Here is a 424840-nt window from a genome sequence, read left to right on the forward strand (position 1 = left end):
AGCCCCGGGAAAGACCTTTCGAACGAGACCGGCCGCGCCTCCGGCGGACGAACGCAGCGGACGCTACGGGCGCGCGAACTCCGGACCAGCGTTTTTTTTTTTCGATCCGCCGTATCTCGGCCGCGGAAAGGGTCGGAGGGTCGAGGGCGGGCTCGTTCGAAAGGTCCCCTCGGGTAGAGCGACCGACCCCGAGGGCGACGTCCTCGGACTTAAGGCGCCCGAGCAGCGGCCGTGGGAAAATCCGGAGACGGCCCCCCGTATCTCCGCCGCGGAAAGGGCCAGATACTCGCGGGTGGGCTCGTTCGAAAGGGCCCCTCCGGCGGACCAATCGACCAGAAGGTCGAAGGCCCCGGGCCCGAGGCGCCGGAGCGGCGCGGTAACGAAATTCGGATATTCGACCGGAAGTATCTCCGGTCCACGGGGTCGCACGGACTCGGGGCCGGCATCGCCGGAAAGCCCCGGGAAAGACCTTTCGAACGAGACCGGTCACGCCTCCGGCGGACGAACGCAGCGGACGCTACGGGCGAGCAAACTCCGGACGAGCGTTTTTTTTTTTCGAACCGCCGTATCTCGGCCGCGGAAAGGGTCGGAGGGTCGAGGGCGGGCTCGTTCGAAAGGTCCCCTCGGGTAGAGCGACCGACCCCGAGGGCGACGTCCTGGGACTTAAGGCGCCCGAGCAGCGGCCGTGGGAAAATCCGGAGACGGCACCCCGTATCTCCGCTGCGGAAAGGGCCAGATACTCGCGGGTGGGCTCGTTCGAAAGGGCCCCTCCGGCGGACCGACCGACCCGAAGGTCGAAGGACCCGGGCCCGAGGCGCCGGAGCGGCGCGGTAACGAAATTCGGATTTTCGACCGGAAGTATCTCCGGTCCCCCGGGCCGACCGAGGCGCACCCTCCCGGCCGCGGACCCGGCGGGTTCCCCCTTCGCGGGGGACGGTAGGGCGACCAGGTGCCATCAGGTATATAGCTAAGTCGATCGGGGTTGATCAACTGTCGGAGAAGCGAAAGCTCCAGAACCTAAGTCGATGGGGTTGACCAACTGCTGGAGAAGTGAAAGCTCCAGAGCCTAAGTCGATTGGGGTTGACCAACTGTCGGAGAGGCGAAAGCTCCAGAGCCTAAGTCGATTGAGGTTGACCAACTGCTGGAAACTCGAACGCTCCAAAACTTAAGTCGATTGAGGTTGACCAACTGCTGGAAACGCGAACGCTCCAAAACCTAAGTCGATTGGGGTTGACCAACTGCTGGAAAATCTTTCGGGTTGACCAACGGTTGGAGAAATTTTGGGGTTGACCAACTGTTTGGTTCTCTAGAAGGGCCGGGAGGATGGGGCTTAGTCCGGTGGGGGAGTGCTTAAGAGTGGGATGGCAGGGACCGAACGGTGCGCCGGGTACGAGCTCCAGGGTGTCCGTCGCGGGGTCCGAGGCCGGCCTCGGGTGCACGGTGGTCGGGTAGACGGGGCGATGTTCCCGGGGTCGTATCTCGGCCGGGGGAGGGGGTACGGAGACGGGGGTGGGGTCGTTGGAAAGGGCCCCTCCTGGAGGATGAGGGACCCAAAGGGCTAAGGTCTCGGTCTTAAGGCGCCCGAGCTACGGCCGTTTAAAGGTGCAGCGGTGGAAGTCCGTATCTCCGGCCCCCGGGGTCGCACGGACCCGAGGCCGGCGTCCCCGGAAAGCCCCGAGAGAGACCTTTCGAACGAGACCGGCCGCGCCTCCGGCGGACGAACGCAGCGGACGCTACGGGCGCGCGAACTCCGGACGAGCGTTTTTTTTTTTTCAAACCGCCGTATCTCGGCCGCGGAAAGGGTCGGAGGGTCGAGGGCGGGCTCGTTCGAAAGGTCCCCTCGGGTAGAGCGACCGACCCCGAGGGCGACGTCCTCGGACTTAAGGCGCCCGAGCAGCGGCCGTGGGAAAATCCGGAGACGGCCCCCCGTATCTCCGCCGCGGAAAGGGCCAGATACTCGCGGGTGGGCTCGTTCGAAAGGGCCCCTCCGGTGGACCAATCGACCCGAAGGTCGAAGGCCCCGGGCCCGAGGCGCCGGAGCGGCGCGGTAACGAAATTCGGAAATTCGACCGGAAGTATCTCCGGTCCACGGGGTCGCACGGACTCGGGGCCGGCGTCGCCGGAAAGCCCCGGGAAAGACCTTTCGAACGAGACCGGCCGCGCCTCCGGCGGACGAACGCAGCGGACGCTACGGGCGCGCGAACTCCGGACCAGCGTTTTTTTTTTTTCGAACCGCCGTATCTCGGCCGCGGAAAGGGTCGGAGGGTCGAGGGCGGGCTCGTTCGAAAGGTCCCCTCGGGTAGAGCGACCGACCCCGAGGGCGACGTCCTGGGACTTAAGGCGCCCGAGCAGCGGCCGTGGGAAAATCCGGAGACGGCACCCCGTATCTCCGCTGCGGAAAGGGCCAGATACTCGCGGGTGGGCTCGTTCGAAAGGGCCCCTCCGGCGGACCGACCGACCCGAAGGTCGAAGGACCCGGGCCCGAGGCGCCGGAGCGGCGCGGTAACGAAATTCGGATTTTCGACCGGAAGTATCTCCGGTCCCCCGGGCCGACCGAGGCGCACCCTCCCGGCCGCGGACCCGGCGGGTTCCCCCTTCGCGGGGGACGGTAGGGCGAACAGGTGCCATCAGGTATATAGCTAAGTCGATCGGGGTTGACCAACTGTCGGAGAAGCGAAAGCTCCAGAACCTAAGTCGATGGGGTTGACCAACTGCTGGAGAAGTGAAAGCTCCAGAGCCTAAGTCGATTGGGGTTGACCAACTGTCGGAGAGGCGAAAGCTCCAGAGCCTAAGTCGATTGAGGTTGACCAACTGCTGGAAACTCGAACGCTCCAAAACCTAAGTCGATTGAGGTTGACCAACTGCTGGAAACGCGAACGCTCCAAAACCTAAGTCGATTGGGGTTGACCAACTGCTGGAAAATCTTTCGGGTTGACCAACGGTTGGAGAAATTTTGGGGTTGACCAACTGTTTGGTTCTCCAGAAGGGCCGGGAGGATGGGGCTTAGTCCGGTGGGGGAGTGCTTAAGAGTGGGATGGCAGGGACCGAACGGTGCGCCGGGTACGAGCTCCAGGGTGTCCGTCGCGGGGTCCGAGGCCGGCCTCGGGTGCACGGTGGTCGGGTAGACGGGGCGATGTTCCCGGGGTCGTATCTCGGCCGGGGGAGGGGGTACGGAGACGGGGGTGGGGTCGTTGGAAAGGGCCCCTCCTGGAGGATGAGGGACCCAAAGGGCTAAGGTCTCGGTCTTAAGGCGCCCGAGCTACGGCCGTTTAAAGGTGCAGCGGTGGAAGTCCGTATCTCCGGCCCCCGGGGTCGCACGGACCCGAGGCCGGCGTCCCCGGAAAGCCCCGAGAGAGACCTTTCGAACGAGACCGGCCGCGCCTCCGGCGGACGAACGCAGCGGACGCTACGGGCGCGCGAACTCCGGACGAGCGTTTTTTTTTTTCAAACCGCCGTATCTCGGCCGCGGAAAGGGTCGGAGGGTCGAGGGCGGGCTCGTTCGAAAGGTCCCCTCGGGTAGAGCGACCGACCCCGAGGGCGACGTCCTCGGACTTAAGGCGCCCGAGCAGCGGCCGTGGGAAAATCCGGAGACGGCCCCCCGTATCTCCGCCGCAGAAAGGGCCAGATACTCGCGGGTGGGCTCGTTCGAAAGGGCCCCTCCGGTGGACCAATCGACCCGAAGGTCGAAGGCCCCGGGCCCGAGGCGCCGGAGCGGCGCGGTAACGAAATTCGGATATTCGACCGGAAGTATCTCCGGTCCACGGGGTCGCACGGACTCGGGGCCGGCGTCGCCGGAAAGCCCCGGGAAAGACCTTTCGAACGAGACCGGCCGCGCCTCCGGCGGACGAACGCAGCGGACGCTACGGGCGCGCGAACTCCGGACCAGCGTTTTTTTTTTTCGATCCGCCGTATCTCGGCCGCGGAAAGGGTCGGAGGGTCGAGGGCGGGCTCGTTCGAAAGGTCCCCTCGGGTAGAGCGACCGACCCCGAGGGCGACGTCCTCGGACTTAAGGCGCCCGAGCAGCGGCCGTGGGAAAATCCGGAGACGGCCCCCCGTATCTCCGCCGCGGAAAGGGCCATATACTCGCGGGTGGGCTCGTTCGAAAGGGCCCCTCCGGTGGACCAATCGACCCGAAGGTCGAAGGCCCCGGGCCCGAGGCGCCGGAGCGGCGCGGTAACGAAATTCGGATATTCGACCGGAAGTATCTCCGGTCCACGGGGTCGCACGGACTCGGGGACGGCATCGCCGGAAAGCCCCGGGAAAGACCTTTCGAACGAGACCGGCCGCGCCTCCGGCGGACGAACGCAGCGGACGCTACGTGCGTGCGAACTCCGGACCAGCGTTTTTTTTTTTCGATCCGCCGTATCTCGGCCGCGGAAAGGGTCGGAGGGTCGAGGGCGGGCTCGTTCGAAAGGTCCCCTCGGGTAGAGCGACCGACCCCGAGGGCGACGTCCTCGGACTTAAGGCGCCCGAGCAGCGGCCGTGGGAAAATCCGGAGACGGCCCCCCGTATCTCCGCCGCGGAAAGGGCCAGATACTCGCGGGTGGGCTCGTTCGAAAGGGCCCCTCCGGCGGACCAATCGACCCGAAGGTCGAAGGCCCCGGGCCCGAGGCGCCGGAGCGGCGCGGTAACGAAATTCGGATATTCGACCGGAAGTATCTCCGGTCCACGGGGTCGCACGGACTCGGGGCCGGCGTCGCCAGAAAGCCCCGGGAAAGACCTTTCGAACGAGACCGGTCACGCCTCCGGCGGACGAACGCAGCGGACGCTACGGGCGAGCAAACTCCGGACGAGCGTTTTTTTTTTTCGAACCGCCGTATCTCGGCCGCGGAAAGGGTCGGAGGGTCGAGGGCGGGCTCGTTCGAAAGGTCCCCTCGGGTAGAGCGACCGACCCCGAGGGCGACGTCCTGGGACTTAAGGCGCCCGAGCAGCGGCCGTGGGAAAATCCGGAGACGGCACCCCGTATCTCCGCTGCGGAAAGGGCCAGATACTCGCGGGTGGGCTCGTTCGAAAGGGCCCCTCCGGCGGACCGACCGACCCGAAGGTCGAAGGACCCGGGCCCGAGGCGCCGGAGCGGCGCGGTAACGAAATTCGGATTTTCGACCGGAAGTATCTCCGGTCCCCCGGGCCGACCGAGGCGCACCCTCCCGGCCGCGGACCCGGCGGGTTCCCCCTTCGCGGGGGACGGTAGGGCGACCAGGTGCCATCAGGTATATAGCTAAGTCGATCGGGGTTGATCAACTGTCGGAGAAGCGAAAGCTCCAGAACCTAAGTCGATGGGGTTGACCAACTGCTGGAGAAGTGAAAGCTCCAGAGCCTAAGTCGATTGGGGTTGACCAACTGTCGGAGAGGCGAAAGCTCCAGAGCCTAAGTCGATTGAGGTTGACCAACTGCTGGAAACTCGAACGCTCCAAAACTTAAGTCGATTGAGGTTGACCAACTGCTGGAAACGCGAACGCTCCAAAACCTAAGTCGATTGGGGTTGACCAACTGCTGGAAAATCTTTCGGGTTGACCAACGGTTGGAGAAATTTTGGGGTTGACCAACTGTTTGGTTCTCTAGAAGGGCCGGGAGGATGGGGCTTAGTCCGGTGGGGGAGTGCTTAAGAGTGGGATGGCAGGGACCGAACGGTGCGCCGGGTACGAGCTCCAGGGTGTCCGTCGCGGGGTCCGAGGCCGGCCTCGGGTGCACGGTGGTCGGGTAGACGGGGCGATGTTCCCGGGGTCGTATCTCGGCCGGGGGAGGGGGTACGGAGACGGGGGTGGGGTCGTTGGAAAGGGCCCCTCCTGGAGGATGAGGGACCCAAAGGGCTAAGGTCTCGGTCTTAAGGCGCCCGAGCTACGGCCGTTTAAAGGTGCAGCGGTGGAAGTCCGTATCTCCGGCCCCCGGGGTCGCACGGACCCGAGGCCGGCGTCCCCGGAAAGCCCCGAGAGAGACCTTTCGAACGAGACCGGCCGCGCCTCCGGCGGACGAACGCAGCGGACGCTACGGGCGCGCGAACTCCGGACGAGCGTTTTTTTTTTTTCGAACCGCCGTATCTCGGCCGCGGAAAGGGTCGGAGGGTCGAGGGCGGGCTCGTTCGAAAGGTCCCCTCGGGTAGAGCGACCGACCCCGAGGGCGACGTCCTCGGACTTAAGGCGCCCGAGCAGCGGCCGTGGGAAAATCCGGAGACGGCCCCCCGTATCTCCGCCGCGGAAAGGGCCAGATACTCGCGGGTGGGCTCGTTCGAAAGGGCCCCTCCGGTGGACCAATCGACCCGAAGGTCGAAGGCCCCGGGCCCGAGGCGCCGGAGCGGCGCGGTAACGAATTTCGGATATTCGACCGGAAGTATCTCCGGTCCACGGGGTCGCACGGACTCGGGGCCGGCGTCGCCGGAAAGCCCCGGGAAAGACCTTTCGAACGAGACCGGCCGCGCCTCCGGCGGACGAACGCAGCGGACGCTACGGGCGCGCGAACTCCGGACCAGCGTTTTTTTTTTTTCGATCCGCCGTATCTCGGCCGCGGAAAGGGTCGGAGGGTCGAGGGCGGGCTCGTTCGAAAGGTCCCCTCGGGTAGAGCGACCGACCCCGAGGGCGACGTCCTCGGACTTAAGGCGCCCGAGCAGCGGCCGTGGGAAAATCCGGAGACGGCCCCCCGTATCTCCGCCGCGGAAAGGGCCAGATACTCGCGGGTGGGCTCGTTCGAAAGGGCCCCTCCGGTGGACCAATCGACCCGAAGGTCGAAGGCCCCGGGCCCGAGGCGCCGGAGCGGCGCGGTAACGAAATTCGGATATTCGACCGGAAGTATCTCCGGTCCACGGGGTCGCACGGACTCGGGGCCGGCGTCGCCGGAAAGCCCCGGGAAAGACCTTTCGAACGAGACCGGCCGCGCCTCCGGCGGACGAACGCAGCGGACGCTACGGGCGCGCGAACTCCGGACCAGCGTTTTTTTTTTTCGATCCGCCGTATCTCGGCCGCGGAAAGGGTCGGAGGGTCGAGGGCGGGCTCGTTCGAAAGGTCCCCTCGGGTAGAGCGACCGACCCCGAGGGCGACGTCCTCGGACTTAAGGCGCCCGAGCAGCGGCCGTGGGAAAATCCGGAGACGGCCCCCCGTATCTCCGCCGCGGAAAGGGCCAGATACTCGCGGGTGGGCTCGTTCGAAAGGGCCCCTCCGGCGGACCAATCGACCCGAAGGTCGAAGGCCCCGGGCCCGAGGCGCCGGAGCGGCGCGGTAACGAAATTCGGATATTCGACCGGAAGTATCTCCGGTCCACGGGGTCGCACGGACTCGGGGCCGGCATCGCCGGAAAGCCCCGGGAAAGACCTTTCGAACGAGACCGGTCACGCCTCCGGCGGACGAACGCAGCGGACGCTACGGGCGAGCAAACTCCGGACGAGCGTTTTTTTTTTTCGAACCGCCGTATCTCGGCCGCGGAAAGGGTCGGAGGGTCGAGGGCGGGCTCGTTCGAAAGGTCCCCTCGGGTAGAGCGACCGACCCCGAGGGCGACGTCCTGGGACTTAAGGCGCCCGAGCAGCGGCCGTGGGAAAATCCGGAGACGGCACCCCGTATCTCCGCTGCGGAAAGGGCCAGATACTCGCGGGTGGGCTCGTTCGAAAGGGCCCCTCCGGCGGACCGACCGACCCGAAGGTCGAAGGACCCGGGCCCGAGGCGCCGGAGCGGCGCGGTAACGAAATTCGGATTTTCGACCGGAAGTATCTCCGGTCCCCCGGGCCGACCGAGGCGCACCCTCCCGGCCGCGGACCCGGCAGGTTCCCCCTTCGCGGGGGACGGTAGGGCGACCAGGTGCCATCAGGTTTATAGCTAAGTCGATCGGGGTTGATCAACTGTCGGAGAAGCGAAAGCTCCAGAACCTAAGTCGATGGGGTTGACCAACTGCTGGAGAAGTGAAAGCTCCAGAGCCTAAGTCGATTGGGGTTGACCAACTGTCGGAGAGGCGAAAGCTCCAGAGCCTAAGTCGATTGAGGTTGACCAACTGCTGGAAACTCGAACGCTCCAAAACTTAAGTCGATTGAGGTTGACCAACTGCTGGAAACGCGAACGCTCCAAAACCTAAGTCGATTGGGGTTGACCAACTGCTGGAAAATCTTTCGGGTTGACCAACGGTTGGAGAAATTTTGGGGTTGACCAACTGTTTGGTTCTCTAGAAGGGCCGGGAGGATGGGGCTTAGTCCGGTGGGGGAGTGCTTAAGAGTGGGATGGCAGGGACCGAACGGTGCGCCGGGTACGAGCTCCAGGGTGTCCGTCGCGGGGTCCGAGGCCGGCCTCGGGTGCACGGTGGTCGGGTAGACGGGGCGATGTTCCCGGGGTCGTATCTCGGCCGGGGGAGGGGGTACGGAGACGGGGGTGGGGTCGTTGGAAAGGGCCCCTCCTGGAGGATGAGGGACCCAAAGGGCTAAGGTCTCGGTCTTAAGGCGCCCGAGCTACGGCCGTTTAAAGGTGCAGCGGTGGAAGTCCGTATCTCCGGCCCCCGGGGTCGCACGGACCCGAGGCCGGCGTCCCCGGAAAGCCCCGAGAGAGACCTTTCGAACGAGACCGGCCGCGCCTCCGGCGGACGAACGCAGCGGACGCTACGGGCGCGCGAACTCCGGACGAGCGTTTTTTTTTTTTTTTTTTTTCGAACCGCCGTATCTCGGCCGCGGAAAGGGTCGGAGGGTCGAGGGCGGGCTCGTTCGAAAGGTCCCCTCGGGTAGAGCGACCGACCCCGAGGGCGACGTCCTGGGACTTAAGGCGCCCGAGCAGCGGCCGTGGGAAAATCCGGAGACGGCACCCCGTATCTCCGCTGCGGAAAGGGCCAGATACTCGCGGGTGGGCTCGTTCGAAAGGGCCCCTCCGGCGGACCGACCGACCCGAAGGTCGAAGGACCCGGGCCCGAGGCGCCGGAGCGGCGCGGTAACGAAATTCGGATTTTCGACCGGAAGTATCTCCGGTCCCCCGGGCCGACCGAGGCGCACCCTCCCGGCCGCGGACCCGGCGGGTTCCCCCTTCGCGGGGGACGGTAGGGCGAACAGGTGCCATCAGGTATATAGCTAAGTCGATCGGGGTTGATCAACTGTCGGAGAAGCGAAAGCTCCAGAACCTAAGTCGATGGGGTTGACCAACTGCTGGAGAAGTGAAAGCTCCAGAGCCTAAGTCGATTGGGGTTGACCAACTGTCGGAGAGGCGAAAGCTCCAGAGCCTAAGTCGATTGAGGTTGACCAACTGCTGGAAACTCGAACGCTCCAAAACTTAAGTCGATTGAGGTTGACCAACTGCTGGAAACGCGAACGCTCCAAAACCTAAGTCGATTGGGGTTGACCAACTGCTGGAAAATCTTTCGGGTTGACCAACGGTTGGAGAAATTTTGGGGTTGACCAACTGTTTGGTTCTCCAGAAGGGCCGGGAGGATGGGGCTTAGTCCGGTGGGGGAGTGCTTAAGAGTGGGATGGCAGGGACCGAACGGTGCGCCGGGTACGAGCTCCAGGGTGTCCGTCGCGGGGTCCGAGGCCGGCCTCGGGTGCACGGTGGTCGGGTAGACGGGGCGATGTTCCCGGGGTCGTATCTCGGCCGGGGGAGGGGGTACGGAGACGGGGGTGGGGTCGTTGGAAAGGGCCCCTCCTGGAGGATGAGGGACCCAAAGGGCTAAGGTCTCGGTCTTAAGGCGCCCGAGCTACGGCCGTTTAAAGGTGCAGCGGTGGAAGTCCGTATCTCCGGCCCCCGGGGTCGCACGGACCCGAGGCCGGCGTCCCCGGAAAGCCCCGAGAGAGACCTTTCGAACGAGACCGGCCGCGCCTCCGGCGGACGAACGCAGCGGACGCTACGGGCGCGCGAACTCCGGACGAGCGTTTTTTTTTTTTCAAACCGCCGTATCTCGGCCGCGGAAAGGGTCGGAGGGTCGAGGGCGGGCTCGTTCGAAAGGTCCCCTCGGGTAGAGCGACCGACCCCGAGGGCGACGTCCTCGGACTTAAGGCGCCCGAGCAGCGGCCGTGGGAAAATCCGGAGACGGCCCCCCGTATCTCCGCCGCGGAAAGGGCCAGATACTCGCGGGTGGGCTCGTTCGAAAGGGCCCCTCCGGTGGACCAATCGACCCGAAGGTCGAAGGCCCCGGGCCCGAGGCGCCGGAGCGGCGCGGTAACGAAATTCGGATATTCGACCGGAAGTATCTCCGGTCCACGGGGTCGCACGGACTCGGGGCCGGCGTCGCCGGAAAGCCCCGGGAAAGACCTTTCGAACGAGACCGGCCGCGCCTCCGGCGGACGAACGCAGCGGACGCTACGGGCGCGCGAACTCCGGACCAGCGTTTTTTTTTTTCGATCCGCCGTATCTCGGCCGCGGAAAGGGTCGGAGGGTCGAGGGCGGGCTCGTTCGAAAGGTCCCCTCGGGTAGAGCGACCGACCCCGAGGGCGACGTCCTCGGACTAAAGGCGCCCGAGCAGCGGCCGTGGGAAAATCCGGAGACGGCCCCCCGTATCTCCGCCGCGGAAAGGGCCAGATACTCGCGGGTGGGCTCGTTCGAAAGGGCCCATCCGGCGGACCAATCGACCCGAAGGTCGAAGGCCCCGGGCCCGAGGCGCCGGAGCGGCGCGGTAACGAAATTCGGATATTCGACCGGAAGTATCTCCGGTCCACGGGGTCGCACGGACTCGGGGCCGGCGTCGCCGGAAAGCCCCGGGAAAGACCTTTCGAACGAGACCGGTCACGCCTCCGGCGGACGAACGCAGCGGACGCTACGGGCGAGCAAACTCCGGACGAGCGTTTTTTTTTTTTCGAACCGCCGTATCTCGGCCGCGGAAAGGGTCGGAGGGTCGAGGGCGGGCTCGTTCGAAAGGTCCCCTCGGGTAGAGCGACCGACCCCGAGGGCGACGTCCTGGGACTTAAGGCGCCCGAGCAGCGGCCGTGGGAAAATCCGGAGACGGCACCCCGTATCTCCGCTGCGGAAAGGGCCAGATACTCGCGGGTGGGCTCGTTCGAAAGGGCCCCTCCGGCGGACCGACCGACCCGAAGGTCGAAGGACCCGGGCCCGAGGCGCCGGAGCGGCGCGGTAACGAAATTCGGATTTTCGACCGGAAGTATCTCCGGTCCCCCGGGCCGACCGAGGCGCACCCTCCCGGCCGCGGACCCGGCGGGTTCCCCCTTCGCGGGGGACGGTAGGGCGAACAGGTGCCATCAGGTATATAGCTAAGTCGATCGGGGTTGACCAACTGTCGGAGAAGCGAAAGCTCCAGAACCTAAGTCGATGGGGTTGACCAACTGCTGGAGAAGTGAAAGCTCCAGAGCCTAAGTCGATTGGGGTTGACCAACTGTCGGAGAGGCGAAAGCTCCAGAGCCTAAGTCGATTGAGGTTGACCAACTGCTGGAAACTCGAACGCTCCAAAACTTAAGTCGATTGAGGTTGACCAACTGCTGGAAACGCGAACGCTCCAAAACCTAAGTCGATTGGGGTTGACCAACTGCTGGAAAATCTTTCGGGTTGACCAACGGTTGGAGAAATTTTGGGGTTGACCAACTGTTTGGTTCTCCAGAAGGGCCGGGAGGATGGGGCTTAGTCCGGTGGGGGAGTGCTTAAGAGTGGGATGGCAGGGACCGAACGGTGCGCCGGGTACGAGCTCCAGGGTGTCCGTCGCGGGGTCCGAGGCCGGCCTCGGGTGCACGGTGGTCGGGTAGACGGGGCGATGTTCCCGGGGTCGTATCTCGGCCGGGGGAGGGGGTACGGAGACGGGGGTGGGGTCGTTGGAAAGGGCCCCTCCTGGAGGATGAGGGACCCAAAGGGCTAAGGTCTCGGTCTTAAGGCGCCCGAGCTACGGCCGTTTAAAGGTGCAGCGGTGGAAGTCCGTATCTCCGGCCCCCGGGGTCGCACGGACCCGAGGCCGGCGTCCCCGGAAAGCCCCGAGAGAGACCTTTCGAACGAGACCGGCCGCGCCTCCGGCGGACGAACGCAGCGGACGCTACGGGCGCGCGAACTCCGGACGAGCGTTTTTTTTTTTTCGATCCGCCGTATCTCGGCCGCGGAAAGGGTCGGAGGGTCGAGGGCGGGCTCGTTCGAAAGGTCCCCTCGGGTAGAGCGACCGACCCCGAGGGCGACGTCCTCGGACTTAAGGCGCCCGAGCAGCGGCCGTGGGAAAATCCGGAGACGGCCCCCCGTATCTCCGCCGCGGAAAGGGCCAGATACTCGCGGGTGGGCTCGTTCGAAAGGGCCCCTCCGGTGGACCAATCGACCCGAAGGTCGAAGGCCCCGGGCCCGAGGCGCCGGAGCGGCGCGGTAACGAAATTCGGATATTCGACCGGAAGTATCTCCGGTCCACGGGGTCGCACGGACTCGGGGCCGGCGTCGCCGGAAAGCCCCGGGAAAGACCTTTCGAACGAGACCGGCCGCGCCTCCGGCGGACGAACGCAGCGGACGCTACGGGCGCGCGAACTCCGGACCAGCGTTTTTTTTTTTTCGAACCGCCGTATCTCGGCCGCGGAAAGGGTCGGAGGGTCGAGGGCGGGCTCGTTCGAAAGGTCCCCTCGGGTAGAGCGACCGACCCCGAGGGCGACGTCCTCGGACTTAAGGCGCCCGAGCAGCGGCCGTGGGAAAATCCGGAGACGGCACCCCGTATCTCCGCTGCGGAAAGGGCCAGATACTCGCGGGTGGGCTCGTTCGAAAGGGCCCCTCCGGCGGACCGACCGACCCGAAGGTCGAAGGACCCGGGCCCGAGGCGCCGGAGCGGCGCGGTAACGAAATTCGGATTTTCGACCGGAAGTATCTCCGGTCCCCCGGGCCGACCGAGGCGCACCCTCCCGGCCGCGGACCCGGCAGGTTCCCCCTTCGCGGGGGACGGTAGGGCGACCAGGTGCCATCAGGTATATAGCTAAGTCGATCGGGGTTGATCAACTGTCGGAGAAGCGAAAGCTCCAGAACCTAAGTCGATGGGGTTGACCAACTGCTGGAGAAGTGAAAGCTCCAGAGCCTAAGTCGATTGGGGTTGACCAACTGTCGGAGAGGCGAAAGCTCCAGAGCCTAAGTCGATTGAGGTTGACCAACTGCTGGAAACTCGAACGCTCCAAAACTTAAGTCGATTGAGGTTGACCAACTGCTGGAAACGCGAACGCTCCAAAACCTAAGTCGATTGGGGTTGACCAACTGCTGGAAAATCTTTCGGGTTGACCAACGGTTGGAGAAATTTTGGGGTTGACCAACTGTTTGGTTCTCTAGAAGGGCCGGGAGGATGGGGCTTAGTCCGGTGGGGGAGTGCTTAAGAGTGGGATGGCAGGGACCGAACGGTGCGCCGGGTACGAGCTCCAGGGTGTCCGTCGCGGGGTCCGAGGCCGGCCTCGGGTGCACGGTGGTCGGGTAGACGGGGCGATGTTCCCGGGGTCGTATCTCGGCCGGGGGAGGGGGTACGGAGACGGGGGTGGGGTCGTTGGAAAGGGCCCCTCCTGGAGGATGAGGGACCCAAAGGGCTAAGGTCTCGGTCTTAAGGCGCCCGAGCTACGGCCGTTTAAAGGTGCAGCGGTGGAAGTCCGTATCTCCGGCCCCCGGGGTCGCACGGACCCGAGGCCGGCGTCCCCGGAAAGCCCCGAGAGAGACCTTTCGAACGAGACCGGCCGCGCCTCCGGCGGACGAACGCAGCGGACGCTACGGGCGCGCGAACTCCGGACGAGCGTTTTTTTTTTTTCAAACCGCCGTATCTCGGCCGCGGAAAGGGTCGGAGGGTCGAGGGCGGGCTCGTTCGAAAGGTCCCCTCGGGTAGAGCGACCGACCCCGAGGGCGACGTCCTCGGACTTAAGGCGCCCGAGCAGCGGCCGTGGGAAAATCCGGAGACGGCCCCCCGTATCTCCGCCTTTTCGAACCGCCGTATCTCGGCCGCGGAAAGGGTCGGAGGGTCGAGGGCGGGCTCGTTCGAAAGGTCCCCTCGGGTAGAGCGACCGACCCCGAGGGCGACGTCCTGGGACTTAAGGCGCCCGAGCAGCGGCCGTGGGAAAATCCGGAGACGGCACCCCGTATCTCCGCTGCGGAAAGGGCCAGATACTCGCGGGTGGGCTCGTTCGAAAGGGCCCCTCCGGCGGACCGACCGACCCGAAGGTCGAAGGACCCGGGCCCGAGGCGCCGGAGCGGCGCGGTAACGAAATTCGGATTTTCGACCGGAAGTATCTCCGGTCCCCCGGGCCGACCGAGGCGCACCCTCCCGGCCGCGGACCCGGCGGGTTCCCCCTTCGCGGGGGACGGTAGGGCGACCAGGTGCCATCAGGTATATAGCTAAGTCGATCGGGGTTGATCAACTGTCGGAGAAGCGAAAGCTCCAGAACCTAAGTCGATGGGGTTGACCAACTGCTGGAGAAGTGAAAGCTCCAGAGCCTAAGTCGATTGGGGTTGACCAACTGTCGGAGAGGCGAAAGCTCCAGAGCCTAAGTCGATTGAGGTTGACCAACTGCTGGAAACTCGAACGCTCCAAAACTTAAGTCGATTGAGGTTGACCAACTGCTGGAAACGCGAACGCTCCAAAACCTAAGTCGATTGGGGTTGACCAACTGCTGGAAAATCTTTCGGGTTGACCAACGGTTGGAGAAATTTTGGGGTTGACCAACTGTTTGGTTCTCTAGAAGGGCCGGGAGGATGGGGCTTAGTCCGGTGGGGGAGTGCTTAAGAGTGGGATGGCAGGGACCGAACGGTGCGCCGGGTACGAGCTCCAGGGTGTCCGTCGCGGGGTCCGAGGCCGGCCTCGGGTGCACGGTGGTCGGGTAGACGGGGCGATGTTCCCGGGGTCGTATCTCGGCCGGGGGAGGGGGTACGGAGACGGGGGTGGGGTCGTTGGAAAGGGCCCCTCCTGGAGGATGAGGGACCCAAAGGGCTAAGGTCTCGGTCTTAAGGCGCCCGAGCTACGGCCGTTTAAAGGTGCAGCGGTGGAAGTCCGTATCTCCGGCCCCCGGGGTCGCACGGACCCGAGGCCGGCGTCCCCGGAAAGCCCCGAGAGAGACCTTTCGAACGAGACCGGCCGCGCCTCCGGCGGACGAACGCAGCGGACGCTACGGGCGCGCGAACTCCGGACGAGCGTTTTTTTTTTTTCAAACCGCCGTATCTCGGCCGCGGAAAGGGTCGGAGGGTCGAGGGCGGGCTCGTTCGAAAGGTCCCCTCGGGTAGAGCGACCGACCCCGAGGGCGACGTCCTCGGACTTAAGGCGCCCGAGCAGCGGCCGTGGGAAAATCCGGAGACGGCCCCCCGTATCTCCGCCGCGGAAAGGGCCAGATACTCGCGGGTGGGCTCGTTCGAAAGGGCCCCTCCGGTGGACCAATCGACCCGAAGGTCGAAGGCCCCGGGCCCGAGGCGCCGGAGCGGCGCGGTAACGAATTTCGGATATTCGACCGGAAGTATCTCCGGTCCACGGGGTCGCACGGACTCGGGGCCGGCGTCGCCGGAAAGCCCCGGGAAAGACCTTTCGAACGAGACCGGCCGCGCCTCCGGCGGACGAACGCAGCGGACGCTACGTGCGTGCGAACTCCGGACCAGCGTTTTTTTTTTTCGATCCGCCGTATCTCGGCCGCGGAAAGGGTCGGAGGGTCGAGGGCGGGCTCGTTCGAAAGGTCCCCTCGGGTAGAGCGACCGACCCCGAGGGCGACGTCCTCGGACTTAAGGCGCCCGAGCAGCGGCCGTGGGAAAATCCGGAGACGGCCCCCCGTATCTCCGCCGCGGAAAGGGCCAGATACTCGCGGGTGGGCTCGTTCGAAAGGGCCCCTCCGGCGGACCAATCGACCCGAAGGTCGAAGGCCCCGGGCCCGAGGCGCCGGAGCGGCGCGGTAACGAAATTCGGATATTCGACCGGAAGTATCTCCGGTCCACGGGGTCGCACGGACTCGGGGCCGGCGTCGCCGGAAAGCCCCGGGAAAGACCTTTCGAACGAGACCGGTCACGCCTCCGGCGGACGAACGCAGCGGACGCTACGGGCGAGCAAACTCCGGACGAGCGTTTTTTTTTTCGAACCGCCGTATCTCGGCCGCGGAAAGGGTCGGAGGGTCGAGGGCGGGCTCGTTCGAAAGGTCCCCTCGGGTAGAGCGACCGACCCCGAGGGCGACGTCCTGGGACTTAAGGCGCCCGAGCAGCGGCCGTGGGAAAATCCGGAGACGGCACCCCGTATCTCCGCTGCGGAAAGGGCCAGATACTCGCGGGTGGGCTCGTTCGAAAGGGCCCCTCCGGCGGACCGACCGACCCGAAGGTCGAAGGACCCGGGCCCGAGGCGCCGGAGCGGCGCGGTAACGAAATTCGGATTTTCGACCGGAAGTATCTCCGGTCCCCCGGGCCGACCGAGGCGCACCCTCCCGGCCGCGGACCCGGCGGGTTCCCCCTTCGCGGGGGACGGTAGGGCGACCAGGTGCCATCAGGTATATAGCTAAGTCGATCGGGGTTGATCAACTGTCGGAGAAGCGAAAGCTCCAGAACCTAAGTCGATGGGGTTGACCAACTGCTGGAGAAGTGAAAGCTCCAGAGCCTAAGTCGATTGGGGTTGACCAACTGTCGGAGAGGCGAAAGCTCCAGAGCCTAAGTCGATTGAGGTTGACCAACTGCTGGAAACTCGAACGCTCCAAAACTTAAGTCGATTGAGGTTGACCAACTGCTGGAAACGCGAACGCTCCAAAACCTAAGTCGATTGGGGTTGACCAACTGCTGGAAAATCTTTCGGGTTGACCAACGGTTGGAGAAATTTTGGGGTTGACCAACTGTTTGGTTCTCTAGAAGGGCCGGGAGGATGGGGCTTAGTCCGGTGGGGGAGTGCTTAAGAGTGGGATGGCAGGGACCGAACGGTGCGCCGGGTACGAGCTCCAGGGTGTCCGTCGCGGGGTCCGAGGCCGGCCTCGGGTGCACGGTGGTCGGGTAGACGGGGCGATGTTCCCGGGGTCGTATCTCGGCCGGGGGAGGGGGTACGGAGACGGGGGTGGGGTCGTTGGAAAGGGCCCCTCCTGGAGGATGAGGGACCCAAAGGGCTAAGGTCTCGGTCTTAAGGCGCCCGAGCTACGGCCGTTTAAAGGTGCAGCGGTGGAAGTCCGTATCTCCGGCCCCCGGGGTCGCACGGACCCGAGGCCGGCGTCCCCGGAAAGCCCCGAGAGAGACCTTTCGAACGAGACCGGCCGCGCCTCCGGCGGACGAACGCAGCGGACGCTACGGGCGCGCGAACTCCGGACGAGCGTTATTTTTTTTCAAACCGCCGTATCTCGGCCGCGGAAAGGGTCGGAGGGTCGAGGGCGGGCTCGTTCGAAAGGTCCCCTCGGGTAGAGCGACCGACCCCGAGGGCGACGTCCTCGGACTTAAGGCGCCCGAGCAGCGGCCGTGGGAAAATCCGGAGACGGCCCCCCGTATCTCCGCCGCGGAAAGGGCCAGATACTCGCGGGTGGGCTCGTTCGAAAGGGCCCCTCCGGTGGACCAATCGACCCGAAGGTCGAAGGCCCCGGGCCCGAGGCGCCGGAGCGGCGCGGTAACGAAATTCGGATATTCGACCGGAAGTATCTCCGGTCCACGGGGTCGCACGGACTCGGGGCCGGCGTCGCCGGAAAGCCCCGGGAAAGACCTTTCGAACGAGACCGGCCGCGCCTCCGGCGGACGAACGCAGCGGACGCTACGGGCGCGCGAACTCCGGACCAGCGGGTTTTTTTTTCGATCCGCCGTATCTCGGCCGCGGAAAGGGTCGGAGGGTCGAGGGCGGGCTCGTTCGAAAGGTCCCCTCGGGTAGAGCGACCGACCCCGAGGGCGACGTCCTCGGACTTAAGGCGCCCGAGCAGCGGCCGTGGGAAAATCCGGAGACGGCCCCCCGTATCTCCGCCGCGGAAAGGGCCAGATACTCGCGGGTGGGCTCGTTCGAAAGGGCCCCTCCGGTGGACCAATCGACCCGAAGGTCGAAGGCCCCGGGCCCGAGGCGCCGGAGCGGCGCGGTAACGAATTTCGGATATTCGACCGGAAGTATCTCCGGTCCACGGGGTCGCACGGACTCGGGGACGGCATCGCCGGAAAGCCCCGGGAAAGACCTTTCGAACGAGACCGGCCGCGCCTCCGGCGGACGAACGCAGCGGACGCTACGTGCGTGCGAACTCCGGACCAGCGGTTTTTTTTTTTTCGATCCGCCGTTTCTCGGCCGCGGAAAGGGTCGGAGGGTCGAGGGCGGGCTCGTTCGAAAGGTCCCCTCGGGTAGAGCGACCGACCCCGAGGGCGACGTCCTCGGACTTAAGGCGCCCGAGCAGCGGCCGTGGGAAAATCCGGAGACGGCCCCCCGTATCTCCGCCGCGGAAAGGTCCAGATACTCGCGGGTGGGCTCGTTCGAAAGGGCCCCTCCGGCGGACCAATCGACCCGAAGGTCGAAGGCCCCGGGCCCGAGGCGCCGGAGCGGAGCTCTCAGTGATGTGTGTCGGGTTCCTGCTATGAAAATACTAATACTTTTATCAAATGTTTACAAAAGCAGGAACTCAGTGTGCCTATATCTTTCTCTATTTCTGTTTTAGTACATGATAGAAATGGCAAGGCTAGATCAAATCGTGTGGCAAATCAATCTAATCTGCTGCCTGTGACTTGTCAAACTAAGATCTCTGTTAGGGAAAAAAATTGTACTGTTAAGTTAGCACTTTTAAATATCTGTTCACTTAAAAACAAATCACTTCTAGTCAGCGACTTAATAGCCACAAACAACCTGGATTTTATGTTTCTAAATGAAACATGGCTAGAAGAAAGCTACAGTGCAACAGTCCTTAATGAAACAGCCCCTCCTAACTTTACCTATTTGAGTTTCTGCAGAACTGCTAGGAGGGGTGGAGGTCTTGCTGCTCTTTTTAAAGATGTCTATCAATGTAAGCAATTGTCATTTGGGAATTACCCGTCTTTTGAACATCTAGGTATTGTGTTGAAAGGTACCCCACGCATTCTACTGATCATTATTTACAGGCCCCCAAAATACTCTCCAGCATTTGTTGAGGACTTTACAGAACTGTTATCAACGATTTCCTCAGAGTTTGAATGTTTTGCTATTGCTGGAGATTTTAACATTCACATAGATAAGCCAGAAAGCATTATGACAAAAGATGTCACAGCTGTTTTAAATACTTTTGATCTGACTCAACATGTACATGGACCCACACACAATCGTGGACACACTTTAGATTTAATTATCAGAAAGGGTGTAAACATTTCATCAGTTGTTATTAAGGATGTAGCACTGTCTGATCATTTCTGTATTTTCTTTGATATATTAATCTCTCCTACTATTGAAACTAGATCTGTGTCTGTCAAAAAGAGATCCTTTAATGAGAACACCAGTGTGCTATTTATGAAGGCTATATATTTAACACCAAGCATATCTGCAGACTCTGTTGATTTTCTCCTTGATTCCTTTAATTCTAAAGTTAAGAGTGTAATCGATGATATTGCTCCTGTAAAAGTCAGGAAGAAGAATGGCAGGCAAAAATCACCTTGGAGAAACTCAACAGAGGTGCAGAATATGAAGAGACAGTGCAGAAAAGCTGAGCGCATGTGGCGGAAGACAAAACTTGTAGTCCATTATAATATCTATAAAGACAGCCTTCGTGCTTTCAGTGTGGAACTAGGCAAAGCTAGACAGACTTTCTTTTCAAATATAATAAACAAAAACATAAATAACACACGCACTCTTTTTGCTACTATAGAGAGACTAACAACCCCCCCAAGTCACATTCCAAGTGAAATGCTCTCAGACAGCAAATGTAGTGAGTTTGCTAACTTCTTTTCTGAGAAAATCAATAATATCAGAAAGGTGATCAGCACATCCTTGAGCTGCGCCAGGGTCAGACAAATCAGACCACAACATCAGAAAGTAGTTACGATGTCTGATTTCGAAGCAGTTGATGGTAAAATTTTGGAAGAAACAGTACAGCATCTTAAAACATCAACCTGTGCCCTTGACACACTCCCAACATGTTTTTTCAAAAGTGTCTTTAACTGTTTAGAAGCAGATCTCCTAAAAGTGGTAAATTCATCACTTAACTCTGGGACTTTTCCAAAGTCCCTTAAAACTGCAGTTGTTAAGCCCCTCCTGAAAAAGAGCAACCTAGATAACACTGTATTGAGCAACTACAGACCAATCTCAAATCTTCCTTTCATAGGCAAGATCATTGAAAAAGTTGTTTTCAATCAGCTGAACAAATTCTTAATTTCTAATGGTTACTTTGACATTTTTCAATCTGGTTTCAGACCACACCACAGTACAGAGACAGCGCTCATAAAGATAATAAATGATATTCGCCTCAACACAGACACAGGCAAACTATCAGTGCTGGTGCTACTCGACCTCAGTGCTGCTTTTGACACTGTTGATCACAACATACTTCTTGACAGGCTGGAAAACTGGGTCGGGCTTTCTGGGGTGGTCCTGAAATGGTTCAAGTCATACTTAGAAGGGAGAGGTTATTATGTAAGTATAGGTGGCCATAAATCTGAGTGGACATCCATGACATGCGGAGTCCCGCAAGGCTCAATTCTTGCGCCACTCCTGTTCAACCTGTATATGCTCCCACTAAGCCAAATAATGAGAGAGAACAAAATTGCCTATCACAGTTATGCAGACGACACTCAGATCTACTTAGCTCTATCCCCAAATGACTACAGCCCCATTGACTCCCTGTGCAAATGCATTGATGAAGTTAACAGTTGGATGTGCCAAAACTTTCTTCAGTTAAACAAAGAGAAAACTGAAGTCATTGCGTTTGGAAACAAAGATGAAGTTCTCACGGTGAATGCATACCTTGACGCTAGGGGTCAAACAACTAAAAATCAAGTCAGGAATCTTGGTGTGATTCTGGAGTCTGACCTTAGTTTCAGTAGTCATGTCAAAGCAATAACTAAATCAGCATACTATCATCTCAAAAATATCGCAAGAATTAGATGCTTTGTTTCCAGACAAGACTTAGAGAAACTTGTGCATGCTTTCATCACCAGCAGGGTGGATTATTGTAATGGCCTCCTCACTGGCCTTCCCAAAAAGACCATTAGACAGCTCCAGCTCATTCAGAAGGCTGCTGCCAGGATTCTGAGCAGAACCAGAAAATATGAACATATCACACCGGTCCTCAGGGCGCTACACTGGCTACCAGTTACATTTAGGATTGATTTTAAAGTATTATTAATGGTATATAAATCACTCAGTGGACTAGGACCTAAATACATTGCTGATATGCTCATTGAATATAAACCCGTCAGATCACTCAGATCATTAGGATCACATCAGCTAGAAATACCAAGGGTTCACTCAAAGCAAGGAGAGTCAGCTTTTAGCTATTATGCCAGTCGCAGCTGGAACCAGCTTCCAGAAGAGATCAGATGTGCTCCAACAGTAGCCACATTCAAATCCAGACTCAAAACACATCTGTTTAGCTATGCATTTACTGAATGAGCACTATGCTACGTCCGAACTGATTGCACTATATTATATATGCACTATTTTAATTATTTTCTATTTCTCTTGTTTTTATTCTTATTTTTAACTGTTTTATACTTTTATTCCTGTTTTATTCTTTTTCACACAGTTAAACAGTTTTTATTAAAATCACATTTATTTTCTTTTAATTGATATTTTAAATTCATGTATCTTTGATTTTTGTTTTCTCATTTCTATGTAAAGCACTTTGAATGACCTTTGTGTATGAAATGTGCTATAGAAATAAACTTGCCTTGCCTTGCCTTGCCTAAGTCTATGGCAGGAGAAGCGAACGCCCCAGAACCTAAGTCGATGGGGTTGACCAACTGCTGGAGAAGTGAAAGCTCAAGAGCCTAAGTCGTTGGGGTTGACCAACTGCTGGAGAGGCGAAAGCTCCAGAGCCTAAGTCGATTGAGGTTGACCAACTGCTGGAAACGCGAACGCTCCAAAACCTAAGTCGATTGAGGTTGACCAACTGCTGGAAACGCGAACACTCCAAAACCTAAGTCGATTGAGGTTGACCAACTGCTGGAAACTCGAACGCTCCAAAACCTAAGTCGATTGAGGTTGACCAACTGCTGGAAACGCGAACGCTCCAAAACCTAAGTCGATTGGGGTTGACCAACTGCTGGAAAATCTTTCGGGTTGACCAACGGTTGGAGAAATTTTGGGGTTGACCAACTGTTTGGTTCTCCAGAAGGGCCGGGAGGATGGGGCTTAGTCCGGTGGGGGAGTGCTTAAGAGTGGGATGGCAGGGACCGAACGGTGCGCAGGGTACGAGCTCCAGGGTGTCCGTCGCGGGGTCCGAGGCCGGCCTCGGGTGCACGGTGGTCGGGTAGACGGGGCGATGTTCCCGGGGTCGTATCTCGGCCGGGGGAGGGGGTACGGAGACGGGGGGGGTCGTTGGAAAGGGCCCCTCCTGGAGGATGAGGGACCCAAAGGGCTAAGGTCTCGGTCTTAAGGCGCCCGAGCTACGGCCGTTTAAAGGTGCAGCGGTGGAAGTCCGTATCTCCGGCCCCCGGGGTCGCACGGACCCGAGGCCAGCGTCCCCGGAAAGCCCCGAGAGAGACCTTTCGAACGAGACCGGCCGTGCCTCCGGCGGACGAACGCAGCGGACGCTACGGGCGCGCGAACTCCGGAAGAGCGTTTTTTTTTTCGAACCGCCGTATCTCGGCCGCGGAAAGGGTCGGAGGGTCGAGGGCGGGCTCGTTCGAAAGGTCCCCTCGGGTAGAGCGACCGACCCCGGGGGCGACGTCCTCGGACTTAAGGCGCCCGAGCAGCGGCAGTGGGAAAATCCGGAGATGGCCCCCCGTATCTCCGCCGCGGAAGGGGCCAGATACTCGCGGGTGGGCTCGTTCGAAAGGGCCCCTCCGGCGGACCGACTGACCCGAAGTTCGAAGGCCCCGGGCCCGAGGCGCCCGAGATACGGCCGTTCGAAGTTTTCCGAAATTCGACCGGAAGTATCTACGGTCCCCGGGGTCGCACGGACTCGGGGCCGGCGTCGCCGAAAAGCCCCGGGAAAGACCTTTCGAACGAGACCGGCCGCGCCGCCGGCGGACGAACGCAGCGGACGCTACGGGCGCGCAAACTCCGGACCAGCGTTTTTTTTTCCGATCCGCCGTATCTCGGCCGCGGAAAGGGTCGGAGGGTCGAGGGCGGGCTCGTTCGAAAGGTCCCCTCGGGTAGAGCGACCGACCCCGAGGGCGATGTCCTCGGACTTAAGGCGCCCGAGCAGCGGCCGTGGGAAAATCCGGAGACGGCCCCCCGTATCTCCGCCGCGGAAAGGGCCAGATACTCGCGGGTGGGCTCGTTCGAAAGGGCCTCTCCGGCGGATCAATCGACCCGAAGGTCGAAGGCCCCGGGCCCGAGGCGCCGGAGCGGCGCGGTAACAAAATTCGGATATTCGACCGGAAGTATCTCCGGTCCACGGGGTCGCACGGACTCAGTGCCGGCGTCGCCGGAAAGCCCCGGGAAAGACCTTTCGAACGAGACCGGTCACGCCTCCGGCGGACGAAGGCAGCGGACGCTACGGGCGAGCAAACTCCGGACGAGCGTTTTTTTTTTTTCGAACCGCCGTATCTCGGCCGCGGAAAGGGTCGGAGGGTCGAGGGCGGGCTCGTTCGAAAGGTCCCCTCGGGTAGAGCGACCGAACCCGAGGGCGACGTCCTGGGACTTAAGGCGCCCGAGCAGCGGCCGTGGGAAAATCCGGAGACGGCCCCCCGTATCTCCGCTGCGGAAAGGGCCAGATACTCGCGGGTGGGCTCGTTCGAAAGGGCCCCTCCGGCGGACCGACCGATCCGAAGGTCGAAGGACCCGGGCCCGAGGCGCCGGAGCGGCGCTGTAACGAATTTCGGATTTTCGACCGGAAGTATCTCCGGTCCCCCGGGCCGACCGAGGCGCACCCTCCCGGCCGCGGACCCGGCGGGTTCCCCCTTCGCGGGGGACGGTAGGGCGAACAGGTGCCATCAGGTATATAGCTAAGTCGATCGGGGTTGACCAACTGTCGGAGAGGCGAAAGCTCCAGAACCTAAGTCGATGGGGTTGACCAACTGCCGGAGAAGTGAAAGCTCCAGAGCCTAAGTCGATTGGGGTTGACCAACTGTCTGAGAGGCGAAAGCTCAAGAGCCTAAGTCGTTGGGGTTGACCAACTGCTGGAGAGGCGAAAGCTCCAGAGCCTAAGTCGATTGAGGTTGACCAACTGCTGGAAACGCGAACGCTCCAAAACCTAAGTCGATTGAGGTTGACCAACTGCTGGAAACGCGAACACTCCAAAACCTAAGTCGATTGAGGTTGACCAACTGCTGGAAACTCGAACGCTCCAAAACCTAAGTCGATTGAGGTTGACCAACTGCTGGAAACTCGAACGCTCCAAAACCTAAGTCGATTGGGGTTGACCAACTGCTGGAAAATCTTTCGGGTTGACCAACGGTTGGAGAAATTTTGGGGTTGACCAACTGTTTGGTTCTACAGAAGGGCCGGGAGGATGGGGCTTAGTCCGGTGGGGGAGTGCTTAAGAGTGGGATGGCAGGGACCGAACGGTGCGCCGGGTACGAGCTCCAGGGTGTCCGTCGCGGGGTCCGAGGCCGGCCTCGGGTGCACGGTGGTCGGGTTGACGGGGCGATGTTCCCGGGGTCGTATCTCGGCCGGGGGAGGGGGTACGGAGACGGGGGTGGGGTCGTTGGAAAGGGCCCCTCCTGGAGGATGAGGAACCCAAAGGGCTACGGTCTCGAGCTACGGCCGTTTAAAGATGCAGCGGTGGAAGTCCGTATCTCCGGCCCCCGGGGTCGCACGGACCCGAGGCTGGCGTCCCCGGAAAGCCCCGAGAGAGACCTTTCGAACGAGACCGGCCGCGCCTCCGGCGGACGAACGCAGCGGACGCTACGGGCGCGCGAACTCCGGACCAGCGTTTTTTTTTTTCGATCCGCCGTATCTCGGCCGCGGAAAGGGTCGGAGGGTCGAGGGCGGGCTCGTTCGAAAGGTCCCCTCGGGTAGAGCGACCGACCCCGAGGGCGACGTCCTCGGACTTAAGGCGCCCGAGCAGCGGCCGTGGGAAAATCCGGAGACGGCCCCCCGTATCTCCGCCGCGGAAAGGGCCAGATACTCGCGGGTGGGCTTGTTCGAAAGGGCCCCTCCGGCGGACCAATCGACCCGAAGGTCGAAGGCCCCGGGCCCGAGGCGCCGGAGCGGCGTTGTAACGAAATTCGGATATTCGACCAGAAGTATCTCCGGTCCACGGGGTCGCACGGACTCGGGGCCTGCGTCGCCGGAAAGCCCCGGGAAAGACCTTTCGAACGAGGCCAGATACTCGCGGGTGGGCTCGTTGGAAAGGGCCCCTCCGGTGGACCAATCGACCCAAACGGCTAAGGTCTCGGACCTAAGGCGCCCGAGCTACGGCCGTCTAAAGGTGCGGCGGTGGTACTCCGTATCTCGGCCGGGGAAAGGGTTAGAGAGAAGCGGCTGGCTCGTTTGAAAGGTCCCCTCCCATGGAGCAACCGACCCAAAGGGCTAAGGTCTCGGACTTAAGGCGCCCGAGCTACGGCCGTTTAAAGGATCGGCGGTGGTACTCCGTATCTCGGCCGGGCTTAGGGTGCGAGAGACGCGGGCTGGCTCGTTCGAAAGGTCTCCTCCCGTGGAGCAACCGACCCAAAGGGCTAAGGTCTCGGACTTAAGGCGCCCGAGCTACGGCCGTCTAAAGGTGCGGCGGTGGTACTCCGTATCTCGGCTGAGGAAAGGGTTAGGGAGACGCGGGTTGGCTCGTCTGAAAGGTCCCCTCCCATGGAGCAACCGACCCGAAGGGCTAAGGTCTCGGACTTAAGGCGCCCGAGCTACGGCCGTCTAAAGGTGCGGCGGTGGTACTCCGTATCTCGGCCGGGCTTAGGGTTAGAGAGAAGCGGGCTGGCTCGTTTGAAAGGTCCCCTCCCATGGAGCAACCGACCCAAAGGGCTAAGGTCTCGGACTTAAGGCGCCCGAGCTACGGCCGTTTAAAGGATCGGCGGTGGTACTCCGTATCTCGGCCGGGCTTAGGGTGCGAGAGACGCGGGCTGGCTCGTTCGAAAGGTCCCCTCCCGTGGAGCAACCGACCCAAAGGGCTAAGGTCTCGGACTTAAGGCGCCCGAGCTACGGCCGTCTAAAGGTGCGGCGGTGGTACTCCGTATCTCGGCCGGGCTTTGGGTTAGAGAGACGCGGGTTGGCTCGTTGGAAAGGTCTCCTCCCGTGGAGCAACCGACCCAAAGGGCTAAGGTCTTGGACTTAAGGCGCCCGAGCTACGGCCGTCTAAATGACTTAGAGAGACGCGGGTTGGCTCGCCTGAAAGGTCCCATCAGTTAGAGTAACCGACCCAAAGGAGATGGTCCTCATTGCGGAACACAACATCCAGGGGGCGGGGTTGGATATAGATCCAACTCCTCCCACTTTATATACTTTGTTCCGCCAAATGAACCAGTATATTTGCGTTGTTGCAGCCCGCAATTAGTTGCAACCTGTGGTCGCCAACGTTTGCTCTTATCAATTTAAGTGTATGTTTGATTAATAATATAGTTGAGAAAGATTCATAATTTAGAAAGTATCACAGTTAGGTGTAAGGAGAGGTACGGAAACGTTCCCGACAGTTTGATATCACTGAAGAGATTTATTTGTACATTATCCCACTTATAGCACAGCTATTCCTATACGAGTAAATACAAAAACAAATTTATTTGATATCTTTTATTAGCAAATAAAAAAAGTAAACCATCTACGAGGGAAACCTGTTTCCTAATGGCTGTAAGCAAAGATGCGTTAAAACAAGTTCAAAGTCCATACAAGATAAACATTCAATTTATTAAATTCTAAATAACATGCCATAGCCTATATATTTTAATAATTATGCATATTTATACTGTATCCATTAATAGGTCTTAAACTGCATGTGGTAAGATTACTCATAGTAGGCTTACCCAAATTACCGTCAGCCAAGGAGACAGCAATGATTGTCGTAAACCACGTCTTTCGCTTACATGGCCTCCCTACAGACGTGGTTTCCGACAGGGGTCCCCAGTTCGTGTCCAAATTTTGGCGTGAGTTTTGTAAATTACTAGGGGCGACTGTTAGTCTTTCCTCAGGGTTTCATCCCCAGACCAATGGTCAAACCGAGAGAGCCAACCAAGATTTGGAGAGAGTGTTGCGATGTCTGGTTTCCAAGAATCCTTCATCCTGGAGTCAACAGCTCTCTATGGTGGAGTACGCCCACAATTCTTTACCAGTATCATCTACGGGCCTATCGCCGTTTCAGTGTAGTGTAGGTTACCAACCACCTGTTTTTCCCAGTCTGGAATCCGTATTCTGGACTTTAGGCGGAGGGGACGCGGATTTCAGTACTTGGTGGATTGGGAAGGTTACGGTCCGGAGGAGAGAAGTTGGGTTCCTGCTCGGGACATATTGGATCACTCTCTTATCAAGGAATTCAATCGACAGGTAAAGGAGTCTGGGAACGCCAGGCGGCGTTCCTAGGAGGAGGGGTACTGTCACGGTTTATAAATACATTGTTTCCTTCTGATTCACATGGCTGTGTTGTGTAGAGGTGTGTGTGTGTGTGTGTGGGGGTGTGTTTGGCACTTACCTCCAGCGCACCTGATGATCATCACTCGCTCCAGCTGCAGCTCATTGACTCACCTATTTATACTCACCCAGTTCTCGTGTTCTTTGTCAGATCGTTCTGGATGTTCTGGATGTCAGTGAGGTCTCGTGCTGTGTGTTCCTGTCTACCGTGTTCCTGCTCTCGTGTTCGTGTTCTGGATTTTGGATTTGGATTATCACAGACTGGAATTCTCTGTTTTCACGCTGGCCACCTCAACTGCCTGTGTCACCCGCTCAGCTGTTTGCATTTACCATTTTACTCTGTTTACAATAAACCTCTTAACTTGCATTTGCTTCCTCTCGTGTTTCGTAACACCAAGTTGTACATCTGAACGATCTTGACAAAAAAAACATAATAGCAAACGGCCTCAGCCTGAATATCAGTGTGGTGCTTCAGGTTTTTATTTTGAATAAATGTACAGTAGTTATAACATGTTATAAAAGGAAGCTTTGTGTTTACTGTAGGGGATTTCCCTATATTGATAAGAAACAAAGCATTTTCAAACCAATTGCTTTTGTTTTATTTTCAGACCCATTGTGTTTACTCGGGCATTACATTATTTGTATTAATACAAATAAATAATAAATAATACAAATCAACAATACAGAAAAAGCTTTGTTCATTATCTGTGCTAGGTATAGATGAACTGCATAACCGAGTTAAATGACACAAATTAAAATAACTGTATGCTAAATTTACATAAATTATAAACTGATGCTTTAAGCCCCAAAGTATCCAGCAAGCTGCACAAAATGAAACTACAATCTCTGAATTGTGAATCTCCATTAATAGTCCTTTATTGAGCCAGTATTCATATTCTGACAGCATACACAGAAAATAAGTTTAAAAACACTGCATTACTTTCTTGCATATGACGTGTGTGAATAAATAGATACACATAATATACTTTAAATATTGGACATATATAAATATTGGACATAAGGAGATTGGTTTAAAGATGTTTAAAATCTCTAGCCTGTCTCTTGGTGTGTCAGAGCCAGAAAATGGATCAAAGTAGCCAGATTTAGTGCAAAGGTTTATTTATCTCCACATATATTAACGCAATAAACGAAAAAACAAATATATAAACATGCATTTAAACCCAGCACAAAATGCCACTGTGAGTGTATAATGAGCACATTAAAAGCAAAAGTATTCATATAACGGCATTTAATGTCTCGTATTATAATAAATATAGCTCTCATGACTTCACATAACAGCATAAATTCATGAATAAACATAAAGAAGCAGGATTGATATGCAAACTGTATTATTATTACTTATAAAGGTAATATTACTGAAGTAAACTTTGAGGTTAATACTCTAAGCGCTAACCGCTAAGTTTAAATATAAGCTCAATAACAGTAGAAAAATTACATTTTCTCTCAAAACGGACTCTATAAATGCCAATAATTATATTTAAAGAAACTGTCCATGCATACTTCACTACCTGTGAATATACAAAAAGTTATCTGAAATTATCAAAGCCCATCTGACGGTTATCCATCTCCACCTGTGGGGTGCGTTCCACTCCAGTTTTAGACACACTTCCCTAAGCACTTCCCCTCGGGGGAATTCCTGTCGCCATTTTGAAGTGCGTTCCACTTCGTCAAGTGGACGAGGGAAGTTGTATGGACAGACCCTCGCTCCCTCGATTTTGACAGAGGGAGCGAGTCTGCTTCATATGTACACTTCATGCAGCTTCATATCCCACAATGCAGCACGATTGTGACGTCACTTCAGCAACTCGCGCTTTGCACATGGAGGGGGCGGTCTCCACTTTCCATGTGATCAAGGGCTTAGGGCGATCCATTTGAACCCCATTTTGAAGTGTTCTAGCAGTAGTGGGCACTTGTACAACGTAAGCAATGACGTACATCCGAGTGAACGAGACTGAGGGAAGTTAGCAAGGGAAGTTCATAAAAAAACGAACTGGAACGCAGGGCTGCACGATTGCCTGCTTTGAGTCACACCGAAGTGACGTCATCACCCTTTCTTCAACTGATAGAGACAGAGCGCAGTGCTTCATAACCTGAAAACCACGCCCACCGGGGGGAAAACAATCCAATCGTCTCCATTGACTTTGTATTGAGAGAGGCCGCCTCCTTGTCATTTCTGGCTTATAACAAAAAACAGAATAATGCCTTAAAGCTGCTGTTGGACAATATGTACAGCTAACAAGCCAAAGAACCCAGAAATAAGTTTTTATAAGCTGTCGAGCTCAAAAAACGAGTGTTTACAGACAGAAAAGTGGAAACAGGCAACTTTTCATAGTCCTCATATTAGTAGAACTGCGTCCACTAGGGGGAAACGTAGTCGGCGATCCACTTTTTTCCCTCAAAGGCAGGGTTTTACGGCTCGACAGTTTATAAAAATGTATTTCTGGGTTCTTTGGCTTGTAAGCTGTACATATTGTCACACAGCAGCTTTTAGGCATTATTCAGTTTTTTGTTATAAGCCAGAAATGACAAGGAGGCGGCCTCTCACAATAGACCTTTCTCACAGTAACCAGAAATACGTAATCGGCGTGAAAGCGGAGTTCCTGTCAAGCGTCAACACATTAGAAAAACACAAACCCGGTGGGCGTGTTTTTCAAATTTGCATAACTGCGCTCTGTCTCTATTGGCTAGAGGAGGAGCTGTCAATCTAAAACAAGCGGACCAATTGCGACACTTAAAGTCTGCCCTGATTTGCATGAAACTCTAACTGCAACTTTTGGAAGCGCAGAGTGTGGAAATAAGGAGTAGCATCTGCCTGCACAAGCGGAGGCTGCAGTTTCAGGACCGCAGTCATAGGACCGCAGTAATATGACCCTAGATTTTTAGTGACAACGCCACCTAGCGAACTAGAGGACCAACAAAGATGGATGACAAGCAGTGTGTGAGTATCAAGTGTGAATCAATTTTTATTTGAACATTATAGCCGAAGTGATTGTGATTTGCTAAATAGTCTTGAATGCATATCCATCATACGTTATATGGCAAGGCACGTTTATTTGTGTAGCACATTTCATACACAGAGGCAGGGCCGCATTAAGAGCTCACTGGGCCCCGGGGCTATGAATTACTGCAGCCCCCCCCCCCCCAACACCACTTTAGGTCACCAACTACAGAGAGAACACATTTTTCTAAAACACTGCTGAAGTTGTTTTACATAAATATAATCTAGAATAATTCAGAATAACAGTTGCACGAAAAAAGCTGTTAGATTAACACTAACCTATAAACATGACTTGCTAATAGCGAATATTGGGGTGGGCGATGAGCTAAATGTTTTATCATTATACGAGTCATTTTATCAATAATGATATACTTCACAGTCAAGTTATATTACTTTTAATAAGAATTTTATCATATGGAAATTTAATGCCACTAACATTTCAGAATTCTTTTGACCAATTTCCATATCACAAAAAATAATAGTCACTTAAGAAAATAATCTCAAGCTGACTGATGACAAGAGTTACAATTAATAACAATAGAACAAAGGCAGACAAGAAATCGACCTACTTGAAAAACTTAAAGCACTGAATAATATTATATTGTGTAAAGTAATCAAATATACAGTACCTATCTTTCACTATAAATTCAACATTCATTCTTATTTATTTTACAAAAGTGATTCAGTCAATGGCAGTAAATTACTTTATTTCTGATGTTTGGTTTATTTATTTATTTATATTTATTTAATGTTTATTTGACAGGGACAAATGGATAAAACATTGCTTTATAAAAAATACAAAGTAGATTCCATGCATACAGGTTTATAGCCAAGACTAATTTGCAACCCCTGTCCCTGGTTAGGCTTGTAAGGTTAAAACAGAGATTACAGAGTATTGAAGCACAAATTTATAGCTATTAAAATATATACAATAAATACATCAAATACATCAAATAAGATGTGGGCTTAAATAGATGTAGTAGTCACTACACAGAATCTAAACAAATTTATACATTAAGTTGTAGCCTGTATAATCAGCGTTCACAAAGTTGTTTCAGTTTTAGCCATTGCTTTAAATGTGTATTAAAAACCTTGAGTCCTTTCAGTGTTTTAATTTCTGATGGTAAAGCATTCCACCATTTTATGCCATTTTAAAGTGATGTCTGACCAAATGTTGTTCTACGTTTTGCGACTATACAGCCTATACAGTGCGGCGCGGCTTTTTATATTGCTAAGCAAACCCGAGTAAGCTGTCTTGTCAATCAAATATTGACGCGTGAGCGCTCTTTTACTGTTAACTGTCATATTAGCAGAAACTTTAAAAAATAGGACGCTTGCTCTGACCTTGTTTGAGGGTGAGAGGTGCACTAGACGCAGGAGAAAGTGAGCGAGTGGAGTCCGGTTCTTCAAAGCCCTTGTAAACTTCTCTTACTACAACGTAAGGCCCGCCTCTGCCCTCATTCGATTGGACAATGCGCCCGACGCGAATGACGTCGGGCGCTTCTCCGCTCTCAGCGCTTCTTCAAAAGCGCGTGCTGCGGCTGGCGGCAAAAACCTAATTTGTAGGGGGCGTGGTAAGGCTTTGGCAATCAGATGTCTGGTAGCAGTCAATCTGCTTCACAGCCAATCACGGGCCCCCTACTTGTTCGGGCCCCGGGGCTTTAGCCCCGCCTAGCCCTATGGTTAATGCGGCCCTGTCTACGTTTTGCGACTATACAGCCTATACAGTGCGGCGCGGCTTTTTATATTGCTAAGCAAACCCGAGTAAGCTGTCTTGTCAATCAAATATTGACGCGTGAGCGCTCTTTTACTGTTAACTGTCATATTAGCAGAAACTTTAAAAAATAGGACGCTTGCTCTGACCTTGTTTGAGGGTGAGAGGTGCACTAGACGCAGGAGAAAGTGAGCGAGTGGAGTCCGGTTCTTCAAAGCCCTTGTAAACTTCTCTTACTACAACGTAAGGCCCGCCTCTGCCCTCATTCGATTGGACAATGCGCCCGACGCGAATGACGTCGGGCGCTTCTCCGCTCTCAGCGCTTCTTCAAAAGCGCGTGCTGCGGCTGGCGGCAAAAACCTAATTTGTAGGGGGCGTGGTAAGGCTTTGGCAATCAGATGTCTGGTAGCAGTCAATCTGCTTCACAGCCAATCACGGGCCCCCTACTTGTTCGGGCCCCGGGGCTTTAGCCCCGCCTAGCCCTATGGTTAATGCGGCCCTCCACAGAGGTCATTCAACGTGCTTTACATAGAATAATGCTGTAAATGACTTGTTAGCACATTCGTTTAATTAAACTGTTGCATGAAAGCTTGTGTTGACTTAGTGACAGTACAAGAAAACTGTATTACGCTGGTTTTAAAACCTTGTTAGTTACTCGTTTTTTTAATAGTTAAAATAATATAAATATGTTTTAACTGTCACATGCTCACAGTCAGTTAAAGCCATTTTGACGTTACCACACAATACATGTTATGAGTATGTCTCTTCAAGATGTGGTTTTAATGTTGATTGAGACATGTGACATTTTTATAGTCAAACATAACAGTAGGCCATCATAATAATTGACTGTTAAAATACCACGTGTTAGATTGTGTCATGTACTGTAGACTGTACTGTAGACTGTACTGTACTGTACTGTACTGTACTGTACTGTACTGTGTTGTGTACCACTTTTTAACATCATTTTTGTTTATCAGTGATTATGTTATGTACTATTTCAGTGAAGTGGAGGAATTTAATCGAATCATAGACAAACAATTGAAAAAAGAGGGGAGAGCATCCAGTTGCTGCTGCATACATCACAATGTGTGCTTTAAATATTTAAAGCGCCAGTGTGTACTTTTTTTAGTTAATTCTAAGCAAAAACCCATGTTTTCTTCCAAAAGTATGTGCTCATTCATGTGTAATTACTTCCACCCCACTAATCAAAGTATTCTCGTAAGTGTAGAATCTGCTATTTAAAATACATACCGCCGTAGCGCTCTCTGGCTGAATCCATGTTGTGCCTCCATCTTTGAAATACATTCGCCGACAAGGGACATTCCTGAAATTCAAGCTCCGCCTTTCGCGCTTTCAGACTACACTCAAGCTGGCCGCGAGCTGAAGCCTACGGAGGTTGCATGTGTAGGCGGTATACGTCATCAAGACAGTCTTATTTCAGAATATTAACAATTATAAAGCTGACATTTATTCTTAGTTAATTGTAAATTGATGTAATATGCTTATGACTTGCGAATGTAATGCTCAGTTAATTTAAATAAACCAGGCTTGATGACGTATGCAGCCCGGATATGCGACCTGCGTTAGACTGAATCCTTCGGCCGCACGCCGTGATAAACCTGCGATCTAATGCTTTGAAAGCCTGTTGAAGAACTCTTCTCGAGGACATTAAAACAAGTCGCCAAGGAAGCAAAACAGGGATTTTAAACGACAACGCGACAGGAAAAACATCAAGACCAAAGTCAATATTGGAGTTAGTTTTCCAAGATGGGGCTCATTGGACAATGAAGTTGCTAAGTTACATTCTATCTTCACCACAGGTAATTCAGCATATTCGTTTACATCTATACAGTTTATGTTGTAAACTTGAAGTTTTATAGTTCCTTGGCTAACTATAGCATGGGTATGCGTAACACTTGTTAGTGTAAACATGCATGTGGTTTAATGTCTTGGAACAGCCACACGCCGTCTCTCTCCGTCCATTTATGTAATCTGAGGTACTGAGATAAATGTTTTTCATCTTTTCTGACCTCTAACACAAACACACGCTGTACAGCGCTATTTTTAGCCTTTCATTGATAAAAGCGTCTGATCTGCACGTCTTTCGTTTCATTTTACAAGCGTGTGAAAGTTGAGCGATCTTATTTCACCAATATCAGAGAAAGCTCTTACATATACACGGACATGTAACGTTTACTTAAAACATAAGCATTGGACTCTGACATATTAGTTCGCGTCCATTTAAACCTGTCATTAATCCAGCTCAATATTAAATGACAGAGGGACTTGTCCACAGACCAGCTCCTCAGTAATCTGAAGAGAAGCGGTCGAAAATGGACAAAAAGAGACGGATTTAAACACCAAGTGTAAACGTAATGTGTCTCTCTCGTCCACTTGTGATCTGATCGACGAAAACACATCTTAATACCAAGTTTAACAGCCCATGTGATATTTTTCCTCGCGTGGATGAAAAAGGAGTGTCTAAGCTACGTTTATGGTTGCTTTTTGTATGTGATTTTAAGCGGATATATCATGACAATCAGACTTTTTCTATGTTAAACATAAATCTGTGTGCTTTGATGGATCACACGCAAATGACAATGCAAATTGTTCATTTTTTTCATTGCTTTTGCTTTGTAGCTACTGGAAGCCATGTTAACCTTGGAATGACACGGCCGGGCCACCGTACGAGTTAAAACGCGTTCCGAATGGGGGGGGCTAGAAAGTAATATTCAGTTGGTTGTCATATAGACTTTCACCGCTTGATGGGAGTAGATCCTACACAGTGGAGCTTTAATATTCATATTTATCTCTCTCTATTATTATTTTTTATCTGCTCAGATGTGCTTTATTGACATGAATGTTTCAAGAATCTTTGATCCTGTTATGAACAGTATGCAATACTAATATGAACATTACCTAGATTAGATTGATATAATTTTATACCGTATATAATGTGTGTGCTCTGTGGTGACTAAGATCTTTAAAGTTTGAAATCAAAAATTAAAGAGTTGTTGAACGTTCAACTAAATGTTCCTGGTTTCATTCATTTCTTTATCTTTCTCTCACTTAGAAGTCAGTGAAGACGTTGTCCATGCAGTTCTTATGTTGTTCACGTCATGAACAAATTTGGGTAACACTTTACAATAAGGTTAATTAGTTAACATTAGTTAACTACATTAGTTGCATAGACTAATAATAAACTGCACTTATTCAGCATTTATTAATATTTGTTAATGTTAATTTCAACAATTAGTAATACTTGATAGTTAGTTAATGAATTGTGAACGAACATAAAACACCAATTAAAAGCTTTATTTAGCTTAATAAAGATTAAGGGTGGGTTGCACCAACAAGGATTAAATTAAGCAGAGTTTAGAGCTAATCTAGGGTTTGTTGATCCCAGTTTAATTTTAATTCGAGTTGTGTTGCACCACTTAAATTTAAACACAGATTAACAAATCTTAGATTAAACCTTTAAACTGTATTAAATCCTTCATCTGCGATTCATTTTGTCCGCCATGTTGAATTTTCCGGTGTAATTAAACAGCAACAATGTTGACGTTGTCATTCAAAAAGGAAATAAACAGTTTATGCAAGCAAAGGTAATGTAATTGTTGTATTATAAATCACCTACATACACCGGTAGGCTAATCTAACGGTCTGATTCAAATAAAAACATTTGACAATCTTTTTAAACAATTAACAGACCAGGAAATATTGTGACAGGAAATATCGCAAAGATCAGATATTGTGCTATAATGAACAAGATGTGTCGACGCACCCCATGGCGTCAATATTTGACGACACCCGACCACGCGTCAACACGTTGACGCGGAGGGTATACCTTTCGCGTCATTTTTTGACGAACTGGGGACTTCAATACTATTACGTCCGTTGCATTCTCTTTTCCTATTTTCTCACCATTCTCGCGTCGGTTTAGGGCCAGATTTACATAATGACATCCCTACCCAAACCTAACTCTAACCCCAACGCCAGGTGACAACTGTTTAATTTCGCGTTCCTAACTCTAACCCCAACGCCAGGTGACAACTGTTTAATTTCGCGTACACTGTTTAATTTTGCGTAATCTATCCCTAAACCGACGCGAAAATGGTTTGAAAATAGGAAAAGAGAACGCAACGGACGCAACAGTACCGAAGTCCCCAGCTCGTCAAAAAATGACGCGAAAGGTATACCCTCCGCGCCAACACACCGACGCATGGTCAAGTGCCGTCAAACACTGACGCCATGGGTGTGAGACTGTGTTAGTCAAAAAAAAAAAAAAAAAAAAAAAAAAAAAAAAAGACTGTGTTAGTCGACGCATTTGTCATGAAGCGCCACCGTGTGTCCGTACATTCACTGTCCTTCGTCTGACTGGAGCGCGCGTAACAGAGGAGAAGCACATACGAGCATCGGTAGCTGTCACCGGTGCTGTTAATAATCTTTTTGAGCCGCCAAACTCACTTTGTTGAGATGTTATAATAAACGCATCTTTGAATAGCGCCACCATGCTCGCGGTATGTGTTTCTAATCATTTAGCCAGACATTTAATTGTAAAAAAACATATTTAAACCTCCTCATATGCAAGTTTAAACTTAATCCCTCACTGAGATTTAAAACGGAGTTTAAAGTAATGGAGCAACAGGATTAAAGATAATCTAGATTTACTGTAAAATTTAAACCTGGATCAAAATGACAGTTTAAATTTAAACCTGTTTATTTTTAAACAGGTTTAAAGTTTGGTGCAACGGAATTATTAAATAAGCTTTGATTTAAACCAGATTTAGGCCTAATCCTTGTTGGTGCAACCCACCCTAAGGTTAATAAATACTGTAACAAATGTTTTGCTTATGGTTTGTTCATGTTAGTTAATACATTAACTAATGTTAACTAATGAACCTTATTGTAAAGTGTTACACAATTTTTTTGTGTGTGTTCAAATTCAACTGTTGCAATATATAATTTTATAAATACACACATTTTAAATCTACCCCCAGAGTCATCCTTCTGTATTCCCTTTGTACTTGAATTTGTGATTGACTAAAAAGGCTAAAGTACACGATTCCTTGTTTATCTTACTCGATGAGTTATTAAATAATGCAATGTAGAGCCAATAATTACTTAACATTCCTAAAAAACAGATTTAATTTCAATAAAGAAAGCAGTATTTTGGTGTAATAAACCTTTAAAAACATCTCAAACTTTAAAAGTAGTTTAAATTGGGTGAAAATACTGCATAGGTGGCACTTTTTTCGAGTAGCATCTGCTGCACCACCAGAGGCTACAGTTTCGCTAGATGGCGCTGTTAAAAAAAAACGAGGGTCCTAAAACTGCGGTCCTGAAACTGCAGCCTCCGCTTGTGCAGACAGATAATGTTGGAAATAAGAGCAAGGGGAAAACAGCACAAGCATACAAAACAAATAAATATGAGCAGAAAATATTAGAGAGAAGAAAAAAATGAAAAATATAAACAAAGAAAACGTCATTTTGTATGCAATTTGGATAACTTTGCATTCGTTTTTCAGTTTTGTGCAATATAACTTTCAATCTGTTTAAAGTTCTGATTTGCGCTTATTATTATTTTATTCATGCATATTATTTTTTAACCCGTGACCTCAATACATTAGGTGGGATATTTATTCCATACGTTCCACCTGATTTCCAGTGTATGCCAGTGTATCCTCAGAGTGTATAATCTCCCTCTATTGAAAATTCGGTGGTAGGCAGCGCCATACACATTTCAGCCTTCAATGGACGCGTTTGATTGGTTGAAGGCTTTCCTGCTCAGCGATTGGCTGCACCTGATGCCGGTCAAACTCAAGGCGCTTCTGATTGACTACGTTTACATGCTGTCAATATTCGGGTTATGGTCGAGTTAAGGTCGGGTTTCGGGTTTCTGAAACATTCGGAATAACCCGTTTACATGCGTGAGCAGAGAGAGTTACCCCTGTATACATGGAATTGGCAATATCCTGATGTAAACTGTGATTAAAAGGTAAATGCTGTGATTTTGCGTGGCTCACTAGTGCGCTTTGCGGTTTTACTGCCTTCATTTACTAAAATAAAGGTATTATTTAAATCCAGAACAAGCTGCATGTCTTTCCTTTTTTTGATAAAAAGATTAACAAGCTATATACTAGCCTTCAGCTAAATATATTTTTGAAAAACAATTTTCTAACAAGAAGGTTTTTAAGTGCAAATTTACAGAGCATCGATAAATAGAGAACACAACCACGTCTTAAAGAAATTTAAATTAGACAGTATTTATGCACCTATAAATGTACAAAACGAATGCAATAGCTTACAGAAGGCAATGAATATTTATTTATGGCATTTTCAATAATATATTAGTAGATAAATTAACATATATAAAGTATGAAAACGAATAAATCATTATTTTGGCTAAATTAAGCTGGAAAGATAATTTTTATAATTGTCATCCTTTCAGAACAAGCTTTTATGCTATCTATAATAACTTACATTATATCCTGAGTGTTACTTGGCCGAAAATATGTAGAAATACATGCAAGTAAAAAAGTACAGAACAAAAATGTTTAGCTCACGCGGATAGAACGAAAAGCCGTTAATTAAGCGGACTGAGGACGTGCAGAAACAGTCGAGTCGGCAGATGATCATCAATCTTTAATGTTTCACGCAGGTACTGTTGATGGTAAACTTTCATATCTAAATGTCAGGTAAGAGTCAAGTATTCAGTCAGTTAATAATAAAGCCACCGGCGTTATTGCAACATCCTAATCCACAGAGCGGACGCTGCATACAAAGAAAAAACCTAAGGTTTTTATTTTAAGTGGTTTTAATGCTGGTAAGTGTGGCAATGCTGACTAATGATTTGTACCAACTACGCCACCCGGGGGCTACTCCCGGGACTGCCCTCAATTTAACAGCACACAGGTTCGTCACGACTGGGTCAGGTATCAGACAAGAGTTGAGTCAATCAGAAAAAAACTTTATTTAAAATGTATTCAATTTTATTCACAGTATCAAATAGTAAAAAATGGAAAATAAGACAGACAAACAACACTTCAGGGTGGGAGAAGGCCTGACGTTCTTTGAGCAGAAAGCACACAGCACTCACACGTGCACACACGCACCACAGCACACCTCACTGTGAACACAGCACTGCAACCAAGTAAGGAGCCCACCACCTTAAAGGAACAATCTGCTGATACGGCCAACCCACTCCTGAAGAGAAAGCAAAACAACAAATAAGTAACCTTTAAAAGACACAGTAAAAAAAAGGACATCACCTCTAACAATCTGGGTTCTTGTCATGTAATCAACTGCCCAAAAGTTATCACTGTAGGTGCCGCGTCCGGTCACCCCAGCTACCAAACAGGCAATAGGCAGGAAGCCAGTACACTGGTTACAAAGTCAATGAAATCTACAGAGAGAGAACACCTCACAGGTCATCCAATAATAATAATTAGAAAATACTTAACTTGCTTAAAACAAAAAAAAAAAACAAAAGCTGTAGCTCAAGACTGAAAACAATAAAGAAATAAAGGCCAAAATAATTGAAATATCATTAAAGAAAGTAAAAAAGATAATCAAAAGTAAATAAAGAATAATGATGCTAATAAGAATAAACGACAACAGAAATGATAAAGATAATACAAAAATAAACTAGTAAATCAGAGCCAAAGAATTCAGAGTAGATTAGAATAATGCTAGTGACAGTCAGATAATGAATACTCTGTCACACGCCGATTTTGAATCAGTTACTCACGCTACAATTGGATAAACACCACGCCCCAAGTCCAGACCACGGTCCAGCTGATCCTGCGAAATACTGCAATGCTGCAACAGTAAACTATTAGCACATGAGCAGCGCAATGTTAATCAGCTGGTATAAACCAGCAACGCCGCAAACAGCGCAAACCAAGTTCAAGTTCAAGTTCAAGAAACTTTATTATCCCCGAGGGGAAATTTGTTGTGCAGCAGCATACAATACACATTACACAAAACAACGACCATACAATCAACAGGAATAAATTCAATACATACAACACAAAAGTCCGCAACTCACATTAACTTGTTAAGACCACCTATAGCAGCGGGAACAAAGGAATGTTTGTGTCTGTTGGTACTGCATTTAGGCAGTTTGAATCTACGACCTGACGGCAACAAAATAAAACAGCCGTACAATGGGTGGCATGGATCAGCTAAAATTGAATGTGCATTTTTAACAGTCCTAATCTCATATAAATTGTTTAAACCAGGCAAAGAATTGTGGGAAATTTTGCCGCACACCTTCACTATGTTTTGAAGCCTGTTCTTGTTTTTAAGTGAAAGGGACCCGAACCAACTCACAAGAGCAAATGAAATAATGGATTCAATAAAACAACAGTAAAACATCCTCATAAAAGTATTATCAACATTAAAATTCCTAAGTTTACGGTAAAAAAACATACGTTGATGTGATTTTTTACATACAGAGTCTACCTGTGGCTCAAAGCTGAGTTTGTCATCAATAATAATTCCAAGGTATTTATATTGCTTCACCACTTCTATATCCTGATCATTTATGGAAGAGTGGTTGGGGAGTGGAGGATTCTTTCTAAAATAAATCAACATTTCTTTTGTTTTTTCCTTTTTGATATCGATAAAAGACGACTTACACCACTCTGTAAAATCATTTAAAATAGCGCCATGCTCGGGGTCCTTGTGTGTCAACAATGACACGATCACTGAATCGTCAGCATACTTAATAATATGACGCCTAGTATGTTGGCTTTGACATGCATTTGTATATAATATAAATAAGACCGCGGAGAGGACGCATCCCTGTGGGGAACCAGTGGAGGAAAAGAGAACATCAGATAAAATGCCATTCACTCTTACACGTTGAGATCTATTAGTTAAAAAATTCATCAACCAACAGATAAGACTGGGGTCAATGTTAAAAGTATTTTTTAAAATCCCTGCTAAGACATGTGGTTGAATGCAATTAAAGGCTGAAGAAAAATCTATAAAAAGCAGCCGCACAAAGCTCTTTGCACCCTCAAGATGTGTATAAATCAAATTTAAAAGAGAAACGGATCAAGAAGATCCTGGACAGCCGTCATAAGTTCATCCTTCACAATCCTTTCTAATGTCTTCATAGTGAGGGACGTGAGCGCCACAGGTCTAAAATCATTAAGAATCTTTGGAGCTTTATTTTTCGGCACTGGAACAATAATTGAGTCTTTCCAAACACGAGGGACAATGTGCAGATGTAAGGACATTTTAAAAATAAAACAAAATATGTCTGCCAGCTGTTCTGCACAGTTCTTTAATATACGGCCCCCAATGCCATCGGGGCCAGGACTTTTCCTTTCTTTTATACCACTGAAGAGTGTCACAACCTTATTCCTGTCAACGTGTATGTTGCCATGCCCTGGGGCAACGTTATTAAAAACGGACAGCTCTTCGCTATAATCATTAATGCTGAACCGATTATAAAAACTATTTAAGTCATTTGAAAGATGGTCAGACATGCCATTTAGAGAAATCGGACACTTCTTAGGCTGCATCCCCATCATGGCTTTCACCCCCTCCCATGCAGGTCGGGAATTGCCTGTGCTCAGCATGTTTTCTACTTTATCTTTATAATTAAGTTTAGCAAGCTTGAGGTCCTTTTTAACTTGTTTTTGAAGTATCCTGTATTGATTTATATTACCCTGATTAAAACTAATATTTCGTTGATTAATTAAGTTTTTTACTGATTTAGAAACCCAGGGCTTATTATTTGAAAATATGGTAATGGATTTACGAGGAATGACTAGGTCCTCACAGAAAGTAATGTACGCAGAGACAGTCTCTGTGAGCTCATCAATATCCGTACATTCGTTTTTAAATAAATCCCAGTCCGTGCAGTCATAACACTCCTGTAGACACTGTATTGAGTCCTCTGACCAAACCGGAACCAATTTCCGTTCCTGCTTGTTTCTCTTCAGTACCGGTTTGTAGGACGGAACTAAATAAACAGAGTTGTGGTCAGACATACCGAGGGGCGCCCTGCTATATGATTTAAAAGCACCTTTGACGGATCCATAACAAAGATCCAGACTTTTGGTCCGTCGTGTTACGCAGGTGACATATTGATAGAAATTACACAGGGACTTCCCTGGTTTACAGTTATTAAAATCGCCCATGATAAAGTTCGGTGCTTCAGGTGAAATCCCCTGAAGCCGCTGCACACACTTCACCATAGCCCGTGTTGCTAAATCTGCATTGGCTTTCGGGTGAATGTAAACAAGTGTCACAAATATCTGTGGGAATTCCCTGGGCAGGTAAAATGGGCGTAAAGACACGGACAGGAGTTCTATATCAGGTGTACACAGTTTTTCTCTGATGATCACCGTATTGCACCATTTCTTATTTATATAAAGACATAAACCTCCACCAAGTGATTTTCCCGTCACTGTGAGGTCTCTGTCAAGACGGACAGGTTCCCCAAACCCATCCAACTCAAGATCGGAGAGTGGATCCTGCCCTTTAAGCCACGTCTCTGTCAGAGCGATTAAACAGGAATTTCTATATTCCGAGAGGAACTTTACTTTTGCTTGAAGCTCGTCCACTTTATTACGAAGGGACTGGACGTTAGTGAGGATAATTGAAGGAAGAGGCATCCGACGATGACCTTGTCGCTTCAATCTTTGCCGCACACCTCCACGTCTCCCTCTTTTCCTCACTCTTGCCCTGGGTGCCCAACTCTGGTTCACTGCGGTAGAGTGGCTGCCGACCGGATGATCTCTGGTGGAAGAGCCGCCAGGGGATCCACGATGCCCGTACCAGAGTTACGCAAAAACAGGAAAATTCACGGGAGTATTGATGGGACTCCCGATGTTCACAGAGTACGCCCAAAAGTTTGCATAACAGCGTAAAAAAAATAAAACAACCGGTCAAACTAAGGTGAGTCATTATTGTCACCGTCACGCACAGATCGCTTAAAAGCAAAGTTAGTTATTTGGGACAGGTTTAACTTTAAAACAACACTCTCAACTCAGTACTCTACACACATACTGCTGCTTGTCGCCATTACAGCGCCATTGATCAGCAGCAGCACAGAGTGCCACAGGCAGCATTAGTCCCACAGGCTGGAGCGCTTACACTTCCAGCTCCTACCGTTCGTGGCAAATGGTGCACATTAGAATGTTGCCCTGCCCCTACTCGTCCTATCCGACGTGGAACCACACCTGGTGGGTTAGAAGTTTGCCGGGAGGGGGGAGCCACTACAGGTACCAACTCAACATTGGCTACTTCTGTAGGTGCCGGAGGATCGTTGGCCTGCACTATTCCAGCTGGTTCTGGCCTTGCCGTATTTCCGCTCTGAGCTAACGGTACAACCTCAGAAACCACATATGCCAAGTCCCCATCTTCAGGCTCTCTCTCAGTCTCCAAGTGCACAGGTGAATCAACTGAACTTTCAGAAAGGTCATCTGATACCACCTCCCCTTGGGCTCGAAGTTTCAATGCCGACCGATGAACATGTCGGACTTGAGTCAGATTGTTTACTGGAGCTACTGTATACACAGAACCACCAGATGGAGGGGCTTTAACCACCTGATATACCGTGAAGCTCCAAAGGTCATGAATCTTATGCCTACCTCGAACCCCAAAGTCTCTCAAATAGACAAACTGGCCCTCCCCTAATGGCAGCTCTTTTACCCGTTGATCATGCCCTGCTTTACGCCGGCTTGCTGCAGCCTGCAGCCGCTCTCGGGCGCCATCAACCGCCACCTGCAACTGTGCCTGATGCTCCTCAATCCACTTGTGGACTCTACCTGGCACCAGCTCTTGTACTTGCCCGAGCAAAAAGTCTATGGGCAACCTTGGTTCTTGCCCAAACATCAAAAAGAAGGGCGACTCACCAGTAGCCTGGTGGGGAGTGGTGTTATAGCAGAACACCACCTGTGCCAGGCAAGATGCCCAATCTCTCTTACAGTCAGTGGGCAAGGTCCGCAGCAAATTGTGTAAAGTCCGATTGAACCTCTCACACTGGCCGTTACCAGCCGGATGGTATGGAGTGCTGCGCGACCTTCCTACCTCATACAGGCTACACAACTGTTGAATCAAAGTGGACTCAAAATTGCGGCCCTGGTTGGAATGAATCCGCCCAGGAACCCCAAACTTGAAGAACCACTCCTCCACCAAGACCCTAGCCACAGTGCTCGCTTGCTGATCCCAGGTGGGAATTGCCACTGTAAACTTACTGAACACGTCAGTCATCACAAGCACATTTTCTTGTCCAGCCTGGGATGGCTCCAACACCGTAAAATCAATAGCTACAATTTCGTTTGGACGAGAGGCCAGTAAATGCCCCATGTAGCTTCGAGGGATTGGTGCCACATCTTTAGCTTGTTGACACCGCTCGCACTCCTGAACCCACTGTGCCACGTCTGCGGACATGCCCGGCCAGTAACAGCGTTGCCGTACCAGTTCCAAGGTACGTTCGACACCTTGGTGTCCATGCTGCTGGTGTAAAGAAGTTAACACCTCTGGCTGTAAAGCAATTGGCACAACAACCTGAAGCACTGACTCCCCTCCATCTGGCCGGAAAGCTCTTCGATATAATAGGCCCTCTTGCTCTACCAACCGGTCCCATTGTCGGAGGAGCGTGATTACTGGCTTAGCCAAAGTCCGTCGCTCCTGCGGGGCTGGGCGCTGCCCTTGCCGCCAAAATCGCAAGGCTTCCCCTACCACTGAGTCTGTCTGCTGTAAGGTGCTGATATCAAGCACTGAGCGACTAGGCCAAGCCTGCATTGCATGCACAGTGGTAACTTCCCCTGGCGTTACCCTTACTGCTCGCCTCAGCAGCTCGGGTACCACAGCACCTAACTGCCCACTATCATCAGCCCCCAGCTGCACAGTAGTTAATCGTGACAGCGCATCGGCATTCTGGTTGGTTCTACCCGCTCTGTACTGAATCACAAAATCAAAGGCGGCTAACTCAGCAGCCCACCTTTGCTCGGTAGCACCCAACTTAGCAGTAGCAAGATGTCTTTACGGATTGTTATCAGTACGTACAACACACTTATGCCCCAACAGGTACTCACGAAACTTCTCAGCCATGGCCCACTTAAGGGCCAAGTATTCAAGCCTCATGGAACTATAAGTGGCCGTATTCCGTTCTGCAGGTCGAAGACCACGGCTAGCATACGCGATGGGTCTAACCTTCCCTTCGACTTCCTGTGACAGCACAGCTCCAAGCCCTGCATAACTGGCATCGACCTCCAATATGAAAGGACGCGTAAAATCCGCATATGCCAACACTGGCGCCGTGGTAAGCTTCCGCTTTAAAGTTTGAAAGGAGTCCTCACATTGGGGAGACCATACCGCTGCCAACTCTAGACTGCGCTTACCTACCTTACCTCTTGTTAACTCTGCCACTATTTGATGTAACGGGGCTGCCAATTTCGCAAATCCCTCGACAAAACGCCTATAGTAGCTAGCAAATCCCAGGAAGGTCCTCAGCTCGGCCACTGTCCTAGGACATGGCCACTGAGCTACAGCCTCAACTTTACCTGGGTCTGTTGCCACTCCAGAAGAAGAAATTACATGCCCCAAGTATGTTACCCTCTCCTGAAAGAATGCACATTTTTCCAGCTTAACCTTCAGGCCTTCGGCCCTCAAGCGACCCAACACCATCCTTAACCGCTCTAGATGCTGTTGTATGGACGATGAAAACACAATGATATCGTCTAGATACAGCAAAACAGACTGGTGCCGCTGGTCACCGAAGAGCCGCTCCATCAGGCGCTGGAACGTACTTGGGGCATTACACAACCCAAATGGCATACGATTCCATTCAAACAAACCGAATGGCGTGCAAAAGGCAGTTTTGGGACGGTCGGATTCAGAGACGGGAACTTGGTTATACCCACTGGCTAGATCTAAAGTAGAAAACCAGTGGGCACCAGTCAATGAATCCAACGTCTCCTCAATCCGAGGTAACGGAAACGCATCCTTGCGCGTTTTAGAATTAAGCTGACGGTAGTCTACGCACATGCGTAAACTACCGTCCTTCTTCTTAACTAACACAATCGGGGAGGCGTATGGGCTGCAGCTCTCCCGGATAATCTGTGTATCTAGCAACTGACTAATGTGAGTCTTAACCACTTCGTACTCTGATGGTGGGATACGTCGGTACCTCTGCCGAACTGGAGTGTCATCGGTCAGGGGGATCTCGTGGGAAAGCAGGTTGGTACAACCCAGGTCTCCTTCATGTGTCGAAAACACACTTTGATACTCCCGAAGGAGAGCCCTAACCTGATTTTGTTCCTCAACTGACAGTCCTCCAAACTCAAGTGACGCTATCTGCCCTAACATATCTGATGCATCACAAGAGGCCACCTGAGCGGTCATGGTTGAGACCTCCGTCAACCCATTTGGCAACCCCACGAAATATACTTCCCTCAACGTACCTATAACTGTAGTGGGATACAGTACTACATCAACGGTACCGACATTTACGACCGGGACCGAAACAGTACCCCCGCTCACCTGTACTAATGAGGGTGAAGCCAACAGTCCTGCAGGCAAACCAGTCTCAGTAGGCTCAAACAACACGGTCTTACCTGCAAGCAAGGAGGAACAGGTAGCTGTGACAAATGTCAAGGTGCCGCCTGAAATGCGACACACCTTGTGCCCCCTTACTTTTACATTATTCCCGCGATCAGCGGCACGAACAGCTTGTTGACAATTCTGAAATACCTGAATCATGTTCACATCCTCAGCCAAACTTGGCAACTCAAATAACGTGGATCCATGACGACCGAACAGTTCCCGGTAGCAGCGGCTAAGAACATTCATGCCTAGAATACCAGGCATGTCCGGGCCACTGCCCGGAGGATCACGGACCACCAATACTCCACAATTAGGAATTGTACTACCGCACAGCTCGATATCTAATTCAAGATACCCAATATATGGAATTTCCAATCCATTTGCTGCTCGGATCTGCAGCCAGTGACATGATTGCAGACGACCCTGGCCCCATGGCTCAAACATCAACCGGAAACATGTTTCCGTGATGGTCGTCACCATGGAACCAGTGTCAACCAAACAGGGCACTGAAACCCCCCCAATATTTACAACAAGGCGTGGACATGAGGACACTAGTCGGGAACCCGTCTCATTACCATGAACAATACGAGAGCCACGCGCACTCCCTACCGAGCTGTGGCTCAGCAGCTCGGTAGGAACTAGTTTTCCGGACGGTTAGGGCCAGGCAAGGACCTTGGTTCACCGGCCGAAGGAGCAACAACCGGGCCTGGCGGAGCACGAGGCGGACGACGCTCCCCATCGCACTCCCGTGCAAAATGACCCGGTTGTTGACACCGTCGACAGATTAATTGAGTTGGACGAGGTGCACGACCATGGGAAAAGGTAGTTTGATTCCGGGCGATAGTCTGGGTAAGCAAATCTAACTGCTGTTGCTGCCTATGCAGCATTTCTCGTAGCTCACTTAACTCAGATGTACGATTTCTCTGGGCCCAACCCATCTCTGGACTTCCCCGGACCTCATACTGGATTCCACTCACCAGGGGGACTGACTGACTTCTACCCCTAACACCCCCTGGTAATCCCTCTCTTTCCCAACGGATCGCTTCTCCTCGAACCTCTAGCAACGTTACAGTGGGCTGACGTCGTATCAATTGTTTTAATTCTCTACGAAGTGCATTATCTGACACGCATTCGACAAATTGATCCCTTACATCACCATTTAAAACTTCACATGGCGACTGGTTTTTTACTTTTTCAAAAAGACCCAACAACGCCAAGGAGAATTCCAACAATGTTTCTCCTTCACGCTGTCGCCGAGAGAAAAATGCTTCCTGCAGTGCAATATACGACCCTGCACAACCATACACTTCACGCAAAGCTGCAATAATTTTGTCTGGATCGCTTTTATCAGCACTAGAACGGTATTTAATCTCATTTCGGGCCTCTCCTTCAAGGTGATCATAAAGGAAAAAGGCTTGCTCTTCTGGTGTCATATTACGAACTCTCATACACGCTCGGGCCTCCTCAAGCCACTCATCGAGACTGACACCAGATCTGCCATTAAAATTTGGGCAGCGTCGGTCTCTCGGAATAAATACAAAACGTTTGACTGTACTGGCACCCACATCAGCCTACCGCGGTGTAGATGGGCGTGCTGCACTACCAGATGGTGCTGCACTACTAGATGGTGCGACAGGATCGGGCCGCTCAACCGCCGCACGCTCCTGTCGCAACCTCTCATTATCAAGTTGTAATTGGGCAACTAAGTCCCGCATCTCCTGTAATTCGTTTTCCATGGCGTGTTACAAAAGTACTCACCCAATCACTGCTCTGTCACCAGCGTGCTAAAAAAGAAAGGGAAAAGGAAAAACTCTCCTCAAAGTCTGAATCTGATAACCAGTCGAATACCCTGCCGATCATACGCCAAATGTGGCAATGCTGACTAATGATTTGTACCAACTACGCCACCCGGGGGCTACTCCCGGGACCGCCCTCAATTTAACAGCACACAGGTTCGTCACGACTGGGTCAGGTATCAGACAAGAGTTGAGTCAATCAGAAAAAAACTTTATTTAAAATGTATTCAATTTTATTCACAGTATCAAATAGTCAAAATGGGAAATAAGACAGACAAACAACACTTCAGGGTGGGAGAAGGCCTGACGTTCTTTGAGCAGAAAGCACACAGCACTCACACGTGCACACACGCACCACAGCACACCTCACTGTGAACACAGCACTGCAACCAAGTAAGGAGCCCACCACCTTAAAGGAACAATCTGCTGATACGGCCAACCCACTCCTGAAGAGGAAGCAAAACAACAAATAAGTAACCTTTAAAAGACACAGTAAAAAAAAGGACATCACCTCTAACAATCTGGGTTCTTGTCATGTAATGTTGTGGTTTTCCTTTTCCTCAAATAAAACAATCTTCAGTCTTAGGTTCTGATTTCAAGAGATAGACTTTTATTTTCCGGACAAAATAAGAAGCCGAGCCTGCCTGATGAAACCTCCCAGAACCAGCCTGGCCGGCCTGGGAGGGATCTCAAAACCAGTCTGAAGCTCTGAGCCAGGCTTGATAAATATATATGGTCTTTGTCCCTCCCCTCCATATGCTTTAACAATATGTTTCTGTTCAGGCTTGTAACTTGAAGAATCACATGACAGTCCCCAGACCAGACCAGTGTCTCCTTTCCTTGACCTATTTGACCCTTGGCTATTTGCTAATACTAAAATCCTTTGTGCCCTGAAACATGAATACACACAGCTGGGTTCCAATAGCATTCCCATGGCAAACAAACTCCTGATCCCCACAACATAACACATGACCTGCATAACTTCATAGTAAACAAATTGCGTGTGATTATAATGGTAAACTCATATTCATCATATTAATGTAGATTGGGATTAAAATAAAACTTCTTCATAATCAACTGCCCAAAAGTTATCACTGTAGGTGCCGCGTCCGGTCACCCCAGCTACCAAACAGGCAATAGGCAGGAAGCCAGTACACTGGTTACAAAGTCAATGAAATCTACAGAGAGAGAACACCTCACAGGTCATCCAATAATAATAATTAGAAAATACTTAACTTGCTTAATACAAAAAAAACAAAAGCTGTAGCTCAAGACTGAAACAATAAAGAAATAAAGGCCAAAATAATTTAAATATCATTAAAGATAGTAAAAAAAAATAATCAAAAGTAAATAAAGAATAATGATGCTAATAAGAATAAACGACAACAGAAATGATAAAGATAATACAAAAATAAACTAATAAATAAGAGCCAAAGAATTCAGAGTAGATTAGAATAATGCTAGTGACAGTCAGATAATGAATACTCTGTCACACGCAGATTTTTAATCAGTTACTCTCGCTACAATTGTATAAACACAACGCCCCAAGTCCATACCTCTGTCCAGCTGATCCTGCGAAATACTTCAATGCTGCAACAGTAAACTATTAGCACATGAGCAGCGCAATGTTAATCAGCTGGTATAAACCAGCAACGCCGCAAACAGCGCAAACCAGCAGCAGCACAGAGCGCCACCCGTCAGAAATGTAAATTAGAATGCCCAGCTGACCCAAGCGAAGCAGACAATGCAGAGCGCAGATGACGTAGCGCGAAATCCCTTCAGTAGAGTTAGTACAGCCCAGATGATGACGTAGCGCAAAGCGGCTGCAGTTGAAAGCAGAAGGTAAAGCCAGCAGTGTAAGCGATGCGCGTAGCGCAAGAAAGCCATGCAGCCAGCAGCAAGCCCACTACAGCAACCCACTGTAACGTCCCTTGCATATTGACCCACACCTTAAATAGGAAAATAACGCACTTTACTCAATCATTACAGCCTTTATAACATTAGGAGTAAAGTCACCACATACCTGTATTGGAACTCACGAAGCACAGATGGAGACGTGTAATGTAAACGTCTCCATTCACGCAGCGATTGACGGGTTTCCCGAAAAGCTCCTCAGTCCACCCTTAAGTTAATGAATTTCATAAAGCCCAGTGCAATACACCATAAACATTGCAAATCATTCACTGAAAGCAGCCCTTACCTTACTACCATTCGTACACAAAAACCCGGAAGTACGGCGGCTCGCTCGCTGATGGAACAAACGCACCCGCATAACGTGAACTGAAATGCTTTTATAGGCAGACACATGGTCATCAACAACACACGCATCAGCTGGCCAGATGACGTCAGGGGATAGAAAACCGTACTGCTACATAAGCAATCAGTTATATTATGCCGCTTTGTATTTGTGTGGATCAGTTAAATTAAAGTAATTTTAGTCTTAGAAACTGCATCTATGCAGACGACGCTATGCAGTTATTCTGTCATCTTTCACTTTTTTCACACATTCACTGTATTTAACGAAATATGAATAGCATAGTATTACATTTTGAATTCAAATTCACAAAAAAACCCAAGTTACTCTCATAACTATTGACAATCTATTTGAACTTTATTATACTGATGTGAAAAACAATAGCAATATATTAATTTAACGTGCAAAGCGCGGTTGTTGCAATTGGTTTCCTCCTCGCTCTAAAAGTGTATATAAGAAGTTCCTCTACTCAAAAGACCAAGATTCCTTGCGAATAGAACATGCGCAGAACACAAATCAATGTTCCTTTTGATGGGAATATCCCGATGCGCGTTTACATGACCAAAATTTCGGGCTAGAAAAGAGGTAACCCAGGGTAATATTCGGGATTTTAAAAACAGGAATATTAGCATATTCGGGTTTTTGCCGGTGTTTACATGGACGTGCGCGACCGGGTTATTGCTAATATTCCGGATTTGAACGGGTTATTGGCTGCATGTAAACGCAGTAATTATTGTCTGCAGGTAGGGTGACCAGATGAGATTGGCTGAAATTCGGGACGGGGGGGGGGGGGTTTGCAGACGTAACGGGGGGGGGGGTTCATGCAATAATAGTTTTATTTATTAATTTTATTTAATAATAAAAGATGTTGAATTTCAAACGGAATCAATCATATTAATATAAGTACATATGCATATAAATACATTTATATAATACGTATAGTATTTTATACTTAATACAATAATAGTTCATACAATAATAGTTTTCTTTATTTTATAATAAAAATAAGGAATTTCAAACTGAAGTTACTGAACTAATCCTATTTTTATTAATATAAGTACATATGCGTATAAATTTATATAATACGTATAGAAGTATTTTTTTTTTAAAAAGTGCCATGCCTGCCCTCGACCAATCTGAGTCCTTCACGCGACTGACTGTCACTGCCTGCACTTTCAACTGTCCTCGCGGTTGCTGCAACTTTCCCTCTCTTAATCAACTCTATAAAACAAAAAGGTCCTATTGTCTTTGTGCATATAGATGAATAAGATACATTAATAGAAACAATACAACGTCAGTATATTTCGCGGAGGTTTTAACTGCTGCCAGCACAATGAGAGCCTACAGTATAAAAACAAGATGCTGCAGCCAATGAGCAGCCGGCAGCGGCTGGCTGCAGCCAATGGGCAGCCGGCGGCGGCTGGCTGCAGCCAATGGGCAGCCGGCGGGGGCTGGCTGCAGGATGACTTAACCTACTCGCTCATGTTTTCAGTGGCGCCCCCAAGGGGGGGCCAGGGGGGGTCGCGGCCCCCCCATAAAAGTCACTGCCCCCCCCCCCAGTGGCCCCCCCAAACAGAATGAGATTTAAAAAAAATTTTTTTTTTTTTTTTTTAGATTTTTAGATTGAAATAATAGTAGTAATATGTATTCATTAAAATGTACACTAAAAGCACTGTAAACAAATAAAATACATTTGTATAATGTGATAAATAGAATACAACCTTAACCCCTCCCCTCTCCTTTACCCGCGATTACGCGCAGCCGCACTACCATCCATGTGACGTACACGTGACGTCCTGTTCGCTCCTGTTCAGCCATTGCATGCATTACAGAAGAAACTCACAAACTAGTAAGTAAAACTCAGTTAATTCTACGTTATATAAAGCATATTGTTTCAACTTAGATAATCACTGTCAGGATTTAAATTGGGCTGGGGCCATCCGGGGCTAAACCCCGGCACCAGAGACGTCATGCCCATTCAAACTGACCCTCGGCTTTTCAGCCAACTGGATTTTGCATGCAACCTCAAAATCAAAGAAGCATCCATTAATCTGTTGCTTGTCTTTTAATCTGTTAAATATGCGCAATATTATCAATTCTGTGCTGCATCCTTGTCACTTTCACTTGTCATTTTCGCTGCTTTGATCCTGTTAAATTTCTTTATTCTGGCGTCATCAGCGTCGGAGCGCGCTCACAAGCTTTGCTGTTGCATTTGGCTATCTGAGGAATTAAAACGTCTAAGAAACGCCCACAACATTTCCAAACCCCAGGACGGTAATGTGCAGTTAACCTCCTCTGTGTAGAAAATGTATAGTTTAAAATGTGACCGTCTGGACGTTATATTAGTAGAGATTTCTAGATTTATCTTCTTGGCACAACGCCAAAGTTCGCCAGAGTTCACGGGGGCGCAGAATCACACATGCTCACATACGAGGTAACATTTAATGCAAAAGTCCGTTACTCTAATAATTTTATCTAAACATATTTTTTTAAATCGTTATTGAACATTACAATCAATCACGTGGCTATAGCTTATGCAGTGTCTGCCTCTGTCAATATGCCATACTTAAAGATCATAATACAAAGTATTTTAGCATGAAAGCAGTATTTTTCAATGTGTGACAGCGTCCTGTATCATAACTAAATCTCTGCCGCTTATAACAACTCAAACCATGTGAAAATCTGGTAAAATTAGAGGAGTTATGATTATTCCTCATTAGAAATGAATGCAAGGGAGCGCACTGGACACCCATCCAAGATGGTGGCTGCGCGATACGTCAGCTCCAATAGGCAGCTCAGTCTACGAGGTGTCTACGTATATAATGTCTATGTTCACGCATGTGAAGGGCACCCGTGACAACAATACGGAATGCAGTGTCGGGTTTTTACCGCTTGTTTGCATGGCGCGTCTCAATCGTTTAACTACGCAGCCCGGGTCAACACATCTCACTCAGACCCGCGAAAAGACGTGCGGGTTTAAATTAAGAAATTGTAGAGATGACAGAGAACTTTTAGCCTACATTAACACCAAAAACATTACAGATTAGAAAGGTTTTCAGATGCCCAGTTAAGGAAAACTGGATAGTAGACGAAAAACGTGTACAGTACACAAGTTTGTATATTGCCCTGCCACTTATCTCATTACAATATGCTATCTGGATATAACTTATTGTATATGTATGAATCTTATGCCTAGAGTTAGTTAAGGGGGTTGTATGATTATTTGGTTCATAACTTTTTATTCTGAAATCAACTGCATAAAGTTAAGTCTATTTAGTATTTTTCAATAATGGAGTTATTTTGGGGAAAATGTGAATAATTGCAGGCTGATTTAAGGCGTGCTCAAAATTTTCTGCTTGCGCTCCAAACATTCTCTGTCAGGACTACAGTGCTCCTTATAAAAAAAAAGTTAGCCCTGAATGACTAGACAAATTTTTATACATTTTCATTTCTAGTTTATTTTAAGGAAAGTGTAGATCTCCGATCTCTGGCTCGAGCCAAATCACCGCATATGCAGGATACCGTTCTTCAGTTGGCACTGATTAATGTTAGATCACTGTCTAACAAAACTTTAAATGTTAAATTACTTTTTTTATCCCGGGAGCTTGACTGCATGCTGCTTTCGGAGACAAGTTAAACCTGGTGAGTTCTTCCCATTTTCAGAACTTGTCCCTCCGGAATGTTATTTTTTTTAGCTTGCCTAGAACCACGGGAAAAGGTGGAGGCCTAGCGACAATTTTTAAAACTAAGCTGAACTCTAAAAAAATCCCATGTGAACAATATAAAAGCTTTGAGCTGCAACTTTTCGAACTTAAATTCAACGCATCAGTGGCATGTGCACTTATCTACCGCCCTCATAAAACCAAAGTTCAATAAAAATATGTTTGAAGAAAAAAGCTATTCTAGCTATTCTGGCTTTTTTCTTCAAACATATTTTTATTGAACTTTATGTATGCAAAGTAGAGGAAAAAAATAAAATTAATATATTACACAATTAAATAAGAGGGAGTACACAAGAGCAGTTCACAAACACATGACTACAAATAGGCCTACAGACAAACACCCAGGAGGTAAATTCTTAAAGCCAACTTAGAAGGCCAGATATCCTTTGCTCTGTATAATGCCAAGCTATCATAAAATTTCATTTTTCATATTAGTGAATTTTTCAGTCATTAAAAGTAAATAAATATAAAGTTCTTAAGACTATTATTAGCTGTGCTATTTATTTGGAGGGGGACGCCTTTTTCAGTTTCAGTACATGCCCCTCAAAAGGTCTGTGCACGGCCCTGAACAAAACCCCTGGTCAAAGCTTGACTCCACCCACTGGCAAAATTTAAAAAGAAAAGTGGGCAGACCCCAATGGAGATAGAGGGAACGAACTGAGCTTGTACCAAGGGTGTGGTAAGATCGTAACAAGGGCGTGGTGAGCTTGAACCTGCTTACGTCACGTCGTAACGCTTACGTCACGTAGTACCGAAACATCCAATAGGAAAATTAAACTGCAGTAGCCATCGTTCAACCTGAAGAGGGCAGCATTCAGACGTTTTTACACCATATATTGTGGCATTGTAACACCCCATTCTTACTTATCATTAACTAAAAAAGTTGGTTTAGGGTAAAGTTACTCTTTAAGTTCTTTTTAATTTGATAGGAGGCGATGTCTCGAAAAACAAGGGGTCTGAGAATGCGGTTGCCTGAGAGTAAGAACGCTTTCATAAGCAAGTGAGAAATTCTGCTAATGAAGTCTTCTTCTTTTAAAATTTGCAGCAGACTAGACGCATTACCGGTGCCCTAGTGAAGTCAAAATTGTGTTCTTTCTTATGTAGCTTTAAAGTTACTGGATTAGCCTACAACAAACATATTTTTGCATATTTTTAGTTAAGAGAAGTTAAAGTGTCATTGTCAAAACTTGTTATGTTACAGTTTCAGAATGATAATACAGAGAACATTTAGATTAAAAAATAATTTATAAAACTGCTGTAAATGGAGAAAAAATATCAGCAGGTGACCATGCTTTGGAACCCCTAGATTTGGGCTAAGCCCCCAATGTCTACAATGTCTGGCTCCGCCCCTGCTTCTGTATTATCCCTTTCCTATGTGTTGTTAGGATAAGATACTGCACTAGAAGGAAATGTTATTGTTTAATAGCTCTGTCTTTTAAATAAGGTCCTAACTGAAATTGCTATGATTATCAAACAGATATTAAAGCTAGGATTATCGTTAAATAACCCCCACTGTATTACCATTGCATCTTATAGTGGTGGTGGTGATGCTGTCTAAATAGGACCAAATGAGTATAATATAAGATTATGGTGGCCCCAATACCTGATCCACCTGTTATAATAGAGAGTCATGCATAGATACCTAGTATCATAGTGTCATTCATCACCAAGCTTTCGGTCAAAAGATCATCCTCAGAGCATACCTCTGAGCATACCTTTGAGCATACCTCTGAGGATGGTTTTTAATGTACTTATCTCACAATAATTAGCCTGTATGGAACAAAGCATTCACATAACTCGTCTGGGTAATATACTAATGCCGCAATAGCTAGCCTGTCTGGAACTGAGCAGATATTAAACCACAATACTGTCTGACACTTGCATTACATGCGAATGTCCCCTATGCTAATAGGATTTTGTTTCTCTCTCCATGTCTTGTCCTCAATCCCGGGGACAATGAGACAAACAGACCGAGTTCCGGCTGCTGTGAAGGTTAACACACCACTGATCTACAGTGATATATACACACTCAGCTAAAGGATTATTAGGAACATCTGTTCAATTTCTCATTAATGTAATTATCTAATCAACCAATCACATGGCAGTTGCTTCAATGCATTTAGGGGTGTGGTCCTGGTCAAGACAATCTCCTAAACTCCAAACTGAATGTCAAAATGGGTAAGAAGCGCGGCATGGTTGTTGGTGCCAGACAGGCCAGTCTGAGTATTTCACATCTCCTCAGTTACTGGGTTTTCACACACAACCATTTCTAGGGTTAACATGGTGTGAAAAGGGAAAAACATCCAGTATGCGGCAGTCCTGTGGGCGAAAATACCTTCAAGCTGATAGAAGAGCAACTTTGACTGATATAACCACTCGTTACAACCGAGGTATGCAGCAAAGCATTTGTGAAGCCACAACACGCACAACCTTGAGGCGGATGGGGTACAACTGCAGAAGACCCCACCGGGTACCACTCATCTTCAATACAAATAGGAAAAAGAGGCTTCAATTGGCACAAGCTCACCAAATTGGACAGTTGAAGACTGGAAAAATGCATACGTGTCACGGTTAATCCGTGTTCTGTTTGTGTCTGTTGTTCTGATTGTTGTCACCTGGACATTCATTGATTAATTAATTACCTGCCTCATCACACCGGTTTATCATTTAGTCTGTGGGTATATATAACCCTGTCTTTTGTTTGTTTATTGCCGGATCATTGTCGCCATTTTGTGTCTGTGTTCATTCTTTGTGTCTGTGTTCCTGTTTATACCTGCCTGCCTGTTTGTTTTGGTTCTCGTGCTTTGTTTCTTGTTTGATTATAAGTGTTCTTTAAGTTAACTTGTTGACACACGCTTGTTGAATAATTACGTTGTGTCTATGTAGAAGCCACATCAAAATACACCAATAAAGCTATGGTCAAAGTTTTCCCCGCTCATTTTTAATAAATTTGCACGCAAGGCAGCATGGGATAACCCAGGCTACTCTCTAGTGATTGTTCATTAGTAATTTTTTGTTTATGTTTATAAGTACAGATTTATTTATGGGCAGATTGTTACAAATTATACACTGGTTATTCTGAGTAAAGAAAAGTAATCAAGTGTATTTTTAAAGGTGCAGTGTGTACATTTTAGCGGCATCTAGTGGTAAGGTTGTGAATTGCAACCAACGGCTCAGTCCACTGCTCACGTCTTGCTTTTGAAACACATAGAGAAGCTACGGTAGCCGCCACCGGACAAACATGTCATCGTTTGAGACAACTTCGTAAAAAAGGTTGTCCGTTAAGGGCTTCTGTAGAAACATGGCGGCACAAAATGGCGGCTTCCATGTAAGGGGACCCTCTGTTTATGTAGATAAAAAAGTCTCATTCTAAGGCAATAAACACATAACAGTTCATTATGAAAGGTCTTTATACACCCCTGATAATTTAGTTTTGTATACTATTTTGCATTTCTGTCATGAGATCCTTATAAAAAATTACACACTGCACCTTTAAGTGATGTGATGAAGACACTTAGACTGATCAAGAGCCTATTAACAATAAATATACATAACAGCTGGAAGATCAGAATGGGAAATTACACTACCATAAAAAATACAAACACAACACAGTGCAGTTCATTTCAAACAGAAGTGCAAAACGAATTCAAAATCCTGCAACCACCTGAACCTGTTGCCATGAAAGGTTGAGTCTGTGAAGAAGAATAAGATAGAAAAGGTGAGACTGGACATTTAAGCTTTATGCTTTTGTCCACATAAGCTTCAAAGAAAGCAACATATAAAAGAGTTATGTTATGTACTACGTTTAAATTATAATAAAACATGAGCACTTGCTCTTAAACTTGCTCTTAAAATCTTTCACAAATCACTGACTTTTTTCTTTTATTATTTTTCTTTTATTCGTTAAAAGTGTCACTTGTGCTTCTGCTCCTTACTGAATAAGGTACAATGTTTCTTAATGTTTTCTTTATTTTTTAAAGCCAGAGATAACCGTCAGAAAGAACCCACGATAATGTTTGTAATGATGACAATACAGTAATAAAAATGGGCGGTCAGTTTTATATGTAAAAACTAATAGCTAAGACATCGTGTATAAAACAGATTGTTATTTAAATGTCCCTCAACATATTGCGTAAAAGACATTGAAATCATTGTTTTAGTTTAACGTATTTACAAATCGTGTTCTTACAGAATGTCTGCTGTCAGTTTTTTTTAGAGAGACGAGCGCAGGGCGGCGCGCCGGAGCACAATGACTGACTGACGACTGTACAGTATTTAACACGATCTGAATCAAGTCTGCTGCTCCTGCTATTTACAGCAAAAACCTAGCACCTTTGCGCTCGGGATACTTTTCCACAGTCCCACGAGTGAATATTTGATCTTTTTTTCGGCGAGGAAACATCACTTAAGTGTAAAATTTTGTGGACGCGCACAGATGGCAGGAGCGCAGCCCGGAGTTCACGCGCTCAAGCTCAAACCCGCTTCTGTGCCTGAGAGCCTGAAATCAGGCAACAAATTCATGAAATGGGATGATGTAAGTATCACACACGTGCGCGTCAGTCCTTATCGATGCAGTTTCTCTGTGTAGCGCGCGCAAGAGTCTGTCAAAGTTGTCATTACATTTTAGTCCACTATATTTAAGTCTCCTTCTGTTGAGTTTTTTCTAAATGATACAATAATACGACAGCTTACTATTGTCTCCATCATCTATTTAGATGTCTGTCTGTCTGTTCGTCTGCTTGCATGTTGGCATTGAGTATAAAGTTTCGGCAGTAACAAAAACTTTCTGAATAGCAGGAGCTCGTTTAAGATCTGTAATTGAATCTGTGAAATTGGTTTTCCTCCGCTGTTGCATTCAATCTACTCTAGAGCTCAGTTGTTTCTCACTGACAGCAAACAAAAAAATGAGAGCAGAGGCTTTTATTGGCTGGTAAAGAGCAAAGACATTTAATTTTTCCTGGATGAAAAGCCCTGTCATTTTGCCTGCATCTCCTCCAGAGATCTCAACAATGTTGCATGCTAATTTTTGAGTCCACAAATAAAAACGCTATTGCATATCAACAATTGACTTGTGACTTTGTGTTTTAAAGGGACAGTTTATCCAAATAATGAAAATGTATTCATTTAGTCACCTTCGTGTTGTTCTAAACTTGTACAAGATCTTATTTTTCTGTTGAACACAAAATAAAATATTTTGATAAATGATGTTTATCACACAGTTGATGGCACCCATCAATAGTAGGAAAAGCAAATACTATGGAAGTCAATGGGTCCCATTAACTATTTGCTTACCATCATTTATCAAAATATCTTCTTTTGTGTTCAACAGAATAAAGAAATTCATACAGGTTTAGATCAACATGAGGATGATGAATGAAGTCAGAATGTTTATAGTTGGGTGAGCTATTCCTTTAAGGGCACTTATAGTGTGTTAAAAGTGCAAAGAGGTTCTGTTTCCGTGTAGAAAGCCAAGGGTATGAAAACACTGTCGTAAACAACATGTCAATACTGCTGTATCTTGGCCATTGCTTTTCTTAAAATAATAGCTTGTATAATCCAAATGAGTAAAGAATCCTGCTGAGGCTTCTGTGAATATAAATGTTTGGTCTATTTATAGGGTTAAGTTCAGCAATATCGACAGTTGCTGTGTCAAGTTGTCTGAGTGTTTTAGCACATATGGCATGACACAAGCTCATCTTTCTAAAGGCTTCACGTTTGACAGGTCACACTGGAGCCTTAGATCAGTTGTACACACACAGATTTGTCTCATTCTTAAAAACATGTACCAAATCTTTTGGAATTTTTTTACATCATAAATACATGATGTGACAAATCTAAGAAAGGATATGTTTTGTTTTATGCTATTTAACACATTATGGGTCAGATTTACTAACAGCTTGGGTCAGCGCAAATCATCCTTTAGGCCGTAAATAACGACTGTCGGGACACGCAGTGGATCATTATCGCTGAAAAGCTGTGGTCTAGTTATTTTGCGATCAACCTTTTTGTATATGCATTTCTAGGAGTTTCCCTTTCAGATGCAAAATTTGGGGGAGAAGATTATTTAAATGATTCAAGCAACGACGATTTACTAATGTTTGCACGTGTGTTATGACTGGCATTTGCAGAATTATTTAACCCTGAAAGAGCATGTCTTAAATAATTTTGTGCTTAAAATGGCTTCAATTGTTGCTGATAGGAGAAGGCATTGCAGAGATCAGAGAGCGTGTGTTACAATGCAGAGGATTTTACACATAACGGTTTATTTGGAATGCCAGAGGAAAATATTTTTCAAAAATATTATTTGCCAAACCATGTTATTGTTTAGTTGCTGAAGTAAATAAAAAAGGATTCACTAGTAGAAGTCACACATTACCAGACGTTTCAAAACTTCTTATAAACCTTCATTTTTTTGTCCTCCAGTTCTTTTCTGTGTCCTATGGCTTCGTTACCTGAGATTTCACACACAAATTTACTAAACAGGGCAAATTAGCATGAGTGTGCAATTCCAAAATTGCCCCAAAAGGAGTGGTAATATCTGTGGGTTATTTACTAAAAGGCTCAAATTAACTCTTTACCTGCCAGTGTTTTTTTAAGTTGCCAACCAGCGCCAGCATTTTTCATGATTTTCACAAAAGCTTAATGCCTTCCAGAAAATATTCTTCTTTAAATATATAAACATACAATATATAAAATGAAAAAACATAACCTCTGCTTTCAAACAAAAGCAACAAATTCTCTTCTTATCACCTCTCAAATATGTGTAGGTTTCTTCAAAAATATAACATTTTGAGCAAAAAGCTGAGACAATTCCATTTTTGTGAAGAACTTTTGATAGAGATCAGATTCAGAGTGATCCTTAAAACATACACAGAGTTCATACTCTTTCACATGAGGCGTTGTTTCCAGGTTGTATAAATTGCGGATTAGGGTTAGGCTTAATTGACGAGTTAACTCGTCAATGGCGGGGAAAGACTTAAATAACACAGGCACAACAGCTGATTTCCATAATGACCAACACAATCTAATAAGAGCAGTGCAAATTAGTTCAGGGTCACAAATAAGCAGAGCTGATCCTCAGGTGGGTGACCTACTAATGCCATGCGTTTGAGTTTAGCACCACGGACATCAGATATAACAATTTGGGGTATGATATAACAGCTAATGAAGCCAAAGTACACTAAAAAAAAGGAGGACAAAAAAATGTTAGGCCAAAGTGCCAATTATCCACTGCGTGTCTTTAGTAAATCCCAACATCTTTATTTACCTCCAAAATGATGGTTTGCGCTATTGCAAGCTGTTAGTAAATCTGGCTATATGTGTGTTGTCCCAAAACTAACACTGATTGTGTTGTTTATAACCCATCCATTCTAAGAGTGTTGTCTTGTGTTTCAGGACAATTCCACGGTAACCCCTGTGACACTGCGTGTGGACCCTCAGGGCTTTTTCCTGTACTGGACGGACCAGAACAAGGTAATCGTATTTGTGTGAACGAAAACTTCTTAAATGTTTTGCAAAAATTTGTATCAAGCATCAGTTGGTGTATCAGATCAATGTTGGTGACAATTCGCATTTTATGCTTGTCCATTTTTGCTCCAAACCACTGAGTATTCAAAAGATATGACTGCAGCAAAGTTTGAGAAAAAGCCAAATTGGTTATTTTTATGAAAAGGAAAATATTTCCTTCAGGCTAATGTACCATAACACTTGTGAGATAGTAGTATGTAAATGTCAAAACAGGCATGTTTTAACTCTAAATCCCGACCAGATTCAGTTACAGAGAAACAGTGAGACACAAATGCTGTTGTTAAGGACACAAACAGTCCTCCTACATAATCAGATCTCTCTAGATATAGTTCAATAGTTTAAATTTCATTTTTATTTTCCATAATCCATATTACAGTTTTACAGCTTTACAACAGTACAGTAAATATATTCAGTATAAGACTATAAGTACATACAGTATAGGCATTTAAAAAAGAAAGTTATGATTATATTGCAAAATACATGAGGATTAGCAACAGCTATACATTTGTAAATGGTAAATGGTAAATGGACTGCATTTATATAGCGCTTTTAACAGACCTATGGCCATCCAAAGCGCTTTACAATTAGCCTCACATTCACCCATTCACTCAACCATTCATACACCGACGGCGGTAATGAATGTAATCAGAGTGTTTTCATAAGACATATATTAGCAATTCTAAAAACAATTGTCTATAAGATTTTTAAAATTCTAGTGCTATTAAACAAATATACATGTAACAGATCTCACCTGAGACCTTGTGAACTCATGCATTTTAGAGCACTTGTGTAGCATATGTGTGTTACAACTACATGTAATGTTTTGTTCATTTCTTTGTGCAAAAATGTGAAAAAACAGAAAAGGTTGAAAAACAAAGAACATAACAAGAGCTTGGACAGCAATAAGCCAGAACTGATTCTAATATGACATAAAGATCTATTTTGTTTATAGAAAAGAACAGGAATGTGAAGTGGTTGCTTTCCGGCTATCCATAAGCAGATTTGACTAAAATATTTGCATGAGGCCACAGGTTCTCTGTCAGCAGAAGAGCAGAGCGGGCTGGACTTTGACTAGGGCGTGTGGCAACAACTAAAAGTTTGAATAATGTACCATAATAACGGCTGAAACCAAATCTCTTTTGTGAATTTCTTAGCGGTTTATCACATGCTGTCTCAGTGTGCTGTATATACAATAGCTACACCACACTCAAATGTAATGCTCTTAAAAAAACACAAAGAGATATATGTCATAATTTAAGTCAGTTGGTCTTGAAAATATTTCATATGTTTGAGAGCATATTGAAAAATCTGAACACAGTTCATGATGTTCCTGAAATGTACATTACAGTTACATGTACCGTATTCGTTTAGCAGCCCAAGACAACTTACAAATGAGGGAGAATTTACCATTTTGTCCTTACAAGGTGTAATCTACGATGCTATGTTTACAAGTTTGGCTAGTGTTAAGGCTAAGAAAGGTGGAGAACATGGAAGAACAGCCTGTGAACAGAGTTAGACTGAGGGAAAGTTGCCAGTTAGGGGTGAATGCAGTCTAATTCTGTAATTTTTTGTAAATAAAAAAATAGTGTGTTTTTCTCAGGAGCGGATAGCTGTAAGTGTGCATTGTTATTGCAGTGCATTGTGGGGTTAAATGAGTGCACTCAATAATGTCCACTATCATTTCGGACAAAACTAAAAATGGATGCTCCCTCAAATAGTGCACTATTTAAAGGTTTGGGGGATATTTTGGACATCGCCTTTGTGTTCCCTCACTTTCTGTTGTCATGGTTATTGTTATTATTAGTTCCTTTATTTCCTCTCTATGTAACAAAGAACAAAATTAAAACTACAAGAAGACGTCATCTGTCCGAGGTAAAGACACAAAATCTAATGACAATAGTGTCTGTTGCATTTATCTGCTTTGATGCGTTTATTACACACAGATGAGCACTCAGGAGCAAGGATTCAGATACAGTACAGTGTCACACAGAAAGTCATCTTAAAGCGTAACTAAACCCCTGGTCAGAGCCTGACTCCACTCGTACCAAGTGTGTGGTGAGATCGTAACAAGGGTGTGGTAAGCTTGAACTTGCTTACGTCACGAGTTATTTTTTGGACCCAACATCCAATAGGAAAATTCAACTGCGGTAGCCACCGTTCAACCTGAAGAGGACAGCACTCAGACGTTTTTACACCATATATTGCAGTATTGAAACACTTTATATCCAAATGTCAAAAAACTTACTAAAATCAATGAACTGCACTAATACAGATCATTAACTAAAAAAGTTGGTTTAGGGTTTAGTTACTCTTTAATTCAGTTCAATTTAGATATATACACGTTTGTTAATATTTTAATCGCTATAGTACTTTGTAATTTGATTTGTTCATGTTTGCTTATTCAAACGTCACATGTTTTATCTTACTTAACCCTCAAGAGATCATAGGGACATTTAGTGCCATTTTGATTTTTAAACCATCTAGACTGTGATGATTGAATATTGCCCAAAATTGCCAGAGGTTAATCATTTTTGATGAATTTGAGAATTTTGGTTTCAGTTTTTTAAATTAGATTAAAATAGCTAAGCTACACAAAAACCGACACGTGACCCTAGGGACAAAAAATGTCCCATTGAAAACCATTATACATATTGCCCCCCCCCCCCCCCCATTTATCTTAAGTAAGGAATAATTAACGTCGGGCCATTGAATTATTAGAAAAATAATGCACACCCAAGGTGGTGATGCGGCCATAACGCGAAACGGACAAATAAGGACCTTCTTAAAAATCAGTACCAAGTATTTTACAGTGCCATGTACTAATAACAATAATATAATACTAATAATAAAATAATTAGATGAACGAGGTGCCCCCCAGTGAAACAGGAGGCCCACTCATTCTGTATTCTCTGGTGCAGACCCTGAGCCTAGGCTACTATTTTTTTGGTAGGCATTAGGCAAACTAAGCTACATGTCTGCTGATAGTTAGTTTCTCACATTTCGTTTTAGCAAGAAGAATGAATGATGGAAGTAATGTGTTGTGATGCGAGGCAAAGGCGAGGATCCAAATGCAGTTACACATAAGTTTATTTAATAAAACAACAAACAAGCAGGCAGGCAGGCAGACAGACAACGGGCAAGGCATGGAGTAAACATACACAACCATACACGACGACCAGCCATGGGTAAGTGAACAAACAGTGAATATATGTGAAACAATGACCAATGACAATGCAGAGACAATAAGTAACTAATGACACACGAGAGGGAATGAATGAGTATAATCAGTGTCCATGGTAACAAAGAAGTGGGCGGAACAATCAATAGACAGGAGGGCAAACAAACTCAAGGCAAGGACAGGCAGAGTCATTACATAATGCATCACATTAATTATTTTATTCAAAATATTTAAAGGGATAGAACAGCCAAAAAACGATATTAAACCCATGAGTTACTCACCCCCAAGCTGTCCGAGATGCATATGTCCATAATTTTTCAGGCGAACACATTTTCAGTTATTTTAGAAAAGTTATTAGTTTGTTGTTGTTGTTTTTTTTGGGGGGGGCAACATCTCTTCAAAATTCCTGTGCACGTCCCTGGTCTGTCCAATTGGTAGTCTCCACATCTCCTCTTTCTCCTCTTGCTGTGTTTGTATCTCTTTATTTTTTTAGGACAGAAATGTTTGAACATGGATTTACATGTTACCCAAAATGGATTGTTTCCTGGTAAAATGATGTCTTTTGATATGAGCTATGGTAGATAAGCTACCGGTAGAGAAGAGTTTGTGATTCTCAGCTCCCTTTCTTTGTGGACTCTCTTGTTTTTTTTTTTTTGTTCCATTTCTGCTTTCAGCAGAAGTATGTCAACGATTTAGGTCACACATCTTTTTTCTCATGTGCAATCAATTTCATTTGATAAGAGAGTATCAAATTTAAACAGCAAGCAGTTGCTTTGGGCCTGCCACTGAACCAGGGGCGCATCATACTTAAAATACTGGCTCCCCTGCGTCATTGTTCCTCGAGAGAGAGAGACATAAAGAACGGAGACGGAGAGGAAAATAACTGAAAACAATCACTAAGATAGTAAAGAGACAGAAAAAGAAAGAGATTGTCACAAACATGCTGGCACATCTAAGACATTTCTTCAGTATTATTGTATTCAAACTGTAATGATTGTTTTTGTTCACTTTCACTTTTGTTGTGCAAACGCTTCTTTCCTATTCTAAAACCACATTCAGTAAAACAATGTAAACTTACATGCATGAGATTATAAGTGTTGTCATTCAAACCCAATTCAGTTTCCATTTTTCTATTAATGTTGTTTTTTTATGGTTCAAAAGCGCTTTGTGTCCATGTGAGAAACTTAAATGAAGTTAGGTTAAGACTTTTGAGAAGAGTTGAGTTAGTTGAGAGAACTGTAGGGTAGGCCTAATATTGGTAATATTAATGGTAATATTTCACAATATGTTGCATGATGTTTTCTCAGGGTTTTGTTTTGGGCCACATTCTGATGACAACATGAGAGACGATATTTTGCCATTTTCTTATTGCACACTTCACAATCAATCCATTAAAGAAACTTTGTCCTGCTTTTAACTGTTTCCAGTAATACTATAAAAGGATCTGCTTGTCTTTCTATTGCTTAGAGTCATTAAACCCCCTTTAAAAGTTGGCGCTGGAGCTTGTTTCAGTCACGGCTTTGTGTATGGATGAGGTTCATACCTAAACCCATACGTTCATCTGTGTTCATCTCATGGGCAGTTAGTCACCTCCAGATGAGCATGGTCTTTTTAAACCAATAACCTGAGCCTTAAAAGCCCAAATTTATGTCAAATTGTAATGGCGACAATGGTGATGTGACGTCACAGGCAGCAGACACATAATTCAATACAATTTAATTTATATAGCACTTTTTTGTTCATTGTTCCAAGGCAGCTTTACATAACAAAGAATATAAATAGGAACAAGGCAAACACAGAAAAGCAAAGAAAAAAGCATGGCCGTTTATAAATATAGTTTAGAATGGAGTACATGGAGTGTCAATGAATTTAAAGTTACAAATTGATTTCCTTATTTGAATAATGTAGTAAATAAAACCGCATTCCAACGTAGAGGCCGCGTAGGTGCATTTAAGGTGAAGCTGCATAGCAATTCTGTGAGAAGCAATGGGCTTTGATGATTGGGGGAATCTTATGTGCATGCAATAGACACACATTGGATGCTACTGTTACTGTGATTGTGCCGCTTTACACACAGCAGGATCTTTTTAAAGACACACTTCAAAGCTTTATATTAATAATGACCTTTGACTCGATGCCTACTGTTGCAAACAAAGAGAGACCTTTGCTTTAAACCTGCTTGCGCACTTGCTTATGTCTACATGGAACATGAACGTTTTAATAGCTTGATGCAAACCGCTCCTTGAAGTCATGATTGCTTTATTATTCATGTTGGTGCATGAACCGACACGGTCAAAAAGTCATTTAGTCAGCTCTCTTAGACCAGTACCAGAACCAGTGCAGTATCAGTTCAGGACCAGTAGTTACTGATTGATCCCTCTTTGGCCAGAAATGTTAGATCCTACCGATTCAGGTTCCAGTTCTTGCACCAGTGTAGGTCTCACTACAAAAGAAAAAAAAGAAAAAAGTTAGAAAACATGGTCAAAATATGTACCCCCAGCTGTCACTAAGCCAAGACCCTTTAAAAAGGTCCTATTAAGTACAGTTAGGTACAGGTATGTATACATTTGGTTACAAAATGTACCTTTGAGATACTAATATGTATCTTTGACGTACAAACGTGGGTTGCATGTGTGTGCAAGATTATGTTGTATGCTGGCCAGGAGAGACAGTGTCTGTGTATGCATATGCGACCGTTGGAGACTCATATTTACTTGTGAAGACATTATAGCACCTGAAATACCAAAGTAATGGAAAAAATGAATAACAATGCATGATCAAATAAATGCAAATATGAGATAAAAACAAATGTATGAAATTAAATATATGGAAATAATAAATGAGATACAACACAAATCTGTGTTTGTACTGAATTTTCAGATTACACACACAGAGATTGCTTTAAAACATCACACTGGAGAATTCTAATTGACATGCAAGAATGCTTAACAACAGCGCAAAATATGGATTGTTAAGTTAAGATTATTAATGTTTATGGATTTAATATCATGTTCTTTTGCAAATGTCATTGGTCATTTTAAATTTAGCAAAAATGGTTTGAAAAGTAACGATTCAATTCAATTCAATTCAATTTTATTTATATAGCGCTTTTCACAATACTCAATTGTTTCAAAGCAGCTTTACATTAATAAAAGCAGTAAAAGCACAGAAAAACGACAGATAGCATAACATAATACACAATAGCATAAGCAGTCAAATTTGCTGCGGCTATGACGCGACATTATGAGCGAGCATATTACTAATGTTACGTCGAGAAGAAGAAGCTAAGTTAAGCCCAAGCAGGCTACCTCCCCGGGGTAAAAAACCCCCTAGGAGAAAAAAAACAAAAACCCCGGGTTGTTTAGCCGAGGAAATAAAAATAAAAGTCCTAGGAGGGAAAAACCCTTGGGAGATATACATGTATATACACACATATTAACGGATAAGGAGCTTAAGCAGAGATTAAGCAGAGATTAAGCGGATATTAAGCGGATATTAAGCGGGTCCTGCCGGTGGTCGTTGGTCAGGCATCAGCTGGGCATCACATTGAAGGACGACCAGTAGATCAGAGGTGTGCCGACTTTCACATCTACCGGAACTGGGTCTGTTTGTCCCATTGTCCTCAGGGTCAATGGGACCCAGGGACGAGACAGGGAGAGAAAAACAAAATCATATTAGCGTAGGGGCCGTTCACATGTAATGCAAGTGTCACACAGTGATGTGGTTGAATCAGCTTAGTTTCAGACAGACTAACTATTGCAGCATAATTATATTATCCACAGTTGAGGATTTTGCAAATTGGGGGCCCACTGCGACGGTATATATGGTAACTAAGGGTCACCTTCCGATTTTTAAGAGAAAATGAAACCTGTCGACCCGTTTGACTAAGGCCTGTAACCCCACTGTCGTCGTTAATGCAGGTTCAGTGGCAAACGGGTTTGTATGGCATACTATTCACAAGAACACGAAAGTTCCAAAATCGCAATCCGACTATAGGTTAAGATAAGATTTTTATTTATTTATTTGGTTGATCTGTGTTATGACCGCGAGTGCTTTGTTCCGTACAGATAACTATTTCGAGTTAAGTACTTTTACTAGACAAATTATGCGAATGCTTTGTTGAAGATAAAAGTTTTAAGTCTAGATTTAAAATTATCGACTGTGTCTGATTCTCGGACATCGGTTGGTAAATCATTCCAGAGCTTAGGGGCTAAGTAGGAAAATGACCTTCCACTTTTAGACACTTTTGATAGTCTAGGGATAATCAAGAGACCAGAATTTTGTGACCGTAGTGTGCGTGATGGATTGTATTCTGATAGTAATTCTCTAAGATATGAGGGTGCTAGGCCATTTAAAGCTTTGTAGGTGATTAGTGATATTTTAAATTGTATGCGATATTTAACTGGTAGCCAGTGTAAAGATGCCAGAATTGGGCTTATGTGGTCATACTTTTTAGATCGAGTAAGTACCCTTGCGGAAGCGTTTTGAACTAGCTGAAGCTTGTTTACTTGATTTGAGTGGCATCCCCCGAGTAGCGAGTTACAATAGTCTATTCTAGAGGTCATAAAAGCATGGATAAGCTTCTCTGCGTCAGATGTAGACAGTATATGGCGTATTTTCGAGATATTTCTAAGATGGAAGAATGCTGTGCGGCAGACGTTGGCGATATGACTATCGAAGGATAAGTTGCTGTCGAACATCACACCTAAGTTCCTAACCGTGGAAGATGGCACCACAGTGCAGCCATCTATGTGCAACTTGTAATCTGACATATTATGTTTGTAGCGATTCGGTTCAATAATAAGTATCTCTGTCTTATTGGAGTTCAGCTTAAGAAAGTTATGTGCCATCCAGTCACTAACATCGCTAAGGCAGTCTGTTAGCTTAGAAAACGTGTGTGTTTCGGTGGGATGTGAGGAGATGTAAAGCTGGGTATCATCCGCATAGCAGTGAAAACTTATGTTATGTTTCCTGATAATGTCTCCTAGAGGTAACATGTATAACGAGAACAGGATAGGACCTAAAACCAAACCCTGCGGTACACCGTATTTAACCAGGGAGTGATATGACTCTTCCTCGTTTACATAAACAAAGTGATAGCGATTGGTTAGATACGACCTTAACCAGGCTAGCGCCTGACCACTGATACCAACATAGTTTTCTAGTCTATTGAGTAAGATTGTATGATCTATTGTGTCAAAGGCTGCACTAAGGTCTAATAATATAAGAATTGAGATTTCACCACGATCGGATGTTAATAGGAGGTCATTTGTAACTCTAAGCAACGCTGTCTCTGTGCTATGGTGGGGCCTGAATCCTGATTGGAACTTTTCATATGTACTATTATTTGTCAAGAATGTGCGTAACTGGCTTGCCACTACCTTTTCTAATATTTTCGAAAGAAAAGGGAGATTTGAGATTGGTCTAAAGTTATTAAGCTCTCCCTGATCAAGCTGCGGTTTTTTAATCAGCGGTTTACTAACTGCTAAGGGTGTCACGATTTCGATTTTAAATCGAAATCGATCGAAATTAAGTCACAGCTTCGAACTTCGAATTAAAAAATGGGATCGTCGATGCTGCCACGCCCCCATTTCACGTCCGGTCGGCTTGCCAAGCGAGAAAAAAAACTCTCAGAGATACCTTTAAAAACATCTGTCCAGCGGAATGCGATCATATTTTAAACACGAGAGATGCTACAACTTCTTGAAATGCATATCATAAACAGGATTACCAGTGATCTGACTTTGGACAGAGTGCAGCTCTCTGCACGTGCGCGATAGTGAGGGAGGCGCAAAGATGCAGCGGGATAACTTATATTTTAAAAAAAAGGACAGTTTGCCTCAGCTTGCATGAAACGCATAAAACTGAACAAATACATAAGGATTACTACTTTAGTTTATGTTCAGACTTCGGACAGATGCGAGCACGTGCACGTGAGACAGAGAGAAGCGCAGCTGCTTATTATGCTGGATTTATTTCAGATGCTATGAGTCCAAGACACGCGCATTAAGTCCATGTGCATTAAGTCCATGTTAGAGATGCGCGGATGGAGTATTATTTCATCCGCAACTGCATAACAAAACTCATCATCCGTTTCTGACCAGTTTTCAAAACTGCACCCGCCCGCCATCCGCTGACTGGGCGATGCAAGGCGCTGCTGATGACAGCCGCGAGACTAGAAACCTCTTGAATATCAGCAGTGAACTCCGTCTTCGATCGGCGCACAGGGACAAAAATAAATAAATAAATAGCCTAAATTAAACGCACGAATTACATAGCCTGCACTGGTGTCATCCTGATTTACCACGTTGTAAAACTTATTCCAGGCAACCCTTTCTGACATTCTATTTCCTTTGTTTTTAATTCTCATTTTTTGAGTTTGCCACGTTCCTCCTTCGCCAGCGTTGATGAGAGCTGTGTCAAAATGCATCCTCATTTCTCCGCGCTGTTAATGATAGAACGAATGGATCCTTAACAGCCGAGGATATCCCAAACAATTAAAAGCTTTATTAAATAAAAGTGTGTATTTATTAGAAAAGTTTTTCTTGTCACTGTTTTAGTATTATAAGTTATGTTTTGTGTTAATATTATTCTGTTTATGTTGCGTATATTTCTAGGTTGATTATTTGATATGCTGTTGAATAGATTAATCTACATCAATGTGTCATATGTTCTAAAATAAATTAATATTTTTCTGATTACATATTTATTTTAATAAGTCAGAAATGTCTCCGCTGTTTTCTGCTGACAGGCGCGGTGCGCGCTACTGGGGGCGTGTGCAGCAGGTGACGCAAATTTTGGGTCCTCAGAAGGCTAGACCGTCTCATTTCAGTTCTTTTCTTGAACTTCTGAGGCTGCCACTATGAAAGACAGAGATGTCACATGCTTAGAAGGACAGAGCTAATAACAAGCAGTCGATCCGGCACCCGCCCGAATTTAATTAAAATATTATTTTTCGTCACGTCATCCGCCTGATCCATGTAACTGCCAACCGCGCATAGTCCATGTGCGTGCAAGAAGGAATCCTCTCTCTACAAGCTCTCGCGTTAAGTGAAGCCCACAAACCCCCATGTGAGTTGTGCAATGTGCATGTTAATGTTAAAGTATTATAATAATAATAATAAATAATGGCATATCATTTTTGTCTAAATTATATGCCATATAAAAAAATGTAAAAATCGAGAATCGGATCGAATCGTGACCTTAGAATTGAAAATGTAATCGAATCGAGGATTTGGAGAATCGTGACACCCCTACTAACTGCTAGTTTGAAAGCTGTTGGAACATATCCTATTTCTAGCGATTAGTTAAAGATATTTAGAACCGGGAAGTTTACTATTAGTTTCTGTTTGTTCTTTATTTCTAGTCAGTTTTGCAACCGTGCTGAAGAGGAAACGAGGGTTATTATGATTCTCATTTATAAGCCTGCTAAGATAGGTAGATCTGGCGGTTTTAATAGCCTGTCTGTATTGTTTAACACTCTCTTTCCATGCTGCACGCCATACCTCTAACTTTGTGCTTCTATAATTTCTTTCCATTTTCCTAGTTGCCTTTTTGAGTGCTGCGGTGTGATGATCATACCATGGAGCTGGCGGTTTTTCTTTCATTCTCTTTTTTCGAATGGGAGCAACGGCATCCAATGTGTTAGAACAGACATTGTTTAGGTTTTCTATTACAATATCTAGATCGTCAGAGTTATCTGCTACATGTTTAATTTGGGACAGGTCTGGAAGAGTGCTAATAAATCTATCTTTAGTGGTGGAAATTATTGTTCTGGCTAATCTGTAGCATGTTGTGGATTGACTGATCCTATCTAGAAGTACAGTGTATGACACAAGGTAATGGTCAGAAACTGCATCACTCTGAGGTGATATTTTGATGTCATTAATATTGAGCCCGAGTGACAGAATTAAGTCTAATGTGTGCTTACGAGTATGCGTTGGCCCTGTAACGTTTTGTCTAATATTGAGAGAATTTAGAACATCCATAAATGCACGTCCTAGTGCATCTTTTGGGTTATCCACATGAATATTAAAATCACCAACGATAAGAGCTTTATCTACAGTGACTACAAGCTCAGACAGGAAATCTGCTATTTCTTTAAGGAAATCTGCATGGTGGCCCGGAGGTCTATAGATTGTAGCTAAGGCAAAAGAGAGCTGTTTGTGGTTACGATCGGTTATTTCCATATTTAACAACATTAGTTCGAATGATTTAAATTTTACTTCAGATTTTTGGTTTACTTTAAAAATTTTGTTGTATATTGTAGCTACACCACCCCCTCTCCCCTTTAATCGAGGTTCGTGTTTATAATAATAGTCTTGTGGGGTGGATTCGTTTAAACTAATGTAGTCGTCTGCTTTAAGCCAGGTTTCTGTTAAACAGAGTGCATCTAAGTTTTGGTCTGTAACTATTTCATTGACAATAGGTTCTTTATTGGTAAGCGATCTAATGTTAAGAAGGCCGAATTTTAACATTCGAGGTTCATCTGTTAAAGTATTGTTGTCTAATTTTATATTAATCAGATTTGTACCAGATGTGGCAAGCGGTGCTCTGTATTTATTTGTTCGGGGAACAGATACAGTTGAAATGTGTTGATATTCTGGTAAGATTGACTCGAAGTGCTGGGATATAAGTGATCTTGACATATCACGGCAGCTAACAGATGGACGGTTAAGCAGATCCGTCTGTTGTCTGACTGATAGTCAGACTGTATTCGAAGTAAGACTATTGGTCAGATTTATAGAGAGAATCGCCCTTCCTTCCTGAGATGGATGGAGGCCATCTCTCTTTAGCAGGTCAGGTCTCCCCCGGAAATGCTTCCAATTGTCTATAAACCCTACGTTATGCTGAGGGCACCATTTTGACATCCAGTCGTGAAGAGACAATAATCTACTGTAAGTTTCATCCCCCCGGTAGGCGGGGAGGGGACCAGAGCATATTACATTGTCTGACATTGTTTTAGCAATTTCACATATCTCTTTAATATTATCTTTGGTGATCTCCGACTGGCGGAGTCTGGTGTCATTCGTACCGGCGTGAATAACAATTTTAGAAAACTTACGCTTAGCATTAGCCAGCACTTTAAGTTTTGATCTAATGTCTGAAGACCTGGCTCCCGGTATACAATCGACTATGGTGGCTGGTGCCTCAATGTTTGCGTTCTTAAGTATCGAATCTTGCAGCACGCCCCGATCACCTGCGGACGTCTGTAGCCAGTGTGATGTGAGGCAAGCTGAATCTGCGACGGCCGGGCAGCGGCTCCTCCACGGCTTCCCGATCGCTTTCATTCTGGGCGATGGCGTCTCCGTTCCCTCGAGCACGGTCCGTGAAGCTGCACCGCGTAGGGTGTTCGCTTTTTGCACTTCTCGGTCGCTTGTGGATGTCTGGAGCCTGGGTGAACTGGGCGCTGTACTTCGCGTAGGATCTGCGATAACCGGGTATCAACTGCTCCACAGCTTCCTGCTCAGGTGAGGACAGGTCTGAATAGCATACAGTGGATGAGTCCGCCATTAGATCGGCTGTTTGTTGATGCTAGCGGGCTATATGCTAACACTGGGTGTTTAGCAGTGATAAATCGTTTCACGTGGTAGTACTGCTCAATAGTCGTCACGGTAAAGTATTCTTGAGATAAACGAATATGTTATATTATATAAATAGGAACAAGGTAGTCAGAAAATAGGATTTGGATGATAAACTTGACGGAGCTCTGATGCATGACGCTCACTCTGACTCTCACTCTGATGTAATCCTCTGACGTAAGCCACGTGACAACTTCAGCAACAGAAAAAATATAAATTAAGGAGTTTTGAGTTTACCTAATTCATGTTAATTTGCCTTTTATGTATGTATATATAAATACCTGCTTATTTAAATATTGTTGTTTATTTATTGTGTAAATCTGTGGTTACTGCAAAATAAGTTATGAATGATCTTGCAACGTTTTAATTGATTGCAATGTTGTGGATAAATGTTATACAATACAGGTTCTCTCTCTCTCTCTCTCTCTCTCTCTCTCTCTCTCAATGATCTAACACTAATATGATAATATCATAGATGTGTTTGTGATTACAGGAAACAGACTTATTGGATATTTTTTTAATCAAAGATACAAGAAATGGAAGACATGCCAAGACACCAAAGGTAATGAAAAAATGCCCAGACCGTCTCTTATAAATAGCATAAAAAAGTGTGTCAAGATGACAAAAAGCAAAGCTATTTTTGGAGCTGTTATCACAGCGCAACAGTTAAAACATTTAAACACTTAATCCACCACTCATGGCCCCGCTCCTAACACAATTGCAAGCATTCATTTAGGTTGTAGTGGTGTTGGAAGGTTAAGAGAGACAACAGGGCTGCGTTCAGCCCCGACAAAACGTTGCACAACGTTGCACAATGTTTATTAAACAGAAACGGTGATGTGTTGAACGCCCTGTTGTGATGATGCAAGAGTTGCAACTACGGTAGCTGAGAGGCCATTCTTTGTGTTCTTTTTTAAATGTTTCTGAAGCCTGATGAAATCGTTATAAATGTGTGTTTAATACTGTAAAAGACCCTCAATGTTACAGTCACTGACCTTGCCGTCCAAAATGAAAGACAACATTCCAACTTGAACCCATTGAGCAAGCTGTCTCTTTACTACCGCGTGGTTTTATACATCTTGCCGCTGATTGGGCCGACATTTCTGACACACCCACCAAACAAGAGAAAACGCTTCTAAAACCTGTTGCATTCCGTTGCACACCGTTTCCAGGAAACATGTCGTTCAACCCGGAAACCGTAGCAAAACGTTGTGCACCGGTGTGAGATTGAACGTGCCCCAGCTTTCCAGTGAGTGGGTGTGGTTTCAGCTTCAACAGAGGACACGCCCCCAGCGTTTGAGAGCAGAGAATGCTGCCTATTTTAATAAGTTATTTTATTTAATTGTCGTTTTTTCTAGCAATTACATTTAATTGGGTGATGAATAACACATTCAGAACACATTTAATATCAGATTTTACAGGAACTTTAAGAACAAGACCAACAAAACCAGTCCATTCTACGCATGTGCAAATCATCAGGGGCTGTACAATAGTATTTATTGATTAACACAAATGAAGCCTAACACAGATTAATCAATGTAACTTTATTTACAACTCTTTATTCAGTTTTGCTTCATGTTTCATACTCTTCAGTCATACTCTTTCATAACAATCAGTTACTCCATGTGCAGCTCTTTACTAGCCCTTCTACTGTACAAACTGTATATTCTACCTTCTAGATTGCATTAAAATGCTTATTAGTAAAAAATACTTAGTATTTTTTTGTATTTCCAGTCAGAATATATAAAAATGCTTAAATTAAGATTCCTAACCCTACCTAATAAATATGTTTATTTTTAACAAACATTCATTAGGCACCTTATTTCCACTTTTCAAACCATTTCTTTAGCTTCTTATTGAAAAAGAAATGTTTGTTTGATCTGATATATGATACAAAAAGGAAAAGAGTGATGTTGGCATAAAGGTGATTCGAAGCAGTGACATTGTGTCAAAAACAGTTCACTCACTTCTGCCTGCGCCACTAAAGTTGTTGAATTTTACTGTTTTTTTTAGTGGCCCAACCAGACATTAGTGGGCGGAGCTACTATAAACAGCGTTTGCCAACAAGGGACCACTCTTTGTTTTAAGATTAAATAGACATGTCATATTTTAAACATTGATGCTACATTAGGCTACATTTGAGTTCCACCAAAAGGCAAATAATCTTTCTCTTTTGGGGTTTTTAATGTCACTGAGAGATTACATTTTTTCTTTTATTTTATACGTAATTTTTATTTTATTTTCAACAGTGTTTAAAGCTACACTGTGTAGTTTTTTGAGTTAATTCTTAGCAAAAACCCATGTGTTCTTTGAAAAATATGTGCTCATTCATATGTAAATAGGCTACTTCCACTAACTAATCAAAGTATTCTCGTATTGTAGTGTAGAATAGGGCTGGGCGGTATGACAATATATTCCGTTACCGTGGAATAAAATGTCAGACGTAACAGATTTTTCTATTCCGTCTATTCCGCGGAATGCAAATAAGTGGGCGTGGCTAACTCTGCCCTCCCGCATGTTAGACTGAGTGTGATGGAGAAATATGTAAAATAATTCACTCATAAAAAATTAGCGCGTTTTTTGTGCAATTTATATAATAAGTGCCAGTGAATCCACCACGGGTCTCGCAGCGACTCTCGCTCGCTCTTTCTCTCTCTCTCTCTCTCTCTCTCCTCTCTCTCTCTCTCTCTCTCTCTCTCTCTCTCTCTGTGCTCATGAAGCAGCCGGCCGGTCTCTCGCTTGCAGAGGTCTCTAGGCACGTGCAAGAGCTGCGATTCCAAATAAAGAGTTCTTCTCGCACATAATGCTAATAGTTGTAAAGTTTTCTGAACTTTAAGTAGGCTAAGACAAAACTCGCGTTTATATCAGTTACATGTGCGCTGCTGGAGCGATGTAGTTTGACGCGCTATTTGCTTATACAAACATAGCCTATTTGATCGGAAAGATGAGAAAGAGACGCAAATGTTAAGGTCTAATAGAAAGTAAAGGGTGTCAAGACCTTAAAACAGACTTCATGATCATCACATCATTTATAATATCTAGATCTTCGTCTCTCATATAGGCTAAATAGGTATTCATCCTGTCTGTAGGTTTTGCATATATTTATACCTGTTCATTTTACATATTGCCTATTTTTAATGTAATGTATGGATAAATGCAAAATACAATGAAGGCATACTATAGCTTCAATGGTCTACAAAATTAATCAAAAAACTATATAAACTGAAAAACATTTATACCGTGAAATATACCGTTCCCTGAAATAAAATGACTCATTCCGTGGAATAAATTTTTGGTCATTCCACCCACCCCTAGTGTAGAATCTGCTATTTAGAATACATATGGGCGAGGTGCTCGACTGGCTGGATCCATGTTGTGCCAATACATTCGCCAGCAAGGGGAACATTCCTGACATTCAAGCTCCGCCTTTCATGCTTTCAGACTACACTCACACTGGCCGCTAGCTGAAGTATGTGTAGGCGGTTTACGTCATCAAGACAGTCTTATTTCAGATATTAACAATTATAAAGCTGACAATTATTCTTAGTTAATTGTAAATTGATGTAATATGCTTATGACTTGCAAATGTAATGCTCAGTTAACTTAATAAACCAGGCTTGATGACGTATGCAGCCTGCATATGTGACCTGTGTAGACTGAAAGCCTTCGGATTCAACATCAGCCACACACCGTGATGATCCCGCAATCTAATGCTTTGATTTGAGGCCGATTTGAAAGCCTGTTGAAGACCTATTCTTGAGGACATTAAAACAAGTCGCCAAGAAAACAAAAAAGAGATTTAAAACGACAACGCAACAGGAAAAACAACAAGACCAAAGTCTGTATTGCAGTAACATACTGCAGTATTGCAGTTTTCCAAGATATAAACAGCTCATGAGGCTTGAACTGATGCAGAAGTTGCCTGCTTTCTATCTTCTCCACAGGTAATGAGTCTAATGCCAGTGAGTTTATTTATTAAGAGAGAGAGTGCAATAGATAGGAAATGTTCACAGCCAGTGTCCGTAGGCTTCCTGCTTAAAGTCAAAGCACCCCACAAGTCCACTGGAAAGATAATAAATCCACAAGAGATATCAGAAGTAATCCACACACGATCGCTGATGTAATCCACACAGGTAGCTGACGTAATCCACACACGTTCGCAGACGTAATCCACAAACGTTCGCTGACGTAATCCTCACACGTTCGCCGATGCGAATCACGAGCCACAAAGCAATCCGGCGCGATCGTTGGTGTACTGCCTAAAAACGAAGCAACCAACAACCGGCCGAAGAGTGAAGACAGGAGTCCAAACAGGAACTAAATCCAAACAAAGAACTGAACCAACATGAATAATAAAACCTGAAGCTGAGACAAATAGTCCGGAAACCAGCGACCGATCCTGGGAGCGAGAACACAAGCAGAGCGTGAAACAAGGCTAACAAACAGAAACAAGCTCTCTGGACTGGCAGCGAGGCAGTGATCTACCGGAGACAACGAGCACGTGAAGCAGGACAAACAGAAAGGCTTTAAATAGGAAAAGATGACAAGACACGGCTGGCAGACAATGAGAAAAACAAGAGGGAGGGGCAAGTGCACACATAAGGGACCGTCACCAAAACAAAGGTAACATAACACACGCTACCGATCAAACAGGTGTCATGACAGTACCCCCTCCCCCACGACCGTCACCAGACGGACCCGGAGGAAGCTCACCTCGTCGCCGACGAAGATCCTCGATCATACCAGGATCCAGTATGTCACGAGCCGGCACCCAACACCTCTCCTCCGGACCGTAACCCTCCCAGTCCACTAAATACTGATGACCTCTGCCCCTGCGACGAACATCTAGTAATCTCCTAACCGTGTAGGCAGGAGCACCGTCCACTAGTAGTGGAGTGGGGGGCTTATGGGCAGACAGGAGTATTAATACGGGCAAAAATCACTGGTTTAACCCTGGATACATGAAAAACAGGGTGAACCCGACCAAGAGTAGGTGGCAACTTAAGCTTAACTGCTACCGGACTGATGACCTTAACAATACTGTATGGACAATGAAACGAGGAGCTAGCTTACAAGAAGGCTCACGGAGAGGCAAATCCTTGGTGGAAAGCCATACTTTCTGTCCACAAATATAACGGGGTGGAGGTCGTCGGTAGCGATCAGCCGCAGCCTTGGTTTGCCTGGAAGTCTGTAATAAAAGGGTCTTAGCTCTCCTCCAAGTGCGTTTGCACCTTTGAACGAAAGCCAAAGCAGACGGAACCGCTGCATCGGGTTCTTGTGAAGGGAACAGGGGAGGTTGAAAACCGACGGACAACTCAAATGGAGATAAATTAGTAGAGGAGACGGGAAGAGAATTATGCGAATACTCAACCCACGGAAGCTGTTGGCACCAGGAGTTCGGATATCGAGACGACAGACAGCGGAGAGTTCGACCGAGATCCTGATTAGCCCATTCACATTGCCCATTGGTCTGCGGGTGATAACCAGAAGACAAGCTGGCAGTGGCGCCGATCTGTCTACAAAACTCCTGCCAAAAACGAGAGATGAACTGAGGACCCCTATCTGACACCACATCAGTCGGAAGACCATGTAACCGAAAAACGTGATTAATCAGAATCTGAGCCATCTCCTTGGCAGAAGGGAGTTTAGGTAGGGGAATAAAATGAACCGCTTTAGAGAAACGATCCACCACCGTCAGAACAACAGTGTTACCTTCAGATGCCGGTACGCCAGTGACAAATGCATGGGCTATGTGAGCCCAGGGGCGGGAGGGCACGGGCAAAGGTTTAAGCAGACCAACAGGTGTTTGATGGGAGGCTTTACTGCAAGCACAAACATGACAGGCTAATACAAACTGTCTGACGTCCGTAGCCATAGAGGGCCACCAAAAACGTTGGCGGACGGCAGCCAATGTTCTCCGAACCCCAGGATGGCCGACAAACCTGGATTCATGACCCCACCGGATGAAATCAGAACGTAATGACTCTGGAACCCACAGACGACCCGCCGGGCACCCCTCTGGGACTTCACCCTCTCGGCCGGCCTCTCTCACCCGCTGTTCAATTCCCCAGACAAGAGCACCGACCACTTTTCCCTCCGGAAGAATTGTCTCGGTTTGCTCGGACTCTGAATTACCAAACACACGAGAGAGAGAGCATCAGGTTTGATGTTCTTAGAGCCGGGCCGGTACGAGAGAGTGAAGTTAAAACGGTCGAAGAAAAGAGCCCAGCGAGCCTGTCTAGATGTTAACCTTCTGGCTGAACGGATATATTCCAAATTCTTGTGGTCCGTCCAGACCAGAAAGGGCTCCGAGGTTCCCTCCAACCAGTGACGCCACTCACCCAGCGCAAGTCTGACCGCCAGCAACTCCCAATTACCTATATCGTAATTTCGTTCTGCTGGGTTTAACCGGTGAGAGAAAAAAGCACAAGGATGCACTTTCCCATCAATGGACGACCGCTGAGATAAAACGGCGCCTACCCCGACATCAGATGCATCCACTTCCACTATAAATTGATTAGCCGGGTCAGGAATAGAGAGCACAGGAGCAGAAATGAAACGGGACTTTAATTCATCAAAGGCTTCCTGAGCTTCTCTATTCCAGCGGAAATAAACTTTAGAGGAAGTGAGAGCGGTAAGAGGTTTAGCGATCTGACCAAAGTTTCTGATGAAACGCCTGTAAAAATTGGCGAACCCCAGAAATCGCTGAAGCTCCTTACGAGTGTCGGGGACAGGCCATTCGGCGACCGCTTTAACCTTTGCGGGATCAGGACGAATCTCTCCCTCTGCAATTATGAACCCCCGAAACGAAACCGACTCCTTGTGGAACTCGCACTTCTCCGCCTTAACAAACAGTTGGTTCTCTAAAAGCCGTTGCAAAACTTGGCGAACGTGCTTGGTGTGTATCTGCATGGAGGGAGAAAAGATTAGAATGTCATCGAGATACACAAAGACAAACTTATTAATCATGTCTCCCAGCACTTCATTTACCATAGTTTGGAAAACAGCTGAAGCGTTACAAAGACCGAATGGCAGAACGCAGTATTCCCAGTGTCCAGATGGAGTATTAAATGCTGTCTTCCACTCATCACCCTCCCTAATACGTACCAAATGATAAGCATTGCGCAGATCTAATTTGGTAAACACGCGTGCTCCCTGTAATGATTCAAAAGCTGAAGACATTAAAGGCAAGGGGTATTTATTCTTAACAGTAATGTCGTTTAGCCCTCTATAATCAATGCACAGACGAAGAGAACCGTCTTTCTTTTTAACAAAGAAAAATCCAGCACCTGCTGGAGACGAGGAGCGGCGAATGAGGCCGGCATTTAAAGCTTCATTAATGTATTTATCCATAGCCTCTCTCTCGGGTGTAGAAAGGGAAAATACACGACCCTTAGGCGGAAAAGTACCTGGGAGAAGATCAATGGCACAATCGTACGACCGGTGAGGAGGTAGGGAGGTAGCCGGAGCCCTACTGAAAACCCGGTGCAGACCAGAATACTCCGTCGGGACCCCTGAGAGATCAGCAGCAGGAATCTGAAAGGTAGAACAGACAGAAGCAGAAGGAGCAGGACCAAGACACGAGACATGACATGAAGATTTCCAAGACAAGACAATATTGTTCTGCCAATCAACGTGAGGATTATGTTTTATTAGCCAATCATGACCCAAAATGATGGGAGAAAGGGATGATTTTAATAAATAAAATTCAGTTACCTCACGATGATTGCCAGAAACAAACAAACTCACAGGGGGTGTGCGATGGGAGATCACTGCCATGTGCTGACCCTTTAATGTCCAGGCAGAAAGCGGAGAGACTAAAGGAATGGCAGGAATGCCCCAGGACTCAGCCAAACTGACGTCCAAAAAACTTGCCTCGGCCCCAGAGTCCAGCAGTGCCTGTGAGGAGAAGTCTGAGTTATTAAACTTGATAATAACAGGTAACAAGGTGCGGCTCACGGGAGATTTGTTAAAAGATGAAATGCCCACCGATACTCCCGAAACTACCGGCGGGCAACCCCTTTTACCGGACACGAAATAACCATATGCCCCGCCTTGCCGCAGTAAAGGCATAAACCATTGGACAGGCGACGTTGCCTCTCGCTGCTGGTAAGACAGAGCCTGCCCAGCTGCATGGGTTCCCCCTCCGCCTCGAGTGAAGAAGATGACGTGACTGGAGCCTCAGGTGGAGACAAGATGGCCTGACGAAACGGTTCTCAACGCCAAATCGATTGCAGACTCTAAAGACGTGGGTAGATCCTGTGCGGCAACCTCATCTTGAATGTGGGCGTCGAGACCCTCAAGGAATTGAACGCGAAGTGCAGCATCATTCCAGCCGCAGGTGGCTGCCAAGGTCTTAAAAGAAATGGCGTAGTCCGTAACAGTAGACCCACGCTGCAATAATCTGACCAGTTCAGCGGCTGCCATGTCGCCTTGCAATGACCGATCAAAAAGTCTCACCATCTCCTTCTTGAGGGTCTCGAATGTGGTCGTGCACGGGGCCTGGGCCTCCCAGACAGCCATTCCCCAGTCTCTCGCTCTCCCGGTAAGCAACGTGAGGACAAATGCCACTCTAGACGTCTGTGAAGCGAACCTCCGGGGTTGGAGAGCGAAGACCAGGGAACACTGAGCTAGGAAGGCCCGGCAGGTGTTAGGGTCACCGTCATAGGTGGGTGGTGTAGCAGTATGAGGTTCGCGATCAGTGCTGGGAGAAGTCTCGCTGGGTGATGGAAGCTGATGCTCTCTGACTGACAGATTAACTTGCTCCAGGCGGTCGCTTAGCTCCGCGAGCCGGCCAGAGAGGAACTGAAAGTCATGAGAGGCCGAAGCCAACATGGTGGAATGTTGGTCTAGCACTGCCCCCTGCTGGCTCAGTGCAGAATGCAAAGTGTTCAAACTCTCCTCACTCGCAGACTCCATCTTGACGTGCTCGTCTGTCAGGAGAAAATACAAGGAGCCGGAGTCTAATGCAAGTGAGTTTATTTATAAAGAGAGAGAGAGTGCAATAGATAGAAAATGTTCACAGCCAGTGTCTGTAGGCTTCCTGCTTAAAGTCAAAGCACCCCACAAGTCCACTGGAGAGAAAATAAATCCACAAGAGATATCAGAAGTAATCCTCACACGATCGCAGACTTAATCCACACAGGTTGCTGACGTAATCCACACACGTTCGCTGACGTAATCCACACACGTTCGCCGATGCGAATCACGAGCCACAAAGCAATCCGGCGCGATCGTTGGTGTACTGCCTAAAAACTAAGCAACCAACAACCGGCCGAAGAGTGAAGACAGGAGTCCAATCAGGAACTAAATCCAAACAGAGAACCGAACCAACAGGAACAATGAAACCTGAACCAGAGACAAACAGTCCGGAAACCAGCGACCGATCATGGGAGCGAGAACACAAGGAGAGCGTGAAACACGGCAAACAAACAGAAACAAACTCTCTGGACTGGCAGCGAGGCAGTGATCTACCGGAGACAACGAGCACGTGAAGGAGGACAAACAGAAAGGCTTTAAATAGGAAAAAGATGACAAGACACGGCTGGCAGACAATGAGGAAAACAAGAGGGAGGGGTAAGTGCACACATAAGGGACCGTCACCAAATCAAAGGTAACATAACACACGCTACCGATCAAACAGGTGTTATGACAGTCTATGGTGTAAACTCAAAGTTTTATAGTTCCTTGGTTATTAAGCATGGTTATGCATAACACTACGTCTTGTTAGTGTAAACGCGCATGTGGTTGAATGTGTTTGAACAGCCACACGCCGTCTCTCCACCCATTTATGTAATCTGAGGTACTGAGATCAATGTTTTACATCTTTTCTGACCTCTAGCACGAACACACGGTGTACAGCGCTATTTTTATCCTTTCATTGATAAAACTAAAGCGGGTGATCTGCGCATCCTTCATTAGTTTCATTTTACAAGTGTGTGAAAGTTGCACAATTTTATTTCAGCCATTGCGCTGAAATATCAGAGAAAGCTCTAACATACAGACAAAACATTGTGTAACATGTTTACTTAAAACATAAGCAGTGGACTCTGACATAATATTAGTTTGCGTCCATTTAAACCCGTCATTACTCCCGCTCATGTTTAAATGACAGGAGAGGAACTCATCCACAGACCATCCCCTCAGTAATCTGGAGAGAAGGGGTTGAAAGTGGACAAAAGAGACAGATTTATATACCAAGTGTAAACGTGATGTGTCTCTCTCGTCCACTTGTGATCCGATCGACAAAATTACATCTTAATACCAAGTGTAACAGCCCCTAGGATATTTTTCCTCATGTTAATGAAAAAGATGTGTCTTAGCCAGTGTTGGGTAAGTTACTTTAAAAAAGTAATCCACTACAAATTACTAATTACTACTTTAAAATTGTAATTTGATTACATTACTGATTACTACATGCAAAAAGTAATCTAATTACTAATTACTTTACTTTTAAGTTACTTTGACAACATCAAATGTAAAAAAGCTACAAAGTGAAACTGTCAGAAACAAGGGCGGATAAACCCAAACGCAGGCGATGACGGGGGTGAACAGAAAACACTTTATTATAACACAGACAAAACAAGAGCCCAAGTGGGGGCAGAACAAACACGGAATACTGACAGATGACTTAAACTAGACTTGACTGTGATTCTAACACTAGACAGAATCACACAGTAACAGTACAAAATGAACGAGCACAGGACTATCTATCTATCTATCTATCTATCTATCTATCTATCTATCTATCTATCTATCTATCTATGCACATTCATTCGCGGTCGCAGAGACAGAAACTAGAGTTTTAACACATCATCGCATTCGCGAGGGCTTTTTGGTCAAGTTAAAGAATGTTAATATTCATGTTAGTTCGTTAAATATAACAATCAAAAGTTGTTTTGGTAATTGTTTAAATAAACATATGATTAATTAATGCAGTGCAGGCATTGAGCTCATGATTAAATAACATAGTTGAATAATATTAACAAATAAAACCTTATTGTACATTAGTGATTTAAAAACACACCTGTACAATCGCTTCTGGCAGACCAGATGTCATCGCGCAAAGCCCACTTTTTTGGACATGTATTGTCTGTATTACACTTGAATGATCAACCACCGCTCACACAGCATCCATTTTAATTAACTTAATTTGTAACACTAGTAACGTCATTTTGTTGTTATTGGTAACTGTAATCAAATTAAATACATTTAAAATGTAAAGCGTTACGTTACTGCGTTATCAGGAAAAGTAATTAGAGTACAGTAATGCGTTACACAATACCCAACTCTGGTCTTAGCTACGTTTATGGTTTCTTTTGTATGTGATTTAAAGCGGACATATCATGAAAATCAGACTTTTTCAATGTTTAACATAAATCTGTGTGCTATGATGGATCACAGGCAAAGGACACTGGAAATTGTAGTTGTTTTTTATTGCTTTTGCTTTGTACTGGAAGCCATGTTAACCTTGGAATTAAACAGCCACCGTAGTAGTTAAAACGTGCTCCGAATGGGGGGGGGGGGGTAATATTCAGTTGGTTGTCATATAGAATTTCACTGCTAGATGGGAGTAGATCCTACACAGTATAGCTTTAAAGGAACAGTATGTAGGATTGTGGCCAAAACTGGTATTGCAAGTACAAAACTTGTGGCTAAAACTGGTACTGCAATCACACAACTAGTGGCCAATACACAAAATGACAACATAACCATCAGTTGAGGGCTGCAACTCCACTTTTTAAATGACAATATCCTGGCCAGACCACTGTTGTCAGTGATATAAGTATTTGAAATCAAAATGATTTCTTAATGTCTAGTGACATGGCAGAGCCATTTTATGATTAATTGATATAAATTTCTTACATACTGTTCCTTTAAGTCATAGGCTTGTTTTGCCTTAGCGCTTTAAATATTTTTTTGAGTGGGCAAGTGTAAGAAGAAACCATGATTTCTATCATTATGTAATTTAAGTAGGCAAATGTTTTTAACTCCCGTTTCAGTTTTCAGTACAGTTTAAAGTTACCTTTCTTTGTGTTCTGCCATAAATTAAGGAATGGTTTGATTCCTTGTATTTGCTGGTCTCAGGGGGTGACACTGACTGCATTATTTATTTTATTTTTTAATTTCTCTGAGATTAATTGTTTTTGTGCTGCGCACAACTGCCAGAGATGTTGTAGGATAGGGTTAGAAGAACCAAGTCCGCAGCCTTCAGGGGGCTACTTTTAAACTGTTTAACTGCTGAACATGGAAGGATTGTGTTTATTATTTGTTGGTATGTTGGCTGTTAATGGTCATTGGGATGCTTTTGGGATAGTTTTAATGACCATTGGTCTGGTTTTGTTTCCCGGACCTGGCAACCAACGCAGCCCTGCATATAGAAGTCCAGGTGACAGTACGTGACGAACACGTACGCTATAAAAAAACATGACAAGTGATAAGTGAATTTCTTATAAGTATCGATAATCTAAATTTGACTAGATCAATATGGCTCCTGTAGTTGGACATCTGATTTTTTTTGTGCGAAGCAGGGAAAGAGAAATGAGATATGATAAGCTTAAGGGAGGTAAGAGTTAATAAACAAACTAATTAGCTCAGTTTTAGATATTAGATGAAAAAGTCTCAGGAAAACTTCTGTCAAGTTTATCGAACTGCATTGTTGCTTAACAGCGCATTTGTGTTCTGTACGGTCTTTAATTGTGTTACAACGAATCAATTTTTTAAAGGGGCAGTGTGTAAATTTTAGCGGCATCTTGTGGTGAGATTGCAAATTGCAACCAACGACTTTGTCCACTGCTCACCCGTCGCTTTTGAAACACATAGAGATGGTACGGTAGCCACCACCAGACAAACATGTCATCGTCGGAGACAGCTTATTAAAAAAGTTGTCCGTTAAGGGCTTCTGTAGAAAAATGGCGGCACAAAATGGCGACTTTCATGTAAGGGGACCCTCTGTGTATGTAGATAAAAGGTCTCGTTCTAAGGTAATAAACAGATAGCGGTTCATTATGAAAGGTCTTTATACATCCCTGATAATATAGTTTTGTATATTATTTTGCATTTCTGTCAAGAGATCCTTCTAAAAATTACACACTGCACCTTTAAATTTGAAATTAATATTTAATTCCTGATTTTAGGACACTAACCTTGGCCAGGTCACTCTTGTAAAAGAGATTTTAATCTCAATGAGTTTTAACCTGGTTAAATAAAAAGAACAGAACATAAACTGTTGGTATGGCTGAGAACCTTAGTACTTTAAATCGATATATGTTTACCTTTCCTAGTTCTTGTTGCAATGTAAGAATTGTGCTGCACACAACTGCATGCATCAGGCTTAGAAAAAAGAATGGGGGGCATGTGTCCCAGTACAGCTCTTTCTTTCTTTCTTTCTTTCTTTCTTTCTTTCTTTCTTTCTTTCTTTCAATGGCCCTGTATGCCATAAGCTTAACATTAACAAGTCTGCTGAGTTGCTGCATTATTTTACTACTGTTTTGCACTTAATATACTTTACATTGTTTAGGGAAAAAATAATTTGATTCTCTTGCATGTAACTACTGTACATGAAAAATATTTATTTCATTTTCATCCAATTTTTGTGTGTAACTTTCAAAAACGTTTGATTATTTTATTGGTTTGTTGTCCAACTCAGATTCATAATGAAGCTGAAAAGTCAACATGTTTTCAGCTTTATGCAGCAGTTCTTTCAGGTCTAATTACAGATTCATGCCTCTTTCTTTGACATAACAGAGCGGATACCGTGTTGTTTTCGTCGGTTGCCTGGATAGGAACACAAAGAGCTCTTCTAATCTTCAGATTCAGGAAGACTTGCCTCAGTGAGTTTTGCTCTCTTGGGCTGTGTGGAACACTTGTTGTCAGAACAGAGCCTCATTTGTTTGCCATTGTTAATGTCTGAATAACTCCCACAGATTTGTTGAGAGTGTTGTTTCCTGCTCTACAAACTTTATGCAGATTAAAAGAAATGGGCTGTGTTTTACCACATTAATTCAATCTCATCCACTGTGTCCATTAGTTGTGATGCTTTTTTTCGTTATGACTATGGACATGGATTGGTTGATGGATTTGACAGGTGTTTGGTGGAGAGGACTTAAAAAAAGAAAATTAGATGGAAAGAGAGAGTAACGTGTACTAATATTGTAAAGTGTTTATATTGTGTGTAGTCTCTGACTTCATGTCTGGATTATGCTTATGTCTGGATAAACAAAATCCCTTAAATTAGACATATGAAAGTATCAATAAAAAGTCCTTGTGGTGACTACTGCATGTTAACAGTTCAGTGAAATCTTGGAGAAATGAAAAGGTGATTTGGATGCCTGTTGAGGATGAAAATGTTGATTACTGTGAAACAAAATACAGACACACTTTTTGTTGTGTTTATTAACTCTTTCGCCGCCAGCATTTTTCATGATTTTCACAAAAGTTTAATGCCTTCCAGAAAATGCTCCTTTTTAAATATATAAACATACAATATAAGACCCTCTGCTTTCAAACAAAAAAATCAGTTTCATCCTACCTTCATGTGTTCTGTTTTTATCACCTCTCAAATATGTGTAGGTTTCATCAAAAACACCAAATTTCGAGCAAAAAGCTGAAATAATTCAATTTTTTGTAAAGGACTTTTGATAGAGATCAGATGCAGAGCCATCTTTAAAACATACACGGATATACAGCTGTTTGCCCTAGGGCAATACTTCCGGGTTTTATAAGTTGCGGAATAGCGCCACCTGGTGGATAATAGCAGATTGGTATTGCAGATTGACGAGATAACTGGTCAATGGCGGGGAAAGAGTTAAGCTGGAACAGTTTCCTTTAAAGGGGACATTCCATGAAAATCAGACTTTTTCCATGTTTAAGTGCTATAATCGGGTCCCCAGTGCTTCAACCAACCCAGAAAACATAAAAAATAGCAATCCTGTAACTTTGTTTTGGTCAGGCTCTCTCTGCAAGCATGTGAATATATAGGTCATTCGGATTTCGCTCCCCCCATGACTTATTAAGGGGATCTTATTATAATGATACCAAATGATAATTTATTTTAGAAAATATGACATGTTGACACAATTGTCTCCAAATTTTTAAAGAGACACTACACAATTTTAACACATTATATATTTTTGTAAACATGCAGAATATTTCTCTAAATGATCTAAATGATATACATAAATAAAGTAAGTTTACATATTAAGATAATTTCTAACAAAAATATTCAAAGGTTGAATATAAAGCAAAATAGCCTCCTACAGTATGTGATATATTAGAGTCTTACGTGTAAAATAGCCCATTCATATTATTTTATTGTTTGACTGTTCAATACTGTTCATATTTACATTTAAAAACAGACATAAAAGTAACTTAAAAGTTACTTTTCTTAGTAACTTATTACTTTTGATATACAGTAACTGGTAGAGTAATTCAGTTACTTTTAAAAGAAGTAACTAGTAACTGTAACTAATTACTAATTCTCAGTAACTTGCCCAACACTGGTTACTAATTACTTCTTAAAAACAGAAACTGAGTTAGTAACTGCGTTACATCATTATAAAAGTAACTAATTACCAGGCAAAGTAACTATTGCGTTACTTAAAAAAGTTAAAATATTGGATTGGATGCCCCCAAAATAAAAATTGTTCAATGAATGAATTAGACACTAAAGAGAAACCACTAATTTTGTGGCAGCATGTGATGATGTGCCTACTCTCGAATATCGCTTTAATGAGATTAATTATAGTAACGCACAGCATTTATTGTCAGTAAAGGAAACAGCGTAATAACGGGGGAAACAGTAATTTATTTGATTACTCGTTACTTAAAAAAATAATGCCGTTAGTAACGCTGTTTATTTATAACGCCGTTATTATCATCACTGGATATTAATAATTGAGTTTGTCACACCACAGAAAAAAATTGTTATTCATCACCCAACCAAATTTGATTGCTAAAAAAACAGCAAGTAAATGAAATAAATTATCAAAATCTTGGAAAATAGGCAGCATTCTCTGCTCTCAAACCCTGGGGGCGTCTCCGCTGTCCCACTCGCTGAAAAGCTGTTGTTTCTCAGCAATCCCTTTTTTAACATTTATAATGTTAGAAACAATTTTCGCAATTTATTTTTACAGGAACTTTAAAAAACCTTTGACAGAAAGGTTCTTTGTCGAACCAAAAATGGTTCTTCTATGGCATCGTTGTGAAGAACCTTTTCCACACCTTTATTTCTAAGAGTGAAACACAAACAAAGATTACAACAAAAATTTTTCAGATTTGGTGTTTGCGTTAGTATGTCACTTTAAGTACTGGTTTATACAATTTTTTCTGATGTATTCTTTTATATTTTCTAAACTTTAATCAATTGTTGCCTGCCGTTAGGGTTAGAGTTGGGTTTGGGTAGGGATGTCATTTTATGTAAATCTAACCCTAAATCGAAGCGACAATGGTAAGAAAATAGGAAAAAGCAGTTGAGTAACCAATACGTGAGAATGCCACGGAAAGTAAGTCCGTGGCAAGGCCACGGAAATATGCGGAGATCCGTGAGAATACAACGGAAAAATTAGCAAAAAATTCCGTGACTATCCCCAGAACTTTGTGAGATCATGTTGGTTTGCAAGTCGACACAGAAGTGTTATTAAAACCGACTTGTATCCTACACTGTTGTGGTTATGCCATAGGACATACACACAACTATAATGCCACGGAAATTCGTGAGATCAGGTTGTGCAAACACACATGCAGAATGCTGGTAGGCAGTATCAATGAAGAAGCAGTTTGGCCAGTTAAACTCACAAACGAGAAAGAAGCAGCAGCTTGTTGTGTAGGTTTTGAGAAGACCAGCAGTGATAAAAGTAAATAAACGGTGACATATGTTGCAGTTTGAGTTAAATCACTCCTCAACTTAGCCCATCTTTGTTTTCACCCTCACTGTTAAAAATTTGGCGAGGTGCATGTCAGGGTACACAGAGCTATGCTCAGGCTATGGATAGCCTATGGTGTAGACCTTACGCACAGCTATAAATTGGACTGTAGTAAAGTCTTTTGATTCTTTTTTCTGTTGAGTGGCTTGTTCACTGCAGAGTGTGCTCTCTAATCTGTATTAAAGAATGCAGCATACACATGTTTTGAATGTCAGCCATAGACATAAAACTGTATAGATGCATTACCGATTACAGAGGTATATATTTTGGGGATGCTCCAATTGCTATTAGTCATGAAACGATATTTCTGTTTACTTTTGTCATCATAGGGCTCCTGATTATGGCCGCATTTTGGAGCCCATTTTAACACAGTGCAAGCAGTTTTTACAATCAGTCGCTCACGTGCGATATGCAAATCTAGATTTCTCTCTCTGTAATAATATATGTTGCTTATTTATTTGATTCTCTATTAAAACAATAATATACTTAATTTCTGAAATGAATATAACAAAGGCAACATCTGTGGTATTATCTAAAAATATAGGTTAACAGTTATAGCGATCAAAGAGCTTACATATCAGCTTGAAGAATCATAGGTATTAGAAATTAGAAATACCTAATGCATTAGAAATGTTGCTTTATCTCTGACTTTTTTTTAAATAATCTGTGTCATGAATAATTGTGGAATTCTGTTTCCAGACAGAACACTTATTTGTTATTCGCTAATATTTACGCCATTTCCATTCCTGTTTCATTTTTCCAGGAAGTGAAGCTACGAGAACTTTTGGATGTGGGAAACCTGGACGGAGACTTGGAAAACAAAATGCTGACAGTGGTCAGTGGAACTGACATGGTTAACATCACCTACTTCAACTTTATGGCCTTTAGTGAAGAGGTAGCAAAGGTAAAGAAAGATCCAATATATTTACAATCCAAGCAAAATTTACTGGTAAATGCATGGGGTTAGGGTTAGATATGGTTAGGGTTAAAGGACACTTTTATATACCCTTTTTTGCAAGATGTAATTTAAGTTTCAGGTGTGCCCAGAATGTGTTTGTAAAACGTCAGCTCAGATTACTTCACAGATCATCTAGTACAGTGGTCTCTAACATGGTGCCCACATGGAGTCATTTACACTATTCGGACAGGATTAGTTTTACATAGGGAGGTGGGGTAAAGCCATTTTTATCAGAGCTTCTCATTGATTTTAGTCCTGTCTGAATGCTCCTTGTCAGTAATCATTACGGACAATTTCAGTAAAGATTACGGCAACTTTTACCTTCTGTAAAAAGGGCCAGAGAAATGGCCTCAGGTAATACTAATCCAGTGCGAATAGAGCAGCTGTAAATATACATGTAAATTGGGTCATTTCCTTTTAATTTGTGGGTTTCTTTTAAATATAAAAGCGCTTAAAGAAACATTTACTTGCGTTATGGGCGGAAAAACAAGTCAGTGGCAAATCAGTTTCTGAATAAGATGACACAAACTTTAAAAAAAAAAAGTCAAATTTACTTCTCAGAGGCACGGAACTGTTTCTGTAACCAGTGTTGGCAATGTTACTTTAAAAAAGTAATTAGTTATAGTTACTAATTACTTCTCAAAAATAGTAACTGAGTTAGTAACTGCGTTACATCATTATAAAAGTAACTAATTACCAGGCAAAGTAACTATTGCGTTACTTAAAAAAAGTTCAAATATTTCAAATAACTTGGATGCCCTTAATATAAAATTTGTTAAATGAATGAATTAGACACTAAAGAGAAACCACTAATTTTGTCCCTTACAATCATGTAAGGTTTTGACAACCATGGTTTACTGTAGTAAAACCATGGTTTTGCTGATAGCAATCAATACACCAAAAAACCATGGTTACTTCACTTTTACCACAAAAAACAGGGTTCATTTTTTAAGGGGTGGCAGCATGTGATGATGTGAGGTGCTTTATTAAATCAGAATTACAGACGGGAAGAGGCTCTTTCTTACTCTGCATAAGTTGCACATTACATAAACATTCTTATGTTTCACCTCAACGATGGAAAAGTAGTGCTTATTATACTTTGTTTTTGCGACTGCTACCTTTGAGTTTGTTGTACTTGTCATCGCGCTGTCATTGCGGGTGTGTGGGACTCACGGACTGCAGCGCGAGGACATTGCCTGTGAAAATGTCAAGTGAAAATGGTTTGAAAATAGGAAAAAGTTGATTAACCAATCCGTGAGAATGCCACGGAAAAAGACAGTCCATAGCAGGGCCACGGAAAAATGCGGAGATCCGTGAGAATGCCACGGAAAAATGAGCACAAAATTCCGTGACTATCCCACGGAACTTTGTGAGATCATGTTGTTTATTAATCACCATTACTGTAAAGTGAACTTTAAAAGCTGGAATAAGCATTAAACATTTCAATCGTCAAGAGAGGAATATCATGGATGGAACTTTCATGGAAATAAGGATTGTGCATCACTGAGTCAGGTACAAAGAGGGAGAAGACTAACTTCTATGGGTAAGACAAAAAGTTTAATTTTCGCTACTTGTTTATTGACTTATTAATAACATTTAGCTAAAGAATATTTGCTGGTCGGGTCTGTGTCTTCCCGGACGGGTTCGGGTCCAGATTATTTAAATAATAGACGGGTCTTCGTCGGATCCGGGTCCAGCTTTTAAATAATAGACGGGTCCGGGTCGGTTCCGGGTCCAGCTTTCAAAACAACAGACGGGTCCGGGTCGGTTCAGTGTAGCACATTTGCGGGTCGGGTAGGAATTTTTGGACCCGTGTAGACCTCTATCCTTGATGTGTTTATCACCAACAGACGTGCACAAAAGTGCGGATAAAGAGGAAGGTTCAGGCAGATAGCAGCATACTGTACTGTGTCATACAAAAAGGTGTTAAGATTAGTTCAATTGATGGTTTATATTTGTTGTTATGTTTTTGTATTTGTTTATAGATTGTAATGCCTGCATGTTTTACTTGCCCCCTCTGTCAATGCAAAAAAATAAACATTCATTCATCTTAACATGGTGTTGAACATGTAAAGTGATGCACATCTCTGTTTGTTCATTCTCTTTAGAAATAAATAAATGCATACCCTATCTTAGATGCTCGCCCTGTCAGTTCATGATTGAAAATGAAAGTGTGACCAAAAACAAAAGCTATTTAAATGTCTTATTATGATCAAAATATAAAAATAAAAATTACATGTAATAATTCATTATGTTATTTTTTAGCTCTCTCTGTCATTAACAATGAATAAGTCTAATGAAACCTCTGGTAGGGTTAGGTTAGCCATAAAAATTATGCCACACAATAAATCTATATGGCTTCAAATAGACAATGTGATGGGTATTGGCTAATGCTCCCAGTGATCGGAGCACCTATAATTTACAGCATATATTTCATATATACTCTTCTCTTCAGAGTTTTAAATGAAACACTTTTCAGATTATTCAGGCCACTTAATCCTATTCGTAATCACGTGGTATATGTGTTTTGCTGTCTGTTTGTAGGAGTGGACTGAGGAGCTTTTTAGCTTGGCTTCAAACCTGCTCGCTCAGAACATGTCCAGAGAATCATGTCTGGAGAAAGTGTGAGTTTCTATTTTTTTTTCAATGTTTCTTTGGTATCACAATGAGCGTCTGTTGAGCATTCAGTAACACGATGTTCACAAAAATCACAAAAGGCGGTCATTAGAGATGTCATTTATGGAAATAAGGTTAAAATGTACAGTAGCCAAAATGTAAAAAGCCAACGTGTTTACCTTAAAATGCAAGATATCGAACGCTAAATACGTTTTCGCACACAAACGCATGGTTTCAGTTCAGAACAAATATAATAACTCCGGTAAAGTAGTATGGATTATTTTGTAATGATGGGTGGGCTTCAGAAAACCAAAATAAACGAGGTCATATACACTTAGGATGGCATTAAGGTGAGAAAATTATGGGCTAGCTTCCATTTTTTGGGTGAACCAAATTTTTCTTTTTTGTTACATTTATCCTTAGATCCATGTGTTTGTATTCCTGTGTTGTATTCCAGTTCTTTGCTAATTATCTTGTTCCCTTTCAGTCGGTCACTACGACGTCACAAATTGGGAACTCGATTAGAGGGACCAATCTGCTTAGATAACTACTAAAACGCCAATGAACTTGGCATTGAGATATTTTCATAATGCTGGCGCCGCCCCGCCACGTGCGTATATAAGCAGCAGGTGCAAATATGGAAATTAGCTTTTTCGCTTCGAAAGCCGGCAGTATCTGCTACTGAGAAGCTACTCTACTCTGTTTGGGATCGATTGCTGAAGTTAGTTGGACTAGCAGTACCACAGCGGACGCCTCGCAGTATTCCACGACTCCGCATCTTTTTTGTTTTGAGTTTAATGTGTGCGTTGCCTTTCACTGTGCGCATCATCAACTGAGCATTTGAGTGAATTTCCCTTAATAAGTGATACGGAGAGCTTTGTGCCTTGTTAAAGGCAGCGACTCTCTCAGATATCTGGCTTCCTTTCAAGATGGCTTTTCGTCCATGCAATCTTGGATGTGGAAAGTACATGGGTCGGAAGGACGGTCACGAGCGTTGTCTTTCGTGCTTGGGCATCGAGCACGCGGAGGCAGCGTTTGCTGAGGGTGAGTGTTCTCACTGCGAGAGCATGTCCCTTGTGGATTTGCGGAGATGGTTGTATTTCCTCCGGGAAAAACGCAACCCGCGTCCTGCGAGTGTCGAGCGTCGTCACGGTGCGGCTGTGAGGCTCTCAAAAGATGACCTCTGCATCACTGTGCTGAACCGGGGGATTCGTCCTCCGGCTCTCAGCCTCCTCGTCCACAGCCGATAGAGGTTCCAATGGAGACTGCAGCGTCTTGTTCTGCGATGTCTGTAGGATCTGTTGTGCCTCCCTCCGGGTCCACAGCATCCGCAACATCCGAGGGTGGGCCCCCTCCCTCTGAAGTGGATCCCGACGTCCTTCCTCCCTCTGGTCGGGTTGCGACGCCGCAGTTCGATCCTGAGATGGTGGCCGTGCTATCTCGAGCGGCAGAGACTGTAGGGTTAGAGTGGGTTAACCCCCCTCAGCCCGAACCGTCCCGTCTGGATGATTGGTTCTTCGGAGCTGCCCGGGCTTCACAGCCCTCTCCTCCAGTGCCTTTCTTAACTGAGGTGCACGAGGAGCTGACGAGAACTTGGAAGTCACCGTTTTCTACAAGATTGCAGCCGTTTCAGCCCTCCCCCCTAACCTCCCTCACCGGTGGAGCCGCTAAGGGTTATACGGGGATCCCTCCCATGGAGCGAGGAGTCCCGATGCAGCTGTGACTCCCTCCTGAATGGACCGCCCAACCCTCCCCTCCCGTCCTTGCAGACAGTCATCTGGTTTAACGGGCGCTGCCCACCAGGCACCTCTTAAAAACCCACTGACCAGGTTGTGCTGACCCACTGAACTACCATTTATTGGCACGTGGTGTGCGGATATCGGTAACAGCCTTTTCTCCAAACGAAGCTGGAGATATGAAAGCACGACTCTGATCAGGCATTCTTAGGTGTCTCGTTGAGAAGTATTTGCATTCACGCAAATCAGGTAAACAAGCTACAGCTGGTTCAAAACGCCGCCGAGTGCTTACTCGATCTAAAAAGTATGACCACATTTGTCCAATTCTGGCATCTTTACACTGGCTACCAGTTAAATATCGCATACAATTTAAAATATTACTAATCACCTACAAAAGCCTTAAATGGCCTAGCACCCTTGTATATTACAGAATTACTATCAGAATACAATCTACCACGTAAACTGCGATCACAAAATTCTGGCCACTTAATTATCCCTAGAATATCAAAAGTGTCTAAAGGTGGTAGATCCTTTTTCTACTTAGCCCCTAAGCTCTGGAATGATTTACCAAATAATGTTCGAGTTTCAGACACAGTCGAGCAATTTAAAGCTAAACTTAAGACATTCTTCTTTAACAAAGCATTCACATAAAATGTCCAGTAAATGTACTTATCCCGCAATAGTTAGTTTGTCTAGAACAATGCACTCACATACCTCATATGGGTAATATACTTATGCCGCAATAGTTAGCCTGTCTGGAACAGAGTGGATTTTAAACCACAATACTCTATGACACTTGCATTACATGCAAACGGCCTCTATGCTAATAGAATTCTGTTTTTCTCTCTCTGTCACGTCCTCGACCCCGAGGACAATGATACAAACAGACCCAGTTCCTGCTGCTGTGAAGGTCATCATACCACTGATCTACTGGCTGTCCTTCAATGTGATCCCCAGCCAATGCGTGACCAACGACCACCGGCTGAACCAGTTTAATCCGCTTCCCGCCTCCTATCCCTACCGTATCTATATATATAAATATATATTAATCTCTCCAAAGGGTTTTTGTCCTTCTAGGAGTTTTTCCCACTGGGTTTTTTTCGTCCCCGGGAGAGTCAGCCAACTTTGGCTTAACTTAGCACTTTACTGTATACATTACATTATTAGTACGCTCGCTTGTACGGTTTATCCTTAGCAGCTATATTCTACCTCTTATATTATCTATTGATTTTCCGTGTTTTCCCCTACATCTGCTCATGTAAAGCTGCTTTGAGACAATTAACAATTGTGAAAAGTGCTATATAAATAAAATTGAATTGAATTGAATTGAACGAACAGGTTCCATTTCAGCATGAAAGCCTGTCTCATAGACGGCACGTGTGCTGCAGAGATAGTGTTAGATACCGCTTGCAATAAATCACTTAGAACATCCTTGTCCCATCCAATGACCACACGTGGAGGTTCTAAAAATCGGGACGCCAGTGCCACAATGTGCCCCCTTCTTGAGAAAAAAGGCCCTTCCTCAGGGGAATCTTCCAGGGAGGGGCTGTCGTTAGGGTGAGTGAGTTCTGGGAACAAGTTCCTGGTTGTCCAGTATGGTGCAACTAATAGAACGCTCTCCTCGTCCTTCCTGACTTTGCACAACGTCTGTGCGATAAGGCTCATGGGGGAAAACGCATATTTGCGCAGACCCAGTGGCCAGCTGTGCACCAATGCATCCACGCAGAGCGTTCCCTCTGTCAATGAATAAAACAGGCGACAAAGGGTTGTGCCTAGAGATGCAAACAGATCTATCTGCGCTCTGCCGAAACGTTTCCAAATCAGAAATCTAAAATTGTCTCAGAAGGATCACACTCTTGTCTTTGAATGTGTTCAGACAAGTCAGGATGGACTGTACCCGCGTGGGGCAAAGTTTGCTCTTTTCCCAGTTGACATGAAGACCGAGACGAGCAAGGTGTTTGAGCACATGATCTATGTGAGTGCAAAGCATTTAATGAGACTGTGCTATAATGAGCCGATCATCGAGATACACCAGGATGCGCACACCACTCTCTCTCAGGGGTTTTAAAGCCCTGTCCACTACTTTTGTGAAGACCTGGGAAAGAGAGAAAGCCCAAACGGTAAGACTTTGTACTGATATGCCCGCCCCTTGAACGCAAAGTGGAGAAACTGCATGTGTTGGGAAACTATCGAGACATGAAACTACGTCTCCTTCAGGTCTATGGCTGCGAAACAAATGCTTGGACGAATGCTTTGAAATATGACTTTGTGTGTCAGCATTTGGAATGGCAGCTTGTGAAGTGCTCGATTCAGTGAACGCAGGTCCTTGATCAGTCGCAACCCACAGCTTTTCTTGGGTACAATGACGTAAGGGCTGTAAAACCCAGACTTCATCTCGGCTGGAGGTATCGGCTTGATCGTGTCCTTCGCCAGTTGGACATTTAAAGAGGTGGATTTTCAGCCAAGAATCTCCCCTGGGTGCTGTTAGCCCAACCAACTTTGACACACAGAGAGTCTTTCAGAGCAGGAAAGAGAGAGTTTCTCAGTGGCAAATTACTGCTGGCTTTCAAAGCGAAAAAAGATGATTTGGTAACTGCACCTGCTTCTTGTTAAATACCCGAGCCGCGGGGCACCGCCGGCAGATGCAAATACCTGCATGCCAAGTTCATTGTCATTTTAGTAGTTTCTTGAAGCAGTCTCTAAGCGAGTTCCCAATTTGTCGGTCACGACGTGACATCGTAGTGACCAACTGAAAGGGAACCCCTTGAGAGAGAAAGTCAGACAAAGCTGGTTCTATAGAGGATATACCATATATTAGGTAGGCTATTATAAATTTAATGGGTATTAAAACATAAAAAATGAAATACAAGTAAAGTAAACAGGAAGCGTTCGGTGGTCACTGGTCAAACATCGGCTGGGCATTGTCATTCCTTGGTTTAGGCTGTGTGTATGTTTAATGAATCAGTGCTTTTCTGAGTGTTCTAGTGAATTTTAATCTGCCTTCTCTGTGTCCTACGTATCTACTATATACATAGCAAGAGGAAATTATTATTGAGTATCTTCTGTGCTGAGATTGAATTTCCTAGTGAGTTTAAGCCACCTTAATATTGTCTTCATATGTCTTTATTTACAGTCGACCTGAGATCAGTTACAGTTGTACTTATTAGCTATTAGCTATTTTTAAAAATTAGCTATTTTTGTGATGATGCTTTTCATGTTCCTTTAAGCACTGAAATGCATTCTGGGATATGTCTGAAGCAGTGTGGGAAGTGTAAATACATGTGAAGGATCCACACATAGATACCAACTCACACACATACACACCCACACACACAGAAGCCCACATTTTATCCCCTTTTATGTGGAATTATTTAAACAAATAAAATTTTGATGATTGATTACAGAAGAAGCATGGTGTCATCCTAATCAGGCAATTTTTGTAGTTCTGGAAGATAATGTCTCCCTTTGAAGAGGACTCTTTTTATGCCCAATAAGCAAACAATACACAAAAAAACATAATAAAGTTTAGAATCAAAATAGCACCTGTTCAAGTAAAATAAATCAAAATAAAATGAATTGAGGCATGTTTTACTCATGATTGGTGATTTTAGCAGTAAATAACAAAACCTACAATAACTTAAAAAAGAACACATCAAAATATTTAAAATATTCATGCTGACAAGATCACAGTAGATAAAAGTTCAGTTTACAACAGATATTCTTCTAAAATATCTTATATATTGTTTATGATGTTCATGTTGTTCTTCACAGTTATATCAGATTGATGTTGCAGCTAACTCCCGAAGGTGGCATTCCTGTAAAGAAGTGCGTATTGGCCACAAAGAACCATGCATCTGATTCTTTGTATTAAATGTGCTATCAGTTTTACATGTGCACCTCTGCGTTCTAGTATTTTCCGGACATTCTGTGCAGACAGGAAGCGAGTTGAAAGCGCTCTGGAAATCTGCGGCCTGCCAACGGGAAGAGTAAGAAATTCCTAAGCTTTTGTGCTTTTATCACTTTTGTCTTTAGTTCTTCAGGTATTAATGAAAATGTAAAGGTATTTTATGTTAAATGTTCTAAAGGTAGCCTATTTGTTCACAAACACACACATTCCATTCACTGGTTTATCTCAGAGATTTTAATATTGCTTACTAAGGGAGCAGTTGACATTCTCTATCCCTTAAACTAACCTGCCAACATATTTTACTAAAATAATACATGATTTAATAATAAAAGGATTTGCATCTTTTTTACCCATGATGTGCTGTTCTACTTCCCCTTACATATATAGCCAAACCTGTACATACAACTACACACACTGTTTGTATGTTATGTGTTTACAGTGTGATATCATGGTCTTCACCTTTTTTAAATGCAACTAAACACCCTGATGTATTTTATTAATAAATGTGTATTAATAATCACCAGAAAAAAAATTGTGTTGCATACAGTTGCATGTTAGGGATAATGTACAGCTGGTCGGTAGTTTTTTTTCTCAGAATAAATCCTGACCCACCCTAACCCGGAGATCAGGGTGAAGGATTGTATCACCCTAAAAGCAATTAGCAACCCCGCTGACTGTTCGTTATCCCACTAAGTGCATGGCCACTCGCCACATGACATGAGTTAATATACACAACTTATTGATTTGAAATATTTTATCGATTTTATGTTTATATTTAAGTTAAAACAAAATGAACATGCATATGATTTAATCATTTATAAATATATACTTATATATGCAAATTATGCATATTTATATTGAATTTATATTTGTGATTATTACATTGCACCTGTCGAAATGACTCACAGTACCTGGATGGATTGAGGCTGTGTTATTGGTTTTAGGTGGTTGTTATTTGAGAGTGTCATGTAATTATGTCATTTAACAGCGGCTCTTTCAACCAGAATTTAGCATATGAAGAAAATGAATAGCTCAGAAGAAATTTTCTGTTAAACAAATAGCCCATAATTTACTTAAACCTTAAAGGGATAGTTCGGCCAAAAACGATATTAAACCCATGATTTACTCACCCCAAAGCTGTCCGAGTTGCATATGTCCATCGTTTTTCAGACAAACACATTTTCGGATATTTTAGAAAATATTTTAGATCTTTCTGTTGATTAAATGTAATGTTACGGGGTCCAGCAATAGTCCACGACCTTCAAGTCCAAAAAAAAGTGCGTCCATCCTTCACAAATTAAATCCAAACGGCTCCAGGATGACAAACAAAGGTCTTATGTGCGTAATCCGTGTGGTGTTGTTGTAGAAATATCCATATTTAAAATGTTATTAACGTTATTAACTACCTTCCGGTAGCGCCGCCATTTTAGAGTCATATGCATTCAGGATGAGCGCTTACGCAGCATACAGCGGTTTCTCTGTTGCTGCTCTGTCCCCCGCCCTCCGAATTTGTCATACGTCACTAAGAAAAGTGCGTACACTACGCTAATACTCTCTCCTGAGTCTAAGATGGCGGCGCTACCGGAAGGTAGTTAATTACGTTAATAACATTTTAAATATGGATATTTCTACAACAACACCGCTCGGATTACCCTCAGAAGACCTTTGTTTGTCATCCTGGAGCCGTTTGGATTTGGTTTGTCAGGGATGGACGCACTTTTTTTGGACTTGAGGGTCTTGGACTATTGCTGGACCCCGTAACATTACATTTAATCAACAGAAAGATCTAAAATATTTTCTAAAATATCCGAAAATGTGTTTGTCTGAAAAACGATGGACATGTGCAACTTGGACGGCTTGGGGGTGAGTGGATCATGGGTTTGATGTCGTTTTTGGCCGAACTATCTCTTTAATGACATCCTAGGTGTATATATCACGTAACACAGTTATATTAAATAACATCCTGGCATCAGTGGCGGCTCGTGACTCCTCATCCGAGGGGCACTAATTCAAAATAAATGTTCAGAGTGTCATGTATGTGGTTCCCTTTTCCAAAATATGTGTCCTGCGCGTCGAAAGATCCTGTGTACATCGCATGTTTTGTCAAAATAAGTGCCTGCTGCACACGCGTCAAAACTGTTTATGAAAAAAGATACGCTCATTTTCACAAAAAACACGAAAGACACTCGCTTAACATTAAACCTTGATAATGCATGAAATTATGCGAGGATCTGGCAAACGCGAGCGTCTCTTTTACCATAAACCCTTTAGACGCGTCTGCAGCAGGCACTTATTTTGGCAGGACACGTGATGCACACACAATCTCTCAAAGCGCAGATCACATATTTTGGAAAAAAAAACACACACACATGATGGGCTACATACATGTTGTGATGAACTTCGCATCGAGCACCCACAAAAAGAAGTCACCAGCCGCCACTGGCTGGTATTGAATAGTGGCCGCTTCAAGCTGATCCATCATCTGAGAAAAAAAAAATCCATATGACCATATGGTGGGTTAACATGCATTTTGATTTGTTTATCAGAGAAACGATTCGTATTTTGAGCCAGGATGTGATTTAAAGCAACACTAAAGAGTTTTTGCTCTTTGCTCCCCCTACAGGTTGGAGGGGGAATTGTCCATTACCACTGTCAAAAATAATTTAGCCTACTGCAGCAAAGCTCTCTCTGATTGGATTGTAACTTGCCGTAAAGCAAGTTTTTGTAGTTTTCACTCGAACAACAGGACCGCGACGCCACGGTAGGAAACTTCTTTAGTGCAGTTTTGGTCGATAAAGGGCTGCAAAGCGAATGTGAAAGTGCCGTTCACCCTGTTTCGAATGGATAAACGACTGAAACTTTTTTCGGAAACATTATTTTAAGGGAAAAAACTCTTTGGTGTTTCTTTAATATCATTGTAAATGTGTTCAGCCGAAGAAAGGAATCATAGGTGTTAAAGTAAGTAAATGATGGGCTTATTTTCATTTTTGGATAACTTTTCTTTTAGTATTAAATATTTTCATTGTACTGAACATTCCTGTGAAGAGATCATTAAAAATGAACTAGTAGGTTTAAAATACAACAGACTTGAGGCACTTGAGCTGTGTGCTAGTCGATTGGTTTTTACAATTGCTTGATTGTTTCCTTATCTTTGTAAGTCGCTTTAGATAATGCTTAAATGTATAAACTGAGTATAAATCTTTGAAAGTCGCTTTAGATAATGCCAAAATGTATAAATTGAGTTACTTTACAACTTACTGCACATTACTGACTGTTATATTGTGATTTCAAGTAAAGGCAGTTTCACAGCTAACTCGAATTGCACCCGGTCATGACACAATGACAAATTTTTTTGTATTTGTTAAATTGCAAATAATCCAAAATGTTATCAATTATACAGTATAGGTCAGCATAGTAACAGTTTTTATCTACACTGCTGTTTTTCCTACAGAATGACTCGATTTCTCGAGACACATTTACACCTGACATATATCGACGTCTTCTCAACAGCATATGTCCGCGAAACGATATTGACACAATCTTCTCAGAAATGTAAGTTCTCTTAATACATTAAAAAAATATTTTACCACACCATCTCACTTTGAGTCAAACATGTAAGTAACATGAATTTGAAGATAATACAGTATGTTTGGAAATGAAAAAAACAGGCTGTTTCAATCCTCAAGAGACCATTAACATTGACTTCACATGATATTTGTAAATAAAATAGGCTACTAAAAAAAATATATATATATATATATATATATATATATATATATATATATATATATATATATATATATATATATATATATATATATATATATTATAGTAATATATTTAAGTATAAGTATATATGAAGAGTTTGGTTTCAAAACGCGATAAACGCCATTTTAGAAAAAATATTAGGTACCACCAAAATCAGTATTGTATCAGGTCAGTATTAAAAAGCCAATTTTTTATTCTACGCAAAATTCAATATCCGCCATGTTATTCTGTCATTCTTTTCTCCCTTTTTCCCAAAACGCGATAAACACCAATCATCCTTCTCTGCAGAATGCAAAAAATCCATTCAACAAATCACAGCGCAACATTTCACGGATTGTAAACAACAATGGAGGCACTTTGAATACACACAGAATCCTGGTTTTCCTCATCTACTTTGTACTCCGTGATCAACAAACAAAAAAAACTAAATAATACTTTTGATGGCATTGATAAACATGTGGTGGTTTTCTGTGGCGGGGAAGAAACTTAAGCCATCAACGTAAGGGGCGGCAGTGGCTCATGGTTCATGTAGGTTGTCTACAAACCGGAAGGTTGGTGGTTCAATCCCTGGCTCCACCGGACCAAGTGTCGAGGTGTCCTTGAGCAAGACACCTAACCCCAGCTGCTCCCGATGAGCTGGCTGGCGCCTTGCATGGCTGACACCGCCATCGGTGTGTGAATGGGTGAATGTGAGGCTAATTGTAAAGCGCTTTGGATGGCCATAGGTCTGTTAAAAGCGCTATATAAATGCAGTCCATTTACCATTTACCATCAACATCTTATCATTTACATGAGAGGCACTCGGGAGACGAAAAATGCAGTCTGTTGCTTGTTCTTACACGACAGCATCAAGCTTCTGTCATGCTAACACACTGACCCCAGGGGATCTAATGAAAAACTTTATTTTACTCGAAGCCAACAGAAATTGAGCAGCAACATTTTACAGCTGATCTAGGGTAACCAGACGTCCCGAAAAATTCGGGACAGTCCCGAAATCTAAGCTGCTGTCCCGAATCCCGAATTCTGCTCTAATTGTCCCGAAAATTATACTGAAACAAAATCTAAATCCCGAATCCTGCTCTAATTTCCCTGAAAATTATACTGATGGAAAATCTTGTAGTTATTGTCTGATAAAACATGCGCGAGGAGTTTGAGTCATCCTGCAGCCAGCCCCCGCCGGCTGCTCATTGGCTGCAGCATCTTTGTTTTTTAAATAGGCTGTAGGCGCACATTAAGATATGCACTGATAAGGCACAGGAGTGCTGGCCGCAGTTAAAACCTCCGCTGGCGTCGAGCCTCCGCAACCTCTGTAGGCTATAGCTCAAGTGTGAATTTAAAGTTTTATTGTTTCTATTAATTTATCTAATTCGTCTATATGCACAAAGACAATATGAGCTTTTTGTCCTCTTTTTGTTTTATAGAGTTGATTAAGAGAGTGAAAGTTACAGCAGCCGCGAGGACAGATGAAAGTGCAGGCAGTGACAGTCAGTCGCGTGAAGGAGTCAGATTGGTCGAGGGCGAGGCACTGTGTTAAAAAAGTATTATATAAATGTATATGCATATGTACTTATATTAATAAAAATATGATTGGTTCAGTAACTTCAGTTTGAAATTTAAAAGTCTTTTATAAGTACATTAAATAAAGAAATCTATTGGATGATCGTATGAAGTATAATACTTCTATAGCCTACGTATTATATCAACTTATTTATATATGTACTTATTAATATGATTGGTTCGGTTTGAAATTCATAATTTTTTGTTATTAAAGAAAATAAATAAATAAAACTATTATTGGGTGTACTGCAAACCAAGTTTTGGTGCATATCCGATAGGAATCCAATCACATTTAGAACGTGTGAACTACCAAAAAACACATGAAATCCGCAGATTGTTGTGCCAGCACGACGTCATTGCCATAGAAGTGCAGATGATCCGTAAAATAACAGAACGCTATAAAGGACGCACAGATCAAATGTAAACAGTTGTGATACACAGTATGTATTGAGAACAGGCATGCTTAACTCCCAAATAGTTATCAAAATAAAATGAAAAACCGCACTCTTAAGATATAATTTCATAGATTTATTCTAGTGCTGGGCAAAGATTAATCGCGATTAATCGCCTACAAAATAAAGATGATTTTTGCCATAATATATGAGTATGTGCTGTGTGTAATTATTATCTATAAATAAATACACACACATTCATGTATGTATTTAAGAAACATTTACATGTTTATATATATTTATTTATATTTTTATATATTCTATATTAAATATAAATTTTAAAAATGTATATATAAGTAAAACAACTCTGAAATGAATATATGAATGTGTGTGTGGTTAAATATACATAATAATTAGACACAGTACACGCACATATATTATGCCAAAAATCACTTTTATTTTGTATGCGATTAATCGCGATTAATCTTTGACCAGGACTAATTTATTCATATCATGTCCACACAGAAGGCATTTCGGCCTAAGTCATCATCAGTGTGTACTAGGGGTGTAACGGTACGCAAAAATCACGGTTCGGTGCGAACCCCGGTTTTGAAGCCACGGTTCGGTTCATTTTCGGTACAGTAAGGGAAAAATGCAAACATTAAACTGCAGGTTGTTTATTACTATAAACTTTTTTTACAATTTGTTTACACTTTTTTAAACACTTTTTATTAAATATAACATATAAAATATATATAAAATGAAAAAATAATAAATAAAATACTACTGCAAAGTTCTTTTTTACATTGTTTTATAACAGAAGGTAACTCTTTTCTTAACCTTCTCTTAAACTTTTTCTACTAAAACCTTGAACTAACAAATTCAATTCCTGAATACATTTATGAACAATTAGCCTACATTTTTGCCACCAAAAATGTTCTGGTTTGATTTATTTTGGATTGTTTAACTCACAGTATTGAATTGGCTATGTACCATCTCTGTATAAAAATAATATTACTGCTCTATGTGTAACTGCATAGCAAGCAACATGATGATATACTTATTATACACTCATTTTGAGATTAGTGAGCTGCATACATAGCCATCTTTGATCTTTTGCACGTTTCTCCTATTCTTTGCTTGTGTCATCAATGTAAGCTGTGACTTTACTTACGAACCCCTCCGCAGCTGAGTGACAGCTGAGTAAGCCCGGGTTACGGCTCTTCCGTGTCCCGACCAGCTGATCGCATTGTGACAATGATATGATTGACGTGAGGTGCAGATGAAAAATCTGATCACGCATTCCTTATTCTTGCTGCCACAGAAAGCGCGTCTCATGAATGCGTAGCAACGAAAGACGCGCAACCTCTCACGCACTTTTGAAAGAACAAAGCAGCGCGTTGACACGCGTTTAACATGCGCTTTTAGATACGACACGTAAACGTTTACATCAATAATCAAACGGATATACAACTAAGTAAATAAAAATCTTTCTGCGGGCCGAATTATGTTATATGTTTGACAGAAGACTTGCGCTGAACGAGGAGACTTCCGCCACTTAATATGTTCGTGCGGAAACGCACGTATTATGTTCCGCACAGGCGCACACAAAATGCATTCGGCCTTTCGGTGCACGTGTGCACCGTGCCGAAAGCCCTGAACCGAAACGGTCCGGTTCGAATACACGTACCGTTACACCCCTAGTGTGTACTGATGAAAAAAGTGTGGGTTTATTTCATTTTTATTTATTTATTTTTGTCAAATTGGATATGCACTAAAATCAGATTTGGACTGACAGTGTGAATAAGGTCTGATAGAGAGGCTGCAAATAGCAGGGGAGGTGTCACACGGTAACACACTTTAAGGGATGTCGGTTTCAAAGAAGCCAAATAATTTTCATCATCAGATGAACTGTTGGCCAATTCCTTAGTGTGGTCTGAAGGCTCCAGAATAAATAACATTTAAATTAAACTGGCCATCAGCGCAATCAAATTAAATGCAAGGGAAAATAAAATGAAATGATCCCTATAAGAGAAGTACTTTTTGACTGTAAATAAAATTGTAAGGAGTAAAAAGTACTTTTTTTCTTAAAAAATGTAATTAAGTAAAAGTATTGTTTTTTTATTGTACTCAAGTAAAGTAAAAATACCCAAAAATAATACTTAAGTAAAGTAATCAAGTAAAATTACCTCTGACAAAGTAAGTGTTTTAATTAATGCCAATAATGTTTTTTTAATCAGTGTATATCACCTGTCAACTAAATGAATATAACATGACAAAGATAAATGCACATGTATATATTGATCCAATAGATTTATGGCATTTTGAAAAAAAAAACTTGTAATGGATTTACTGCATTTAGCGGAAAAAATCATCAGTTTCTATAATAAATCTTTTAAAATCAAATTATGGATTTTAACTTTTAAAGTTGTAATAACCTAAAGATTCTATGTGAAAGTTTGTAACAGAAAATAGTAACCCTCGTTCCCTGAAGGAAGGGAACGGAGACGTCACGTCGTGACCGACGAATTGGGAATCGCTTCGCGGGTGACCTATCTGCTTCGAGAAACCTTTAAAACGCCAATGAACTTGGCATGCAGATAATTGCATCTGCCGGCGCCGCCCCGCCGCACAGGTATTTAATGAGCGGCAGGTGCAGTTATCAAATCAGCTATTTTTTGCTGAGAAAGCTGGACAGAAGGAAAGGGTCCGGCCGATATCAGCAGTGGAACAGCAAACTGTGGCGACGGGACGTGACGTCTCCGTTCCCTTCCTTCAGGGAACGAGGGTTACATATGTAACCGAGACGTTCCCTTTCAGTCGGTCACTACGACGTCACGTCGTGACCGACGAATTGGTAATCCCTACCAAAGCGCCACTGAAGCTGACCCTTCCAGTGCCTGCATAAACCCTCCGACTCTCCTCTTTAAGGGAACGGAAATGGGGTTGAAGCAGAGGCCGGTCACTACTTGTTCCTTAACCCACGATAGTGACTAGGCGAACTGGGAAGCGAACTCGTCAGGCGGGACTAAGATCGCTGCGGAAGAAAAACCCTCTAGGGGTCTACCACTAAGGTGATGGATAAAAAGACACGAGGTCTATAAAAATACACTCTCTTAGCAACACTAGAGAGGCGCGGAACGAACTCCGCTAAGGGAAACGTGGTAAATCATAAACTTTCCACGGAAATACTCACAAAGAAACCACTAGGGGGCACAATGTGGGCGCTAGCCTCACCCAGAAAGTCAAGAATACATCTAGTGAGAGGCTGGCAGCCGATGCTCTGCAACATCGGTCACCAAGCGGTGGAAAAGACAAAAAAACATTTTTTGTAACGTTTTTGCCTTAATGGCCTTCCATAATGGTGCGGTTTCTGCGCAGCCAAAAAGAAAGGCTCCAAGGCGACACAGGAGCCGTTCCTTGATGTTCTCACTGATCTGACAAGAGAACTCGAGAGGATACCGGCTCAACACGAACACTGTAGAATCTAGTGAACGTATTAGGTGTCACCCAGCCAGCAGCTCTACAAATATCTGAAAGCGAGGAACCACGAGCCAAAGCCCAAGATGAAGCCACGCTTCTGGTTGAATGGGCTCTCAAACCAAAAGGGCAAGGAATGCCCTGTTTCTCATAAGCCAGGGCGATTGTGTCTACAATCCAATGAGACATCCTCTGTTTAGTGACAGCTTTCCCTTTCTGCTGACCACCGTAACAGACAAAGAGCTGTTCTGAGGTCCGAAAGCTTTGAGTGCGATCCACATACACACGTAGTGCACGTACAGAACATAACAAAGCCATAGCTGGGTCTGCCTCAGAAGGCAGCGCTTGAAAAGTCCACCACCTGATCTCTAAAGGAAGTGGTGGGAACTTTAGGCACGTAGCCCGGCCGGGGTCTCAGTTTAACGCTGGATTCAGCCGGCCCGAACTGAAGGCACGAATCGTTGACCGAAAATGCATGAAAATCCCCTATCCTTTTAATAGAAGCCAATGCGAGGAGCGTCAAAGTTTTCATAGTGAGAAACTTGACGCTCACCGTCAGCAGAGGCTCGAAAGGGCAGTGCTAAACTTTCTGCACCATGGACAAGTCCCAAGGAGGAATAGAGGGAGGCGCGAAGGATTCAGCCTCCGTGCCCCTCTTTAAAACCTTATGACCAGATCGTGCTGACCCACAGATCTACCGTCTATGGGTGCGTGATGCGCGGATATCCGCTATATCTACTTTAATAGTAGATGGTGACAGCCTCTTCTCCAAGCGGTGCTGGAGATATGAAAGCACAATACTGATCAAGCATTCTCGGGGGTCCTCTCGCTGAGAGGTACACCAAACAACAAACAGGTTCCATTTCAGCGTATACGCCTGTCTCATAGACGGTGCTCGCGCTGCAGCGATGGTGTTAGATACCGCCTGGGGTAAACCACCTAAAACCTCCGCGCCCCGTCCAAAGACCACACATGGGGGTTCCACAGATCGGGGCGAGGGTGCCATAATGTGCCAAGGAGTCAGCCAGGGAGGGACTGTCGCGAGGAGAGTGAACTCTGTAAAACCAATTCCTAGTTGTCCGGTACGGTGCAACTAATAGAATGCGCTCCTCGTCCTCCCTGACTTTGCACAGTGTCTGCGCAATAAAGCTTACTGGGGAAAACCCCGCGGCCAGCTGTGTGCCAGTGCATCCACGCCGAGTGTTCCTTCGCATAATGAATAAAACAGGCGACAATGGGTTGTCTTTGAAGAAGCAAACAGATCTAACTGCGCTCTGCCGAAACATTTCCAAATCAGCTGAACCGACCGGGGGTGGAGTCGCCACTCGCCGGAGCGCGCTGCTCGTGAGAGCGCGACTGCCGCTGTGTTCAGCGACCCCGACATGTGAATGGCACGAAGAGACCTCAGATACTTCTGACTCCAGAGGAGGAGAGACGGGCGAGATGCGACAGGTGACGAGAGCGCAGACCGCCTTGGCGATAGATATACGCTACAGCCGCAGTGTTGTCGGTGCGCACTACATCTTAAGCATCAAACCACGTTGACGAAACGGACGAGCGCAAGATATGCAGTGCACAGCTCGAGGCAATTTATGCTAATGTCGCTGGAATGTCGAACAGACCCCCGAAGCGACGAGCCCGCCGTACGTGGAATCTTTGCCAACAATAGCATGCCTGGAGACCTCTCAGTGGCACCCGCACCCTGAGAAACGCTGGGTCTGACCACGGGGTGAAAGTGTGACGGCATCTCGATGTAATTATAATACTGTGAAAGCCGGTGAGCCACGCTCTCCTCGGGACTCGGTCATAAAGCCAACACTGAAGCAGTCTCATATGGACCAGGCCGAGCGGTGTCACGGTCGCGGCTGCTGTCATATGCCCCAGAAGTTTCTACAATTATTTCAGTGGAACCGCAACCCTGCCTTTAAATGTTGAGGCAAGCCAGAATTGACTGAACACGCGCTTCTATGAGACGTGTTGTTAAATCTACCAAATCCCGTTACTTTCCGAGAAAAGAGATTCTCTGCACAGGGCAAAGTTTACTCTTTCCCCAGTTGGCCTGAAGACCGAGACGAGCGAGGTGTTTAAGTACACGATCTATGTGTGTGCACAGCATCTGACGAAACTGAGCTATTATGAGCCAATACGCCAAAACGCAAACACCACTCTCTCTCTCAGGGGCTGCAGTGCGCCATCCGCAACTTTCATGAAGACACAGGGAGAGAGAGAGAGAAAGCCCGAACGGTGAGACTTTGTACTGATATGCCCTCCCCTTGAACACAAAGCGGAGAAACGGCCTGTGTTGGGGGAGTATGGAGACATGAAAGTACGCGTCCTTCAGGTTGAAGGCTGCAAACCAATCCTATGGGCGGATGCATTAAAATATGCTCCTCTGCGTAAACATTTTGAACAGCATTCTGTGAATGTGAATTCTGTGAATTCTCGATTCAGTACGCGCAGATCTAGGATCGGACGCAACCCGCCACTCTTCTTGGGTACAATGAAGGGCTGTAAAGCCCTGAATTTATCTCGGCTGGAGGGACCGGCTGGATCACGTCCTTTCGCCAATAGGACAGCAATCTCCGCACGCAGTACGTGCGCATCGACAGCCTTCACCGTGGTGAAGCGAATGCCTGAATATTTGTAAGGTAGCTGGGCAAATTGAATGCGTAACCGAGACGGATCGTGCATAAAAGCCAACGCGACGGGCTGGGAAGCTCTTCCCAGGCCCCCAGATACCGAGGGAGAGGAAATTAACGGCACGATGTGTGTACCCGTGGCGAGCGGAGACGGGGAACTCAACGGCGCGTGCTCTTTGGCCGCATTGTGAGATGTTGTGTGTAATGAAACACTCACCCGAAACCGCTGATGGATGCTGAGCAAAGGCTCCTTTGTAGATGTCCCGCTCGATACATCCGCTGGCGAAAGAGGAAGAGGAGAACTTAGGGTTTTGAGCCCGTCCGAAACTCCTGTATGCCTCCGGTGATCTGGAGAAAGAAGAGGAATTCGCTCTTTGAGGTTAGTGGGTGCCGATTGAAGTCGGCGGAACACAAAACGAAACCAAGGATTCCCCACCCGGCCCTCCTCCGGGGTGGGGGGGGAGAATGATGCTTTCACCATCTCCTGAAGAGCGATCCTCTCAATCTTCAGATCGCCCGACTCAGAGCCGTTAAGTTTCATTTTCCACCTCTGTAGCGGGCTGAGTGGGCGGGTGTACTGCTTACGACAGGTTCCTCAGAGCTGCCGGGATGAAGGAACAAAAAAAGCCGTAGCAGGAAGCCCTCGGCGAAAAGCAGACCAATATACTGACGTAACGGAGGGGGCAGCTAGGCTCCGACGTGGCATGATGCCTCAGTCTGCTCTAAAGCGGCCGATCATTGTTGGACACTCTCAGCCGCGTCGCCGAAATGGCTGGTCTAAAATGGAACATTAGGACGATTATTAACGACCTACTTAATGCCCGCAAGACACAACCAGAGATGGCATTCCTGGACCACCGGGGGTGGGCATAGCACGTCCGGCGGCCTGTGGGGTGAACCCAGTCGCACGTAGCGCCAGGTCAGAGCCACACAGGAATCTTTAGTTGCCGGACCGTGACCTCACCTGTGCAGATCCTTCAGTGCCTTAGCCTGGCGGACCTGCATCACGCCATGGCGCGCACGGCAGAGGCCGCCTCTCACAAGCCCGTGGGCACCCCGGGAAGAAAGGCACAGAAGGTTGGGGCTGTTCTTGCAGTCCTGAAGTGCCAATCATCTAGGCGGGACGGTGCGGTGGGGGAGGAGCTCTCCGCTCCACGCAGACCGTCTCCGCGCTACCGAGCGTACATGGCCGCCACTCGGGGTCGAGCACAGGAGCCCCTACCCAACCCGAAGGCGGGAGTGGGTCCGAGTCGGCGACCGAATAGATGACCCCCTCTCCGATGCTGTGACAGACATAGAATCCTCGTGAGGACTGAAAGAGGACGAGAGCGCGTAGAACACGCGCCACCCGTCTCTTACGGCACCTCTGGCTGTGGATGGGGGTGCTGAGAGTCACTGGACGAACCAGCTAACCGATTCAGCACTGTTTATACGGAGATAAGATTTCCGGAGTTTTGCCACCGCACCTTTAACGGGGCTCCGCAACGGAAAAACGGGGGTGACGTTCCCGGAGGTACGAAACCCGTCTCCGCCATCCAAGAGGTTCATGCTCTCTTAGGAGTATGAACCCTCCACGATCGCAGCCTCAGCATGCACTCTTGCGCACGAGAGAAAACGATCGTGGCCACCCGGGGACCCATACATTTGCCGCATCCAGAAACACGGACGGAAAGACACCTTTAAAAAGACGCTCCCGTCTCAGTGCAAGTGAAATGCTGTCTTTAAAAAGACGCAGAACACCGCAATACTCTTTTAGAGGAAATACTCTTTTAATGTGCTGATGTTGATGAAGCACACAGGGGAACGGCTACGCACACACTCAACTAAGAGTGAGAAAAAAGTCAAAAAATTAAAAAGAGAGGTGGAACACCCGCGAGCCTCCGCTGAAATGCCTTTGCCCAACCAAATCAAACACGCAGAGTTCTCCAAAGAGCAGAGAGTAGCTTCTCGTGAGCAGTCAGTCTGCCAGCTTTCGAAGCTAAAAAGCTGATTTGATAACTGCACCTGCCGCTCATTAAATACCTGTGCGGCGGGGCGGCGCCGGCAGATGCAATTATCTGCATGCCAAGTTCATTGGCGTTTTAAAGGTTTCTCGAAGCAGATAGGTCACCCGCAAAGCGGTTCCCAATTCGTCGGTCACGACGTGACGTCGTAGTGACCGACTGAAAGGGAACACATTTTACCAAAATTAGTCAAAATGGATTTATTGCATTTTGGAAGAAAACTCTTCATATATATATTGTTCTAGTCAAATGTTTCTTTGAAATAAATCTCTTTTAGTTCAGTCACGTTGTAGTTTCTATATGGCAATATTTAGGTAAGTTTTTATTTATGTCAATGAATGTGCTGTGTGTGGCCTAGAGGACTTCTCGGGTCCCAAATAACTTTTGACCCGAACCCGAGTTGCAACAATATATATTGGGGAGAGCGGGGGAAGTACCAATTTTTCAGAAAAACTTAATTTTAAAAGATAATGTATTAGACAGATATATATGTTGCTGTGGTCAATAACTCACAAGTGTGGTCTATCAATACCAGGTGGAATTTTAATCAAATGTAAAAGGACTTATAAGTATAATTTTACTTTGAACATAAGTATTGAATTGTTACTCTTTTTTGTGTTAAACTTATTTTTAGTAAATATACATGATTATGACCTTGTTAATATGTAACTGCAAACATATTTTGTAATTTATTTTTGTAAAAAATAATGAAATTACATTTTCATTTTAAATTTCAGTTTTATCAAATGTTTCAAAAGCAACCTACAGTACAAACTAGGGTTGGAACGTTACATGTATTCGTTTCGAACCGAAACGGTACGGGGGTCACGGTTCGGTGCGTGAATTTAAATGGAGAATACACGGTATGAAAATAAAAAAAACTTGCGTGCAAAATAATTAATGTAATGCGGAACTACTGTAAGATAAGCGGGTTCTTTATGGACAGCTAATCTGTTGCCCCGCTGTAGCTCTGAAGCTCTGATTGGCGCCGATACAGCCGAGCTCCGCCTATGTATGCGCTCTATCAGAAGCCGTCTACATTCTGGCACTCTGCAGTTTTTTGTAGGGTCCGCCGGTCCAGTCAGTTAGTGAGCAGCGATAGTGAGGATGGCAAGTGGTGTTCCACAAGAGTTAGACGCTCCGCCAGCCTCTTTAAGATCGCAAGTTTGGCAAAACTCCAGTTTTCCAGTCAGTTACAATAGTACAGGTGAGAGAGTGGTGGAAAAGACGAGGACTTTGCGTCGGCGTTGTTCAGCAGTTGTTAGGTATGTGAGTGGAAATACATCTAATCAGGGCTCTCAAGTCTCACGCATTCACCTTGACACACACGCATTTCAGTCAGTTCACACGACTTTGTATTTCTCACGCTGAGAAGTAGGAGATAAATTGTCCTGCTAATATACAATTAATGGATGAGGCGCAGTTCTGTCAAGTTCAGCTGCTTTTTTAAAGTGTGCTGTGCTCAACTTTACGCAGCGCCATCAGCGTCAGAGTACCGCGAGAAATCTTGCGGAGGAGGCTGATTTCAAATCGCTTTCGCGTTACTCTGACGTCATCCACTTGTCGTTTCTTGCAGCCCCTCCTGAAGTCGTACACACCTATTAATTCATCCTACAAGCCTACTTTTTTGTTCTTTAGTACATTGATATGAAATAAGGCCAAAATGTAATTTTAAAATGTATTTAGGTAACACTTGTAATACATTTTAACCCATATTTGTATGAAAGATGAGTACAAGATTACTTAAAGTGGTATACATTTTTGAAATACAAGATAGTATGTTAAATGCATTTCAGTTCGTATTCATGACATCTCAAAATAACACTGATAAGGACACCTATGTTTTTAAGATTAGCTTAAGTACTTAAAAAATGCCTTCTTCATTTTTGTTTTGCTTTTCCCTCCATTGTACCGAAAGTGAATCGAACCGTGGCGCCTGAACCGAGGTACGAACCGAACCGGGACTTCTGTGTACCGTTCCACCCCTAGTACAAACCTAAACTGTTGAGAATAAAAATTTTAACAGTTTGAACACTATGAAAATGAAATTAAATCAGAATAATATAAATTTTTTACATATACAACAGTATTAGCAGCGGGACAGAGGTAACAAGTGTTGCTTTCGAACCTACAGGATCTCCTCACATTTAAACCCAATTTTCTTTTATTTTGAAAAACTCAGAGAGGTCAAACTTCAGGATGTGTTACAGCACTAAATAACCTGTAGATTGATCAGTATTGTAACACATGAAACCAGAAACACAATGCGTTATAAGAACAAAATTCAATTCAATTTTATTTATATAGCGCTTTTCACAATTGTTATTTTGTTTCAAAGCAGCTTTACATTAATATGACCGCTTTAGGAATTTACTTATCATGGTTGAAAACAGCTTTCTGGATCTACACGCTGAAAATGGTGAGTAAATAACGTGATATTTGTCAGCTCTGTCAGGAGTGTTATGCCTAAGATGCTGTCGTAGTTTGGGATGCAAATGTTATCAGGGCTCGGAGAAAATCGCTTTGTTACTTTCGTCCCGTGTTACTTTTGCCCCAGTTCTCCCCTATATTTTAAGAAAGACCTGACTCGAGCCATCCCCGAGAAAAAAGGATCCGAGTCCGATCTGACCCAGTGGCAAATTACATGTATATTTAAGCAATATCGCTCGAGTAGGAGTGTGATATAGTGTGATCGAGTGATCGAGTAGGAGTGTGATATAGCCTGCGGCCTCGTGCCTCTGGCCTAATCACAGCCGTAATGATATAGAGCTATATCACACGACTCCGAGAGCGATATTGCTTTTATACAACAGTTCGACGGCACACGTTTGAAAAACGAAAACTAGAAAACAACAACGGAGTTATTTTAAAAGCCTCTTTGTTTGAGAACTACTTCTTCCGCCACGGATTTGAGGGCGGCCAGAATGACAGGTAAAACTTTCGGCTGCTTTGAAGCTCATAACAACTCAATGGACGGAAAAGCCGTTTCTTTATATTACCGTTTCTTGGTCACAAAGTGTAGTTTTAAGATTAGTTCAGTCGAGAATGTATCTGTATTATATTTAAATCTGCAGTCGATTAGTAAAGATAGCGCCTGTTTGAACGTTTGCTTAGTGAGATTCGGTACAAATGAGAACCAAAGCATGAGCGGACATCAGTGCCCCGCTGACCACCGCCCTCTCTGGGCTACATTTCTGAAAGAGATACCCTGGCTCTCATGTTGGCCTTGTTTGTTTATGATTGTCAAAATGAGATCAAATCAGCAGTATTTGGTGTCATGATCAAACTTGTACTTGTTTTTTTATTCATATTTAGTGTCTTTTGTGTTGTTATTGTTTTGGCGCGAGGTAAAAGTTAATAAAACTATACTTGTGTGACGTTACTATTGCTTTCTCATTTATTCTTAACGCGATACGAGCACTCGATTATTATTATTAAACTTTCTTGTCAGTACTATATAAAACGGTTTTTTATAAGTGTCAGAGAGATGTTTTTGCATGCTGCTTATAAATATATCAGTGGCGATATCTCATAACATGTTTTAATAGCCACGTCATGATAAAGTAAATGATCAATGTCCACATTTAAAAGCTGCGGTGCTTACCTGCAGTTCCACGGTGTTTTCGCGTTCTGATAAAAGATATAGCTCCAGAAAAAAACGAGTGTTTATATTCCTCTTTCCAAGTGTTAATCGTCCACACGATGTGACAAGACATTTCTCCCATTAACTTTAACGTAACATCCAAGAGCGCTGATCTTTGACGGAATAATACTTCTGATTGGGGATTCACAGACTGATTTATGAGCTAGTAAACTAATGAGACACACACGGAGAGTGATTCACACAGCGCGTCTGTGTTTTTCCATTCAGAGATGAGCCTGCTTAGGACCTCCATTCACTAGGTGGCGGAATAATACGAAAGGTGAAGCGGTTACAGTGCCGATATCAGTACAATATCGTATAGCTCTTAGCCAATCAGATTCGAGAACCAGAAAGAACTGTTGTATAAATATATATATATATATATATATATATATATATAGAGAGAGAGAGAGAGAGAGAGAGAGAGAGAGAGAGAGAGAGAGAGAGAGAGAGAGAGAGGTTGTCTATTCAATCAGTTAGTCAGACAGAAAGACTTGCCTATTGGCCTACTAATCCTCCCCATATATACTAATTGGCTATATCACTCTATCTCCCCTCCACTAATAAGCTGGTGTGTGGTGGGCGTTCTGGCGCAATATGGCTGCCGTCGCATCATCCAGGTGGATGCTTCACATTGGTGGTGGTTGAGGAGATTTCCTTATTCATATGTAATCGACTTTGAGGTCTGTAGAAAAGCGCTATATAAATGTAACGAATTATAAAGAAACCTATTCTATCCGGCCCTGACCAGGCAAACAATGTCGCAAGTGCTTTTGTCAAACTGAGGAGGGGTTGGAAAAGGATTCAATGCTCACACGCAAGATAGTTTGGGTCTTCTTGGATCCATTCGGCAAAAACACTTTAAATTACCCGAGACCTGACGCTGCTATTATTATACCTGACCCTTGTCCAAGGCACATGTGAAACTTTTAGAATCGAATCCGCTCGTGTTTCGGTTTTCGAAACTAAATCTGGACCCGTGAAGACCTCTAGTGTGGCCTGCAGCCCTGTTTGATGATGTCATGTATGCATTTATATTCATGATTTTTGAGTATATTAAAGCATGTGTAAGGGCTAGTTGTCACACTGGGAAGTTGTCTGTAGGGTTTTATCTTAGTACATATAAGAGCAGTGGTGGACAGTACTAAAGTCATATTTATGTATTCAAGTACATTTTTAAGTATCTGTACTTTATCAAAGTATTTTTATTTTGGAAAACCATCACTTTTACTTCACTATACATACTAGATCATAGTATCATACTTTTTACTCCACTGCATTTTTACAAAAACATTTCTTTCCTTGTTACTTCAAAATGAAGAACTAAAGGAAATGCCCACTCAAGAATATACTGATTTAATAATTGTTTAAGGCGAGTCTTCATTTAACAATTTATTGTTTATATCTGACTTAGAATATCTGACTTAGAACTAATGTTGAATTGTAGTGTTTCATGACTGTCAGTTATTTGTAAAGTAAAATTCTTGTAAAAGGGCTTTTTAAGAGCACCGTATGAAATGCATAAATGAGGACAAAAGGAGAATTTCCTTTTAAACTGTTTTAAAAAAAACGAAGTAAATTTTGATTAGGGTATTTGTACTTCTAAGAGTGAAATCAGATATCTAGCAGTGCTTGTCAAATCACCTTTATTTACTGTACTTGACAAAGTATACAGTACAATACCGACTACACGGTAACAAACAAATGTTACATTTGTGAGTTTTTGAATCCTAACCTCCAAACTAAAATTTCAGTTTCCTCATTATTACCTTAAAAGTTGCAATGTTTGTTAACCGTAAGTATTATTTTTTGTTTTCATAAATTGCTGACAGCAGCTGGTTTTTAGCCTGTGTAGCATGAATACTGAGGCATGTTGTCTGAAAAGTTCTTGGCCAGTGCTGGTTAGACAAGAATTAGTTTTTCTTTTTTTTTGTTTTGCAACCAAGACTTCAAGATATGTGCTTTTCTGTTCACAGAGATAAAATGTGCTGTGCAATGTCTCTTTTGTTTGGTGCCTGTGGTTTATTTGTCTACTGTGTTTGTGTTAATGTTGTGTTACGCAGCGGTGCCAAAAGCCGGCCATACCTCACTGTTGAGCAGATGAGAGATTTCATCAACAACAAACAGAGAGACCCTCGACTTAATGAGATCCTGTACCCGCCCCTCAAAGCCGAGCAAGTGCAGGGATTGGTGGAGAAATATGAGCCTGACAGCATGCTTTTGCAAAGAGGTTGTCTATTCAATCAGTTAGACTCCACCCACTGTGATGTTCAGTTGTCCATCTAAAAGTTCTTCATCTGGAATCTGAATAGATAAGTAAAGTGATGATGTTTAGACTATGAGCCCTTTCAAAGTCAACTAGAGCAAAGATTTGTTTGTAGAAAAGTTGTTAACATTTTTTTTAAGATTTATAAAGTGTAATGGCGGCTTTTACAAACAATGTGTAAAGGCCAGGGAACCTTTCAGAGTTGTTCCCATGGAGACAGGATTTTGTGCCTCAGTGGGGTACTTGAATGGAATTTTGTCTGCCTTAGTTCAATCTCATACACACACAAACAACTCACACATAGCACTTTTATTCTTGCCCACACAACTACAAACTTACACACACTCATATCCACTACACACATTTACCCACACATATGCTCAACCGAATGGTGGTATCAGGCAATTCACCTATCTGAAGAATCATTCATTTAAAACGTCATTTAATCTGGAGAAACCCAGACAGTCAGGAGCTCTACAATCCAACACAGCCATCGACCCCTCTTGATAAGTAGATAATATATTATGGATTTTTCATGGCTGATTCCGATACCGAAAGTTTTTTACAAGCAAACTGGCCGATACAAAGTTCCGGTTTTTTTTCTTATCAAGCAACAAACAGGAAAGAATGAAAGTATACATAGGGGAGACCGGGCTGGTTGTCTCACGGGTTGGTTGTCACACTGCTTATTACAGACACACTATATGGCGCTGTGGTACAATTTTGATATCAATCTGTTAGCCTTTGATAGCTACCTCATTTGAACTTGAGATTTTGCCGAGCAGACATAAAACATTGAGTTTAGGAGACAATTTTTTATTTTCACGTGTCAGAGTAAATTTTCATGTTGGTGTTGTTTTTGTGTTGAGAGCTTGTAAGATATTAGTCATTCAAAAACAAAACACTCATTAAAAAGCCAAAAGAAGTAGCTTTATTTTGAGTAATCTTTTAGCTATCAAGTTAAAGCCGTGTGGCAGCTAGCTTAGCATGTTTGTCAAGAAGTCAGTTGGTGATGGTTGTCACATAGCTTGCGGGGTTGGTTGTCACCAGTGTTGGGGCTTGTTACTCAAAAAAGTAATATATTACTTATTACATATTACTCTCAAAAATAGTAATGCCTTACTTTACTTTATTGCTCCCTGGAGAAAGTAACTAGTTATATTACTAGTTACCTTTTTTCTGGACAAGAATGTTTATTTGGGCAAGCCACGGCCAAGAAAACATCCAAACACAAAACTCCCAAATCAATAAAAAGTTACAATTTTATTAGATTAAATTTGACAACAATTTACTCATTCAAAATACAGGGATGACAACAGGTTGCAATTCATTTTAGATGGACACCTTTAAATGGACAGCTGATGAAAGAATGACGTTCACAATAAATTATTTCCTGATAAAGACTTCCAAGAGTTAGTGCACATTATTTACCCACCAACTATACACAGCAAATTCATCCAACACCCAAACATATAAATATATCAATTTAACACCGCAAAGTAATAAATACACAATCAATTCAATAAATATCCTTAATATCACTTAAGCTAAAGACACAGCCTTCGTCAATTACGGTAAAATTGATATACAAAATTGATGGGATAAACAACCTGCACGCAACCCCTGTTTACATACATACAAACAAACAATGAAATGAGCGCCGGGGGACCATGGCATAACCTTACATTCATCAAGGTCTCCACGGCAAGAAAACCCACCGTAAATACATCACATTTTAATACAACATAAAAATTACTGCTGGCTTCCTTACCCGCTACCGGACGTGGGGCACAGCGTTCGGAGAAACATTAAAGAGTGTGCACTTCACCGTCAAGTTATTTTCCTTCCGTTGAACATAATAAAATAATGACTGAATCTCCACCAGTCGAAAGTAGCTTTCTGTTGCTTGGAACCTTCCTCTGAAAAAGCGCTTGCCGTTGTTGACGCTTCCATTTTCCCGATCTGTCTTTGAGTGTGCCGCTCTGTGCTGCTGGCTGCCGGGTGTCGACCAATCGTTGATGGTAAATGATACCTCGTGCCAAACTTAGACAAATCACTGTTCCATTCACGCCCTCCTCCCCTTCCCTTTTGTTCTCTGTGTTGTGTGCCTGTTACTTTGTAACGCGTTACACCCAACACTGGTTGTCACATGTGAGTATTGGACATTTAGACCTTTTTAAGACTGTTGGTCTGTTTTTGTTTGCTGTTAGGCAACTTATAATAAAGAGGTTTTAGCACTAAAAATTATTTCATTTTATTTCTCAACACAGTAGACAATTCAAATGATCACGCACTTAAATCCCATAGTTTAAACATAATGGGCATTGATGACAACTATCATAGGGGTGCTATTCATATTAAAACTTATTTGCAGTTTCTAGCTTAAAAAACTAAAAAGTTACACATTATCTTTTCAGATCCCAATTTATCACTGAAATCCTATTGAACCACTATAGGGACAACCAACCCCTTGATAAACCACATTGTGTCAGAGTGTCTTTAATGGTTTATTACTTCCTGTTACAATACATTTTAAAAGTAAAAAGTATACACATTTAATGCCAAGACCCCAAGTTTCATTTCATGTTAGAATTACTGCTGAAAGATTTTTTGAAGATGAGCAATTCATGCATGAGTAAAAATTGTGACAACCAACCCCGGTCTCCCCTAAATAAGATGTTTATTTGGTATTTATCAGGCTAAGCTGAGTTTTGGCTATATTGATAACAATAACTGAATTCTCAATTTTACCTATTGTTCATAACTGAGCAGCACAAATATGAATTATAACAATTGATAAGTCTGATAAAAGACAGACAAACTTATCCAAATTAAATAAATTGTTCTGTATAATAAAAAAAATACAAATGTATCTAAATAAAAAAACTGTGTTGTTTACAGTAAGATTGCAGAACTTGCCATCAGCATGTATTTTAAGTGTGTGAGAGAGATGTTCAGTGTGTGAGTACGACATGGCAATAATAATGAAATACATATCCAGTCCTTATCAATCCTAATTTAGCATGAATTTGGCCTTATTCAAGAAACCTGCATTATTTAGCGCATTCATCGGAACTTGTTCTTGTAACTTTCACTCTTTGAGTGCGTGTGCCGCACGTCCAAGTAAATGACATCAGCGGAGTGCGAGAGCGGTTTGAAATCAGACTCCTCTGTATGAAGTCGTTCTCTTGGTACTTTGATGTTATCTGCATGTCATCTGCATGTCAGTTCTTGCATCGTCAGGTAAAGTTGAAAATACAAAAAAAAAAACTAGAGACAGCTATGAACTAGGCACAGAACCTCTTTCAATAATTGTATATAGCAGGAAGCATCGCTTCTCAGCATGAGAAATACAAGGTGTGGCGTGTGAGCGCGTGAACTGACTGAAATGCATGTGTCTCACTGTGAATGCTTGAGACTTGAGAACCCTGCAAATTTACTCTTTTTAATTTACCGCAATTAACTTCTGATTTATGGCCGGTCAACCGGTGCATCCCTAATTCTAAGAAGACGTCTTTCATGAAGAAGCCTTATTAATATACAACATAAGAAGCAAGAGAATCTCAGATCTTCTGTGGAGGTGCCAGCACACCTCATACTTCTACTCACCAGAGTGAATCCTCCTTTTAATCAAATCTCATGGTTTTGAACAGGTGAAAAGTCACTGAGATGAAACTCACTCATAAGAGGAAAACTGTTGAGATGTCAGAGAGGAAACTGCAGTATAGTAATTAGGTTGTAGGAGTCCACAGAGGGCATGGCACCTTTTATTATTGTAAAGTGGCCAGAGAGACTGCTGGGATCTTACACACGAGACTTTCTTTGAGCATGTCCTGCAATCTTCATTCTTGTTAAAAGATACATTAAGACACATCCAGTCAGCTGATGTAAATGTTTATTAAAGTTTAATGAACATTTCTCATACTTCTGGAGTCTTCTAAACTGTAAAAAATGTATAATCAGTAAGTCATAGCAACATAGGTTTTTGTGTTACTTTAAATTAAGTTAAACAATTTCTACTTGTTTTATTTTAGTTATGTCAACTTATTAAAACTTAAAATAGTTGGTTGAATTGACTTGGAATAACCAATTTGATTAAACTTTCTTTACAGCTGTAATGATTAGAGTATGCAGCTGATCCAATTGCAGGTAAGGTTTTAACATAACAGAATAAAACAAAATAATCCAGACAGGGTACAGGAACAGAACAGAAAACCAGGCTACAGAACACCATAACAGATACAACAATACTGGACAAAGGACAAGAGAAACACTGATTTCTCTGTGTATGTATATACACACAGAGAAATCAAGGTTAATAGGACACACCTGGGAGACAATCAAGAACAAGGACCAATGGAACAGGGCGAAGCTGGCAGGGCAGGAAGCCAAGGCAGAGCCAGAGTAGCCAGAGGCCAGAAAGGTGCCGGCGGAGCCAGAGGCCATTAAGGAGCCGGAGGCCAGTGAGGAGCCAGCAGAACCAGAGGCCAAAGAGGAGCCGGCGGAGCCAGAGGCCAGTGGGGAGCCGGCTGACCCAGAGTCCAGTGAAGAGCCGGCGGAGCCAGAGGCCAGTGAGGAGCCAACAGAGCCAGAGGCCAGTGAGGAGCCGACGCAGTCAGGGCCAGAGAGGAGCTGGCGGAGCCAAAGTCCAATGAGGAACCCCCCCTTAAGATCAACCTCCAGACGCTCCAATGAAAATCATCAAGACCAGTCCAGGCTGGTGGAATGGAGGTGGACCCAGGGGAGGGATGGAGGGCCTGGAGACCATGGCAGAGTATGAAGCCAAGGCAGAGCCAGCAGGGCAGGAAGCCAATGCAGAGCTGGGCAGGGTGCGAGCCATAAGCCAGTGAGGAGCCAGTGGAGCCGGAAGCCAGTGAGGAGCCGGAGGCAGGGCAGGAAGCCAGGGTGGAGCCGGCAGGGGAGGAAGCCAGGGTGGAGCTAGCCGGGCAAGAAGCCAAGGCAGAGCCGGCAGGGCAGGAAGCCAGTGAGGAGCCGGAAGCCAGTGAAGAGCCGGAAGCCAGTGAAGAGCCAGAAGCCAGTGAGGAGCCGGAGGCAGGGCAGGAAGCCAGGGTGGAGCCGGCAGGGGAGGAAGCCAGGGTGGAGCTAGCCGGGCAAGAATCCAAGGCAGAGCCGGCAGGGCAGGAAGCCAGTGAGGAGCCGGAAGCCAGTGAAGAGCCGGAAGCCAGTGAAGAGCCGGAAGCCAGTGAGGAGCCGGAAGCCAGTGAGCAGCCGAAAGCCAGTGAGGAGCCGGTGGAGCTGGAGGCCAGAGAGGAGCCAGCGGAGCCGGAGGGATAGGAAGCTCATGGGACTCTGGTTCAGTCCTCTCAGCCATTATAGAAGGTTCAGGAGACTCAGGTTCGGACCTTTCAGCCCTGACAGGAAGTTCAGGTTCATCTTCTAAGCAAGGCAAAGCAAGTTTATTTGTATAGCACATTTCATACACAGAGGTCATTCAATGTGCTTTACATAGAAATTAGAAAACAGTATATAAGAGAAAAAATATTTAAAAAGAAGAGATACAATAAAATCACATTAAAACAAAGATATATGAGAATTTATCCTGCAAATTTTTGTTCCAACCCTACTCCAGCACACCTGCCTCTAATTTTTAGGTATATCCCTGAAAAACTCGATTAGCAGGTTCAGGTGTGTTTGATTGCACAAAAAAGGAAAAACAACAATTCGGTCCTGACCTTTTTTTATTTGTTATCAGTCAAGTTTAAGATCGAGTTTAAGATTTTTTATTGTTTTTAAAGCACTACACAATTTTTGTGAAATGACATCTCAAATCTCTTACACATCTCTTAAGTCTTATACATCAGTTAGGTCATTAAGATCAACGTACCAGCTGTTGTTGGCTGATCAGACATTCTTTGTAGTAGCTCCTACACCATGGAACGTTCTGGCCTTTACACTCTGAAGCCTCCATCCCTAGAGGTTTTTAAGTCACAGTTGAAGACTCATCTCTTCAGTTTGTCCTATGAAGTAGGGGATTTTTAATTTTGTTTATGGGAACCGTTTACAATTGTTTTAATTGCATGTAAGTTCTGTCTGTATATTAGATATTTTCTACATTGTGGGGCACTTTGGACAACAAAATAAATAAATGAAAGTTTAATTTGTTTTGGTTTTATGTTGCGGCACAGGGCAGATTTCTGTTGAGGGCTTTGCCAGATATCTGAGCGGAGAGGAGAACAGCATTATACCTCCAGAGAAACTGGACCAGAGTGAGGACATGACACTCCCGCTCTCGCATTACTTTATCAACTCCTCACACAACACCTACCTCACAGGTCAGCCAATCAGCAGCCCCACACTACACCTACATCACAGGTCAGCCAATCAGCAGCCCCACACTACACCTACCTCACAGGTCTGCCAATCAGCAGCCCCACACTACACCTACATCACAGGTCAGCCAATCAGCAGCCCCACACTACACCTACCTCACAGGTCTGCCAATCAGCAGCCCCACACTACACCTACCTCACAGGTCTGCCAATCAGCAGCGCCACACTACACCTACCTCACAGGTCTGCCAATCGGCAGCCCCACACTACACCTACCTCACAGGTCTGCCAATCAGCAGCGCCACACTACACCTACCTCACAGGTCTGCCATTCAGCAGCCCCACACTACACCTACCTCACAGGTCTGCCAATCAGCAGCGCCACACTACACCTACCTCACAGGTTAGCCAATCAGCAGCCTCAGGGAAAATTAGCAGGACACTGGTTCGTCTGCTAAAAAGCCAATTCATTTTTCCTGTAGACTTTTGGATTATTGCAAAAATTAAGTTATGTGTATAACAAAAGTTTATGACACTTACACATTTTGTCCAACAAGTATTTACAGGTAAAGACAAACTTTATGAATTGTAAAGTCTAAGTGCGTTCACTAGAAAAAATTGTAGACTTCAAAATTCATAAAAGTTGTGTTCATTTTCTCTATTGGATTGTATATACACTAGTGGACACTTTTGATATTTGAACTTTTAGCGTTTTAGGACTTTAAAAGATTGTTTTAGGGTATGATATTAATGTACTCCATTCTTTTAACAGTCTGAGTTTTAGTGAATTGATTTAATTTCAGCATGAATTTTGTAAGTACACTTCATAATTTCTATCACTTTGTCTCATCATTTAAAGCGCCCGTTCTTTCTGTGTTTTTGAAGCTTTGATTGTGTGTTCATGTTTTATGTCTAAAAAAACGCATTATTTTTCACACAATTTACTTATCTCTATAGCACTGCTTTCACTGTCCTAAAAATGGGCTGATGTCTTCCTTGTTCTATGAAGTCCCTCCTTCAGAAATACGTAACGAGTTGTGATTGTGTAGTTTGTTTAGTGTGTTGTGATTGTGTAGATTGTTTAGTGTGTTGTGATTTGACAGTAGCTTGGCTTAGCAGAGCCCTTTGTGCCAAAGGTGCCGACTGACGTATTCCTGTGGGCGGAGGGTCCGTGTATCATCCGATCATTTAATTATTACATTCAATGTGGCAAACGAAAAAAGAAATAAACTGTCCATAATTCGTTTATATGTTTTTCTGTATGCAACAAAAAAGAAGGAAAACTTCAATGAATTCCCATTTTCAGCTTAAAACGAGAAATCAAATAAACAAAAAACAAAAATGAAAGAATGATTCCAAATCTTCTTTTTCTTGTCTTTATTCATTTTAATACTCATGCGCAATGTACTGTGGCTAACATTCCGTGACCTATCAAATTCTGTGACTAGAGGTCGCTGTTTAGTAATCATTCACGCGAGATCGTGTCTGGCGCCCGTGCATATTATCGTCAGCGCGGCAGGGGAGTTTCGAACAGTATACATGACCGCCCACTCAGCGATGACGTCATGTTACCTTGTGCTCTAGTCTCTAGCGTATGAATGAAGCAGTCAGACTTTGTGAGAAGCGAACGCGCCGATTAAAATGATGCAAAATAAGTTCTTACCTAAAAGACCATAACATCACAAATGTTTTTCTGTTTGTTTAAAATTCCAAATGTTTTTTACTTGGGACTGTTGCTGTTTGTTACATATATACAGTATATAGGCTACTATACGTGTATAAATGTATATTACTTATTTCAAGTGTATTAGTGACTCTGGTGATTGCAATTCACTTCTCCACATGGACTGTTTGTTTACAATGTCGTGTGAGCAGCTACACTGCATGTTCGACTTCATTTGGCGCTAAGCAGACCTCTTGGTGATGTCAAAGTACCGCGAGAGCGATTCAAAGCAGATTTCTGCATGTGATAACAGGAATCGCTCTCGCGGTACTTTGCTGTCACTTGCCTGTGGGTTCTTGTGGCGCCACACCTCAACAGTCTGCTCAACAGTCACTTTTGCGCCGTTATAGTAATTTGATTTTATCGGATCGCGCAGTTTGGCAGGAAATCAAACACACCAAATATATAGCCTAATATGTATATACTTTTCAACCCGCTAAAGTAGCAAGTGTAGCATGCTAATAATAGTCAGTGCTTATCATCAAAATTATGACTAAAAGTTTGAAATGTCACAAAACCTTGCTCACCCTCACGCTACCCTGCTGAAAAAAAACAGCATAGCAGCAAGACCAGCATATGTTGTGTTTTGGTGCTGGTTTGCTAGTAAACACCAGCTAAACCAGCACCAGCATTAGCATCAGCTAAACCAGCACCAAACCAGCATTCACACCAGCATCCCATGCTGGTCATACCACCAAGACCAGCATATGTTGTGTTTTGGTGCTGGTATGCTGGTGACCGCCAGCTAAACCAGCATCAAACCAGCATAGACAAGCAAAATTCCCATGCTGGTCCATGCTCTTTGATGCTGTTTTTTTCAGCAGGGTATTTTTAGTGGGAATACGGAAATCCTTGACAATTCCTAGTGGGTATACGGCGTATACCTGCTTATCACGTAGACTACACCACTGCTGTAGGCTTTGAAAGGGGAATTCTTTTAAAGAAAATATGTCAAAGACATAAAAAACTATATTGATTCGCTTACAACATAAGTGGGGCCAATTAGAGCTCAGCCTCATGTTTTTACCCTTTTTACTGACTTTTGATTTTTTATATTCTTAAATAAATGATAACATGACTAACAGTAAAATAGCACAACTAAAGATTTTATTTTGTATTAATTTGCATTATATATTAAACTTTTTGTAACATGTTAAAAGTAGCTTTCTTCTCTAGCCAACTTTAGGGGGGCAGCGCCCCAGCACCCCCATTGACCAGCCGCCACTGTACTTGACAATCTAAAGACAAAACTAAAATTGGAGAAGAGTTTATTCAAAGGAAACTTATTTAACACTGAGAAATATTATTTATTGTACATAACATCTATTACTGCTGGGTATGATTGATTGCGGTTGTTATTCTGGAAAAGTATGTTATCCCGCAGGTGGTTTAGCATTCGTTGTTATCTTGTGGACCTATTTTTCCAAACGCCTCACACCCGTACATTCTTTCGCTGAGAGCTTGAATAATAGACACTCCAGCCCAGTTAGTGGCGATAATCCGTCTTTGCCAATTGCAAGAATACAAACAAAGTTCCCGGCGCAGAGTAATACCGTACCTTACAGCACATCTAATACAAGTCAATGGAGTTGGACAAAAACTATGTTAAAGCCTGTTGGAAAGCATCTTTTGCAGCGATTTTTGTGTGTGCATATCAGTGAACACCCCTGACCACTCGGTGAATTTCACGTCTTTGTAAATGAAAGTTTAATGCATTTTAGAAAGGATTGTTCCACTGCACCAATACAGCCATTATTGAGGGGGGAGGTGAAACACAAACACCCGAAAATTCTCGGGCCAGCATCATACGTACAAATTTCAGTCAACACCGTTCTATTTCATCATAAACAATCAGAAAACAGGACTTCAAGTGAAAAATACCAAACTTGTCCTTTAAGCTAATTTTGTAATTGTGAAAGGCATTTTGTTTCTTCTACATTCATAACTATTATGTTTTGAATAAATATTTGTAATTGTTGCTTGTTTTGATACTAACCCATGTACACATTTCAGTTTTGTTAGAAATAATGATGCATTATTATTGTTGATTTGTTATTGATTAGTTTGCTCATCATTTTCTGTTAGCCGTGTTATGTTGCGTTGTGTGGAGTTTCACAGGTGCAGATACAAACACAAACCAAATGCAACTTGCAATTCAATTCAATTCCATTTTATTTATATAGCGCTTTTCACAATACTCAATTGTTTCAAAGCAGCTTTCCATTAATAGAAGCAGTAAAAGCACAGAAAAACGACAGATAGCATAACATAATACACAATAGCATAAGCAGTCAAATTTGCTGCGGCTATGACGCGACATTATGAGCGAGCATATTACTAATGTAACGTCGAGAAGAAGAAGCTAAGTTAAGCCCAAGCAGGCTACCTCCCCCTAGGAGAAAAAAAACAAAAACCCCGGGTTGTTTAGCCGAGGAAATAAAAATAAAAGTCCTAGGAGGGAAAAACCCTTGGGAGATATACACGTATATACACACATATGAACGGATAAGGAGCTTAAGCGGAGATTAAGCAGAGATTAAGCGGATATTAAGCGGGTCCTGCCGGTGGTCGTTGGTCAGGCATCAGCTGGGCATCACATTGAAGGACGACCAGTAGATCAGAGGTGTGCCGACTTTCACATCTACCGGAACTGGGTCTGTTTGTCCCATTGTCCTCAGGGTCAATGGGACCCAGGGACGAGACAGGGAGAGAAAAACAAAATCATATTAGCGTAGGGGCCGTTCACATGTAATGCAAGTGTCACAAAGTGATGTTGTTTAATCAGCTTAGTTTCAGACAGACTAACTATTGAGGCATAATTGTTTTATCCACAGTTGAGGATTTTGCAAATTGGGGGCCCACTGCGACGGTATATATGGTAACTAAGGGTCACCTTCCGATTTTTAAGAGAAAATGAAACCTGTCGACCCGTTTGACTAAGGCCTGTAAAACCCCACTGTCGTCGTTAATGCAGGTTCAGTGGCAAACGGGTCTATATTGCATACTATTTACAAGATCACGAAAAAAAAACGCCAACATCGCAACCAGACCATACGTGTCAACCCGTTTGACTAAGGCTGGAGGCCCCACTGTCGTCGTTAATGCAGGTTCAGTGGCAAACGGGTCTGTATGGCATACTATTCACAAGACACAAGAAAGCGCCAAAATCGCAACCCGACCATACGTGCCAACCCGTTTGACTAAGGCCGGAAGCCCCACTGTCGTCGTTAATGCAGGTTCAGTGGCAAACGGGTCTGTATGGCATACTATTCGCAATAGAAAGAAAGCGCCAAAATCACAACCCAACCATACGTGCCAACCCGTTTGACTAAGGCCAAAAGCCCCACTGTCGTCGTTAATGCAGGTTCAGTGGCAAACGGGTCTGTATGGCATACTATTCACAAGACACAAGAAAGCGCCAAAATCGCAACCCGACCATACGTGCCAACCCGTTTGACTAAGGCCAAAAGCCCCACTGTCGTCGTTAATGCAGGTTCAGTGGCAAACGGGTCTGTATGGCATACTATTTGCAATACAAAGAAAGCGCCAAAATCACAACCCAACCATACGAGCCAACCCGTTTGACTTAGGCCAAAAGCCCCACTGTCGTCGTTAATGCAGGTTTAGTGGCAAACGGGTCTGTATGGCATACTATTTGCAATACAAAGAAAGCGCCAAAATCATAACCCAACCATACGAGCCAACCCGTTTGACTAAGGCTGGAGGCCCCACTGTCGTCGTTAATGCAGGTTCAGTGGCAAACGGGTTTGTATGGCATACTATTCACAAGAACACGAAAGTTCCAAAATCGCAATCCGGCTATAGGTTAAGATAAGGTTTTTATTTATTTATTTGGTTGGTCTGTGTTATGACCGCGAGTGCTTTGTTCCGTACAGATAACTATTTCGAGTTAAGTACTTTTACTAGACAAATTATGCGAATGCTTTGTTGAAGAGAAAAGTTTTAAGTCTAGATTTAAAATTATCGACTGTGTCTGATTCTCGGACATCGGTTGGTAAATCATTCCAGAGCTTAGGGGCTAAGTAGGAAAATGACCTTCCACTTTTAGACACTTTTGATAGTCTAGGGATAATCAAGAGACCAGAATTTTGCGACGTAGTGTGCGTGATGGATTGTATTCTGATAGTAATTCTCTAAGATATGAGGGTGCTAGGCCATTTAAAGCTTTGTAGGTGATTAGTGATATTTTAAATTGTATGCAATATTTAACTGGTAGCCAGTGTAAAGATGCCAGAATTGGGCTTATGTGGTCATACTTTTTAGATCGAGTAAGTACCCTTGCGGAAGCGTTTTGAACTAGCTGAAGCTTGTTTACTTGATTTGCATGGCATCCCCCGAGTAGCGAGTTACAATAGTCTATTCTAGAGGTCATAAAAGCATGGATAAGCTTCTCTGCGTCAGATGTAGACAGTATATGGCGTATTTTCGAGATATTTCTAAGATGGAAGAATGCTGTGCGGCAGACGTTGGCGATATGACTATCGAAGGATAAGTTGCTGTCGAACATCACACCTAAGTTCCTAACCGTGGAAGATGGCACCACAGTGCAGCCATCTATGTGCAACTTGTAATCTGACATATTATGTTTGTAGCGATTCGGTTCAATAATAATTATCTCTGTCTTATTGGAGTTCAGCTTAAGAAAGTTATGTGCCATCCAGTCACTAACATCGCTAAGGCAGTCTGTTAGCTTAGAAAACGTGTGTGTTTCGCTGGGATGTGAGGAGATGTAAAGCTGGGTATCATCCGCATAGCAGTGAAAACTTATGTTATGTTTCCTGATAATGTCTCCTAGAGGTAACATGTATAACGAGAACAGGATAGGACCTAAAACCGAACCCTGCGGTACACCGTATTTAACCAGGGAGTGATATGACTCTTCCGCGTTTACATAAACAAAGTGATAGCGATTGGTTAGATACGACCTAAACCAGGCTAGCGCCTGACCACTGAGTTATTAAGCTCTCCCTGATCAAGCTGCGGTTTTTTAATCAGCGGTTTAATAACTGCTAGTTTGAAAGCTGTTGGAACGTATCCTATTTCTAGCGATGAGTTAAAGATATTTATATATATTGCAGTATATAATAAAGTTCTGCGTGTGTGTTTTTTGGCAGCGGGTCAGTTGGCAGGAAACTCATCTGTGGAGATGTACCGTCAGGTCCTGCTGTCTGGCTGTCGGTGTATAGAGCTTGACTGTTGGAAGGGGCGGACGGCCGATGAAGAACCTGTTATCACACACGGATTTACCATGACATCTGAGATCTCCTTCAAGGTAAACTCCACACACACTGCAGGATAGATTTATCTTTCTCGCCCCTGTCTGGAGAATTTAACTGTCTGATATCGACCCCGCTGCAAACTCTTTATTTTTTTATTCACTCATTTACTTGTGAAATGATAAAAAATTATTTCAATCGAATATACATTTGCGCAAACCTTAAAAGCGTGATCGGCATCTCAAGGCTTCAGAAAGCTTGCTAGTAGCTACAAACAAATGCTAAAGGCCGCGTGCAAATGCCAAATGAGTTTGTTTTCTTGCACAAATGATCTCAAAATGCTCCTGTGTGTGTGTGTGTGTGTGTGTGTGTGTGTGTGTGTGTGTGTGTGTGTGTGTGTGTGTGTGTGTGTGTGTGTGTGTGTGTGTGTGTGTGTGTGTGTGTGTGTGTGTGTGTGTGGTGTGTGTGTGTGTGTGTGTGTGTGCGTGCGTGGGGCAGGATTCACAACCCTCCCTCATTCGGCGTGACACTCACGCAATAGGCTTTATGCCCAGCTGCACTACTTCCTGAACTTCAGCCAGCTCCTTGTTTCCTGTCTGCCATTATTGGACAAACTGATTAATCTAGGTGTGTCTGATTATTGTTGTTGTGACTACTGAGGTCAGGCACACCTGGATTAATCAGTTTGTCCAATAACGGCAGACAGGAAACAAGAAGCTGGCTGAAGTTCAGGAAGTAGTGCAGCTGGGCATAAAGCCTATTGACCCCATTCTCACGCTCTCACGCCACACATCCATTTTCTCACGCAGGCTCATGCCTAACATTGAGTTCCCTGTTGAGTGTAAAAAGTCATGAAATAATTGCCTAATATGCCTAACTGTAAATACTGTAAAACGTTTATCTCTATCTGCCGTGCCTCAATCAGCATATGCGTTCGTCAAGGTCAAAATGATGCGATGGTCAATCAAATCAAAGAAGGTGGAGTTATTGTTTACAGAAGTCGGAGCGCGAGCTACAAACTACAGAGCGAGTGCGCGGCTGCGCGATGGTGAAAGAGCACCATACGATGTAAGTAGCTAAACCAGTGCTCACAGTACTGACACTTTTATATTTTAGCTTACCCTCACTTTCTTTTGTGTGCCATCACTTCTCATGTTTCTGGTACTTTGCTGTAAAGACTCAAATGGCGTAAAGTACCGCGAGAGCAAGTCGAAATGTTACAAAATGGTCCGCCTTTACCTTTGCTCTTGCGGTACTCTGATGTCATACTCTTATCAGTCAGTGCCGCACCATATAAAGTCAAACACATAAAGCATCAAGATCTGGATAAAAAGCAGACCTGCCCGGATTCTACGCACGCAGCGCAGATTTTATCAACCTTCACCCGCGTGTGCATGTTTGTAAGCAGTACAAGCCTGCATGTTGATGTTTGCTGTGACCGTTTTTAATAAAAGAGAAAAAATCAATTTGTATTTGAAATCTATAAACAATAATAATATATTTATATAGAAAATATAATTGTATGACATGCCAATTATCCGTCTTGACATGCACATTATCTGTTGCTTTAGTTTAATATATAAAGTGCTCTTTTGGTTTGGTGTATTTTGAGTGTGTTAGCACTAATCAATAACAAATCATCACTTTGCGCTTCTCCTCTTTTTCAGTGGACAATCTGCAGTTATATACATTTTATAGAGACCAGTATTCATTAGATTTTAAGAACTTTTTTGGCATTTTTATCAATTTCCATTTAATTTCTGTTACAGAAACATCTTCTGATGCACAACCTTGGACACATCATCAGTGTTGTTTCCTGGACTCACAGGGTGTTTCGGGTCTTGCAACAGACACCCTCCTCCAGGCGACCCGACCGAGGCTGATCAAACCCCGGTCTGTGTCCAAGTGGCATGCTACCGCCCCCCCCCCGTTCTCCCCTCTTCAACCAGAGCCATCTGGATGCTTTCTCTGCTGCCTCCACATTATTGCTTATGGCTCTTCTTCGGTTGGCGCCTGTTATGCCCAGTGTACCATATGCCTTATTCAGGGTGTGGCTGGCAAATCCCCTACTGCCTACTTCCACTGGCATACACCTGGTCCTCCACCCATTCGTCCGACACTGCTCCACCAGCTCCTGATATTTTTCTCTCTTTCTCTCCTGAGCCTCCTCCATCCTCTCCTCCCAGGGGACTGTTAGCTCTAGCAAGATTAGTTGTCTGGTGGCCTCAGAGACCAAGATGATGTCAGGTCTCAGCGTGGACTGAGTGATGTGTGCTGGTATCCTCAGTTGCCTCTCTAGGTCAACTGTCATTGCCCAGTCTCGGGCCGTTGAGAGCAACCCAGCAGAGCAGCTCTTAGATGTTCCCTTTGGCCTTTGTCCTTCCTTGATGAAGTGGATAGCCTTGGCTGTGGCTTGACGGTATCGGCTGTCTTTGATCCCTTTGCTGATTGCCTCAGCAATGGTTTTAAGGACCTGATCGTGTCTCCATCGATACCGGCCTTCGCCTAGTGCCTTGGAGCAGCTGCTCAAGATGTGTTCTAGTGTCCCTGGCTTGGAACACAGCGTGCATGCAGGTGTCTCTACTCTGCCCCATGTGTACAAGTTAGATGGGCTGGGAAGAACGTCGTAAACCCCTTGGATCAAGAATCTGATTCTCTGTGGATTCCACGTCCAGATGTCCTTCCAAGTGACATTCCGCTCCATCGCCTGCTCCCACTTCATCCAGGCACCTTGCTGCCGCATGGCCACTGCTTTGCTGGTTCTCTCCTCCTCCACTGAAGCACGCACCTCCTCCTGCACCAGCCTATGCCTCTCCCTCCCGCTGGCCAAGTCGTAACGGGTTGCTGTTAGGCTTCCAAGTCCGGCTCTGCCTTGTGCTACTGTCCCAAGGATGGCCTTGTGCTTCAGCCGAGTTTCAGCTTGTTGGACTGCCTCTGCTGCCTTCCACTTTCTTCCTGTCCTGACGACAATCCCTGCCCCGGACACTTTCGCATCTCTGGATCCAGAGTACTGCAGATGTTCCCGTGCCCGTGTCACAATGAACTCCTCCCTCACTGAGCTTAAAGGCAGTCTGAGCTTGTTGGTGTTCCCATACAGAGCGATGTTGCTTAGGCTGCGTGGCAGTCCCAGCCATCTGCGTAGATAGCTGCTCACTCTTCGCTCTAAGCCTTCAACCACCGTCATGGGGACCTCATAGATGAGCAGGGGCCAGAGGAGTCTTTGTAGGATTCCATGCTGGTAGACCCAAGCCTTGAATCTTCCAGGGAGCCCTGATCTGTCCACGGCTCTCAACCAGTCCTCCATGGAAGTGCTGGTTTCCCTGATGGAGTCTCTATCGTTGAGGCTGCAGTTAAAGGCCTTCCCGAGGCTCTTCACTGGTTTCTCAGTGACTGACGGGATTTGATGTTCTCCCAACTTGAAGCGGAACTTATCAGTGACTCTCCCCTTCTTTAGCACCAAGGACCTGGATTTTGCTGGTTTGAAGCTCATGCGTGCCCATACCATGAGCCTCTCCAACCCTCTGAGAATCCATCTTGCTCCTGGCACTGCTGTTGTTGTCACTGTGAGGTCGTCCATGAAGGCTCTAATGGGAGGTTGCCTTACTCCGGACTTGCTGAGGGGACCTCTGCACTCTGTCTCGGCTGCCTTGACCATCATGTTCATTGCCAGCGCGAAGAGAGTCACTGAGATGGTACAACCAGTGATTATCCCTACCTCAAGCTGGTGCCAATCTGATGTTAACTGGCCAGAGGAGACCCTCAAGCTGAACTTGCTGTAATAGTCCAGGATGAGGCCTTTAACCTTCTGAGGGACGTGGTGTTTCTCCAGTGCGACCTCCACCAGCTTGTGGGGTATTGAGCCATATGCATTGGTGAGATCTAGCCACAGCACGGCCAGGTCCCCCTTGCCTTCTCTTGCTTCCCTGATAAGCTGGGTTACCACCCCTGTGTGTTCCAGGCACCCTGGGACTCCCGGAATACCTCCTTTCTGCACAGACGTGTCTATGTATTTATTGCTCAACAGGAAGTTGGAGAGTCTCTTGGCCACAATGCTGAAGAATATTTTACTCTCCACGATGAGCAAGGAGATGACACGAAACTGGTCGATGTTCTCAGACTTCTCCTCTTTTGGAATGTACACTCCCTCAGCATACCTCCATGGCTGGGCAATCTTGCCTCTTCTCCAGATGACCTTCAGGGCCTTCCAGAGTCTGTGTAGAAGCTTTGGGCAGTTCTTGTATACCTTGTAAGGCACTCCGCTTGGGCCTGGTGCTGAGCTTGACCTTGCTCTCCTCACCACTTCCTCCACTTCACTCTGGCAGGGCTCCTTCAGGTTGAACTCTACTGTGGGCTCTGGTGGTGTCAGCAGTGCATCGCATGGCCCTAATGGTCGTTCTCTGTTCGGGTCCGAGTAGGTGGCCTTGAGGTGGTTGTTGATCGCGTCCTTGGAGCAGGTGAGTTGGCCAGTCCTCTTTTGGCCAAGAAGCTGCTTGGTCAATTTGAAAGGGTTGGCCAAAAATGCTGCCCTCTTCTTTGCTCTCTCTTTCCGCCTCCTCCTGTGGTACTCTGCCCTACAAAGGGTCAAAAGTTGTTTCCTCAGGATTCCTATCAGATCTGCTAGGCCAGCTCTCTCTACTTCCCCTGCTGCCTTGTACTGCCTCTTTCGTAGCTTGAGTTCTTCCCTGAGACATTTGATTTTCCTCACTCTGTGGCTTGCAGTGTATGCCGATGGAGTGGGTTTGGGTGTCACAGATCCAAATCGCTCAGCTGCAATGTTCACTATGAGAGTGGTCATCGTTAACAATCGATGGTCCACATCCCCCTTAGCTGTCACTTCCAGGATCTGGTTCACGTCTTCATCGAACTGGTGCCACTCAGCTCTCTTTGAGGATTGGGGCCACTGGATCCTTGGTTGAGCCAAAGGGGCACCGCCAGTTCTTGTTGCTGCCACTTGCCGGCTTTGGGGGCTCATTCTAAAATATGATTAGATTTGTATTGTAAACCATTTTTAACACAGAAATTGCTAGAATTCACACTATTATCAATGGGCAAAAAGTTACTTTAGTAAAGAACTTATATAAAAATGATTCTTTAAAAATCATTTAGTAAATAATAATCATAATAATAATTTAATATACAAACCCAATTTGATGCCCCGCCAAAATATGTAAATTATATGTAAACCAGGTCTGTAAACTACACTACTTAAACAAAATGTTTGAAAAAAGGCATCTGCTAAATGAATGAATGTAATGTGTCTCCTGTTTTCAAGGACGTGATAGAAGCCATCGGGGAGAGCGCCTTCAAGACCTCCCAGTTTCCCATTATTCTGTCTTTTGAGAACCATGTGGACTCGTAAGTGTCATCAAAGATGTTTTTGGGCAAATGATTCATCATTTTAAACAGTCTTTTATTCCTTATCCATACATTGTACACGTAGGTCACACATGCACGTACAGGAGAATGTAGCCCAAAAGATGCATTGCACACATGCACACGTACTGTACGAGTCAAATAGACTACGCTTCAGAAAGCTGTGCGTTTGTGCGCGTATGTTCGCATACACATAAAAAAGACTATACTCCATGCTTATGTGTGAAACTCTCTCTCTGTTTGTGTCTCACAGTCTCAAGCAGCAGGCAAAGATGGCCGAGTATTGCAGATCAATATTTGGTGATGCTCTGCTCACAGAAGCGCTAGAGAAGTATCCTGTGAGTTTGGACGTTACACACACACACACATACACACTGCACCATCATTGACTTGATGACCTTTCCGGTTTTCCTTTCATCTCTGAAAGTCGCTGAACAGCTTTATGACACTTACTGGTTTAATCCGGTCTGGTCACCCATGCAATCTAAATGTTAGCCTTTTCCCCTCCCTATTTTCCTGCTTTACATAGTAATGGTTGAAAGCTACTTTGTGTGCTGTAAAGGAATTCATGTAATGTTGTTCTCTTCCAGTAAAGAAGAAGGGACCTGACATTCGTTCATGTTCAAATAACATGAAGATTTGTGTGGAGCTTTCAGATGCGTGTAGCGTTCAGAGTACATACGTGTTTTCTAACACACCTGTGTTTTTTTCTGTGTTCAGCTGGAGGCCGGCGTTCCTCTACCCAGCCCTGCTGAACTAATAGGCAAAATTCTCATCAAGAACAAAAAGAATTCACATAAAGGTGACGGAAGCTCAAAGAAAAAGCTGTCCGAGGAGACGTCCAACACGTACAGCGATACGTCCAGCGTGTGTGGGCCTTCATCCCCCCGTGCAGGTGTGCAGAACTCATTCCCGTTCGTGTCAATTTACATCCACAGGAGTTTCTTCGATTCGACAGTAAAACTCTCACTGGCTTTAGACTTTAATGTAATCAACTAGATTTGAGAATGTCTTTGAGAAGCATTTTGTTCAGTTTGCTGGTTAATTTGTAACTTTTGTTAACTTGAGACAAAGTTACTTCAGCTAGCACCGTCAGGACAGTCTAGTTATTGATTAACACGTTCAGACTGAGCGTTCAGTCATGCATCCCATCATTAGAAACGTGTGCTGTGTGATGCTGCCCCCTGGTGATCAATCAGCTTCAGCACATTACAGAATGTGTTGAGTTTTGAATGCTTGTCTCAGTCAGTTTGACACTTTTATTTGTGTTCATTTAACTTGATTTGCATTAAAAAAAAAACTTGATTTGCATTCATGCTAAATCAAGGACCAAACATGCTAAAAATAAACAAAAAAGGTAATAATTGGACATCAAATAAAGGAAAAAATTGTTGGATTAAACAAATACAAATAATTTTTTATTGAATCTAGTGCGAAATCGATTGATTTATTTTTTACTTGAATGATTGTATGAACATATGATATTAGGACTACAGATGGAAAGTAGCTTAATGCTAAATCTGGTGCAGTCATCTTTTTAATGTAACTGGACATTATCCTGATAAATAAACACAAACAAACAAACCGTCTTTAATATTAGGGTTAATTTAATTTTGATTATTGAGTTGATTAATTATTGAGTTTATTTGTATTTGTATTTATTCCGATCTCCATTAGCTGTGAAAACACAGCTATTCTTCCTGGAGTCGATACTTCACTAGTTTATAGCTAGAATGCATACATATAAAGCAGCACAAGGTGTGTCTTTAAACTGAGTAGGTTCTGCGGAGCATATCAGATTTTATAAATATGAAAAACAGACTCATTATTACAGCAAGAATAAACGTAAGCAGCACATATTCACGTAGCAAGTGCGGTGATGAAGTGATCGTATCTTAAGCGTAGCCTTTGCAGAGTTGCTCTTGCTGCTTGTTCGAAATCATGCAGCGAGACAGGGACGCGGGAGGTCACATACGGGACAAATCAATTTGGCCCAAAATACAGGACGTCCCGACTAATACGGAATAGTTGACAACCTCTAATTCATTCTATTCAGAAGTCTACTTTGCTCATTTCTTTATAAACTAGATGAACTGTACAATTAAGTTCGTTTACGAACGTGATCTCTCTTTTTCTCTCCTTCAGACTTAAACAGCAACTTGTTAAGAAAGGTGATATTCTTCCAGCACTTTGAGCCAATCATATGTTTTTTCACACAACGTTACATCACTGGTCACTGTAAAATATTCTGATATGTGCAGCACAAATACATGCAGCCGCGTGTCACCGCATCTCAAACGATCCCACATCATGCACGCTGCGTGGACTGATCGGTTTATGACATTACATAACTGCTTGAGAGATTTGGAGCAGTCTGCTATGCAATTGCTTTTACCTTCTAAGACCTGTGCTGGATGTCTACATACGTGGACATCATTTTTTTCTAATGTTTGGACCATAATACTTAATTCTGTGTAACTGAAACCTGTTGTACACAAACATGAAGAAATACACTGCTTCATGTTCTAAGAAAAATATTTGGTTATTATATTTATTGTTTTTCCTAACCCCAAAATAGCTTGAAGAAATCTGAAAAAAAGACAAACCAAATCCCGGGTCTCATGTCATGTGCCAATGAATCTGCAAGGCACACCTAATAAGCAGTGGCGGGCGGTGACTTCTTTTTCGAGGGCGCATGCATTTAGCACGTCACGTGTGTGGCGCTTCATTTCAAAATATGGGTTTGTTCAGGTGTGATGTACAACTTATGTGCATCACACAAAATACATTACTGCTGCAAACCCTTAGAAGGGGTTTATGATAGAGATGCTCACGTTTGCCAAATACATCCTTAATCGCATGTGTAATCAGAGTTTAGTGTTAAGTGAGTGTTTTGCGAGTATTTTGTGAACGTTAGTGTCTCTTTTATCATAAACCCTTTCGACACGTGTGCAGCAGGCACTTATTTTGACAAGATGCATAATGCACATGGTTAACATGATGCAACGAACACATATTCTGAATTCGTGCCCCTCGGAAGAGAAATCACCGGCTGCCACTGCTAATAAGCCATAAATGATGAGCTTTATCGCACATATCTTCCAGTTTTCCTCAAAAGCATCTTTTAATGACGTAAGCGTACTCTGGTACAGATCATAAGGGTTAGTATGGGAGCAGGGGAGCTGGGGGAGCACTTGGGTACGGTTCGGTCCGGTAAAGTGTGATTGGGCCTTAAAGGCGGAGTCCACGATGTTTGAAAAACGCTTTGGAAAAGGAGACAAGCCGACTACCCAAACACGCTTATAGCCAATCAGCAGTAAGGAGCGTGTCTACTAACTGACATCCTTGCCGGGTTGCGTATGTGTGGCCGGGTCTATCAACAGAAGGTCCAGATTCTATTGGGGTAGGGGCATGTTTGTTTAGGTGATTTCAAATATCAACATTGGCTTTCAAACATCATGGACTCCGCCTTTAAGTAAGCCATAGTTAGAAAGTTTAGACAACAACAGGCAAAGATCTTGACTTTTGAAAGGGTTAGGGTTAGGATTGAAGGATTAATCTTTACTTAATTAACTGTATAATATTATATGTATATTATATGTATATAATATGTATCATTGAATAATATTGATTAAATTTTTGTACCTGAAAAGTACAGTCCTGTACCTGGAAAAAAAAAAGTGGGAAAAAATGTGCTTGATATTACAGGGTCAACACTTCAGGATCTACCTGACAGCGTTCCTGCAGATGGGAACCAGACAGGAGAAGGAAAATGCCAGGGAATTGAGTCCATGGATAAAACCTCAGGAGTTTGGTTGGCTGATGAGAAAGGTTTGTTGATTAAAGAAACATCAGTGAATGCATGTACTGGTCTCCTCAGAATGAATCTCATAATCTAAGTGTATGCGCCACGTTCATCAGGTGAACTGGACGCAGAGAGTGACGACAACGATGAAAGTAAAAAGTCTATCGACGAGGTAAATTGTCCACCTTACAAAACAGCAGTTTAAATCTGCCTAACCCTAACCTGAACGATCACAGTCACTATATCATTTCATGCTCTCAGTATGCAGTAGCATCCTATTGTCATCACTGGGAACATTACCATGGACCATCATCACTCTTAACCCTAACCTCACCTTTACCATAAGTTAGGCTGAAGTACTTTCTGTCCATTCAAAGACATTTCACACAATTGAAACTTTAGTGAGTTCACAGTGTCTCTGTTGTCTCTGTAGGGAACGGCTGTAAATGAAGTATTTCCCACAGAGGAGATGTCCAACTTAGTCAACTATGTTCAGCCTGTCAAATTCAACTCCTTTGAGGCAAGCAAAAGTAAGTCAGACTGTTCTGGTGTCTTAGCATAAAGCTGAAAGAACAGATGTCCTGTGTCTTTAATACAGTAGTCTTTTTATGTGTTAAAATTATCAAGGTTGTGCTTGTCATGGAGAGCCGGTGTCGAGTTGGAGTTTTTTTGAGATGTCAAAATGCTCTCAGTTGTTTTCGTGCAGTTTTTGTGTTTAAAGTGCTGGTCAGGTCCAATTTCTAAGCGTCTTCATATTGTTAAGGAGTCCCCAACAACAGGTTTAAATGCATGCAAGGTCAAAAAACACTGCCATTTTCTCAAAATATACATTTAATATTATCCCATTTCTCAAAGATCCCCCAAACGATTCGTGTGAAGTTGTTCAACGACTACGTCTGCCCAAACCCCACCTTTCGGTAGCCTGCTCTGCTCTGATTGGTCAACTGACACAGTCTCCGCACAGACCAACAATAGCAACATGTATTGAACTCGTGCTAACATGACTTACTGAGAAGACATTACCGACAGCAATACACATCATTCATCATTAATCCAAGCAATAAAAACGACGACAGACACTAACATTTTACACTCATTTAAGCAAGTATGTAAGCTAACCGGCCACAGCTAAACAGTAGTTTTAACTGCAAGATGCGTTGCTAGCGCAGCTTGCTGATAAGACATTACAGTAAACTAGACATTTTAGAACACTCGGGTGAAAATAAACACATAATGTAATAATTATACTTACAGGTTAGGTTAAGAGACGCATGTTGATCCAAATAAAGTGGGTATACTGAACCATCTTTCATTGCCAAATGTTTAGTATAGCCCTCCTTGAAAAAGTAATTAAATTTTAACCACTGATTCTTTACATCTTCATCCTTTGGCAGTGAAAACAACACAAACTTGCCTTTACAGCTGAAAACACAGTGTCTTCTCAACATGATGTTAACACACTAGCTGAAGTGTCTGTGTGCAGATCAGAGTTTTTGTTTCTCCCGGGCAAGACTGCAGGCAGAGATTATTATGCAAAGTGTTCGTATCTACATAGATAGAGACGGACAGAAGATTCAAACTATATGACGAATCATTTCAGCGATTCAGAGTCGACTCCCTACTTTAGAAGCCAAAAACCTAATCGTGCACTTTTTGGTTTAACTACTTTGCACATTGTTCACATTGATGGACAGCTACATGATATACTGCAATACAGGTAATCTTTGATTTTGGATCTGTCTGGCACTTTAAAATTGCTTCACTCCTTTTGTTGACTGGCCTTTGTTCACGTAAACCTGCAAGAAGCGAGAGCTGTTCTGCACTCGTCTTCATGGCGAGACAAATCTGTTACCAGTAAGAGGTGGACGCCGATTACTAGACCTTTTCATTGGGCAACATTTGGATAGATTCAACCATGACTATGCAAAAAATTTTAAATCCTACAGATCCAAGGGTTAGATCCAGTTCCTTCTGTTCATCAAGAAAAGGACTAACTCAAAGATCTGGTTCTACGAGGCAGCAGGCAGGAGACCAAAGTGATGGAGGATAGAATAAACACAATGCTTTAATCAATGACCTCAATGGTCTGTCTGACTAGATTTAGCAGGTGTTATTATACCAGGCATAGACGGTGGACATTTACTGCTTCACAAAATTGTCTCATGACATTACTGAAAACCTTGAGATGAAGCTTTGTTTTGTGACATTATCTCTCTTACTATGCTTCCCCTTTATTGTTCACATAGTTGATCAATAACACTGTTAACGTGTATGGAAGATTAATCATTTTAGGTCATAGGTCAATAAACTAAGATGCAATTGTGTAGATTTGTGGTTAGGTTCACAAGCTGCGATTATCACAGTGTGATTCAATGCTCTATGGTTTTGAGAAAATAAGGACCATACAGACTGACCTTTATTTATGTGATCTCAGAGAATACACACCCACACAATGCTTTTTAGAAAGTCCAATGATCCTTCCATTGCTACAGGAGTGCAAAAAGATTTCATCAGATGTTAGCTCATTTTCTCAACATTTTAAGACTTTAAACCCAAATGTCAGCTACTTGCACATAGATATGCTTATATATTTGTGTTCTGTGTACTTTTTGCAGAAATTGATCGAAGTTATGAAATGTCATCGTTTGTTGAGACCAAAGCTCTGGATCTGCTCAAGGAATCACCTGTGGAGTTTGTTGACTATCTTTTTTGTGCTTGTGGTGATCGTAAATTGTTAATTTTAAAACTTTGATCCCAGATGCTCTTTTTATCTGTTCAAGATTCTTAACTCATTTACACAGATACAATAAACTACAGCTGAGCAGAATTTATCCTAAAGGAACCCGAGTGGACTCCTCTAATTACATGCCTCAGGTCTTCTGGAACGCCGGATGTCAGCTGGTTGCTTTGAACTTCCAGACCATGGGTACGTGATGTCCTGGCTCTGTTTTTCCTTTTATTTCGATGTGTTTATGTTGATGGAGTGTCAACAAATGTCAGGCATCATGAAATGTATCTAAAGTACAGTACAAGCAGCGATATACACATTACAAAATGCTAATTTAATCAATTAAACAATGTTTTCTGTGAGCTTTCTGGATAGGGGAAGGGGGTGGAATATATAGTTTGGGCATTATATGAGTCATTGTGTCTATCCCCATAAACCAATTTATGTGTGTGCGTGTGTGTGTCAGATCTTCCCATGCAGTTGAATCTTGGAATATTTGAGTACAATGGAAAATGTGGCTATCGAATAAAGCCTGAGTTTATGCGAAGAACGGACAAAAGCTTCGACCCTTTCACAAAGGGTACAGTGGATGGGATCGTAGCTCACACACTGTCTGTAAAGGTTAGTCTGTGGTCTGTCTGTGATCTGAACACTCGGGGTGGAAGTGGGAGTCTGAGTCTAGAGAGTGAATTTCAAAGGGGGGTTAAGCACTGGTTCAAAATGTAGATATTTTCATCTTTTATTCTTAGTAAATCGTTGTCAATTATTTCCACCACCGCAGACATTTAGCTTTCGTGAATCTGATGTTAAGAACAGATGTCCAACGTATCTTGCTGATATTTAATTTCAAGAAAAAAATTATATTTATTTGGGTGTTAAATGTGAACTAAATGTTTCTAAGGCCTTCACTTGTAATTGGAAAATAATCGGATTAAATTTGATCAATTAAAGAGACATTTCATCGGTAGAAACATTAATCTTTATTGAAAGTGGGTCATATTTGTAGTCGAAATGTAACATACATTTAGAATTTTGTGCCTATTTGACTGAGAAAAGACAGAACGTGCGTGACTTTAGGGCACATTTGTATGGAAAACTACAACTCCCACAATGCACCCCAATGCACAGCTCTGCAAGCCACTCCCATTGATCGGAACACCGCTCCGATATGCTATTGTGTACATAAATGCCACGTTAGTATAACAAAGAAAATAGAAACACTCACTTTATAGTCAGACGTCCGTTTATCCCTGCAGGCTTTGGCTGTCGCTTCTAGTTTAGGATTCTAAAATATTTATCCAGGACCACGCTGGTACAAAGCTTGGTAGGAGCAAGCTTTATTCAGTTTCTCATTTATTTTTGAGAGTGCATGGCCAAACATGTATGTTCCCAAAGATGAAATGCCGCATCCTGCACACAAACGCGTCCACCGCACAATACGTATACTCCACAGATGCACTGGCTCAGCGCTTGTGCTCGTGAGCCAAAAAACGTCCGTAAAATAAACACGGACAAACACGCGCAAAGTACCTCTCTTGCACGGGACCATTCACCAAACAAACGTCCATATCCTGATCTGATGCAGAAATGTTGATCAATTTTTTTCGTTTGTTTTTGGTATAAGTCCCACTCACTGATCTGTAATAGGTCTTTAGCGTGTGTGGGTCCCACCCATAGCACCCACCTTGGAAAAATGAGGAATGAGTGTCTGTAGTCTTTCAACCTCGACAAAGATACAGCAGTTCCTTCTTTCAATGACGCAAAATGACGATTTTTACATCATTGAAAGAAGGAAGTGCCTCACGGAAATCTGTATTTCTCACATCTCAAGGGAAACTGGGGGAATGATGTACGACCATTTAAAAACATGACTGGGGTTCTAACAATACAAAGCTTAATGCAAATCGGTAAAGTGTCCCTTTAAGTGATGTATTGTCTCGCAAGCTATAAGGTAAATGATTTGATCTTTCAATCTTTACCGCAACCACAATAGACTGACACCGACATTGTCTTTGGCCATCTTAACACTTTTCTTAGTTTGTTTATTGCTGAATATCGAACTGAAACTGAAATATTTTTGTGGCGCTTCTATATATGAATGAAGTGAGTATCCAGGTGCTGAATTATTCTTAGACGAATGATTGATGTCCTAAAAGTTTTTCCCAACATATGAAGACAAGAGTTGTCTGTTTCTGTTTTTTATATAACAGATTATATCCGGTCAGTTCCTTTCTGATAAAAGAGTTGGTGTTTATGCAGAGGTGGAGATGTTTGGCCTGCCAGTGGACACCAAACGGAAAGCGTTTAAGACTAAGACGTCACAGAGCAATGCGGTTAATCCAGTTTGGGATGAAGATCCAATAGTCTTCAAAAAAGTATGCCCACACCATATTATAAATACATTGTTTACTTTGAACTTGTTTAACCTCCTAAGACCCAAGCTTTGGTTTGTCTTGCATTTCAGATTTCTTCCAGATTTCTTCTCTAATTTAATTCTTGATTTAAAATACATTTTTATTTAATACATTTTATTGATTTAATTTCTTCAAATGTTGAAAAGCACTGCTGATATTTTAGCACAATCTTGGTTGCGTTTCCATATTGACTGGATAATTTCTACAGTTTGAGCTTTTATTATTTTTTTTACAGAAGTTGATTCCTCAGAAGTAAGGGACAAATAAATTGACACTTACATGATATTCTCTAATTGATGTGACGAAATGATGCAAAGATGCAGAGAAAGCTTGTTTTTCCAGCAAAAATAGGCCCCAACCAAACAAATTATAAAAGATTATTATTAGCTTTCTGTTGTGAATGGGGCAAACAGTTAAAACACTGTGCATTCAAGTACTTGCTCATTCATTGTTTTTTGTTCATTTGAACAATACCACACAAGCTAGAGAGCTGTTTTCCCGAATATCAGCAAGATTGCAAACGTCCAATGTATTTTGCCAATGAAACAGAGCAGATAAACAAAATCACAGCAGAACTGTTGTGAAATTACTTACTACCAAACCAGGATTCAAGTTGTGTAGCATCAAAATCTGAATTTAGTCCCTTGCTTTGTTCCTGAATAAATCAGCCATTTGAACTGATTGAATGAATAGCTTAATGACTGGTTTTAGATTTAATCGTTTTCATTTCAATAATAATAATAAATAATGAATTATGAACTTTTAGGGCCACAATGTAGCCTTTATGCATAATAAAGTCTATGTTGAATCTAAAGCTAGGATTCTAACACAATTACTGTAAATGATCTTTTGGGAGGTAATTTTTCAGCCAAAATGATGTGATTAAATGCAATTAATTAGATTTATAAATCGGCACATCGTGTAGTTAATTTGATTAAACATTTTAATGAATTGACAGCTCGAATGATGAATTATTATATTGAATTTCCGTATTTGTGTATATGTATGGATTTCCAAAATAAATTTTGATTAAAACTTAAAACATGCACAATTAACATGACAATGAGTGATTTTCCATGCAACGCTTTGATAAGCTGTATTGTGCATTTTAGGTCGTGCTTCCAACGTTGGCTTTATTAAGAATAGCTGTGTATGAAGAAAATGGAAAATTTATTGGTCATCGCATAATTCCAGTCTGCGCCATCCGACCTGGCAAGTACAAACTGTCAAACACAACTCATGAATTCAAATTAGTGCAAATATAAATGATTAACAGATGACGGTGCAGATATGAATGAATGATTGACGGTGGAGATATGAATGATTGACAGATGACAGAGCAGATATGAATGATTGATAGATGACCATGCAGATACTAATTAATGACATATGACGGTTCAGATATGAATGATTGACAGATGACGTTGTAGATATGACTGATTGACAGGTGACGGTGCAGATATGAATGAATGATTGACGGTGGAGATAAGACTGATTGACAGATGACGGTGCAGATATGAATGATTGACAGATGATGTTGTAGATATGACTGATTGACAGCTGACGGTGCAGATATGAATTAATGATTGACGGTGGAGATACGAAGATTGACAGATGACAGTGCAGATATGAATGATTGACAGATGACGGTGCAGATATGAATGATTGACAGATGACCATGCAGATACGAATGATTGACAGATGACGGTGCAGATATGAATGATTGACAGATGACGTTGTAGATATGACTGATTGACAGGTGACGGTGCAGATATGAATGAATGATTGACGGTGGAGATATGACTGATTGACAGATGACGGTGCAGATACGAATGATTGACATATGACGGTGCAGATATGAATGATTGACAGATGATGTTGTAGATGTGACTGATTGACAGATGACGGTGCAGATATGAATGAATGATTGACGGTGGAGATATGAATGATTGACAGATGACCATGCAGATACGAATGATTGACAGTTGACGGTGCAGATATGAATGATTGACAGATGACGGTGCAGATACGAATGATTGACAGATGAGAGTGCAGATATGAATGATGGTCAGTTGATGTTGTAGATATGACTGATGGACAGATGAATGTGCAGATATGAATGAATGATTGACGTTGGAGATATGACTGATTGAAAGATGACGGTGCAGATACGAATGATTGACATATGACGGTGCAGATATGAATGATTGACAGATGATGTTGTAGATGTGACTGATTGACAGATGACGGTGCAGATATGAATGAATGATTGACGGTGGAGATATGAATGATTGACAGATGACCATGCAGATACGAATGATTGACAGATGACGGTGCAGATATGAATGATTGACAGATGACCATGCAGATACGAATGATTGACAGATGACGGTGCAGATATGAATGAATGACAGATGACGTTGTAGATATGACTGATTGACAGATGACGGTGCAGATACGAATGATTGACATATGACAGTGCAGATATGAATGATTGACAGATGATGTTGTAGATATGACTGATTGACAGATGACGGTGCAGATATGAATGAATGATTGACGGTGGAGATATGAATGATTGACAGATGACCATGCAGATAAGAATGATTGACAGATGACGGTGCAGATATGAACGAATGAAAGATGACCAGGCAGATAGGACTGATTGACAGGTGACGGTGCAGATATGAATGATTGACAGATGACGTTGTAGATATGACTGATTGACAGGTGACGGTGCAGATATGAATGAATGATTGACAGTGGAGATATGACTGATTGACAGATGACGGTGGAGATAAGACTGATTGACATATGACGGTGCAGATATGAATGATTGACAGATGATGTTGTAGATATGACTGATTGACAGATGACCATGCAGATACGAATGATTGACAGATGACGGTGCAGATATGAATGATTGACAGATGACGTTGTAGATATGACTGATTGACAGATGACGATGCAGATATGACTGATTGACAGGTGACGGTGCAGATATGAATGAATGATTGACGGTGGAGATATGAAGATTGATAGATGACAGTGCAGATATGAATGATTGACAGATGACGGTGCAGATATGAATGATTGACAGATGACGGTGCAGATATGACTGATTGACAGGTGACGGTGCAGATATGAATGAATGATTGACGGTGGAGATATGAAGATTGATAGATGACAGTGCATATATGAATGATTGACAGATGATGGTGCAGATATGAATGATTGACAGATGACGGTGCAGATATGAATGATTGACAGATGACGTTGTAGATATGACTGATTGACAGATGACGATGCGGATATGAATGAATAATTGACAGATGACTGTGCAGATCTGAATGATTGACAGATGACAGCGCAGCTATGAATGATTGACAGATGCAAAGCATGTTTCTGCTGCAGGATATCACTATGTCAGCCTGAAGAACGAGAGGAACCAAAGTCTCACATTGGCTTCTGTCTTCATCTATACTGAAGTCAAAGATTATGTCCCAGACACCTTTGCAGGTAAGTGATATAGATCCTGACATAAATATAGATGTGATACCTGTCATCTATCATGTAAACCCTGCACATATGGCCAGTCTGTCACAGGCCCAAAATCATAATTTAAAGATTTGGACTGAGCCGTTGGTTGCAATTCGCAACCTCACCACTAGATGCCACTAAAATTTACACACTGCACCTTTAAATTCTACAAATTTCACTAGAATCATCGAATTGGGCAGTGCGATTGCCCGCGAACACGTCCTATTCACTTGAAAATAGTCAACTTGAGCGGAAAATCCGCATGATACAAACTTAAATCCGTGAGTAATCTAGAGCGAGGGACACGATACTTCGCTTTTGGTGTGTACAGGGTGTAAGTGTGTTCCCGGCTTTTAACAAATTAAACTCCAATATGTAAATGAGATGTGTTCCAATTGGCTGCTGTTTTTAAGGGTCAGGTTGAACTGATAGGATGATATGGAAATGTGAGGGATTATGTTACAGCGGGGAAAATAAGTATTTGACACATCAGCATTTTTATCAGTAAGGGGATTTCTAAGTTAGCTATTGACACAAAATTTTCACCAGATGTAGCCATCAAGCAAATGAATTCATACAAAGAAATCAGAACATTTAAGTATACAAGTTGAGTCATAATAAATAAAGTGAAATGACACAGGGAATAAGTATTAAACAAACTTTACCTCAGCATTTCTTTGTATGAATTAAATATTTGGCTTGATGGCTACATCTGGTGGAAATTGTGTGTCAATAGCCCACTTAGAAATCCCCTTACTGATAAAAATACTGATGTTTCAAATACTTATTTTCCATGTGGATTTAACTAATAAATGTTCTAGTTGGACTGTAAAGAAGATTTAAGTCTGAAAGTTACATTATACAAATAATTAATTAATCAAAAACAATTTATTTGTTTGTGATGTCATAATAGATGTAATCGAGGCCCTATCCAATCCCATCCTGTACGTCAGTCTGATGGAACAGAGAGCCAATCAGCTGGCAGCTCTCACACAAGAAGAGGGGGCACAGGAAGTGGACGGAGAAGAGGTCAATCTGTGCCAAGATCATACTAAAGTGAAATTCAGACCATCTCATGATAAAGTTCTGCTTGGTCAGGACAGTTTCTATTATTTGTTTTGATACCAATCATCTTCCAGTAAAATCCAAAAAAAAAAAACTCCGTTATTTAAAAATGTTTATGTGCAACTGGTCTCAAATGGTTTGCTTTAATGTTATCTGTGGAACACTGACCTCAGTACAGTTTGATGCTGTGTGTTCACACTGTCTATCACAGGTGGATTACTTCACCAAAGAATCGTACGCACATTTGGGTAGTTTCAAGGCTTTCATGGGATCTTAAATGATACAGTTATTGCATTGAGTAGCAGCGTAGTAGTGCGTGTGTGTTTGTTTAAAGCTGGATTTAGTTGAAATGGGGCTGTCTGAACCGGGTCATGAGTCCAGCGAGGCTACATATTAGATTGACGGCTGGCCCACCCACTCAGAAGAGACACAAAACATTCAGGAAAAATCACACATAAATTATAGTAATCTCTTTAACTCTTTTACCGCCAGCGTTTTTTAAAAAAAAAAGTTTGCCAGCCAGCGCCAGCATTTTTCATGATTTTCACAAAAGTTTAATGCCTTCCAGAAAATGTTCTTCTTTAAATATATAAACATACAATATATCAAATGAAAGAACAGACCATCTGCTTTCAAACAAAAAAAAAAACGTTTCATCCTACCTTCAGTAATTCTTTTGTAATCAGCTTTTGAATATGGGTAGGTTTCTGCAAAAACACCACATTTTGTGCAAAAAGCAGAGATAATTCCATTTTTGTGGCGGACTTTTCATAGAGATCCCATTCAGAGCAATCTTTAAAACAGACACGGACATGCAGCAGCTTGCCATAGGGCAATACTTCCGGGTTTAAAAAGTTGTGGATAATAGCGGTATTGCGGAAAGACGGAAATACTCATCATTGGCAGGGAAGCGTTTTCTCTTGATTGACGAGATATCTCGTCAATGGCGGCGAAAGAGTTAATAATCGCTCAAATACTCATCATACAGAATAAATAACAATTTATATAGAGAGTAACATTCAAACCATTCTAAACAATTTGACTGCAATATGAAGTTAAAGTGAACTGTTTTCTGTGCACACAGAAACACACACACACTCAAATAGACACACATTTTATAAGCGCACGCAAGGAGACATCATAAGTTATCCAGAGATAATGTTGCATGTGTGTTGCTTGCTCGTGACTTGCTCCGCCCACGATATGCCTCCAGGAGCTTGTTATTTTTTAGAGGAAACTATCATTACAGCTGATCAAGATTAACATGAAATTAGCTGAAAACTGTCGCCCAGTTTCACAGACAAGGCTTAAGCCTGTAGTCCTAGACTAAAACACATGTTTAATCTCAACTGAAAATGACTAGCACTGACAGATCAATAAGACATTGCTATTGATTTGTCTCAAGACAGGCACCAGTAACGTCTTTTTTTAAGGCATGGTTATAGAAGATGCTTAAACATCTTAATTTAACTAAGACCTAGTTCTGGCTTTAGCTAAGCCTTGACTGTGAAACCAGACCTGTGTGTTATGTGACCTAGTAATTCATTGTTAAGGGTCAGGGATCGTAATACTGCAGTTGTGTTTTGCAGACATGTTTGGAGGTGTGAGCAAAAATGTGCTGTTTTTTGGGTGTGTCCTTTAAAATTAAAACGAGCTGATCTCTGTGATAAATGGCAGTGCTGTGGTTGGATCGTGCAGATTAAGGGGCGGTATTATTATAATAAGATCCCCTTCTGACATCACAAGGGGACTCAGATTTCAATGAGCTGTTTTTTCACATGCTTGCAGAGAATGGTTTACTAAAACTAAGTTACTGGGTTGATCTGTTTCACATTTTCTAGGTTGATGGAAGCACTGGGGACTCAATTATAGCACTTTAACATGGAAAAAGTCAAATGTACATGTTATGTCCGCTTTAACAGCAACACTTCATTTTTGTGTTATGCCGATCAAGAATTAATTTCAGCCGCAGGTTTCATGAACAGAGTTTTTGTAAGAGGTAACACAGATGGTACCTGGTACCTGGCAACACACTGGACTGAGATCAGATGGCCTCATGGGATATCTCTCGCTGAGCCAGCAAGCATAATCTGTTGCCAAGTGGCATGTTATAAAGCTACACAGAGATCAATCTGGATTTGACTAGTATTAGTTTAGTCATGCTGAGACTTGGTTACCATCAGTATGTTTACTCATTGTGGACAGCAGTGAAGGTATGATTGAAATGTTTTCATTTTTTAGCAGCTGAAGATATAATGTGTGTTTTGTGTGTTTATTTGGCATGTTATTAGAAGTCACAATGACTGACACCTTAAAGTATGAATCCATTATGAAAAAATATCCATTATTTTTTCATTTGTATTTACAGTCTAAAGAATACTGTAGTACACTTGCTGTTTTGAGGATGCTACCATGTCATAGTCCCAGGTCGATACTGTTATGTAGTTTGTCTTTTTAAATTGTAGCTGTCTTACATTGTGGGTTGTGTTTGGTCCAGGCAAACGAGAGACTCTCAGAGATCATGAGTGAATCTAACCCAGCAGCTGAAAATGGGCTAAACAACCACAACATCTCACCCAAATCATCTGTGGCCAGTCAGCAAAGTCCATCAGCAGGTATACGAGCACACATGCACAAATCGAGTGCTTTTCATAAAGCATGCCTATACTGTAGTGTACAGTTTAAAGACACACTATGCAGTTATTTTACCTTAATATAACAGCTTCAAAGTTGGTAAACAAAGTCTTAGTAGGGCGAATCATCCTCCTGTTAAAGCTCGGGGAGGATGCCGCTAGCAAAACCAGCAATGCAAGCTTGAGAGAACCGCCCCTGACAAATCTCGCGAGAATCACGACTTGCTTTACGGCAACGATGTCACACACGTTAGGCTTGTTCGACTTCGTGTGGCGCTGCAATAACCGACCGCCGGATGACGTCAAAGTACCGCGAGAATGATCCGAGACGGCACTTTGACGTCATCCGGCTGTCGGTTCTTGCAGCGGCGCATGAAGTCGATCAAGCCTATAACAACAACTGCACGCGTGAATTTGAGACGTGATGCTAAACGATTTAAAAGTTAAGAAAGCGCATTCAGAAAAGAATAGGAAAAGGAAAAGAGAATCTGACAGCGTTAGGAACCGGACAAGAGTCCCACTCGGTCAGGTTTTTACTCGTTGGCGTGAGCTTAAAGACAGCACTGGATGAGATGTTGATCTGGCGATCTTGTTGATGGACTAGTAAGTAAATCTCTTATTGTAAACTTGTTTGCGGTCTGTGTTGTATGTTGTTGCGCTTGCTTGTAGTATGTCATGCGATTATCATGACAACAGTTGTCAATATCTCACATAATTATCTGGACATAAATAAGTCTAGATGTTGTAAATAGTGTAAACATGCACAATTTGCAAACTATTATGATAAATAGCAATAATCATGTATAGTGACATTATAACGACCAATGATATACAATAATGCAACGTACACAATTAACTTTGTCATGGCATTTTGTAATGTTAACAAGAACAAAAATTAAATGATACAGTAGACATAGACTATAGACTGTTTACTTGTGATTTAGCTGCAATCATGTAAAAATGTAATAAGCCAGCAAACGCGGTAGGCTACTTTATTATTATAGGCCTACTCTACACTTGGAATAAACTTCTTATTATCCTATTACCATCATCTGTAGTTTAGTAGACATGCAGTAGCCTTATATTTGTGTGAAATTGTGAAACATGAACTGGTCATTATCTTCGGAGGTGTACTAGTGGGGGTGGGAAATTACGACAGTTGCGAGTATTCTCCAGCAACTCTAGGGGTCGCTGTTTGACAAAAATTCCGAAAATGCATAGAGCACCTTTAAGCTGTATTATCTCTCTGTATGTCTCTTTGTTTAGATGGGGTTAAACCTGCTGTGAAGTCTGAGGATATTGTTCAAAGTGTTTTAACAGGTACCACAAATCTCAGATGCATTTCGTGTCAATTTATGGATGACTCACTGATGTTTGTAAAGCACGCTGCGTGTGTGTGTGTGTGTGTGTGTGTGTGCGTGCGTGCGTGCGTGCATTCGTGCGTGTGTGTGACAGAAGTGGAAGCTTTGACCCTTGAGCAGTTGAAACAGCAGAAGTGTTACATCAGAGAGCAGAAGAAACTTTATAAAGACCTAAAGGATCTGATGAAGAAACACAGCAGGAAAACTAAAGATATGATCAAAGATCACGAGAGCAGACAGAAGCAGCTGCAGAGAGAATTCCTGCGACGGCGGTCCGCATCTCAGAAAGCTGCTAGACGAGACGGGAAAAACAGGTGAGATTTCCTTCCGGTCATCTGCCAAACGTATTGCTTGTGCAGTGCTTAACTAGTACAGCTAAAGAAACTCTGGCATTGAGTATTGCGACCAATTTGGCTATTCGATTCAATTCATTTTTCTATGGTTTCGGTTCAATTACGTTTCAATCCAATATCGTTTCATTATTTAGATTTCATTCAAATACATTTTTTGTAGACATGAAATTTATTTGGTGTGCTGTCACTTTACAGTTTTTTTCGATTGCTAAACGACAGTGGGCACAACTGGAGCTACATGTGCAAAACACTAACTACAGTCTGCATTACCAAAAGTCACGTGAGCACAACTCTTAATACATGACTCAAAACAGCTCAGTGCAGCCAAACACTAAACACAACCCTCACTGAGATAACACACACTGTCACTCACAACACACTGAGAGGAAAAACACTAACATCAAACACCAATACACAACATACTAACTTTTCATCTTTACAGTTTCAACAATTTCAGTGACTTCATACAAAGTAATGTTTTCTTCAAATAATTATGTAGTTATTGATTGATTTATCACATGATTTATTAATTTTTTTCTTTAAGGTAAATGAAAATTAGCAGTTTGCTTCAATAGTCTGGAGTAATTACCTGAATGACAGTAATTAGAAAAAAAGTAGAAACTAAAAGAACATACTGTAATTCAAACAAATATTTAAGGGGCTAAACAAGACACCTGCTTAGCCTTTCAGCTGATATTGCAATCAGCAGTGTTTGAAAGGCACAACGCTTAAATCAATTGTGTTTTGAATGTGTGGTTGACAGTTTTGACAGCAGTGTGTTAGCATTTGAACAAAGTGCTGTAAATCCACAGTGTTGTGCAGGTTGTGTTTAAAGTCATGGAATAAGTGTGTAAAGTTTTGAAAACTGTGTTCAAGCAATGAAAAATGAACTAGAGTTTGGTCCACATGAACTGCTGCTGTGCAGATTGTAGTTAGTGTTTTGCACATGTGACTCCAGTTGTGCCCACTGTCGTTTAGCAATTAAAAAAACTGTAAGATCTACATGCACATATCCAATATATACTGTTACACATGCATTTTCTTTCTGTGCAAATGAAAAACTTTAGGGATGGTGCCTCACTGGCCCGACCAGGCAAGTGACAGTGTTTGTGGTATTTAGTTGTAGAGAGCGGGAACATGTGTAGGGAGGGATGCATTTAAGTCATGTCAGGTATATCATATTTATGAGATGTTTAAATTCAGCCACAAAGGTGTAAATAAAAGTGAAGAATTAATAGATGCAGCGCAAGTTATTAAAGGTTGCCAGGCTTTATATTTCCAACAAAATAAGCTGTCTGTGACAGCATTGCAATGTAACAAGTGTAGCATAAAAAAAAATAAAAAGCAATGTACACTTGACACAAATACATTTTCTGTATGTAAAGTATTTGCAGTATTTTTGTGCAATTCATTTGAAGAAGGTACACCACCATATTGTGCTGAGAAAGGAACGCATCTGATATCATAAACAAAACTTACCCAGGAAGACTTGAATGCACCATCTATTTCCTCCACAGCGTCTGCAAATCAAAAGTGCTAACAAATCTGCTGTAAGTTCTAACAGTAAACATGAATGAATTTTACACATGAGTAATTATTGTAAGGTTATGTGTTGTCTTATGGGTGAATGAGACATGTGACAGGTGATTAAAAAGAGACAACGTGGCTTTAGAGAGGTACCATCTTTCCCCTTTTATTGTGTAATTTGTTATGATGCCAGCTGCTACACAACTGCCTAACCTTACTGTAAAATGAATTTTCTGTGTGTGTGTGTGTGTGTGTGTGTGTGTGTGTGTGTGTGGGTGTGTGTGTGTGAGTGAGTGAGTGCGTGCGCGTGCGTGTGTGCGTGTGTGCAGGTCTGGTTCATCTTCTCTGGACCAGCAGTTATCAGCTCTAGATGAGGAGAATACTCAGAAACTCACAGAATTGAAGGAGATGCAGCAACAGGAGCTTCTGACTCTCAGACAAGAGCAATATTACAGTGAAAAATACCTCAAACGAGAACACGTCAGACTGGTAACTCCTCACACCGAAATCAAAACTCATAGTAGAAGAGATTGCTCATGAATGTTAGATTAAAATGCCTGTGATTAGCCCTTCATCTCACTTGCTGCTTTCAGCCATCAAAGCTTCACTGTAAAGTCTCCGGCAGCATACGCTACACAACATATTGTGAGCTCAGTCGCTGTTTCGACCGCTGATGCGTATCACACCCTAAAACTGCAAGAGCTTTCTCAAAACCACAATTGCTCCATGAAGATATCTAGTACATTTCTCTATCTATCATTTGTAATATGGGTTGCTAAGGACTTCATTTGGACAACTTCAAATATTTTCCCAATATTTAGTTTTTTTGCACCCTCAGATTTTTAGATAGTTGTATCTCGACCAAATATTGTACTATCCTTACAAACCATACATCAATGGAAAGCTTTTAGATGATTTATGAATCTCGGTAACACTTTAGTATAGGGACCAATTCTCACTTTTAACTACATAGGGTCTTATTAGCTTACATATTAGCTGTTTATTAGTGCTTATAAAGGACATATTAATGCTTTGTTCTGCATGACCATATTTTACATCCCTTAACCCAATCCAATACCTAAACCTAACAGCTACAACAACTACCTTATTAGCTATTAATTAGCAGTGAATTGGGAGTTTATTGAGGCAAAAGTCATAATTAATAATCAATAAGTGTTCCCCATACTAAAGTGTTACCAAAATTAAAAACATTGACCCTTATGTTTTGTGGTCCAGGTCACATACTGTATGTGTTAGCTCCAAGTGAGATTGAAACAGGAGCTCAGCGCAGAAATATTTGTTTGCCGCATCAGCTGAACGAGAAGCATTATTTGCTCGAATGAACCGGAATGATATTTCAGCACGTTCATGAAAGACAGACAGATCTGTGCAGTCGGCCGATCTGCTGAATCAGAGCTGATTAACTGCGCGAGCTGCAGATGAGTCCAAGCGTTGATCTGCTGATCGTTAAAGCGCCGATAAACCTTAACGCTGCAGCGTGATGGTACGAATGATCTTCACCATAAGACTTTGTGTTTTTCGTGAAACGTATAGACCCCTTCACGGTTCACGTCACAGGCTGTTCCCACTGCGCATGTCGGGGTCAGAAAAGTCATTACAGCAGATTCAGTTGCGTATTATTCGGTATCGTCAAAAATGCCTACTTACGTCGTGGGCTGTGAAAATCGCACCAGGTCTTCCGTTAAGTTTTCGCGAGTCATGCAGAATCTCAAAAACAAAAAAATACAACATCTGCGTCTGCAAGCAGTTAACGTGCAGACTGGGACAATGCAAAGATCAAAGAGGCTTGTGTTTGTAGTGCTCACTTCATTTCAGGTAAGTCATCATTTTTCAGCACTGTTAGATTAAATTATAAAGCCTAAATGGTATGAACAGTTCGACCCCGTGCTGCGCGAGCACCCGATAGTCATTCAATGTTTACAAACCTTGAAGGGGTCTATAGTACGAATTCAAGGTGATGGTCTGTCTGTCTGAATTTCTGTGTTTTAAGCTCATTGATCGAAGTCACATCCAACAATGAGATCTTCAAATATCCCGTTTGAGTTTTATTAGTTTAACCTTCTAAGACCAGAGCTTTGGTTTGTCTTTTTTTTTCCGATTTCTTCTAGCTATTTTAGGGTTAGAAAGAACCGATAAATAACCAAATATTTTTCTTTGAACATTAGGCAGTGTAAATAATTATAATAATTTATTACATTTACACTATATAGCACTTTACATACAGTATGAATGGGGATTCTTCTCAACCACCACCAATGCGTAGCATCCACTTGGATGATGCGACGGCAGCCATATGGCACCAGAACGCCCACCACACACCACACCAGCTTATTAGTGGAGAGGAGACAATGAGTATGAGGGATGATTAGTAGGCCTACATGTAAATTTGTCCAGGATGCCAGAGCCCCTACTCTTTTTCAAAGGACATCCTGTGATTTTTAACGACCACAAAGAGTCAGGACCTCGGTTTAATGTCTTATCCGAAAGACAGTGCTTTTTGACAGTATAGTGTCCCTATTTCCCATCCAAGTACTTGACCAGTATCAGCCCTGCTTAGCTTCAGTGGTCGAGCTGTTTTGGGCTACAGGGTGATATGGCTGCTGGTAATTTTAATCATTCACTTTTGTGTACAACAGGTTCCAGTTACACAGAATTAAGTATTATGGTGCAAACAACAAAAAATATTATGTCCACGTATGTGGACACGCCAGGTATTAGATTGTTAAAATGTCAAATTTACAGTTGGGCAATCTCATGATTTCCTCTCACTTTCTCATGGATAATATAGATCACTTTCATAAGTTTCATAAACAATAAAATCTTGATGCCAAGATCATTGATGCTTTGTGTTTGTGTTAACATTCACTTAATGCTTACATGCTAACATTCAATGATATGGTTTATTAGGATCAACACAAGAATGTTTTTCAAAAGACTTTGTTTTTCTCTCTCTGTAGCTGCTGGAGAAACTGATGGCTGTAGCAGATGAAAGTCACACCATCCAGCTGAAGAAACTGAAAGATCTGTGTGAAAAGTGAGCAGTGCCTTCCACATCTTCCCTAAAAAAGCACATACTGTAAACGCCATTGAAGTCATACCAATGACCAATCAATTGTACATCTTTAGAGAAAATAAAGAGTTGAAGAGAAAGATGAATGAAAGACGGCAAGAGACGCTTCATGAGAAATCTCTGCTCACTGCTGAGTAAGTCATTTGAACTCACCAGTCATTCATTTTCCACTCGTCTACAAAGAAGAGAGATGTCTACTTCATGTTCATGTTTTCCAGAGAAAAGGTGGAGATGAGACGATCTCATGTGAATGAAGTAGTTCAGTCCATCAGACGGGTAAGTTAGGAATGTGTAACTGATGGGTTGCCAACTAGCTGTATAATGGTGGATTAAAATAGCTTGCTTTTATTGAACTTGGAAATGGAAAACACTTTTTCGATTTACCTGTTTCCAATTAAACGCCTACTTTCCTATTGTGCTGTTGATGCCACAATCCATCAGACTATTTTAGCTAAAATTCATTAGTCACAAATTAGACAGATGACAACATCCCTTAACAACCATAAACAACCAAACCAAACCAAATGAAACTCTAACCCTAATCTAGTTTTGTGTTCAGTTTTTACATTTAATTATGTTGGTATTTGATGTAAAATCTGGGTCGTGATGCAAAGTACAAGATGTATTTAGTGAGTTCACAAGTGAAAGTAGGCCTGCTTGTTTTTCAGCTGGAAGATGCACAAACCAAAAGACTAGAGCGACTTCAGGAAAGCCATAAAGATATTAAACAACAGATCCTGGATGAGAAGCCAAAGGTATTGCAAACTTTGTTAAAACACACACACACACACACACATTATCTAATCGGATATTTCTAACCCTAAAACGCACACAAACTCATCGTCTTATATGATATCTAAAGCAGACACGAGTGCAGGAGTGTTTGTGTGTCCTTACTCTCATTGTTATTTTAGCAGGACGACTCACAGGAAGTTGATGGTAAGTGTGACTGAATCCCGGCATTCCATTAACCACAAATATTCATCTGACACAGCTGTTGTATTTCCTGAAATGAACCCCAACTCTGTCCTGTAAATCACACACAGCTTCAACTGCGTTTTTACTTTCTTTACACCACGGGCCTGTTGTTGAATGCTTTATTCTGATTGGTTGAGAAATGTTTCATGGGTTTTCAACACACACCTGATCTGTAAAATGTCTTAAATGAACCACCAGAGCAATGTTTGTGGTAACTGTGGTGTAAGAGGAATAATTGATTCCGGTCCTTTGAATGATTTGAAAATAAGGCCCACCCGCTGGGTGTCCCGTCGTCAATTATTCCTTACTTACAGTTTTTTTCGATTGCTAAACGACAGTGAGCACAACTCTAAACACATGACTCAAAACAGCTCCGTGCAGCCAAACACTAAACACAACCCTCACTGAGATAACACACACTGTCACTCACAACACACTGAGAGGAAAAACACTAACACCAAACACCAATACACAAAATACTAACTTTATATCTTTACAGTTTTAACAATTTCAGTGATGTCACACCATGTTTTCTTTAAAGAATGATTTATTTATTGATTTATCACATTATTTTATTTAGAACATCATAATTTTTTAAGGTAAATGAAAATTAGCAGTTTGCTTCAGTTGTCTGTAGTAATTTACGGAATTACAGTAATGAGAAAAAAAGGTAGAAACTTAAAGTACATGAAAGGTAATATTTTATATATATGAAATATATATATGAAATTGGAATTTATATTTATATGAAATTGCAATCAGCAGTGTTTGAAAGGCACAAGGCTGAAATCTTTTCTGTTTTGAATGTGTGGTTCACAGTTTTGACAGCAGTGTGTTAGCATTTGAACAAAGTGCTGTAAATCCACAGTGATGTCCAGTTTGTGTTTAAAGTCATGGGATAAGTGTGTAGAGTTTTGAATATTGTGTTTAAACAATGAAAAACCAACTAGAGTTTGGTCCACATGAACTGCTGCTGTGCAGACTGTAGTTAGAGTTTTGCACATGTGACTCCAGTTGTGCCCACTGGCGTTTAGCAATCGAAAAAAACTGTAATTCACATAAAAGTCTTCATTTGGTTCATTTGTTTTATAATAACTCTGCAGTTAGCCAATGTCTGAAGGAAAGGGAATTTTATTAGCTTTAACAAGAGTTTGTGTTTTACAGTTTTTTACTATTGCTTACACACAAAATCTTTTCGTGTCACACAATTTTTGAAACCTCTCACTCAAAGTGCAAAACTACATGCCAAATCTTCAAAACCATAAGCTATTTCTCAGCCTTTGACTCAGTTTTCATTGCATAAAACCCTTTTGTCAAAACACTACACACAATTCTCTACCTTAAATACAAAGATCTATGAGGAAGTCACTTGCTTTCCTTTTCCAAATACAACCAATCAAAATGTTACACTTTTTCACCAGGTCACACAGACACACTCCTCACATGTGCAAACACTAATTGGTTAACTGATCACTAACCAATCACTGCTTTACTTTACAGTAGTATAGATAGGCCTATAAATAGGTCAAATGTCAGATTAACGGTTTTGTCAATCTGCACCCCACCCCCCCTGCCAATTTCTGGACCGGGACCACACACACAATTTACTGTATTCTACTGTAAAGAATATATTTTTGGTTTACATGTTTATATGCTAATGTATACTACAGTAATGTTTGGACTAATACATATGTTCTGTTTCTACATTGCATTGGTGTTTTCAGTGTACTTGTTACCCCTCTCAACAGATTACTTTCACTGTAGAACATTGTATTGAAATGTAGATATAAGCACATGAAAGACTAAAGAGCTTTAGATTTAGAACAGCAGTGTTTACATGCTATATCCAAAAATGTATTATTGTGAAAGAAGTGTTTGCCATTTGATGCAAATGCTTTATTCTGACACGTGTTTGTGGCATATTGAATGCAGTGTTGCATTTTGAAGGAGATATGTGCTATTTTGCATTTTGTGTGTGCAGTTTTGAGAATTGTGTGTAGAGTTTTAAAAAAAGGAGACTTAGTTTTGAAAACGTGTGTAAGTGATTGGTAAAACCTGTAAGATTTTCTCAACAAGCATATTTTTATAATGTTGCGGTTTCCCGGACAGGGATTAGACTAGTCCTAGACTAAAATAAATGTAAGAGCTGTCCAAACTGAAAACAACTTGTACTGACATATCTTAAAATACATCAGTGACCTTTGTAATGTTTTTAGTAAGGCATATTTGTTACAGTTTTTTTCGATTGCTAAACGCCAATGGGCACAACTGGCAAACATGTGCAAAACTCTAACTACAGTCTGCACAGCAGCAGTTCATGTGGACCAAACTCTAGTTGGTTTTTCATTGCTTGAACACAGTTTTCAAAACTCTACACACTTATCCCATGACTTTAACCACAACCTGCACAACACTGTGGATTTACAGCACTTTGTTCAAATGCTAACACACTGCTGTCAAAACTGTCAACCACACATTCAAAACACAATTAATTTAAGCGTTGTGCCTTTCAAACACTGCTGATTGCAATTTCATATAAATATATAAATATAATTATATATAGTATAAATATTACGTAATAAATTTATATATATATATATATATATATATATATATATATTTATACCACGGGTCTGTTGAATGCTGCATTCTGATTGGCTGAGAAATGTTCTATGGGTGTTGATTATTTTTCTGTAAACCGCACACCTAATTTTTTAAATGTCTTAAAAATAGGCACCAGAGCAATGTTTGTGGTAACCGTGGTATAAGCGGAATAATTGACTCCGGTCCTTTGAATTATTTGAAAATAATGCACACCTGCGGTGTAACGGCACTCCGCTTCGCGTCGTGCCGCATTACCACCTTGGTGTGCATTATTTTCTTATAATTCAGTGGCCCGTCGTCAATTATTCCTTACATATATATATATATATATATATATATAAATAGATATAGGTAGAGCTCAAAAAGACTAATTTTGGAAATGGAACAAGGAAGACGGGTTCATGGAGGGAGAAGGGTGGCATGTAGTGGCCTGATGCTAGAGAGAGGCACGATTAGCTCCTCAGTTATTTGTTTGAATTACAGTATGTACTTTTAGTTTCTACCTTTTTTTCTCATTACTGTAATTCCATAAATTACTCCAGACTATTGAAGCAAACTGCTAATTTTCATTTACCTTAAAGAATTATGTTCTAAAAAAAATTTATAAATCATGTGATAAATCAATAAATAAATATATCATTATTTGAAGAAAACATTACTTTGTATGAAGTCACTGAAATTGTTGAAAATGTAAAGATGAAAGTTATTATTTTGTGTATTGGTGTTTGATGTTAGTGTTTTTCCTTTCAGTGTGTTGTAAGTGACAGTGTGTGTTATCTCAGTGAGGGTTGTGTTTAGTGTTTGACTGCACTGAGCTGTTTTGAGTCATGTGTTAAAGCTCACGTAACACACGCTGTTTCTGCATTTCTGATATCAATCTGGAGTACCTATAGAGTAGTATGACATCCTTTATATCTCTGAAGAGTCTTTAGTTTAATCAGATTTATAAAAGAAATATTAGCTTTAACAAATCTTTCCGATAACATACGAAAAAATGAAGAAGGAGGAGTGGCGTGATAAGCTGTTAGCAAGCTCTAGCGTCTCCCGCTGACTGACGGCTGGGCGGGGTTTTCCGGGGGAAGTTTTCCGGCGGAAGCCCATATAAAGAAGTGATACGTATCGAAAACCCCTGAAACGTCAGTTAGAACCGTAATCGAAAAAAATTAGCCGAAACTTGTACGAACCCTGGCAAAGTGCATTCGGCACAGAAATACTCTGAAACACGCCCAACTGCATTTTTGACACTTTGCCTACGTTTAGCATGAGGAAACAACTCTATAACTGTGTTAATAAGTCAGAATGCTTGAAATACCATTAAACCTCCCCTTTAAGAGTTGTGCTCACGTGACTTTTGGTAGCGCAGACTGTAGTTAGTGTTTTGCACATGTAGCTCCAGTTGTGCCCACTGTCGTTTAGCAATCGAAAAAAACTGTAAAACAAGTTATATTTCATAATTAAACTAAGGCCTAGTCCTGGTTTAAGCTAATCCCTGTCCGGGAAACCACCCCAATGACTCTGTACTCTTCAACAGCTACATTTATAATAAATAAATAACCAAACAAATAAAATAACAGAGTATAAGTGGACTATAAACAAAGCAAATTCCCAACACAAGATTTGTTTGGTGGCAGTCAGATGTGTGGAGTGTTGGAAATGGGAAGCTTGTGAGATTTCAGGACAGTTGCTGTCTCATCATTTTCACAGTTTCATTATAACCGTCATCTCATGCTTGCTTTTTATCATCCGTACTAAGTTTTTGTGTCACGTTACATGTGCTTTATAATCATAAATAATAATAAACTTACAAGCATAAAAGGGTCAATGATAAATGTTGTACCCATACTGACAAACTTATAATAAGAGTCTATGAGTCGACACATTCACTCAACCAGTAACTTCTGCTTCTTGATTTAAATGGACGTTTTGTGTGTGTGTGTGTGTGTGTGTGTGTGTGTGTGTGTGTGTGTGTGTGTGTGTGTGTGTGTGTGTGTGTGTGTGTGTCTCCACAAAGATAAGAATACCAGTGTTTTTGTGACCTTGTGGGGACATTTTGATGTCCCCATGAGGAAACAAGCTTACAAATCAAGCAGAATGATGTTTATTGAAAATGTGAAGTAGTAGAAGTGTTTCTGTGATGGTTGGGGTTAGGGACTGGGGAAGGATACTGGAATGATGGTTTGAAAGTGAAAAGTAAATCCTATTTTTGCAGGGTATAGTGATTCGTGACAAAAATAATGTGCCGACAACAACACATTTCATTTAGGGCAGAAAAGTAACCGACTGAGGCACAGCGTGAGACGTTCACTGTAGTAGCACTAGAGGGCATCATAACACATGATGTGATGTCATTCTGCCATTAAGAAAACATGTGATGTGTGCTTCAGGTTAGCTGTTTATAATTTATTGCACACAGTGTAAAGTCATTTTCATCTTCATTACTTTTATTTACTTGTTTTCCAGTAAAATTATCTAAACGTCCAGAATAAATATACAAATCTTTTTATTTATTATGTGAAATGTTTTGATACTAGAACAGCTTGCACATGCTGCTGGAACATAATTAAGTTTTTTATTGTGATGTGTGATCTAGATTATATTTTTTATCTAGATTTTTTTCCCACAGAAATATGTGTTTTGGGTCATTTTTAGAAACTATCCCATGATTATGAAACACATTCCGGTCAAACCAAACACATCTGACACCATTAATAATAATAATAATTGCATAATAATGTCCACATGATGTGAATGGACAGGTCGTGAGTTTATTTGTTTGGACCCCACGTGACGTCTGCCGTGAGCTTGGCAGAAACTGCGGTCTGAAGCAACCAGGGCAATATCTGCCCCCATGAAATGAGAGTGAGTCCTGACCTATTTTTAGGCTTAGATCAGGCAGTAATGGACAGCTATAAGCATCTCTGGGTCTTCAGAGACCTCTGCAGAATGATCTCTGGTTTTAGCTGATGAGGATGAGAGAGATTGAGCTTGCCAACTGATAGTTTAGCACTGGGGGCGTGAGATGGTGCCGTAATTTTATAGTATTTATACTGTAAAAGAAATGAATTCTGTGTAATTAAAGGGACACTCCACTTGTTTGAAAATATTTCCCTAGAGTTAAACATTTGATTTTTATCGTTTTGGAATCCATTCAATCAATCTGGCGCTAGCACTTTTAGCATAGCTTAGCATAATCCATTGAATCTGATTAGACCATTAGCATCGTGCTAAAAAATAACAAAAGAGTTTCAGTATTTTTCCTGTTTGGAACTTGACTCTTCTGTAGTTGCATTGTGTGCTAGGACTGACAGAATATTAAAAGTTGTGATTTTCTAGGCAGATATGGCTATAATCTATACTCTCAAAGTGGTGTAATAATCAACATGACTACAGCAGGCGCAATGATATGACACAGCGCCCGAAAATAGTCCCCTGCTATTGACAAAGACCAAAGGGGGAAAAAAAGTGGAGTGTCCCTTTAAACCTCAGAAAAATAAGGCAGCTAACCTAACAGCACTACATTGTATCATTGAATATGTTTTGTTTTGTTTGATTCAAATCAAAGTTTGAGATTGATTTGTCATGAAGCGATGCCTTCTACACAGTTTGAGAGCCACTGGTTTAGCACGACAGATGTCACGTGCACATGCATAAAGTTTCAGTGATTTATTGTGGGTTATATGTAATGAGTTCACATGTGTTAAAGGAGCTTCTTGAAACACAAAACAGACGTGTTACATAAATCATCATTTTCATCATCGGCAAGACTCTGTGGTTCATGTCAGCAGTAAAGTGAACATCTTTATATAAATAATCAGATGTTTCATTTGCATTACAGAAGATTTATGCTGCTGTTCTTAAACTTTACCCTTCATCTGGATTACTGTGTGGCTTCAGTGATTTGATTCTCTGTGTTTACAACACTGCAAAAAAATAATGGAATGAGAAAATAAACTTGAATTAAATACTTAATACTTAATTCAAGTTTATTCTTCTTAGACTTAATATCTCACGTCAGTTTGCTTCTCACATAAAAGTACAAAAGAGATGAGTACAGAGATGTTCTTTTAGAATATAATGTTTTCAAGGTCTTTGTAAGAGTTGAAACCGGCTCTTATCAGTGACAGCAGGACCGTTTCTTTTGTGAGTGTACACAGATCATCAGAATCGTTTCTCTTTATAAAAAGCGTGTTGATGTTGGACCCCCCCTCCCCCCAGGCTGCAGGCCGCACAGTAAATGGTCGTATGACTTCACAAACAGGAGCGGTGTGCCGTTGCCATGGCAACACTCATCCTACCCCTTTAACCCCATAATGCCCGGCGCTGGAGTACAAGCAGAAAGGTTTCTCTTGTGCTATATGAGCGTGCAATGGCAGAAAATATGTGTGACACTAGAATGACCTTTAAACTGAAGTTCTGTGATAATATCTGATGTTACGAACATCACATAGCCAGAAACAAAAGATCTCACTACAATGTTTTCAGAAACATGATACACCCTGACAATTGGATGATCTCCTTTATATATTATTGCTACTGTAAATGAATCTTTATAGTGGTTTATAGTTAGTGGAGTAGATATGAGGCGTCACACACGGGGTAAACCGGATCAGACCCGGTCCGGCAGAGCACATCAGATCCAACATCTCTGACGCTTTTCTTCTGTTTGATGTCTGCTGCTCTTCATTAATAATTCACACACAATCCTACTGATTCTCACCAGGGGAAAGATTGTCAACATGGTCTATAAAAACCAGAGGAGCTCTAACACAGCCCGCGTTTGTGTCCCGGCTGGTTTGATAGGGCATTGCTATTGCTATGAGTATTGTAGTTGCTTTCGGTAATGCTTGTAACTCTTTCTTTAAATCAATCAATAGCTACAATAGTAATCTGGACTTTGTTATAGATAATTAATGAAATCAAATGTTTTTGTTGGTTTAGTTTGGTCATAACGGTGTGTGTAATGTGATCTTTTTTGCTAAAGTAAGTGAATTCATTTGCTGCCGAATCTAGATTTCAGACGCCTCACATCCCTCGATGGCAGCCCAGAATTAGGACAGATGTTGAAGAAGGTCTCTCGCACAGAGTATTTTAAGAGACTGTAGAAATGGACGTGAGTGAGTTTTGTTGACACGTGACACATTTAAAGAGTCTCTCGTCGGAGAAGGTCAAACTTTCATCTCTGAAGGTCTCTTTTGATGAGTTAATTTGGTGCTGTTTTGCCTCCGTGGGGCAGCCCGCTCGCTGACTTCAACGCTCAACGTTAAAGAAAAAGACCGTTTCCAGCTCTTGTTGTCCAAGAAATATTTACTTCGGTTTTATGACACAAGACGTGTCAGCGTTTCCATAGTAATGAGTATGAGTATGTTAAAGTATTTGAAGTAACGCTGCAGATAGTGAATATATCTGTGACCATGACCAGCAGGGCTGCAGTTTTAGTGACAAGAAACTAATCACAAATAAAGCAAAATGATTAAAAAAAAATACTGCATTAAAGTCTTGCTAGGTGTGACCAACAGGTATTTATCACAGATCATTATCGCCATGATCCATTCACTTGTAAATATCTATGATTTGTGTAATTAGAATAATGTCTCTTTAGCCAACCAGAACAATTCATTTTAGTTTTATTTTAGAGGTTTTATGGTCCTTGATGGGACTTGACACACATAGTTACATACAGTAATCTGTTGTTGTGTGCAGACATTATGTGTAAATAGTTTTTCTCCTATTGTGTGTGTCACTATAAAAATAGCAGCATAGGAGTCAAGGTGTGTAAATGATAACAGAAGTTATATTTGTGGCTTAATCATTTCTTTATTACTCGTAAAATTGTTATTAGACAGACATTGGCCATTGGGTTCATGTATCCAGGTTATGAGTTTGACAGTGATCTCTCATCTCCATACTCGTGTAGCTGTCATTTCTGCAGCTCGGATGATAAAAACCTGTCCGGTTGTCCCGGGTCATAAAGATCATGGCGTCAAAGGCAGTCTCCAGCGCTCACACCATACATTGATGCCGTCTAGATTGGGCGAATTTCAGGTTCTTTGTGTCCTGGCCAGCAGGGGGACAGCAGATGTCTTTCCTCTAAGTAGGTCGGGCTTTGTGCAGCGCGCCAGTCCCACGTCGCCTGTGACCATCTGCTCGTGTCATGCAGATGACTGAAATCTGAATTTCTTTTAGGTGACCTTTCAGACAGAAACACCTGTGGAGAAGATAGATGTTACACCTGAGGTTCGGCATCACGAGCAGCACAATGAAAAAATGTGCAGTTTATTTTTGATTCCAGCCTCCTTTAGTACCTGTTTGTCTTAATCAAATATTTAAACTGGGTGGGTTTCATGGATGAAATTATGTTTGGAAATCATAATCTTGCACATAATTCATCTTTGGTGCTTTCTTTAATTACAGTGCTCCCATGAGAGCGAACAGGGTAGTTAACAAGTCACATAAGCATTGAAGCAATTATTGGGTCAGAATGAATAGAAATCTGACATCTTTAATCACTAGGGGAGTCTGTGCCTGGGAGAAAAACACATGGAGTACATCATGGCTTCATCTGAGGGAGGTGAGGTAGAAAAGATGACATGACATTGCACTAACATAAAAACATTAACCTCATGAAACAGTCCATGTGCTATTCGTGTCGTTTCAGCCAATAACAGAGCAGGTCTCGTGTGGAGAGAAACCTGCATATACTTGATGCATGCTTTTAAAAGAGAATTTCCCATCTTAACAATTGTGATGCCCAAAGTCAAATCTGAAGGGGAAACTGTTAAAAAAACTTGCTTTACTGTCTTTTGTCATTTCCCTTAAAGTGATTTTGTGTGATTTCATTGACAGCTTCACAACGAGCTGGAGAAGGAATATCAAGACAAGTTTCTGAGACTTCCGATGGAAATCCAAGAATTCCTGCAAGATTCTGCTGCCTATGAAGGCAAGTCAAGTAAAGACAGTGACTGGAATTATCTTCCCATTCCCAGAATGACAGAAAACCTGAACCGTGTGTGTGTGACGGGCGATTACGCAGAGGAGAAAGGGTTGGACACCTCACTTTGAGTATGAAGTTTGTAAATAGATTTTGTATTTTTTTATGCTTTTAGATTATCAAGACACTGTTGTGCACCTTTAAAGGGGCTGTATGTAGGCTTTTGAATAATAATATACTATAAAATATATTTATAGATATTTAGGAAACTTTGAATTTAGGAATAGGTGTTTTTTAAAGCAATGTCAGTTTTAAAATGCGTCTTTTATGACTGAATGTGTGTTTTTGTTTTGGTCTGTGTGATCCCGTCCACTGCCAGTATACACAACAGTGTATTGCAATGAGACCGCAGTAGCCCATAAATGTGACCTCCGATGGATGCATCCTCTGAAATGAGTCACAGATCCACACAAGCCAGTTTGTCATTTGCAGACAACAATGAACATTGCAAATGTAAAAATGATAAACGTACGCTTTCCTGTATGTGTCTGGAAACCCAAGAGGGGGCAGAGAAAAAAAACCCGTCTCCAATATTAGAATTTAGACGGCAGTATATTGAGTTCAGCCGTTAGAAGTCAATGTTACAGCTCCTTTCATATCATGAAATATTGATTAAAGTCATACAGTTAATTTGTGTACTTAAACAGTACTAAACAGCGGTTTTTGAAACTGGACTTTGTTTAGATCAACTTTATTACTTAATGTACACTTCTTTTAAATGAAGTGTTAGGACTTAAGAACAGCATGTTCAGAGTTTTATTAACTTTGTAAGATGAAAGACTTGAAAATAGAGCAGATTATGACAGGAAATTCTCGTTTGTATTTGGAGCAAATAGATGTTGTGAGATGATAATGATGTGTGTCAATATATGTTTAGAGTCACTATAAGTAATCCATTGGTTGTTTGAATAGTGCAAATAGTGTAAGAACGCTGGCAAAACATTCATCTGTTCAACTGAACTCCTTGACTCTGTCTTAACCAATGGCATGAGTTTGGTGTGGGGGCATCTGTTTTGACTTGTGTTTGGAACATCATTATGTTAACATTTGTCAGTTTGCTGTTTCACAAACTAGACTTTACAGTTTAAAGTTGCACACTGAAAAAGCTGGGTTGTTGTTTTGTTAATTTCTTAAATAAGGGCTATAGATGCTTTTAGCAGTAACAACATAAACAAACAGCTTTTGTGGACTAAAAGTAACTTCCGGTAGACTTCCACACAGAATCAATAACAACAGAGCTTTTACTGTAGTTTATTTCTGATAACAAGGGAAATAAAAGTCAATTACCTTTGTTTATTTAACGTGTACAGTGAGCTGTTATTGTGTAAAATGAATATATACAATGTTAACTACAGTACAGGTCCTTGAATTCTTGCCTGGCTGCCAAACCTTTCCAACAAGTTGTTGTTTTAAATGTACCTTTAAATGTGTTTACCAATCATAGAAGTCGATTACTATGTGTGTTTATGATGCATCATGTAAGATGTTAAGTAGGGTTAAGATGGTGTCTTCCCTGTAATAACCTGGTATCACGTTACTAAGATGCTCTGTAACATGTTTATCTTGTTTATCATTACAACAAACACCACAAATGCATCACTGTGTAAACCTGTTGGTCTAATATAAGGGAAAGATTTTATTTTCTGGCTGTGATTTTGTTCTTCAGGAAAATGTGACATTTTTAATTCAGTTCATCATTTTTTTCTGCTTCTTGGACCTGATGCAGATGTGTATGCTGTAAATAATCTTAAGAAAAATACAAATAAAATCTGCTTCAAGTTTCAAAAATGACTGTGGGTAAAAATTAAATGTCCTCAAATATGCCACCTGATTTTTCAGGCTAATTTCTGTTTTGCTTTGTAGTGTTCAGTATGTTTGTTTTAGTGTATAATATGTTTTAGTGTTAAGTTGCTAATTTTTGTTTTTGAATGTGTGAAATTAATTTTGACCCTAGAAAAGAATTCATTATATCAGATGTATTTTTTTTCAAAGGACTTAAAATTATGCTTAGCTGGCTCATCTAATGCTCAAAGTTTTCATCTGTACCCGTAGTGTATATGTGAACCATAGTTAATTCCCATTAGAAGTAAATGATAGAGCTATATTTTTTTCACAATGATATAATTTGAATTGAAACATTGACTAAAAGGGAAACGAAACAGCCTTCAATGACTTTAATCATGTTCTTTTAAATTCACCCATAACAGAGAATGTGTAGTATCTGTGTTACACGTAAGCCGGCGTTTCTCATCCTCTCTCTCTGGAAACAATATATCTGTGATGTGATGTGATGTATAGATAGATGCTCAGCGCCTGTTTCCTGCATGCTGATCTTCTAGGAAGTCCATGAGAAATGTACAAAGTGAACCCAATGATAAGATTATTGATCAAAGGTTTCTCTTGCATATCTCGAGACATGTTGTTGTTGTTTTTAAGTTATCTTTTATTAAGTAGCAAGTTATTGGCATACATTAAGCGTCTCGAGATTCTCAAACTGAATGCCGCATGTAGGCTACAGAGGCTTTTTCCTGGGAGTCCTCTCACCTGTGACCTCTGAGAATAACACTTGCTCACTTCACTGTTTCAATCTTGATGTTGATCATTAATTAGACACAGACACTCAACCGTCTACAATTCAAGAATTACATATGCAGTATTACAACAAACACAACCACATTCATTTGTTCATTTAAAAACTACATGAGATAGATAGATAGATAGATAGATAGATAGATAGATAGATAGATAGATAGATAGATAGATAGATAGATAGATAGATAGATAGATAGATAGATAGATAGATAGATAGATAGATAGATAGATAGATAGATAGATAGATAGATAGATAGATAGATAGATAGATAGATAGATCAGGGTGTGTGTAGAAGAGAGAGAGAGAGAGAGAGAGTTGTAAATTTGGAGAGTGAAGACACACATCATCATCATCATCCTCCTCATTCTGTCTCTGGTTTCTCCTCCTCCTGCATGCATTCAGTCCAGTCCAGTGCGATGGCTGCGCGTGCACGCATGAATGTCCGGCTGCAACCATGATTCGCCTGTAAGCATCTCTCTCTCTCTCTCTCTCTCTCTCGTGAGGATGTTCATTTGCTGCTGCTGCTGCTGATGGTGGTGGATATGAGATGGCGATCAAAGGTGAGAGTGTCGCGCGCTACCCTTGCTTGTTTCTGTAGAGTTTTGAGGGCAGATGTGTTTGTTGTGTCGCGGTAAATAACAGTGTGTTGTATAAATGTCCTGTTAGCTTTCAGGCTAGCCGGCTAACACTGGAGCGATCGGAGCTCGAGCTACATGCAACAAACATCTCGATACTTTCTGCAGCTGTGTGCATTTCCTGCAGCAGATCTGCAGTTTTCATGCATGCTCTTGTTTATGCTCGCTCTCTGTTTTTAAAAAGCTGTTAAAGACGTTTAGAGGATACAGTGTGTTGTTGAAAGAAAGTTATTACATGCTGAAATGTAAATGATTGTCTGTGCAGTTTAGAGAACGTCATTCAGATCACATCATGTATATAATTAACTGTGACATTAATATAGTGCATTACGTCATTGAATGAAAATCTACATTGTACAAAGCAACTAAAGTGCATTGTTTCAGTGTGTGTGTGTTCTTGGGATCGAACCCTTGACCTTTAGCGCTGATAACGCAATGCACTACCGGTTGAGCTACAGCAACACTTTATACATAACGTAGTGTTTATGTAGAAATACATACAGAGCTCGTAAACGTGTACAGTTCATCTGTTGTTGTTTGTGCTAATGCAGTTGTATTCTTCTCAAAACCAAATGCATTGGTCTGAAAAATAAAACTCAGACTTAGATGTTAAGATAAGAGAATATCTTTAATAACATATCTGCCCGTCAGTGTCATTAGTTTATTTGGGTCATCATTGATTCTATCACCCTATTGTTATAGTTTAAGAAATAGAATAGGGTGAAGGTGTAAGTGGTTTCTTTGAGGATGTTTCAACTTTAGGGTTAGTAATTGAATTGACCGTATTTACTTTGTGATGATGATGGTTGGTGGATCCGCCGCGTGCCACCTGTTCACGTAAACGCCCAGCTGCAGTGTTTGTTCACTCATAAACAATATGACATGTTTGTATTTCGTGCTCTCACTTCACTGGAAAGAGCTTGAGGATATTTCTCATAGACTGGAAGTTCTCAGCACTTCAGATGACCTTGAATAAATGAAGTCATCATCGCAGGAGCTGAGATGTTTAGCAGCAGGTAAAGATGATCAGATTCTGCAGATGTGTTCGTTTGAAACGGACTGGTTTGTTGCATGTGATGTGACCATATTTTATTTGAGTTGTCTCTGCATTAAAATAGTGATAGCTTGTTGTGTGTTTAAACTCTTGACGTGTCCTGATCAGTGAGGGTTAGAGGAGATCTGAAAGAGGGTTTAACTCTGCTAGAGAAGGGATTATAAGTTTTGTGCTGCATGATGTGTGAGGATCTTCGTTGAGCAACAACAAACAAATCAACACAGTACTGTAAATACTTTGTGTGTATGAAAACATATAAAGCCATATCTGCCATCAGCTGTTGTTTACAAATGTGACCCTGTCTGTAAATTTCCAGCTAAAGTCATTTCTTTCTTGTGATTTGCTGTTCTGTTCTCTACATAAAATGGAAGAAAGATTGAGTGAGAATCTTAACTGTGATATCTTTTATATTGAGAATGAGTAAAGTCATGTCAAAGATCAATGTGAAATCATAATAAATATGTTTGCGTTTTTAGTCACTGTAAAAAATCTGAAGATGGCTGTGACACATGCATTTGTTTTATCATATAAACAGATACAACAAAATGGCATGTTCAGATGGTTTTACAAAAGTTTTAAGTTTTAAGTCTTTTATGTGCTGTCAATCGTGTCAATTTCATCATGTCAGTTTTCTGAGTTTAATTCTGCTTGTGTTTACAGGAAAGATGTCGCTTCTCGCTCTCTGCTGAACTGGTGAGTTTCATTTCAGTCTGGTTTTTACTCTTCAATTCTCTACATTTTAATTAGTTACACCAAATTTGGATTTCTTTAGCTTAGTTGAAGCTAGTAAGTCGAGGTCATTAGCTGGTCACTTATTTACATTTATGCATTCAGAAAATGCTTTTATGTAAAGCTACTTACAATGCATGCAAGCTATTCGTGTTGTGTGTTCCCTAAAGATCGAAGTACCCGTGATGAAGTCGTGTGAAAGTGCTATACAGATACGTCTGAGTGGAATTCAATTGAATGTTCCTCAATGATAGGACTTTTCCACGTTGTTTATTGTTGTGAAGTTGAATATTTCATTAGAAACAAACACATACAGAGCATCATTGGGTACTGTAGGTGGCTTGTGTTAGATCAGACACATCATAAAGGTTGTGCTACAGAGATTACACACAGCACATGCTCATTATGTCACTCGTGTTTTACAGCAGATTGATCAAAATAAACGGATCAAATAAATGCAGAAAGTTTAAGAAGCCATGAGCACAGCGTTATTCACTACTGCTCAAACATTTTGGATCAGTTGACTTTAATGTTTACCTTGATCTTTTATCTTTTATTAATCTTTTCATCTTTGATCTTAAATATTTTAATCTAAATGTGTGTATTTAAATCCTTTTATTTACTTTTGTGGTAAAAAAATACTTGTGGCAAACATATTCATTTCTTTCTGGTTCTTTATCCTGTTCCTGGTGATCGACTGTCCTGTACCACACGTCTTTCTTACTGACACACTTACTGTAGGCCGTTTCTAGGACTGGGCAGTATTGACCAAAATTTGTAACCCAATTTAGGGATAAATGGCAAAATACAACAAATATATCTTTGTATTTTCTACAAAGTGAAATAAATGTTAACGTGCAAGGCAAATCCTCATGTAATTGTCTTTATTAAAACAGCGTATGATGAAAGTTAAAATAAAAAACAGATTTGTCTCTCGGGTTAGAACTGGTTAGAAGCTTACGTCTGACCTCGATGCACATTTCTGGAAGAGCTGGTCAAATCACTCCTACCGATACAGACGGTATTGTCTCATCCCGTATCCCGCTGGGAAGAAATACCGATATATTACCCTAACTCAATATACCGCCCAGACCTAACCGCTTCTCAATTCCAAGAACGCAAAGAACGAATTTATGTTCTCATGCAGAACGCTCTTGCCAGACAACCTCGGAAGAAGGAACTGATGAGGACAGAGAACGCATCTAAATTCAACATTCAACATACAATTATTTATTGCATTTTGTCTTTTTTAAATGCATAAACGAAATGGAAATATGTAGGCATATAATGTTACAAATGCCTTAAAATTATTTGTTATTTCAGCATGCATTTCCATGTGTTTATTCCCTTATTAAAATGGTTACAAGCAAATGTTTACTTAATTTGACTTCTTTAAATAATAGACACAATACATTCTTGAAATGAAAAAAGATTGCTCATTAGATACGCAAAATGAATTATATCTCATGCTTGACCATCAGACATGACTACATTTTGTCCAGGGCTCCAGACTAACTTTTTTACTAGGAGCACAGTGGCCCCAACTGAAAATTTTAGGGGGGGCAACCAGAAAATTTAGGGGCACACACCGTCAACATGCTAACCAAATATTCACATTTCTACTCATTTCCACTGTATTACTAATAAATACTTTAATGATAGATGCAGAAAATACAATGTGCTGTTTTCAAATTCAGTTTCACATCACCAAAAAAAGGTCAAATTTACTGGTCGCACATGTGCGACTGGATGTAAAATTCAGTGGCACACTCTCAAATTTTGGTGGCAAAATCCCACCATTTGGTGGCAGTCTGGAGCCCTGTTGTAACACACAAACAGTAATATATTGAATATAATCATGTTTTCTGCTTCATTGCCATGTACGTGAAATGCATTGTGGGAAAGTTGCCGTCGTAAGTCCACAGGATGGAGAGTTAAGGGTGTGTTAAATGAGACAGACATGGAACAGGATTGAGAACCACTGATTTACAGCAAATTTAAATCGAAAGTGATTGTCCTTAATCCCTAAATTACAAGCAAAGTATGACTACACTTCGGATGAGTAACTGATCCTAACCGTTTGACTGGTAGTGTATGAAAAATAGACTAGCATAACTCAAAGCTGCGAGAGTTGTGGTGAGTATCTTTCAGACATAAAGACATGCATTCATAAAACACAGGCCAGATACCTCGGGTGCGTCTCAAAACTCAAACTGATTCTTCCTCATTTCCTCTCTCCTTCGTCCTCCTGCCCGTGACCCGGAAACCGATCGTGTTACGCCATCTTATAGATTCATGAGCGAGGATACACAAATGGAAGTATCCTATGTAAAAGTTTTATTTGACTAAATCTGACGCATGTATGAATCTACTCCCACTTCACATCGTCACATCATCAAATCATCATTCAGACATGCATAAATATTACAATAGTATCAAGCATTAAGTTACTGTAAATGTAGACTTATTTCAGATTGTAAATTTAATATTGATGTTTAGGCACATAACATATATAAGAATGTATTTTTTATGTAGTGTTAGATCTGGTCTCCACACCACAGACAAAATAAAAAACGATCCAGCCCCGGACACCAGATCACGTCAGAAAATATACGTTTACTTTGTTAAAGCATCTGTCAGATATAAGGCTGATCAATCGTTGCTAGAGGAGAGCATAAACAGAGTCGTAAACAGAGTCGTGAGACGGAGGTTTTAGATGATAAAATAGAACAGAGTTTTATTGATGGACAGTTAGTTTCAGTTGCATAAGCCTCAATGTTCAAACCTCGTCTAACCAGGAATACAGCATGCACAGATATATCCAAAATTGCTTAACTGCATCATCCCTTAGACCTTGGGCTTCCATAAACATTCTCTTTATCTATCTTGTTTACAACACAGACAGAACAGCTCCATAAAACTTCCAAGTGTGAAACTGAACCACCAAGAGACATATAAAATATAGAAATACAATGAATTAATATAATAAAATACAGAAATATAATAATGAATGAATAATGAATAAAAACAATAATGAATAAATGTAATAATAAAATGATAATAATGAAATTGATAATGATAAAATGATATTAAATAATCATATACAATAATTAAATGGATAATAACTAATGATTATAAAATGATTATGATGATTATGTAAATAAATGATTAAACATAAAAAAACACAATAATAAGAGCACAATAATAAGAACATTCTGCACGTGAGGATCTAAGGTAGGATCCTTCAGTAGTGAGGTTATGAACTCTAACTCAAATTTTTTTATTGGTTAAAATGTGTAGTGTTTAAAGGACAAGTTCGGTATTTTACACTTAAAGGCCTGTTTTCAGATTGTTTATGATAAAATAGAACGGTTTTGACTGAAATTTGGACATATGATGCTGGCTCGAGAATTTTCGGGTTTTTGTTGTATCAGCCCTAACCCCTACAATGGGTGTATAGGTGCACTGGAACAATCCTTCTTAAAATGCATTAAACTTTCGTTTACAAAGACGTGAAACTCATCAAGTGGTCAGGGGTGTTCACTGATATGCTTACACAAAAATTGCTGCAAATGATGCTTCCCAACAGGTGTTTTAGCATTCGTTTTTTTCCAAACGCCTCACACCCGTACATTCTTCTGCTGAGAGCTTGAATAATAGTCTAGGCTGCCTAGTAACTTAATTGTTTTGAGCAATTGTGTTTTGTTGTTGTTGTTGTTTTATGTTATGTGTATTGGACCCTTTTGAAAATGAGATGTTGCATCTCAAGGGGCTATCCATAAATAAATAAATAAAAATAAAATAATAGACACTCCAGCCCAGTTGGTGGCAATAATCTGCCATTGCCAATTGCAAGAATAGAAACAAAGTTCCCGGCGCAGAGTAATACTGTACCTCACAGCACATCTAATACAAGTCAATGGAGTTGGCAAAAACTATGATAAAATCTGTTGGGGTGCGTATCTTGCAGCGGTTTTTGTGTGAGCATATCCGTGAACACCCCTGACCACTCGCTGAGTTTCACGTCTTTGTAAACAAAGTTTGATGCATTTTAGGAAGGATTGTTCCTGTGCACCTTTACAGCCATTGTAGAAGTGGGAGGTGATACAACAAACACCCAAAAATTCTCGGGCCAGCATCATGTGTCCAAATGTCAGTCAAACCCGTTCTATTTTATCATAAACAATCTGAAAACAGGCCTTTAAGTGTAAAATACCCAACTTGTCCTTTAATGCACTTGATATTAATTTATAGAAAACAATCTTTTTATTAAAGGTGAGGCTATAACATTGCACTTCATGCTTTGATGGACTACTTGCACAACTACTTTGGTGTTTATTATAAAGTACTGTACATCTCAGTCATTTCTGGTAAAAGTGTTGAGCACATGTACATGCAGAGATGTATTAAAAATTATGGCAGATTATTTCTACCTTTCAGGGAAAACAATAAATCACTTTCTTTAGCAGGACAAATAGGCCAGTCATGAAAAATCACTCGGTACAGAAAAAGGCAGATTTACTGTTGATATGTTAACTGCACAAAGTACATTAAGTGCCATTTAATCTCAAACTGTATAACTACTTTGTGTTTACCTTGTGCATGATGTACCTAACTGGGCATTCGAATATTTCATAAAAATGTACCTGATGAGGTTTAGAATATTTCTGCTCATGTCTGTAAAAATGTATGGACTTCTTAATCTTCTTTTAGACACTTTTGATGCCAAAGGCAGATACGGCTCATTGTAAACACACATAAGAAACTTGAGATATGTGCGAAAGTCTGTCACAAAGCTCAATGCAAGTATTTGGGTATCAGCTGAGCGTCGATGTTCCTGGATGGCATATTCGGCTAAAAATACCGCAGAACAGTGCAAACCCAAAAGCTATTATCTGCATTTCTAATTCCATGGCCCCTGTTGGAAACTCGCGCTCGCTCACAGCACTGCAGGGAGATCCACGTGTGGACGTAATTTGCACTTCCAATTAAACTGTCGACCTTTGTGCTATTACTCAAAACGTGACATCCGAACATCCTCGAGTTCTTTTTATTAAACGTGTCAGAAAACAGAGAAAGCCCATGTCATGTGCGGATGGTCTGGGTTTGATCTGTGAGCCATTTGATCTTTTTAATCTGAGTGGAAAGTTCACTTGTATGAATCCTATCCCGATGCAGTGTCGTTCATGACACGGGCCAAAGGTCACCAAAGCAGCAGAGGATCTGTTTTCATTGGCTGCTGCTCAGTAGAGACAGACTGTTTTGTACACAACTTGCTTTTTGGAAGTACCTATATAACAAATGTCAATTTTGTTTGTTACCCTTTACCACAAGCTTGTATTTGTTAACATGTCTAGGTCAGGTGGCTTTTCTGTGTGGAGTTTGCATGATATCTCTGTGTCAGCGTGGGTTTACTCCAGGTCATTAGGTGCAAGTAATTAGGTGAATTACCAAATTGCCCCTCCACCAACCGGGGGATCGTTTAACTTGTGTGGATCAACTGGTGTATGGATTAACCAGTTCTTGCCATGAATATAGCTATAGGTCCTGGAATGGTCTAAAGCAGGGGTTGGGAACCCTGGTCCTGGAGGGCCACTTTAGTTCCACCCCTAATTAAACACGTCTGAAAAATCTAATGCAAGTCTTCAGGATTACTTGGAGCAACCTACAGAATACACTTGTGGTCAGGACATCAGAAAAAACAATCAGCGACCAACACCCCCAAAAACATTTCACCAGAAATTTTACAAAAAGTTTACATTACTTGATTTTGTTTTGCAAGTTGGACAACAAGTTCTATAATTTCGTTCTTTTAAGACAAAAAAAAACATTTTCAAAGAAATAAATCTTTGGTCTTTTTGGAACATGCTTTTTAAGTATGACCATGGTGTGCAGCAGAGGAGCCGTCTTGATGAACTGATAAGACATTGAACTTCATGACATGTGACATTACAAGAGTGAATATTGACTGACTGTCATCTGTAAAAAAAAAAAAAAACTTTCCACTAACTTTAAAAGCTGCTACGACTTTTGACTTGGCATAGAATTGTATTAGATTAAAATGTAAGATATTTGTCTTTAGTGATATAGTGAAGTTAAAGTAACACGTTTCCAGAAAAATTAAAGTACAAATTAGGGGTGTGTGAAATGACAATATTTTATCGTGAAAGATTAAAATGTCTCCACGATCCACTTTTTCGGAAATATCATTATGATAAGTGAAGAAATGTAGCCGATCCACCATTGCAAACAAAGTTTAGAACAAGAAAAAAAAGGAATCAAACATTATGGTGATGAAAATGCTTTCTGTTTTTGGAAGAAGAGAAAACGATAGTGTTTGTGCAAATGCTGTCTATTTCCTTTGTGTAATTGTTTGTAGTGAAGTGTCCTATTTTCTTGCGCATGCGCTGTTATCCGTGCACTTTCTGCGCATGTATTTGTTACCTTGTAGGACTGCATTTTAAATATGGGCATTAGTATGGCTGTATTAAGGCTCAGTAATGGCAAAATAGTCTTAAAAAAACAACAAGAAAAAGAACTGTGACAAAATCGTTTTGCCTAGCCTAATCGTGATATGATATTTTTCTATATTGCCCACCCCAGTACAGATAAGTAAATGTTACTGTCCAACTCTGTATAAAAGTAACAGATTAAACCCTTCTGATCCAAACACAAAATTAAAAACTAAGCTCGATTTGGGTGAAATTTCAGGACACTAAACAGAGACGTGATGTTTCTAGCCAAATATCTGACGCTTTTTTGCGCACTATTCTGCTAGGACTTGTACTGTTGTGTTTTTTCATCATGTCATTGTTAAGGGATTGGCGTTCTGTGGGATTATTCTTTCATCAGAGAATATTTGTCACCTCACCTGATGCTTCCTGAATTAACAAGTCTAAAAATAAATCAAGCATTACGTGGAATTACCAGAAGAGACGGCTCAGCTCAGACATTAGAAACACATTACTATGGTTATTGTCATTTTTAAAGCAGGATTCGGATGTAATGCACAGATATATCTTAAAACATTGGTTATGTGTTGATAGATTGATATTCTTTTTGTTGTGGTTCATTTAAGAGATGCACTTTTGTCTTGGGTATTTTATTGTATTTTATGCATGAGAAGCATGTATGATCTGTTGCTGTTTGTGTTTTCAGAGGTCTGTTCTCCCTCCACCGCTGCTGCTGCTGTCATCAGTTTGTTTGCACTTCTTGAGCTTCAACTTCTGTCCAGGTAAGATGGCCATCCTTCACTTCACTTCACTACACTACACACCTTTAAAGCACACAAAGCTCTTAGCCGTTTACATGCGTAATTTGTTCCTGCTAGCAAACTGAATTAAATGAGACTTTAATGAGCAGCTTCTGATCCAGAAGACATTTCACAGTGGTACAGACATTCAGCATTAGTGCTTTATTGAAGCTGCGTCTGTCTTGTGTCAGTTCACAGTAAATCAAAGCATCTGCAGCTAACCTCTCCAGTATCTTTCAACCCTTTCAATGAAAATGTGAAGATGCATTTTATAGACGTGTCATTGTTTGACCAGACAGTCTTTTTGCAAACCACTAACTTAAAGGCGGAGTCCATGATGTTTGAAACCCAATGTTGATATTTGAAATCACCTAAACAAACACGCCCCTACCCCAATAGAATCTGGACCTTCTGTTGATAGACCCGCCCCACACATACGCAAACCGGCATTTGATTTGATTTGATTGGCTATAAGTGTGTTTTGGTAGTCGGCCCGTCTCCTTTTCCAACGCGTTTTTCAAACATCGTGGACTCCGCCTTTAAAAAGAACCGGTTTAATTTGGTGAGATCACATATTGTTTTTAATAATCACAGACAGGATCAAGTTTACAGCATTAGGGTTAGTTACACACTAGTTTTCCATGTATTTATGCATTTGTTTACGACATGTTTAGATATCTTTAACTTCATTATGTGAACCTGATGATCTACATGTATGTGAAATACTTTTTGCTGAAACTTGAAAATCTTGATTCGTGTCGTTACGAACGGATGATGAACAAACAACACACCTTAAGTTAAACAGGTAAAATGAGGCTGTATCCGTTTACGTGATGTGGTGACCGGCTGACTGTGAGCGCTGCGCTTTACCCGACCAATGAGGATTAATCGCTGCTCTTCAGAGAGATTCATACTGTACTGTTTTGATTTAGCTGATGCTTCTGGGAAGAAAGCCCTCCTACGAATAGACCTATAAATACAAGGAAATCCCCCGGACCTAAAGACTTTCCCTGAAAGTCATCGCAGCTTCTCAACAGGGGCTATTAAGGACCGGATAGGGTTGCCATGGTGATGTGTGGCGTCCAGCATCTGTGTGCTGTTTGTTTGTTAAGATGAGTGAAGGATGAAAGTCTACGAATCTCTTCAGTGCAGGAAATGAGTTCCCAAACATTTTCAAGCATCTGAATGGAAAATGATCGCCACAATATTAACACGTTCACCTAATATCACCTTGACCAGCTGTACTAATGTGTCCTTAAAGACATCAACATTTACTTTCCCGTGTGTTTTTACAAACCTGTATGAATTTATTTCTTCTGCTCAACAATACAAAGAAGGATATTAGTAATCCAGCAGGAAACAGACAGAAGCACCATTGACTTCCATAGTAGGAAAAATTCTTCTCTGGAAGTCAATGCTGCTCTAAACATTGATTAAAAATGTCTTCCTTTGTGTTCAGTAAAGCAAAGAAATGAATACAGGTTTGTAACAACATGAGGGCGAGTAAATAATGACATGATTTAGATTTTGGGGTGATCTATCTCTTTAAATGAGACGAGGATCTGATGACATATCAGTCTTGAGTAATCTTGATGAAAGCAGTATTTCAGATAAACATACAGTACTGTAATTGTGCCATATAAGTGCAGATGTTGTGGTCTGAGAGTGATTTATTGCTCGTGCTCTCCTCTCTGTAAAAGGCCGATTTCTATTTTTGTGTGTGGAAAATACTCGGACTTTCTCTCTTCTTGCCTTTTCTGTTGGGCTGTGGAGGACAGAATCTGTAATTTGCTGTTACTGTTAGGTACATATTTGGGCAGAGATAACAAGGAATTATGGAGCTTTCCTTTCCTCTCTCTGTGTGTGTTTTCTGTATCTACACACACACACACACACACACACACACACACACATACACACAGGATCAGGTTGACAGCAATAAAGGTATCAGGACAGACCCGTAGCGCTTCATAGCCTCTTTTGTTAGTTGTCACATATATACTGTCAGTGTTTTTTTTAGGGATCTAACTGCTGTTGTAATTTATCTTCCACATGTGAACGTCTTGTGTTTTGGGCTGTTTTGGAGGAAGGGCTTCAATGTTTGACAGTTTTCACCATGTTTGGTCAAATGCAGATGGGCAGATAATATCACGAGTGAGATGATTTGCCCTTTAAATCTTCTGCTTACAAGCCTCTCGTCCTGGTTAGTTTAGGCCTCTGAATCTTTAAGATTATGTAACAACGTTGGTAGGTGTTGGTGGTGATATCAGTATTAGATTTCTTATTATTAGGGGTGCTAATTAGCGATCTTCTTCTTCTTACATCCGGACACTTTTTTTTGGCACGTAACTCGTCCCGCACGCTTTGTTGTAGACCCATTAAAGAGGGTATCCTGGGTTTACCCGTGCTGCCTTACACGCATATTTATTCACGCTGCAAGTCTAGCATGGAAACTATGGACCTTTTTGCCACTGAAATAGGGAACCAATCACAGAACGGGGAGGGGGCAGCAAGACGATGACGACGTCTTTGCGACACACCGAAGCAGTTTTGTTTATTCAGCACGGCAGCAGACACGAAGTTACTTTTCGATGCAGTCTTAGATAGTGCTCGAAGTAGTTTTGAACGCAAGTTTATTTAAAAAAGAGCAACTTTTGGTGTTAAACAATTTCATATCCAAGAAGGATGTTTGAATATGGCAAGACATGATAACCGCAGAGTTTTATAGGACCAATCTGCTAGGCATCGTCGTTGACGAAGTACAATTAGCTTATAAATGGTAAGTGGTATTTATTAATATCATATTGTCATTATGTCTGTACTGTGCTTGTCATAGTGCCACTTAATTGTGTTGCTTTTCAATATCAATATACAGCTACCGGTTTAGTTGCATAGCTTTCAGCTGTTGTTTAAGTTTCCCCATACGTCATCTGGTATAATTGAAACGATTGGCTATGAGCTACGTACAGATGCAATAAACGGCTATGGGGATTCGTAAACCACGCCTCAAATACAAGAAAATGAGCATGTGGTTCCCAGACAACGTCTCATTCTCTATAAGACTGGTCTGGTGTTAGCCAGGCTAGAAAGAGGGCTCAAATCGAGCGGCGTATTGAGGACAGGTCATAGCTCCACTCAAGGATTTTGTAGAAACATGTGGGTTATAGCATTTGAAGAGGGTGGTAGAATCTGTAAGAACATACATCACAATGGGGTGTAAGTTGTACCCCTGGGGTGTAAGAGGCACCCGGAAGTGCCCTGATGAAAACCAATGGGGCAAAAATCCCATAGACTAACTTTGACGGGTCATGGGTCCGAGTGAGGATTTTGTAGAAGCATGTGGGTTACTAAATTTGAAGAGGGTGCTAGACTCTGTCAGACGTACCCCACAATGGGGTGTAAGGTTACCCTAGCAACCATTTTGGGCACCCTAGCAACCTATCCCATAGACTGCCATTATAAAATGACCAGATGGAAATCTTTGCATCACAGTGTCATAGAGACATGGGGGTGTGACCATTTTACTCAGGCATCCAATCATTCTCTCAGGATCATCCCAGAGCCATTAAGCCACACCCCTAGCAACCAAATATAAGCACCCTAGCAACAGAATAAACAAAGCCTTATATCTCTGCATCAGAACATCGTAGAGACATGGCGTTTTACTTGTGGCTTAGAGTATAATCATATATTGTTCCCAGAATTTTGCCACGGCAAGCACCACTTCACATTCTCTTTAGAAAATGTACCTATCTAGTTAGTTGCCTTTTTCTGAGGGGAATGAATCTCTTGAGATGATTTCTCTTTCTGTTTTTATCTTTATTTGCACATCATGCATATTATATCCCTCATTCATATGTTTAGATCTGCTTTTATAGTCTCCAATTTGCAATTAGATATATTTTAACCCGAACATGGATGTAAGTTAAGTTCTTCATGGCCAGCAGCGGGTACAATACTGTGTGTGCGTGTGAAATAAAAACACACTCTCACCACCTCCTAATAGGATGAATTCTTGCAAACTGTTCAAATTGGATAATTTCAGTCATGTGTTTTCAAATGTACATCTATAATCAATAGCTTAATTTAAGAAACAAAGAAACGTTTGGTAAATAATTGAAAACAAAAAGTGTTTTGTCCATTTAAAAGACCGTTGGGGATTTTGCTCGACTCTACTGTTATTGGCCGATACTGGTTAAATATTAATCTGCTGGGCATTTCTGGTCCTGGAGGGTTACTCTCCTGCAAAGTTTAGCTTCAGCCCTAATCAAACACACCTGAATGCCATTTTTAAGATTTGTTCAGGTGTGTTTGATTAGGGTTGGAGCTAAACTCTACAGGACAGCTGTCCTCCAGGACCAGGAATGCCCACTACTGCAGATCTCGATTCTCTTTCTTTAGGGTTTTAATGCAAGATCTGAAATGTTTAAAGCCAAAAAGTTTCTGTTCATTTATTATAATTTTATGTCACACAACTTTAGAGAGAAATTATTATTCATGAACTTTTTTTCTGAATTGTCACGTAACATATTGTCCAGGATAAAGCTGGGCTCCTCAGCAGACGTATCCTGGTGTGGCTCCGTCATTGGGCGCAGTTATGGCGCTAACTCGCACGTGTTCAAATCAGTGAATGAATTCACTTCAAATTTCAACAGACTTTGTTCCTGATAATAGTGTAATGTTGTCTGATCATATAAGAATGATCACAGGAATTAACTTTAAAGATTTCTTGCCAGATAATGATATTGATCTGATAGAAACTGCACAGCAAAACTACATTTCCCATAATTCTCTGTTGACGAATTGATTAGATACCAATCATGTTTAGTAAAATGAAATCTGACGGGAAGTAACAAAAGAGAGCATTTCTAAATGTTGTAATTTTAACCAGTCTTTTATCTTGTATATCAGTGTTCATGGCAAGAGAGAGTTTCCCTGGTGGTTTAGTATTAACCCTACTGAAAAATCCAGCTAAAACCAGCATAAGCTGGTAGCTGGTTTTAGCTGGTTTAAGGTGGTTTAAGCTGGTCCTCCCAGCCTGACAAAGCTGGTCATGCTGGTGGGCCAGCTGGTATTCCAGCATGACCAGCTAAGTCCAGCTAGACCAGCTTAAAATGCGACCAAAACACACCTAGACCAGCTTGCTACACCAGCAAAACCAGCTTCCTACACCAGCAAAACCAGCTAAAATCAATCTGGGGACCAGCTGGAACCAGCTCACCAGCTTATGCTGGTCTTAGCTGGATTTTTCAGTAGGGAAGAGACATTATAAGTATTTAAGTGTGTTTGTTAATGCAGTTGACTTTATTAGATGTTTGTTTGTTTCAGGTTGGTGAGCAGTCATGACCAAATCATATCAATTCAACTGGCAGAAACATGTTCCTGCTTTCCTACAGGAAGGTGCCGTGTTTGACAGATTTGATGAGGTAATGCAGCATTAATCAGTGATGTCATGATGATGTCATAACGTGTGTCTTGTGTATGCGTGATTCTGTCTGTGTTCTCTGTGTAGTTCATAGTATGCATACTATGTTAAGAGTGATTGAATCTGAAGTGTTTCTCACGATCCCTGAATATGTATGCTTGAATACATCACCATTTTTAAAATGAATGAATTGGACTGAGTAATAAAGACAGAGTCTATAAGAGATGGGGTATTTATTTATTTTGAGTACATAGATTGAGTACCTTTGGGTTATGTGGAAATAATCTTTGAGTCTTGAGATGTTGAGATGTATGTTGTACTGTATAGTACACACAGTGCTTCATATCCAACATGAATTGCTGTTACTGTCAATCATGAAACATTTCCATATGTTTCCGTCTCTTATGGGATTTTTGTCTTGCAGCTTTATCTTGTAGCTATATTTTTATTCTGTCCATCATTGGATTAAATGAAACGAGTGCTAACTGTGCCGCTGGGTCACTGTAATGTGTTTTGAGATGAGCGGCAGACCCGTGCGTTTCCTGTGGATCTCATTCGTCGTGGGTGCGCCCTATAAAGGGCAGATGGCATATAAACATTCAGAGACAGATACAGATCAGGAAGAAAAACACAAGATTTCAGACTGACATTAAATTGTTTACATTTCTGTTTTTTGTACAGGTTTGGTATTTCCTCGTGTCTGTCTCTGGTCAAGAGTTTCAAACCGGTTTACCTGCTTTCAAATGTTTTTAACCATCAGAATTTACACTGCAACTGCCTGATGTTTACTTGATGGTTTTACTTAATGATGTATCCTCAACCGCCTTGATGATTGAGGAAGTGCTTGATGATTAAAAAGATATGTCTTTAAAAATCTAAGTCTTGAGAATTATGAGAGTTCTGCAGTCAGATGAATTGATTGTGCCGCATGTAATATCAGACAGGAGAAAGCGTGCTAATAAGAAGAAAGTCTTTAAAGAGAGCAGTTACAGATCAGCCAGTTCCCACAGAGCAACAGATGGTGAAACTGTGATACTGGCAGCCATCTTGGCTCTGTCCGTTCTGTTAAAGGACATTAATAACAAGTTGGTTATCTAGGTATCCTTGCTTGTAATGATGCTTTATAATTTTTTTTACATTTCTATCATGATTTATTACTTGAGCAGACTGCCAAAATAAATAGTCGCACCAAATAAACAAGATTCCAGCATTGACATGAGCGGGGTGTTTTCTGCGTTCTGTCATTGAGTATGAAGTGAGATTGACGCGAGCATGTATAATGTCTTTTCTGCCGTCCGTCCACCAGGTGAAAATCTATAGTCGTAAAGTTTGGTTAAATGATATGACGTCTTTCTTGATTTAAGGATCATTCGTATCTTCTGTATAGCAGAAGGTTGATTAATTTTTTAATGCTCAGGCTTTAAAAGATGACTGTGAAGTATTATTATTATTGATGCATGACTTAAACACAAGTGAGAGCCCAGTTTGACTGAAGTCTCACAGGAGTCTGACGGTGTTTATATTTAGTCAGCTTTAGCTCCTGCTGCATTTATTCTCCATTCAACGCTGCATCTATTTTAGGCTGTTAGACAACAGTTGAAATGCGACCTACTTCTGCAGAACCTAAACCATGTGATATCTGCTGCTAGGTTAGTCTTTTACTAGACTAGTGATTCTAGTATAAGTGGTGATGATGATGTATTTCACCATGGCAACAGACAGTGAGTATTTTAGGGGGTTGTTAGGTGTGGGGGTTGGGTCAGAAAGGACCAACTGCATTCACTATGATAGAGATTTTTGTCCACTAACTAACTAACCTATGCCCGAGTCTGTTGACAAGCAGTGGGTCTAGAAACAAACCACAGTGCCCTTCATCCTGATACTAAACTAACCAACCTGTTATAGAAACTAATATTATAAACGTGTGTGCATGTGTGTTTTTGTGGTAAAAGTCTCCTAACCATTATTTTTTTTTTGGTGTATTGATTACTATCATGGTTTAACTATGGTTTTTGCAAACCATGCTTTTACTACAGTAACCATGTTTTTTTAACTGTAGTTATAGGTGTGTGTGTGTGTGTGTGTGTGTGTGTGTGTGTGTGTGTGTGTGTGTGTGTGTGTGTGTGTGTGTAATAGCAGATCATTTGTCTATTATGTAATTGGTTTATATTGCACAGATCAAATTGTCACTTACGATCTGTTTTGTTTGATGAGGATCCATTTGTATTTGAGCCGAGCTGCACTTTCCGAGTGGATGAGTACGGCTTCTTTCTCACATGGAAGAGTGATGGAAAGGTGACGAGATTTTATATTTTTTACTGGTTTTTCAGACACACATATATGGGTTTAATATTTCCTGTTAAGAAATGTTTATGATGTTATAAAAAGCATTTGTTCATATGGATGCACACAGCGTCTACTCGTCTTATCACATACAGTAAAACATACACAGTTCTTACATCTAAAGTGTTTTTGGTGTCTCTGTACTTCAGGAAGGACAAGTTCTGGAATCTTCTCTGATCAACAGCATCCGTCCTGGAGTTGCACTGAAGGTGAGCCATCTTTCTCTCTCTCTCTCTCTCTCTCTCTCTCTCTCTCTCTCTCTCTCTCTCTCTCTCTCTCTCTCTCTCTCTCTCTGTGAGGTTACTTTAGGTTTTTGTTGTTTAAGTGTAAGATTACTGAGGCCTGTACTATGAAGATGGTTTAACAAACTCAGGGTTAAAGGATTAGTTTTGAGCTGACTAAACCAATACGAACAAGGTTTGTTGGATTTCTTCCAGATTATTTTTCAATCATTATGGGCAAATATAAAAACATTTCTTGCAGGCACAGAATTATAAACTGTGTCTCTGCTGCTGTCAAAGCAAGTAAGAACTGTTTGAGAAAGTTTGCTGATAGATGATGATTGTGTTCATGTGCATTTAACAAAAACTTAGTAATGTCATATGAATTTTTTGTCTCATGCTTACTACGCGTTTACTTTAATATAATAATGGTTAAGTTTCATTATATTTTGAATGTAAATGTACACAGACTTGAAAACAAACATCTCAAAGAAGTCGTGCCACCCGCGTGTCACTTTGCTCAAAGCTGATTGGATGAACTTGGCTGTGTGATCTCTAATCCAGAACATAACCTGCCTCGGAACTAACTTCGTGGGGCCCAAAACCCAGGATTGGCACAAACTAATCCTAAACTTACCTGGTTAGCCAACTAAACAGGCTTTATGTTATAGGCCCCTGATAGTTTTATTTGTCATTTCATTCATTCTCCTGTTCATGTGGTAATTATATCTTCTGGTCGCATGATTTCTCATCATCCTCACCTGTTTTCTTGTTTGATTGATCGTCTGTCTTGTGTTTTTATATCTTGTCTTTTGTTCATTTCCTCGTCTGGTTTCCACTGTTTTACGATCATGTTTAGCGTGTGTTACCCAGAAACACTAAACACTATAACATTAAACACTTACAGGAGAATTTTCAAGAAATTGCAAATAGACCCCTTCACAGTTTACGTCACAGGCGGTTCCCACTGCGCATGTCAGGGTCAGAAAAGTCATTACAGCAGATTGAGTTGCGTATTATTCAGTGTCATCAAAAATGCCTACTTGCGTCGTGGGCTTTGAAAATCGCACCAGGTTTGTTGTTATGTTTTTCGGGATTCCTGCAGAATTTCAAAAATAAAAAATCCAACATCTGTGGCTGCAAGCAATTAAACATGCAGACTGGGACAATGCAAAGATCAAAGAGGCTTGTGTTTGTAGTGCTCACTTCATTTCAGGTAAGTCATCATTTTTCAGCCCTGTTAGATTAAATTATAAAGCCTAAATGGTATGAACAGTTTGACCCCATGCTGCGCACGCACCCGATAGTCATTAATGTTTACAAATCTTGAAGGGGTCTATAAATACAGTCAATATTTACAGATAAAAACAAATATAATTTAAAAATACAAGGCACATGACAGATAGATGCGTTTGGGACAGAGAAAATGTACCCAAACTATTTATTTATTTAAACTGAAGAGGTTGTTTTCAGTCTAATGTTGCAGTGAGGTGGTGAGCATTTAAATGAACACTTTGATAAAACAGTATTTTAATATGATTCTGCTTTGATGAAGAGAAAACACAGCGCCACTGGGAGTTAAGTTATCTAGTTTCTGACTTTTTGTGTGTAAGATCCTGTTCAAGGTAAACATGATTTACTTTAACTCTGCACACAAATATTATTGAAAAACTAACAAACTGTATATTTAATTTTCTCTTAGTGTTAAATATTGACTTGCTTCTGTCATTGGTCACCCCGCCCTATATTATAATGTTTGTGTTTCTGTGTCATTTTATATAGCAACTAAAACTCCCAGACTGCGTGCGTGTGTGTGTGCTTGTGTGCGTGCGTGTGTGCGCGTGTGATTATTAGGCACCTATGTGTATTTGTGGAGGTTGGGCATCTTTCAGGAACTGATCTTAATATGGTTTTGGGTCTGTTTGCCAAGCGGGAGGTTTTCTGTGTACACTGTCAACCGTCTGTTTGGCCTAAGAAATGTTTTCTGAACATAAACACAAGCTGTCGTCCTTACATGATGAAAAGATGCTGTCTGTTAAAATATCTTTTCACGTCTCAATTTAATGAATCACAGTTCACTGTAAATAATCCAGTGCAGATATGAAGCGTTTTGTTTTAGGTGACAAATAAATTTTTCACATGCATCATACATGCATCACTTTTATTTAAGAATAAATGTATCTTCCCTTTCGATCAGTTTAATTGGGAAATTGACACAGATGTGGCTTGTGTTTTTTTTCTTTGAATGATCTCTCATGAGAAAATGTTGAATGTTTATCAATAGGTTAAACTGAAAGTGTCAATATAATGATATTAGCGAGGAAAAAACTCAACGTACAGACAGGCTTCTTTAAATGTGTGGCACATGATGTAAAACTGCTTGCCAGTACACGTAAGACTCATTCACATAAGAAACAGGCCAATAATAATCACGTTACAACTATCACAACATTCAGATTGGTTTATTGCAGTAAGTTAAAGGGTTTGACTGCAGTTTCAGTGGACATTCAGTGCGATTTCTATCATTTGGTCTCTGAAGGACTCAAAGATTCTGGCATCTCTGGAGGCCGCAGGGAAGAACGAGGTGGATCTCGACGGTCGCATCATCTGCGTGTGCAGCGGACCGGACCTGGTTAATCTCAGCTTCATGTACATGCTGACGGATAGCCCGGAAACTGCCAAGGTAACCGTCATCGTGGCATCCTCTGTTTCACCTGGTCAACGCTCGAGTGGTTTAGATGAAACTCATGCCCTTCTTAAAGAAAACCAGAACCTGTTTTTTTAACACATTTAAACAGTGTTAATCAATATTTTAATTAAAGGTGAACCTTTGAGATCACACACACACACACACACATCTATGTAAAGAATAGACAGTAACGCTTTTAAACCAATTTGGCGGATGGATAATTTATTTGTGTGTTCATGTCCTGTTTTCTCATCAATTACATCGGATCTTTTTTCCAAGTATTTTACCTGTGGAGCTTTTAATTAATGTCATATATTTGATAGATATTATTTAATTTGAAGGTGGTTTTTAAAGCTTTAAGATGTAAGACAGGATTATACAGACATCAGGTTTAGTGATGGCTCTTAAAGTTCAGCCGTGTTTTCATTGTTGTCATTTTAATTTGCTGCCCATTGTTTCAAAGCCACATGTTTTTTTTATTGTGTAAAGCTCAAAAGGTGAATATTGATGTGGAGTTTATTTAAACTCTCAAACTTGTCTGCTGTTTTTTTTATTTACAGAAATGGATGGAAGGTTTAAAATCAGTCATTCACAACTTCAAGGCGAATAATGTTTGTCCAATGACCTGTCTGAAGAAACAGTGAGTCCATCTGACACAAACTCTACATTAAAAGTCTTTACAGAAGTGGACTTGTTTAAATCTTTGTTGTGTTTAATACAGTCTTAGAGTATTACAGCATTTAACATTTTATAGCATTACTTACATAACAGTAAAAATGAGAAATCAGTGATGATTAAAGATCTTCAGAGCTCAGATGAAAAAGTGCGTCTGAAATGTTTTCTTGTAAATCAGCGTTTTATATCAGACTGTTAATGGATGCTGCTAATAAATCTGTATTTCTGAATGACCTGAGGCCAAGATTAAAGAGCACTTATTGTCTGATTCATGATTTTACATATCTTTTGGTGTGTAAGTATGTATAAGTTCATGTTAACGATATGCAAAAGGTACAAACACCAAAATAAACGATGATGTGAGTTATCGTTTTCAAAGTGAATCTCTTTTCTTGGACTACAACAAACACACGGATTGTACACTGTCAAAAATAAAGGTACGAAGCCGTCACTGGGGCAGTACCCTTTAAAAAAGGTCCTAATATGTACCATTTAGGTACAAGTATGTACCTTTAAAGGTACATTTTGGCAGTTCAAAGTACTAATATGCACTCTTTGGGTACAAATGTGTACCTGTTTGAAAGGGTACTGTCCCAGTGACAACTTTTGTACCTTTATTTCTGAGAGTGTAGGCAACAGTTTACTTCCTGAGATTGGTGATGTAGTAAAGACCGACATTATCATAAATCCCTCCCGCTTTGACTCACAGCCTGTAAGTTAACTCCTGTTAGCAATCCAATCTTTCAAACATGGTAAGGAGCGTCAGAGGTATTCAGACCAATCACAACGTACAGATTAGCTGGCCAATCAGGGACACAGAGCTTTTCAAATCCCTGCGTTTCAGAAAGAGAGGGAAATCTGGAGCTACAAAAATGTACGGTATGTGGGAAAATGTGTTTTTTTAACCATAAACCACGCAGACACATTGTATTTTTAGCAATGAAATAGGTGCCCTTTAAGCAGATTTAAAGCGAAAGTATTTGATGAAGGTTTAATACGTGCCGAGAGCATTCGGTTAATATCATTAACACATTTTTGATTGAGATGGCGCTTAGTGGCTTTTGCATCTGAGCTCCTCATATATTTTTAGTCTGTCTGTGTCTTCCAAGAAGTTTAAAGTAACCAAAGGAAATTGTTTTTCTGTTTCTTCATACAATAATAGACTAATATGAATATTTAGGTTTTTAAGTTTTATTGTGTAATAAAATAAGATTCAATACAAAGATTCTTTGGAGAACCTGTTTTTGTGTCTGTCTTCATGTTTAGTTGGATGAAACTGTCCTTCTTAACAAACATCAATGGAAAAATCCCCGTCCGAGGGTAAGTGATGTTCACTCTTCGGTGGATCGGCGGTGATGGATTTTGGGATGAATTCTATCTCCTCTTTTACAGAATCACAAGGACATTCGGCTCGGGGAAAACTGAGAAAGGAATATTTCAGGCTCTCAAGGAGCTCGGCTTGCCCAGTGGAAAGGTGAGACGAGGGCTCGATTTAGACCTACAATTCAGTTCTTTTATATTTTTTTATATTAAAACATAACAGTGATTGAGATTTCAGACTCTCAGTTCATAGTCCTGTTTGCATGTGTGCCGAAACCCATTTACAGCAACACTTTTATCCAAATTATTAGTGCTACTGTAATACTACAAAATAGAGATGAAAATGTGTACATTTTGTAAATGTGAATAAAAATAGTAATTCTTTACAATTTGTTTACATTAGTTAACTATAAAAGTTAATTTCAACACACTTTAAAAAATGCTTGGGTCAAAAAGGGCCACGTTTATATTTGACCCAACAATGGGTTAAAACAGCCCAGCATACAGTAGATTACATTACATCCCAAGGGGCTCGTCTCTTTTTTGACCCAACGCTGGGTTGAAAATAGCGATTGTGCTAATACATGTGAAAAATTAAACGTATCTGATAACGTAAGTACATGCACATAAACGTTAAACAATTACATTTGTATTAACAAACATCGATAAAGATAAATAAATGCTGTACTGTACGTGCTGAATGTTGTCAGTTGGTATATATTTATGAATGTGTTGTTGGCACACGTTGGGGCGTTTTCCCAGACATGGTTTAGGTTAAGAAATGTTTTTTTTTTACATTAACTTCAGCTGTTGTTGTTATTGTTAATCTGCTGATTAGTTTTTTTTTGTTGTTGCTTTGCAGAATGATGAAATTGAGCATTCAGTCTTCACGTTTGATGTCTTCTACGCCCTCACTCAGAAAATCTGCCCTCGCACAGACATCGAGGAGCTTTTTAAGAAGATGTACGTCTTATGAAACACAAGAAATCAATATAAGCACAGAGAAGAGAGCTGTGGGGTTGCGGTTTTGTCATAATTTTTACTGGTTTTTAATCACATGAAGGTTTTGTTGATGAAATGATATCTGTAAATAGATTGCATTAACGTATTTGGAATGTGTGGCACTACTAACTAGGCCTACATACAGTAGCCTATATAAAACTCTAACCAGCTTTAGCAGTTGAAGATTAACCTATACTATTATAACTAACAGTTTGGTTTGTACGTAGTGTTTTGGAAGGATAAAAGCCTGAGACGGTGATTCAGAAATGCTTTGTGATGTCTAATTCTCTTTCTGCCTTCATCGTTTTGATGTAATTCAACCTTTTCTGATGAATCTCTTTGCAGCAATGGGGACAAAAGTGATTATTTAACCGTAGAGCAGTTAGTCAGCTTTCTAAATGAAGTAAGCTTTTTATCATTATTAACTTTTCCCTTATTTCCATGTGCATGCTCCACACTATCAGCCAATCCATGTCCTCCGTTAGGTTACCATGGCTACAGCGCCGCCGTCCTTCTGTCTGTCTGTCTGTCTGTCAGTGGTGATGTGTCTCTGTTGTTTGTGTCTTTTGGATTGTTGGGTATTTTAGTTACACTAACTTTAAAGTTATGCACTAGTATTACTGCTATATTTGTTCCTAGTAGTGTTTTTATTTCCTGTAATGCATGAAAACTCAGTCACTCATTCATTGTAATTAACAACTGATGGATTCGTTGGGTCACTTAATCAGGTTATTAACTGTTGATGTATTTCATTATAATCTGTCAGATGTTGTGTGTATTTATAAAACGGGGATTTCTGAAACTGTTGGTCGGTGTTACGTCTGGCTAAAAACTTTGTGGTTTGGTTTAATATACAAGTGTGGGTTAGTGGTAGTTGTTAAAGATGTTTTGGATTTGTCTCTGTTCTCATCTCATGCTGGCTGTTTGATTTTCTTCGTAGAATCAGCGAGATCCTCGACTCAATGAGATCCTCTTTCCATTCTATGACCCCAAACGAGTCATGCAGATCATTGAGACCTACGAGAGAGATGGAGACTTTAAAAAGAAAGGTGTGAGTGAATGAATGTTAACTGAATCATGATCACCTGCTGACCTCTAGTGGTGACTCACTGTAGTTACACTCATCTGCTGACAGTTCTTCACTGTAGAGTCAAATCTTACCCTGGAGGGTCGAGCACTACAGAGTTTAGCTCCAACCCTGATCAAACTTAACCACTTGTGATTGTCTAGTGATCATGAAGACCTTGATTAGCTTGCTCCGGTGTGTCTGATCAGGGTTGGAGCTAAACTATTCAGTGCTCAGCCCTCCAGGGTCAGATTTGAATAGCCCTGCTGTAGAGGAACCCTAACACAATGCTTTACTTTATTAACAGTGCACAATATTACAGTATTCTTACATTTTTAGTGTTGCAATAGAAATCCAAAATGATTTTATGTGGGCAAGTTTAGGGGTATAGCCAGGTTCACACCTCATCTTGATTTTTTTTTGTCTCTCCCAGATAAAAGATGTCTGTCTTGAAATAAATGTGCCAGTTGTTTGTTTTTTTAGGTCCTTTATTATAGACCATTTTGCAAGATGTAAACAACACTGGTCCAGAAGCACTTTCTCCTGTTTATATTAATTCATATTAGAACAAATTCAACCAACAGAAAATTTAGAACTGAATTAAAATGTGAACTTAAAAACAACAAGAAGTGCTTCTGGACCAGTCGTGTTTACATCTTGCAAAATAGAGTGAGAGAGATTGAAAGATGTTCTTGGGAAGAGCCCATGCAGACTGATGATTATGATGAAATGTGAAACATAAATGAAAGTGTTTACGTCATCTGAGATAAAACATTTCTGCTAAAATAACTCTGATCTTGCAGTAATGGTGCATAAGCTTCCCATCATGTGTGTACTTTAGGTCACATGTCTTGTGATGGGTTCTGTCGGTACCTGATGTCCGATGAGAACGCTCCCGTGTTTCTGGATCGTCTGGATCTGTGTCAGGAGATGGATCATCCTCTGGCTCATTATTTCATCAGCTCCTCACACAACACTTATCTGAACGGCCGGCAGTTCGGTGGCAAATCTTCTGTTGAGATGTACCGACAGGTGTTGCTGTCTGGCTGCAGGTGTGTTTCTGTGTTTTTATCTTGTCATCACACAAGATTTTTACACGTGTTTTTAAAAATAGCAATGGAAGATCTTCTTCTTGTGTCTGTTAATCGTCTGAATTTTTAAAGATGTTTTAACTTATCTATGGCTTTCATTAACCAATATTCTGGTAATCGATGATGATCAAGTAATCTGATATTTTTGTAATGCCTCGTTTCCAACAAGAGGCAACCATTCGGTCTCTGATGAATCCAACACAGAAGTGTGACTTCAACTGCAATTCATCGACCGGCCGCTAGAGACCCCAATGTTAATAAATATATTTACAGTCTGATGCAGAAAGTGTTTTTGTTGGTCTGTAAAGCTGATTCATGACAACTGTGAGGGGTGGTGAATATTTCATCCTTTTCAATAATATTAAGCCTAAAGTTATGTATAATTAAGGGCGTGGCCACTTGAGTGACAGGTAAACTGCCGCTGCCTTCACTACTGTTGAGCTGGGTGGGTGTGGTTTCAGCAACCAGGCACCTCAGCTCCACCCACATCCCACCTCTTTGCTAATTTTCGGTTTTCCGCGAGTGATGGCGACAGCAGGCTCCACCAGCTTTGGGCTTTTAAAATGCACTTCACAACCCTACGGGTGATGTCACGGACACTACGTTCAATTTTTTTTTACAGTCGATGGTTTCCAAACGACCGGTGGGTGTGGCTTGTGTTTTCTACTGTGAATTGATTGGATACAGACAAGTAGGCGTTTCAATCAGAAATGTACGTCTTTAAATCCACTTGATCTTCAATTTTTGTCCACTTTTTTGCAATAGAAACGCTATAATTCTTGAGCAAGAACATCCAGACATTAAATTCATGTCAACTCAGAGCGAGGATTTAATCGAATAACAGTCAAAACAAATATCGCAAGATTGCCAGAAAACTTTTCAGTATTGTGTTTTATTAACGTACTGAATGCAGATCAGTTAAAGAATCACGACGGATGGTGTTTGTTTCAGGTGCGTTGAGTTGGACTGCTGGGATGGTAAAGGTGAAGATCAGGAACCAATCATAACTCACGGAAAGGCCATGTGCACTGATATTCTGTTTAAGGTGGGATCAAACGAAATCATTGTTTCTACATCATGTGACTGTTCTGCAGATTTAAAATGAATTTATTATTGATCATATTTAACAGTTTTGTAGATTGTATTTTTTGTAGCAAAAACATAAAACTTTAATCTCTTTTGGTTTGTGTCTATCAAGTACAATAAGAAAAAAAACATGAAAAGATGTCATTTTTTTGCATCAGTATTGTAATAGCTATAGCGTAATATTGAAGTTTAGTTCACCAAAGTATTTGTTGTAAATGTACTCGGGCTTATGATCTTCATAGATGTAGATGTTCAATGAAACAGTAGAGAATGTTTCTAGTGGACAGTGATGGTCATACAATGTCGTCAGGTGCCACCATTACTCCTGAGACTAACAAAAGCAGATATTAATCCTCGCTGCTTCTGATGATATATTGACATCTTATGAAGTAAATCGATTGATCTGTTTAAGAAACTTAAACAAGAGTGACTTCTACTTATTTTATTTATATATATATATATATATATTAGTGCTGCACGATTTGGGTAATTTTTCCCATTGCAGTTATTTATGCTTATATTGCGATGTGCGGTTACGATTATAATAAATGGTATCATGAGTCAACTTGATGGGTTTTAAGGAAAATCCAGACACGGTTTAGTCATAATGCTAAAATGTGTATTTGTAAAACTAGAAATGTTTTCGTATTGCCATGTGATGTAGCAACTGCTCAGTGTCAGTAATCCTAAATCCAAAATACCGCCATACAACAGACGTAGAGTTTTTTTTAGCTACCAGATCACTGTCAATCTCCTCTGCATCCATCTTTGCTCTGGTATTTCCGCGCTGCGCACATACATGTGACGATGCATGCCACACACATGCATGCCACACATGCACTGCTTTTTTTTTCGTTTTTCTTTTTTTAAACAGCAAGGAAAATCATCAAACTGTTATCAGAAAGTTTGTGTTAACAAGTCCACACATTTATTTATTTAATATAATTGCAACATTTTGCTGTCATATAATCGCACAGGCTGACATCGCGATTATATATATAGTGGTCATGGCCGTAGCCAGCTATGAGGTCACAGAGGTCCGGACCTTGGTAATTTTTTCATATAAAAAAATAAAGTTTGAAGTTCTCTGAATGACTAATTAGTCTTTCAAAACGAATCCGCATATATAATTAAGTTTGAACAGTTTACTGTATAGTTTAGTGTAAAATGACGAAGATTGACGACAGCACGGGTACAGAATTTGCAGTGTTGCCAGATCCTATTGTTAAAAATCCTCTTTAGACGTAGTGTTTTAGCAATTAATGTGACACTTTGACATTATCTATAAAGTGATTGTTAGGTGTAGGTTAGTATTAGCGATTTCTCTGATTTATTTCTGAAATACAATGTTTGGACGAACTTTGTTTTTTAAGGCCAATTATTTTTGCTTGTTTTTCCTACTAATATCTGGCAACATGGAAACTTAAAGTTATCAAATAAGACGCATCATTCAGATGACCCATTCAGCAAAAAATATATTTAAAAATATACCTACCACCTAAACCTAGGGCAGTCTGAGGGTTAGATAAAATGTCAGGACACCGGCACTTTTTCCCACTTCAGTCGCTGGTCAAACCGTCTACCTCTAATCTCTTTCATTAAAATCTCTGACATTCAATTGGATTTTTTTGTTTGTTTACCAGGATGTAATTCAAGCCATAAAAGAAACAGCATTTGTAACATCCCAATATCCTGTAATTCTCTCCTTTGAGAACCACTGCAGTAAAACACTGTCTCATTTAAAAGCATCTACATTGAGTGGTGATATGACGCATTTTCTGTGTCGTCTTGATGAATTTTTGTGTGTGTGTGTGTGTGTTTGTGTTTCAGTAAAACGCAGCAGTATAAGATGGCGAAATATTGCGAAGAGATCTTTGGAGACCTGCTACTCAAACAGCCACTGGAGGGTTTCCCAGTACGTGACCTTCTATTCCCTCGCACACAAATCCAGCCGAGACCTGCTTTAGCTTCCACGGAAAATGTGACCCAAAGTGCCAATGTAGTCTACTGAGAGCACACCATCCTGATTCTGTGTATCTGTGTCGTTTGACTATGAAGCAGTGAATCTGTGTTTATTTAAATCTTGTGTATTTTCAGCTAGAAGCTGGACAGCCTTTACCATCCCCAAACGACCTCAAGCACAAAATCCTCATCAAAAACAAGCGCTTAAAACCTGAAGTGGAGCAAAGTGTGTGGATTCCTAACTGTTTATTTAAACTGTATATTATCCTTCAAACTTAAAGTAACATTTAAAATTATAATGAGAATCTCATGAGCTGACTTGACTTTGATATGAATGTAATAAATGGTTTGTTTATTTACAGAGCAGCTGGAATCATTTAAGAAGCACATGGAAGCTGGAGAGATGAGCATACAGGCTGGAGAAGATGACAATGATGAAGACCTAGAAAGCGGTGAGCACATACATGCGCATACGCACACACACACACACACATACACTGCAGTCTCCACATTGCTGCACTGTTGGTCACAGTAGGGGTTTCTACTGCTAAATGCTCTCATGTTTTTACGGGGCTATACAACTGACAATAGCTATTAAACTTTGATTGTTGATATTGATGGTAAAAGTAAAATGTTTTTTTGAAACAATCCGAAGGGGAAATTGTTTTTATTCATAATATAATGAATCGTACTGTATGTGAAGAGTGATTATTAATGCGCCTCAGTCAGCATGGCTTGAGATTTCCATAGGCTATAGTTTCTGCTTTTATTTATCATCACTTCTTATCTCAAGAGCAGAAGATAAGTGTGTCTCTTTATGTCTGTCTGCAGTGGTGGACGGTAAAGAGTTGAACTCAGAGTTGAAGACCACTAACAATCTATTGATCTCAGTAGATCCTAGTGAGCAGAACACAAACAACAGTCTCAAGAAGAAGGTGGGTCACAGGAAGCTGTTGGATGTTGGATGCATTTTGGTTTCTGCTCTTAACGTCATTTTTGTCTTCTAGATTCAAGAAGATGATATGACAGAGATTTCAGAAGTTACAGATGCAACGGATGTTTCTGAAGTGTCTGATCTTGATAACAAAAAGAAGGTTTGATGCTTGTTCTGTCTATGTAAATTGATGTTTCTGTTCCCATATGATTCATCTTAAGTGGATGGAGATAAGTCAGGTCAGTGGGGATCACTGAAGATCAGTTAGGTCAGTGGGGATCACTGGAGATCAGTCAGGTCAGTGAAGATTAGTCAGGGTCAGTGGGGATCACTGGAGGTCAGTCAGGTCAGTGACGATAAGTCAGGGTCAGTGGAGATCACTGAAGATCAGTTAGGTCAGTGGGGATCACTGGAGATCCGTCAGGTCAGTGAAGATTAGTCAGGGTCAGTGGGGATCACTGGAGGTCAGTCAGGTCAGTGAAGATTAGTCAGGCTCAGTGGGGATCACTAGGGTCAGTGGGGATCACTCAGGTCAGTGGGGATCACTAGGGTCAGTGGGGATCAGTCAGGGTCAGTGAGGATCACTGGAGATCAGTCAGGTCAGTGAGGATCACTGGAGATCAGTCAGGTCAGTGGGGATCACTGGAGATCAGTCAGGTCAGTAAAGATTAGTCAGGGTCACTGGAGATTAGGGCTGTCACTTTTGTGAAAAAATCATTTTCGATTTTTAATATATAAGTGTTCATTAAATCGATTGTAAAATCGATTTTCCATGTCTAAAAAAGACGTTTCCATTTAACACCAAATAACAGACAAATGTAAAGAGAGCGCCTGAAACGCACTAGTCAGCAATATTTCTTATTCATTGTCATTAAGTTTCGTGCAGAATAAAAAACAGCAACAGTAGTGCAACATTCTCTAAAAAAATATGCAGAGTGGACTGCTGCCATAAATGAAAAACATTACTGCAGGTTCAACCGGCTGCTTTTATGATTTAGGCAATTCAAAAATTATTTTAAATAATGATTCGATCCATTTCAAACAACTGTTCAAAAATGAAACTTTAAATAGACTTACTTGAAGTTGAGAACATGCTGTGTATTTTTTTTATTAAACGTAACCGACACTTAGGTGGCACTAGGCAGGCATAATGAAATGCGCAAAAGACTAGGGCCATTACAAATTATTGGTCATGAAAACAAGTCGATCAACATTTTAGCGGTCAAGAGTAGGCATGGGCCGATAACCGGTTTCAAGGTATACCGAGGTTTTAAACAGTCAAGGTTTCAAAACCACTAAAATGTTCTGTGATACCGTCTCCAAGGTATGAGCTGTGTTTATACAAAATTCATTAAATCATTAAGTCATGTGATTGATTTGATGTTTACATTTAATATACATTACGAAAATACTATATATTTTTTGAAAGCATATTATAATTTAAAGGCTTTATTTTTACCCAGCATTTGAAAGTAACACATTTTAGTGTTGCAATGGCAATACCGCAACACCGTGAAACCGTGGTATTTTTGCTAAAGGTTATCATACCGCCAGAATCTTATACCGGCCCATTCCTAGTCAAGAGCAGAGCGCTTTTCATTCACTATATGTCCATCTGTTGGGAAGACGCACTCCGACCGCACTGATGTCCCAGGGAAACTCGGGTACTTCGTTCCCAGCTGCGTATTTCGTACTGCCAATCTTCCATCTCAAAAGCGGGTCGCTGTCAGCTCGCAAGGGTGGCTCCTTGTCATAACTCATCATCTCCTGTAAGGTCACAATTTCGACGTTGTCTCGTGTTGCACAGGTTTATTGACGTTGTCCTCCATTTTCTTTGCAAAACACTAGATGCAGCGATTGAAAGCGTGAAACTATAGGTGCGTAAAATTTCTGGGTATTTTCTGTCTAGCTTTCGCACACCTACTGCACTTTCGGAATTCTTTATTTTCTTTTTCTGCTTGTTTGTGAGTTTTGTTACATCTATATTTTAACTGTTTAATTCTTTTAAAATTAATAGTGTACATATTTGGTTAAAATCGATTGCCTATTTTCGTTTTCGAAACGTTTTTTGGTTGGTCCGATCGATTGTGCAATCGATTTTCGAACGAAAAGTGACAGCCCTACTGGAGATCAGTCAGGTCAGTGGGGATCACTGGAGATCAGTCAGGGTCAGTGGGGATCACTGGAGATCAGTCAGGTCAGTGAAGATTAGTCAGGGTCACTGGAGATCACTCAGGTCAGTGGGGATCACTGGAGATCAGTCATGGTCAGTGGGGATCACTGGAGATCAGTCAGGGTCAGTGGGGATCACTGAAGATCAGTTGGTAATTGTTTCAAAGCAGCTTTACATTAATAGGAGCAGTGAAAAGCGCAGAAAATCGACAGATAGCACAACATAATACATAGTAGCATAAGCAGCTAAAGTTGCTGTGGCTATGAATCAACATTATAAGTGAGCGTATTACTAATGTAACGTATAGAAGAGGGTGCTAAGTTAAGCCCAAGAAGGCTGCCTCCCCGGGTTGAAAAACCCCAGACTTTTTAGCCGGGAAAATAAAAAAGTCCTAGGAGGGAAAACCCTTGGGAGATATATATATATATATACACACACATGTAAACAGATAAGGAAATTAAGCGGAGACTAAGTGGGTTCTGCCGGTGGTCGTTGGACTGCCGGTGGTTGTTGTTCAGGCATCAGCTGAGCATCACGTTGAAGGACGGCCAGTAGATCAGAGGTGTGCCGACTTTCACATTTACTGGGACTTGATCTGTTTGTCTCATTGTCGGGGTCAAGGACGAGACAGGGAGAGAGAAATAAAATCCTATTAGCGTAGGGGCCGTTCACATGTAATGCAAGTGTCACACAGTGATGTGGTTTAAATCAGCTTGGTTCCAGACAGGCTAACTATTGCGGCTTAAGTATGTTACCAACAGTTTAGGATTTAGCAAACTGGGTGCCCAATGCGAAGGTATCTATGGTAACTATGGGTCAACATCCGATCGTTAAAAGAAAATGAAACATGTCGACCCATTTGACTAAGGCCAGAAGCCCCACTGTCGTCGTTAATGCAGGTTCAGTGGCAAACGGTGGCAAACTATTTACCGCAATTCATTTTGAAGTGTTCATGCTGATAAGGTTTTAATTTATTTATTTATTAGGTTGGTCTGTGTTATGACCGTGAGGGCTTTGTTCCGAAAAAAAAAAACTGTTGCGAGTTAAGTACCTTTACTGGACAAATCATGTGAATGCTTTGTTTAAGAGAAAAGTTTTAAGTTTAGATTTAAGGTTATCGACTGTGTCTGATGCTTGGACATCGGTTGGTAAATCATTCCAGAGCTTAGGGGCTAAGTAGGTGAAGGATCTTCCACCTTTAGACACTTTTGATATTCTAGGGATAATCAAGTGACCAGAATTTTGCGACCATAGTGTGCGTGATGGATTGTATTCTGATAGTAATTCTCTAAGATATGAGGGTGCTAGGGTATTTTAGGCTTTGTAGGTGATTAGTGATATTTTAAATTGTATGCGATATTTAACTGGTAGTCAGTGTAAAGATGCCAGAATTGGGCTTATGTGGTCATACTTCTTAGAACGAGTAAGCACCCTTGTAGAAGTGTTTTGAACCAGCTGTAGCTTGTTTACCTGATTTGAGTGGCATCCCCCGAGTAACGAGTTACAATAGTCTATTCTAGAGGTCATAAAAGCGTGGATAAGCTTCTCTGCATCTGATGCAGACAACATATGGCGTATTTTTGAGATATTTCTAAGATGGAAGAATCCTGTGCGGCAGACATTGGCGATATGACTATCGAAGGATAAGTTGCTGTCGAACATCACACCTAAGTTCCTAACCGTGGAGGTTGGCACCACAGTGCAGCCATCTTTGTGCAACTTGTAATCTGACATATTATGTTTGTAGCAATTCGGTTCAATAATAATTATCTCTGTCTTATTGGAGTTGAGCTTAAGAAAGTTATGTGCCATCCAGTCACTAAAATCGCTAATGCAGGTGAGTGGGGATCAGTGGAGATCAGTCAGGTCAGTGGGGGTCAGTCAGGTCAGTGGGAATTACTGGAGATTACCTGTTTGAAAGACGGGGATGCCCACCTGTGAAACAGCTATTACATGACAGAGCGAGGCCAGAGACGAACATGCTCATAAAGAGGAAATAATATATGGAATAATGTTGTGCATCTTTGAATAACTGTAGAATACATTTCCTTTAAATATAATTTTTGTCATATAAAGTTTTGAGAGATAATGTTTTTTCCACTGGCGCATTTACCTCAGAGTTTTAGTTTAATATAATTTAATATTATTTCTGTAATATTGCTGTTTTTCCGGTAATAATAATATAATTTACATGTCAATCCTGCTTCCTTGTTTGTTTATAATTTCATTATGCTGTTATGTTAAGTTATGTGTGAATATTTATTGCCATATGAGAGGTTCATTGCAGTTATATGAATACTCTCGTCTAATATTCAATATGCGGAATAATGTGTGCATCTTTGAATAACTGTAAGAATACAGTTCCTTTGAAAATAATTTTTGTCAATGTTTTGAGAAGTAATAATGTTGTGAGGATATTTGTTAAGAAATAGGCTATATAATGTGGCATACTGCAATGTTTCCCTGCTCATTTTTATTTATGATATATGTGGAGATAAATAAACCTTTGCAAATCTGCTGATTTGATCCATTCATGTCCTGTCCACCAGGCTAGAGATTTTACCATCCTTAATCCACACTTGTTAAGAAAAGGATGCTTTATTATATTGTTTATGCGCAGAAAGTGTCAATCACACTATCATTTTATACGCAGAATTAGGGTTAGGGTTAGTTATATCGGCACTTTCACAGCCTACTGTGTTGAGCAGAGAGGCTGAACAGTTTGACATGCGGGAAGCGGCCGCACATCAGGCCTATAACTCGCAATGTAACTATTATCAGACCGGCCCTCGCGTCCTAAAAACACTACCAGCCCACTGGGAAAAGTCCCGACTATCCCGATTGCCACTCCGCCCATGATATCATTTGGCTCATATTGATATTATTATCTTTTGTTACTAGCATTTATAGGTTTTTAATTTATATTTATCTTCATTTTAATTTGTTTCTTCAATTGTTTTGTTTTTGGTATGTGCTAAATAGATAAATGTGAAGTGTTTGTTCTTTTATCAGGGTGGAGAATCAGCAGAAGACACAGATGCAGAACAGCAGCTGATCGCCTCCTACAAGTATGAAGGAGCTACGACCAACATCCATCCGCACCTGTCTGCCATGGTGAACTATGCCCAGCCGGTGAAGTTCCAGGGATTTGAGGTTGCAGAGGGTCAGTTTAAATCAGATGGGCTGGGCTTACAAACATTAGATTTAAACTTCTGATTGGATACCAGTGTAAAACTCCAATGAATGCATAACTGTGATGCTGTGACAGTTATAAATAATTTCACAAACATGTGTTACATCATTCATTTGTTTTCTTGTGATGGTCATTCATTCAATCAATCAACGTCTCATGCATAACTATTTTAAAGCTTCTGTCTGTAGAATAGAAATTGGCTTAAGGTAAAGTAATAAATTCAAAGGTAAATATACATATGAGGTTTGACTGTATGTTTGTGTGTGTGTGTGTGTATATATATATGTAAGGAATAATTGACGACAGGCCATTGAATTATAAGAAAATAATGCACACCAAGGTGGTAATGCGGCACGACGCGAAGCGGAGGTGTGCATTATTTTCAAATAATTCAAAGGACCGGAGTCAATTATTCCGCTTATACCACGGTTACCACAAACATTGCTCTGGTGCCTATTTTTAAGACATTTGAAAAAGTAGGTGTGCGGTTTACAGAAAAATAATCAACACCCATAGAACATTTCTCAGCCAATCAGAATACAGCATTCAACAGACCCGTGGTATAAATATATATATATACAATATATACACACACACACACACAGTATATACATAATGTCAAATGCTTGATGGTATGCATCATGATTGATTATGAGGATAAAAATGTATTTTGCTTTGTGTTTAGAAAGAAACATCCATCACAATATGTCCTCGTTCAATGAGTCTGTTGGGTTAGGCTATCTGAAGACAAACGCCATTGAGTTTGTGAAGTATCCTTTCACACAGACATAAGATTACCTACACATTATTTAATGTTGTGACATTTGAAATGACATGCTCTTCACACTATTCTTATGAACTTTGTTGAATTCTAAAATCAAAATGCTTTTATATTGAACTCATTTCATTTTTTGCAACAACTAAATGACTAATAATATTGCTAGACAATGGCAAGCACACCATGAGCAACACATGATGGTCTTTTTTGTGAATCTAAATAGTTTATATATTTTAATTTATTAACACTTGACCAATAGTTGGCAGTTTATCCATGTTTTCTCATATTTTGAAAAGTTAAGGTACAACCAAATTTACTGTAGGTCCCTGATGATGTTTTAAACATATTGTGTCACTATGTACGAATGAACATTGAAATGTTTTTCTCTTTTCATCTGCGAACAATCTCCATCTGTTGTAAATTAAAAATAGCCACTACGTTGTCCGTTTATATCCTCAACCCCAGACGTGCAGCTACAACAAGCGACAGATGAGCCGGATTTACCCCAAAGGAGGCCGTGTGGACTCCAGCAATTACATGCCTCAGATCTTCTGGAATGCTGGCTGCCAGATGGTTTCTCTGAACTATCAGACTCCAGGTACAGCTTGGGCCCCGGGCCCTGAGGGCAATGGCCCCTCAATCACCCCCGCAACCCCCCCACGGGCCCTGAAAGCCACAGCCCCTACAATCACTCCCCCATGGCCCTGAGAGCCACGCCCCCTACAATCACCCTCCACGGGCCCTAAATGCCACTGCCCCTACAATCACCCCCCAGCCCCCCCATGGGCCCTGAGAGCCATGGCCCCTACAATCACCCCTCCACGAGCCCTGAGAGCCACGGCCCCTACAAACACCCTCCTCAACCCCCCACGGGCCCTGAGAGCCACGGCCCCTACAAACACCCTCCTCAACCCCCCCATGGGCCCTGAGAGCCATGGCCCCTACAATCACCCCTCCACGAGCCCTGAGAGCCACGGCCCCTACAAACACCCTCCTCAACCCCCCCATGGGCCCTGAGAGCCATGGCCCCTACAATCACCCCTCCACGAGCCCTGAGAGCCACAGCCCCTACAAACACCCTCCACAACCCCCCCATGGGCCCTGAGAGCCATGGCCCCTACAATCACCTTCCTCAACCCCCCCCATGGGCACTGAGAGCCACGGCCCCTACAAACACCCTCCTCAACCCTCCCATGGGCACTGAGAGCCACGGCCCCTACAATCACCCCCTAACCCCCCTCAGGCCCTGAGAGCCACAGCCTTATTATTGTACAGTCAGAGAAAAACATGAACCCATGCTACAGCAGATGTTTAGCACACAGAGCAGGGCACTCACGTGGTATTGTTTGATCATCACTTGATTATTAAAACCACACAGACAGACTTTAGTGTAGAAGATATTTACTCTGTTTTACACTGTTTCAGATCTGGGCATGCAGCTAAATCAAGGGAAGTTTGAGTACAACGGGTCGTGCGGGTGAGTGTGTGCTCATTATATAGCCGCAGCTTGCGCTTTATCCACATTAGCGCAGATAAGCATGTGCTAAATATCTGCATGTAAAAATTTTGCCGGAGGGAAAAAGTTGCATTGGATTACTCGCCCACCCGTGCCAATATCACATTCACTTTGAAAGATTTTAAATCATGAATCTACTCTGTTAATCAACAAAGTCTGCCTGCAGGACAAAGTTAATGGGCAAAGAGATTTATTTAAAATAATGTGAGGGGATATTGTAAGCAAAATGGCAGATAGCAGACACTACTAATGTATTTTTATGAGCCATTTTTGTGGTTATACAATTTCTTAATGACTAGAATATATTTCTGACTGTAGGGTACAGAATCCCTTTATATACTTTATAATGTAGTTCAATGAATGTTATGGACATACATCTAAAGTGATATAGATACAATCTTCATATAGTGTTATGTGATTCTCCTCTTGCGGGTTTCTTTTGAAACCGGATTTTATGCGGCGTGCCGACCGAATGTTTGACCCTTTCTCTGAAACGCCAGTGGATGGGGTCATAGCAGCGACCTGTAGCGTACAGGTGATATACGCACATATACTGTATATCTATATGTTCTTATTCACTGTAGAAAAGAGGAGGAGGGGAGGTTTGTGTTGACCACAGCGATAACACCACATTTATCATATTTAATATATTCTCTGCTGGAATCAGTGACTGATCGAACTGTTTTACATCCGTTGTTTGTCAGGTGTTCTCAGGCCAGTTCTTATCGGATAAAAAGATCGGCACGTACGTGGAAGTGGACATGTACGGCTTGCCCACAGACACCATCAGAAAAGAGTTCAAGACGCGTATGGTGATGAACAACGGCCTGAATCCCTATTACAACGAAGAGCCCTTCGTCTTTAGAAAGGTCAGATGTTTCCTTAGTGGAAACCCTAATCTGCAGATTTACTTAGTTTTGGTGCCACTGAAAGGTTATTTCGTCACGACACACAGATGCGATACTGAACTCTGGTTGGTTGGTTGACACATACGTAATGCCTTACTGTTCTTCTGTCTTACACCCATGAGCTTCATTAGTTTAGTGCACGTCTCTTTTTATAAAAAGGGTTACGACATGAAATAATAACTGACATCAAACTCTCGGGTCTTATCGAGCACGATCAGGTTGTCCTTAGATGCTGACATCAGCAAGATATTCACCGCATTTCAAGAGTCTGATGGGCTATGAAAGAGCTGCAGCAGCTGCGGGACGTGATGCGTGTTTGATGACCTCATCCAGCTCCTTGTGTTTTTGTCCATCGAAGCGTTTCAGGAACAGCTGTTATTGGACGACTATGAATTGCATCTAGTGGGCTGCAGATACTGTGCAGATAATAAAGCTTTAACATCCCTTTCAGAACGAAGGTTTCATCAGCCTTTAATCCAACATTATAAAGGAGGAGAGAGATGGAAGAGAGAGAGAGAGAGAGAGAGAGAGAGAGAGAGAGAGAGAGAGAGCAGTACTTGTGCTTGTGCTGAAGCAGCAGAATGTTGGAGGCTCTGATCTGTGACACCGACCATAAATCACCCACACTGCAGTGCTGCCAAACACACACACACACACACACACACACACACACACACACACACACACACACACAGTAAAAGATACACACATACAGTAAAAGATACACAAACACACACTAACACACACACACACACTAACAGATACACACACAAACACATATATACACAAACTAACAGATACACACACACACAGTAACAGATACACAAACACACACTAACACATACACACACACACACTAACAGATACACAAACACACACTAACACACACACACACACACACACACACACACACAGTGATTGTTTTTGATTAATTGTGATTGAGAGATTTCATAGATTTTCCATGATTAAATTTGTCGTGATGTCCAGCTCTACAGTTTATACTCTGATGTTAAAGCTGAAAGTCTTTGTGAACAGGTGATCTTACCTGACCTGGCCGTGTTGCGGATCGCCGTATACGATGACAATAATAAGCTGATTGGTCAAAGGATTCTGCCGCTGGACGGTCTTCAGGCGGGTTATCGACACATTTCTCTGAGAAATGAAGGAAATAAGCCACTTTCTCTTCCCACCGTTTTCTGCAACATTGTACTCAAGACTTACGTACCAGACGGCTTCGGTGGTGAGTTTACATCACAGCTTCAGTCATGATGTATAACCTCCAACAGATTTAAAGTGTCTAAGCATTAATGTATGAGCACGCTGCTGCTGCCCTAAGACTGAGAAACTTCATTCATGTCAACTATTGTCATTTTAATGTAAAGTACACTGACAGTGAAAAGTTTTGACACATTTGACTGATTTCAGTTCCTTTTTATTTGTATGTAACATGAGTTTACAGAAATAAGATCTGATAATGCCCAGGTGCTTAAAATAGTTTTTGTAAACACATCAAAGTGTCTCAAAAGTTCTTTGGACACACATGATTGTATGTATATACACCACTATAAAGATAAGGAAGTGAAAACACTCATATAATGCTGCTGCTGAGAGAGAGAACAAAGATGTCCTGTTATTGACATATTGAATGCTATTGGCATTAGTTGTAATGAGTTATAAATGGGATTTTCTTGTTGTCCTGGGAAGATTAAAGTGATATTCAGTAGATTTGAGTTTCTAGAAAACTGAATTAAAGGAGTGATTGCGTCACGATCGGATCTGAATCTGATATTTCAGCTATCGTTGACGCCCTTTCTGATCCAAAGAAGTTCCTCACCATTGCTGAGAAGCGAGCCGATCAGATGCGAGCTCTTGGCATTGAAACGGTTCGTTTATAGTTTGATAACTTCCCAAAAATGTTTGGTGCTTCTGTGGGTTCAGTGCTTGTATTGATGTGCATCTGTCGTGGGTTTTGGTTTAGAGCGATATAGCAGAGGTGCCCAACGAAAGCATCAAGTCCAATAAAAAGGTCAAAACCAACGTCACACCTCAGACGAGCTCAGAGATGAACGCCGCTCAGAACAACATCACAGAGACCAAACGCGGTGAGACTTCATCAGCTCATTTGATTTGCATGTTGCTGTCTGGTGGTCTTTGTAATCTTTCATCAAAATCTTCTTCTCTATGTTTTGTGCATACGTACAACACAAACTCAGAGTCAAGCAAAGATTGTTTGTTCTGTTTCCAGATCATTCTGCAGTTGATAATCACGTGAACATTGAAGATTTGAAGCAGATGAAGGTAAAACTCTTACATGGGTCTTCTCTCAGCATTTCCACGCGGCATCAGTGGACTCGGATTCGAAATATGAACCTGTTCATATCTCCTGTTCTCTCTTTGTTGTTCTCTCTCTCTCTGTTCGTAGAGCTTCATTAAACTTATGAAGAAGCAACAGAAGGAGCTCAACACATTAAAGAAACGTCACACTAAGGTGAATGTCTTGTCTAGAGATCCATTTCTTCTCCCGTGATCTTGCTTGATGAAGTTCATCTTCTTCTTGCAGGAACACAACGCCATGCAAAAATCTCACTGTACTCAAGTGGACAAACTGGTGGCACAGCATGATAAAGAGAAATATAACCTGGAGAAACTTCTGGAGAAAGCCATCAAAAAGAGAGGGTAAATCTCATCATTTGTGAAATTATGTTCTCTAATGTCAAACCTAACAAAACACAAGTTATTAAACATGAAGGAAATGAAAAAAAACAAACTTTTGACATTGACACAGTTCATCTGTTGAACGAATAATGATTATTTTATAGAAAAGTTCACTTTAAAATGGGAACATATATAAAACCACTGTAAATACTCCTGGCATTGTTTTCCCTCACTGGGGACAGAGGCGCGTACGTTTATATGACACAAAATTCATCAATTCCTCTCTTCTGGGTTTTTCTTCTCGGAAGATTTTGTAGAAGCAGAGTCCAGGATAATCTTTACTATACAACAACTATTCAGTATTTATTTTAAAGAAATATCTAACTTCTTAACCTTTGGACAGCAGCAGATGGTTCCTTTAAGTATGTGACGACAACATGTGTTATATAGTATTATAAGGTTTGTTTTCTTTGTTTTAGAGAAAACAACTGCTCAGAGTTAAAGAAGGAGACGGCAATAAAGGTGGAGACGCTCACTACAGACCATAAAGAAAAGGTTTGAATGAAAATCTATCTCATCAAAAGAGATGATTCCCAAACAAAAAGAAAACAGGAAAATATGCAAGTGAATAAAAGTTATGAAAGTTTGTATATGAATATGTATTTATTTCATTGGCTAAATATGAAAGACATTTGTACATTGAAAAGCCCCGATGGTTAAAAAGCATCCATTTGATAGTTTGACACGTATATTTAAGTTGGTTTACTCGTCTGCAGGTTAAAGTGATTGTGGCCCAGCACACTAAAGAGTGGTCAGAGATGATCAACGCTCACAGTACAGAGGAACAGGAAATGAAAGACGGTCATGTGACGCACCAGTGTGAGCTCTTGAAGAAGCTGCTGGTCAGCGTTCATGAGCAACAGACGCAGCAACTAAAACTCATTCATGAGAGGTGAAGTGATGCTTTCATCTGTCCAAACACATTCACAATACAGCTCTTCTGGACTGATCAATATTGTTTTAAATAGTCGGAAAAACAAACTCCTGCTAATGCTTACACACGTGAAGCACATATACTGTAGTCAGTGTTGATTATTGGTATTAATGTATTCTGTTCGTCTTTAGTTTAATAACCGCCGGCAGAACTGCTTCTCATTAGCATTGCAGATACACGAGCAGGCCATTATAAACAAACGCATGAATGTTGTATGAGTCGTGTATCTTTAGAGAGATGCCTCTCATCTTTGTGTTTTTTTTTAATTCAAGGGTCTTTATTAATGATGTAGATAACCCCCCCCCCCCTCAGCGTTTTGTAGTGGGATCTCCATGAGAAAGGGTGTCTTGACCCTTGATGATGAACCAATGAAACGCTTCAGCAAACCCTCACGCGTTTTCTGTGTTTCTGTAAAGAGCTAGAATGATTCTCTGGTTAGTGTTTTTAAAATATCTCTATTGTGACTGAACAACAGGCAAAGCAAAGAGATGAAGGCAAACCAGGCCAAGACGTCCATGGAGAACAGCAAAGCCATCAGTCAGGACAAGAGCATCAAAAACAAGGCGGAGCGCGAGAGGTGAAGAAGAAACATCTTCATCATCATCATTATCATCATCATTCAACAAAGATTAAACCTCTTTTCTCATCTCTTGCAGGAGGGTTCGAGAGTTAAACAGCAGTAATACCAAAAAGTTTCTGGAAGAGAGAAAAAGGGTTTGTTGTTTATGAAATATTATTTGAAAGTGTTTGTTGTATCTTGCTTTTTTTAGATGTTTTACTTTGAGGTGGAACTAAAACCAATGTAAGAATGACCTTTTCTCAATACTTGTGTGAAATTTGTCCATCAAAAAATGTAAAATATCAATGAAAGAAATCATTCAACGGCACGTAATGTTTGGCAGTATAAAATGAACAATCAATTCAACTATCAATTTGTCTTACATGCAAGTAGATGAAAGAAAGTAAAAGAAACATTTCTCATTGTTAGTTCATGCATTATAAAGTGGATTTCGTTGTTTTCTGTGTGTTTTTTCGCAGTTGGCCATGAAACAGGCGAAAGAATTAGAGCAACAACAGAAGACTCAGAGAGATCAGCTGGAGAAACTGGAGAAATTCAATGAGCAGGTTAAAGTTTAAGTCTGATGTCAGCTGCACTCGTTCCTCATCACTTCATTGCTTTCTTTCCTGTTTTCTTTTGTCCTCTGTCGCTCATATTTTCATTTAAATATGATTTGCCTTTTCTTTGAACAGCTTTTGAAATCGCATCATGCCAACAGTCAGACTGAAGGTAGGGTTCACATTAATCCATATCAAGTTAAACTAACTTACGGCCCGCAATGCTTTGCTCTCACTTTGCGTTCCAAACCTGATGTGATGTTGACATCTTAGACACATTTTTTGCTTTTCTTGAATGCATTCTGGGATGGTTTACCCGACAAGGATGCATTCAGTACTTTAATTTTAAAAGCCCAGCGGGTTAAGAACAGAAATGAATCATACTGTAGTGCTACAAATACTAGCTTAGCATTACCACCTCATTACACAATTATTACCCCCAATTCTCATATAAAGAGTTCAGGTCTGCTGTACACTGCTGGCTCCTGAATGCTCTTTGGGAATTTGATCGTGGGAACATAAATATGTCATTAAAAAACATCTGCAATTATTTAAAATGTACTGAGATGTTACATCAACTACACTGAATGTCACATAATTAGAATTAGGAGTGTCTTGATACAGAATGAATGTGGAGCTCATCTCATTATGTTTGTCTTCAGGCCAGAGACATGCAGAAGATGCTGAAGCTGGAGGAGGAGATGGACCGCAGACCAGCCACGGTGGTGTAAACCCTCCGAAAGTCAACTGAGATCTCCTCGCGGATCTCGTCCCCCGTCTGCTGTTACGCCCGAAATCTGCTTTTGTGTGTCCCTTTCACCACCTCTGCAGTCCTGTGACCCCGCCCCATTCACCCTACCTCAGCTCTAACTCCACCCCTCCACGCTACTGCAGCTCTGTCCGGCCAATCCTCACGTTCCAGGTCGGACCGTAGCTCCACCCACTCAGCTATAAAGTGCTTTCTCCGGGTTTGACTGCCGCATCTCCGGCCCCGTTCTCCCGTGAAGGCGTCCCCGGTGGGATGGAAGCTCACATGCGTGTTTTTAGAAACCATCATCATCATCCTCGGTTCTCCTGACTGAGCTTGTAACAGTAGCAGCAAATGGACCAATCCGAGTAAAAGAAGTTTTAGTTTGTTTTGTGTCAGCACAGTTTCTGTGAATGAAATGCTACTCACGAGTTGACTTCGGAGCACTTTATATGTGATAAGATGTCAAAATATGTAGCAAAGCACTACAGTAGCGTCTTTCTCTCTGTACAGTAAGAATGTAGAGCGCCCCATACTGTACAGAAACCAGATTACAGATGAATCCTCTTTTACTGCTGTTTTATCGTCATCATCATCAGATCATTTATGTTTTTAAGATGCGGCCATGACGCACAGGCAGTTTTTATTCACGTTTGGTTTTAAGTTTGCCGTCAGTGACTGCAGGCTTCAGTTAATTTTAGGTTTTGAGAAGGTTGTCTATTGGACCTGTTTGAAGACTGAACGGCCAGTTTTAGCTCAGGTCTAATGATGTACACGAGAGAGCGTTGTCATCGCATTCGCTGAACAACACAAACCATTTATGCATTGACACTCAACTTGCTTTCATTTGGAGGAGTTGCGTATAAGAGTAAATATTTGTTTTAGAAAGAGTTTGTTGTATATTGGGCTTTTATGAGGTTATCCTGAAGGTTTTGGGATGAATGTAAACCTGCTTCTATTGGTTGTTTTGCGTTTATCTGTTGATTTTCTTTATGTCCATGTTTAGAAGTGACCCACATATCTAGTGCTTTAAAACTTATATACCATCGCTTTCAAATGTGCCACTTTATGTCAGGTAAGATGTTTAAATGATTTTACATGCTGATAAATGCCAAAATAAGGGGTTATTTATATAAAGATACATATATAAATATATATATTATTAAATCTAGTAAGTAGTTTTAGTCTACGTTTGGTTTCTTAGAAGCTTTTTTGCACTAGCTGAATGTTTTCTGTTGCTCTGTCATTCGATTCTGTTGGTTCGTCTCCAAAGCTCCTGTAGCTTCTCTGTGGACCGCTGTCAGTGCTTTTGTATTTCTATTGTATTTGTCAAACTTCTAGCAATCAGAATACTCAAAAGAAAAAAAGTTGTTATTCAGCTACTTTAATACTGTTTTATAGTATGTGTACCAATAAACTATCCCAGGTGTTAAATTATGAACCAGTTTGTGTCTTTGTAAGTGATGTCTGGTCCCTTCGGCGCTGGCAAAGCAACACAACACAACACTGTGAAACACAAATCATCTCTTACAGCTCTTCCATGGAAAATGCTATGCAGTGTTTATTGTCGTGGAGACATAAATATGCTTCGTTGTGTGTCAGCGCAGTGTTGAATTGCTTAAAGCTTCCTGTTTTTCCAATGATGGTACACAAAGGAACAGCAGTTTTCCAGTCAATAATCACATGCAGTAATTGTCAAATGTATTCACACATCATTGAATCCACGCGCTCTCCGAAACCCTTATTATAATTAGATCATTAATGCCCATCCACTTATCCCACAACACAATTTGATAATGATATTCGTGTTGTCGTGGTAACTTCAAAGCTTCACGGTGTATAAAACCCAAAGAGATCCGTTTTGGTGAGAGCTTCGTCTTAAACATCATCGGCACGATGAAACCCTCGGACACGAGCGGCTCCAAAACCAACACCAGATTCCTTCTAAATGCCATCTCTGAAGATAAGATCCACCTCACTAGGTTTATTTTAGATGCTTTAGATGGAAAAATTATTGACTCGAAGACAGAAGGGACGCAGACGCCTCTCATATCTGCCGTGTTTCTTCAGGATCAGCAGGCGAGGAGCAAGTTCATGGATCTTCTGTTGCAGAGGGGCGCGAACGTGAACTGCCCAGATGAGAGCGGCCGTACGGCGCTGAGTTATGCCTGTGAGATGGGACACCTGGACGCTGTGAAGATCCTGGTGAAAAACAATGCCGACCCCGAGGTGGCAGACCGCTGGGGAAATACGGCCCTCATGTTCGCCGCCGCGGCTGGACATTCCGCGATCGTGGAGTTTTTGACACGAGCCTTTAAACGTTTGGGTCTCCAAGTAGACCGGCAAAACAAAGTAGGAAATTCTGCGGTCGAAGTGGCCAAGTATCTCGGACACACCGAATGTTTACGAGCTCTCGGAAGTAACTTCAGAAAGGTTCGTGATGACGGCGTGAATGAACAACTATCCACTGTGAACATCCATGACGATAAAGAGAAGTTCTTCGAATCTTTAAAATTTCACCACAGAGAGATCCAGCCGACTGCACGAGGAGAAACTTCAGCCGAAGACGAGGCGCGACTTCCTGTCGGTTTAGGTCGTAAAAGATCCCTCGTTTTACGAAACCGAATCCAGTCGATGGACTCCATTGAGGAATATGAGAAGGAGAGCGATGTTTTATTACCGTCATTATCATCGCAAGGCCTCGTGACCCCAAAACATACTCCAAGGTTTTTTCCAATCCCCAAACAAAGAGAAGAAACGTCCACCATCGATCCTTTGCCGCTGTTGTTCAGAGGCCCAGAACACAGAAACCCAGTCTTTTACTCACCCAGACCCTTCAAAACTTCCTTGAGAAGTGGTGTGTCTCCATCAGGTCCCCTTGGCATTTTGTTGACTCCTATAAGTGGCAGAGAGGAACGAGATAATATTTGGAAAGCTAAGAAATTGCCTTTTGATTTGCCCGTCAGACGGTTTGATGAGAATTACTATCAGAAGAGATGCAGTTTACCGACCAGCACTCTCGCTCCGCCGGTCACAGAGCGCCTGTTGTCTTTGTGCAGAAGCAAAACGCTGTTGAAAAGCCCAGCAACTGCTCAAACCCTTCAGCCCGCAGATTTCACTCAGACCGCCAGCACCGTAACTTCACTCAGTAGTAAGCTGTTGAGAAGATTTACTTTTCCCGACTTTAAAAAGATCAGCAAAGAGTCCCAGGAGGTTCACGCAACACAGATGGGAGCTTGTGCCGGACGCGGTATCCCGAGGTCAGAGACTTTTCCCCTCGCAAACGACCACCCTCAAGTCGCGAGTAAACCGAGCGTAGACAGCATCAGTGCTGTGAAGTGCGAGTTTGATTTTCACATTAAAACTGCGTCAAACTTCTGACCACGTGCTGCAGGGCGGGACGAGAGATCTGCAGTCTGATGAGATGCGTACCAAAGCGCAAGCGCACAAACCTTTACAATATATCATGTTATTATTGTATGATATTCATATTTTATGGTACATTAATACAAATAGAGACATTTTACATACTTTTCATTGCGGCTAGTTGTTTTTTCTAGTTTAGACATTTGGTTTGTTTTCTTAAAAGCTGTAGATGAAAATGCACAAGATCATTGAAACCAACATGCAAATACTACAACACATAATCATGTATGAATAAAAAAACCTTACTATGATCATTGCTGCTGTGGTGTCCTCTGTACAGATGATTTAAATGCATTTTATGCCGTTTAGTAACTTTAAAACACGATCATAGATAAAGACGATCTGCGTGGCTTTTGTCGTATGGGTGGGGGGTTCACGCATTACAACCGCAGGCAGGCAGCTGCGACCACAGATGCGCGAACAGCACTGCAGGATCAGACTGTCCGATCAACTTCTGTTGCGTCTGATCACGAGTACAGCAATGCACCTGCAGCTCTGCACTTCTGTGTTTCTGTGAGACATATGCAGCACGTGCAATGCGCTGAGGGGAATCGAGACGCGTAAATCACGCGCACCTGCGTTTGTGCCATCCGAGATGCTCTGCTGAAGATCTGCTGGAAGTGATCCACACACACACACACGCGGATTTTGAGTGGGATTTTCTTCAGATCGGAGTCTTTCTGCTGCTGTGATGGAGTTTCATCATCTGTCTCTCTTCTGTCTTCTCTGTAAGTTCTGCTTCTCGTGATTTTTACAGATCGATAGATTTTCATCTTTTATTGAATTAGTCAGATCATTCAGCAAAAGCTTATTTTGAGACGTTTTACACCTGAGAATAAAACGAGCGACATTATTTTCAGCATTACGTTACCAGATTAAATGAGATGAATAAAGAAACTCCTGCAGAAGTATTTTGCGCAGCTGATTTGTTGTTTAATGTGTGCAGGCGCTCTGTCGCGAGTCTCTGCTGAAGCTGAGGTGGAGAATCTGTCCGGTCTGTCACCGAATCCCGATCGGGATATATTTGTAGTTCGAGAAAACGGGAGCACGTGCCTGATGGCGGAGTTTGCGGTGAAATTCCTCATCCCGTATGATGTGCTCGCGCTTAATGGAATCGATGTAAGATTACTGTCATCATTTTTATGTTAAACGGTTCAATGGGTTTTATTGTAAGTAGCATAATAATAATAAAACATTCAGGTGATTTACTTTTATCTATTAGCGTGAGGTGGTGAGTTTTACTTGATTTAAACTTTAGCTTTAAGGATCAGATGATGTGTTAATGTGTGTAATAGTTTGTAATGAGTGTGTGTTGTTTAAATTGTGTGTAGTTAATAACGGAGCAGACGTCTTTGTCGATCCCGCGCGGCGCGGAGATCGCGGGAAAATGCGGCGCGCGTGAATCTGAGCTGCACATCTCGTGGATTAATCGTGCGTTCACATTCCGCATCTTCTTCTCGAAGGTAAATGAAGTTATGATAAACATTTCTGATGGATTTGATCTAAATATTTACACGCATACAGTTAGGCGTGCAAAAGTGTTACAGCTGAAGCTCCTTAAAAAAATAGATATAATTTAATCAAAATTGTGCGTGTGCGCGTGTGTAGGAGAACCGCATCATGGGCAGTGATGGTAAAGAAAGTGAAGTGTGGAAGATTAACAAGGTTCAGCTGGTTTACGACACATCAGAGATGACACACTTTGTAAACGCTTATAACCGTGAGTACAGCACACAATCACAGTACAGCAACATTTCTACTAACATTAAAATCTAGGATGTAAGCTTGAGAGGAAAAGTAAATGTAAAATTAGAGGTAAACCTACTGATTACAATTTGATAATGGCAAAAAAGCAAGATGAATATAATAAATAATAATTGTAAATTGATTATTATTTATAAATGTTCTTGATGCATTACAGTAATTTATCTTTAAATCTCATCAGGTTTTAAAAAATGTCTAGGTTTAATCTTTTAGCAAAGACACAAAAGCGTATTGTTTGTGACGCTGCAGTGTGCGGCAGGATGACATCGTGATCAGCTGCAGATTCTGCAGAATTCATCTCTTTCTTTACGGGGTTGATTCTGTGTTTTGAACGTTTTTGTCTGGGTTTATTACATATTTCAGCACATTTTAAAAAAGAAGTATTATTGTTATATATATAATGTTTAAACAGACTATATGAAAGTTGTTGAATTCTTTTACAGAAATGTTTTGATCCAACAAGCAAAATATTTGAGATATAAGCACCTGGCCATCTGTGTAATGAAAGCGACGTAAGTGATGAATTTAGTTGAGTCGTGATCTCCAGTAATTGTGTTGTTTTGTGTTTGTATCCAGCGGGGAAACACACAGCCAGCACACACCGTCTGTCGGCGCTCGTGACGCCTGCCGGTCGATCGTACGTGTGTACGGCTCAACAAACGCTCACGTTGATCTCCACTGACCATCAGAAGGGAATCACAGTCTCGCTGTACGACATCCAGGTTCAGGCCTTCGACATCCAGAGCGACTTTATGTTCAGTGAACCGTAAGCAAACGCACAAACAGAACAACAAACCTGTGTGTGTAAATCTCATGACTGTAATGCTGTGCGAGACAGGAAAATAAACTTGACCGTGAGCAGTGATGATGTCGGTGGGTATTGTAGTTTCCCAGGGTTTTTTCATTATTATTATTATTATTATTATCTGAGATCTGTTCTCCAGTGACCGTTCAGCGACCTGGAAAATCTCATTCTGTTGATCTGTGAGTGTCTGTTTACCGCAGTAAAGTGAAGTCGTTTTAAATCGTTTCTTCAGGAAAGGAACAAAAACTCATTTCACTGAGATATCTGCTCACATTTCAGCACAGCCATCTAAAAACAAAACATTTATTTCACATTTATTATCTGATTGTGTCCTGTTATACTTCTAGAAGATTGTGAGGTTAAGAAATTGTGTGTGTTTGGGGCATTGTATTTGTGTGTGCATGGTTTATGTGTGTGCTGTGATTTGAGGCAGAATTACTACTATGATGTACTCTGATAAACACATTTTTATAGATTAGAGTAATAAGAATGATAAACTTAATTAATAGTAGATATGCAGAGAGAGAGATTGCATTGTAATGTTTATTTGATAAATCCTCACTGCTCACAGCTCAGAATGAAAGACATCATGTAGTGAACAAAGATGTTTATCTGCAGCGTTTGACCGTCTGTTGATTTTCTCCTGCAGCGTATAAATGCATCACAGACCAGCGGGAGCAGCTGGAGCAAACCCTGCCTCTGGTGTTGGGTCTCATCCTCGGCCTCATCATCGTCATCACCATCTCAGTTTATCATTTTCACCTGAAACTGACCGCACAACAGCCGCAGTTACCCCGAGACCGCTCTCTCTACAAGAACGTAATGTGATCATCTTCAGACAGCCGACTCTCCTGAAGGACTTTTCACGCTGCGCTTAACCCTGGTTTATCTTCGTTCCAAACCCCACTTTTAACCCCAGGTTATCGAGCCTTTCACACTTGTCATTTAGAAACGGGTTATCCCTGAAATTAACCCATGGTTATGAAACTCTGCTCTGTGGCATAAAGGGTTAATGGTGGGCCAAACGTGTACGGTGTGAAGTGAAGCGGGGTTAGCATGTGACTGTATGAGTCCACAGACAGACAGCTGATCAGAAACTGAAGAGCATCTCATATCACAATCTGACTGTGTGTATACGGTCACAGAAACGCCACACGTTGTGTAAAGAGACGTTTCAACATTGAGGATAATTTGTCATATATAATGAAAAGGGCCTGTATTCTTAATGAAAGCTCAGAATTTAACTTAAAAACGTCTACGTGGGAGTCTTTTCTCAGAGTTGCTCTCCGATTGGTCCTGAAGCTAAGAAAAGACAAAAACTTTGATCTTAGTGAGGAGGCGGGGCTGACCCCATCGCTATGTATGACACAATCTTATAAAGACTGTGATTGATTGGTTATTTAAGAAGGTTAAAGAGTGCTTTTAAGTATAGGGTCTATAATAAGCCATCAGTTTTAAAATTACAGGTGTAACTCACACACACACACACACACATATATATATATATGTACCATGCTGTTAATGTCATACTTAACGTATTTGATGGGAAATAAACAGCGACACAAGATTCTGTAAGTTCGTGTGATCATTTTGCTTATAGACGTCTGTAACAAACCCAAATCATCTCTGCTGCATTTTTCCTTTGCTGAATCTGTTACTGTAGTTCATGTAGACATCATCATGTCTCTAATGCAACACTTTTCATGTGTTTGTCTACTTTCCCCGCTGCTAAAGAAACTCTTAAGCCTCTTAAAAGTCTTTGTCTAATAATTTTAAGTTTTAAGGGTTTCTGAATTACTTCTTTCTTTACTAGGATCTTTTCTTTCATTTTAAGGGGAAACGCCCACATTTGTAAGAATTGTCTTAGTGCAAAGAGTTGCTCCTAATGTAAATCTAAGATTTTTCATGAATACAGGCCCTGAACTGTAGTAAAGAGTCGTAAGAGCAAGGACAGATTTGCGAGACAAACGGTGGTTTAAGTGGTGGCGGGCTGTTTTGTGTGACGCCGCTTTATTTATCCAATCATGACTTTTGACACTGTGAATATGCAAATAAGAACGTCGTTAACCCAGGGTTTAGGAATGTTTGGATTATTAATACCCAGGGTTAAGCGCTGGTTAAGTATGTACCGTGTGAAACGGATAACCCAGGATTGTGTTTATAATAATAACCCAGCGTAACTATCTCAAGTGTGAAAAGCCCTGATGATGTCTGTGTGTCGCTTCTGAACCCTTTTTACTTTTCAAACATTGTTGTAATATGTCTTGTAGTGTTTCCTGTCACTCTTGTAATGTAATTCTGTTCTTTATTACATGAATGCATAAAAAGAGATGTTGATATTATAAATAAAGTATATTAAGATTACTATTATATGAGATGATAACACAATAATACTGAACAATTTATTAAAAACGAAAGAGTTTCATCTGTGATGAACAAGTGAGAGTGTATAAAATGTCTGTTGATCTTTATGGTTGAATCATAAACATATCTGAATCTTTGTGTTTTTGTCTTAATAAAGAGCTCAACAGATTGTTACAGATGATGATGATGAAGATCTTCTGATCTTTATGTTGGAGCTTAAGTTTAAACTCAACTCGCCTGTGGTGAAGAGAATCTAACATGACAACTAGATGAATGAAAGATCAATGTGGACAAGAAGATCTCCACACTGCATTAAAACAAATGAGCTTGAGATCAATAGAGCAGACGTATTGAGTATTGATCTCACACTAGCAGCAGTTTCATTAGAAACAAAGCATTTCCGTTTCAGTGCTGACCTGAGATCTGATTTATGGCCTGTACTCATACACTATATCAGTGGTTTGTGTAAAACAACAGAAAAGCCACTCCATGAATAAAAGTGAAGCATGACATGTAACACGTTTGTGTGTTGTTTTTTATTGAAACCAGCTTTTAGTGACAAGACATGCAATAGCGCTATACAAACCCAACATGAGATCTGTACATCCTACAGGTTATGGCAGAACGTTTATACGTTTATATTTATAGATCACAGTGAGCACTGAGACACAAGAGACGGTGAGACACGGAGAAAACACTGGGACGGATTATTACCAATGTAAGTATTGCTCGTGTTTGATGAACTTTAAAAGGTTTTGTGTGAAAGATCTTGTTTCACTATTGCTATCTGGTATATGACACAGCCAGCAGCGCTCGCCGGAACTTGTCAAAAAATGAGCACTAATGAGAAAAGAGCCACGACACAGAAAACTCTCAACTTTCTGTTTAGAAATAAAAAACAAAAGCACCCAGCTCGTACAGGTCTGGCGTGACCTTTGCACTCTTACAGGAATATTTACAAATGTAGAATAAATATATATATATATTTCACATATCTTTCTGCAACAGGGTGTTTAAATGACTGTACCTAAAAAAACAAATTAAATAGAAACAGGTACGAAATCTTTTTTATTTTGCATAAACTTTCAAATTCTGCGTAACACTGCCCCTTAAATCGTGGTAACATCACAACAAAAATACTGTGGTTTATCAAAACTGTACAAGTAAAACTTACAATTGCTCTCTAAAATACATCTTTTGTTCTTAGTGCGAAAAGATGCTGTTTGATAATGTGACCGACCAGATTTACTACGGTTCACACAGAAGAAAACTTTACACATCTAATAAAATCAAAGGTTTCGTCTTCTGCTCGTGTTCATGAAGTGACGATCTAAACTGGGTACAATAGCGTGACGTGTGTTTAGTGAAGTCTGTAATGTCTCATCAGGGGTACGATACAGGACGGCGGTCCCGACAGCTTCAGGAATGGATGCTGTAAGAGCTCTTGGGCCGAAGCTCGCTGTGACGGCTCTCTCACCAACATCAGGTCCAGAAAGGCTTGAAGAACAGATGACACCTGGCAAAAACAAAAGAAAACATGCTTTATTCCAACCATCATTTAAATGCAATATGTCACTTGGTGTATTTCTTAATGAGTGAGTCGGTTTATATTTTGACATTTCATACAGTATCATTTTACATCATTATAAACAATGGTTTAGGTACAACAGTATCGAAATAAAAAAGGAGTTTTACAAGGTTAAATCTGTAAATGATAAGTAGTGCATTAGATGACGTTTTTTGTAATAAATGTTAGTGAACGTTACAGACGCGTCTGCTGCGGTGGATGAGATGTTTCTCCTCACCTTATGTGACTCTTTCAGTCGAGGGGGCAGGTTGTCTCGAATTCGTCTCATGGCCTGAAGTGGAGGCTCATTAAAGTACGGAGGTTCTCCATCAACCATCTCGATCACCATGATGCCCAGAGACCAGATATCCACCTACCAGCACACAACATGGTTAAGATGAACGTTACTGACTCTATATGCGCTCATCTCACAGAGCAAATGCATTTAAAGGAGCGGTGAATCAAAAACTCAATTTTAACTTGATAATTTGTTATATAAGAGGTCATCATACTTAACTTAACATCCTGCAAGTTTCAGAACTGAAAACGTCCGTGCTACTGAAATATAACCGTTTTTGGCACCAAGCCAGCTAAACACTCCAGTGAAAAATTCGGAAATCTATGACGTCAAAGTAGAATTGAAACACCTCCCCATAACCAAAAGGACAAGTCTACTTTTGTAGCCCCGCCCACAGCTTCGCGTGACACACGTGTGTCTTAACGAGTAAACATGTCTTTAAAGATTGACAAATGTAACCAAAATGACTTTTAAATACATTTTTTCTGAGAGACTTTTATTTTGACGCGGTGATCTGTTATGATACCATGGAAACGCATTTTCGGTTGTGGAAGAACCGCGTGGGAACAACACAGAAGCTAAATACTTCAATTCGGAGGCTTGAAACTTAACATTAGCAATATGCGTGGATAAAGTTTGCTTTTGAAGAAGTTCCAGCTCGTGTGGGGAGTGCTTGTTAACGTTGTGTACATGGATTCATTTGTAAAGAAGTCGATGCTGGATTTGCAGAGAGACTCAGAAGCACCACTTATATTGGATCTGACAACAATGACACAGCAGTATAATTCACAGTAAGACATTTTACTTTATTTAAGTTACCGCGTTTCACTATTGCTTTGTTAAAAGAGATTGCTTGATATGTCCTGTTGTAACATCCGTGTCTAAACACGTTTGTTTGACTGTTTTAATTTACTAAAAACATTAAACGATTAATAAAGGTACAACACTTAACAATACGACTGTAATTTAAAGGTAGAAATATACAAAGTTAGTTATAAGGAAGGATTTATCAGCCGCAGTTTAGATTCTGATGCCCGTTTACTGTGTTGTATACGGTAATTTAGGCGAGTTCCGTTTGAAAGATCAAACACTCAACAAAGCTTATTTTTTATCATATAACTGTGGTATTTAACATTACGTGAATGTAAAAGCGACCTCACAAGCACAATAGAAATATACAAAGTTATTGATAAGGATTTATTAGACGCAGTTTAGATTCGGATGCACGCTTACTGTGTTTTATACGGTAATTTAGTCACGTCGAGTTTTGTTTCTACTTTAATATACGTATTGTCATTTATGTGTATCATGTTTAGCACCCAGAATCTTTTGTGTCTCAAACATATTTGTGTTCGCCTGCTATTTTTATCACATTAATGTTTTTAAAACATTTCCCTACATGTAATGACGGGGAACGAAGCTGTCCAATCATAGCAGTGGGTGTTTACGTTCAGGTCTTCAATGCGGCCCGCCCCTTCAAACGAACCATTTCTCAAGACAGCCACTAATCCATGTTACAAAATAGCATATTACTTATTACTTTTGATGTTTTTGAATGTAAAAACCATGCGAACATCATAAGTAGACATCAGACAACAGTATAAAACACAAAATCAACAAATTCACCGCCCCTTTAATGAAGACGATGAGAAATGTAACCACATTATTACAAAAACATCTCTTCATAGCATGAATTCTGCAGAGCGACCGATTCACATGAACAAAACAAGATTATGTGCCATGAATAACAAAAGAGAGATTTTGGATCAGTCGAGTGAACTCATTTATGATGAAACATCTGCCGGTTGGGTTTTTTACAGTGATGCCGGTACCGCGTTACTCTAATTTTACCACTTTTTTTAGTAACGAGTAATCTAACGCGTTAATATTTCCAAACCAGTAATCAGATTAAAGTTACTTATCCAAGTCACTGTGCGTTACTATTTTTGAAATTTTCCTTAGTAAAATATATATTTTCTTGTATATTTCTTCTTGCGTCTCGGGAAGTGAAGTCAGGTGTGCGACAAGTCACGTTTTCAGCACGAGGACAATTCAGGTCACGTGTAAGCGACACAAACGTAAACAACGTACAATGGAGAGAGAAGAGAGATGCAGCTACAAAAACACTACGTCAAATAAATAAAATAAAAAAACATTTGGAGTCGCGGCACGGCGCAGACAGTGAAACTAAGAGCAAGTCCCACCCGGTGGCGAGAAACAGTGAGCAGGAGGTCATCCACTACCCAAACAACAAAAGCTGGACTTCAGTGCAAAACCAGTAAGTGTGGGAGAGTTGAAGAACGAAAGTAACAAAGCGATTTTCTCAGAGCCCTGATAACATCTAAATCTCACTATGACCGCATATTAGCACATAACCTCTGAAAGAGTTGACAAATATCGCGTTATTTACTCACCGATTTCCACGTGTAAATCCAGAACTGTGTTTTCAACCATGATAAGTACATTCCAAAAGCGGTCTTTTTCCTTACAACGCGTTGTGTTTCTCGTTTCATGTGTTACAATACTGATAAATCTACAAGGTATATAACATCCTGAAGACTTCTCAGTTTTTCAAAATAAAAGTAAGTCGAGTTTATAGAGTAAGTAGATCCTGTCGGGTCAAAAGTAACACTTTTTAGTTTTGTCCCGCTGCTAATACTGTGTATAATATGGTAAAAAATTGATATTATTCTAAGTTGATTTAATTTTATTTTCATAGTGTTCAAACTATTGAATTTTTTTTTAGTCTCAGCAATTTAAGTTTGTACTGTTGGTTGCTTTTGAAACATTTGATAAAACTGAAATTTAAAATAAAAATGTAATTTAATTATTTTTTACAAAGATAAATGACAAAATAAGTTTGCAGTTACATATTAAAGAGGTCATAGTAATATATATTTAATAAAAACAAGTGTAACACAAAAATCTATCATGTTTTGTTGTGTTACTTTTGACCCACCTGTGTGTTACTTTCGTCCCTGCTGTCAAGGTCAAAAGTAACAATTCACTACTCTTGTTTAAAGTGAAATTATACAGAAGTCGTTTTACATTTGTTCAAAATTGGTTTTGATAGACCACACTTGTGAGTTATTGACCACAGCAAAAATATATCTCCCTCTAAAACATTAACTTTTAAAATTAAGTTTTTCTGAAAATGGCCCCTGCTCACCCCTATTTATGTTAAGTGAAGTCAAGAAAGACTCTAATATATATATTAGTTTTTTAAAACACAACAGTTCAACTTAAAATGTCAGGAGATACATTGTTGACGTTACTGTTAAAAATGCACTTCCAATAAAGTGAGTGTTGGCAAAACCGGTTGTCATTTTTAATGTTGAGGCAGTGGGGGTGTTGGCAGCTACTGGAATGTAACTAACAAAGTAACTTGTAATCTAACTTAGTTACTTTTAAAATCAAGTAATCTGTAAAGTAACTTAGTTACTTTTTAAAGGAGTAATCAGTAATCAGTAATCAGATTACTTTTTCAAAGTAACTGTGGCATCACTGGTTTTTTACCTCGGTGCCGTAGGGTAATCTGGAGATGACCTCAGGTGCCATCCAGTACGGCGTCCCGACCAGAGACTTTCTCTTGGGAACATCTTTAGACACTTGAGCACAGAAACCAAAATCTGAGAGTTTAATCTGAGGAAAAGAAATGAATATTATTAACAACAAGGACACATAGAGAGTTTATTAGCGTCTAATTATGATTCTTGATGATTTTTCTCTCCGCTGAACCTCGAGCACATACACATACAGGTAATGACAACATCTTAATCCACATACTCTACACGGCAGTTTTGTGTGGTTCAGTGGACAGTTTAATGACAATCTCTGTTCACAAATGTTTCTCATCAGAGCGAGTACAATGAATTTGATCAGATGTACACGAGATAAGTACACTAGAGGAAAATCAACGGCTCGTGATTAATCCGTATTGCGTGTGTTTTGACTCACGCGTCCGTCGCTGGTCAGGAGGATGGAATCGCTCTTGATGTCTCTGTGAATAACACCCTGTTTGTGCAGATACGACAGAGCTCTCAACACAGACAGACACACCGTAGCGATCTGCTCCTCATTCATCCTAAAACAAAACCATCAGACATCTCAGAGCAATGCAGCAATCCTCTCACAAACATCACAGATCTCACAGACTGTCAATTCAAATATTTCTCATCAGAGAAACCAATGAAACATAACTGAGAACTAAACTACATGATGTTTCTGAGCAATAACATTTCTCTCTCTGAGATGTTCAGGAGCCACTATGTGATTATGTACTTCAACACAAACACACACAGTGAAACAATACTTTGGCATATATTCATTGTGTTTTCATGTGTTTGCACACATACTGTAAGATAATAAAAGAATCAAATCAGAATCATATCATTTACAAGCAAACACATGTAAGGCCCAATCACAAATCACCTTTACTCTTTCCCCTTTGTTTTGCACGTTCACGTGAAGGGGTGTCTCAATTCTCTTTTGGCTGAGGGGAAGGAGCAAGGTAGCCCTTCAAACTAAGATTTTTTGGGACCACACTTCAGACGAAGGGGAATGATAAATGTCCAATATGGCCCATAAATGTAAATATTTTTTGATATTAAAAAGTATTTTAATAACAAATAATCACTTGTTTTATGTTGCCTTTAATCTTGTGTTCATGTATACGCTTGTGTTCTCAAAAGTTTGATAATGTTATTGACTTTGTTATAGTTCATATTTTTTAATATGTAATTGTAAGATTATATTTTATTGTATTATTACATCAACAGATCTATGACGTAGGAGCTATCAATGATTTATGATGACGTGTAACAGTCTAGTAGTGGTGTCCCATTTCTTAGGGGAATATTTTGGTATGTAACCCTCAGTTTCAAGGGGAAGGGGTATCAAATCGAATTGGAATTGGGCCTAAATGAGTCGTTTCCAAATAGCAGAATTTGTGTTGGAAAATATAATTTCTATGATTGAAACAGATAGATGTCCTAATTGTCTACAAAAAGGCCTTGAGCATCACTACTATAAACTGAAAACATGAAGCTGTCTGAAGAACAGTAAACCTTCAAACCAAAGATGATTTTTCCTCGTAACCAGGTTGCTATAAATATTAACCCTAAAACATGAAGAATAACAGGAAAGGATCAGATGAAGGTTTTTCTGCTTCTTAGAGTAAAAGTCTCAGACGATGCTGCCTATCTTGAGTTTATAATCTCAGGTCTGTGTAGTCAGTGGACGGGGGCTTTACAGTGATTTTTTGTGGTACAAGAGATCCACCTCCTCTGAACGTAATGAAGAGTCTGGCGGTGTCGACACGAGCAGCCGTCTTTCTGAACGCTGCAATTACACCCAACTGATGAACAACACCAATGACTGTAATTACACAAAACTCTTCAAGTGTCTCCAACTTAAAATCACAAACTCAACACTTTCAAATAACAGGGAACCAATTCCTGAAATAATACACATTGTCTTTTCAGAAATGAAAGACGTCACACGTCTATAGTTTATCAAATACATAACGCCTGATTTAATGAAAACAGGAGCATTAAGATCAGCGTCTTACCTGGTGTGAGTGACGATATCAGTCAAGGCTCCGCCCTCTAAAAACTCCATCACTACCCAGAGTTCATCACCAACCAGATAACTATTATACATGTCAACAACATTCTCATGATGGTAATCCCGCATTATAACCACCTGCAAACAGATCAAATCCACACGATTCAAATACTGACATCTCACAGTGAACAAAGAACACACATCAGGTCAACCAGGGCAGGTTTCTGCATTTAACCCATCCTAGTGAGAAGAGGCCAATTCACACTAGTGCTCCAACAACAACCAACACAACCGCAACATTTTAAATTCTCATTTACTTTGATACAACAGGGGTTTGTTGGCGTTTATTAGATCCATGTGATTTGGCCTTAGTGAATACACAGAGAGAGAGAGAGAGAGAGAGATCAGGTGCAGTGGTGTCAGAGGAAGAGATGTCTGATGGAGACGCTTGAGAACTTAACTGGCTGCCTTCAGGTTACAAGCCCAACTCTTTCCCCATCATCACATACGTACAGTATGACGCGAGCAGAGCGACGGCTCACCTCATTGAAGAGAAGTTCTCGTCGCTGCTGTTTCCTGAGGTCCATCTTTTTAACCGCCACCTGCTTGCCGCTGTGCTTTTCCGTGGCGATGCACACGATGCCCGTGGAGCCCTCTCCGATCTTTAGGAAGTTGTCCAGGTATTCCCGCGGGTCGCCCGGGTTCACCACCAGCTGCAAGGCCGCCCGGAACTGCTCGTGCGACACCCTAGAGGGCGGCTGCTCCGAGGCCGAGCCCCAGCTGGGCGGGGGATACGCCCCGGGCGGGATGTAAGGAGACGACGGCTGGGAGTGAGCGCCCTGTGGGGTGTAAGGAGGGCTGGGTTGCGAGGCTGGGTGGTGATAGGGTGAAGGCTTGTAGTGAAAGGGCGGTGGATACTGGAAACCGGGATGGTAACCGGGTTTGCTGTGGCTCTGAGGTAGTTTAAGGGGCCCGCGCGGATACGTCTCAGCCCCCGGTATCTGTGGACTGCCGTCACGAGACGCTCTGTCATACTCGCCCTGTTGTTGAGGTGAGGAAAGAGTTTGAGTCATGATTTCTGGATGTAATGACCGAAACATCAGTGCTATAGTCGGACGTATTTACTGCTGCATGATTTCAAACAGCTCATTTATGAAGAAGCTGCTGGTAACAACTAACAAACTCTCCTGAATCTATAACAGCAGGTTTCAATTCAGCAACACCAAAACAGAAACAGAAGGAATTTTACCTTCCACAGATTTAATGCATTTATACTTACACACCATTACATGACATTTAATTCAACTGTACTGGCATGATTGTGAACGGCTACGCTAATATGATTTTGTTTTTCTCTCCCTGTCTCGTCCTCGACCCCGAGGACAATGAGACAAACAGACCCAGTTCAGGTAAATGTGAAAGTCGGCACACCTCGGATCTACTGGCCGTCCTTCAACGTGATGCCCAGCTGATGCCTGACCAACGATCACCGGCAAAACCCGCTTAGGGCTCAGTCACACCAAAAGCGCTTATGGCAGTTGCAGGCGCCTTTTTTGAATGATATTCTATGGGCAGGGCGCGTTTGCGCGCTGTTTATGCGCGCCGAGCGCCTTGCGGTTTTCTGCCGCCTGCCGCGCACGCGTTTTTGAAGGAGCGCTGAGAGCGGAGGAGCGCCTGACGTCATTCGCGTCTTCCATTGTCCAATCGAATGAGGGGAGAGGCGGGCCTTACGTTGTGGCGAAGTTTACAGTTGCTTTGAAGAACCGGACTCCACTCGCTCACTCTCTCCTGCGTGTTTGTGCATCTCTCACCCTCAAACAAGGTCAGAGCAAGCGCCCTCTTTTTAAAGTTTCTGCTAATATGACAGTTAACAGCAAAAGAGCGCACACGCTTCAATATTTGATTGACAAGACAGCTGACTCGGTGGTTGCTTAGCAATATGAAAAGCCGCGCTGCACTGCTCTTTTTTAAAAAAGGCAGTGCGTCGCGCCTTGCGTTTGCAAGCGTTTAAAGCGCTTTTGGTGTGACTGAGCCCTTAATCTCCTTATCTGTTTATATGTGTGTATATATATATATATATATATATATATATATATATATATATATATATATATATATATATATATATATATATATATATATATCTACCAAGGGTTTTTCCCTCCTAGGACTTTTTTTTATTTCCTCGGCTAAAAGCCCAGGTTTTTTGTACTAGGGGGTTTTTTAACCCAGGGAGGCAGCCTTCTTGGGCTTAACTTCCTCTTCTAGACGTTACATTAGTAATACGCTCACTTATAATGTTGAGTCATAGCAGGAGCAAATTTAACTGCTTATGCTATCGTGTATTATGTTGTGCTATCTGTCGCTTTTCTGTGCTTTTCACTGTTTCTATTAATGTAAAGCTGCTTTGAAACAATTAACTATTGTGAAAAGCACTATATAAATAAAATTGAATTGAATTGAATTGAATTGAATTGAATGATTGTGTTTAGTTACAACATCAACGCTACAACCATTTACAAAAATAACTATTGTTCATAAAGCTGAGACGGTGTGAGGACAAAGCAAAAATTCAACAAAGCAGTAACAGAAAATGTGGAAGACTGCACGGGGAACCCATTCCCATTCTCCACGCTCACGGGCGGTAACGTACAGTAGATTGAATGACATGCACATCCACCCTCTCTCTCTCTCTCTCTCTCTCTCTCTCTCTCTCTCTTCACACCCCCGAGCACAAAAACATGACACACACCGTCTTATTATTAGAAACTTAGTGCACGTGCACGCGGGGAATTCGATGTGACGGTGTGGCGTGGCGTGTAATTACGACATCGGAGGCGTTTCATCAATCATTCGGGCCGGGCGCGGGTGTTTATGGGACAGAGGAGTCGCGAGGCCGCGGGCTGATCTGTGTTCTTTAAACGCACATTAATCTGAATTTGGCAGCGTAATGAACAACACAAGTGGAGTGTGAAATTGAATTCTGTGGCAGCGGTTTTATGCAAGCACTGCAGAATAGGAAAGCAGCGCAACATCAGTTCATCACAGCGCGTGACACCGACCGGCACCCACGAGATTCCCACAGCTCAAAGTGACCCGAGCGATGACGTCAGTGGTGGATTCTGTGCTTTGATGTCAAAACTAACAAAAATAAATGTTGCTCAGCATTAAGCTTATTTTTGTTTATTTGTGTGTGCTGCTGGTATAGTAATTCTTCTATGAGAATAACTATGAGAAAATATAGCAATATTCATTACTATCATGTTTTTCATTGTTAGGTTAGATGAAATGGATTGTATTGATTTTTGGAAGGTTTAGCGATGTTAGTATATTCAATGTGTTCACAATGCAGCACAAGTTCTGTTGTTGCAGTGTCTTGCATTAAATGCTTGTAATACACACTTATATCTGATTTAAATAACTGTGAATTCAATTGAAAGAGTCTCCGTGAGATTGCTGAATGCTCCATGAATTGATTCCTGAACTCGTCTCATGAGTAATCCTGCGTCTCCTCTTCACGGGTGAGTAGATTAAGAACTGACATGAGATCTATCACAGAGTCAGTGCTGTGGAGTCCTAGCGGAGATAAAACACCTCTTACACGCCCTGTGGCTGATGGGAACGGTGCACAGAGACCAATCATAAAAGAATAGAAAATTCATATTTGGACCATTGGGAAAATTAAAGTAAGCAGGAATCCTACTGTGACCTAAACAGAAAATGCAATCCGTCAGTAGAGACACAAAACGGAGACGAGTCAAAACCAATCGATGATCTGGAGAGTCTGACCCTAAAATACATCAGACACAAACAAACCAAACTTTCACCTTCACTGTCATCAGTTAAAGAGAGAGAAGAAAACATTCACCCATCATCAGACCTACAGGATCTCCTGCTCATCATAATTTCATGTTTAATGTCAGTTTATAGATATTAGGTTAGGGTTTATCCAGCACCTTATGATATCATGTGTTTTATGCTATTTCTCATTTTATGTATAAAGCTTTAGCAAAACTGTAACTGAACTCAATCATGCCAATAATACTACTTTAAACTGAGAAAACGAGAGACGCAAAGAGAGCTGCAGGAGTAAAAACTGACATTAAAACACTTACAAAACATATTTATATCTATGCAATATTGTGACTGTACTGTTGTGAAAAACAAGCATTAACCTCATAAGACCCGAGCTTTGGTTTGTCTTTTTTTTTACAGATTTCTTTCAGCTATTTGCGGTTAAGAAAAAGCAATAAATATAATAAGCAAATATTTTTCTAATAAATGATGGTAAGCACTTAGTTGACCAATTGAATTCCATCATATTTGATTTTCCTACTATGGAAGTCAATGGTTAAAATCAGCTGTGTGCTTACCATCATTTATCAAAATATCTTCTTTTGTGTTCATCAGAGAAAAGAAACTCATACAGGTTTAGAAGAATATGAGGATGAGAAAATGATGACAGAATTTTCATTTTTGGGTGGACTATCCCTTTAAAAGTTATTATTATTCAGTATATGAAGAAGTGAAATGAATCACTGACAAATGGGCAGCAGGAATATTCATTGTTACTCATCACTGGTGTATGAATGCAGGACTGGAGTGTGTTGGGTGTCATTTTGAGGACTATATACTCTATCATCTGTGAGTTTCATACAAATAAATTGCTAAAACTACTTTAAGGCACATTTTGAACTCGAGTAGTTTTGGAATAGTGGATGTCATTTCTTGTTTTTAGATCCCAGCATTATGTGAGACATTACACAGCAGCGTTATTGTAAAGATAAAACTCACGTATGCTTTACCTTGCCGATGATGAGCGAGGAAGCGTTTTCTGAAAGTCTCGGGTACGTATAGGAGCCGTACGGCCCTTGCACCGCAGTTTTAAACACACCCATCCCGTACGGCAGGCTGGGCTCCTGCAGGCCCGAACCCGACCTGGAACGCTGGCGAATGGCCGGCCGGGGACTCGTCTGACTGACGTACGAAGACTTTGGCCTCTTGTCATAATCGTCCCGGAGACCCGCTCCGTATCCCCAATCTCCATCGGGGAAGTTCGCCTGGTCGCTGCGGACGGAGACCCGGGAGGGGGTTCCGAGCGCCTGTTCCCTGTAATCCTGACTGGATCCACCCAGAGAGGCTCGGTAGTATTCCCTTCTGCCTCCCGTGGTCATCTCGTCCGTTGACAGTCGCATTTTGCTCTCCAAGTAGGCGTGGTAGTCCGGAGGCATCTTGGCATAGTCCGAAGATTTCTGCGGCATGGCGTCGGGGTAAAACGGACTCCGGATTGGATGACCGTTCTGTTTGAGAGAGAAACGGTAGTGCCGTCCGACCGCCCACTCCCCGTCGTGGACATTTTTGTCACGGTAGGGGTCCGGCAAAAAGTCCTTGCTGCCGTCCAGGTCGCAGGAGTAACGTCCGTAACGGTGAGCGAAGCCGTTCTCCTCCGGGCCGCCGGCGTTCGCCGCCGAAGCTGATAGCGGTTTGTCGGTGCCGGCTTGGTGAGCCCCAGGTGGACTTTCTTTTCTAAGAGAGTTGGAGCGAGTCACAGAGATGTTGTCAAACTCCTCCAGCAGGCCGTTGATGGAGGCATCCTTGGGTGGCCTGCTGCCGCGGACAATAGTCTACAAGAGCGAGAGATGAAAGTAGTCAAACATCATACGTCAACTATTACACCATCATTTATATCAACTCAAGGCTGTAGCCACCATGAGGCTCTGTCCCAATATCACACTGAACACACAAAGGTCAGAAACACGATTAGAAAGTGTTTAGACATCACTGAGTCTCACTAAAACATTCATTCAACCTTGTGAACAAAGAAAGAGGAAAGTTCCTAAAAAAGATCATTTTTTTGTGATCTTAAAAATAGTTTAATATGAAGGCGTTTGCCCTAACTGTTGAAGTATTTCTGTAGACTGAAATATATTTGTGCCAACTGGCAACATACTAGTTTCTTTTTATAGGAAACTACAATTTAAAAGTTTTGTTTTAAATAGATGACTTGAACTGAATATTGAGGAGAAAAGCATTCCAGAATAGACGTAAAGTCATTCAGTCATGTTAAAATCATCTTAGGGTTAAACCTAAAGAAGCTGCTTGATAAAATGACAAGAGAAGAAGAGGGACTACACTGAAGATGATCAAAAATAAAAGAGTCGTCATTTTTTTTGGATGCATTTAGTTAACATAATTCTTATAGTTTTACCTGTTATTTCATAGTTTTGATGAGATTACTTTAATACTATGAGAGATTTAATAAGTGAGCCTAAGATCCAAGGATAATTTTTCTATTGGCCTTGATTGATTTATTAAATCAAATAACATCAAAGGTTCAACAATATAAAGGAAGAAAATGAGATTGAAATGAATTAAGGACCAGATTGATAAGATCTTATTATGAGCATCTCTTCAGAAACAGAAGCACTATTGAGTCCCATCGTAACCATAAGCGTGTTGATGCAGCCTGAGCTTTACTTCAACACTAATAAATCTCACAGACAGGTCCATCACAGCGGAGCTACAAGCAGTCTAATCCATCTCTTTAATGCTGGTGTCAAGATCCTCTACGCTTCTGAGGTCATTCATTGACCATCTGAAGAGATTAAGCATTGTGATCAGATCTACACCCATAAAGGTTTTTTATAACAAACAATGTAGAAACACATTCCAGAACGTAAACACTTGCACATAAAGTGAGGGAAAGGTTTGATGAAGTGACTGAAAATTATAAAAATAAAAATAAAAGAATGATGTTGTGAGACAAAAGCAGCTACACTTAAAAATAAAAGTTGCTTCACGATGCAATAGAAGAACAGAACCATCTTGGAATGAATGGTTTCATAAAGAACCTTTAACATCTAACAAAGAACCTTATACATCTGACACAAAACCTTAAACATCTGACGAAGAATGTCAAACATCTGATTAAGAACCTTAAACATCTGACGAAGAATGTCAAACATCTGATTAAGAACCTTAAACATCTAACGAAGAACCTTACACATCTGACGAAGAACCTTAAATATTTGACAAAGAACATATGATGAAGAACGTCAAACATATGATGAAGAACCTTACACATCTGACGAAGAACCTACCTTTAATATTTGATAAAGAACTTTAAACATCTAACGAAGAACCTTATACATCTGACAAAGAACCTTAAACATCTGACAAAGAACCTTATACATCTGAAGAAGAACCTTAAATATTTGATAAAGAACATCTGACGAAGAACATCAAACATCTGATGAAGAACCCCAAACATCTGACGAAGAACCTTAAACATCTAACAAAGAACCTTACACATCTGACGAAGAACCTTACACATCTGACGAAGAACCTTAAACATCTGATGAAGAACCTTAAACATCTGACGAAGAACCTTAGGGCGCACTCACATTATCCAAACCAAACCAAACCATGCCCCAGCGCGAATGTCACCCCTCCCTACTCCCCCATGTGCATGCACTCACACTGTACTTTTATCGATCCGAGTCCGGGCGCGCTTTCGTCATTAAGATGCGATTGTTTTGAAAAAAGCAGGAAGTAAAGCTCTCACTGAACACTGGAACCCACCGTAATGATAGGTCTGTGTTTTTTTATTCGAAGTCGTTTGGTGCGCGATTACAGACAGCCCTCTCTCATGTCATCATATTGCTTAGTTGATCTGTCACGTGCGCAGCGCGGACATTCACGTAACCCCGCTGCGCGCATCAAAAGGTTTTTACGGAGGCAGATGAAGGTGAGTGGTCGCGCAACTGACGTCTTCACCTTTTGAATCGCGCTCAGGCGCGATTGCGCTCACACCACAGCCTTCCGCGCCTGAGCCCAAGTGAACCGCGCTCCGGCCCACCTCTGCAACCCGGCTGCGGCGCGATTAACCAATCCGAGCCCGGGCGCGAAACAGAGCACTCACACTAGTCAAACGAACCAGGCTTTGGGGGTCAAACGCACCCGAGCGCGCTTTGGTTTGGATAGTGTGAGTACACCCTTAAACATCTAACAAAAAACCTTAATTAACATATGACAAAAACCTTATACATCTGAAGAAGAACCTTAAACATCTGACAAAGAACCTTAAACATCTGACGAAGAACCTTATACATCTGAAGAAGAACCTTAAATATTTGACGAAGAACATCTGACGAAGAACGTCAAACATCTGATGAAGAACCTTAAACATCTAACAAAGAACCTTAAACATCTGACGAAGAACCTTAAACATCTGATGAAGAACCTTAAACATCTGACGAAGAACCTTAAACATCTGACGATGAACCTTAAACATCTGACGAAGAACCTTAAACATCTGACAAAGAACCTTAAACATCTGATGAAGACACTTAAACATTTGACGAAGAACATCTGACGAAGAACCTTAACAGCTGACGGAGAACCTTATACATTTGACGAAGAACCTTAAACATCTGATTAAGAACATCTGACGAAGAACCTTAAACATCTGACGAAGAACCTTAAACATCTGACGAAGAACCTTAAATATTTGATAAAGAACATCTGACAAGAACCTTAAACATCTAATGAAGAACCTTATACATCTGACAAAGAACCTTAAACCTCTAACAAAATAACCTAATGCATCTGACGAAGAACCTTAAACATCTAACAAAGAACCTTATGCATCTGACGAAGAACCTTAAACATCTGATGAAGAACCTTAAACATCTGACAAAGAACCTTAAAAATCTAACGAAGAACCTTAAACATCTGATGAAGAACCTTAAACATCTGACGAAGAACCTTAAACATCTGACGAAGAACCTTAAACATCTGACAAAGAACCTTAAACATCTGACGAAGAACCTTATACATCTGACGAAGAACCTTAAACATCTAACGAAGAACCTTAAACATCTGACGAAGAACCTTAAACATCTGACGAAGAACCTTAAACATCTGACAAAGAACATCTGACAAAGAACCTTAAACATCTGATGAAGAACCCCAAACATCTGACGAAGAACCTTAAACATCTAACAAAGAACCTTAAACATCTGACGAAGAACCTTATACATCTGACGAAGAACCTTAAACATCTGACGAAGAACCTTAAACATTTGACAAAGAACCTTAAACATCTGACAAAGAACCTTAAACATCTAACAAAGAACCTTACACATCTGACGAAGAACCTTAAACATCTAACGAAGAACCTTAAACATCTGACGAAGAACCTTATACATCTGACGAAGAACCTTAAACATCTAACGAAGAACCTTATACATCTGACGAAGAACCTTAAACATCTAACAAAGAACCTTAAACATCTGACGAAGAACCTTAAACATCTTACAAAGAACCTTAAAAATCTAACGAAGAACCTTAAACATCTGATGAAGAACCTTATACATCTGACGAAGAACCTTAAACATCTAACAAAGAACCTTAAACATCTGACGAAGAACCTTAAACATCTGACAAAGAACCTTAAACATCTGACAAAGAACCTTAAACATCTGACAAAGAACATCTGACAAGAACCTTAAACATCTGACGAAGAACCTTATACATTTGACGAAGAACCTTAAACATCTGATTAAGAACATCTGACGAAGAACCTTAAACATCTGACGAAGAACCTTAAACATCTGACGAAGAACCTTAAATATTTGATAAAGAACATCTGACAAGAACCTTAAACATCTAATGAAGAACCTTATACATCTGACAAAGAACCTTAAACCTCTAACAAATAACCTAATGCATCTGACGAAGAACCTTATACATCTGACGAAGAACCTTAAACATCTGACGAAGAACCTTAAACATCTGACAAAGAACCTTAAACATCTGACAAAGAACATCTGACAAAAAACCTTAAACATCTGACAAAAAACCTTAAACATCTAACGAAGAACCTTAAACATCTAACGAAGAACCTTATACATCTGACGAAGAACCTTAAACATCTGACAAAGAACCTTAAACATCTGACAAAGAACCTTAAACATCTGACGAAGAACCTTAAACATCTAACAAAGAACCTTAAACATCTGACGAAGAACCTTAAACATCTTACAAAGAACCTTAAAAATCTAACGAAGAACCTTAAACCTCTGATGAAGAACCTTATACATTTGACGAAGAACCTTAAACATCTGATTAAGAACATCTGACGAAGAACCTTAAACATCTGACGAAGAACCTTAAACATCTAACGAAGAACCTTATACATCTGACGAAGAACCTTATACATCTGACGAAGAACCTTAAACATCTAACGAAGAACCTTATACATCTGACGAAGAACCTTAAACATCTAACAAAGAACCTTAAACATCTAACGAAGAACCTTAAACATCTTACAAAGAACCTTAAAAATCTAACGAAGAACCTTAAACATCTGATGAAGAACCTTAAATATTTGATAAAGAACATCTGACAAGAACCTTAAACATCTGACGAAGAATCTTAAACATCTGACAAAGAACCTTAAACAGCTGACGGAGAACCTTATACATCTGACGAAGAACCTTAAACATCTGATGAAGAACATCTGACGAAGAACCTTATACATCTGATGAAGAACCTTAAAAATCTAACGAAGAACCTTAAACATCTGATGAAGAACCTTATACATCTGACGAAGAACCTTAAACATCTGACAAAGAACATCTGACAAAGAACCTTAAACATCTGACGAAGAACCTTATACATCTGACGAAGAACCTTAAACATCTAACGAAGAACCTTAAACATCTGATGAAGAACGTTTTGACAAGAAATTATTTGTAGTGAAAAAGTTTCTTCAGATTAAGAAATGGTTCTTTAAAGCTATGGCATCACTGTGAAGAACATCACAACTTAATTTTAAGAGTAAACATAATTCTGTTAAAATGTTTTGGTGTAAAGTGAATTTTGGGCCCTGAGTGTGATGCTACCTTAAAAGGTAACATTGTTTGTAGCCAACAGACAGTAAAACAGCTGACAGGGAACTGAAGAGGTGATGGAGGTTAATTATGTGTCAAACTCTGAATCAAATGAGACCTTAGAAATCTTCCACATTCAATTTAAATCAGAAGCTCTCTCTCTCTCTCTCTCTCTCTCTCTCTCTCTCTCTCTCTCTGTTAGCATTAGCTGTGTGGTGACAGGTCCTATATTTCAGCTGCGGTCTGTCGTGAGCTGATAAGCTGTAACCGATCGGCGAGTGCGAGTGTCTGGAGGTAAGTGTGGTGAAGGTGCGGTGAGGAGCGTCCTCATCCACAGATAAGCTGAGTATTAACCTTGAACCTAATGAAGTGTGCAGCGGCGTGGACGTAATTAATGACACTGCTCTTGGCTGCAGTCTCTGTACAGTACTGCGCAGTCGCTCTATTATATCTGCATTCACATCATACAACTACAACTACCTGCTCATGGAGTCATTCAGCTCAAACACAACTTATTTATAAGACACAGTAAAAGCATGTTACGCTTTAAGATACTGACATAATATTTCACACTTATATAAAATTATTAGAAGTGATTTATAATTTCTAATCAAATTTGACTACAGGTGAATGTAATTCTACAGTACAATATAGAGTTTTGTAAAAGCTGTTAAATACACATTGTTATGTTAAAGTTTGAAGTTTTTTGCAAAAAATATTAAGATGACAGTTTGCTGTAAGATTTCTGAAGTGTTTCTAAAGTCTCTGTCTCCACCTGCTGGTCAACATCACTTACTGCATCTAAGCACTGGAGCTACAGCACCCAAAAACATGCACAGTACAACAACAACACCAACAACAACAACAACAACAACAACAACAACACCAACAACAGGGCTTGAAAATCGGCTTTGGTTAAAGGAACCGTCACATGCCAGAAGTTCTGATAGTGTCACAGTTGTGTATCACAAAGCAGAAGAGAAATACACAAAAGCTAAGTGAACACAAGAGATACACAACAGAGGCTGTTTAGGGTTGCAAAATTCCAGGAAGTTTCAAGGCTAGAAACTTTCCATGGAAATTAATGGGAATAAACTGGGAATTTGAAAATATTGTAAAGTTGCATATAACAGGGAACTTAAATGTAAACAAGATTTAATGCAATTTTAGTTGAATTTCTCCCCTGCACATTTATCAGTCACACGCTGCACACAGCAAACTGAAGAGCCATGAAGGGCACATTTCATGTACACAAAATAATGTCAAAATCTCCATCTTTGCATGTATTCATGTAAATTTGTTTAAAACACCCTTGTGCTGTGTGTAAGCTCGTGTGCACCATCATTATACCATTGTAAAGACAAAAACACTGACTGAGAAAACATTTAGGTGAGATCATTAAAAAAAAGTATTGTCTAAAAATGACCCCCCCACACACACACACACAGTTCCCCCTGAAATGTATCACTTAAAGTCACAATGAAACGGAAGTATGGATTGTCTTATTTTTCCCTCTGGTGATGTATATCCAAGAGAAATGGCTTCTGGGATTAAATAAAGGTAGGGCTGGACTTGAATTTGTCCATCAGGAATTGATTAAATCATTTAAAGTTGGGTCATGTTGCCAATCTGCCATAACATATGACCAGAAGTGTAAGAGCCATATTCAAAGTTTATTGTTAATTCATATATAGTGTGTTTAAATCTGTGTAATGAACAAAAATATTATGTGTAATTTGCAATTTTGGAAAACTTTTATTTTGAAGCTCCTTTAAGATAATTGGTCGAGTTGACCTGGTTTTTTAGAGAGATAGAAAGATGGGAGCATCACAGTTTTTTGACCTGTAACATTAGTTCTTTTTTCAGTAATTTTGATAATAAATACATTTAAAGAAGGATACTGTAAGAGGCTGATTGTTGTCCGAGTCAAATACGCTCTAATTCATGGAAAGAAAGGGTTTGAAGAAATTCTAGATGGATTGCCCTTATAAGAAGTAAAGAGAGATTGTTTTGAGGCGGGGAGGAGATTTGTGTTTTTGATTAAAGATTAAGAAGCCACATGGATTTAAAAAAAATAATAATGAAGCTCACAGAAAAGTCATCTGTAAAAAAACAATATTCCAAAACAAATTGCAGAGAGTTCCCCACTATTTTCCAGGCCTTAGTTTGCAGCACTTTGACTTCGGGCGCAGTGATATTGTCGGATATTGACGTTTTATTTTGTGCCACCATACTTACTCGTGTAACTACTTATGTAACAGTTTTTAAACAGGGAAAACATGGAAATGTTTGGTGGCCAATATGGACATAGTGTGCGTGACATCACCCATTGGTTTGTGAACTCACACACACACACACACACACACACACACACACACACACACACACACACACACACACACACACACACACACACACACACACACACACACACACACACTTTTGTGTTCATCAGTTTTGTTCAAATCCCTCACTAAATTAAAGGAAAGCCACTTAAGTCCGTCTCTTAATGACATCACTGTGTGGGAGGGAGGTTTAATGAATTCTGTAATGTTATTATTAGCTTTTAGTTTGTTGTTGTAAGAGAATGAAACTTTGACTTTTTAAAAAATAAAATGATCTGAAGTACACTTTATTAAATCAAGCAAGATCATTAAAGTTACAGAAATAATCAAATAATGCCGCATGAAGAAAGTGAGGTGTACTGTGTAAGATATTCGGACAAAAGTTAAATAAAGCGAGACACGGCAGTCTGATTATTATCAGTGTCTCACAACGACACACCTGCAGCTCCGGCCGACGACAAAGTTTTACTCCGTCCCTCCGCTCCTGCACCTGCCGCTCTGACTTCTGTCTGTCTGTCCATCGCTCACATCGTACGGACGCGCTGGCTTTGTGACGGAGGCCTAACGTCAGGTTTTCGTCTTGCTGCATGACGCCGTGCATTGAGCCGCTAGCGCTGCAGCTCGGCCCTGAGCCTCTTCTGTTCCCCGACACTCTCTTCATTTATCTGACGTGAATGCATGCAGCTGTCTTTAAAATCTCCATGTGTCACCACAAAAGTGTCATGAGACATTATGCATTAACCCTTTAGTAACTGCAGCCTCTTTAAAACCACCACAGTCATGATCAATCCACTGCGACAGTCAGTGAAGTTCACAGACGACAGGAACGTTCAAGACACGAGCCAAAATTAAAACAACTTCACCTTAATGAGAGAGAGAGAGGCAGGACGTTAAACTGCACGGGACGCACGAGAAAACGCCGAATCCTCGTCCAACCGGTTAACAGATGGTCTGCCATAAGGGAAACATGAACATCATCGGTGCGTCACAGCGCCAGCCAGCCAAGCATTTCTATAAATACACTCGACTAAAGACCCAGTGACTCGCACGGTGACCCTGATGACCTCACAGACCCCAGAGCACAGCCAATGAAAATCATTTACATGCCAATGAGTAAACTGCTGTCATATAAAACTCTTACGTAGAGAGATTAAGAGACACGTTCAACCCATTAGAGCTGCAGTCTTCAGCCCGCACGTGTACTGTAAGTATACTACACTACTGTATGTCTTTATATATATACTCATGATTCATGTTGAAAAATAAAGCTCGACGTTTTATCAGGAAATAAAGATCTGGACCCTACTAATGGAGTTTTATACCATGTGTGTGTGTGAGGGCCATAATGTTTTTCACACTTTAGAGAAGCGCTCAGTAAAATCCAGTTAACGGTCATCGGATCAGTCCACGAACGTCTCGGCTCTCGGACAGAATCGACCTCCTGTTTAAGAACAATCACATGTGTAACACTCGTATACGTGTATGAACCCATGCACAATAATAACTCAATGTTATGATTCATGCTAACAGACTGACCTTATCCTTTCATGAAATGATCCATCACAGCTCCAATGACACAACTCATCATTTAGCATTCATAAAGGCTTTATGAATCAGATTAGCTCATGTGCAATGAAACTTTTAAAAATTCTGCATGCATTTCAGTTTGTTAAACATTGTTTAGGTCGTATCATTCTTTTCGTCTTGGCTCATGCATCGATGATGTCAAAGTTACATCATACAACCACGCCCAGAGGTGTTCGTGGCCGAGCGGCGGAGGGAATCAGACGGGGAAATAGAAAGAAACCAAAGGTCTGAGAAGGAAAAGAGGGCATACTTTTCGCAACGGCGATTCGGCCAACCGGACTTTCTTGGGAGATATCTGTGAAGAGAGCAAGAGAATTAAAATCTGTCCATCCCTCTTCAGAGATATCTCCATTAACACTGCTGATCTCTTAAATCTCTTGCTCATTTACTCATTTGGTCTGTAAGACATCTACATGTACACACAATGAGAGTTTCACGTTGCTGAGGAGCAGATTGAAAGTCTGATAATGGTCTCAATTCGAGCACGTTGGCCGCTGCAAAGCGTCGCTCTTGAATCAGAGATGTACTCTGTAGGAGGATCTTGAGCTCAGTGTTGCTCTACGGTTACATTTAATTAACATCTCATCTATCTGCTCGTAACTCCAGCGTTTAAGTAGAGAGTTGAAGAGAAACACTCTTATTATTATTATTATTATGGTGATATAAGAGTAAATACACATCACCACACAGATTGAAGGACTAAAGCTCTTCAGAGAGCAGACAGACAGTGAGATGTATGATGGTGATCGTCGGGTACCTTCATAGGGGCGAGCTGAATGGGGGTGATGTAGGACGGATCCACCATGGGTTTGGGGCGGTTAGCCGTGTCAGCTAACAGACTCTGCCATTGCTGTGGCAGTCCGGTGAACGTCTGCTTGTGCGGGTCGAAGCCCGTGTGAACGCGGTGCTCAAAGTTGGAGGGGGCCGATATTTCCAGCCTCTTCTTCTTCTTTCCAAACATGTTGGAAAAGCTGGAAAAACCTGTAATGGCACAAAGAGAAAGTGAGTGAGTGAATGAGAGTAAAGATGATTCAAAGCATCATCAGAGAGATTCTCTAACCCTAACCCTAACCACAGCAATGCAGTAAAATAGTAAACTGCACACATATTCCCCATAACTAAACCTTTTATTTTTAAATAAAAGGAACATCAATAAAGTAGAAATATGATTATTAAAAACACTTCCAGTAAAGACTCACATTATCATACAGTTGTGTTATTGTATAACTGCAGAAACTCTTTCAGATACATCTCATAATGACTAAAACAATGAAATATAGTAAAAGTGACATGCTGGTCAAAGATGGTAACCCGTTCATGAGGAGACCTTCAGGTTAAAAGCTCAACTCTCTAATCACAACACTACAATTGATCTCATGTAGCGTAATTGAATTTCTTTCATTTTGAAGTGAAATTGCTCGTTTGATACTAGTGTTTCTGTCAGGATGACTATCATCAAAGACAAACATTAATCAATAGCACTAATCTAGCACAATTAGCGGTTAGCTGTAGGGAACTAAACTCCTTCTTCTTTACATGTACAGAGCAAGAGTCACAGTCATAGTCATACAGGACTTACAGAATTATATGAGACCTCATCTCATTATATACAAACTGATACACAAATATGATGATAATTATACCTGAATATTATCTCAAAGAGGATCAATACTGTACTGTATGTGTCCAGAGGAAAACATTACAATCCTGGATTATATTATGTAATGTAAAGGACCAATAGATAGAGTCATATATGTGGAGGAGGATGGAGGCGGTTAACAAGAGCAGTGCGGTGTACTGTATGAACTCTCTGTGTGTGTGTATGTGTGTGTGTGTGTGTGTGTGTGTGTGTGTGTGTGTGTGTGTGTGTGTTCTGTCTTCTGTTGAGCTGTCAATCATCTCATCTCATATCAGCCCTCTCTACTCTATTGGTCAAGTGCAGATGTGGATCAAATGTGGTCCGCTGGGCACATTAATCTGGCATGTAATGCAGTTTATAATTATATTAACAGTGTAGGATTTTGTCCAGAATGACTCATTTGCTGTAATACCAACAATGTCCAAAAGATAAAAACACAACTGTAAAACTAGCACACAAGAGCGGCAACAAAATAGAAAGATAAATGAATGATGTTTGAATGACTGTTTTAAACAGAATGGACATCAGACAGAAGCTGTTATTTGCCAAGTATTGACATTTTTAGGGACCAATAACTGCTTACCTTTTTCTTTAACATCATGGTGATGAGGTGTAATAATTGTCTACCATGCACATGAAATGATTTGCCTTTCAGAAAATGAAGCATTCTTAAAATGCATTAAGCATCATTTTATTTATTTGTTGTAACCACAACTTTACTACTGTCTTATCAAGGTGTTTTATTTGTTGTAAAACTGTGATAATACAAATGGCAATTAATCTGTTAAAACACAGTTACTACAGTAATAAAACTATGTTTACTCTTCTTTATGGTGATGATTGTAAACATCTTAGTATGCTAAATCTATTACTCAGACTGTACTATGATCTGTTTTCTTCAGAACTGTATATATAACTGTATGTGTCCACAGTTTTTTTATTAGTGAATGGTTGATAAGAGACAGATATATATAGTATAGTAATAAGTGATTGTTGATGTTGTAATAAATAAAGCTATATTTTTCAATCATAGTATGCGGCCCTTCACATTTATTTCAAAACGTGATGTGGCCCTCGAGTAATAAAAGTCTGCCCACCCCTGGTCAAGTGTCTGTGTTTTCTGGTTAATACCTAAATAATATCCATTTCAACACCTAACAAAGCTAAAACTTTAAGGAGAAACATGAGAACTAATGAGAGAGGTTTCTGCAGGGTCTGCCAGGCATCACGGGCCGGCGGGAGGCGCTCAGTAAGAACTCATAACACTAATGAAAGAAATAACCTAGATAAGAAGTGACAACTTGAAAATAGGATTACAAAGACTAGAGAAAGCTATCGGCCTTATGTGAGGAACGACCCGTACGGCGCACGAATGCTGAAAGTTTTTTTGTTTTGATATCACAGAAAGTAAAAACACAGATCATGAAATGTACAAACAAACAGAAGCTCAGCGTTTCTATTGGCCGAATCACGCGTCAGTCACGCTTCTACAGTACAGACCCAACACAAACGCTGCTTCCCGCTTAGAGATCACGGCTATTTTCAGCATCCATTCACAACGACAGAGATATCACTGCATTCCCCACATACACTCGTGCAATGATCCTGCTCTCTAAATAACACTCAACTAAACCCATCAACTTCTGTTTACAGGTCTTTACATCTATACAACAGCTCTAAAGTTTCATATCACAAACACGCAACAACACGTTTATATGTTGACTGCCGATGGATTATATTTAGACCACAACAGTCTTCAGTCGCTCACACGAAAATCACAAACTGCTGCCATATTCAACTAGAAAATGTTCAGAGAGTAAAAACACATATGAATGTTTCTTACAAAGCAATGTTAGTTTTACATTAACTCACAGTTACTGTAAGCTTCTTTATAAAATCATCCTCAAGCATTAAATGTTCATTCACTTTCACTGGCGAGCAACAAAACTTCAATTAGCTGTCTGATTACAGCAACATTACAGTAAAACAAAACTTCTGTAAAGTCAAACGCACCTGGCTTCAGATTTATTAATCCTCATGTAAGCTGAGCTATGATCCTCATCTTCATCTTCATCATCTTCATCACCCCAGACTCTGACACCAGCTGTCTGTCTCGCCCCACAACAACCAACAATTCCACCCTGTGTTTCCACTACAGCAACATGTGCACACACACACAGCCTCACTACACACACACACACACACACACACATTTGCCCCACCCAACCTGTCTCACCCCACATGTGAACAGAGAGACAGCTGCTATAGTCAGTTAACACAAAGCTGTCTTTAGTCCACATGGTGACTGTCACTGAAACACACACACACACACACACACACACACAGAGACACACACACACACACACACACACACACACACACACACAGAGACACACACGCACGCACGCACGCACTCTCTCTCACTCTCTCTCTCTCTCTCTCTCTCTCTCTCTCTCTCTCTCTCTCTCTCTCTCACACACACACACACACACACACACACACACACACACACACACACACACACACACACACACACACACACAGACACACACACACACACTCTCTCTCTCTTTCTCTCTCTCTCTCTCACACACACACACACACATACACACAGACAGACAGACAACACACACACACAGACACACACGCACACACACTCTCTCTCTCTCTCTCTCTCTCTCTGTCTCTCTCTCTCTCACACACACACACACACACACACACACACACACACACACACAGACACACGCGCACACACTCTCTCTCTCTCTCTCTCTCTCTCTCTCTCTCACACACACACACACACACATACACACAGACAGACAGACAACACACACACACAGACACACACGCACACACTCTCTCTCTCTCTCTCTCTCTCTCTGTCTCTCTCTCTCTCACACACACACAGACAGACAGACAGACACACACACACACACACAGACAGACAGACAGACACACACAGACCTGTTGGCATATGTGGTTTACAGGGACAAATGTATTTTCTACTGTACAAACTGTATATTGTATTCCCCTCACCTACTTCAGTCCCTGACACAAACCATCACATAAAACTGTTGGCAGTCTTTAATCGATGAAAAACTAACATTTAGTTTATGGGGACACTTATAGCATAATAAACACGTCAATAATTATACATTATTCATGTAAACCATCTATGTCTATGTAAACTATTTATTGTAACTATTGTCACAGTTTTTTCTTCATTTGTTGTTTATTTGTTATTGCTGTGTCGTTATCTGTTCAGCAGTAGAATACATCAAAGAGTCTCTTTTCAACCATACATATAAAGTATTTACACACTACTATTATTAATATTATTATTATATAATCACAATACAAAAACCACAACACAACACACCATTCTTTATTTGTCTTTAAATGTGTAAACATGTATATCCTTCTTAGATAAATAAAGATATAAATCATCTATGTGTGTATTACCTGTGTCTTTTCCTACAGCATTTACCCGTTTATATTGTGTTTAAGCGCTGTGGTTACATCGCCTGCAGTGATACACGTTACAACTCATTTTGCCTTTGGTGTTTGGACTACATAACGCATGCTCATGAACACAGACACACACACACACACACACACACACACACAGGTTCATGAACAAACTGAAGATCTTGAGTGAATTAACTTTTTTCAAGTGCAATGTGCTTCTATTAATCAAGTGAATAATGTAAGATCTTGTCTGTAGAGGTCTGAATAATAAATTCATATAAACAATAGTGAAGAGCTCACCTTTGACAGTCACAGCTCATTTCTGCATGAAGTTTATCAGTAACAAAAGAGCAAACATTTCCTCTAAACAGTGTGGAGAGACACAACTGCTGCACATTGACATGAACTATAGTCCAATCCAAACTAAAAGACTTTCTCTTACTGTAAATGTGTGAGTGACCTGTAGGAACTATCACAGTTCTGTTTGTGAGGCAGGAATAAATGATCATAAATAAGCCAAAGAGTCAATAATTTCTTCTTCATTGTTAGATGTGAATCTATCACTGTGATGTCACTTCCTCCAGAGTCACACTGAAGCATTGATGTCTTTTGCTGATGAGCGGCTGCTATTTCAAGCACCAAAGAGTCTAGAACGACTGTGACCTGCTGTGTTTACTTAACACCTGTGAATTTCAAGCATTCTTACACAGTATAAGCCTCTTTCCTCTTCTGCTCATGTTTTTATAGCCCTTCCTCGAGTATCTTTACATAAGATGTAATACAATCAAAACAGAGCGGCTTTCTGTGAATGCACACGTGTGCTGATGTGAGCTCGACAGTATATAGTCCAGTACACAACATGCAGTATTACAGTTTTTTTCGATTGCTAAACGTCAGTGGGCACAACTGGCAAACATGTGCAAAACTCTAACTACAGTCTGCACAGCAGCAGTTCATGTGGACCAAACTCTAGTTTGTTTTTTATTGCTTGAACACAGTTTTCAAAACTTTACACACTTATCTCATGACTTTAAACACAACCTGCACAACACTGTGGATTTACAGCACATTGTTCAAATGCTAACACACTGCTGTCAAAACTGTGAACCACACATTCAAAACACAATTAATTTCAGCCTTGTGCCTTTCAAACACTGCTGATTGCAATTTCATATAAATATAAATTCCAATTCCATATATATATTTCATATATATAAAATATTACCTTTCATGTACTTTTAGTTTCTCACTTTTTTCTCATTACTGTAATTCTGTAAATTACTCCAGACTACTGAAGCAAACTGCTAATTTTCATTTACCTTAAAGAATTATGATGTTCTTAAAACTTTCGCTACTCTGCAAAAACATTAAACAGCAGAGTAGCGAAACATCAAGGACAAATGAAACTACGTTCAAGGACAAAATATACAAGAATAAGATGTTTGTGTGTTCACATTAAACAGAACTAGAACTAGAACCAGACTATAATAGGATGAAGCGTTTAAGTGTTAACTAGTATATGTTGACCCGTTGTGTTTAATGTTCTTGTCACAGTCATGGATATGTTTAATGTATATTTATAAATGTATGTTGTTTATATATAGACCGCAGGAATACTCTAGATCACAGATCCTAACCAAATCAACAAACGTCATTTTAAAGGTCAGATCAGGTAAGAACTGCACGCTTTCAATGTTTCAGGTACATTATTAAATCTATAATGCGCATTACTTCAGCTGAGACAACATTTCTATTGCTTGTAATACTGAGGGCATCTTTATGATATGAATGAATGTTGTTATTGCTGAAGAGTGACAGCAGGCCACATGAACGTCTCGTGACCACATACGACAGTGACAGTGACCACATACATTTACACAAAGTCACATTCATTCGTCGTCGATGTTTCGTGCATTCATATTTGCGTTGAATGCCTTGAATGCGCTTCAGCACCACGGACAGCGGCGGCGCGACGCGGCGCGTCAAAGGCCCGCGAGCCGAAGCGAACGCAGATCCGTCACGGGCCGTTTCAGCAACGCATGCATGAGAGTTGCAACCCTGATCTGCATTACGCTGCAATATAATCATCATCACATCCAATCACACGACGGCGTGATGCAAAGAAAGAAGAGAAAGATGCGTTTCTCACCGTTTCCCGCTCGTCAGCTCGTCACATTTCCTCGCAGTGATTTCTGCCGCTTCTCGGGAATGTTGTGGTGAGGAAACAAACACTGTTATGTGCTTCTCCGCGCCATGTTATTATGAGCCGCTCCGGGATTGATGCTGCGCGGCGCGCTACATCCGGGCTGCTGGCAATCACAGCGCGTGACAGCAGCACTTCTCTTATCCTACTATGAAGAAGGTTTGCGTTTTAATATTCATGAGCCAATAGGTCGTTACTGATGATAGGACGTCAACGTAACGTGTCATACACCTAAAGGCTTTGCTATTGGACTATTCGTCGCCACAATACCTCCTTTTAAATGTTGCCTAGAGATGTTATAATAAATAAAAAAATCTTTTATCAATTTATTTTGGTCTAATTTTACCTAGATATCAGAGTAATCATTTAATACGATAACAATTGAACCAAAATACCTACAAGTTTACCTCAGTGAACTGTTAAATACACGATTAATCTTGATGTAGCTCAATGAATTGTCACCAACGCGTTTTACTTACATTTACCTTACCTCAGTAAACTATTAACATGCTTGTTTTATGTGCGATATTTGCATAGACATTAAAGTTATAACGAGACCGCGCATTGACTGCTGGATTGTAGGTCAACGGCGCCGCCATATTAGATGTGTCAATTAACTTCTTTATTACCATTAACTCCGTCACACACCTCAAAACAACTATCAGGGAATTACGTTACATTTCACAGGTAAGACTAAACAGTTGGGTCAGATCATTATTTGGCAGACTATTAATAGTTAAGAGATATCAATATTTAGCATGTTGATACTTAATGAGAATTCACAATGATTACATAGTTATACTATAAGTTATATGAAAAACTAAATTGCCTTTTGCCATCGTTTTAGACGAAGGCCTGATTCATTGTCCATCTTATTGTTGTTACGTGAGAAACATATTGTAGGTTTTCTTCAAATGAGTACTGCTATAAGCTACTGTGAGTTATTAATTTTATTCATTGTTATTTCTGTTTATATCTACAAAGGTTAGAGTTCATTGTTTTAGTCTTGACAATCAAGATTCTCGGCAACTAAACATTTATAAATCAAAAAACAATTCAAATTGAGACTTCTAACACAATGCTCTACCAACTGAGCTACAGGGAAGTTAAAAATATTGAATGTAGATAGAAATAAAGCTAAAGAAATGATTCGATGGCATTTGTGATGTAATGTAATGCAATGCGCGGGCTATTTGAACAGTCTGAATTGTAAAATATGTGTTTTATGAGCAGATTGTGGTGTGTTTTTAATGTGACACTGAAGGGCATCAGACAAACACATGGAGATGTGCATTAAAGTCTTAGTGTTGTTCTGAAACAAGCCCATATTTATTTGACATCATGTGTCATGTGTTATATCCTACTCAAGACATGAGGAGAATGATGATATCCAACAAATATCTCGGCTCTAGTAAGTGGAAGAAATGTTTCCTGCAAGTCAAAGCGTCATTGTGAAATGTCACAATCGCATCTATTAAAACACTGTATAATGAAAATAAAATGTAAAGACAGGGTTTTCCTGTGATACAGCTGCACAACATGCAACATGCATTCTGTTTTAAAGGAAGCTCATATCAGATCATACCGATGTAGACACTAAAACGCCATATAGTGTCCAGCCCTAATATACATAAACGCTGTTGCTCATACGATGATGTAGAAATGATGTCTAAAGCTCTCCATAATCTGTCTAGTGTTTGAAGTTTAATATAATTATTAACATTTTCATTGACTGTTACATTTAACCCCTGGCACTGTCACAGTTACACTTACTGATAACATCTGCCCTAATGCTTTAAAGGGATAGTAAGTAGGATTTTCCCCATCTAGTGGTGAAATTGTATTTTGCATTCAAACGAATAGTGCTCTCTAGCGCCTCGCTTTTCCAAATGCGTGTTGCAACTACGATAGCCGTTATGTAATCGCTGATCTCCATGTCCGTTTCTGCTGGTTCATGTGTTCTGAATGAAAACACATTGTGGTAGGCTAGTGCTTTTTGTCCCTCTCTGCTATTTTAGTTTATCAATATGGCGGAACGACATGGAAGCCTTCTTGACTTACCCGTTCAATGTAAAGAAAGAGGAGTAATTCTAAGCTTACAAAGAAAAGTCAGATCACTGGCAGAGGTCATTTGTACATATTTATGAATAAAGACATTGATTTTGATTAATAAAATACTTTTACACATTGTCCCTTGACTGGAAAACCCTACAGACTGCTGGTGTGCTAATGTCAAAGTTCATCACAAATATATTTGTTCAGCCACGTTGAATAGAAATGATCGCATGTGTGATATGAACATGTGGAAAGTAGTGCATTAGTGTGATGCTTGTTGTTGAGATGATGTTTGTTTGCACATGACACACATAATATTCACACACACAAACACACACACACACACACACACAATGTGAAAACAGCAGCTGAATGTTGTATAATTGCATTATGTCTTTACAGCGCATGTTTCTGTGCAGTGAGTCACAGCACACAACTCATCATCATAAGAGCTTTATTAATGCACCAATGAGGAATCATGTGGTAACATAATAAGTGTGAGCTATTTAACATTTAAACGTTAGGATTTCTCCAGCAACATCCTATAAACCTGAAGAGAATCATGAGCAGATAAATGTGTTTAATAAATCAATAAACTCAAATCATAATGTAATTCTTCACAAAAATCGTGCTTACTGCATTGAACACTGATAACTGCGTTTGCCAAAATGGCTGTTTTGTGGAAATGTAAATCTAATAATGAACAAGAAGAAGTATTGTGATCCTGTGAATCCTCTGACAATGAGCTACTGTTAGTCTATAGAAACTCAAATCACCAACCCAATAATGTACAATGTTGAAACGTTTCAATTGAAATTGTAAATATTTGTCACTTTTTAACAAGTAATGAGTACAAGCACCTTCTTACAGGTCATTTTTATATATTACATTGGTTGAGTACAGCTAAAAGTTACATTTGAAGTCATTAAAATGATGTTTGTAATCATTATCATTTTTACAATCATTTTTCCTTTGATTAACGTTTGATTTGGTCTTTGTGATATACATCTTTAAACAGTACTTGACTGATGTGAGAGCAGTGGTTTGTAACACTTCATTTAATGTAGGGTCCTCATAAAATAAAATGGGTTTTATAAAATCATTGTATCATTGTTTGTATGTAATGTTTTTGTGTCAGACGCAAATTCCTCTGCTGTCTGGTTTGTCAATTATGAGGTGGAATGTTGGGAGTGAATAAACAAGCGGGAGTCATGAGGAGCAGACGGATATAAATGAAGGATTTTCTCTTCTCTTCTGTCTTCTCTTCAGTCTTCATCCTCTGCACATCATCTTCACAGGTACTGTCATATTAAACTCGTTCTTATTTATTTCATAACTTACGGTTTTGCTAAAGGTTTGCATTTGTTTTAATAGCCAGTATTTCTTTTCCTCAGATTTATGAAGCGGTGAAAGAGTATAATAGGCGTTAGATTACTGCTATGATTGGATGGTGGATGTCATTTAAGATTGAAATGTGACAGATTCTTCTGCTTTGTTCTGAGATTTTCATTCGAAAACAAGATTCACAGATCGTACATTACTGTATAATCTCTAAGTGTGAGAGCAGCAGCTAAACAGGCAAATTGAATTATATGAAATGAATGCACAGCCAATGTGGAAATGCGGCACGGGTGTGCATTATTTTCATATTATTCAAAGAGTCAATTGCTCTGGTGGTTATTTTAAGACTTTTGACAGGTCAGGTGAGTGTTCTTCGAAAAATAAATCAACACTCGTGAAACATTTCTCAGCCACTTAGAATAAAGCATTCAACAGACCCCGTGGTATAAATGCTGATATATGACCGTATGTGCAGTGCATTCAGAGCCCCTTCATCTCATTACAATTTGTCATGTGTGCAGTATATATAGCCTCTTTGTATGTTGCTAGATGTAATTCATAAACAATCATACAGTATATAAAGTTTCCCCTGAAAGCATTTAAACATGTGCTGACAGTTTATTTGCTGTTATACACCTCTAGTCTTCACAGGTGCCATGAGTTGCCCTTCGTCTGGTCAGCAATGTAACAATGGTTATCCACAAATAGTTCAGCAGACACCTGGTGCTGTGTGGCCTACTCAACCCTACTGGCCCTGTCAACCCAACCAGCCAGCGTGGCCCATGACTGCCGGTACAGCAGTCCCACAAACTTGGCCAGTTCAACCCATTCAATCAAGCTGGCCCTATTCTCAGACAACTCTGACAAACCAGCCCAGCTCACCATTCCAACCCAGCTCACCATTCCAACCCAGCTCACCATTCCAACCAAGTCCACCAGTTCAACCCAGCTCACCATTCCAACCAAGTCCACCATTCCAACCAAGTCCACCATTCCAACCAAGTCCACCATTCCAACCAAGTCCACCAGTTCAACCCAGCTCACCATTCCAACCAAGTCCACCAGTTCAACCCAGCTCACCATTCCAACCAAGCCCACCAGTTCAACCAAACCCACCTGCTCAACCAAACACACCTGCTCAACCAACCCAACCTGCACAACTACCTGTCCCATCAGGCTACCTACCGTCTCCCGTCCACCCAGCATGGCATGGTAATCCTGGGCAACCGGGTTGGCCCTGTCAAGGCCCCACAGGTGGAGCGCTGCAGCCGTGGCCACCGGCACCATCAACCGCTCCTGTTGTAAGACACTACACTAGTTGTGCTTAACTGACCCAGAATGATTTGGTGATAGAGTGCAGGCCAAATAAAGTGTTTAGACGATTTGGCAATGGATAATATAACTATAAACAGCATAGCAGCAGCCAAGCGATACATATGGCCACACCATTACAAACCAAAAAAATGCATAAAACCGTTAGCGTATGGGTACAGAACAGTTAAGCAGCATAACTTCACGCCACTCTTGACTTTTTCTCTTGATATTTGTTATAGATGTTTCTGTTATTGAAGAGTTTCTGATGTTTCAGACGGTGCCCTTCAACATGAACTTTCCCCGTGGCATCTACGACAAACTGATGCTGACGATCAGAGGTCAAATTAAACCCGATGCTAAAATGTGAGTGTTCGCACGTGTGTTTAACAGCAATCTATTTCTTTTGTCTATGCAGAGCGTGTTAATTATGTTTCTTTTTCCAACAGGTTCACAATTAAGTTCCTGCGCGGTAACGACATCGCCCTTCACATCAACCCACGGTTCAGTGAAGGTGGGAAACCGGTGCTCGTGCGTAACCATAAGGTGGGCGAGCGCTGGGGTCAAGAGGAGCGTGACCTGCTTGCGCCTTTCCCCTTCACACCCGGACATCACTTCGAGGTAAACGACACGCTGATGTTTTTACTCCGCAATCCCGTTCCTAACAAGAAAAACCTTTTCAAACGTTTCCCATTTATTGGTGGGACAAAAGAACCTGGAGAGCCCAAGAAGGGATCACATCACATAAACCCGTCGGCGTAGACGAATGGCGTTGAGCGAATCAAAGACTTCATTTCTAACCCTAACACTGTTACAGTAGATGTGTGGAAGAATGATTCAGGGCTTCGTTAACGAATGAATAATTCATGTGATCTCCTCTGTAGATGAAGATTCTCTGTACAGTCACGGAGTTCAAGGTCGTGGTGAACAACACGCCCGTCTTCAACTTTAAGCATCGCATCATAGAAGTGAATCAGATCGACCGCCTCAACATCCTGCATGACGTCACGCTGACATCAGTCAACCTCGACTCACTGCCCTGATTGGATTGAAAAGAGTTTTCATTTATGACTCGATGTGTGACCCTGAGATTTTGTTCAAAATAATGCACATTTCTGGCAGCTCAGCACATCTCCTTTTGACTTAACATTCATTTATACATCTAATATATAACACTGCTCTTTATGTAAACAGACAGATGGATGGCTAATGTATAGTTTACAGGAGATTTGCAATAATAATAATAATAAATATTATAGCTTTTTCCTTGTTTCTATACCGTGTGTTTTCTGTAAAGCCACTTTGCAACAATGCATCACTACAGAAATAAATTGAAATTGAGTAACGCGGGTTGACCTCAATAGTTTACATGTAAGCATTTCCATCAGTACAATGATAATGATATACAGTAAAGCTGGATGAGCAATTAACTAAGATAAGATTGAGTTTTTCTTCAGGAAAGCAGTGGAAACTATAGAGCTAAACTATGTAGTGCTCCGGCCCTCCAGTGTAAGATTTGAATAGCCCTGACAGTTAAACACAAACTAAATATTCACCTAAATACAACAAACACATTTTCGGAAGGTGCCATTGACATAAAATGTTCAGATATTGGTAACCATAGATCTCCATAAATTAAGTTATGGGTAATCATGTAAAATGACACAGGCAAAAGTATTGGACCCCTGAAGAAAAGGTGAAGCCAAAACAGTCAGTAATAAAAAACTATCCTGCCCCTTATTAGTGCAAATAAAAGCAGCTGCTGCAGTCCCAACTGATGGCCTATCAGATAAGAAACATCTCATGATGAGTAAACACAAACACACAGCCAGAGAAACTCTCAATTGGTTTCAGAAAAAAAAAATAAAGCTGCTAGAACGGCTCAGCCAATCACCTGACTTGAATCCAATTGAAAATCTATAGAAAGAACTAAAGGTCAGAGTTCACAGAAGAGATTTGAAGAGCATTTGTGAGGAAGAGTCAAAATCACAGCTGAGCAATGCATGCGACTCGTTTCTCCATACGCTTTCATTACCAACACAAGCTTTTGAACAAAGTATTGATTACAATTCTTATTTTACCTGCCGTATAGATCAAAGCAAATACTGAAACCATCTCAAATTCATTTAAAACCACTTTCATGAATTCAAACTATCATCTTGTTCACCAGTCGACTGACTTTGAGATTTCACGTCATGCTGCATTTCCACCTTGCATGTGCATTTCTGATTAATTCAACGGCCTGTCGTCAATTATTCCTAACATAAACCAATAATCATGAGCAAAACTACTTTATATTCTTGTTCTTTTTCAGTTTATTGTGTAAGAAATCTGTGGTGTAACATCTGACACACAACAGAAGAAATCAAACAGTTAAATATAAATAAATACAAACAAATAAATAAATAAATAAAATGTCCATAGAAATCATGAAATATAGAAATGGGTACCCAATATGGTCATGGTTAGATCTTAAAATACTAAACATAATTTACTAAGTGTGTCACACATCACAAACAACTTGTAAAACAAATGTAAAGATCTCATTCTTGTTGAGACACGGTTATAAAAATTAAAAGCGTGTATTAAAATCAAATAAAAGACGGAGAAGATTACACAGAGCTACATGTTGTGATGAAGTTTCTTCTCTACGGACTGCAGCAGAAGTTGCGAGTATTGCTCCAGTAATGCCACTGTGATCTTTCCCTCCGCAACCATCACAGGTCCAGACGCGCGGACTGAATCCAGTTCTGATCCCACACGGAGCAAAGCGTCCCACAAAACCTCCTGCTGCTGCTGGACGCAAGACTCGGTCGAGCCGGAGATCAGCTGAAAAAAACACATCACACATATGATATACTGTATATACTGTACACGTTTCAGTTTTAATCATGAACTTCAAAGATCAGCATATACGTTAAAATATGAGAACAGAGATTGTGGCTCACTTTAAATGTTCAACATTACATTAAACTGATGAATAAATGCTTGTTTTTTACCTGCAGTGACAGCGGAGGCGATAATCACACAACCTTTGTGCTTGATCAAATGACAAAATACTATAGCGATTAAAATATCAACAAACGTGTAAAAATCTGAATTGAACTGAATTAAAATGACTTTCTGTGTGACACTGTACTGTATCTAAATCCTTCCTCCTGATCCGCATTGACTGAACGTCGTCTTGTAGTTTTAATTTTGTTCTGGAGATCGATCTCTCGCTCTTTCATTACACTGGACTGCGTTTAACTTCAGCAGCACTGCGCAGATCTATCAGCATATGACATCACAGTATAGAGACCACGGCCCGCATTTTATAAAGATTCCAAGAGTCCTCTCAGAAAACTCATAATTTAGCTTAAAAACTTTTACATAGGACTCTTAGCTTAAGAGCTATTCGGGACTGATCTGAGAGTAACTCTGATGTAATACATAAAAATGTAGAATTTTTTTATATAAGTATATATATAATATATATTAGTGCTGTTAATGTCATACTTAACGTATTAAATAGGAAATAAAGGTTCTGTAAGTTTGTGTGATTACTTTGCTTATAGACGTCTGTAACAAACCTAAATCATCTTTGCTGCATAGTTGCATTTTTTCTAGTTACCGAATCAGTTACTGTAGTTAATGTAGTGATTACTTTTATTTCTTTTACTAATAATTATTACTTTTATTGATAATATCTTATATTAATATGTCTCACAAACATGATTCCTACACGATCTAATTTTTTGCATGTTATTAACTTACTGCATTGTGTGCAAAATTTTTTGTGTCCCTCTTCACGTTTTGTCCACTTTCCCGGTTGCTAAAAAAACTCTTGAGCCTCCTAAAAGTCCTCGTCCGTGCTCCTAACAATTTTGACCTTAAGACCTCTTTTAAGGGTTAAGATGCTTTCTGAATTACTTTTTTCTTTACTATGATTTTTTCTTTAATTTTAAGAGTAAACGCCCACATTTCTAAGAATTGTTTTAGAATTGCGTCACTAGGAGCTATTTTTTGCATTAAGATTCTTTATGAATGCTCAGTCTGTGCAGTGCTGCATTAAAGGTGTCAAAGAATGCATTGATGTTAAATTGTTCTCTGATATTTACACAGAATGTTTGTGGCTTATTAAGTGCAAAAATGATCCAGAGTCAGTTTTACAGTCCATTTACAACCCCAGGATTTGCCTTTAGAATTAAATGATCTTTTATTACCATATTTGAAAGGGTCATGAAAAATAATGTTGAGCTCTGCTCTGATTGGCTCTGCTCTGTGGCTCATGTCAGTAGCTCACATTAGTAAACATTGTAATTAATGTAATGTTTGGGGCGTACATCTCGACTGTAATGTCACAGTTGCATGCACAAGGTTTACATAAGAAGGAGGAAACAATCATGTTTAAGTCTCTACCATTATATGTCATTACCATTAACTCTTATTATTCATCTATGCCTACAGTAAATACAGAAAGTAAAACTGTATTTACTGTAGGCATAAATGAATAATAAGAGTTGATAATATCTAATACACAGCGGTCACCAACTGGACAGGTCTGGGAATTACATTTAGACAAGTGTAATCTATCACACGGCTTTCAGATCTTCCCATCACTGCTAATAATCCATCAAAGGCAGGAAATCTTTATTGTTTATAAAATAAAAAAACTAATCAACAGAATCAATGATAAGATTAATAGCAGGAGAAGTTTTGATGCATTGCTTGTTTAACAAACATGAACTCCGTACGGCCACATATGCATTGATTCATGATTGTGGTTACTTGTGAAGATCCATTTCTGCATCAGCATCACTCAATGACAGCATGTGTTTGAGTCTGAATGACCTTCATTAGGTGTCCATTAGGTGATGCTGGTGGTACAGAAATAATACGAGCTGCTGTGTTATTGTGTTTGTGTTACCGTTCTATAGAGTCGTGTGGTTCTCTGTACGCTACTACACAACTCAGCTGCTGCCCGTCTGCATTCCTCCAAACTAACTGATGCTGATTAAAAAAACAAGAGAAGAACGACTGTTACCACAGTAAACACATGGTAAAACATGCCCAACAGTATAAGCTGAAGTCTGGTTGTGTGTTTATGCTGATTGAATTTGTTGACCATTAATATTGTTTATATCTAATAGTTGCTGCTGTTGTTTTAACCAGCGTGTCATTAAGGCCATGCATTATAGTGATTTGATGAATAAACCATCACATGACTTCTGCAGAACGACTACAACTAAACTTCAGATGTTTCACATATCTGCATTGATCAAGCACACAAAACACAAACAAAAGAAAACTGAGTGAAGGAGAATTGTGAGAAGAAAGCAAACACAGACATCAGAAATATAAGGAAAAAGCATCATAGATACCTTGAACATCAGGAGTGTCAGACGTTACAAAAAAAGCTTTGACAGCCGCTCGTGGGCGATCGTCTCGTGAGAACGTCTCGTTCCGGTTCACGCTTTCAGGATCACTTGCAGAGGATAACGGCCTGACGGTCCTCGCCGACTCATGATTAACGTTTGCGTCAACGTAAAGATCCTCAGCGGCAGGAGAGTCTTTGTGGAAATAATGGCCGTAATCCGGCGGACTGCTTCTGCTTGGCCACTCAGCAAACGGACCGATCGTCCTCCGACAGGATCGAGGTTTAACGGCTTTTGAAGGAAGATGTTCAGGTTCACCTGGAACGGTTGTAGACCGAGACGGGAACGTATCCCTCGCTCGTAACGGGCTGCACGGTAATGTGCTCGGCAAGGTCTCGCGTGAGGTCCCGTCCGAACAGAGGCCGTCTCCTACGGACACAGAGCGGGCGATTTTGGCTATGGAGCTGGTGGTGGGGCTCATGTAAGAGCGAGTCCTAGAAACCTGCTTGGCATTTGGGCTTTCCCAAGACTGAGGGCGAGGCGGCGTCGTGGGACAAAAGCGATGAGGGGAGTCGGTCTTCTCCATTTTGAGCTTGGACCGGGGTGAATGCACTTCTCTTCGTAGACGGGTTGGTGTCAGCGACTTTCGTGCTGAAAAGATGAAGGTAAATTTACACGTGGAAAACTGGAGCCACAGGTCACGAGTCGTTCACACTGACAGTGATAGTTTGACAGCCGGTTTAATCTTAATAGGGAAAGGTTTAAAGTTATAGAGACGTGCACGCCCCCCCCCCAACTTCCCGTGTCCTACTACACCTGAGAAATATAAAATGTTGAAATACTCACCGTCTGTTGGCAGATTTTGTATTGAAGCAGATTTCTGGAGCACCCTGCTCAGGTACGGATGACTCCTCTGTGGTGAGGACCACATTAATGGATCACGCTCGCAAGGCTTCGCATCTCCTACGTCTTCTGAGCTGTTTCCAGAACATGTCTGAGGGTTGATGGTGGGCTCTGTGGTCCTGCACATTAAAGAGATATTTCCTCAATACCTTCTGCTATAGAGAATGTGAATATTACTCATCATCATAAAGGAAAAGATGACCTCCAAGTGGACTTTTGGGCATGAAAATGTGGCGGGATTCCTACAGTTTGGTTTTGGGTCTCTGAGAAAAAAATGACAAAAAACAGCAAAATGAAAGCATATCTAAAAAGCCCAAATCATAAACATCTCATGTACTGTAAGCCGAGCGTCCTCACCGGTGTTAACGCTGTCCGTCACATCTTCAGGTTGAAAACTCTTTATGTCAATGTGAGATTGATCTACAGATGAATGTGTAGGAGAGAGATTAATCAGAAACAGATCTACAGTAGCAATGATAACAGTGTGTCTCTTTATACTGGACATCAATCGCTCTCTTAACATGATGCAGCAGTTTATCCCACCATGACTACTAACTAGACTGACCCATCACAACCTTTATCAAACTTGAACAATGACTTCATCTGTCATGAATACATAACGTGTCAAATAATAACAAAGTGTCGTACAGTAAAGCGTCATGACTGCAGTACAGAGCTCTCACAACAACTAACCAATCAGACCTCAAGGTATCTCCTAAATGCTGCCAAAAATCAGAAAACCCACACAATCATGGTTTTCACAATAGATTTTTGCTGTCATGTCAAAGTAATGAAGTACATCCATCCCTAGTTTGTGTGCGCTGTGACACCTGCATGGTCTTGATCTGGACTGGATTCACCGCTGCAGAATCCACTGGAGGAGCTCCGGCCGTCCTGCGGCTTTCCCTCTGCAGTCGAGGCCTGGAGCTCGGATGAAGATTCAGACAGGCTGGGCCAATCCTCCGCGTACACCACAACACCCTCAGGTTCTGGCGTCGAAGCCGGGGCGAGCCAAGCGGAATGAGGTCGAACTTGATGTGTTTTACTACAATCCTTAACACACACACAGATTCATTGATGTTTCACGCAAATTAATCTTTAAGCCTTACACACATACAATGTTTCCAGGTAGTTCTAGGTTGTTGTGTGATATGAGTTCATATGTTGATATGTGTGACAGACATACAGCAGTTATCATCACCTGTAGACTGAAGGTGCTGCCCCGCTCCTCGACCCCGAGACGCTCTATACGGCCTTTTGAAAGAGAATCCAGCTGCCGAAGTTCCAGCATAGATTTCACCGTCAGCTCCAGAGAGCCCATCTGACAGGACCAACGTCTCCGCGGGCGAACGCCAGACAGACGACACTCTGCAGAAGATCCCTGAACAAATCACAACCACAATAACATCTAGAGTAAGAAAAACCTGCTCAGGTCATCATCATCATCATCACTCCGAGCACAGGACTCGTCAACGTACTGAAGCATGAAGATCCATGACTGCTATCTAATGTCACTCAACGAGCCTCAATAACTCCTGCTAGTGAATATGCAGATCTTAAAGGTGTGATTTCTCATCTGAAATGACTTTCACTTACCTTAACAAAACTGCTTTGACTTCCTTCAACAGAAGCACCTTTAACAGACATGAACACACAGTTTTAGAAATCTTTCATATTTGTCATGTTTGTTTAGTTTAGTTTAGAGATGTTTCTCACCAGGCTCTTTCTTAACACTGCCCTCTGACAAATGCAGACTGGTGTTCTGGTGACCCTTATATTCTTCATCATCCTCCTCATCTTCAGAGTAGCAGCTAGCAGTAGACGACGATGCATTTAATGTAAAACCAGACAAGCGTCTGAAATGATGATTGCACAGAACGGTTCACATGAGTGCTGGATGTCAACACGACATATTCATATTTTCAAACCTCTCAGTGACATCACATCTTACGGTACCTGAACGGATGATTTTTAACGGTATGACCGCCTTTGCGCCGACACAGATGTTCTCTCATGTTCACGGTCAGTTCAGGACAGAGTCGCCATACAATGATACAACTGTGAATAACGACAGTCTGAGTTATGACATCACAGAGATATACATCATTAAATATGACACACACCTGTCACCTGAGGCGGAGATCAGATGTCTACAGTCATCGGTGAACGTCAAACTGCTGATGATATCTGTAAGAAAAACAAATCCTATCCAGAACTATAGTCCTTCTGTCTTAAATAAATATTTCAGTACAATATAATAAAATGTTGTAAGTAAATATAATCAGGCATATGATTGAACAGAGTGAACGTTACCTGAATGACCGAAGACTGATGCTAAACATTCACCTGTCCTGAAGTCAAAGAGAGCGATGCTTTTATCAGAGCAGCTGGTGGCCACATACACACCAGACGGGTCCATCTCAATCTACAATACATCCACACTTAAAACTCAATCATTTACTAATATACACTATTAAGATCTTTGTCTCCATTCGTTGTTGTAATGAAGGAGTTCAATAATGTCTACTGAGACAATAAACAGTATAGATTAGATATATCAATGTATTGATAAGAACAAAGTATAATAGATGATTTTTACTGTAGAGAAAATGTTTACAGTTAAAGTCCCCCTGTAGTTCAAATCTCATTTTCACATTTCACTCTTTATGTCTATGTGGTGTTTTTAATTAAGTGATAATGTAAAGTCTGCAGGCTGTTATTGCAGAAATAAACCCTGATAGTGTGATCAAGACCAGGTGCAAAGCGGAGAGTCTTGTTTTGCGATTACAACCTGCTGACTTTACATTATCCCGCTTATTACAGACAAGAAAAAAGTCCAAAGCGAGTACTCATACCACGTTAAAGGAACAGTATGTAGGATTGTGGCCAAAACTGGTATTGCAATAACAAAACTAGTGGCTAAAACTGGTACTGCAATCAGACAACTGGTGGCCAATACACAACATGACAACATAAACATCAGTTGAGGGCTGCAACTCCACTTTTTAAATGACAATATCCTGGCCAAAGCAATGATGTCAGTGATATAAGTATTTGAAATGAAAATTATTTCTTAATGTCTCGTGACATATCAGGGCCATTTTATGATTAATTGATATACATTTCTTACATACTGTTCCTTTAAGATTAAATGGAAAATCAATAGTATATAAATACAGTTATTAACTCTTTCCCCGCCATTGACGAGTTAACTGGTCAATTAAGAGAAAATGCTTCCCTGCCAAAGACAAGAATTTCTGGCTTTCGCAATACAACTATTATCTACATCTGCAACTTATACAACTCGTAAGTAACGCCTCACGTGTAAGAGTATGAACTCCGTGTATGTTTTAAAGATCACCCTGCATCTGATCTTTATCAAAAGTCCTTCACAAAAATATAATTATCTCAGATTTTTGCTCAAAACTGGGTGTTTTGAAGAAACCTACCCGTATTTGAGAGGAGACAAAAAGAGAAATAATGAAGGTAGGATGAAACTTTTTTTATTTTTTGAAAGCAGATACTCCGACCTAATCACAGCCGTGACGATATAGAGATATAAAACACTCCTGCTCCAGTCATATTGCTTAAATAATTTTTGTGTAATATTAAACTGTACCTGTTAAGCATCCGGGTTACCGTGTGTTATTCGTTTCCGGTGATTATCTTGGCATAACAAACCTGCCAATGTAGCGACTGGCCAATCAGAATCAAGCATTCTAATCACCCGTGTAATGCTGTTTTAATGCATGAAGAAATGACTGTAATGGGAATAACTTATGCCATTATGATACTCAAAGATGAGCTTTAAGTGAAAAAATGATCGACTACAGCGGGACTTTAAAGGTTTGTCCCAAAAGACTGAGCAAAGCCTACAGTACAGGTGAGTTATATTGTACCGCACCTTAAGCAGACTGCCATCATCTCTTTCAGAGCCTTTATAAGATCTCTTCTGTTTCCCACTGCTTATGTTGAACACTCTGAGACAGACAAGAGAAAACTATAAATGAGTTATATCATCATACATACATCTGAACATAATACAGACAAGCAGAACAATAAAATACACTGATCTATTCATGTACACGCACACACACACACACACACACACACACACACACACACACACACACACACCTGATGCTTCTGTCCTGACAGCTGACAGCAGTATATCGGCCGTTAGGATCAACAGTCATGTCACAGGAAGTTGTTTTCAGAAGTACATGATGTGTCTGCAGGAATTCTGTCCCTCTGACAGTCTAAATAGAGGACAGCACATGTAACTAGTCCAGTCCCAGCAAACTAATTAGACTAGTCTTACAACTCAGTCATCTAATTTCTTTTTTTTAAGACTGGTCTTAAAGATTTATAGTCCCAATATCATGCTAAAAAGATATGAAGTAAATCAGCGCTCGTCTTATTTTACTTTTGATTAAAAACCTTATCATCAGATTTGTGTTTACTGTCCACGAGTTCAAATCTCAACATCAACTTAAGATTTACTAACTGAGATCAAGTAACTGTGCTGAGATCAGTGTTATGTCACTTGCAGGAGATCTACACAATAGTCTTTAATATAAATCTATCTTCTCCTCAGGTAAAACATTGTGTTATTATTATTAGCAGCAGGACTTACTTTATGAGCCGTGTGAAAGTACAAACTCTTATTTGATCCACAACTGATCAGCTTGACTTCTCCATCATTCACTGTAGAAATCAATAAACAACAACAGAATCAACATTTACCACATCAACAGAGACTAAAGTACAGCTCAAGATTACTTCAGGTTATGCATGTAAAGTGAGTGGCATGTTTGTCAAATACGGTACACAAACACAAATGTGACCTCTGCATTTAACCCCGTCAGTGAGTAGTGAACACCCGGAGCAATGGGCGGCTATAACAGCCGTGAGACTCAAACCGGCAACTCTTAGATTACAAGCCTGACATACAGTAAAGCCAGTGTGAAGGATCACAGCACAGCCAAGAGAAGAGATTACCAATAACTTACTAGGGTGCAGACTTTGGATTAGAGAGGTAAAATCATGAAAAGTGTAAGAGAAGCAGAAGGTCATTGATATTCTTACCGGTGAAGTTCACAGCAGTGACACATGAAGTGTGATGGTCCAGTGTCTGAATCAGACTGTAACCTTTATCTACATCCAACACATGGATTAAACCATCTCGACTCGCTGTTACCAGAAGATTCATGCCTGCGTCACAAATCACACACGTTTACATCTACAATACACACTGTGTTAATCTGAGATGATTGTGTCAGATTTCAGTGTTTGCACACACACCTGTGTGAGGTTTAGAGTACTCCAGACACCTGATCTCAGACTCGTGCACATCAGCTTTGAGAATCTCCTTCATACAGGTCAAGTCATGAACCCTAGGACAAGACAGTTAGGACTTTTGTAACTAAGAAAATGACCTTTCGGTTGCGTGTGCACGTAAAACATCTTTGTTATGTAGTAATAGATGATTGGTGCGTACCGGAGCGTGCCGGTCCTGTCCCCTGACGCCAGGTGTCGGGCATCTGGACTGACACAGATGGTACTAAAAGAGTTTCTGCTCTCTCCCTCACTTTTCTCTGAACTACTAACTGCAGTTCCCTCAATATCCAGCAGGGTGTCGTCTATGTAGATGATTTCATGAAGATCCTGAGAATGTTTTAAACCACTTTATTCAGCATCTCATTTAGTAAATCACTTTGCTCGTCAATTTATTTTATTTTTCTGGACTCACTTTGCTTAACAAACCGCTGGAAACGCTCTCCAAGCTCCACATTCTGACTGTGCCGTCCGCCGAACAGCTAAAGAACAATCCGGAGGAACCGAGTACTGCTTTTGAGACATCCGTGTCTGTAGGAAACATCTGGAGCACAGGACGTCACCTTACATTCCGATTGGCTACAATAATGTGTTTATACATTTGTTTTACTCCTAAATGCAGAAATCCTCAAGACAAAGACTTTTGTCTTAAAAAAAATAAATAAATAAAGGGATGTAATGTTGTGCTTTCTCTTCAACCTAATTGCTCTTTTAACTGTTTATTTGTGGATGTTTGAAAATGATTGAGAAATAAATTTCTGTCCTCAACATTTTTATTAAAACACTGATGTGTCTGTTTCAGATGTTCACCTGCAGGTCTCGGATGCACGCCGAGTGATACAGAGCAAAATAAACTTTGCCCACTTTCTGCAGATCTTGCGTGTCCCACACGTACAAGCTGTGATCGTTATACACGCACGACAGCCAGCGGTTAACAGGGTCATAGGTCACCGCCACGGAGTCTGGATACCGAGGATCCGGCTTCCTGAGGGACAGGTGACTGATGAATACGTGTGAGGGGAAAATACAAACTCCTGAAACAATTCAATGTGTTTGAGAAGATGCACATTTAAAGAAAAGAAGGGGAAAGATTTTCATCAGATTGATGTTCACGTGCATCACACGCTCAGATTTAAAGCAGGTGTCTCCAACCCTCCAGACTTCAGCTCCACCACATCTGTCTGTAATTATCAAACACCTTGAATAGCTGCTTCAGCTGGGTTTGATTGGGGTTGGAGACCCCGTGTGTCTGGAGCAGGTTCACCTCCAGCTCATACCTCGTCTGAGAAACAGCGACACCCAGGTGATGTGGACGTGGTAGCGTGCAGACGAAGCTCAGATCAGACGGGCTGAAGACTCGCACGGTTCCATTAGCACACGCACAGAAGATCAGATCTTCAGTCACAGACAGAGACGCGGCTGAGCTCGTCTAAACACATAGAGAGTCATTATCAGACATCGCAAAATATTTTTTAAGAAGACAACTAACTGTAGGTCTTCTGCAATAAAATTCTGCATTGTTGCCAAGCAGCTTTACAGTGAATAGATATTAGTAAAGTTTGTGACAGGATGAGTATTTGCTGTAAATTATGTCATTACTGAATAGGTCTGTAACAATTGCGCGTTTTCTCAATGAATGAATTTGAATGAATTACGGTGAAATCTCGGGACATCCCAAAGCCACGGGGGCGCTCTCGTGCAAAAACTCCAATTGTGTCACAGAAGAAGTAGCATTACAAACACTATACCAGGAAATGTCTACAGAAATATTTATATGGCTGTTCTTCAAATTGTTTCAGGTATTTTCATGATAATAACTAATATTTTGAATGATTTTGTTTACCGAGTGTTGCTTTTTCAAATGCACGTTATAAACGACTTCGACTCATAATGATTTTAGATTGATAAGGACTTCCTACTGATCATAGAGCCGTAGTACACACACAAGCTTTGCATGAAACACAGAATCGTTTTCAGACAGGCATTTTTATTAATTGTTACAGCCCTATTACTGAACAAATAACATCACAGCAATTAACTTAAAGGATTAGTCAATTTTCTTAAAAGAAAAATCCAGATAATTTACTCACCACCATGTCATCCAAAATGTTGATGTCTTTCTTTGTTCAGTCGAGAAGAAATTATGTTTTTTGAGGAAAACATTGCAGGATTTTTAATGGACTTTAATGGACACCAACACCCAACACCCAACTCAACACGTAACAGTTTTTTTTCAACAGAGTATTAAAGGACTATAAACGATCCCAGACGAGGCATATGGGTTTTTCTATGACAAGAAAAATAAAAAATATGCTCTTTTAAACCACAACTTCTCGTCTAGATCCGGTCCAGCGCGGATGTAAATGCGTAGTGACGTAGAGAGGTCACGTGTTACATATATACCATTGTAAACAATAAACTGACACAAAGACATTAATTAGTATCATTCCACATACAACAACGTCGGAGCAGTCCTCTTTCAACACACTTGTAAACACTGAGTTTCGCATTTGTCCTCTATGATGTCATGACGTATTGCGTGAGGTCACGCTGACGCTTTCAGGACCGAAGAAGTGAGGAAGACGAGAAGTTGTGATTTAAAAGTGCATATTTTTCTTGTCAAAAATGACAATCATTTTGCTAGATAAGACCCTTTTGCCTCGTTTGGGATTGTTTATAGTCCTTTGATACTCCGTTGAAAAAAAGTGTTACGTGTTGAGTTAGGTGTTAAGTGTTGGTGTCCATTAAAGTCCATTAAAAATCCTGCAATGTTTTCCTCAAAAAACATAATTTCTTCTCGACTGAACAAAAAAAGACATCTACATTTTGAATGAAGTGGTGGTGAGTAAATTATCTGGATTTTTCTTTTAAGAAAATTGACTATTCCTTTAAGATTAAGATTAATCTTAGTTGTCCACGCACGGACTGAAAGTGTAACATTACCTATTCGCTATTCTTTTTCACTCACAGAGCTAACGTGATTAAATCACTCAGTGATAAATCACTTTAACATCTGTCAGGGTCACATGATTCAGATAAACACTAGAACTTTAACACCACACACAAAAGGACATTTACACACAGATACACAAACAGGCAAAGAACACAAATTACAGACACACATAAAAAGTAGTCTCACCTCACAAGACAATTTCCACCATCTACAACTGTACAATCCCACATTTATACTGAAAGGATTTAAAATGCTGAAAACGGCCCAGTTTACTGTAACTGTGATGTATTAAAAGGTTTCTGTAGTCTGTACATCATCATCACTCATATTCAAGTCAAAAGATTGAGTTAATCAGTTACTCACCTTTAAATCGACCCATTTCTCCAGAATCCTCCTGCTATTAAACTCACACAACAGACCTGATGAGGTGACACAGAACGTACTCTCAGACTTCTGCCCGTGACCACACGCCACATCACAGAAGAAGTTGTTCTGAAGATCTCCGAGGAGACCCGAGCGCCCCATCAGCGGGACGGTGGACGAAAACTGAATAAAGAAAGACAGCAGAACCGTCTCATCTCAGATCTGTTATAATCTGATCACTCAACACATCATGTGGAGATGTGCATTGAATTAATAATGAACGTGCTAGTTACATTAGACTTTTAAAGTTCTTCAACTGTTTACATATAAAGATGCAAAACCCTCGAAGCGTCTGACGTTTTAGTATTTAATTTCATCAGACTCAATGGATTCTGTTTAGCGGCTTTGCATCTGCAAATATAATCAGTACTTCATTGAAATGTATATGGAAATGGTCAAGTTGAGCATTAGGGCAGAAACTGTGCAGTTTATAGCAGAGCGTATTTCACCAGACGTATCACACATCTACTACAGCACACAGTATACATACACACTTTCATTAAATATGATGCTATTATTGCTGTTTTCAACATAACAGAGAGGATACGATGTAACACAAAGTTTCCTTCAGACATTTTACCTTGTTAAGGAGAGAAGGTTCCAGGTACCAGAATCGAACGTGTCGGTTTCCAGCGGTGACAAAATATGAGCTGTCATCAGAGAACGCCACCGCCGTCACTTTACTGGACACTTTGTTTGTGGCCACCAGTGAGTTTCTCTAAAGAAGTGTGGACAACTCCAGTAAACCGCAAATAATAATGAGGCAGAATTCAAGGGACTGATGGATGATCGTTGTACCTTCCAGAGCCAAACGTTGACGCTCATGTCGTGCTGAGAGCCCACGCTGACGATGTATTTGCTGTCGGGAGAAAACGTCACACAGGACACGCCGTATTTGTGCTCCTGTAACTCGGCCACCTGCGTTCTGCCCTCCACGTCCCAAACGCGCACAGCAGGCAGATATCCACACTGAAGAAGAGACAAGTCACACGCAAAGAAATATTCAAAGTTTTCATTCACGTTTAAAGCCAGAAACGGCGGCTTGATCAGACTTAACAAGTAAATAGTGTCAGTGTTGTTCCTCACCTCTCCTGTGACCAGATATTTACCATCTGAAGAGAAGGACAAGGCTGTAATGGTTTTCCTGAAAGACAAAATATTTCCAACACGTTAACCACATACAGATGACATTAAAGTGATATTATGACAGATTCTTTACCTGGATGAACTGATGAGATGCTGTTGTGTGGTTTTGGAGGGGTTCAGTAACACCACTACACATCTGAACAAAACACACAGATTTAATCTTTAAACTGAATGATTAGTATAAGACACAACATCTCCTCACTTTACAACATAATGTTTGTTTAATGGTCTATACACATACAGTAGGTGGGTGATTCTCACGAAAACTTGGTTTTAAACATGTCAAGCATGAAAATGTAAAAATTGCTTAAATTTACTTTTTTTCCCACCAGACATTGAAAAACAAAGTCTGGGGTAAATAGGAACATTTATTTAAAAACTTTTACTTATCATTTAACACTTTTTGTAACATAATTTAAAAAATTAGTCCTAAAAAATCTCATTACCGCAACCGTCAGAAAACATCAACACTGACATATTTACAAAATGACATGACAAACCTGAAAGAACATAATTTGGAGATTCTGCACATGCATTTAAAATCAAAGTATTATGCTTCTATTCATTAAATTAACATTTAATAAGCATCTGTTGCGGTAATGATAATCAAAATGTCGTGTAAGCATTCTGACAAGACAATATTTCAAATTAACTCTAAAAAAATGATCTTACCTGGTAGCCATCTTGAAATAACTGGTCCATGTGCTTGGTCACTCAAAATCAAACTTTATTAAAATTCTGTATGTGTGCTTAAACTGTTCTCAAAAAGTGTTGCGGAGGATGAGAACATCAGGCATGGAAACATAATTTTCCTAATTTTTCTTCATTATTATTATACATGAATATTCAGTAAATATTTTTTCTGTCATCTAAAGTAGTCTAGCAAAACATCCATTAATTTTTTTTCTTAATATTTTTGTGTTAATTTGATTAAATTATAACATAACGCATGTTCAAACACAGCCGGACACATTGCGGTAATGAGAATTTCAGCAGAAAATGAGATAAAATTTACAATTATAAATTCTTATGTTGAAATCACACATTGTGCAAGGTAGAACACAGTATTGTGTTAATTCTGATGCTTTTTAATGTTACTATATTACACATTTTAAAGCTAAAATCATTAGTGCCGTGGTGTTTCAATGGTTTCGTGAGAATCACCCAGGTGTTTGATGTCAGACAATGGTTGTGCGGTCTTCAATCATATAGTTAATAAAACATTATGAGGATTAAAGTCTACAGTGCTGTGGGTGTCCATGTTTGTTTTTAGTCTCACCCGGCCGGATAGGCCACCGTCCCTGACCACGGGTCACATGTTAAACTGCTGTTACCTGAAGCTGTGATACCTAAAACTCTTTCCAAAGTCACCTGATAAGAGACAATCACAATCATCATTATTTTCATTACATGGACAAACAAACAAATGTCTTTAGATCTCATCCTGACCTTGCATGTTTTGTGTGATTCATTATTATAATTGTTTGACTTTGATATTATATGCAGTAGTTATAAAGATGAAATGATTTCCATAAAAAGCTTCATTTATTCATCAAATTAAACTCCTCTGAGAGTTCTGACATCTGATGTCACGAGCACAGGAATGTGTTGATGTGTTTGTTTTATCCATCAATATAATCCACGTAAACATCACATCTTACACAAGTGTGTTACACACTGTTTGTTTGTGTGTGTGTGTGTGTGTGTGTGTGTGTGTGTGTGTGTGTGTGTGTGTGTGTGTGTGTGTAACATTTTTCAATATAAAAAATCTAATTAAGCAAAAACAAAACTTCATCAGAAATAAAAGTTACTTATGAATTTACTTAATTTATTTGCTTTATTTGTCTGTGTAACAGTCTACCGTTATATATTCATGTAACTTAATGCATCCTTTGCATTTGTGAATGATTAAAATCCAAAAGCTTAAAAAAGTGCTAAACGTGACACCATATGTCGTTGTAAATTAATTGTAACTAATTTTAAAAGATTTTTAAACGCAGTGGTAGATATAATAATACAGAAGTTGTGTATTGATCATGTTGTGTTTAGTTAAAGAGTTAATCTAACTTTATTTACCTGACTGGACAAACTGTCTGTCACGCGACATCGATTCTTTCCGAGTTTGATTGACGGAGAGCGCAGAAGATTTTTAATCCGACTTTTAATAGTAAACCCTTCCATATCACACATTAAAATCCACACGAGTCCACTAAAATATTTCAGGAATAAATGATCAGACTCAGATCAGACACCGAGCTGCAACAGTGCAACCTAATCAACTCGTCGACGAATCCGATTGGCTTTTGTCATCTATGACGTCTCCTTTTTGAAAGATGACGCGGTGTTAGTTTATTCATTTAAACTTTCAATTAGATTTATAAGTTTCCATTTACTCTCAAACATTTAATCTCAATTTTGTTATGAGACCGAAAACTTATAAACAGTGTAAACACATGATATGGACCGTAACAGTGATTAATAACACACATTTAACACATTAACTTTCATTAAACTTCTGCACTGCTGATAAATAAATAAAAACAACACTAAAGGTAAAATATTGAAACATATTTGAATTTAATTTAAATACATTTAAAGCACTTTTAATAACATAATTTGAATAATAAAGTCAGTAGATACAAAACGCCCTCCGAAAATTCAGTAATTGACAAAACTTAATAAAAAATCTAAATCTAAAGTAATAAATTTCACAGTTTGTGCAATGTTTAATATTGAACAAGATGGCATAATAATGCTGCCCCCAATGTGGGGTTTCAATGAGGTCCTCCAGTAGTATTCACTCATTCATATGTGCAAACTATATAAAGCGTAACAATGAGGTAAATCTTTGCTTTTCTTTTATCTGTAGCAGATTCAAATATCAGCTGTATTCATTATGTGCAGATGTGAGAGTTGTGTCACATGATCATAAGCAGCTTTCTCCATCATTTAGAAAAGCTCTTCTTCACGAGGAGATACGTTTTGTTTGTCTGTTGTGTCCATCTTGCACCTCTTGAAATGTAAGGTGATGTCCATGCGGAGAGCCGACTCACAACATGATCTAAATGTTGTTAAATGACTGCAGCACTAGTTTGGGCAAACCTACGGGTCTCCGATGGGTCACTGACACAACTAAACACACAAGAACATACAGTAAATATTTCATGCAATCACTTTAAAACAACGGACTTGAAGAAAATATATAGAGATAAATTGTTAAAAAAAGTCAAACTCACCTGAATGTTTGTGTAAATGTGTTTCTTGTGCAGTTTGTTGGCCATCTTCTTGTAAGATTGTTCCTGCTGTTGCTGCTAAATGAGTAACAAGACAAAACTGTCTTATTAAAGTTATTCAACAGCATATGAGCACATACTTTTATAAGGAACATACACAGATATGTTTTGTTTTGAATAATTTGTGTACCAGAGAGCTGTGAAATCAACGCATTGTAATTGGACTGTTTCTGAAGCAAAGATTTCTTCTGGTCCATCAGAGATCTGCTACAGCGTTCAAGAGCTTCAATCGTTTGACGAGCCTGAAATGAAAGAATCTGTTACGACTTGAGCTCCACATTTACTTCATGTCACATATCAAAACCTCAAAGATGATGATGACGCACCTGATCCAGAACATCTTTAATGTTCATCTTCTGTTCTTTAACATTTACAGTCCTGTATAATGATATAAAGTACTGATGTAACTTCATGCGGCGTTTCCGATTCCTCGCCGATTGATTCAGATGCCAAGCTCGCTTATACACACAAAGATCAGACGCACGCTCTACTGCATCACGCTCCGTCCGTCTTGCCTTAAATCCACTCGATTTATCTCTCGGCTGCAATACAAGAATTAATATTATAAACATGTTTCTGCTAAATAAAAAGATTTATGAGATCAAAGGCTATTACTAATGAATACAACTTATTTTAATCAATAATTTTTAAATTGATATTTAATATAAAATATTTTTTAATCTAACTAATATATATATATATATATATATATATATATTAGCTAGATTTAAAAAATATTTTATATTAAATATCAATTTAAAAATTATACATAAATAAAATTTTCTTAAGTTTATACATGTATTTGTGTATTTATATATATGTAAGGAATAATTGATGACGGTCTGTTGAATTATAAGAAAATAATTATTAATTATTAAAAAATAATAAAAAATCAAATATTCCTCTTATACCACAGTTACCACAGACATTGTTCTGGTTATGTGTGCGGTTTGCAGAAAAAGAATCAACACCAATTAGCCAATTAGAATAAAGCATTCAACAGACCAGTGGTATAAATAATATTTACACACACAAACATACAGTATTTTATGCAAACACAAAGTTGTATTTGATATGCAATTAATCTTTCAGTATAAACTTACTCGTCGTCTGTGCTTTTTTACTTTCTGTGATTTCCTGAGAAGAGAGATTTCACAAGAGCTTCAGTATATTTCTCAGCAGCTGCATGAAACATTAAATCATTGACGACATTTTAAATGCTATTAAAGAAATAAAAGTGTTGTTGTTTTACCTTCTGGCCTCTGCCCGTAACCGAAAGATGTTCATCCTTTCATTGTTCTCTTCATACGTCTCAATGTCAATATCTTCCTCACTACACGTCTCATTCTAGGATTAGAAAAACCTCACTAGTCAAGTTCTTTTTCATGGTGAAATATTAATGACATTATTTAACATTATTTTAGTAAACCTGCAAATAGTCTTACTTACACTGTCATCTGTGGTCCAATCCTCACCGAAACACATGGGGATGTTATCAGAGTCATTGAAGCTTGAACTTAATTCACCATCAACTGAAGAGTTACAATCATCTTGTGCTTCTTCTTCATCTTCCTCATCGGAGTTCTCAGCTGGCTGCTTTCGTTTAAACGGCCACTTGCGTATTTCAACTTTATTGTCCCTTGAATCTAGCTGGAAGTCCTTTAGGGTGTCAGAGAAGATGAAAGATCTGATAGTCCGTCTTGGGCCATTAATGGACTGTCTGAAGACCGCACTTGAAACTGGGCCATCACCCGTTTTGAGAAGTGGAAAACTATTTCCAGGGGGTTGGACCTGTACATCCGTGTTTAGGCGGCTGGATGTCGAGTCTTCTTTCTCTGGGCTCCTGTTGTTTTTAGTGTGATCGGGGTACTGGTCTATTCCTGATGTTTCATCGCAAGTCTCTACTTTAATAATGAAAAAGTTTTCGTCATCGCTTTGTTCGGTGTTATCAGGGTTTATACCAAACAATGTGTCTGTATTTGCTGGATTATCAACAGGTTCAGTCTTAGACTCATGTGGCTCAATTTTAATAGAAACATCTTTAGATACCAGACGGTGTTCAGGTTCATTAGGGTTAGTTGGAATCTCACTCGGTTCTGTTTTAATATGAACGGAGGATTTGTGTCTCATTGGACCTTCATTAGTGTCTTCTACACGGCTGGGGCTCATTGCATTCAAGCGTGACGTGCTGTCTTTATCTGGACAAGAAACAATCTGATTCTTCTGTTCAACGTTAGGTTCAATAGATGAACTATTATCAGTCTCTCGAGTGAAGTTATTAGTGAGGGTTTTGGACTTACTGAGAGTAACAGGGTAATCTGTCTGTATGGAGTCATTAGATGCTAAAGGACCTTCACAATCTTGGCTGGATTTTGTTGTGCATTTGTTGATCAGATGAGATCCTAAGGGAACAAATGCAGATGGGCTGTTCTCCGCCGAGGGCAGTTTTATTAACCTGTAGCCTCCAGGGAGTAATATTGTAGAGTCAGTTTCTCCTGGTTTTCCCGTCTGGTTTTTAGCAGGTGGGCAAATCCGAAAGGAAAACATTCCTGGCTTACCAGGATGACCATTCTGTAAACTGTGAACTGTAGTGCCACTAGTAAAGCTGAGGCCGGCCAGTCCGGGCAGCAAAAAGGTCTTTGGAGTGATAAAGGAAAGAGGATTAGAAAAAGACTTCTCATTGGGTTGGATCATCTGAGGTAGTTGAACACCTGGTGTTCGTGGTTCTTGTTCAGTGTTTCCTATAATCAAAAGGGTTAGAATATTGAATATATTCCACTGAAAGGTGTGTAGCCTCTTGAAATCTATTTTAAAATCATTAATTTCAGAATAAAATCGGCATTAACAGTAAAGACGGTGTTACAGTACTGACCTTTGCAGCTGGGACTGTTGTGCAGCTGAACAGGTAACACTGTCGGCAGAGGAACTAGTTGAATCATTTGTCCATTAAACTGACAGATGTTTGCCCCACTCACACCTGGGACCGGCTGCAGGACGACCTGCTGACCTGGTGGAAGAGCAGAAGCTGGGACAACTACATCAGGCTTAGCAGGTGCTTGATCAAGGTTGGGTGGTGAAACGTCGCTGACACTTCCTGCAGGTTTGGGTGGGGGTATGAAGATTGGGATAATATTAGAAACTAGTCTGGGTTTACGTGAAGTGATATATTTGGGTGTTGATGAAGAGTTCGAGGCAGAGTCAGGTGGTTGTGCAGCTGAAATTAATCTGCCCTGTGACCGACTTTGACTCATTTGCTTCATCCTGCCAGTGACGTAAGCAGCGAGACGGTTTGTAGGATGCAGCGATCCCATTTGACCCAAAAACAATTTTGCTTGGCTGTATGTTTTTCCATTGACCTGAAATAAACAAAATAAGTAGAAGATTAGAGGTGATTGTGCTTATGCATCATTAATAAAGACTAACCCATATATGAAATATTCACCATGATTTTGCAGGAAAGTTCTTGCAATAAACATTTTGAATTTGATTGTAATGATGTTTTTTCTGACTTATCACCCTTTACTGAACAGCAGAAACCAACATGCGGTTATCATTAGTGTCTTTCTTCAGACAACGAGAGATTATTTAATGTGAAATGCAATGACTAAACATTATGATTGAGTAAATATACAGACTGAATGAAAGACTGTGCACGTGTATGAGTTTATATACAGTCTGAAAGTACATCATAATATTCTGTTATTGTATTGAAGCCACACCTAGCAAGACATTCATTGAATGATGTCCTCTTGTTGTCAAGAAAAATAAGGTCATGAGGGTTTCAGAGCAAGAACATCACAAATGCATCCTTAACCTAAACTATTTAGGAGCAAAAGCATACGTTTTATATATGTATGGAATTGTTTAGGTTTATCAGCCAGCACAAAGAAGACCAAAGCTGCAGGAATCAAAGACTTGATCTGGGTCTGATTACTCAAAACTAACAAGAAATTACCTGAATTGGACGGGCGCACGCAGGCGTCTTCATCCTGGCCTTTAGGCAACCAGCGGGAACAACACAAGACTGAAGAGGAACATGCTTCTCATCAATATTTCTACTCTGCTTAGTACTGCATTTGTGGATTTGATGACAAACAGAACTGTTGACATCTGTCTGTTCATTGGTGATTTTTCGTTCATTTGTGATTTTCTTTGGCTCATCCGTCAGTCTGGACATCTGTCGGAGGGAGATGCAGACCTTGTAGTTTAACGTGCAGCGTCCCTCGTCATTTTTAAGAGTTGTTGAGAGAAGATCCACTTTGTAGATGTTGATGAAGAGAGAAGATGAGAGGAGGTCCATTTTGATGGAGTGAAAGAGTTGTTTAAGCACCAGAGACCGCTGGGCCTCCCAGTTACACTCGGAAATGATTTCGAGAACTTTAGTGGGTTCTGGATCTCCTGTGTTCCCTCGAGACGCTGTAGGGTTCGCGTCTACAACGGGAAAATCAAATTATAAAGTCTAACAGTACGTGCAGAAATATGAAAAGCTGTTGTCCAACTAACCTGAACTTGGAGACATCAGATGTCCATGCGTAGGAAGCTGTCCAGATTCTTCACTGGTCTTACATTATTGTGAAAAGCAACAAAGACACGATAATGAGATGCATGTGAGATCAATACAGAATCATTTGTATAGTCATTTTCACAATACAATACAATTTCATTACACGCTCAACAGTCAATCACACAAAAGTTAAGAGTCTCTGCCATTTCAATGGAAAACTTCACACTGTGCACAATGTACCTTGTTATCTGGCTCTTGTATATTCTTCATGACAGGTAGTATGTGAAACTGTGGCGGTGGATTACTGTTGTATTCTCGAACACGAGCGCACGTCATCTTGCTTTCTAAGTACATGTAAACTGGATCCTTCTCCAATTCCTGCACCTGCAAACAAGACCAGACAAATCATCATCATGAGAAAAACAATGACACCAAACTGATATCCATTTGATCAAGCAAGAGTCTGGTCACAACACTTTAAGTATTGGGTGTGAATATACTAAAAACACATCGCTGCGTTATCACTTGATGGTTTGATAAACAAAAAAAAATTAAGCAGAGCGGTTCTCTGACACCAAGTTTGTCAAATTGTCTCTCTGCCACAAAAAATATAATTGATCAAAAATACTTTGACTGGACATTGCACTGAATCAGACCTGTGCTCTATGTGTATACAATATTATATAAAATTACATTAAAACTTTGTTATGAACTACCCAAAACTGACCACAAATCAATCAAATACAATTCAAAGTACAAAAAGAGGCCATAGCACTTGTGTGTATTTTACAAGTGCGTGTTCTAGATTTTTAGCCCTGCACATGCACAAATGTTAATGTGACACAAAACATTTTTTAAACAGATTCTTACGACAGGATTCGGACGAGGAACATAGACACGTGAGCGAACGTCTGCTTGTAGTGCGGGAGCTGCTGCAGGAGTAAAGACGAGCTCGGTGTCATCATCATCAGATCTTCTGTTCCACAGGCTGGTGATGGTGGGCGCAGGATCAGGTCTGCACTTCAGTTTTGGATCAGCAATGGCTGTTTAATAACAGACAACAGAATAAATCCTCAAATATATCCCACAACACTCCAAAATCCATACAAGAAAGCCATGAAGACTTACTGAAAGCCATAAGCGGCATCTTCCCGATTTGTGCTTGACCTCTTTCTGGTGGATGGATGAGAAAAACTTTGTGCTTGAAGCAGTCGCAGCCAAACATGCACTGAAGCCGTCTGCAGTGTAAGGGTCCACGTCTCTTTCTGTTCAGACTCTCACAAACACAACCCAAGCGGCAAAAGTCATTACCGCAAACATCTTCACTGACGAGGTGCACACCGAACGATGTCGTCTCAGATTTCTGAAAAGATGGAACACATCAAATGCAACAATTAACCAACATGCAAAGCTAAAAACTGAGAGGTCTGTGGATAAAAAAAGTAAACGTGAAACGTTTTCACGATTTAAGTACTGAAAAAGACTGAAGGAGCTTTCATGTACGCACACAAATGATATATATTTAAGCATAGCAGTCATTCAAAACACAAGAAACAAATTCAAACTTTTCTAAGGTTGTGTATATATTTTCTATGTTGACAAAGTTAAAGATGCACCTACTTCTGAAGTCAGCAGTGAACTCAAAGCAAACTTCGCTCTCTCTGTTGTGACGCAAGTGCGACTCTTGCCTTGAAAAACTGCTTCCTGTTCGTGCTCAAAGAGCTTCTTTTGCCTTTTAGCAGCTCTACCACAGTCATTGAAGGATGAACCCGGGCTCAGTTCTTTAAGAGGTCTGCGCTCCTCTCCGTTGCTGGACGTCGTAGGATGACGGTCTTGAGGTGAATGCCGAGTGGTTCTGGGTTTCAGTCTGTTGCTGACTGTTGCTGGAGTGGTTTGTCTGGATCTCCTTGAGCATCTGTGGTTTCTTGGTGTCCTTTTCACAGCAGATTGAGAAGGCAACACATTGGGCAGCTTGTAAGAGTCTGTTGAAGGGGTGAGAGGAGCTGCTGTCAAGCCCCGCGTCTGGAGAACGCTGTCCAATGTTCGGACGTAACTGCTGCTTTTGGCAGGCATCTGGTAGACAACAGGCGACGGAGAGCTTGCAGAAAGCACAGCGGCGCGCTGACAGATCTGCTGAGCCTCGCTTTCAAGATACTTCTCCAACTCATCCGAAAAAAATGCAGAGCGGTTGATCGAGCCTGACCGAGATGGTAAGATAATTAGAAACTCTATGTAGAGTATTGATCATTATGATTTTAATATAAAAGTTTCTTACTGTCCATCGAGCTCTGTTCATGAATGTTCTCCTTCCAGCCTTTAATCTTGGTTGAATCATCTGTCTTTCTAGCCCGTGATACAAACTGAACATCTAGACATACACAAGAGGAGTTTGTCATTTAAGGCTGAACTGGGGAATTTATATTTTACTAAGAAGAGACGTCCTCTTGACAGCTTTCATGAAACTTTAAGATGCTGAAAGACTTACGTCACTCCTACATAATTGAAATAGTTTTGCTTACCAGAGGATGTGGACAGGTTACGGTTGACAGCAGGTGGAGGTAAAGACACACCGAGATAATCTAAGTCTACAGGTACAGCTGGATCTAGAAGGTTCAGTTTCAGCCCAACTATATAGAAATGAAAACAGTGTGTGGGACAGTTACAGGTCAGGCAGATTTAAAGCAGTTTTCCAACAACGTTCCTCGTGTCCGTACCCCCTTCCAGACTGTTTCAGACGTCTCTGTATATAAAACATGATGAGATCCTTTAAAAGATAATTTTCCTAATTCTTGTATAATTAAGCTCATTGTTTTTAGGAGGGTTAAGTATTTTCATCAATTACTCTCAAAAACACTCACCCCAGAATCCTCTCTAACCAATGACAGTATTAGTTATTGATATATCACGACAGAATACTTGAGCTTGTCCTCACCGAGATTTGGTCTTTCACACCACATGACTATTTCAATCCTCTTGTACAATCATATAAAGTTGAAGACTTATTTATTTTTGTGTGGGTTTGTGTTTACCAACCATCATAAAGCAGAGGATGAATGATCTGTCTGTTCTTCTGCTTCTTCAGATGTTGTAGTAAGATGATCTCCTGCTGTGAGATGATGTCTTCCAGCGGTAAATTAACTTCTGCAAAGTCACACAGAGTTCAGCATAAAGACGTTCACATGACATTGGTTTGACATTTCTGTGGATAAAAGCATCTGCTCAATAAAGTTTTCAAACCTTTATCAGACTGCGAGTTCTCAGTTTGAATGTGAGCAAGTGATGCTGATGACAGCTCCATGGACCTCCTATTTACAACATGAACATCAAGAGCCTCCTGTGAAATAAAACCAAATGACAAAATATTGTAAATAAAAAATGTCTGCCAGGGGAAGAAATTAATATGCAAGTAAATTCTGGACAATATATCCTTAAATCTGAAATCCCTCACATTGTGCACTGTTATAACAACTCTATTATGAAAGAGAAAACTATGCAAATGTCTTTGAACATTGATGTTTATGTTTAAATGTGGGGTTTTTTGCCCCTCTAGACAACACATGGTTCAACCCAATAACAATGCGAATAAACCAATCAAAATAAGGTCTGAAGAGTTTAGGGTCTGTGTGCTTAACCAGTAAGTGTTGTTTAAAACAATAAGGAAAAATTAGGAGCTTTAGATTTCTGTCATATAAAATCTCATATGTAAAAAACGTAACTTAACAGACCTTTACACCAAAAGACACGAACAGCATGCCGTCCACATCCTCAAGATCCGGCCGCATGGACACGTCAGCAGGGCCGAGATGAACGGCAGCTTTTTTATACTTTACATTAGACCACCATTTAGACTTGGCTTTCCTTGCTCTCCTCAAGCGCTTCGATCTACAATGAACACTCCTTGACACGTAGATATCAGATGGACGTGAAATGGTGAGGTCAGCAGATCTCTGCTGGTTGGTGACGGTCTTTATCCCGTGAAGTGAGGAGGATGTCGGGGCCGAGACATTCGGAGGAGCAGACGCATTCATAGAGACATGATCTGAGGTTTCGTCTTTGGCGGAGAGACGACGAGCTTCAGAAGAACCTGCTGGTACCTCCCATGATTTCAAGCGTTCAGTATGTTCACAATAATCTAAAGACGACACATATCCATCCGGTGCCGAATCTCCTCTTGTGAAGCATCTGATGAGCTGATCACTGATGAACCTCTTCCTGTCTGATAACACTCGATCCTCCCCTACATCAGACTTTGATTTGGCAAAAGTGTGTGTTGAACTGCCAGACAAATAAAGAAAGAAACACTGTCATGTTACAAATATAAAGTCGTGTCTTAACATATATCAGTGCCATTGTTTTGTCTCAAGATGCACACCTGTATTGTTTTTTGCAAGGTTCCTTTGTAAAAATTACTTAAATATCCCAATATAACTAAGGCCTAGTCCTGGATTAATCTAAACCCTGTCCGGGAAACCACCCCAAAAAGAACCCATTTCTTGGAAATTGTTACAAACTACTAGCTGGAAAACAGACGTAAGTGTCTATGTGATGAACTACATCTCCATCTACAATCACCACAGCAAACTACATGAGATGGACCTTGTAGATACTAAATTAACCGTTTTACAGTAGTTCACTTAGAAATGAAATGACCTACATGTGGTCTGTATTGTCTGAGTTCTCACGGTGACTGTGATTGACAGTAGACTGCGTTTGACGCCAATCGGTCACAGCGTGTCTGAACTTCTTCTCGCCGTCTTCTCTGAAGGCCAACTTAAAAGGATTGCAGTCAATTTTAAGCTGATTCATCTTTGGATTCTGGTAGCTCGTCACCGCATAAAACTCTGTTTTGGTGAAGGTAAACATCTGGACTTCTGGGCCCTCCAATGAAACTGCCTGGCAGTGGCCCACACTAACAGGAACGATATAAAGGCGAGGCTGATAGCGGTGCATGGGACGCAAATCCACACAAGCGTCCTGGTCGACGGAACCGTGGGTTAATTTGACTTTATAGAAGGACACCGGACCATCCATCCAGTACTGACCCAGAGCTGGAGACTCGGGGTGAAAACAAGGCGGACTCTGAATACGAGGTTCACCAGGTCCGTCCGGTTCCCACGTCTCTCCGTTCCACCTGTGGCGGTAGTCATCCAACGGCACGACGTCCATGAGCAGTAAGTACCTGAGTTTCGGGTCCAAACCACTGAGACGAAAACGACAACAGGGGAACATGCGTCTGCCCTGCTCGGTTACTATCATCTCTGTACCTACGCTGTGAAAACGACTCCAGACCGACTCGTTCTCCAGCACAACATCAATGTTACTGGCCTTTGATATGCTCTTCATGGCTCCCCACTGATCAGTCTGATCTCTGTGTCTCAGATTAACACCTGAAGGCTGCTGCTGGTCACATAATGTTGTTTGTGTCAGATCAATCACATTCAGTCTCCATCACACCATCATCATCTGATGCATAACTTCCTGAAGGACAAGAAAAATACAACAAATAAAATATAACAACAGTAATCTGTAATAGAAAAAAAAAACAGTATGACATGGGGCCAAAGCGATTTGTGTATAACGTTACTGAACAATATTTTATGACGGTATGACGTCACTTTCGACCTTGAGATGTGTGCATGTATGTAATGTATAACGTATGTATTGTTCTTTATTGGTAATTCAATTATTTTTACAGTATGAAAATCACTAAAGTACATATAAAAGCAATATTATTATGTATTCTATATAATACCATTTTATAAATTCATACTTTTTCTATTATTATTATTATTATTGTGTTTCTATTATTTTTTCCTTCTATTTAAAGCCTGTGTTTGTTCTAACCACAACTATTATAAAATAATATGTTTTACATACAAATTAATATGCATAGGTCTGGTAACATATTAATAACACTTTACATCATCATCATCATGTATGTATCATCTGAGCTTGGTCTTTTGTCCATTCCTCGGTTTCGTCTGTCCACCGTAGGTGGTAGGTCCATAGGGTTAAAGGCGGAGTCCATGATGTTTGAAAGCCAATGTTGATATTTGAAATCACCTAAACAAACACGCCCCTACCCCAATAGAATCTGGACCTTCTGTTGATAGACCCGCCCCACACATACGCAAACCGGCATTTGATTTGATTTGATTGGCTATAAGTGTGTTTTGGTAGTCGGCCCGTCTCCTTTTCCAACGCGTTTTTCAAACATCATGGACTCCGCCTTTAATGCACCCAAACTATGGAATTCCCTACCCCTTTCACTTCGTACAATACCAACTTTGTCTACCTTTAAGGCCCAACTTAAAACGTATCTCTTCAGTAGTTATTGTGGATAATGTTGTTGAATCTGATCTAATGTATTTGTATTGTGTATATGGTCTAATGTGTTGTATTGTATAGGTGGAGGTGTTAATGTACTGTATTATACTATGTAAAGCGGCCTTGAGCTATGGAAAGGCGCTATATAAATAAAACAACTTCTTCTTCTTCTTCATCATGTTTGTTATATTTATTAAGTATGTAAACATAATCATTTTAGAACAAACAATAGGGACAGAAAGAAAGACGACATAAGCTATAAGGTAAAAGAAATGTTACTATAGAATACATGATATAATTTCTTTTTAGTTAACCCATTCAAATCTTTGATCTTTCTAAATAAATGATAAACGTAACATGATAAAAACGTTATAAGAAACACACAGAGGGAGGGAACAAATAAGAGAAAAATAAGTTAAACAGGCTAACTTTTGCTTTGGTTATCTATTACTGTCATGACATAAACCTATTGGATCGTTTTTTTATGTTACAGTCGACCTCAAATGTCTGTTTGTTTATCGTGTACTTTAGCCGTCCAATGACGAGTAACAAGCACCGAGCGAAGAGGTAAAGTTAAATTATTAAAGATTTGTGAAAACGCAAAATGTATTTACACGATTCACTGTTTTAAACATGGAGCCTGCAACAACTTTAAAGTGCAAGAATTCGTCGTCTAGGTAAACTAAACTAATAAAAGTGAAGTAAACTTCGATGCATGGCGAGCTTTGCTTCGACCAGTTGCACGAGCTGCTCAATGGCGGGCGTTTTCAGCGCGCGCGCCGCCCGCTGCAGTCAACAGCGTTAACTCATCTACTCATACTATATGACAGCATATTTAAACATATGTACGCGTGCATAGATATATAAACCGCTGTTCACTTGCCTTAGTTATGGTGTGATCTCCACGTTAACTTCTTCTGGGGCGTCATGCGCTATATAACTGAAATGTCCCTGAAACCAACAGACCAGCGGCGGCGCGAGTGACGTCATAGTTCGCGCTTTTCCCTCGGGCCAATGAAGTGGCGCTGTTTAATGCAGCGAGGACTCACCGGATTCATACTGTAGTTCATTCATAGATCACATTAATAATCAGCTGTTTGTTTCTGCATCTTAACGAAAGAATAGTATAAATATTGGTTTGATAAGTGATCTGTTCTCTCTCTTCTAGTTATGGTATTATTCTGCAGGAAGTGATTATGATATTATTAAGGTTTAAGTGTTGTACCTGATGTACTCTGGAAAGCATGAAATTCATGTTTGTCTGCTATTCAGATTGTATTAAAAATTCACACCTACAAAAGCGATTTATGTTTTAAAATCTGTGAAATGATCTGCTGGTTAAGACAAAATCAGCTGACTCTGCATCCATCAGCTAAAACAACTTACATACTAATACAGAGCTTAATATCTTTTTCTATTTTATTTTCTGTCCTTAAAAAAAGAAGAAGAAAAACTTAGACTTGATGAGATATAGTGCACTTATGCTGTTCTTGTGTTGATCTAATTGCTATTGTTACCTCATTTGTAAGTTCAATTCAATTCAATTTTATTTATATAGCGCTTTTCACAATTTGGTAATTGTATCAAAGCAGCTTTACATAATAGATGCAGTGAAAAGCACAGAAAATCGACAGATAGCACAACATAATAAACGATAGCACAAGCAGTTAAATTTGCTACGGCTATAAATCAACATTATAAGCAAACGTATTACTAATGTAACGTATAGAAGTTAAGCCCAAAAAGGCTGCCTCCCCGGGTTGAAAAACCCCCTAGGAGAAAAAAACCCCGGAATTTTAGCCGGGGAAGTAAAAAAAGTCATAGGAGAATATATACACATTGAAACGGAAGGAGATTAAGCGGAGATTAAGCGGAGATTAAGCGGGTTCTGCCGGTGGTCTTTGGTCAGGCATCAGCTGGACATCACGTTGAAGAACAGCTAGTAGATCAGTTGTGTGCCGACTTTCACATGTACCGGAACTGGATCTGTTTGTCTCGTCCTCGGGATCAAGGACGAGACAGGGAGAGAGAAACAAAATCTTATTAGCGTAGGGGCCGTTCACATAGAAAACAAGTGTCACACAGTAATGTGGTTTTAGTCAGCTAGGTTCCGGACAGGCTAACTATTTCTGGTTAAGTGTATTACATATAGTTGATTATTTTAGAAACGGAAACAGAACTCCAAAGCGACCAGTAAGTCGATTTGGACATGATCGTCACATAAATGACTAATTGTAAATAACCCTACAAATGGTAATATATATGGCAAAACGTGTGTGTGTGTGTGTGTGTGTGTGTGTGTGTGTGTGTGTGTGCGTGCGTGCGTGTGTGTGTACTACACATTCCAAGTATTGGTTACCATACATTGGCAAATTCATCACTTTTACTTCATTAACTTTAGGGTTTCTACTAGCTTTAATCTATCACCCGCTTTAGAGGGTATGACATCACTTCCCCACCAGAACACGGCCTCAGTTACTGCAACCTGGCCACCTTTAGTGGAGGAAACTGCAAAAAGAAATTTGACCACAAAGTTTCAGGAGTGACAGTCGAAATTCAATGCAGAAGTCAATAAGCATATTTTTTAAATACATTTATTTTGTACTGGTCAATTGCATTCTTAAAGTGCACCTATTTCATTGCTTAAAAACGTTTAAAAAAGGTTATTTTGTGTATTTGGTATATTACAATGTGTTTGCATGGTTTATGATGCAAAAACACATTATTTTCTACATACCGTACATTTTTGTAGCCCCAGATATCTCTGTCTTTCTCAAACGCACGGATTTTATACAAAACTCGTCGATTTGAAAAGCTCTGTTTGTTGTGATTGGCCTGAATACCTCTTAGCCGGAAATGTGGCGCTCCTTACTGGTGTACCGCAGGAATCAGTTTTAGGTCCTATCCTGTTCTTGTTATATTTGTTGCCTTTAGAAGACATCATCAGGAAAAATAACATAAGTTTTCACTGCTATGCAAACGATACCCAGCTTTACATCATCCTAGCGAAACCCACCAGTTTTCTAAGCTAACAGACTGTATTAGCGATATTAGTGACTGGATGGCAAATAATTGCCTTATGCTAAACTCCAATAAGACAAACAAAATATGTCTGATTACAAGTTGCCCATAGATACCTGCACTGTGGTGCCGTCTTCCACAGACAAGAAGCTAGGTGTGATGTTTGAAAGCAATCTATCCTTCGATAGTCATATTTCCAACATTTGCTGCACAACAATCTTCCATCTTAGAAATATCTCAAAAATACGCCATATACTGTCGACATCAGATGCAAAGAAGCATATCCATGCTATTATGACCTCTATAATAGACTATTGTAATTTGTTATTTGGGGGATGTCACGCCAACCAGGTAAATAAGCTCCAGTTGGTTCAAAACACTGCTGCAAGAGTGTTTACTCGTTCTAAGAAGTATGACCACATAAGCTCAATTTTGGCATCTTTACACTGGTTACCAGTTAAATATAGGATACATTTCAAAATATTGCTAATCACCTATAAAGCATTAAATGGCCTAGCGCCCTCGTATCTTAAAGAATTACTATCAGAATGGTGGTCGATCCTTTTCCTACTTAGCCCCTAAGCTCTGATATGATTTGCCAAATAACTTTCGGGAAGTCTAAACTAAAGACATTTCTCTTTAACATAGCATTCACATAATTTGTCTAGTAAATATACTTATCCCGCAATAGTTAGCGTGTCCATAAAAAGCACTCACATAACTCGTCTAGGTAATATACTTATGCCTCAATAGTTACCCTATCTGGACCCCATAAAACTGTAAAAAAAAAAAAAAAGTACCTCTATTATATAATATATCCTCTCTCCCAAGGTTTTTTTCTCCTCCTAGGACTTTTCCCACAGGGTTTTTCTCCTAGGGTTTTTTCAACCCCTGGGGAATCTGTTGACATTGGTGCTTTTAGCACCCTCCTATATACGTTACATTATTACTACGCTCCCTAGTATGGTTAATCTGAACCGCTGTATTCTGCTGCTTATGTTTTATTATTTTTCTGTGTTTTTTCCTGCATTTATTAATGTAAAGCTGCTTTGAAACAATTAAACAATTGTTAGAAGCGCTAAATAAATAAAATTGAATTAAATGTTTAAAATATTCGGTCACAATCCAATGCTAAAAGGAGTTAACTTACAGGCTGTGAGTCTGAAGCAGGAGGAATTATGATAATGTCGATCTTGTGTAAATCACCAATCCCAGGAAGTAAACTGTTGCTTGCTTACAATCCGTGTGTTTGTTGTAGTCCAAGAAAAGAGATTTACGTTGGAGACGATAACTTGCGTCATCATTTACTTTGGGATTTGTACCTTTTGTATATCGTTCACATGAACTAATACACACCAAAGGAAATCGTGAATCGGACCATAGGTGCATCCTTAAGTTTCACATTTTATTCCTTTAATTTAACATGCGTCTGCTGTTGTATTTTGATGTGTGTACTGCACTTCATTCAGTAAGGGAAATTCCTTATATGTGCAATCCCACCTGGCAATGCAGCTCACAACTCTTATTCTGAATAAAATAAACCCTTTAAGGCCAATTCACACTGGTCAGACAACTACAAACTCCAACAGACACCCACATTCTAAAGTCTCATTTACTTTGATCCAACAAATGCCAACAGAGGTTTCACACTGACCCAACAGAATCCATCAGATGCATCTTTTGGAGTCTGTTGGATCAGTGTGAACTTGCCCATATTTGCTAACCTGGTTCACTGGCAGGTAATTAAGAATTGAGAAGCCAATACAAATGTGTGACGCAGTTAAATTTTTAAGAAAAAAATAATGAAAGCACGTCAGTGTTTTGGTTTAAACCCAATTAACAAAATGCATTGTCAATCAATCAACAGGTCTATAATGAAGTTAGGATGCCAAGCTCCATGGAGAAATTAAAACTGAGTTCTTGTTCATCATAATATGAAGGACACCAAAGCTCCAAGGCACCAATTACAGGATTCCCAGATCTCCAAGTTCTTCATCTTCTCCTTAAGCTCCAATTAACCAGGATGAACCCAATCAACTGACATCACATAGATCCACTGGAGCAGAAACAAGACCAACCAGATGTTATAAAAGCCCTGAACATCATCGAAGCTCTGGAGATCGACGGTGAGTTTGTGTCTTTATCTTTTACTAGGATCTATACTGATGGGGGGGCTTTACGTTGACCTTATAGCATTGAAGATTGCCATTTCTGTCATCGGTGTTACGGGAAACATGGTACTGATTATGTCCATTTTTAAATCAGAACATGTAAAAACATTTGAAATCCTTCTTCTCGCACTGGCGGCAGCAAATCTGGAGGAGATCGTGATTGGGAACGTCTATGATGTCTTGCGACTGTCAGACAGGATCGGTGTTTGGAGCTGTAGGACGCTCAAGTTTCTCACCATGTTCGGAACGACCGGCAGCATCCTCTTCACGGTGCTCATCAGCATTTACCGCTATCAAAAGCTGCGAGACGTCCACACGCATGTCAGCCTGCACATCTTCATGGACAACATACAAAATGCGGTTGGCATGACTGCATTCTGTGCCACGTTGGCCACCATCTTAAGTGTGCCCACACTTTTTATAAGCCTGAACAGGGACGACGCTAATTCTACTTCTCTCGGTTGTCCTGCGGATTTCTTCCAGTGTACGCAGTTCAAGTGTCCGACTCAGAACCGCATTTACAAGTACTCTTTCCTTCTGGTGTGTAACTTGTTGCCTCTGCTTATCGTCACGCTAACAAGCATCATGATTTTAAGGATTCTGATAGTCCAGCAGAAAACGGTGAAGGCCCTTCAAGAGCCGAGTGTGGCGGTGACCCAACACCACCAGCAGCAGCAGCAGCACAGGCATTGGCATGGGGTATCTGGGTTTCACCGCAGTACTCTCGCTATTCTGGCAGCTATGGCTCTTTTTCAGGTGGACTGGATTGTATATTTAATCCTACACCTTGTGTACAGTAACCCGTACAGTTTCCCAGCATGGTCAGAAGTTGAGTTCCTCATAACAGTATTTTACACGGCATTGAGCCCGTATGTGTATGGTTTGGGTAATGACCTTTTCAATATAAAACGATGCATTAGCTAAACCTTTCTAATAAGACCGTTTAAGAGGTATGTTTAGTTTAAAAAATAATTGTGAATTTCATCTCTTATATAAAAACCAGAATTAAAGAAGATCAAATCTAGACATTCCTATTATGCCAAGCTGCACATTGTGCTTATTTTTGGGTTTTACAAACTCAACATACTGTAACTTTTAGTTCATGTCAATTGAAGGTCAAATCTTTTTTTTTTATTGTAATAATAGTAAATTTACTTGTATTGCTTCAGAGCTGTTTACAGAGTCAAAGCATGATGCAAAACCACAAGAAGAATACATAGATCATTACAAGAGTCATTGAGCATGCTTTTCCTTGCATCTTCTTTTATTTGGATGTTTCTATCGCAGTAAACAGATCATCGATCCACTAAACAATTGAACAAAGATTCAGTTTGAGGTCAGTCAGAATCTGTTGAGTCAAGGTTTAGCAAATAATGTATCTGAGGCAGTGTTTTTGTTGTCAAATGCATCGGGTCCTCTGTAAAATAATAATGTAGTGTAAAAACAGATCTCACTTGAGCTGTATGAATTGTCTGACTCTGTGAGAGCCTTTATATTAACATGTATCTGTCGGTGATGTACATGATCTCCAGCATGACAAAGGCTAGTATGACTATTCGAATAAATAATGCATCTTGTAGCTTTGTCCTGGTTAAAAAGTGGCACAAACATCTCTTTCTCTGTTCCTACTTTAGTTAGTTTTATACTAGTATTTTTATACAAAATGTCATCGTTCACTTGATGAACTCTACAACACCTCAATATTTTCTTTCACATCTCAGATATGTAAATGTTCTTCCTCCTAATTGATCTTTTATTATGTTCATATCAAATTGTTAGATTGTGTATGAACTTGAAAACACTGTAAAGTATATATGAACTGATCAAATAAATAAAGACAAAAGATTTACATTAACAGACTGAACTCGTGCCTCTGAGAGGTCCTCTAATTTGGCAATGGGACATTTTTCATCGTTTTTGTTGATTTGTGATCTTGGAATATTATCAGACTCAAACATATATGATATGATCTGTGCAGAGAGATTTGATCAGCATTTTAAAACCTGACACCTGACAGCTCGTGTGTCTTCAGATAACACTCAGTCACATTACACACATAGCAAATATAAAACATTAAGTAAAAATGACGCATTTTATACCTGATTCCATGACATTCTTACAAAGATGTTCAAACTGACTGAGGATCATATTTAAACTGTAAATAGTGATATTATGATGCTGATTGTTGTTGCTCGCCGATTGGTTGAGCAGGTTGAGCATGCGAGTGTGTGATTGGTTCAGATGAAGCAGGAAGTGAAAAGCAACGGACGCTGAAGGAACAAACACATACGATCTTCGACGCTTCTCTCGGATTGTAAATTTGCTGCAGGTACATCACATTTTAACAAGTAAAACACATGATTATATTGCTTCAGTCTTTCAGACCCTGATGCTTCTATGTTCCGCCTTTTTAAAGCGCGCACGCGTGTGGATGTTCGGGCACGAGCGCAGGGCGATTGAACTGCGTGGTGAAAACTAGATAGCGTAATGTTTGTGTGTTGTTGTTGAGAATAGATGTTATTATTTACTCTGCTGACGTCACGTCACGAGCTATAAACCTTTAATGATGAATGACAGAAAAATGCGACGATCTGTCAAACTAATGAGCGCGTGACGTGTGACTGACACGTGCTATCAGATGCGAGTTATTTATTAACGTTGACATGAATATGTAAGTGTCTGCTGTTACTTTTATAATAAACGTTGACTTTTGTGCAGTTTACTTTAATATTCCTGCAGTGTAACAGATTCATATGATAAAAAATATATTTGATGTCTGAGATAATTGAGTTTGACTCTGTTGATGTTTTAAGATCTAGGAGGATGATTTCTAAAAGGGTGAATACAGGTTAACTGGTTAAGCATTATGTTCGACTAGTTCGACTAGTAGTGGATGACATGGATGTATTTGGATCATATTTAGAAAAAGCAGGAATTACAGTAAAGAAGTCCGCTTAACTTCATCTGTACAGGTACGAGCACTCCCATGATGCACTGCGACTGATCTAATCCACTCAATCAATCAATATATAGTCACTCAAACTATTTATAGATCTGTACATTTTACAGTCTTCTGCAATAAACTTCACATGGATTGTAATTGATATTTACAATGACTGATTATAAGTACACAGTTTATCTTTGTCAAAAATGTTTGTAATGTTGTGGCTGATCTCAGACCTGACTGATTTAGAGAAATCTTTATTGAAGACGAAGTTGAAATTCCTGACAAGAGAAAACCAAATCAAATGTGTTGAAGATGCAGACAGATCCTCTCTAGAGTTTGTAAAGATACAGAACAGATATGTGGAACTGTTGAGATGAGAAACTGGACGTGAGCGCTAACACAGACGGGAGACGATAGAGCCGCTTGTACTTCGTCGGATGGTTTGCATCCTTCAACATCTGCAAAAAGCTGCTGCAGCCGATGTTCTGTCAGGGCGACGAGTGCCCTCTTCTCTGTGGCGGTGTGCTGGGGAGACAGCGTCAGGAAGAGAGACGCTTCACGTCTGGACGAGCTGGTGAGGAAGGCGGGCTCTGTTGTGGGCACAGATCTGGACAGCCTGGCATCTGTGGCAGAGTGATGACAGGTGCCCGCTCCGCGCCCAGTCATGGACAGCATCATCTCCAGGCAGACGAGCGGCTTCAGTGACGGGTTGCTCTCTCTGCCCTGCTCCACAGACAGACTCAGGAGGTCTTTCCTTTCACATGCTGATAAATTTAAGTTTATTATTTTGAAAGCTTTAAGTATCTATATTGCATGCCTTTTATTATATACTTTTTATTATATTAATAGTATTATATAGTATTATGATTGTGGCCTCTGCTGGATTTTGTGAATTTCTCACTGGGATGAATAAAGTATCTATCATCATCATCATCATCATCTTGTGCTTTAAAATGATTCAGATTCATTTTTAAATGAGGTGAGGTGATTTTAAATACATGTCATTTATGTAAGAAACGGCAAGGGGCTTCATGAATATATTTCATTGCTCATTTTTTTAGAGATTGAATTTATTTTGAAGAAGCTTTCTAATAATACTTGTGTGGCGCTAGATGACAGAAAAATGAAATCCGCTGTAGAGAATTACCTGAATATTAAAGTCATGTGGTGTTTTATTTCTCTACATTCACCACTTAAAAGCCCCCAGCGATTTTATTATTGTCAGTAAAACTCCTGAATGTTTCCTCTTCATGAGTTTTGTCATAGTAATGGGTTTTTCTCTTCTCTTCTGTAGGTCTTCTCGGGAAGCATGTGATGACCCACGCTCGGGATAAAGGTTCCCTCGGCCAGTATCGCGGAGAGAGGCGGGACCATGTAGAGGGATGGTCACATGGTGAAACTGTGGGCGCAGCCTGGCCTGCGCGATCATTGCGAGTGGGCAAGGCAAAGAGAAACGTGATGAAAAAAGTCAAAACCAGTGCTCTGGAGCACATGGAGACATGGACACAATATAAAGACAGGAGTCAACGTGTGTCAGAATCTTCCATGAAAATGGTTAAGAAGGACGTTTCCAAGAGCAGCCAATGTAAAACTTTGAGGAAGCAGCGGGCCGAGCGAAAGCGGAAACTTTACCCGTTACGCAGACGGATCGGCGCTGAGGCCGAGGCTTTGAGTTGCCATGTTCTGCTCACACGTCTGGGTGACTTGGAGGAACGCGATAGAAACAAAGTTTTAGAGTGCAGAAGAATTGTGAAAGCTAACAAGAAAACGACAGACAACAGGGGAACACTCGACACCAAAGCGGACAAACCTTTAGCTCAGGAGCCACGAAAACGTCGACTAGCTTCTCTCAACGCTGAGGCTGTCAACAGTCTGCTGTTGGAAAAAACCGAGGGCAAACTCACTAAGAAACGAGTGGATGGTGTCACCGCTCCGGATCAAACAAAAACTCGCCCGAACTTAAAACGGGGCTCTGAGACTTGCGAGAAAGTTAAGGCACAAGAGAAGAATGTGAACGAATCGAGTCTGTTTGCTCCTACACCGAAACGTCTGGCTGGACTCAATGCCGCCGCTCTGATGAAGCTCACCAGCTCGACTACGGGAAATAAGCAGAGATTAAAATCTGACAATAAGGGCGTTTGTGCCTCGGGGACGGATGGTGTGCACGGCAAGACCAAGGCACAAAAGTCTAAGAGACCCAGCTTGAAAAAACATGTAGTGAAAGGAGGCTGTGAGGTTTGCAAAAGCAGAAGCTTCGAGTCGAAACTGAAGTTCGAAGGGTCTCCGGAAAGTCGGCCTTTAACCGAATCGGGGTATCGGTCCCGTAGCATGCTGGGATATCCCCTGAAAGTCATCAAAGAGGAACGGGTGGAAACGGAGCTGAGTCCGTATTATTGCTGTCCTCCTGAAGGTTCGGTGGAGTACTGTCACAGGTTGGCGCTGTTCCTTGGCCAAAAGGCGTACGGCGAGTCCGAGGAGCACCCCGTCACTTCCGTCAAGCGCGAATGTCTGGTTTCTCCCCCCGCGCTGACACATCCGACCCTGACTCTGAGCGCTCATCCGTGTCTGTGTGCGGATCCGTGTTACTCTAGTTACCTCGTCCGTATCGCTCACCCCGGACCGCCGACGGCGAGTTTAAGTGCCCGATCTTTACCTTGCACGCACAGTCCCTTTTGTCCACGTGGAGTTTCTGGAGCAAAGCTGTTGCCTCCCTCTGTGTCACATGCCTCAGGTATCCCACATTCTGCCTTCTGTAATTCAGTAGGGTCGCCATGCTGCCATGAGGCCTGTAGGATGAACAGGTGCACCTTCAGAGCCATTCAACCAATCGCCAGCAGGACGTGCTCGTACTCCAACAGCTGCTCACACTGTAGCCATACGATTAAATCAGGTAAGACGTCATACCATCTGCTTTTTTCATTCCACGCCAGTAATAGCTTTCAATAATACTGAACTGTTCACGTGTAAAATTCTTTGCATCCTGCTCTCCAACTTGCACAAGTCCTGCCTTAAACCATGATGTTCAGTCTGAGTATAATGAAATAATGAAAGTATTTGTTCCTGTTTGAAAGCTTGAATGCAACGTGTTTGATAGAGCCGTGGTTTCTGTTTTAGAAGGTTATTCCTCATCTGAAGAGAAACCGAGTCATGGGTTACTGATGTCTCCAGCCCTGACGCTCTCCAGCGCGTCCAGAGTAAAGTCTTCATCGGCGGGTGCGCCGCGTCTCCTACCCACGCTGTCCGAGCGCAGACATGCTGAAGTCAGGCTGAAAACGGGCAATGAATGTCCTGGAAACGCCAAACCGCCGAATGGGTCGCTCGCCACGGGCCAGACGAGATTATCCAAAAAACAACACTCGACACTCGGTCCGACAGGTGCCAAACAGAAGAAAGCGAATGGTCGGCAGGTCACGAACGGGTGGCGTCCTGTCGGAGTCCCCACAGAAAGAGAGGTCTTCATTGCCGTGAGTTCACAGGAATGAAATGTTTGCCTGCTTTTGATGTGTAGACAGGATCGTTTGCTTTGTAAGTAACTCGTGTTGGATGTTTCTTAACAGAATGTAACGGTGTTGGTTTTGCAGGGTGACGATGAGACGGTATTTCGCCAGTGTTATGAAGGAGTGGAGCGCGATGGGGAAGTGATCCGGGTCAGGGACACTGTGCTGTTGCGATCTGGACCCCGAAAGAAATCCCTGCCGTATGTGGCCAAGATTTCATCTCTATGGGAGGATCCTGAAACAGGTGTCTAACAAAGCTCCTAATTATTGTCTCAAAAACGACAACGTGTGTTTGTTTATTGAGTAGATGTTTCTGTTGATGTCATAAGCCGTGCCTGGACTTGCGTGTTGGGTTTGCGATATTTATTGTCTCGTGTGAGATGATTGTGGCCGTTCAGACTCGACCCTGACGCTATTTCAGATCATGTATGTCCTTTATAAACTGCTGAGTATTGATGGCGTTGATTCATGTACACAGGAGAACTGATGATGAGTCTCTTCTGGTATTATCGACCCGAGCACACTCAAGGTGGCAGAGATCCCAGCATGCACTGTGAGGTAAACTACTGCCAGTGATTTATTAATCATTCAGTTTGATTCTTCAAATGACAAGAATTACATTCAACTTTCAATGTCGGTAACATTTTAAACAACAAAAATGTGGGGGAAACTTTTCAGACAATCATTTAAAGTGTTATTATTTATGGGGTTCCACACTCATAAGACCTTCATTCATCTTCAATGAAGCAAACAAAGATAATTTTGAATGAAATACGAGAGCTTTCTGATCCCACAACCAAGTTCAAGGCTCAGAAAGGCATTATTAAGAAAGTTCATGTGACTCAACCCTTATTTTATATGACATGACACTAATACTTTTTTTGTGTAAAAGAACTCCCCAAAAAGTTTATTCAACAGTTTCTTTATCTCCATGGCCATGTTCACAACTGTTGTGAAATTTCAATCACATTTTTATTTCAGAATGAGATATTTGCCTCTCGACATCAAGACGAGAACAGCGTGGCGTGTATAGAGGACAGATGCTACGTTCTGCCATTAGCACAATACTGCAGGTAAGCACAGAAAGCGGATCTTACAGGAATCAGACAGCATTCAGGCAGGCCCATCCTAATGATAATAATCTGATTTTCAGATTTTGTGCCTTGGTGAAACGCCGATCAGAGGGTGTGTCCGGTGACGTCTCAGTGGTGCCTGACCCCACTGATAGCTTTACCCCACCTCAACGCCTCGTTCCTGATGACGTGGACCCGGATCTGGTGTATCTGTGCCGCCACGTCTACGACTTCAGATACGGACGCATCTTAAAAAACCTGCAGTGAAGTTTGTCTCTGCAGTGGAAATAGATGAACAACGACCCTGTGACAGCACTTGAGACGACATGACAAGACCTGAAGGTTGCCAATGGAAGAACGTCCCCATAAATCCCAGGGGACAAGAATAAGACCAGAGCGTACTGGATGAGCCGTCCATGCCTCTGGTCCGATGAGATGTTGGGGCGACAACGGCTGCGTTTCTTCTTGAAAGAGTCATATGAAGTATAAATATCAGCTAGCTAAAGGTTTGTTCAATTCAGTCACGTACACTGGACTGACACACTGATGAGGGATCTTAAACTCTACCGCACGTTTACCCGAGAGAATAAAACCTGTGGAGTACCAGATCCAGACCAAAGCCAAACGCAAGAAAAACAAGTTTGTTCTTTTTCTGTTCTTGTAAGAAATTTATTCAGACAAAATGTTGAATTTATTTAAGAATTCGTTTAAACTCTAAAGCTAAGAGGCGTGTTGTAGAGGTTAGACGAATGATCGTATTTAACGCTTTGGAAATGAGACCGTAAGTCGAGATCTAGACCAAAACTTTGAGACCAAGACACAGCGGTGAGACCTGGACTGAGGTCACATTAATGTGCTTTTTAATTTTTTCAGCTGTAGGGGCAGAAGTCTTTGGAAGTGAACAGATGATGTCCTAGTTGCACATTTGAAAAGATTTTTATCATTGTACTCGTTCCTCCTGCATCAAGCTGCCCTTAGAGAAAATGCACTATTACATTTCTTGCTTCATTTTTCATCTAGATCACTGCTTCACTTAGACGAGTCGACGGCTTTGAAGTTTTAATATCACTTGCCGTGTGAGAACAACAGATCAAATATTCAAGAGGAATTCCTTTTACATGCTCATTTTAATGTAACATTTGTGACCCTGCCTGTGAAACCCCGATTTAATCATGAGATTTACAGCGTCGTTATGACCATAAAAATGACAAAAAGATGTTAAAAACTAAGCCTTTGATATACAATAGTTAAACTTTTACTTATAATGTGAAGAATACTGAAATGAATGATTTTATTGACACTACACTTTATTATTATTCTGTGTAAAACTACAAAGTTTTCTTGCTAAAACATTGACTTTGATCGTCTCACTTTAGGCACAGAAACACCTGATGATTCTTATATCATTATATCATATCATTTAGGAAGTGAAAACAGACCATTATATTAAATCGCACGAGCGACGGCTGAGTCAGTGCCGGGCAAGGCCTAAATATTGAGGTCGGTTCTTATTTCGGAGCAGATATTTTTCGTGTTATCTCCAAAATTCCAGAAACAGCTGATCTGTTTGGTAGCTGAACGTCTGACAAGATTAGCACCCTATTTTAACTACATTTTAAAGCTGCTTCATGTCGAAAAACATTGTTTTTGGTTGCTGGTGTGTGAAGATCTACAACCCGGTCTAATTGATTTCAATGTTTTTCTGCTTGTAGGACATGAACATCATGTGTTTTACATGACTTTAAGAGTTATTACTACAAATGTGTCATATACCAAATGAAAGCTGATATTTTTCTGTTTTCAGTGATATGTGACACATTGAAAGGCAAATGATGGTTGAATTGTGATGCAGTGTTAAAAATAGGATTGCTTTTAACTTAGAATTTTCTGAAAAACATGATTTTCTGAGGCAGAAATTCTTTGACATGGTCTTACTCAGTCAATATTAAAGATATCAAGGTGATATTGTCACCAAATGTCCTTTAAATGATATTGAATAGTTTTATGTAAATAAATGTAAATGACCGAAAAATGACTTTAGCCGGGTTTTCACAGGTGGGGTCAAATTTAGTTTAGAGTTGAAATAGATGAACAACCAACAACTTTTAAACTTCTGCAGAATTATATAACATGGATACATTTTGTGCATTTGCTAGATTTCCTCTAATAAATTACAGTTATTGAAGTGAATTGCACATTCCTATAGACTTTGAAGTAAATTTCCCTTTTTAATTTTACGATAACTGTGTGCAATTCATACGAGCGTCATCATCAGGTAAAAGCTTCAGACATGGATTTGTATGTTTCTCCACGTTTGTCATTACGATCATTTACAAGATGCTGATGTTGAGTTTAAATGTTCGATTTGTCGGTCGCTGTTTTCAGGGTCTGTTTATAAAGCTAATGGTGTGGCTTAAATCATTTTTTAGTACTTAAATAAGCAGATATACAGTAGAGGAAAAACCTTTAAACAAATTGGGGTTTTGTAATTGTTGCCAAGCTCTGGCCTTCTAGTTTTCATTTCTTCTGCATAGAAAAATATTTTATCATCTCTGTTTGTAAAGTTGAGAAATGCAGTTCTATATTTTTAGGAGTATTTTTTGAGACCAGACGCTGTTTAACGTGATCTTATTTCAGTTTGGATTGTTTATATTTTATGATCTCAGAGTTTTTGAGGCTTTGAGTTTGTAAGTAAATGTCTCTATAAAGGGGAGGAAACACAAATGCCATCTTTTAATCGAGCTTCTAAAGTCTTGCACAGTGCATTTTTAATCTTTTTGAGATTTCTTATTGTATTTAAAGAAATTATTTAAAATGGAGTATAAAAGTATATAAATATATATATATATATTTCAAGTCCTCTTAGTTAAAATGTTTTGAAGTGCTGTGCAATGTTGTGGTACATAAATGCAATTAGTTTTTTAATAGATTATTATCAAATGATAACGTTTTAATGAAGTCTTCAGAAATATCTGTTACAAATTTCAATTGGGTTCAAATGTCCTGAGACTCAGACCAAAGGTCAAAACTAACATTTTTGAAAAGATAATTTGATCTTGCATATATCAAACAAAACTCAGAGCCTATAGACGGTCAATAGGATTTTAAGGAAATGTTGAATACCTTCATGTATTTCAGTCTCTTTCAGATATGATGAAGACATGTATAGAGATGTTTGACACTGCTTATACAGGGACTCTCTCTTTGTTGCTCGCTCACTTGCTGTCTCTCTCTCTCTCTTTCTCTCTCTCTCTTTGTTTTTTGCAATTATTTTGATTTTTTTTCCAGAATGCCACTCTGTTTTTTACACTTAAATTTTTCAGATTTTTCACACTTTTTGTGTGGTGTCTATTATCAACACAGTGACTTTATATGGAGTTTCATAAGCTTTATGTTCGTTGGTTAAATTCCAGATCATTCCAATGAGAGACAAAGTTAGTTCTGATCTAGACTTAGACCTGACTAGATCTGACTAGTCTTCAGCTCAGATCTCAAGACATCTTAAGGCAGAATTGTGTCACAAGACTGAGTAAAGATGTGTTTCTTTCGAAGGGCTTTTATTCTCCCGCTGATCTTTAGGACTGTGAGAATATTTTTCATGCATTGATGTCATGAATTTGTCTCGGTTCTGGTCGACACAATGCACTTTTTTAATCCAGTGCATCTATTTTAATAGATTGATGAGATTATAGAGAGAATATATGTAAAGAGGATAAACGGTTTATCAAGTAATGTGCATTTTTTTTGGTCCCATTTTTCTTTTTCAAGACATGAAACCCTGCTGATTATTGTTCAATAAAAGAGTATTTATAAAGTCTTTGGTGAAAACAGACTTTTGTGTTTGTTGTCTTTTTATCTAGATATAGCATTATGATTTTATTACGAGTATCATGGCAAAATGTGATGCGGAGGGAACTGAACCATCTTAACGTCAATCACAATTTCCATATGGTACTGTATAGTTTTAAAATCATGTTGAATAATCAGATTAAGTAAGAGTTTTATCAGACAGAATGAAATATATATCCATCATAATCCTCAATCAATGAGGAAAAACAAATTGAGTTAATTGAGAATATTTAAGGCAGATTTAGCGTAGAAACTGAGCAGGTATATTAAGATTTTTAATGAATTATAGATATAAGATATTTCATAAAAAAGCAACTTTACAAATAATAATATTCTAAATGTATTCTGTGAGCCGTCACCTTTAAAAGCAACAGAAAGCAGCTCAGACTCAGTGACGACATTCACCTATAAACATGTTGAGAAGGATTATGAGCGAGGAGGAGCTGGACTGCGTCTGATCGAGTCTTTATTTGCTCAGAGGAGATTTCTGCTGACGGTGATGGAGAGATGTTTGGATGAAATGACAGCGGCAGATTCTTACAACGAGTCTCTTCTGACTCCTGACACCGACTTCATCATGGGTTAGTAACCATCTGAAACTAATCACTAAACCTGTCAGGGCAAACACAAACTGATATTCAAGACTGAATGTATGTTTTATTCTCAGATTAATGTAAAATATTTAAATGTCTACACTCGACAACATCAAGAATCTCATATTTGTCTTTCAATAGCTGGATGACCTTTAGATCCTAAAATAGACTTCATTTTCTTTAGGCAAAGTTTATTTCTTATTCTCTCCATTTATTTAATAGTTTAGTATTGTGACCGTCGTGTATTTATTTTCTATTTGTTGTATTTCTCTGAATGTTTTTGTAATGATGATTAAACAAAGACGTTAGTGCAGGGATTTAGTGGCTGTAAATCTTCAGCAGTGAGATTACAGGCTGATATAATCCACACCTCCATATGGACACTCCTAATGTGATGTGTAAAGAGACAAAAGACTTTAATAATGAATAAATCTACATCAAAACTAGTCATCTGAATATATGACTTGAATGGTTGTGTGATCAGATTATGTTTTTCTCTCTGTCAGATGATCACAGTGGGATGGAGGTCACCGATCGTCTGTCACACTTAGAGCAGCGCGTTCAGATGCAAGAAGATGAGATTCAGTTGTTAAAGATGACAATGGCTGATGTGCTGAAGAGACTTAACATCTCAGAGGAACAAACCACAGCTCTCAGCAAGAGAACATCTGCTAAAGGTGCCAATCACACACAGAGATCATATCAGCACAACACAAATTATACTTATACAAATTATACTTCAATGAGACGTTTGGTGACGACTAATAGTTCAGTATAAAACTATTCTACATCCATCACATTTTCATTCACATCTAAATGCTCCTCCAGAGAGACGCGAGCACCGATCTTAAATCATCCACTGCACTGTATTTTTATAGCAGCACGGCCGGCATCTTTGGTCTTGCCGTCCAGAGCGGCGATCAGCACTAATGCCTCATCTCTGAGGAAGAGCTTAACGATGCCCTCATCATCATCCTCCTCCAAAACCTACAGCTCCTCATCAGCTATTAGGAGGTGATCATCATCTTTATATCATTTCAGCTGAAGGTGTTTGTCAGAATGACATCTCTTCTCTCTCTTTATGTATTTTTACAGAACTCCTGCTGTAAATGTAAAGGAAAGCACAAGCGCTTCAGCAAGCAGTAAACCTCAAACAACTTCCAGCACAACTACCTGCAAAAAACTACTGGAGATGTGAGTGGAGTACATGAGATATTATAGATCTGGCTGATGTAAAGACTGAGTGCGTTCTCTCTAAAGCTCTTCACTTACTTTAGCAAACCAAAGGAAATCACGTCAGGACTAACAGGTAAGAATGACTTCTTATAAAATCATGTAATGAAACTAATTTACCAATGCACTCGTTTATTTATTTCTCAACATGTATGACTTCATTTCAATCACGATTTTGTAAATAGTTGATGTTACACTATTTCAAAGAGTATGTTGGGGCGTATGGTAATAACAGGCATTACAGCATTGAGGGTGAACCACATTGGGGGCACACACTGTAAAAAATTAGCTGTAATTATGCAGCTGGTTGCCAGTAACTTACTGTAGAAGATAAAGACTGAAAATGTTTCATGTTCATTTGACTTTGAACAAACTGTTGCCCGTAAATAACATAAATGTAAAATCTACAGTAAGTTACTGGCAGCTAGTTGCCAGTAATACTGTAATTTCTAGAGAATTTTTTTACAGTGTAATTAAGAGCGTAAAACAGTGATGAGGACATACAGCATTTGTAGCTGAGCACCACTGAGGATGAAGGTGTAAAGTGATGAGGGCATACGGAGATGAGGGCGTGCAGTAAAGAGGGCGTACGGTGATGTGTGAATACAGCAATACAAACAGATAACATTGTTCATTGGTTCTCTTATGTCTTGTAAACAGTTAAATTGCTACATCTAAACAATACTTGTTTTTTTACTTCTTCAGGCACTAGGCATGTGACTCAATGTAAAGGTAGGTTTCACACCAGATCATTTTTAATCATTTTATCCAAAGTGACTTACACATGAGGGAACTTTTAACATTTTGCCATAAGAACCAACAATAAGCATATAGCATACTATTTACTAACAGGAATAGAAACAACATCAAGCAGAAGACCACTATAATCGTTCAAAGCTCCAGTTATAAAGTGTAGTGCTTGTTTTTATTTCAATGACCAGTCACAATGAATGATTATTAGAAAGTGATGTGTGTGTTTTTATATGGTTGGACAAGAATAAAGTGATGAGTTGTCTAAATGCTTAATTCTTGTTCCTCACCTGTTTTTCATCTTTTATACCTTCATCCTGCCCCCCTTCACTTAGTGACTATGCAGATTTATCTGAGCCCCATGTTAAGAAAGACTGGGCGTACTGAGACAGCGGCGGGTGAAGTGACCAGCTCGTGCCCTCCTGCCAGTGGACCAGAAAAAAATACAGAAGTAGAAGAGAAAACTCTTACATTTACTGCCCTGCTCAGGAAAAACCCCAGCGTGTCACCCCTGTACACCCCCAACTACAAGAGCCCCATTAAATCACCTAGTCATTATTTCCAGATCTGTTATTAATATGATTGCATGACAGATTAATAAACAATCTCATAATCCTGCTTCGCTCAATTTTTTCTTGATTTGCAAACATTTCCTTTACTGCTACATTCAACATTAAGATTAAAAACTTTCAAAATAATTCTCTCTAGGATTTGAGAAAACTCCAAACGGGTTTGATCTGTATAGAGAAAAAACTCTATACAGAACAAACCTAGTGCTAGTTAACCAAGGTTACTATAGTCATCTACTAGTTTGATTTATAACACTTATAGATGTTAACCATATATAAAATTAGGTCTATGTGATGATGTCTGCTGTGTGTGGTGAGTAGATGGTGTTGGTGAAGGTGTAGCTGATGATATGATGAGTTAGTATTATATGACAGTCATTGATGATAACCTGATGGAGCAGATCCACCCATCACTGCTGGAGATTCAAGTCAAGTCATTTTTATTTTTAAAGCACATTTAGAAGCAACAACGTTGCATCAAAGTGCCGTACATTTAAAACAAGGCAAATAACTCAAAAATGTCTGGGTTATTTTTGACACAAAATGTGTAAATATTGGACAGAACTCACAGCTGGGTTAAAATTGACACAATGCGGGGTTGTTTTAACCCAACTGCTGGGTTATTATACCCCATGGTTGCATAACAACAACCAAACATTGGGTCATTTTTAACAGAGCCCTTTGAGGAGAGTAGGGAATCAAAAGATCGCAGGTTTATTTTGGTGCTTTGCCAGACAAAGCCTTGTATACAAAAACAACAACTTTAAAATCGATCCTGAGCTGTACTGAAAGCCATTGAAGGGATTCTAAAATAGGATGAAGTCATCATGTTCTAGAAAACTATTAAAGTGTAAAATATAACCAGCTACAATCTGTGAAGTTTTTCACAGTATAGTTAACCAGTTCAGATTCTCTCTGGTCCAAATATATTTGAACTGTCTAACATTAAGAATGTCTTGTTGAAGTAACCAAGGTTTAGTTGACCTATTGATTGCCATTGGCAAAACCATGGTTTTGTACAGTAACCATAGTTAACCAACAAAACTACTGCCCTACAAAGGCAAAGCGCAGTAACTACGCATTTGGTCAAAATTGAGTAAAGGGTTGAAGTGGGCTTTGTGAGATCGGTTGTGTCTTGTGACAAAGTCTCCTGGTTCAATTTTGTCCCAATTTTGTGTGCCAAAATTGCAGTAACATGTTTGACTGGCTGGTGTAAAAAAACTTTAAAGGGCATTTTTCTCGATTTCAGTGTTTGCCTAGTTACTTAACTTAACCTTTGTAGGGCAGTATAGTAACCATGTTTTGTTTTAACTGTAGTAAAAGCATGGTCAGTTTTAATGAAGGCTGGTTAAAGACATTAATCCAAAAACAGCAAAAACCCAACAGGTTGATATCTATGTTTGTGTAAAATGTGCTCTTAGAAGTTCAGTGAAAAGCTGGATGTCACACTTTCCTTTCTTTCACTTACAGTCAACACTCATACACTAGAAAATAACCCCCTAAAAAAACAACATCTTAAACCAGCTTCTCATCTTCTTCTTCATCATCACTCACAACTGGACATCTGTTGTGTAAGATCGTATCTAAAGTGATTGAGTTAAGATGTATTTAACTTATACATTCATTTTTGTTCATACACTAGAAAGTGAAAAAAAGTCGTTCTCATCTCGACACATTTTTGTTTTTGTTGTTTATGTATTGATAGAATCAGTCCAGTGACTCAAACATTCAGATGTTCTCTCTCTGTGACAGCATTTGAGTAAAAGTGAGAAATGAACCCTGTTACAACATTTCAACACAACATTATAACCAGATTTTAGTGTTCATGTTAAGGAAATATGTAACTAACCCTTAGTTATCCATTCAGATGTGTGTAACTCCTGTATAACCCTTCCTACCTCAGTGTTCATGTTTTATATTTGGGGTAAAGTGGGGCGCCCGCGCGCTGACTCCCGCAGACTGACTGAAGAAAGATGGACGCACAGTCGCACCGGAGCGCGCCAACCGGTCGCTCTGTGAGATGGACGAAAAAGCTAAAAAACGGCGAGTAAAACACGAGTGTCCGTTTCGCGGTTTCACGACAGAAGTGGCCACGTTTCCTTCTGTCGCAGTGTTTCCTCGCGGAGCGGCGCACCGCTCGCGCATCCCCGACTGCCTCGCCGATTTTACAGATATTGCCGGATTCGCGTGATTAACGACTAATCGGCGTGGCGTGGGCTTTTTAAACGCTGGGGATCGAAAGACTGCGTTGACATTAGTCCATCTTTTCTTATCACGAAGAAAAAAAGACGGAGACATGAGGTAAGCGTTTGTTTTCACGCGCCGCGTCCCTGATCCTCTGCTGCAGCAGACGGCGCGACGCGATGTTTTTTGGGCGGATTTCGTGATTTATCTGTTCAGTTATGAGAATCGCGCGTCATTCAGTGAAATATTGTGTACAAGAGACATTAGTGGTTTAGCGAGCGTCACGAGGACGCACGCCCGCGTGTATTACCTACGTTCAGTGCTGTGTGTTGATCTCAACTGATTTCAGGTCTGATCGCGCAAGTGACACAAGGGCGATATTCCTCTAGCGGTGGCAGCTCTGTGACGTGTCACGGGGGGCGTGGTTAGCGCGCTGAAGAAGAGCTGTTGTCATGGTAACAGGAACACGCGCGCACAGCTGTGAACGTTCATTGATAAAGTGGATTGGTCAAATCGGTCAAGTGCAAACCTGATAACATTAGCAAGCAACTTCCTAGCAACCTCTCAAAACATCTTAGCAACCACCTAGCAAAGCATGAACCTTTAAACGTCAATCTGCGCAAGTTAAGTAGAAATGTTTAATCTTACAGTCCCTGTTTAAAAGTTTTAAAGCCTGTTCTAGTTTTGACTTATAAGATCATCAGATTTAGACAAATTATGTTTCTTCTCTTGACTGAATGCAGACACTGTCACTAATAATAATAATAATGTCTCAATCATTTATTAACAAACTGACATCTGTCTCGGAAATATTCAGTCAATGCAAAATGTTCTTTATGCAGATTTTAATTTCTTTCCTATTTTCAGGTAAAATGTGACCTGTCTTGAAATTGAGAGGTCATCTGAGAGTCATTGTTAAGCTACAGTCGGCTGTTGGCGAGGTGTTGAGCATCTGATAATGATCTGATAATCTGATAAACCACAATGTTTGCAATTGAATTCTACAACAGACTAAAGCTATATAGTCAGCAACAATATGAAACATTCTTTTCGATTCACAGGCAGATCTCACACTTTTAGTTTGGTAAAACACGGCCAGGTAACATTTCACCCTAAAAACCTCATGTTGCACTTAGAAAATAAAGCCTTTTATATGATCATTGAGATTTTTTGAACTGTGACATTTTTCATAACAATTAAGTGCATTTCAAGCCAAATGATCATGACTGAGAGAAAATGAGATGTTTTTCTTGTAATGGTTAAGATGAATACTCAGTATCGGCTGCAAAAATCCTGATCGGAGCATCTCTACTTTCTGCCCTCGTCTTATTCTTTCAGTTCAGTATGTGAGGTCATGACTTTAGGTATGATTCTTGTTTCTGTCTCTTCAGCATCAGCTGTCGCTAATGTTTCCTCGGGTCATAGACTCACTCATCCACATAAGAGATCTTCAGATAGCTCACGGCCTGAGCGCTGCTGTTTTCTCTAGAATATTTTTCTATTTCTTCCATCACACTTTCACATAACTCCTTGATTCCAGAAAATTGTTGTAAAATTTCCAGAGTGTCTTCTGTGTGAAAGCTATAATGGATCTTGTAATTGATGGGGACCTGGTAACATTGCCGTGACATTTCCAGAACACATCTGCAATGGTGTAAGGGTGTGTTGCAGTGAGGACGCGTGTGTATGTTTTAAATGTTTTAAATGCAGATCAACATCTCAATTAATGTCTGCAAACTGCAAAGAAGCCGAGATCAAGGAGCGCACTGAAACTGAAACCGTGATGTAATAAAGTAGTTTATGATTAAATGCCATGTATGCTTTCTCAAGAGAGAAATCGCTGCAGAAAATATTCCACCAAGTGTATGATTACATTACACGTCACGTGTCTTTACAGGATCTTTTTAGGGGGTTGTGTGTAAACGCATGCACAGATTCCAGAAAAACACTGGCAGTGTGAACCAAAATCAAACGATCCCGGGACAAATTCCAGACACATTATCTGTGTGTTTATTTATTCTTTACACTATTCCAGCATCTACGGCTATATTTATGGTGACAACCGGTTAATCCATACACCAGTTGGTCCACAATTTGGGGGAGGAGAAGTTTGGTGTCTCCAATTCACCTATAACCTGCATATTTTTGGCCTTTGAGAGGAAACCCACGCTGACACACGGAGAACACGTCACACCTGACCTAACCATTGCTCGAACCGGAGACCTCTTTGACTGTCCTATCTCTGATGAGAGACCAGGCTGACCAATGGGGTGCTATATAAGTGTAGTATAGAGGATGTGTACCTTATCTCTGATTGTTTTTTACATTTGTGAGTGATATTAAATCATATAAGTATCCCTGGTTGTGTTTTGGTGTGTGTTGATAGTTTTGTTGTTTCTGTTTGTGAAAATGTCTCTCTCTCTCTCTCTCTCTCTCTGTCTCTCTCTCTCTCTCTCTCTCTCTCTCTCTCTCTCTCTCTCTCTCTCTCTCTCTTTGAATTTTAATTTCAAAGTACTTGGTTATTTTAGGTGAAGCATTATAAAGGACAAAGACCTAAGCTTCAGTTACAGTAATGGTATGAGCGTGTGATCTCTAGCCTGGTTACTTGACTGAAGAGAGATCGAGCATCAGTATTAGTGGGGGGGATGTAAGGTATTCACTGGAGAGGAGGGGGAGGAGCCTCGTATTAAACTCAGCCAATCAAATTGCAGTGAAGCAGAGCCGAGCATCATTTCATTGAATCTCCTCCATCAGCTGAGCTGTAATTCTCTTTTTCTGCTTCATATTCTTCTGCTGGAGTATTTGATGTCACAGGAACAAAGGATGAGATCACAGCTGCTTTTTTCTTGTTTTTAACTTTGTCATAATTATGTCATTCTCTTCATTCCAGGGCTTGGCTTTGTCTTATTTTAGTGGAGAAAGACACGGTTCTCGCTCGGATGAGGTGACCGGTATGCTGTGGTGCTCTTTCAGTCTGTGAACCGTTAACAAACGGCACCGGCGAGAGAAGAGGAAGAAGAGGAAGAGGGGGAAGGGAGAATTCATAGGGCACCTGTTCCTCTGCTATGATCCAGCATCATGGATATTAATCTTCAGTCTCATCGTTTCTTTTTCCATCAGATCCACTGTGAGCCCAGTATTCAGTTCAATGAGATCAAATTCAGGTATGTTCACATTTCAGCTTCACCTGATGTTTCTGGACCCATTCTCTTTTGTTCTGCAATCTCAAGGCCTCCAGTAGACGTATAGATTCCATCATTCTCTCTTATCCTTTTTTAGCATTAAAGCTGACAGGTCCATGTACTTTTATTCGGGTCATTGTTATGGGACAGTACAGGATTCCTCTGGCATGAGCTCATTTGACTTTGGTCTGTGAAGTCTTGCAGTAAGTTGTGAGAGTTTTGTGTTTACTGTGAATACTGTTCATGTATTTCTCTAAAGTGTTTCATGTTGTAAAAGTTAAACTTTTTTTTATCATTGTTGTGATTTAATCATCATCATTTCTTTCCCTGTTTGTGGTTTGGTCTGCGCTGATTTTTTATGAAGTTGAACTCAGCTGTAGCCGATCAATAATGAGGTTATTAGTACAGATTAGAAAACAGACAGACTGACACAGAAGTCACACACATGAACGCTACACTGGTTGTGTAATTAATACTTTTTGATTTTCAATTTTTGATTCAAACTATTACAAAAACAAAATAACCAAGTTAAAACAATTCACTGAGTAATTGTGTTAAATAAATCGTGATTAAGCCTCTAATTAAGCAGCCCTATAAACCCGTATGAGATATTTGATGCTGTTGAACACAAAAGAATTAAATTGAATTGAATGCTTTTATTGTCATTGCATTTTCTCTGCATACAATGAAATTAGGAGCGCTGCTCCTGATTGGTGTTCAACATATAGCCACAGAGAGACAATAAACTTAACTATAAGACTGTATAGTACACTTTTACACATAATACCCAGAGTGATATTCACATTAAGCAGTCTGAATAAAGTGACATTTTCAAATAAAGTGACCATTGATAATATATAAAGTGACTATTTAGTAAAGTGAGCATGTATGATATTGCACATTGACCTTTCCAGAATTACATAAATAAATAATTTAATAAGTTCAAACGGCAATATTTCAGATATACAGAAGATGTTTTGATAAATTATGGTATACACACAGCTGCCGGTATTCACTTCAGTAGTCAATGGACACCGTCAACTCTGTACTTACCATCATTTATCACAATATCTTCTTTTGTGTGTAACAGAATAAAGAAACTCAAACAGTTTAAAACAACATAAGGCTGAATAAATGATGACAGAGTTTTCATTTTGGGGTGAACTGTCCCTTTAAAAGCTAAGTGTAAGCTTAGAGAGTAAAAACCGGGACAGTTTGACATGCGTGTTAAACAGAAGAGGACTTAGTGATGCTACAGATCTGCCTTTATACTTCATCCTAAAGGCTTCTGGGTATCATGGAGACGTGAGGTTTCCCAACATCCCACAGAAACACTGGCCAGGGTGCCATGGCAACCACGCCAAGAAAATTCTGTGTCTGCTCTCATATACAGCGACTGACACAACAAGCGTAACATTCAGAGCGTGCGTTTATGTGTGTGTCTGTGTGTGTGCGTTTATGTGCGTGTCTGTGTATGTGCGTGTCCGGATGTGTGCATGTGTGTGTACATGCTACTAAAGAAATCCTGCTATATATGTTTTCAAGAATTGTACCTTGTTTGTTTGCAGGAGCTCATGTGCTTCAAAATGAAATATCCAGCATTCCCACAGTCTTTTTAGTCTTCATATTAAGTTCATATTACTGAAGATTTTCTGTCCGGTTGTCTAATAACAGGTGAATTCAAACGCAGCTGTAGCAGATGTAAGGCAGCATGCAGTTTATTCATTTCTTTTGTTTTATTATAAAATGAGCAGATTTAATTGAAATGGAAAATGGAAAGCAAGGTTCCAGGTTCGTTAGCCTCTGTAGATGGGTGCCGGTACCTAAGACAACTAACCAGGTTCATTAAACTATTATCTTGATGTATAATTAATTAGCTAATTTGTAAGCGAGTCTGTTTAGCAGGGGCTTCCTGTAGCTGTGGATCAGACCTGCACATCATTGAGCTTTATCTCGGTCATCATGTGTATGTCCTTCTTCAAATCAATCCATAACATCTCTATTGTGTTGAGGTCTGGGCTCTGACTCCAAAAGGAAGATTTAGTTTTTCTGAAGCCATTCTGTTGTGGACTTGCTCCGGTGTTTTGGGCCGTTGTCCTGTTGCATCACCCATCTTCTGCACAGTTTCAGCTGATGTATATTCTCACATTTCCTGAAGAATTGTCTGATATATTTGGGAATTCATCTTCTCCTCAATGATGGCCAGGCCCTGATCCAGCAAAGCAGGCAAAAAAACATGTTTCCTCCACCATACTTTACAGTTGGGATGATGTTTTCATGAAAATATGCCGTGTCCTTTCTACACCAGATGTATAGCGCTGTGTGTTAGTTCAATCTTAGTTTCATAAGTCCATTAAACAATTTATCAATACCGCTGTGGAGGTTAGATGTGCTCTTTTGCAAACTTCAGTTGTGCAGAAATGTTGTTTTTATTAAGTTATGGCTTCCTTTTGTGGTGTCCTGCCGTGGATCACCTGCTTGTTCAGTGTCATGTTAGTAAGTCCCAATGATGCCTTCAAATCTTTGGCTGTCATTTGGGGTTGTTTATTTACCTCATTGATGAGTCTTCATTTTGTGTTGGTGTGATTTTGACTGGGTGCCCACTTCTTGGTAGAGTAGCAACAGTCCCAAAGCGTCTCCATCTGTAGATTGGTGAATTTCTAAAGTCTTTCCAGCCTTATATAAACAACAATTCTTGTTGAATAGCTCCTCTGAAAGCTCTTTTTGGTGAGGCATGGTTCACATAAGTGTGTTCTTCTTGTGCAGAGCAAACTCCAAAAGTTTGAGTGGTTTTTATCAGTCAGTCAGAGTTGCTGTAGTTCACACCTCCAAACGTATTATCTTCTTAACCAAACTCCAGGTCTGCTAAAACCTGACTCCCGTTAACTTGTTCTCAATAAAGACATGAAAGATCAGAATTTTTTGTGTTTTTATTTTAAGACACATTATGTTTGTCAATACCCTTGACTTAGATGAAGATTAGATCAGATTTTATGACAGATTTATTTGGAAAACTATGAAATTCCAAAAGGTTCACATAATTTTTTTGTCATTGTATATGAGAGATGAGTCAAAGCACTTTAAAGGTGCTGTAGAATGTAAAACTGTATCTAGGTAGGCATAAATGAAAAATAAGAGTTCCGTACATAGTAATGACATATCATGAGCCTCAAACACGATTGTTTCCTCCTCCTTATGTAAACCTGCATGCAAAAGAGCGCTGGAAAACAGACCAATCACAACATAACACCAACTGTGACGTTACAGTCCAGATGTACACCCACAACATTAAATTAATTACAGTGTTGTTACAATGATAAAAACTAAGTTGTGACTGCTGAGTTAGCGCTATATACTAGTTAATGGTATATGCTAGTTAATGCTATATGCTAGCGTTTAGGCTGAAGTTCTACTATTGACGTTACAGTTACGTTTTGCAGGTCCATACTGAAAAAAAAAACACAAACTTACCACTCAGAAACGTCCATTACCAATGTCCAAACAATTGATTATTCTTCAAAATCTGTATCGTCATCAATTGAACAGATTATTACAATGCATTTGGCACCTTTAAACTCATGAGGATCTGTCTGATGTGTGCTGTTGTATATCTGAAATTGTGTGAAATCATTGTTTGCTTGCTGTGAAAATTCATGTATTGTGCACTTTCTCTCTCAGTATATAGAGTACACTGTGTACATGAATATGTATGCATTTAGCAGACACTTTTGTCCAAAGTGACTTATAAGGTATAGATTTTTTATCAGCACGTGTGTCCTCTGGGTTCAAACTCATGACCTTCTAACACAACGCGCTTTCACTGAGCTACACAGGAACAGTATTGAGCTGTATGTTGATGAAGTACAGTCTGATCATTTGTTCATATCTTGTCTTGTTTGGTGGATGACATTGATGTTCCAGTACTCAGTGATCTCTCTTTTATTTTCTTCATTTCAATCTATTTTCTCTTTTGAGACCTCCTCTCAGACCTTGAGGCTTAAATGGAGTTACATTGTTTTAAGATGAACTGGATCTCTAACACACAGGGATCTTTAAGCCTTATTCCACATCACAGTTTCTCTTCAGTTCTTTCTGTTCACCTGCAAACATAAACTTCATATGGAAACATCTTGATTATGTGAGCACCGAATGCATGCATGAATGGATGGATGAGAAATGACACGTGTTCATTGACTGACCTGTTCTCTTTCTGTATGTTTGTGTTATAGTGAACAGAGTATATGTCAAGCCCGAGCCTCTGTCATGGTCTATGATGACTCCAGTAAGAAGTGGGTACCCATTAAAGCCGGTCAGCAGGGATTCAGTCGAATCAACATCTACCACAACACAACCAATAACACTTTCCGTGTGGTGGGTGTCAAACTTCAAGACCAGCAGGTAAATCATCAAGACCGCTGATCGTTTCCTCCTTTAACATCATCAATAGTCAGCCTGTGTTGAAAGTTGATTCCAGTATCAGATTGTTTATAGACTAAATGTTCAGAATGAGTGACACATTTATATATTGGAGACCTCTGATGTTGACATCTGACAGGTGGTCATCAACTATTCTATAGTTAAGGGACTCAAGTACAACCAGGCCACACCCACTTTCCATCAGTGGCGTGACGCCCGGCAGGTGTACGGACTCAACTTCGCCAGTAAAGAGGAGGCCACCACTTTCTCCAATGCGATGCTCTTCGCTCTCAATGTCCTCAGCAGCCAAGATGGAGGTGAGTATGAGGAGAGAAGAAGAACTGAGATGATTTTACACAGAACATCCCACGCAGTCATCCAAGTGAAATTTCAGGCCGCTTAAGCTAGTGCCACACCAAAAGATTTTTTTTAATTTTTTATCCTCATGGTTGTGGTCTATCACATTTTGAAAATGTTATAAGATGTGTACTCGGCATAACGGGCAAAATTGGCCCAAATTCAGCCCGAATATCTTGTGGTGTGTACTGGGCTTAAAGCAAATTGAATGATGGCTGGGTTGTTGTGTGGTTTGTTTCTGACCATGATCCTCTCTGGCCAATCAGCTGTCAGGGTTTTAAGTGTTTTGGTCGCCTGCTGGCCGTGTGTTGTCATTACTGTCATGATAGCGTCCATCAGCCTGCTGTTGTTCTGATGGTGTGATGTTACTATCGTGAGAAACTGGAGATTCAGATGAGACTCGGGTATGATCAGCGACTGGTTCTGTCAGTGTTTCTGCGTCTGTCACGGCCGATTCTTCCTCATCACCATGTCCTGTATGTACTGATCCATATCATCTTCTTTTTTGGTGTTAATGGTGGCCGGCAAACTAACTTAATGGATGATCCATGTCTGTCGTTTTTAATAATACTTGTTCAGGAGGCTTTGGAGAAGGTTTGAGCTTTGGATTTTGTTGGTTTGTGTTTGTCGTTTACTGCAGGATTTATTTAAATAGGATTTATGGTAAATCATTTATAATTTTATCATCATTGAGCATTTAAATGTTAATCATCATAGCTGTGAGTGTAGATTATTACTGGTGTTAAATTAGCATCATTACAGTATTTCTACAGTTTATCTTGAAGGGTTTATTGTACAGATATGAATGAACCTCAGATCACAGTGTTGACAAGAGATGTGATGTCTCAGACTTTACAAGCACTTTATTGTCCAGACATTATTTGATAAAACTGAAGTTTGTTTTATAGATGAAAAAGTTGCTTGTTTAAAGCTTGTGAGACAATGGGAAGGTAAATAAATGTAAAGTCTTACATTTATAAGTGCTCCTCATGAGAATGATGTGTATTAAAAATGTAAAACTGCATTAAAGTTTTCTGTAAGGTTTAGAGGTTTGCTAAGGGGATATAATATACAATTTATAAAGTGTAAAGGTCAATATATATATATATGAAGTGTCCCTATAAAACGTGTGTGTGTGTCTGTAGACGTGCTCCGGTATCTCACTTGTAGTCAGGTTTCAGTGTGTTTGTTGTAATGTGATCTTAAGGAATGGTTGTGTTATAGGTGTCTTACAATATTTACCATGTTGTTGATGGAGGATCTGCTCCAGATGACGTTTCTTTGGTGAGCTTTTATGTGGTACTGACGTCTGAAAGCGTCTCTGGATTTGAAGATCAGACGCTGTAATCGTTCTCATTGATAGCTGTGCTGCTTCAGACCCTGTGCTTTCAAACAAACATACAAATAAACAAAAATATTTATCTTTAAAACTTTCTATTACCTCTTAAATATGGGTAGGTTTCTTCAAAAATACCAAATTTTGAGCAAAAATGCATTTTTGTAAAGGTCTATTGATAGAGATCTGATTCAGAGCGATGATCAAAACATACACTGTTTTTACTGTTTTTGAATGAGTTGATGCTTCAGTGTTTTATAAAGTTGTCTAAGAGCGACACTTAGTGGATAATAGTGGAAATATAGATTGCCATAAAAACTTGTTAGGGAAGCATCATTGGCAGGGAAACGTTTTATAATTGAAGAGATAACTCATCAATGTCAGGAATAGAGTTAAAGCATCTGACTGTACTAGAGTAACGGTTGATGTGTAATGTGTGAGTAATGTTGATCAGATCTATGAGATAAAAGAACAAAATATTAAGCTTAACTCATTTTTCCCGAAATGTTTGGGTGCGTTGGGGTTAAACTCTTGTGATGCATTCAATCTCATGTTCTTTTGTGATTCCTTCAGGTCCAGCTGTTCAGCGCCAAGTACAGAATGGACCCAGCACAGATGATCTGGAGGTGCAGAGAAGGTAAACTTAAATCACTTCATCCGTCTCTTCATCTCCCAGCTGCATCTCTCAGCTTTATTCCACACCAGCAGAATGACTCTTCACTTTGTTCATCACATTACCATGTTTGTCTTAAAGTTTGTCTGTCTTATTTTTGTCCTTTAAAACTCATCTTTGAGCATCAAAACCAGATATGTAAAAGTTTTTCCTGTGATAATTAGTGATAAAATTGTTTATGCCTTAAAATAGCTTGAATGTGACTCTACACCCTTGCCTTAGAGTCTATACACAGTCTTTAAATATGCAAATTAGTCCCCACCTCTATTTAATCGCAGCAGCTTGGGCCATAGATATAAATGTACATAGATGCCATATTCGCCAATTCCAGGCACGTAGCTGATGGTTTCACAATGCATGTGACTTTTTTCGGCCCAGATGTTAACAAGGTTAGAGAGCATTAACACTGTAAGTGTGAGCATCATAGATGTAGAGCAGACGCAGTTCACTCAACACTCACTGTTTGTCCTTACAATGTAAATGACTGCCAAAATCAGTATAAAGAACATGTAATAAAGATGTAATGTGATGACTTCATGCAATGCATGATGGGTAATGCAGGTATGCATGTGTGCTGTCATCTCTGCAGACAAATGGACATTCAGCAGCAACAGATGCAGGCTCATATTGAGAGAGAAAGGCGCTCATCCAACTCAGGTAAAGCATGAATGAACTTGGCGTTTACTTTCTAATACAAGTTCTTATTGTGACCAATTCATCAATGCACATTATCAAAATACTAACCCGTTATATTATAACCTATAATCCATGATTCCTTCTAAATCGTGTTAATTGTATTATTACATACCAAATCATTTTTGTTTCACCCACACATTTTCCTTTTGGTGTCCTGATGTGAGAAATATTGAACATGCAGTATGTGTTACCATAGAAACGAGAACATATGATGAAATGCAGATGCACACGCTTTTATCATTCTTATCGTGTTTTTATCTTATCGCAGGTTCCCCCTTTCAGGGAGCTCCTGCTGTTCTGTCCGTAGCTCCGCCCTGCACAGTGCCACCTCCTCTGTCGATGGGCGGACCCTGCCCTCCTCCCCCACCCCCTCCTGGACCTCCCCCTCCCTCAGCAGGAGCTCCTCCACCTCCCTCATCAGGAGCTCCTCCCCCTCCACCACCTCCTTTACCTGTGGTTGGATACGGAGCGTCTCGGGAGGACGGTCAAGCTGCTACGTGTCTGGCGGCCATGATCGCTGGAGCCAAACTGCGGCGCGTGCAAAGGGTCTTTTACATCATCACATGCATTTGACCCAAAAATCAGATATGCTCCTGTCCTTCTGAGCTTGTGTGACTTTTCTTTTGCAAAACAAATTTTAAAAAGTGTTAAGAAATTTGTTCTTTGAACTCCTCCAGCGGGAGTCGATCCCAAAATCCTCATGAGTCATGAAGCTCTGTTGAACAGGACATGAGTAAAAATAAGATTTGTATTTCACCAATAGTTGAAGAGTAAAAGTGATATGAGTGTGTAAATGATGACCATTATTCATAACAGCTTTTCTGAACACAGCATGACACCAGTCACATTTTTATTTGGATCCTTCTCGATAAAAAATTTGGATAAAACTGCACAAATTATATATATATATATATATATATATATATATATATATATATATATATATTTCGTTATATAAGACCAAGCAGAACCAAACCCTAAAGACGAGTGAATTGGAGGGATATAGAGGTGATTGTAAAGCGATGTGATCGTGTCTCTGCAGCCTGAGGAAAACTCTGTTTCCGGTGCCAAGAATGATGCCACCCGGTCCAGCGGAGGAAGTGGAGGTCTGATGGAGGAGATGAACGCTCTGCTCGCACGCAGGTAAAGTGACGTCTGTGCTTTTATATTGCAAGTAAAAACGATCTGCAGTATTACTGTAAACACGCTTTATTTCTCACGATAGACGAAAAGCGGTAGATGAGAGGAAAGATGGAGACAGTCAGAATGTAAGTAAAACACGTAATCGCTCTTAATAAGTTGTTTTATTTTTTATAGTTAAATAACATTTTTCAAATGCTAATTTCTCACAGGATGATCCAAACTCGTCGTCACCGATGTCTCGCGGGCAGAACGGTACAGTATGACAGTATAATCATTATCATTGGTCTAATGTGGATTTCAGACAGAGGTTTGTTGTGTTTATGTTCAAGGTGTCCTATTATGGGATTTGTCAAAGTCTTGATTGTATTTTTAGGATGAACTACAGCAGGTGTACATGCTTCGTGAAATCACATAACAGGACCCCTTTAAAAAAAAACAGCAAACGAGTGTTAGACGGCTGATTGTTATGACCGTAAAGCTGGTAAATGCCGGATGTTTTACAGATGGTGTAAAGAAGCCGTGGGATCGTGCCAACTCTTCAGAGAGATCTTCATTGGTTTCCAGGTGAGAGACGGACAGCATTTTGTCATCTTTCCCCGATGTGTCCGTTTATCTGTAGGGTTTAACCGGTGTAGTAAACTCAGCTTCGTATAACACAACGTTTACCATGTTCACCATCAGCATCAATAAAACGTGAAGATTCGGTCAGGAAGTACTGGAGACAGAACAGATCTTATTTGTATTTGTTTTTGTGTTTGTCATGTCAATAAAGCAGACGTTGTGTGAGTGCTGAATGTGTGATGTTTATATTCCCTCATTAGGGTTCGACCTGTAGGAAGCATGAATGAGTCGGACACTTTAGACTTTGACCGAATGAAGCAGGTAAAGTGGATCACAAGTGAATCTCGTGTTCAATCTTGTGCGTTCAATCTGATTTATATGAAACTCATCTTTGCATTGGCAGGAGATCTTAGAAGAAGTGGTTCGTGAACTTCACAAAGTGAAAGATGAAATCATTGTGGGTAAGTTTCATAAATCAACATCAACACATTTGTCTAATTCTCTTTTCTATACAGTAAACAGATCTGATGTTTTCAAGCTTATCAACCAAACACTGTCACGAAGTCAAACAGCATCTCTTTAAGACAGCGTTGTATATGAACCGTCTTTAGTGGAAGAGATGCATTATAAACCTTGTTGCCTCATGAATATTAATTAGGGGATGTAAAACTGTAATTCTTGCTAAAAAGTGTCAAGCATAGTAAATGACCATGTTGATGTTTATTTAGTTGTGATTTACTCTGGCTGTCAATCCTGATAGATAAAGAAGTGGATCTTCATAATAGTGAGAATACTTTATAGACGCTTTGATTTTGACTGCTTACAGTGAGCAAAACATCCTCTGTGTTTTCGTATGAGTCTCACTGCTGATTTTTGTGTGTTTGTGTTTCAGCCATTAGACATGAACTCAGTAGAATTAGCACAACATAATGTCCATTCCTGTATACGTCATCTTTTCTGGACCCAAACCCGTGGCAGAATCTGCTGTAGCTGATGAAAGTCCATCAACGTTACTGCCATCTTAAAGCAGACGGAGGAGTTTTGCTCTAACATGACTGAAACGTTGTGTTTGCCCTGAACTTTGATGTATTATATGGGCTGAACTCTTGCACTGATGTTTCAAATGATCTTTGATGACCGTCTTTACAAAGTCTTTTACAGAAACTGAAAAAAAAATGGAAGCAGCATCTTGTTTTTATGAGATTATTTCTTTTTTATTTGTATGATTATTATTTATTTTTATTTTATACCACGGGTCTGTTGAATGCTGCATTCTGATTGGCTGAGAAATGTTCTATGGGTGTCGATTATTTTTCTGTAAACCGCACACCTAACTAAAAAGCAATGTTTGTGGTAACCGTGGTATAAGCAGAATAATTGACTCCGGTTCTTTGAATTATTTGAAAATAAGGCACACCTGCGGTGTATTACCACCTTGGTGTGCATTATTTTCTTATAATTCAATGGCCCGTCGTCAATTATTCCTTACACTATTATTATTGTAGTAGTTGGAGCAGTGTTTTCATGTAGGTAGTGCTAGAACTAGTGATTAATAATATTATTATAAATCTTTTATTGCACATAATTTCAGAATTTTATATTTTTTCATTTTCCTTCACTTGTGTTGAACAAATTTATTTTAAGTTAAAATTATTTGACAATTTCTCATTACCTCTTTTAAAAAAGGTTTTTTATCCTTTTGGCCATAAAGTGTGTATTTAATCACTGAAGGAGAGTTTTCTAAAAAGTCTAAAACATCACTACACACCACAGTATTTGTGATCATGTTGTTAATCAAATGTTTATTGACTGCAAAGACATGTTACGTATTGTTCAATTTTATGACTTTTGACCAAGTGCTTCCTGGTTTGGAAAAATTTGAGATAACATAACATTTAAAATAAGAATTGAAATAAAACTGTGAAAGATCTCTTGGATGAATGAGCTGCTGTTGTCTTTACTTGTGAATATAATGTTGTGTTTGTGATAAAGAATGAAAAACTTCAGACAGTAAAATCAAGAAGACTTCATGTGTGTTGGTTGATTTGATCAACTTATATTTTCAAGTCTTTAAGAGTAAAGAAGCTTATGTTTAATAAAACACATCATGTGAACAAAACAACAAATATTATCAAATATTAAAGCGTTCCTGATGATAATTAGTTTAAAGAATTCATGTTAATATTCTTCTCAGACCCAGCAATTCATGTTTGTCCTCTTTAGTGGACATGAGTTTACCTTTATAGATCAAGCACAATTTATTCAACCTATATCAATCCTACGGTTGCAATTTCCACATTTTAAGAAAACAAGGGAAGTAATTAATACTTTTTTGCAGATGATATGTTTTCTTGATAATCATCAATTGTTTTTTTTTAACATGAGAGTCTAGATTTAACATTTAGCAATATTTCAGAAATGTACAATAATTCTGACCCGCTCGAAACACAACATTTATTTAATGTCCTTTGTAGTGGGCACGTCTTTGTTCTTATTTGTTTCACTTCTAGGCCGTTCTATGACAGATGCTGAGAGAATAAAATAATTAGGATCACTTTACAATAAAGTTGTATTTGTTAACATTATTAAATGCATTAACACGAACCAACAAGCAATATATGTTTATCAGCATTTATTACTATTTGTTAATGTTAATAGCTACAATTGTTCATGTTAGTTCTTTGTGTGTTAACTAATGTTATACCACGCGTCTGTTGAATGCTTTATTTTGATTGGCTGAGAAATGTTCCATGGGTGTTGATTATTTTTCTGTAAACTGCAAACGTGTCAAATGTCTTAAAACCAGACACCAGAGCAATATTTTTGGTAGCTGTGGTATAAGCATAATAATTGACTGGTCCTTTGAATTATTCGCATTTCCACCTTGGCTGTACATTATATTCTTAGATTTCAATGGCCTGTCATCAATTATTCCTTACTTAACAAATGGAACTTTATTGTAAAGAGTTGCCAAATAATAAAAAAGCCACACCCAGATAAGAGAATTAGGAAATAGGGTGCAATGCTGAATATTCCCAAATGTTTATAAATGCAGAATCCCTGGATGCAAAGACAAAGATTTGTGAGATGGATTAAGAGCAAAATGTACCTGTGTGTCACCAAAAAGTCAGAATGCTGCATCAAATATCATCTTGGATAGATAAAAACATTTCATGTTAAAACTCAACCTTTAATAACACATTGTGGTGAAAATGAAACTGAAAACAAAAATGAATGTAAAAATAAAATAAATATGAAAATTGAATCAAATATTAAAACACTGAATCAAGATGGATATCATTCAGAACATTAAAGTCCCGTTGTCCACTACAGTGGTCATAAAATAAATTATAATAAGTGTTTTTATCCTTTACAGTGTGTTTGTTTCAACCCCAACACTTCATTTTTAAAGAAAAAAATAAATTCTACAACTTTGTCCCTGTTTCTTAAATAAATTATATATAAAATTATATATATATACACACACACATTCAGAATTTTTAATGATACATGTAGGTCTGATCAAATAAAAATAATTCTACTGTTTCTATTTCTAACTATTTCTTTGTGTGTGTGCCCACACACGCGCGCGCAGGTATCCTCTCGCGCGATTTGTAAGCGAAGCGTCGTGGCGACGTGAACTCGTCAGTCTGTCACGAGCGGAGAGTTGTATTATCGTGTGTGTGTGTGCGGATGTAAGCGGATAGGGGGTGTGCGTGCTTGAGTGCTTGTTTGCGGGACAACGAGCGTTCTGTGCGCGGATGTTTAACGCAAAGCTGGCGGACTTCGACATGGCGTCCGGCGAAACGCTGTACATAGAGGCCGACGGCACGGAGATGCCCGCGGAGATCGTGGAGCTGCACGAGATCGAAGTGGAAACGATCGAGACGACGGTGGTCGGCGGTGACGAGGACGATGAGCACCAGCCCATGATCGCGCTGCAGCCGCTGGTGACCGACGACCCGAGTCAGGTCCACCACCATCAGGAAGTGATCCTGGTCCAGACCCGAGAGGAGGTGGTCGGCGGGGACGATTCGGATCTCCGGGCGGACGACGGTTTCGAGGACCAGATCCTCATCCCGGTTCCCGCGCCCGGAGCGGAGGAGGAATACATCGGGCAGACTTTGGTGACAGTCGCGGGGAAAAGTTCCGTGGGGCGGATGGGGAAGAAGGCGGGCGCGGGCGGCAAGAAAGCTGGCAAAAAGAGCTACCTAAGCGCGGCGGAGGGCACCGGGAGAAAATGGGAACAGAAGCAGGTGCAAATCAAGACGCTGGAGGGGGAGTTCTCCGTCACGATGTGGGCATCGGGTGAGTGTAAAGAGGGGTTGTGTTCGTTGTGGCTCTCGGGCCCTAAGCCAGGGCGTTGTCCGTTTTTACAAGCCGTACCGTTCGCGCGCTCCACTCCCAAAGATCATCCTAACGGTCGGTTCCGAGAGCTTTAAGCCCCGGTAAGGCAAACGTATGGGTTCGGGTGTTTTTGTTTTGAACGGAGGCCATGTTTTGGGTGTCGATGGGCGCCGCCATGTTCCCCGACTCAAGTATGGCGGCCCGAAAAAATGGCGCCTGTGCGGCGGGGTGAAGATGGCGCGAGCGCGCGGCAGCTGTTGTTGTGTGTAGGCCGCGTGTGCTGTTGACCCACCGAACAAAAACGTGTTCACTATTAAAATTTCAGAGAATATCAGAGTGAGTTTCTTACAGAAATTTAGTTGTTTCAATATTTGTGTTGTTGACTTTCATTTATCTGCCGGTGGATGTCGCGGCTGTCGTGTGAGGTCAAATACAAACACATGATCGCAAATGTATCCCTGCTGAAAAAAACAGCACACCAGCAAGACCAGCATATGTTGTGTTTTGGTGCTGGTTTGCTAGTGAACACCAGCTAAACCAGCATCAACACCAGCTAAACCAGCACCAAACCAGCATCCCATGGTGGTCATACCAGCAAGACCAGCATTATGTTGTGTTTTGGTGCTGGTATGCTGGTGGCCACCAGCTAAACCAGCATAGACCAGCATAATTCTCATGCTGGTTTGATGCTGTTTTTTCAGCAGGATATTCATTCAACATTTCTTGCATATTACATTGAGAACTAAACTAGTAAACGTTTCACATACACACTTATATTGACTGATGAGAAAAAAAACAAAAAACTAAACAAGTAAGTTACACAGACATGTTCACTGTACATATTTAAACGTTAAGGATTTTTCCTCAGATAAACCCCCCGGATAGCTTTAGTAAGTGAGGGATAATGTGTAGGGTACAGGTTTTTTTTGGGGGGGGGGGGGCAGAAATTAGCCCCGACTCGGGCTTTATTATTATTATTCAGACTTTAATATTTTTTGTGTAATATTAAACTGTACCCGTCAAGATGATTTGCAGCATCCGGGTTACTGTGTGTTAGTTTCAGGTTGTGGTTATCTGGGAATAACAAACCTGCAAATGTTGCAACTGGCCAATCAGAATCAAGCATCCAGTGAACCGTGTAATAACTTAATGTAACAACTTTATGAAACTATTATGATGATTTTGACAGGTTCGGTTTAATTTTAAACAAAAATGAAATATAAATATGTCTTTTAATAACATATATGACAAATGATTAAACCAAATAGTGTGTTTGTGAACGTTTTGTCTTAAAACCGAAAGTAAACTGGTTTTCCTAATGGAAAGTCTGTATTCATTAAAAATGATCAAATAAATGATTTCAAATCAATATTTAATGCTCCTTAACTTACTTATGAGGTACATAGCCATGTAATAATCGTGATAATGTACAGGCAGATGATGTAATCTCAAAAGAAGACCATTTAGTCTCATACAAGACCCTCTTCTACACATCAGGTCTTGATCACACTGTCTGGGTTTATTTCTGTGATAACAACCTGCTAACTGTACATTATACCTTACATACATAACATAACATACCATTGAGTGTTGTGACGGGCCAATCAGAATTAAGCATTTAGAGCGCTGTGTAATAAGAACAAATAATCAAATTATGAGCAATTGCACAAATAAATAAAACAGAAAAAAATGAGATAATATTCTGATTCATCTAACAGTATTGTACTTGTCAGGTACAGAAATTGAACTGAAAGCAATCAAAAGTTAAACTTTATATTCTTCAGTGTATAAATGAAATATAGATCAAGTAGTGAATCAGTCACAGCACACTGACATCTGTTTTGCGTCTTAATTAATTTAAATATTTAAATTGGCAAGGCCTCAAAACACGTGCAGATTAAAACTTTCGTGATTGTGCCGCAGTGGCTTGACAGTCAAATGGTCCGAGCATCGTTCACGCTGATCCCGGGCCTTCAGGCTATAACAGATGATTTTAATAGACGTCTGTAGAATGAATGTGTCTGTCCAATGGGGTTAATCAGCACACATTTAAATATAAAGCTGTCTTTATACTGGGCACACGTTAACGCTCATGTTGTCTGTTGTAGCTGTAATAGTTTGTGGTTTGTTTTGATTTCGGATGATAAGAAGGACATTGATCATGAGACGGTGGTTGAGGAGCAGATCATTGGAGAAAATTCTCCTCCCGATTATTCTGAATACATGACTGGGAAAAAACTTCCTCCTGGAGGAATCCCGGGAATCGATCTTTCAGATCCCAAACAGTTGGCTGAGTTTGCCAGGTGAGATGACTGCACATTCAGCATGAACGTAATCTCATTAAAGAACAGAAGGAAGAAATACTCTGAAGTGCTGTAGGAATGATGTGTTGTTGTTGGCCAACTTGAAAGCACATTCATTTTTCCCAAAGTTGAGCTTATTTTTTTGTGCTAATCTAAAACTCTGTGAAAAAATGAATGGGCTTTTTAGAAGGGAACCTTGTGTCCCGTTAACCTCCGTGTTGGACTACAATAATACATCATTCCTGCGGCACTCTAAAGGTTTAACACGTGACTTTATCTGTTGTAGATTGATTTATGGATGCTGTGACTGTTTACTGTAAATCACAGCGCTGTATAACACAATACTTTTATCTCTCATCTTCATTTAAATTTACTGATAGAGAGAAATTATTACATTTAATGTATAATTTAGTTAAAGTGTTAATAAATGGTTAAAGGTTAATGGTTTGTTTTAAATGATGCTTTAATGAATTTGAAGGGCAAATATTGTCCTTTAATAAAAGTTTATGTTTCCTGAGCTTTCTCTCTCTTAGTGGTCATAACTTTACATCACTTGTTTAAAATATGAATGGAAGACATTTATGTTTATTATATTTGTTTGTTCAGGATTGAACGGCTGATAATTAAAAACAACAACAGCTTAAAGGCACAAGATGTCATTTTCGCCACTAAAAGTCGTCATACAAAAAAAACAAAATCTCAGCTTGATGACGCTATGAATGAGCATGAAATGATGCGTGTTTCAGTCTTTACCTCCACTGTCAATCATCACAGATCATCTTCATGTCATAAAGTTTTATAACTGTGATGTTATGGAGATGATAGAAGAGTGGCGTGCTAGACAATAGTGGGAATTTCAGCATGTGGCGCTGCGCTGATCGCTCGGTGTATCGCATCTCACGAGAGTGCCATAGTACAGGGGTGTTTTTTGCCGATATTGTGATTTCATACGCCGATCATTCTGCTGAACATTGCCTGAAATCAGACACATCTATGATTTCTACTCTAGTAAAAGCAGAAAATGAGAATAATGCGCCATGAATATAGCCTTAGAAGCTGGTATGGCGAAAGAAATGAGAATAATGCAGACGTGACACCCACTATAAACTGTGTGGACCACGTTAAAACTCTGAATTCTCGCACTGAACTAAATATATAATGCTAGCAGAGCGACGCCATCTCATTTATTTCAAAGAAGCTTGATGACTTCCAGTTACAGTGACCGTTGTCGACCGGATGGGGTGTGTCCAATCACGTGACAAAGTTGAGAAAAGTTTGACTTTATGCGAATGATAAGCAGTGGAGGTCACGTCATCCGCCTCTCGTCAGTCACTGGAGTGGACGAAACTAGTTTGTTTATGATAACCGGATTTAGAAACCCCCCCAAATGACCTCATTGAAAGAGACGAGCGACAAAGTGGCGTAAGACTTTTGTGCCTTTAAGTAAGAATATTATTCATGAGAAATGAATCCTGGTTCTTCATCCTCTGAGATGATGGTATTTGATGTTTTACAAAGACATTTACAGTTTGTTTTGTTTCTCAGCCCCTTCAGTAAGAGTCCTGTTCGGTAAGTCTCAGATCTCATTGGGTTGCTGATGACAGAGTTTGGAGGACTTTTTGTGGTGATGTCATTTATAGCCACAAATAAAGTTTAGATTCACTAGGGCAACAACTTCACTGTAATAACACACACACACAATATACACAATACACACACACAATATATATATATATATGACTACAGATCTGACTGTAAGTGAAACTGAAGAGAAGAGAGTTCATCTGATATCTGACCCTGGACCATAAAACCACTCATAAGTCACACGGGGATATTTCTAGCAAAGCCAAAAATACATTGAATGTGTCAAAATTATCATTAGGATATAAAGTAAAGATAATGAAGATATTATGAACATACAGTTCCTACTGTATTTTATTGATCATTATTAATATGTGTTGCTAATAATGACTTAATTTGGATCACTTTAAAGGCGATTTTTTTTTTCAAATAGATTTTCATTTTCTCAGATAGTTGAAACAAAACCATTCATGAATGAAAAAGTGATGAATTGATGTATGAATGTGGTTTAGTGGTCCAGGGTCTCAGTTAATATCTGGTCTGAATATAATGAGCTGTTGTTCACAGAGCAGCAGGTTACTTCTGAGTCTTTGATCATCATTGTGTCGATTTAGAATGAAGCCGAGGAAGATCAAGGAGGACGACGCCCCTCGAACCATAGCCTGTCCACATAAAGTGAGTTTCATTGTTTGTTTTATTACTGACATGCAGAATACAAGTTTTATTTACATCTTATACCTATATAATTATTCTGTATATGAAGAGTTTTGTTGCAAAACAAGACAACTCCGTTTTTAAAATGTTGTCAAAACATGTTTATTATTATGTTATCATGTTATTATTTTTTTTTATGGTGCTACTTAGCTGTATTTTTTAAGTTATGAAGGTTTCAATCAAAACAAACCAACTGCAGTTGCATTGAAATTAATAGGAATGCAGAACCAAAAAACGAGATTTCTGAACAATTAAAATAACGGTGGTTATTTTGTTTTGCAACGAAACTCTTCATATATAAATTCATGTAAGAAATATTTACATGTATATACATTTTATCATTTATATTACATATAAATATGAATTTGTATTATATATATATATATATATATTATTATACACAATACACACACACATGCATGTGAACGAAAACTTTTATTCTGAAAACGATTACCAGCCGTAGACAGTTCAGAATGGCAATACTTGTAATGCTTTCAAAAATGATGTATGATTAGCAAAGGGACTGTAAAACATGTATTTTATTATGTCATTTTCAGTATATTTTCACAAGTTAATTTCATTTAGACATGACACTCCTCTAACACGTGCCGTCTCCCGCAGGGCTGCAGTAAAATGTTCAGGGATAATTCAGCCATGAGGAAACACCTCCATACTCACGGCCCGCGGGTTCACGTGTGCGCCGAGTGCGGTAAAGCCTTTGTGGAGAGCTCCAAACTAAAGCGTCATCAGCTCGTTCACACCGGAGAGAAGCCCTTTCAGGTATTTAAAACCTTAACATATGGACTGATGTCTTGATATTTCCCAGGCTTCGGATAACATTCGGCATAATATGAAACGGCTTACCGTTATAATGTTTGTTTGATAACTTCATCTTTCTCTTTTGTCTAGTGCACATTTGAGGGCTGCGGGAAACGCTTCTCGCTGGACTTTAACCTCCGGACACACGTACGCATTCACACCGGGGACCGACCCTACGTTTGCCCGTTTGATGGCTGCAATAAAAAATTTGCTCAGTCCACCAACCTCAAATCACATATTCTGACACACGCGAAGGCCAAAAACAACCAATGAGAGCCTGCGTTGCGTTTACGTCCTAAAGCCCCGACACTGAACGCATCTTAATGGCGGGGACACGGACCGATGCTCTGCTCGGTCGCTTACGAGGAATTCAACGGAAGAACTTGAAGTGACTTCGGTAGTCGTGACCGTCGAAGACCCCTCCGTTCAAACGGACATCTCGACCCGGCTTCTCCTGCTTTAGGAGCTCAACCGGGCCGAGACGGACGTTCTTGAAGCGACGGCTCATTTCAGATGATAAACTCTCCCACAGATGAAACTTTTTACTACGACGATGACAGATGAGAACATTCGGACTGCCTCATTTTTTTCCACTTTTACTTCAATCTCTCTGCTCTTCATAGACGTATAGCTTTTAATTTAGTAAAACTCAAGTGTGCATATTGTACACTTATTTTTTTGGGATATGTTTAGTATGATCATGAATAATCCTGAGAAGTAAAGAGTGTGGTGACATGATTTTCACAGGTGTGATGATGATGAGTTACTGTAAGATGATGCTTAAAGTATTTTTATGTATCTTTCTTCGTGTTGTTTTGTATGGTTGTAATGGATCGATGAAATGCTGGTGTGAGATTGTTTTTTCTGCTTTATAGTCATGGGTTTCTGAACTGTAGCACATGAAAAGGATGGGTTAGTTTAGTTGTCTCTCATCACAGTAAACTGCAGTGTTTGTTAACTCTCAATGCTTATCTTTGTTAGGATCTATCAACTTTATCCTTTGTTAATATTTACATCTCACCTGTACTTCAGTCAGCTAAAAATTAAAAAAAAGAATAAGAGGGGAAAGATGATTTCTCACAGATTCATTTGGATGAATGTTTCTAGTAAATGAATTAGCAGTGTTAAAGCGCTGCGGTGGTGCCAAAACCATCTTTTTGGGCTTAGACTTTCGTTGATGATCGCACAAGTGTGCTTTCCCTAAAAAACATTTGAAAGAAATTTGTTAAATTGAATTTGATGAAAATGTATTGTGATGGTTGTGAACTTCAGTGGATCTGCACTTTAAACCATACACATCCCCTCGTGTTTATTAATATATATTAAACTTGTGCTTCTTTAAAGACGAATGAAACTATGGTAGGGTTTGTTATTTGTGGTCAAGTGAACACAGCAGAGTTTTATTTTCATTCATTTGTATGAGCGGATGTCATTTTATGCACTGTTGTTTAGAATGAAGAATTTACTCAAAACTGCTGGTTCTTTTCTTCTTTTCGCCTTGTGACGTGTATAAAGCAAGTGTTTTAATGACATCATCTTCCAGGAAGTGACATCACTTCTGCTAGGCACAGACAGCACAAACAAATCAGTAAGTATTAACAATGGATTTGGTTTATTTATGTGATGTTTTGTTGGGTTGTGAAACATGTGAATGAAAAAAAAATGACAGAAATGTTTTTGATATCACATTGAGCAGACGCGTGTAAGCCGAGACTTCAGTTCAGTTTCTTCTCTTGTTCTTCTCTTAAATGAAGTTATAATGAAGTCGTTTCAAGTGCCTGCTGTTTTATCTTGATCCTCATCCCTTAAACTCGAGCATGTTTCTGGTTAAAACGAGTACAGAAGTCAGACCCCTTGTTTCACAGACGAGTCTTAAGCTTACAGTCCTAGACTAAAACACATGTTTAAAATAAGCCAGTGCCATTGACTTGTCTCAAGATAAACACCAGTAATGTCTTTTTCTAAGGCATGTTTCTTAAACTTAAACTAGTCTTAACTGTGAAACCAGACCTGAATGTTTAGTGTTCAGATTGCTGATGACTAAATGATGAGTGGATCAGTTGTTGTTTTTTTAAGTGTGATCTGATGTGATAATGTGACTTAAACACACAGATGCTTGTTTGCTTTATATTCTGAGATTTATTAACAGCAGAATACTTGAATATCTCTCATGATGTGCAGTGCTGATGTTGGTGTTCATCACAAGCTGATAAGTTTAAACTTTAGATGAGGTCTACCTGGTAATGTTTATGATAACTACAACAGATTATATCTCAAATTTCACTCAAATTCTGTCAGAAGTGTTTTTGTATTGAAAATGAAGATGAAGGTGACGAAGGTTCTGTCACAGCTTTGTTTTGTTTTGATCCTTTCGTTTTGGTCAGATATAGTCGTGATGATTAAAGTAGATGAAATGGATTTCTATGATGAACAGGTAAGAGATCTGCTGTATTAATAATGATGCTGATGACGCGCTGTGCTGCAGGTTTCTGTTACTATGGCAACATATTTCTGCTTGTGAAATCTCATCTCAAATGCAGAGCTCGCGGCCCTGAGCTCGATCAGAAATGATTATAAAACATCATCATCATCTCACCTGCTGTTATCTTAAACAGTCACGTTTACAATGCAATTCAATCAACAACTGAAATCATTTATAATACATCTGGATTGAGCACATCACATTTAAATACTTTTTTACCAAAAATCACTTTTTCTATCTTTTAATGGTCACGCGCACAAAAACATTTCCATGCTTTTAAAATGAACAATAAGCTGTTAAACACGTTTGTTGGTTTTGTAGGCTTTGTTGTTTTTCTATTTGTCAACTATTTATCATGTTTCATTTGAAGTGGGGGACGTATCACAAGTTTTTTTAAGATGTAAAATAAATCTTTGGTGTTCCCAGAGTACCTATCTGAAGTTTTAGCTGAAAAAATTATATAGATAATTTATTATAACATGTTAATGTGACGTTTTTTGGGTGTGTCCTTTAAAATGCAAATGAGCTGATCTCTGTGCTAAATTTGCAGTGCTCTGGTTGGATAGTGCAGATTAAAGGGTGGTATTTCTGACATCACAAGGGGATCCAAATTTTCCACATGCTTGCAGAGAATGGTTTACCAAAACTAAGTTACTGGGTTGATCTTCTTCACATTTTCTAGGTTGATAAAAGCACTGGGGACCCAATTATAATACTTAAACATGAAGTCAGATTTTTATGAAGTGTCCCCTTTAAATAAATCTGCAGGTCTGCAAGAAGATTCAGTGTCACGTGTTGTAAATGAAGGAGAACTCTGTCTTCAGTTGATCTTCTGCTGTCCTCGAGTATATAGGTTTTAGAAAGAACATAATGGGGCAGATTCCTGGACATGGCTTATCCCCAGACTAAAGTGCATGTTTGAGCTGCTTTCGTTAAAAAACATCTTCACATACACATTCTGTGCCATTGTTTTGTCTCAAGATGCACACAAGTATATTTATGCACTTGAAAATATGTTTAACTGCGACATGAATATAAATGCTTTAAAATATATTGGTAAGAAATAATTTTTTGTAAACATATTTGAAAATATATTTCGGTACATATATTTTTGGCCATTTTTTGTATAATTGAAGATATCTGTTTTGCTGTATGGGCTCATTTGATTTTTTGAATGGTTTCATGAATAATTTACTTTTTCCTACTTTGTTCTGTAGTTTTAGGAACTTTTAATTTGAGTTAGGTTTCTGTATTAACAACAGGTTGACTAACTATGTTTTTTTTTTAAAGAGAAGCATCGTAACTCATGATATAACCCAATAAACACTTGACAGAGTAAAGCAAATACACTAAAGGCTATGAGGTGAATGTACGTAACATCATGATGGGCTGAAGGTTCAGAATGATGCTCATTTCTTACACGGGTCTGTTGAATGCTTTATTCTGATTGGCTGAGAAATGGGTGTTGATTATTATACTGTAAACCGCACACCTGACCTGTCAAATGTCTTAAAAATAGGCAGCAGAGCAATGTTTGTGGTATAAGAGGAATAAGTGAGTCCGGTCCCGCGATGCATTACCACTTTGGGTGTGCATTATTTTCTTATAATTCAACGGCCCGTCATCTTTACATATTCACTGTAGTGTTTAATTACATTTATCCTGGACATCATATCGATGGGATTCAGTCAACCCAAGCCAAAGTTTTTATTGTGCTGCGTTGTATTCTAGATTACCCTACTCAAATCAAGCCAGCATAAGCTGGTTTTAGCTGGTAATTGCTGGTGTAGCAAGCTGGTCTAGCTGTGTTTTGGTCACTTTTTAAGCTGGACTTAGCTGGTCATGCTGGAAGACCCGCTGACCCACCAGCTTTGCCAGGCTGGGAGGACCAGCTTGGACCAGCTACTGCCACCTTGGACCAGCTTCCAGCTTATGCTGGTCTGTGCTAGATTTTTCAGTATGGGGACACTTTTCCCAGAAGCAGTAATCTCATTTAATATTCACCAGGATGTTCATGTGAAGCACATTTTCCTTCATTAATAATGCACATGCTTGGGTTGCTTCCACGCATACATTATTCTTTGTTTATAATTTCTCTCTACATGTATGAAGATGTGGATGTGTACTCTAGATTCAGACAGGTCATTTATATTCAGTGCTCAGTGTAGATACTTAATTGAGTTGATGAATAATGTAGTGTGACAATGTCAGATGATGTATAGTGAAAGTATAAGCTTTATTATTGTTATATGGTGATAGATCATCTCTAGGTTAAAAAAGGCTTCTGAATGTCCAAGATTAAAACATCTGAGAACCAACCAACATCTTTATTCAGGTCTCTCTTGAGATGTCACACATCAGCATTTAAATAAAACATCAAAAAGTTCTGCTGTATATCATAGATGGGTTTCAAATGAATCTGCATGGAGCAGCTGTTGTCTTTTATGTTTCTGTGAAATCTTTGTTTTGGAGTGAGATGGGAATCAGTTAAGACTTTAGGGCTTGTGAGATGAGACCTGATGCTTCTGTTACCTCCAAACAAACACAGAGCCAACATTTCAGACAAGCCTCGTACAGGATTAGTTATCTCACGTCATAAACTAGATGAGCTTCAGAATGGTGATCATTTATACAACAACATACACTTACCTGAGAAAATACATATTACAACAAATCCGAGGTTGTTTTATATTCAATACAGCTGTGTTTCTCGGATGTTCAGAACACAAATAAACCGATGTCATGTGTGAAGAAAATTCCTGTAGTGTTTTATTTCTGCAGCAGATTATTAACCGTGAACAATAAACTGTAATTTTGGATTCAATCCATAATTCTGTGTGTACTGTTAAAGGATTTCTCCACTTCCATAAAAAATCAATCCTATGCATTTCCTCACCCCCATGTCATCCAAGATGTTTATGTCTTTCTTTGTTCAGTCGAGAAGAAATGACGTTTTTTGAGGAAATCAATGCAGGATTTTTCTCCATATAGTGGACTTTAGTGGACCTCAACAGTTTCAATGCAGCGTCAAAGGACTCTAAACGATCCCAACTGAGAAATAAGAGTCTTGTTTATCCTCATTTTCATCAAGGAAAAGTCCTTTCCTGTAAATCGTGGAGCGGTAGTTCTGCACACGTCATGCGTGACCTTTCCACATGATTACGTAATATGCAAGGTCGCGCTGGAATCGTTTAGAGCCCTTTGAAGCTGCACTAAAACTGTAAACTGTTGAGGTCCACTATATGGAGAAAAATCCTTTAATGTTACATAGAAACTTATAAACGTTATATGTTATACCACATCACCACATACTGTCGTTTTCACACTTTATTTTACACAACGTAACATTTTATGCAGTGTTCTGTATTATTCCATAAAACAAAGAAATATACAACTCATAGTATTGTGTTACTATATGCAAGAAACAGTATTTAATTTGTGCTTAAAAAACATTGGTCTGTATCAGTCATTTCCATCTGAAGCATTTCAAGTGTGACCATGTCCGAGCTTGAAACCAAACGGTTTAAAAAGTCTTTACAGTCTTATAGTGGGACACAGAATATCATCTGGAGGTCTGAAACTCTATTACAGACCACAAATACAAGTACAATGTTTTCCATTATAAAGTGCTTTCTAGCACCCACTCGGACTGGGACAGCGATGATCTCCCGCTGCGTCTCTCAGCATTGTCCATCAGTGGAAGATCACCGCCGCTCACGGATAAACTGCGCTTGGAACGCAGGCTGCCAGACTGCTGATAACTCTGGTAATTGGGTTGTTTGCATGAGTCTACGTTCAGAGAATGACGACGGCTCACCCTCACGCAGCCCACTGGGACCGTCTTGTAGTTCCGGGGATTCTGGACCTGCGCTCGTCTTGATACTGGAGTCACTACGGTCGAGTGGGCCCGTACGGCAGGTCTGGGACGCACCTTGGCCGAGTTGTTTTTGTTGGCATTGTCCGCATCTACATCGATCGATTCGTCAGGCTTTCGGGCGGCGGTGAATGAGTCTGCGCGAGCTGGTCGAAGGGGACTCGGAGAAGCTGGGTGCCAACTGTGGCTTGCCGAAGAAGTCGAGACCGTACAGTCAGGGAGAGCGGGTTTGGGGATCCGGGCCCCAGGCACGGATTCGATTTGCGGTGACACTTTTCGACACGTGTCTCGATCTGGGCCAAGGACCTGCTTGGACATGGACTTGATGATTCCGGAGACCTGCAGCCGCTCACCTCTGGACTGGGAACGAATGTCTCCCAGTTCCACTTCTTTATCAATCCCATCCTGATTGCACACTCGGTAACGCACGATGAGGAAGATGATAAAAGCTAATACGGAAGCGACGATGACACCCCCGATGATGACAACGATGGTGCCGCCGAGGAACTGAGACTGCATGAAATGGCAGCGCAAATACTGTGGCTCTGTGGCAAAGTGAACGCAACCAACCACACGGGTGGCTGTGAGCGTAGTCAGGGCATCATCGTAAATGGCCAAAACACAAAGATCGTACGTGGTGCCTGCTGCCAGATTGTTGACTGTGATGCTTTTACTGTTAGGAGGAATCATCCTGCAAAGAGAGACAAGTTAAAAAATTGATATTGTGTTAAACTCATGACAAAATAAAATCAAAGGTCATCATAATGTGAGCACTTGATGGAGAGTCTGTGTTTAAGCATCATTTCAAAGAGTACCATAAAGCAAACATAAGGGCTCACCTGTACACCAGCGAGTCATCATAAGTGCCGTTGTATTGGACCTGGAACATCCGAATTCCTGGAATATTGCGTTGAAAGTTGAACTTCACCAGTGCCGCGGAAGCGGTGATTTCAGAGACGAGTACCCGTTTGTCCGGTCCGCTTTTGTTGCCGCCAGCTGAAGAAGCACCGTCGCTACCAGTCTTGGTGGACGTAGCGATGTCGGACGACCCCGGGTCCGGCTCCCGGACTGCGCCGGTGTCATTGGTGAAATGAGGAAGCTTGGCGATTAGCAGGTCCACCGTCTGCTGAGCTTCTCCAGAGGGATTTGATGCCACGCAGGTAAATGAGCCAGAGTCTTTGACCGTGCTGATCAGAATGTCCAAAGTACCGTCGGCGTGGACCACGGTGCGGCTGGAGCTAGACACCAACTTGCCATCGGGGGCGATCCAATGGATTACGGGATCCGGGTCTCCGCGGGCTTTGCAGCGCAAGGAAACTTGCTGCCCTTCCAAGGCCCGGGTTTCTTGCGAGTGACGGGTGATGAGTGGCGGCTCGCAGAGGAACTCCTCCTCAGACACGGTCCAGAAATAGCGTCCGGCAAGATGCTGTGGTGCCGCACAGGTCTCCAGGTCGTCTTCTCGTCGCAGCCTCCTGAGCCACAGCAGCTCGCAGTTACAGTGAAGAGGGTTGCCCCCGAAGCTAAGAGCGAACGACAACGGGCCTAAAACGCCCGATGTGGCCAGGACACCTGCCCGCTGGAAGACCGGATCAGGTGGAAGCTTGTGAAGCTTGTTCGAGGTGACGTCTAGGCGCTTGAGCTTCTGAAGCCCAGAGAAGGTCCCTTCGGGTATGTAGTTGATCATGTTGTGGTCCAAGTTTAAGGTGTGCAAGCTGATCATGCGTTGAATGGCCACCCATGGCGCGCTCTCCAAATTGTTGTAGGACAAGTCCAGTTCTTCCAGAGCCAGTAGGTCATTGAAAGCTCCTATGTGGATGTACGTGAGCTGGTTGTTGTTCAGAATGAGATGGTGCAGCTTGGACATGCCACTGAACGTATCGTTCGTTATGTCCGTCAAACGGTTGCTATCCAAGTGAAGGGCGCGTAGGTTCTCCAGGTCATTGAAAGCATGAGGTGAAACGGAGCCTATCGTGTTCCTGGACAATGTCAGGTCCACCAGTTTGGTCATGTTAGCGAAATCCTTACGTTTGACGGTTGTGATAAAGTTGTCTCCCAGTCTGAGCTCAACGGTGTGTCTGTCGATGTTTGGAGGCACAAAAAGCAGACCCTTTTTATCACATAAAGTGGCCAAATTTGGGGAGAGCACCTGACATATGCAACGCTTGGGGCACACTTGGATTTTATGGGCTTTTAATGCCATTACAGTTACAATCAAATAAATAAGTAGTGTCTCCATCTGGGTCCTGGGTTTTGGTTAACCAACCTGCGTGAAAAGACAAGAGAGAGAGATTTCTCAATCATCACAGTAGACAGCAGTGAAACAGTTTACATACAGTTTTCCTTTGCAACCGTTAAAAGTTAAGACAAATTAAGATCTTGTACATTTTCTTCATAACCTTCATAGCTTATGTTCCAGCTGTATGTCACGGTTGTTCACATTTTAGACAGTATTTAATATATGCAACCTTGCATGCAAGATCAAAAAGTCTTTGGGTCTCATTCATAAAACACAGGCAAAATTTATTTTTGTGTTAATCGCTTGTAAAGTCGTTCTGGCTTTAATGTAACATTTTCAAAATGTTAGTTGGTATGAAAGAAATGTACACCTGCTCCCTACCACGTGTAAATGGTGCCTAAAACATTAAAGCGTTCTGTATTATTTTAGACAAACCAATTAGACATTTTGATGAACTATGTATCATAATAAATCTCCTCACATCCTATAGTAAACCCACCAGTTTTCTAAACTTACAGACTGTATTAGTGATATTAGTGACTGGATGGCAAATAACTTTCTTATGCTTAACTCTTATAAGACAGAGATACTTATTAGTGAACTGAATCGCTCCAAACAAAATATGTCTGATTACAAGTTGACCACAGACGGCTGAACTGTGGTGCCGTCTTCCACAGTCAAGAGCCTAGGTGTGATGTTCGACAGGAATCTGTCCTTCGAAAGTCATATTTCTAATATCTGCCGCACAGCATTCCTCCTTAGAAATATCTCAAAAATACGCCATATGCTGTCTGCATCAGATGCAGAGAAGCTTATCCACGCTTTTATGACCTCTAGAATAAAGTATTGTAACTTGTTATTTGGGGGATGTAATCAGGTAAACAGGCTTCAGCTGGTTCAAAACGCCACTGCTAGAGTGTTCACTTGATCTAAGAAGTACGAATACATAACCCCAGTTTTGACTGGTTTCAAAAACACATTATTTTCCACATACCGCACATTTTTGTAGCTCCAGATATCCTGAAACGCACTGATTTTGTACAAAACTCATTGATTTGAAAAGCGGTGTGTCCCTGATTGGCCAACTAATCTGTACATTGTGATTGGCCTGAATACATCTGACATCAGTCGGAAATGTGACAGTCCTTACCATGTTTGAAAGATTTGGTTGCTAACAGGAGTCAACTTACAGGCTGTAAGTCTGAAGCGTGAGGAATTTTAATAATGTTGGTCTTTACTATATTTTGCATATCGTTCACATGAACTAATACAACCCTAACCTAACACACGAAAGGAAATGAAAAAAGTAAATCGGATAATTGGTGCTCTTTAAATTATTAATTGATTGAAAGGCAAGTGTCCTATTAGTTAGTCTCTTATGCAATATAATGTAGCCAAATAAGAGAATGTAGTCCAGAGGATTACTAGATAGGTAATTTGTGTAGCTGTAGTGCATAGGCGGGATTATGCTAATTGTGAATGAGCGTGCATGCGCACCCTGTTTACGAATGATTGGAATTCATTAACTTGCACACGTTTCACTATCATATCTGATGTTTGTGAATCTGGAGGAGAGTTTTCGGAAAGGTCTGTTTACGTGCAAATCACTGATATTTACTCGTAATGATGTTTTATTAACGTAGTTCGGGAGGAACATGTCAAAATAAGCTACTCAAGTGTCACCAACTGTCTACAATCACAAAGGCAAGCCCATAATATAATCACAGTCAAACAACTCACCTAAGAATTCTCTACAGTCTTCAGAATCCCTCTACCACCCCGTCTCCTCTCACTTACCAAGTTAAATGGGGCGGTTTCCCGGACAGGGATTAGACTAGACCTAGACTAAAATAAATGTAAGAGCTGTCCAAACTGAAAACAACTTGCACTGACATATCTTAAAATACATCAGTGCCCTTTGTTTGGCCTCAAAATGCACACAAGTAATGTTTTTAGAAAGGCATGTTTGTTAAAACTAGTTATATTTCCTAATTAAACTAAGGCCTAGTCCTGTTTTAAGATAATTCCTGTCCAGGAAACCACACCAATATGTTTACCAATTTAATCTATCCAATTTATTTGTAAATGCGAACTATAATGAATTATGTTTACAAATGTTTCATGAATGAAACCCATTGTAAGTTTGTTCACTGTTACAAAAATATAGTATAATTTGTGTGTTTTATTAAGGATACTTTAAGATTTATTTTTATGTTTTAAGTACATATCAGTGTACTAACAGTATACATGTAAGTGTACTACTTTAAGACTGCTTGGGACTAAATTGAGTAAACTTAACATCATACTTGTAGGTTACAATTGATATATCTTGCACTTTAAGTATATTGCTATGTGCCAACTGGTATTATATTTATACTTGAAATATACCATTAACTGTACTGTGGGCTAGTGACCGATGACTCAAAATCAATACTTAGGTTAACTTCATGCGTGTTCACCCTGTACTAGGAAAATATTAGGAAATAAGTCACAACCGAACTGAGTCAAAATATTGATTTGGGGTCACACAAATAATCATTTGATCAAAAAGTAGGTATAGATATATATTTATGACAGGTCATCCATCAGAAGTAATCCCTCCAAATGCGGTCGGTCTGGAGACACCTGGCCGTCCTCGACAAGTGTCTCACAAACAATATATAATAAACAGATTTTTGTGTAAGGGAGGTTTAGATGTGTATATCATCTGTCATGAACTATATAGCATACAGAACTAAAACCTCTCTGATTCTTATTTAAATCAAATAGTGTGCATTTTTCTCTTGTGAAACACAAATCTCTTCTTAATGCTGGAGGCAACTTGATGCTTTCTAGGCAGAGTTAGTAAAAGTGCTGATGATATGATAATGTCGACGCTTTCATCTTTGTGTACTGTTTCATCTGGTCGACCGGTTACTCTTCAGAATTACTCTACAGACTGAACGTAGACAAAAACATCAACACAGATGTCACATCATCTTATTCAGCTGCTTACAACCAATGAGATCTAAAGGTAAAAACTATCACCTGTCATCCAACCCACAGTCAGACAGATTTCATGTAAATTGGTGATGATAAATGTGATAATGATCTGTGTGGGCTGATAGGAACCAAGATAGCACCTGTCTGTCTGTAACTTACAAATCACATGTTGAAAGAAATCAATGTATATAATAGAGACTAAACCACACACCATATGAAGCCCAATATTCTCTAATGGGTTTACTGATAATGGTGTCATAATGGTGTTTGCGGTGGAAAACATTCAGATCTTTATTGTCAGGAACGTCTTCCAGCCTAACAAATCTTTCTTATTAGAAATCTACTCTAGACACCAATAAATCTTCTCAAAAGAATTAGAAACCTTAAATAAATACAATCTGTCATGAGGTTTGTGACCACAGTAGAGATGCAATCATTATAGATTTTGTTGGTACGATTATAGTCTGATGTATGATGTATGTCCCCTCGGACAGCGCGCCAAATATGCTCATTAAAGTTAAAAGAAAAATTTACCTGAAAATAAAATCATTCAGATACACTTTAATTGACAATGCTACTAACCCGAAGATTGTTTCTCTAAAACAGACAAACATGAAAAGACAGCAATGGTTTTACAGCCCTTATTAACCATATTATGTTTTGTGTATTGATTACTATTAGCAATACCATGGTTTTACTACAGTAACTATTTATGTTTTGTTTGAACTATACAGTAGTAAAACCATGGTGAATTTTTGTAAGGGAGCTATTATCTGATTTGAAAATGCACAGAGAAATGAGTTTCTTTATGGGGTTTTTGGACTTTATTTCTAAAGTCAAGCCGATGATGGTCGGGGTTTAAGAAGGTTTTGAGTAACATTTGATCATTTTTTCGTAGTGTTCTGCACAGTAAGAGCAGTCGTCAAACACATAGAGAGACCAGAAATCTTCATCAACCTTTTTCTGTTTTTTTCCTTCAGATTTTGATTCCCAGAATGCTTTGCATGATGCTGTTATTTTATAGTTTTATTCTGTTCATGTTAATGCTCATTAAACTTTGATCAAACAATGTAAATCTACAGTAAGTTACTAGCAAACAGCTGCTAGTATTAGTGTGATTATAAACGGTGCAGAAATGATGGGTCAGTGATAAATGTGTTATTTCACACTCTTTGCATATGAAATCAGCTTCCGATGTCTTTTCTTTATTAAAGCTCCTCTGTTACTGGTGTGTTGTTTGCCAACCAGCTGGCTGCATTAGCTGGCAAAGCGTCTGGATGTTCATCGGGCCGCACCAGAGACGATACTTCCCCTACGAGAGATACCGCTGTGAATCTGTCTTTCTTTCTCTCTCGCTCTATCTTTCTTTCTTTCTTTTTTGCTGAATGATTAAAAACAACACAAAGGATCTGTCACAGAAACAGTGCTGTAGAGAAGGCATGCATTAAAGTGCAGATTATGGGATGTCATAAAGTGTTTTCACACACGCACAGCTGTTTTAGTCAATGCATTTAACCCTAATGTGTTGTTGGGGCCATTTTTGCAATTTTTTTGTCTTAATTTGGCCACAACTTTCTCTGTGTTTCAGCAAATGGAATGATTTTTGGTGACAAATCTTATATTTACACATATTTTAAGAAAATGCTTTGAAATTCTTCAAAAACTTAACAATATACCGTGGGCAAATTTACTACCCTTGCGTGTTGTTAGCGGCCAAAAAAGGCCACTAAATTAAACAGCTGTAAAATTTATCGGATGAATTTTTTTCACACTTTTTTTTGCATAAATCTGTTAATCAACCTCAGTACTGATCAAAACTGCCAAATGTTTTCAAAAATTACATGATTTTAACTCTCTCATTGCCAAGTTTATAAGTATAAAAGTCCATAACTCAATGTACAAACCAGAAATTAAGCTCTGTTTTTTTGCACAGGCTACTAAAGGGTTAATGGTGCCACATTGTGATCAACAGTAAAAATGACAAATTTTACCTCTTTGCAAAAGGAAAAGCCACAAAGAATCAAGAATGCATGGTAATAAGGTGTCATGGCTCTGCAATCAAAAAATGTTGTTATAATGGAAGTCAATGGGGACAAAATGGCCACAAACAATAAATGAGGGAGAAAAAAATTTAATCTGATGCTGCACAAAAACTAAAAATGCATCAAAGCCAATGTTTTTACCAATCTTTGACATGCCCAAGCCTGTAAAAAAGGTAAAAGAAAATCCAGTCCACATTCACTTTTTATATTGAAAATCAGTGATTTTGTGTTTTTTTTTTTTTCAAATCAGTGGCATCACTCATGAGATTGGCAATTAAAGAGTTAAAATCATGAAATTTTTGGAAGCATTTGGTAGTTTTGATCAGTTCTGAGGTTGATTAACAGATTTATGCAAAAAAATTTGGAAAAAATATTAATCTGATACATTTTTGCAGCCGTTTAGTTTGGTGGCCGTTTTTGGCCGCTAACAACACGAAAGGGTAGTGAATTGGAACAAGGCACAAGGGTTAAATAAAGTCTTCACAAACTAAACTTTCGTCAGATCTATAAATTGATTACACGCACTCGCAGAGAAAGGTACAAAAGTTGTCACTGGGATCGTGGTACCTTTCAAAAACATCCTAACATTTTGGTACAGATATGACCTTTTAGGTACAAAAGTGTAGTTTTTGAAAGGTGCTGTGAAAATCTTCTTGTTTATTTATGAGGGTACACGAATGATTATTTACTCGCGCTTCTCATTTTAAACCTGTTTGTTATTTCAGTTTAAAAGAATCTTGCCAATGTTATTATCGTGATCTAGCAGTTAAACTACTAGAACATCAGAGATTATATCAGACAATTTATCTTCACCTGGATTGATGGTATTTTTATATATGTTAGTGTGATTAGTGTGAGTAAATATTAAAATCATGTTCATTGTTTAGTGTCATTTTAAATCAGATGTTTTGAGCGCAGTACTGACACATTTCATGCAGATCATTTCCTATTCAGCTCACTGGTAATATTTTGAACCAGAAGGTCACTGCAGATTTCTTATTATTTCATTGTATTGACTGCCTATATGGGTCGTCTGAGCTGACAGATGGACATAAATGATTTAAAGACAAACTTCAGGAGTTAACTGAGACTGTTATTAGATTAACGGAGAGCTGGCAAGCTCGTCTTATCAAAGGCAACAGTTTCATAAACTGCCTGGACAACGTCAACATGCATCTCATTTCACTTGATCTGAGATTCAGCTGGTATTAGGTATCGATTCAGATGTTCCCGATCGATCCGATTTAGATTCACAAGTTATCAAATCGATTCGATTTCAGTTCTCGATTCAATTTTCCATTCCGGTTCTTGGGTCGGTTTTTCATACGTGATTCTTGATTCAACTCAATGAATATAGATTTAATACAAATACTAATAAAAAAGAACAGTGAACAGCAGTTTACAAGTGGGTAATTCATAAAAAGAAATTAAAAGCCACAACACTATCGTCGTCGCTTTGCTTGCGAAATCTAAAATGCTTCCATACCTCTGACTTTTTAAGTGAAGGCGGCATCAACGTCGATGAAGCACCTGAAACTGCCGTTTTAAGCACTGAATGAAAGAATGACAGGCTCGCATCTCGCTCCTTGGTAACATCGCGCAAGGCAAAAAGAGGGTGACATCTAGTGAAGAAGACTAGTAATTAGATTAAAGTTAATCTTACGTTCAATGTTTGCGGAAATAAATATGAAAGAAAAAAAAAGATTCTGCTCTTTGAGAATCGATTTTGAATCGACCACGTAAAAAAAAAACGATTAATCAAACAATCAAATTTTTTCCCAGTCCTACTAGCTGTTATTATATTTTGATATAGAAACTGTGGCATAATATTCACAGATGAATCGTGTAACGTGCATTATAAAGTAAATACATTACATTTTTATTTTAAAATTGTTTCAGTACAGGTTAGTCTCATTATTTAGCTACAATAAAAAAAAACCATTTATGATTTGAGTTCTTAGAGATTCAAAACTACAGACTTTACACAAAACAGATTTATATTAAAGGTGCCATAGAATAAAAACTGTATAAATAATAAGTGTATGTTATTGATGTATCATGAGCCTCAAACACGATTGTTTCCTCCTTCTTATGTTAACCTTGTGCATGCAAAAGACTGCTCCAATCTTAACATAACACTAACTGTGACGTCACAGACGAGATATACGCACCAACATGTTTACTAATGTGAGCTACTGGCATGAGCCGCAGAGCAGAGCCAATCAGAGCAGAGCTCAAAATTATTATTTATGACTCTTCCAAATAACGTAATAATAGACCTTTTTTTTTATTAGAGATGTAAATAGACATGTAAAACTGTCTCTGGTTCATCTGTGCACTGAATAAAGTTACAAACCTTCTGTGTAGATATCAGAGAACAATTGAACAGATTATTAACATGTAATCTTTGGCACCTTTAATGTAATAAAATGTAGCCTGTGGTCATAAAAATAAAACAATATTTATTAGGCAGTACTGTCTTTATAAATATGTAAATATTTCTAGGGTTAACCTGTTGTTTTAAATTCTTTTTAACCATTTTGTAAAACCCAAAGCTTATTTCTAATATAAAGTAGGCCTCGTTTGAATCCCTGCTACGCGACAGAAGAAAATACATCTGAGATCAGCTTCATTTCATGCATGAACATATCAAATCTGCTAGATAAAATCATATTTTTCCATACAAATATAAATTCATCTATAAAGATATTTCATAACGATGACTCTGTTTAAAGGCCAATATTGAATGATCTTACATCTCCATCAGGAGGCTTTGAGATCATTGAGCTGCTACTAAATAAATGTCACGAATATAATAAATCATCCTGTGTGAGATGGGTTATTCTTTTGGCTCAATATTACCCCGTAAGACAAATCGATATATTTTTGTCAATGACACGAGACCTTCATACATAACGACGACAGGTAAAGAGATGTTTTGACCTTGCAGTGTACTGTAGACTCATTCCTGAATAATGATATAAATGTTCTCACGCTATCAGCCCTCGAGATCTTAATGATGATGTGAGAAGATGCTGTGAGGACAAAAACCCATCAGGCAACAACGAGAGGAGAAAACCCCAAAGATTTTACCTGCAGAATAGATCAGGTTTGCTTCATAAGAGCGAAGCTCTCTGTATTGACACCGAAGTCTTCAGTCACCGCATTTTCAGCGCGAGTCCATCGCTTCATTTCCAGATGACCCAAATAGATCCTGACATCACATTAAAGCATCCTTACACATAAATCCATCTTCATTAAAGGAACTTCATTAAACACACAGATCTCCGCAGCTCGTCCGTCATATGTGCGTTTGCCGTTAATAAAACCGCAGACAGCGCGTCGCGTTATCGCGGCAGCCGGGATCGCCTCTCCGCATTACCCCTGCATGCACCCAAATTACCAATCCTACTACGGCGAAGCCGTGCCTCATGAATATTAATGCAATCGTGCTGACGTCACCACTTGGAGTTCAATTTTGGAATGTTAATGAGATAATGTTGTATTGTGCATTGCTCTGATTTATTTAGCATTTGATTGATTTGATATGAATCATTGATATGGATGTCGTGTTGTCTATGTTTGTATTCATTAATTAGAGCACGCGTGCAAATTCTGTCTGGATTTCCAAGCCACGACTGGCTCATAGATATTTATTAGCTGTTGGTGACGTCACACCATAACCTTCCAGTGGCAAGTGTCGGTCATGAATATGATCATAGCCTTCTCAATAGTAGGATTAATATCTTCGCCACTGGTTCGTCAGAGAAACGCCTTTGAGGAGACAGAAGCGACTCGGATCGAATGTAAATCAGTCTGATGTTTTCAGCTCTTTTAAAGAGGCGGACTGATGTCAGATCAGAATGATAAACACGCTGTATATCATCCTCTGGCTGTGCTATCATGCAAATAAATATCACCATAAAACACACATATCTGACGTGTTTCTCTCATGATGAATAGTGTGAAGATTTAAAACAGTGATGCCACATTCACATGAATAAACGCAAGGCTTCGATTAAAAACAGATAAATCATCACATTTCTTGCATTAACGCGTCAGAATTTCAACCTGCTGGAAGGATCAGCATAATTCCAATGCTGGTCCATGCTGGTTTAGCTGGTGGACCAGCAAGACAATGCTAGTCTATCAGCATGGCCTTGCTGGCTATGTTGGTCAATACCAACATATTGTGATACCAGCACCAAAACACAACATATGCTGGTCTTGCTGGTATGATTAGCTATGCTGGTTTATGCTAGTCTCTATAGCTAGCACTGTTCTTGTAAGTTGGTTTCATATAAAAATTTTATATTCGGACAGTTTTTGAAAATGTTGCTACACAAAATAGAATTCCATATCAACATGTTTAAATAGTTTTTATTTGAAAAAAATATGACTTTTGGGCTGTCCATCAAAAACTTGTGCTGTCTCTGATCAGTGGCGGCCGGTGACTTCTCTTCTGAGGGGCGGGAATTCAAAAAATGTGTTCGGTGTGTCATGTAAACTATGCGTCATGTCAAAATATGTGTTCGGCGTGTCATATGTGTGGCTCGTCATGTCAAAATATGTGTTTGTTGCATCATGTAACCTGTCTGCATCATGCGTCATGTCAAAATACGTGCCTGCTGCAGATGTGTCAAAAGCGTCGATAGATACGCTCCCGTTCACAAAATTTACATGAAGAGCCACACACATGATGTGATAAATACGTGTTGTGTATTTGCATTTTCTTGCGACCTTGAAAAGAAGTCACCGGTCAACACTGTCCCTGATTCTTAACCTCTAAACATCTTGACATTATTACAGGCAGCACACATACAGTATGGTTATCTACACACAATCTATTTGAGATCTTATCTTTATTGTTACTTTAGGCAGATGTTTTTGATCTGGTCATATGTGATGGATTCTGCTCGCTGACCAGTACAGCTCTTCATCTTCAGAAAAACACTCATGTCATCTTCAGGGGCATCAGCGACACTACGACTCCACTGCACATCTGAGATGCCCAGCAGTTCTCGAATATGAGCTGAGATAACCTGGGATGAATACATGTTTCAGTTATTCAACACACACCTGTCAGGTACAGTACAGATATTGCAGGGTTTGTTTTTGGGAGGTTGCTACTCAGGGTTTATTCATGAGGCAAAATAACAGTTTGTTATTTAGGTGTTATGTTTTACCTTCATATGCTGGAAGTCATTGATACCCAAGCGAGGTAAATATGAGCAGTTGACATAAATCAGCTTTCTGCCTGTGATGAAGTTCTCAGTGAAACAGGCCTGATGGGGTTAAAATTAGTTGAGTTTATAAGTGTACAGTATTTAGTCCAGAAGCAATTTACGATTTCAACCAAATTAATTAACAGCTATACAGTACTGTATATTCTTTCCTATTGGCTAAAAGTGAACTAGTGTAGATAACATGCACATGACTGTGATATAATCATCATCAGATCTTGTTTTTTAGTGAAGGATCTGAGCAGAAGGAAACATAACACATATTCCTGAACGCTGCATAATGCAAACAAATCACAGCTTCATGACACAGCATTGTGCTTTACAGTAAACCAAAATGATTGAGACAAACAAACACAGAGAAATAAAGAAAAGTCTAGTGTGACATGTAAAAATAAGCATTAAAGTATTAGATTATTATAGTTGAGTTATTTAGTTGGATTAAAGAGACATTAGTTTGTGAATGTCAGTCTTGTTGTTATTTCTTTGTAATGTATGTGAGTGGTTAACAGTTTCTAGTCAAGATAAAGTCAAGTGAACATATACTATGATCTAAATAAGCTTTATTTTAAGTTGGACGATGGAGTGTAAATTACTCAGATAGTTTTTCTGTACAGTTCAGCTACACTGTGTTATCTTTCTTTTCTACATTTATCATTACTTACAGCTATATTTAACTATAATGGTGGTTTTCTCCTGCAGTAACAAGTAATAAGTTATAAACCTTATACTGGGAGAATCCGATGCATTCAATCCACTGTGCCACATCTTGAGAAGTCCAGTACAGGAAATCCATGTTGTTGTGTTGCTATAGAAACAACCATTACCACAGATTTATTTCTGCAAATCGCAAGAACAAATGAATAAAATATACTTGATCTAGGGTGAACAGTTAATAATATCCGAATTAAGTCTCTTAATAATGTTTTTACGTAGCCTATCAGTTTTATTTGAACTATTGACACAGTACTGTATAGTTGACACGATACAGAAAAAAATCTAAATATGAACATATTTAAATGTATTTATTATATCAGCGAAGGAATTAAGCCAAAACATAAGAATTAATTTTATTCTAAATATTTGAGTGTCCATGTCGGTTTATTATTGTTAATAATTTATTTAGGATAAATTGGTTTGTCACTGAAACAATGTGACTGCTTAAGAATCATGACAAATATTCCGCCAACATTTATTGCATCAATACTTTTTCTCCGTTAGTTTTAATCTCAGGGATCTCAGACGTCCGGAGCCCCTCACCTCACCTCTCCTCTTCTCTTGATGGGTGCGTTTCCCAAAAAACGTTTTGTTTTGTTGGTTGCAATGCAATTTGTCAACCAAGGTTAGCAACGCGATGCGTTTGGGAAACGCACTCCTGAGCAATGGTACGGAAGCCACGCCCACCAGTAAAACGTCACCAGCTGACGCTGTCGATCAAACACAAGCGTTGTTGTCAAACACCGGCAGCGTTTCTAACGAATACAAATGATATTTCGGGACGTATTAAACGACATTAAAGTGTAGTACTCTAACAAAATGTGATTTTACTCGGATATTTTACCTGTGTCAGTTTTTAAAATTTGAACCTAAAGGTTTGGCGTTATTAGCAAGTTAGCAGCTAGCAGTTATTAAAGAGCTGCAGACTTTAGTATCTGACATAAAATATGACAGAAGTTTAAAGGTTAAACATAGATAATGATAAAGCTGTGGTGTGCTTTGTGCCGATAATAACTAGTATTTTAGTATTAGTTGAACTGTTATCTGTCATTGTGAGATTTGCCGGTATGTGCTCATCATCATCATTATCATCATCATCAAAGCGTCACTGTTACACGCGGTAAACATGTCAATATCTAATCTTCATGTAGATGTAAGTATTCTTTTTTATATTGCTATTCATGTTTCATGTACCTCAAACATTTTGTTTATTTGATTGAGTGTGTATAATCATTGAGATTCATCTAAAATTGTTTTCATTTTTGGGGTCATTTTGAGGCCATGAATAATCTTATTGCTCTTCTCTTCAGACAGCTGTGTCATGGGTTAGAAGATGTTTTTTACTGATCTGGGTTCATCTTTTGTTCCTGTGGACACTTTGGGGATGTCAGGTGAATGGTCTGAATGCTGTTGATTTCTCAGTCTTGCCATCTCTCAGTCGTCCTGCTAATGTCAGTCAGATCTACTATGGGATCATGTTTGATGCTGGCAGCACAGGCACTCGTCTGCATATCTACACCTTCAGACACAAACATCCAGGTGAGAAATCAGGTGACATAAACACAGACATGGCCAAAATACTGTCTGATCTGATCTGATCTGACTGCCTGGCTGGCTCACATCTGAGGGCAACCTTCTGATCTCTCTGATGAAGACAATACAGAAGTGATTTCAACTGTAATTCATCGACTGGCCGCTGACTTCAAAAGGGAGTCAATCCCACAGATCTCCATGTTAAAGCAACACTATGTAGTTTTTTTACCTTTAAATAATGTCTCTAAAATTATTTCAGTGATAGAACAACTTTTAACTGGACAAATTGTACTGTTGCTTCAACCTGAGCAGCCTCCTAGCTGCTACAAGCACACTCTGAAAGTGTCGGTGGAGGGTAGAGCACACAGCCCCGCCCCTCCCCCTGCCTGCAGAAGAGTGTCTGATACCAGGCACTGTTGCGCTTTTCAACCACATGGGGGAGCTGTAAGTCATGTTTACATGGAAACTACATAGTGTTGCTTTAAAATGCCCACTTTTACAGCAGAAAATAATATGTTTACAGCCTGGTACAAAAAGTGTTTTTGGTTTATATAGATCATTTTGCCCTTCATGACAACTATATGAGGGGGTGAATTTTTTGTAACTCATCGTTTAAATTATATTAAGACTTAAAAGTTCTGCATAATTAAGGGCGTGGCCACTTGAGTGACAGGTGAACAGCCACTGCTGTCACTAGAGTTGAGCTAGGTGGGCGTGGTTTCAACAACCAGCCATCTCAGCTTCACCTACGCCATGTCCCGTCTCTTTACCCGTTTTCGGTAATCTGCGAGTGATTGGCAGTGACACGATGTCAAGATGGCGACATCAGGTACCGCCTACTATTGGCTTCAAAAAAGCTCTTCACAAACCTTTGGGTGACATCACGAACACTACATTCATATTTTTTTACAGTCTACGAGTGAAACCTGTCGAGAAAATGATCAAATCATATTTCACTTAAAAACCTTTCTTAAATTGTTTATATAAAGAGGATAAGGCTTATATTTAGACCTGTTATGACCATATTTTACAAGCTGAAAAAGATTTATGAAAATATTTAAAAATGCAAGTTTTTTGTGCAGTGACATGAGAGATTATGAATGTGAATCTACTCATGTTACTTCTGTTTAACTTCTTTTCTTCTGAATGCAGACGAGTTACCAGTGTTGGATAATGAAAGCTTTCATTCGGTTAAACCTGGATTATCAGCCTACGCTGACACACCTGAGATTGTGAGTTAGTTTTTAATGCCATTTGCATTTAGACACCTTAACCCTGTTAGAAAGCAAATAAATCCATCAAATGAACCTAAATAATGTGATGATGTCATCTCTGGTCACAGGCTGGGCACACAATACGTGAGTTACTGAAGGTCGCTATGAGGACGATCCCTTCAGACGAGTGGAGGAGGACACCGCTGCTCCTGAGAGCCACCGCTGGATTTAGACTGCTGCCAACATCCAAAGCTCAGGCACTCTTACAAGAGGTACAAAAACATCTCATCAACTTATAGAGAAGGTGCAGAACATCTCAAAGATAAACGCGTGCTTGTTTTAAGAGTATGTGTCATTGTTATGTGTTTAACTTTAAGGTGCAAGATGTGTTTGATGAATTTCCTTTTCACGTGCCCGCTGACAGCGTCCGAATCATGAACGGGACAAATGAAGGTGTGTTTGCCCTCAGATTGATCACAAGAAACAGTCCAAAGATCCAAAGAGCATTAATGCCTGATGTCATTACTATCGTTTATTGGTTAAGTGTCATTTAATTGGTTTGGCAGAATGAACGGTAAAATCGATTATATTGCTTAGATTTGATGCAGATTTGTTTACTATCTGTTGCTTTAGTACACCATGTGGTAAAGACACAGCAGCTTATGTTGTAATAAAGTTCATCTTTCTTCACAGGTGTTCTTGCGTGGGTTACAGTCAACTTTCTGACAGGTGAGATTGAATGTTTGATTTAAAACAAAATATTCAAGGAGAATTTGATCAGGACTTGAGTATATGATGATTGGCTGCTGTATGACAGGTGTAAGAGGGGAGGTGCTAGTGACATAGTAAATTAATGATATAAAGACAAATGTTATTGTTTAATTCTTAAAGAAGAGTCTAAAGAATGAATGTGACGTATGATTGGCTGATGGAGAATACTGCCTTTACTGTAATCATCTGCCTTCAGTGTTTGTTCTTCAGCAGTGTTTATAGATGGATCTTCTCATCTCATTTAAATATTTTCAGGTTACCTTCATCCTAACAGACAAACAACCGTTGGAATTCTCGACTTGGGTGGAGGTTCAACTCAGATCACTTTCCTTCCTAAGTCAAAGGTCACTGTATTATTATTATTATTATTGTAACCACCTAAAACTGTCATGTAGGGCAGAAACACATTTAATTCATCTGATCTTTCTATCATCTGTATCTCAACAGAAAACCATTGAAAGTGCAGATCCAGATTACATTGCAAAGTTCCACATGTTTAACTCAACCTACCGCCTCTATACCCACAGGTAATATGATGACTACTAAACCGGTAAACTTATTGTAGAAATTTCACTCTTCATAAATGCGACTTTCTCCTCTTTACAGTTACCTTGGAAACGGAATCAAAGCTGCTCGGCTGTGGGCTCTTGGTGCTTTAGGCTCAGATGGTGATCATTGCTTCATTTACTCATGCATGAACACTGATCTTATCTTCAGAATACTCCAGGTTCTAGTGTGTCATGTTTGTTGTTCAGTGTTTGTTGTTCAGTGTTTGTTGTTCAGTGTTTTTGTTCAGTGTTTGTTGTCCAGTGTTTGTTGTCCAGTGTCTTTGTTCAGTGTTTGTTGTCCAGTGTTTTTGTTCAGTGTTTGTTGTCCAGTGTTTTTGTTCAGTGTTTGTTGTTCAGTGTTTTTGTCCCGTTTTTTGTTGTCCAGTGTTTTTTGTTGTCCAGTGTTTTTGTTCAGTGTTTGTTGTCCTGTTTTTTGTTTTCCAGTGTTTGTTGTCCTGTTTTTTGTTGTCCAGTGTTTTGTTGTCCAGTGTTTTGTTGTCCAGTGTTTATTGTCCAGTGTTTGTTGTCCAGTGTTTGTTGTCCAGTGTTTGTTGTTCAGTGTTTGTTGTCCTGTTTTTTGTTGTCCAGTGTTTGTTGTTCAGTGTTTGTTGTCCAGTGTTTGTTGTTCAGTGTTTGTTGTCCAGTGTTTGTTGTCCAGTCTTTGTTGTTCAGTGTTTGTTGTCCAGTGTTTTTGTTCAGTGTTTGTTGTCCTGTTTTTTGTTGTCCAGTGTTTGTTGTCCTGTTTTTTTGTTGTCCAGTGTTTGTTGTTCAGTGTTTTTGTTCAGTGTTTTTGTTCAGTGTTTGTTGTCCCGTTTTTTGTTGTCCAGTGTTTTTTGTTCAGTGTTTGTTGTCCAGTGTTTGATGTTCAGTGTTTGTTGTCCAGTGTCTTTGTTCAGTGTTTGTTGTCCAGTGTCTTTGTTCAGTGTTTGTTGTCCTGTTTTTTGTTGTCCAGTGTTTGTTGTCCTGTTTTTTTGTTGTCCAGTGTTTGTTGTTCAGTGTTTGTTGTCCAGTGTTTGTTGTCCTGTTTTTTGTTGTCCTGTTTTTTGTTGTCCAGTGTTTGTTGTCCAGTGTTTGTTGTTCAGTGTTTTTGTTCAGTGTTTGATGTTCAGTGTTTGTTGTCCAGTGTCTTTGTTCAGTGTTTGTTGTCCAGTGTTTGTTGTTCAGTGTTTTTGTTCAGTGTTTGTTGTCCCGTTTTTTGTTGTCCAGTGTTTTTGTTCAGTGTTTGTTGTCCTGTTTTTTGTTGTCCAGTGTTTGTTGTCCTGTTTTTTGTTGTCCAGTGTTTGTTGTTCAGTGTTTGTTGTCCAGTGTTTGTTGTCCAGGGTTTGTTGTTTAGTGTTTTTGTTCAGTGTTTTTGTTCAGTGTTTTTTGTCAGGTGTTTAGTGTTAGGTGTTTCATTTTCAGTGTTTAATGTCCAGGTTTTAGTGATTTTATTGATATCAGTGTGTTTTTGTGTTTAGGTCTGGAACAGAAAGTTTTCAAAAGCTCCTGTTTACCTAAAAAATCCACTGAAAGGTTTAGCTTTGGAGGTTTAATTTACCACGTCAGCGGAATGACAGAAGGTAAAATAAACTTTCTTTGTTTGATCATTACAGCGCTAATGAATCCAAGGTGAGCTGCAATGAAAATTTCCAAATCATATTTTATTTAAATGAAAATAGGCTGCATCTGCATCCGCAGATCTGCAATCGCTTGCAGAACAAAAGTTTTTGTTTACATCATATATGTGTGTGTATAATAATTCTGTAAATAAAAATACACACATGTGCATGTTTAAGAAAAAAAGTATTTCTATTATAAATTATATATAAATATACAAATGTACAGTATATACATATGTAAATATTTCTTAAACGTATGTGTGTGTATTTATATATATATACAGCATTATTATACACAGTACACAAACTTAGATGATGTAAACAAAAACTTACTCTGCAAACAATTAGTTGGGATTAGTTGCAGCCCTACAACTATTAAGAAATCATATTTTGTCTAACAATGTTGATTTTAAGGATCACAGATTTTTTTTCATTAGTTACACGCATTTCCCCAAAGCATGTCATATATAAATAAGCACTGTTTTTATTTAAATGTATCTGTATCACGTCATTTGTGATTCTTCAGGTAAAACAGGATTTCAGATGTGTTACCAGGAAATGCTGAAGGTTGTGAAGGGAATCATTAAACAACCGTATGAATTAAAAAACACCTCCACTTTCTATGCTTTCTCTTATTATTTTGATCATGCGGTGGAAGCAGGACTCATAGGTAACGTATCACTGACGCTCATGTTTATTTCATCTCAGGACCAACTCACACTTTCACTTCTTTTATCTTCACATTTTTAAATCAAGTCATTTTTATCACAATGATGTAAAAACCATTTAACATTGCTGCTGTGTTATTAACACAGTAAACTTATAGTGATTTTACACAACACAAAGCAGATGTAATCATAGCTGATAGCTGACTTATCCAACATCTCACAGATGAAGCCAAAGGTGGAGCTGTGAAGATCCGAGATATTAGGAGACGAGCAATGGAGTGTGAGATGCTTTCATGTGATTTGTGACATAAGATTGATTTATTATGAGATTGAACTAATATTGCCAGAATGAAGCGATTGAAAACACTGTCATGTGTTTTTCAGTGTGTAACAGACCATCAGACCTCAATCCAGTCAATCATTTTCTGTGTATGGATCTCACATACATCACATGTCTGCTCATAGATGGGTTTGGTTTTGAAGACAGCACCGTTCTGGAGGTATGTTTTGAGGTTTTTGAGGAGTAGTAGACCAACTCAAGTTTACTCTTTGTGATAAAATCTTTTTGTTTTTCACAGCTAACCAAGAAGGTGAACAATGTAGAAACCAGCTGGGCTTTGGGAGCCACAATAAATCACTTTCAAAACCTTAGGATTCATTGAGAAACATGCAGAACAGATTTATCACAGCTTAGCAGCTGTTTTACCAAACAAAACCTCGAAATCATTTGATGAGGAACCCAGCACGGACAACAACAAAGATTACAAGTGAAGACATTTTTATCAATCCAGTCCTTGGATCTTCAGATACATAAGAGAGATCAGATTAGAGATGAACGTAATTGTAAGCCTTGGTTTTAAATCAGTTTGAGGAGCTGAAATGTTTTTATGTTTACAAAAAGCCGTCATTATAGAATGAGTTATCTTACTGAAACCTTCAGGAGATGATAAGAGTTTACAGTAAACAGTTCCTTCAACAGTCTAGTGTTGTCATTTCTTCTGGTTTGATTGGTTTGTTTAGATTTGCAGCATTTGATAAGAAGTAAATTGTTGATGGGAAAATATTGAAGCGTGTTGTGTGAAGTATAATATGAATTAAATGAGCTTCTGTACAAAGATGTTTCCTAAAATATTTTATTTACAAAACGACGAGAGTGATGTTAGAGCAGAGTGACCACATCATGACTGTATGAATGTGCTGTCGTTATATTGACCAGATCTTCATCATCATCATCATCATCGCGTGACAAAACCACCACAGGATCAGAGGGACCTGAATGAAAGAAAGATGATTTACTGTAGTTATCACAGCTCATCTCTATTACAGGAAACAAACAGAAATCCTGATGAACTACCTTGTGTGCTTAACATCTCATGATTCAGATTGACTATCGACTCAGTGCTGCCGTCCGCCTCTAACAAGCTGCTCTGAGTGAGCGCCTCACCTGTCAATCACACATTAACACCTTAACTAATCTACTGTGTGTGCACATACCCCACATATGAGATGAAATCACACTTTTACAAGCTTTCAGTTAACATTAACTTAATGTGAACCAACAATAAACAACACTTATGCTGCATTTATAATCGCTATTAATGTTCATTTTCACATGTACCTGTACATCTTAAGATCTGTTAATGTTATTCTATAAACAATCAACCAACAATTAAAGGAATGAATGCAATAATAAATGCAGAAAATGATATTAGCTGATTGTTAGTTGAAGGAAAGTGTAAAGTAAGTAAACCTTTCTGTTAAGTGTTGCCAAAAACAAAATGTATAAAAAAATACACGGATGAATGTTTAAATTTATTGTATAGATGTGTGCTTTAAAGCACAGAATAATGAAAAGTCAAATGAAATCAATATGTTTATGTACTATATGTCTTTAAAGCTCACTGTGAATGAGACTGAATGTCGTTGTGTTGCCTGTTATTGTTTCTCTGCTGTCAGTGATGTGTTGTGTGTCCTCCTCGCTGTGTCTCTTCTTCATGTGAACATTTCGACTGCCGCTCTGAGAGAAAGTTTTCCCACAAACCGAACACACGTGCGGCTTCTCACCTGACAATAACACCGGTGATGATGTCATTAGCTCATATTCCACCAGCAAGCATTTTATTCGCAAAATCTATTTACAAAACATAATGGATTGATTGAGTCTGCTACTGAAGACTCCTCATACTTGGATTGTGAAACTTAACAGACACAATAATGTTGTGTATGATCATTTATCTTGATCAGTACCAGAATGCACCAGCATGTGTTTGCGAAGACTCGAGTATTCGGCGAAGGATCGACCGCAGCTGTCCACCTCACACAAGAAAGGTTTCTCACCTGACACACAAAATGCATACAGCACTTTATACGGTGTATATGTGTAGAATAAGGATGTTTTCATATGAATAAGAGATTTATTAAATGCATTGAATTGAAGTTTGTGTACCAGTATGAGTACGCCGGTGGTTCTTCAGGTTCCCGGCAGTGGTGAACTTCTTGCCACAGTCCTTCTCGCTGCAGATGAACGGTTTCTCTCCGTTGTGGGTTCTCATGTGGACCTGAAGTCTCTGCAGAACGTAGAAACTCTTTCCACAACCTTCAGCACCGCAGCGAAACATGCGGTCGTTTCTGAGGAAACAAACAGAGAGACATTCATCAACATCATCATACTTCAGTACTTCTACTGTTATGGCTCTCATACAACGACTTTTAAACTAACTCAACGTTATTTAAATAAAGTCAAGTATAAAGAGTGAAATAAGATCTGCATATGTTTCTGTGCGACAGCATAAAATAATAATATACTTGGTCACGGTCTTGACAGATTTAATGTGATTTACCATGTGCCATATACACGTACCTGTGTGTTTTTAGGTGGTACTTCAGATGGGCCGGCCAGGTGAATGTTCTGTGACAGTTCTCATATGGACATCTATGGGTTTTTTCTGAAGGTGTGCGATTGGCTCGAGACAGCGGCTCTTTCTTTAGCCCCTCTGATTGACAGCTATGAATGTGCTCACCTTAACAACAACAACAACACAGATAAAGATTAAAGAGCGTTCAGCGTTAACAATCACAACATCTTCACAACTGAGGATTCAAATCACTTGATTTAATGTTTTCCAGGTCACTTTGGGTAATAGCTAGTAAAATACACACACTAAACATTATTTTTCTGTTTGACTTTAAATGATTTTACCAAGTTTTATCAATTTAAAACTTTGATTTTATTCTCCCATTTAATCTCCTGTTTCATTTCAGGTATAATCTCCCGTTTAATCTCCAGTATAATTTCACATATAGGGTTGGTTTCCCGGACAGGGAGTAGACTAGTCCTAGACTAAAATAAATGTAAGAGCTGTCCAAACTGAAAACAACTTGTACTGACATATCTTAAAGTACATCAGGGCCCTTTGTTTTGTCTTAAAATGCACACAAGTATTGTTTTTAGTAAGGCATGTTTTTTTAAAACTAGTTATATGTCCTAAATAAACTAAGGCCTAGTCCTGGTTTAAACTAATCTCTGTCTGGGAAACCACCCCCTAATCTCCTGTTTAATCTTCCATTTAATTTCAAGTATAATTTCCCATTTGATTTAATGTATAGTCTTCAATGTAATTTTTACATATAATCTTCCATATAACCTCCTATATAATTTCACCTATAATCTCCTGTTTAATCTCCAGTATAATTTCACGTATAATCTCCTGTTTAATCTCCAGTGTAATCTTCTGTATAATCTCCTATTTAATCTCCAGTATAATTTCACGTATAATCTCCTGTTTAATCTCCCATATAATCTTCTGTATAATTTCACATACAATCTCCCATTTAATTTCATGTATAATCTCCAATTTAATTTAACATATAATCTGCCATTTAATCTTGACACATAATATTCCATATAACCTCCTGTATAATTTCACATATAATCTCCCATTTAATCTCCCATATAATCTCCTGTATATTTTTACGTATAATCTTCCATATAATCTCCCATAAAATTTCATGTATAATCTCCTGTTTAATCTCCCATATAATCTTTTGTATAATTTCACCTATAATCTCTCGTTTAATCTCCATCTCCAGTATAAACTTCTGTATAATCTCCCGTTTGATCTCCATCTCCTGTATCATAAATTTCATATATAATCTCCCATTTAATTTCACGTATAATCTCCTGTATATTTTCCTGTATAATGTCCCGTTTATTCTCCCTTACAATCTCTAAACTCCTTGCTAAATGTTGAAGTGTCAGGTGATCAGGTTTCTTAATCTGAGAAAGACTGATAAAAGGTTGAGATTATCTCACTGCTGTTGTTAGATCTGGCATCTTTAGCCAGTTGTGCCCGTGTGGCAGCGATCAGGCTGTCATGTGCAAGCTCCTGAACTCGCAGATACCACGGCGCGCTGCCATCCGCTGAGATCTCCTCCTCTGCCTCATCAACATCGTCCTGTACAAACACCAGAGGTTCTGTCGATGCTGCCAACCCTACAAACATCAACATCATTATTCCTGAACATGAGCTGATGATGAAGAAACGCAGCATTGTGTGAGAGACAATAAACCCTTTAGTGATGTTTGTTTATTTACACTTTTATGTGCTGGTATGTGTTGAAGTGTTACTTTTGAGAATTCATTTAAGCAACACTTACATCAGTTTTATATTACACCGTAATCTGCCATAGATTTGTTCCTCTGACTTCTTAAATGGAAGGTTTAATTGAGGATTAGGCATTAGATCAAATAATAATACTAAAGTTTGTCACATATATAAATGATGTTTGGAGTGTACCTTTGGCCAGGTTAAGTAGGATGTAAGAAGAAGTGTTGTCGTGGTTCTGAAGGTCTTGTAGGAGGTTTGGTTCTGTAGACTGCAGATCTTCCACCAGAGGACTTCGCTCGGGTCCAAACTCTGACAGCGACGGTGGGACAACATGATTAAGAGAAGTCTCTGATCGACACAAACCAAACAAACACATTCATTTCAACAATAAAGTTCAGATAAACAACTCGCGTGTGTGATATTCGTGTTTTTATTCATGTGAATGAAATAAATGTGACTTGTGTCTGATAATGATGACTACATTCATCTAGTTTAGAATGAAAATAATTCAAAAGGATTCAAAAGTTTTGTGATTGTGACCTTCACCTGAAAGCTGCGATGGACTGCATGAAGATTTTAATGATGGCGAGATGAGAGGAGTACAGGAGGAGGATTTGAGTTCAGACTCCTCCAGAGTTTCACCCAGCGGTATGGAGGCGTTCTGAACAAACTCAACCAACAGCTGTGGAGGAAACCAACAAAACATCATTCAGCTGCTTAAACTAACTGCTTTTAAATAAGTAACTAAACTGTTGAAATAATCAACAACGTTTTATCATTCAGGTCTGGTTTCACAGACAAAACTTAGCTAAAGCCAGGACTAGACCTTAGTTAAATTAAAGTAGTCCAATTTAAAGATGGGGCCCATTGACTTACCATAGTATTTTTTCCTACTATAAAAAAAAAAGTAAATGGACCCCATCTTTAAATTGGACTAGTTAATACCTCGGGTTTGGAGTCAAGCTCATCAGAAAGCATGGATTCAGTCTGATGTAATCTGACAAATAAAGAGAAGATAACATGAGCTTTTATTACATTACAGTATTATTACTTATCGTCCACTGATTGAATGTTTTTATTTGATAAACTAACCCCGATCAAGCGCGATCATGTGCTGTCAGTTCAAGCGCGTTCATGTGCTGTCGAGGTCTAAGGTTCATCCATCACCTACTGTCACACTCTTAAATCACATTAATGATAATAATCATCATCAGTGAATAATACTAATGTCGATATCACAAACATCTGCTGAAGAGTCAAATCCGCAGTTTAATTCATCACAAATAGAAAGAACAAATCAATAAAGAGCGAAATTAAACCGCGAGCATCTTTAAACTACCGCGATAAGTTAATCGTTTCAGACCTGTCAGACTCATTCATCACAGCACATAGCATTCATCTGCAAAAATCATATATTTACCTTTAAATCCACGCGCTGATGTTTCACAACAAACACACACAGGCAGTGTCACAAGCACTTCCGGGTGACGCGCGCGCCGCTTTCAGGGTCATTCATTAGAGAACCACGTGACAGACACACCGCTCATTTAGCTCTGACGTAACCTATGTTTTAGGATGTCTAATCTATATTTCATTTGACATCACTCTAAGCCCATTTTATTTACACAGTTAGCAAGATTAAAAATTATTCTAATAACTTTATAAAAGTGTTGTTTTAAAAGCACACCTCAAAATGTCAATAAACCAAATAGATTTCACGGGAAAAATGTGAATGTTTTGGTTGTGTACAGCTGATGTAGGCTATCTGCTGTGATTGTGCTCAGATTTATTCATTATTGAATGTTTTTTTTTATGTGTAAGTGCATTTAATTGTTTTACACAATACACCAATATTATAACACAAAAATCCCTTTCAGTCTTTGTGCTCATGTATCAGTCTGTATATCTTATAACAAACCATCTTTGTGTGTATTTAGTATGTTAAATAACAAAGAAGCTTCAACAACTTCATTATTAAAACAGGATTATGTAGAAAAGACGAGATTAAAAATATCACTGATAAACAAAATGAAGGCATAAATGTTACTAGAATCAGATTTTTTACCTTTTAAGTTCACAGATTTATTTGTTTATGATCTAACAGAATAAAACAAGGGATCTTTTGGCTTTGAAATGGTATAAAATGAAGATGTTTTTCTAACATCTACTATGAGTAAACCCACTCCTGCACGCTTCATTCATTCATTCAAAAAACACAGCTACACATTTGCAAAAACAGACACAATATAATTATAGACACCAACATTTATTGAATGGTTTATCAAAATTGATGGGCTACTACTTAGTGCACTATATAGAGAACTTCAACTATCATCAATGTAAGGCAAGAAGAAGTATTAAGACACAAACAAATCTGCCTGTAGTTCTTCTCAAAGTGTTAACATTGTTCATTTCTTATAGAATCTCATCTTAAAGTGTATATGCACACACCTACAGCGGGGTACCTCTGAGATCACTTTTTAACAAACGCCAATACTACATTATTTTCTACAACAATAAAACATTCAATATACAATACAGTACCAACACACAAATCTGATGATAAAATAAAGCTGACATGATCGCAAATGTGTTGTTTTAGCTATTAATGCAGAATGTTTGATCATGACATGTAAGCTTCTCACACTGATTGGTTGGGATAACCTGACTGTGCTCCTCACAATTCTTTAAAATAAACTTTTAAAAACTTTGGATGTGATCTCAGTCTTTTGGACCCCACTGTAAACGTGTGACAAGCTATTTGTATAAACGCAACAAACAGAAGTAATATATATTTTATAAACGCTTTCAATCTGATAACTTAGAAGGGCTGTGAAACGTATGTGGAACCCATCTCACTTTCATCATTTTATATTTTCAAGTATCTCAATATGATGTTTAAAGAGGTAAAAAAATTCAAATTAACAAATGAAATCTAAAATGAGAAAATGAATTGGGTCCAAACTGAGTTCATGTTGGTTGTAAGGTCGTGACTCTTACAAAGACAAGTGATGGTTTTAAAGTGTAAGGGTTATAGCTGCCGTAAATATTATCTGTCTTATGACCTTCGTGTGTGTGCGAGACAAAATAACAAATAAAATACAATCTCATTGAGTAAATCAAGCAGAAAGAGAGGTTAAATAAAAGTTTTAGCAAACACAGACAATCAACACAAAACAAGTCTTATAAAACAGATCAATTCATTAACACATGAGTAAACTTTATCAAGAACTCAACCAGCTCACAATTCACCGAAACAATCAATCCTCAATAAATGATTGTACTTTAAACAATGAAATATTATCGAGTATCATCAAATTGACAAAACACCAAAGTTGCATAAATGCAGGCTATACGAATGGATTGCATTGTGAAAAATGTGTTTTATCTTTGGATTGTGGGGTGAAATAAGAGTAGAAGATGTTTTGTGGTACAACTTAAACAGACAGCTACATAAACAACTAAAACAATAAAAAACAAAGAAATCAACATTTTAATAATCATTGCTCTGACTAACAGTGTAAATGATGGTCATTATGCAGTAAGCATATTTAAACAATCTTTAATAAAGTTGTTATGATGATGTTAAAAATGTTGTCAAGCAGACGGGACGATGAATCTTTTCTGCATTTCAGTTCAAGAGTGAATTATTATGAAGGTCATATTGGAGCTCTGGAATGATGAGTTTACAAAGCAGCAAAATCAAATGTTACAAGAAAACATGATGAACATTCAACTCACGCAGCACATTAACACCACAAACTCCTCTACAGTATTTGCCTTTAATATAACAAACCTCCTCATGTAAAGTCTACAGGATCTGAATATATATATATTAGTCTTCTTAAATACACAGCAAACACACAATAAGTCAACTAACAAGTTTCTTTGTAATCATTTCAATGTTTCAGTTTCTCCAATTTTTCAGGACTAAATGAAATGTATTTGTAGTTGACACTGAACTAAAGATCATGAGGATGATCATCTTCAGACTCCAGAGAAACAAGCCAAGCTGCTGATAGATTGTAACGTTTAGCTTGCTGCAAAGCATTCTGGGATAGCCCACTCTGTTGGGGACACATGCAACGCTGCCTTACAATCTGGTCTCTTGGTAAAAAACAAAATCATTAATCAAGAAATGTTGTATTAGGAGAGCAGGTATAATGGATTCATACAGTATGGGTTTATAGAGATGTCATTGGGTTTTAGAAACAGCGTCAACAGACATCATTTAGAAAAAACACAAGAATCATTTCCTGTGTAAATACTTTACAACATCATTCATGCATTAAGCTGAATGTTATGTTACAAAAGAGAAACTTATATGAATAAGATCTAATAGACATTTACGTTTAGAAAGGATTAAGTTCAACCTCGTACATCAAAAACAGATGACGCCTTAAACACAACATAGCTTATTACTGTATGGGTTAAAGCTAAAGCATTTGGACGTGAATCTGTACAAACTACACCATCATCTAACAAGTTATTAAACCAGGTATTGGTTTGGTTTGACCTTAAGTCTGGAGCTACGCTCGTATCACTTGGATAACTGCTATAATATTCTTATTATTAGATCAAAGTTTAACACGCATTAAATCCAACAATCACAAGGTGCATTGTTTTTTTGACGAACATTGAGAACAGACAGCTTTATAAGCTCATCGTGTCCACGTTTTCTGTGTGTCGTCAGTGAAGAGTCTGTCATGATGTTCAGTTCTCCTCCATCACGCTCATCTGCAGCCTGCTCCAGATTGCAGAATCTCCCGTCTGAAGAGCGGCTACATACAGGTTAGCGTGTTCACGCAGCCGCTCCAGCTCGCTCTGTGTCCGTCGGTTTTGCCGAATTAACTCTTTGGTGCGTAACGTGATGTCCAACAGCCCTGACTTACTGAGAATATTGTAGGTGTTACAGAATCGCTTTAACTTATTGTCCGTGCCACTGGCAGAAACGCATCGTGAACTAGGAGCGAGCGCCCGTGAGGTCGGGTCAGGACAGTCATCTGTGGATTCGGAGCTTCTCGCGCTCGTCTGTCGTTCGCCATGCAGAGAGCTACTATCACCTGAATTAGCGGAGGCTTTGTGGGTAGGTGCGGCTGCAGGCAAGGAGCTGGGTAACGTTGCCACGGCTGGCGCATCAGAGGACTCGCTGTGTCCCACGTCTCTCTGAGAGGAACTGGAGCTGGACGTGGATCTGCTACCGGTGCTGCTTCCCTTCTTTGGATTTTCTCCCGGGTGAGGGGCAATTTTGGGGTAGGATTTGAGGATGGGTAGGTACTTTTTGTGTAGACGCCGTTTGGAAGGAGGTCCCTTTGACACTGCAGCGGTTTTTTGGGGAATCATGGGTTGGAGGAAGACGACCTGAGGTTGCTGAACCATCTCAACAGCTGGACTGAAGCTCCAGGGTTTTAAAGATGAAGGGTTCTCACCAGACTGCAGATAATCAAGAAAAGATGAAAGATTATTTTACTTACTTAACCTGCAGCACACTGGAATCCTGGTTCTGGAATTTGGTCTGGAATGATGCATTGCCAGGCCCGATGCCACATGGAAGCAAAGGAGGGGTGTGCCTCCCCCCAGTTTTCTTATCAGACATAAATTAAATCGGAGTGTTCAATTCAGTCATATACTTTTAAAATAATGATAGCGTGTGTATCTGAAAACATCCGATGACTGCAACTACCTAATCTCAGGCGAATTGCTTCAGCGCGCAATTAAACATGTTTCTTAAATGCAACTAACACGAGCAAGTAACGTCGCTGTCACTCATCCTCAAAGTGAAGTGCGTAACTAAATCAGACATTAATAAAGTTGAACAACGGGCTAACAACTCCAGGAGGGCAGAGAGACGAGGATAGAGTCACTCCGGTTCGCTATTTGGGGAGTCCAGTCAAAACAGGGAACATTTTTTGTCATTTACATCAGTATTTGATGTAAGAGGAAACATCGAGGTTACATTAGCGTAAAACAGGGAAGTAAAAAAAATCAAAACTAAATGACACAACATGGAAGTTCACCTGTTTCAGAACGACATTATTCATGATGATCATTGGTGAAAGACCCTGCAGAGCCCCGCCCCCTACCACAGCAGCCAGTTGAGAAGGTTGTGATCCAGACCCTGAGGATCCCACAGAACATGAAGCCTCGTCCGGGTCTGTCTGATCAATGGCACTCATATGCTCAGAGCTGGCGTCTGTCAGAAACACAGAGGACATGAATTAGTGGGCGTCTTGACGTGGGTAAGGGCAGATGAAGGTTAGGTAAAAGTTGAATAAAAAGTTGTGTAACAGGACAGAGAGTGACTTTCATTGAGAGAAATAACAACACAAAGATTTGTAAATGAATAAAAGTTCAAACCTGAGAAGCCAGAGTCCCTCTCCGACTCGGCTCTCTCTCTCCGTTTGCCTTTCAATTTGGCCATTCCTCTCATGTGCTCTTCATCCTTCAACTTCTTGCTCATAGTCTTCCTCCTCACGTGCCTAATACACAAACTTAAAAACACAGGCAAACATCACAGAGCTGAAAACACATGACATCACCACGCCATTAAAAGTGACGTAAACGGACACATCTTAAGGGCTTATTTGACGTCATTTTAGTACAACTAAGGTTCGACCTAAACCGACACCCGTTTGCATCAAAACCACTTAAGTCCATAGCTGTGACGTAACCTATCTGACAAAACAATAATATAGTAAAACGAGTTACGCAGTTGACGTAAAATGCCATGTTTAATATCGCAAGTTTAGATATTCACATAAAAGCTCAAGCTACGTCAATATCTGTGCAGCAGGAAATCTAAAATCAAACAGTTATAATCACGAGTGATCAACAAAAGCGACACCATGAGAAACACATAAATATTTGAAACCCCACGCACGCACGGCCGTGTCATGGCAGCTCGTGACTTCATCCGGTTAGAAATCCTCAGGGATAAATACACGAAGATCATTTCTGTATCGCTACCGTGAGCTCGTGCAGATAAACTTGTCATAATGTCCGTTACCGGAGTCTTACCTCGGTCTCGGTGCGTTACGGCGCTCAGAGGCGCTGTTCGTCCCCGTCACGCAAAACACGCGCACAGTTACACGGTGCAGTACACGAGACCTGAACTGTATTCATTCCACACCGAACACACCCTCCGCGAACCGTACAGCGTTTTTGTTTTCTCAATGATCAGTGTCTTTATAATTTCATAACGTTATAAATGTCTTATAGTTTGTCTATTATGTAATAACTACATTAATGAACGTTAAACACATCGTTATTTGCGCTAGCTTTGTCTTCTACGCGGTGTCACTTTCCAGTCAGGTTCTTAACGGCTACATGAACGACTTCTCAACTATCCAATCGTTGAGCATCGAATTTCCCCGCAAGCCAATCCACTCGAGAGGGCGGGGATTGTCGGAACTATGAGAAGAACAGTGCGAGTTTTTGCCTGCCTTTGTTTTAGAAGGGCGGGGCTTTCTCCGGAAGTGCCTTAATCATGTTCTGTACCGAGCTGCTATTGGTTATCGGGCCCAGTAGTTAGAAGTGATGAGGACATTGCGTTCAACGAGCTGCTGGAGTCACTTGCGTTATGTAACGCGTGTCCTCACTTCATTGGAAAATGTAACAAGATTTACGAATAATAATAATATTTTTTTTTAACGTGAAATACACACAACATTGTAACTTTCTAACATTCTGGCTTTGTGCGTTTTACATTTTAAATACTGTACGGTTATTTAAAGTACGTGATCTCTTATGGACCAAATTAATTTGACTTTAATGTATGACTATTTCTGTATTCTAATTGGCTAATACACAATAAAAGAGCTATGATGTCATATATTGTGTGTAGCATCAGCAACCAACAGGTCTTCTATCTGAGTAATGCCACTTGATCAATTTCAATAGACAATGTAGTCCTAAATAATGTTCATTTATTTCTTTATCCAGGTATGCTGTAGAAATAGTATATGCTGGCTAATACGAAAACAACAACAAAAACAGTATTTAACAAAACACTGACCCCACTTTTTCTACGATTTTTCTACGATCTATGATTCCAAAAGTATTTTTCTTATTTATTAAAAATTAGTTCTAAGTCTTAAACAAAAGCAGCTTTGAGATAAAGCACACCATCACAAACTGTGACATAAAACAAAGAAACCCCTTTAAAATCAGAAATGACATACAGGACTGACTGTGGTCTTTACAGCTTTATTTAGACATTGATTCATGATGGTTTGGGGATGCAATATCCAACATTGAAAAACTTCAGAGGTCACATGTCTGTTTTTATATATTTATATATTGTCACTCACAAATATATGTGATGTAAAATGGAATAGAATTGAACTTTACTTAGGAACAATGAAATGACATGTGGGATTGTTTTTCTCCATGATCATTCGTTTCTTTCTTGATTATTATTCATCTATGAAATGCAATGACACGTTAAAAAACAATGACAAATCATCAAGCAGTATCCAGTTCTTTAATTCTAATAAATGAGTTTTTACAGTAGAGGGCAGCAGAGAGCTACTGACACAAAAGGCATCATGCGAGCTGTCAAAACTGTCAGTTGGATGACGTCAAAGTACTGCGAGATCGAGTCGAAAGTAGACTTCTCCGTACGATTTCTTGAATCGCTCTCGCGGTAGTATGACGTCATACGCTTGTAGTTTTTTGCGGCGCCTCATAAAGTCGAAAAAGCCTAATGTCAAGCGTCCAAATATACATGATCAACATTGTGCAATGAATATATCATAGATGGGAATATAACTACACTATTTAAAAAGCATTATTGCAAATCATATTGAGCAAGGCACGTTGGCTGTCCTGTGCTCCCAGCTGTGGTCTGGTGTGTGTGTGTGTGTGTGTGTGTGTGTGTGTGTGTGTGTGTGTGTGTGTGTGTGTGTGTGTGTGTGTGTGTGTGTGTGTGTGTGTGTGTACTTTTCACTTATTTAAATTAAGGCACGATTTTTACATTCATAAATAGAAAACGCAACTGCAAATTAGAGTAAATTGCGGTAAAAAAGAGCCAATCATCAAGAGATTAAGAGTGACGATTCGCCGCCGGAGGGTCTTTGTAGGCTACATGTGAATCTTGACAGCAACTTCGAAAAAGTTTTAATTTTCTTAGCGCAGTTTGAGCTTACAAAACAAATATTCTGGTACGTCACGTTTAATAATTGGTAGGTAATATATTGTTTAATTTGTAAGCCAATGTAGAGATTTCTCTCTTTCATTCAGGTAAATCTCTTATCTTGACCGCCCAGACAGAGGCGTTGCAAACATGGCTGCAGAGACTTTCCATAAAGTGACTTTGTTACTCTCCAGCTCTGCCTCTTCTTCTCCGTCTGCGTTTACCGGTTCGTCTCCTTTTACTGATGAAATATAAAACAGCAGGTACAGTGTTTCATTTAATTATTGTATGACTCAGTGGTAGCAGCATTGTGTTAATAACGCAAAAGATCATGGGTTCGAACCCAGGGCACACATATGCTGACCTTAAAGGCACACCATGAAACTTTTTGGCCACTAGGGGGTGCTAGACATGTATTTTTCACTTCTAGCGCCCCTAGAGCCCACAAGCGCCGCAGCACTGTCGCAAAGAAAAAGGAACTGGCCAACCTTAAAACTAAACTAAAAACTAAACATTTAAAACGCTAAACGATCAACATTTTGAGACAACAGTGAGAAGCGCAGTCATGTTACAACTTTCTGATGAGGAACTCGTCGTGGCAGAAGCCATGTCTCAATCTGAAGGTTGCAGCCTCCAGATGTAGTATTTCTAAGCTGTATACGTCATCAAGACTGTCTTATTTCACAATATTAACAATTACAAAGTTGACTAATATACTTAGTTAATCGTAAATTGTTGCAGTATGCTTATGACTTGCGAATGTAATGCTCAGTTTACCTTAATAAACCAGGCTTGATGACGTATGCAGCCTGCATATTTGACCTCCGGAGGCTGCAGCCTTCCAATTCAGAAACGACCAGAAGTATTTCCTTGCCTTTTCCCAAACAAATATTGTTGCATCGTCTCTCTCTCCCCCTCGCCATCAGGATTTTCCGCAATGGCGCTCGTTTTTCCTCTCTTTTGTGTGAAAATTGTCGCTCCAAATCCAAGTAAACCGATGTGGTCCAAGCAGACCTAAAGGCTGCCGCTTTGTAATACGTCACGCGAGTGACAGCGGAACGCAGCAAATGAGGAAGAGAGAAGAGAGAAACGCTCGGATCTGATTGGTGAATGAATAGGGTTTGGTTTTACACTGTGAGCAAGTTTGAGTGCTATAGCATCCTGGATTGTAATGTAAATATCATAGACAAAGTAAAAGAAAGGTAAATATGTGAACACGTGAATGCAGCATCTGAATACAGGGAACTATATGCAAGATAATCGCCGTCATTTATAAAGAACATCGCATTTATGTATGAATCAAGAGTTTATATAAAAAAAATTGCCTTAAAGGGGAATCAAACCCGGGTCACCCGTGTCATAGGTCTGTGGCTCTAGAGACTGTGCCACAGAGTCACACAATAGAAGCTGCTCTCTACATTTCTTAAGTAAGCCTCCAGCAAAATTCACGTTAAAAACAAATTGTGTGGAGGAAGTGACGTATGCCGTAAAGCAGTCGAATTTTGTAGTTTTTTTTGTGCTCTGGTTACTACCAGAAACCCTACGTTTTAAAATACGAGTAAAAGTGATACAGACCCCGTCAGGCTATGGTAGACATGTCATTCAACCTATTTAAAGTCCATGTACTATCACAAGGGTCTTGAAAATTTATTATGAAGGTTGAAAAATTACATGGTGTCACTTTAAAGTTGCTTCAAGCACCTGCCAAATGCATAAATGTAATGGGATTTATAGACACGAGAAGCGACACGATGAATCAGTGCATACTTACGGTTGAGTTCTCCAGTGGTGTCGTCTGGGCCTAAATGTCAGAAAGTAATTTGGATGAATGAAAGAAAAGCAGAGAAGCATTCAGTTATGAAATAAGAAGCGTGCAGGAGCCGTAGCCTACCTGCATTCACAGGTGTGATGTTCCTGAAAGGAGAGCAGTACGTATTCTCTGTGTCTGTCTGCTGGAGTTATTCTCAACAACTAAACACATTAGAAACATTACAACTTTAACTATGCTGCTCTATGTATTTTCAAAAACAATAACTTGAAACATGGCACTGTGGCATTTTCAGGCTTTGCAGACAGCAGAAGTCCACCATTACACATAATTGGCTGTGATGAAAGATTCGATTGTGAATATAAAGATGTCTTACCTGAACAGTGATGTTGTGTGTGCTGCTGGGATAGCAGGCTAGTTTGTCATCATTACAACAGCCGGAGCATCGCAGGAGTGGAACACAGCCGGGACTGTAGATGTGTTTTACACCACCAGGATATTCCTGATCAACATCCACCAGACTCTGCATGACATTACACAGACTACGTCCCCACGCCTCGTGAAACAGCATCACTGCAGCAAACGTACGGTACGACTTTACTATTTACATCCACTATGACTGACAGTATCCTGCTGTACAGAACAAGAGTGCCGTTTGATGTCACACACACATTACAGCTAATCCCACAATGCCAGACTTTGACTTGACACAGAAAAGTCTGGTCGGCTCCTCAGACTGATTTAAACATTTAAACTTTCTGTTTTATGTGTTTTTGTTTAGCTACGTAAAGAATCCATGAAAAAGAAATAAAGATCACAGTCATTAAATAGGTCTTACCTTTGGAGTGGGAATTGCCCAGAATGATAGAAACCTGTCACAGTAATTAAAACAAACTTTATAAACTATTTGAAGGAAAACAAAACAGTAGAAATCTTTTACAATGTAATGGCTATTAAGAACAAAAACCTATTTATCTTGAATTTGGTTACATGTGGTTTTTGCCTAAATATCTTGTGGGATGTCTGATATTCCATCATGCAACAAAGTCCTTTATCATTAATTTAATTGATTTAATTTTTGGGCTACGGTATGGTAACGTTGCCTTGTTGCTTGCTGGGATAGCATGGGAGAAAACTTTTGTGTCTATTCTATTACTTCACACTCTCTTTTAAATCACATAATAAAACAATTTACACTCACATAAAATATATCAACGTTATTTCGTTTATCTAATGATCAGTGACCATGTAACCATGTAGCCGAAGTGAGATCCTACACGGTCAGCTTGTCAACACATGTATTGTAAATGACTTTTGATTAAAGTGTATCTATGTAATATGAGCATCATTTATACAGATTTCTAACAGGTTTGTCGGTATCAGAGTTGAGTGCATCTCTCTCACTCTACAGCACACATTATGAGCAATGAAATCCTCTGAGCAGCCGAAAAAAAGGTGTAATTATGGGGAAGAAGTGCAGGCCATTTGTTCTGCTGAATGAAATTGTCAAATTGTCTTTGTGCACTGAACTAAATCTGACTGAAGGGCCCTGGACACAAACCTGGCTTGTGTCCATTGTTGGGGCGTTGTGTACGTCTACACGTAGGCGCTGTACATTAATTAGGGCGCACTAGGTTCTCAGATCTCTATAAGAAGGGGCGAGAGGGGGTGGAAACTAACTTTAGATAAGAGATGTTAATGAGCCAACCCTAAGAGTTTCTTTGTTCTCCTTTAGCAAAAAAACATCTTACAGCTACAGTGAGGATTGATTTAGTTGCTCATGGAAAATTCTGTCATTATTATTTGAAACTTAACCGTGTTCTAGACTCGTAAGTTGTTTTCAGAGGAACTAAAAATGAGGATTCTTCCACACAAGAACAGTTAATAGGGATCATATCTGTTCAAGTCTAGTAAAATCATCAAATAACATTAAAGTATCATAGAAGCAGTTCATCTGACCCGTGCATGAGCTCCTATATTAAACCTTGAAAAAACAAGAATGAAATTTCATGTTTCCACTAACGAACTTTTCTTTGATCAAATCACTTGTGTAAATGATAGAGTGACAATGAGGTGATTTGTAAATTCAATCCCATCAGTGTTATTCCCTTTACACACAGCACCAAAAAGACAGTGTGACTTTGAACCATATTTTTTGATCTCTTTGTTTATAAAATATTTTTAATCACTTTTTATTTCAGTGACTTTTAAAATAAAGTAAGTATTCTGATAAACAGAAAAAGCCAGTTTATTTTAGTGCCTTAGTTATATAAAGACATTTAAGAAGATTTGACAAAAATGCCATAGAGAAAACGTTACTTGTGTACATCTTGTGACAAAACAATGACGCTGATCTTTTCAAAGATACGTCAGTGCAAGCTGTTTTTAGTTGAGACTAAAAACAGTATATTCAATCTGGGACTAAACCTAAATCTAAAGGAAATTGCTTATTTTTGATGCATCCCATTTTTGGTAATGAATTCCCTTTGTGATTTTTATTTGTTTCTGTTATCAGGCAATCAAATTAACCTATTAGATATGAGTAATTTAGAGTTACTACCATGCACAAGCTATGAGATACGTTTATTTGATGTAATGGATCATATAAGCATTTTGAATTTGTGTTAAAGAAACACTGCGACTCTTTATAAGTATAAAACTGCATTAATTATGGGATCTTGAGAAAAATAAAGTGGTAAATGTTAAAGTGCCATCACCTGTATAAGCAGAATGTAGAGCAGAAATGCAGCCAGCTGCGATACACAGATAAATCTATTCATGTCGAACCAATGGAAGACTGTAGTTAAGCCCATACATCACAAGTCTCTCCTCGCTATGTTAATCCACTGCAATGACAAACTCTTTTCAAAGTCCAGTGCATTTTATTTTCGCAGTAATCAGTTCTTCAGTAATGAGATCGGGCTAAAATGAAGAAAACAACTCCTTAAACACTCCACAGGTGTCAGATTAATAACACCGCTTTATCTCTTGGCAGTTTTAAATCGACTGGTCTTTGTTTTGAGTGAATCGGTCCATCCCCCTGTCCACATCATTCAGCCCCACAAGCCTCTTCACAAACACTGATGAAATGGGTCATCATCAGATGGTTGCATACGGACACAATGAACGCAGCTTTCCTTTGGTGATATGTACCAGTCAGTTTATATCCTAAGACAAAGGCTTGAGAAATAAAAATCCTTTAATTACTGAAGAAATTTAAGGAACCAAGAAAATGGCATTAATTGAATTATGGAATTTGGCTCAGGCAGTGCAGTGATGAAGCAAAAGAGAAAGCCAGACAGAACGTTCAACAAACACATGGATTGTGATAGTGGTGTTAAACCCCCCAAACCAAAAGTAAAAATTAACCAGATTGAGATGAAAGGGCACATCAAGAATGAATCAGTTTTCTGCTGGTTAAAAGCTGCTGAATATATGGGAACTTAAATTGAGTGAAAATTGTCTAAATTTGGCAGAGTTTAGTTATCACTGCATTACCATAACAGTTCTAAAAGGTAAATCGTGTTGTCAAACAAGCCTAATCTTATGAGGGAGACTCACTTCTAGACAGTATTGGTGAATTGGTCTGGATGCCTGAAGTTGGATTATATTAAAAGTTAGTGAACATCCAGCAATTTGCCACTGGAGGAAAACTTAAACCTGAACACATGATTGATTAAAGTCAACATCAAATTTGAAACATTTGACAAACAATTGTGAAAAGAGTTTAAGTTTATTAAAATATGCAAGTTACACAACAAAAGTAACTGGCCCACTTGAAACCACAACTTGTTCACTTGATGTCGTCACATAAACATCCCTTCCTGAGGGAGAGAAAACAAATGTTAGGAACATCAGTATTCCCCCAATGGCACAAGTTGCATGTTGGCACTCACTTTGTCTTGTACAGCTCTGCTCACAGGAGCCAGAAGCAGGATGGCAGACTGCAGTACTGCAGTGAATGAAGATCTGACAAGAGAACATGAACCCTTAGTACCCTCAAACATACAGAGAGTAAAAGTGTTAGGTGATCAAGTGATCATACAGTTTCCTGCAGAGGGGCCATTGATGCTGAATCCACAAATGTAAACATCTTTACAATAAAGCGTTTGTAGTGGGTTGGGAACGGTAGATCAGAAGAGCCAACCACAGGAACCAGAGTGGTCAGGTAACGATCATCCTGGTAAGGGCATCTAAAACAGAGACTGCAGTCAGGACTTGTTCACATCAGGCTAACTGGACAAACAACTCACATCCTACTTACCCATTAACTAGAAGGTCCCACTGGGGTAGACTGAGTGGACTCGGGGTTGTTGTCGCCCAACAATGCCCCAACATCAGGACAATATTGGGGTCAGTCCGCTCCATAATGCGCACCTCAATGTACACAGGCTCTCGCAGGACCTTAGTGACTGGATATTCAGCGTCACTGTAGTAGGAAGTGTACGCCTCATCCCCTGAGGAACATCATGTGCGTTACTGTTGAATGCAGTTTTACAAAAGATACTGCAGCAGCTTGTTTCAGGAGGATATTTATGAGTTACCTTCTGCACAGCCTTTGGTGACACACTGACCATTTGCCAGTCTAAGCTCCACCCTGAGGGGTCCAGGAGCAGCTACTGGTGGAGGAGGAGGAACAGTGTTGACCTCCACAACCAGAGCTTCCACAGCAGTGGCAGAATATCTACACTGGAAGAGAAGCCTACACAACAAACAGTGAACTTCTTGTATTTGTTCATTGAGCTCTAATCATGATAAAACACAAATGACCTACTCAAAATGGCTGTCTCTTGTGATGGAGCCAAGAGGTCCAATCCCCACTTCATAGGATGAAGTCATTCTGTTCTCATAAACCACATAGCCGTTTTCCTCCTGTCAACAGGAAGATGGTCAAAGTCAAATCTGTTCTAGGACATAAAAACCATCAACAACAAACTCACCATCATGCTCGTTCCACAGGCTGTGACAGGAAACTGGTATATGGCAAAGGAAGGTGTGGAACCAACAGGAGCACAAGGTGGATCACTTCCACCCAGTAGATGGATCGAATCCAGACTCAGATGAGGCAGTGTAACATCTCTAGCCACCACTAACACAAACTGACCATCTCTGATACACTGGACAGTCACTGAAATGAGAAGACAGTAAGTCACCAGAGAAACTGTTTGACAGGTAAGGTTTTACTAGTTTAACAATCTTACCTGACATCCCATAATAACACTGCTGTCCATTAAAGCAGCAGTTGATAGCTTCACACTCAGCACCACTGATACCAGGTTGTCCACATTGGATCTGATCAGAATCAGCAACACTACACTTGTTAAGAGGATCTGTTTTCAGCACTGGCAGCTGCTGCGGTTGTTTTTGTTGCTGCTGCGGTTGTTTTTGTTGCTGCTGCGGTTGTTTTTGTTGCTGTTGTGGCAGCTGCTGCAGTTGTTTTTGTTGCTGCTGCTGTGGTGGTTGCTGCTTCTGTTGAAACTGAAACATCTGAGGAGACTGTTGTACAGGTTGTTGAGCAACTAAAGCTTGCGGAATCTGGGGTGAATTACTCCACCGTGGAACAGCATGGCAGAAAGCACAAACCCACACAAACAGCACCAGCTGCCTCATAAACCAACTCTCTGCCATTGTTCCAGAATTGAGTACACCACCAATGTGTTTCCCTACTCTTTATATATTCTACACACTGCCACTTTAACACTGGTCCCTCCCTGTTCAATTAACAATCATGGTCCTTCAGATTAACTCTAAGTGCCTACAAGCCGCCGCTAATTATTATTCATAAATGTGCCTGCCCTAAAATTGGACAATACCAAGGCTGAATCAGAAACCGCGTACTGCCATACTATATAGTAGGCAAAAAGCAGTGGGTGAATGAATAGTATGTCTGAAACATCAGTATACGTAAAAGGGTAGGCGAGAATTACCGTGATTTTTGACTATTTCTCGCGAGATTCAGAGGCACATGTACTTAAGTATCGTCCGAAACAGCATACTTTTACTAAAATATAGTACTTGAACAGATCTAGTATGCCAGAATCCTCAGTATTCATTAAATCAGTAGGCGAAAAATCCCCGGATACCCTACTAAGTCCGCCCAAATTTGGAAGCATGCATCGGATGGACACTTCTATCCCAGCTTTCCATGATGCCACGGGAAAGCACAGCAATCGACTGGAGACCAGCCAATCGGGTGATTTCCATACACACACAGGGCTGTTCCAGCACCCTGACCTTACGCACAGACCCAGGATATACCACAAAGTGCTCAGCTGATTCATGAAAATAAAGCTGCAGAATTGTCACAGCTGTGTTGAGATGGTATGTGATGTTTTCTTAAATAAATAGATTTTAATAAAGATTTGTTTCATATGGTATTCACTTTTATACGTTTTCATTTATTGTGATGGTTTTATTCATTGATTTTTAAATTCATGTTTCCTGTTCCTTTACGTAAATAAAATGGCATTATTGCTTCACTAAAGTGTATATAATCACTTGTCATCTGACAATACATATTAAATTACAGTTTGCTTGTTTTACTTATTTTTGTCCACTACAAAATAATGTGTAATATAATATCTGTAACACTGACAGAGACCGTAGTAGAGTTGTCAAGTTACTGATGCAATCAGGTGTTAGTGCACCTGTCCCTCATACGTTCTCGTGCCTGTTATTAGGTTTGTTCGAGTTCATGTACCGCTGCAAGAACTAACAGGTGGATGACTTCAAAGTACCGCAAAAGCGATTGCAGAAATTATACAGAGAACTCTGATTTCGAGTCGCTCTCGTGGTATTGTGATGTCATCCTCCTGTCGTTTCTTGAGGATCTGTTTTCAGCACTGGCAGCTGCTGCGGTTGTTTTTGTTGCTGCTGTGGTGGCTGCTGCGGTTGTTTTTGTTGCTGTCGTGGCGGCTGCTGCGGTTGTTTTTGTTGCTGCTGCTGTGGTGGTTGCTGCTTCTGTTGAAACTGAAACATCTGAGGAGACTGTTGTACAGGTTGTTGAGCAACTAAAACTTGCGGAATCTGGAGTGAATTACTCCACCATGGAACAGCATGGCAGAAAGCACAAACCCACACAAACAGCACCAACTGCCTCATAAACCAACTCTCTGCCATTGTTCCAGAATTGAGTACACCACCAATGTGTTTCCCTACTCTTTATATATTCTGCACACTGCCACTTTAACACTGGTCCCTCCCTGTTCAATTAACAATCATGGTCCTTCAGATTAACTCTAAGTGCCTATAGGCTGCCACCAAATATTATTCATAAATGTGCCTGCAATAACATTAGACAATACCAAGGGGCTGTTTCCCGGACATGGATTAGACTAGTCCTAGGGTATGTTTACTCGTGGGCGGCTATTTTCATAAACTGACATTTCAACCTCTCCGGTTCCAAAAATAATATCGTGCACATGTCTGTTTTCAGAAAAGTTAGGGTTAGGGTTAGTACCTGTTGATCAATGACGTCAAAGTACAGCGAGAGCGAGTTGAGGAATCACACTTAGAGGTCTAATTTCGAATCGATCTGGCGGTACTTTGACATCATCCGTGTGTCGGTTCTTGCAGTGCCGCATGAAGTCAAGCACGCATAAAATTGCTGACCTCTGAGCACTCGTCTTTGTTCCACGACATAATAGAGCAGCTGTATTTGCAAATACAAACCAACGAAAAGAGTTTGCATGAACATAAATGTGATCTTGGAAGCGTTCAGAGTAGCAGTCACATGTAAACATAGGTCGCACTTTTGACGTAGGTGCGAGCTCTGGCGCATACTCTGTGACGTGCCTGATTAAACATCCGTTTGTCTCAGTTTACATGTAACCGTGCAACCGAAGATTTTCAAGATCTCCACTCTGGCCAAAGTTTTTAGAAACAATCGGTTTTAGAGGCGAGTTCTCTGTTTGCATGTAAACGAGGGACACAAACAAAGGTAAATCTCTCAGTTTTTAAAAATAACCATGTACGTGTAAACAGAGCCTAAAACACCTTTAAGAGCTCTCCAAACTGAAAACAATTTGCACTGACATTTCTTAAAATACATCAGTGCCCTTTGTTTTACCTCAAAATGCTCACAGGTAATGTTTTTAAGGCATGTTTGTTCAAACTAGTTATATTTCCTAATTACACTAAGGCTTAGTCCTGGATTAAGCTAATCCTGGTCCAGGAAACCGCCCCCAAGAGTTTTACTAAATAATCTCATATTTACAGCATGACAAACAGCAATTCTAGAGGACATTTTTTTACATTGTGCAAGGGGAATGCATTTAAACCAGCCAATGTGGTATTTAAACTAAGGCTAAAGAAGTGCTATGCTCTGTAGACTTTATTGAATATTTTCCAAAAGAGGCATTCATGGATAAACAAAGCGTCTACTACGATCTCTGACAGTGTTACAGATATTATATTACACATTTTTTAGTGGACAAAAATAAGTAAAACAAGCAGACTGTAAATTTAATATGTATTGTCAGATGACAAGTGATCACATTTTAGGGAAGCAATTATGCTGTTTTATTTACTTAAAGGAACAGGAAACATGAATAAAAAATAATGAATAAAACCATCACAATAAATGAAAATGTATAGAAGTGAATACCATGAACAAAACTTTATCAACAAACTATCATATATTTACTGCCATCCCAACACAGCTGTGACAATTCCACAGCTTCATTTTCATGAATCAGCTGAGCACTTTGTGGGAAATCCTGGGTCTGTGCGTGAAGTCAGGGTGCTGAGGAACAGCCCTGTGTAGCTGGTCACCAGTCAACAGGCTTGTTCGACTTCATGCGGCCCTGCAAAAACACGATAGCCAGATGACGCCAAAGTTCCGCGAGAGCAATTTAATAGCAAACTCCTCTGTATGGTCGTGAATCGCTGTAGCGGGATTTTGACGTCATCCGATTGTGGATTCTTGCAGCGTCACACAAAGTCGAACAAGCCATATGTCAATTGCTTTGCATTTACGTGACATTGTGGGAGAGCTGGGATAGAAGTGTCCATCCGATGCTTGCTTCAGAATCTGGGCGGACTTAGTTGGGTATTCGGGGGATTTATCGCCTACTGATTTAATGAATGAGGATTCGGACATAGTTTGTTCCCCTACTACATTTTCAGTAAGTAGGTGTTTCGGATGATACTCAAGTACCCGTGCCTCTGAATCTCACGAGAAAGTGTACAAAATCCCAGCAATTCTCGCCTACCCTTTTACATGCATGTCCAAAACCTCAGTATTTCTCGTTCGCCTACTACATAGTATGACAGTATGTGGTTTCAGATTCAGCCAAGGTCTTCATGATCACTACACAATCACAGGTGGTTAACTTTGCTAAACTATGCAGTGCTTGACCCTCCAGGGTAAGATTTGAATAACCCTGCACTACACCATCAGCTCCGACAAGATTTACTCTTATAATGTATTAAAAAAAGTTAAATATAAGCAGTGGTTTTTATCTTAAGTATTATTCAGTAAACAATTTAAACCATACGTTTATAGAAATAGTGCTTTCTTTGAAGTCTTATGCAAGAGAACTCAAAGATGGTGGCGCCCCCACATTTATGTCAAAAATAGTAGATAGAGAGCACCTGTTAAGAAAGTCCGATAATGCGGAGTTACACTTCACAATCATGCAGTCAAATTACCACAGGCTAATGTATGGGGCTTATTCATAAATTTATTAAAACAGTACAACACATCAAATCATGATAGTAACAGCTCTGCTAGAAACCACAGCTCCCTCACTAGAGGTGGGCACCACATCAACTGCTCTACCTGCAGAACAAGAAAGAGAAATGAAAAAAAATCCACTACCACACAGAAGGGTGTTTCTCAATAAGTTTCCTCGTTCCTACATTCTACAACCTGGTATCCAGTTGAGCCTTCCCGTCTTGTAGGACCTCATATCAAAAAGTATTAGGCATGAAATTGTTAATGTAGAGAAAGTATTTAACAGTCATGTTAAGACCACCTATATAAATGATCAGTGATAAACCATTTCAGCACTTAAGAATGTTTGTGTTCATTTTAATGTAGCAATGATATAAGCCTTACTCAATGCACTTGATAATGTAATAGAAAAGGCACTCCCTTGAGTCTAAGGTTATGCAATTTCACTTAATGCTCGGACATCATGCCTTTGAGGAAACAAGGATGCAAAGAACTGAGAAGCACCTCAACACTTAACCAACTTACGTTTCCTGGCACAGCTCTGCTCACAGGAGCCAGATGCAGGATGGCAGACTGCAGTACTGCAGTGAATGAAGATCTGACAAGAAAACATGAACCCTTAGTACCCTCAAACATACAGAAAGTAAAAGTGTTAGGTGATCAAGTGATCATACAGTTTCCTGCAGAGGGGCCATTGATGCTGGATCCACAAATGTAAACATCTTTACAATAAAGCGTTTGTAGTGGGTTGGGAATGGTAGATCAGAAGAGCCAACCACAGGAACCAGAGTGGTCAGGTAACGATCATCCTGGTAAGGGCATCTAAAACAGAGACTGCAGTCAGGACTTGTTCACATCAGGCTAACTGTACAAACAACTCACATCCTACTTACCCATTAACTAGAAGGTCCCACTGGGGTAGACTGAGTGGACTCGGGGTTGTTGTCGCCCAACAATGTCCCAACATCAGGACAATATTGGGGTCAGTTCGCTCCATAATGCGCACCTCAACGTACACAGGCTCTCGCAGGACCTTAGTGACTGGATATTCAGCGTCACTGTAGTAGGAAGTGTACGCCTCATCCCCTGAGGAACATCATGTGCGTTACTGTTGAATGCAGTTTTACAAAAGATACTGCAGCAGCTTGTTTCAGGAGGATATTTATGAGTTACCTTCTGCACAGCCTTTGGTGACACACTGACCATTTGCCAGTCTAAGCTCCACCCTGAGGGGTCCAGGAGCAGCTACTGGTGGAGGAGGAGGAACAGTGTTGACCTCCACAACCAGAGCTTCCACAGCAGTGGCAGAATATCTACACTGGAAGAGAAGCCTACACAACAAACAGTGAACTTCTTGTATTTGTTCATTGAGCTCTAATCATGATAAAACACAAATGACCTACTCAAAATGGCTGTCTCTTGTGATGGAGCCAAGAGGTCCAATCCCCACTTCATAGGATGAAGTCATTCTGTTCTCATAAACCACATAGCCGTTTTCCTCCTGTCAACAGGAAGATGGTCAAAGTCAAATCTGTTCTAAGACATAAAAACCATCAACAGCAAACTCACCATCATGCTCGTTCCACAGGCTGTGACAGGAAACTGGTATATGGCAAAGGAAGGTGTGGAACCAACAGGAGCACAAGGTGGATCACTTCCACCCAGTAGATGGATCGAATCCAGACTCAGATGAGGGAGTGTAACATCTCTAGCCACCACTAACACAAACTGACCATCTCTGATACACTGGACAGTCACTGAAATGAGAAGACAGTAAGTCACCAGAGAAACTGTTTGACAGGTAAGGTTTTACTAGTTTAACAATCTTACCTGACATCCCATAATAACACTGCTGTCCATTAAAGCAGCAGTTGATAGCTTCACACTCAGCACCACTGATACCAGGTTGTCCACATTGGATCTGATCAGAATCAGCAACACTACACATGTTAAGAGGATCTGTTTTCAGCACTGGCAGCTGCTGCGGTTGTTTTTGTTGCTGCTGAAATGGTTGCTGCTGTGGTGGTTGTTTTTGTTGCTGCTGTGGCAGCTGCTGCGGTTGTTTTAGTTGCTGCTGTGACGGCTGCTGCGGTTGTTTTTGTTGCTGCTGGGGCAGCTGCTGCGGTTGTTTTTGTTGCTGCGGCGGTTGTTTTTGTTGCTGCTGGGGCAGCTGCTGCGGTTGTTTTTGTTGCTGCTGTGACGGCTGCTGCGGTTGTTTTTGTTGCTGTAGTGGCGGCTGCTGCTGTTGTTTTTGTTGCTGCGGTGGTTGCTGCTTCTGTTGAAACTGAAACATCTGAGAAGACTCTTGTCGAGGTTGTTGAGCAACTAAAGCTTGCGGAATCTGGGGTGAATTACTCCACCATGGAACAGCATGGCAGAAAGCACAAACCCACACAAACAGCACCAGCTGCCTCATAAACCAACTCTCTGCCATTGTTCCAAAATTGAGTACACCACCAATGTGTTTCCCTACTCTTTATATATTCTGCACACTGCTACTTTGACACTGGTCCCTCCCTGTTCAATTAACAATCATGGACGTTCAGATTAACCCTAAGTGCCTACAAGCTGCCGCTAATTATTATTCATAAATGTGCCTGCCCTAAAATTGGACAATACCAAGGCTGAATCAGAAACCGCGTACTGCCATACTATATAGTAGGCAAAAAGCAGTGGGTGAATGAATAGTATGTCTGAAACATCAGTATACGTAAAAGGGTAGGCGAGAATTACCGTGATTTTTGACTATTTCTCGCGAGATTCAGAGGCACATGTACTTACGTATCGTCCGAAACAGCATACTTTTACTAAAATATAGTACTTGAACAGATCTAGTATGCCAGAATCCTCAGTATTCATTAAATCAGTAGGCGAAAAATCCCCGGATACCCTACTAAGTCCGCCCAAATTTGGAAGCATGCATCGGATGGACACTTCTATCCCAGCTTTCCATGATGCCACGGGAAAGCACAGCAATCGACTGGAGACCAGCCAATCGGGTGATTTCCATACACACACAGGGCTGTTCCAGCACCCTGACCTTACGCACAGACCCAGGATATACCACAAAGTGCTCAGCTGATTCATGAAAATAAAGCTGCAGAATTGTCACAGCTGTGTTGAGATGGTATGTGATGTTTTCTTAAATAAATAGATTTTAATAAAGATTTGTTTCATATGGTATTCACTTTTATACGTTTTCATTTATTGTGATGGTTTTATTCATTGATTTTTAAATTCATGTTTCCTGTTCCTTTAAGTAAATAAAATGGCATTATTGCTTCACTAAAGTGTATATAATCACTTGTCATCTGACAATATATATTAAATTACAGTTTGCTTGTTTTACTTATTTTTGTCCACTACAAAATAATGTGTAATATAATATCTGTAACACTGACAGAGACCGTAGTAGAGTTGTCAAGTTACTGATGCAATCAGGTGTTAGTGCACCTGTCCCTCATACAAACGCATACGTTCTCGTGCCTGTTATTAGGTTTGTTCGAGTTCATGTACCGCTGCAAGAACTAACAGGTGGATGACTTCAAAGTACCGCAAAAGCGATTGCAGAAATTATACAGAGAACTCTGATTTCGAGTCGCTCTCGTGGTATTGTGATGTCATCCTCCTGTCGTTTCTTGAGGTTCTGCGCATGAACTCGAACAAGTCTATTACATTATGGGTCACATGATAAAGTCAACATGGCGGATGCTGTCCATGCTAACGCAAATGTACGTACTGTCTTAGCGCTCGTTAAGTAGGTACTCAGTGAAATTCAGTACGTACTCAGTATGCGATTTCGGATTCAGCCCAAGAGTTTTTCTAAATGCTCTCATCTTTACAGCCTAACAAACAGCAATTCTAGAGGACAATTTTTTACTTGGCTGGTTTAAATCAGGGTTCACCAATCCTGGTCCTGGAGGGCCGGTGTCTCTGCAGAGTTTAGCTCCAATCCTAATCAAACATACCTTAAGCAGCTAATTAATGTGTTTCAGGTGTGTTTGATTAGGGTTGGATCTAAACTCTGCAGAGACACTGGCCCTCCAGTACCAGGATTGGTGGCCACTGGTTTAAATGCATTCCTCTTGCACAATGTGGTATTTAAACTAAGGCTAAAGAAGTGCTATGCTCTGTAGACTTCATTGAATATTTTCCAAGAGAGGCATTCATGGATAAAGCGTAAAGGCAGACCTTTCACTGAGTGGGTTAACATGCACAGTTTTACTCTGATTATGTTTAATAAGCTGATCACTTGTAAGGTCGTGTCAACTCACTGAAAACATCTCTTTAAAATAAAATCCAATCAGCACAGGTAGACTTCTGTCTGTTTCCCCAATTTATTGTTAACGCCTAAAAGGTGCTGTGTGTAGATTTTAGCGGCATGTAACTGTGAGATTATGAATTGCAACCAACATCAGTCCACAGCTCACCCTCCCTTTAGAGTGACAGAGGAGCTACAGTAGCTTCCACAGGACAAACACATCATCTGAGACAGCATAATGCCGAAATGCGTTCAGTAGAGCAGTTTGTCCATTTAGGGCCACATGGTAACTTCCACGTAAGGGAACATGGTGTATGTAACTAAACAGCTCATTCAGAAGTAATTAAAACAGCTTATGTAAAGTCTTCATACAACCAAAAGTTGTCACCAAAAGTATTACATGTCAGAGCACTGCACCATCAGCTCCGACAAGATTTACTTTTATAAAATACTGTATTAAAACTGCTTATATTTTCAAGTATTATTCGTTAAATAATTACATTTAAACGTACATTTACCGAAATGGTGCTTAATTTGAAATCTTATGCGAAAGAGCTCAAAGATGGGGGTGCCCAGAGTTACATAACGGATAGAGAGCCCATGTCAAGATCAAGTCTGATAATTTAGTGTTACACTCCACATTCACACTCAAATTACCACAGACTATAATATATGAGTCTTATTCATAAAGTTTATTAAAACAGCACAACACATCAAGTCATGGTGATAGTAAGAGCTCCGCTAGAAACCACAGCTCCCTCACTAGAGGTGGACACCACATCAACTGCTCTACCTGCAGAACAAGAGAGAAATTAACAAAAAAAAAATCCACTACCACAGAGACGAAGGGTGTTTCTCAAAACATTTCCTCGTTTCTACATTCTACAACCTGGTATCCAATAATTGAGCCTTCCCGTCTTGTGGGACCTCATATCAAAAAGTATTAGTCATTAAATAGTAAATGTAGAGACAATATTTGACATACATGTTAAGACAACCTATATAAATGATCAGTGATAAACCAATTTTTCAGCACTCAAGAAGTTTGTCTTCATTTTAATGTAGTAATGCTATGAACCTCACTCATTAATACACTTGATAATGTAAAGGAACTCAGTTGAGTGTAAGGTTATGTCATTTCACTTAATGCTCGGCCCTCACGTCTTTGAGGAAACAAGGATGCAAAGAACTGAGAAGCACCTCAACACTTAACCAACTTACGTTTCCTGGCACAGCTCTGCTCACAGGAGCCAGATGCAGGATGGCAGACTGCAGTACTGCAGTGAATGAAGATCTGACAAGAGAACATGAACCTTTAGTACACTCAAACATACAGAGAGTAAAAGTGTTAGGTGATCAAGTGATCATACAGTTTCCTGCAGAGGGGCCATTGATGCTGGATCCACAAATGTAAACATCTTTACAATAAAGCGTTTGTAGTGGGTTGGGAATGGTAGATCAGAAGAGCCAACCACAGGAACCAGAGTGGTCAGGTAACGATCATCCTGGTAAGGGCATCTAAAACAGAGACTGCAGTCAGGACTTGTTCACATCAGGCTAACTGGACAAACAACTCACATCCTACTTACCCATTAACTAGAAGGTCCCACTGGGGTAGACTGAGTGGACTCGGGGTTGTTGTCGCCCAACAATGTCCCAACATCAGGACAATATTGGGGTCGGTCCGCTCCATAATGCGCACCTCAACGTACACAGGCTCTCGCAGGACCTTAGTGACTGGATATTCAGCAGCACTGTAGTAGGAAGTGTACGCCTCATCCCCTGAGGAACATCATGTGCGTTACTGTTGAATGCAGTTTTACAAAGATACTGCAGCAGCTTGTTTCAGGAGGACATTTATGAGTTACCTTCTGCACAGCCTTTGGTGACACACTGACCATTTGCCAGTCTAAGCTCCACCCTGAGGGGTCCAGGAGCAGCTACTGGTGGAGGAGGAGGAACAGTGTTGACCTCCACAACCAGAGCTTCCACAGCAGTGGCAGAATATCTACACTGGAAGAGAAGCCTACACAACAAACAGTGAACTTGTATTTGTTCATTGAGCTCTTATCATGATAAAACACAAATGACCTACTCAAAATGGCTGTCTCTTGTGATGGAGCCAAGAGGTCCAATCCCCACTTCATAGGATGAAGTCATTCTGTTCTCATAAACCACATAGCCGTTTTCCTCCTGTCAACAGGAAGATGGTCAAAGTCAAATCTGTTCTAGGACATCAAAACCATCAACAACAAACTCACCATCATGCTCGTTCCACAGGCTGTGACAGGAAACTGGTATATGGCAAAGGAAGGTGTGGAACCAACAGGAGCACAAGGTGGATCACTTCCACCCAGTAGATGGATCGAATCCAGACTCAGATGAGGGAGTGTAACATCTCTAGCCACCACTAACACAAACTGACCATCTCTGATACACTGGACAGTCACTGAAATGAGAAGACAGTAAGTCACCAGAGAAACTGTTTGACAGGTAAGGTTTTACTAGTTTAACAATCTTACCTGACATCCCATAATAACACTGCTGTCCATTAAAGCAGCAGTTGATAGCTTCACACTCAGCACCACTGATACCAGGTTGTCCACATTGGATCTGATCAGAATCAGCAACACTACACTTGTTAAGAGGATCTGTTTTCAGCACTGGCAGCTGCTGCGGTTGTTTTTGTTGCTGCTGTGGCGGCTGCTGCGGTTGTTTTTGTTGCTGCTGTGGCGGCTGCTGCGGTTGTTTTTGTTGCTGCTGTGGCGGCTGCTGCGGTTGTTTTTGTTGCTGCTGTGGCGGCTGCTGCGGTTGTTTTTGTTGCTGCTGTGGCGGCTGCTGCGGTTGTTTTTGTTGCTGCTGGGGCTGCTTCTGCTGAAACATCTGAGGAGACTGTTGTACAGGTTGTTGAGCAACTAAAGCTTGAGGAATCTGGGGTGAATTGCTCCACCATGGAACAGCATGGCAGAAAGCACAAACCCACACAAACAACACCAGCTGCCTCATAAACAAACTCTCTGCCATTGTTCCAGAATTGAGTACACCACCAATGTGTTTCCCTACTCTTTATATATTCTACACACTGCCACTTTAACACTGGTCCCTCCCTGTTCAATTAACAATCATGGTCCTTCAGATTAACCCTAAGTGCCTACAAGCCGCCGCTAATTATTATTCATAAACGTGCCTGCACTACAATTGGACAATACCAACGCTGCATCCCAAACTGCTTACTTCCATACTATATAGTATGTAAAAAGCACTACTTTGCCTACTTTCGTCCACTCTGAAACCAGTCACCTCTCTTTACAAACAGGCAATTAAGATATTTGATAAAAAACCTATGAGATGGCATCAGTGTGATATCATACAAAAGCACAAGCTTTTTACTTTTGAAAATTTTATAAAGTTTAGTGTTTTGAAATTGACTTTTAAATGTTTGAACAATTGTGTGTCACCACTGTTTTCGGGACTCATGAAGAGGCGTCAGGGTTCTCTTCCACCAGAGCCTCAGCTAGTGGGGATTGTGTGCTCCCGAAGCTAAGAACATCTTTTGGACAATCTAGCATCTCCTTCAGAGGGGCTATACTATGGAACTCTCTCCCCACTGGATTTAAACTGCAGAACAATATTAACATCTTTATCAGAGAGCTCAAACAGTGGCTTAAATCGGGCCAAAGTTGTTCTCATGTGTAACTGTGCTTGTTTAGTATACTGTGGTTTTAGTTAGTTTTTTAGTTGTAAAAGCCTCCTATGGACAGGTGTTGAAAATTAGCACATGTGCTATAACACTTTATACAATGCATCTGGTTCATCCAATGTTATTGCTATGTCCATATTAAATAACTAATTAAATAAAAAATAAATACTATATAGTATGGAAGTAGGTGGTTTGGGACGCAGCGCAAGAGTTTTACTAAATCAATGGTTCTCAACTCCAGTCCTCGGCCCCTTCTCCCAGAACATTTTAGATGTCTCCATATATTAAACACCTGATTCAGATCATCAGCTTGTAGATGTTAATTAAAGCTGTAGTATACGATGTTAAAAATCGGTCTAGAAAGCCTGAGACGGTTAGTAAGTTTTAAAAAACTCATCCCGCCCCTCTGTGCTACCTGATCCCTCCCACCGGGAAACCACTGAACAACGTCACTCATTCAACGTCACTCATTCAACGTCACTCATTTATCACTGGTAGTAAACATCAGAACAGAGATTTACCGAGCAGTAAACACATAAAGGCTTGAAGGAATGAACAATTACAATTATGATTGTAATTGACGTTATTTACTTTCACAACAACGTTTGGCATACGTTTCCCCTCATGAGCTTCAAGAAATGACTTTATAAATATAATTACTTTGACCCGTGATACGCGATGCTAAATGGCTAACATTCCAATGCCGACCGGCAGCATCAGCATGTAGTCAGATTATAATACTATATTTATGTAACACCTCACACAATCTTAGTAAATATAATTACTTTGACCCGTGATACGCGATGCTAAACGGCTAACATTCTGATGCCGACCGACAGCTTGTTGTCAGACTCATAAAAAGATATTTATGTAACACCTCACACAATAAAAGTATACATAAGTGCGTACCTGTTCAACAAAAGTCTGCCGTGTCGGCGTCGGTTTTCAGCCCCAAATCTCCCTGAAGCTTCCTCCAACGGTCAATGGCGGACCATATATTGATTTTACTTAGAGTCCGCCATTTTTCACATTTTTTTAACCTCTGCTCTTTCTTCAACAGACTTCCTTTTTCTTCCAACCTTTACTGTAGGGACAAGCAGGGGCTGCTTGCTGCTGTCATTTAGTTTTTTTCCATTAGTGAGATGTTGCTGCTTCGCTAGCTACCATACACTGACACAAATTTCATGTCGCAGGCAGGAGAGGGGCGGGGTGGTGTGTGATGGGGTGGAGACGTGAGCACGAGGTGGATTTTCAAATGTAGCAGGGATTGGATGAGTGCAGTTAACCAATGTAAGCTGTCTGGCCGGACAGTTTACATTGGTCAACTTATCTGCTACCATACACCCAATAGACTGAATGGATTTTTTAAATTCTTTTTTCTCTTCATATTGTTAGGATGTTACTGTAGAACCATAACCAGCATCTAAACGAGGTTATTAATAATGAACAATCTTTGAAATCGTAGACCATAGCTTTAAGGAAAAGTTTCATTCTGGCAGGAGCCTAATGAGTGGAATCAGGTGTTTCATATAAGGATACATCTAAAACATTCTTGGGGGGGGGACTGGAGTTGAGAACCACTGTACCAAATGATTTCACTAGAACCCTCATCTTTACAGCATGACAAACAGCCATTCTAGAGGATAATTTTTCATTGTGCAAGAGGAATGCATTTAAACTAACCCCGGATTTCCACCGACTGCGAAACGGCTGCGGATCTGCTGCGGAACGGCGGCGGAGTCAATCGGTTTCCATTCAATGTGTGTATTTCCACTGACTGCGCTCCGAATCCGCAGTCAATCTTTGCAATACAAACATTACAAACACACACACAAATAAAGTAATTAATACAGTAACAACAAACAATAGACAAGAACAGAGCCAGGGGGAGTTTCAAATAAATACATTAAAGATAGAGCATAAGTAAATGTTTTAGCAGCCTTTTTATTTTTATAATTTTGGATGGATTTGATGTACTGCTCTGTCTACGCGAGATCTCGTGTTGTGATCTGGGCTGGTTTGTAAAAACGGCATAATTCAACGGCATAATGGGCAGAGACAGAACTCGGTATCGCGCGTTCATCACGTGAATTTGCGAGACCTCATGGGTCCTCGTCACTTCAGCACGCAGCCGCTCTGCAACAAATACGGATCTGGTGGGTATTGACGGACGGCGGAGTGCGGAGCCGTAACGCAACGGAGCTGATCTGCAGCCGCTCCGCAGTCGGTGGAAATCTGGGGTAAGGCTAAAGATGTGCTATGCTCTGTAGACTTTATTGAATATTTTCCAAAAAAAGCATTCATGGATAAACAAAGCGTAAAGGCAGATCTTTTTACTGAGATCTTTTACATTTACAGTTTTACTCTGATTATGCTTAATAAGCTGGTCACTTGTAAGGTCGTGTTAACTCACTGAAATCTTTTCTTTAAAGTAAAATCCAATCGGCACAGGTAGACTTCTGTCCATTTCCCTAATTTCATGTTAACACCTGTGTGCTGTGTGTAGATTTTAGCGTCATCTAACGGTGAGATTATGAATTATAACCAACAGCTCACCCTCCCTTTAGAATCACATAGAGAAGCTACAGTAGCCGCCACAGGACAAACACGTCATCATCTGGGACAGCATAATGACAAAATGCGTTCAGTAGAGCAGTTTGTCCATTTAGGGCTACAGTAGAAACATGATGGTGACTTCCATGTAAGGGAACCCGTGGTGTATGTAGATAAATATGTCTCATTCAAAAGTAATAAAAACAATACAGTTTATTATGTAAATTCTTTATACACCACTGATAGTATAGCCACGTACATTAAATTACATTTCTGTCAAGAGATCCTTCTAAAGTTACACAATACACATTTCCATTGCACATCCAAAAACTCCTTTAAACAATGTTCTCCAACTAATCCTGACCTTGTGCATTGATCCAAGGATGAAGCATGACTTTAAACCAGGAGTGGGGAATCCTGGTCCTGGAGGGCCACTGTCCAACAGTTTTGCACACACTATAGGAGCAAAACGGTTAAATCTAGGATTTTTTAGCCTCATGTTTGTGGTCCATTACATTTTTAAAATCTTATAAGATGTAAAAATCTTTTGGTGTGTACACAGCCTAATAGCGCATAGGGGCGCAGAGTGTTAGATGTAATGCAACACATTACATTACATTAGAGTTCTCAACGGGCCTGAAACTTACAACCCGACCCGGCCCGTGGCTTTTAAAGCCCGGACCCGATGTAACCCGACACATCAACGTGAATTATCTGTCCGAACCCGACCAGCGGCCCGACGCCGCCGACCCCCCCCCCCTGCCTTTTTTTCTCATACACGTAACGTTAGGCTATTATCATGACCAGCAGACGGAAATTCAAACCAAGCTTTAATGTTCACGCCTTTAACAATACAAACAACTGAAACAATAAACTTTAAATATAGGCTATATAAATATGCCTAAAAATGAATTCACCTGCGGCAAGTTTACTTTTCTCCATCTCTTCTTCTCCAGGCAACAGGCGTGCATGCAGTGATAGCAATAAGCTCTGGGGCGGATCCGCAACGGATCCGTTCTGAAGCCGGCAGCTCCGGTCTGGATCCGTTGCTGATCCATCCCGGAACTCATTGCTATCCCCCGCCCCTCTCTGTGATGCATGTTGCAGCAGCCAGACCAGACTTTCTTTACGGTGAACAGCAGTGATGATTAATAATTTTTTTCGCGGAGCGTAAAAGATTAAGCCCGAGGTCCGACCCGACCCGACTCAGTTGCTTATATTTTTGACCCGAACCCGGCCCGAATTCGCGGGTCCCGTCGGGTTTGTCGGGCTGGCCCGACCCGTTGAGAACTCTAGATTACATATAATGCACACAACTACATATAAGAAAAAGAGCCATCAAGTACCTAGGTTAGGAACAGTAGCGTGTTTACCCACTACGCAAACCACGCATTTGCGTGGGGCCTCGCAGGCTTGGGGGGGCCCCTACTGGCTACAAGTTGTGCGAAAGTATGTTACGTTTATTCAGACCCAAATCTAAGGTACGGATAAAGCACACTCGGGCGAGTGATGTGCGAGTATGCACGTAGAATAATATTTGCGCTCATCCTCGTGAGGGCACATATACCGTAAAACTTCAAATAATAGCCCAGGCTTTTATTTTCCCAAACCTATCGTCACACCAGGCGTCTAAAAGAGACAGGCGTCTATAAGAGACAAGCTTTTAATTTAATTGTTCAAGCATGACAGCAGGAGGTTACCATATTTATGTTTTATTTATACAACCTCAAAACAGAAAAAGTTGGGACACTGTAGTAATTGTGAGTAAAAAAGTAATGGAATAATTTACAAATCTCATAAACTTATATTTTATTCACAGTAGAATATAGATAACATATCAAATGTTGAAAGTGAGATATTTTGAAATGTCATGCCAAATATTGGCTCATTTTGCATTTCATGAGAGCTACACATTCCAAAAAAAGTTGGGACAGGTAGGAATAAGAGGCCAGAAAATCTCAATGTACACACAAGGAAAAGCTTAAGGACCAATTTGCAACTTATTAGGTCATTTGGCAACATGATTGGGTATAAAAAGAGCCTCTCAGAGTGGCAGTGTCTCTCAGAAGTCAAGATGGGCAGAGAATCACCAATTCCCCGAATACTGCGGTGAAAAATAGTTTTCTGAGTTTCTCAGACAAAAGTTGCAAAGAGATTGACGTTATCATCATCTACAGTGCATAATATCATTCAAAGATTCAGAGAATCTGGAACAATCTCTGTGCGTAAGGGTCAAGACCGACAAACCATACTTGATGCCCGTGATCTTCGGGCTCTTAGACGGCACTGCATCACATACAGGAATGTTGCTGTAATGGAAATCATAAAATGGGGTCAGGAATACTTCCAGAAAACATTGTCAGTGAACACAATCCACCGTGTCATTCGCTGTTGCCAACTAAAACTCTATAGGTCAAAAAAGAAGCCATATCTAAACATGATCCAGAAGCACAGGCGTTTCCCTGGACAACGCTCATTTAAAATGGACTGTAGCAAAGTGAAAAACTGTTCTGTGGTCCAACGAATCAAAATTTGAAGTTCTTTTTGGAAAACTGGGATGACATTTCATCCGGACTAAAGAGGACAATGACAACCCAAGTTGTTATTAGCATTCTTTTCAGAAGCCTGCATCTCTGATGGTTTGGGGTTGCATGAGTACGTGTGTCATGGGCAGCTTACACATCTGGAAAGGCACCATCAATGCTGAAAGGTTTATCCAAGTTCTGGACACATTTGATTCCATTTAGACATCGTCTCTTTCAGGGAAGACCTTGCATTTTCCAACATGACAATGCCAGACCACATACTGCATCAATTACAATGTCAAGACTGCGTAGAAGAAAGATCTGAGTACTGAAATGGCCAGCCTGCAGTCCAGATCTGTCACCCATAGAAAAGATTTGGTAAATCATAAAGAGGAAGATGCGACAAAGAAGAGCTAAGACAGTTGAGCAACTAGAAGTCTGTATTAGACAAGAATGGGAAAACATTCCTATTCCTAAACATTGGTCCTCCTCCAGCTGTTCCTTATATGTACATTTAACTTTTCTGGCCTCTTATTGCTACCTGTCCCAACTTTTTTTGGAATGTGTAGCTCTCATGAAATCCAAAATGAGCCAATATTTGGCATGACATTTCAAAATGTATCACTTTAAACATTTGATATGTTATCTATATTCTATTGCGAATAAAATATAAGTTTATGAGATTTGTAAATTATTCCATTCCTTTTTTACTCACAATTTCTACAGTGTCCCAACTTTTTCTGTTTTGGGGTTGTAATTTAAATGTGTTTAACAAATTAGTTTGTGTAAGAATAACAGTCTTACCTAAATTATTTGGCAGCATAAATAAAGCAAACGAGGATATGCTTTTTTTATTGGTTGTTGCGTTAAATCTTACACAGATACAACAGTGCTATTTTCTGATTGGCTATTGTGTAGCCTTTTTCTTTTCTTTGTTTTGATTGGCTGATAAGTGGCACGCAGCCGCACGCAGCACGCTCGACTAGAACTCAGTGTTGCCAAGTCCGCTTATCATAAGTGACTTTGGGCTTGCTTTTGTGTAAAGTCGCTTACAAATATTGGTAAGAGTGTCTCTCAGCCTTGGTTAAATTATGAAACTCGCGCTCTCAGGCAAGAGTGCACAATGGCTGAGCGAAAATGGAAACGAGATAAGCTTCAAGTCTCTTATGGCATCCTAAAAGAATGTTTGACAACTTATCAGAAAGCTGTTAAGGATGCAAAAGCCAACTATTTTTCTACACTGATCTCTGAAAATGCTAATAGACCGAAAGTTTTGTTTAAGACAATTAATTCGGTTTTATATCCAACAGAAAACATTGTTCTGGAAGCTTCTGAAGAGAACTGTCAATTATTTCTACACTCTTTTACTCATAAAATTGAGCAAATAAAATGTGGGATTATACCCGTTCCATTTGATCAACCTCAAACTACTCCAGTTACCAGTTCTCTGACTAATTTCGAACTAGTTACATCAGAACAAATAGCAGACATAGTCGCTAAGTTGAAGTTTTCAAGCTATAAGCTGGATTCACTTCCTACACGTCTTTTTAAAGAAGTTTTTATGACACTTAATGTCAGTGTGACAGCTATAGTCAACAGCTCATTAGCAAGTGGCATTGTGCCCAGTAGCTTTAAGCATGCTATTATACATCCCCTTTTGAAGAAAGCTTATCTGGATCCTTCGAAACATGATAATTACAGACCGATCTCCAAATTGCCTTTTATGTCAAAGATTTTGGAGAGAGTCGTCTACTCTCAGCTTTACTCCTACTTAAACGCATTTAATATTTTGGATACATTTCAGTCCGGCTTCAGATGTTTGCACAGCACTGAATCTGCATTACTTAGGGTCACAAATGATATCTTATTATCTATGGATTTAGGTTCGCCAGTGGTCCTAGTTTTGTTAGATCTCAGCGCTGCCTTTGACACAATTGATCATGATATTCTTCTGAAACGTTTAGAATGCATGGTGGGCATCCATGGGACAACCCTTCAGTGGTTCTCTTCCTATTTAAAAGAAAGGACTTTCTCTGTGAACATGGCCAACTTCTCTTCTGCTTCATCCCAGTTAAAATGTGGTGTTCCTCAGGGATCAATTTTGGGACCCCTGTTATTTTCATTGTACATGCTTCCTCTGAGTTCCATCTTTCAGAAGTATAGTATATCCTATCACTGCTATGCCGACGACTCCCAATTTTATTTTCCTGTGAGTATAGACAAGAACTGTGCATCTAAAGGCTGGTTCACACGGCAGGATAATTATGCCGATTTTAGCCCCGATTCACCCCTTCCGACAATCTTAAGGATGCTCCGATAACCTAAAATAAACTGATCAGATATTCTTGCCGTGTGTGGTGTGTTTAGACTGCTCTCGTCTACTCGGAAGGACCTCGGGACCGCTCCGATCTCAAATCGGGGATATCCAACATGTTGGATTTTTTTGGCCCGATTTCTTCTCGTGTGTGGTGTCTCCTGCGGACAAACGAGCACGCAGCCTGTGGACTGTGACATGTAGCCAATCAGAAAGCGAGGTGACGAAGCAGCGAGGAAGTACCGGGAAGTCACCGGTCATATTTACTGCATCTCAATGCATCCAACTATGGACTAGACCAAGGGTAAAACAGAAATTGCGCGCAAACGCAATTTTTGGTTAAAAACAAACTGCAAACTATCGCCACTGCATCCTCTTCGTCCGCCATGATTGTTTACTCTGAAATCACGTTTGATCGCGAGAGATTTTGCGAGATTTCCCGTCTGACCTGGGACTGCTCGGGAGTCAAATCGGTTCGTGTGTGATGTGTTGATTTTGCCATGTGGCAGCGCACCACTAACTGTACGACCAAAACTGTTAGACCCGCGATGTTTTATCGCCGTGTGTGGGGTCTCTCAGGGTTGGAAAATCGGCCGACGATTTTAAAGTCGTACCGTCTGTACCAGCCTTAACAATGCATTAAATTGTTTTAAAGATATAAAACAGTGGCTGGCAAACAACTTTTTACAATTAAATGAGAGAAAAATGGAAGTCCTGATTCTTGGATCCTCCTTGTCCAGTCAGCCTGGACTAGTTGTCGAACTAGGCCCGTTAGCATCGAATATACAAGACCATGTGAGGAACCTTGGAGTAATTTTTGACTCTTCCCTTCTTTTCAACAAGCAGATTAGTGCCGTTGTAAAAAGCAGTTTTAACCAACTGAGACAAATTGCTAAAATTAAATCCTTGCTCTCCCCTTCTGACTTGGAAATTGTAATCCATTCATTTATTACATCTAGGTTAGATTATTGTAATTCACTGTACAGTGGCTTGCCCCAAAATGCATTATCTCGTTTACAACTTGTTCAGAATGCTGCAGCCAGACTGTTACTTGGTTTAAGGAAAAGGGATCACATTACCCCAGCTCTGAGAAACTTACACTGGCTCCCGGTCAAATACAGAGTGGATTTCAAAATTTTTATGTTTGTTTATAAGGCATTAGCTGGGCTCGCTCCCAAGTACATCAGTGATCTTTTACATCTTTACTCTCCGACTAGAGCACTAAGGTCCTCTGACCAACTGTTACTGACGGTTCCTCGCTGCCGGTATAAATCCAAGGGTGACCACGCTTTTTCGGTGAGGGGTCCAAAATTGTGGAATAGTCTTCCTCTCTATGTGAGGTCATCTTCATCTTTAGCCATTTTTAAGTCGTCCTTGAAGACATATCTGTTCACTGTAGCCTTTGAATAGATAACAAATTATGTGTTGAGGTTGATAAATTATGTGTTGTTGTGTTTTTTTTTTTATATATATATTTTTATTCATTTGTAAAGCACTTTGGCTCAACCTTTGTTATTTTTAAATGTGCTATAAAAATAAAGGTTGACTTGACTTGACTTGACAAATATTGGTAGTCGCGGGTCGCGTTATTTTGGGCTTGTTTCTAAAGTGTAGTTGCTTATTTGGGCTTGATCCCAGCTCCATAATAAGTTGTCAATCAGATATTTTCTATATGTTATTTAAACGGAGGAGTTTGTCTAGCCTGTTTTCTCTGTCTCTCCCCTTTCCCCATACACACAGGAGACAGCAGTTTTTCCCACCCATACCTGTTTCTAATTGGCTCTGACCCAGATGGCAATGAGTACTAGCCAATCAGAGGCAGAGCAGGGCAATCTGTTTTTTTTCTGGTTAGGAAAACGTAGTCAGGGAGTGATGTAAACTTTAAATTAATTTGCGCGAGTTGCGACTGATGGTGACTGACTGGACTGTAGGAGAGTTTTTTGGAGGAACAAATGCCTGGGACAAAGTGGGAAAAGACTGAGAGAAAGGAGTAAAAGAATGGTTTCAACCTGTCGTGTGGGACTACTCAAGGGCGGCCTAGAAAAGTCGCTTGTTTTGGACTTGTTTTCACAGGCCTGGTTGCTTATTTGTCTCACGAGATCTGGCAACACTGCTAGAACTCCAGGGGAGACGGGCTTGATAGAGAGAGCGGTGTTGCCAGATACATTTTGGGCGCTGCAGCATATTAAATATATGATAAATAGTTTTTCCGTGTGAGAAATACAATGTGTGGCGGGAGTGGATGCATGACAAAAGACTGAAAGCCCGGCTATTATCAAACCGGCCCTCGCGGCCTCAAACACTACCGGCCCACCGGGAAAAGTCCCGACTCTCCCGATTGCCACTCCGCTACATCACTGCAATCCTGACGACGAACCTTGTTGTGTTGTCATGAGTAACGGAACGATTGCGTCTGTCACGTGACATCTACCGGTAATCAAAACTTTAGCGTGTGCAATCTGCACCATAGAAGTTCCTGGCTTAAACAGACGATCTGACGAGTTTTAGAAGATTAAATACAACCCGAACCTAAAAAACAGACCCGTGGCCGGTTGCATAAAACTTTAAGACTAGTCTTTAAAGTTGGTCATGAATTTTTTTCTTCAAGACTGATCATAACTGTTTTAAGTATGTTACATAGAAAGGTAGATTGGTCCAATTTAAATCCAAATAATAAGACTGATTAACCCTAACTAATTGCTAGTTAGTCAGAATCATTCTTAAGACGCAGTCTTAATGTCAATATGAACATGAGAGTTATGTGATTCCCATCCATAAATTCAAGCAATAACCAACTTACAATATTGTTTGCTGGTGTTTGTTATTTCAGTTTGTTAGATCAGTCTGAATCTTAATCTAATACTTCCTCTTTTTCCTCATTTAGTTTTTTAGTAAGATGTCAGACACTGAAGTTGCAGTTTTAATTACATTGTTTTAAATAATCCTATAAGACATTTGCAAGCAAAAGATATATCTGAGAGGGGCATGAAACATTTTTTTAAACCAAGAATTTTTGTCATACCAAACTAGCAATTTAGTGTTATTTTAAGCAGTGTAAAACAAAATAAACCTAGTTTATATATGTCTCAATTCTATATACTGAATATTATTGTTGTGCAATTCAATTGAAAAACCTTGGGCAATGCTGGGGCATGGGGACCCCGGTTCTTGGACTTTGCTAAGGGCCACCAAAATGGTAAACACACCACTGTTTAAAAAGAGGAAAGATGAGGAGAAATGTACAGAAGATAAATGTATGCTGCTATATATAATGAAGTATATTTAATATATCATGTAGTAGCTTGAAAAAAAATTCCAAAATAATAAACACTTACTGGTTGTAAAAAAAAATTCATAAGTGTATTCTGAAGTTTAATTTGTTATTTCAGTGCAAGTTTCTAATAGGCCTTGGTTATAAGATACGGTTAAGAAAAGATTCGCAAGTTATTTTTTGCCCAGTTGTCGTCTTCATTTAACAGTGTTTAGGAGAGGACAGGGAAGAGAGAAGTAACACATGTCAGAGCGCTGCCCACTATGCCATCAGCACCAACAAGATTTACTTTTATAATGTACTAAAATAAAGAAAAAACACTGCTTATATTTAAGGATTATTCATTAAATGTACACCGTAGATTTACAGAAATATTGTGCCTTCTTTGAAATCTTATGCAAAAGAACTCAAAGATGGTGGAGCCCACATTTACATAAATAGTGGCTAGAGAGCACATGTCAAGATCAAATCTGATAATGTAGTTACACACTCCACATTCACAGTCAAATTACCACAGACTAATGGCGTTTACTCAAAGTTTATTAAAACAGCACAACACATCAAGTCATGATGATAGTAAGAGCTCCACTAGAAACCACAGCTCCGTCACTAGAGGTGGACACCACATCAACTGCTCTACCTGCAGAACAAGAGAAATAAGACACACAGATGAAAGGTGTTTCACAATAAGTTTCCTCATTCTACAACCTGGAAGAATGTTTGTCTTCATGTTAATGTAGTAATGTTATGAACTTTACTCATTAATGCACTTGATAATGTAATAAAGGAACTCAGTTGAGTGTAAGGTTATGTCACTTCACTTAATGCTCGGTCCTCACGTCTTTGAGGAAACAAGGATGCAAAGAACTGAGAAGCACCTCAACACTTAACCAACTTACGTTTCCTGGCACAGCTCTGCTCACAGGAGCCAGATGCAGGATGGCAGACTGCAGTACTGCAGTGAATGAAGATCTGACAAGAGAACATGAACCTTTAGTACACTCAAACATACAGAGAGTAAAAGTGTTAGGTGATCAAGTGATCATACAGTTTCCTGCAGAGGGGCCATTGATGCTGGATCCACAAATGTAAACATCTTTACAATAAAGCGCTTGTAGTGGGTTGGGAATGGTAGATCAGAAGAGCCAACCACAGGAACCAGAGTGGTCAGGTAACGATCATCCTGGTAAGGGCATCTAAAACAGAGACTGCAGTCAGGACTTGTTCACATCAGGCTAACTGGACAAAACTCACATCCTACTTACCCATTAACTAGAAGGTCCCACTGGGGTAGACTGAGTGGACTCGGGGTTGTTGTCGCCCAACAATGTCCCAACATCAGGACAATATTGGGGTCAGTCCGCTCCATAATGTGCACCTCAACGTACACAGGCTCTCGCAGGACCTTAGTGACTGGATATTCAGCGTCACTGTAGTAGGAAGTGTACGCCTCATCCCCTGAGGAACATCATGTGCGTTACTGTTGAATGCAGTTTTACAAAGATACTGCAGCAGCTTGTTTCAGGAGGATATTTATGAGTTACCTTCTGCACAACCTTTGGTGACACACTGACCATTTGCCAGTCTAAGCTCCACCCTGAGGGGTCCAGGAGCAGCTACTGGTGGAGGAGGAGGAACAGTGTTGACCTCCACAACCAGAGCTTCCACAGCAGTGGCAGAATATCTACACTGGAAGAGAAGCCTACACAACAAACAGTGAACTTCTTGTATTTGTTCATTGAGCTCTAATCATGATAAAACACAAATGACCTACTCAAAATGGCTGTCTCTTGTGATGGAGCCAAGAGGTCCAATCCCCACTTCATAGGATGAAGTCATTCTGTTCTCATAAACCACATACCCGTTTTCCTCCTGTCAACAGGAAGATGGTCAAAGTCAAATCTGTTCCAGGACATCAAAACCATCAACAACAAACTCACCATCATGCTCGTTCCACAGGCTGTGACAGGAAACTGGTATATGGCAAAGGAAGGTGTGGAACCAACAGGAGCACAAGGTGGATCACTTCCACCCAGTAGATGGATCGAATCCAGACTCAGATGAGGGAGTGTAACATCTCTAGCCACCACTAACACAAACTGACCATCTCTGATACACTGGACAGTCACTGAAATGAGAAGACAGTAAGTCACCAGAGAAACTGTTTGACAGGTAAGGTTTTACTACTTTAACAATCTTACCTGACATCCCATAATAACACTGCTGTCCATTAAAGCAGCAGTTGATAGCTTCACACTCAGCACCACTGATACCAGGTTGTCCACATTGGATCTGATCAGAATCAGCAACACTACACATGTTAAGAGGATCTGTTTTCAGCACTGGCGGCTGCTGCGGTTGTTTTTGTTGCTGCTGCGGTTGTTTTTGTTGCTGCTGCTGCTGTGGTGGTTGTTTTTGTTGCTGAAACTGAAACATCTGAGGAGACTGTTGTACAGGTTGTTGAGCAACTAAAGCTTGCGGAATCTGGAGTGAATTACTCCACCGTGGAACAGCATGGCAGAAAGCACAAACCCACACAAACAGCACCAGCTGCCACATAAACCAACTCTCTGCCATTGTTTCAGAATTGAGTACACCACCAATGTGTTTCCCTACTCTTTATATATTCTACGCCAGGGGTGCCCAACCCTGTTCCTGGAGGGCTACCGTCCTACAGATTTTAGCTCCAACCCGAATCAAACACAGCTGAAGCAGCTAATCAAGGTGTTCAGGGTTGCTTGATAATTACAGACAGGTGTGTTGGAGCTTGGTTGGAACCGAAGTCTGCAGGACGGCAGCCCTCCAGGAGCAGGGCCGGGCACCCCTGTTCTACGCACTGCCACTTTAACACTGGTCCCTCCCTGTTCAATTAACAATCATGGTCCTTCAGATTAACTCTAAGTGCCTACAAGCCGCCGCCTCTTATTATTAATAAATGTATCTGCACTAACATTGGACAATTGTATCTATGTTAAAAAAGTTAGATATCATACAAGCCAAAGCTTTAAGAATAATTTTAGGAGCAGTTAAAACAACCCCAAATGCAGCACTGCAGGTGGAAACATCTGAAATGCCTCTGTATATAAGAAGGGAAAAACTAGCTATGGCATATTGGATTAATCTAAATGGACAAAGTAATGATCATCCCGTAAAAGAAGTACTTAAGGAAAGTTGGGAAACTATGAATACACCAGGTAAAGGTTTTGCGTGGAAAATTAAAAAATGGATTAATGAAACCAGGTTAGATACGAAAGTATTTGCTCCAATAATTGTAACGTCTCCAATACCACCTTGGTTACTTGATCAACCTGAAATAGACTTAAAGATACATGAGAAAATTAAAGAAAATGGAGAGGTGGGTAATGTAAAAACATTAGTAGCAGAGTATATTAAAAATTCGCATTATTCATTTCTTCAAGTATATACAGATGGGTCAAAGAACATAGAAACTGGAAGAACAGAAGCTGCTTTCTATGTTCCAGAGTTTGATATTAGGAAGGCTGGAAGAATAACAGATGGCACATCTGTGTATACAGCAGAAATGGTTGCAATTCTAATGGCACTTGGATGGGTTTATGAAATAAAACCTGAAAAGGTAATAATATGCTCTGACTCAATGGCTGTTCTGTTGAGTTTGCAATCAATGCAAACAAATAGAAGTGACATTTTAATAGAAATCATGATTACATTGTATAGTATTAAACGAATGGGAATAACAACTAATTTTGTATGGGTACCTGCACATGTGGGAGTTCAAGGGAATGAAGAAGCAGACAAATGGCTAAAGATAGTTTAAATATGGATAAACCAAGTATTAATATTTCAATTAGTAGATCAGAAGGGAAACAATTAATTTTAGAATCATGTAATAGGAAATGGCAAACATTCTGGGATTCATGTCAAACAGGTCAACATTTTCATAAAGTTCAAAGGAGTATTAAGAAATCTAAAATCAATCATAATATAAGTAGAAGGGAACAAGTTATCCTCACTCATTTACGAACAGGTCATTCTTATCTTAATCACACGTTACATATAATAGGGAAACATAATACAGGGTTATGTGAAGTATGTTTAATAGAGGAAACAGTGGAACATGTAATGATGGTATGTAAGGTATATGAAAGAGAAAGGCAAAGTCTTAAGGAGGAAATGCAATCACTTGCAATCCAAGAGTTCACATTAACTGAAATATTAACTAACGGATTAATGCAGGGAAAATGATAAAGGCAATCATGAGATTTATCAGGATAAGTGGATTAAAAAATAGAATATAATTATTATTTTTTTAGTTAGTTTGTTTTGTTAGTTCATTCTCTTCACACTCCACCACAGTAGGTGGCGGTATGCACCTATGAAGTTGGTTCGCAATCCGCCATAAAATCAAAGAAGAAGAAGAAGAACATTGGACAATACCAAGAGATATCAACAGCAATTAAAATACATACCTATCTTTTTTCAAAGCGGGCATTTTAGTCTTTGGTTGGTGCCATTTTTAAACAGTTTCCACAAGTTGTAGTTTATCTACAGGTCAAAGATGGAAAGTTTTTCTTTCGTTGGAATTTGGGCTGTGTATGGTCATTAGGCTGCTTTTGTTAAATAGATCAGTAGGGTTGTAACGATTTATCGATTCGTATCGACGCATTGATTATACAAGCGCCGATTTGGTGCATCGCTGCGTCCGCCAGAGGATCGATTAATGTGTTTATTGTCTGATACAATTTACATTGAAGAGCTGATACGAGGTGATTTCGGATTACCTGTGTGTCTCATACAGGGTTGCTCTTCTCATCTGATTGTGTTTAATTTTAAATGCGAGTGATATTTTCGCGTAGAGCACAGACAATTCAGCACAAATTCAAAAATATCCAAATATACTGTTACGGGTGCGCGCGCATACCGCACCATAGGGAGGCAGAGAGCTCGTGCACAGAGAACTGGTGTGTGTGTGTGTGTGTGTGGGAAAGTACTTACCTTTCGTTAAGTCATAATACTCGATCAACCGTCTTCTCTGTCAGTAACATCTGTTGACTGTTAACTTTTACGTGAAAAGACAACGGAGAAACCCAGGTGAAAAACACTGCCAACTTTTAACTCCTTCACTCAGTGTCATGTAAGAGAGGCACTGTCGAGGTTCCGCACGCAGCAGTGAGAAAGCGTGCACGCGAGAGAGAGGCGCTGCTGAGCGCTAGCAAAAGCAAACAAAGCCATTTTAAATAGTAAAATAAAATGTAAATGGTAATCATGGAAAATCTATATGATTTGTGTTGATTTGTGCCAGTGTTGAGTCTGTGGCGGGGCGCCCTCCTTCTTCCTGTTTGCACGAGTCTCAAATCAAACAGTGTCTGACAACTGGTCCAATGGTGTGGTGAGTGTCGTGGTGTCTCTTTCCTCCTGTTTTAAAAACGCGCAACTACTGTGCTCGCTTCGTCTTCGCGTTCGCGCCAGTCTAAAATCAAACAGTGATTGACAGCTCTCTGGTCCAATGGTGCGGTGGGCATTTTCAGGTTGACAGTAAATCTAGCTGGCCCAGTGAGATTGGAGGGGGGGCACCAGGGGGGCCAAACATATTCCGGGGGGTGCCACCCCATGCCCCCCCCCTCTAGACACACCCCTGCCTTGGTCTAGCCCACAGCTGGATGAATTGAGACACAGCAAGTGGCCTGCGCTGTCTAGATGAGTCAGAGGTTTTCATAAAAACAAGAACATTAAACTCTCGTCCAGCGAATCCAGTGCTCTAAATGTTTATTAAACATCTAAAATTATCTTTATCTGTACGTTTCCTGAGAGGGGTACCGTCCCAAATCCATAATCTAAAGCAAAGAATTCACTTCATTCACTTTTGGTTTTGTTTTTAAAGCATGCAGAAATGACAGAAAATAGACTGCTTGATGTTAAAATAATTATTAAGAGAGATAAAGTTCTGGGGCCGTATTCACAAAGAATTTTATCTTACCACTAAGAGTAGCTACTCCTAAATCGCACTAAAAGATTTTAGCTAGGAGTTTTCTCTTAAAAGTTATTCACAACGCCTTTCAGACCTACTTTTAGTAAGGAAAAATTATAACTCCTAAACTAAGAGTGAGTCTCCGTTGCTACGGATGACGTCAATTCTCATGCACGAGCTGACTCGCAATGATCATGACCACGGTGATTGGTTGTTGGATGACAGGGCTGTCATGCGGAACATAACACAGACGCACCAAATCAATTACAACATCAAAATCTGTGTCCTACACAAAATAATAATAGTAATGCCATCGAAATGCATATATAAAAGAAAAGTCGTGAATGAAATTAAATTATATCAAGGTAGCCTAATACCCAAATGAAAACCGACAACTGCCTAATAATAAAAAACGACATTGCATTAACACTTGCTTGATTAATTTACATCCTATTAGCCTAAATAGACTACTTAAAGCAAGGAAATGTTGCTTGAAGAAGCCTAATGTAATAAATAAATGACGGTGGATTATGAACTCGCCAAAACTGAAAAGAAAGCCCAACTGGATGCAGGATCAGCTACTGCTGCTGCTGTCCCAGTTGGTGCTGGAAAAAAGAAACATAATAAAAGGGAAATTCGGCACTGAGATATCAAGCAAAACTAAGCGTGAGACGTGGGAGACAGTGATGCGCGGGTCAATGTACAAAACAACCGGCAACCGACCAACATTTTCAAATAACCCGACCGCAACTCGGACCGCAAAAAAATAAATATACCCGACCCGCTCCCTGGCCCGCATTTTTTTTAAAGTAGTAATTGTTTAAAATAGTTAACTGGCATTTTTATTTTAAACGACTCGACCGACCGCGACCCGCATATCATAAAAAACATTTTTGGATGACTCATAACCGCAGGCACACGCTCATTTCGGATCAACCCGCGCATTACTGATGGGAGAGGATTTGTTTGCAGATCAATGCAGCATTCCCGCTTGTGTCACGGACCCCGGACGACTGTGAGAGGCGGTGGTATGCATTACAATCGCAGTCAAGGGTTGAGATTGCAGCCTTTAAACGGGCAAGCATGGCAACAGGTTGGCGTACAATATTAAATATATAATATCATTATTGTTTCATGTAATTCTAAAAACTTCCTGCTTGTCATGAATGTAATGAATTATGAAACTAAATGTCATAAAAATATGCTTACATTAAAGTGTGCTTTTAAGTCTAGGCAATGCTTTTGAGTTGGTGAAACTGTCCATGTATGTGTTAATCAGCATCTAAGCGATTTTACGATCCTTTGTGAATAGGTCTTAGTGAGTTAGGAGTCCTCTCGACTTCTTTTAAGCTGTCCCAGACTTAGGTGCTACTTTTAGGGCTAAAATGCTTCGTGAATTACTTTTAGTGAAAAAAATTAGGAGTCCGAAAGTTAGGAGCAGGGCTGGACTGGTAATCTGGCATACCGGGCAAATGCCCGGTGGGCCGACGTCCTTGGGGGCCGGTGAATATAATATGATATATATTTTTTTTTAATTGGCCAACAACCGGCCTCATAAAGCATGGACAGCAACCCATTGGTTCATTTTCCATACTGACACTGGGCTGGCCCAATCATCTCTTAACAAGCTCCACCCCTCCCCTTCTGTTTCTTGTGTCAGATGGAAACAGAGAGCGATGATCTGACACACACAAGAAACAGAGCGTGAGTATTATACAGACGTATCATACATCTCGCACTATTTTTGTCTGACCAGCCCATACCACTCGTTCATCGCGCAACGCAGCCCGTTGCTTTCTTTCTTTGTTTTCATGTAATTCATTAATGGCGCTAAAAGGCGCGGTGGCAATGTACTGTATTTTCCAAAAAAGCTAGCGTTAGATGTTTTTTTTCCGGACAGACCGGCCAAGGAGACACCTTATCAGCAGCCCATTGGTTCTTTTTGATTTGACATTTGGCTAGCCCAATAACAACTTTTAGGGCATTTTATGAAGCATGCGGCGTCAGTGTGCGTCTGTCAAAATAAGAGAAGCGAGTTGACATGCGGTAAGCAGAACTGCTTTTAAAACACTGTTGTTAGATATCCTCTTAATAAAACACAGTCAAAAACACAAATGATAGATGAATGGCTGTTTGAAACATGACAGTGATTACACTGCTATAAAATACAGTGTGGGCAGAATTATTACATCAAACTTTTGATCACAGTTTTTATCAAACATATTTTACTTATTACAAACCAAATAAATTTTAATAACTACCATTAATTTTGAAAATAAAGCATTTATAAGTAATACATTATTGTTAATGATGGCTGACTGGAGAAAAAGCACCTTATATTCAAGTGTGCAGAATTATTAGGCACATTTTCTTTTACATTTAAAATGGGCCAAAAATGTTTAACACACTGGACATTCATTATTTATGTCCATAAGAAAGATGCCATGCATGGAAATTGCAAAATTGAGATATGGCCATTATACAAGAAATCCTGATACGGGCAGCAAGGGCATAAAATAGGATGAAAGGAAAATATATATACAAAATTAATGTTGGTTATTAAAATTACATTGGTTTGGAATTGGTAAAAGGTGTTCAGAAAAAAAGTGATCAAAATTTTCTGCACACACTGTAATGGGGCTTGTGGCTTGTCATTGTAACATTTATCTTGTCTCAGTGTTATCATAAGGTGCACAACATTGTGCACTCACTGGCTTATACTATTATTTTTAAAACCTGCAAAGCTTTTTACAGCGCTTACATTTTTGTAATGTCACGTGTCAGCTCTTATACTTTTCTACTTAATCATTATATGGAGTTATAGTCAAGGTTGCACAAAGATTTGGCCAAATTTTTGTCCCAGTCCAGCCCTGGTTAGAAGTGACACGCCCATTATTTTTAGGAGTTGCTCCTAAATTCGCCAGTTAAGAGCTACTTTTAGCCTTAAAATTCTTTGTGAATACGGCCCCTGGACCTGATAGATGTTAAGAGTTATTAAGAGTGACAAGACTCAAAAGCGATCTTTCTGACGTGCATGCACATAAACACGCGAGTTCGTGACCCTGATATAGACATCTACAATTACAGTTTTCTGTTTTGACAAGAATTCACACAGGTATGACCCATAATCTCTTATATCTGAAGTGAATGTTTGGTTAACGGTTGAGTAAAAGTATCTGGGGCCTCATTTATAAAGCGTTTTTACGCACAGATTTGATCTTAGACCGTGCGTACGCTCAAATCCACTCAAACGCTCAGATTTATAAAACTTGTCTTTGACGTGGAAAAGTACTTACCTCCACGTCAGGTTCCGACTTGACGTACGCACGTTTCCTTGTGGCAATATTGCAGTATTGAAGGTAGGCATATTCGAAACTTTTTGTTTTGTACCTTTTGTTGTCAACATACAGAAACATTTTTTCATTTGTTTTGGAGTTGTCCTTATTAAAAAAAAATTGGTTAGATTTGTGCTCTTTTGTTAGAATTCATATATTTTGCTTAAGACTTTCTTTGGAAAATATTTAATTAGTTTTTTTCTCTTATGATATCTCATTACATAAGAAATATTATTTGATTAATGTGTTACTTTTGTTTGCAACGTTTATTATAATTAAATGTAAATATGGTGATTATAAACCATTATTCCGTATTTTTTTATTAGAAGTTAAGCAATAGGCAACCTAAAATCTATTAATAATCTGATAAACAAAGAAAGCTGCTAAATGTATTAATGTATGTCAGCATTTCCTTGTTTTTATTCAATTCTTTTTCTCTTTCATCCCCTGGCTAATGTAAAAAAGTGTTGAATATGTTTGATAAAAAAGAAATAAATATTCGAAACTTTTACAACGGCAACATCATCTGTATTAGAGCTTAGATCGGGCAAAAAACCATAACCGAAGCCCCTGCACGTTGTGTCCAACACATTACCGACAATGTTTTAATAGTGCGCCGTGACGTTCTCAACTACAATTCAGAGTTTTTTGAATTACATAAATCTGTTTAGAATTATCTTAATGAGCTAATGCAACAAGGACGAAGCATGTAAACTGTACGCTGTTTATTTATTCAGAATAGAAACGTAAAAACATGCAACAATGATGCACACAGAAAATGAACAAACTGTGGAGAAGGCCTACTAGGCTACTCCAAAATAATTTAACCAGGTTTTAGAATATATTGTAAAACAAAATATGTTGGCCTGTTTTGATATTTTAAAATGTAAGCCTATTCTAATGCAAAAAGAGGGCGCCCATGCTATTATGTTCAGGAAACGATTTTCTAGTTTGTCATCTTTTCATAAAATATTTAAAATATAGAGAAATTGTTTAGTGGTGTTAAACACACATGTAATGTTACAGAACATGTGCTTTACTGAATGAAAGTTAAAACGACGGAATTTAATGATTAAAACGAAGTGAAAGGAACTAAACTGTAAAGCCTTGATCTACAATAAGGGACATGTGACATTTAAGAGTAATGGGTATTTCAAAAAATTTATATAAATTATTCCCATGGATTGATTTGTATGTTAAACATCTGTAAATCCAAATGAATCCATATGGAATATATTCCGACAGTTTAAGATACGATCTTTGAATTTTAAAGTCGAAAATATCTTATTTTAACACCGCCCGCCGCGCAGTAGGCATGGCAACCTGAAACAAAACTTTTAAGACACAAATATTATGTTTAGCCTACGTGTAAAACTATATTTACATGAAACCCGTGAATTGAAAGATCCACTAATAATCGCCTTAACTTGAGTGATGTCAATAAAATTTCCATGTTAGAATTTAGAAATATTAAAAACTTAAGCAAACGACAACAAATATGTTTTCTTACCACTCGCCATTGTAGCAGTCAGAGAATTTGGCCTTTGATAATTTAATATTTATATGCTAATTAATTAAATTAGGGGCGTTTACAAGGCGGGGTTCTAAGAGCATTCAATTTTAAGATAATTTGTGATTTATAAACCGCACATCTGGAAAAGAGGCATACGCACGTTTTTTTTTTTTGTGCGTACGCTCCTTTTTTCTGAATCACACGTACGATCATTTTAGAAATTGTCTTTGATGAAATGTAGGATAGTTCCTATGTCGCACTTTTATAAATGAGGCCCCTGTTGTGTAACATTAGGCTATATTAAACCCTTCCATATAGCCTACAGTATCTTAAAGCGGTCTGTCTCAATGTCAAAATTAAACAATACAAAAAACATACATTTAAAACAGTGATATTGTTTTTGCTTTGCGTAAACAGGTACTTAATTTCAATGAGTACCTACTTATCGAATGCTTAAAGAGTACGTACGTTACCACATGATCGTATGGACAGCATCCACCATGTTGATGTTATCATGTGACCTATGATGTAGGCTTGTTTGAGTTCATGCAGCACATAAAGAACCGACAGGAGGATAAAATCACAATACTGCGAGAGCGATTCGAAATTCATACAGACTTCTCTGTATGATTTCTCAAATGGCTCTCACAGTACATTGATGTTATTCGCCTGCTGGTTATTGCAGCGCCACATGAATTTGAACAAGCCTAGTGCATGTATCTGAGGGCCAGTTGTGCTAATACCTGATCGCATCAAGTAACTTTAGTACTATTTGGACGCAATTAGTTTTACGGCGGTAGATGGGTTAATGTAATTTTACCACAGGATGTCTGTAATATTAATTGTCAATTCGGACGGGATTAAAAATCTCAGTAAAACATTCAGAAGTGTGAGGAGTAAATCGTCGTCACATGCACATTACCTTGCTTCCTGAAATGACACGTGCACACATCACGACACAGATGAGAAATACTCGAAACACAGTGTTTGATTTTAGTTTGGGATAACGTCAGTTTCAGAAACGGTTCCATGCCTCTGAGAAGTGAACTTCAGGAACTAACTTGCCACTCACTTGTTTTTCTGCCTAAGTAAATGCTTCTTTAAGGGCTTTTATATTTGAAAGAACCCCGCAAAATAACAGGAAATGATGAAATTGATCCATATATTTACAGCTGGTCCATTCACACTGGATTAGTATTACTTGAGGTAATTTTTTACAGAAGGTAAAAGTCGCTTTAATGATTACTGACATGGAGCATTCGGATGGGACTAAAATCACTGAGAAGCTCTGATAGAAACTGCTTCACCCCACCTACCTGTGTGAAACTAATCCCGTCCGAATAGTACCTTACCATACCCCAGAATTATATTGCTAGCCTACCCCAACGGTTATCCACGATAAAAATGACAACTGCTGACCAATAATTCCTTATAATACACATTTTGTTAGTGGACACAAATGAGTAAAACAAGCAAACTGTAATTTAACATGTATTGTCAGATGACAGCTGTACTTTAATACAAACTAGACAAATGCAGATGACGTGGATAATCATTGTTTAACTGAAAATAAATGTAATGCATGAGTTAATGCAATTTTCTTTTACTTACTGAAAACAACAGGAAACATGAATAAAGAAATAATTAATTACAATAAATGAAAACAGAAGTGAATACCATATGAAACAACTTTATTCAAATGTATTTTTCTAACACACTGTCACTTATTTACTGCCATCAACACATCTCTGCAGTTCTGCAGCTTTATTTTAATGAATCAGCTGAGCACTTTTTGGGATATGTGCATGAGGTCAGGGTGCTGAGGAACAGTTGTGTATGCTGCCAGCACCTGCAGGCAAGCAGGGGCGTGTTTACCATTTTGGGGGCCCTATGCTAAGTCCAAGAACCGGGGCCCCCCAAGGTTTTTCCAATTGAATTGCACAACAATAATACTCAGTATATAGAATTAAGTGAGATATATATAAACCAGGCGTATTTTGTTTTACACTGCTTAAAATTAGTGATAGACCGATATATCGGCCGGCCGATATATCGGGCCGATATTTGCGAGTTTTATGTGTATCGGCATCGGCCGATACGTGGCTGCAGTGTTTGCCGATTTTTTTCCGGCATTATTTACAGACAGTGATGGAAGCCGCAAGCGATTGCAGGTCATGTGACTAAAATCAACCGACCTTTCCATGACAACATCAAAAGATGGTTCCATAGCACCCTCACCTGTTTTTACTATTTGTTAAATATAGTTTTTTTTTTAGTTCAATAAATGTAACTTTTTTTAAGGACTTGTAACATTTGGCATCATCATTGTGTCAGTTTTATGATGTAAATTGAGTGAGCAAAATCAGTATCGGCTTAAAATATCGGCTTAAGAAAATCGGTAGCCTGTATCGGTCATCGGCTTAGGCTGATGAAACAAAAATCGGTATCGGCATCGGCACTGAAAAATCCATATCGGTCGATCCCTACTTAAAATAACACTAAACGGTTACAGTTTGATATGACAAAAATTCTTGGTTTAAAAAAAATGTTTTGCACCCCTCTCAGATATATCTTAAGCTTGCAAATGTCTTATAGGATGTATTTAAAACAATGTAATTAAAACTGCAACTTCAGTGTCTGACATCTTACTAAAAAACTAAATGAGGAAAAAGAGGAAGCATTAGATTAAGATTCAGACTGATCTAACAAACTGAAATAACAAACACCAGGGGCCTCGTTTATAAAGCATGCGTACGCACAGATTTGATCGTAAAGTGTGCGTAGGCAAAAATCCACGGCAAAGTCCATATTTATAAAAACTGTCTTTGACGTGGAAAAGTGCTTAGCGTCACGTCAGGGTCTGAGCAGACGTACAAACTTTTGCTTGTCTGATTGCTGCAGGTTTTTGGAAATATAAGCCATTCTTTCTGTTTGAAATTGGGTTTAAACATTGACAAGCGCTCTTTTATATGTCTGACATTAATTACGCATCGTTTAAAGGCGGAGATCTGAAACAGCTCAGCTGCGCGCACAAGTTCAAGTTAATTTGCGATTTATAGATTTGAAAGGGGTACGGGCGTTTTCTGCGCGTACGTTCGGTTTATAAATCACACGTACGCATTTTTGTTAAATGATCGTAAGATCAAATATAGGATGGTTTTTACGCAGCATTTTATAAATAAGGCCCCTGCAAACAATATTGTAAGTTGGTTATTGCTTGAATTTATGGATGGGAATCACATAACTCTCATGTTCATATTGTAAAAACAAACTTACTGTGAGATACAACAAGCATATAGACTAGAAATACACTAAAGATGAGATTTTAATAGGGCTGGGCGATTAATCGAAAAATAACCGAAACCGAAATTCAGAACCTCTAACCGACATTATTTTATCATGTCGGTTATTTCGGTTTTTAATCCTGTTAATACTTTCCCTTTAAAAACAAACTGCTGCGTGTGATGTTGCGTAACTCCGCCCCGTCCTGTCAGTGGCACAGCGAAACATGGAGGAGAACTCAAACACTGTTTAACTGAGCAGCAGGATCATCTAGTGCCCAAAAGAAGCACAGTACTTTTTTTTAAGAAGTACTCGCGAATGTGCAGCCACCTGTGACAAAAATACGGAATGCGCGATCGGGTTTTTACCGCACACGCGCTCAGTTTAATCTACCGATGGGTCTCTAAGCAGCCCGGGTAATGTCATCACATCTCACTCACTCAAAACCGCGAAAAGACGCGCCCGCGTGAGTTTAATTAGACACTTCAGAGATGACGGAGAGAGAGAGAACGGGAGAACTTCTAGTCTACATTAAAGGGATACTTCACCGATTTAGCATTCAGCTTTGTATCTGTAGAAACCCGGCAGTATTACTGAATGACCATGTTTCCCTCCCTCATTTCCCCCTGAGAAGAGAGATATCTGCATTTTGGTTCTGCAAAAAAGTCCTCCGATGATGTAATATGACGATTTTTGCATCATCGGAGGACTTTTTTGCAGAACCAAAATGCAGATATCTCTCCTCTCAGGGGGAAATGATGGAGGGAAACATGGTCATTCAGTAATACTGCCGGGTTTCTACAGATACAAACCTGAATGCTAAATCGGTGAAGTATCCCTTTAACACCAAAAGCATTACAGATGAGAATAAATGGCTTAGACATCAGTGCCCAGTTAAGAAAAAATGGATTGAATACAAGAAACGTGTAAAGGATACAGTCCAAGTATGTATTTTGCCCTACTCATCTCATTACAATATGCTATCTGGATACAACTTATTATGTATACATCTTATGTCTATAATTAGTCATGGGGGTTGTATGATTCTTTGGTTCATAACTTCCCATTCTGAAAGTTTCATCAATTGTACATAATGACATGCAACATCTGCATAGAGTTAAGTCTATTTAATATTTTTCAGTAATGCAGTTATTTTGGGAAAAATGTGAATAATTGCATTGCAGGCTGATTTAAGGTGTGCCCTAAACTTTCCAACCTTGTCAGGGAACTATGAGGCAAAAAAATAATCGTTTATTAATCGTAACCGATGTCGAATGTTAGATTAACCGAGGTTTTGATTTTAGGTCAAATCGCCCAGCCCTAGATTTTAATGATAACGATGAGATACAGAATATGATTTATGTATTTAAGACATGATTTAAACCCCTGTGTGGTGTCTTTATCATGTTTATAGGCCTACCTGTATGATTGTGGAACAAAAGATGCGATCAAACCAAACCACCAATCACAGGTGTGAAGCTCAAAGTCTTTAAAGTAAACTTGATCATCGAGTGAATGTTGTGCAGTTACGAGAGCATAGAGAGAGTCGAGCGAGCGCTCATTCCAGCACTTGTGTGGCTGTTTTTTGTGCGCGCTGTGCAGAGGCGCGCTGTCCCGTAGAGCAGTGATTCCCAACCGGGGGTACGCGTACCCCAGGGGTACGTGAAGAGTTTCCAGGGGGTACGCGAAAAGATTTAGATTTTGCTTTGATCTCATTTACTTTTAATAAAATTGTCTTTCGTTTGTCCAGTCATTGACATAAGATTGATTTTTGTGAGGAAAGCATTGCAAAAAGGACAACTTTAAATGTAATTTTAATCTTATCATTAATATTATTAGCCGTCTTGAGTAAATGCGCTGCATGATCCAAAACGAAATAGCGATGTCCAACTCAAGAACGATTTCCGTGTGATTTACTACAAAAGCGCAAATAAAATACACAGGCACAATAATGACATAAGCACATTTCCATAATGACCACTGCAATCTACTAAGAGCAGCACAAATTAGTATAGAGACCACGGCAGGTCATCGCAATGAAAATGCGGCCGAGTGTGAAATTCCAGCTAAATAAAAGCACACTAAGAAGAATCGGAGGAGCCGGGCGGACAACAGATGAAGGGTAAAAGAAGTTTTGAAAAACCTGATTTGACTTCTCCTCGTGACTTTTCCTCTTTTCTCAAGCAAATTAAACATAGCATAGGTTTGGCAAAACTATATATATTTAAAAAAAAAGTATGTTCCTCTGGCAAAATTTAATACTCTCCTCCCATTAATGTTGCTTCTAAAAGGAAAACATGTTCAAATGCATATGCAATAAGGTTGCAAAAATAACACTTTTTCAGAGCTAAATATCTACTGCGTGTCTTTAGTAAGTTCAGTCTTTATTTAACGCCAAAATGATTGTTTGCGCAAGCTGTTAGTAAATCTGGCCCTTAAAGGGGTCATATGATGATTTTTTTTTATTTGTAAAATAAGTCTTTGGCGTTCCCAGAGTCCATATGTGAAGTTTTATCATAAAACACCCTACAGATAGTTAATTATAGCATGTCAAAATTGCCATTTTATAGGCCTGAGCAAAAATGTGCCGTTTTTGTGTGTGTCTTTTAAAATGCAAATGAGCTGATAAAATGCAAACACTGATCACAATGATAGTGGTTTGTTGAAATAAACATGCTACATCAGTCGGTGATTTTTAATTTAATGTTTAAAATGAATGAATTAATTAATATTACTAATTATTTGTCTTTAAAACACAACTTGGGTTTAGTTTCGATGAAGGGGTACTTGAGCCTTACTGATAGGGCTGTGGGGGTACTTAGGGCTAAAAAGGTTGGGAACCACTGCCGTAGAGTTCGCTCATCTGCGCGCTCGCGAGGACGCACGCAGGAATAGTGTTCTGCGCACTCGTATCTCTTGCTCGCGCGTGGTTTTTGTGCGCGCGACTTTTGGGTCTGATTAAACGCCATAGCGGTGCATATAATTGGTTCGCGCAGCGCAGATCACTCGAGTGGGACAGTTTTGTCCTTCTTTTGATGAGTTCGGCTTCCCATACTATATGTGCCCTCGTGAGGATGCGCGCATATATTATTCTGCGTGCATACTTGCACATCTCTCGCTCGCGCGTGCTTTATCCGTTGCTTAGATTTGGGTCTGAATAAACGTAACATACTTTCGCACACCTTGTGGCCAGTAGGGGGCCCCCCAAGCCCTACACAATTGCGTGGTTTGCGTGGTGGGTAAACACGCCACTGCAGGAAAGTGGATCCTCAGGGATGGTGGCTCTCTTGTCTAAATGCACTCATTACCTCAAAATTTTGCTCTTCTTAATGGTGACATGTTTGATCCAGAGGATTAGGAAGATGACGCAACCGCACAGAAATCGAGAATTAGAAAAGTGCTGTAATAACTCTTTGAAATTACAACAGATAAAATAAACTACAACTTAACATTTAAATTAATTTCTGTAGTATAGATAAACATTTAGTATGTGTCTTTAACATGCGTATGGTTTAGAAAGTGTAAATCCACTTTAAAGACGTATGCCAGCTTAATGGAGGTCCCCTATTAGCTATGCATGTTTACAGCAAAAATCACATACAGTGGGGCAAAAAAGTATCCAGTCAACCACCAACTGTGCAAGCTCTCCCACTCAAAAAGATGAGAGGGGCCTGCAATCTTCATCACAGGCACACCTCAACCACGAGAGACAAAATGAGGAAAAAAATCCAGAGAATCACATTGTCTGATTTTTTAAGAATTTGTTTGCGATTTGTGGTGGAAAATAAGTATTTGGTCAATAACAAAAAAGCAAGATTTCTTTCTCTCACAGACCTGTAACTTTTTCTTTAAGAGGATCCTCTGTCCTCCACTTGTTACCTGTATTAATGGCACCTGTTTGAACTTGTTAGCAGTATAAAAGACACCTGTCCACAACCTAAAACAGTCAGAATGCAAACTCAACTATGGCCAAGACCAAAGAGCTGTCAAAGGACACCAGAAACAAAATTGTAGACCTGCACCACTCTGGGAAGACTGAATCTGCAATAGGTAAGCAGCTTGGTGTGAAGAAATAAATTGTGAGAGCAATTATTAGAAAATGTAAGACATACAAGAACACTGATAATCTCCCTCGATCTGGGGCTCCGCGCAAGATCTCATCCCGTAGGGTAAAATTATCACCAGAATGGTGAGCAAAAATCCCAGAACCACACGGGGGGAACCTAGTGAATAACCTGCAGAGAGCTGGGACCAAAGTAACATCAGTAACACACTATGCAGCCAGGGACTCAATTCCTGCAGTGCCAGATGTGTCCACCTGCTTAAGCCAGTACATGTCCGGACCCGTCTGAAGTTTGCTGGAGAGCATTTGGATGATCCAGAAGAAGAGTGGGAGAATGTCATATGGTCAGATGAAACCAAAACATAACTTTTTGGTAGAAACTCAACTTCTTGTGTTTGGAGGAGAAAGGTGCTGAGTTGCATCCAAAGAACACCATACCTACTGTGAAGCATGGGGGTGGAAACCTCATGCTTTGGGTCTGTTTTTCTGCAAAGGGACCAGGACGACTGATCCGAGTTAAGGAAAGAATGAATGGGTCCATGTATCGTGAGATTTTGACTCAAAACCTCCTTTCGTCAGCAAGGGCATTGAAGATGAAACGTGGCTGGGTCTTTCAGTATGGCAGTGATCCCAAACATACCGCCCGGGCAAAGAAGGAGTGGTTTCGTAAGAATAATTTCAAGGTCCTGGAGTGGCCTACCAGTCTCCAGATCTCAACCCCATAGAAAATCCTTGGAGGGAGTTGAAAATCTGAGTTGCCCAGCGACAGCCCTAAAACATCACTGCTCTAGAGGAGATCTGCATGGAGGAATGGGCCAAACTACCAGCAACAGTGTGTAAAAACCTTGTGGAGACTTACAGAAAACGTTTGATCTCTGTCATTGCCAACAAAGGGTATATAAAAAAGTATTGACATAAACTTTTGTTATTGACCAAATACTTATTTTTCACCATGATTTGCAAATAAATTCTTAAAAAAATCAGACAATGTGATTTTCTGGATTTTTTTTCTCATTTTGTCTCTCATAGTTGACGTGTACCTTTGACAAAAATTACAGGCCTCTCTCATCTTTTTAAGTGTGAGAACTTGAACAATTGGTAGCTGACTAAATACTTTTTTGCCCCACTGTACTATAGTATAGGGGTGGGCCGATCCAATACTTTGGATTGGATATCAGGTCGATCCAGACCTTTTTTGCTGTATCGGATATCGGAATAACAGGGCCGTTCCAAATCTGATACTGTGCGTTACTCGTGGTTGTTACTGTCATGCTATAGAAAAGTCAGATTATTATAAAGGCACCATAAACATGTTTATACACTATATTCAAAGTCTTCCTAATATATTCAACAGCTTTATGTGACAAAAAATTGCATATATGAAGATATTTAAGGTCACAAAAATTCAATGGGATGGGGCTCGCGGAGTTAATACACTGGAGTAGCAGTGAATTAAACGCGTCATACACACACACACTGTATTTTAAACATCTGATTAAAAAGTCTCAGTAAACCGCTGGATGAATGCAATATACTACGTGCCTACCATATACAAGATCTGTGAGAA

At 40.8% G+C, this 424840-nt stretch overlaps 22 protein-coding genes and 1 long non-coding RNA gene across 43 annotated transcripts; 11 read left to right on the forward strand and 12 right to left on the reverse strand.

Moving 5' to 3' along the window:
* Positions 1 to 58643: 58643 nt before the first annotated feature.
* On the forward strand, positions 58644 to 174159 carry plcb1l (phospholipase C beta 1-like). The gene is made up of 33 exons (XM_055185507.2): positions 58644 to 59022; positions 61884 to 61961; positions 75268 to 75336; positions 92460 to 92600; positions 95199 to 95278; positions 100778 to 100831; positions 100917 to 100992; positions 104365 to 104465; positions 120459 to 120625; positions 126808 to 126954; positions 133810 to 133967; positions 139184 to 139266; positions 139538 to 139622; positions 140005 to 140179; positions 142993 to 143115; positions 143206 to 143261; positions 143523 to 143619; positions 145705 to 145789; positions 145891 to 146015; positions 146284 to 146438; positions 148028 to 148192; positions 149344 to 149443; positions 151646 to 151750; positions 152685 to 152827; positions 155334 to 155451; positions 156736 to 156789; positions 156925 to 157144; positions 159040 to 159199; positions 161689 to 161765; positions 161858 to 161935; positions 162020 to 162077; positions 162470 to 162556; positions 172227 to 174159. The coding sequence occupies exons 1-33, from the start codon at positions 58924 to 58926 to the stop codon at positions 172440 to 172442; spliced, it is 3735 nt and encodes a 1244-aa protein (XP_055041482.2). The 5' UTR covers positions 58644 to 58923; the 3' UTR covers positions 172443 to 174159.
* A 1247-nt stretch (positions 174160 to 175406) lies between these two features.
* On the forward strand, positions 175407 to 219970 carry LOC129429047 (1-phosphatidylinositol 4,5-bisphosphate phosphodiesterase beta-4). The gene is made up of 40 exons (XM_073856407.1): positions 175407 to 175524; positions 177314 to 177346; positions 184541 to 184616; positions 189963 to 190060; positions 192274 to 192354; positions 192552 to 192611; positions 195163 to 195306; positions 195873 to 195952; positions 197254 to 197307; positions 197380 to 197461; positions 198170 to 198270; positions 198655 to 198712; positions 199250 to 199358; positions 200217 to 200427; positions 201418 to 201511; positions 203196 to 203284; positions 203383 to 203467; positions 203650 to 203740; positions 203877 to 203966; positions 204346 to 204449; positions 204522 to 204608; positions 209634 to 209784; positions 210500 to 210584; positions 211066 to 211190; positions 212018 to 212064; positions 212536 to 212643; positions 212813 to 212977; positions 214052 to 214256; positions 214811 to 214899; positions 214995 to 215118; positions 215262 to 215314; positions 215439 to 215504; positions 215577 to 215692; positions 216151 to 216226; positions 216448 to 216623; positions 217141 to 217242; positions 217322 to 217379; positions 217704 to 217790; positions 217917 to 217953; positions 218444 to 219970. The coding sequence occupies exons 4-40, from the start codon at positions 189977 to 189979 to the stop codon at positions 218530 to 218532; spliced, it is 3663 nt and encodes a 1220-aa protein (XP_073712508.1). The 5' UTR covers positions 175407 to 175524; positions 177314 to 177346; positions 184541 to 184616; positions 189963 to 189976; the 3' UTR covers positions 218533 to 219970.
* A 251-nt stretch (positions 219971 to 220221) lies between these two features.
* Positions 220222 to 222113, forward strand: LOC129429054 (uncharacterized). The gene has a single exon (XM_055185527.2). The coding sequence runs from the start codon at positions 220426 to 220428 to the stop codon at positions 221908 to 221910; it is 1485 nt and encodes a 494-aa protein (XP_055041502.1). The 5' UTR covers positions 220222 to 220425; the 3' UTR covers positions 221911 to 222113.
* A 188-nt stretch (positions 222114 to 222301) lies between these two features.
* On the forward strand, positions 222302 to 226888 carry lamp5 (lysosomal associated membrane protein family member 5). The gene is made up of 6 exons (XM_073856406.1): positions 222302 to 222683; positions 222902 to 223074; positions 223287 to 223418; positions 223564 to 223675; positions 224296 to 224484; positions 225174 to 226888. The coding sequence occupies exons 1-6, from the start codon at positions 222647 to 222649 to the stop codon at positions 225350 to 225352; spliced, it is 822 nt and encodes a 273-aa protein (XP_073712507.1). The 5' UTR covers positions 222302 to 222646; the 3' UTR covers positions 225353 to 226888.
* Positions 226889 to 227405: 517 nt separating this feature from the next.
* Positions 227406 to 279573, reverse strand: pak5 (p21 protein (Cdc42/Rac)-activated kinase 5). 5 transcript variants are annotated; one of them, XM_073856399.1, is made up of 35 exons: positions 279358 to 279573; positions 278561 to 278652; positions 277355 to 277417; positions 277222 to 277279; positions 276934 to 277104; positions 276716 to 276853; positions 276076 to 276258; positions 274037 to 274188; positions 273570 to 273744; positions 273175 to 273303; positions 272923 to 273089; positions 272727 to 272818; positions 272511 to 272636; positions 272059 to 272129; positions 271560 to 271681; positions 271327 to 271402; positions 269736 to 269847; positions 269546 to 269609; positions 269379 to 269480; positions 269139 to 269278; positions 269019 to 269056; positions 268624 to 268803; positions 268253 to 268475; positions 267780 to 267842; positions 267625 to 267685; positions 267366 to 267541; positions 249903 to 250126; positions 249396 to 249440; positions 239124 to 239942; positions 234861 to 235358; positions 234323 to 234456; positions 232711 to 232837; positions 232270 to 232395; positions 228694 to 228828; positions 227406 to 228404 (listed from the first exon to the last, which is right to left on the reverse strand). In XM_073856399.1, exons 1-35 carry the CDS (start codon positions 279469 to 279471, stop codon positions 228249 to 228251), a joined length of 5352 nt encoding a protein of 1783 aa, XP_073712500.1. In that variant the 5' UTR covers positions 279472 to 279573; the 3' UTR covers positions 227406 to 228248. The 5 variants fall into 5 exon arrangements, with proteins under 5 accessions (XP_073712500.1, XP_073712501.1, XP_073712502.1 ...); XM_073856400.1 differs by lacking the exon at positions 249396 to 249440 and having other exon boundaries at positions 279358 to 279572; XM_073856401.1 differs by lacking the exons at positions 239124 to 239942; positions 249396 to 249440 and having other exon boundaries at positions 279358 to 279572.
* On the forward strand, positions 259649 to 262508 carry LOC129429055 (uncharacterized). The gene is made up of 5 exons (XM_055185528.2): positions 259649 to 259808; positions 260494 to 261152; positions 261440 to 261528; positions 261612 to 261783; positions 262047 to 262508. The coding sequence occupies exons 2-5, from the start codon at positions 260508 to 260510 to the stop codon at positions 262203 to 262205; spliced, it is 1065 nt and encodes a 354-aa protein (XP_055041503.2). The 5' UTR covers positions 259649 to 259808; positions 260494 to 260507; the 3' UTR covers positions 262206 to 262508.
* A 268-nt stretch (positions 279574 to 279841) lies between the features above and the next one.
* mgab (MAX dimerization protein MGA b) lies at positions 279842 to 293983 on the reverse strand. Of its 3 annotated transcripts, none has more exons than XM_055185497.2 (21): positions 293833 to 293983; positions 289733 to 290556; positions 288804 to 289353; positions 288316 to 288412; positions 288112 to 288219; positions 287598 to 287705; positions 287354 to 287446; positions 286699 to 287276; positions 286207 to 286441; positions 285949 to 286121; positions 285319 to 285462; positions 285078 to 285135; positions 284530 to 285005; positions 283447 to 283930; positions 282024 to 283315; positions 281827 to 281921; positions 281678 to 281711; positions 280901 to 281116; positions 280705 to 280816; positions 280518 to 280592; positions 279842 to 280413 (listed from the first exon to the last, which is right to left on the reverse strand). In XM_055185497.2, exons 2-21 carry the CDS (start codon positions 290419 to 290421, stop codon positions 280343 to 280345), a joined length of 5688 nt encoding a protein of 1895 aa, XP_055041472.2. In that variant the 5' UTR covers positions 290422 to 290556; positions 293833 to 293983; the 3' UTR covers positions 279842 to 280342. The 3 variants fall into 3 exon arrangements, with proteins under 3 accessions (XP_055041472.2, XP_073712498.1, XP_073712497.1); XM_073856397.1 differs by lacking the exon at positions 293833 to 293983 and adding an exon at positions 292289 to 292559 and having other exon boundaries at positions 280518 to 280589; XM_073856396.1 differs by lacking the exon at positions 293833 to 293983 and adding an exon at positions 292289 to 292555.
* A 2608-nt stretch (positions 293984 to 296591) lies between these two features.
* Positions 296592 to 298694, forward strand: ora6 (olfactory receptor class A related 6). The gene has a single exon (XM_055186977.2). The coding sequence runs from the start codon at positions 296592 to 296594 to the stop codon at positions 297519 to 297521; it is 930 nt and encodes a 309-aa protein (XP_055042952.2). The 3' UTR covers positions 297522 to 298694.
* Positions 298695 to 298791: 97 nt separating this feature from the next.
* Positions 298792 to 307946, forward strand: LOC129429052 (bromo adjacent homology domain-containing 1 protein). 4 transcript variants are annotated; one of them, XM_073856402.1, is made up of 9 exons: positions 298812 to 298926; positions 299411 to 299569; positions 299776 to 300291; positions 300839 to 302434; positions 302659 to 303008; positions 303126 to 303285; positions 303520 to 303599; positions 304023 to 304114; positions 304195 to 307946. In XM_073856402.1, the coding sequence occupies exons 4-9, from the start codon at positions 300859 to 300861 to the stop codon at positions 304379 to 304381; spliced, it is 2445 nt and encodes an 814-aa protein (XP_073712503.1). In that variant the 5' UTR covers positions 298812 to 298926; positions 299411 to 299569; positions 299776 to 300291; positions 300839 to 300858; the 3' UTR covers positions 304382 to 307946. The 4 variants fall into 4 exon arrangements, with proteins under 4 accessions (XP_055041499.2, XP_073712503.1, XP_073712504.1 ...); XM_073856403.1 differs by having other exon boundaries at positions 299791 to 300291; XM_073856404.1 differs by lacking the exon at positions 299776 to 300291.
* A 403-nt stretch (positions 307947 to 308349) lies between these two features.
* On the forward strand, positions 308350 to 311157 carry LOC141350625 (uncharacterized). 2 transcript variants are annotated; one of them, XM_073856411.1, is made up of 7 exons: positions 308350 to 308544; positions 309063 to 309233; positions 309435 to 309570; positions 309652 to 309750; positions 309834 to 309865; positions 310495 to 310521; positions 310875 to 311157. In XM_073856411.1, the coding sequence occupies exons 1-7, from the start codon at positions 308463 to 308465 to the stop codon at positions 311114 to 311116; spliced, it is 789 nt and encodes a 262-aa protein (XP_073712512.1). In that variant the 5' UTR covers positions 308350 to 308462; the 3' UTR covers positions 311117 to 311157. The 2 variants fall into 2 exon arrangements, with proteins under 2 accessions (XP_073712512.1, XP_073712513.1); XM_073856412.1 differs by having other exon boundaries at positions 310886 to 311157.
* On the reverse strand, positions 309092 to 313706 carry LOC129429757 (uncharacterized). 2 transcript variants are annotated; one of them, XR_008639290.2, is made up of 3 exons: positions 313607 to 313706; positions 310830 to 310961; positions 309092 to 309227 (listed from the first exon to the last, which is right to left on the reverse strand). It is a non-coding gene; the product is annotated as an uncharacterized lncRNA (long non-coding RNA). The 2 variants fall into 2 exon arrangements; XR_008639291.2 differs by lacking the exon at positions 309092 to 309227 and adding an exon at positions 309527 to 309659.
* evlb (Enah/Vasp-like b) lies at positions 313068 to 327586 on the forward strand. Of its 2 annotated transcripts, none has more exons than XM_055186655.2 (13): positions 313068 to 313409; positions 320704 to 320872; positions 321030 to 321207; positions 323157 to 323220; positions 323846 to 323913; positions 324221 to 324498; positions 324995 to 325095; positions 325178 to 325220; positions 325305 to 325347; positions 325599 to 325659; positions 325917 to 325977; positions 326060 to 326117; positions 326549 to 327586. In XM_055186655.2, the coding sequence occupies exons 1-13, from the start codon at positions 313405 to 313407 to the stop codon at positions 326584 to 326586; spliced, it is 1167 nt and encodes a 388-aa protein (XP_055042630.2). In that variant the 5' UTR covers positions 313068 to 313404; the 3' UTR covers positions 326587 to 327586. The 2 variants fall into 2 exon arrangements, with proteins under 2 accessions (XP_055042630.2, XP_055042629.2); XM_055186654.2 differs by lacking the exon at positions 313068 to 313409 and adding an exon at positions 315913 to 316456.
* Positions 327587 to 329272: 1686 nt separating this feature from the next.
* Positions 329273 to 336892, forward strand: yy1b (YY1 transcription factor b). 2 transcript variants are annotated; one of them, XM_073856409.1, is made up of 6 exons: positions 329274 to 329960; positions 332140 to 332306; positions 333852 to 333875; positions 334502 to 334562; positions 335223 to 335381; positions 335511 to 336892. In XM_073856409.1, the coding sequence occupies exons 1-6, from the start codon at positions 329418 to 329420 to the stop codon at positions 335691 to 335693; spliced, it is 1137 nt and encodes a 378-aa protein (XP_073712510.1). In that variant the 5' UTR covers positions 329274 to 329417; the 3' UTR covers positions 335694 to 336892. The 2 variants fall into 2 exon arrangements, with proteins under 2 accessions (XP_073712511.1, XP_073712510.1); XM_073856410.1 differs by lacking the exon at positions 333852 to 333875 and having other exon boundaries at positions 329273 to 329960.
* Positions 336893 to 341214: 4322 nt separating this feature from the next.
* lrfn5b (leucine rich repeat and fibronectin type III domain containing 5b) lies at positions 341215 to 352442 on the reverse strand. 2 transcript variants are annotated; one of them, XM_055186707.2, is made up of 3 exons: positions 352130 to 352442; positions 342616 to 344039; positions 341215 to 342467 (listed from the first exon to the last, which is right to left on the reverse strand). In XM_055186707.2, the coding sequence occupies exons 2-3, from the start codon at positions 344010 to 344012 to the stop codon at positions 341522 to 341524; spliced, it is 2343 nt and encodes a 780-aa protein (XP_055042682.2). In that variant the 5' UTR covers positions 344013 to 344039; positions 352130 to 352442; the 3' UTR covers positions 341215 to 341521. The 2 variants fall into 2 exon arrangements, with proteins under 2 accessions (XP_055042682.2, XP_055042683.2); XM_055186708.2 differs by lacking the exon at positions 352130 to 352442 and adding an exon at positions 345753 to 346119.
* A 956-nt stretch (positions 352443 to 353398) lies between these two features.
* On the reverse strand, positions 353399 to 355676 carry LOC129429319 (sterile alpha motif domain-containing protein 15). 3 transcript variants are annotated; one of them, XM_073856414.1, is made up of 4 exons: positions 355542 to 355676; positions 355001 to 355084; positions 354223 to 354321; positions 353399 to 354078 (listed from the first exon to the last, which is right to left on the reverse strand). In XM_073856414.1, exons 2-4 carry the CDS (start codon positions 355070 to 355072, stop codon positions 353905 to 353907), a joined length of 345 nt encoding a protein of 114 aa, XP_073712515.1. In that variant the 5' UTR covers positions 355073 to 355084; positions 355542 to 355676; the 3' UTR covers positions 353399 to 353904. The 3 variants fall into 3 exon arrangements, with proteins under 3 accessions (XP_073712515.1, XP_073712514.1, XP_055041877.2); XM_073856413.1 differs by having other exon boundaries at positions 355537 to 355674; XM_055185902.2 differs by having other exon boundaries at positions 355484 to 355598.
* Positions 355677 to 355714: 38 nt separating this feature from the next.
* On the forward strand, positions 355715 to 362306 carry entpd5b (ectonucleoside triphosphate diphosphohydrolase 5b). Of its 2 annotated transcripts, none has more exons than XM_055185893.2 (14): positions 355715 to 356146; positions 356304 to 356532; positions 357679 to 357758; positions 357869 to 358012; positions 358118 to 358193; positions 358434 to 358469; positions 358767 to 358855; positions 358959 to 359038; positions 359118 to 359179; positions 360517 to 360618; positions 361184 to 361327; positions 361549 to 361605; positions 361710 to 361825; positions 361904 to 362306. In XM_055185893.2, exons 1-14 carry the CDS (start codon positions 356120 to 356122, stop codon positions 361985 to 361987), a joined length of 1326 nt encoding a protein of 441 aa, XP_055041868.2. In that variant the 5' UTR covers positions 355715 to 356119; the 3' UTR covers positions 361988 to 362306. The 2 variants fall into 2 exon arrangements, with proteins under 2 accessions (XP_055041868.2, XP_055041869.2); XM_055185894.2 differs by having other exon boundaries at positions 355716 to 356146; positions 356308 to 356532.
* A 138-nt stretch (positions 362307 to 362444) lies between these two features.
* Positions 362445 to 367498, reverse strand: znf410 (zinc finger protein 410). Of its 2 annotated transcripts, XM_055185897.2 has the most exons (12): positions 367353 to 367498; positions 367025 to 367112; positions 366878 to 366929; positions 366479 to 366614; positions 366122 to 366280; positions 365638 to 365817; positions 364186 to 364345; positions 363772 to 363953; positions 363573 to 363662; positions 363258 to 363389; positions 362680 to 362769; positions 362445 to 362597 (listed from the first exon to the last, which is right to left on the reverse strand). In XM_055185897.2, exons 3-12 carry the CDS (start codon positions 366908 to 366910, stop codon positions 362485 to 362487), a joined length of 1275 nt encoding a protein of 424 aa, XP_055041872.2. In that variant the 5' UTR covers positions 366911 to 366929; positions 367025 to 367112; positions 367353 to 367498; the 3' UTR covers positions 362445 to 362484. The 2 variants fall into 2 exon arrangements, with proteins under 2 accessions (XP_055041872.2, XP_055041873.2); XM_055185898.2 differs by lacking the exons at positions 366878 to 366929; positions 367025 to 367112; positions 367353 to 367498 and having other exon boundaries at positions 365638 to 365779.
* Positions 367499 to 369478: 1980 nt separating this feature from the next.
* On the reverse strand, positions 369479 to 373349 carry cipcb (CLOCK-interacting pacemaker b). Of its 2 annotated transcripts, none has more exons than XM_055185899.2 (4): positions 372950 to 373349; positions 372290 to 372423; positions 371950 to 372125; positions 369479 to 371365 (listed from the first exon to the last, which is right to left on the reverse strand). In XM_055185899.2, the coding sequence occupies exons 2-4, from the start codon at positions 372390 to 372392 to the stop codon at positions 370646 to 370648; spliced, it is 999 nt and encodes a 332-aa protein (XP_055041874.2). In that variant the 5' UTR covers positions 372393 to 372423; positions 372950 to 373349; the 3' UTR covers positions 369479 to 370645. The 2 variants fall into 2 exon arrangements, with proteins under 2 accessions (XP_055041874.2, XP_055041876.2); XM_055185901.2 differs by lacking the exon at positions 372950 to 373349 and adding an exon at positions 372813 to 372933.
* Positions 373350 to 374850: 1501 nt separating this feature from the next.
* pgfa (placental growth factor a) lies at positions 374851 to 380510 on the reverse strand. The gene is made up of 7 exons (XM_055186467.2): positions 380395 to 380510; positions 379551 to 380013; positions 377672 to 377705; positions 377210 to 377406; positions 376957 to 377036; positions 376837 to 376866; positions 374851 to 375306 (listed from the first exon to the last, which is right to left on the reverse strand). Exons 2-7 carry the CDS (start codon positions 379644 to 379646, stop codon positions 375249 to 375251), a joined length of 495 nt encoding a protein of 164 aa, XP_055042442.2. The 5' UTR covers positions 379647 to 380013; positions 380395 to 380510; the 3' UTR covers positions 374851 to 375248.
* Positions 380511 to 380547: 37 nt separating this feature from the next.
* LOC129429628 (zona pellucida sperm-binding protein 4) lies at positions 380548 to 383967 on the reverse strand. Its single transcript, XM_073856417.1, has 9 exons — positions 383677 to 383967; positions 382035 to 382284; positions 381774 to 381961; positions 381608 to 381705; positions 381378 to 381535; positions 381098 to 381290; positions 380879 to 381026; positions 380730 to 380802; positions 380548 to 380657 (listed from the first exon to the last, which is right to left on the reverse strand). Exons 1-9 carry the CDS (start codon positions 383950 to 383952, stop codon positions 380584 to 380586), a joined length of 1458 nt encoding a protein of 485 aa, XP_073712518.1. The 5' UTR covers positions 383953 to 383967; the 3' UTR covers positions 380548 to 380583.
* A 2531-nt stretch (positions 383968 to 386498) lies between these two features.
* LOC129429632 (zona pellucida sperm-binding protein 4) lies at positions 386499 to 388964 on the reverse strand. Of its 2 annotated transcripts, XM_073856416.1 has the most exons (9): positions 388652 to 388964; positions 388340 to 388597; positions 388079 to 388266; positions 387913 to 388010; positions 387683 to 387840; positions 387403 to 387595; positions 387184 to 387331; positions 387035 to 387107; positions 386499 to 386614 (listed from the first exon to the last, which is right to left on the reverse strand). In XM_073856416.1, the coding sequence occupies exons 1-9, from the start codon at positions 388941 to 388943 to the stop codon at positions 386538 to 386540; spliced, it is 1485 nt and encodes a 494-aa protein (XP_073712517.1). In that variant the 5' UTR covers positions 388944 to 388964; the 3' UTR covers positions 386499 to 386537. The 2 variants fall into 2 exon arrangements, with proteins under 2 accessions (XP_073712517.1, XP_073712516.1); XM_073856415.1 differs by having other exon boundaries at positions 388340 to 388964.
* Positions 388965 to 391441: 2477 nt separating this feature from the next.
* Positions 391442 to 393818, reverse strand: LOC129429629 (zona pellucida sperm-binding protein 4). Its single transcript, XM_073856418.1, has 8 exons — positions 393293 to 393818; positions 393032 to 393219; positions 392866 to 392963; positions 392639 to 392796; positions 392360 to 392552; positions 392141 to 392288; positions 391992 to 392064; positions 391442 to 391563 (listed from the first exon to the last, which is right to left on the reverse strand). The coding sequence occupies exons 1-8, from the start codon at positions 393792 to 393794 to the stop codon at positions 391484 to 391486; spliced, it is 1440 nt and encodes a 479-aa protein (XP_073712519.1). The 5' UTR covers positions 393795 to 393818; the 3' UTR covers positions 391442 to 391483.
* Positions 393819 to 405655: 11837 nt separating this feature from the next.
* On the reverse strand, positions 405656 to 407726 carry LOC141349048 (zona pellucida sperm-binding protein 4-like). Its single transcript, XM_073856419.1, has 8 exons — positions 407335 to 407726; positions 407074 to 407261; positions 406908 to 407005; positions 406678 to 406835; positions 406399 to 406591; positions 406182 to 406329; positions 406033 to 406105; positions 405656 to 405773 (listed from the first exon to the last, which is right to left on the reverse strand). Exons 1-8 carry the CDS (start codon positions 407708 to 407710, stop codon positions 405694 to 405696), a joined length of 1314 nt encoding a protein of 437 aa, XP_073712520.1. The 5' UTR covers positions 407711 to 407726; the 3' UTR covers positions 405656 to 405693.
* Between the last annotated feature and the right edge of the window lie 17114 nt (positions 407727 to 424840).

The sequence above is a fragment of the Misgurnus anguillicaudatus genome, chromosome 18 (assembly GCF_027580225.2).
Source record: "Misgurnus anguillicaudatus chromosome 18, ASM2758022v2, whole genome shotgun sequence".
Classification (NCBI taxonomy): Eukaryota; Metazoa; Chordata; class Actinopteri; order Cypriniformes; family Cobitidae; genus Misgurnus; species Misgurnus anguillicaudatus.

Excerpts from the sequence above, each read along its gene's own strand:
- plcb1l (XM_055185507.2), top strand. The coding sequence starts at position 58,924 with ATGGCAGGAGCGCAGCCCGGAGTTCACGCGCTCAAGCTCAAACCCGCT. Across the intron at positions 100,832-100,916 it reads GGTGGCATTCCTGTAAAGAA|TATTTTCCGGACATTCTGTG; the intron begins GTGCGTATTGGC and ends TCTGCGTTCTAG. Across the intron at positions 143,116-143,205 it reads TTGGTTGGCTGATGAGAAAG|GTGAACTGGACGCAGAGAGT; the intron begins GTTTGTTGATTA and ends CACGTTCATCAG.
- LOC129429047 (XM_073856407.1), top strand. The coding sequence starts at position 189,977 with ATGACCAAATCATATCAATTCAACTGGCAGAAACATGTTCCTGCTTTC. Across the intron at positions 198,271-198,654 it reads GAGGAGCTTTTTAAGAAGAT|CAATGGGGACAAAAGTGATT; the intron begins GTACGTCTTATG and ends ATCTCTTTGCAG. Across the intron at positions 216,227-216,447 it reads CTACAGACCATAAAGAAAAG|GTTAAAGTGATTGTGGCCCA; the intron begins GTTTGAATGAAA and ends ACTCGTCTGCAG.
- LOC129429054 (XM_055185527.2), top strand. The coding sequence starts at position 220,426 with ATGAAACCCTCGGACACGAGCGGCTCCAAAACCAACACCAGATTCCTT.
- lamp5 (XM_073856406.1), top strand. The coding sequence starts at position 222,647 with ATGGAGTTTCATCATCTGTCTCTCTTCTGTCTTCTCT. Across the intron at positions 222,684-222,901 it reads GTCTCTCTTCTGTCTTCTCT|GCGCTCTGTCGCGAGTCTCT; the intron begins GTAAGTTCTGCT and ends TAATGTGTGCAG. Across the intron at positions 223,075-223,286 it reads TCGCGCTTAATGGAATCGAT|TTAATAACGGAGCAGACGTC; the intron begins GTAAGATTACTG and ends AATTGTGTGTAG.
- LOC129429055 (XM_055185528.2), top strand. The coding sequence starts at position 260,508 with ATGAGTTGCCCTTCGTCTGGTCAGCAATGTAACAATGGTTATCCACAA. Across the intron at positions 261,529-261,611 it reads ATTAAACCCGATGCTAAAAT|GTTCACAATTAAGTTCCTGC; the intron begins GTGAGTGTTCGC and ends TTTTTCCAACAG. Across the intron at positions 261,784-262,046 it reads CACCCGGACATCACTTCGAG|ATGAAGATTCTCTGTACAGT; the intron begins GTAAACGACACG and ends TCTCCTCTGTAG.
- pak5 (XM_073856399.1), bottom strand. The coding sequence starts at position 279,471 with ATGTGTGATATGGAAGGGTTTACTATTAAAAGTCGGATTAAAAATCTT. Across the intron at positions 269,481-269,545 it reads ATCTCCGCCTCAGGTGACAG|TTGTATCATTGTATGGCGAC; the intron begins GTGTGTGTCATA and ends CGTTATTCACAG. Across the intron at positions 267,843-268,252 it reads TCCAGATCAAGACCATGCAG|ATCAATCTCACATTGACATA; the intron begins GTGTCACAGCGC and ends ATTCATCTGTAG.
- mgab (XM_055185497.2), bottom strand. The coding sequence starts at position 290,421 with ATGAAGAGCATATCAAAGGCCAGTAACATTGATGTTGTGCTGGAGAAC. Across the intron at positions 288,220-288,315 it reads GAACTCGCAGTCTGATAAAG|AAGTTAATTTACCGCTGGAA; the intron begins GTTTGAAAACTT and ends GTGACTTTGCAG. Across the intron at positions 285,006-285,077 it reads TCTGATGTCTCCAAGTTCAG|ACGCGAACCCTACAGCGTCT; the intron begins GTTAGTTGGACA and ends TTCCCGTTGTAG.
- ora6 (XM_055186977.2), top strand. The coding sequence starts at position 296,592 with ATGGGGGGGCTTTACGTTGACCTTATAGCATTGAAGATTGCCATTTCT.
- LOC129429052 (XM_055185524.2), top strand. The coding sequence starts at position 300,859 with ATGACCCACGCTCGGGATAAAGGTTCCCTCGGCCAGTATCGCGGAGAG. Across the intron at positions 303,009-303,125 it reads AAAGAGAGGTCTTCATTGCC|GGTGACGATGAGACGGTATT; the intron begins GTGAGTTCACAG and ends TTGGTTTTGCAG. Across the intron at positions 303,286-303,519 it reads ATGGGAGGATCCTGAAACAG|GAGAACTGATGATGAGTCTC; the intron begins GTGTCTAACAAA and ends TCATGTACACAG.
- LOC141350625 (XM_073856411.1), top strand. The coding sequence starts at position 308,463 with ATGGAGAGATGTTTGGATGAAATGACAGCGGCAGATTCTTACAACGAG. Across the intron at positions 308,545-309,062 it reads TGACACCGACTTCATCATGG|ATGATCACAGTGGGATGGAG; the intron begins GTTAGTAACCAT and ends TCTCTCTGTCAG. Across the intron at positions 310,522-310,874 it reads GCATGTGACTCAATGTAAAG|TGACTATGCAGATTTATCTG; the intron begins GTAGGTTTCACA and ends CCCTTCACTTAG.
- evlb (XM_055186654.2), top strand. The coding sequence starts at position 316,371 with ATGGATATTAATCTTCAGTCTCATCGTTTCTTTTTCCATCAGATCCAC. Across the intron at positions 325,348-325,598 it reads GATGTCTCGCGGGCAGAACG|ATGGTGTAAAGAAGCCGTGG; the intron begins GTACAGTATGAC and ends GATGTTTTACAG. Across the intron at positions 325,660-325,916 it reads AGATCTTCATTGGTTTCCAG|GGTTCGACCTGTAGGAAGCA; the intron begins GTGAGAGACGGA and ends TTCCCTCATTAG.
- yy1b (XM_073856409.1), top strand. The coding sequence starts at position 329,418 with ATGTTTAACGCAAAGCTGGCGGACTTCGACATGGCGTCCGGCGAAACG. Across the intron at positions 329,961-332,139 it reads TCTCCGTCACGATGTGGGCA|TCGGATGATAAGAAGGACAT; the intron begins TCGGGTGAGTGT and ends TTTGTTTTGATT. Across the intron at positions 332,307-333,851 it reads CAGTTGGCTGAGTTTGCCAG|CCCCTTCAGTAAGAGTCCTG; the intron begins GTGAGATGACTG and ends TTTGTTTCTCAG.
- lrfn5b (XM_055186707.2), bottom strand. The coding sequence starts at position 344,012 with ATGGAGACACTACTTATTTATTTGATTGTAACTGTAATGGCATTAAAA. Across the intron at positions 342,468-342,615 it reads GATGACTCGCTGGTGTACAG|GATGATTCCTCCTAACAGTA; the intron begins GTGAGCCCTTAT and ends CTCTCTTTGCAG.
- LOC129429319 (XM_073856414.1), bottom strand. The coding sequence starts at position 355,072 with ATGGATTTCCTGTACTGGACTTCTCAAGATGTGGCACAGTGGATTGAA. Across the intron at positions 354,322-355,000 it reads TCGGATTCTCCCAGTATAAG|GCCTGTTTCACTGAGAACTT; the intron begins GTTTATAACTTA and ends TAACCCCATCAG. Across the intron at positions 354,079-354,222 it reads ATGACTTCCAGCATATGAAG|GTTATCTCAGCTCATATTCG; the intron begins GTAAAACATAAC and ends TATTCATCCCAG.
- entpd5b (XM_055185893.2), top strand. The coding sequence starts at position 356,120 with ATGTCAATATCTAATCTTCATGTAGAT. Across the intron at positions 359,180-360,516 it reads TGGTGCTTTAGGCTCAGATG|GTCTGGAACAGAAAGTTTTC; the intron begins GTGATCATTGCT and ends TTTTGTGTTTAG. Across the intron at positions 360,619-361,183 it reads CGTCAGCGGAATGACAGAAG|GTAAAACAGGATTTCAGATG; the intron begins GTAAAATAAACT and ends GTGATTCTTCAG.
- znf410 (XM_055185897.2), bottom strand. The coding sequence starts at position 366,910 with ATGCTTTCTGATGAGCTTGACTCCAAACCCGAG. Across the intron at positions 366,281-366,478 it reads CAGTCCATCGCAGCTTTCAG|AGACTTCTCTTAATCATGTT; the intron begins GTGAAGGTCACA and ends TGTGTCGATCAG. Across the intron at positions 365,818-366,121 it reads CCTACTTAACCTGGCCAAAG|GGTTGGCAGCATCGACAGAA; the intron begins GTACACTCCAAA and ends TGATGTTTGTAG.
- cipcb (XM_055185899.2), bottom strand. The coding sequence starts at position 372,392 with ATGAGCAAGAAGTTGAAGGATGAAGAGCACATGAGAGGAATGGCCAAA. Across the intron at positions 372,126-372,289 it reads GAGGGACTCTGGCTTCTCAG|ACGCCAGCTCTGAGCATATG; the intron begins GTTTGAACTTTT and ends TGTTTCTGACAG. Across the intron at positions 371,366-371,949 it reads ATAATGTCGTTCTGAAACAG|TCTGGTGAGAACCCTTCATC; the intron begins GTGAACTTCCAT and ends GATTATCTGCAG.
- pgfa (XM_055186467.2), bottom strand. The coding sequence starts at position 379,646 with ATGGGCTTAACTACAGTCTTCCATTGGTTCGACATGAATAGATTTATC. Across the intron at positions 377,037-377,209 it reads CACACAACATCACTGTTCAG|TTGTTGAGAATAACTCCAGC; the intron begins GTAAGACATCTT and ends TAATGTGTTTAG. Across the intron at positions 376,867-376,956 it reads CATCACACCTGTGAATGCAG|GCCCAGACGACACCACTGGA; the intron begins GTAGGCTACGGC and ends TCTGACATTTAG.
- LOC129429628 (XM_073856417.1), bottom strand. The coding sequence starts at position 383,952 with ATGGCAGAGAGTTGGTTTATGAGGCAGTTGGTGCTGTTTGTGTGGGTT. Across the intron at positions 382,285-383,676 it reads AACAACCGCAGCAGCTGCCA|CAGCAGCAACAAAAACAACT; the intron begins GTGCTGAAAACA and ends CAACCACCACAG. Across the intron at positions 380,658-380,729 it reads GCAGAGCTGTACAAGACAAA|GAAGGGATGTTTATGTGACG; the intron begins GTGAGTGCCAAC and ends TCTCTCCCTCAG.
- LOC129429632 (XM_073856415.1), bottom strand. The coding sequence starts at position 388,943 with ATGGCAGAGAGTTGGTTTATGAGGCAGCTGGTGCTGTTTGTGTGGGTT. Across the intron at positions 388,011-388,078 it reads CCTGTGGAACGAGCATGATG|GAGGAAAACGGCTATGTGGT; the intron begins GTGAGTTTGCTG and ends TCCTGTTGACAG. Across the intron at positions 387,332-387,402 it reads TGGGACCTTCTAGTTAATGG|ATGCCCTTACCAGGATGATC; the intron begins GTAAGTAGGATG and ends TCTCTGTTTTAG.
- LOC129429629 (XM_073856418.1), bottom strand. The coding sequence starts at position 393,794 with ATGGCAGAGAGTTTGTTTATGAGGCAGCTGGTGTTGTTTGTGTGGGTT. Across the intron at positions 392,964-393,031 it reads CCTGTGGAACGAGCATGATG|GAGGAAAACGGCTATGTGGT; the intron begins GTGAGTTTGTTG and ends TCCTGTTGACAG. Across the intron at positions 392,553-392,638 it reads CACCAAAGGCTGTGCAGAAG|GGGATGAGGCGTACACTTCC; the intron begins GTAACTCATAAA and ends GATGTTCCTCAG.
- LOC141349048 (XM_073856419.1), bottom strand. The coding sequence starts at position 407,710 with ATGGCAGAGAGTTGGTTTATGTGGCAGCTGGTGCTGTTTGTGTGGGTT. Across the intron at positions 407,006-407,073 it reads CCTGTGGAACGAGCATGATG|GAGGAAAACGGGTATGTGGT; the intron begins GTGAGTTTGTTG and ends TCCTGTTGACAG. Across the intron at positions 406,330-406,398 it reads TGGGACCTTCTAGTTAATGG|ATGCCCTTACCAGGATGATC; the intron begins GTAAGTAGGATG and ends TCTCTGTTTTAG.